The sequence below is a fragment of the Lagenorhynchus albirostris genome, chromosome 5 (genome assembly GCF_949774975.1).
Source record: "Lagenorhynchus albirostris chromosome 5, mLagAlb1.1, whole genome shotgun sequence".
In the NCBI taxonomy this organism is placed as follows: Eukaryota; Metazoa; Chordata; class Mammalia; order Artiodactyla; family Delphinidae; genus Lagenorhynchus; species Lagenorhynchus albirostris.
Window position 1 is genome coordinate 119851505 of NC_083099.1, and position 576716 is coordinate 120428220.

Below are 576716 nucleotides of genomic sequence, written 5' to 3' on the forward strand. Positions count from 1 at the left end.
GGCCAGAAGTACAGGTGATAACCTGGACTTGTGACTGGCATCCAAAGGGGGGCGGTCGGCAGTTTTGTGGGATTGAGGCCATAATCTGTGGGATCTGATGCTATTTCTGGGTAGATAGTGTCAGAATGGAGTTGAATTGTAGGACACCCAACTGGTGTTGGAAAATTGCTTGGTGTGAGGACCCACCCCTCAACATTGGACCTGGTTCCAGACCCTTTTAGAGGCCATCCTGTTTTTTGCTCAGGTCTCTTGGGAATGTGTATTTTCTCTTAAGCACTGACAATTGCTTGTGTTGGGTAGGAAGTGATAGACCCTCCTTCATACACCTGCAGCTCTCAGGGACCTGTCCATACTTTTGTCCTGCCAGTCTCCTCTGCTACTTAAAGCCAGGGGTTTATCCATGTTTCTGGTCATTCATGCTTCTTTTGGTGTTAATAGTATGTCTTTTTCCATGATCCACCATCTCCTCTCTGTACACAGAGCAGCTTTTATAAAACTCAAAGATATTACACTCAGTACTTTCTTGGTACATGGTTTCTTCCTCCATTGCATGAAAGGTGGCTGGAATTGATGTGCTTTTGTTTGCAGTTGGTCCTGGCTCCAAACTGTGAGAGGCAGACAATTATTTTACCTATAGTTTCCTTTTTTAAAAATTAGATTCCCCAAATTCTTTCTTCTTTTAAACTTAGAAACTTTACGTTCTAGAACCCCTCTGCTAATAGGCACAGTAAACTTCAGCCTGTTGAAAACTCACATTGATAGATCCAGTTCCAGCTTTAAGTGCCATCTCCAGAAATCTGCCTTCAGAGGCACAGACAGGGCAGGTGTTCAAGGTCTGGGACCTGTCTTCTGTTGCTTGTTTCTGAAGGAAGATCAGGTGCTTCTGAGCCCCACACATGGGTTGGGATCTTGGTAGCTTTGCATTGCCCAGTGCTCCACATTCTGCTTGCATATCTCCTTGCACTGTTTAGAGTCACCTCTCCTGAATTACTTGTTATTGTCTAGATTTCCCTATACATTTAACAGTGTACTCTTCTTCTTCTTAGATCATTCGTGTTGGCTCTATGCCTCAACAATTATATATATATATATATATTTTAATTTACTGAAGTACAGTTGATTTACAATGTTGTGTTAGTTTCTGGTGTATAGCAAAGTGATTCAGTTTTATATATATATATAATAGTTTGCATCTGCTAACCTCAAACTCCCAAATTATCCCTCCCCCACCTCCCTCTCCCTTGGCAACCACAAGTCTGTTCTCTGTGTCTGTGAGTCTGTTTCTCTTTTGTAGATAAATTCTTTGTGTCATATTTTAGATTCTACATATAAGTGATATCATATGGTATTTGTCTTTCTCTTTCTGACTTACTTCACTAAGGATGATAATCTCTAGGTCCATCTATGTTGCTGCAAATGGCATTATTTCATTCTTTTTATGGCTGAGTAATATTCCATTGTATATATTTACCACATCTTTATCCACTCATATGTTGATGGACGTTGAAGTTGCTTTCTTGTCTTGGCTATTGTAAATAGTGCTGCTATGCACATAGGGGTGCATGTACCTTTTTGAATTAGAGTTTTTTCTGGGTATATGCTCAGGAGTGGGATGGTAGGATCATATGGCAACTCTATTTTTAGTTTTTTGAGGGACCTCCACACTGTTCTCCATAGTGGCTGTACCAATATACATTCCGACACCCTCTCCAGCATTTGTTAGGAGGGTTCCCTTTTCTCCACATCCTCTGTAGCATTTGTTATTTGTAGACTTTTAAATGATGGCCATTCTGACTGGTGTGAGGTGATACCTCATTGTAGTTTTGATTTGCATTTCTCAAATAATTAGCGATGTTGAGCATCTTTTCATATGCATCTTGGCCATCTGTATGTCTTCTTTGGAGAAACGTCGATTTAGATCTTCTGCCCGTTTTTTGATTGGGTTGTTTGTTTTTTTGTTATTGAGTTGTATGAGCTATTTGTGTATTTTGGAAATTAAGCCCTTGTTGGTCGCATCATTTGCAAATATTTTATCCCAGTCCGTAGGTTGCCTTTTCATTTTGTTTATGGTTTCCTTTGCTGTGCAAAAGCTTTTAAGTTTGATAAGGTCCCATTTGTTTATTTTTGCTTTTATTTTATGTTTTTATTTTAATATTTTGGCCACACCATGTGGCTTGCGGTATCCCAGTTCCCCAACCAGGGAGTGAATCCAGACCGTGGCAGTGAAAACCCAGAATCGTAACCACTAGACCACCAGGACACTCCCTATTTTTGCTTTTATTTCTCTTGCCATGATAGACGGACCTAAGAAAACACTGGTGTGATTTATATCAGAGAATGTTTTGCCTATGTTCTCTTCTAGGAGTTTTATGGTGTTATGTCTTTCTCAATGATAATATTTGAATCATATGTCTTACCTGTTGAAATCTCTGTTGTCAGCCAGTTTGTACCTTACCCTAACTAACCCCCAATCCCCTGACCATCCTTTGATTCTAGAGGATGGCTCACATTTGGGAGCCAGTCCTTTCTCTTCATAACGTAGTCTTCTTATAAGTATCTTTCCAAGCCTTGTTTAAAAAAATCAAAGATACAACACGGAACACATTATTGGTACCTGTTGTTGAGTACCATTTCTATGACATTGCTATTTATCATATTTACCTCCAACAAAATTGGGGTAAACTTAATGAAGGAAGACCCATGCTTTGTCAGCTTTGAATTCCCGTTCCCCCAGTGACACCGAATAAACAATTACCAAATGGTAACCAGTGGGATCAGAGCAGAGCTCATTTGGAATTTCTTACTACATAGGGCATTTGTCTTTGATGGAAGAAGAAATCTTTATCTTATTCTCACTGATGATTCCCATGCACCTGGTGCTTGTGTCATTTCAGAACTCAGTGATTGTTACTGAATGCCTTTCAACTTTAGAAATCAAAAGACATTTAAGAATAAGGGTTCCTTATCCTCCAGAGTGCATAGCTTGCCAGGAGCCATCAATGGTGTTCTTGTAACTGTCCAGAAAATGATATAGTCCAGGAATGTGGACACCTAGGGTATCTGTTTAAGTTGCTTCTTTTAACAGTGTCAGTTGATTCTTTTGCTCAACATGATTAAATGAAACTGTTGCTCCCCCAAAATCTTCCAGTTAATAGGTTGGAAGGGTAAATAAGTTGCTTTAAATGTCAAGGTCTTGGATAATTTTCTTCTCATATTCATTTTATCTTAAACATTCATTTGTGATTTCTTAAGTTATCAAAAGAAAAAAAAATAGTCACTCCATTGCATAAATTATAATTGGAGAGAACTTTTTGGGAATTTAGAAATTAAATAGTAAACATTTATTTGATATCTTAAATTTTATAAATTTATATTTTTCATATTCAAGGAGAGAATAGTGAATATATGGAAGAACAAAAATTAACAGGAAAATGTGAAGTAAAGGGGAGAAGGAGAAGGGGTATGCTAAGATTACATTGTGAATACCATTCAAAATATCAATACCAGCTTTCTATATGAAAATGTTACATGAAATAAATCCACAAGCAGCTTAACAGAACCACTGATTCTTCAGCTTAAATGCTGAGTTAAGTTTTTATTAGGAAATAAATATTGGCTTATGTTACATTTTACTTTTTAAGGAAATTCTAGCTTTTTTTTTCTGTTAGTGCATACAAATTTTATGATAAGATTAAAGTTAACTATTTAAATACATCATTGTTTTGTGAGATTAGAAAAAATACAAAAGTGGCTTTTCCTTCCTTCTCCCTAAATCCTGGAGATATAGTATGATGTTTTAAATAATGGTATGTAATACCTAGGAGAGTTCTTTGAGGGATTAATATGATATTAAATCTAGATTATGAATTTTGATGTCCTAAAGATGGATTCAACCTTACGGTTTCTTAATTTTTAATATCTGGAGAATTCTTGGGATCTACTCTTTGGGCTTGGTATGAGTTTAACCTCCTTTCCATTTGCTGCATTTCTTTTTTAAAATAAACTTATTTATTTATTTATTCATTTTTAGCTGTACTGGGTCTCCATCTCTGTGCGAGGGCTTTCTCTAGTTGCGGTGAGCGGGGGCCACTCTTCATGGCAGTGCGCAGGCCTCTCACTGTCGCGGCCTCTTGCTGCGGAGCACAGGCTCCAGACGCACAGGCTCAGTAGCTGTGGCTCACAGGCCTAGCTGCTCCACGGCATGTGGGATCCTCCCAGACCAGGGCTCGAACCCATGTCCCCTGCATCAGCAGGCAGACTCTCAACCACTGCGCCACCAGGGAAGCCCCATGCTGCATGTTTTTATGTGGACAGACTCCTGCTAGAGTAACATTCCTGGCCTCTTGTCCCACCCGCTATTCATTCCAATACATGAGACGAAGTGAGTTTCTTAATTGATAAGTGGCATTTGGGTTTGTTTTCTCTATTGGACCTGGGGATTAACTCTCTCTTCCTTCTCGTGTTGCCTTGGGCCGGTACGAGTGACCAGTTTTGGATAAGTGCATCTGTTCTGCAGATTCAGAATTTTCTTTTGTCGACTTCCTCAAGTATAAAGTGTGTATGTGTCCGTATAGGTGGTGATAGTGTGGGAGCAGGGATGATAGCCAGCCTTTTGACCACAGAATTAAATTCACATTTTCCAATCAGCTTAGAAAAATAAAGCCAACATTTTAATTTCCATCTCTCTCTCTCTCCTGTCTTATTTCCCAATTTGTTCCAAAATCAACAGAAGACAGGAATTCTGCCAAACCTCAACATTTACTAATAAAGTAGATGAGTGGGATGCTACCACCCATTTCATAAGTGATGTAGTGAATAATGCCTCACCTAAAGAGAATAAGGCTTTTTCTGGAATGTTAATTCATTCAGACCAAAACATGCCTGCCCAATGGCATTATTGGTACGTATCCAGAAGCTTAAGATCTCATTATTAGGCATCTTCTAAGGATTCTGTCCCAAGAAATAAACGAACTTCTAACTAAGTTACTAAAATACATCCTGGGCAAAGCAATACTTAGGAATTAGTGACACTCTTCTCTTCCCACCTTCTTCTCCTCCTTCTTCCTCTTTCCTTCTCATCAATATCTAGCCCTGGAGAGATCAAGTTAAGGGATGGATGGGGGAAATATATGTAGGATAGATTCACATAAAATCCATATTTAATAAATGTAATGAGAAATAACAATGGCCTATCTGTTCCTCTGTCCCACAGTGAGATTCCTCCAGCAACGGACATGCCTTGTTCCCACTTCTATTTCTCATTATGGCTGCCTTATACTTTCCTACGGTCTCATATGATTTTGAATTTTATGAAGGTCTTTGAAAAATAAATAATGTTTTGTAAAACAACAACAATAACAACAAACAGATATGATGAACCAAAATAACATTTATAATAAATAACCTGATTAGTAGGGGGAGTCAATTGGGTTGAATGCCTTTCTGGTCTATAGAATTTTTAGTATAAATACAATTTATTGAAATAATATCAATATCTTGTACTCAAGCCATCCACTAGATAAGGAAATACATCTTAATAAGTACTTTTTGATAAAGTTGTCTTAATGAAAATTGATCTTAAAGTCTTGAAATTGGGGTTATCTTACCTAGTGTGGTAGATGTTTGAAGACTATTTTGGTAAAAGATACATCAAAAGAGATAATTCCTTGCCAGACAAAACATCTTTAATCACTATTGAAAGCCTCATTAATGAATCACTAAATGTAGGAGAATAATTACATCAAGAGAATAGGGATTGCCAAATTTCAAACGATTTTATAGAGAAGATACATTACTGCTGAGGCAGGCAAAATATCCTTTTAATATAGAGAGAAGATCTACTAATTGTTCAGGACAGCCACCTGAAGTTGCATTTAGACCAGTGACGTTTTCTTCATATTACTTAATATGGAATATATGTTAATAGATGGTAATTATATATTCTTAAAAATTTAAACCCACTCTTAAAAAATAAAGAAACAATCAAGTCATTAAAATATAAATATAAACTAAAAGAAAAATTTAGAAGAAATACATATACCCACACCTCGGTTTTCCACTGTACTTAGGAAAAAAAATCTAATTGCTTTAAAATGTCCAACAAAGTCTTGCAATGGCTGACTCCCTCCTAATTTCCTACATATTATCATTCCTACACTATAATTTATCTTTCCTTTGTGCATCACATTCTTGGCACACTGGCCACTTTTCAGTTCCTCAAACTCACTCTAGTTTTCCTGAGCTCAAGGCCTTGAATCCAATGTTCCTCATGAAATATTCTGCCAGGAGTGTTCCTCCTTCACTGTTTACTGGGAAACTCCCTATCCTTTGAGGACTAGTGTCATCTGAAGTGTCATTTCCTCAATTAAGTTTTCTCTTAATTTCTCTTTCTCACACTCACATGACTCTGTTGCTCCTACATCTTATGTTGAATTGTGGCCAGTCATTACTCAATTCAAGGGACACAAAGGGTCCTCAATATTTACACTCCTTGTTAGAACGCTGAACAGTCAAGTCGACAAATATTTTGACTATTTATGAAAGTCTAGGACAAAATTCAAATAATTTTAAATCATGAATGATTCTCAAACTTAATGTAATGAGTTATATTTTCACAGAAACCATGTTATATTTTATCATCTAAAGTTTCCGTAAGAGACACACTTTCCTTAACTTGACAAAACTGTAAAACTGATAGATTAAATGTAAAATTTTACTTATTGTTTTTTAAGTTTCTATACTTTTAGTTAGAAGTCTGGAAAAGGGGTGGGTAGATAATTGGTTCTTTTTATTTTAATCATAACAATGTATTATTCCAGGAATTTCAAAGCTAAATTTAAGGCCAAACATGATACCAATACTCACCATTCATTCAACAGATATTTATTTAGCACCTTTCATGTGCCAGTGAGAAGCTGGCCAGATCTCTGAAAATCAATTCTCCCATTAATCAATTCATCTAATAATCAATTCACCAAGTTTGGCCAGTTCACCAACTTCAGAAGTTATTGGTAATTGTTTCCTACCCAGCTCTTTAGCTATGAGATTGTCAGTGTACACTCTACACTACAATTTTCTACATTGGAATTGGGCAGATTATCTACAGTTTACTACTCTTGTCCTTAATTATTCCTTTTGCTCTTTGTACTCTGTTTTTTTTTTTTTTTTGGTATGCAGGCCTCTCACTGTTGTGGCCTCTCCTGTTGCGGAGCACAGGCTCCGGGCGTGCAGGCTCAGCGGCCATGGCTCATGGGCCCAGCCGCTCCGCGGCATGTGGGATCTTCCTGGACCGGGGCACGAACCCTTGTCCCCTGCATCGGCAGGCGGACTCTCAACCACTGCACCACCAGGGAAGCCCATGTACTGTGTTTTTTGATATATTATTTTTTATAATTTATTAAAATTATTTCAAATATTATTTTTGTCATTCAGGCTGTAAGAAGGTCTCTATAAACTTGAAATTATAAGAACATCCTCTTCTTTTACCTGAGTTGTCGAGAAGCATTATTAGTGCTTGTGTGACATCAGACCTGACTTCTATGGGATAGTACTCGGAAATGCTTTCCAGGAAGATTTCAATCACTTTGATCAAGTTTGTCATATAAACTTTCGTTGCTTTGTGCAGCCACTTATGTATGGAGTGGTTGAAATAGTGTTTCTTGAACTTGGGATTGCAACCTCCAGAAAGCTTTATAGGAGACTGTGGAAGAGGGGACTGAGAAGGATTAAGTATCTTCTACGTGTTTGTACATTTATTAACCCTTTATTCATTCCTAAACCTGTCAGGGAGCTAGCATTCTCTCCAGTTTGTAGATGAGGAAACTAAAGTTTGAGGAGGTCAAAGAACTTGGCACACCTTTTTCTTCCCCTTAATTCTTTACACTCTGCCATTTGCATCTGCCAGAAATAGCAAGAGATGCATCTTAGAACCACCAACAGTGTATTGAATCCTCATGGTTGGACTCTCCTTTGCCTTTCTCATCTTTTTCCAGCTGGAGAACATCTCTGCTTTGTAGAGCTCATGAGACTAGATTGAGCCGGCCGAGATAATTCAGGATAACTTTAAAAATTTAAAGCCTTAATTATATCTGCAAAGTCTCTTTTGCCATGTAACCTGTATTCATAGGTTCCAAGGATTAGGTCATGGACATTTTTGGGGGGACTGTTGCCTACCATAGACAGAGGAGGAGTGGAAGAGGGAGAAACTTTTCTCAGTTTAGAAGTATATTTGAGGGAATTCTTGACATTTTTTTAAGGTAACATTTACTGTAAGTACAGGATTCTCCATTTAATGATTGTTTTTCTGCTTAGCTGGAATTTGTGGGTAAATAAATATACACAACTATAGTTTAGGGTTTATTTATCTTCCATTTCTGGTATAGGCTGCTTTTGCTTTCTTAGTTCTAATTTATAACTTTTCAAGTATAATTAAGTATAAGTTTTGAATCTTTTTTGCTTATCCATTTGGAATACATTTTCCTTGATTACTACAGATTTTTGGTTTATTGTAGTTTCATTTGGATTACGGTGGTGATGAACATTACGGCTGAGCACAGAGGTTTGGAAATTCTAAGTATCACTTCTAAAGATCTGAAAACTGATGGAGCAGACTGTTGGCAGTAATAAGTTGCCAATGGCCACTTATTTTTTGGGGGGGAAAAATCACCTTTTTTTTTTTCTTGAGGAACTAGGTTTTGTATTGTTTTTCAGAGTGTTTGGTGTTAGGAGAGGTGCTTGTGGTTTTAGGAAACACTGCATTTGTATCTTCAAATGAAATGTCACTTAGGCCTTTGATGCCATGTTTTCTAACCTCTTTAATTTAGAAATAACTTTACCCCTATTCCAAAGAATACAAATAGTTCAAGGATAAACAGTGTGTGATTGTGATGTCAGGGATGCGTCAACTTTGCTCCTCCAAAAAAACGTTCTATTCCATGCTTTCTTTTCCTACTTCAATAGAAAAATATTGACATAAATTAAAAGTGAACACTGAGTTGCTCTTTTGGGAAACTGCCCTGTCCTTTTTTCCTTTACTGACATTAAAATCATCCATTTCATTTTGCCTGGAGACAAAATCTGTTACATCAGTTTTCCATCTACATTTTGCCTGAGAAAAGATGTGAAAGACAGCTGTTTTATGTTGAAATAGATCCAATTTCTACTGAGTATGTCCACAGAGCTTTTGGGGGTTTATTTTTAACTCTGACAGAATTAATTTAGAATAAGACATAAATGAACACTACTGTCCCTAGCTAATTTTCTGAAGAATGTGTGGTCACCTATGCCTTTGATTACATAGTAGAAATATACACTCTCAAGCAAACAAGAAAAATATTATTGCAGGGTAAAATAATGTATCTGTTCAATTCCTGCTGCAGTCATTTGAATTGACTAATATTTTCATTATTTGATTAAGAATTTCAAAGAAGTTACTCATTCATTTAAGTCAGCATACCTATGTTATGTATAAAGCCTATACTCTAGATATTGTTTAATTTATATGCTAGGCTGTGGTTGGTGGTGAGAAGGTGAGGTGTGAAGCGGGAAAGGATATTGCATTGAATTCTATCGAAAGATTGCAGGCTTGTGAGATTAGGTTCCATTTTTGGGCTTCAGGGGCACCTGGACATTCTTTTCATGACCTGGTTGGAGGAGGAGCTAACAGTGCTTAAACACATCTATGAAATCGTATTTCCTCTCACGTCATTCACCATATATGGATTGAATCACCCACATGCATTGTGTGTATGTGACTGTGTGCACACACCTGTGTTGGCAGTGAGGGCAGGGATTAACTGTTCTGTCTCTGTTCCATTCTTCACTTTGAAAAGGATGAGAGAAGAGCTCTGGCCCCAAAGCAGGACAGATCTGAGTTTGAATCATGGCTCCCTCCCTTGTCAATACCTGTATAACCTTCCATGAAAAAATGGAGACAATAATAGTGAGGACTGGAGGTCATTTAAGTAAAGTGCCCTGCACATTTTCGGTCCTATTGTAGACAGTAAAAAATAGTTATTATTATTGTCATTATTAAATAAATCCTTCTGTCACTGTTTAATGTATTCCATCTATGGGAAACATATATGTATAGAAACAAAGTAGTTCTTTATTATTGTTTAAGAAACCATGTTTAGAGCCCCAGACTGCAGGTGGCTTCCTGAGCACAATAGGCTCCGAGGGTGTAGGTGCTGCCAGAAGGAACTTTCAGAGTTCAGTGTATCTTTGTAGTGTATTAATCTGCTACCATGGAAACAGGTATTTAATCCTTATAAACAAGAAAATGGCTTTCAACAAAGCACTGTTTCAAATAATATGATGGTGGTGGGCAGTATTTTTTTTCTTTAAAAATGGTATGATTTTTAAGGGACTAACCTCATTTTTGGCAATCTGATTTGGGTTTCCACAGAAACAGAAGTGACAGCTGAGGTCTCCAAGCTCCTGTAACTTGTAGGGCTCAGGTTAAGTCTCGCAAATGTCAGTTGTCCCAAGGCACCTAGAGGAGCCAACAGAAATAACAGTCAACTAAGCTTCAGGGAAAAGGAAGGAAAACAATAAATCAAACATTTATAAATTATATCTACACAATGCTGTGAGTTTGAGAAAAGCATGTGTGATGGGTAGGTAGAGAGAGACTCATGGATGTAATTCAGAGCTGGAGGTTTAGCATGTGGCTTTACCTCATACTAAACACCTTTCTATGAGTGGCTAAGTAACTTACCTATTTATAATTTATTTTTTTTTACCCTGAGTCAAGGAATATTAGGGAAAGCTAAAAGAGTGGAGGATTAATAAAATATCACATAATGGTTCTATTATTTACTAGCATGAGAACTAACTGTGGAAAAAGAAAATTAAATGAAAATGTATAAAAACCAAATTATAAAAGCAGATGTGACATAGGCCCAAGTATTTCTGTCGGGGCTTTCATGATTGGTCTTTGTAGAGATTTTCGTAATTCTGCATATTTGACAATGGCATACCTCCTAGGCTGGATGATATGAAGATACTTTTCACTGTCTTTAGAAAGATTTTTTGTAGTTCCACATCACATCAGAGAAAGAAACAAATGAGGAATTCACTTCTTGAGTTTCTAACATACTCTAAACAGACAACTTGTTTTTTCAACTCAAGTTTATTGAAAGTATGTGGGTGTTTACTGGCAACGTTTACTCCCTACACAAGAAGAGCTGTATCTCTGAATTGCTTTGTGAGTGGTGGGGAATCATATAGTCTAGGCCACTCAGATCCTTTATTAAAAATCTCATTTGAGTTCTATAAGTATTTACAAAGTTTTCTTTATAAGTATTTAAAGGGGTTTCCATGAATGAAGATTTTATAAAGGAAGCAAAACATTTAGTTGAAAAGGACTGAGTTTGTTTCGGGGTGTGAACAATATAGTTTCTCAACTTTTAAGCCTAAATAGATACAGCAAGTGGAATGTAATATTTAGATTAAAGGTAATCTCATTTTTTATCCCATTAAGGAATGATATTATTATAGGAAAATTTTATTAATTACTTTTCTGATTATAAAAATTCTGCATGTTTTAAAAAAATCTTTTAAAACAAAACTAAAGAATTAAGAAAGAAAGCCAACCACAATCTAGCCACTTAGTGTTTACATGTATTTTTGTTTTTGTTTGGCGGTACGCGGGCCTCTCACTGTTGTGGCCTCTCCTGTAGCGGAGCACAGGCTCTGGAAGCGCAGGCTCAGCGGCCATGGCTCACGGGCCCAGCCTTTCTGCGGCATGTGGGATATTCCCGGACCAGGGCACGAACCCATGTCCCCTGCATCGGCAGGCGGACTCTCAACCACTGCGCCACCAGGGAAGCCCTAGTGCTTACCTGTAAAGCGTGCACATATAAATACCATCATGTATACTTTTATATAAATTTTGACTTAAATGTAATCACAATATCCTTTCACCTATATACTCTCATGTATTTACTTGTATGAATTTATAACATATTTTTTCTAACCTACTTTATTTTTCAACAGGTATTTTCTTTCTATTTAAAAATTTTTAAAATTTAATTTTATTATTTTAAAAAATTGTGGTAAGAAGACTCAACATGAGATCTATTCTCTTAACAAATATTTAAGTGTACAATACAGTATTGTTAACTTCAGGCACAGTGTTTACAGTAGATCTCTAGAGGTTTATGCCCATTGATTGGCATTTCCCATTTCCTCCTCAGCACCTGGAACCTACCATTCCACTCTCTAATTCTGTAAGTCTGAATGCTTTAGATATGTCATTGAAGTGGAATCATGTGGTGTTTGTTCTTCTGTGTCTAGCTTATTTCCCTTAGCATTATGTCCAAAAGGTTCATCACTGTTGTTGAATATTGCAGTATTTCCTTCTTTTTTAAGGGTGAATAATCTTCCATTGTATGTATGTACCACATTTTCTTTATCTGTTCATCCATTGATAGACATTTAGGTTGTTTCCAGATCTTGGCTGTTGTGAACAATGCTGCAATGAACATGGGAGTGCTAATATCTCTTTGAGGTCCTGATTTCAGTTCTTTTGGATAAATACCCAGAAGTGAGAATGCTGGATTATATGGTAGTTCCGTTTTCAATTTTATTTTTTTTTTGCGGTACACGGGCCTCTCACTGTTGTGGACAGGCTCCGGACGCGCAGGCTCAGCGGCCATGGCTCACGGGCCTAGCCTCTCTGTGGCATGTGGGATCTTCCCGGACCGGGGCACGAACCCGTGTCCCCTGCATCAGCAGGCAGACTCTCAACCACTGCGCCACCAGGGAAGCCCCCATTTTCAATTTTTTGAGGAACTTCCATTCCGTTTTCCATAGTGGCTGCACCATTTTGCATTCCCATTAACAGCACTCAAATTTGTCCACATACTCATTAACAATTGCTGCCTTTTGCTTTTTCGATAATAACCATACTAACAAGTGTAAGACGGTATCTCATGGTGGTTTTGATTTGCATTTCACTGATGATTAGTGATGTTGAGCATCTTTTCAAATACTTACTTGCCATATGTATGTCTTCTTTGGGGAAATGTCTATTCAATTCCTTTGCCCATTTTAAATTGGGTTATTTGTGTTTTTGCTATTGAGTTGTTGGAGTTCATTATGTATATATTGACGTTAACCTCTTATCAGATACAGGGTTTGCAGGTATTTCTCCCATTCCATAGGTTGTCTTTCATTTTGTTGATTGTTTCCTTTGCTGAGCAGAAGCTTTTTAGTTTGATGTAATCCCCGTTTGTCTGTTTTTGCTTTTGTTGCCTATGCTTTTTGATGTCACATACAAGAAGTCATTGCCAAGACCAACATCATGAAGCTTTTCCCCCATGTTTTATTCTAGGAATTTTACAGTTCCACGTCTTATGTTTAAGTCTTTAATGTATTTTGAGCTGATTTTTGTGTGGTGTAAAAGAAGGGTCTAATTTCATTCTTTTATTTGTGGATATTGTTTTTCCAGCACCGTTTGTTGAAGAGACTGTCCTTTCCTCATTGTGTATTTTTGGCATCTTTATTGAAGATCAATTGATCCTATATGCACAGGGTTATTTTGGGGCTCTGTATTCTGTTTCACTGACTATATGTCTGTATGCCAGACATACTGTTTTGACTACTGTAGCTTTGTAATATATTTTGAAATCAGGAGTGTGATGCCTCCAGCTTTGTTCTTTTTTCTCCAGATTGATTTGGCTATTTGGTGTCCTTTGTAGCTCCATATGAATTTTTGAATTGTTTTTTTTCTATGTCTGTAAAAAATGCCACTTAACCTGCTTTATTTTTTAACTTCAAATATGTTATAAATATCTTTCCATGGCTATAACCATAAAATCAGTATTAACTTTTACAGTGGCTTTATAATATTACATAGTGTGGATGTATTATGTGTCATTTAACAAAGTCCCCATTTTTAGGGCGATTACATAATTTTTCTTTTATACTGTTTATGATTGTTTTAAGAAATATGTTCATACATACATCTTATTAATTTGTATTTCCTTACTACTGATTGGCTTATTTCACATATTAAGTGCCAATTTGTATTTCATATTTTATGAATTGTTTGCTATTTTATTTGCCCACTTTTTAATTGAAAATTTATTTATTTATTTATTTTTTTCTGGAACTAACACAACTTTGTAAAGCAACTATACTCCAATAAAAATTAATAAAAAAAAAATAGGATGTCATACTCCAAGCTGGTGCTGGTCTATCTTAAAGCACCTAAGGCTCAGGCTGTCTTCAGTCATACACTGGAATTGAAAGCTGTCGCCCATGAGTGCAGAGAGGCTGATAAGATACCGTCATATCATACTTTATTTAATACAGTTCGCATTTTCTTTACAACCAAGGTGATAATGAAGAATGCTGGTTAGGGACTGTATCAGTTTCTAGCTATAACAAAGTACCACAAACTGTGTGGCTTAAAACAACAGACAATTTATTCTCTTATAGTCTGGAAGCTAGAAGTCTGAAAACAAAGTGCCAGCAGGGCTATGCTCCCTCTGAGACTCTGGGTAGAATCCTTCTTTGCCTCTGCTTGGCTTCTGGTAGTGGCTACCGATCCTTGGATTCGTTGTCTTACAGCTACATCACTCCAATTTCTGCCTATTGTCACAAGGCAAGCCCCTCTCCATGTTTGTCTCTGTCTTCACATGGCGTTTTCCTCTTCTTATAAAGACACCTGTTATATTGTATTGTATTAGAACCTACCCTAATGACCACACTTTAAAGTCATTTAGGGTCATTTACAAAGACCCTGTTTCCAAATATGGTCCCATTCATAGGCATGTGGGGTTAGGACTTTTTAGAGGACACAATTCAACCTATAACAAGGACGTAGGTGATAAAGCATTGAATCCTAAGAACTAAGTATGCAAGTTTATAATTTTAAAAGTGTCTTTAAGTTAAAAATATTTCTATTGCTCAGCAATCATACAATTTTAGCCAGAAATATAATGGGCTTTTCCACTTGTATTGCTGACACCAATGCAAACCTCCTATATTTTTAATCTTTTGTTTTTCATTTATTAACTAATTCTTTGTTTTTTTAAATTTATTTTTTAAAAATTGGAGTATAGTTGCTTTACAATATTGTGTTAGTTTATACTGTACAGCGAAGTGAATCAGCTATACAAATACATATATCCCCTCTTTTTTGGATTTCCTTCTCATTAAGGTCACCACAGAGCATTGAGTAGAGTCTCCAGTGCTATATAGTAGGTTCTCATTAGTTATCTATTTTATATATAGTATCAGTAGTGTATATATGTCAATCCCAATCTCCCAATTCATCCCACCCTTCCCCCTTTTCCCCTTTGGTATCCATATGTTTGTTCTCTATGCCTGTGTCTCTATTTCTGCTTTGTAAATAAGATCATCTATACCAACTTTTTCAGATTCCACATATATGCGTTCATATACAATATTCGTCTTCCTCTTTCTGACTTACTTCACTCTGTACGACAGTCTCTAGATCCATTCATGTCTCTACAAATGACCCAATTTCGTTTCTTTTTAGGGCTGAGTAATATTCCATTGTATGTATATACCACATCTTTATCCATTCGTCTGCTGATGGACATTTAATTTGCTTCCATGACCTGACTGTTGTAAATAGTGCTGCAATGAACATTGGGGTACATGTGTCTTTTTGAATTATGGTGTTCTCTGGGTGTACGCCCAATAATGAGATTGCTGGGTCATATGGTAGTTCTATTTTTAGTTTTTTAAGGAACCGCCATACTGTTCTCCATAGTGGCTCTATCAATTCACTAAATGTTGATTTGATAATTTGAGTTCACCACCAACTAATGTTGCAAAACACTGATCCAGGACCTTATTTCCATTCCAATCTTATCTTATACAATAGTCCTCCATGTTCTTCCTGTATCAGCAAAACTGTCCTTTTCTCTGTTTTTTGAATAGGCCAAAGTACTTCCTTTATCAGGAACTTTATACATATTCTCTTTAATACCATCACCACTTATAAGGTATAAAAATATACTTTATAAGATCTCTATATAGGAATGATATTAAACCTTTATCAAAAATATAATTAAAATATTTTCTAGTTTATTGTTTGCCTTTTCCATATGAATATTTTTTTTTGCTTAGTTTTCTTGACTCATTTTGTATGTGTGTTTTATCTTTTCTAGATTTATCAATGTATAATTAATAAATAAAATTGTAATATGGTTAACATGTACAATACGATTTTATACATATGTATATACATTGTGAAGTGATTCCCACAATTAAATCAATTTAATTAAGGCATCAACACATAATTACTTTTTTTTTTTTTTTTTGGTCAGAATGCTTAAGATCTACTCTCTTAGCAAATTTCAAGTGTACAATACAGTACTATTAACTATAGTCACCATGCTATAAATTAGAGTCTCAGAACTTATTCATCTTATAATTGAATGTTTGTACCCTTTATCCAACCTCTCCTTTTGTTTTGATTATAGACACCCTAACAAGTGTCATGTGATAGTTTTGATTTGTATTTTCCTGATGATTAGTGATGTTGTCAGATACCTATTGGCCATTTGCATGTCTTCTTTAGAGAAATGACTATTGAGATCCTCAGCCCACTTTTTAATCAGGCTATTTATTTATTTTGTAATGAGTTGCCTGTGTTCCTTATATATTTTGGATAAGTAGTTATGTGGTTTGCAAATGTTTTCTCCCATTCCATAGGTTGCATTTTTATTTTGTTTCCTTTGCTGTGCAGAAACTTTTTAGTTTGATGTAGTCTCACTTTTTTATTTTTGCTTTTGTCATGTGCAGTTTTTTCTCAGTTTAAAAATTTAATTTTTATGTAGTTACACCATTCTTTTTCTTCATGGGTTTTGCCTTTTGTATCATTTTTAAAAAGGCTTCCCTCACCCTAAATTTATATCAGTAGACCCTTAGATTTTCTTCTAGTTCATAGTTTTTTTCCATTTATGTTTGATTTTTAATTTATTTTGGTATAATGGTAGAAGTGTGAATATGAATATTTCGGCTCAGAATATCTAATTTATTTACTTTCATATCAATTTTTCACTAATTTGAAATACTTCCACTACCAGTTACTAGATCCTTAGATTCTTACATATATTGAGTCTGTCCTTTCTATTACTAAGTTGTTGACTTTGGCAGCAATATTGCACTATTTATTATCACTTTGTAATATATATTTATATCTAATAGAGAAAGTTTCTTATTATTAATCTTTGTTTTCACAAATTTGGAATGAAATTGAGTCCTATAACCTAGTTCCTAAGAAAAACTCTCATTTGGATTTTGATTGGGATTGCATTAAATTTATAGATTAATTCGGAGAAAACTGATATATCTACAATATAGGCACTTCCTATCTGGAAACATGACTAGCACTACATTTTAACTCTTCTCTTATGTCCATCAGTAGTTTGTATTTATCTTCCCTTAAACCCAGCATTTTATTTTATTGCCCTTTTAGTAATCTTTGTTCATTATACCAAGAGCATTACTTTATGGACAATTGCTATTTCCAGCATTAAGTCATCTGCTCCTCAACTCCACCACTCATATCAATCTGGGATTTGCTATTTACCTGTTCAGTTTCACCACTTAGTAGCAAAGCTGGCAATGTCTGTATTTACTGGAAGTTTTCATAGAATCACACGGTCATGGGAGAATGGCATTTCTACAGTGAGAGAGGGAAAATTCCAGTTGTTTTTCCTTCTTCTTTTTTTGGTCCAGTTTTCAATTAGTTCCTGAGATAAATTGTTCTGGTTCACATATTGCAATTTTATGGTGACTACAGGGTGTGAATTGAGGAGTAAAAAGGAAGCTTCCTATGATCATTTGTCTCCCAGGAGAGGATACCTTCTACCGTGAGAGGCCCATTCTTTTGGTTTAAGGCTCTGTCTCCAGCACAATGAAAATAAATCTTAGAGGAATAACTCCTTAGACTCTTATAACCTAGAAACATTTTAATTTGCATGTTATTTCCATCTGGATTATTGTATAAGAGCAAGACTCTGACCAGTATTAGACACTGGACATAGCAGTTTTAATACTGGGGTGGTTGATAGAGGGCTGTGGGTAATAAGAGGACATCACAAAATGGCAAAGTTGGAGGAAGAGGTTTTAAAGAGGGAGAGAAGATCTTTATGAGAAGTTAGGAGAGTTCAGAAAATGAAACTTCTTCTTCTTCTTTTTTTTTTTTCTGTCTATGGCTTGTCCTGCCTCATTATATAGAAAAATTGCATGAAGAATAGAGGAATAGAGGGGGTGGAGGTTATAGCTGCTTTTACAGTAAGATCCATTAAGTTTCCTTCCCACTAGCCTAATCTCAGCCAACAGAAGGCAGGCTTATTATTATCGAAAAGGAAGCCAGCAGCAGGGCTCCTACCATGTATAGAATTCTACTGTCACCAATGCAGTCTTTTTTAGTGACACATTAAAACAAACATCCAGGCCGTAATTACTTTTAAAAAAAATATCTTTCCCAACTGTAATCATTAGGATAATCATTCAATACTGCATTTTCTAATAAAATATAGCCACTTTATTCTACCTAGTAATCTATGTGGCTTTATTACTGATGTGACAAACAAAAAAAAATCACTTCCATGCAGTTACATTTCGTGTACAGCACACACAGCTGCCACTTGAAGCTCAGCTCACAATCAATTTGATAAGTCAATCAATTTTCATTTTGTCTTCATCTCCTAGGTAACCAGAACATCCATCCAGACCCTTGCCAAGGGAGAACACTTAAAAAGTAATATGTATTCATAATCGGTTTTCTTCTAACACTGACTTAATAAAAAAGCAAAGAGCTACCCATGCAGTATTTTAAATCACAGTAACACAAATTTTCTTTGATTCTGGAGAGAGAGCTTGAGGGGAAACGTACTATAGAATACAACATCATTATATTTCAGTCTCTTATGATCTCTCAGGAACAAAAACTGCACCACCTGCTTTGTCTATTATGTGTTTAATGTGAATAACAAGCATCCCACTGCTGGTTATTAAAACAAATCATAAGCCATCTGACATTATACTTACAACTCGTCCCCTGCTTCTTGACTCTGAGAAAGTCACAACTTGGCGGGGAGGAGCGTATTGGGGCAAATGTTTTGATGTAAATACAAGGCACCTGGCCTCAAAGGAAGTCATTTATCTGCCTCCAAATCCCTAAAAAAAAAACCATTATGTAAAATATAAATATAAAACAGTATTATTGGCACAATTTAGAGGATGAAAATTTCTAACAGTTGCAAAAAGTATTAATTTTTGCCTTACCTGAATCATCTTGGTGTGTGAAGTCATGAGAAAAACGGAACATTTGGTGTTTTTAGGAATAACTCCCATGCAGGAAGTCATGGATCTTGCTAAGTTTGTTGATACAATATGACATTCAAATTCCACTGACTGTACAGGCTTCAAGTTCTGCTGGACCTGCCGCATATACCTGGACATAGCTAATTGGCTTGTTGGCTGTTATTTCCTATGGGAAGTTTTAACCCACACCTTGTAAAGGTTCAACACCAAATGTACATTGGAGAACTTACATATAAATATACATTGGAGAAGAGTAATATTTGCTGAATAACTACTGAAATTGAGAAAAGGAAGAATTTGAAAACAAAATAGTATGGATGAGATTATCAGTCCTTGACTTTCTATGTTAAAATATTGTTTTTGCTTGAATATTTTAAAGGACTTGGAAACTATTTAAGGTCTTGGTTTTATATCCAAGAGCAAAATGGAGTCAAAGATTAGACCTAGCATGCTCTTATAGGATGACCACTAACCTGAAAATCTGTCCTGGCTCTCTTAGGGCCGTTTGATGGGGATTTGATGAAAGCACTCATTTCTGTTTGGGCCTCATCTGTCACATGAAGTGTTGATAAAGAGGACACTGAGTTTCTCCTAACTCTGAAATGCTATGGTTTTATCTAATAGACTAGGAGCACTTAAGGAGTTCCTTCCTACCCCTGCATATGTACGTATAGACTATTTCAAATGCTCTAAAACTCTGAGGAACACATAACCAGAAATTTAATACTTAGCAAGATTTATATTAGAGTTTCAAAATAACATTTGGCTGGGTATTTATACAATCATTTTTTTAAGTCAAAAGCTAAAATGTAACAAAACAAAAGCAAGCAGTGCCATGTGTTTGGATTTTAATCTGCTTGAGTTCATTTTATTTTATATCATCCTGCAATGAAAGAGCCAAACTCTTTTCAGCTAACATAAGAGCCCATGATGTGTCAATTAATTCAAGGCTTTTGAGGTTATTTACAACCCATAGTAAATACATTCCATTCTTCAAAAACAAATAGATGCCATGGACTAAATAGTATTTTACTAACTCATTAATTAAGGTTCCATTCATGAAGAATTAAAGAAGAACTTGTGGGTAAACATTTCTGGAAACTTCTTGATTCTTCTTGGTAAACATAACAAGAGACAGAGTTTAGATTAAAACTTAATAAGACTTTTGTCTCCTACAGAGCTCTTTGAGGCTCCTCTGTGGTTCTTGCTGAGGAGAATAACAATCAATGCATAGGACTTTGGGAAATTTCAGGCCTCCTAAAGCTCTTCATGAAATGCCATTGTTACCTGTAGTTCATTTTAATTTTAATTATAGCCAAACCATTATATTATATATGTATATATTTTAATAAACATATAAATATAATATACAAAATACTATATATTGACATTTATTTAATATAAAAATAAAATATATAAAATAAAAAATATATATTCCATTTCTTCCCTTTCCTCTCCTCTCTATCTCTCTCTGTCTCTCTTTGTCTCTCTTTGTCTCTCTATCTCTGTCTCTGTCTCTGTATGTCCACACTTAGCTTTAATGTTTGGGAAAAGGCATAATTAGAATCACTGTGAGTTGTATGTCTTGAAAGCTGAAGATATTTTCCTACCAACTCTGCTCTATAGATCTTCTTTTGTTTCCCTTCCTTCTTGCATAGAAAATGAGAAACTTGCCTTCAGCTAACATGCCAGTATATAAGAATATTTACTTATAACTTTATGTACTATATACTGATATTTCCATTATAGTTTCAAACAGTTTAGGTGATTTTCAGTGCTGAATTTAAGTATGTTAGACTCTAGAAATATCAGTTGAATACACAGTTGAGAATTAATCCTAAGAAATTTTTAATTTGGGGTTCTAGAGGGAATCAAACCCTTAAATAATATTAGATAACAATCCCAACTCTTGTGCAGCTGGGCTCTTGGCTCTGCTGTCACCATCATCTTTATTATTTCTGTCTGTACCTCTTTGAGTCACTCCCTCAATAGTCAGGGTGTTGCTAGAGAATATCTGACCAGTCAAGACTGGGTTTCATGCCTTTGGCCTAATTGCTGAAGCATTGGGGGAAGGAATCAATTCCTTAAAGTTCTGAAGTGAGAAGTGAAGCCCTGAGTCTCACTTACATTGCAGACCTCAAAATGAGGTGAAGTGTCCAGGACGTTTTGTGTTCAAGACTTTTTGTGTTCTGGCTGTGCCTACCTCTTCAACATGATTGCCCGATGATCTTTGTATCCAGGGCTTCTGTTGAACTGAATGACTTGTTATTCTTTGTATATATTATGTGGCATCTGGTTTGGTTAGTTTTTTCAAGCCAGAAAAAAAAAATCCTTTTTGATAAGATCAAATACCCATTGTTGGTAAATTGAATTATAGAATGTAAAATATATTCTGAAGTCTAGGAAAAAATGAGGCTACAGGAAGGAAACTCTAGCAAGAGAGAAAAAACTAAATAATAATGTTTTTCCTTCTGGATGAGACCTCTTAGGACCTGGAAACTCTGAATTTACATGATTCCTACCATAACATCCTAGAGGAATTTAAAGATTAAAAATGATTTGAGTAGATAATTTTTATTAGCTAAATATATATTACTTAAAAAATATCAACTTAAAAGAAGTGCATTTCCTTGACTTATAGGAAAACATACATTTTATTCTGAGAGAAGAACATGAAGAATTATCTTTATATCCAGACCATTGAACAGATGAGAATACAAACATCTATTGTAAAGCAACTTTAATTTTGTTTCCCTTTTCTTCAAATCCACCCTGTGGGACTAGTTATTCTGCTCCCCCTGCAGAAAATCTCAGGTCACTTCAGTCTTCCAAATAACCTCATTTCAATCATTGGTATGTCTAGATGTGAGTAATAATAAAATAATCTTGTTTTAAGTCAAAGCTTCTTCCCTTCCCCAGGGGAGGTCTGCTGTAGTCCGGAACCTGCACGAGGAGGTGGGACATGACCAGCTTCCTCTCCTTCTCCCACTATAGTCTCTTTCTTTCCTTCCTTTTCTTGCTGTCTGTGTTTCTGGCTTCACCAGGATCATGCAGAAGAAGGGAGCAGGAAAGGTTTTACTTATTTGTCTTGCCATCAGCATTCTTTGGGCTGGGCAGATGGAAAATGATGGGTTGTAGGATCTTTGTAGACCTTTCCTCAGTCAGGGATCTCTCCCCTGAAGTCTCTTGACATGAATGGTCAATCTTTCACCTGGTCATATCAGGGGACATATATCAACCTCTCCAGATGGACCTTTGGAATTTTTTTCATCATGCTCAGGTGGAAGAGAGAAACACTCCCTCTTCTCCTTCATGGTAGGGGGAGAGAGAAGCAGCCACAGTGCTCCAACAATTTTTTTCAAAATAAATTTTCTTTCAAATACCTAGTTTCAACCTCTTAAAACACAAAGTGGGTGCTAAAATAAAAGTTGCAAAATTGGGTTTTGCCTGTCTCCTTTTCAAATATTGTTATATCTTGGTGGTCTAGCAAGTCCATTTGGAACATGATAGTAATATATATATATATATGTGTGTGTGTGTGTGTGTGTGTTTTATTAAACTGTAGTTGACTTGCAATATTAGATTAATTTATATTTTTGACTTAGGGCCTCAGTCATAACTGATATTGAGCCTATTTTAACATTCTTCTGTCTTAGGATCTTCCTAAACACACCAACAAGTTGAAACATACTAGATATTTGCTAAATTTATAGAAGAATCTCATAACCTTGACCCTTGGCCTGTAAGAAATATATGACTCTAATAAAACTCTAATAGAGTTTTAGTCCTAAGGTATGTTGGGGTGGGGAGTGCTCTTCTGCTTATCTTTTCTGGTCTCCTGAAGTTCTACATGAACTTTGGTAACTGCTACTTAACTGGGCCAGATGTCTAATTAGCTACCTATTGCTGCTCCCATTTGTGTCTCTTGTTCCAGGAATTCACTTCTTTTATCTGTATTTTTGCCATGGTATCATTCGAATAAGAAAAACACATTAGCTCTTTCTCTCTTGTGAATGTTAAAAGCTTCCTTGGGGAATAAGAAAAAGGTTCACCTGATTTTCTGTAAAGTATTTCTCCTCATTCTATGGAGAAAGGGCTTCCTTAGCTTCCCCACACCGATAATAAATTATTAAAGAGGTCTCATGGGCAACAGAGGGAAATGTGGTTCTGCTGATAGCACTGTGACAAATACTCATATTAATTATAAAAAGTAACAAGGGTGAAAGTTCAAAATCCAAACCTTGCTCTCAGAACAGCTTTTTTCTTTCTTTCTTTTTTTTTTTTTTTTCCTGAGATAGGTTTCAGCTTTCAAGATTGAACTTCCTGAAAAATAGACTGCAACCTGTTCCTAAAAATTAGTTTAGCATACTGGGTTTTTTTTGCTTTGGTTTTTAAAGAGGAAACACCCAAATGAGCTAAAAAATTAATAATCCAGTGTACGCCAGAGTCAGAGCCCAGGACCAGGCCAGATAGGAAGCGAGAGGCTATTTGGAAGTCCTGGGCATGGGCCACCATCTAAAATGGAAGGTAGGTGTGGAAGTACGGGGTCTGTGACCACAGACCACAGAACAAATGCAGGGTAAGGTAGGGCAGAGTAAAAATAAACAGCCAAACGACTCGACTGTAGCTGAGTTGAAAACCAGAGGGCATTTTCAGTCAATGGAGGCAGAGTGTATGAGAACAAGGGCCACCCACTTCAGGGAATTTTGATAACAGTTTGATACTGTGCCAGTATTCAGTTTTATTGGCCTAGCTGCCTGCACGGAGAACTTTCCTGGGGGTGTATTTAAAGAGCCCATGAGGCTCTAGGCAAATGGGCCATAAGGATGTCTTTGTTTTGTTATAAATACAGTTTAATGACATGCCTCATTTACTGGTTAAAGCCGAAATGGCTTATTCAGGTCCATCATGCTAAGGATTACCTGGGGACTGTTGAACAGACACATGCTTCTGCTGCCAGCAAATACATTTAGTCCTCCTATTGCAGTGTATTACACTGTGATATGTTGGTTCTTCATGAGTTGTTAAAAAAGCCTAGGTAGGGAAGGGAGAAAATTTATGCCATGAAATTGGCCTCATCTTCCCATTGATTATTTCCCACAATCCTATTATCTTTTCTTTAATTTTTAAATTTTTTATTGAAGGATAATTGATTTACAGTGTTTAGTTTCAAGTGTACAACACAGTGGTTAGTCTATTATCATTTATTTGCAAAAGAAAAGCAAATTTAATAATTATAAAATAGGTCACTTTTATAGAAAATATCTGGATATAGTCTATTTTCCATGAGTATAATAACACATCAGTTTATGATTCTGCCCACTTGTTTTCTAGACTTGTCAAGTTATATGAATTAAATGATTAAAACTTAATACTGACCCTAGCTCTTGATTCTTCCTTAAAGATTATTTTTCTGTGCTGCTACTAAAGCAAGTATAGAAATGACTACTAACATATAAAATCCCAGTCGAAAAGATGTCAAGAACTTAGCTCTAATTTCCTTCAGTTTTCTCTTTAACTTTTTAATAATTTTTATATTTCATACTTCTTTATTTTTTTTTTAACTTTTACTTTCAATTTTTAAGCCCTTTCCTAACATGCTGGCTTTGAGTAGTAAGATAGCTACTCTGAGACATGAAGTAAATGAAGTTCTGATCCTGAAGCAGAATATCTGCAAGTGGCCTCAAACTAGGTTCTCCATGAATTTATCGTGGGTACTTTAGCCCTGAAGAAAAGGGAGCTCCTCCTTGGCCCTGGCTCCAACACTCGGACCCTAATGGACACTCTCGTGGGGTGGAAGACATCTTGTCTTCTACTCTAAGCAGTTTATAGAGACCACAGAAATGTATATTGATGAACAGAGAGGCCTTCTGAGGATCAAAGACTCCAATGTCCTTAGGATCAATACATTCTGTCTTAATTTGAGCTTCTATTAACAAAGAACCATAGACTTGTAGCTTATATAAACAACAAAAATTTATTTCTCACAGTTCTGGAGGCTGGAAGTCCAAGGTCAGGGTACCAGCGTGGTTAGGTTCTGGTAAGGCCCTTTTCCAAGATACAGCCAACCATCTCCATATTGTATTCTCACATAGCAGAAAGAGGGCAAGAGAGAGAACTCTCTGGAGTCTCTTTTATAAGAGCACTAATCCCATTCATGAGGGCACCACCCTCATGCCCTAATTACCTCCTAATGCCATCACATTGGGGGTTAAGCTTTCAACATGTGAATTTTGGGAGGATACATTCAGTATACTGCATATTCTTTGGTAGAGGACAGACAGAGTGCTGTTAAAATCAAAAGCCCTTGGTGTTTACCTTCACCAGCTTTATCTAGCTTCTGATGCACTTCTCTTTTCTACCTCAATGTTGACAGATTGCTGTTCAGCGCATACCAAGCTTTCCTCAAATGGCAGGTAAAATGCAATGACAAACCTCTTAGTAAAGATCCTTTTCACCTAAATTAAAAACTTTTTATACTGTCTACACTGGCAGATCATAAAGACTTCAGAAAAAAATATATTAGCAATCCAAAGTTTAAAATTAAAGCCAATATTGATTGATTTCGTTCTAAGCGATGAGCAGACTGTTCAGCATTTTACATGTGTTATTTCATTTAATAATACATATTCATTCAATAGCACATTGAAGGGATGGATGGCAGTTATTCTATATATAGCTCAAAATGCAGGGAAGAATTTCTTTAATTTTGCCTTACGGATGAGTACACAGTTTACTGGCTAAAAGAAACATTTCATTTGTTTGCCTATTTCTTAGAAAAATAATTAATAAATAAAATTTTTGGTTGCTGAACATAAGCAAGCATTATTGTCCTGAGAAAAGACAAGTTAGTAAAATTTCTTCTATTTTCACATAGTTTTGCTAGCTTGAGGAGACAGTTGATCATATGTTTTCAATTACTTACGGTGTGTAATGGATACTGGAACAGACAACATGCTCTTGCAATCAAGAATAATATGTAAATTGGCTTTTAAAAGGAAGAAGGTTTTAACTTCTACTATATGAGTGGTGTCAGGGGTCTAAATCAATATGTATTAGCATACTCTACTTCTACTACATTAAATCTTCCTCAAGGATTTTGAAAACAAAGCAAAACAAAAACTTCAGTTACAGCAGAAATACTCTTGGGAAGATTAAATAGAATGGTGTTGATATTATCTTCGTTGATGTACCTGAAATATATACCCATGGCTTTTAGGAAATAAAACATATAATCATTTGAATTAAGTGGAAAAGAATCGGGTCAAATAAGGACAATTAAATCTTTACAGCTTATAAATTCATTTGTTTGTTTATTTTAAAACCCATTACTCACACATATACAAGCAGTCACTTCACTGGCCTCCAATTCATTTTTTTCTCTTTTTCAAAAAATCACACAAACTCTCCCACTATATAGATATGAGTTCTCAGGTTTATTACTCAGTTTTGGTATCATATATTTTTAATATGTGAAACAGGAATCATTTTTTCTTTGTAGCACTTTTGCAAAGATTAAATGAAATAATGAATTGTCAAAACTATATTAGACGTTCTAAACATAGTAGCTAATATCAATATTATTTTTATTTGTGTGAAGATATCCTGCCATCACTGTTGGCAATGATGTGATTAAACTAGCAACACTCGGTCGTGGTTATGCCTGCCAGGTGCCAGAAAACACTAGGCTGAATTTAGCTTTACTTCAGTCCATTTCATTTGAGTAGGCCATGTTATTCCCATTTTACAGATAGAGGAAGCAAATAATTTATCAAACAGTTGATCAATGGCAGAGTATGGATTCAAATACAGGTACCAGTGCCATTCACTAAAAAAGCAATCAGCTAGGATAGGTGTGTAGCAAAGCATTTATGAGCCTGGACTCTGGGGCCAGATCAGCTGGATTTTACTTCTGCCATTTCCTTGCAGCATGACTTGGGCAAATTGTACATTTACTCTCCTTGCCTCAGTTTCTTTATTTGTAAAATAGGAATAGCAATAATATTACCGAACTCCTGGGGTCATTATGATTATTAAAAGGTCATTATGATTATTAAAAGAGGCAGTGTTTATGAGGCACGTTAGAACTGTACCTAGCTCATAGTAAGTGCTATAAAAGATATAGAAAACAAACTTATGGTTACCAGGAGACAAAGGGGGGAGGGATAAATTAGGAGATTGGGATTGACATATACACACTACTACATATAAAATAGATAACTAATAAGAACCTACTGTACAGCACAGGGAACTCTACTCAGTACTCTGTAATGACTTATATGGGAAAAGAATCTAAAACAGAGTGGATATATGTATATGTATAACTGATTCACTTTGCTGTACACCTGAAACTAACACAACACTGTAAATCAACTATACTCCAATAAAAATTTAAAAAATGAAGAAATAAGAGAAATTCTCCTTTGGACGTGGCCTAAAAAATAAAATAAAATAGATAAATAAAATAAAATAAAGAGGCTCCAAATTTCACTCTGTATTGGTAAAGAATATTTAAAGGTCAATTTTAAATAGCCTTGTTTAGGGATTTCTGTGAGTTGGTTACAACCCACGGATCTAAAAAGGTCTGTGTTAAAGTTATCTGGAGACAACGTTAGATTCAGGAGAGAGCAAATGACCAGACATCCTCTGAATCATAAAAGCCTCTTCATGTACGTTATATCTCATCTTTCTGAGGCACCTTGAACAGCTTGACTGGCCCCCGATTGAAGGGCTGGTCTCTTTTAGGAGCCAACAGTATCCACATCCACTCTAGGAAACAGGGAGCTCCCCTCCAGCCATGCCTCTGCCCCAGATAGGAGCCACCATTGGTAAAAATACATATTTTCCATAACAGATGACATTTTGAATTATCAGCTCTTCGAGAAGTTATTCAAAAAGGCTACAAGGAGGCCTCAGCCCAGAAAGGAGGAGATAGGCCTCCTCACATATGTTACTGCCACATCTATTGCTCGTCTTATACCTCTTCACCCACTCAGAAGCACTGAGGGGTGAACAAATCAGAAGGAATTTGATTATAGCTATACTGATATTTAGATTCAGTACAGTCACTCAGTGTTAAAAATGGTAGCATTATTATTGTTGTTTAAAATATTCTTTCCATTCTGACCTTAGAATCAGAACTAGTGGTATCTCAGGCTAAAATGATAAGATTACCACTAGACCAGCTCGGCAAGAGTTATCTTTCTGTTGAGAAACATGTCCTAAAATGGTTTTATACACATCCGTGGTAACTCTTCCCAGTATTTAAAACTTCACTACCAGGAAACTGCTGGCAGAATTATAATGTTACCCCTGTCCACTCTGCCATCCTTTTTCAATTTGGCAGCCTTGTGAAGCACTTAAGCAGCTTAGTGCCTTCAGTCTGACACTTCAGAAGTTGCCATCGACTAACAATTCTTGGCTTAATGTTACAGATGCAACTGTGAACCTATCAGTGTATGACAAAGAGCTTTTTTCTTTCTAATTTGGGGTTCAGTGACATCATTAAATACAAATATTTTGTGTTGATGTATTGGGATTGAAAAATCAAAATATTCAAGAAATTTCTATGGCAAATGTTGTACACATAGTAGATTTTTAAAGGATATTTGTTAAGTTGATTTGGGAAAAAAACTAATTCAAGAAAAAAAATGGAAATGTATGATGTAGTTGTCTAAAAGATAAGTTAAGCAGTCACAGTCAGGCATCATAGAATCGAGAAGTGTGCTTATCTGGAGGTGGGCTGAGGCCTCCTTGTAGCCTTTTTGAATAACTTTTCAAAGAGCTGATAATTCAAAATGTCATCTGTTATGGAAAATATGTATTTTTACCAATGAAATGTTTTCTTCATTTATCCAATATGTATTTACTGTATACTTAATCATGAGCCAGACAGAGAATAATGTGCTTGGGATATAAGACCCTCACCAAACTGGTAACCTGGTATTTGTACTGATTTTCATAAACACTTTGTGTTCAGATCTGCAGGAATAACTTCAGATTTTGATTAGGTTCATGCATTGTAATTAATGTTTTAGAAATACTGATGTGCAAAAATATTGGCACTTGTTGATTGCATACACTGTCTAAGGTACCGAAGGCATTCCGCAGTTCCTAAGAGAACCCAGGAAAGTCCTGAAACTGAATCTGCTATTTATTCTCTTTTACTCATCACAGAATTCTGTGCAGTATGTCTGAAACCCAATATTGTCTTAAAGTGAATGTCTGAAACCCAATATTGTTTTAAAGTGGGTTTGTTTATTTCAAAAAACATCAGTAATTGGAGTATATTTCTGGGACATTTAATTGGAAACAAGATATAGCAAATAAATGAACCACGTAGCAGAGGTTATATTGGTGGGCAAACTTCCTTAAAGGTTTTTCAATTTATACAAAAGATATGGTGGCATCAAACATAGGACTTAACTGGAGATTTTTAGATATGCAGAGTTTCTATATTTTCCACATAGTAATTATGTCACTAAATATATTTTAGATCAATATTGGTTCAAACAAAATCCTAATATGGAGTGTGGAACAGTTGAAAACTGATCAGAGGATAGTGGGATAATTTCTTGAATTAGGTCAAAACCTTGTACAAACCTATTATTACACTGTGTAGTTTTAAGTAAGTGCATTTGTTTTGAAGAAAATGAAGAAAAGAGTCATAGGGAGTTATTGTTCCAGTGAAGGATGCTTTGCTAGAGGTATTATAACACATAAAGTTAGGAAACATTTATTGTTTAAGTCTTATAATTTCCCCTGTGTAAATTGTTCCAATTTTTGTAATGATAGGGATGGCTAAATCATCTTTTGTTTTATGTTTCTCTGTTGGCATATTGGTTCCAGATAAATGACGCAAATTTAGCCTAGTCTGGTTACTCTTTGAAAAGGTTCATTAAAATAGATGAAATGTCCCAGAAATATACTACAATTACTGATGTTTTTTGAAATAAACAAACCCACTTTAAAACTATATTGGATTTCAGACATACTTCATAGAATTCTGTGATGAATAAAAGAGAAAAAATATCAGGAAACTATTTGGTACATTGATTTTCTGATTTTTTTGCAATTCTGAAGCATTGCCTTCTCATATTTTTTCCATCATAGACAACTGAGTCCAAACTCTGTTCGTGATTCTCTTCATGAATGTAATTCCATTCAGTTGAATAATTTAGGTCCAATGGTCATTTATCATGTAGGAGTTGAACTATATGTATGATGATTTTTTCCTCTAGTCTCCTTCATTTTGAACTTGTGTTTAACAGGTATTTCATTTTAAAACAAACTAAAATTATAAAACAAAGAAATGCACTTTTTTCCCTGAAAGTATAAACCTAGGAGTTGAGGAATGATTACTGTATGCCTAGTGAGCACAATTAATTGAACTCTAAAACATAAATTATACAAATCACATTTTATTTAGAAAATGCTACATATAATTCAATTATGTAATAAAACATAAAATGAGTAGAATGTGAAAAATAACCTATAACTTAAAGAGTCCAAATTTACATCTGTTTATAATCACCTATGTTTGCAATTTGGATTTTCTTGGTGACCAAAGAATTATTTAGGACTGTTTTGGGGTTTTCAAAACGTTGGGTTTTCTTACTTAAATATTGAATACTTGTAAATTTATGGTTTATTGCATTGTGGTCAGAGAAGATGGCCAGTACAATTTCAGTTTTGGGGTATCTGGTATTTCCTTCAGAGACTCATATTTTATCAATATTTATAAATATTTCATTGGCATTGAAAAAGTGTGTTCTGCATTTGAGATAGAAAGTTCTATAAATATCATTTGAATGCAAAAAAAAATAAAAAGAGTCCAAATTTACTCTTAATGGCGTACAGCCTAATTGAAACTCACAATACCCTGGAATTGTTGGCTGGCTTACCTTTCAAAAGAACACCATTGGAGTCACAGTCAGTTAGGCTGAAGGAATGAATGCACACGGGACAAATAAATCTAGCCAGACACACAGACATGATCTACATTGTTTTGAAATCACTGCCATGTTCAAATTCTCATATGGACAACTTGGACTGTCCATAGTTAGAATGGTTAAAAAGAAAATTGGTTTAACTCAGGGAATTCACCTGGTGGGTCAAATATTCCCACAAGTAACTGGAGAAGTTTCATCTGGTGAAGACCTACAGCCGGAACTCTTGACAAATTATCACTGCAACTTATTTGCTTCTTCTTCTCTGTCCCATATTTAAACTCTTCATAATAGTCCCACTGCCTCCTTCTCAAAATCCCAGCATTCTACATCTTCTTTTTAAAATCCATTTTTATTTAATCAGGAGTCCACTTTTCCACAAATGTAATTTGTCTGTGCTGTCTCTTTCTCCCACAGGTAAGGTTTTTTTCTGAATAATGTGAATCATTCGTGGGTTATAACTGGAAAAAAATAAAGCATTCAAATACCAGCTATTGAGGGAGACAGAAACAACACTTAAAAACAAACTTGCTTTTAAAGGGATGCCTAAAATTTTTGAGATTTTTTAATGCTTCCACTTAAGTTTTTAGCACCATCATTATGAAAGATCCATCAGATTTTGACAGCTCTGTTTATTTAAGAAAGGTGAAATGAAAAACATAACAATTTAGTCTAGCTTTCAGGAAGCAAAATTCTTCTTTGACAGTGTAAGTATTAGTAAGGACCACTTTCTAATGTTCTTAGAAAACATAATGACTTCTGAACATTTATTTGAACCAAAGTGCTTTTGAAGTTAGTAGGATTTTTAGTATGGCAAAATATTTAAAGAGAATTTCCCATATTTGTTATGTATGTTGTATGTAATGCTACCAGTTTCCATATTTACTCTGCACTGTGGCAAGTGTGTGATAGTAAGGATAAGTATATAGGGAGAAACATGATATTATATATTTTTGTCCAAATGTTTAATGGTTGTGTTAAATATTAACTTGGAGGCAAATAGAATTTCTGGCAGATAACCTGGTTGAAAAAAAAATGTAAAATAACACCTCTGCTTTTCCCCATTGTTTCTTTTAGGAATAAATACAGTAACTAGTTGGCTGGAATCACTACTACAGTCTGAGTAGACAGCAAGGCAAGAGAAGAAAACATAAATGTGTATTTTAAGGCAAAATTGGGAGCTTGGGTTTTGAAGATTCAGGTGATGGAAAGGGATATTTTCTTCCACTGTGTTTTTGGGGGAAGAACATAAAAATATAACTTGCTATAGCTATTATTTTCTTACTGAAAATTTCTCTCTCCCACTAATAAAGGAAGGAAAATTTGTCCCAAATAGTTCAAGTCTGCTACAGCTCTTTCTGAAAGGTAATATTTTTATTTTTAAAGGATCCTGCTGTTTTCATTCTCTCAAGCTGAAGTTTAGTCCTTAACTTTATGGTTTTGCTATGAATAAATCATCTACACTTTTAGTATGTGTCAGAAAGGTTTAAAGCTCAGGTAATAGGAAGATGTTATTTTCCTTCTTTCTCTTAAACTGTTGATGGTAGTGAAAGACGATGACATTTCAGTGAAGCAGGTTTGCCAAGGGAGATTTTGCAGATTTCATAGACGTGGTTACTATTCTATTCTACATGTTGCACAGGGCTTCTCAGGCATTCCTGTTTCTTCTTCAGAGAAGACTGAAAATGGGCCCAGTTCACTCAACAAATACTGAGTGCCTACTATGAGACGGACATCATTCTAGGTATATCTTTAATATTCTAATTAAGGTGAAGGAAAGTCATGTCTTTTAACGTGACAGGTACATTTAATTCTCTATTTGAAGTTTATCCGTGTTGCATCTCCTCTGTTTTGAGATGGTGAAGACTTACAGGATACTGACAGGAGCAAGAAGGATTGGTGGCTGGGCATTGGGATGCTGGTGCTGTGAGTGTCTGGGCATTCAGCTGTTGTCATTATCATCTCCCAGACACCTAAACTAAATGACATCGTGACTTCTGCCAGTTTGCTCTCATTTGTCGTCACAAACATATTTTTTCCTTTAATAAATACATCATTCCCCTCTATCTTTTAATTTCTACTGACCATCTTCATGTCAGGCCCCACTCTCACCCTTAGACTATTGCAATAGCCCCTGACTTACTCTCTGTCCAAATGATACTCTAGATTAATCTTTATAATGCTTTCCTATGAGCCTGTCCCTTGTCTGCTGAAAATTTTTAAAGAATATCTCTTCAAATAATCATAAAGCACTCTGTAGCACCTTTATTAATGCACATAGGATTTTAGAATAACTTAACTATCATACTCTAATTGAGCAGGTAATTAATTGTACATTTGAGGAAATTGAAGGCTAAGAAGCTTAACTGACTGGTCCAAGTTTACTAGTTATTAGGAAGAAGTGTTGGAAATAAAACAGAGGTCTTTTAAATTTCAGGTTTGTGTACTCCCTCTTGTCACATAATGTCTTACATTAAATTTATTTTTTTCTCCTCCTGTGAGAACTCCTAAAGGTTAGTCACTATGAAAAAATACCCAGAAGAGAGAGAAAAGAATACTAGTTAATTGGGTCATAATGCTATAGGATTTACAAATAAAAATTGTCCACTTGAGTTACTGTGCTACCTTAATTATATCTACAAATGTGGCTGTGGTGGGATTGTGGTTGTTTAATAAATGGGTGAATGAATGAATAAATTAATGGATGAATGAATGAAAGATAGTATATTGAATATGGCATTCAGGATATAATTTCAGTGTAAAAGCTTGTTGGGAGTTCTAGTAACTGTCTCAGGGAGTCAGGGACTATACATTAGGAACCACTGTGGGAATCTAATTAGTTTTGAAATTTCTTATGTTATTTGTTTGATTTTTCCAGTGACTTGACTGCAGAGTTTACCTGATCAATCATGTACTGGCTTCCTTCCTTCCTCATCTCACATTCTCACTCCTGTTACATGTGTGTCTTGTGATCACCTCTCAGATAAACTGCTTTCACTCAAATACTTGTTTCAGTATCTGCTCTTGGGGAACACAGACTAAAAATTATTTAGGGTAAAACTTAGCTCTAGTTTTCTGTGCTGGTCATTCAAAAGCAGTTCTGGTGTGGTCATCCCTAAGAATTTTTCTACTTAAAGTGCTGCCAGTGGTCAGCTATCCACTGTCATTTTTTCAACTGCTCTTCTTAGGTCCTTGCAAATATTAGGGATGATTTCAGCCTACTCTGATGGAATTTTTAAGACACTAAGTTATTGAGAGAGGTTGAAGGAGTATTCTTCTGTTTCCTCTATTCTTTACTACCCAAACAATGCTAAATGATACACAAGTATTATGGATACCGATCTTCTGCTTCTTAATAATAGGACTGGAAAGAAAACTTAGTAGAACTGAATCTCCATTTCATTGGCTTTTGGGGATGGAGACAAAGGAGTTTGCTCAAAACATATATCCAGGCTCTGTGGATATAAGCTGGTTTGTTACTACCACAAAGAGGGGAGATACTCTTATCCCCTATATTATCTCTCCTGGGCAACAATGCTGGGCATCTGCCATGGTAACTGGTAACATTCAGTCTAATGATATATTATTGAGAGCTGATTAAATGGGCTGGCTTGTTCTCTTTCCTGACAATGACACTAAGCTAGTAAGGAGGTATAGTTTGTGAACTTTGAAAGCATTATGTAAAAGTAAGTTTTGTGCATTGAAACGTGTGTAATTTCTGGGAAGCTTACTTAATGAAAACGGGTAATCTTTGCCAATCTTGTTTGTTCCCCAAGCTAGGAGAAAAGAAATAAAATGCAAGTGGTGGAATTTTGGTGCAAGTTAGGATGCGTTTTGTTTCACAGATGGGAACCTGACCAGCAACCTCCCCAGTCTTCCATCTCTCATGATATTTCTCTTCATCATTCTGCCTGGGTTTCCCTTTGACCATCTCACCTTCCAACTCTCCAGCAGAGAAGAGGTGGTGAGCTTAGTTAGTCAACACCCAGCTCAGATTAATCCTATTGAACAGACCTCTCAATTCAGGTCACCTCGTAGGCTGTTAGCTGATGTTGAGAATGCTACCCTCAAATGAGACACAGATCCTAGTTCAAGAGAGTATGGTCAAGGTGGCTGTGTTGGGGTCAGGAACTTGTGTTTTGTCCAGTTATCAACAGCCAGGGTGGCAGAGTCAGGGTGGACTAGCGCAAGGAGACCCACATGTTGGAAATGCTCATAGTTGGTTCAAGAGGGGATTGTCGTTAGGGCAAATACTCTGAGATTTCTTGGAAGGGTCAGTGTATGGGTCAAATATCCTGCTTGGCCAATCTATCCCACCCTTCCAATTCCCTTCACGATCTGATTATAACCTGCCTGTCTAGTCCTAATTCTACGACTTGTTAGTTGCATGACCTAAGAAAAGTTACTTAAACATTTTAAGTATCAGCTCCCTTATATGAACAATGTAGATTAAAATGTAGAGCTTTTGTAAGGAAGATATGATCTGTGCACAAGTTCTTAACACCATGTTTGTCACATAATAAACAGCCAAAAATGCCAGTTATTTTCATTATTATTGTAAGCTATGTATTCCTAGCCTATGCTCAAAGCAAGCAGAAATGTGGGTATTAGTGGAAGTTAGTTGAGAGTAGTATTGTATGTTATAGAAACAGATATGTAGGGAACGCAAAATTAGTATTACAAAAATAAAAAATCTGGCTTTTATTTTTATCCTTGTTTCTTGTAATTTCACTAATTAACATTGCTGTAGTAACTAACATTGCCTGAATCTCATTGGCTTATAAATAAGAGCTTATTTCTTATGCGTGTTTCATATATGGGGCAGCTGTGGCTCTGCTCCATATGTCTTCTCATACAGGGCCATGGATTGAGGAAGCAGCTCTTGTGGGGGACTTGCCTATTTTTGAAGCAGAGGGAAAGAGCAATAGAGCTGGGGGAACTCACGATGCTCTAAACACTTCTGCTTGGGCATAGCGTATGTCTTATTTACCCACATTCCGTTGGCCAAAGCGTTATATGGCCAAGCCCAAAGTTAATGAGGCTGGGGACTCTTCTCTTCCCATAGAAAGCACTGGCTAGTCATATGGAAATGGATGGGGGTGGATAATCTTCTTACTGGGAAGGGTGATAGTGAATAATTGCAAACAACTATACAACCTTCAGCAAATGGACTTCAAGGGTACTTTCTGTTTAAGCCCAACATTTCTTTTTTTTTTTCCCTCTCAAGAAGCAAGAAGCAGTTTTGAAATTGTTTGCATGGCTCAAACAATACTAACTTGAAGTTCTGTGGAGACTTTAAGAAATAACTGTGGGTTGCTAGTCATCTAGAGTATGCTCTGCATCACTTTAATAACATCAGTTTGAAAAATTGTAGTCTAGATGTTGAAGGAAGTCATCAAGAGAATGTGACCCAAGAGCTGGACCTGGGCAATTGGAGGCTTCTCAACCCCTTGCCTGTCCTTGGAATGTACATTCAGCCCACCATTCATTCCCATACTAGGAGCCACTTCAAGGACATAGCTTTGTGAGAGTAATGCATTGTTGAGACCATCTGGACTGAACACATAGCTGAACCCAGTTAAGGCCTCTGTATAAGCTTTTTAGATTCTGGCAGGTAGAGGTAGAGATCTACTTGTCTTGCTGTTTCCTGAGACAAGCAAGTTCCCTTGCTTATTAAAACTCCTAACATTCTGGAGTGATCTGCCTCTTTCTTCTGTCTTTCCTTGCCCTCTGGGAAGGGGCAGTTTCAGATTTCACCCAGGAAGCTCCCAAGTTTGCCAACCAAAACTAGGTCAAGGAACTGGTTAAAGGAATAAAGAGGAGATAAAAAGATGCTGACAATATGACTGACAGCTACAAGCACTAGTCAAAATTTTTCACGTTTTTAAGTGCTTTCAAATTACATTTGTATCCTAATACATATATCAAACATAGTCTACCTGAATGATTATCTTTAATCACCATACATCATTTACATAAGTAATGTGTGATAAGGCATGAAGTCAAGCCCCCATCCTTTTATTTTTTACCTTTCTCATTTTGGTAGATATTTAATTTTTTTTTTTTTTCCGGTACGCGGGCCTCTCACTGTTGTGGCCTCTCCCGTTGCGGAGCACAGGCTCCGGACGCGCAGGCTCAGCAGCCATGGCTCACGGGCCCAGCCACTCCACGGCATGCGGGATCTTCCCGGACCGGGGCACGAGCCCGTGTCCCCTGCATCGGCAGGCGGACTCTCAACCACTGCACCACCAGGGAAGCCCCAGATTTTAAATTTTTAAATTTATTCTTTAAATTCTTCAGTTCCTCTTAGCACAGAACATCGGTTTCTTCTTCAATGTTAGTTGTTTGCTTTTACTTTATTTGTTATGGACCGAGTATTTGTGTCCTTCCAAAAGTCATTATGTTGAAGCCTTAACCTGCCATGTGGCTATTTTTGGATATGGGGCCTTTAAGGAAGTAAAGTTAAATGAGGTCATGAGAATGAGGCCCTGATCTGATAGGATTAGTATATTTATAAGAAGAGACACCAAAAATTCTCCCTCTCTCTCTCTCCCCCTGTGTACATTACCAAGGAAATGCCATGTGAGGACATAGCTAGAATGCAGCTGTCTACAAGCCAGGAAGAGAGCTCTCACCAAAAACCAAATCAGCTGGAATCTTGATTTTGGACTTCCAGCCTCCAGAACTGTGAGAATATACATGTATATATATATTTTGTTTAAGCCACCCAGTCTATGTGTTTTGTCATGGCAGCTGCAGTGGATATCATTCAATCAAAAAATATTTGTCAAGTGCCTTACACTATTTTAAATGTTGGAAATACAGCAGTGAATAAGATAGACAAAATTGTTGACTTCGTGGAGTTTACATTCTAGTGGGGGAAACAGATCATAAATAACCAGTGAGTAAATATATAACATGACAACACAAAAAAACAATGAAGCAAGATAAAGAGTTAGTGAGTGATGAAGGAAAGCTAGCTTAAGCAGTGATCCAAAAAAGCCTCTCTAATACGGTGAGATTTGGTCATAGACTTGAATGAAATAAATAATACAAATATCTGAGATAAGAGTGTTTTAGGCAGAGGTTAGAGATGTGGTCAGAGGTACTGGAGCTTATATATGTGGCATTATAGGCTACTGTAAGGATGCTGAATTTTCTTATAAGTATAAAGAGGAAACATTATAGGATTTTGAGCATAAAATTGGTATGATATTTGTTTTAAAATCTCATCCTACCTGCTGTATAAAAAATAGACTATAAGAGGCCAAGAGTAGAAAGAAGGAGCAGATGAGTTGGCATGTTATTGAAATAATCCAGGTAAGAAATGATGACAACATGGACTAGGTTGGCAGCACTGCAAGTAATGGGATATGGTCAGATTTGGAAATATTTTAAAGACAGAATTGATAAAATTACTGATGGATTGGCTGTGAGGCATGGAAAGGAAAGGGGACTCAGGGATGACGTCTAGATTTTTTGGCTAAGTATTTGGGTGAACGAAGGTGCATTTTAATGAAATGAGGAAGGCTGAAGAAATGAGCTGGAGGGGGTGCTGAGGAATTTGTGAGACTGTTTTGGATTTGTTATTTTTGAAATACAGATTTCTCCACCATAGACCTCTAGTGGAATGTCAAGAGGTGGGCTAGAGACATGTTTGGAGTCTGTCAGCATATAGGAGGCATTATATACCATGGCCTTAGAGGACATTGATTAGGTCTGAATGTAGCTAGAAGAGACAAGAGTACTGAACTCAGGGATACCCTGATATTTAGAGGACAACCAGAGGAGGAAGTTCAAGCAAATGAGACTGAGAAGCAGCGGCCAGAGAGGTAAGGGGAAAATCAGAACAGCACGTTATCCTTGGAACTAAGTGACCGTCAAGAGATTCCTCATTTTGGTTCCAGTACCCTGGGCATATGCATCACAAATTGAGCTTTGCTGCACTCACACTCCTGACTACCTGTTTTTTGATTCCAACTCTAGTTCACTCTGTCTAGTGTCCAGTTTCCTTTCAGTTGAGAAACGCTAACTTTAAGTTTATTCTCCTTGCTCTGTTGGAGTAGAGTAAACCAGGTCATTCTAGATAGAAGGACCCCAGATTCCAGATTGTGTGTTAAATAAAACATTTATATATTCCTCCACCTTGATCCCCAGTGATATCAACTAAAAATTGCTTAATATATACCTTATATAGCTTAATTGAATGCGTGAATGGATTTCAAAGTGACGGAATTAATAACTAGAGTGATAGTTAAAACTGTTTAGAGGGTATATGCTAAGTCTCTATGCTTTCCCCACGACCTCATAGTAGAGAATACAAAGCCATCCTCTGTGAATGGTAAATCATGGGAGAATGTATGATATTGGAGGAAGCACAACTAGGTCATCCCCCTGTGAGGGATCTGTGTTCCTTAAACATCATTGGAAGAGTGCTATGGACTGAATGTTTGTGTCCCCCCGCCCTTCCCCATTCATATGTTGAAGCCCTAACTGCCAAATGTAATAATATTTGGAGATAAGGCTTTTAGAATAATATTAAGTTTAGATGAACTCATGACGGTAGGGCCCTTATGTTGGGCTTAGTTCCCTTATAAGAGGAGACACCAGAAAACTTGCTTCCAGTCTCTCTCTCTCTCTCTCTCTCTGTCTCTCTCTCTCTGTCTCTGTCTCTCTCTCTGTCTCTCTCTCTCTCTGTCATGTGAGAACACAGTAAGAAGGTAGCTGTCTGCAAACCAGGAGAGGGCCGTCACCAGGAACCAAATCTGCCAGCACCTTGATCTTGAACTTGCCATATCTGTTGTTTCAGGCTCTCAGTCTATGGTGTTTTGTTATAGCATCCTGGACTAATACAAGTAGGTTTCTGTCAAGGTTACTGTATTATTTTGCTGAAGCCGCTGCAACAAATTACCACAAACTTGGTGATGTAAAACAAGAGAAGTTTATTCTCTCACTGTTCTGGAGGCCAGAAATCTGAAATCATGGTGTAGGCAGGACTGTACTTCCTTCAAAGGCTCTAGGGGAGATTTTATTCCTTGCCTCTTCCAGCTACTGGTGGCTCCAGGCCTTCCTTGGCTTGTATCTGCATTACTCCAATCACTGCCTCTGTGGTCACATAGATGCCTCTCCTCTTTTTCAAATTTCCTCTGTGTTTCTCTTCTAAGAACACTTCTAGGGCACACCTAGATAATCCACGATGATTTCATCTCAAAATTCTTAACTTAATTACATCTGCGAATGAGACCTTTTTTCAAATAAGGTAACAGGCTCCAGGGATAGATGTGAATATCTTTTATGGGGGCATTTTTGACCTTCTACAGTCTCCCCCTTGAAGAATATGTCTTTATTTGGACACCTGGAGGTTAATCAAATGGAAGTTTTAAAGAGAAAAATGGGCACCGGGGAGTCTGACTTTTCCAGCCCCAAACCACAAGTTTCCAGTTAATTTTGAATAGCCAGGGTAGTTGGCTCTTTCAAGACCCATGCTCCCCCAGCCCGATAATTTTACTTATTGTTTAATTATTTTTGCCTAGAAATGCTTTTCTAAATTCAATTCAAATTTTCCTTAACTTGTACTGAGAAGCTCTTAGGGGTTGTGTATTGTTCTAAGCTCTCTCATAAGCATGGATCTTTTTCAGTGTTCCCAACAAGAGAGGCTCTGAGAGGTTAATTGCTCAGGTTCTCTTTGAATCTGATTTCTTTATTTCAAGATCAATGCTTTCTCCACGTTTCCATAGAGATAAGCCTGGGAGGGCAAGACTGATGACGGAGGAAGGAAGAAGCATATTAAGGTGTTAGCATCTATTGTCTACATGCCTAACTGAAGATTTAACAGGGATTATTTGACAGTTATAGAGCAAGAATGGGCTGTGGCTAGCTCTGGAGTGGCTAGCAACACTGAAAGAAGAGATAACCTAGCCACTTTAGTAGTATTCTTGGGTTTGGCCTATATTAGGATATAGGTGGGTCTGATTGCTTAGCTGTAGCAACTAACTGGGACCAGCTGATATTAAGAGTATGGGGGCTGGCTCACTACAAAGAGATTCCCCAGCTGGAACTGCTCAGAAGGGGAGGTGGTGTGGAGGCTAAGTGGTTGTGAACAACTGGGTGGCCAGTTGGTTGCCTGTTCCAGCTAGTAATCTACAGGATGCAGGCCACCCGGCAGAGATAGTAGCAGGCAAGTGTGGGAAAAGCGTGGGTCAGGACAGAGTGGAGCTTGGGTAACAAAAAGGATGCCAGTGTGTGGAGTCATGAACCTAATCAGGAATGAAGAGCAACCAAGTGTCAAAATGTGCAGAGTTCTTGGCTGTGTATCTGGTTTAACTCATCTATAAAGACACAGCTGCCTGGGGCAGGTATAGCATATGACACTCTTCTGAACTTGTGCCCTGGATCATCTTTGGCAGATATGCTCTAGCTTGTTGTCTCTCCTTGAATAATTACATTGGTAGAGGGGAGTTGGAGGATCTAGGGTTTAAAGCAGGAATTACCTTTACCCCTTATATGACCTTAGTATTCTTGATCTACAAAATGTAAATATTTTTACATTCCATCGCTCTTTCTCATACAGAGGCTGTGAGGATCAATAAAACAGTATACAAATAACTTTCCTGGAAAGAATTTTTGTATAATATAAACATGCCTTGGAAAGGAGTTGAAAAGGCACAAAATATCTGCTTTTCAAAGCATGAAAAACTAGTGATTAGCTACGGTAAAAGAGAAGGCAGGAGACAGTTTTTTCCCCCCATGAGAATAACTTTGGCTGCCCTACAATCTTCAATATGTATTTGTTCACCATGCTGAAATTGTTGGCCAGAGACTCTTCAATGACTGTTTTTGCTGCATTTCTACCTAAAACTATCTCCTTACCTTATTTTTCCCCAATTAACTTAGTTGCCAATGAAGAAATTAAAAATCTGAATGCTTTGAGTGTATTTTGGAAATATTTCTCAGCATGATAATAAAGACATGGCTTCAACTGTTAGTCTAGGGACAACTGGCATCCTTTCCTTCATTTAATTGTGAATTTTATACTCTGGCAGATAGAACTGTGGGCATAATAATGATAGAGAAAAAGTTGGGTCAGGCACAACTCATGAGTCTTCACGAAATCTATGAGACTTAGAAGTTCAGATGAATTAAAGTTTCTAAACTGGTTTATTTAGGACTATACAAGTAAGACATAAAAATTGAGAAGAATGAAATTCTGCTTGATTTGTGCACAAATCTGAGGATGTCATCAAGAAGGACATTTTGCTCCTTTGCTTCCATGCCTAATTGAAAAGAGGCAATTCTGAAGATAGCAAGTCTATGGATAACTCTTTTCTGGAACTGGCAAGGTGCATCTCCACATGGTGGGGTAGGAGGGGAGTGAGTAATGGCTAAATCCACTGAGTCACTGCTTACCTCACTCTTTGATGATACCGTGAAGCATTTTGCCAATCTTTGGAAGTTCTATTTTATTGAAAGTCATGCTCCTGGAAACATCAATACAGAGCGGTAATGTCATGGGACTATTTTTGGCTAACCCATAGAAGATGATGGAGACTTTCTTTGGAAACATACCTTCTGCACTGCTCATCACTCACTGACCCAGAGAATTTTACATTATTAAATAGAATACTTCATAAGGCTGAACTATATGCATTTGCATTACTTAACTAATGTCTGGTCTAACCTCAAGAACAGTGAATATATCTATCTTGTGGCTTACATTTGCTTGACCAGGTCTGCACAGCAGTGTTATTTCCCAGAGCCCAAAAGACTCTACCCACAAGAAAATTTCTGCTTCTCCTTTTAGAATTAAAGGGAAACACTTCTCACAGTTTTTAAAGTGTCTGTGTTTTCTCTAACTGCTGCTATATTAAGTTCAGAAATACTGAGTTTTGGACTCAAAGCACAATAAAAATGTAATATTTAAAAGTAGACATTTATGTGTTTTCTAAAAAAAATTTTATCGAATATGAAATAGTTGTCCAACACTGGTTGCTCAGCTAGCTTAACCTTGACATATTAGAAAATTTTGATGCTGTAAAGCATACTCATAAGGATCAAATTTTGCTATATGGCTATTAACAAGGGAAGAATGATAGAAGAAACAATTGGTAGAGAGTTATGAAAACATTTCTTTCCGCTCATCAAGAAGCCCTCTGGCTCTGGTCTTATTTTTATAGAACTGGTGAGTATGCACATTTTGTAGTGACTTTCTCAGAGATGGAAGTAAATGAAGGCTCCACCTACTTCACAGTTCTCTTTTATTTCTCTATTGTTTTTTTTTTTAGCATGTATACCTTTCTAAATGATATAATTTACTTCTTTATGCTTTGCTTTGTTTATTGGTGTATTAGTTTTCTAGGGCTGCCGTAACAAAATACCACAGAATGGGTCCCTTAAATAACAGAAATTTATTTTCTCACAGTCTGGAGGCTAGAAGCCTGAGATCAAGTGGTTGACAGGGTTGATTTCATTTTGAGGCTTTTCTCCTTATTTGTAGATGGCTGTCTTCTCCCTTAGTCTTCACATAGTCTTTCCTCTGTATGCATGTCCATGTTCAAATTTCTTCTATTTGTAAGGACACCAGTCATATTGAATTAGGGCCCACACTAAAAACCTCATTTTAATTTAATGACCTCTTTAAAGACCTTATCCCTTAATGCGGTTGCATTTTGAGGTACTGGAGATTAGAACTTCAACATATGAATTTTGGGGGTCACAATTCAGCCCATTTGTTATGGGTTTATTTCCAACCACTATAATATAGATTCTGTGAGGTCTGTGATTTTTGTTTCTTTTGTTCACTTATGTATCCTAATCACCTAGATCAGTGCCTGGGACATAATAGACACTAAATTAATATTTGCTGAATGAATAAATGAATGAATCAGTCATTGAATGAAACGAATAACTTGAGTGACAAATATGTAAACCTCAGAGTTCTCTGCATATAATAGGCGCCACATTTGCTACTAAAGATTATTTGTACTTGAATTAGTAAGATTTGAATAGTCTTAGTTACGCTTATTCTGGCATATGAGCATATCAGTAACATTTGTGGATAAAGTCTGTAGTTAGAAATAAGTACCAAATAAAATGCATTAGTAATTTCACAGTGAAATAATAAAATGCACATCAACTGTGGAGGAGAAACAAGGCAACAGTAGGGTTTCTTTCAATCTAATAAAACTTTAAGGGCAAAGATTTGTAATTAAAACTGAAGTAAATTTAATCTTTCCTGCTAATCACTACTGCACTGTTAGCCTGTTTTCATCAAACTAATTGATGGCAGATGGAACAGTTGCATGATTACAGCTCCACTTTATGGCAGGCTTATAACAAATGTGACTTTCCTCTATTGTATGCATTAACATTCTGAAAAAGCACTCCTTTGCTTTCTTCATACACCAAAATTGTTTCTTCTTTTGTGTGACACTGATTGAAAGGAATCAAAGGATGTTTTATGTAAATGGAATCCATTTGATTCCTTTAAATCAGTCATAAGTAAGCATTTATTGGGTACCAACCATGTGCAAGGTGTCATGGAAGACATGGTTTGCTAACTTCAAGGAGCCTGCAAGATATCTTCAAAAGGTTAAACACATCATTAAATTTTGGACAAATTTCAAAATTACAGTTCTTGAAGTGCATGAGGTTTAAAATCAAGTCTCGCAAAATTTGTCTCTTTAATTCTGTTTCAACAAAGGAAACTCAAGAACAAAGAAAATAATACCTTTAAAAATTTCTTTCCAGAAATAACATACCTTTTCATTAGTTTTCTTATAGCAATAATTAAACTAAATTGGCACAAACCTAAATAGTTTGGGAATCATTGAAAGAAAACTACAAATTATTATTAATGATGATAATATTGCTCTATAGTTGTATAGAAGAATCACATGTGAATTACCTAAAGTTTGGTATGATTTGTTAGATGTAACTTAGGTAATAAGAATTTCATCTTGAAATGAGTGCTGGAAGGCAAACACTCAGGTAAGGTATGATGCCTTTTAACGTTAACCACTGCCTTATTCTTTCTTGACTTGATCCTCAATTCTATATTTTTTGTGATCTCACGGTCATTTCAGCTCCTCTAATCCATATCAATAAAAATACAAAAAAATGGAATAAATTGTATATTTCAGGGCTTATCTTAGATGTCATCTGTCTGTAGGAAATTTTTTGTATACTTCAAGTAAATTAACTACCTCTCCTATCTGTTATTCTCCATCCCAGCATCTTATTTCCTTTTAAGACTTCTTTATCTCTCTCTCTCTCTCTCTCTCTCTTATCTATGTAACTTATTTATCATCTCTTTTTACGTATAGGCTTCATAAGATCAAGAACTAGTTTTGTCTTCTTAACTGTTTTGTCCCCAGTGCCTGGACAATTACCATTATGTAATATATGCCCATTAAGTATTTGTTGAATGTTGTTGAATAAATGATTTCAAAGTCACTTATTTAGCTCAACCCATTTTACAGACCGATATATACTTTATCATCTAAGATAAATGACTGACATATCTTTTTTTTTGATGATAAAAATGAAAGGTGATTTTATAAATTTAGTCTCTTCTTATTTTTGGGGTCTGGTCTGATTCAGAACCTGACACAAAAAATTATTAAGCGGGCTAAGCACATAATGTCCTCCATTTTGCCTTATTCCCTTTGTCACTTTCCTTAATTTTTTAAAGCATTTTTATGGCCTCTTTAATTTCTTCCTCATCAAAAAAAATGAAGTGAGATATCACTTTCAGTTGGGTATAAACAAATAACATCTCTCCTAAAGATACAGATGTATTTATAGGGATCTCAACTTTACATAAAATGGGTGGTAATAGTTCATAAACTGGTCAGACTGTAGGCAAGTGTTCAACAGAGTTATTGGGGAGGGGGTTGTAGGAATTTCTACCTTAAATTATGGTCTTACAATCACAGTATGTTATCACCAGATACTTTGTTTATCAACATGTCTGACCTTGTTTGAATCCGCTATGAAGGCAGATTAAACCATTCTGTGTATATTTTAAACTTTTTAGAAACTGAAGAATGCACTGAGTTCCACTGAATGTAGAGAATGTGGATTAATACACAAATATTTTGGAATTTTAATTACCATAATAATAACCATTGCTTGCTTTCATAGCAAAAAAGGCAACAATTCAAGGAGACTTTGTATGTATTAGATAAGTACAAGAGACATTTTATGTACCTGTAAATCTGTCTAGGTCTTTATCTGTCTATTTATTTATGGTTATCTTGAATCTAAAACTCTTCCCTTATAGTAGAGGGAATCTCAAATAGGTTCTACCTCTCATAGTGAGACAAAGAGGGCATACATTCCTCTCTCAACTTTCTGTCTGTTAAGGCTCGGGTAAGTGACTTAGTCTTAGGCAAATGGATGTTCAAGCTCAGGTCTTATATCTTATATTCAGGTCAAGCTCTGAATCTTATAATTAGTTAAAAGATTTTTAGTTAGTGGTAATAGTGGAGTTGTATCACTCAGTATTCTCCAGGGAAACAGAACCAATAGGATAGATATAAATATGGATATAGATATATGAGAAGATTTATCATAGAACTTGGCTCACATGATTATGGAGCCTGAGAAGTCCCAGGATCTGCCATCTGCAAGCTGGAGACTCAGGAAACAGTGGTATGATTCAGTCTGAGTTGAAGGCCTGAGAACCAGGAGCTCTGATATTTGAGAGCAGAAGAAGATGGATGTCCCACCTCAAACAGAGAGCAAATTTGCCCTCCCTCTACCTTTTTGCTCTATTCATGCCCTCAACAGATTGGATGATGCCTCCCTGCCCAACATTGGTGAGGGCGATCTTCTTTACCCAGTCTACTGATTCAAATGTTAATCTCTTCTAGAAACACCCTTGGAGACATACCCCAAAATAGTGTTTTGCCAGCTATCTGGGTATCCTTTAGCCCAGTCAAACTGACACGGAGAATTAATCATCACAGGAGTCAAAGTCCAGGAGTGCAGCAGTACAAATGAGGACAGTACCAAGTATCCAGTGGTGGCATTACAGTCACACTGTTCCTTAGATGTGACCTAGCTGTGTTCTTGGCTGTTAGCCTGTCTTTGATCCTGGGGCTTTCTGAACAGATTCTCTAGCCTTCTTGTAAATTATGTAGGGTACTGGGATATCTGTGGTAGGCAGCCCTCTACGATGGCCCCAGTGATCCGTGACCCAATGATTCATGTCTCCTTGAGTGATCTCCCCTTGAGTATGGGTTGGACCTAATGACTCAATTCTAACAAATAGAATATGGCAAAAGTGATGGGATGTCACTTCTGAGATCAGGTTACAAAGAGACTGTGGCTTCTGTGTCGTGTGTACTCTTTTTTGCTCTCTTGCCCTGTGGGGAGACCCACATGGCAAAGAATTAATGTCTCTAGCTGAGAACTAGCAAGAACCTGAGGTTTGTCGATACTCATGTGATTGCGCTGGGAAGCAGGTCTTCCATCTGAGCTTTAAAATGACTGCAGCCCCAGTCTACATATAGATGATAGCTTCTTGGAAGACCCTCAGCCAGTAGCACCAGCTAAACCATGCCCAGTGTCCTGACCTATATAAACTTGATATAATGACTGCTTATTGCTTTCAATTGCTACATTCCAAATAATCTGTTATACAGCAATATATATTCCAGAAAATACCTTTTCTGCTCAAGTAATACTTTTTCCCCTCAGATCTATTGAGATATAATTGACATGCAGCACTGTATAAATTTAAGGTGTATGGGATAATGATTTTACTTACAAACATCACGAAATAATTACCAAAATAAATTTAGTGAACATCCATCATCTCATACAGATACAACATTAAAGAAATAGAAAAATTTTTTACCTTGTGATGAGAACTCTTACGATTTACCCTTTTAACAGCTCTAATATATAACATACAGTAGTGTTAATTATATTAATCATGTTGTACATCACATCCCTAGTACTTATTTATCTTATAACTGGAAGTTTGTTCCTTTTGACCACCTTCATCCCATTTCCCCTCCCTCTACCCCCTACCTCTTATAACCACAAATTTGATTTTTTTTATCTGAGTTTGTTTTTGAAGTACAATTGACCTACAACACTATGTTATTTACAGGTGCACAACATAGTGACTCAGTATTTCTATACATTTCAGAATGATCACCACAGTAAGTCTAGTTACTCTCTGTCACCATACAAAAATAATAATTATTATTGACTATATTCCCTACACTGTATATTTCAAACTGTGACCCATTTATTTTGTACCTCTTAATCTCCCTCTCCTATTTCTCTCATCTCTCCAATCCTCTTCCCTCTGGCAATCACCTGTTTGTTTTGTGTATCTGAGACTCTGTTTCTGTTTTACTATGCTTGTTCCTTTGTTTTGTTTTTAAAATTCCATATATAAGTGAAATCATACGGCATTTGTCTTTCTCTGTCTGGCTTATTTCACTTAGCATAATGCCCTGTAGATCCATCCATGTAGTCGTGAATGACAAGATTTCATTCTTTTTTATGGCTGAGTAATATTCCATTGCATATATATACGTGCCCTCTTTACTCATTAATCTGTCAATAGGCATGTAGATTGCTTCTTTGTCTTGGCTATTGTGAATAGTGCTGCAATGAACATGGGGTGCATATATCTTTTCAAACTAGTGTTATCATTTTCTTTTGAAAAATAACCAGAAGTGGAATTGCTGGATTGTATGGTAGTTCTATTTTTAATTTTCTTGAGGAACCTCCATACTGTTTTCCATAGTGACTGCACCAATTTACATTCCCACTAAAGTGCATGAGGGTTCTTTTTTCTCCACATGCTTGCCAAAACTTGTTATTTGTTGTCTTTTTGATAATAGCCATTCTGACAGCATGAGATGATATTTCATTGTGGCTTTGATTTCCATTTCTCTGATGATTAGTGATGCTGAGAATCTTTTCATATGTCTTGGCCAGCTGTATGTCTTCTTTGGAAAAATGTCTATTGAGATCCTCTGCTTATTTTTTAATCAGGTTTTTTTTTTTTTTTGATGTTGAGTTGTATGAGTTCTCTGTATATTTTGGACGTTAACCCCTTATCAGATATATTGTTTGCAAATATCTTCTCCCATTCAGTAGGCTGCCTAATAATTTCACTAGCTGTGCAAAAGTTTTTAGTTTGATGTAGTCCCACTTGTTTATTTTTGCTTTTGTTTCCTTTGCCTTTGGAGACAGATCCAAAAATGTACTGCTAAGACTAATGTCAAAAATTGTACTGCCTATGTTTTCTTCTAGGAGTTTTGTGGTTTCAGGTCTTACATTTAAGTCTTCAATCCATTTTGAGTTTATTTTTGTGTATGGTGTGAGAAAGTAGTCAAGTTTGATTCTTATGCATGTAGCTATCTAGATTTCCCAACACCATTTATTGAAGAAGCTGTCTTTTCCCCATTATATATTCTTGCCTCCAGTGTCATAGATTAATTGACCCTATAAATGTAAGTTCATTTCTGGGCTCCCTTTTCTGTTCCATTGATCTATGTGTATGTTTTTATGCCAGTACCATACTGTCTTGATTACTATAGCTTTATAGTATAGTTTGAAATCAGGGAGTGTGATACTTCAAGATTTTTTCTTCTTTCTCAACATTATTTTGGCTATTCAGTGTCCTTTGTGAATTCATACAAATTTTAGAATTATACTTTCTAGTTCTGTGAAAAATGCCATTGGTATTTTGATAGGGAGTGCACTGAATCTGTAGATTACTTTGGGAAGTTTGGTAATTTTTTTTTTTTTATACAGCAGGTCCTTATTAGTCATCAATTTTATATACATCAGTGTATACATGTCAATCCCAATTGCCCAATTCATCACACAACCACCTCCACCCCACCGATGCTTTCCCCCCTTGGTGTCCATACATTTGTTCTCTACATCTATGTCTCAATTTCTGCCCTGCAAACCAGTTCATCTGTACCATTTTTCTAGGTTCCACGTATATGCGTTAATGTACAATATTTGTTTTTCTCTTTCTGGCTTACTTCACTCTGTGTGACAGTCGCTAGATCCATCCAAGTCTCTACAAATGACTCAATTTCGGTCCTTTTTATGGCTGAGTAATATTCCATTGTATATATGTACCACATCTTCTTTATCCATTCATCTGTTGATGGGTATTTAGGTTTCTTCCATGACCTGGCTATTGTAAATAGTGCTGCAATGAACATTGGGGTGCATGTGTCTTTTTCAATTATGGTTTCCTCTGGGTATATGCCCAGTAATGTGATTGTTAGATCATATGGTAATTCTATTTTTAGTTTTTTGAGGAACCTCCATACTGTTCTCCATAGTGGCTGTATCAATTTACATTCCCACCAACAGTGCAAGAGGGTTCCCTTTTCTCCACACCCTCTCCAGCCTTTATTGTTTGTAGATTTCCTGATGATGCCCATTCTAACTGGTGTGAGGTGATACCTCACTGAAGTTTTGATTTGCATTTCTCTAATCATTAGTGATGTTGAGCAGCTTTTCATGTGCTTCTTGGCCATCTGTATGTCTTCTTTGGAGAAATGTCTATTTAGGTCTTCTGCCCATTTTTGGATTGGGTTGTTTGTTTTTTTAATATTGAGCTGTATGAGCTGTTTATATATTTTGGAGATTAATCCTTTGTCCGTTGATTTGTTTGCAAATATTTTCTCCCATTCTGAGGGTTGTCTTTTCGTCTTGTTTGTAGTTTCCTTTGCTGTGCAAAAGCTTTTAAGTTTCATTAGGTCCCATTTGTTTATTTTTGTTTTTATTTCCATTACTGTAGGAGGTGGATCAAAAAAGATCTTGCTGTGATTTATGTCAAAGAGTGTTCTTCCTATGTTTTCCTCTAAGAGTTTTATAGTGTCCGGTCTTACATTTAGGTCTCTAATCCATTTTGAGTTTATTTTTGTGTATGGTATTAGGGAGTATTCTAATTTCATTCATTTACATGTGGCTGTCCAGTTATCCCAGCACCACTTATTGAAGAGGCTGTCTTTTCTCCATTTTATATTCTTTCCTCCTTTACCAAAAGATAAGGTGACCATATGTGCAGGGGTTTATCTCTGGGCCTTCTATCCTGTACCATTGATCTATATTTCTATCTTTTGCCAGTACCGTATTGTCTTGATTACTGTAGCATTGTAGTATAGTCTGAAGTCAGGGAGTCTGATACCTCCAGCTCTGTTTTTTTCCCTCAAGACTGCTTTGGCTATTCAGGGTCTTTTGTGTCTCCATACAAATTTTAAGATTTTTTGTTCTAGTTCTATAAAAAATGCCATTGGTAATTTGATAGGGATTGCATTGAATCTGTATATTGCTTTGGGTAGTATAGTCATTTTCACAATGTTGATTCTTCCAATCCAAGAACATGGTATATCTCTCCATCTGTTTGTGTCATCTTTGATTTCTTTCATCAGTGTCTTGTAGTTTTCTGAGTACAGGTCTTTTACCTCCTTAGGTAGGTTTATTCCTAGGTATTTTATTCTTTTCATTGCAATGGTGAATAGGATTATTTCTTTAATTTCTCTTATCTGAACTTTCGTTGTTATGTATAGGAATGCAAGAGATTTCAGTGCATTAATATTGTATACTGCAACTTTACCAAATGCATTGTTTACCTCTAATAACTTTCTGGTGGCATCTTTAGGATTCTCTCTATATAGTATCATGTCATCTGCAAACAGTGACAGTTTTACTTCTTCTTTTCCAAATTGTATTCCTTTTATATCTTTTTCTTCTCTGATTGCCATGGCTAGGACTTCCAAAATTATGTTGAATAATAGTGGTGAGAGTGGACATCCTTGTCTTGTTCCTGATCTTAGAGGAAATGCTTTCAGTTTTTCACCATTGAGCATGATGTTTGCTGTGGGTTTGTCGTATATGACCTTTATTATGTTGAGGTAGGTTCCCTCTGTGTTCACTCTCTGGAGAGTTTTTATCATAAATGGGTGTTGAATTTATCAAAAGCTTTTTCGGCACCTATTGAAATGATAATGTGGTTTTTATTCTTCAATTTGTTAATATGGTGTATCACACTGATTGATTTGCATGCATTGAAGAACCCTTGCATTCCTGGGATGAATCCCACTTGATCATCGTGTATGATCCTTTTAATGTGTTGTTGGATTCTGTTTGCTAGTATTTTGTTGAGGATATTTACATCTATGTTCATCAGAGATGTTGGCCTGTAGTTTTCTTTTTTTGTAACGTCTTTGTCTGGTTTTGGTATCAGGGTGATGGTGGCTTTGTGGAATGAGTTTGGGAGTGCTACTCCCTCTGCTATATTTTGGAAGAGTTTGAGAAGGATGAGTGTTAGGTCTTCTCTAAATGTTTGATAGAATTCACCTGTGAAGCCATCTGGTCCTGGGCTTTTGTTTGTTGGAATATTTTTAATCACAGTTTCAATTTCATTACTTGCGATTCGTCTATTCATGTTTTCTATTTCTTCCTGGTTCAGTCTTGGAAGGTTATACCTTTCTAAGAATCTGTCCATTTCTTCTAGGTTGTCCATTTTATTGGCATAGGGTTGCTTGTAGTAGTCTCTTAGGATGCTTTGTACTTCTGTGGTGTCCATTGTAACTTCTCCTTTTTCATTTCTAATTTTATTGATTTGAGTCCTCTCCCTCTTTTTCTTGATGAGTCTGACTAACGGCTTATCAGTTTTGTTTATCTCCTCAAAGAACCAGCTTTTAGTTTTATTGATGTTTGCTATTGGTTGCTTTGTTTTTATTTCATTTATTTCTGTTCTGATCTTTATGATTTCTTTTCATCTACTAACTTTGGGTTTTGTTTGTTCTTCTTTCTCTAGCTCCTTTAGGTGTAATATTAGATTGTTTATTTTTCTTGTTTCTTGAGGTAGGGTTGTATTGCTATAAACTTCCCTCTTAGAAGTGCTTTTGTTGCATCCCATAGGTTTTGAATCATTGTGTTTTCATTGTATTTTGTCTCTATGTATTTTTTGATTTCCTCTTTGACGTCTTCAGTGGTCTCTTGGTTATTTAGGAACATATTGTTTAGCCTCCATGTGTTTGTATTTTTTACATTTCTTTCCCTGTGTTTGATTTCTAATCTAATAGTACTGTGGTCGGAAAAGATGCTTGATATGATTTCAATTTTCTTAAATTTACCGAGGCTTGATTTGTGACCCAAGATGTGATCTATCCTGGGGAATGTTCTGTGTGCACTTGAGAAGAAAGTGTAATCTGCTGTTTTGGGATGGAATGTCCTATAAGAATCAATTAAATCTAACTGGTCTAATGTGTCAGTTAAAGCTTGTGTTTCCTTGTTAATTTTCTGTCTGGATGATCTGTCCATTGGTGTAAGTGAGGTGTTAAAGTCCCCCACTATAATTGTGTTGCTGTTGATTTCCTCTTTTATCTCTGTTAGCATTTGCCTTATGTATTGAGGTGCTCCTATGTTGGGTGCATATATATTTATAATTGTTATATCTTATTCTTGGATTAATCCCTTGATCATTATGTAGTGTCCTTCCTTGTCTCTTGTAACATTTTTACTTTAAAGTCTATTTTATATGATATGAGTATTGCTACTTCAGGTTTCTTTTTACTTCCATTTGCATGGAATATCTTTTTCCATCCCCTCACTTTCAGTCTGTATGTGTCTCTAGGTCTGAAGTGGGTCTCTTGTAGACAGCATACAGATGAGTCTTGTTTTTGTATCCATTCAGCGAGCCTGTGTCTTTTGGTTGGAGCATTTAATCCATTCACATTTAAGGTAATTATTAATATGTATGTTCCTATTACCATTTTCTTAATTATTATGGGTTTGTTTTTCTAGGTCCTTTTCTTCTCTTATGTTTCCCACTTAGAGAATTTCATTTAGCATTTGTTTGTAGAGCTGGTTTGGCAGTGCTGAATTCTCTTAGCTTTTCCTTCTGTGTAAAGCTTTTGATTTCTCCATCAAATCTGAATGAGATCCTTGCCAGATAGAGTAATCTTGGTTGTAGGTTCTTCCCTTTCTTCACTTTAAATATATCATGCCACTCCTTTCTGGCTTGTAGAGTTTCTGCTGAGAAATCAGCTGTTAACCTTATGGGAGTTCCCTTGTATATTATTTGTCATTTTTCCCTTGCTGCTTTCAATAATTTTTCTTTGTCTTTAATTTTTGCCAATTTGATTACTATGTGTCTTAGCGTGTTTCTCCTTGGGTTTATACTGTATGGGACTCTGCGCTTCCTGGACTTGGGTGGCTATTTTCTTTCCCATGTTAGGGAAATTTTCGACTATAATCTCTTCATATATTTTCTTGGGTCCTTTCTCCTCCTTCTTGGACTCCTATAATGAGAATATTGGTACGTTTAATGTTTCCCAGAGGTCTCTTAGACTGTCTTCATTTCTTTTCATTCTTTTTTCTTTATTCTGTTCCATGGCAGTGAATTCCCCCATTCTGTCTTCCAGGTCACTTATCTGTTCTTCTGCCTCAGTTATTCTGCTAATGATTCTTTCTAGTGTATTTTTCATTTCAGCTATTGTATTGTTCAAATCTGCTTGTTTATTCTTTAATTCTTTTATGTCTTTGTTAAACATTTCTTGCATCTTCTCGATCTTTGCCTCCATTCTTTTTCCGAGGTCCTGGATCATCTTCACTATCATTATTCTGAATTCTTTTTCTGGAAGGTTGCCTATCTCCACTTCATTTAGTTGCTTTTTTGGTGTTTTATCTTGTTCCTTCATCTGATACATAGTCCTCTGCCTTTTCATTTTGTCTATGTTTCTGTGAATGTGGTTTTCATTCCACAGGCTGCAGGATTGTTGTTCTTGCTTCTGCTGTCTGCCCTCTGGTGGATAAGGCTATCTAAGAGTCTTATAGAAGCTTCCTTATGGGAGGGACTGGTGGTGGGTAGAGCTGACTGTTGCTCTTGTGGGCAGAGCTTAGTAAAACTTTAATCCACTTGTCTGCTGTTGGGTGGGGTTGGGTTCCCTCTCTGTTGGTTGTTTGGCCTGAGGCGACCCAGCACTGGAGCGTACCCAGCTCTTTTGTGGGGCTAATGCCTGATTCTGGTAGGACTCATGCCAAGTACTTCCCAGAACTTCTGCTGCCAGGGTCCTTGTCCCCATGCTGTGCCACAGCCACCCCCGCCTCTGCAGGAGACCCTCAAACACTAGCAGGTAGGTCTGATTCGGTCACCCCTGGGGTCACTGCTCCTTCCCCTGGGTCCTGATGTGCATACTACTTTGTGTGTGCCCTCCAAGAGTGGAGTTTCTGTTTCCCCTAGTCCTTTCAAAGTCCTGCAATCAAATCCCACTAGTCTTCAAAGTCTGATTTTCTAGGAATTCTTCCTCCCATTGCTGGGCCCCCAGGTTGGGAAGTCTGACGTGAGGCTCAGAACCTTCACTCCAGTGGGTGGACTTCTGTGGTATAAGTGTTCTTCAGTTTGTGAGTCAGCCACCCTGCAGTTATGGGATTTGATTTTATTGTGATTGCGCCCCTCCTACTGTCTCATTGCAACTTCTCCTTTGTCTTTGGATGTGTGGTATCGTTTTTGGGGAGTTCCAGTGTCTTCCTGTCGATGATTGTTCAGCAGTTAGTTGTGTATTTTCTGTATATCTTAACTACTTATTGTAAATATAGATGATTTTTACTACTTTTTTCTTCTAATCTTCATACTAGGTTTATAAGTGGTTGATCTATTACCTTTACTGTATATTTGCTTTTACTAATGAGATTTTTCATTTTTCATATTTCTAGTTATAGCCTTTTCTTTTTACTTACAGAAGTCTGTTTAATATTTCTTGTAAAGCTGGTTTAGTGGTGCTGAACTCTTTTAGCTTTTACTTGTCTGTACAAGTCTTTACCTCTCCTTCAATTCTGAATGATACCATTTTTGGGTAGAGTATTCTTATTTGTGGCTTTTTTTCCTTTTATCACTTTAATTATATTGTGCCACTCTCTTCTGGCCAGCAAAGTTTCTGCTGAAAAGTGACCTGACAGTCTTATGGGTGTTCTCTTGTGTGTAACTGGTTGCTCTTCTCTTGCTGCCTTTAATATTCTCTCTTTATCTTTAATTTTTTGCCATTTTAATTACAATGTGTCTTGATGTGGACTTATTTGGGTTGCTGTTTTCCTGGACCTGGATATCTATTTTCTTTTCCACTTTAGGAAAGTTTTCAGCCATTATATCTTCAAAAATGTTCTCTGCCCCTTTCTCTCCCTCTTCTCTTAAACTGTCCTCATTTTTAAATCTTTTTTTTTTTTTCTCTTCAGCTTGGTTGATTTCCACTACTCTGTCTTCCAGTTCACTTAACCATTCCTCTGTATCATCTAAACTACTGCTGAATTCTTCTAGTGTATTTTTTTATTTAGTTATTGCGTTATTCAGCTGTTTGGTTCCTCCTTATATTTTCTCTTTTTTAAAAATTAATTAATTAATTACTTTTTGGCTCCGATTGATCTTCATTGCTGCCTGCGGGCTTTCTCTAGTTGCGGCGAGCGGGAGCTACCCTTCCTTGCAGTGTGCGGGCTTCTCATTGCAGTGGCCTCTCTTGTTGTGGAGCACAGGCCCTAGGTAAGTGAGCTCAGTAGTTGTGGAGTACGGGCTTAGTTGCTCTGCAGCATGTGGGATCTTCCCGGACCAGGGCTCGAACCCGTGTTCCCTGCATTGGCAGGTGGATTCTTAACCACTGCACCACAAGGGAAGTCCCCTAACTCTTTATTAAGCTTCTCACTGTATTCAACCCTTCTTCTCCTAAGTTCATTGAACATCTTTAAGATCATTACCTTGATTTCTGTATTGGGTAGGTAGCCTATTTCCAATTTGCTTAGTTATTCTGGGGTTTTATCTTGTTCTTTTGTTTGATATGTATTCCTTTGTCACCTCATTTTACCTAATTCTCTGTGTCTATTTGTATGTATTTGGTAGTTTGGTTACATTTCTCCATCTTGGAGAAGTGGCTTTATGTAGGAGTTGTCCTATAGGACCCAGTAGCACACTCCCCTCTGGGCACAGCTGGGGTCTTGTGAGTCCTGGTGCTGGTCTAGCCTGATGGTGGGTGTTGCTGCATCCCCACAGCACTGGCTGCTCTGCCTATGGGGTCTTAGACTGGTGCTAGACAGCTGGTGGGTAGGGCAGGGTCCCAGCACTAATAAGCTAGAGAGATGATTCCAAAATGACGCTTGCCAGCACCAATGTCCTCATGATAGAACAACCTACCTGAAATGGCTGCTGCCAGCATCTATATCTTCAGGGGGAGTCCCACTGGCTTCCTCCCTCTCTGAGAGGCTCTTCAAGATGAGCAAATGGGTCTGACCCAGGCTCCTTTTAAATTATTACCTCTTAGAATGTGTGAGATTTTGCATGTGCCCTTTGACAGTGGAGTCTTTGTTTTCTGTTGCTCTTTGATTCTCTCATACATAAGCCCCATTGGCCCTGAGAGCCAGACATTCAAGAAACTTGTCTTCCTGGTGCAGGGCCCATGGACTGGGGAGCCTCATGTGGGGCTCAGACCCCTTGATCCTTGGGGACAACCTCTGCAATTATGACTGTCCTTCCATTTGTGGATCACCTACCCTGGGGTGTGGGTCTTGACTGTACCATGTCTCTGCCCCTCCTACCCATCTCATTGTGGTCCCTTCTTTATATTTTTAGTTGTGGAAATGTTTTTCTGCTAGTCTTCAGCTCTTTCTCATTGATTAGCTGCTCTGTAAATTGTAATTTTGTTGTGCCCATGAGAGGAGGTGAACTTAGGGTCTTCCTACTCTGCCATCTTGCCCACTCCCCAGAATAGGATCCTGTTGTTGATAACTAAGAATATAGAAATTGTTCGTAGGAGTGGAAATAGGTGGAATCTGATAGAGTAGGGACTAAAGGCAGTGAAAATCTTCTTAAGATTCTGGAAAAATAATCTAGAAATTCATTGTATGTAGTAGTGATACAGTTATTTAAATTTTGACATGTGGTCGATTATAATAAAATATCTTTTGAAGGCAAATCTTTGGAAAATCCAATGTCTCTTGCCTTATAAAAAATAGGAGAGGTATAAAGAAATCAAGGACTGTGAGGTGGGATGGCTTTTTCTAACAGTACTGGACAGATCAGAGAAGTAGAATGACAAGTTTAAGTGCCTAGATTCTCAGCTCAAGGCATTGATGTTCTATGACTTTGCCAAAGATTCACTAACCTTTTGAAGCCATAGGGTTGAGTTAGGAGCCAAATGTATAATTTGATCCTAATTTTAGTTACTAAATTAGTATGTCAGTTGATTTTCTGGTCCATGATGTTTCTTCTAGGAAAGTCTGGAAACTGAGAATTGGGACTACAGTATCTAAGATGATGTGAAGCACTTGGCAAAACTTAAATTGTCAATTCTGCTGAATCATTCATGCCAACCAGTGCAAGCCTTTCCTCCCCTTTCCGAAAAAGTTGTTCTCTTTTTGCCTAAAGATATGATAAGTTTTTGATCTGTGGGAGATTCTTTACTAAGACAACTTTCCTCATTTCTACCCTGAGAGTGATCTTAATTGTTTGCTTGGTCAGCTTTCAAATACAGATTGAAACCTGTACTTAATGATGGCCCAAATTTAATGAAAGAGAGATGCCAGAAATTTCTTGGTTATAATGGAGAAGATGTTCAAAGACTTCAGGAGACTAAAGTAATGGGGTGAATTTATCTAATATGACCTAATGTCATAGTTTATTTACCAAGAGTATGCTTGGTAAATATACTTTATTTACCAGAATATACTTTATTTACCAAGACCTTGAAAAATAAAGTTGTGAGAAAAATGCCATTACTTTGGAAAGGGGCTTTAGAGGTTGTTCTCAGTAGATTGGGCACACAGTGAGATATTGGAGGTGAAACTGTTGCCTTGATTGCAGTAAGGATAGTTGGATTCTGGGGAAGCAGAGGCCAAGGAGCCTCTCTTTACTATCACTGACAATGTGGGCAACAAAGTTAGTGTAGTGTCAGAATGGCTTAACTGCATCCCATATTAGGTAGCAGGGAAGTCCACTAAGACCCTGCTTGATTTGAACTGAAGCCTGATGAATCACATTTTAGAGAATGTACACCCCTTTTCCTAATTGTCAGATGAATCAATCCAATGACGCAGTATCTATAAAGGAAGTTTAAAGCACTTTTCAGGAAAAACAAACACATAGTGTGAATCTTCATTCTAGGATTCTCCAAATCATCCGGTTTCCACTTGCTATCAAAACTGTGCCATATTTATCATTAATTGACAATGCCTGTGAGTGGGCACTAATTTCTAGGGATTCACAGTGCTACTGCAGACTTCCAGTCAGTATAGGCATTTATGGTGAGTTAGCTGATAAACAGTTTTGACCCAAGCAATAGTGCGTCACTGAGGAAGAGCAGATGTTAGTACCACAATCAAATACTTAAAAGATGTGCACAGTTGATTTCTACCCCATCCTCATTTATCTTTAAAATATGGCTAGTGCTGAAGATAGATGAGTTCTAGAAAATGACAGGTGGTTACTTCAATCACAGCTGCTGTTTCAAATGTGATCTCCTTACTGGAGCAAATCAATGTACCCTGACACCTGGTATGCAATTATTTATTTGAAAAATGATTTTTTTCTTATTCCTTTTATTCCATTGAGCAAAAGATAACAGGACTTCTAAAAGCTATCATTACATCTTCAAAATTTGACCCAGGATTCAATCAACACACAGTTTCACTATATTGATTACATTTTGCTGGTTGGACCTGGAAAGAAGTTATCTTAAATGTGATGCTATAACATGTGCATGTTATTCATTCATTCATTCAAAACTGGCTATTGAGTGCCTGTTCTGTGTCAGTCATCTTTCTAAATGCTAAAAATGTAGCAGTGAAAGAAAGAACAAGTTCCTGTCCTCTTGACATCATAGAGGGGAGAGACTGATATTAAACAAATTAGCATCTAAATACATCACACATCAAATTTTGATGAATGCTATACAGAAAAACAAAATAAAGTCAAGGAAAATAGGAGAGGTTAGAGGATAGGGCACTGTAACTTAATATTGGGTGTTAGGTTATACTATACCAATAGAAGCCTGATGGAAGAGAGGAAACGCATCATGAAAATATCTGGGGAGAAAAGTTCCAAGTATAAGGAAGAGGAAATGCAAGGGCTATAAAAGCAGTAGCCTGAATTTCAAGGTGATCAGAGTAGCTGATACATAGTGAATGAGGTGGGGCTAGGGATAGAGACAGCAGATCATAGTGGGCATTGCAGGCCATCTTTGAGTGAGTTGGGAAACATAATTTTATACAGAAGTGAGACATGATCCAAATTATATTTTAAAAGGATCATCATGGCTGATGTAAAATGAATACATTAGGTGGAAAAGAGGATGCAATTAGGTGACTAAAATTGCAATGGTTAAGGTGAGAGGTGACTGTATCTTAGAGCAGGTTGGTAGTAGTGGGAGATAGAAGTAATCACACTCTGGATGCATTTTTAGAGTAAAGCCAGATAATTTTGTTGATGGCTTAAATCTGTGTTATAAAAGATGGAGAAGAATCAAGGTTTTTGATCTGAGATTAGCCACAGCAGGAAATGGCTACCACGCTTTGGGCTGGAGGAACCACTAAAGGAGGTGGCATTTCCAGAGTCAAAAAATATAAGATATAGGAAAGTTGTTAAGAGAGTAAATCCTATGAATTCTTATGACAAGGTGATTTTTTTTTCCTTTTTTCTCTTTTTTCTATTGTATCTGTATGAAAAGATGGATGTTAACTGAATCTATTGTAGTAATCATTTTACATTATATATATATCAAACCATCATGCTGCATACCTTAAACCTGTACAGTGATATATGTCAATTATTTCTCAGTAAAACTGGGAAAAAATTGGAGCCATCATGGATATAGAGCCAAGATGGGAGTTACCCAGTGGATTCAGGATCCAGCTGGAGCAGAGGAAACGGAAGAGTAACACTTGTTGCTTGAGATCCCACAGAAAACAGAGTGAGGGGATAGAAATAACCTGGCTTTTATTTTACTCTTGCCCTCTAGGCTTTTGTCAGTGCAATCCACTGGCTGAAATGGTCTGGAAGCCAGAATGGAAGGAAACAAGAGAAGGCACGGAATAAATCTGAGAGCAAACAAGCCAGGGAACAAGATGGTGACCAAAAGGCAGTTGGATGTGCTAGTTTGTACTTCAGGGTGCTGTGGTCCTAATGCTTGTGCCCCCAATTCATATGTTAAAACCATAACCTCCAAAGTGATGGTGTTAGGAGGTAGGACCTCTGGGAGGTGCTTAGGTTATGAGGGTAGAGCTCTTGTTATTGGGATTAGTGCTCTTATAAAAGGGACACTAGAGGACTTTCTAGCCCCTTCCACCATGTGATGACACAGTGAGAAGTCAGCCATCTGCAACCTGATTGAGGGCCTTCACCAGAACCCTGCCAAGCTAACATCCTTATCTAAGATTTCCCAGCCTCTGGAACTGTGAGAAATAAAATTATGTTGTTTATAAGCCACCCAGTCTATGGAATTTTGTTATAGCAGCTGGAATGGACCAAGCGAATATATAAATTTGAATTTTTAAATTAAAAGCATTTTTTAAAGCTATGGAACTCAATTAGCTACCCTAGGGAGTGTGTAGAAAAAAATGAAGAGAAACGTCTGAGAACAGAAACCCGGGCCCTCCAGTGTTAAAAGAATGTGTAGGAATTAGCAAAGGACACAAAGAAGGCGTGCCCAGTGAGCTAGGAGGAGATCTGAGAGAACTGTGTCCTGGAAGCTACATAGAGGATTTATTTAAAGAAGATAGTGATCGGCCATGTGAAATGCTGCTCGCAGGTCAAGTAAGAAGAGAGCTGAAAGTTGAGTCACTGGCTTCAGCAATATCGGTGTCACTGGTGATCTTAATTACAGGGCCAGGACTAGGGTAAGCCAAGTGAGGTACTTGCCTTGGTTGCTAAAAATCTCAGTATTTTAACTCAATTAAATGATACCTTAATACAATATTTTTAAAAATTAATGCAAAATTCACAATGAATGCAATATTCAAAGTTTAAATAATGACAGAACTGGTAATAGTACCATGCTGAGCCATATTGGAGTCTGAGGCAAAAGGAAACATCAAAAATATTGAGCTTGTCTTTATTTAAACATTTGATGAGTTCATTGTGACCTTTGGCATTAATTTTGACTTCTAAAATATTGCTTGAAAATTATTCATCTTCATAGATGAGTGTTTTTTTTTTGTGGTACGCGGGTCTCTCACTGTTGTGGTCTTTCCCGTTGCGGAGCACAGGCTCGGGACTCGCAGGCTCAGCGGCCATGGCTCACGGGCCCAGCTGCTGCACGGCATGCGGGATCTTCCCGGACCGTGGCACGAACCCGTGTCCCCTTCATCGCCAGGCGGACTCTCAACCACTGCGCCACCAGGGAAGCCACATAGATGAGTTTTTATTGCCTCTTGAATTTTGTGCCCAACACAAGGTACAAAGTTTTATTGCCTCACTTATCTCACCCCAGCCCTGTCCCTGCTTAACAAGAGCTGTTTCATTTGAGAGATGAGGGTGAAAACTTAGTTGGAGACTGGGGAGCGTAGTGTTGGTGGACTGAAGAGAGAGAAGAGTGAATGGATCAGGAAAGGGCCGGATGATTCCTCCTTCAGCCTAGGTCCATGAGTAAGAAGAGACATGGAGCAGATGTTCAACCTGGAACCAACCCACAGGTGACTGGCAACTTTCATGTAACTTGATGAGAAATACATGTTTGTTCTTACAAGGTTCTGAGATTTGGGAGTTATTATCACAGTGAAGATAATCGATAAAAGTTCTCTTCCCTTTGGAATAAAAATTTGCTATATCTAACTAAATAAGATCTTGATTAGCAGAGGCACTGTTTTAAGGCAGTGAGAGTATAGAGTGCATAGTGGAGGAGGAGAATCATAAATACTGGTTACAGTCACACAGCCAGTCGCAGAATCGAAGATTGTAGCCTCTGCCTATATTTTCTTCTTCATTGTGTTCTGAATATTTTTAGTTAGTTGAACTAGTTGTCAATTTTTTTTTTAAATAAATTTATTTATTTTTGGCTGTGTTGTGTCTTCATTGCTGCGCACGGGCTTTCTCTAGTTGCGGCGAGCCAGGGCTGCTCTTTGTTGCGGTGCTCAGCCTTCTCACTGCGGTGGCTTCTCTTTGTTGTGGAGCACGGGCTCTAGGTGCGTGGGCTTCAGTAGTTGTGGCTCACGGGCTCTAGAGTGCAGGCTTGGTAGTTGTGGTGCATGGGCTTAGTTGCTCCGTGGCATGTGGGATCTTCCTGGACCAGGGCTCGAACCTGTGTCCCCTGCATTGGCAGGCAGATTCTCAACCACTGTACCACCAGGGAAGCCCCTCAATTTTTTTTATTTTTGGTCATTTTCTTTTCCTATTCTAATTTAAGGGAGTTGGTTGTGGTAAAATTTACAATTCAGTTCACTGGTTGTAGAATGTCCAGATAAAACAGTGAAAAACTATAGGGAGGATAATTATAATCTAGATGAAGTAACTAATGAGGCTTTGGGAGGAGAGGAGCCCTTTTGTGACTACACCAGGAAAAGTTGAAATGTGTCATTAAAATTTTTGTTTTGGAATGGGAAATATGTAAAGAAGTTTGTAAAAATGGATCTTGAGTAGTACAAGCTGTGAACTCTAAAACATCTGAAAGGCATCAGAAAATGTGTAGGAGGCTCACTTTGCTTACTTTATGGAGAACTGAGTGGGACTGATTCCTAGAAGCTAGTGAGGTGGCCTGTGTCCTAGGCTCATGCAAGTTGCTTCTCTACTTTGGCTTTGAAATCTTTATGGAGGGACATAGACTCATAGACAGTTTAAGAGTTTTAAGCCTCATAGACAGTTAAAGACTGTCTCATAGACAGTTAAAGAGTTTTAAGCCTCAGTGTTGAATATTAACTCTGATGGATAGTATGGTATCAGATGCCTTCTCACAAACCTGGATGCATTCTTCCCATGTTCTGAGTCTCGTATTCCAGCTTTCTCTTAGTTGTGTTAGTGACAGATGTACTTTCCAACTGGATCTTACTGATTTATTACCCAAGTTGATTCTTTTGTTTGTAACCAAGAACCCAGACTGGGACACCCAGATTCTAAAGAAAAGGTAATAAGTCATTTCAGCAAAGATTCATAAATGTGAAGCCAGAAGTACAGGAAGTCTGAAACAAAATATACGGATGTTACGAAATGACTTCAGGTGTCAGTTTGTAAACCCTGTGAAGAACACTCCCACTTATGGGGATCTAGGCCAAAGAAATAAAATCACAGTAGTTAAGGGCATGTTTAGGATGTTTTTAGCAGAACTGTTAATCACAAAACTGGAAAAAAGCAAACTACCCAAATAGGTGAACAAACAATCCTACATCCATACTAGGAAGTAATATGCAGCCATTCAAAATAGTAAATTAGGTTGTTACAAATCATCTTTTAGGAAATTCAATAAATATCTTTTTAGAGATTAGAGAAGTATTTGTAAAGTATTCAATTTTTGTAACCACATCGGGGTTCAAGGAAGAAGCAGAAAGAGAACCCAAACTGAAATCACATTTTAAGCAATTGGCTTTTGCCTATCACCCACCAACAGAAATAAGCATTAGATGGACACATAGCCCATGCAAACACACACTCGTACTTACTGTTACTATGAGCAATGCAGTTTTATTTTTCTATTCTTCCTATTTATACTGTTTTATATTTTAAAATGATGATCATAACCAAATAACTGATTTCATGACCCACTGATTTGTTAATATTCATGATTCAAAAATCATTTTTCACAGGTACACCTGTTACTTCTCTGCCATCACTTTCTTGTTTTCTTCAGGTGATATTAAGAATTGATCCCTCCTATAGTATCCTGTGATAAAATAGTTTTGCAACTTTAATAATCAATGTGTGAATTTATTTGTGGTAAGATGACACTAAGTAATAGTCCTATAATCTCAGACTACAGGGAACAAATCACTCTGACTTAGGGGATGATTAGAACATAGTTATTTACTCACAGCAGGGGAAATATGGGAGTGATAATCTATTTGTATTTTGCAGTTATCAAAGTTCTTTCACATAAATCTCCACTTCTAATGAACTGGTGAGATAGAGCCAACAAGAATAGATTTACATAAAGGACCATGAGAACATCCTGGGAAAGAACTCAAGACAGAAGAAGAGAATCAAGACCCAAGGTTAGTTTAAAGATGTCGCATTTAAAATAATATACAGATTGGGACTTCCCTGGTTGCGCAGTGGATAAGACTCTGAGCTCCCAATATAGGGAGCCCGGGTTTGATCCCTGATCGGGGTGCTAGATCCCACATGCATGCTGCAACTAGGAGTTCACATGCCACAACTAAGGAGCCCACATGCTGCAACCAAGGAGCCTGTGAGCCGCAACTAAGGAGCCCGCCTGCTGCAACTAAGACCTGGTGCAGCCGAATAAATAAATAAATAGACAAACAATAGGTACCACTTCTGCAGAAAACCATGCAATCTGTTTAAATAAATAAATAAATAATATAATATACAGCTTAAGGTCTATTGACATAGTCTCTCCTGTATGCTCACAAAAATGTCTATAAAACACAGAAACAAAGAAGAAAACCCATAACACCTTAAAATAAGTTTGCGTCAGCCTAATCCCAGAGTCTGAGAGAAATGTCCACTGATTGTTAGGCCTGTGAAATTGAATTAAGCACCCCTGTTTTAGCTCATCCTAGCAGTGACTTGGCAAGCCTGCCTCCTGTCATTTGTAGCATGACTGTGCTTCCTTCTGGGAATGCACACATTTTAAAACTGTCACTAGGAAAGCACAGTACAGTTAGGCTGAGAATGTTCTATTCTTATGAAATGATTCCTATAATTTATAACAATGGTAATGTTAGGAAAGCATAAAATGTTTTTAGACTTCATTTCCTCCCTCTGTTGTGAAAACTTTTGCCTGCTTGGCACTTTGAAAGATCTTTGTTAGAGAACATGGGGGGGTTCTCCTTTTTGTGCACCAAGTCACCTAAGATGAGTGGCGATTGATATGATTACTGTAAATCATCTTCGGTACAAAAGACATAATAATTTTGGTGCAAATTGAGTCCCATCACAGTCACCACATGTGTCATGTATCAGGGCTTGCTTGGGAAGACTTCCACCATGTCCTACAGGGTTAAGGTACAGGCTTGACTGGGAGAAGCCTACAAATCAAGGACGATAAGAAGGGAAGAGGCATGTGGTACCTGCATTCTCTTTATTCCATGGAGGTAATATTGGAGCCTAGGCCATCTAGTAGAAACATTAGATTTGCATTAGCAAGGAGGGTGTCCACTTTCCTGTCACTTTACCTTCTTATAGGGCAACTGTGATAGCAACCTTGTTAGGAGGTATACGAACAGACCACTGGGTCACCAGGAAGTCTGGATTTGGAAGCCAGCCCTTTATATAAATTGTCTGGGAAATCTTGCAACCCAATACCTAGGTGCTTTGGAGGGTTCATAGGAAGTTGAATTCCTCTCTCCAGGGAGGAGACATGGGAATATGGGAATCAGAGTTCAGGCATAGCCTCTTTGGCTGGAAAAGAGGAGGGATGGTATCAGCTGGCTCATTGTTCAAGCAACTGAGAAAGACCTGGTTGCTGTACTATAGTAGGTCACTTCAGATGAGAGAAACAGTCATCTCTAGGAAAGCCTCTTTTTGCCCATCCCCTATGTTAAGATGAAGTGGGGAAAATCTTAAGTTCTGCTTGGATCTTTGTAATATTACAGGGCGAGAGATTTTACTAGCAGAAGGCTAAAAAACTCACTTTTTTTTTATATTATCCTTATATTTGTTCACATGTTTATTATTTTCTGTTCTCTTCATTTGCTTGTTTAGACCCATTTTTCTGTTTAGTATCATTTTCTTTCTTCTTGAAGGATTTTGTTTTGGAAGACATTTTTGCTTGCTATAGAGTTCTAGTTTGGCGGTTTTCTTCTTTTCATATTTTAAAGATGTTCTACTTCCATTTTTTGGATGCAAAATCTACCATCATTCTTATTTTTCTGTATATAATGTGTCTATTTTTCTCTGGGTGCTTTCAAGATTTTGTATTAGGGTTCTCCAGAGGAACAGGAAAAATATATATAAAATTTATATATATTTATATATGTTTTATATCTATGAGAGGAATAATGCATATGTATTTTGAGGAATTGTCTCATGTGATTATGGAGGTTGAGAAGTTCTATGATTTTCCACCTGCAAGCTGGAGACCTCAGAAGGCTGGTGATGTAATTCTAGTCTGAGTCTGAAGGCTAGAGAATCAGGGGAACTGCTGATGGTGTAAGTCCCAGACCAAGGACAGAAGATCAATGTCTCTGCTCATGCAGGCAGGTGAGAAGGGAATCATCCTTGCCCTGCTTCTTGCTATTCAGGCCTTCAACAGAGACCCCCACCACTGCCCTTTGGTGAGGGCAATCTCCTGAGTCCACTGATTCAAATGCTAATTTCATTTGGAAACATCCCCACAGACACATCCAGAAGTAATATTTAACGTGGGTACCCTGTGGCCCAGTCAAGCTGACACCTAAAATTACCCATCACAGATTTCCTCTTTATAACTGGTTTTAAGCTTTCGTATCGTTTTCTTAATATTTCTTTTTTAGGGCTTTTTGGATCAACATGTTTAAAGTTTTCATTAAATTTTTCAAAACTTTTGGGTACTACTTCTGCAGAAGTGTTTCCCAGTTGTTTTCTCCCCTCTTAGGGGGAATAGGATGGCCAGAGTAAGCTGGAATTGGGTGTTTCCCTTCCTCCTGGTCAATTAGACTCTGGTAAAACCCCAGCGGAGTAGATTCTCTTTAACTAGTTTCCCCTGAGGGAAGAACTTGTTAATAAAAACAGAGTGCTTTGCTGTATTTCAAGATGGTTCTCTTCCTCCTTTCCCTGCTGGAAGCATGAGGGATCTCCCCCAATATTTACTGTGAGAAGTAAACCTGGTTGAACTCCTGGAGGTAAAACTCACAGAAGTATTACTTCTGTATGACTGGAGCCTCCTGGAGTTTTTAACTCTCAGACTTGTCCACAATTTGTCAATTTCAGTTCAGGTTTTCCTACCCTGGCACTGATCCCCACAGAAGATTCTTCTAATGGTATACTGTGATTTTCTGTATCCACCTGTCTGTCTCTCCAGTTTGGAGGCAGCAGTTTGCCCTGTGACTTCACTTCTTTTACAGATCTATGAAACTTATTGATTTTTCAATTTTTTCAGCTTTTTATTTGTTAGTAGGATATAGTAGCAACTTCTAAGCTTCTTACATGTGTCACTGGAAACTAGAAGTTAGCCACTATTTCTTAAATTGTTTTCCTGTTTCCCTCAACCCTCTTCTCTCTTTTGGAAACTGCAATTACACATATACTAGTCTGCCTGAAGTTGTGCCACAGTTTACTAATGCTATGTTAATTCCTTTTTTCAGTCTTTTTTGTTTGTTTGTCTTGTGCTTCCCTTTGGATAATTTCTAGTATGTCTACAAGTTCACAAATCTTTTCTCCTTCAATATCTAATCTACCATTAATTTTTTTATCTCAGACATTGAATTTTTTACTTCAGAAATTCAGTTTATCTGTTAAAATCTTTACTGTTGGGGCTTCCCTGGTGGCGCAGTGGTTGAGAGTCCGCCTGCCGATGCAGGGGACACGGGTTCGTGCCCCGGTCTGGGAAGATCCCACATGCCGCGGAGCGGCTGGGCCCGTGAGCCCTGGCCTCTGAGCCTGCGCGTCTGGAGCCTGTGCTCCGCAACAGGAGAGGCCGCAACAGTGAGAGGCCCGCGTACAGCAAAAAAAAAAAAAAAAAAACTTTACTGTTTACTTAAAATGCTCAATCTTACCTCTGTGTTCTTGCATATATGAATTATAGTTAAGTGCATATTTTAATGTCTTTACTAATTTTATCATCTGACATTTCTTATCTGTTCTTATTGATTGATTTCTTTTTCCTCATTTTAGGTCATATTTTCCTCCTTTGCATGTCTGATAATTAGAGTGCTTGCCATATGTTATGTATTTTTTCTTGTTGGGTGCCGATTATTTTTTATTCCTGTAAGTATTCTTGAGGTTTTTTCTAGGATGCAGTTAGGTTATGTGGAAATTGTTTGATCTTTTAACGGCTTGCTTTTAAGCTTTTTTAAAGTGGGATCAGAGCAGCCTGTAGTCCTAGATTAATCTTGCCACATTACTGAGGTGATACCTTTCTGAGTACTCTGATGGCCTGTGAATTATGAAGATTTTCCAGTCTGGGTAGTGAGAACACAAACTATTCCTGGCCCTGTATGAGCTGTGAAGAATATCACCACTAGTCCTTTCGGGTGTTTTTTTCCTGGCTTTGGGTAGTTTCCTCACTCATGTGCATCTGGAGACTTGAGAGGGATCCTCTGCTTATTTCAGAAGCACTTTCTCTGTGAAGGACTCTACTCTCTGGCGCTCTGCCCTATAAACTCTAGCCATCTTGGCCTCCTTGGACTCTTAACTCTGGTCCTCTCAGGGAGACCTCTGGGCTCTGCTTGGACTCCTCCTTCCTGCATTGTGGTCTGGAATCTCTGTCCAGCCAAAAAGGTGGGGCAATTATAGGGCTTAGCTTGTTTGTTTCTCCTTTATCAAGAATCATAATCCTTTCCATCTTGATTGGAAAGAGAAGTCCTGTTATGTGTTATGCTGAGTAAAAATTTAAGGTAGTGTTGAAAACTTTTCCAACTGATGTCTGTTACTTGAGATTATAAGTATTTCTCTCCTTTGTGAAAATAACCTCTTCTTTGACTTGGCAGGGAAAAAGGTTAACTTCAACAAAATTCCTCTAAAATAATTAGAACTTTAATAGTAGCCAGGATCCTGGGTAGGGTTCTTTCTATTGTAAATATTTTACTATTTGTGGCAGCTTGAACAATATTATTTTACCATATCCAATAATTATCAATAATATTTTATCTATGCAAAGACCACAAATTTCCAAAAACGAAAGAACAAAAAATTTTGGAATGACTGATATTCTAGAAGGTTAGTGCTTTCAACAAAGGCATGAGAACCTGATAACAATGCCTTCTGCAGATTGTAGATTTTCTTTCCGTTTCTTTTTTTTTTTTGTATTTTATATTGGAGTATAGCCGATTAACAATGTTGTGATAGTTTCAGGTGCACAACAAAGTGACTCAACTATACATATATATGTATCCATTCTGCTCCAGACTCCCCTCCCATCCAGGCTGCCACATAACATTGAGCAGAGTTCCCTGTGCTATATAGTAGGTCCTTGTTGGTTATCCTTTTTAAGTATAGCAGTGTGTACATGTCAATCCCAAACTTCCTAACTATCCCTTCCCTCCACCCTTCCCTCTTCCCACGGTAACTATAAATTCATTCTCTAAGTCTGTGAGTCCATTTCTGTTTTGTAAATATGTTCATTTTTATCATTTCTTTTTAGATTCCACATGTAAGTGGTATCATAAGATACTTCTCTTTCTCTGTCTGACTTACTTCTCTCAGTATGACAAGGATATTGTAGATTTTCATATTTAACATCTGTTCAGAATATCAGAGGGTGGGAATAATAAAGAACTCTATTTTTATCCCAATATACCTACATTCAATTAAAACCCGCCATATACTGATACTTAGGAATTGTATACATCAAGCTATCCTGTGTCTTGGAGGGAGATTTAATTGACACCCAAGTAAATAGAGAGTAGGGCCAAATAAAACCTATACACTCTGACTTTTAGAAAATTTTAGTTATAAAAATTTTTAATTTTATTAGCAGGATTAGACACTGCAAATGAGGGAACTCTCAAATGTATTTTAAAATGAAGACAGGAAGCATATCTTGAAATGTTAGAGGAAAAACATTCTTTTAGGGCTTCCCCGGTGGCGCAGTGGTTGAGAGTCTGCCTGCCGATGCAGGGGACACGGGTTCGTGCTCTGGTCCAGGAAGATCCCACTTGCCATGGAGCGGCTAGGCCCGTGAGCCATGGCCGCTGAGCCTGCGCGTCCGGAGCCTGTGCTCCGCAACAGGAGAGGCCACAACAGTGAGAGGCCCGCGTACCGCAAAAAACAACAAAAACACATTCTTTTAAAATGATCCACAATGGGAGTCAAAAAAAGTTATTAGAAAAATGTCATCTTTCAAAATATGAAGATCTAGCCTCTATTAGAAACAGAAAGTCATTGGGAGAATAGAGGTTGAGGTAGAAAACTAAAATGATGATGGAAGAGACAATGAAGATTTTAAGGGTGTAGTGAAGAGCACAATTGATACCATGGAAGAATTAAATCAGTGATAGAGTGCATCATTTTAGAAGCTCTTCAAGATTGGAGAGAATAAAGGTAGAGGTATAAAAAAGTATGTGAGTAAATAGATATATGGAAGAAAATAACATGTAGAATGCTTGATAATTGTAGGATATCTGACATAAGCATTAGAACACTTAGCAGCAGTAACCAGAGTCTTAATTGAGGAAAATAAACTAAAATTGAAAAAAATCAGTACAGATTGAAAATTTCCTTTTCATTTATGCAAAATCAATGACACAAGTCTACATCTAGATACAACCTTACAAACTCTTTGAAAACAAAAATCAGAAAAGCATCTGGCACCTCCTTCTTTGGGGAAAAGTTATTAGGTTGTTTCCAAAAGGAAAAAAAGAAAAAAAAAATGTCTAGCCTCAGACTTCTCAGTGCTAAATGCTACAGTAAAATGGAGTTAAAGTGATAGAATTTTGAGAGGGAAAACTTGAAGTGCTAAATTTTCATTTAGCCAAGTTATCTTCTATGTTTTTGGACACAGAAAGACATTTTCCAGTATCCAAGGGTTCAGAAGATATATCTCACATCTAAATCAAACAAAAATAAACCTTAAATTAACTTCAGGCATTTTAATGATCAATAAAAGTTACAAATTTAAGGGCAGTGGTAATCATGATAGAAATTCATTGTGAGTGTTCCTTTAGTCAATTTTAGGAAGCCCGATGGATATTGCAGTTTTAGTTGAATTCTATATAATGGAGATTAAAACTGTTTCTGTGGTATTTCACTGAATTGTTGTTTTGCTGGTTCTACTCTCTTTCTAGTGACAAGGATGAGTGTTTCTTATGCTACATTGCTCAAACCCAGTTTAATAGAATCTCTTTTTATGTTTGATGACTGCTTCAAATAAGTGACAAAATACCTGCCAACAATTACTAAAATATTACACTGTTGGAACGCTGCTTGGGAAATTACTGAACACACTCGTTTCAGAGTAGAGTTGCAAAGAACAATTTAATGGCTACTGAGTATTTTCTGGCTAGTTTCTGTATCATTAAAATGAATGGTAAATGACTTAATGATGTAAGTTTGGGGCAATTTTAGATATTGGGGATGTCGAACAAATAATGTAGTGGCAAACATCAATCATAAATCCCCTCTTCATGTTATCTTACATGCAGAACTTTTGAATGTTCTGTTAGTGATGCTTAGAAGTCAGAATCTAAAATATGATCCTAGCTATGTGAGCAAAATATACTTGGATAAAGAGATCATAAGACTTGCCCCTAGGTAAGTCTATGGGGAACCCCAAATGACTTCCTTGTTATGAATTCATGGTACAAACTGAAATATTCAGTCATATTTTATCCCATTTTAGGATGGCAGCTATTTGGTATAGTGATAATTCTGATTTGGGGCATTCATAATAGTTGGGATTTATGCTGCCCTAATGTCAAGGGTGTAGTAAGTAATTCCTTTGTATAAACATATTGCAAATGAACCTGAGAGATTTACAACTATTATTTATTAACTCTTAGAGTATATTTATTTATTAAAATTTCTATCCTCCTAACATCTTAAGAAGAAATATATTTTGCTTTTGTATGAGAATGGAATAGGAAGTGTAAATCTGTAGTGGTAATAGTTAGGGTTGAGGGTTAGGGGTAAAGAGTAAAGGTCCCAAGGTCACAGACTCCTATAGAAAATCATACACGTTCCGTGCAGGTCTCTGAATCTGAACACCATAAATTCTGCTCCCCTCCCATTCCTACCTCTTAGAAATCTTAGAATTTAATCTAAGATTTTAAGATTCAATCTTAATTTTATGATCATTTTTCATTAAAGCCAAAAATAGTAGTTAAAATGGATTTTTGCCTGTGTTTATTGGTTCTTCAAATCTTGAACCTGGCCTTCTTATTTGGGATCTCCTTTGTACCTTTTCCCGTATCCTTGGTCTAAATTCAGAAATATTGGCCAACTTTTCATTCTGCGTCCATGGAACCCTACAATTCTGAATTTGATTTTGCCCATGTGGCTCCTGGTTCTAAGTTTTGGGTCCTCAGAGAACCTGACTACAGATGACTAACTATATCTCATCACTTATTGGAAAAACCCAACCCCTTGTCCTCATCTATCCCATCCTGATGCCCCTCAAAACTCAACTCTGGCACCATATCAATTATTTTATATTAATTAAAAAGTTAAAAGAACAATTAAAGCCTTTGTGGATTAACCTTTAAGAGATTTATAGTTTGTTATTTTTCTATTTAGCTCTAATGAAAGGGATTTGATGCTTATATAGGTATCACCTTCCATTTAATATATGTTGAGACTTAAATTATTCTTGATTGGTTCCCAGTGATCCTCCAAACATGGGCCAAGTTCATGGTTTTGTTATTTTACAAATGGGTGACATCACACAAATAAGGATATGACTTTATTCAGAAAATTCTTTAAAAATCATTCAAACAACTTATAAGAATGAATTCTTATCACTTATATATTAAGGAGCCTTATTTATTTTTGCTTATGAAATAACATATTTAAAAATAGCACATAAAGGAACATGGTCATGCTAGAATTAGCAAAAGCCCCAGAATTCTGTATGTTTCACTATTCCTCCTGCACGTGAAGTGCCCTTTTCTGCATCCTCATCTCTTATCCTTTCACACTTTATTATCTTTACAAAAAGGAAGGAGACAACATACAAAATTAATTTAAGTAAAGGTCTGTATTACAACTGAAAGCCATTAACTGGCAGCCGTTTACCAAAGCACAGGCAAAAATCAATTTTAATTAGTATTTTTGGCTTTAATGAAAAGTGATTACAAAATTGGCATTTTAGCTAATACTGTTGAGATTTATGGTGAGGTGATACTAATTAATTTTCTGTTGAATTGCCATGGGCCTTGAACTTCTGCAATAAAATGATATATTTGCTGATACCAGGGCTGCATCAGCATTTCAGAGTTTCATAACAAAAGGCTTCTTAGTGGTTTACAGATATATTTCACACTACTCCTAAGCTACAGAGTATTATTATTTTTTTCCATAAAAAGACTGTTATAGGCAATTAAATTTCATACCATTTTATTAATTGGGGACATTTTATTTTAATGTATCTTGAATGTTAGCCAAAGAACCCTTTATTTCAGATATAGCTTTCTCTTGTTGCTACAAGTGGTATAGAAAGGACATGACATACTTTAATTAGAGAACACTTAATGAATGATTTCTCTTTATTTCCTCACTTTTCCTCCTCTCTTGATTATATTGGTAATAAATTGCCTACTAAACTTAGTTATGTGTTTTAGATCCAGTTAAAAGCAGGAAATAAAAAAGAACCAAGCTTTACAATCCACTCTTGTCATATGATTTGTTTCAAATGCTCTTCAGCTTGCTTTAACTGTGATTATTTCCTCCTCCCCCAACTTTTATTTAAAGAAAAACTGCTGACTACAGTCTTTAAAAATTATATAATTTTCCCTTACGGGCTGAAAATCTGTATCCTTACGTTAATTTTGTTTGACCTGTGGTTAGAAAGTCATTTTATTCATTTGTCGTTGTTGTTGTTGGCTGTCATAGACAGATACAGAGCATAATCTAGACTCAATTACAAGGATGGCCTATGGAGACAGAGGGATGGTGTTGGAATCCTGACTCAACCAATGATTGGCTTTGGGGACTTGGGTAAATTACTTAACCTCTCTAAGCCTCACTTTTCTCACCTGTACAATGGAAATAACTATGTCAAAACAGATTTTAAGTATTTAAAATACATAAATACCTTAATGTAAAGCGCTCAATAACCAATAGCAATTGTTATTTTGGAAATGAAATCCTAATTGTTAAAGCATTATTTTATTACTTACTGGAATATGTATAAACTGGGGTTATATTTTACTTAAGATTCAAGTACAAGTCATGTAACTGTATTTTTGTAATCAAAAAATCTAAGTTTAAGAATAAATCATTAATCAAAAGTTCAAAATGATAGAAAATATAAACTAGAAACTATAGATTCCTAGACTTTTAGAATATATTCAATAGAATAAACTCAATTAAATAACTGAGTCATCTAGTCCAGTCTTTTTTCTTGTAAAAATGAGTGAGCTATGGCTCATATAAGTTAAATGACTTGATATATGATTCACAGCTGAGTATCAGAGGAAGGGCTCAGTTAAGTCTACTCCAGTGGCAAATTTTATGATTCTTACACATGCGTTTTTGTGTGTCAAAGGGAGACGATATAAAATCTATCCACTACAGATTAGCAATAACTATATAAGAGAAAGCTACCTTATGTGGTTCAGATTTGCATGATGTAACATGGAAAGCTAAACATCAATAAAAAACAAAAAAACAAAAACCACCAAACTCTTAAGCAGAATTTAGAGAAGTGGAAAAATGTTGCTTTTTAATCTTGCCTGAAATGTTAGACAGACTATCACAGGAACCAACAGACAATGTCCTGCAGGTTTTGGGGGCAAGTATACACTTAAAATCCCATCTAAAATTTAAAAAAAATCCACAAACATTCCTGCTGAGAAGCATCTGGGAATATTTTCTATTTTAAAGATTTTAGTTTTTAGGTAGGAAAAAATATTTACTTTGTTTCCTAAAAAGAGTTTTTAGAGCATGGCACACATATAAATACACATTTATTAATCAGGTCTCGGATGAACGGCTCTATTCTATCCACCTTCCTCTGAAAATACTCTTCACCCCACTTGATTGATATGGCCTTATATTGGGGCCTCACAACATCTGTAGGAGGAATCACATGCCTCAGAACTATGTGATAATAGCACATGCTTTTTGTGTGTTTTTTCGGTGTGTGTTTGTTTGGTACTATAGAATCGTAGAATTCTAAGTGAGAAAGGGATATGAGGGACTATTTGCTCTAAAATCCTCATCTCGGAGATGAGGAATTCGAAGAATTAGAGGAGTTATAAAACTTGCCCTTGTTACCCAGCTAGTATGAAGCAGATCTGGGAGCTACAATTCAGGCAATCTAAATCATAGCTGGGTGATCTTTCCTTTATTCCATATATTCAATAGTCTACCAATAGGTTAAACATTTGGTTTAAAATGAGCTTCATATCCCATTACTAATATCAGTTGATATTAGTAAGCTTCCATGTAAAATATTTTATGAGAAAAATTCTCTTGAGTACAAGGTGAAATAATGGAGATACGGATCTAACGTGATTACTTGGTCATGAATATGCATATGATCAGGTTCTGGCCATTTTCTTTGTTAACTAAATTCACAAGACTCTTATGCATACAGCAGAATGACAATATTAAACTACAGTTGGTCATTTAACTTACTCTTTGCTACTTGGAGAAAAGTCTATATGAGATGGCAAATTACAGTTTTAAGATTGCATCATAGGTGTAGAGCAGGGGAAGTTGGTTGTATCCTCTTAATGATTCAGGTCACTGAGATGATTGCCAGATGAATCCATGTTCACTGTGGGAGTAGCTTGGCCTAGAATACCAGACTATTCATTGCAGGACTGACTTCAGGGTCACTTGATCTGTACAGTCACACAAGGCCCATACTTAAAAGAGACCCACCTTTGGTTTAATGCTCTGTTACTGAAGTCTTAAAATTCTTAGTAATGTTATCTTTGAACTTGTGTTTTATAAGTGAAGTCTGATGGGACAGTAGAACACGACTGTGAACAGAGGAGATAGTGCAGTATGTGTGTCTGCTGTTTCTTGCCACTCTTTTCTCATATGGTGTTCAGGATGCTCCGTGAGCACAGAATTCCAATGGACTTTTGTGTGTGGGAGTTCAAAGGTACTCAAAGCTTGTTATTTGCACTGAGTAAGCAGGGTGCTGACAGACCAAGAGGCCTTGCTTTTCATTCTGGCCAGGACTTGCTTAGAAAGCAGGAAGAAGGCAGTGGTGTTATCAGAGACACAAATGACCAAGGAACCCTATTATATTCTTTCTTACTCAAATGTTACTTCTCTGTATTAGCCAACCACTTTTGATGAAAATGATGACATAGAAGGTAAAAAAAAAGAGCAACCTGTAATTCCTTTTCCCACTCATCAGTAGCCAGACAGAAAGTGTTGGTAAAATGTTGCATGTATTAAGAAGTGAAATAAAAATGGTTGAGTCAGTTTTGTGCTGTTTCCACTTTTCTGGTAAGAATGAAATACACATGAGTATATGAGTCCCAAAATACAAATTGTATAATTTTGATGATTTAACATACAAGTTAAATGCTCTTATATTTTCATTTAAAACTAACATTGTACAATATCAAGATAAACAGTAAAATTCATGCTAGTAAATAAAAATATTAACTTTTCTTCATTTAGAAAGACATTAAATAATAAATAAAAAATACCATGACAATTGACGGAGAAACTGCACAAAAAAGGAAAAGCTTTATTTTTTACACGTTTCCTGCCCTTGTAACAAGTGGCCCTGCATTTTCTTTTTGCATTGGGCCCCATAAGTTATGTACCCAGTCCTGACTCACTGTGATTCTTAGGAGCGCAATCTATCTCATTCTGAAGACACACTATTATTTTCCTGTTTTAGGGCTTCTCACTTTCTGGATTTCAAGTAGATTATTTCTTTTCTGTAAACAGAGGGGGGAACAGACTTTTTATTCTTTAGGTAGATTATAAATAATTGATTAGATAACCATTTATTGTATCAATAATAATTCAGTCATGTTTGAGCTTGTGTCCTGGTTCTCTTAATTAGATTTTGATTTGATTTAGCCTATTCCCAAGTTTATACCTCAGATGGCTAATTTCATCCTCCTTCACAGAGTTGTTGTAAAGACTGTATTTATGTATTTGATAAATATTTACTGAGCAGCTATTACATGCTGGGTACTGTGCTAGATGGGAGGGACTCAGCAGTGAGTAAAACAGACAGATTTTATACCCTTATGGAGATTTTGTTTGCGAGTGGGAGACAGACAATAAGAAGTAAATAAAAAGGACAAACCCTCCAGATTTAGATGAATGGTGTGGTGAGAATAAACAGGGTAATGGGGAAAAATGCAATGAGGAGAGGTAGCTTGGCTAGGATGGATTACCCAAAAAAGTTTTGGGAAGGGTTGAGTAAGGACAGTGTATAATATTTGAGGTGAGACCTGGGTGATGAATCAAAATATTCAGAGGAGAGTGCTCCAAGCAGAGGAAACAAGAATTACAGAGGACAAATGCCCATCAAGAGATGAATGGATAAAGAAGATGGGGTATATATATACAATGGAATATTACTCAGCCATAAAGAAGAATGAAATTCTGCCATTTGCAGCAGCATGGATGGACCTAGAGAATATTATTCTTAATGAAATAAGTCAGACAGAGAAAGACAAACACTTTATGATATCAGTTATATGTGGAATCTAACTGCTCAAGTAATTACTTACTTTATACAAAACAGAAACAAACTCACAGATACAGAAAGCAAAGTAGTGGTTACCAAGGGGAGAGGAAAGGGGGGATGGGCAAAATAGGGGTATGGGCCTAAGAGATACAAGCTACTATGTATAAAAATAGATAAGCAATAGGATATATTGTGTAGCACAGAGAATTATAGCTATTATCTTGTGACAACTTTTAAAAAAATTTTTTTCTCTAACAATTTAGTTCATATCTTTTAGCTACCAAGTGTCTAATTAAATGTTTTGCTTAAAGGTAAATAATAAGATCCAATTATGCATTACTTTTGTCACTTATTATTTTTTTTAACTTTTTATTTTGTATTGGAGTATAGCCAATTAACAATGTTGTGATAGTTTCAGGTGCACAGGAAGGTGACTCAGCCATACATATACATGTATCCATTCTCCCCCAACGTCCCCTCCCATCCAGGCTGCCACATAACATTGAGCAGAGTTCTCTGTGCTATATAGTAGGTCCTTGTTGGTTATCCTTTTTAAATATAGCAGTGTGTACATGTCAGTCCCAAACTCCGTAACTATACTTTCCCTACCCCCCTGCACCCTGCCCCGGTAGCCATAAGTTATTCTCTAAGTCTGTGAGTCCATTTCTGTTTTGTGAATACATTCATTTGTATCATTTCTTTTTAGACTGTGCATATAAGTGATATCATACGATATTTCTCTCTGTCTGACTTACTTCACTCAGTATGACAGTCACTAGGTCCGTCCATGTTGCTGCACAACTTTTAATGTGTATAATCTGTAAAATACTGAGTCACTATACTGTACTCCTGAAAGTAATATAATATTGTAAATCAACTATACTTCAGTTTTAAAAAAGGCCTAAAATTGAAAAACCCTTGCTGTAGTGGGTTGAATGGTAGCCTCCAAAAAGCTATGCTCATGCCACAGAACCTGTGAATATGACCTTATTTAGAAAAAGAGTCTTTGCACATATAATTAAGTTAAGAATCGTGAGATGAGATCATCCTGGATTAACTGTGTGGGCCCTGAATCCAATGTAAAGTGTACATACAACAGACAGAAGAGGAGAGCACAGAGACACAGAGGAGAAGGCCATATGAGGGCAGAGGCAGATATTGGAGTTAAGCTACCAAAAGTCAAGGACTACCGAGAGTCACCAGAGCTAGAAAGAGGCAAGGAAAGATTCTCTCTTAGAGCCTTCAGAGGAAGCATAGCGGTGCCAATAACTTGATTTGAGCTTCTGGCCTACAAAACTGTGAGGGAATAAGCTTCTATTGTTTTAAGACCCCCAAATTTATGGTAAATTATTATGGCAGCCTCAGGAAACTAATACACTTGGCAATTTTTAAAGAACAGAAAGGAGGTCACAAAGTGAGTAAGGTGGAGGACGCTAAGAGGAGATGAGAGAAGTAGACAGAAGCCAGACTCTCCAGGATTGGATAAACCATAGGAAGAAGCTGGGGGTTTATTGTAGAGTCATAAGAAGCCATTGGTGGATAGGTATTAAACTAGAGTAGCTAGAGTGTCATTCAGTCTACATTTAAACTACAGTAAAAAATGGGCTATCAGACAGAGGGAGTAAAATGGGAAGACTACTGTAGTTGACCAACTGAGAGATGATGGTGGCCCACACTAGTCTGGTTGTGCTAGAGATGGAGTGAGGGAACCAGATTCAGATGTATTTTGATATAGAAATAAGACTTGGTAGTGGATTGGATGAGAGGAATCAATCAAAGATGACTTCTGAGATTTTATTGCAAATAAATGGGTACTGGTAAAGTTAAACAACAACTGAAATGGCAATCACTAGTAGAGGAAAATGTACCCACTGTTGAAGGTGGAAATCAAGAGTTCCTTTGGGACATAACTAAGACTTAAAAATCCAAATGTAAATATTATTTAGGTAGCATTAGTTGAGACAGTGTATTCTAAAAGCCTGATTAATTGCACCTATATTGCTCAAAAATGAATGTGTCCTATGTTAATGATGGCTGATTTTCTTAATTTAGTTCTCACAAGATAACCGTTTTATCTCTTGGGGATACCACTCCACAATTGCTATCATTGCAGTAATTAGTTCTTGCCTTCATTTATTATTAGAGAAGACTAATGTTCTTTAAGGGCAAGGTTCCAAGAGCTGAGCTAATTTTCAGGTGTCCATATATGACATTTCTACACCAATCCACAGATCAGAGAGTGTAATTATAAGTTTAGGGTTAACTTGCACTTCAGCATACAGAGTGATTCCCCCGCAAGTAAGCAAGTTCCTGAACTTTGTGATTTGCTTGATTGCTCAATCCACCAGCTAGAGGAAATGCAAGAATCAACTTTTTGCCCAAACACTACTTTAATCTTGGCTGAAGAAGCCTGAAAATCTGGGCTTAGAGATGCTCTTTCTAACCCTTCTCTATTTAATCAATAATGACTGTGGCAGAAAGAGAAAGTATATCTTTTTTCCCAAACAGAAGTAATTGAATATTGCCTAATTAGATTAATTGCACTATTTTGATGCCATATTGATAGGTGATATATAGGAGGCCTGGCAGTGATAACTGTGAGAGAAATTATTTAATATAAAATGAAGGATACAGGGTCTGGAGGCCACAGCTTTGAATATGATGTCCTCTTCCCCTCTCAAAGTTTGAGTATGTATTTTTATATTAAAAATGGAATACATTCAGTTATTAAAATATGTTCAACTCCTTTCTATGGCTTCTAAGTTTATATACTAATACAATTACTTTAGATTGCTTGAGTTATTTTTGCCTGGGCAGGAGATAGCAATGATAGCAAGGAGGAATACGCCACTGGCCCTTCCCACATTCACATCTCAGTAAATATAAGACCAACGATAGTGGGAAAGGCCAGAGTACCACATATTGTGGTCCTTCTGGTCTCATTTTGACTGGAATCAGGCTCAGCCACTGTGTCCACTAAGAGTTTCCTTGCAGAGGAAACAGACATAGAGAGAAATTTGGAGAAACGCTGCTAATTTAAGCTACTGACTTAAAGCACTTTGGTGGAAGGTGAATATGACAAAAATCTATGAGGCAACACAATTTCAGTAGTGAGGACAAAAGGCCATTTTTTTAAAAAGATGTTTTTAAAAAACATGGGTTCTATAAAAAAACATGGGTTCTATAACTCTAACCACCCATTTAGGAAAATGACCATCAACTCTTTCATTGTATTGGTTGTGCTCTATCTCTGCAGTCTGCAGGAAAACATTACACCTTTTCCTTTCACCCATTCAGGACTTTATGAATGCCAACTATGTTCCACGCTCATGAGCAGCCTATGGGTTAGTTGCATTCAACTGTATGGAAGCTGTTTATGGAGGAAGGATTTCGCATTGGTAACTGTGCAATCAGGTGAGAGAGACCAAACTTAAAATCTCTGTCTTCCTGAGAAAAAAAGGAGTAATTGACTTACTACTCTTAATAATAATGGAGTTTAATTTTTTTTCCTGAAACTCCAAATAGGAGCAGTGGAAATTCTGGAAGAACTTGAAAATATTTCTTGGCATCTGTTCAACTCTGAAATGTTTTGTGAAAATTATATGGGATTCTGTAAATGTAAAAATACTTTTTTCCTTTGTAAAATGAGATAATTCCTGCTGAGGTAATTTGGGTAGAAGAAAGGGGTGGGGGGAGAGAGGTAGAGAGAGAGAGAGAAAGATGGTTGGAGGAACTGGGCATGAAGATCAAGATCTATGACTTTTCATAGACACGTCTTGTTTGGTATATTCATGAATTTAGAAAATCCCTATACTTAAAAGTGGGAGACAATAGGAGCTGAAAACTGTAATGCCAAATGAAAACAAAAAGAGAAACAAAAATTCTGAAACCCATTAAACCCTATGGGCAAAAAAATAGCAAGGTTTCTATATAGGGATATTAAATCTATGACAAACTCTGTTTATAATCTTTGAACTTCAAAATGGATGGCATGCCAAGTGACAGAATAATGATTTCAAATGAGTAGTAATTATAGGCGTCAGAACTGCCCAAACCTGCTGATGATGTTGTAGGCTGAAAATCTTTTTCTGGATTCATTTTGTATTTACAGTAGTTGCCATATGTACCACCTCTGTTTGACATCCATTTTTAAAGTAGTGAGGTTGGGGGGCAGAAATGCAACCTACTCTCTGCAGCGTTTTAGATCTATACCTAGAGGCATACTGGCTATAGATTTGTTTTAATATTCAGGACTTCAAAAGTTTGAAAAAAATTGGTTTATAATGATTTTCATATTGAGATTAAAGAACTGTTGATTATTCATTTCGAATTTGAAAATTGAGATGAACACAGTTACAGAACTATATAAAATTACTACTTTCTGTTTGAGAAGACTTTTTATTGTTCATGCATAGTCTATGCAATGTCAACAGAGCATAAAGCTGTTACCAGCTTTACCCTTGGTAATGGCTGATGGTGATACATTTGAATAATCTTATCAACAACTGAACAGATGAGGCTGACCTGAATATGTTACAGAAGCATGATATTAGTCAAAGTTGTCATTTATGCAGATAAAAATAAATAAGTTTGACAAATCATTTTGGAAAATTTTAGAAGTTTGCCAAATCTAGGTGGAAAATCTTAGAATTTATCTGCCTTTGTTAACCAGATTGACTAGGTAATGAACAGATCTGGAATTCACACTAAGCCATGTTATAACTATGAGTTCAAGATCAACCATGACTCAAATATATAACAGTACTACTTAGGAGCATAATGTGATTTAATTTTCTATTTACATTTTAATTTCCAATTGTATTAGTTTCCTAGGGCTGCTATAACAAAGTTTCACAGACTGGATGGCTTAAACAACAGAAATCAATTTTCTTACAATTCTGGGGGCTAGAAGTCCACTATCAAGGTGTTAGAAGGTTTGATTTCTTCTGAGGCCTCTCTCTATGGCTTGCAGGTGGCCGCCTTCTTGCTGTGCCCTCATATGGGCCTTTCTCTGTGTGCACACATCTCTGGTGTCTGTTTTTTGTGTTCAAATTTCCTCTTCTTATAAGGACATCAGTCAGATTTGATTAATACCCACCCTAATGGCCTTATTTTGACTTGATCACCTCCTTAATGACCTTATCTCCTAACATGGTTACATTCTGAGGTACTAGGAGTTAGGACTTCAACATATGAATTTTGGGGAGACACAATTTAGCCTATAACACCAATGTAAGGCACACACCTCCCAATATTTGTTGAGCCCCTACTAGGAATCAGCACTGAGCAAGGCACAGGTGATACAGTAGAGATGGGGTGTATACCCTCATGGAGCTAACAGTTTAATGGAGGGAAAGTCAATTAAGAGTGAAGCAAACAACCAGCTACATATTAATAGATGATGATAAATGCTATGAAGGTAACAAAAAGAGCATGTAATGAAGATCAACAGAGCGGGGTGGGGGAGGAAGTGGTGGGAAACCTGCATAGATGGATCCTTAGGAAAAGCACCTATGGAGGGACATTTTCTTTGAGGTGTGAGAGGCTGTTTGAAAAACTGAAAGGGGGTCAAGGTGGTCAAAGCACAATGAATAAAGGGTAGTGAAACGAAACTGGATGGAGGGTCATCAGGTGTTTAGATTTGTATGGCCTTGGAGACCTCAAGAAGGAGTCTGGGTTTTATTTGAATTGCAGTATGAAGCCCTTGAACATGTTTCAGCAAGAATAGATTTCTGTTTAAAAACCTTACGCTGGCTGTTGTGGTGTGAAAGGGACAGAGTAGACACAGGGAACCCATTTAAAGGCAGTAAAGTTGTTAAGGGCAGTGGTGATGATGGATTGGATGAAGGTGGTAGCAGTGCAGATGAGTGAAGTAGATAGATCCAAAATATATTTGAAGGGTAGAAATGACAAGCCTTGCAGATATGCTGGATGTGCAGAGTAAGGAGAGGGTAGAACCAAGAATCACTCGCAGGTTGAACAGCTGAGTAGATGTTAGTACGATTGGCTGTGAAAGAGTAGACTGGGGGGTGGGGGGAGATTTACATAGAGAGTGGGCTTGAGAAGGGGTGTTGAGATCCAAGAGCTTAGGTTTGCTCATTTTTTCCCATTTAATAAAATATTTTATTTTTGTAAAGAAGAATTTTAAATATATATAAATTCTGAATTTCAACCTTGAATTTTGAGTGCCTGTTTTACTAAACTAAGCACAAACCATTGATGTTTTAGGCTGAAGACATCTGCCACAATTTGGTATGGCGACTGTAGCCAATGCCTCAACTTTGGACCCCAAAGCACTTGGAATGGTTGAAGATCTAAAGGACATTTTGGGGACAGGGCAGAGATGGTGAAGCAGGAAGGCAGAACTGCATCATAGGAAGAAAGAAAAGATCAGCAGTGGGTTCAGGAGGGCCGGAGAGTCAGGCAAGTGAACAGGAGGAGACAGGTCCAGCTTCTCCTCCCCATTACCTCTTCCTGGAGACCTGGAGTTTCAAGTGCTTATTAGGTTATCCTAAGAGTGTCATAGAGGTGATCAAGTAGAAACATGTTATGAGAGCAGAAAAAAAAGTATTTGAAGTTGTAGTAAAAAAATATCCATTTATTAGTGATCACTAGTGACTCCAAATTAAAATATCTATGAGCTTAAATAACTTGCTTTCAACTTAAGGTTTGACCAAAGAGTTAGGTACAGCTTTGTCTTTTTTTCCTATACAGTGGAATAGGTATTGGACATTTACACATGACATAGATTCCAGTCTCTGTCAGAGGGTTTCATCTTTGTGTTCCTATCTAATTTGATGGTGCTATTATTAAAGATGTCCTGGAGGGGCAAGGTCAAATTATTTGAAACCAAAGACTCTCATGCTAGATTTTAAAAGTGCACTAGCAGAGTATTTTAGAACTTAAATGAAAGTGCCAATCAAAATGCTTTTAGCATGACTTTGCAAATTGTAAATCTGGCAGAGATTTTAAGAAATGTTTGGCTGCTCTGGCTTTAGTGATTTAGTAAACACTCCCTGTTAACAGTTTCTTAGATATTTAATGCTCTATGCAGAAAGGTAGGATGATAAAAAGTTTGCTGTTGATGAAGAAACTAAATCATTTGGCTTACCCTTAGCTATTGGGACCTAAAAGAATCTCCTGTTTCAATAAGAAAGGCCTTTTTGTTATTTTCAAATGTTTCATACTTTTGAAAATAGCTTATAGTGAAAAACTGTGGTAGGAAAATACACTAGAATCTAATATGCATAAACTTTGTATTTGAGAGTTTAAGCATGTATTACAGAGCATCTGATATAGATATGATAAAGAATTGAATATGATTCTAAAGGTAGGAAAAAACACTTTAGCTATTCTGTCATTCTCAGCTTCTCTAGAAGTTTGTTTGGCTGTAAGGATTCTATTTTCACTGTTTAAATTGCTCTCAGGAATAAAGTGAGCTTTACCAGAAGAAGTTCATTGCTTAATAGATCAATAGGTATCTTGGTATTTGTGGATACTAATGGCTAATCTTCATTTACCCACATAAGGATAGTGATAATCAGTAGGGCATGCATTTAAGTTGCTTTTCTAATACTAGTGATTAATTTTTTAGGGTGTTATAAAAAAATCCCTTAAGTAATTTTTTCCAGTTTCTTCATTTTATAGGTAAGGAAACTAAGCTCCACATAGGTGAAATGTGCCCAGTCCACAGTTGGTTAGTGGAAGCACTAGGTCTAGAACCCAAGGATTCTGACTTTTAGGCTAGTGCCTTTTAATTCACAGTATTGCATTTTATAGGCTGGTCTCTTCTTTCAGTATATAAATACTTGGACAGTTCCTTTGTTAAAACTAAGTTTGTATTTTGTTAGAAGTGCTAACTGGATCTGAAATCCCTCAGTTTTTGTTAGAGATCTTTACCATAGATAGAAAAAGACTTGCTGGGAAGGGGGACAGGTGGGCCAGGTTTAAAACAGATTGTCTCCATGTGCTTCCCTGCAAACATATTGGCATCTTCTGACTAGCACTGATTCGTCTCTCCCTTTAGCACAGGCCTAGTTATGCCTCATACCAGACATTTTGCCACCATTGTCCGGAATGAGGGAAACATTCTGGCCAATATTTTGAGAGATGCTCCTTGAAACATGTGAATTAAATTTGTCACTTTTGATTTTGTTAACATGATTTTCAACCTAATTGCTCTGGTAGACAAATTTAAGCTAAGGGAATCAAAGTTTTAGACCTTCACAAATAATATTTATTTTTCTTTAATCCACATCTAAGTAGATTTTCAAACATTGAGGAAACAGAAAAATATTGCAGAGTGTATTAAGTTTCTCATTAGGTACACTGCATGCAACTCAAGTTAAATATTCATTTTCATGGTTGACATAGCAGTTTCCAAGTACAAGCTCTTTATGGATTTTATATATGACATGGACATGACATAGTCTAGAGATGGCGAATGCAAGAGGAGCCCCACTCTGAAGGAGTTAAATGTACAAGCTGCATCAGAACAATTCTGCCCAAAAAGTTTAGAAAAGGGGATGAAGGCTATTACAAACAGCCAAATATAGTGTAAGAGGAAAGATGTAATAATATAATACAAAATTTGGTGAATAAGAAAGGGGAAATATTTTTTCTCTTACCAAAGAACCATAGGATCGTCACATCACTGATACTGGCATTGCTAACTTAAAGTACTATTTATTGAAATGCTGACAGTGCAATTCTGCACTGACCTCAGAAGACATTTTGTTGCCTATAAAATTGTCAATGTCAGAAGTAGCCAAAATAGTTTTGTTTGGTTTTCATTAAAATGCTGACCTGGTCTGACGCTGATTAATTTGTGATGGCTGGAAGGACCAAAATTTTACAGTGACTTCACTGCAAATGAGATTACTATTTCAGAGCTGAACTTCCATTTGGTCATTGACTATATCAGGACTCTCAAGCAGTCTTACAAAGGCAAGTCAACAGCAGCATGTTTTTGGAGAAAAATAGAAAATCTATTTGTCTATATCTGTCTATTTCTTAATATTTATTTTGGACAAATTTTCTTTGACTTCATTTTAAAGAAGTAGAGTGACACATACAAAGAGCAGGTAAGGAATTGTGCAGGCGGTAATAGATTGCTTTGCAGAGTAATTGTACTTCTGAGGACTGAAAGGCACAAAGAAGAAAGCAGCCCCATACCAGCCTATACCAGGATAAATAACTGTGCTTATAGCTGGACACTTTCATTACAGATATACCTCTATCATTTCTATCTCTGTCTCTCTCATCTCTATCTCTCTCATCTCTATCTGTATCTTTCTATTGCTATATATCACACATCATATCAGACTTATACATACATGTGATACAGTATCATATACATGATATATGTGACAAATATGTATAATTTATGATCATATATATTATGTTTCACATATCAAATTATACATATCCTATCATACATACATGATATATATCATATGTGATTTATATCTATCTGTGATGAAAATGTGTGTGTATATATATGGAGAGAGAGGGACAGAGACAGATTGAGAGAGAGAGAGAGAGAAATCAGAGAGGTGGTGTGACAGAGAAGTTGTTCTAATAGAATATCAAAATCAACGCCAAAAAATCAAATTCTACAGAATTTTTTTCATTTTATTTAATGGCTTGTGACTATGTCATTATTATTGATAATTTGGCCTCAAGACATTATCCATATTTAAAGCTGTGTAATATAAGAGGCTAATTTAGAAAAACAGCCACTAATATTGAAACGCTACCTGCTATCCCCCCAAAGTCTCTAGTTGTTCCACGGTAGCAAAACATACTGGGTGAATAGGGATTTTACAGAACATGATCATGGCAATCCAAGTACAGAAAAGTTCTGTATTAGAATTACGTGATCATTCTGTCCTCAGGTTAAAACGAAAGTATGATGATGACATAACGACAGCCTTCTTTCTATCTCTTGTATCATACTCTCCCAACTGGGGTGGTTGCTATTTCTGCCAGATGTGTAACTGACACCTTGGGAATCTTCCTTCCTGTTTTTTGAGGGAATTCCTTTTCCTTTTTATCATTTTTGAAGCTTCTGTTTTCATAATTTTCTCTTTTGTACATTTTTTTTATAGTTTCTTGGTGAAGGGTGCATGGGAAATAAATTTTTTGAGACCTCTCATGTCTGAACTTGTTTTTATTCAGCCCTCATGCTTTACTGATAGTTTGAAGGGATATAGAAATCTAGTTTATAGATCATTAACCTTCAGAATTTTGAAGGTATTTCTCCAGTATCCATTTGCTCTACTGTCACTGTTGTGAAGCTGTTTCAAATTTTGTTCATGTAAGTCACTTTTAATTAATTAATCTCCTAAAAGTTTGCAGAGTCTTTTCTTTGTCCTTTTTGTTCTGAAATTTTACAGTAATGTGCCTTGGCATAGGACAATTTTCATTCTTTTTTTTTGAGGGGGTAATACTCCATGAGACATTATAATCCAAAAACTCATGTCCTTCAAATCTAAAAATTTTTCTTGAATTTGATCATTAATGAGTTCCTGTTATTTCTTTATGGATCTTTTCTTTTCTAAATGTTAGGTGTCCTGCACTGTCCTCTCTTTTTTTTTTTTCTCTCTTATTTTTCATCTCTTTCTTTTTATTCTCCTTTTGGGAGGTTTCCTCAGCCTTATCTCCCGTTCCTGCTGTTGTGTTTTTCCTTTCCATTACGATTTTAAAAATCATGCCCCATGAATGCAGTATCTTCTTAGAGTTTTTGAAGATATTAATGGTAGTTATCTCACAGGTTTCTTTTCTTTTCATGTTTTTCTTTCCTGCCTTATTGGTTTTCCAGCTTTCATTTTAGAAGCATTCCCCAAATGTCTAATATTTCTGCTCGTGATTTAGAAAAATAAGCAGATCGTAAGTTCTAAATATACAGGTAGGGAGCTTTACTGTAGGGTGATTTGGAAGAATTATATATTGAGGAACTCCCCCTGTCTGTATCTTCAGGTATTACTTCTTGGGCTAATCATAATCTCCAGGAAATCATCTTCAATCTCATCCTTGAGGATAAGGTCTAGCTCCCAGCATTCTGGAGTAGAGTGGGGAAAGATGGCTGGAATCTTATGCCTTCACCATTGGGTATTCATATGGCTGTTTATTCTCCTGTTTTCCATAAAATATCACACTCTCTTTCTCATGTACATTTAATCTCTCTCTCCCTCTTTCTCTTTTTCAAGTAGATAGGTCTCATCTTTTTTTTTAATATGTACTACTTTTATATATTTAAAATTTTATATAAATGGTATACTGTATTATTTTTCAAGTTTATCATTGAACACTGTTTTTGAGATTTATCCATGTTGATATATGTATATCTAGTTCATTCATTTCAATGGCTTATGGTATTGTATATTACAAACCATAGCTCAGTCATCTCCCCTACTGAGGGTAGTTAGGTTGTTTCTACTTTTTTGCAACAATAAATCTTCATTTATCCTTGTACAATGTGTGAGCGTTTCTCTGTCAGGCATGTAGCAGTGTGTTTGTTGAGTTGTAGGATATGTGCCTCTCGAAGTTTACTAGATATTGACAGTCTGCTCTCCAAATGAGTTAAATCAGTTTATATTCCCATTGACATTTTACGAGAGAGATGCTATTTTCCCACATTCTTGCCAACGTTTACTGTAATTTGAGATACATGTTATTTTTTGCCAAACTTGGTGTGTAAATTCCCTGATTAGTAATGAGGTCAAATACCCTTTCTTATATTTATTGACCAATTTCCTTCTGAGAATTGCTAATTCATCTTCTTTGTCTATTTCTTCTATTTGGTTGTTTACCTTCTTTGTGTTGATTGTAGAAACTTTTTTCTTATTTTGAGTACCAATTCTTTGGTTTGGTTATATGTGCTACAGATATTTCACCAAGATTTTGGTTTAAATTTTTACCTTGTTTATGATAGTTCTCATCTTTCTTTTTGTTATAGATTTTATTTTTTAGAGCAATTACAGGTTCATAGCAAAATTGAGTGGAAAGTACAGAGAGTTCCCATATATCCTCTGAACTTACATATGCATAGGCTTGCACATCCTGCACCACAGTGACACATTTTTTTAACAGTCAATGGACCTGCTTTGACATGTTTTTATCACCCCAAATCCATAGTTAACACTAAGGCTCACTGTTGGCATTATAGACTCTATGGGTTTTGACAAATGTATAATGCCATGTATCTATTATTATAGTATCATACAAAATAGTTCTACTGCCCTAAAATCCTCTGTAAAAAATATATTTAACTTTCCTACCCCATCATGTAAAAAATATATTTAACTTTCCTCCATTAAAAAAAAAAATCATACCTAACTGTCAAAGCCTTCCTCTGTATCTTGCCTCTCTTTCACAGGCAACGTCTCCTTTTTTTCCTCTATTCTCGACCCACTGTAGTACATCTTTCAGCCCTACCTCTTTTCTGAAATATCTCTAGCTAGCTAAGGTCACTTCTGTGTCACTAAATTAAAAATGGAGGGCTCCCCTGGTGGCGCAGTGGTTGAGAGTCCGCCCGCCAATGCAGGGGATGCGGGTTCGTGCCCCTGTCTGGGAAGATCCCACATGCCGTGGAGCAGCTGGGTCTGTGAGCCATGGCCACTGAGCCTGAGCATCCGGAGCCTGTGCTCCATAACGGGAGAGGCCACAACAGTGAGAGGCCTGCGTACCGCAAAAAAAAAAAAAAAAAAAAAAAAGGATATTTTTTGGTTATACCCTTTCTTGGACTTTTGTGAGCACCTAACATTCTCTTCCCTTGATTCCAGACTTATGTTTTTCATTTCATCTGTTATTATAGCTTATTCTTTGCTTCTTTTGCAAGATAACCCTCCCATGACCATTCATTAGTTTATCATTTCTCAATGTATAAAGTGTTGGTTTAATTTTCTTCCGTGTTTTATACTCTCCCAAGGTAGTCTTATCAATTCTCCTTGCTTCAGTCACCACCTATATGAGAATAATTCACAAAATTACATCTTTGGCCTGGTGTTATGGACTGAATATTTGTGTCCTGTAAATTCTTTTGTTGAAGTTCTAACCCCCAGTGTGACCATATTTGGAGATGAGGCCTCTAAGGAAATAATTAAGGTTAAATGAAGTCATAAGGGTGGGCCCCTGATCCAGGTAGGATTAGTGTTCTTATAAGAACAGACACCAAAGAGCTCTGTCTCTCTCTCTCTCTCTGTTTTTCTATCTCCTGGTGTGCAGAGAAAAACCTACATGAGTACACAGTAGGATGGAGGCTGTCTATAAGCCAGGAAGAAGGCTTTCACCAGAAACCAAATTTGCAAGAACCTTGATCATGGACTTCTAGCTGCCGTAACAGTGAGAAAATAAATGTCTGTTGTTTAAGCACTCAATCTGTGCCTGTGGTATTTTGTTATGAAAGCATGAGCACATGGATACATCTGATAATCTCAAGTGATCCCCAAAACCTTTATTCAGATGTCAGCTTTTCATTTATATCCTCTAAAGTTCCCTTCAATTACTCAAAAACTCAAACTCATGATCTTACAGTTTGTTGTTCACTCCCAACTTGCAAAACCTAGTCTTTTCCCAATAGTCTTTTTCAGTGGCCAACACTCTCTATCTTATAACCTGAGTTTGAACCCCAGGAATAATTCTTGACACTTCTCTCTTCTCTGTTCCCCATATTCCATTCATCATTCCATCATTCCATTATCTTTTACATTCTTAATGTTTCTTAAATCTGTCCACATTTCTCCTTTCCCATTTCAAATATGGCCTTTTCAAAGCTCCATTATTTCTTTGATGTGGCAGTCTCCTAACTGATCTCTTTGTGTCCATTCTTGTCACCTTTCAACCAGTTCTGTCTTCTGTGACCAAGGTGACAGTTTTAAAATTTAAAAGTATTCAAATACTTTAATAGAGTGTCTGTGACATTCCAGGAAACCAGGAGCCTGGAGATCAGATCACCTGCCATCAGATCACCATGGCAGTTCCTAGACCAAGATGTGGCAACCGAGTTCACCTCACAGAAGGATTCTAATGCTGGTTGAATCACCATGAGTATGAATATAGATTAACCCAAAGCAGGAAGGAAGGCCAGTCTGAAGATCTAAGTACTGCTCAAGCACAGAACATGCAATAGCAAATCTTACCCCTTCAACCAAAAAGAGAAAGCAGGACAGTGGGTTCATTACTGAAGTTGACTAAACTATTTGTTAATAGAGGAACCCTGAAACAGAGTCACGTTGTTCGGCTGTGTCTGGGCTCCTGAGACTCACCTGAAGGGTAAATAGGTGAAGGCAGATCATAGTTTATCTACTCCAGTGTCGAGTGATAAAATACAATAGTAAACACCTTCCATAAATGAGTTTCATACTAAAGAAAATTCATAAGGATTCTGATGGTAATTATTTCAATGGAAATTCACAGGAAATACTAACAGTACAAATACATGTAAGTCATAATGTAAGAAAGAAAACAATTCAAGTTTATGCTTCATAGAGAAGTAAACAAAGCAGCATTGTTAGGTTTAGATGAAGAGGCTAAATGAATAATAGGTGACAGAAAAGAAATGGATGAAATATTTCTCAGTGGGTTAGTCATTGTCAGTGTCAGTAGAGTAGACTTTATAATTAGTTTCTTAAAGACAGTCAAGCTCTCAAGATAGCAAAATTATGTTAAAGCTGCCATATATGGCTCTTGAAATTATAATGAGATCTTTAGCTCAAACAACAGCAGTGTGGAAGTGAATGGGATAAAAACAGAGGGAGCACAAACAAAAGACTTTCCACAACTGTGTTGGGGGCAGCAATGATAATAATTATGGAAATGAATGCAGAGTAGGCATCAGTGAAGATATAAACACCTAAAAGAGGTCAATTTTGAATGGGACACTGAACTATGCTAATTATGTCAAAACTTATCAAGACTCAGGATAAAGGTGATTCTGTTTTATTGCTTCTCAGTGTTTATACAAGTCAGATATCTGAAACAATGAAAATGATGAAAATACTGTGTTTAGCAGAAAATAATGGTTAAAAGATGTCATAGATTATAGACTCATGAAACAACATGCCATGTAACAATGTGTTGCTTGTATTGACATAATCCCTGGACTGAGTGTTGATAGAAGACAAAGCAAGTGAAGTTGGCATTGGAGCAACAGGAAAAAGAGGAAGAATATTAAAAAAATGAAGACTCACCCGACCATAAAAGTGATAGAGTAGGAGTTCAATGACAAAGAACACCTACCAAACACAGGTATGCCACACTTTTCGAAAGTTTGCTTTATGCCACTTTGCTTTTATGAAAGACCTACATTAGTACTTCTTTTCACTGAAAGAAAACTTAAGAGGATTTTTCCTTTTACGAAAAAAGGAGAAAAGTGAAAATAATATTCAGCATTTGTTTTGCAACAAGCCATTATAAAGGCAGTGCACATCCTGAGCAGCAAGAGTGGCGCCATCAAGCTGCTTCCCTGGGAACTACACTCAGCATCTCAGCATCAAGCCACCATAGCTTTGAACAGTGCCTGTGAGCATTTGTGCTTTATCTTTTTTGTGCATACATTAGCAAAATGTGTCCTAAGATAATTGTTTCTTCCTTTTCCGCCATTTCGGCTTATGAAAAGTTTTGTAGGAAAGCTCTACTTTTGAATAGCAGGGGGAAACTGTAGCACAAAGTTTAAATGTTAGAAATTAACAAGCAGCAGCCCACACCCTGATCTGAATTTGGGGGTTCACATGTTAATTTTGATGCAGAAAAAGGATGCTCTAAAAGGAAAATCCTCCTCCAGATCAAGAAAAAAATAAAAAGAAACAAAGTAACCCCTATAGAATACTATCATTTCTTCTAATTTTGAGAAAAACAAAACTACCTTATGATATATGGAATTACAATTTCAGAAAAACTGAAAAAAGAAAGAGTGACAAAAACAGCAGGATATGGTGGGTTTGGTGAAAGTTCCAAAAAATCATGGCTGAACTGAAGCATCACTTAAAATAATTGAAGTTGAAATTAATGTGGATCCAAAAAAGTTTACGAGAAATGATAGAGATGTTTTCCAGATTAGACATTTGCTGACAATCCAGCTGCATTTACCATTCATGAATCCTTGAGGAGCAAAGTAACAAAATCAATGTAGAGGATCTGCTGGTGGATTCAGAGTTCAGAGAGGAGTGCAGAGAAAATGGCTGAACGTGCTGGAAGGATGTTTCAGCGGGAGAACAAACTTTGTAATTAAGATTCAGTAAGCATACTGCCACACTTTATTGCCACACTTTCCTTCCATCTATTTACTGTAGATATATTGAAGACAAACAGCATGACATTAATTAATTTAAAATAGACTGTCCCTATTTGTATACAGATTTTTCTCTGCAAAAAATAAGAGAGAATCTATCATGTGCCCTTGGGGTAAAAATAGGTTTGTTTGCAAGAATCTCACCCAGGTTCATACTGTCTGAGAAACAAAGAACAGTAACCACACTATTTTCAAGCAAATTAAAATTTTATGACAAATTTTAGATTTTGGTTGGTTAAACATGAATGAATTAAAATATATTCAGGAGATTTCCCATTTGTAAACATTGAAAGAATTCTTTTTTATATGATCAAGGAATTATGTAAAGGATATTATTTTAAAAAACACTTGAACGAGCAGTCATTTCTGGAAATCCTGCTGTTGTGACAATATAGATGATCCTGGACGACATTATGCTAAATGAAATAAGCTAGCCACAGAAGGACAAATACTACATGATTGCACTTACATGAGGAATCTAAAATAGTCAAACTCATGAAGCAGAGAATAGATTAGTAGTTACCAGGGTCTGAGGGGCAGGGGAAACTTGGTCAAAGGATACAAAGTTTCAGTTATGCAAGATGAGTAAGTCCTAGAGATTCATTGTACAGTATAGTTCTCATAGTTAACAACACTATCTCTTTTTTAAAAAATTATTTATTTATTTATTTATTTTTGGCTGCATTGGGTCTTCGTGTGTGGGCTTTCTTTAGTTGCAGCGAGTGGGGGCTACTCTTCGTTGCAGTGTGTGGGCTTCTTGGTGCGGTGGCTTCTCTTGTTGTGGAACATGGGGTTCAGTAGTTGTGGCTCTCGGGCTTAGTTGCTCTGCTGCATGTGGGATCTTCCTGGACCAGGGATCGAACCCGTGTCCCCTGCATTGGCAAGTGGACTCTTAACCTCTGCACCACCAGGGAAGCCCCAATGATACTATGTCTTATGCTTAAAATCTTGCTAAGAGGTAGATCTTGTGTTCCTATCACCAAAAAAACCCATAAATAAAGAGGTCAGGAGGAAACCTTTCGACATGATAGATATATTTATGGTATTGATTATGGTTTCATGGATATATAGTTATCTCTAAACTCATCAAGTTTCATACATTAAATTGTACAGATTGTTTTTTATTCCAATCATACCTCAATAAAATACCTAGTTCAAAAAAAAAATACATTAATGGATTCCCGTTGCTCTTAGGATAAAGACCAAAATTTTGAACATGGTTTCCAGGTCCAAGCATAGCCTGGCATCCATCCTCCTCCTGTGCATCTCTTTTTTTTTTTTTTTCACATTTCTCAGCCCTACTTTCTATTCTCCATCTACTCTATTCCTCAGTGTGATTGGCTGCTTCTCATTAAGGATCATTCCCTCTTCCAAGATCATCTCCGTCTCTTACACTCAAGCTCCTTCACCTCATACTTCTGCTCTTCCCTGAGACTATAGATCAGTCTTCACTTTTTCTAAGAATCCTTCATTGGCCTCCTGCCCTGGGTCAGAGATTCTTCTAAGTGCCCTTGTCGGCACTTATCACAATTATAATTTATTTTAAATTGTGTTATACTTAAATAATTCCCATCTCTCTATGAGAGCTCCAAGAATGCTGGGCCTCTGTCAGTTTTTACTTATTAATTTATTCCCAGTGCCTAATACAATGCCTGACACAAACTAGGTATTTGATAGTTTTTGATAAAATTAATAATAGTGAATCTAAATTAAACATGTGTAATGAGTGTCTGCCTCATTAATATTTCAGTAGTTGTTTATAGTTAAGTAAATTAAGTGAGAGTAGAATAAACAAGAATATTGCTATTAGCACAAATGGAATCATGGCTTCAAATGATCTGTGTATATGGCGTGAGCAATTATCCCATTGTGTGTTGGGTGGATGAGGTCATTTGTGAATCAAATACAGCTCATGCTCTTGAAAATGGTGGTTACTACTACAACTGAAGGACAGGTTTTATGAGTAGGCTTCATGGAAAGGACTTATGCTTGTACCCACTAATAATATCATGGTTATCTTACCACGTCTTGCTCTTTGAATACAAGGGCACACATGCACACACACCCAGCTTCTCTTTGCAGTCAATCATGCCTGCTTTCTGATTCAATCCACAATTGTCAGTCCTGCATTGGAATACGCATTATAAGGCACTGTAAACTACCTGAGGGCATAGACCTTCTCTTTCATCTTTGTATCTTTAAGCTCTAATAAGATACTTGGCTCAGAGCACATTCTAAAAAATTGCATGATAAATGAGTAAATTTAATGAATAAATGAATGCACAAAAGACTTAGACTGCTTTCATTAATACTAAGGCACATAGTTCTCTCAAGGATATTTGAGAATTGAGAATGCCGTAAGTATTTGGAGCTTGAAATTTTGTGTCAGTAGTGTTATTTCTTTCCTGATAAGGTGATAAGTATGGTGTTATTTAGTAAGAAGTGAAGAATTTTAACCAAAGCATTGCACTCCTTGAGATTACAATCAAGTTGCTGATGAAGCCTGAGTAAAGAACCAGGCAGACAGACATTACATTAAAAATTTTAAGAAGTTTAGGAGGAAAACATCAGTGTTTTAGCAGAGCCAGTGATCATTTATCATTCAGAGGTACTCACTGAATGAAATATTGGAGACAAATTTGTTAGAATATGAGACACTAAGGCACTTTTTTCTTGGCGAGAAAAGCTCAAGTGAAGTTTTGAATATTTGAGAGTATTAAGAAATGCATTAAAATTTTTTTAACATGAATGCTGTGATGGCACATTTGAGAAGGAGGAAGCTCACAGTTGATAATGATGCATTGCTATTTAACATAAGCAACCTAATCCAATTTACCTACTTCATCAGAAAATTTGAAAGGCAAATATTTGTTACATTTCAATGATTATCCAATGTACAATCTACAGCAAATTTTGTTAGGGAGGTTATGGAAGATTTTGGTATTGATTGCTGACTCTAAAACTGGGTTAGAGTTAAGTTAACTTGGAAACTTGTAATTTCTTTTTTCATGCCCTCAACTCGTGATTTATGCTACTAAATTACATTTTCTATGAAATATAAGGTTATATATTTTATTTTAGGTTAGTAAAAAGCTAGGAAATTATGTACTGGATTTCCAATCTTATTTCATAAATATGCAACATTTCTTTTCCAGTAAACTAAGACTTTCAGGCCAGAAATTGTTCAATTCTAAGAGGGACTCTAGCAATTTTCTTTCTCTTAGTTACATAGTTTTGTGTTTAACTTTTAAACCACAATAAGGGAAAGTCTGACTATTGTTTAATTCACATTTGAATGTTTTATTTCTGTATTGTTTTTTCTCATATGATGCTGTAGGTTTGAATGACCCTCTCTAGGGACTGGTAACTGGTAAGAGAGCCCATTGCACTTTCTCCATGAGCAAGAGATCTCGTAACAACTAGGTGGACCTTAGAATGCGGATAGAGAAAGTCATGTAGGGAGAAGGAAGTCTCTGTCATTACCCAAACAGAAATATGCATGGATTCTTGTTACCGCATTTGTCTGGGAAGTATAACTTAGGGGGCTCTTATAGGCTGAATTATGTCTCCTCAGAAGGTATAAGTTGGAGCCATAACCCCCAATGTCACAGAATGAAACTTTATTTAGATGTAGGGTCTTTAAAGAGGTAATTAAAATAAGAACGTTAGGGTGGGCCCTAATCCAATCTGATTTGTGTCCTTAAAAGAAGAGGAAATTTGGACATACATACCAGGGCAGTGCATACACAGAGGGATGACTATGTGAAGAGGCAGCCAAAGAGTGGCCATCTGCCAGCCAGGGAGAGGCCGCAGGAGTAACCACATCTGCTGACACCTTGATCTTGGACTTCTGGCCTTCATAACTGTAAGAAAATAAATTTCTACTGTTTAAGTCACCCAATCTGAGGTTATTCATTATGGCTTCCCTAGTAAACAAATACAGAGGCATAGAAGATACTTAATGAGCCATGTTTCATGCCAGACAGTATGAGGGGCTTCTCATACACACTCGCCTCAACACATGCTGGTAACAATTTTAAGAATTGTAAAGAGCTATCTGAGCTAGTGGGAGAAGACTTCTCTTTGAAAAATGAGTATAAACTTTGTTATGGGTTGAATTGTGTCCCCCTAAAAGATAAAAAAAAAAGTTGAAATCCTAACCCCCAGTACCTCAAAATGTGACATTTTTGGAAAATAGGGACTTTGTAGATGTAGTCAAGTTAGGATGAGGTCATTAGGATGGACCTTAATACAATATGAACAATATCCTTATATAAAGGGGAAATTTGGATACAGACGTACACATAGGGAGAACACCATGTATAGATAAAGAGATCAGGATGATGATTCTACAAGTGAAGGAATGTCAAAGATTGCCAGCTAAGTACCAGAAGCTGAGGGAGAGACATTAAACAGATTCTCCCTTAACGGCTCTCAGAAAGAACCACCCTGCCTGCACTTTGATCTAGGACTTAAAGCCTCCAGAACTATGAAACAATACATTTCTGTTGTTTAAGCCACCTACCCAACAGCCCTAGAAAAACAACACACGCTTGATTTGGCTTCTTTTTCCTTCATACTTGAGAAATGTGGATTTCTGAATCATAAAACGTCATTTGTTTTCATGTGTTCTCTCCAATAAGGTTCTCTAAATATTGCTATTCCAAGTAATTTTCCACTTCTCTTTTGTATGACCTGCTATATTCTCAGCCAACAGACTAGTCAGAGAGTTCATTTGTGATGGACTCTTTCTTCATCCCTAAAGAGTTGTTGAGCAGGTTAAATTTTTTTTTTTCATTTTAGCATTCACTTAATTTTAATTCTTGCTCTGTTTCATTTCTCCTTCCTCCCAATCTTCAATTTTTCTCTTGTCACCTAAGTACTGGGTATTTTCTTTTCTTTTTTTCTCTCATTAAAAAATAACATAATACACGCAAAAAATCCTTTTTATTAATTTTGCCCTCTCATCAAACTACAGCCCTAAATGTTTACTTCTCTTCAAGGCCAAAATTTTATTTGAGACCAAACTTCTCATTTTATTTTATTTATTTTATTTGAAAATATTTTATTGAAGTATAGTTGATTTACAATGTTGTGTTAATTTCTGCTGTACAGCAAAGTGACTTAGTTATACATGTATATTCTTTTACATATTCTTTTCCATTATGGTTTATCAGAGGGTATTGAATATAGTTCCCTGTGCTATACAGTAGGACCTTATTGTTTATCCATAGTATTTATACCAGTTTGCATCTGCTAATCCCAAACTCCCAATACTTCCCTCTGCCACTCCCCCACCCACCTGCTTGGCAACCACAAGTCTGTTCTCTATGTCTGTGAGTCTGTTTCTGTTCCGTAGATATTTGTGTTGTATTTAGATTCCATGTATAAGTAATATCATATGGTATTTGTCCTTCTCTTTCTGACTTAATTCACTTAGTATGATAATCTTTAGTTGCATACATGTTGCTGCAAATAGCATTATTTCATTCTTTTTTTATGACTGAGTAGTATTTCATTGTATATTTATGCACCACATCTTTTTATCCATTTATCTGTCGATGGACGTTTAGGTTGTTTCCATGCCTTGGCTATTGTAAATAGTGCTGCTATGAACATGGGGGTGCATGTATCTTTTTGAGTTATAGTTTTGTCTGGCTATATGCCCAAGAGTGGGATTTCTGGATCATATGGCAACTCTATTTTTAGTTTTCAGAGAAACCTCCATACTGTTTTCCATAATGGCTGCATCAATTTACACTCCCACCAACAGTGTAAGAGGGTTCCCTTTTCTCCACACCATCTCTAGCATTTGTTATTTGTAGACTTTTTAATGATGGTCATTCTGACTGGTGTGAGGTGATTACTCCTTGTAGTTTTGATTTGCATTTCTCTAATAATTAGTGTTGTTGAGCATCTTTTCATGTGCATCTTAGCCATCTGTATGTCTTCTTTGGAGAAATGTCTATTTAAGTCTTCTGCCCAGTTTTTGATTGGGTTGTTTGTTTTTTGTTATTGGGTTTTATGAGCTGTTTGTATATTTTGGAAATTAAGCCCTTGTTGGTTGCATAATTTGTAAATATTTTCTCCCAGTTCTGTAGGTTGTTTTGTTTCTTTTCATTTTGTTTATGGTTTCCTTTGCTGTGCAAAAGCTTATACATTTGATTAGGTCCCATTTGTTTACTTTTGTTTTTATTTCTATTTCTTTGGGAGACTGACCTATGAAAACATTGGTACGATTTATGTTTGAGACCAAACTTCTTTAAATAGATGTTTCAATCTACTCTCACTCTATCCTTCCCTAAATTTTACCCTCCATCCACTGAATACTGTTCTTGAACTCTATCTCACCTTGAAAGTGTTCTTGTTGATGTTACCAAATCGAACTGACCTTTTGAAGTCCTCATCTTACTTGACATCTCTGCATTGTTGAAAATTTCCTTCTTGAAAATTCTCTTCTCTCTGGAAAGAAAGCTCTGTATCTTTCTGCCTAGTTGGCTAGCCCTTTTCAATATGATGAGGCAATTTCTTTCATTTTTAACGCTTAAATGTTGAGGTTTTCCAGATGTAAAGAACTGTGAAGGGTCTGAGGTTTTACTTTACTTGCAAGTTAACCTGCCACAGTGTCATGCAACTCTTGGGTCAGAGACAAGGAATCTTTTTACTCACAACACTAGTAGTGGCTAGAGAATCAGCATTTGCACTATTCTCTGAGGTCTAATTCCCACAGAGGGACACAAAGAAGGTCACTTTGTGGGTTGCATTATAGAAGGAATCCTGAGCTTAGAGAAACCAAATATTGTGCAATGGGCTGTTAAGTCTGCCTGATCTTTACCCTGCAGGAAGACATTATCTTTCCTATGCTGGACAGGAACTAAACCTCCCTGTGCTCTAGAGGGAGACACTAACTATATCTAAGGTTATTAACCACACAAACATCCTTGAAAATATAGTCCAGGACAAAGGCCATCAGTGCATCTGCTTCCAAGATATGCAAAAATGAAAAAGATCCATGGAGAACTATCTCCCACCCCAAGAAATGTGACCTTCAACTACCATTTGTACCCCAGTGACCTCTAAAACTCTCTCTCTCTCTTTAAACTCTAATTGTGGCAACTTGGAGGATATGTCCAAAACAGAACCTTTTTTCTTTACCTCGATTATGTTCTCTTTCTGTGTTTCTCAGTTAGGTACACAACTTCATTATTTGTTATTCAAAAGTAGTAAAATTACAGTCCTTATTTGAACCTTTGTCCCCTACTCAGTAATAAGTTATTAAAGACCTGTGGGTTTTTCTTGAATAATAATTTTTTTTTCCACTTGTAACTCCCATTTCCCATATCTGTTTTAGTTCAGCCCTCAACACCCTATTTGGGAATGTAACTACAGCTCCTTTTTTTTTTCTTTTTTCCCCATATCTGCTTTTTTTTTTTTTAACATCTTTATTGGAGTATAATTGCTTTACAATGTTGTGTTAGTTTCTGCTGTAAAACAAAATGAATCAGCTATACATATACATATATCCCCATACCTCCTCCTTCTTGCATCTCCCTCCCACCCTCTCTATCCCACCCCTCTAGGTGGTCACAAAGCACTGAGCTAATCTCCCTGTGTTATGCAGCTGCTTCCCACTAGCTATCTATTTTATATTTGGTAGTGTATATGTCCATGCCACTCTCTCACTTTGTCCCAGCTTACCCTTCCCCTTCTCTGCATCCATTCTCTGTGTCTGCATCTTTATTCCTGTCCTTCCACTAGGTTCTTCAGACCTTTTTTTTTTTTTTTTTAGATTCCATATATATGTGTTAGCATACAGTATTTGTTTTTCTCTTTCTGACTTACTTTACTCTGTATGACAGACTCTAGGTCCATCCACCTCACTACAAATAACTCAATTTCTCTTCTTTTTATAGCTGAGTAATATTCCATTGTATATATGGGCCACATCTTCTTTATCCATTCATCTGTTGATGGACACTTAGGTTGCTTCCATGTCCTGGCTATTGTAAATAGTGCTGCAGTAAACATTGTGGTACATTATGGTTTTCTCAGGGTATATACCCAGTAGTGAGATTGCTGGGTCATATGGTAGTTCTATTTTTAGTTAGCCTTCATACTGTTCTCCATAGTGGCTGTATCAATTGACATCCCCACCAACAGTTCAAGAGAGTTCCCTTTTCTCCACACCCTCTACAGCATTTATTGCTTGTAGATTTTTTTGATGATGGTCCTTCTGACTGGTGTGAGGTGATACCTCATTGTAGTTTTGATTTGCATTTCTCTAATGATTAGTGATGTTGAGCATCCTTTCATGTGTTTGCTGGCAATCAGTATATCTTCTTTGGAGAAGTGTCTAGGTCTTCTGCCCATTTTGGATTCAGTTGTTTGTTTTTTTGATATTGAGCTGCTTGTATATTTTGGAGATTAATCCTTTGTCAGTTGCTTCATTTGCAAATATTCTCCCATTATGAGGGTTGTCTTTTTGTCTTGTTTATGGTTTCCTTTGCTGTGCAAAAGCTTTTAAGTTTCATTAGGTCCCATTTATTTATTTTTGTTTTTATTTCCATTTCTCTAGAAGGTGGGTCAAAAAGGATCTTGCTGTGATTTATGTCATAGGGTGTTCTCCCTATGTTTTCCTCTAAGAGTTTTATAGAGTCTGGCCTTACATTTAGGTCTTTAATCCATTTTGAGTTAATTTTTGTGTATGGTGTTAGGGAGTGTTCTAATTTCATTCTTTCACATGTAGCTGTCCAGCTTTCCCAGCACCACTTACTGAAGAGGCTGTCTTTTCTCCATTGTATATTCTTCCCTCCTTTATCAAAAGATAAAGTGACGATGTGTGCATGGGTTTATCTCTGGCCTTTCTATCCTGTTCCATTGATCTATCTTTCTGTTTTCATTCCAGCACCATACTGTCTTGATTACTGTAGCTTTGTAGTATAGTCTGAAGTGAGGGAGCCTGATTCCTCCAGTTCCAATTTTCTTTCTCAAGATTGCTTTGGCTATTCAGAGTCTTTTGTGTTTCCATACAAATTGTGAAAGTTTTCATTCTAGTTCTGTGAAAACTGCCATTGGTAGTTTGATAGGGATTGCATTGAATCTGTAGGTTGCTTTGGGTTGTAGAGTCATTTTCACTGTTGATTTTTCCCATCCAAGAACATGGCATATCTCTCCATCTGTTGGTATCATCTTTAATATCTTTCATCAGTGTCTTATAATTTTCTGCATACAGGACTTTTGTCTCCTTAGGTAAATTTATTCCTAGGTATTTTATTCTTTTTGTTGCAATGGTAAATGGGAGTGTTTCCTTAATTTCTCTTTCAGATTTTTCATCATTAGTGTATAGGAATGCAAGAGATTGCTGTGCATTAATTTTGTATCCTGCTACTTTACCAAACTCATTGATTAGCTCTCATAGTTTTCTGGTAGCATCTTTAGGATTCTCTCTATATAGTATCATGTCATCTGCAAACAGTGACAGTTTTACTTCTTCATTTCCAAGTTGTGTTCCTTTTATTTCTTTTTCTTCTCTGATTGCTGTGGCTAAAACTTCCAAAACTATGTTGAATAATAGTGGTAAGAGTAGGCAACTTTGTCTTCTTCCTGATCTTAGTGGAAATGGTTTCAGTTTTTCACCATTGATAACTATGTTAGCTGTGTGTTTGTCATATATGGCCTTTATTATGTTGAGGTGCATTCCCTCTATGCCTATTTTCTGGAGAGTTTCTATCATAAATGGTTGTTGAATTTTGTCAAAAGCTTTTTCTGCATATATTGAGATTATCATATGGTTTTTCTCCTTCAATTTGTTAATATGATGTATCACGTTGATTGATATGTGTATATTGAACAATCCTTGCATTCCTGGAATAAACCCCACTTGATCATGGTGTTATGATCCTTTTAATGTGCTGTTGGATTCTGTTTGCTAGTATTTTGTTGAGGATTTTTGCATCTGAGGATTTTTGCATCAGTGATATTGGTCTGTAGTTTCCATTTTTTGTGACATCTTTGTCTGATTTTGCTATCAGGGTGTTGGTGGCCTCATAGAATGAGCTTGGGAGTTTTCCTCCCTCTGCTATATTTTGGAAGAGTATGAGAAGGATAGGTGTTAGCTCTTCCTTAAATGTTTGATAGAATTTGCCTGTGAAGCCATCTGGTCCTGGGCTTTTGTTTGTTGGAAGGTTTTTAATCACAGTTTCAATTTCAGTGCTTGTGATTGGTCAGTTTATATTTTCTATTTCTTCCTGGTTCAGTCTCAGAAGGTTGTGCTTTTCTAAGAATTTGTCCATTTCTTCTCGGTTGTCCATTTTATTGGCATATAGCTGCTTTTAGTAATCTCTTATGATCCTTTGTATTTCTGTAGTGTCAGTTGTTACTTCTCCTTTTTCATTTCTAACTCTGTTGATTTGAGTCTTCTCCCTTTTTTTCTTACTGAGTCTGGCTAATGGCTTATCAATTTTGTTTATCTTCTCAAAGAACCAGCCTTTAGTTTTATTGATCTTTTCTATAGTTTCCTTCATTTCTTTTTCATTGATTTCTGATCTGATCTTTATGATTTCTTTCCTTCTGCTAACTTTGGGGGTTTTTTTTGTTGTTGTTCTTGTTCTTTCTCTAGTTGCTTTAGGTGTAAGGTTAGGTTGTTTATTTGAGATTTTTCTTGTTTCTTGAGGTAGGATTGTATTGCTATAAACTTCCTTCTTGTAACTGCTTTTGCTACATCCTATTGACTTTGGGTCGTCATGTTTTCATTGTCACTTTTTTCTAGGTATTTTGATTTCCTCTTTGATTTCTGCAGTGATATCTTGTTTATTTAGTAGTGTATTGTTTAGCCTCCATGTGTTTGTATTTTTTACATATTTTTTTCCTGTAATTGATAACTGTAACTAGATAATTGATATCTAGTCTCATAGTGTTGTGGTCAGAAAAGATACTTGATACAATTTCAGTTTTCTTAAATTTACGAAGGCTTGATTTGTGACCCAAGATATGATCTATCCTTGAGAATGTTTCATGAGCACTTGAGAAGAAAATGTATTCTGATAGTTTTGGATGGAATGTCCTATAAATATCAATTAAGTCCATCATGTTTAATGTATCATTTAAAGCTTGTGTTTCCTTATTTATTTTCATTTTGGATGATCTGTGCATTGGTGAAAGTGGGGTGTTAAAGTCCCCTACTATGATTTCTCCTTTTATGGCTGTTAGCATTTGCCTTATGTATTGAGGTGCTCCTATGTTGGGTGAATGAATATTTACAATTGTTATATCTTCTTCTTGGTTTGATCCCTTGATCATTATGTAGTGTCCTTCTTTGTCTCTTGTAATAGTCTTTATTTTAAATTCTGTTTTGTCTGATATGAGAATTGCCACACCAGCTTGTTTTTGATTTCCATTTGCATGGAATATCTTTTTCCATCCCCTCACTTTCAGTTTGTATGTGTCCCTAGGTCTGAAGTGGGTCTCTTGTAGACAGCATATATACACGACTTGTTTTTGTATCCATTCAGCCAGTCTATGTCTTTTAGTTGGAGCTTTTAATCCATTTACATTTTCATTTAAGGTAATTATAGATATGTATGTTCCTATTACCATTTTCTTAATTGTTTTGGGTTTGTTACTGTAGGTCTTTTCCTTCTCTTATGTTTCCTGCCAAGAGAAGTTCCTTTAGCTTTTGTTGCAAAGCTGGTTTGGTGGTGCTGAATTCTCTTAGCTTTTGCTTGTCTATAAAGGTTTTAATTTTTCTGTTGAATCTGAGTGAGATCCTTGCTGGGTAGAGTAATCTTGGCTGTAGGTTTCTTCCTTTCATCAATTTAAATATATCCTGCCACTCCCTTCTGGCTTGTATAGTTTATGCTGAAAGATCAGCTGTTAACCTTATGGGGATTCTTTTGTACGTTATTTGTTGCTTTTCCCTTGCTGCTTTTAATTTTTTTCTTTGTATTTAACTTTTGATAGTTTGACTAAACGTGTCTTGGCATTTTTCTCCTTGGATTTATCCTGTATGGGACTCTGCACTTCCTGGACTTGATTGACTATTTCCTTTCCCATATTAGGAAAGTTTTCAATTATAATCGCTTCAAATATTTTCTCAGTCCCTTTCTTTTTCTCTTCTTCTTCTGGTACCCCTATAATTTGAATGGTCGTGTGTTTAATATTGTGCCAGTGGTCACTGAAACTGTCCTCAATTGTTTTCATTCTTTTTTCTTTTTTCTGCTCTGTGGTAGTTATTTCCACTATTTTGTGTTCCAGGTCTCTTATCTGTTCTTTTGCCTCAGTTATTCTGCTATTGATTCCTTCTAGAGAATTTTTAATTTCATTTATTGTGTTGTTCATCGTTGTTTGTTTGCTCTTTAGTTCTTCTAGGTCCTTGTTAAATGTTTCTTGTGTCTCCTCCATTATATTTCCAACATTTTGTATCATCTTTACTATCATTACTCTGAATTCTTTTTCAGGTAGACTGCCTATTTCCTCTTCATTTGTTTGTTCTGGTGGGTTGTTACTTTGCTCCTTCATCTGCTGTTTTTCTCTGTCTTCTCATTTTGCTTAACTAACTGTGTTTGGGATCTCCTTTTCACAGGCTGCAGGTTCATAGCTCCCGTTGTTTTTGGTGTCTGCCCCCAGTGGGCAAGGTTGGTTCAGGTGGGTTGTGTAGGCTTCCTGGTGGAGGGGACTGGTGCCTGTGTTCTGGTGCATGAGGCTGGATCTTGTCTTTCTGTTCATCACGACCGTGTCTGGTGGTGTGTTTTGGGGTGTCTGTGAATTTAGTATGATTCTAGGCAGCCTCTCTGCTAATGGGTGGTGTTGTGTTCCTGTCTTGCTAGTTGTTTGGCATGGTCTATCCAGCACTGGAGCTTGCTGGTCATTGAGTGGAGCTGGGTCTTAGCGTTGAGATGGAGATCTCTGGGAGAGCTCTTGCCAGTTGATATTACATGGAGCTGGGAGGCCTCTGGTGGTCCAATGTGCTGAACTTGGCTCTCCCACCTCAGAGGCTCAGTCCTGACAGCCGGCTGGAGTACCAAGACACTGTCAGCCACATGGCTCAGAAGGAAAGGGAGAAAAAAAAGAGAGAAAGAAAAATAAATAAAGTTAGTAAAGTAAAAAATAAAAAAATATTGTTAAAATAAAAAGGTAATTAAAAAAAAAAGAAGAGAGCAACCAAACCAATGAACAAATCCACCAATGATAACAAGAGCTAAAAACTAAGATAAATATAAAAATCTGAAACTAGTCAGTCACATACAGCAAACCCGAAGTCTACAGTTGCTCCCAAAATCCACTGCCTCAATTTTGCAATGATTCATTGTATATTCAGGTATTCCACACATGCAGGGTACATCAAGTTGATTGTGGAGATTTAGTCTGCTGCTCCTGAGGCTGCACGGAGAAGTTTCCCTTTCTCTTCTTTGTTTGCATGATAAGGAATTACTTTGGGGTTGGGAACTATTACAAACAATTTCAAGGCAGCTTTGTGACACATCTCATTTACTGTAACTTTAGTCTCTGTTGATAATGAAGTATCTATTATAAATACCACACCATTGGAAAAAAATTTTTTTAAATAGACAAAACATTAGTGACTTTGATCTGGAATACAAGGTTAGTACCAGCATAAAGGTTTTTAAAGTAAAATTAAGGTGAAAATCTGAGTGCACTGCGAAACAACCAGTTTAAAAAATGACATCCATAAGGTGAATAAAAAATTCAGCAGCAGGCAAGTTGGTTGTGTTTTGAACTGGTTTCAGATTGTAGTTTTTCCTTAATAAATGCATCAACTGTAGTCTTCTTGAATGATTATCTTTAATCATCATCCATCTTTTGCATCAGTAATATATGGCATGGCATGAAGCCTTTTTGTTCTTCCAATGATTATATTAAATTGATTTAAACTTTCAGTAAGATTCTGTGATTTTTTTCTCCTTTAAATTATTCACCTTAAACCATAAAACATTTTTTCTCTGTTTGCTTTATCTTTTTACCGCATGAGTTCTAATTACTCAAGCAGCATTATTTACCTAAATTAAAAAGTATAATATTCACATTGAGATTTCAACTCATTCTTTTCTAAGTCTATATTTTTTTTAGGTGGAAAAAAAGTCTAAGGATAAAAAAATGACTTTACTTAATATATTTTACTTGGTTTACCTCCCAAATTCAGACACTCCCAATATATAATGTGTTTATTGGTAGTGATTTTTATTTGATTATTCAATTTGTAACAGCATATACTGTATCATTTGCACACCGTATGTAGATTAAATTTATTTTGATGCAATTTATTAAAATAATAACCTCTATTTTAAAGAACAAGGAGTTAAAAATAAATTTCTTACATTTAGCTTGGTATAGAAGCTCATTTTATTTTCTTATGACAAAATTTTAGTTTTGTATCATTTAGATGTGGAATTAAAGTAATGTATGAACTGAAATGTTGAAAAGAACACTGGGTTATTTCAGTGCCTGAGACAAATGAATCTAACTGATTACTGCTGAATGAATTGCTGAGCTATTGATTATCATAATTGCTGATGGAATTGATTATATAGAAAATAGCTGTTCTTTCTGAATGATTGAGTGATGAGAAAACTCTCATTTGCCAGTCAGCCTTTATGGGATCATCCCTTGAAAGAAATTTTAACTGGCTGTGTGTATGCCTATTAAAATAATGAGAAATAATTGCTAAATAACTTCCTAGACACAAGTCACTTGCCACATGAGCAAAGCTTAATAACACAGATTTTAAGAAGTGATCATTTCAGTGTTGGAGTGCTCTTTAAACTAAAAAATTCTCAGACTCTTCTGACTTGCTTGGGTTTGCTGTTCTGAGGAATATTAAGCAGCCTTTATGTATGTTTCTTTTTAAGATACAGTAAGAATATGTATGAGATAATAATGTACATATTGAGACATTGCTATATCTACTCTTTAGTAGATGAGATGAAAATAGATGAATGTATTGTGTTTTCCCCTTTTAAAAATTTTCACTTGACTAATTGATATATGCTCTTGAGGAGGAAAAGGAGAAGATGCCTGGCTTGTGGTGGGATAAACTTTTTGAAATAGCATTGAAAATTTCCCCTGAAATTTCCTTCTTCCCCCGTTGCTTCCACATTCTATTATTAGGGTTCTCTATGTTTATTGCCTAAGGAAAGAAAAGAATACAGAGAAAAATTAATCTACTCCTGCACAAGAAAGAATATGGAAGTCGTCATGATGAGTCAGAGAAAGAATTTCTATTCAAAGTCTAGATTGAAAATACTATTGATTGTAGGGTGAGAGAAGAGAGATTTGAGGAGTCTTAAAGAAAGAATGGAGTGTTGTTGCATCTGCAGGGACCAGGGGCTGAGTGTATGTATGTTTTTTTTGCGGTACGCTCCGGACGCGCAGGCTTAGCGGCCATGGCTCACGGGCCCAGCCGCTCCGCGGCATGTGGGAACTTCCCGGACCGGAGCACGAACCCGTGTCCCCCTGCATCAGCAGGCGGACTCTCAACAACTGTGCCACCAGGGAAGCCCGTGTGCATGTATTTTTAACAAGCCTACTAGTCTCTCTTCTGGGCAATGAGCCTAGAAGCCTAGGGACTACATCCTTTACCAGCATACTTTATCAGCAAGGTTCAGCTTTCAACTTCACCATTAAGAGACTAGTGTGAGACTTGGAAGGCAGAAATGAAGCCAAAGCCATACTATTGCTCCTTTATCTGCAGTAGGCTGTTGTGTGGGGTTTGACAAATGGGAAGTTTTCAGTAGCCTCTGGTTTCTCCCCTGTGAATTACTCTCCTGGGTGCTATAAGCAGCTCAGGTCATAGGTTTAGGTTTCCTGAAGTGTTCGACCCTCTAAAAGTCAGACGTCAACTGGAGAGTTTATGCTACCCTGTTTCTTCAGCTTCACTCCTGAAGCCCTTGCAGGAGTTTTTTTTTTTTTTTTTTTCGGTATGCGGACCTCTCACTGTTGTGGCCTCTCCTGTTGCGGAGCACAGGCTCCGGACGCGCAGGCTCAGCGGCCATGGCTCACGGACCTAGCCGCTCCGCGGCATGTGGGATCCTCCCGCACCGGGGCACGAACCCGTGTCCCCTGCATCGGCAGGCAGACTCTCAACCACTGCGCCACCAGGGAAGCCCCTTGCAGGAGTTTTATAAATAACTAATCCACTGTATTTGATTCCTTCTTGATTGAAATACCTGGAATGTTTTCTGTTTTCCTGACTACACCTTGATGGACACCTTTACATATATATTCAGTTTTCTCTTACAGTCTCTCTAATGTAAATGGACACATCTGTTCAGAAAATTTTCCTGAACCAACCCTTGCATCAGGTCAATACTTCAAGACAAAGTCCAACAAAATCTGACCCAATTTTGACTTCCCTATTTATAACCTGCCAGGCCTCAGTCAGGTCCCTGTCCTCAGTAGAGTTTGCCAGATGGGTTTATCTACAGTCACCAAACAGGTTGCACCTGCTCATCCCAACTCATGCACATTTGTCTCCTCCTGATGGGAACTCTTTTTTTCTAACTATGCACGACTACTTCCACCTCAAGATTCAGCTAAAACTCCCTTTTCCTTACCGAGCTTTCCTTGGTTCATCCTGACTCAGAGTGATTTTATCTACCTTTGAATTTTTACCATCTTTATCACTCTTTTTTTATATTTTCTGTTGGTTGTTTACTGTTATTTTTTATGTGTGTGTGACTTTAAATTTAATCACAAACTTCCTGATGAGGAAAGACATCGTGCATCATTTTATGTTCCATGCCCTGGAGTAAAGCCTTGCTCTTTAAGGTCCATGTCCTAAAGGTAGGCAAGAATCCTTCCACAGTATCTCCGACAGATCACCATTCAACTTCCAGTGATGGAAAGCCAAGCACGTAGTTGAATTGATGGAGCTGTTAGGAAGTTCTCTCTTATGGTGTGTATAAATACTGCTACCTGCAACATGAAGATCTGCTTTCTTTAGCTACCCTGAATGGGTCTGGACATCTCTTTTGTGTTATGCTTTCTAAAATTTAACATCATTTTTAAGGCCCCGCATGATCACTGTCAAACTTTTTTGATTATGTTCCCCAGAAGAAATCTTTATGTGGTGACCAATTCACACAAACACTAACATGTATATGTGAAACAGATGCTTCAGAAAACAAAATTTACCTTTACTACATGCATTATTTTATCTTTTATCCAATGTATTCAATTTGCTTAAAGAATGTAAATGTTGACTTGATAGTTTGAATTCACCACCAGCTAATGTTGCAAAATTATGATGGATCCAGGACGTCATTTCCATTCCAATCTTATCTTATATAACAGTCCTCCATGTTCTTCCTGTATCAGAAAAACTGGCCTTTTCTCTGTTTTATGAATGGACCAAAGTACTTCCTGTAACAGAGACTTTATACATATTCTCTTTAATACTGTCACCACTTAACCCTTGCTATTCTGACTTAGATAATTCTGGATCTAGTTCAATTCCTTCATTTTGTAGATAAGAAAACTGAGACATAGAGAGACTAAATAATTCTGTATTTATATATACTAAAGAAATATATATCAGAATTTGATTATCTCTGTGATGCTAAGCTAGGGTCTATGGATAATATGAAAATAGCATCCTCCCCCGACCCTGAACATGCACACACACACACACACACACACACACATACCCTTCCTGGTTATCCTCATGGCTAACTTTTTCAAGTTCCTGCTAAGATGTTGTATTTGAAATAAGACCTATCCTGATCATTCTAAACATTGACACTTCTTCCCCCAGCTCTGGCACTCACTATTTCCTTTGCTCTACTTTTAAATTTTTCCACAAAACTTATCATGGTGTAACGTACTAAATTTAATTATACATTATGTTCATTTTTTATTTCTGTATCCTCCTGCAAGAGTACAGTCTCCATGAGAGCAGGAATATTTGCTTTCATTGATGTATCACAAACTCTCAGAGCTTGGAATGTGGGGAGTAGGTGCTCAGTTAATAATTAGTAAATGAATGAATGAATGAATGAATGCAAACATCCACTTTGTCAAAAATCACAGCTAGGTATTAGAAGGTTAGAAAAAAGCTGGATCTGCTGATTCTTATTTCAAATTTTTTCCTTTGAATCCCACTGGACATTATTTTTCAAGCTAAGTGTTTTTTCAGTGAAATCAAATGGCATCTCAGGTATTGAATAAATATAAATTTCTCCCTAATACCAGTGATACCCAAGATGAAATAAGTATAGGAAAATAATAAGCTATTGGAGGTGATATAAATATCTGGATTACTGTAATGAAGCATTATTGGTGTCTCTTTATATGTAAATACTCTAATTTCATATGTTATTTTACCTCACAGATTTGTTCAGTTTTCTTTAGAGCGCTGGTTTACTTACTCTGCTTCTAGCCGTCTCCTTGCTACAGGCCCAGGGTAGAGCTAATTGTCCCCACTACACTCTCCTTCCCACCTTAAACTGTACCCTGAGCATCTGCTGCTGAACCATGCTTTCACTTCTATAGGTGTCCGTCTACTTTTCCTACCACATTTAAAGTTGCTGATTCTGAGGTTAATTGGGAAATCACTGATGGAATCCTCTTACAAAAAATATCCACTCCTTTCTGCTAACACAGGGTATCTTCCCAAGGATCCTTTTACTTATTTCTCTGAATATTATAAATCTTACAAACACAAGACACGGTAACATTAAATTCGTTTGCAGCTCCAAACCAAACCAAACATTACAAACCTCTTCCTGTAATCCCACAATGGCACCACAATATCTAATGGATTATCCAGACTTTTTTTCCTGAGTCCCCAAGTATAGTCATATGCCAAGTTTGATAGTCACTATCTGTAATGAATTTGTTTTTACATTTTTGTTCCCGTCCGTAATGTACTATTCTACTTGAACTTTTATTATTGCTAGCTTGGTCTAGTTATAGCACCTAAAGAGTCCCGGAACCTCATACCTACCCCATTTTCACTCCATCTTTTATCCTGCTTCCAGATTAGATGAACTAAAGCAACGTTCTGACCATACCACTCCTTGGATCCATATTGTCTACTCATTAAAATAAAACTACAGTGATGATTCTTAAATTTTTCTATCATTATACCTCTGACTACTAAAGAAAGTGAAGAAAAATTCTCAAGAAAATGCAGGTTTTCACCTAAAATGTCTTTGATATTTCATATTTTGTATTAAAATTGATTAAAAATGTCATTGTGTTCCAATAACGTTTTAAATTCTTACCATTAAATTGCTTCTCTGGATGCTCCAGGAATATGTTCCAGGGAGTATGTGAACATCTGGCAAATTGCTACATTTCCCCTGGTTTCTCACAAACTCCAGTTTGAGAAGCACAGCCTTCCACAATACAGCCCTAACTTACTTTATCAGCCTTGTATTTCACCATCGCTTTCTGGATTCCATACTCCAGCTGGTGGATGATTTGATGTTCCTTTTTCAATTATTTTGCTCATTCTGTTCTTACAGTTAGCAGTATCCCCTTTTCAATTATTTTATTCATTCTATTCTTACTGTTAGCAATTTCTTCTCCTTGCTATCCTCTTAGCTCCTTAGTTTTATCTTCCATTTCCTTTTATCACTTTTAAATATATGGATACCTTTAGTTTCATCAGATTCATAATATTCTTGTTAAATTTATAAACTTTAAAACTTTCTTAGAAGTTCAGTTTCTCTTCTGTTCATATTTTTGGAAGTGAGCGGAGAGTATTTTTCTCACATTTGATATTACCTTAAATTACACAAGTCATGTATAAACTTCTCTCTAATCAGTTGTGTTTGTCACAGCATCTGAAATATAAAAGCACTATTAGAATTTTATTACGTATTTTATTTTATAATTGAACACATATGTATGTTTTATTTTATAACTTGCCCCATCTCTATCAAACTATAATTTGTTCAATTTGTTCTAGTTTATTAAATAATTTTTAACTTCTACATCGAAGCTACAGAGTGAGCCCATGTGGGACATATCCTTTCTTTCTGAGATTCCATTAAAATTATGATAAAGATATAAGAAGCTTTTAAAGCTTACAGCAATAAAGAGGACAGGAGGAAGGCTGTCAGGATATCTCAACACATTTATTACAAATAGAAATCAGATGAATGAATTTATGTTGATGAGCCAGAGTACAGGAAGCTTACAATGTAAATACTTAGGAAAGTTGTACAGTGAGAGAGGGTTGCAGACTAAGAGACTGCAATACAAATGAATGGCATGGGTCCTAAGTCAGCCATAATGTAATACTTAACTACTGATACAAAAAAGATGGTGACCAATCAGAACAGACACTTAAACATTAGATAGTGACACTATCAGTGTAAACAGACTAATTATAACTCCTGTATGCCTATAAATGTGATAGTTTACTTCACTTACACCGGAGCACAGCATGGCTAGAAGCTTGGTGTTTTATTTCTGGCAAAAAAAAAAAAAAGGGGGGGGAATAAAAGACAAAAACATAAAACAAGGACAAAACAAAAGCAGAAACTAACAGCGACTTCTTTTCTACAGAAATGGAATAAGCTGAGTGGTAATAACTAGGGCAGCTAATATGACTTTTTCTTCCTAGGAGACATTGGTTGTATGTTGATGATCAACTCAAGAATTATCCCAACGGGAAATAAAGATATTTCAGGCAATAGAAGATAACTTTAAAAAAAAGGTGTAGTTAAGAACTTCAAAACAGGGTATATGGGGGCTTCCCTGTTGGCGCAGTGGTTGAGAGTCTGCCTGCCGATGCAGGGGACGTGGATTCGTGCCCCGGTCCGGGAGGATCCCGCATGCTGCGGGGCGGCTGGACCCGTGGGCCATGGCCGCTGAGCCTGAGCGTCCGGAGCCTGTGCTCCGAAGCAGGAGAGGCCACAACAGTGAGAGGCCTGCATACCGCAAACCAACAAACAAACAAAAAACAGGGTATATGCCCAGGAGTGGGATTGGTGGGTCATATGGTAGTTCTACTTTTAGGGTTTTAAGGAACCACCATACTGTTCTCCATAGGGGCTGTATCAATTTACATTTCCACCAACAGTGCAAGAGGGTTCCCTTTTCTTCACATTCTCTGCAGCATTTTCTGTGGGTAGATTTTTTTTGTTTTAGAAAACGCACAACAACCTACAGGTATTACCATTACTGTCTTGTAAGTAAGAAAATTAGGACTTGCACAAGTTACTTGCAATGGGCAAATACAACTGGCAAGCATGTCTGGGTCTCACGTGACTTCAATTATGGGACTTTTTCTACCTGGCCAATAAGTGTGTCTAATTCAGCATTTCTCAAACCTGGTTAAACATGATAATCACCTGGTAGCTTTTATTTATTTATTTATTTATTTATTTATTTATTTATTTATTTATTTTACATCTTTATTGGAGTATAATTGCTTTACAATGGTGTGTTAGTTTCTGCTTTATAACAAAGTGAATCAGTTATACATATACATATGTTCCCATATCTCTTCCCTCTTGCGTTTCCCTCCCTCCCACCCTCCCTATCCCACCCCTCCAGGCGGTCACAAAGCACCGAGCTGATCTCCCTGTGCTATGTGGCTGCTTCCCACTAGCTATCTACCTTACGTTTGATAGTATATATATGTCCATGCCTCTCTCTCGCTTTGTCCTAGCTTACCCTTCCCCCTCCCCATATCCTCAAGTCTGTTCTCTAATAGATCTGTGTCTTTATTCCTGTCTTACCCCTAGGTTCTTCATGACATTATTTTTTTCTTAAATTCCATATATATGTGTTAGCATACGGTATTTGTCTTTCTCTTTCTGACTTACTTCACTCTGTATGACAGACTCTAGGTCTATCCACCTCATTACAAATAGCTCAATTTCGTTTCTTTTTATGGCTGAGTAATATTCCATTGTATATATGTGCCACATCTTCTTTATCCATTCATCCAATAATGGACACTTAGGTTGTTTCCATCACTGGGCTAATGTAAATAGAGCTGCAATGAACATTTTGGTACATGACTCTTTTTGAATTATGGTTTTCTCAGGGTATATGCCCAGTAGTGGGATTACTGGGTCATATGGTAGTTCTACTTGTAGTTTTTTAAGGAACCTCCATACTGTTCTCCACAGTGGCTGTATCAATTTACATTCCCACCAACAGTGCAGGAGGGTTCCCTTTTCTCCACACCCTCTCCAGCATTTATTGTTTCTAGATTTTTTGATGATGCCCATTCTGACAGGTGTGAGATGACATCTCATAGTAGTTTTGATTTGCATTTCTCTAATGATTAGTGATGTTGAGCATTCTTTCATGTGTTTGTTGGCAGTCTGTATATCTTCTTTGGAGAAATGTCTATTTAGGTCTTCTGCCCATTTTTGGATTGGGTTGTTTGTTTATTTGTTATTTTTCTGCATGAGCTGCTTATAAATTTTGGAGATTAATCCTTTGTCAGTTGCTTCATTTGCAAATATTTTCTCCCATTCTGAGGGTTGTCTTTTGGTCTTGTTTATGGGTTTCCTTTGCTGTGCAAAAGCTTTGAAGTTTCATTAGGTCCCATTTGTTTATTTTTGTTTTTATTTCCATTTCTCTAGGAGGTGGGTCAAAAAGGATCTTGCTGTGATTTATGTCATAGAGTGTTCTGCCTATGTTTTCCTCTAAGAGTTTTATAGTTTCTGCCCTTACATTTAGGTCTTTAATCCATTTTGAGCCTATTTTTGTGTATGGTATTAGGGAGTGATCTAATCTCATACTTTTACATGTACCTGTCCATTTTTCCCAGCACCACTTATTGAAGAGGCTGTCCTTTCTCCACTGTACATTCCTGCCTCCTTTATCAAAGATAAGGTGACCATATGTGTGTGGGTTTATCTCTGGGCTTTCTATCCTGTTCCATTGATCTATATTTCTGTTTCTGTGCCAGTACCATACTGTCTTGATTACTGTAGCTTTCTAGTATAGTCTGAAGTCAGGGAGCCTGATTCCTCCAGCTCCGTTTTCCGTTCTCAAGATTGCTCTGGCTATTTGGGGTCTTTTGTGTTTCCATACAAATTGTGAAAGTTTTTGATCTAGTTCTGTGAAAAATGCCAGTGGTAGTTTGATACAGATTGCATTGAATCTGTAGATTGCTTTGGGTAGTAGAGTCATTTTCACAATGTTGATTCTTCCAATCCAAGAACATGGTATATCTCTCCATCTATTTGTATCATCTTTAATTTCTTTCATCAGTGTCTTATAATTTTCTGCATACAGGACTTTTGTCTCCTTAGGTAGGTTTATTCCTAGATATTTTATTCTTTTTGTTGCAATGGTAAATGGGAGTGTTTTCTTGATTTCACTTCAGATTTTTCATCATTAGTGTATAGGAATGCCAGAGATTTCTGTGCATTCATTTTGTATCCTGCTACTTTACCAAATTCATTGATTAGCTCTAGTAGTTTTCTGGTAGCATCTTTAGGATTCTCTATGTATAGTATCATGTCATCTGCAAACAGTCACAGCTTTACTTCTTCTTTTCAAATTTGAAATCAGTTTATTTCCTTTTCTTCTCTGATTGCTGTAGCTAAAACTTCCAAAACTATGTTGAATAAGAGTGGTAAGAGTGGGCAACCTTGTCTTGTTCCTGATCTTAGTGGAAATGCTTTCAGTTTTTCACCACTGAAGGCAATGTTGGCTGTGGGTTTGTCATATATGGCCTTTATTACGTTGAGGTGAGTTCCCTCTATGCCTACTTTCTGCAGGGTTTTTATCATAAATGGGTGTTGAACTTGTCGAAAGTTTTCTCTGCATCTATTGAGATGATCATATGTTTTTTCTCCTTCAATTTGTTAATATGGTGTATCACGTTGATTGATTTGCGTATATTGAAGAATCCTTGCATTCCTGGGATAAACCCCACTTGATCTTGGTGTATGATCCTTTTAATGTGCTGTTGGATTCTGTTTGCTAGGATTTTGTTGAGGATTTTTGCATCTATGTTCATCAGTGATATTGGCCTGTAGTTTTCTTTCTTTGTGACATCCTTCTCTGGTTTTGGTATCAGGGTGATGGTGGCCTCGTAGAATGGGTTTGGGAGTGTTCCTCCCTCTGCTATATTTTACAAGAGTTTGAGAAGGATAGGTGTTAGCTCTTCTCTAAATGTTTGATAGAATTCGCCTGTGAAGCCATCTGGTCCTGGGCTTTTGTTTGTTGATGGATTTTTAATCACAGTTTCAATTTCAGTGCTTGTTATTGGTCTGTTCATATTTTCTGTTTCTTCCTGATTCAGTCTTGGCAGGTTGTGCATTTCTAAGAATTTGTCCATTTCTTCCAGGTTGTCCAGTTTATTGGCATAGAATTTCTTGTAGTAATCTCTCATGATCTTTTGTATTTCTGCAGTGTCAGTTGTTACTTCTCCTTTTTCATTTCTAATTCTATTGATTTCAGTCTTCTCCCTCTCCCTTTTTTCTTGATGAGTCTGGCTAATGGTTTATCAATTTTGTTTATCTTCTCAAAGAACCAGCTTTTAGTTTTATTGATCTTTGCTATCGTTTCCTTCATTTCTTTTTCATTTATTTCTGATATGATTTTTATGATTTCTTTCCTTCTGCTAACTTTGGGGTTTTTTTGTTCTTCTTTCTCTAATTGCTTTAGATGAAAGGTTAGGTTGTTTATTTGAGATGTTTCCTGTTTCTTAAGGTAGGATTGTATTGCTATAAACTTCGGTCTTAGAACTGCTTTTGCTGCATCCCATAGGTATTGGGTCGTTGTGTCTCCATTGTCATTTGTTTCTAGGTATTTTTTTATTTCCTCTTTGATTTCTTCAGTGATCACTTCCTTATTAAGTAGTGTATTGTTTAGCCTCCATGTGTTTGTATTTTTTACAGATCTTTTCCTGTAATTGATATCTAGTCTCATAGCGTTGTGGTTGGAAAAGATACTTGATACAGTTTCAATTTTCTTAAATTTACCAAGGCTTGATTTGTGACCCAAGATATGATCTATCCTGGAGAAGGTTCCATGAGCACTTGAGAAAAATGTGTATTCTGTTGTTTTTGGATGGAATGTCCTATAAATATCAATGAAGTCCATCTTGTTTAATGTATCATTTAAAGCTTGTGTTTCCTTATTTATTTTCATTTTGGATGATCTGTCCATTGGTGAAAGTGGGGTGTTAAAGTCCCCTACTATGAATGTGTTACTGTTGATTTCCCCTTTTATGGCTGTTAGTACTTGCCTTATGTATTGAGGTGCTCCTATGTTGGGAGCATAAATATTTACAATTGTTATATCTTCTTCTTGGATCGATCCCTTGATCATTATGTAGTGTCCTTCTTTGTCTCTTCTAATAGTCTTTATTTTAAAGTCTGTTTTGTCTGATATGAGAATTGCTACTCCAGCTTTCTTTTGGTTTCCATTTGCATGGAATATCTTTTTCCATCCCCTCACTTTCAGTCTGTATGTGTCTCTAGGTCTGAAGTGGGCCTCTTGTAGACAGCAAATATATGGGTCTTGTTTTTGTATCCATTCAGCCAATCTGTGTCTTTTGGTGGGAACATTTAGTCCATTTACATTTAAGGTAATTATCGATATGTATGTTCCTATTCCCATTTTCTTAATTGTTTTGGGTTCGTTATTGTAGGTCTTTTCCTTCTCTTGTGTTTCTTGCCTATAGAAGTTCCTTTAGCATTTGTTGTAAAGCTGGTTTGGTGGTGCTGAACTCTCTCAGCTTTTGCTTCTCTGTAAAGGTTTTAATTTCTCCATCAAATCTGAATGAGATCCTTGCTGGGTGGAGTAATCTTGGTTGCAGGTTTTTCTCCTTCATCACTTTAAATATGTCCTGCCAGTCCCTTCTGGCTTGCAGAGTTTCTGCTGAAAGCTCAGCTGTTAACCTTATGGGGATTCCCTTGTGTGTTATTTGTTGTTTTTCTCTTGCTGCTTTTAATATGTTTTCTTTGTATTTAATTTTTGACAGTTTGATTAATATGTGCCTTGGATATATCCTGTATGGGACTCTCTGTGCTTCCTGGACTTGATTAACTATTTCCTTTCCCATATTAGGGAAGTTTTCAACTATAATCTCTTCAAATATTTTCTCAGTCCCTTTCTTTTTCTCTTCTTCTTCTGGAACCCCTATAATTCAAATGTTGCTGTGTTTAATGTTGTCCCAGAGTTCTCTGAGACTGTCCTCAGTTCTTTTCATTCTTTTTTCTTTATTCTGCTCTGCAGTAGTTATTTCCACTATTTTATCTTCCAGGTCACTTATCCATTCTTCTGCCTCAGTTATTCTGCTATTGATCCCATCTAGAGTATTTTTAATTTCATTTATTGTGTTGTTCATCATTGCTTGTTTCATCTTTAGTTCTTCTATGTCCTTGTTAAATGTTTCTTGCATTTTGTCTATTCTATTTCCAAGATTTTGGATCATCTTTGCTGTCATTATTCTGAATTCTTTTTCAGGTAGACTGCCTATTTCCTCTTCATTTGTCACATCTGGTGGGTTTTTATCTTGCTCCTTCATCTGTTGTGTGTTTTTTTGTCTTCTCATTTTGCTTATCTTACTGTGTTTTGGGTCTCCTTTTTGCAGGCTGCAGGTTCACAGTTCCCATTGTTTTTGGTGTCTGTCCCCAGTGGCTAAGGTTGGTTCATTGGGTTGTGTAGGCTTCCTGGTGGAGGGGACTAGTGCCTGTGTTCTGGTGGATGAGGCTGGATCTTGTCTTTGTGGTGGGCAGGTCCACGTCTGGTGGTGTGTTTTGGGATGTCTGTGGACTTATGATTTTAGGCAGCCTCTCTGCCAATGGGTGGGGTTGTGTTCCTGTCTTGGTAGTTGTTTGGCATAGAATGTCCACACTGTAGCTTGCTGGTCATTGAGTGAAGCTGGGTGCTGGTGTTGAGATGGAGATCTCTGGGATATTTTCACTGTTTGATATTACGTGGAGCTGGGAGGTCTCTTGTGGATCAGTGTCCTGAATTTGGCTCTCCCACCTCAGAGGCACAGCACTGACTCCTGGCTGCAGCACCAAGAGCCTTTCATCCACACGGCTCAGAATAAAAGGGAGAAAAAGTAGAAAGAAAGAATTAGTAGAAGTAGAAAGAAAGAGAGAAAGAAAGAAAGAACGAAAGAAAGGAGGGAGGGAGGGAGGGAGGAGGGAAGGAAGGAAAAAAAGAAAGGAGATAAAATAAAATAAAGTAAGATAAAATATAATACAGTTATTAAAATAAAAAAAAATTAAGAGAAAAAAACAAACAAAAAAAATCGGACGGATAGAACCCTAGGACAAATGGTGGAAGCAAAGCTATACAGACAGAATCTCACACAGAAGCATACACATACATACTCACAAAAAGAGGAAAAGGGGAAAAAAATCATAAATCTTTCTCTCAAAGTCCACCTCCTTAATTTGGGATGATTCATTGTCTATTCATGTATTCCACAGATGCAAGGTACATCAAGTTGACTGTGGAGCTTTAATCTGCTGCTTCTGAGGCTGCTGGGAGAGATTTCCCTTTCTCTTCTTTGTTCTCACAGCTGCCAGGGACTCAGCTTTGTATTTGGCCCCACCTCTGTGTGTAGGTCACTGGAGGATGTCTGTTCTTCGCTCAGGCAGGATGGGGTTAAAGGAGCCGCTGATTCAGGGGCTCTGGCTCACTCAGGCCGGGGTGAGGGAGGGGCACAGAGTGCGGGGCGAGCCTGCGGCAGCAGAGGCCGGCATGACGTTGCACCAGCCTGAGGCGCGCCATGCATTCTCTCGGGGAAGTTGTCCCTGGATCCCGGGACCTTGGCAGTGGCGGGCTGCACAGGCTCCCTGGCAGGAGGTTAGTGACCTGTGCTCGCACACAGGCTTCTTGGTGGCGGCAGCAGCAGCCTTAGCGTCTCATGCCGGTCTCTGGGGCCCATGATTTTAGCCTCGGCTCACGCCCGTCTCTGGAGCTCCTTTAAGCAGCGCTCTTAATCCCCTCTCCTCGCGCACCAGGAAACAAAGAGGGAAGAAAAAGTCTCTTGCCTCTTCGGCAGGTCCAGACTTTTCCCCGGACTCCCTCCCGGCTAGTCGTGGTGCACTAACCCCCTGCAGGCTGTGTTCATGCCGCCAACCCCAGTTCTCTCCCCGCGCTTCGACCGAAGCCCGAGCCTCAACTCTCAGCCCCGCCCGCCTCGACGGGTGAGCAGACAAGCCACTCAGGCTGGTGAGTGCCGGTCGACCCTGATCCTCTGTGCGGGAATCTCTCTGCTTTGCCCTCCATACCCCTGTTGCTGTGCTCTGCTCCGGGGCTCCGAAGCTTTCCCCCTCCGCCACCCGCAGTCTCCACCTGCAAAGGGGCTTCCTAGTGTGTGGAAACCTTTCCTCCTTCACAGCTCCCTCCCACTGGTGCAGGTCCCGTCCCTATTCTTTTGTCTCTGTTTATTCGTTTTTCTTTTGCCCTACCCCGGTACGTGGGAGGTTTCTTGCCTTTTAGGAAGTCTGAGGTCTTCTGCCAGTGTTCAGTAGGTGTTCTGTAGGAGTTGTTCCACGTGTAGATGTATTTCTGGTGTATCTGTGGGGAGGAAGGTGATCTCCACGTCTTCCTCTTCCTCCATTTTCCCGGAAGCCCCCTAGATTTTTTGATGATGACCATTCTGACTGGTGTGAGGTGATACGTCATTGTAGTTTTGATTTGCATTTCTCTAATAATTAGTGATGTTGAGCATCTTTTCATGTGTTTGTTGGCAATCTGTATGTCTTCTTTGGTGAAATGTCTATTTAAGTCTTCTGCCCATTTTTTGATTGGGTTGTTTGTTTGTTTTTGTTTTGATATTGAGCTACCATATGACCCAGCAATCCCACTCCTGGGCATATACCTGGAGAAAACTGTAATTCAAAAAGCTACATGCACCCCTGTGTTCATTGCAGCACTATTTACAATAGCTAGGACATGGAAGCAACCTAAATGTCCATCAACAGAGGAATGGATAAAAAAGATGTGGTACATATATACAATGGAATATTACTTAGCCATAAAAAGAAATGAAATTGTGCCATTTGCAGAGACGTGGATGGACCTAGAGACTGTCATACAGAGTGAAGTAAGTCAGAAAGAGAAAAACAAATACCGTATGCTAACACATATATATGGAATCTAAAAAAAAAAAGAGAAAATGGTCTGAAGAACCTAGGGGCAAGTCGGGAATAAAGACGCAGACCTACTAGAGAATGGACTTGAGGATACGGCGGGGGGGCAGGAAGGGTAACCTGGGACAAAGTGAGAGAGTGGCCTGGACATATATACACTAACAAGTGTAAAATAGATAGCTAGTGGGAAGCAGCCACATAGCACAGGGAGATCAGCTCAGTGCTTTGTGACCACCTAGAAGGGTGGGATAGGGAGGGTGGGAGGGATATGCAAGAGGGAGGGGTTATGGGGATATATGTATACATATAGCTGATTCACTTTGTTATACAGCAGAAACTTAACATCGTAAAGCAATTATACTCCAATAAAGATGTTAAAAAACAAACAAACAAAAAAAAGAATGAGGAGTTGCCATCTTTACAACTGCTGCCATGTACTCTCTCCCCTTTAAGACTCACCTATATAGTGGGACTAATAATACTCATGTATAATACCATTACAAATAAAATGGAATAAAATAGTTCATATGCCTTAAAAAAAAAAAGAAGTAGTGGTCTTAAGATTTTTACTCCAATTTTGTAACTTCCGGCAAGTTAATGAGTGTTTTAAGACCTCTGTTTACTCAGTAGTAAATTGAGGATATTGGATTAGAGGTGGCTACGCATTTTTTGTGTAGGTTTAAAACAATACAATCTTTATTCTAGTTTTAAAATTGTTTTGTTTTTCTTAATGAGAATCCCCATGGTGTCTTAATTTTCACCCTGCCTCTATTTTTTTTTTTTTTTCTATTTTCTCATTCCTATCCTATAGTCAGTTTTAGGATTTTTTTCAGTACTAAATGTAGGGATTTCCTGTTAATACCCAAGAAGCTGGAAGGTATATATTTGAATATTTTTGTGGTTAAAAGGATGCCTGACCTGCATTTGAAATACGTCATCCTAACAATAGAAAATATGTCAATACTGAAAAACAGGAAGATAAAAAATGAAGCCAATAGCTATATTTTTCAACACCATTGTCTGTTTCCATTTACCACAAATTTTTTGCTGATGTCTATGTTTGTGAGGGTATAAGAAAGTTTCCCATCCAAGGTTAGGAGCATTAATGAAATTACTGTGTAGCAGTCTTTGAAAAATGAGAAAAATCCGCCTTTGGTTTCTGTAATGAAATCTATATTTGCTTGGTCATTGTCCAAATCGGTTTTGAAAAGTATATATCTAATTGAAGCAGATAAAGTTGTCCAAAACTTAATAAGGATAAAAAAGAATGAAAATTGAAAGAGAAAATTTCCAGTTAAAGATGAGTGTTGATTACTCAGGTCCAAGAATTAATACTGATGAATATTATACAATTCAGCAAATCTTGCCAGGATAAAGAGATATTTGAGTGTAAGCTCAGTATCACAGGAGATGGATAGCTGCTTTGTAACTTGCATTTTATGTCTGCTCTCATCTCCCTAGTCTATACTCTTAGGGTAAAACTTTCCTTCAATCAAACAGACCTTCCCATTCTAGGGAGATTATTCTTTACAGCTTCTTGATTTTTATCCTTGTCAATCACCTAAAGTAATGCCCAACACTTTTTTTTTTTTCATTTCAGGATTCTGCCTGATGTTCCTTTACCTGAATATTTTCTAGAACTGCTCTTCACAGTAAGTTCCTGTATAGTGCACTGCACACTGAATGTAAGTTTTGGCTGGATTTTAACTGTACGAGGAAACTGAGTATATGTTAGCTACATCAATGTTATGAGGTGGGACTTGAGGGGGAAGTAGGCAACATCTACTATTCCATCATCTATATGAATAAAAGTGTAAATGGAAGATTATTTTTATTCTAGTTTATATAGAATGTGTTCTTTTGCTCAATTTTGAGAAGGTTTTAAATTGACTAATGATATCTTTAAAAATGGATGTTTAGAAAAACTCACTAAAAAAAGTGCAAGGTATATATTTTGAAGCTCTAAAGAAATACCTATTGCTTTTTAAAATTGTCTAACTCGTTTATTGATTTCATAGTTTTTAGGCAAGTAGGATTGGTCATAAAAATGAACATAAGAGATCAGCTAAGGTCTAAAGAATGATCGGGAAGAGGAATATAATATTTTAATTGGAAAGGATGGAACTTAATATCAATGCCCACTGCCATGAGCTACATCACTTTAGCAGTTAAGGGGGCTAATGATCATTTTGCTGATAGAAACACTTTCTGGATTTCTTGTCTGAGTAGCAAGATAGAACTATTTAGTGCAGGAAGGAACAACTATAGTAAATGGGATACTATAAAACTTAAAGCCAGAATTAGAACTGAAGGTAACAATATTAATTTCCTTGGCATACATTTCTGCTTTCTCATCCTGAAGTTTTATTTTGGCATGAAGGTAGCAATAACACTAAGTCCTCCACTGGAATTCAAGCTGAAGATAGATTATTTTGTCTTTAAAAATTTCATTGTAAAGGACTAAGTATGGAATAGATGAAAAAGTATTTTAATTTAATGGTAAGAGTGTCCCTTTTGGAGTCAGAGAACCCAGATTGGAGACACAGTTTCATTGTTTGTAGCCTTTTCTTTTATAAAATAGAAACAATAAGATTTATTTCAATGTATGGTTTTAAGAATGAAAGATATGAGAAAGTGTGACATTTTTTAAGCTATAAGCTTTTATACAAAAATCAGATATTAAAAGAACAAAAAGACTTTGACATTTTGTCTACTTAAAAAATAGTTTCACAGTATAAATATCCTAGTCTCTCACTGGAGGCACTATGAAATTAGGGGGTGTTAAGACAATATGAGTTTGACTCCTGATTTGAATACATGTTAGCTAAAGGAACCAATCAATTTATTTAATGTCTTTTCTGGTTATCTATTGCTGTGTAAAATACTGTCAAGAAACCAAGTGGCTTAAAACAACAATTCTGTCATATCTCATGATTTCGTATTTGATTTGTATAACTGGAAAATTTCCAGGTCTGGTGAACAGAAATCTAACTTGATTCATCTTTTGACAGTCATAGATCTATGTTCAATTTCCAGACCTAAGTTAGTTCACACACCCAGAGACCTTGAATAAAAAATAGCACCTTTGAGGGTACAACCTTCGATAACATGATAGTACAAACAGAGTCTCTGACTCCTAGCCTTTTTCAAGGGTCCTTGGTCATTTACCAGGTAGCTCAAAGGTCCTTGGTTGGCACAGGCAAAAGGGCTATACAAAGACTTCAAAAGTTTTTTGTTGTTGTTGCTGTTACTAGATCTGTGTTAATTCTAATTTCTGGGGACCCAGGACACCCTGAGAGTCAGAACACAAATGGAATCTTGGTTCATCTGCCATATGCCAGGCCCTGTGAGACCTTGACCCCACCCTATTTTTCTGCACTCAGGATATGCTTAGCAATAGGCAGAATCCACTCTTCTATTTCCTGCCCTAGAGAACAAGAGCTGTTATGCTAAAGAGGACTAAGTGGAAATTTCTGGAGCTCTGCCTCCCTAATAAATAGTACATCTATAGTACATCTAAGGGAAATACAAATATCAGTGCCATTTTTGGTCTTGAAAGAAACAGGGGTAATGAGTTCTTCACATTTCCTTTTAATCTGCCAGCTTGCCTATTGCTTACAGGGGTTGGATATGAACTTTGAGAATGGTAGTGAATTGCTGGAAGCTTAATCAGATGGTTACTCCTATAGCAGCTGCAGTTTCCAGATGTGGCCTATTAATGGGAGCAAATAAATAGAGCACCTAGCTACTGGTATGCAGCTATTGGTCTGGATAACCTTTCTTCCTCTACCCCAAAAGCAGAAAATATAAGATACATTCTGCTTTAGTCTTGAAAAGACACATAAGTAACAGAGGGTAAAGGCACATCTCAGAAAAAAAAGGGACTTATAAACTTTGTGTTAATAGTACTAGGCCACAGCAGGACATGAAAAACAAATTGTGCAAGTGACTTGGATGTGTTTGTTTTGCTGCAATGCCATCCTTCCCTCAATTTCCATCTTTTAGCCTCATGAAGAGTTGCTAGGAAAAGTGGGCCTAGCATTATGGAAGTGTACTGTTGCAGTATAATAGCTGACTTCACAGTTTGCTTTGAAGGAAAATGGAAAAGAAAATCTTCCCACTGGGCAGAACCTGGAGCAAAACACTCCATGTCCGTATCGCCTGGACAGAGAGATGGCCTGATCTGAGTAGCTATATTGTTTCCTGGGCCATGGCTAATAGTTTGTTGGTGAAGTTAAGGAAATTAAAAGAAGAATTAAAAAGGAAGTGAAATGTATAATGAATATGTATTTGGATGTAAGACTATTTTATTCCACACAAAAGCTCCTCAGAAGGCCCCTAGTGGAGAAAACTATTGATAAGCATGTGGAAAATATGACCCTAAAGTAGAAATATAATCATAGGTTGATTATTTTAGACACTTCTACTGTGTAGAATAGTTAGTTACTCTGCACTGAAATTTGCTTGCCCTGCTTTTCATGCATTTGCCAAACCATGAACTTACTGATTTCCTTTTACAACATCATGAAGTTTGCACACAATCTTGCTCCTGACCAAGGAACTCAATTTACTGGGCAGTTGCCCATCAGATTCATGGACTTTACCATATACCCCACGATCTACTAGCTGTTGACCTTTAAGGATGGGGGAATGGTTAAATGATTATCATGTCTGCTAAGAGGTCACAGTTGCATATTTAGGATATTGTCCTCTAGGATGCATTGATACTCTTAACCAGCAGCTAATACAGGGTGTCGTGTCACTCATGACTAGAGGAACTAGTGGATGGAATTGGGAGCGGCATGTTCTCAGTGACATCTGATTATGGCTAGAAATATTTCCTGTCCCTAAAACACTATACTCTACTAGTGCAGAGGTGTTTGTACTCAAGGGAGAAATGTTTCTACCAGGGACACAGCAAGTTCTATGTTGAATTAGAAGATAAAACTTCTGCCTAGCCATTTTGGACTCCTCAAGCCACTGAATTATCATTCAAAAAGGAGGGCTATGAAGCTGGCTCTTATGATTGATCTTCACCATCAAGGGTAATAACATATGTGATATACATTAAAGGATGGGAAGTCTCTGAATAGAACTCACCTAATATTTTGGCTGCTCTCTAGTACTTCCTTGGCAAGTGGTCTAATTTAATGCTATTCCAACAGAGCCTTTTATAAATTAGAATTTGATTAGTCTACTGGGAAAACTAACTGGCTAGCTGATGGGAAAAAATTATAAGGAGGGAGTCATAAAAATAAAAACACCTTTATGAATAGCTATAGAGATAAGATTGTAGTTTTCTCCTACATTTTCTTCTTTGCCATATTGGGGTGTATGTATGTATGTGTGTTATGTATGTGTATATACATGTGTGTTTCCTTTTATTTCCTTTTTCTTTCTGTCACTTTTATATCAGGTAGTTTGGTGGTTGTTCAATTCAGTTTAGTACACATGTCACAGAATATTGAAATAGGATCATGGCAGACCTATAGTTGCAAGAGATCCAGGATTTAATGGATGTTGATTAAAATTTGGATCGTCCCTCCTTAAATAAAGGCTATAGGTGTTTTCAGCATATAGGCGATAGTTATGGTATTAATTATGTGGCAGCATTTTTTAAACCTGAAAAATTTGAAGAAGGTCTCATGTGGATATTGTGCAGTCTAAGGGATGAATTATACTAATTATTTGGTTTTTTCCCCTGGAAATCATCTTAATTCTCCTTCTTATATTTGGGAATCTCTTGCCTCATGAGTGTTGGTAGACAACAGAGTGTCACTTCCTCCCTTTACAGAATCTGAGAGTTGGATACTTAGCGGTCTAGCCATTCTTCCAGCTAGAATGGGAACATGTGATGTAGGCTTGTTTGCAGTCACCATGGGATTGTATGGGTAATTATTTATTTTTAAAAATTCACCCCTTTAAAGTATACACTTCAGTCGTCTCTCATACAGTCACAGAGTTGTATAACCATTGACACTAACTAATTCCAGAACATTCCCATCACACCCCAAAAGAAATCTGCATGGGTAATTAATGACTCAAGCAAGTGAAAGGAGTGGAGATTCCATTTGGTAGTGATGAGCTGCAGCAGCAGTAGCAAGAAAATCAAGTTTCCAGGAGCATCTGTGGCAGCGCTCCAGGAATGACATCAAGTGTCCAAGGTTGGCATTAAGATTTTAGGGGATTGACTTTGTGGCATAATTTTGGCTATGGTTCTGGCTGCTGCTTTACATCTTTTATTCCTGTCTTTTCCATACCTGCTTTTCCCCCAACCTTTCTAGAGATTCAATATATCTTTCTAGCTGTTAAGGGCTGCAACATACGCTTTAATTTTTTTTTTAATATTTAAGTCAACAAGAGCTTTTTTCTGTTGCATGTAACAAAGACTCTGACCGATAAAGAAGGAATGAAAGGCAAGAAGGAGGAAGGTAAAATGAGCATGCTTTTCCTGGGTGACCCAAGGTAGAGTAACTGGAAAGGGCTCAAAATCCAAGAAGTAAAAGACCAAAGGAATAGAACACATTCAGTACTCAAGGTGGTTTTTCCACTTGGTCAGGAAGAATGGAGTTAATGCAGTCTCTTAAGGTAGTGCGTGAAAGGAATGAGGTAAAGACCATAGGTAGCCGTAAAGTCAGCAAGGAAAAAAAGTGTCAGGTGCTTTGCTGACAGGTTCTGGGCTGAGAGTATGGTGCTGAGGATGGGTACCGAGACATATGTAGTGGGCACTTGGGGTGTTATGCGTACTTTATTTGTATAGTTTGGGTAAAGCAACTGACTGGAAAGGTGTGTTAGAAGTAGCCCTGCTTTATTTGAATTTTCCTAGGCTTTACTAGCTACAGGTAGGTTTACAGTAACACTAATAATCCAGTTCCACAGACTTTTGCTTCCTCTTTCCAATGTAAGTCATTGACCTCATATAAAGTGCTCTTCAAATATTTCCAGGAGTTTCTAGGGGGTTCCTCACATTGCGGTGAAGATGAACATGAATTCTTTGTCACGCTTTCCACTGAAAGGTTATTCCCCTTGATTCTAAGTTGGTTATGTGACTTGTTTTCACCAACAGGATGCAGCAGAAGTGATGTTGTGTAGTGTCTGAGGTTGGGCCTTAAGAGATCTGCAGTTTCTGCCTTTACCTCTTGGAATGGTTCTTTCTGGGCCCCAGTTGCCATGCTTGGAAGAAGCCAGTTGGGGAAAGAGGGACCAGGCCATTCTACATATCCCAGCCAATAGTTGGAGCTGAGCCCTGCCAGGCACCATCACTGAAGATTGGGGTCTTCATGGCACAAAAGTATAAAATAGGTTGTCTTTTTGTAACATGCTTTAGAATGGGGGTGGGGGAAATCACTGTTGTTTGTTCACCTGTATTTGGAATAATTTAAAATTCCTCATTTTGTAAGTATAAATCATGAGGCATAGTGCACGAGAACATGGGACAGACCCAAGTAACAGAATTCAATGTGCTTAAGATACTCCCTCTCTTCCGATGACCAAGGCTTTTGGTTTTCATTGCTTTTACTTATTAAAGTAAACTCACTGGCTCCTTCCTTCTTCAGGATTTGTTTTTCTTCAGAAGCTCCCTTAGAATTCTCTTGTCCTGCTGCTCTATAAGTTCTCCAGAGATGTCCAAGAAAAGTCTGCACCTCACTTAGATTCAAGCTAGGAGAGCTGCCATGCTAGGTGTGTATTCAAGTATAACATGCCAGAATTAGAATTATAGAACAGTATTGAGCTTCCACTCATCTACCCTCTCCATGTCTGAGAGATATATCAAGTGAATGAATTGGTGCAACGGAGTATGACTAGTTCCTAGAGATTCTTTATAGTAACTCACAGAAGATTCCCAATTGTGGAAGGAGACTTTCATATTTTAGACTGTAGATATTTTCATGCTAAATTCAAAACACCTGGTGATGGAGGCAGAGGAGCTGATACAAATTCAATTCACATTTCTGCTTTAATTTATCAGCTTCAACTAGCCTTATGCATTCATTGAGAAGTTACACATATTTATTCAGTTATTTTTTTTGTTAGTTGTGTATATGGTCCACTAATCAAGATGAGGTTGTTGGCTAGGCCCCTGGAGAGCCTACTATTATTAAATGATACAGATTTTCCTTATAGAAGAACTAACTTCCTTGTTATTTCATGTCACCAGTTACAGTTTCAGTTTTCTCAACCATTACAAGAGACAGGTTGGTATTATTTTTTAAGCTATGTAGTCTGGTTTAGACACTTTAATCACAAAGTGGCATGGCATTTTTGCTTTTGTGCAGTATGCAATAGTTTATAATATACCTTCAGTCCACTGGCAAGAGATTCTTCATCAATTATTTATTTATACTACCACTTAAATTAATTTCAAGGAAATCAATTAATCTACGTTCATGTCTGTAAAGAAACTGTACTTTTGTTTCCAATATATTTTAGCCTATTCCTTATTTTGCAGTCTCCTTGGCTGCCACTAAAGGAGTGATCTGTTCAACACTAGAGGGGAACTTTATACTCACTCTGGGAGTATAGCTCACTCAGCAGAACCCTCTCTATACCATTAACCCTTCTGAATCCTCAAGGAGGTGTAAGATAGCACATAATCAGGTATCCTTTCACCCAAAACACTTATTGAGTGTTTCTTTGATGCAAACAAACACCATGCCAGCCAAAGTGAATGAAAAGATGAAGTCTTTGCCCTTAGCAGTCTGGTGAGGGTATGTGCACATATGATAGCAATGATGATACATTGAAAGAATTGCTATTAGAGATATGTGTAATGGCTCGTGGAAGCCCTGAGGATTGGTGTAAATACCTGTTTTGCAGAGTCATTTAAGGCTTCATAAAGAAGTGATGTCTGACCTAGGTATTGAAGGTATAGTAGGAATTCAATAAATAGATCTGGAAGAAGAGGAGCTCCAGTTGTTTCAGTCATTTAAGGCAAGATCAGCAGAGAGCTGGTGACACCCAGCCAATTGCCAGACATGTGAGTGAGACTGTCAGTGCCCAGCTGACAGCAAATATTTGAGTGAATCCTTCTGAGGCTGGCAGAAGATCTTCAATAACCCAGCCCAAATGGCCTCCCAAGGCTTTCTAAGTTAAATAAATGCCATTGTTTTAAGGCACTAAGTTATGGGGTGATGTGTTATGCAGCAATGCATAACTGATGCAGTCATACTTGCATTAAAGATTCATAGAACTGTTGTAAAGGATGGATTATAGGAGATGAAGGTGAATAAGAGAGATCACTTAGCACACAATTCGAAGAGCCCAGGAAAGACCAATTGCTGTTCCTTGGGAGACTTTGTGCCAGAAGCCTGGAACTCAAAGCCTTTTTCTGGCGTCCTGTGCAAATAATCAGGATTCTATCTGACTGCTTTCAGAGTACAGCATCTTCCCTACCATCAAAGGCTGCTAATTTCTTAAATAAGAGTGAGAGTCATGTGAAAAATAGTTCTACTGCTAGTTCCCTCTTAGCAGAACTCCCAGCCAGCTCATGGCAGACTTATTCTACAACTCCAGAGAATCTGTTTGCCCTCCTTTCCTTTTTCCACACCCGCATCCATTTCAGTTCCCCTAGGACTTATTCATCTGGAGAACTTATAGACAGCTAAACTCATGAAGTCTTTCTTATATGTCATTCTCTTTTATTCCTCAAAATTTTACTCCCTGATTCATATTCTCCCACAGTGCTATTCCCTTCTGCCTTCTTCCCCCATGACTTAACCTCCCATTCTGCCCAAACTTTTCCACTCTGCTCTCTATTGTTTCTGATCCACAATAAAGACAAATCCTTCGTTTCTTTATTGTATTTTTCTTTTATTGTCCCAGAGTTGAGGCTCTTCTACTTGGAGAACACTCTTTCTCCTTCAGGTCTCTCAAATACAAGCTGTTTCATCCTCTACACCCCATGGGTCTTAGAATTGGTAGACGAAGGCAGTGTCTTTCTTACCACTTCACTGTAACTGCTCTTGAAAAGTAATTGATCTGCTGGTTGAATCCAGTGGGTATTTTCAGTGGCATTGGACAGTCTTGACCACTCACTGTCTTTGAAATGCTCTTATCCTTTGGATTCCTTAATACTTCCCCTAACTTTCTAACCTTTCCCCTTAAGAATATTTTGTTTTTTCATCTTCTTCTGTCTATTCCTTAAATTTTGGTGTTATTTAGGAGTGTACTTAAAATCTTCTTTTTACATAATTTACAGAACTTTCTTGAGTGATCTAATCTTCTCATGGATTCAATTACCAAGTGCATATCAGTGCCTTATATGAAGCAGTTTTCTCCTTAGAGCTGACCCATATGGTACTTTCATGCGGATATTCCAAATTTAAGTGAAAGTCAACATGTCCTTTAACCTATTTCTCTTGCTGTCTCCCACCCGCTCCCTGTCTCATTTAGTAGTATCAGCATCCAACACAGTTGCTTAAACTAAGACCTGGCTCCCATACCTCTCCCTCCACCTAATCACCAAGTCCCATTGAATCTGTCTTCTAAATATCTCTATGATTTGTCCACTTACCTCTATTTTTATTGCCACCATTCTAGTTCAGATCAGTACCATTCTAGTACCATCTCATTTCTAGATTAATTCAAGATTGGGTCTTTTCTCTTTTGTTTTTTCTTTTGGGATTGAAAGATAGCATCAGATAGACTAAGGGATCCCTAATCAAAGCCAGGTTTTTAAAAAAGAGAAGTTGGAGAGAGGAGTCTGAGGTGAACAACAGGCCCTGGGTCATCATGGAGTGGGGAGAGTTGATCCAGGGCACCATCCAGATGCCACGACCCAGCTGAAGTGGGTACTTCCTGGAGAAAAGGATGTGGGTGAATTTAAATATATCTCCTACTGGAAAGCTGCAGCATTCGGGGCTCAACCAGTTTTGCTGTGCAACACCTCTGAATGAGTGACAGTGAGAGAAGGATCCTTCTCCTTTGTTTGGTAAGGAATCACTGTGGCCTGGTTGAATGAGCAAGTATGTCAACAGAAAGTAGATCCCCAGGGGAAGCCAGGGCAGGAGCCTCCATTTGGCTCACATTTTTGTAGATAGCCAGAGCTTCAACAAGTAGTGACACTGACACTGACTTCCTGAAGGAGTCAGCCAGCAAGGCACTAGGACCCAAAAGGAATGGAAACCTGGTCTGGCTATAGCAGTGCTCCACTATCAATAGCAATGGTGTAGGAGGTGATGATATCTGGACCACTTCAGAAGCTGTCATAAAAGTATAAGCTTTGAGTCAGAACTTCCCAACCTGCAGCAAGTGTTCACCGATGGGTTATTGAGTGCCTCAGCCCTTGGGATGGCTGGACAGAGACTCGGGCAGCTAGAGCTCTCAGGACTGTCGGATCATTTACTCTAATATTTTTAACAGTGTTATTTTCCTTGGTGCTATGGTGAAATAAATACTGGGAAGTTCTGTAATTTAAGAAACATCTAACCATCCACTAGATTAAATGGCAGTTCCATTCCCTTTGTATGACACATGGACTGATGCCTGATGCAAACCAAAGGCTCATAGCTCAGAGGCTCCTCTTGCCACCTTGGTTGTTAGGTTAATGTACACAATATAGTCAGTTGTATCTGTTTCTAGTCCTGTTTCTGCCAATTACATTTTAACCATTTGTACAAAAATGAATGAATGAAACTACACTGGCACATTCTCCCTCAGAATAGATTGATAAGCAAGACTGATGAATTTTGTATCTTCATGTAGCTTATATTTTAGTAGGAGAGAAAAGCAATGAACACATGACTTATAATATGACTTTTATTAAATATCCAATAAAGCAATGAAATATGAATTTTAAAAGGAAAAGAGTTGCTATTATGAAATTAAATTGAATTTGGAAAATTTAGTAAAGGTAAATTGTTTAGAAATTGCTGTTATTCTAGCTTTAAGCAAGAAATCTTACAAACTTAAGAGAAAATTCTCATTCTATTTCTTCATTGGCTTGCTTCACAGGAGTCTTTAAGTTTTCACTCCACTTTAAAGAAATCGAATCCTGAATTCATATACCATGTGTGTTGTGGTTTATACATAAAAGACAACAGGGTAAGAAGACCTTGTGTCTACATTAAAACCTGGGGAGTTAATGTGTACTTACATTATTTTCAATTAAAATACAATGTTCGAAGCACATGCATATTCTATGTTAATGACTTCCAGCTTTAATTAAATTTTTTTTTTTTCTTTTTGCGGTACACGGGCCTCTCACTGTTGTGGCTTCTCCCTTTGCGGAGCACAGGCTCCAGACGCGCAGGCTCAGCGGCCATGGCTCACGGGCCCAGCCGCTCCGCGGCATGTGGGATCTTCCCAGACCGGGGCACGAACCCGCGTCCCCTGCATCGGCAGACAGACTCTCAACCACTGCGCCACCAGGGAAGCCCTAAAATTTTTTATTAATTGAAAAAGTACATGATTGCTTTGGATAAGAGGGCATCTATCCCAGTCCATTCAATAAATATTTATTCAGCATCACCTCTTTCAAAGCTCTGTTTAGGGTGTTCTGGGAGATACAGAAATGAGACAAGCATTCCATCCTTACTGGGCTGGTAGTTTGAATGAGATGAATGCAAATAACTCAAAGGTAGAGGGTAATAAGACAGACAACACCTTTCAATTACTGGTCCCTCCTCAAAAACACTAATTAATGTCCTCAAATATTTGTCAAAAATCTTATTATTAAGACTTTATTCTAAAAGTTATGAGCTTCTGTTATGAATTAGTTTTATCCACCATTTTTGTAATCATAAATCACTCTTTCAGTAAAAGTATAAAGCAATCACTAATACTGGAATGTTTCTAAGATTTTAGCAAATGCAACTCAAATGGATCTTATATTTCATGTAATTAACTTGACACTGTGCCTGTATAGGACTGACATTTTTTTCTAACTAATTAACTCAGGAAGGAGTGAAGCAGGCTTCCATTACCACTCAATAGCAGAACAGCGCACTCTGAGTTCCCCTAGCACTCGTTTCTGCCACTGCTCAAGTATTAATTTTGTGCTTCCTTTCATAGCTTTTCTGTCTTGGGAGGACAGTTAACTATACTTTGGATAAAACTTTAGGACATTACGCTAAATTGAAAAAGCATATAACAGAAGGACAAATACTGCATGATTCTACTTATAGGAGATAACTAAATTAGTCAAATTCATAGAATCAGGAAGTGGAATGATGGATGCCAGGGGCTGCAGGAGGGTGAAATGGGGAGTTACTAATCAACATGTATAAAGTTTCAATTATGTAAAATGAATAAACTCTAGATGACTGCTGTACAACATTGTGTCTGTAGTCAACAATAATGTATTTTGCACTTAAAATTTGATAAGATAGATCTCATGATGATGTTCTTAACACAAGAAAATAAAATTAAAACAGTTGTATGTTCAGCATCTAGAAAAATAAGCACTTCTTACTAGTATTGGTACTTTTTTTCCCTACAGTTTTCAGAATCCTTTCACATACCTCTCTCACTTCAAACTTGTGCCTCTCTCCCATACCCTGGTTCTCCAAGCAAGATGGGAGAGTCACCTTAGCCTGCTTCACTAACTAGTCACCCAACCAGGTCAATTTTAACTCCTAAATCTCTCTCTTTCTCTCTCTCTTTTGTTTTGTATGCTTTTATTTATTTTTTAATTCCATGACTATTTTTTAAAAACAACCTTTTTGAAGTGTATTTGACATATGATAAATGGCATATGTTTAATGTATATGATTTGATAAACTTTGATGTAGTCATCCACTCATAATAGCATCACCACTCTCAAGATAATGAACATATCCATCATTCCCCAAGTTTCCTCACATCCTTTGTAATCCCTTCCTCCCACCCTTGCCCTGCCTAATCCCCAGTCTACTGGTGATCTTCTTTCTGTTCCAGATCCAAAGGCTGGGCTGAAAGGTAGTAGGTAAGGACCCATATATGGTTGAGGTAACCCCCTGCCTGCTTACCCCATGAGATTATCAGACTGGTTGGAGGCTGATTCAAGAGTCGGCTTCCTATTTTCAGTCCCAGCTTCAGACTGCCCATAGTGTGGTGTTCACAGCACTGACCATGGGTGAGGCCAGGGGAGTTGCTTATAAAATGATCCAGGTATATACCCTAAGAAGAAGGATAATGTTGGCTGTATGAAGAGGTAGTGGGGAGGATTCCTGAACATGTAGGTCAAGCACAAGGAACACAGGTCTAAGCTGTGGAACATGAAATAGAGTGGAACATGAAATAGCTCACCACCCCATGTGCTCTCTTTGACCCTTCCCCAATATGCTGCTGCCCAACATCCTTAGCCATCTTGATATGTCACTGCTAACCTTGTACTTGGAAATATGCCCCTCTTGTGTATATCCCCTGAGGGTCAAACATTGCATCCAGCTGATACCGTTAACTCGTCTGGTTCCTTGTGCTCAAATGTATTTTAACTATGCCTTTCCAAAAATAACATAGCTACCTTAGAGCTAAACCATTAGTGGGTTAGAATTTTAAGACATTTAAAAAATTCTAAAAATTTCAATGGTAAGAATTTTAAGTGTACACTGTCAAGAGGGCTGTTGGGAAAGTGATATACCTGAAAGCACACAGTAGAAAGAAATGGGCTGCGTTGCATATAACCAAACCCTTTAAAGATGCTTTGGATATTTGATGATCAAGCCAGTGGAAGAAAGGTAGAAAAGAGAAAGTGAATAAATAACAGTGACTAATATTTACCAAGCCCTTACATGTACCATGATCTAAGACTTTTGCATGCATTTTCTCATTTAGTTCTCACAATAAATTTATGAAGTAGGAACAATACCATAGATTAAAAACAAAACAAAAACAAAACCCCAAGGCATAGAGAGTTAAATAAATTGGCCAGGACTGGAAAGTGGTGGAGATAAGGTAAGAGCCTATAAATCTGTCTAAATCCAGATCTAGGATCTTGAAAAGCACACTGCCCTGCAGTGAACATCCATGTATATGCACGCATGGTGAGTCAGACAAATCAAGAATAGCACACTGGTTTACAGCTCTACCACTCACCGGTGGTTCAGTCTTGAACCAAGTGCCTCATCTCTCTGGACTTGTTTCCTCTTTAATGATTAAAAAAATTAGCAAACAAAAACACCTTAGAGGGTTGTTATAAAAATTTACTGAAATAATGTAAGTTAAATCACCTGGGGTGTTTTAGTTGTTAAATGAATGTTTATTCCTAACTTCCTCTTATTCACTTAGTCATACACTCACTGAATATTTTCAGAGCCCCTAATATGGGCTAGTTACTTGTTCTGGGTACTTGGAAAACATCAGCCAAAAAAAAAAAAAAAAAAGCTAAGAACTCTGCTCTCATTCATTTCTTACACCATTCACCAGATAAATTCCAAATGAATCAGGGTCAAATGTAAAATATAAAACCATGCAGTAACTAGAGGGAAACATAAGTGAACACTTCTATAATCTAAAAGTGGCAAGAAACTTTTCTCACTGCAACTTAATATCTAGAAGCATTAAGAAAATATATTGATAAATTTGATGATTTAAAAAAATGCTTTTTTGCATGGAAAAAAGCATCAAGACAAAGTAAAAGAACAAATAGCAGAATTGAAAAAAGAAATTGTAACTTACATAAGTAACTTTTTTAAAAAGAAGAAAAAGACTAGTAGCCTCATTAAAAAATGAATTAGAGAGTAGAACAGATACTTCACAGGAAAAAATGCAAATGGCTTTCAACCTAATAAAAATATGTTAAACTTTTTCTGTTTTGAAAATGAGAGAATTACAAAATAAAACTACACTAGGGTTCTGATTTGCTAATATTTTGTTGAGAATTTTTGCATCTATGTTCATCAATGATATTGGCCTGTAAATTTTTTTTTTTCTTTTCTTTTTCTTTTTTTTTTTTTTGATGTCTTTGTCTGGTTTTGTTATCAGGGTGATGCTGGCCTCCTAGAAAGAGTTTGGAAGCAGTCCTTCCTCTACAATTTTTTGAAATAGTTTGAGAAGGATAGGTATTAACTCCTCTCTAAATGTTTGGTAGAATTCACCTGTGAAGTTGTCTGGTCCTGAACCCTTGTTTGTTGGGAGTTTTTTGTTTTTTTGTTTTTTGATTTTTTTTTAACTAATTCAGTTTCATTACTGGTAATTGGTCTTTCCATATTTGCTATTTCTTCCTGATTTGGTCTTGGGAGATTGTACATTTCTAAGAATTTGTTAATTTCTTCTAGGCTGTTTTTCTTTTTAGTTGGTGTATAATTGTCCACACTAATCTCTTATGATCTTCAATATTTCTGTGGTGTAAGTTGTAACTTCTCCTTTTTTATTTCTAATTTTGTTTATTTGGGCCCTCTCCTTTTTTTTATGAGTCTGGCTAAAGGTTTATCAATTTTGTTTATCTCTTCGAAGAACCAACTCTTAGTTTCATTAATCTTTTTCCTGTAGTTTCTTTGGTCTCTATTTCATTTATTTCCATTCTGATCTTTATTATTTCTTCCCATCTACTAACTTTGGGTTTATTTGTTCTTCATTTTCTAATTCCTTTAGGTGTGAAGTTAGGTGTTTTTTATATGAGATTATTCTTGTTTCCTGAGGTAGGCTTGTATTGCTATAAACTTCTCTCTTAGAACTGCTTTTGCTACATTCCACAGATTTTGTAACTTGTGTTTTTCATTTTTATTTTTCTCCAGGTATTTTTTGATTTCCCTTTGATTTCTTTAGTGACCCATTGCTTGTTCAGTAGCATGTTTTTAGCATTTATGTGTTTGTGTGTTTTGCATTTTTTCTTGTAGTTGATTTCTAGTCTCATAGCATTGTGGTCAGAAAAATGCTTGATATGATTTCAGTCTTCTTAAACTTACTGAAACTTGTTGTGGCCCAGTATGTGATCCTCAGGAGGAATGTTTGTATGGACAAACAAAAGATGCTGTATAGCCAAAACAATCTTGAGAAGAAGAACAAAGCTGGAGGCATCATGCTTCCTCATTTCAAACTATAATGCAAAGCTTCAGTAACGTAAACAGTATGGTACTGGCACAAAGACATACACATAGATCAATGCAATGTAACAGAATAGAGAGGCCAGAAAAAAAACACACTTATATGGTCAATTAATCTATAAAAAGGAGGCAAGAATATAAAATAGGAAAATGAAAGCCTCTTCAATAAATGGTGTTGGGAAAACTGAACAGCTATGTACAAAAGAATCAAACTGGACTACTTTCTCATACCATATACAAATATAAATTCAAAATGGATTAAATACTTAAATGTAAGACCTGAAACCATAAAACTAGAATAAAACATAGACAGTACACTCTTTGACATCAGTCTTAGCAATAGTTTCTTGGATATGCGTCCTCAGGCAAGGGAAAAAAAAGCAAAAATAAACAAATGGGATGACATCAAGCTAAAATGTTTTTGCACAGTGAAGTAAACTGTCAACAAAATGAAAAGGCTGCCTACTTATTAGGAGAAGATATTTGAATGATATATCTGGTAAGGAGTTAATACCCCAAATATACAAAGAACTCGTACAGTTCAACATAAAAAAAAAAAACCCAATTAAAAATGTGCCTAGGACCTGAGTAGACATTTTTACAAAGAAGATACACAAGTGATGAATAAGAATGTGAAAAGATGCTCAATATCACTAATCATCAGGGAAATGCAAATGAAAACCACAAAGAGGTATCACTTTACATCTCTCAGAATGACTATTATCAAAAAGACAACAAATAACAAGTGTTGTCGAGGATGTGGCGAAAAGGGAACCCTAATGCACTGTTTATGAGCCTGTAAATTGGTGCAGTCACTATGAAAAACAGTATGGAGTTTTCTCAAGAAATTAAAAATAGAACTTCCATTCAATCCAGGAATTTCACTCCTGGGTATTTATCAAAGAAAACAAAAGCACTAATTTGAAAAGATATATGCACCCCTGTTCATTGCAGCATTATTGAGTATAGCCAAGGTATGGAAACAACCTAATTGCCCATTGATAAATGAATGGATAGAGAAGATGTGGTATATAATACAATGGACTATTACTCAGCCATAAAACATGATGAAAGCTTGCCATTTACGACAACATGGATGGACCTAGAGGATATTACGTTAAGTGAAATAAGTCAGACAGAGAAACACAAATCCTGTATGATTTCCTGTATGTGGAATCTAAAAAACAAAACAAAATAGCAAACATAAAACAGAATCAAAGATACAGAGAAAAAACAGGTAGTTACCAGAGGGAGGGGGGTAAGGGGATGAGAGAAACAGGTAAGGGAAATTAAGTGGTACAAACTTCCAGTTACAAAACGAATGAGTCATGGGTACAAAATGCATAGTATGGGGAATATAGTTGATAATAATGTAATATCTTTGTATGGTAACAGATAATAAAAACACAACAAAAAACCTACTCAAGACAAAGATCAATGTAAAGAAGAGAATGGTCAGCCTTAAAAGAGAGAATCTGTTACAACTAAAATCTTTTGTAATTGTTTAATAAAATTTTATTGTGAACTACCTATATTATAATATTATAGCATCTTACATTTTATAGCACTCTAACAAAGATTTTTTTTCATTAAAATAAACTACACGGATATGTGACATGATAGAGGTGCCAACTATCGTCACAATGGCAATCGTACTACAGTATATAAATATATCAAATCAACATGTTGTACACCTTAAATGTACACAGTGTTATATGTCAAATATATTTCAATAAAAAAGAACACTTGTAATATAAATAGACTTTAAAGAATTAAAAAAAAACTACACGGGATACTATTTCTCAGTGATTAGTTTGTCAAAATCCAAATGTTTGACAACATATTCTGTTGGTGTGTCAGTGGGGGAAAAGGACATGCTTGTGTATTTGCAGTAGGAATGCAAACTGGTTCAATCTCTGTGAAGGCAGAGTTGACAATATCTAGCAAAACTATGTATATGTTTACCCTTTGACCTAGTAATCCTACTTCTAGGAATCTATCCCAATAATGTGCTAACAAAAATTTCTTGGTTTTGTTGAGATTAAGGTTGATAAAAATAAGTAAAAATCCTGTAGTCCTAAAGTATGGACTAAATGTATTGAACTTATGAATGTTATTATTTTAATTTTCATATTCCAGTCCTAAAATGGAGACAGTCTAGAAAGAATAGAAGACCAAAGAGCAATAGCAATGAGCATTTCCAGAACCATATTATGGTCTATAAATATCATTCTCCTCAAAAAGGAACCATGGAGAAGCACTTCTACAATCGTGGAATAAAACCTCCTGAAAGCAGTGAAAACACTGGCATAATTGGTCAGAATCAACTCTTTCAGAATTTGGTAATTAACCAAAGTCTTGTAACAATCAAAGGAACCCTTATTCAAGAAAAATGCCTGAATATTAGTATGAACAGTGAACTTTGTGGTGTTATTTATTTATTTTTGAGATGTAATTAACATATAACATTGTGTAAGCTAAAGGGGCAGTACATATTGATATGATATATTTATATTGCAATATGATTGTCATTGTACCAGTAGCTAACACCTCTATTACATCACATAATTATCATTTCTTCTAGTGGTGGGATCATTTAAGACCTAGTCTTTAGCAAGTCTAATGTTTTTAATACAGCTTTGTTTTCTTCAATGTGTAATAGATCTCTAGGACTTATTTATCTACTAGTTGCAAGTTAGTTACCCTTAAACAACAGATCTTCCTCTCCCCCTATGCATCCCCCTCCCCAGGCTTTGGTAACCACCATTTCACTCTGTTGTTTTGAATCCAATTTTTTGTTTGTTTCTTTGTTTTTTAGATTCCACATATAAGGGATATCATGCAGTGTTTGTCTTTCTCTGTCTGACTTATCTCATTTAGCATAATGTCGGGGTCCATCCATGTTGTTGCAAATGGCACGGTTTCCTTTTTTCTCATGGTTAAATAGTATTCCATTTTGTATATCCATTCGTCTGTTGTTGCTGGACATTTAGATTGTTTCCATATCTTGGCTATTGTAAACGATTCTGCAATAAACATGGGAGTGCATATATCTCTTCAATTACCTGTTTTCATTTCCTTTGTATATATACCCAGAAGTGGGATTGCTGGATCATACAGTGGTCCTATATTTAATTTTTTGAGGAACCTCCATACTGTTCTCCAAAGTGACTGGACGAAACTACAAACCCAACAACTGTGCACAAGGGTTCTTTTTTCTTCTCACCAACAGTTATCTTTTGTCTTCTTGATGATAGTCATTCTCATAAGTCTGAGGTAATATCTCATTGTGGTTTTGATTTGCATTTCCCTGATGATTAGTGATCTTGAGCACCTTTTCATGTACCTGTTGGTCATTTAGATGCCTTCTTTGGAAAAATGTCTATTTAGTTCCTCTGTCCATTTTTCAGTCAAACATTGTTTGTTGTTATTGAGTTATATGAGTTCTTTATAAATTTTCAATATTAACCCCTTATCTGATACATGGTTTGCAAATATTCTCTCCCACTCTGTAGATTGTCATTTTACTTTGTTAATTGTTTCTTCTGCACTGCAGAAGCTTTTAAGTTTGATGTAGTTTTAATTTTTTTTTTTCTGTTGTTGTTTGTGCTTTTGGTGTTATATCCAAAAAAAAAAAAAATCATTGCCAAGACCAATGTAAAAGAGCTTCTTCCCTATGTTTTCTTCTAGGAGTTTTACAATATCAGGTCTTGTATTTAAGTCTTTGATCCATTTGAAGTTAATTTTGTGAGTAGTGTTAAGATATGGGTCTAATTTCATTTCATTTTTCTGCATGTGATTATTCAGTTTTTCAAACACCATTTGTTGAAGAGACTATCCTTTTCCCATTGGATGTTCTTGGCTTCCTTATCAAATATTAGTTGACCATATATATAGGGGTTTGATTCTGGGCTCTCTGTTCTGTTCCACTGACCTGTGTCTATTTTTATACCAGTACCATACTGTTTTAATTATTATATCTTCGTAGTAGTTTGAAATCAGGAAGTGTGGTGCCTGTGGTTTTCTTCTTCATGATTTCTTTAGTTATTCACGGTCTTTTGTGATTCTATACAAATTTTAGGATCACTTTTTATATTTCTGTGAAAAATGCCTTTGGAATTTTGATAGAGACTGTGTTGAATCTATAGATGTCTTTGGGTAGAATGAACATTTTAACAATATAAACTCTTCCATGAACAAAAGATGTCTTTCTATTTGTGTCTTCTTTGATTTCTTTGAACAAAGTCTTGTAGTTTTATTGTACAGATCTTTCACATCCTTAGTTAAATTTATTCCTAAGTGTTTTATTGTGTTGATACTATTGTAAACGGACAGTTTCTTTATTTCTTTTTTAGATGTTTCACTGTTAGTGTATAGAAATGTAACTGACTTCTGTGTATTAACTTTATATCCTGCAGTTTTACTGAATTCATTGATTAGTTCCAACAGATTTTAAGTTGAATCTTTGGGATTTTCAATATATAAGATCATATCACTGCAAATAATGACAGTTTTACTTCTTCCTTTCCAATATGAATGCCTTTTATTTCTTGATCTTGCCTGATTGCTCTAGCTAGGACTTCAGTACTATGTTAGATAAGATTGGTGAGAGTGGGCACCCTTGTCTTGTTCCTGATTCTAGAGGAAAAGCTTTTAATTTTTTTGGTATTGAATATAACTGTAGCTGTGAGTTTGTCATATATGACCTTTATTATGTTGAAGTATGTTCCTTCTATACCCAGTCTTAGGGTTTTTATTATGAAAGGATATTTTGTAAAATTATTTTTCTACATCTATTAAGATGATCATATGATTTTTATATTTCATCCTACTAATGTGGTTTATCACATTTATTGATTTGCATATGTTGAACCATCCCTGCATCCCAGAGATAAATCTTACTTGATCATGGTGTATAATCCTTTTTAATGCGTTTTTGTATTTGCTTGCTAATATTTGTTGAGACTATTTCTTTTTTTTTTCTGTATGTGGGCCTCTCACTGTTGTGGCCTCTCGCATTGTGGAGCACAGGCTCTGGACGTGCAGGCTCAGCGGCCATGACTCACGGGCCCAGCCACTCTGCGGCATGTGGGATCTTTCCAGACCGGGGCACGAACCTGTGTCCCCTGCATTGGCAGGCGGACTCTCAACCACTGCGTCACCAGGGAAGCCCTATTGAGACACTTTGCATCTTTTTTCACCAGGAATATTGGCCTGTAGTTTTCTTTTTTGTGTTGTCCTTATCTGGCTTTGGCATCAGGGTAATACTGGTCTTGTGGAATGGGTTTAGAAGAGTTCCCTTCTCTGCAATTTTTTTTTTTGGAAGAGTTTGAGAAAGATTGGCATGAATTCTTCTCTAAGTGTTTGCTAGAATTTGCCATTGAAGCCATCTGGTTTTCGGGTTTTCTGTGTTGGGAGGGTTTTGATTACTGATTCAGTCTCCTTACTCTTCTTGTTCAGACATTGTTTCTTCTTGTTTCGTTCGTGGTAGGTTGTATGATTCTAGGAACTTATCCATTTCTTCCAGGTTGTCTAATTTGTTGATATCTAATTGTTCATAGTAGTCTCTTATTATCCTGTGTATTTCTGTAGTATCGTTTGTCATTTTTCCTCTTACATTTCTGATTTTATTTGAGTCTTCTCTCTTTCTTAGTCTCATTAAAGGTTTATCAATTTTGTTTATCTCTTTTTAAAAAAAAGCATTTAGTTTTATTTATATTTTCTATTGTTTTATGGTTTCTGTTTTATTTACTTCCACTCTGATTTCATTATTTCCTTCCTTCTACTAACTTTGGGCTTAAGCTGTTTTTCTTTTTCTGGTTCTTTGAGGTATAAAGTAAGGTTATTTATTTGTGATCTTTCTAATTTCTTAATGTATGTACTTATCACCATAAACTTCCCTCTCAGATCTGCTTTTGCAGTCTAGGTTTTGGTATGTTGTATTTCCACTTTTATTTGTTTTGAGGTAGTCTTTGATTTTTCTTTTGATTTCTTCTTTGACTTGTTGGCTGTTGAGCAGTGTGTTGTTTAGTTTTTACATATTTGTAAATTTTCCAGGTTTCCTTATGTTGTTGATTTCTAGTTTCATACTACTGAGGTCAGAAAATATACTTGGTATAATTTCAATCTTCTTAAATTTATTAAGACTAGTTTTGTGTACTATCATATGATTTATTCTTGAGAATGTTCTATGTGCACTTCAGAAGAATGTGTATTTTGCTCCCATTGGATGGAATGTTTTATAGACATCTTTTAGGTCCATTTGGTCTAATGTTTGGTTCAAATCCATCATTTTCTTGTTGATTTTCTGTTTGGATGATCTATTCACTGTTGAAAGTGGGATATTGAAATCCCCTACTATTATTGTACTGTCTATTTCTCCCTTCATATCTGTTAGTATATTTAAGTGTTCCAATGTTGAGTGCATATTCACTAACAATTGTTATACCTTCTTGATGGATTGATCCCTTTATCATTATATAATGAGCTTCCTTGTCTCTTGTTACCATTTTTGGCTTAAAGTCTATTTTGCCTGAGATAAGTATAGCTTCCCCTGCTTTCTTTTGTTTTCCACCTACATGGAAAATCTTTTTTCCATCCTTTCTCTTTGAGTCTATGTACATCCTTAAGAATCAAGTGGGCCTCTTGTTGGCAACATATAGTTGGGTCCTGTTTTTTGACCCATCCAGCTACTCTGTGCCTTTGATTGGTGAATTTAGTCCATTTACATTTAGAGTAATTAATGACATGTAAGGGCTTACTAATGCCATCTTATTAATTGCTTTCTGGTTGTTTTGTATTTCCATTATTTCTTTTTCCTTCTCTTTCTGTCTAGCTTTGTAAATTGGTTATTTTGCATGGTGGTATGCTCTGTTTCCCATCTCTTTGCCTATTGTGGATTTGCTTCAGGTTTTTACTTTGTGGCTTACATAAAATAACTTAAAACATTCCATTTCAGGCTGATAGCAATTTAGCTTCGATTGCCTATAAAGGCTCCACCTTTTACTCCTCCCTTTTATATTACTGATGTTACAATTTACCTCTTTTGATGTTGTATATTTGTTAACAATTTATAGTAGCTATAGTTACTTTTACTACTCTCTTCCTTTAGCCTTTATACTATAGTTGAATTATTAAAGCATCATCCTAATATAAAGTTACAATTTTCTAAGTCTGTCTATATATATTTTCACCTTTATCTGTGTGTTATGTACTTGAATATGTTTTCATGTTGCTGATTAACATCTTATCATTTTGGTTTGAAGAACTCCTTTCAGCACCTTTTCAAGGCAGGTCTAGTGGTGGTGAACTCCCTCAGCTGTTCATTGTCTTGGGCAGCCTTTATTTCTCCTGAAGGATAACTTTGCTGGATAAAGTAGTCTTGGCTGGCAAATTTTATCTTTTAACACTTTGATTATGTCATTCCATTCTTTTCTGGTTTGTAAAGTTTCTTGAGAAATCTACTCATAGCTAATGGTAGTTTCTTTGTAGGCTACATTTCCCCCCCTCCGCTGCCTTTAAGATTCTTTCTTTATCATTGTTTTGGGGTTTTTTTGCGGTACACGGGTCTCTCACTGTTGTGGCCTCTCCCATTGCACAGCACAGACTCCGGACGTGCAGGCTTAGCAGCCATGGCTCACGGGCCCAGCTGCTCTGCGGCATGTGGGATCCTCCCAGACCGGGGCACGAACCCGTGTCCCCTGTATCAGCAGGCGGACTCTCAACCACTGCGCCACCAGGGAAGCCCTATCATTGATTTTTGATGATGTCATTATAATGTGTTTTGGAGAATGCCTTTTTGCATTAAGAAAATATGGTGCTCTATTAGCTTTGTGGACTTGTATGTAGAAGTCTTTCCCTAGGTTTGAGAAGTTCTCAGCTATTATTTTTTTTAAATAAACTCTCTGCTGCCTTCTCCTTCTGGTACCCCAATTTTTCTTATGTTTGTCTTTTCTATGGAATTCTATGGCTCACATAGGCTTTCTTCATGCTTTTCAAATCTCTGTTCTTTTGTCTCTTCTGTGTTATTACAAAATTCCTATCCTTCATGTCACTTATTCTTTTCTCCATCTGCTCTTCCATGCTACAGATGCTCTCTATTGCATTCTTCATCTCATTTATAAATTCTTCAGCTCCAGAATTTCTGTTTGGTTCTGTTTTATAATTTCAATATCTTTGGAAAAGAACTCATTTTGTTCATATACTTTATTACTGATTTTATTGAATTGCCTTTCTAAGTTTTTTTTGTAACTTATTGCTTTTCTTCATAACTGCAATTTAAAATTCTTTATCAGTTAAATCACAATATTTTACGCCTGTAAGCTTGGTTGCTGCAGAATTGTTATTTTCTTTTTGTGATGCCATATTTCCTTGGCTTTTCATATTCCTTGTAGTTATGCACTGGTGCTCTCCCGGTTGAAGGAGCAGGTTCCTCCTTAACTCTGTGCTCATTGCCTTCAGCAGAAGGGGTGTTATGTTCTATGGTTTTGTTCTATGGTATCTGAGTTTTGCCTCTGTGTTTGTAAAGGTGAACCTACTCCACTCTTCTTGCTGTCACTTGTGGCTGAATTTGTAAACTTTTATGTCTTGTCTCGTTCTTATAATTCACCAGGCTGGCTATTGGAAATCTTTCTTGTGTTTTTGAGGAGGTGGTATTATAGTTCATGTTTGTGGTTTCCTCATTGCTCACTGACTGCTCCCTGTTTTCTGAGTACTCCCTGTCTACCAGAGCTTGCTCTCACAGATACACTTAGGAGCACGCACAAGGAGAGTTGGGGGGAGGTGTGGGCTTAGCACTCAGTGGGTTGGGGGTGTTGTGGATCTGGTAGGAAGATCCCCAGGAGTGGTATTTTCAGAGGCTTATGGGTGGAATTCCTGCTGAGCACAATCCCTTTAACTGTTTGAAATTCTTACCTGCCTCTTTTCCAATATCCTTCCTCCCCCTAGTTGTAGAACTCCCACCTCAGTTCTTTGTGGGCTAGTGGAGAGGAATGGATTTCTCCAGCCAGGTCCATGCCTGGCTAGCACAGCTGAGCACTCACCGCTTTCCTTTTCCCCACAGGACAGGTCACCTCTGCCAGATAAGTCAGTCCTGTTTAGTGTTTCCTTGGGGTAGAGGCAGCACCATAGAAGATTCTTTTACCACCTTCCCTGCCAATAAAACCCATATTTGTCTTCTTCTTCTTTTTTTTTTTTCCTCTAATGGTGTACTAGAGTCTCTCTTCAAGAGGGGTAGACTTCAGTGAGTTTTTCTCTCATTCATGAGTGCCTGCCTGGGTTGGGACTCATCCAATTTTTGCCAGACAGTAGTGAAAGGGTCTAGGCTATTTTGCTGGCTCTGCTGGTTCTTCAGTCTATATAAAGGTTTGTCCTGTCTCTTATCAGTTGCACTCATGGGCAGGACTTCTCCTGAGTCCCTTAGAGTAAGGTCCTAGGACCTAAAAGACCTTCCAAGGTGTTTTGTTAGTGAATGAATACCTAATTCATTAATTTAGATGGAGGGAGAAAAAGAAGGAACGTCTTATGTCACCATGTTGCTGATATCACTCAAGAACAGTTAAGTATGGCCCATTCACAGGAAGTAAAGAAGTTAATAGAAATGATCTTTGAGAAAACCCAGATGCTGGACTTATTAAACACGGACTTTATAAAGTAACTGTCTAAGGTATACTCAAAGAGCTAAAGGAAATCATAGACAATGAACTGAAGGAAACCAAGATAATTTTGTCTCACTATATAGAGATTATCAACAATGAGATAGAAATTATAAGAAGGAGGAACCAAACAGAAATGCTGGATCTGAGAAGTATAATAATCACAATAAAAAATTCACTAGAAATTTTTAACAACAGATTTGAGCAGATAGAAAAAAGAATCAATGAACTTGAAGATAAGTCATTGAGATTTTCCAGTCTCTGCAACAGAAAGGAAAAAACCATGAAGAAAAATGAAGAGAGCCTAAGAGAACTGTGGGACACTACCAAATGTATCAATATATGCATATTTACAGATGGGAGTTTTTGGGTTCTTTTTAAAAAATATGTTTATTTTTGTTCTGACTCAATGTGGAAATTTTAGAAAATATAAAAAAGAGAAAAGAAAATACAATTCACCCCCAATTCTACCACCTAGACACAATGCTTGTTAACATGTCTGTGTATTTCCCTATGAACACACATACTCTTACAAATGCACATGCTTCCTTTATGTTATGTTAAATCTTTACAAATTACGTTGGAGTCTGGTTTATTGTTCCTTCAAAACTGTACTAATGTAGCACTGGTGTAAAAGTTTTAAGTACTTTTAAAATTTGAGAGATAATTTTCATAGCATAAGATTCACCCTTTTAAAGTGGACAATTGAATGTTTTTTAGCAACATCACCACTATTGAATTCTAACATATTTTCATCACCCCCCAAAGAAAATCTTTACTCATTAGCTGTCACTCCCCAATGCACCTTCCCACAGCCCCTGACAAGCTGTAATCTACTTTCTATCTCTCTGGATTTGCCTATTCTGGACATTCATATAAATGGAATCATACAAAATGTAACTTTTTGTGTCTGGCTTATTTCACTTAGCATATTTTCAAGATTCATTAATGTGTATACTCACGTATCTATTAGTACTTCATTCTTTTCGGTGGCTGAATAATATTCCACTGTATGGATAGATCACATTTTGTTTACCTGTTCCCAGCTGGTAGACATTAAGCTGTTTTCACTTTTGGTTATTGTGAATCATGCTGCTATGAACATTTGTATAGATGTGTTATCAGTTCTCTTGGATATATAACCAGGAATCCAATTGCTGGGTCATATGGTAACTCTATGTACAACTTTTTGAAGAACTGCCAAAATATTTTCCAAAGTGGCTCCACCATCTCACATTCCTACCAGCAGTATAAGAGGGTTCCAGTGTCTCTATATCCTTATAAACACTTGTTACTGTCTTTTTGATTATAGTTATCCTGGTGGGTGTGAAGTGGTATCTCATTGTGGTTTTGATCTACACTTCCCTAATGACTAATGATGTTGGGAAACTTTTCATGTGCTTATTGGCAATTTGTTTATCTTGTCTGGAGAAGAGTGGAAACTTATAAAAGATGTAAGAGATGAATCAAACAGTTTCAATGTATTAACAAAGAAAATCTCTCTGAGCTTTGAGCCCCAGCAAAGGATTTGCCTTCTACATGATCCAGAATCAGGAAGGTGGAGGAGGTTGCAAGTTAAGCAGGTAGGACCAAGTCTTCTTGGAAAATTGGTCAGAATCAGCAGAACAACAGCCTGATAATGAACTTTGTGACAGTCTGCAGTTTGTGACTCAGCTACACTATCTGTACTCAATAAAGGGAACTGGGGTCAGCAACTTGCCTCTGCTCAGCCCTGCTGTGAACCAGCAAGCCAAAGGATTTGTTTTAAAAAGATCAATTGCTTTTCCTTATAAGGCTTTACACAACCCTGTCCTTGCCTTTTGTTAGGTGACAATCTTCTAAGGGGCTGTTGTATATTCCTACACATGAGTAAATCCTCATACTTCAACAAATGGTCCGTGATTATTCTTTGCTACTTATTCTGAAGACCTTGTCCCACAGAACCTAGCTTCTTTGTGTTGGATCAAATTTTCCCTGCCTCGCCTAGTAGTAAGCAAGCTTAATACTCACCGTGTGTCTTAGATTCTTATATGTATGTTTTTTTAGTGAAGATACTTATTTGGATCTTCATTCAAACATTTGTAAAAATTAAGTGACACAAGTGAATTTAGAACACTGATTAGATAGTTGATGGAATTAAGATATTACTGCTAACTTTGTTTAGATGCGAGAGTACCGTTACAGTTTCATATTTTACACAGTCTCTGTCTTATAGAGGTACATGCTAAACTATTTACAGATGAAATGATAGGTAGTCCAAGATTTATTTCAAAATAATCCAGAGTATATGTAGAATATATGGGTATAGATGTAAAAAGATGTCCATGAGTTGATAATAAAGTTGGTAATGAGTACTTGAGGGGGGAGGTACATTATACTATTTTGCCTACTTTTCCATATGTTTAAATTTTCATATAATAAAAGAGTTTTAAAAGAAGATCCCACCCTGCATGATCATATTTTGTAGTGGAAGTTAGCCAATAAGCGATTAACATACTAAGTATAATTGCATACTTACTATTTTAGGAGGGAATAAGTGCTATTGCAAAGGGGGTATAAAGTATGGGGAATGCAGTATTTCCTAAGAGGGTCAATAATATGTGCAATTTACACATCAAAATGTACTCTCACATATCATCTCTTATATAGATACATCTATACATATATATGTGCTTTTATGCATATATTATAACATTTTCATAAAACTCTTATTTGGAAAATTACTTTAATGTTTTCATCCTTAGTAATGACAATACTATGGAATTCATTGTAGACTTATAGAACTGTGTAATTCTTCTAGCCCCCTAAATTTGAATTGGGATGTATTTATTCTTTATCTAAATAATTTAGGCCCCATTTAGTAGTTTTATGTTGTTTACTTCTTCCATGGGGTGCCAAATTTAGCCACATGAGATATATATACTAAGATATTTGAAATATATTTAGTAAACAAACTTGTTTTATATCTTATTAGAATTTCTTCACTATTAATTGCTGTATATTCCACAGAAATAATTTCTATAAAAAAGGAGAGTTTTCTTAATGATAAAAAAGAAAACAATGGAGAGTTTATTTTAATAAAATCCTATCACATAAAACATATTAATAAAATAATTTTTACTTTAACAAAATTAGATCTCTTATTAAAACTCACTAAAAACCTGACAAAGGACAGATTTTTTTTAGACGTGCACCATTACTTTATGGAATTGCTTTCAGTTTATTGCTCTGTTATTCCAATATTATATTGACATTTTCTATGACAAGCCTTATTAATTTGCAAGAGTTATTCCTTCTGGCAGCATATATTCAGAAAGCATGGTATTAGAAGGGGCTGGGGTTGGGTAGAGAAGAATGGAAGTGAATTGAATAATTTAACATATTAAAAAAGAAAATGTTATGCAACAGCACCAGAGGAAATTCCATGAATTTGAACAATAGATATAATAGATGGTGAAGGTTCTTGAGTTCCTCAGGATATTAGCATCTCTATAATAGAGCTTGAGGCTTAGAAAGGGCCCTAACAGATCATCTGGTATTGCCTCACCTTCAACAGAGCCTCAACTAAAGGTTAGGCAGAAGTAAAAATCCATTAAAAATCCTCTGCAGGAGGGCATTCATCAAACTCTCCCTATGGGCCACTTATCTTTGGGGAAATCATATTTGGATACATTTCTGATAATACAGAAATGGTGTGATGTTGCTGGAGTGTGACTGGTGAATGCCTGGAAGTTGCAAGGCAAAAAATATATACATCATGTCGAGTAATAAATGAAACTCTAATATTGTGTGTGTGTGTGTGTGTGTGGTGTGTGTGTGTGTGTGATCCTAATAGAGCCTGTATTTCTATGACAAAGATCTCTTTAACCAAACATATTTTGGAAAGCCAGGGAGTTTCTTTCTACACAAAGATTTTCACGGCATCAAGGAACTAGAATAGAGAGGAAATTGGTAGCTGTGTCTTAATCTGTATTTTTTTCCAGCTTTGGTTTCTTTTTTATGTGATCATGTCTATGATGGGTAGTAAATAACCCAGATATTTACTTAAATTCCTTTAACTTCAGCTTCCTCATTTGTAAAGTGGCAATAATAACAGTATCTTTGACAGAGGGTTATTTTAACAGTTAAGTGTTTATTATAAGATTCTTAATACCATGCCTGGCACATATAAATTGCTCAATAAATGTTAGTTATTGTTTTTTATTATTATCCACAGTGCTCACTGTCATCCACACAGGTCACTGGTAAGACTGATCCCATCTTCTCTCCACCTTTGTGCATAACTAGAGCAGCTTTTAATAGTGAAATGGATATTATAACAGCCTGAGTTTTTTCTATACTTTAAATAGGGTATAGAGTGAATCTATGTGGATGAAAAGCGTTTTAGAAAGTCCAGGAGCTGAGGGGTGACAAGACAGATTCATGGGGACTTACAGTCTTCCTTGAAGTAAAAATGAAATCATTCATTCATTCAACATTCAGTGGAGCGTAGCATAAGGAGCCATACTGTGTTGGCTGTAGTAACAGGCGTTAACCAATCTGTTTGAAAAAAATCTGTTCTTCAGATTAGCTGAGGAAAGCACAAAATCAAATTGTAAAAAGATATGTGATATTATCTAAACACTCCAGTTTGGCAAGTGCTTTTTGTATTATTTGGGCTAGATAGATAAGGCTTGGTTCCCAAAGAAGCTTGGTTCCCAAAGAAGAGTGTTATTTATCCGTTATTTACATACTTATTGAATCCTTTCAAATATTGAAACACTGTGAAGGGGGTTTTTAAATTGTTGTTTTTGGTCTGCCATGTCTGGACTCCTATTTATTTTGTTAACAAATCTTAGTCAGCTTGGGCTGCCATAATAAAATACCATAGCATGAGTGCCTTACATTATAAAAATTTATTTTCTCACAGTTATGGAGGCAGATATCTGAGATCAGGGTGCCAGCATTGTCAACTTCTGGTGGCGTTTCACATATCCACCTTCTCTCTGTGTGCTCATATGCTGGGGTCAGCTCTCTCGGGTCTCTTCTTGTAAGGGCACTAATTTTGTAAGACCAAGGCCCTGCTATCCTGACCCAAGTACCTCCCAAGGTCCCATCTCCAGATACCAATACACTGGAGATGAGGGCTTCAATATATGAATTTTGAGAGGACACAGACATTCAGCCCATAACATTATTTTAATATCTTAAAATAATGAGATAGCAAAATTTGCTTCATAGATAGGCAATACTACAAATTATTTGAGTTATTCCAATATAAGTCTATTCTTATAACTTTAGTATACATCACAATTTATAACCCTTTTATTTAATGTAGCAATAAATTAGCATGTTGAAAATGCTACTATGTTGACTTTGGGTAAACAGTTGAATTTTCACACAGGGAAAATTTACCTTGAGTAACAATTTATTCAGTGATTTCATCCTATAATTAAAATATTTAATATTTGATCTTTTCATCACCTTCATTGTAAAAATTTTCTTAGATTCTGTTTCTTTAAGAATGATGAAAGTCTTATCACTATAGGTCCTACCTCATTACTGGATATGCCTCCTAGCAGTTTTTCATTTTTTGTATAGATAACAGCAAGAGCCTTGAAGGTGGTCTCTCTGTCTCCAGTCTGGTTGATATCCAGCTTATTAGCAACACAGTAGCTAAATCTCCCTCCTTCCTTCCTTCCTTCTTTTCTTTTTTCCCTTATCTTTTCTTTTATTCTTCCATCATTTAAAAAATGACCCTTTATTTTTCTTAAAAGTTGCACATGCTATTATTTTACTATTGTTCCTAATTGTTTTCCTAACCTTCCCTGAAAATAGATTAAATAACCCTGCCTCACTGACTTTATCTGTGGTCATTGCTTTCGCCATTGAAATATAAGAGAATGGGATATATTCCAGGCCTATGCAGAAACCTATATTATAAGTAGCTGATATTTTTTCAGCTTATTTTCTGAAATGTAGAACAGAACCATAGTGAACCCAGCATAACTGAGTTAGAAATGAAGATTTACTACTATTGTGTACCGATAATTTGAGATTCTTTGTAACCTCAGCATCACCTAGAGAAAGCTGACTAATACTTATGTAATCCATGTTTTATTTGTATAAGAGGCAAACATGTAGACACTTGAATCAAAATATGAAAGCCCTTTGAGTACACTCACTTATGGACACCTCTCTATAGGTATCTACTGCCAACTGTTTGATCTCTGTTATATCTGGTCTCCTTTCCATGCCTGTGTGTAAACTGATACATAATTATATAGCTAGAATAGTCCACTTCTCTGCTTTATTTAGGATGCTTTGCTATAAGTAACAGCAAATGTCTTCTGAGACCTTAAAGTTCATATGGATTAAAGAACTAAACATTAGAAATTATGAAGTAATTAGAAGAAAATGCACATACACACATATAATTCACCATTTGTCTCTTTCATTTCTGAATATCTTATATAAGCTTTTATTCTGGAAAATATGGGAAGTTTTTATAACAACCAGTATTTCCTTGAGGTAGAAAACACATAAGTTTGCTGTCCAGGATAATAAAAATAATATGTCTTTCCAAGACAAAGGTTGGGCAAGTTTTCTTGTAGCCCCCTTTATAAGATTGGGGCTTTATAAGAATGGAGGTACTTAGGGCTACTCAGCTACAACACAGGATTTATGTGTAACATTCCTGACTTTATGTATAGCATTCACCTAGGCAATGCACCAATAGGAACCCCTGTGAACATGAAGTTCATGTTGCCTCCTGTACTGTGAATAATAAAGTCCTTTGTTTCTGATCCAGGAGTCTCATATCTTCTGCCAGCATTAATAAAACTGTCAGGATAAATTAGTTTGCAAAGATGTTAAAATCTCAGACTCCTCTCAGTTCTTGAACATATCTATATCTACTACTATATCATCTATATCGATTATATATCTATTTATGTATTTATTTATGTATCTATCTATCTATAGAGATAGATCTGAGGCTTTGGCAATGGGAATAAGCTTTTTAAGCAAGACACATATTCTCAAACATTGATGAATAAGTCTATATGGAGGAAGAGGACATATAATGCTCTCAAGTGTGTATATATATATATATACACACACACACATACACAAACATCTATGTTCTTCCACATAAATCCTTCAGTGGTCCTCTAGCAACTTCATGATCAAGTCCTTTTACTGTTCTTTTTAAATCTAGATATCCAGTTGTTTCTTTTCCTGATCTTGCTGTTTTTATATTTAGATGATCTCTTCTTCCACTGTCATCTTATGGATCTCTTGGATACTGTTGATAAACAGTGGTGATTTCCCTTTATAATCTACCCAGTGAGGGTGGAGGTGGTTTGGTGAAGCTGACACCCCACTTCTGTAGTTGTGCCTCTACGTCCGTCATCACTTCCTTAGGCCATCTTGCCTTGCTCATTTCCTTCAGAATAAACATACTAGACTACAATATAGGTAATACAGATCCTGCAGCCAGAGGGCCACATTGCCCTCAGAATGTTAGTGCATGAGTTGAGGAAAAAAGACAGACACAGTATAGACTTAGTCTTCTGTATTACTAAAGTGAAAACCTTTTCAGACTAAGGCCAGTAGTCCCTTTTACCTTTCCTTCCCTCATCAGCTGTCCATTTAAATCCATTGTGCCGGGGTTTTTATTCCTTCCCTCAAGGTACTTCCTCTGTCTCACAAGCGGAGGAGATTTCATCCAAGTCTTGCAAAATTGGATGACACTCTAAGATTCAGCCAAATGCTAATGGAGCTCTCCTCTGATCATGCCATAAGGGGTCTAGGATGGTGTCTTAGTCCCTTCAGGCTGATACGAAAAAAACTTTAGGTTGGATGGCTTATAAACAACAGACATTTATTTCTTACAGTTCGGGAGGCTGAGAAACCCAAGACCAAGGTACTACTGATTCAGTATATGGTGAAAGCCTGCTTCCTGGTTCATAGATGACCATCTTTTTGCTAAGTCCTCACGTGGCGGAAGGGAGCAAGGGAGTCCTCTGGTGTCTCTTTTGTAACAGCACTAATCCCATTCAAGAGGCTCTGCCCTCATGACCTAATCACCTTCCAAAGGCCCCACCTTCTAATACCATCACACTGTGGGTTAGGATTTCAATACAAGAATTGGGGAGGTGGGGGGGGGACACACACACAAACATTCAGTCTATAGGAGGTGGGAAGTGGCATTAATTCCATTTCTATCTTCCACTAGAGAGTGTTAGCCTTTATCAAGTTACCTAAGATGTGAACATATCAATCACATCAAGAGGAAAGTTCACATGGAAAAAAATTAAGTTAAGAAAAATGTGTTTTTCTTACTAGCCTGACCTTGATATTGTTCTGTTTGGAACAACAGATTTTATCATTATTGTGAGTAAGGAGAATTTTGCTTTTTGTTGACACACCCAACCAGTGCTTGCATTATAAGAGGAACCATACCTAGTGTTAAGTAAATGGCTCTCTCTCTTTTGTTTTCCTACTGAGGTGTGACGGTGCCAGTTTTGATTAGAGTCTTTTATCCTTATATAAGAGGAAAGTTCCATCTCATCTTGTTATACTTAGGTTCTCATTTAATCAAGTTTACAATTTGTTCTTTGCCAATCCTGTTAATGTTATACCAGTTTCACACATGCCCTCTCAGTTCTGGCTATTTCAAAATCCTAACAGTTCCTTATTACAAGCTCTTGATCTTTTTTATTTTCATGAAACTTCACTGAAATACAGTGTTAGATAAAACTCAAAAAACAGACAAAAACAGAGTTGCTTTTGTGGAAGCAAGGAGTGACCCCCAGCACTCCGCCCAGTTATCTTCTTCCATCTCCAACGCATAGACTGTCATGTTCCTACTGGATTCTGTCTACCTACCTCTGTCTACCTACTCCTTCATCTAGCCAGTTGCTTCTCTCACATCAGGGTTTTCATTCTTGGAAGTCCTTTCTAACTTGAAATCATCTCTGAGAAGTCACAGCAGTCCAGTCTACCTCTATCATAGTATAACGTGCTGCTCCGTTAGAGTGGATTCTCTCTTACTAACATAGATCAGATACTGTTTGAGAACAGGTAAGACTCACTTATTTTTGTCTTCCTTGTGCCTAGTATTGTCTTCCTTGTGCCTAGTATAGTATTCAAGACATGGTTGGCATTCACTAAATATTTGCTGAATGAATGAATGGGTGGATAAGTGTTTCTAAAATACCATCACTGCCTTAAAGCATATTTTCTTTGTATATTAGCTTACTCACACAAATACAGTCAACTCTTGAGTTTCTCCAATATTATGGAAGAAGAGAAATTAAAAGCACAATATTAAAATATTTTGATTTGAAATTAGGATTCACTTCTATTTTTATTCAGTAATTATCTTTGATTTTCTGGGCAGTCTCAATGTTTTATTCAAAGTAGTTGAGTACCATTTATAAAGTTGACTCAGAAAGAACTTGTACACTGTCTAAGCTCACTGTTTATATACTCTTACAAAACACTTCCCATGTAGCACACATCCTGGGAATGGGGTGCATCACCTCTTAGATGAATGCTAATCACTACCCTAAAAGAATCCACCTCTGAGTGTTTTATCTGGACCTTGACACTTTCCCCAGGGAAACAATTATTTTGTTACAAGTTACATTTTCACTTAGTAGTTTATCCTGTGTTTGTGTGCAAGTATGTGTGTGTGTGCGCATGTGCACGCCTATACGTGCTGGGGTAGAAAGTGTGTAAAGTGTGAGCTATGTAGAGTAGACTGTTTACAGAGTAAGTTTATAGAGAAGCAGATACCCTCAATTAAAAAGCTGCATATTACACATATATACATGTTACTACATGTATGAATATGTTTAATATGTGTATGTGTGTATATACATATACGCGTACATATACATACATACACACATATATACATATACATATATATAATGTATAAGCAGTTTTTGTCATTAGGAACTGCTATTGACTAAATTGTGTCTTTCCTAAATTCATGTATTGAAGCCCTAGACCACGGTGATTTGGAGGTGGAGCCTTTGAGAGGTGATTAGGTTTAGAAGAGGTCCTGATAGTGGAGCCCTTATGATGGGATTTACATCTTTATAAGAAGAGACACCAGAGAGCTTGCTTCCTCTCTCTCTGCCATGTGAGGATCCAGCAAGAAGACAGCCACCTATCTACAAGGCAGGAAGAAGGCCCTCACCAGAACCAGACCATGCTGCCACCCTAATCTCGAGCTTCTCAGCCTCCAGAACTGTGAGAAATAAATGTCTGTTGTTTAAGCCACCCAGTCTAGTACTTTGTTATAGCAACCAGAGCTAAGACAAGCACATTTTATAATCTCTCTCAGTGTGATAATCCAGTTAGATGTGCCTAATTTGAAGTCCACATGCTACTTACTGTGAGATACAGAAAGAAAGATTATTTTTTTGCTTACCTCATTTTACATTCGTATTACACTAAATTATCAGTTTTTGTAACACAGCAATATTTTGTGCTTAATATCTTTAACTAGTACCAAAGATGAATGATAGATGTCAGATGTTTTGGGTATCCTGAGTAGCCCCAAATCTTCCTCTAATATCCACTTAAAATAGCTCATGTATAGTGTGAAACCAGCACTCTCTTCATTATTGCTGAGAATTATCGAGGAATTTATATTGTCCAGACACCTTTAATTCTGAATTCCTTCTCCTACTATATTCTTGTTTATTTATCTATCATTGCTTCTGCAATTCCTCTTTTCTCTCTACCCGACTTTTTCTTCATTACGCCCCTTCTACAAAGAAATCAACTAAAACCAGCTATTATTATTAGCATTTTGTAAATGAAAGATTCAGGATAATGGATAAGAATTACAACATGCCAAAAAATATCAACCTGAATATATTAAATATCTTATGTTTTCTTATGTCTCCCTACCTAGAGCATTTTTCAGCAGGTGCCTTTCTCTAGTAATCCACCTAGTCCTCAAGATCTTTCTTCCTAACTTCTCTCAAACTACCTTTCTCAAACCCCCAAATTTTTATTCTGCAGGACAATTTTACTTTCAACCTTTGTTGTGTACTAGGCCCTGGGACTAACTTTGTAAATCTAAAGTGGTCTGTTACTAACCTTCCAAAATAAAGTCGTCATCCACCTCTGAAATAAATGCTGCCTTTGCTTGAAAAGTGTTAAGCATATTTCATTTTTAAAAATGACAGTAATAATATGTAAGGGTGTGTGTGTGTGTGTGTGTGTGTGTGTGTGTGTGTGTGTGTATTCCTTTCTTGTATATCTGGAAGTGCTGGCCTTTCTAGGAGAAATGGCTCATCCAGGTAGTCATTTCTTTACCATTATGACTTGTGTGTATGCACATCTAGCTCTATTACACACACATGTATAAAGATACACAGTGTATATTTTTATGTTTATCTACATCAAAAACATTTCTTTGCTAAACAAGAATCTCAAAAACTCAATTTGTCCCTGGGAATTTAAACAGAAAAACACTGAGAAAAATCATTTTCTTTGAAAAATTACACTCAAATTAAAAGATGGTATTGTCAGGCTCAATTTTGCCTTTCTTATGAAAAAGCATTTGTCACAAAACTTCATCATTAAAATAGATTATTTTTCCATATGTACCACAATTTACATTCTAAATCATCTTTTTCTTTTATTTAATAGTTTCAGAATTATAAACAACTGAAATGTGTCCCTTATTCTAATTTCCACTGAAAAATACCCACTCATTTAATTTTTCCATATCTATATATATGTTTAGAATTTAATTACATATAAGCCTAAATTAGGGAAATGTTTTGAGTCATCTTTAACTTAAAATTTGGAACCTTAAAAAGCTTTAAATAAACTTTAATTAATGTAATACCTTATTATTTTTATAGTAATTACATTATTTTCCTGAAGTAAAATTGGATCATCGTGTTAGAATTACCCTCCCCCCATGTTTTCTGGTCGGTTAAAATATGACAGCTCTTCCTGTTTTCATATTTATAGTCATATTGATGGAGATTCATTTTATTTACAGAATTACATTGATTTTGAAAGTTCCTAAAAGGCCCTTGGAGAGAATGGTAATGGAATGGATGGATGCATTACCTTGTAGATCAATCAGTGAGAATTTCATGGATTATAGAGTGAGGACAAATGTACCAAGGTCAGCAATTTTGTTCTTGCTGCTCTTTCTGGAACTGCAGCCAGTAACTTATTAGTACTAGTTACATACTTTCTGGAATGGCAAGCGAACGAGAGCACAACATGGCAGAGTTTCTTGGCAGGGAGCTGCATTCTCTTAACTGCTTTAATTCTGGTGATTGCATTAGGTGCAGTTCGTCTCTGATGAAATGCTCTCAGCCAAGACCTAGGAATATATCAAATTGGAGCTGATGCCTCATTTCTTTGAGCAGGGCTCTCAGTTGCAGATATAGGCATAGATGGACTTAAGTGCAGTTGCAGTAGAAATGAAAAAGCTAACAAATGGTTTCTGTAATTGTTTATTTTGTTTCCTTTATTGTTATTTTATGGAAGATAATAATGCTACAATCAGGCTGGTGTGTGTGTGTGTATGTGTGTGCGAACCTATGAATGAATATGTGAATCTGTGTATATGTGCATGTGTTTATACCCAAATAAAAACTATGTCTATTACCATCATTTGACAGTTATCTCTCATATAAACATAGTTGAATCTGATATTCACTAGTGCAGGTAGGAATTTTTATTCTCTCTGGAAATTAAAAGCATAGTAAGACTGTGATATAGGGGTAGGATATAAAGAAGGTCATCAATGGAGGACTGACTGAATAGGGTGAAGAGCCTTTGGAGAACCTATAGAAAGGGAAATTGATTCTATTTCCACCTCTCCATAAAAAGATAGAAAATGAGAAAACAAATGGAAGATCAATAAAAGCGATACAGCTCCTCTGCTTTGGCGTGATGTCATGGAGTTATGTGGTGTAAAATTTACTACTGGAATTTGAGACATGAAAGTTCACAGCCCAAGTGATCTGGAAGCAGAACCTGAGCCAATGACTATGACCTCTTGGCTGCATCCAGGATTCCCTGTGTGCAGTGGAATCCTGGGAAAGTTGGGAACGACATTCTGGTGCCCTGAAGTTTTGTAGGTCCATTTAGAAAACTAAATAAACATCAATGGTTAGAGATAATGGCAATGAGTTTTGTAGCTAAAGCCATTTAAGAAATTTCAATGTGTATTCCAGGCTGTACGTTTAATGTTTGCTGTATATAGTATGTAGTATTTTCTGTTAATAATGTTTATTACCTAACTTTTTAAAGAATATTATACTTGAATGTCAGGAATTGATAGGAGAAAAGGTGGGGATGAAGCTGGGAAACGATACCAATGTTTAATGACTCTAAATACTTGGGAGAAATGAGGAACTATCCCATGGATTATGGTGCTAAAAAGGGCTCAGTTATCTAACTGAATTATTTGTACCCATCTCTTTCCTGCTCTTTATCTCATTGCACTATTCCATCTTCTGTCACTTAAATTCACAGAAACAAAGTGTTAGTAACTGTCTCCCTTTTCCCTGAGTTCCCAGACAAATTTAATAAAAATGGCTAGATTTCTAGAAAAAAAGCAGCTTTCTGGAGTCCACTGTCTCAGAACACTCTTCTAGCATCTGAGGGTAAATGGAGAGATTAAAAAGGCATTGAAGAATTTGAAGACATGGATAATTAGCTCCTTGGCTTTTGGACAATTTGTATAACCTCTTTAAACCTCAATCACTTTCTTACAAAATGGGAGGGTAAACTTGATAATCCCCAAAGTTTAAAAGTCCTATAACATTTATAGAGGGGACAGTGGTAAACTCAGGACTGCTGCCCTTTCTATATGCTTATAATTTTATATGTGGCAAAATATAACTTTTCTAAAGCACCATTGTTTACTGTTTGACTTTGCCAGTAAGTTCTTTTCCTGATGGTGCATACAATTATATGAAGAGTCCCTGTAGACCCATTCCATACAAGTGGAGGGGAAGCTATGAAGCATGAAAGCTGAATATTACTTTAAGGTTCTTTCCACAATGGCCCACTGCTTGTCCTGGGATCTGAAAATTCCCACGTACAGGAAAAGCAGAAAAAAATAGAGCAAGCAAATGGGACCAGGTAGGACTCTGCTTGGATAGTACAAAAACAGTTGACCCTTGAACAACACAGGTTTGAAATGCGCAGGTACACTTATACCTGGACTTTTAAAAAAATACATAAAGTAGGCCCTCTGTATCTGTGGGTTCCGCATTCATGGATTCAACCAACTGCGGATTGCAAACTCCATATGGGATCTGAGGTTGGTTGAATATGTAATGCCGAACCAGTGATCACGGAGGGCCCACTATAAGACTTGAGCATACATGGATTTTTGTATCTACGTGGGTCCTGGAACCAATCCCCCCACAGATACCGGGGGAGGACTGTAATTCATATTCTTTCTGTCCTTTAATAATGTGGAAAGTTTAATAATGTGGGAAGATGATGAATTTATGTTGAAGATTGAAAGTTGGAGGTAGTGTTATCCATGTGACATAGATATTTTGAAATGCTGAGAGAAGTTAGCGCTTGAAATAGAGATTTGTAGGTCACCTGCTGGGGTGTGGTGGCGATAGAATTGAAGGAGATTCCTCTTGAGAAACGGTAGAAAGAAAAATGAAGATGGTAATGTGATGTTGGGGAAATTCATGTGTTTTTAGATCAGCAGGAGAAATATAAGCCAGAGAAACAAACACATTGAGGATGAGAAGAAAGAAGCATTTTAAGAAACTATGTTGACTCAGACTGGCCTTTGTGGATTCTTTGATGACATTGACCCAGGTATTATTGATCTACTGTGAATTGACCTGGGCTTTACTTAAAACTTGAATTATTCAACCCTATATTAATATTTTGATCAGACCATATAATGGAGGAGGTGCCTCTAAAGAACTTGGAGAAACATGTTTTCTTTTTGAGAATAAAACAAAAATCTATTGAGAATAGAAATCACATTCTCTAGACCTACTTAGAAAACTGTAATTAAAGAAAAAATGAATTGGCTTGTACAGAGAAGCTCCTTGAAGAGAAGCAAATTTTGGACTTTCAGATTAAGCATTATCCAGCAAGAGAGATATGACATTTGGGGGACTCAGTTCATTCATGAGCAAAGTGTTTTTTGCTGTGGGCAAATATATATTTTTTAGACCTCATCATGGCTCCAGTAAAATATTCACCATGTCAGCCCTTGGGCTTTGCCTTAATTCTGTGCCACCAATAACCTACTGATCCAATCATTTGGCTCAAAATATTGGAGGAAATCACTAAGTTGATATTCTTTTTTTTTAATTAATTAATTAATTTTTTTTTTGTGGTACGCGGGCCTCTCACTGTTGTGGCTTCTCCCGTTGCGGAGCACAGGCTCCGGACGCGCAGGCTCAGCGGCTATGGCTCAGCCGCTGAGCCTGCGCGCTCCGCGGCATGTGGGATCTTCCCGGACCAGGGCACGAACCCGTGTCCCCTGAAAAGGCAGGCGGACTCTCAACCACTGCGCCACCAGGGAAGCCCGATATTCTTAATTATACATATTTTGGGTGAGAATTTAGCTAGAGTAATTTTATCACGTATTTCTGAGTACAGTATTATGTCCCAGTTTCTGGCCTTGAGAGATTGAAGACCAGACTCCAGATTATGGTCAATCCGCCTAGGTCATGTCATGCTGTGAGGCCATTGTGTGTCTGCTTCCTTCTCTTCCTACTCAACTTTCCACCATCTATTTTTTATACCAAGAATTTCCAAATCTGGTGTTCTCTGGTGTTCAGTGGTCTTTTCTTATTAAATGTGTATGCAGATCTGCTAGGAGAATCATCAGGTGTTATACAATTTTCTGAGAAATATATGCAGATGATAGCTGGCTGAATGCCTAGATCAGTATGTGGTAAATGCAGCTGGCTGATTGACTGGCATCTACTTTGCATTTGATGGTTGCAGAATACTTAAGTGCTTCATGTATATCTATGTTAGGGTTACTCAAATATAGAAATTCCTGAGGTTTTAGATACCAAGTAGAAATATATTTCAGAACAGGAGAAATATAACTGAGCTGTAGTTAATATTCCACTAAAACAAGAGAATTCAGCAATTCTGATATTCCAATTAATTTACTCATTTTTCTATTTCATATTTTTGTTCTCTTCCAGAGACTAAAATTGATTGACTTCTAGTAAACCCTAGGGAAAAAAACACTTTATAAATGAATTGATAGTTACATAAATATAATATTTGTCAAGGCACTAAGTGTTCAGAACATATTCTCCAGGTTAAGTACACCTAAGGTACAGCATACATATTGAATTATCAAGAGAGAGGATGCTAAAACCATGAATATATTCAGCTGAAATATTTGTGTTAATTGATCTTCTTTACTTTTCTCCAATATTCAATATTTCTCCAACATCTGTTTGTGTAACACCTTAGACATAATAAAGTAATAGAAAAGAAGTCTCATAATTTCAATTATTGTGGCTAGTAGTCCTTTTTATATAAAGAAATATATTCCCTTATCAATTTCTTTCAATAGGTACTGTTGCAAATGAATTATCTTAAAAGTTTTACGGTAAAGTGCATGAATTCTGGAGCAAGAAGGCCTGAGTTTGAATCATAATTTCCCCAAATATTGGCTGTGTGACTTTTGGTAAATTACTTAAACTCAGTTTCTTTATCTGTAAGATGGGAATTATAATAGCTTCTACTACCTAGGGTTGTTTTGAGATAACATGATTTAAAATATGTAAATCACTTACTGTAGTGTCTGGAAGATGTTAAATGCTATATAATAGCTGGCTATTGTTATTATTCAATGTGTATTTATTTGGGTATTCAGGCAACTTAAAATTTTTTTTGAATAATGACATCCTAATTTATGAAAAATTACTTTCTTCCTATGGATATTAATTAGGCTAGCCTTTTACAAAATCATATATTCAACATTAATTCAATATAATTAATATTTACTCCTCTCCTCTCTTTTTATATTGTGGTACTTTAATACTATTAACTTTCCTAACAAAACCTAAATGATTATATTGAGACAACAACATAACCAAGATTGTCAGAACTTGCAGACTTGGTCCAGTAATTCAATAGCTGTCGAGATTTCTCTAAAAGATATTTGCTTATAGTTATTATAGTTGGAATAGTTAGGTCTGGTCAATAATATTGTCTCTGACTGAACAAGAGTGCCTGTGGCTAGGTATATATGTTTCTATATAAAGTTTTTTTAATTTTAGATTCATATGATTGTTTACAGTAAAATGAATCACACCAGATTGATATCTGAGAGGACAGTTCTTCATATTTGATGATTGTTATATTGAACTGTATCACTTACAGAATTTTTTTCTGTAAACCTCTTAGCTTAATGAACTGAAATGTTATGTAGAATATTGTATTAATATAAATCAATAGCAGAATTTTGTTTCACCATTAGGAGAACTAGTGCAGTTTGTTCCAGTTATCACTCTTTATTTCACATACACAACTAACCTTAAGGCCACTTTTACATGGAAGTTTTATCACTTTGAACCTGTGTCTGTGTCACTTGCAATGTTTCCTATTCCCCATCAGATAAAGCAATTTCAGTAAGTGCTTAACTTAAAATGATTTACAATCACAAATAGACCACAGGGATCCCACCTACATATGCCATTGTATAACAAGCTTCCATAACTATTTGCTACAGAGCACATTCTAGATACCTGCATCAGGTTACGTAGTTTAAAATGTTTAATTTTCTTTCCACTTCTTCCTTTTCGGGGGGTTAGGAAGAAAATGTAACTTTTTTTCCTCCAGTGTATGATGTGTTTTTATTTTTCTTTCTATAGTATTATTGAATTTAAGGGGGCAGGGCAAGCAAATTTAGGAAGAGGTAAATACTGAGGACTTCTGTAATAGAAAAGATAAAAAGCCTTAAAGAAAGGTTACATTGAGTCACATTAACAAAGTAAACATTCAAAACACTATTTTTTAAAATGAAAATAATAACTGAAGCTTTAAAGATAAACAATTTGCAAGTTAATTATAAATGACTAATTTCATTTAAATTCAGTTATTGTTTGCAATAACAAAAACTTAGAAAAGTGATCTTTATCTTGTTAAAAACCTACTTTTATTTACTATAAATACATTTTGTGGGTAAGGGAAAATATTTAACTCAATGAAATAGAACCCTTCTGTAATACTGTTGATTAGAAATCATTCAATATGATGTTGAGATCATCTTAAACCTACATGTGAAAAAATTGAGTGACAGCCATCCAGAAGTTGGTTTTTCTTAAAGCTTTGTTCTATAGCACAGAATAGAAGAGAATTGTTATAATGAGGCAATAACTATTCATTCAGAGTTGACGTGCTCAAGGAAACAAGCCTGGGGTTCAGCCAAGTTTCATGAAATATGTCATTGTGTTTCTAAGACTTCATAAAGAATCTCAGAAGCTTTCAGTTTGGAGACTGAGAATCTGGTTTGAGAGTGTTTATTAATCAAAGAAACCAGATGATGGTTAATTTTTCTTTCACATCATGGTGATTTCGTTGATGATTGAGAAATATTGTTACATCCATGCACACATACACACACATGTGCACTAACTCTCTCATGCCTCTAACCCAATCCTCAGAACTGTGTCTATATGAGTCAAAGTGACTGTGCACATCAAGAAAGAATCCTGTGCACATCAGGAAAAGTTTAAAAGATGGGGATGGAGTTTCATTAGTTCACTGTACCTACACATTGCTTATATCTCTGTTCTCTTTTATGTCAGAAGCAGCAGCTAACCCAAGCTTTTCTCTTATTATCCCCTTCTGTCAAATAGTGTGAAGAAGAAAGTTTTGGAATCCACTCTTTTTATTGGCTCTATCAAAATTATTTGCAGCTCATTGGCTTTTTTTAGCATTTCTGACTCATGTCGTTTTGATCAAACCTGAAATGTCTACCTCTTCCTCTCCAACTGCCAGTGTTTGGGGATCTTGCAAGAGGGAGAAAAATGACTCATAATTTTTTCCAATCCTTTTCTGATCCTTTTAGCTTCACCTTCTTGGCATACATAAGAGAACCTTATGTACTCTATTTGGCAAAGGGAAAGGAACTTCATGTTCTGACCATTGGAAAACAGTTTTAATATGTTACTATCCAATAGGGCAATCTTGCTAGACAGGTTTTAATGTTTGTTGGAGTTCCACACCTGTATTTGGGCTCAAAAATCCCTTGGAAGAATACACTTAGAGTAATGTTTTGGTTTGGTTACGAGGGTACAGAGAAGAGGCATGGCCTACTGTGCAGATTCATCACGTTCTTCTCTGGAAAACTCGGTCATTTTGGAAGTAGCTAGAGTCTTCCACATTCCACATTCCCCTCTCCTCTCCAAATGCTGGTTGTGCTACCTGTTTTCTAGGTTTTCTTTATTCCAATTGCATTCCCAAGCCTCATCTGTATTCGATAAGTAACAGCTGACTAAATATGCTAAATAAAAAGATTTTAAAGCAGTAAGTTGTCTTTCTGTGGGTAGCTTATAGACACCATCTCAATTATTTCTTTATCATAATTATAGTAGGTAGTTCTAGAATGTTTTGGTCTTTGTCCTGTAAATTATGGAAGACACCTGATTACCTCATCTCAGGGACTGGCAAACATTTTCTTCAAAGGGCCAGGTAAGAAATAGTTTAGGTTTTGTATCCACGTGGTCCTGTCACATCTACTTGATTGTGCTGTTGTGTGAAAAGAGCCATAGACAATGCACAAACAAATGAGTGTGTCTGTAGTTTGCTAATACCAGGCCTATCCAATAGCTTCTCCCTTCATGCTCCCTGTCCAAAACCCAGTTCTTTTTCAGTAATAAGTTGGTGAGCACATGCTCAGGGAAGTAGGTGCTTCCCCCAGCTTCAGGTGATGAGTCATGATTGATTTAAACCAGCAAGGTGCTCCTTTTGCCAATGATTGGTTTAGGGATAGGTGTATATCCCCTGTTGAACACTGACACAAAGGGAAATCTGTTGGGGCCTTCTGGTAACTATTTTGTAGAAGAAGGTCACACAAGAAAAGCCGGTTCCTGAGGCAACTACACCATGAGGATGTGACTCTATCACATCTGTTATCACATGATGATGATTTTATTTTATTTTTTATTGAAGTATAGTTGATTTACAATGTTGTGTTAGTTTCTGGTGCACAGCAAAGTGATTCAGTTTTATACACACACACACATATATATATATATACACATATATATTCTTTTTCATATTCCTTTCCATTATGGTTTATGACAGGATACTGAATCTAGTTCTCTGTGCTATACAATAGGACCTTGTTGTGTATTCATTCTATATATAATGGTTTGTAACATGATGATGTTGATAACAGTTGATTTCTGCTAACTTCAAGTAACTCATCAGAACATTCCCAAATCTGTGACATGCATTGGCACCACTTTTTTTTGGGTAGAGATTTTAATATTTATGAATGGATATTTTTAATTTGTTTCATAAGCAACCAAATCTCTCAACAAAGATGAACTTTATGTCTCTGGAAACCTAGTTAAAAACCTCATGAGAAGCATAAGTACCTTGAAAAGCTATCTTTTTCAAAGGTCATTGCAAAATGATATTGCAAAATAACACATCTTTTAACATTTCTTAGGGAATGTAGCACTGCCACTTAATGTAATTTTTATACATATAGGAAAATATTTTCTAAGGTTTAAGAGAAATGATAGAATAAAATTTAATTAAAAAGTTGAAGATTTTTTGGAGAATTTATAGATTTTACAGAGGTTTATTGTACTTATGCACATGCATACAGTATTCTTTAATTGGAAAATGGGTACAGTGCATCTCATATTGAGTCATTTATGGGGTGTGAGGCCATATAAGCCAGCCTCCAAATATTCATATTTATGTGAATTTCCTTTCCCACAATTCCTTCCTTGTCCAAGGAGTATTACTTATACTTTATACACATTTCCTTATGTCTTAAAACGCCACACAATTAAGCGGTTTAGTTGCTGACACTGGAAAACTCTCTATTAATTAGAAATAGCTTTGTCTTTCCACTTATTAACATTCAAATGGAAATGTATTTAAAATATACTCCAGTTTAAATCTTAGCTCAAAATCTTGGTGGTCAAAGGAAAAAAGTTCAGGTGGAGCCCCTTTTCCCACCTGTTAATCATGGAATAAAGACATCTATTTAGTTTGAAAGCAGGCTCTTTTGCTTGGAGTGAGTAGTTTTGCCCTTAATAACTGGCCTTCCTGCTTTCTAATTAGAGAATTTATTTTTTTCCTTGCTGAACATTCTGTTTGAATTTGTTTCCCTGTCCTGTTTAATTTCTTCCCGATTTGTAAAAGTAAACCATAACTATGAGAGTCAGATTTTGGATTCCGCTTTAATGACATTTGAAGGGAAAAACAAGAAAAGGAAAGCCGTGCTTTTTCAGGTGAATGTTCTCTTGTCTTCTTTTATTGTTATTCCATCTGGCAATAATTGGCTGTCACGGTCAGTCTCAGGGAAAGGAGTCTCACAGTAAATAGACCATCCTCATATATATACTCCCAGAGCTGAACACTGATGGAAAACTGTCCTTGAGATGCACACACAGCTGCTCTTGTGGCACCAGTATTCAAACCAATAGATGTTATAGTGCTCAGAAACATATCTATCAAGCATTTACAGAGAAAGAGTTTCATGGGTCTGTCTACATGAAGATGCTCCTTTTGCTTATGGACAACACCTAAGCTCTAGTCTTACAACTATCCTGAGCTGTTTTAATCCTACAAATTCTAAATAGGCAAACTTCTTTGTGGCAATTTTCATCTCAAAGAGAATATCAAATCAGTTACACATAGTCAAAAATTTAAAGTTCCTGGAGGAGAATTGCAACTGTCTTGTGCAAGTTAATACTGAGTGTCCAAAGTGGCTCTCCAATAAGTTAAGTTGTCCTTGATAGGACAGTGGCTCCCTGGGATGAGACAATATGGTATGTAATTTTGTGTGTGTCTCTATGTGTGTGTGTATGTGAACGTGTATGTATAACTTATCAGTATCATAGTGTAGTAAATAGTTTGATGAAGTGTGATAAAGTCAGGTGTACAATGGTTTGGAATACATGAATAATCCATTTGACAAGGTAGCAGTTGCATAATACATGGAAGCACAAAGTCAAAACCTGGCTTTTAATCCCAACTCTGTAATTTAGCAGCAGTTTTGCCTTTGTAGGTGATTATCCTCTATAACACTGTCTATGAAATGATAGGCTTGGGTTAAATGAGCAGAACTGTATTAGTTTTATATTGTTGCATAATGAATTGACCACACAAACTTCACGGCTTAAAACATACCTATTTATTATCACTCAGTTCTGAGTTATGAAGTCTGAGCACTGCTCTAGTGAGTCTTCTCCTCAGGGTCTCACCAGACTGAAATCAACATGTAGGCCATAGCTGGATTCTCACTTGGGGCTTGGGGTTCTTTTCCAAGCTCACTGAGGTTGTTGGGAGAATTCTGGTCCTTGCAGTGGGGAAATCCCTATTTAATTGTTGGCCATAGATCAGTGGTTGCTGTCAGTTCATGGAGCCCTCCCTCAGGTGCTAGCCATGGAGCCCTTTCAAAACATGGCAGCTTATTCTTTAAAGCCAGCAGGAAAATCCCACTCTAGTCTGCCATGATGGATCTTACATGCCTTAAAAGAATCAAGGGAGCGACTATCCCATCATATTCCATAGGTCCCACCTACATTCAAGAGGAGGTTATGTACACAGGGGGGCAAAGATCTTGGGGATGATCTTAGAATTCTGCCTAACACATTGAACGTATTCATATTCAAGTTGTTACGATAATTATGAGACTCCTCTTCTGACAAGGAGTTAAGATGGTAAATAGCCAATGCCATCAGCAAGGATGATAACCCCTGATTTGGAACTATATCATGGCCTTGACATTCCTTGGAGATTTCTATATTTATCTTGTTAAGTGTCCACTTGAATGTAGCGGCCTACACAGAACTGATTAATTATTATCCTGGTTAATAACCTCTGTATGGGTTTTCTATCACTGCCATAACAAATTACCACAAATTAGCAGCTTTAAAAAACCCGCCTACTTATTATCTAATAGTGCGGTAGACTGGAAGTCCAGGCACAGCTTGTCTCAGCTGGTTCTCTGCTCTGGGTTTCACAAGGCCAAAATTAAGGTGTCAGCAGGGTGACTTCCTTTCTGGAGGTTCTGGGGATAAATCCTCTTCCAAGCTCATTTAAAGCTTGGCACAATTCTCTTCCACATGACTGCAGGAGTGAGGCCCCCATTTCCTCGTTGGCAGTTGACTGGGGTCATTCTCAGCTTCTACAAGTTGCAAAATTCTTTGGCTCATGGCCACCTTCCTCCATCTTCAACTCACAATGACAGGTTGAGTCATTCTCACGCTTCAGGTCTCTTTAACCTCCCTTTTGGCCTCATGTCTCTTCTCTCCCCATTTTCTGCTATATATCTCTGACTGACTCTTTGGCCTTCTTTGTCAGCTTTTAAGGGCTCATGGGACTATATTGGGTCCACCTGGGTAAATCCAAGATAATTTCCCTGTTTTAAAGTTAGCCAGTTAGTAACCTTAATTTCATCTACAATACCAATAGTTAGGTTAGTATTTGAATGAATAACCAGGAGACAGAGAACTTGGAGAGACATCTTTAGAATTCTGCCTACCACATCCTTCATACCTAAAATTAATTAACAATTGTGTATGGTGTGCCTCCCATGCTTAATATTCTGCTTTAAATATGGGGGCCACAAAAATGAGAATGATGAGTTTACTGCTCTCTAATTGCTTTAAGTTGATGGGCGAAAAGTCAATATAAGAGATGGTATGATGGAAATATGCAGAGATTGTATTTAGGAAGGATGTAAGAAGCAGACTACAATGATAATGGTGGGCAGACACAGCCATCACCATATAGGGCATAGCTGTGATCTGAAGGACAATGTGAATTAATGCTAAGGAATGAGGGAATTAGAGAACCTGGCAAATCTGTACGATGAATTTCCCTGTAATAGAGAATCAGACTGACATATTTATTCATCCTGTTGACAGTAGAGGGAATTAGTTATAATATCCCTGTTCCCTACCAGAATTTGGAACCAAAGGAGAGAATAAAAGTCAGGTTGGAAAGAATAAAATATCACTGATAATAAGAGACAGACTAATAAGTCAGAGTTACCCAGTCACAGTCCCCAAGTTTGCCAAGTCTTCAGTCTTCCCTTAGGAGAACTTGTCCTTGTAAATCCACTAGCATGGAGGAACTTAGAATTTATGCACCTTGTGGATACACTGAGTACCCACCAACCTCAGTCCCAGCAAAGTTTCTCCCATATTCCCCTCTGGAGAGGAGGGAGTGGTAGAATGGGGCAAGAGACCGGGAGTGTTATTCTAGTTGAACCTCTTGCTCTGTGAAGCATGAATCAGAAGAGAAAATGCTCTTCCCCATTAATTCTGTGAACTTTTGCCCTTAACTGGAGGTAATAGTATCCACTCTCAAGATATCCTCTAGGAATAATTTAAATTTAAATATGATAAAACACAAGGGAGGCTCTTTGAGGTTTTAGAGAAACCTCGTGGTAAAATACAAGCCCACTGAGTTTAGCTGAACACTGTTACCCATGGAACACTCGAGTCAGGAAGTTAGTTATTAAGTAGTTTTCTGCAATCAGCTCTCACTCAGGTTATCAACACTAGGAAGGCGACCATGGAAACAATGATCTTGACTAGAATTGTTCTTTCAAACTGAGCTTTTAGGCTTCAGTACAGTATTTCAGTCTTGGAGGAGGCTACTGATTCACTTCTAGTCCTTTTGAGCCCAGCTTAAATTTCTAAGCAATGCCAGATTCAGGCCACTTATACTAAATAGCTTTAGAGGCTCAGGGTCATCAGTCCACTAAAAGGAAATCCTGGAACCAAGTAATTTACAGGCATTATGAACATGGAATACTTTTACAGTCAGGTTAGAGGCCAAGTGCTACTACTGCTAAACTGTCTGTAGTGTTAGATTCTCAGAGAACATCTGGGAGATTCTCTGTTGAATATGGCTTAATGTGTTTCTTTTGACCTTGGATGCTTGGAGGGAAACCCAAGTGATTTACTCTACCTAGAAAATCTGATGAAAACTGTTCAAGTAAAAAGACACTCTAAAGGCAACTGACTTTCAATTAACTTATCTTTGAAAGAAAAAAATAGCTGCAATTAAAAATTAGCATTGGCCTACGGATTTAGGGTTTAACATTTTTTTGTTTTTTATTAAAAATAATGTTAATAAAATAAAAATTAGCACCCATGTAACTGGCAAAGCAAAATTTGTAGGGACCTGATTTTAAAGTCTACTTTTTGGGTCAATGTAGTATCAATAAAGTTTAATACTACCCATGGATTTGTCGTGTGTTGTTAAATTTAATATGAAGATCGTATTAAAATATGTTTACTTATGGTTAGCCCATTTGTTCCAGTGACCATTACTGTGAAACAAACCAGCCCAAACTCTGTGGTGTAAAACAAGCTTTCAGGTGCTCATGGCTTCTGTGGGTCAGGAATTTCTAGAAGGCACAGTGGGGATGACCTGTCTCTGCTCCACAATATCTGGGGCCTCAGCTGGAAGACTCAGCAGCTGGGAGAGGGGTTTCACTTGATGCCTGGGGCCTAGTATCGTATGATGGCTTGTTCACTCACATGTTGCCCTTGGGCTGGCAGGACCCAAAATCTAGGATGGCCGACAGGTGTGCCTATCCTTGGCCTCTCTGCATGGCTTGACTTCCTCACAACCATGGCAGCTTACATGCAAGTTCAAGGTTCCAAGTGCAAGTGTTTCAGTGAACAAGGTGGAAGCTGCCTTAGAAACCATGTGGTGCCAGTCCCATCCCTGCCACCACTTCTGTTGGTTACAAGTGAGTCACACACCTACTCACATTCAAGGGGAGTGGACATAGGTATGATCTGTCAGTTGGAGGAGAGCCAAGGTCGTACTGTAAAAGCAAGGGTGTGTCAGCTGGAAGGGTGCAGCTATTTTTGAAAGTGCAGTCTGTCACAATGTTTATGGTGTGGTGTGCATATTAATTATCCAGTTGAGAGGCTCTTCCTGGCTACAGTCTGTCTTGCTTACCTGCCGTTATGCATTTGGGAACTATTCAGAAAAAAAAAAAAATTTATTTGTGGTCCAAAAATAAATGAAATTCTAATAATAGTGATGAAAATAACAAATGTTAACTTGAACAATACAATGATATTTTTATTATTCAGTTTACTACTAACATTATAAATATATTCTATTAAAATTCCATCTATACACATATCTATGAAGACTTTATTTCTCTTTATTCAGGCCAGTTGTCAGACAAACAGCAGATGGCCTGCCCATAATGCATTTGGGCAGATGTTCTCATTTGGGCCATAACATGTGAATAAAAAATGTCATATTCTAAACTATCTCATCATCTGCAGTAATTACTGGATAAAGTCCAATGTGCACACAGGTCTTTTATAGCTGTGTGTTTTATTGGCTAGACCTAATACTGGAGACTTGGTTTATAGTAACACTATTTTGCTAAGTTTCAGAATGTAATATTTCACTCTATTCAATTTGGTATTTACCAAACAGTCATAATATATATACTTTTTTGTATATAGAATTTAGTCATGAAGTTAATAAAATTATTTTATTAATTCCAACTTTCTGGTTTTATCATTTTTAAAGATCATATTGCTAAAATAAATGCATATATTGTAACTTGTAGTAGATTAGAAAACTGAAAATAAATCTATTCCAGAAAAGAAGTGGAAGACAAAAAAAGAAAAGCCAACAATAATTTGAAACATTAATTAGAAACATTAAGATGGTTTTACAGTGTGTTTTATTTGAAGATTTATTTCAATCACATAAGATTCCAAGAGTTTTTGGGTTTTGCTGTTTTCAAAACTTCAGGTGTTTGTCATTAGTGGAACTTCTAGAGATACTAGAAGTAAGCTCTTTTTGAGTGGTGGGAGTGAAGATGGAACACAATTACTCCATTTCATGAAAGAGGAAAACATTCAGACTCTGCTGTACAATAGGTTTTGTGTAGGACATTTTCTTTCTTTCAGTCTTGAATACCATTCAATCACTCGTACTTTCTTTATCCAGCCTCCACAGTTTCATGAAGATGGCCCCTTTTTGCATCTGCCTAAAACTTTAAAAGGCGTAACAGAAGTTTCTGTGTATAAAAAGTACTTATTGGTGTCTCCTTCAGTGTAAGACAGAAGTACAGATTATTCAAAAGACTTAAATAGAAGACAGGCTCTCTTGTGTTACTTTGCACCTGCATCTTCCATTTACATTTTCTATTCACTTCACCTACATACTCAGGCAATATTGCTGAGAAAATGACATTTTAAGAAAAGCAAGCATCAGAATATGTATTTACTCTTCAGTCTTATTAGTGTATTATGCATCTAAGCAAATGAAATGTAGCATATATCACAAGTAGGTTCATTTTTTACAAATATTTTGGCAGTGTGTTCTGGCTTTTGTTTTCAGTGCTGTTTCTGAAATGTGACTCCATTAACCAGAGAGTTTATATATTTTAGTTCAGAGCAGTGGTTCTCAACCGCAGACAATTTTGACCCCTGGGGGACATTTGGCAGTGTCTGGAGATAGTTTTGTCTCAACTGGGGGTGGGGCAGGGGACGGGGTGGGAGTGCTACTGGCATCTAGTGGGTACAGGAAGGGAGGCTGCTACACATATATGCCAGTTAATTCTCTGCCAGACATTTGCATTGAAACATGCTCTAAAAGTTTTCTTGCCCTACACCAGCATTTCTCAACCATGGCACTATTGACATTTTGTACTGGATAATTCTTTGTTGGTGTTGAGGGGAGGGCACTTTCCCATCCTATACAAGACTGACATTTGAGGTTGGAAATGGTGATGATTTAATATGGGAACTAGTTTGTTCCCCTCTACCACCATTTAAGGTTGTCTGCTGTATTTAGATTTTTTTTTTCAAAAGAAGTCTTATTAGATATTGAAAACCCTTAGTTTTGTAGGAAAACTTCAAATATTATTGGAGTAAATTTTCCATACCAATGACTTCATTGTTAACTGGGACTTGATAGTTCAAAAACAGGACTTATACAGCATTGTACATCATTTATATCTCAATAAAACTGGTAAAAATAAAAACATTAAAAATTTAAATGTAAGAGGACAATTTTTGAGAGCTTCATTTATTTGGGCATTCTGTTCAGTATTATGATAGATGTATGGACCCCACGGGGTCCATGACATAATTCTTAAAACCCATGAATCTGTTCCTTTAAATGTTAAACGAGGCTTTGCACATGTGATTGAGATTAAGGACCTTGAGCTGGGGGTTATCCAGGTGGGTCCAATCTAATCACAAGAGTCCTTAAAAAGGGAGCACCTTTTCCAGCTCTAGTCAGAAGGCTAGATGGGTGGCAAGGTGAGAGGTCTAGTCTTGCTGTGTCTGGCTTTGAAGATGGAGGTAGGCAGCCATGAGCCAAGGAGCACAGACAGCTGCTGGAAGCTGGCCAAGGTAAGGAAATGGATTCTTCCCTAGAGTCTCCACAAAGGAAAACATCCCTGCGCATACCCTGCTTTTAGCCCAGGGGGACCCTCTGCAGACTTTGTACCTACAGACCTATAAGGTAAAAAAAAAACTTGGTGTTTATTTAAGCGATTAACTTTGTGGTAGCCTGTTCCGGTAGCGATAGGAAACTAAGACAAGTATTTTATTTGTATATCTCATTTAACGCTTTCAGCAACCCTAGGAGAAAGGAGTTATTCTTTTCTCCAACTCACAGATGGGGAAATGAACGTCTGGAGAGATCCACACAAGGCCAACTGCTAGCAGGTCAGAGAACAAGGCCTCAAAGGCCGGTGCAGTTAACTTTAAAACTAATGCTCTTAGAACTGACCTCTACATTATTTTCTAGGTGAAAGTTGATTACTCTTTTTCAAAAGTATAAAGCCCACACCCCATCTTTGGTCCTTATTCTTTTTGTAAAGTATGAACCCTGTGATTAGCTGGAACAAAGTTATTTTCTGGAATTTACAGAGTTCAGTGCCACCTGGAAAAAGGGAGGGCATATTTTCATCAATTTATATTAGTTTTTTTAAATATTTGAACAAATAAAACTTAAAACTCTGATTTCTAATTAAGTCCTATTCATGCCTCCATAGCTTTTCAGCCTCTTCCAAAGCCCTCCATTTCACAGCTGTTGCTCATTTCTCCATGTGTTTTCCCCACACCTTCCACTCTGTGCTTCAGCCAGTGAAACTTTTAGATCCTTACATGAGTCATGCTCTCTCCTGCCTATTTTTGCTTTTACTTTTTCCCCTCATTATTTGACAAGCTGTTTGCTCTGACTGGAATGTATTTTGCACTCCTTCATCTTACAGTTTGTACTCATTCCTCAAGTCCCAGCTACCTGTCATCGATTCCTCTGGAACCCTATCCCTGTAGCCCCCTGCCCCCAAGACTGAGCGTGCTTCGGCTGTACTTGTACTGACCCATTCCTCAGAAGTTATTTTCCCACTGTACTTTCTTTTTGCCTTGTTTTCATCTCCAAGGATGGGAAAGTTCCTCAAGGATAGGACCGTGTTTACTGGTAAATATTTTTAAAATCATATTTATTGAAACATAGCTCACAACTGAAAAGTGCACAAATCTTAAGTGTACAGCTGGTTAAGCTTTAATATAATGACATACACACGTAACCAGTAACTACCATTCAGATGAAGATACTGTCAGCTCCCCAGAAGCACACCACCACCCTCCCAGCTCATCCTCTCTGAAATCGCTATCCCTTCCCCAGCCCCACTCTCGCAGAGATAGTCACTCTTCTGACTTCTAATGCCATGAATTGGATTTGCCTGTTGTATTAGTTTGCTAGGGCTGCCGTAACAAGTACCACAAACTGGGTGACTTAAACAACAGAAATGTGTTGTCTCATAGTTTTGGAGGCTAGGGGTTCAAGATCAAGGTGTCTGCAGAGTTGGTTCCTTGTGAAGGAGGTGAGGAAGAATCTGTCCATGCCTCTCCCCTAGCTTCTGGTGGTTTGCTGGCAATCTTTGGCATTTTTTTTGCTTGTAGCTGCATCACCCCAATCTCTGGTATTCCTCCCATGTGTATGTCTCTTGCGTCCAAATTTCCCCTTTTATAAGGACACTAGTCCTATTGGATTAGGGGCCCAGGCTACTCCAGTATGACTTAATCTTAATTACATCTGCAACGACCCTATTGACAAAGTCACATTCTGAGATGCCGGAGGTTAGTACTTCAACATTATGGATGGGGGCGGGGGCACAATTCAACCCATGACACCTGTTTTTGGACTTTAATAAAATTGTACACTACATGTTCTATGTCTTTGACTCAATATTATGTTCATGTGATTTGTCTATATTGTCATGTGTATCAGTGATTCATTTTCATTGCTATTCTGTGTTTCATTGACTGCCTATGCCGTATATATTTATCCATTCTACTGTTGCTGGATATTGAGTGTTTATGGTTTGGGGCCATTAAAAATAGTGCTGCTATGAAAATTTTTGTATATGACTTTTGCTACATGTAAGTAAATATTGAATAGATGAATTATTATGAGGCAGCTAAAGTACTTTCTTCTCACTTCAATAGATTTACTACATAAACAGATGTCAAAGTTTGGGAGGGAAGAATCAAGTGTTTCTCCAAACATGTTTTTTGGAATACTAGTTCTGCAGGATCTTAATGGGTGTCACTTTTTAAGAGTTCCATGGCTTGGAAATATTAGATTGAACAAAGTAAGACACTTTGTTCTTCTTATTGCAAGTTATATTGCAGGATTTTTTCAGAGCTTTAAAACGCTAACGTGAATCGTGTCTCTCCTGGAGAGAATATGAAAGGCAGTATTTCTCAAATTTGCTTGACAGGGCAACATTTTTTTGTTCTGAGCAGGATATAGCTAGGAACCAAAATTCCATTAGGCTCTATATTTCCTTACTAAATAGGTACTGGATTATTTATTCAAATGGGATATATTATGAGCTCTTTCAGTAAATTATTTAAACCTAAGAGTCTCAGGAGGATAAAAATATGGTTTGGACCCTGGTTCATCTGCTAACTTTGAGCCTTATGCTGAGTTTTTGTTTGGGGAGATAGCTTAAATTTCTTGAAATATCATTTATACTTCAATGATAGACCATTTATTTTATAGGGGGCTTCTCTGTATTCACAGGTTTTCTGTGATAAAAGAGCTCTCTCTGAGAGAGAAGGCTCAAAACTTGGCAAGAATGGTGATCAATCAGCCAGGGCAAAGCACATGCTACAGTTTTACTGATCGGGGTGTGATTAATGCTTAATTAAAAAGGAGAAGCAACCCCATTTCAATTCCCTTTTCAACTTTATTCTTAGCAGCACAATGGATTGAATGCTTGCAGAAGAAGTTGTTTCTATTGTATATCTTTAAAGAATTAAATTTTAATTACCAAATGCATTAAACCTGTATATTAAGTGGTTTGGGGTTGCAGTGGTTTAAGGCATCAGCACTTTTCCTGATGTCTCATTTTTGCTGACTACAGTCTAAAGGGAAGCTTGTCTCAGACAGGCAACAGGACCAGGGGTGCCAAACAGCATGGGGGCCAAACAAAAGGGCTTGCACCCCAATTAAGTTAAAAGTCTCTGAGCTCCTCCTTCATTCCAGATGACAAGTAAATTCAAATCTACAGGAGAGATTTAATTAAGATACTTTGAATTCCTGGCTTCATGCTTGGAATCAATCTGAAGCAAGCACAAAAAAATGCTGTGGTACTTAAAAAATGACTGCAGTAGAAGTAGGATCTAGACCACAGTCAGATGTCAGGAAGCTGATACCCAATAATACTCTTCATTCTGTACTTTTGATATCTAGACAACTTAGAAGTCTGATTCTTTGGGCTGGTATAGTCACTTCAGTTTTTTGTTCTTGGTGGTTAAAAGCAAAGGCTTTGGAATTGGACAAATCTGGTTTCAGATTTGTTAGTGATCACCAAAAAGCCAGGGATTGTGCCTCCCTTTCCATGTTCTTGCATAAGCAGTTCTGTTAATTCTACCTCTGACATATACTGTTGGCCCTCCATATTCCCAGGTTTCACATCCGTGCATATGGAGGGCCCACCATACTAAGCTATTTTATATAGTGACTTGAGCATCCTTGGATTTTGGTATCCCGGTGGGGGGATGTGGGCAATCACCTGAGGACACTGGGTGTTGACTATACCTTAAAGATGCCCATTCCTTTCCATTGCCATTCACTAGCCTAGTGTTTCCTCAGTCTTGGTACTGTTGATAACCTGGACCAAATAATTCTTTATTTTGGAGATTGTCCTGTGCATTTAAAGATGTTTAAGAGGATCCTTGGCCTCTACCCACAAGATGCGAGTAGCACTCCCCTAGTTATGAACCCCAAATGTCTCCAGACATTAACAGTTGTCCTCTGTGAGTAGGGGTGAGGTTGGGGGGAGGTCAACCCTTGTTAAGAGCTGCCTCACTCGTACAAGTCATTATTACCCCTTGACACACAAAATTAACTACCACAAAGCCCACTTGAAGTATTTTGATTTTATTTTAGTTGATTCATTTAGATTTTTTGTTATATTTGAAATGGTGAATTATATTATTTAACTTTGCCTCCTCTCAATCTTTAAAAATTATTATCTTTTGTTCTGGTATCTATTGCTACTTTAAAAAAACCCACAATTTAAAAAAGCAATAACATTTATTTTGCTCACAAATCTGCAGTTTGAGTAGTAGTTGGCAAGGACACTTCATCTCTGCTTTACTTGTGGCAACAAAAGTGACTAGATGTCTGGACAATAGGCCTCTCTGCAACATGATGGCTGGCTTCCAAGAAATATCCCGAGAGGGAGAGAACCAGGTGAAAGCCAAGCTGCCTTTTAGGACTGAGAAATGGAATATTTCCTGCCATATCATTAAACAAAGGATGTCACAGTCGTCAGCAAATACAGCCACCACGAATGTGATCTGGTGAGCCCTGTGGGAACTCGGGAAGGAAAGAATACCTGCCATCTAGCAGCTATCAGACTGCAGCCACTCCCTACGGTGAGCCCTGAGGAAACTCAGGATGTGAAAGCACAGGATACTGGCCCCAGGTGGCTGAGGTGCATATCAAAGGAATGATTTCAGTGAGCCCAGACTCTTGCATCTTCCCATACATAGAAAAGCGCTAAATTCCTTAACTTGGGATATCTGGTTTTATTTAATAATAATCTTTTGATGTTCCCGGGTACCTGCCCTTTGTTGCAAAATGTCTATATAACCTGGTTCCCCCACTTCACCTCCTGGTAGCTGTTCTCTCAGGGTTACTTGAGATTCTGCCTCCCAGGCTTAAGTCCTAAAAATTTCCACCGAATAAAACATAACTCTCAACTTTTAGGTTGCGTGTATATTTTCAGTCAACAGGACCTAACCTCAGAATTCATACAGTGTCGCTTCTGTGGTATTCACCAGGAGAATCACAAAAATCTACCAAGTTTCAAGGACAGGAAAAATCTCCACCTTGTGATGAAGGAATGACAAAATCCTAGAAAATTATGTGGGATTAAAATTACTACAGCGACCATTTTTCGGAGAATACTACCTACCACACTATTTCAAGATGAATATTAACTTGGGAGTTGAGTTGGAAGTTTTTGTTTCATTTAACTTTAGTGAGAATGTGTATTGGTTTTCTATTTTGTATTACAAGTTATCACAGACTTAAGGCTTAAAGCAACAAAGTCATTCTGCAGTTTCTGTGGATAAGAAATATGGATACAGCTTAGCTGGATTCTCTGCTCAGAATCTTACAAGGCTGAAATTAAGTTATTAGCCAGGCTGCATACTTCCTGGAACTTGAAGTCCTCTTTAGATCATACGATTGTTGGTAGAAATCAGTTTCTGGTGGTTACAGGACTGAGGACTCCTGTTCTCTTTCTGGTTGTTAGCTGGTGGCAGTTCCCAGATCCTAGGGGCCACCCACAGTTCCTGCCTGGAGATCCCCTCCCCCACCCACATACCCTCTTATGCTTCAGATTTTTTTTTTTACACCCTATTCTATAGCATTTATTCCATACAGGTGTAACAGACATAAGTAACCTGAAAAGTATAGACAGTAGTAAAATAGGAAGTGATGGGTTTTTAGTACTTATTACCTTTGTCTTTCATTTATTTATTACAGGAAGGTTCTAGGTGCTGTTAAGGGGTTCACATGATCAGGACAAGACCACTTGAATAATCTCCCTTTCTGTGAGCTCAGAATCAACTGATAGGTAACTGTAATTATTCATGCAAAATACCTTTTGTATGTAACAAAATATAATCAAGGAATGACATCCCATCATGTTATTTTTTTTGAATTTTATTTTATTTTTTATATAGCAGGTTCTCATTAGTTATCCATTTTATACATATTAGTATATCCATCATGTTTACAGGTTCTGCCCACATTCAATGAAAGAATTATGCAAGGTATATACATTAAGGGAGCAGAAATCTTAAGGTCCATCTTATAATGCTGCCTCCCATAGAATGTTTGTAATTCTTCATTAAACATGATACTGACTCTGATTCCGAGATGTGTAGGTCCATATAAGGGCAATCTAGATCTGTCTCATAATAGGCCTTTTCCTCCAAATTAGTATTATGTTAAGTTATATTAATAGTTCAAATAGTTTATCCTGATATTCCCAAAATGACCTCGCTTGGTGTTACTGAACTCTATTTACTATAATTTTATTTAGGAATTTGCATCATTATTTATTGATAACATTGATTCTATAGATCTTTTATTGTACTATTAATGTTGGGATTAATTCCATGCTGGTACTGTAAAGAATTTCTTATCTTACATTTTGAGTGGTTTAAACAACAATGGAGTTTCCTAATCCATGAAAGGTTGGTAAAGTGTGCCTATGAAAAGGTTTAAGCCTAGTAATTTCAGGGTTTTTTTTTGGCAGGGAGGGGGTGGGGGGGGTGGGGTGGTGGTGGTGGTGGTGGTTTATTTTTTCCCCCCGGTTTCCTTTCTGGTAAAACAACATGTTTAGTTTTTGTTATTCCAGGGTCAGTTTGGTAATTCATTTTATCAGCTTTTTAAATGTAGTTGTACACAGGTAAGACAAGATCAATATTAGAATTCTTTACCTTTTTTATAAAGAGTTATGTTACCATTCTAATTTCTAGTTTCATGTTTTGTGTTTCTTTTTTAGGGGAGATAGAGATTTTTTGTGAGGTGTTTAAAGTATTATATACTTCTACCACTTTAAAACTTTTTTGTCCTTTCTTTTTATACTTATTATTTGAGTTAACCTTAAAACAAGTCTATAAGGTTACTAACATTTTTCCAATGAGAATTGAGGCATAGGGAGGCTGAACCACTAGTCTATGGTCATAGTGGATGACAATACTTGCATTTGAATCCAAGTATTCTTGCACCAGAGTTTGAGTTGTCAACACTGGTAATCAGCTATATTTTTATTTTAACCATTCTAATGTGGTGAAATAGTATCTCATTGCAGCTGTGGTTTGCATTTCCCTAATGACTTATGATAGTAAACATCTTTTCATGTTTTTATCAGCCATTTGTGTGTTGTCTTTGGAGAAATGTCTAAATCATTTGTTTGTTTTAAAGTTTGGTTATTTGTCTGTTTTATTGTTGAACTATAAGAGTTCTTTATATATTCTGAATACCACTTCCTTATCATATGAGAATTGCAAATATGTCCTTGATTCCATGGATTGTCTTTTTAATTTTTTGATGATACCCTTTGAATCACAGTGCTTTTTAATATTGATGAAGTCCAGTTTATGTGTTTGCTTTTGTGTCATGTTTAAGAAACATTAATCCAAGATCACAAAGATTGACTCATATTGTATTCAAAGAGTTCTATAGTTTTGGGTCTTACATTTAGCTCTGGTCCATTTTGAAGTAACTTTTTATATGGTGTAAGGTTGGGGTGCAACTTTATTTTGTTTGCAGATATCCAGTTGTCCAAGCACCACTTGTTAAAAAGGTTATTCTTGCCCCATTGTGTTAAGAAGCTATATTCTGATTTCATATAGTGAATCAACCTTGCATTCTTGGGATAAATCTGACTTGGTCGTTTTTATAATTCTTTTTATTTGTTGCTGGATTCAATTTTCTAATATTTTGAGAATTTGTGTCTATATTCATAAGGGATATTAGTGTGTATTTTTCTTATGATATCTTCGACTGGTATTGGAATTCTGGGAAGACTGGCCTCGTGAAGTAAGTTGGGAAGTGTTCCATCTTCAATTTTTTCACAAGAGTTTGTGAACAACCGTTACTACTTTAAACGTTTGACAGGATTTATCAGTGAAACCATCAAGGCCTGTCTCTGTGAGAATTTTTTGATTACTAATTTAGTGTCTTGTTATAGGTCAATTCAGATGTTTCTTTTTGAGTCAGTTTTTTTTTTTTTTTTTTTTTTGCGGTACGCGGGCCTCTCACTGTTGTGGCCTCTCCCATTGCGGAGCACAGGCTCCGGACGCGCAGGCTCAGCGGCCAAGGCTCACGGGCCTAGCCGCTCCGCAGCATGTGGGATCTTCCCGGACCGGGGCATGAACCTGTGTCCCCTGCATCGGCAGGCGGACTCTCAACCACTGTGCCACCAGGGAAGCCCTTGAGTCAGTTTTAGTACTTTATGTCTTTCTAAATATTTGTCCATTTCATCAAGTTATTTAATTTGACAGGATTGTGAATAATTAATATTCCCTTAATCTTTATTTATATAAGGTAGTGAGTAATGTCTTCTGTTTTCATTCCTGTTTTAGTAATTTGTCTCACTTTCTCAACTAGTCTAGCTAAAGTTTTTTGTCATTTTTCTTTTTTTTTTTTTTTCCTATTACATTGAATATATATCTGTTCTTAAGCCAGAACTACACTGTCCTGATTACTCTAACTTTGTAGTAAATTTTGAAGCCAGGAAGTATGAGCTCTGGAGCCATGTGATTCAATGGGTAACTTCTGGTTTTGATTGTTTCTATTATTTTTCTTTATTTCATTTATTTCTGTTCTAATCTTTTGTGAACTTTTGACTTTTTTCAACTCTACATTTTCTATTTGTTTTTTTTTATAATTTCTATTTAATGATAGTCTTTTTCATTCTCATACGTTCCTTTGTTCTTTAGACATGGTTTCCTTTAGTTATTTCAACATATTTATAGTAACTGTTTAAAAATCTTTGCTTTGTAACTCCAGTGTCTGGGTTTCCTCAGGGACAGGTTCTACTGACTTTTTTTTTCCCCCTGGTATATAGCCATGCAACCTGTTTTTTTGCCTGTCTTGAAATTTGTTTGAAAATAAGACATTTTAAATAAGACATTAAAAGAACTGTTCCCCCCACCATGTCCTCTCCTGTGTTTGTTGCTGCTGGACTGTATTCTTTGTCATTGTGGCCACTGATTTCTCTGCCCAGGTAGCTTAGTGGCCAGCTAATGAATTGGACAGAGATTTCCTTAAAGGTCTTGAAAGGGTAAGTCTCCCACACTTTTCTAAGGGACTCTGGGAGTACTGGGGTGCAGCAGTTTACAACTTATCATAGCCATCACTTCCTGCTTGTGGAGCTCCTGGAGGTGAGCTACAGATGGGAGATTAAGGGCCTCTCGGGCCTTTATTATCACCACATTTTCAAGACTTTCTAGGTTCCCAGGAATATGTCAGTTTTTAAAATTTCCCTACAGGCATCTAATCCCACAGTTTTTCCTTTTAAATCCTCCCTCCATCCCCTGTTTTAAGCTTCTTGTATGCTTCCATTGTTGTTCTTGCCTCAAGCAGGTATAGTGTTAGACAATTGCAACTGGTTTTTTTTTTTTCCCTGACAAAAATCTTAGGAGAAAAGTTGTTTTCCCTGAGAGAGTTCTAAATCAGGTCAAATAAAACAGGTCCTATGAGTGTAGGTTTTCAGGGAGTAACCACATAGGTCAAATAATGACAAGTTCTCTAGGAATAGGGCTTTCGGTTCAAAACCATTCTAAACCTCTTTTTTCCCATCCAGTGGTTGCTAGTCTAGCAATTTTCATAGCTATCTTGGTTTTAAGACTGACTTTTCAAGGCCAGAGCAGAGGTGGGGAGAAGGTGATGGGATAATGTAGGTTAAAACATGACTGGGCCAGCTGTTCTTAACAGGATTCAACTCTTTTCCTGGAGTAAGCAATACTCAGGTTGGTGTAAGTCTTTTTCTTTTCTCAGAGTTCTGAAAGTTAATTTTGAGAATCTTTGTTAGTGTTTTTATTGCTCTTATGGAGGAGTAGATTTTCAGATGTACTTACTCCCCCATTCCAGTAGTCCTGTCTCCTAGTATATTTTCTATGCTGCATAACAACCACAGCTTTCATAGCTTAAAACATACCCATTTATCATGTCACTGTTTTGTAGGTCTGAAGTCTGAGCGCTGATCAACAGGGTCCTCTGCTTAGTCTCACAAGACTGAAATCCAGATGTCATATTGGGCTGGCTTCTCATCTAGAGCTTATGGTCCTCTCACAAACTTATTGTTGACAGAATTGAATTCCTTATATTTGTAAGACTGTGATTCTCATCTCCTAGCAGCTACCTCTCTCCATTGGCAGTTCACAACATGGTGGTTTACTTCTTTGACACCAGGAAGAGTATCTCTTTGACTTGTTATGGCTCTAAACTCTAGACCCACTGTTAAAAAGTTTACTTGTTTATGCGGTCCCAATGAGGATAATTTCCTCTTTTCCCCTTTGACTGGATAATTTCCTCTTTTCCCCTTTGACTAACTTAAACTCAATTGATTAGGGACCTTCATTACATCTGCCAAATCCCTTCATCTTTGTCATATAAAATAACATAATTACAGGAGTGATTTCCCACCTTTGCCATATTCTGTTTAGAATCAAGTTAAAGGTCCTGTGTACACTCAGGAGGAGGATGTTATTCAAGGATCATCATAGGATTGTCTACCACAAACAGTAAACTCTAAAAGTTCTCATTCCATTAATTGTTTTGGTAATTTTCAATTCATATTTTTGTTTTCATAATGTCCTAATGACTTCAAGCATTATTATAGGGTGAAAGTAGACTGAGTGGATCCCATTTAATTAATATAGTCAGAATCTAATGCCCAATGTAACAAGAGCAAGTTTTGATGAGCCTTGTAAGGACAATATGTTGGGGACTTACTATAACTTACACAACTGTGTTTCCACTCTCATGCTACTCTCAGTACCCTAATCTATACTCATAACTGTGTACTGGTATTCTTCTGGTAGAAACACTTTTCTTGACAAAAGAGACTGAGAAAGTATAAATACAGCTAATACCACACTTCCCATGAGTGGGTAATTTTCTCAGGGTATGTTATATGGGGAATAATGGTGAGCTTTATACCATGATGGTATCCTTTTTAGACCTAAGTAAAGGCTTTAAATTTAAACTTATATAACTGAATGACAATTGAAATGTACATGTTTAGCCCTGCTTTGACTTGCTTACAAGATACTTATAATTACTGCTCTTTATCCCTGATAAAGTAGAAATCATAAAGGAAACCATCAATTGCTTATAAAATGGAATGCCTAAATACCATCTGTAGTGTTTCTAAACAATTTTTCTTAAGACAAGTACAGGATGTATTTGCTAAGCCTTTCAGAATAGTGATGTTTATTTTCATTCACATTTTGAAAAGGAAATTCTTAAAAAAACAGTGCGACACTGTATATCGTAATTGTACTTGAAAATTAGATGTAGGTAACACACAAAGGATTTATTTCTTGGAATTCAGTTTTTTATACCAGGTAAAGTGCTATTCCAAGAATTGGATTCAATATCTACTAGTTTTCCTTGAATCTTAATGCTAAAGTTCTAATTAAATGAATTTTATGGCATCAATAATTCTAGAATTCTTTAAGGACTACATTGGATTAGGAAACACAGTTGCTCTTGGCTATTAACTTTCATATGTAAGGCCAAGTTTATAAGCTCTTGTCATTTTTTGAAGATACAATTTTTGCTGACAGCGCTTTTGGAGATAACTAATGGATGAATGTATGATTGTGCAAAAAATTTAAATGATGAAATGGCTTTTTCTAATTAGAAAAGTGGAACCTGTTTGGTCCAGTCCTAAGTCAATGAGGGAAAAAACATACCCATGTTCTAACCTGGCAGAGCTTGTTAGCCCTAGATAGGGATACAGTTATACTTTATACCACAGATATAGTCCTGAGGGCTTACTTGCACTTCACATGTTTTTTTCTTTTTTTGCAAATGAAACTACATTTAAAAAAAGCTAAGAGAGATGCCTAGATATAAAGGCATTTTGGCAAAGCTATTGTGGTTTAGCTAGCATGCAGACTGAAGCCAGACTGCCTGCACTCAAATCCTGGATTTTCTACTTTTAACCATGTGACTTTAGGCAAGACACAGACTTGCCCCTCAGTTTCTTTATTTAATGTGTGTATGGTATTAGTTGGTACCCTATAAGTTTGTAAAGAGGATTAAGTAGTTAATATCTGTAAAGCACTAACTTTCATATAATATTCACTTTGGTTTATCTTTTGTTAACACAAATTCTTTGTAATGTGACTTTTTTTATATACTGAGGTTTCCTAAATGCAGTACAGATGCAATTTAAAAGTAGCTGGTAAAGGCATTCTCACTTGCAGTGATATCTTACATAGTCTTTCAGTGCTGTTTTTTTTTTTTTTTTCCTTTTGCACCTATTTATTCACTTAGTAAATGTTTTCAGAGATACTGCTATGTACCGGGTACTATGCAAGACTCTGGAGCTAGATTGTTGAACAGGAAAGATATAGTCCTTGCCCTCACGGAGTTTATAATTGGATAAAGGAGACAGATAAAAAGCAACTGATGGCTTATCTCTGGGCTTTCTATCCTGTACCACTGATCTATTGTTCTGTTTTTGTGCCAGTACCATACTATCTTGATTACTGTAGCTTTGTGGTATAGTTTGAAGTTGGGGAGCCTGATTCCTCCAGCTCTGTTTTTCTTCCTCATGATTGCTTTGGCTATTCGGGGTCTTTTGTGTCTCCATATGAATTGTAAAATTTTTTGTTCTAATTCTGTGAGGAATGCCATTGGTAGTTTGATACGGATTGTATTGAATCTATACATTGCTTTGGGTAGTATAGTCATTTTCACAATGTTGATTCTTCCAATCCAAGAACATGGTGTATTTCTCAATCTGTTTGTCATCTTTGATTTCTTTCATCAGTGTTTTATAGTTTTCTGAGTACAAGTATTTCGCCTCCTTAGGTGTTTATTCCTAGGTATTTTATTCTTTTTGTTGCAGTGGTAAATGGGATTGTTTCCTTAATTTCTGTTTCTGATTTTTTGTTGTTAGTGTATAGGAATGCTAGAGATTTCTGTGTATTAATTTTGTATCCTGCAACCTTACCAAATTCATTGATTAGCTCTAGTAGTTTTCTGGGGGCATCTTTAGGATTTTCTATATATAGTATCTTGTCATCTGCAAACAGTGACAGTTTTATTTCTTTTCCAATTTGTATTCCTCTTTCTTTTTCTTCTCTGATTGCCATAGCTAGGACTTCCAAAACTATGTTGAATAATAGTGGTGAGAGTGGACATCCTTGTCTTGTTCCTGATCTTAGTGGAAATGCTTTCAGTTTTTCACCATTGGGTATGGTGTTTGCTGTGGGTTTGTCATATATGGCATATACCCTGAGAAAACCATAATTCAAAAAGAGACATTTACCACACTGTCCATTGCAGCACTATTTACAATAGCCAGGACATGAAAGCAACCTAAATGTCCACTGACAGCTGAATGGATAAAGATGTGGCACATAAGTACAATGGAATATTACTCAGCCATAAAAAGAAATGAAACTGAGTTATTTGTAGTGAGGTGAATGGACATAGAGTCTGTCATACAGAGTGAAGTAAGTCAGAAAAAGAAAAATACCATATGCTAACACATATATATGGAATCTTAAAAAAAAAAAGTACTGATGAACCTAGTGACAGGGCAGGAATAAAGACGTAGGCACAGAGAATAGACTTGAGGACACGGGGAGGTGGAGGGGGAAGCTGGGACAAACTGAGAGTAGCATCGACACAAACACTACCGAATGTAAAATAGCTAGTGTGAAGCAGCAGCATAGCACGGGAAGATCAGCTCTGTGCTTTGCGATGACCTAGAGATGGGGATAGGGAGGGGATATGGGGACATATGTATGCATATGACTGATTCACTTTGTTGTACAACAGAAACTAACACAGTGTTGTGAAGCAATTATACTCCAGTAAAGAAAGATCTATTAAAAAAGAAGCAACTTGATGAAATATTTAAAACTTGTAACAAATTCTGTGAAAGATTACCAAGATAGAGACATTCAGAGATGAAGCTACATCATTATACTGAGTAATCAGGAAAGATCTCTTTGAGGAGGTGACATTAAAACTAACCTTGGGGCTTGCCTGGTGGCACAGTGGTTGAGAGTCCGCCTGCTGATGCCGGGGACATGGGTTCGTGCCCTGGTCCGCGAAGATCCCACATACCGCGGAGCAGCTGGGCCCGTGAGCCATGGCCGCTGAGCCTGCGTGTCCGGAGCCTGTGCTCTGCAACGGGAGAGGCCTCAACAGTGAGAGGCCCACGTACCGCAAAAAAAAAAAAAAAAAAAAACCTTGAATTTTAAGAAATAACCAGAGAATAGCTGGCACTGCACTGTGGACGTGTGAAAGATCATTAAGGCATGAAAGACCCTGGCTTGTTTAAAAAAAAAAAAAAAAAAGTGCTGAAGAGGATATCAAAGTGGTAGTGGGAGAAACAACTTTTTGGTGGTGGAGGTGGGAATCAAAAGTTCAGTTTTGGTTATGTTGATTTTGTTAAATTTTTTTAGACTTCCATACAGAGATGTCTAGTAGGTGGTTGAATATATGTATTTCAAGCTCAGAAGAGTTTGAGCATAAAGAAAAAAATTGGGAAATAACAGTATATGGGTTATATTTAAACTCATGCAAATGAATGAACTCATCTAGAAAGAGTATATAAAGAGGGTCAAGGACTGAAATGGGAGGAACAGAAGTGTTTGGAGGGTGTGGGGTCAGCTGCTCTAGGACCACTATTAGGGGTAATTCTAAGAACATAATATGGTCTATCAGTTATATCCTTCTCCCAAAATCAAACACTGAAGTCTGTTAAAACAGAGTGGAATTTCATGGTCATTGTGTATGTCTATATATTATAGCTAAATTGTTTCTGGCAACAGGATATTAAAAAATATGTCCATAAACTTTCATTATTTACCCTTTTTCTAAGGCAGGTATAATGGAATGGACCATTACCTCCTTTGTGCTGGCAAATATAATTCCTTCAACATAGCTTAAATTTTTGTTTGAATTTTTTGAGACCTCTATCTGATGCCATCTCTTGTCCTTGAAATTAAGAAAATCAGTATTCTTTCCTAAGATTAATAAGGATTGCAGAAAAGTGTGCTTGAAACAAATGTTTTTAAAACAAGGCTAAATAGATGAATCTTTATTGACCATTGGGAGCCAGAAAGGGTTTACTGAAATGGAGGAATGTTATGGTAAGAGTTGTGATGTAGGGAAATTACTTTTGGGTAGGATGAAGGAGGGAAAGGAGAAAAGAAAGGAGAAGAGAGATTGGAGGCAGGGATAATTAGAAGAGCGGTCAAGATGTGATGAGGGTGTGACCTACAAGACAAGCAACACAGGGAAGGCGAAAGGAGGGAAATGGATGCGGATGCGACATTCATTGCAGAAAGAAAATAAAACTATCTTAGTTATAGTTTATGAGGGAATAATGGATTAGAAGGAATCAGTTATTTCCAGAGAGTCTTGAGCTGTGTAATGGGTAATAACTCACAAACACAGTAGGAGAAATAGGTTTGGGGAATGAAGTTAGAAGTTGCGTTCCACTAAGTCAAATAAGATATATATCCATTAGAGGTGCTGGGAACTATTCAGAGAAGGGCATTAACTTCCCAACAGGAAGCTAGAGTCAATTCTTACCACTCTAACATCTGTGATTAAACCATAAGGTGGCATCCATTTAGTTTGAGGAGAAGTGTATATTGAATCACAACCCCTTAATTGTTTTTTCCTGTTTATTCCTTTCTGAGTTCATTTCACATTGAGCAGATTGCAGAATTTTGCTATTTTTTATGGTACCTCTTGTGATTTTCAGCTTCATCTTTCTAATTATTAGAACATTTTTAAAGTAACTTCATTTTCATATGTCATGTAGTTAATGTTATCAGAAAAAAACTATAACTGTAACTCTGATATAATCTCTTGGCATCCTGAACCTCTCCATATCATACCATGGTAACACGTGTATTGCAAGCTAGACTCGAAGTCCCCAAAGTATAGACATTGTTTCCTTTGTCTCCACTGAGCTTAACACACAGCGTTGGGAGCATAGTACCAAACTTTGTTTTTTTTTTTGCCATGCCGCAGGCATGTGGGATCCTAGTTCCCCAACCAGGGATTGAACACATGCCCCCCTGAACTGGAAGGATGGAGTCTTAACCACTGGACTGCCACAAAACTTATTTTCTAATTAATGGGAAAAATATAACTAATATGTAAAGACATTGTTAAAATATATGCATGTTAATATTACAGGGTACATATGATGAAAGGGTATTGAAGTAGTTTAAAGAAAGGCTATTATTTGGCAAGCCCAGAAGAAATAGTCAAGATTGGAAAAAGATTCAGTACCTACTTACTAGAGAGAATAAGAGACTTTAGATGTTAATAACAAAATATATTAAAATTAGATTGAGAAATAATTTAAATGAAAAATACAATTTCTGGTCAAGAATTCACAGTATGATAATTATACAAATATTAGCAAGAACAAATTTATACAGCTTTCATTGTATGCTAAGTGCCATGCTAAGGGAGTTATACATATTATTGTAAATACTCTTAGCAACCCAACAAGGCAGGTGTTATTAAACCTATTTTTCAGTTGACTAAACTAAGGTTGAAAGAGAGTGTGTAAATTGTATAAAATTCTGAAGTAGCAAAAAAGTTGGAGAGCTGAGACAAATCTAGGTCCTTCTTTCTTCACAGTCTAGCTCTTTCTATGATGCAGATTTTATCATTTGCTTCTTTTGCTTTTCCTGTATGTATTTCAGCATACTTCTTGACATGCAAAATTTACAAAATCATATTTTGACCTTATCTCAATGGAATCCATGACAATTTAGTATCAACCTACTTCACAAAAAGAATTATATTTGACTTAAAACTGAAATGCTCAGACATGGCATGGATGCCTCATAAAGCCAGAAAATGTGCCAATATACGTAAACAAAATGATGCCAGTATAGTCAGTAAGTTGTTTCCATAGATATAACTAATTACCAAAGTTTTGCCAATTTTAAAGCTTATTTAATATTGTATCAGTTATCTAATTTACAATATAAGTAAATTGTTTAACTGTTTATTCAACTGGTTTAGAGTGCCACATCAACAGTAAGTTATTTATAATACACTTCCAGGAAAAGTTAATTGTGTTTATTCAACTGCTTTAGAACGTCACTTTATAAACAAATTTGCTAATCTTTGAAAAATCTACTTACTTGGGTCCAAATGAAAAAAATATTTATTTTCAACAAGAGCACTGGAGTGATTTTTTAAAAAAATATTTTCATTCCCTATTCAATACACACAATTGATGTAAACCTTGAGAAATCGGCTAGGGATAAGTCTTGGTCATCAGGCTTATGGTTGGTAATAATTAGCTTAGAGATCTTCTAGCTAGTTGTCTGCTGTAAAGCCACAAATTAATAACTTATAATTTAAATTATTGTTTGTGATATAAATTTTATAACTGTATCCTGGATACAAGTTATTTTCACAAGGCTATTGGATAATATATTAGCTACAGTATTTCCTTCAAATTATCTGTGTTTTAGTGACGTGAAGAGGTAGTGATGATAAATACAGGTACTACTTTATGCTTTGCAATAGTTTGCTTAATCTTTTTTTTCCTTTTTCACATACAAAAATTTCATGAGCTTTAATTTCAGATTATCACCAATTTATCATACTCATAGTTTTGTAAGGCATGTTAGAAAGTATTGTGGTTATCTTAATTTTGTTACTGTTGAGTTTCAGCTTTAAGTTACATACTGTATTAGTTTACTGTGGAATTATACCAGTTTGGGGACAATACTGTCTTCTGGAAGCTTGTCTCACTTCTTGCCAAAGTTCCAAAACCTTACCTCCTGTTAAGCTGTCTTTTAAAAAATATCCAATTCTTATCACCACCAAACATATAGACATATACTTAGATACTGCTTTTGAACAACTGAAACCTCTTGAGTTGAAAACCCCCATTTGTTTTGACGTTGTGCAGGAACACCCAGCTGCTTGGCAAAACTCTTAGCCAGGCATCTGCTTTGCCCTCCTTTTTATCCTGCTGGCTCTTTGACCCATTTTAGCCTGTTTTCTGCCTCTAGTCCTAACTCTTGGGTGTTTGAACTCTGTTCATTGATTCCTATCTTAATTACTTTGGTTTTCAGAATACCACCTTGAATTCATTTCTGCTATTATACTCACCATTCTGAAAGGATTCAGTTTTGCCTCTTGCTTTAAGGTTTCAGACTTGTACGGACAAACCCAAGCCAGTTTTACGGCTGTTACTTCAGAATTTCTCAGTGACCTACTCCAGACTGCTAGAAACTTGTCATTGTCCCCCCTTATTCCTACCAGTGTAGAGTTAGGGCAGTTTCACCCTTAAGTTTAACCTAAGAATAGCTTTTGGGGATTAATAAATCAAGAGGCCTTCGTTTTATCTTGACTCTCCTGTTCTCATTACTATGTAGAGATCAATTATGTGTGATGATAGCATTTCTTTTCCCTCTACTTTTCCTTCTACTTGACAAAAGACTTATGAGAGTACTAAAAGCAAACTCTTTATACTAGCAATATAAGAAAATACTTATATATTTTACAAATGAATCAAAATGTCCGAAAATATTCTGTATAGATGGCATCCTCTCTTCTTCCCCCTCCTCAATTATAACAGGAATCTGCATGACTGGGGCTGCATTCTGAACTAACATAATAAATGCATTTTCAACTAATATAACATGTTTGTCAATGCCATAAATTCATGGGCTGATATAGGATATACATGAAGAATACATGCCCCATCTAAAGGCATTCAAGGGTAAGTTTTTATTTAAACATTGACATGATAAAAGTCTCAGTGGACCCCCAGCTACTCAGTTAGTGAAATTTGAAATATAAAGGTCTATTAATTTAACACTAACCCTTAATTTTTGTAATCATTGATTGAATGTAGAACAAGTTTTAAAAAACAAAAACAAAACAGACACTCAGACAAAACTAGCAATGGGTTTTTAACAACACCAATACAAAACTAATCTATTTAACTATGTTGTGTTTGTAATTTGTTTACATAATTATTTATAGACTTAACTATTTAAAAACCCAGTATACAGTTCATGCATCATGGTATTTTAGTTTTCCTGGAGTGTTTAAAAAAAAAATCACAAAATAAAATCTCAACACTGAAATTTTTTTTTCTTAAGTAGGGGAACTTTTTTTTTTTTTTTAACTCGTTATTGAATTTGTTACAATACTGCTTCTGTTTTTATGTTTTGGTTTTTTGGCTGCAAGCCATGTGGGATCTTGGGATCTAACTCCACGACCAGGGAAGGAACCCACACCGCCTGCATTGGAAGGCAAAGTCTAGCCACTGGACCGCCAGGGAAGTCACAACACTGAAATTTTTAATTGGTTTCTTAGACATTATAGAACCTTCTTGTATATGGATTTTTATGGTGACATTAAGGATTTTTATTTACTGATATTGATTTTTTAAGCATTTGGAGTCACTGTAGAGTAATTGTTAAGAGGTTATAGGCTTTAAGCTAGGCTGCCTGATATATCCTGGTTCTACTTCCCTCTACCCCATATTCCATATCTGTAAAAAAGTAATGATAGTACCTAGTTTGTAGTATTGTTAAATTAAGAGATTATACATGTGAAAAACCAATACCTATGTTATAGTTAGCATTTTGGTGAACGTTAACTTTTATTATTGGGAACATTTTAAAACTAAAGCTCTGCTTGTTAACAAAATTTTAAGAAATCCACTGTGCAAGATAGAAGTAACCTCATATGCTCTTCTGACAGTGCATTAATAGATAATCGTTTGCCTGCACAATATTATCTTGGAAGGACTCCTGCCAATGTTGCTGAGGCATGTTGCATTGGCCCAGGATCCCAGTGGTTACCCAGTTGATGATGAAGGAAATTCTGTTATGGATGCAGAATTAGACTTCATTATCCTGGTGAAGGGGTGCTGTGGAGCCTGTTGATGTGGACCTGGTTTGTACAAATCAATCAGTAATTAAGAGTATGCCCATCATTGCAATATCTAATTCAGAAGGGAGTTAATATTCTCTCAGGGTATCTCGGAGGTACTGAGAATTTACAGAAAGAAACAATATTGTCCAGTCTAGTTTATGTAATGAACTTAGCTAAAATTTTGGGGGAAATTATAAATGTATGATTAAATGAGATGTTCTAAAACTACTTACATATATCCATCAGGGCCCTGAAGGGGAGGCTGCATATTGTTGAAGAGTTTGACATATGGAATCAACTAGAATTGGGTTTATCTACTCTACTATTTACTAGACTTATAAATTGGGGCAATAATCAACAGTTTCAGAGCCCCAGCTTTTAAGTACTCTTAATCCATTTTACATATCTCTCACATGATTATTAAGGATATTTATAAATACCAAATGCTTAGCCCAGTGCCTAGTATAATTCATAGCTATTTTTATAAATAGTATTATTAGTTAACACTAATGTTATTTAAGGTATTTAAATAGTAATTAGAGTATTTATTATTTTATTCCTATTCCTATTTATTCTAAGCTACGATGAGGTGCTATGACTAGAAATATGAAGGGAAAGTCTATATATAAAATTTATCCTGGCATGAATGAATTATAAATTGATACATATTTCACCCATTATCACTTTTTAAAAGAATTTTACTAAAATATAATTTGTATAACATAAAACTTACCCGTTTAAAGTATGCCATTTAATATTATTATTATTTTTTTTGCGGTATGTGGGCCTCTCACTGTCGTGGCCTCTCCCGTTGCGGAGCACAGGCTCCGGACGCGTAGGCTCAGCGGCCATGGCTCACAGGCCCAGCCGCTCTGCGGAATGTGGGATCCTCCCGGACCAGGGCACAAACCCGTGTACCCTGCATCGGCAGGTGGACTCTCAACCACTGAGCCGCCAGGGAAGCCCTAATGTTTTTTAATATAGTCAGAGTTATGCAGTCATCGCCACAATGTAATTTTAGGACATTTCATCACATCAGAAGGAAACCCTGTACCTATTAATTGTTATTTCTCATTCTCCCCAGCCCTAGGCAACCACTAATCTACATTCTGTCTATAGATTTGCCTACTGTGAACATTTCATATAAATAGAATCATACAACATATGGTCTTTTGTGACTGGCTTATTTCGCTTAGGGTAGCATTGTCAAGGCTTAGCCATGTATCAATGCTTTATTCCTTTTTATTGCTGAGTAATATTTCATTGTGACTATCACATTGTTTATCCATTCACCAGCTGATGGATATATAGGTTGTTTCCATTTTTTGACTCTTAATGATGCTGCTATGAACATTCAGGCATATATCTTTTGTAGAAGTATGTTTTCAGTTCTCTTGGGTGTATATCCTAGGAGTAGAATTGCTGGGTCATATATTAGTTCTACACTTAAACTTTGGATAAGTTGCCAGACTGTTTTCTAAAGCGGCTGCGCCATTTTACATTCCTCTTAGCAATGTGCAATTATCAATTTTAATTCACATGAACACCACTTTGAGCACTACTTTTGAAATTCATGATGAATAAAGAACCTGACATTCAGGTAATTTAAGGATATTACCCATGGCTGTCCCAAAGGATAAGTTGAGGGCAGATGTCAGGATTCAAACCCAGGTCTAACTGGCTCCAAGGCCTGTCCTTTCTCCACAACCATAACAAGTCCTTAGGGGACACTGAGCGGTTGAGTTTCATTAAGAATCTATTGGTCCTGAATTTTCTGCTTCAAGTATACCTTGTTTTCCATGATTTATGTTCCACATCTTAATAGAGCCTAGTGAAAAATACACTCATGGAAAGGCTTAAGTAGAAAATGGAAATTCACACCCTTTTAATCAATTTTGTATAAGCTGATTTCAAAGTAAAAGCAAGTACATCAGTCATTCCTAGGGCTGCATTAACCACTATTTAAAATCCCTGGTCACCCTATTGTCATTTTATTCTATGGACCTAGTGAAGTTGAAGTTTTCTGGGTCCTACCTTGCCTGCTACCCACCCTGTCCACATTTGTATCACAAGTGTTAGTCTGAGCCAAGGTATATGGAAGTAAACCAAGAGGATATCTTTGGCTACTACAGTTCTGAGGGCTAAAAACCTTTATCAGACATGATCTAAGTGCAGAAAAGATGAAATTGTCATATTGATTAAATATAAAAGCCATTCTCCAAAGGCTTTTTAAAAAGAGGATAATCTGTCATATTACTTTCTAAATACATTTTAAAGGTATTTTGAACAGATATATTTTGGAGTCCCTTTCTCTGAGAATGCATGCCATCTTTCTCCATATTTGGCCATAAGGTTTTTTGAGGTGTTTCCTAAAATACCTGTTTATATTATATCTATGTTTCTATTATCTTATTATCTTGTGATGATAGGAGATTGGACCAGGGGTTGACACAAACTATGTCAAATCATGTCCCTTTCCCAGGAATTCAAACCTAGATCCCAGGGATTCCAGCTGTAATGTGGGATAAACTTGGGATAAATTTTACCAATTAGGAATTATGGCATAACCATCTTCTTCCATGTTGTCTCAGTACAGAAAAATAAAAGAGATATAAAGTAAAATATCTGGAAAGAGGAAGGGAGGGAGGGAGATGGAGATTCAAAGAGAAATCCTTTGTTACACTGTGTGGAAGGGTGTGTCTTTGATGGTTTATATGTTACGCTAACTAGGGGAACTGGCTACAGATTAAGCCAGGAAATGTGTATTCAACATTAGGCATTTTAAAAAAGCAACTTATCTGGATGTTGTGGTGATTTTTGTCATCTGAATGAATTTTCTTTTGCAACAGCACAGTCCTAGCTTTTTGAAATCCCGTTTCTCTTTTACACAGAGAAACATTTCCCATGACCTAACAAAAAACAAAAAATCTCTTGAGAAGCATAATATCAGAGGTTTACTTTTCCAAAGCTATTGTTTTCACTTTGGGCACAAATGATATTTAACTATGCAAATTATTCATATTTGAAATTCATTTACACTTTCTAATAATTCACTCTATTTCATTATTATTTTTTGCTAAAAATATCACAAAAGGAAACCTCAAAAACTCAGCAGTTTGATTTTTGAGGGAAGAGGGGTTACAACAACTGTAAGTTTTCTGCAGATGTAACTAATTATAGTGATTGAAAGTTTCTTCTACATAAATATATATCTGCTAACTTTGAAATATGGATGATTTTTTGTAATTGAAGTATAACTGACTTACAATATTATATTAGTTTCAGGTGTACAACATAGTGATTCGATATTTTTATACATTACACGATCACAGTAAGTCTAATTACCATCTGTCACCATACAAAGTTATTACAGTATTATTGACTATATTGCCTATGCTGTACATTACATCCCTGTGACTTCTATAGCTGGAACTTTGCACCTCTTGATCCCCTTCACCTATTTTGCTCATCCCCCACCCCCATCCTCTCTGGAAACCACCAGTTTGTTCTCTGTATCTGTTTCTGTTATGTTTGTTCATTTGTTTTTTAGATTCCATGTAAGTCAGACAGAGAAAGACAATTACCATATGATTTCACTTATTTCACTTACCGTAATACCCTCTAGGTCCAACCATATTGTTGCAAATGGGAAGATTTTATTCTTATTTATGGCTGAGAGATATTCCATTGTATATATGTTTACCACATCTTTTTTATCTATTTATCAATGGGCATGTAGGTTGCTTCCATACCCTGGCCATTGTAAATAATGCTCCAATGAACAGAAGTGTGCCTACATCTTTTTGAATCGGTGTTTTTGTTTTCTTTGGAAAAATACCAGAAGTAGAATTGCTAGATTATATGGTAGTTCTATTTTTAATTTTTTGAAGAACCTCCCTACTATTTTCCATAGTGGCTGCACCAATTTACATTCCCTCCAACAGTGCATGAAAGTTCCCTTTTTTCCACATCATCATATTTCTTTTTGATGACAGCCATTTGGACATGTGGGAGGTGATATCTCATTATGGTTTTGATTTACATTTCCCTGGTGAATTAGTGATGTTGAATACTTTTTCACATGTCTGTTGGTCATATGTATATTTTCTTTGGAAAAATGTCTATTCAGGTCCTTAGCCCATTTTTTCATTAAATTGTTTAGGGTTTTTTTTGATAGTTGTATGAGTTGTTTATATATTTTGGATATTAACCTCTTATCAGACATACCATTTGCAAATATCTTCCCCCATTCATTAGAACACCCTTACATTTTGTTGATGATTTCCTTTGCTCTGCAAAAGTTCTTTAGTTTTGTGTAGTCCCATTTGTTTGTTTATATTTCTGTTGCTCTTGCCTGAGGAAACAGACCCCCCCCCCCCAAATTAGATCTGTAAATAAAAACTCTAAGACTGGCAAAGAGCTTACTCTGTTTTTTCTTCTAGGAGTTCTATGGTTTCAGGTCTTAATGATTAAGTCTTCAATTCATTTTGAGTTTGTTTTTGTATACGGTATAAGAAAGTGGTCTAGTTTCATTCTTTTGCATGTAGCTGTCCAGTTTGCCCAACACTGTTTATTGAAGAGACTGTCTTTTCCTCACTGTATTCTTGCCTCCTTTGTCATATATTAATTGACAATATAAGCACAGGTTTATTTCTGAGTACTCTATTCAGTTCCATTGAGCTACATGTCCATTTTTGTACTGGTACCATATAGTTCAATTACTATAGCTTTGTAATAGTCTGAAATCAGGGAATGTGATACCTCCAGCTTAGTTCTTCCTCCTCCAGAATCCTTTGGCTATTTGGGGTCTTCTGTAGAGGCATATGAATTTTAGGATTATTTGTTCTAGTTTTGTGAAAAATGCTATGGGTATTTTGATCGACATTGCACTGAATCTGTAGATTTCTTTGGTAGTATGGATATCTTAACAATATCCTTCCAATCCATGAGCATGGTTTATCTTTCCATTTATTTGTGTCATCTTAATTTTCTTTCGTCATTGTGTTAGTTTTCAGGATATAGATCCTTCACCTCCTTGGTTAAATTTATTCCTAGGTATTCTTTTTGATGCAATGGTAAATGGAATTTTTTTCTCAATTTCTTTCTGATAGTTTATTATTAGTGTATAGAAGTGCAGCAGATTTCTGTATATTGATTTGTACCCTGAAACTTTACTGATTTAATTTATTAGTTGTAAAGTTTTTTTTGTGGAGTCTTTCGGTTTTCTATGTATAATATCATGTCATCTGCAAATAGTGAAAGGTTTACTCCTTCCTTTCCAATGTAGATGGCTTTTATCTGTTTTTCTTGTCTGATTGTTATGGCTAGGGCTTCCAATATTATGTTGAATAAAAGTGAGAGTGGGCATTTGTTCCTGATCTTAAAGAAGAAGCTTTCAGCTTTTCACTGTTGAGTATAATGTTACCTATGGGCTTGTCATATATGGCCTTCATTATGTTGAGGTATGTTCCCTCCATACCCACTAAAGAGAGGTTTTATCATAAATGGATGTTGAATTTTGTTAAATGCTTTTTTGGCATCTATTAATGATCATATGATTTTTATTTATTTTGTTAACATGGTTACTACACTGACTAATTTGTGGATGTTGATTCATCCTTGCATCCCTGGAATTAATTCCATTTAATCATGGTATATGATCCTTTTAATGTCTTGTTTAATTTGGCTTACTAATATTTTTAGGATTTTTACATTTATGTTCATCAGAAATTGACCTGTAATTTTCTTTTTTGTAGTGTCTTTATCTGGTTTTGGTATCAAGGTAATGCTGGCCTCACTGAATGAGTTTGGAATTGTTTCTCCTTCTTCAATTTTTTTGGGAATAGTTTGAGAATTGGTATTAACTTTTAAATGTTTCACAGAATTCCACTGTGAAGCCACTGATCCTGGACTTCTGTTTGCTGCGAGTTTTTTGATTACTGATTGCATATCATTACTAGTAAATGATCTGTTCAGATTTTCTATTTCTCCCTGATTCAGTCTTGGAAGAAGGTGTTTCTAGGGAATTTGTCCATTTCTTCTAGGTTATCCAATTTGTTGGCATATAATTGTTTGTAGTAGTCTCTCATGATTGTATTTCTGTGGTGTCTGTCATACCTTCTTCCTTTTGAGTCTAACCAAAGGCTTATCAATATTATATTTGCAGAAAAACAGCTCTTAGTTTCATGGATCTTTTCTATTTTTTTGTCTCTATTTCATTTATTTCTTCTTGGATCTTTATTTCCTTTTTCTACTAACTTTGGACTTTTTTCTCTAGTTCCTTTAGGTGTCATGTTACATTATTTGAGGGTTTTCTTATATTTCTGAGATAGGCCTGTAATGCTATGTACCTCCCTCTTAGAACTGCTTTTGCTGTGTCCTGTAGATTTTGGAGAGTTGTTTTCATTTTTATTTGTTTCATGGTTTCTTGTTTTCCTTTTAGATTTCTTTGAACCATTGTTTAGTAATATGTTGTTTAGTCTCCATGTGCTTTCTCCAGTTTTCTTCCTGTAATTTATTTCTAGTTAAATACCTTTGTGGTCAGACAAGATGCTTGATATGACTTCAGTCTTCTTAAATTTGTTGACTGAATTTGTGGCCTAGCATGTGGTCTATCCTGGAGAATGTTCCATGTGCACTTGAAAAGAATGTGTATTCTGCAGTTTGGGGATGAAATGTTTTGTATAAAGTCTAGCTGGTCAGATGTGTCATTGAGGGCCAGTGTTTCCTTATTAATTTTCTGTCTGGATGATATGTACATTGATATGAGTGGGGTATTGAAGTCCTTTACCATTATTGTTTTACTCTGAATTTTTCCCTTTATAACTTTAATATTTCCTTCCTATATTAGGTGCTCATATGTTGGGTTCATAAATATTCACAAATGTTACATCATCTTTTTTGGATTGACCCCTTTGTCATTATGTAATATCCTTCTTTTTCTTTTGTTACAGTCTTTGTTTCAAAGTCTACTTTGAGTGTTGCTACCCCAGCTTTCTTTTTGTTTCCATTTTCATGGAGTATTTTTCCATTGCTTCACTTTGTGTGTGTGTTTATATCTGAAGTGGGTCTCTTCTAGGCAGTGTATAGATGGGCCTTTGAGGTTTTTTTTTTTTAATTCATTTAACCACTCTTTGTTTTTGATTGGAGTATTTAGTCCATTGACATTAAAATGATTTGTGATAGGTATGTACTTATTGCAATTTTAAAAATTGTTTTGGGGTTGCTTTTTGTCCTTCTTCTCCCTTCCCTTTCTTCTTCCCTTGGTCTTCCTCTGTGGTTTGATTTTTTTTTTTTTTTTGGTGGTTACCATGAGATAGATATATCTATTGATAGATATAGCAGTTTATTTTAAGCTAATAGTCACTTAGGTTTGAATGCATTATAAAAGCACTACCTTTTTACTCTCCCCAGCATGTTTTGTTTTTGATGTTGTATTTTACATCTTTTTATTTTGTGTATTCCTTAACTACTTATTATGTTATACTTGATTTTACTACTTTTGTCTTAACTTTTATACTAGCTTTTTAAGTGGCTGGTCCATTGCTTTAACTGTATAGTTGCCTTCACCAGTGAGAAATTTTTCTTTCATATATTTTCTTAATTCTAGTTATAGCCTTTTTTTTTTTTTTTTTTTTTTTTTGCTTAAAGAAGACCCTTTAACATTTCTTGTAATGCTGATTTAGTGGTGATGAACTCCTTTAGTTTTTTCTTATCTAGGGAAATCTTTATCTCTCCTTCAATTCTGAATGATAAACTTGCTAAGTAGAGTATTCTTGGTTGTAAGGTTGTTTTTTGTTTTGTTTTGTTTTAATGTATTCATCACTTTAAATATGTTCTGATACCCTTCTGGCCTGCAAAGTTTCTGCTGAAATATCAGTTGATAGTCTTATGGGGTTTCCCTATGTGATTGTTTTGCTGTCTTTAAAATTCTCTTTAACTTTTGCCATTTTAATTATACTATGTCTTGGTGTGTATCTCTTTGGGTTCACTTTTTTTTTTTATAAATTTATTTTCAGCTGCATTGGGTCTTCTTTGCTGTGCATGGACTTTCTCTAGTTGCAGTGAGCAGGGCTACTCTTCATTGTAGTACGCGGGCTTCTCATTGCAGTGGCTTCTCTTGTAGTGGAGCATAGGCTCTAGGTGTGCAGGCTTCAGTAGGTGTGGCTCACAGGCTCTAGAGCGCAGGCTCAGTAGTTGTGGCACATGGGCTTAGTCGCTCTGAGGCATGTATGATCTTCCTGGACCAGGGCTTGAACCTGTGTCCTCTGCATTGGCAGGTGGATTCTTAACCACTGCACCACCAGGGAAACCCTTTGGGTTCACTTTTGTTTGGAAGTTTCTGCTTCCTGAGCTGGATCTGCTTCTGTCTCCAGGTTAGTTTTCAGCCATTGTTTTCTTCAAATAAGTTTGTTGCCCCTTTCTCTTTCTCCTTCTGGGACCCATATAATGGGAATATTGGTACACTTGATGTTGTCCCAGAAGTCCCTTAAACTATCTTCATTTTTAAGCGTCCTGTTTTTTCCTTAATGGCTGGGTGATCTCCTCTACTCTGTCTTCTAGATCACTGATCTGTTCTTCTGCATCATCTAATCTACTGTTGATTCCTCTAGTGTGTTTTTTTCATTTTAGTTATTGTATTCTTCCGATCTGATTTGTTGTTCTTCATATTTTCTCTTTGTTGACATTTTCATTGTTTCATTTCCTCCTTTTTCCTCATGAGTTCAGTTAGCATCTTTGTAACTATTACTGTATTACTTTGAACTCTTTTAGCAGGTTATTTACTTATCTCCATTTCATTAGGGTTTTTTTCCCCCTGAGGTTTTACCTTGTTCTATTATTTGGAACATATTCTTTTATTTCCTCATTTTGTTTGAGTTTTGGTGTTTGTTTCTATGACTTAAGCAAAACAGCTACTTCTCCTGGTCTTGAAGGTGTGCCCTTGTGTAGGAGTGTCCCCTGTGTTAGACTGTGTACTGGCTGGCTGGAGCTGGAGCAGATGCATAGCAGGGGGTCTCAGGGTGTACCACACCAGGGCCATCCTGGTGGAATGGCTGGAGCTGGAGTGGGCCTAGCATGCCAAGACTGCCTTGGGAAGACAGCTGTTATTGATGGGGGCCAGGGACCCTGGGTTGTTTCTGTTGCCAGAAGCAATTTAGCTATAATATTAGACATACACAATGACCATGAAATTCCACTCTGTTTTAACAGACTCCAGTGTTTGATTTTGGGAGAAGGATATAACTGATAAACCATATTATGTTCTTAGCATTACCCCTAATAGTGGTCCTAGAGCAGCTGACCTCACACCCTCCAAACACTTTTGTTCCTCCCATTTCAGTCCTTGACCCTCTCTTTATATACTCTTTTACTAGATGAGTTTATTCATTTGCATGAGTTTAAATATAACCCATATACTGTTACTTCTCATTTTTTTTTTATGTTTAGACTCTTCTGAGCTTGAAATACATATATTCAACCACCTACTAGACATCTCTGTATGGAAGTCTAAAAATATTTAACAAAATTAACATAACCAAAACTGAACTTTTGATTCCCACCTCCACCACCAAAAAGTAGTTTCTCCCACTACCACTTTGATATCCTCTTCAGCATGTTTTTTATTTTTTTTAAACATGCCAGGGTCTTTCATGCCTTAATCATCTTTCACATGTCTACAGTGCAGTGCCAGCTATTCTCTGGTTCTTTCTTAAAATTCAAGGTTAGTTTTAATGTCACCTCCTCAAAGAGATCTTTCCTGATTACTCAGTATAATGATGTAGCTTTATCTCTGAATGTCTCTATCTCAGTACTCTGTTTCACAGAATTTGTTACAAGTTTTAAATATTTCATCAGTTGCTTTTTATTATTATTATTATTTTTTTTGCGGTACATGGGCCTCTCACTGCTGTGGTCTCTCCCGTTGCGGAGCACAGGTTCTGGACACACAGGCTCAGTAGCCATGGCTCACGGGCCCAGCCGCTCCGTGGCATGTGGGATCCTTCCAGCCTGGGGCACGAACCCGTGTCCCCTGCATCGGCAGGCGGACTTTCAACCACTACACCAACAGGGAAACCCAGTTCCTTTTTTTTTAATAGACCTTTATTGCAGTATAATTGCTTCACAATACTGTGTTAATTTCTGTGGTACAACAAAGTGAATCAGTCATATGCATACAGATGTCCACATACCCCCTCCCTCTTGGCAGGCTAGTCAGAGTGCCTGGACTGTGTCCCTACCTGTACTATTAAAGTGGAGGGGGAACACACACACAAAAAATCGTGCTCTCTGGTGCCTCCAGCTCTGGAGAGAGTTCCAGAAGTTCCCTGCCCATTTGGTAGATGTATGGGGTTAGTAAATGGATTTCCTTCATGTGTAGTCTAGGTGTCCTTTAAGCTGCTGGGTTTTTTTTTTTTGGGGGGGGGTTTGGTAGTTTTTGTTTGCCTATTTTGTGAGCCCCAGGGCAGGTAAGTCTGCACACAAACCACTCAGAAATACCCTCCCTAATGCAGCTTGCTGTGTCAGGGGTGGGTTTTTGTGGAAACCATGTCTCCATCTCTCTGTGGTTCCTCTATCATTTGTTGTGCAGAAACTGTTCCATCATCCCTCAGTTCTTAGGAGGAAGTGCTCTATCTGTAGGTTTAGAGTCAGCATGTCTTTGGGAGGAGGTGAGTTCAGGGTCTTCCTATACTGCTCTCTTGGACCAGAACTTTTGCCTTTTGTTTTTGAAACACAGAACACATATAGACTGTCAGTATAATACTAAGTAAAATTCAGACTGAGAAATTTAATTGGGAAAAATCAAGTTAGAATGCTTATTATTTATTAAAAGCACATTTTGAGGAATTAAAAGAAGATGTAGGAATAAACACATATTTAATTTCATTTTTACAAAGTTCCAATCAGGCATTGGTTTAGAAAATATGTATTTGGTATGAATTTTCTCCGTAATACTCAAGTGTATAACTAATAAAACTAAAACAAAAACTTTTAAATTGAAATGAATCTGACTCCAAGTTCCAAGTCATCAGGGTTGTACACTGCCTAATATCAAACACTATATGGGGAGAAACTTCTACAGAGTTTGTAAGTCCCCAAATTAGGACTCTGATTTTCAGTACACTGGGGGCAGGGGTGAATTGCCATCCTTCTGTGCAAATGGTGGACAGGGACTTTTCACCAAGATTTCTAAAGCCCAGTGGATAGTGTCCAGATTCCTTAGGCACATCTTGGAAGCAATTTACATCTAGAGAGTTGTGGGTAAATGGGAACTATTTGTTGTCACTTACAGAAAATTTCAAGTCCCCATTATCATTCCAGACTGGAAAATACTCAAGCTTTCTCCTTGGTTGTGTCACTTTTATTTGGAGAACTGCCAGAAGTAGTGTCTCTTTCTGAATGTGTCTCCAACTTCCAAATAATCCTGGTGGTGGCTTGTATCAGTCAGGCTCATTCAGTTGTAAGACACAAGACCCAAACTCGTTGAAGCACATAAAGGGAGTTTATTGCCTTAAAAAATGGGAACTCCCTAGGAACCACTGCTGCCCTTACACCCTTGTTTTCTCCCTCTGTTTTCATTTCCATCAGCCTATAAATATTTACTATCCTGTATCTTAAAGATACCTCCTTGACTTGAAGTCTTGTTTTCTCCATTTCCTTAACATACAGCCTTCAATTAGTGGAGTGACCTCAACCCTACAATGAGATTGCTCTTGTCAGGTTTCCTATGCTTCTAAATCTATCATACTTCTCTTTCTTGGTGTTTAGCAGCATTGGTTAAAATGAGACCATTTTCTCCTTTTGGGGCCCATTTTTCTCTTGGATTTTATAATAATATCCTAAACTGACTTTCTCACTGCCCACTGCATTTAAGTTTATTTTGATTGTTCTTTTATTTCATCTTTATAATATTGTAATACTGTAGGCTTAATTCTTGGACTTTATTTTCCTGTTATTTCATTCATACTCATGTTCATAAATATACATAAATATATATTTAGATCCTGAATATATGTATACTTAACACTGACTTACACTGCAGCTCCAGGCTTGTTAATCATATTTGACTCCCTATTTGATATCTCTACATGGTTGTTTAATAGGTACTTCAAACTTAACAAGAACAAAATTTTATTTCCTTTTGCATTATCACAAATGACTAAGTTGTCAATATGATTCAAAGAAAATATAAATCTTAATCATCAATTAAGGTTGGTTTTGAGTAAGAATATATAGAAGAATGAAGCAGTACTAGATGCTGCATTGATATCTGGGGTGCCTCACAACGTCATAGGCATCTTCCTAAATATTCTTTTCCAAGTTGGATATATTTTGATATTTTGGTTTTGCAGAGACTGAGCACTGCTCCATAATTTATAAGCTATTTAGGGGAGCCACTGAGTTATGGAGACTCAGTATCTATACTTGCCAGTATGAGTAATTTTCATTCCTCATTGTAGCTGTGCTCCATAAATACAGAAGTTTCAGGTTTATAGATTTTTTTAAAATAACAACTGAGACTTTTGATTCTTAACTAGGGTTCCACAGAAACTTGGGGGATTACATAAGAAAGTGAGATTTAAAAAATCATTTGAGTTGAACACGTCATGTGATATCAACACTCATGGTGATGGACATGAGCAAGTTTATTAGTGGTCTTTCTGTACCGTATGACAGTGCACTGTAGCACCATTATCATTTAGTCTAGTCTCATTCTTTTGACACAAAATTGGGGAGGCCATTCATGATTGGTGAGCACTGAATTGCATGGAGGTGATGAGCTGATATCAGCATATCACTCACAAATTACTTCACAGAGTCTACCCTTATGTACTACAGACAGACTAAAAGAAGTAAACTTTTGGCTGTAATAGAAAATTGGAAGGACATTTTAAAGAAGGAATTTTTTGCTTCATGACTTATTACCTGCCCCCCCCACTTTCTTTTAGAAATATTGTGTTTAAAAAAAAATTCAACTGAGTAAATGTAAAGATCTAATTGTCTTTATTCAGTTATTCATGAATTGGGCAGTATCCCATCTAGTAAATAGGTTTCTGAGGAGCTGTACAAAATGGAAGGCTTTTATTGAAACAAGGCAGGACGAGATGATTATTAGCAAAAGACAGGATTGTTGCAGGCAAGGTTACCTCGCTAGTGCTGACCTCCACTCTGGGGAGAGGTTGAAAGTGCAATTAAGTCTTCTTTTGCTGTGCTAGGGGCAAGTGGTTCCTCTTGGGTCTAGTTGCTTTTTTTCTTCTTTTTAAAAAATGCCTCCTTTTGATCAAAATTTCAGCCTGAGAGATATGATAAATTTAAGGCATTAGCACCATTCTTAGCTATTACTCAGTAGTTTCCTCAGCTTTCTTGATCTTTGTTGTTGCATCCACAGAGCATGACGTTTTTCCTTAAGCCCTGTGACATTCACAGGTGAAAGTTTCAGGTTCACAATCCTTAAGTCTGTCATTCTTTTTGCTTTTCTGATATCCCAGTCTTAGGGAGATCATTTGTTCGGTGGTTAGCAGCTGAGGACATGCGTTTAAAGCTTTTTAGCGAATACAATGCAACAGGGAGATTATAAGGAGAATAATTCCCAATGTTTAGAGTGCACTTTAGAGTCATGGTCACCAAGACCCAAACCCATCAAAGCCCACACTGAAGGAGTCACCATTTTAAGCCAAGTGGCTTGCTCAATGATTTTACATAACTGAATTTCAATTTTCCTAGAAGTGTTGATTCAGGTACACAGTGGAGGGTTGGCCACAGTGCAGACACCTACTTGCCCAACTGAAAAATAATTAAGGGCTATCCTATTATCAAGTACAACCTTGGCCAGAGAGTCTAAGGATCTTTGCTGGGCAGCTAATGTCTTAACAATGGAATCTGCAAATATCTAAGGGTTATGGAAAGGTTTCTGATCATATTCTCATTTGTATTGACATTTACTTCTAAGTAGGAAATGGATCATTTCACAGAGATTGCTGCATTTACCCATTCAGATCAAGGGTCAGTCATGTTTTTAGTGCATGTGCAAAGAGAATCTCCTATCCTGAAACAGTCATTCTAAATGCCTTGCAAAGATGGGTACTGCTGGTGAGATCGCTTGGGGGGTGGGGAGTCTGGTCCAGATGGTTAGATAGGAATCTTTGATAAGTCCAGCAGTCTAAAAATTTACCCCCATAGCAATGGCCTAGAAGATACAGATGAGGGTGTTATCTTTCCAGGCCAATGCCAGAGTAAAGGAAAGAAAAAGGAGGAGAAAGTGTTTCATGTTTAAGGTATGAAGTCTGAATTCATTGTCTGGGGTGGAAGCAGTCTACCTTGATGTCAGCTACTTCCCCTTTAATTTGATTCAGAGGTCTCCAGCATTTGTATAGGACCAGGTGTCAGCTGGGCTCTTCTGCAGTTGTGAGATGTATATCCAAGGTTCCAGTCCCTCAAATTTGATTGCCATTTGGGTAGTGAGAAGAATGTGGTATGGTTCCTACCAAGGATATTTAAGGGCAGTCTGTGTTCTTAGTGATTCCAAATCAGAGGGGTGAGAGAAAATTGGAAGTGTTAGTGAGTTGTACCCAGGTATTTGAGTAAACTGGAAGAATTTGGGATCCCTTTTTTCCATTAATTCTCTTGACCTTGCCTGATTGAGGGTGATAGGAACAGTGATAATTCCAAGAAGTTTGTAAGGTTTTCATTAAGGCTCATATGATGTGCTCAGTGAAGTGGGTGGCTAGATCACTGGTTATTGTGAAAGGTATACCTCAAATGGGAAACACATTTTCTAACAGTTTCTTTGCCACTGTGAGGGAATCAGCCTTGCGATAGGGGAAGACTTCAGCCCATCCAGAAGACATATATACAGTAACAAGAGCATATTGATAACTCATACTAAGTGGCAGTTGAATGAAGTGTTTAAAGGGTCCAGAGGGTGGGGGGAGGTCTGAGGCCTCTGGGGACAAAAATACATTTTCTTAGGTGCACTATGGTGTGTAAAGGTATGTGAAGACTGAAAATGGGGTTTCCCAGGGAGCTGAGAAAGACCAAGTGGCTGTGTTGGGGTTCCTATAATTTATATATAATTTAGAATATATATAATTTAGTCATCATTTATCCATCTTAACTTCTGATTCAGGAACAGACTGTTGCCATGTTATATGGACATCAGGATGGCAAAAATATGGCAATGAGGGGTTATTTTTAGCAGAAGCAGAATGGAAGTAATCCAAATGTGCCACAATCTTTGTAGATTCTGTTGCTGCTGCCTTTGCATGAAAGTCATTTAGGGCTGATATTCAGTTTCAGTCCTTTTGATGTGAACCTTAGTTTTGATGACAGGAGTTTCAGGTGACATAGTTTTGAGGAAAGCTTAGCTTTTTGAATGTCAAGAGTACCAGTTTAAGTAATCAAAAACCTAATAAACATGGACAACTATTTTGGCAAAACACAGAATTCTTGTTTTCTAAGCATACTAGTTTTAAAAGGCAAAGAAAATCTTTCATAATCTCTTACCAAGAGCAGACCAATAGTCCAATAAAGTGTTGTTCTTTTAGCAGATGAAAGAAAATTGTTTGTTTTATGTAAGTACACTATTGATATTAAAGCTCATTCTTAAAACTCCCACAATAACAATTCAGTTTTAGCCAACTTGATTATACAAGATTTCTTGTTTTCTTCCCAGCTTTCTTGGTCCCTAGTTTATCCCTTATTTTCTTCTTTCCTATTCTGAAATAATCAAATTTTAGTTCAGATAAAATTACTCTCATGTCCTTTAACAAGAACTCATCTCCATACCTCATACCTTTTCTTGGCCAAAAAACACATCCTACTTTCCTTGTATACAGAGTTGGTTACCTTATTTCTAGTGGCTTTAATACATATATTAATTAGAATTCCTAAACCTTAGAAACATTAATGTCTACTGAAAACTGAGAAATAACTACTGTGAACTATACATCATACCAGCTTTTTTTTTTAGACTGGCAAATTTATTTCTAGAAACATGCTTTTTCACAGTACAATTATTTAATATTACAAAAATTGTCTACTAGTAGACATGTTTTATTTTCTTTGCAATACATAGCCCAAAGTAGTTAAATCTATGATCAGTAATTAATATTTCACCATAGTTTATTTGGAAATGATCTAGATATTTAATAAATTTCTATCATATAATTTAACTTAGTAACTAGAATGAACTAGTTACTTTGGTAACTAAATTTTGTTACAAAAAGACTTTGGAAGCAGTTTTTGGGTATACATACCATTAAATATAATTGTTGCCAAAAAGTTTATCTCTAAACTCTTATCTCACTTCCATCTAAATCATTGGCTCCCAACAATTATATTTAGATTACCCTCAAACTTCAAGAGACAGTAGACAAAATTAGCCATCATTCTAAGCTGTTACTTGATGACAAATTTCACAACAGAGATAATCATAAATTTGACTCATAAACCAAGGCAGAATAAAAGTTTATCTGCATTATATTTAATGTCAATAACTTTAAACACATGACTATTTTAACTAAACCAATAAACTTAAATTACTGAAGATTATCCCAGATCACATGAACTTGAAAAGCATTTGGGTTAATTTCTATTGTATTTCTGAGAACTTTAGAATGATCAATCCTTACAAAAGCTTGCCTTCAAAACATCTAAACATAGAGCTTTTTTTTTTTACAAATTAATTTTGGCAATACCATCTGGAAATAGAAAAACATACATCTGCAACATATGTGTATTTATATGGACACATACAAACATATAGACACAGAGACATTATAAGTACTAATATTTGTGGAGATTTGTAAGATTTCTCACAAGCCTAATTTCTAAATACTTCTTTTTCTTCTGTTGAGAACCTTCTCCCCAAAGTTTGCATTTCAAAAAATTGCTATTAGGTTCTAGAGAAGATGGGGTTGGGAAATCTACATCACAAAGGCACAGGTTAAGTGCAGGACAATTCTGTTTTCTGTCTTGATCTTTTCAAGCACTATGAGGGAAATAGGTGAAGTTTGATGTACTGGCAAAAAAAGGGAAAGGTACAGGTGAACTTGGAATTTCTAAGATCTGCAGATTTGTTAGACAGTTTCCAATTCCTCAAGTAATGGGGTTTAGTTTTTGTTTTAGATACATTTTATCTTTTTAACTTTTTGTTAGCCTTCTAAAATCTTTCAGTGATGCATATTGGAGGCTTCTGGATACTAATTAAAATAGGTATCCCCTTCTATTTGTTTGTATTCTGTTCGATTTGGGAGCTCTATGCTTTTAAGTGCACTTCTTAATTCTTATCTATTTGGAATGGTCCCCCTGATGGCCATTGTAATTTCCCCTAAGGGCTCACAGCAGTTTGGTAGGTCCTAGCTGCAAATGGAGTTCAACCCATCTAGCCACATCTAGCCGCAAATTGGGTGCAACTTACATTTCTATTTGTCCATATTTTAGAGACTGAACCTGACAGCTACCAAGCTAGGCTCTCAGGACACAAAGCAAGCTTAGTAAGATAATGCCATTTTTGTAAATATCTACAGCTTCTGGGATCAGAGTTCTCAGGCATAAAATAAACATGTGTAGGAGGGTGGCACCTTTATACACTCTGGGTATAAAGGGTTCCGTTTAAACAAAATCTTATTCACCTAAGGCCTTTCACTGGACGCAGTTCAGCCTAAATCAGACCCGGTCTGGTTTTTAAATTGGACCTAATCCAATCCCGGATCCCGTCCCATTTTTAAGTCAGACCCAATCCCACTCCAGCTTGTAGTCATCAACAATTCCCAGCGTGAAATCTGGGGAAGGTTCCAAACAAATGGGAAACTACAGGGGAAACTGCAGACTAAACTACTAGCAGTTCCCAGTGTGAAATCTGGGGACAGAACCAAGCGCTGGGGTTTCCCACTCAAAAACCTGGAAATTGCATTTTGACAGGCTAGTTTGCTGTCCTGGGGTTAAGTAGTTCCTCCTTGGTCCTGTAGTTTCTTCCTTTTTTCTTCTTTTTTTTCTTTTCATTTTTTTTTTTAAATTACAAAACCTGGATCATGCAAGTTTGATGGTAAATTGTAGAAACACGTTCAAAAAAGGCCAGATTTTGCAGAGTTCTTTGAAGATGAAAGATGGCTCTAGAAACCAACCTACTTAGCAAACAATTTTCGTCATATGAACCAGTTGCCAAGTCTCTTCAAGGCACGGGGGAAATGTTTTGACCTCTAGTGGCAAGGTTCTTCCACTTTAAAGAAAACTGACCATAGCCATAGGAACAGGTGTGAGACATTATCTTATTGTGATTTTGGTTCATATTTCTCTGACTAGTGAGGTTTAGCATCTTTCCATATACCTATTGGCCATTTATATGTTTTCCTTAGTGTCTAGCTCATTTTAAGTCAGGTTTTATTAGCTTTTTAAGTTGTAAGAGTTCCTAAGTGAAGTAAACCAATCACAAAAGAAATGCTGCATGATTCTACTTATATGATGTATCTAAAATAGTTAAACTCATAGAATCAAGGTAGAATTACCTTGATTATGTTTGCCAGGAGCTGGGGGAAGGAGGAAATAGGGAGATATTAATTAACAGGCATAAAGTCTCAATTATGCAAGATGAGTAAATTCTAGACATCTGCTGAACATCATAGAATCTATAGTCAACAATATTTTATTGTTAAAAGAAAAATTTTTAAGAGGTTAAAAAAATAAATTGAAACTTTGTGAAAATCGTGATGCAAATAAATCTTGATGTTTTCAATGCTGCTTGCATTTGAGTGACGGGAAGGCAAGATTTGAGAAAAGGCAAATGTCAAGTGTCATTGAAACTACCTGGGAGAACTGCTTAACATTGAACATTACTTTCAATACAGGTACGTGACAGGGGAGGGTCTTTTCTCTGACTCTTCTACTTGGCTTGGAAACTTGACTTTAAGAGAGAGGAGGAACCGTAGTCTGATCATACTCAATATGAGATTACTGATTTGCTTCTAGATAAGTTCTGGATTTATGTGAAGAAGAGTAGCCAGCCCTTCACAGTACAGCAATAAACATTTTGCTGCAGTTTCCAACTTGTTACATATATGAGCAAGAGTTTTCATATTTTACGAGCATCCTGAACAAAGAAGGAAATAATCTCATTTCAGTTGAAAAAGAAATGTGGGCTTAAGTTTGATCCAAAATGAGTATTGAGGCAGCAAAAACTCAAATCAACAGCAACAAAAAACAAAGCACAGCTTTCATATTAAAGATGTAAATTTCTATATTTTTGGTTTCAAACAGCACCTTTTTTATGGTTATATAGAGTAATTTAAAAAGATCAAGAAACCAATGCATTTCCATAATTGATCAATCCTATATTTGAACCTGAACGTATCACTTATCAAGAAACTGTTTTCGGGCTTCCCTGGTGGTGCAGTGGTTGGGAACCCACTTGCCAATGCAGGGTACATGGGTTCAAGCCCTGGTCCAGGAAGATCCCACATGCTGCAGAGCAACGAAGCCCATACACTGCAACTACTTAGCCTGCGTTCTAGAGCCCACGTGCCGCAACTACTGAAGCCCATACGCCTAGAGCCCGTGCTACGCAACAAGAGAAGCCACCACAATGAGAAGCCCGTGCACCACAATGAAGAGTAGCCCCCACTCGCAGCAACCAGAGAAAAGCCCGCGTGTAGCAATGAAGACCCAACACAATAAATAAAATAAAATAAACTTTAAAAACCCTGTGTTTTCAAAGTCTTGAATAAAAAGAGGCAGTAGACTGTATTTTTGTTTGCATTGCTTCAGCTCAAGGGTTCAGTAACTTTTTGACACAGTAAGATTTTATGTATGTAAATAAAGTTATTTAAAATCCATTTCCTACCTTTATTAAAGTTAAATCTACTGACCCTACTTTTAGAAAAGTTAATCCTGTTTTCATTTAAGACATTATGTTGTCCTTATGAGTTTTTAAAACTTATGAAAAGAGATTAACTTCAAGAATCATAAGGTATGTTCAATTATTTTTTAATAAGATTAACTTTAAAGTTGTTTTACTCTAAAATTGGAGAGAACTATTGGACTACATATTATAACTCATTAACATCTTGTATAGTAGAAATTTGTGATGACTTTTAGATCTACTTGGATAAAGTAAAAACAAAAATCAAGCATGAATTAAATAGAAACTGAAGAAAAACCTAAACACTGACTTGCATTAGAATTGATACCATTATGAATGGCCAGAGTTTGGTGTGGATGTTGAGAAAAGGGAACCTTTGTGCACTGTTGGTGGGATTTGTAAATTGGTACAACCACTATGGAAAACAGTAACAGCAAAAATATCATGCCTGTTATTAATAGTAATCATTGACATGTCTGAGATTTTCTTTTTTTGTTATTTCTGAGATATATATTTTAAAGTAATAACTAAAATTATGACATAACATTATACCAGAACATATAAGATTTTTAGAAGTTTCATATAATGTCTGAAACATTTATGTTAATATATTTCCATACAAATAACCCAAAGAAAGTTTAGTATTAGTTTTTTTTTTTATACTGCAGGTTCTTATTAGTTATCAATTTTATACACATCAGTGTATACATGTCAATCCCAATTGCCCAATTCAGCACACCACCATCCCCACCCCACCGTGGTTTTCCTCCCTTGGTGTCCATACGTTTGTTCTCTACATCTGTGTCTCAAATTCTGCCCTGCAAACTGGTTCACCTGTACCATTTTTCTAGGTTCCACATACATGCATTAATATACGATATTTGTTTTTCTGACTTCACTCTGTATGACAGTCTCTAGATCCATCGACATCTCAACAAATGACTCAATTTTGTTCCCTTTTATGGCTGAGTAACATTCTATTGTATATATGTGCCACATCTTCTTTATGCATTCATCTGTCGATGGCCATTTAGGTTGCTTCCATGACCTGACTATTGTAAATAGTGCTGCAATGAACATTGGGTGCATGTGTCTTTTTGAATTATGGTTTTCTCTGGGTATATGCTCAGTAGTGAGATTGCTGGATCATATGGTAATTCTATTTTAGTTTTTTAAGGAACCTCCATACTGTTCTCCACAGTGGCTGTATCAATTTACATTCCCACCAACAGTGCAAGAGTGTTCCCTATTCTCCACACCCTCTCCAGCATTTGTTGTTTGTAGATTTTCTGATGATGCCAATTCTAACTGGGGTGGGGTGATGCCTCATTGTAGTTTTGATTTGCATTTCTCTAATAATTAGTGATGTTGAGCAGCTTTTCATGTGCCTCTTGGCCATCTGTATGTCTTCTTTGGAGAAATGTCTATTTAGGTCTTCTGACCATTTTTGGATTGGGTTGTTTGTTTCTTTACTATTGAGCTGCATGCACTGTTTATATATTTTAGAGATTAATCCTTTGTCCGTTGATTCATTTGCAAATATTTTCTCCCATTCTGAGTGTTGTCTTTTCATCTTGTTTATGGTTTCCTTTGCTGTACAAAAGCTTTGAAGTTTCATTAGGTCCCATTTGTTTATTTTTTTAATTTTCATTACTCTAGGAGGTGGATCAAAAAAGATCTTGCTGTAATTTATGTCAAAGAGTGTTCTGCCTATGTTTTCCTCTAAGAGTTTTATAGTGTCCACTCTTACATTTAAGTCTCAAATCCATTTTGAGTTTATTTTTGTGTATGGTGTTAGGGAGTGTTCTTTTTTTTTTTTTTTTTTTTTTTTTGCGGTATGCGGGCCTCTCACTGTTGTGGCCTCTCCTGTTGTGGAGCACAGGCTCCGGACACGCATGCTCAGCAGCCATGGTTCACAGGCCCAGCCGCTCCGCAGCATGTGGGATCCTCCCGGACCGGGGCATGAACCCGTGTCCCCTGCATCGTCAGGTGGACTCTCAACCACTGCGCCACCAGGGAAGCCCTAGGGAGTGTTCTAATTTCATTCTTTTACATGTAGCTGTCCAGTTTTCCCAGCACCACATATTGAAGAGACTGTCTTTTCTCCATTGTATATCTTTGTCTCCTTTGTCATAGATTAGTTGACCATAGGTGTGTGAGTTTATCTCTGGGCTTTCTATCTTGTTCCATTGATCTATGTTTCTGTTTTTGTACTGGTACCATATTGTCTTGGTTACTGTAGCTTTGTAATATAGTCTGAAGTCAGGGAGTCTGATGCCTCCAGCTCTGTTTTTTCCCCTCCTGACTGCTTTGGCTATTCGGAGTCTTTTGTGTTTCCATACAAATTGTGAAAGTTTTCATTCTAGTTCTGTAAAAAATGCCATTGGTAATTTGATAGGGATTGCATTGAATCTGTATATTGCTTTGGGTAGTATAGTCATTTTCACAATGTTGATTCTTCCATTCCAAGAACATGGTATATTTCTCCATCTGTTGGTATCATCTTTAATTTCTTTCATCAGTGTGTTATAGTTTTCTGCAAATAGGTCTTTTGTCTCCCTAGGTAGGTTTATTCCTAGGTATTTTATTCTTTTGTTGCTATGGTAAATGCGAGTGTTTCCATAATTTCTCTTTCAGATTTTTCATCATTAGGATATAGGAATGCAAGAGATTTCTGTGCATTAATTTTGTATCCTGCAACTTTACCACATTCATTCATTAGCTCTACTAGTTTTCTGGTGGCATTTTTAGGATTCTCTACGTATAGTATCATGTCATCTGCAAGCAGTGACAGTTTTACTTCTTTTTTTCTAATTTGTATTCCTTTTATTTCTTTTTCTTCCCTGCTTGCCATGGCTAGGACTTGCAAAACTATGTTGAATAATAGTGGTGAGAGTGGACATCCTTGTCTTGTTCCTGATCTTAGAGGAAATGCTTTCAGTTTTTCACCATTGAGAATGATGTTTGCTGTGGGTTTGTCATATATGGCCTTTATGGTTTTGAGGTAGGTTCCCTCTATGCCCACTTTCTGGAGAGTTTTTATCATAAATCATTGTCAAATTTTGTCAAAAGCTTTTTCTGCATCTATTGAGATGGTCATATGGTTTTTATTCTTCAATTTGTTAATATGGTGTATCACATTGATTGATTTGTGTATATCGAAGAATCCTTGCATCCCTGGGATAAATCCCACTTGATCGTGATGTAGGATCCTTTTAATGTGCTGTTGGATTCTGTTTGCTAGTATTGAGGGTTTTTGCATCTATATTCATCAGTGATATTGGTCTGTAATTTTCTTTTTTTGTAGTATCTTTGTCTGGTTTTGGTATCAGGGTGATGGTGGCCTCATAGAATGAGTTTGGGAGTGATCCTTCCTCTTCAGTTTTTTGGAAGAGTTTGAGAAGGTTGGGTGTTAGCTCTTCTCTAAATGTTTGATAGAATTCACCTGTGAAGCCATCTGGTCCTGGATTTTTGTTTCTTTGAAGATTTTTAATCACAGTTTCAATTTCAGTACTTATGATTGGTCTGTTCATATTTTCTGTTTCTTCCTGGTTCCGTCTTGGAAGGTTATAGTTTTCTGAGAATTTGTCCATTTCTTCCAGGTTGTCCATTTTATTGGCGTAGAGTTGCTTGTAGTAGTTTCTTAGGATACATTGTATTTCTGCAGTGTCTGTTGTGACTTCTCCTTTTTCATTTCTAATTTTATTGATTTGAGTCCTCTTTTTCTTGATGAGTCTGGATAATGGTTTATCAATTCTGTTTATCTTCTCAAAGAACCAACTTTTAGTTTTATTGACCTTGTTTTCTTTGTTTCTAATTCATTTATTTCTGCTCTGATCTTTATGATTTCTTCTGCTAACTTTGGGTTTTGCTTGTTCTTCTTTCTCTAGTTCCTTTAGGTGTAAGGTTAGATTGTTTATTTGAAATTTTTCTTGTTTCTTGAGATAGGCTTGTATAGCTATAAACTTCCCTCTTAGAACTGCTTTTGCTGCATCCCATATGTTTTGGATCATCATGTTTTCATTGTCATTTGTCTCTACGTATTTTGTGATTACCTCTTTGGTTTCTTCAGTGAGCTCTTGGTTATTTAGTAACGTATTGTTTAGCTTCCATGTGCTTGTGTTTTTTACGTTTATTTCCCTGTAATTCATTTCAAATCTCATAGCTTTTTGGTCAGAAAAGATGATTGATATGATTTCAATTTTCATAAATTTACTGAGGCTTGATTTGTGACCCAAGATGTGATCTATCCTGGAGAATGTTTTGTGCGCACTTGAGAAGAAAGTGTAATCTGCTGTTTTTGGATGGAATGTCCTATAAATATCAATTAAATCAAGCTGGTCTATTGTGTCATTTAAAGCTTGTGTTTCCTTATTTATTTTCATTTTGGATTATCTGTCCATTGGTGTAAGTGAGGTGTTAAAGTCCCCCACTATTACTGTGTTACTGTTGGTTTCCTCTTTTATAGCTGTTAGCATTGGCCTTATGTATTGAGGTGCTCCTATGTTGGGTGCATATATATTTATAATTGTTATATCTTCTTCTTGGATTGATCCCTTGGTCATTATGTAGTGTCATTCCTTGTCTCTTGTAACATTCTTTATTTTAAAGTCTATTTTATCTGATATGAGTATAGCTACTCCAGCTTTCTTTTGATTTCCATTTGCATGGAATATCTTTTTCCATCCCCTCACTTTCAGTCTGTATGTGTCCCTAGGTCTGAAGTGGGTCTCTTGTAGGCAGCATATATATGGGTCTTGTTTTTGTATCCATTCAGCAACTCTGTGTCTTTTGGTTGGAGCGTTTAATCCATTTACATTTAAGGTAATTATTGATATGTATGTTCCTATGACCATTTTCTTAATTGTTTTGGGTTTTAACCCTCTGCCTTTTCATCTTGTCTATCTCTCTGTGAATGTGATTTTTGTTCCACAGGCTGCAGGATTGTAGTTCTTCTTGCTTCTGCTGTCTGCCCTCCCTGAGATTTTCTAATCAGCTCAAATTATATTCCCTTATTAGGTTTTTTACAAACTATATCTCAAACAACTCGTGCTATTACGAATTTTTTGTTAGAATACTAAAATTTTCAACATGAAACTTTTATTAAAATGAAAAAGATAACATTTCTTTTTTAAAATTATTTTAGAACTTCTGATATTTTATCAACTCAATAGGTTTATATTTTTTAAAAATTATTTATTTATTTTTGGCTGCGTTGGGTCTTCATTGCTGTGTGCAGGCTTTCTGTAGTTGCAGCGAGCATGGGCTACCCTTCATTGTGGTGCATGGGCTTCTCATTGCAGTGGCTTCTCTTGTTGTGGAATATGGGCTCTAGGCATGCGGGCTTCAGTAGTTGTGGCTTGCCGGCTCTAGAGTGCAGGTTCAGTAGTTGTGGCACACAGGCTTAGTTGCTGTGTGGCATGTGGGATCTTCTGAGACCAGGACTCGAACCCATGTTTCCTGCATTGGCAGGCAGATTCTTAACCACTGCACCACCAGGGAAGCCCTGAAAAAGATAACATTTCTAAATACTCAGAAAAATTTCCTCCTTTATTGATGTTGGAGATTTTCATATATTATGGTTTCAACTGAAAATGTTTATTTCCATTTCCTACAGTATTGCTGTGTTAACTGTAAGTGGTGACTGGAATGTGTAACTGACAAACGTTATTTTGAAGGAGGGGAGAAGCTTTCATAAAATCATTATGAATCCATTTGGGAAAGTGGAATTATTTAGAGAAGTATAAATAACTTCACTCAGTTTTTGCCCATTTACCGAAAACTGTGAAACTAACATTGAAAAATCAGTGTTCTTCTAAACATCTGTCCATTAGATGTTGTGTCATACAAAAACATGGTTTTATGGCTGTTATCACAAATACTTTCTTCCTATGCAAGGATCCCTTAAAGGAAATTCATAAAATTCCCTATTATCTTAAAGATATTCTTTTAATGCGTCAAATATATACTATTAACTATTTCTTAATACCAAAATAGATATTAAATTTTAATTAAAGTATCTAGAGTTTTGTACTTTATTATTCTGAGGAAAAGTAAAGGCTGATATTAAACAATGATACTTTATATCAGCTGATTTATGAAGCTAGTCAGCAAAGCAAACAATCTCCCAGTAATGTCCACCATATTAACAGAAAGCCAAATATTGATTTCTACACAATAAAACTAATCATTTTAGCACTTTCATAATTTCTTCTGAAGATTTGTTTTTCCTTTATGTTCAGAACCTAGTTTGCTTTTACCACTTCAGTTACCACCAGCATTTGTGTGGCTAAAACCTATGCCTGGAATCAAAAGCTCAATTCTATATTGCCAAATCTCTACCAAAACTTTCCTTTGGGAATTCCAGTACTGCTTTAATCTCAATATATAACTGAAATAACTTTCAGTCCCCAAATCAGCTTCCATTGTCAATGTCCCTGTTCCTGGCAGTGATATTGCTTTCCTCTTAGTCTTCAATATTTTTAGGAAATAGAGGTTGAGCACTCACTATAAAGACCTGCACCAAACACTGGGAATATAACAAGGATAAGGTCCTGAAATGATGTTTGTAACTAGTGAAAAGTTCACACCCTCACTGTTAAATGCATTAATCCATTACAGTTCAAAGTAGTAAAAGACAAAGAGGGCTAAGTGCCAGATATTGTAGAACACATAAAAAGGACACCTAGCCTGGTGTTGGGATGTCAGAGAAAACTTCCTGATGAAAGCCTATCTAATTAGAACTATAGAATATTCATACAAGTAATTAGGTAAAGAAAGAAGTAGAGGTGTTGGAGCAGTATTTCAGCTTGTATAATATTGTTCAAAGGTTTAGATGCAGAAAAAGCACTTCATGTGTAGGAAACATTCAGTATGGTTGAACTGAATATGAAAGGGCATGCGATAGAAGGTGTGTCTGAAAAGGTTTATAAGGAACTGAGGTTTTACTTATTGACTGATTTTGAGCAGAGGACTGGCATGGTTATATTTTAAAGTGTCCACAACGCAGTGTGAATAGCCTATTTAAGATTGTCAAAAAATGAGGCAATTAGTCCAATGGATGATGATGGTCTAGAAGATCATGACAACCTCAGCAAGGTTACGAACAGGGAGGAGAGAATTGGATGGATTTAACTGGTATTATGGAAATGCTGTCAATGACATTTGATGATTACATGTGAGTTTCAGTGAGACTTGAGTAAAATTCACTCTTGTTTGGATATGATGGTGGATGGTGGAACATTTACTGAGCTAGAGAATACAGGGGGACTTTCTGAGAAAACATTGAATTGTTGGACATATTGAGCATTTAATGGAGATGTTCATCAGAAGCTGGATATGTGGAGTGATATTCAAAAGTGGTAACAGCTAGAGATTACAGATTTGTAGTTATCAGAATATAGAGGTAATTGAGGGACCTCCCAGTGGAGGAAGTAACCAGGAAATATGAATAAAGTAAGAAGAAAAGTAGCCTAATGAATACATTGGGTTTAAGGCTTTTTCTGCTCATTCCCTAAGGGAGATTTATTAAATGTATCCAGAAAGGTAGGAGGAAAACCACAAGGTGTAGTAGCATCATGGAGACAGGGAAAAGGGGTACTTCAAAAATTTTTGAGGTAGTTCATTTTTCCTCATTAAAATTTTTTTGTGTATAGTATATCATATAGCCCACTTTTTCCAGTATTTCTAATTTTTAACAGTTTAGCATACGTATTTCTCTGTATTTTGAATATTTAATTTTATAAACTTGTTTATGTTCCATTTCTGAATTTTATAGGTAATTATCTTTAGTATATTTTAGGAGGTCTCATATTTGTAATGATCAGATGGAAGTAATAACTAATTTTTTAATAGGGATCTGAGAAGAAATATTAAAAGCAAGGGAAAAACAAAAAATAACATATAAAGGAATCCCCATAAGGTTATCAGGGGATTTTAAAGCAGAAACTGTGGGCCTGAAGGGAGTGGCAGAATATACTTAAAATGATGAAAGAGAAAAACCTACAACCAAGATTACTCTACTCAGCAAGGATCTCATTCAGATTCGACAGAGAAATCAAAAGCTTTTCAGACAAGCAAAAGATAAGAATATTCAGCACCACCAAACCAGCTTATGACAAATGCTAAAGGAACTTCCTAGGCGGGAAACACAAGAGAAGAAAAAGACCCACAAAAACAAACCCAAAACAATTAAGAAAATGGTAATAGGAACATACATATCAATAATAACCTTGAATGTAAATGGATTCAATGCCCCAACCAAAAGACACAGACTGGCTGAATGGATACAAAAACAACACCCATATATATGCTGTCTACAAGAGACCCAATTCAGACCTAAGGACACATACAGACTGAAAGTGAAGGGATAGAAAAAGATATTCCATGCAAATAGAAATCAAAAATCTACAGTAACAATACTCATATCTGTTAAAATACACTTTACAATAAAGACTATGACAAGAGACAAAGGAAGTCACTACATAATGGTCAAAGGATCAATCCAAGAAGAAGATATAACAATTATAAATGTTTATGCACCCAACATAGGAGCATCTCAATACATAAGGCAAATGCTAACAATCATGAAAGGAGAAATTGACAGTAACACAATCATAGTAGGGGACTTTAACACACCACTTATACCAATGAACAGATCATCCAACCAGAAAATAAATAAGGAAACACAAGCTTTAAATGATACAATAGACAAGATAGATTTAATATTTATAGAACATTCCACTCAAAAGTGGCAGAATACGCTTTCTTCTCAAGTGTACATGGAACATTCTCCAGTATAGATCACTACTTGGGTCACAAATCAAGCCTCAGAAAATTTAAGAAAATTGAAATCGTATGAAGCATCTTTTGTGACCACAATGCTATGAGATTGGAAATAAGTTAGAGGAAAAAAAAAACTGTAAAAAACACAAATACATGGAGGCTAAACAGTGACCTACTAAATAACCAAGAGATCTCTGAAGAAAACGAAGAAGAAAAAAAATACATAGAAACAAATAACAATGAAAACGTGAAGACCCAAAACCTATGGGACACAGCAAAAGCAGTTCTAAGAGGCAAGTTTATAACAATTCAGTCTCACCTCAGGAAACAAAACAATCTCAAACAGTCTAACTCTATATTTAAAACAACTAGAGAGAGAAAACAAAGAAAACCCAAAGTCAGTAGAAGGAAAGATATCATAAAATCAGAGCAGAAGTAAATGAAATAGAAATGATGAAAACAATAGCAAAGATCAATAAAACTAAAAGCTGGTTCTTTGAGAAGATAAACAAAATTGATAAACCCTTAGCCAGACTCATCAAGAAAAAAGGGAGAGGATGCAAATCAATAAAATTAGAAATGAAAAAGAAGAAATCACAACTGACACCACAGAAATACAAAGGATTATAAGAGACTACTACAAAAAACTATATCCAATAAAATGGACAGCCACGAAGAAATGGAAAAATTCTTGGAAAGGTACAGTTTTCCAAGACTGAACTGGGAAGAATTAGAAAATATAAACACACTTATCACAAGTAATGAAATTAAACCATAATTAAAAATTTTCCAAGAAACAAAAGTCCAGAACCAGAATGCTTCACAGGCAAATTCTACCAAACATTTAGAGAAGAGCTAACATGGATCCTTCTCAAACTCTTCCAAACACTTGCAGAGGGAGAAACACACCCAAATTCATTCTATGAAACCACTGTTATCCTGATACCAAAACCAGAGAAAGATATCACAAAAATAAAAATTATAGACCAATATCATTGATGAACATAGATGGAAAAATCCTGAAAAAATACAAGCAAACAATCCAACAACACACTAAAAGGATCATGCACCATTATCAAGTGGGATTTACACCAGGGATGCAAGGATTCTTCTATATATGCAAATCAATCAATGGGATATACCACATTGACAAATTAAGGAATAAAAAGCATATGATCATCTCAATAGATGCAGAAAAAGCTTTTGACAAAATTCAACACGGATTTATGATAAAAACTCTACAGAAAATGGACATAGAGGCAACCTACATCAACACAATAAAGGGCCATATACGACAAACCCACAGCAAGCATCATACTCAATGGTGAAAAACTGAAAGCATTTCCACCAAGTTCAGAAACAAGACAAGGATGTCCACCCTCGCCACTCTTATTCAACATAGCTTTGGAAGTCCTAGCCATGGCCATCAGAGAAGAAAATGAAATAAAAGGAGTACAAATTGGAAAAAAAAGTAAAACTGTCACTGTTTGCAGATGGCATGATACTATACATAGAAAATCCTAAAGATGCCACCATAAAACTACTAGAACTAATCAATGAACTTGGTAACGTTGCAGGATACAAAATTAATGCACAGAAATCTCTGGCATTCCTATACAACAACAATGAAAAATCAGAAAGAGAATTTAAGGAAACACTCCCATTCACCACTGCAACAAAAATGATAAAATACCTAGGAATAAACCTACCTAAGGAGACAAAAGACCTGTATGTAGAAAACTATAAGACACTGATGAAAGAAATTAAAGATGATACAAACAGATGGAGAGATATACCATGTTCTTGGATTGGAAGAATCAACATTGTGAAAATGACTATACTACCCAAAGCAATCTACAGATTCAATGCAATCCATATCAAACTACCACTGGCATTTTTCACAGAACTAGAACAAAAAATTTCACAATTTGTATGGAAACACAAAAGACCCCGAATAGCCAAAGCAATCTTGAGAAAGAAAAACGGAGCTAGAGGAATCAGGCTCCCCGACTTCAAACTACACTACAAAGCTACAGTAATCAAGACAGTATGGTACTGGCACAAAGACAGAAATATTGATCAATGGTACAGGATAGAACGCTCAGAGATAAACCCATGCACATATGGTCACCTAATTTACGACAAGGGAGGCAAGGCCATACAGTGGAGAAAGGACAGCCTTTTTAGTAAGTGGTGCTGGGAAAACTGGACAACTACATGTAAAAGAATGAAATTAGAACACTCCATAACACCATACACAAAAATAAACTCCAAATGGGTTAAAGACCTAAATGTAAGACCAAACACTATAAAACTCATAGAGGAAAACATAGGAAAAACACTCTTTAACATAAACCACAGCAAGATCTTCTTTGACTCACCTCCTAGAGTAATGGAAATAAAAACAAAAACAAACAAATGGGACCTAATGAAATTTCAAAGCTTTTGCACAGCAAGGGAAACCATAAACAAGACAAAAAGACAACCCTCAGATTGGGACAGAATATTTGCAAATAAAACGACAGACAAAGGATCAATCTCCAAATATACAAACAGCTCATGGAGCTCAATATCAAATATACAATCCAATTAAAAACTGGGTGGAAGACCTAAATAGACATTTCTCCAAGGAAGATGTACAGATGGCCAAGAGTCACGTGAAAAGAGCTCAACATCACTAATTATTAAAGAAATGCCAATCAAAACTACAATTCAGGTATCACCTCATGCTGGTCAGAATGGCCATTGTCAAAAAATCTAGAAACAATAAATGCTGGAAAGGGTGTGGTGAAAAGGGAACCCTCTTGCACTGTTGGTGGGAATGTAAATTGATACAACCACTATGAAAAACAGTATGGAGATTCCTTACAAAACTAAAAATAGAACTACCATATGACCTAGCAATCCCACTATTGGGCATATACCCCGATAAAACCATAATTCAAAAAGAGACGTGTACCACAATGTTCATTGCAGCACTATTTACAGTAGCCAGGACATGAAAGCAACCTGAATGTCCATTGACAGATGAATGGATAGAGAAGTTGTGGCACATATATACAATGGAATATTACCCAGTCATAAAAAGAAACGAAATTGAGTTACTTGTTGTCAGGTGGATGGACCTAGAGTCTGTCATACAGAGTGAAGTAAGTCAGAAAAAGAAAAATACAGTATTCTAACACATATAGGTGGAATCTAAAAAAAAAAAAAAAAAAAGGTACTCATGAACCTAGTTGCTGGGCAGGAATAAAGATGTAGACATAGAGAATGGAATTGAGGACACAGGGTGGAAGAGGGAAGCTGGGCGAAGTGAGAGTAGCATCGACATATATATACTCCCGAATGTAAAATAGCTAGTGGGAAGCAGCAGCATAGCACAGGGAGATCAGCTCGGTGCTTTGTGACCACCTAGAGGGGTGGGATGGGGAGGATGGGAGGGAGGGGATTTGGGGACATATGTATGCATATGGTTGATTCACTTTGTTGTACCATAGAAACTAACACAGTATTGTGAAGCAATTATACTCCAGGAAAGATCTATTAAAAAAAAAAAGGTTCTGATATCTGAATCCCTAAATGAAAAATGAACGATTGTTTATCATTTATCTCTTTTTTAATTTTATTTTAGGTGTTTTTTAAAAAGAAACTATTGAAGTATAGCTGATTTACAGTGTTAATTTCTGCTCTACAGCAAAGTGATTCAGTTATACATATATATTTACATTATTTTTCATATTGTTTAACATTATGGTTTATCACAGGATCTTGAATATAGTTCCCTGAATGTACCATTGTTAAAGTCTGTAGTTTGCTTGCATCATATACCAATAATTCATTTTTACCAATAGTCATAAAAGTGATTATTTCTGTCTAAATTCTGTAATTCTAAAGGAGTCATACTGGGAACTGAAAGCAATTGAGAACTTATGCATGCAGCTCCAACTAGCAAGTTTATTTTGAATTAGTACTGTGTGTGTGTGGGCATGCATGTGTGTGCTAACATTGTATCATTTGAGAAGTGCTTTCTAGAAGGTAAAGCATTTTAACACCAATCTATTTCTGAACATCGGATGTTTGGGGTGACAGTGCTAAATAAGAGCTTATTCCTGGTTCCATATTTTTTTTAATTGGGAAAACCATATATGTATATATGTGTAACACACGCATATATATGTACAGGTGTGAAATGCTTAGAGCATCATTTTATGCTTATTAGATAATTTAAAAGTTGCTTTCTGTACATTAACATGTAAAGTTAATAGAGTCACAAATACTGTATCTACAACATGGTAAGTAATGCCTGACATTAAATAAATTTATCTTTAAAAGCAGACAAACGTATACAATAAAACAACTGGAAAATGTCACATAATGAATGTTTTCAACGAAGTAAAGTTGAAAATTGAAGCTTGAACAAAATTAAGAAATAAGTTGGATCGTTGAAAATGTCATTTTTTGTGACAGAAGGCTGTGAATACGGACAGTATGGGTGAAGAGGGTCAACTGTATGGTGATGGATGGTAACTAGACTTATGATGGTGGTCAGTCACTCTGTAGTGTTTACAGATATTGAGCCATAATTCTATATACCTGAAACTTATATAATAATAATAAAAGATTTCTCACAAACAGTGCCACGCAGACTTCCATTTCCATTTCATTGGCCAGGTCTAGGTTATGTGGCTGCCCATTGCTGTAAAAGAAAAAACAAAAAAAAAAAGTGATGATATGGTTGGGCTGGGTTGAAAAGCAACAACATCAAACAAATACCAAAGCAGGAAATAGTTTTTTAAAACACTTTTGGAGGTGATGCTATAGATTCCCCTGCCCTTGATGGCTTTTTCATACTTTCAGTGGAGGTGGTCAATGAATAAGAATGAAAAAACTGCAAAATGGACTTTCCCTTTTTCTGTGATTATGTTTCATAAAGAAACAAGAAACTTTCAAAAAGAGTAGCTCTTCATATCACTGTCTCTTTCAAGGATGTCTGTTCTAGCATCTTTGTGACCTCTTAGGCATTGATGCCTCCTTCAGCTCTAGTGATATCTCAGACATACATACCTGCCCAATATTAACATTTGGTATCCTTAAAATGTCTATACATAATTCTGATGATGTCCTCTTAATTGCGTCTGGGTTGTAATCCAAGACTTTCCCTGCATATCATCTTGTTTGAGTTTTGGAGACAGAGTTATAAATTACTCTTGTGTAAACATCAGCTAGTCAACATTGTATTGAGAAAAATGTACATTCTATGAAATTTGGATGTTAAAATAGACATTAATCAGGGAAACATTGCCCAGAGAGATGATGATATGTGAGGTATGATTCCTATGCTAATTTATGGTAGTGTTGGTTAGCAATAGTCATACGTTTTGGGGGAATAAATTCATAACTACTCCAATTAAAATACAACTGTTCAGAGATGTGTTTCCAGATACTAGACTGAGCACAGGTGTTAGGATCTTTGAGGTTATGAAACACTGTGTTTTTTCCTCAGTGGCATCTAAAAAAATGATAAATCCAAAAAAAAAAAGAGTAAGGAAAATGTAAAGCAGAAACATCATCTTTATTGCTACTATAAGTTGGAGTATGTAGCTTAATGTAACCACCAAGTGGGCCTGGGAAATGAAACCTAGAATTAGACAGATGTACCTATTCAATTATGGCAAAACAGGACCAGAAGAAGGCTCTTACTGTTAAGTCAAAATCTTGCTGTAGAAACAGGGAAGGTCTCCATCCTACAGGCAAAAAGCAGCTCCTGAGAGAAAACAAGAGCTCAGCAAGCCCATTATATCCTTATCACATTTACAATTAGAAAAGTCACTGCATCTCCCTTTGGGCAGAGTGAGTAAAGGGCGTGGAGAGAGGTTGGGAATATTACGCTTTCTGATCAATTTCCACGTGGAAGGAAACAGACATTTTCTCTTAAAATTTTCCCAAACCTTATTCTCTGTTAAACTTTGAAAGAAGACAGCATTTTTTCTTCCAGCACCCTCCTCTTGGAGAGGAGCTAATACCCCACCTATACATACTATCCAGAGATTGTTGGTCCACAGTGCCAAAATTATCTTGTCTGTCATGTGTGGATATAGCCCTCAGAGAGATAAGCCAAATCTGAGTCTCCAGCTGTCACCTTCATGTGGTCACTCCCCTGATCCTAGCCGCTGCATCTGAGTATCTTTCTGGGAACAAAAGACTCTTAAAATGGTCAGAACGGGACAATAATGATACTGAATTCATGATTGCTATGCAACTAACCCTGAAAATTCATTCTTTTATTTACCTAAAACTTTATCCAGTTTCATCAGAAGTTCTTTATACTTCAATAAATATAGCATAAAGATGTTTCAAGAAAAATGTTCATAGTTCAGTAACAAAATGTTAGCAACATAGGAATATAAATTTGAATATGGCTACCTCATGAATTTTATGGGAAAATTAATATTCAAATATTCCCTTTGCAAGTTAAAGTACAGTGGACAAATGATTGAAATCCAAAATTCTTCCCTCCTTTGTGAGTGAAAAGTCCAAAGGCTTCTCTCCTGTCTTTCTCCAAGTCTCAATTAGAGATGTTCTCAATGCATAGACAGCTGGGCTGCATCAACTGCCTCAGTGAGATCTGTGTCTGTCTGGAGTAGGTTTAGCTACCCAGTAGCTTCCATATACTCAAAACCAACTTTGACATGCTTGACCTTTTTTTAATTGAAGTATAGTTGACTTACAATGTTGTGTTAATTTCTTCCATACAGCAAAGTGATTCATATATATACATTTATACGTTCTGTATACACTAGTTTACATCTGCTAACCCCAAACACCTACTCCATCCCTCCCCCAAGCCCTCCCCCTTGGCAACCACAGGTCTGTTCTCTACGTCTTTGAGTCTGTTTCTGTTTTGTAGATAAGTTCATTTGTGTCAGATTTTAGATTCCACATATAAGTGTTTGGTGTTTTTCTTTCTCTTTCTGACTTATTGATACTTAGTATGATAATCTCTAGGTCCATCCATGTTGCTGCAAGTGGCATTATTTCATTTTTTTTTATGGCTGAATAGTATTCTATTGTGGGTATGTACCACAGCTTCTTTATCCATTCATCTGTCGATGGACATTTAGGTTGTTTCCATGTCTTAGCTGTTGTGAATAGTGCTGCTATGCACATAGGGGTGCCTGTATCTTTTTGATTTATAGTTTTGTCTGGATATATGCCCAGGAGTGGGATTGCAGGATCATATGGAAACTCTATTTTTAGGTTTTTGAGGGACCTTAGTACTGTTTTCCACAGTGGCTGCACCAACTCACATTTTCACCAATGGTGTAGGAGGATTCCCTTTTCTCCACATCCTCTTCAGCATTTGTTATTTGTAGACTTAAATGATGGCCATTCTGTCCAGTGTGAGGTGATACCTCATTGTAGTTTTGATTTGCATTTCTCTAATAATTAGTGATGTTGAGCATCCTTTCATGTGCTTGTTGGCCATCTGTATGTCTTCTTTGGAGAAATGTCTATTTAGATCTTCTGCCCATTTTTTTTTTTTGGTTTGTTTTTTTTGTTGTTGAGTTGTGTGAGCTGTTTGTATATTTTGGAGATTAATCCCTTGTTGGTCTCATTGTTTGCAAATGTTTCCTCCCATTCTGTAGGTCATCTTTTCATTTTGTTTATGGTTTCCTTTGCTGTGCAGAAGCTTGAAGGTTTGATTAGCTCCCATCTGTTTATTTTTGTTTTTATTTCTATTACCTTGGGAGAGGAACCTAAGAAAACATTGGTATGATTTATGACATGCTTGACTTTTTAAGGAGACCAAAGACTTAATAAGACGTAGATTATCACAGCACTTGCCTCAGTCACACTAAGTTAAAAACAACAAGCAAATTTCCATCTTCCTGAGCAGTTACCTCAGGCCAATTTATGCTTCCAGAACCCAGTATCTTTTGCCAAGGAGCGTAGCAGGGACTCGGTAGTACTGAGGATATCATCTCAGTGTTGTTTTCGCCAGGATAGCAATTGCTGCCAATTGTCCTTACCTGAACATTGAAAATGAACTGGAACCCTACTGGGTCAAGTTAATTTTGGCACTGTGGATCTACCATATTTGGATTATGGCCATTGCCCACCTGTGAATATTACCTTCTCTCTGAGAGAAGGGTGTTTGGAAAAAATGTGGTCTTGCAAAGTTTCAAATGTGCAGTACTGGAAACCCCCAAAAAGGGTCTTATTTGAGGTTCCTTTGTTTCACATTTAGTGTGTTAAAAAAAAACCCTCCTAATTTAAGTTATTGCTTGAAAACTTTGTTTCTGGCACCCCAGTACTGAACTGAGTGTGGGTTATATCTAAGACTAAAGCTTTGGCCACCTTTTACAAGCAGACATTTTTAGTCCTGTGTACACTGGCTGTTTCTACTACCTCCTTCCAAGGAATTACTTAAGTCTGATAAGGCTGCATCCATGGGAAGTCTACTTTCTCATATATACTAAGACTATTTAGAGACAAAGTGGTGTAGTGATCTTTGAGCTTATGGACAAACAATAGGAATCCAAATTTAACTCCTCCAAAGTTCATTGTTTGACCTCAAAGTCACATAGATCAAGACAACATAAGAAGTAGCTTAGTTGGGGAAGTGTATTTATGTTTCCTATCTAACCATAACACTAATAATTTCCTGTAACCTATTTTTTTTTTCTTTATAATCTTTGCTTCAGCCATGCCTGCTTAGCACAACTAGGTTTATATTGTTTAAGGCTGCAGCAGCCCTACACCCCGGGGGCCACTGGTGCTTGCTGACAGTTCATGCCCTTGCCAAAGAGTCTTGGGAAAATATCCAACGTTATAACACACTGGATGCCATATAGAATTGCCATAGTACGAGTCCTGAGGAAGCCAAGAAAATGGTGATGGAGGCAAAAGGCACCTGGGCAAAGGACCATCAAATGGGAGGAAGGAAAAGCAAACATAGAAGCTTTGTCTACTTCATAATTATTCACATGAGTACTGTATAATTTGCAAATGCAACCAAGTAAATGTTTCATGATAGTTTAAACTTACCTAAGCATTTTGTGTCCCCATTAAGGAGAGAGGCACACAGTTGAGTTGACAATCACAGGGCGATAAATTAATGAAAAGCCATTGTTATTAGTGGACTTTATTATTTATTTGAAAATAGTAAGCTGAAAGTTATCTACAGGTCAGCAAATAACACAGACAATTGAACGCACGTAGATTCCTCTACCATGTACATTAATTAGATTTTTCAGTTCAGTGCTATGTAGTACATTATACAAAGAACTCCCATATTCCCTAGGTAGATATAATAGTTTATGGAGGCTGTACATTCAAATAATCTTGGGGAAATGGGAAATCAAAAGCAAATTATATGCTTCATTCTACAGAAGATAACGTGTTCGAACAAGGTTAAAACAGACTATTTCAATGAACTATTTGTACTATTTCCTCCTTTATAACTCAAATTCTACCATATACTTTATAAAGTTTTATTATAAAATGTTTAAACTAAAAGCAGAAGGCAGTATTATAGTTATTTAAAATAATATAACTTCATAGAAACCATAATAAGTTTAGTCAATATGATTTGACATTGTTGTTTGGCATAATTTGTCCCCATACAAAAGAAAACAAAATCTCCAAACTCCAAAGAGCAGATTTTCTCCATGTTTTACACTTTAAAAATTTTGGTGTTTGTGGTAGTATTATAGAAGGATAAACAACATACTTTTGAAGAGAGAAATCTTTATTTTTATGTGTGACTCCAAGATGTGCTCCTTAGATTAATGTCTTGTATTATTACAAAAGTATGGAAAACTTCAAATAAGGGCAGTAATAATAGCACCAAAAGGGAAAAAGTACATTCTGTGGCATTGGATAGCTCTGCCTCAATGCCCAAAGAGACAGAGGAAATGAAAAAATTAAGCACATATTAGAATATTGGGGCTGTCATTTAACACATACAATTGTTCTTGGAATATAAAATATTACAAAATTTATAGGAAATGGCATTTTTTTAAAAAAATGAAAATTTCAGCCCCTGTCTAATACCATTTTAAAGATTTTGAGAGAGATCGTACAGGCCAAAAAATTAAAATAAATTGATTAAGTAATTTCCTGCTGGATAGAGAATCTAAAATGCTAATAAGTTTACATTTAGAGATTTAGTTCTCAAATACAGGTTTATTTCTTGGCTTTTAAACATTATTGTAACAGAGCTCCAGAAAATATACAGAAGAGGAAAATAGAATGATTGCTCATAAACCAGGCATCATGGGTCAGGAGGGTAATCCTACATAACTCTCAAGGGCTGCATTGGTTCAATCAAACTTGATTTAGGATAAGAAGAAACATAACTTTTGATTAATAAACTTTAATTTTTAAAACAGTTATAGATTTTCAGAAAATACACTACAGAGAATTTCTTTCCCATATACTCCCTCTCCCCACAGTTTCTCATATTAACATCTTGATGAGTGTGGTACATTTCTTACAATTAATAAACTAATATTGATACATTATTAACTAAATTATATTTCTTACATTAGGGTTCACTCTGTATTTGTAGTTCTATGGTTTTCGACAAATGTATAATGTGTACTCACCATTACGGTGTTATACAGTGTAGTTTCATTGACTTAAATCCTCTGTGCTCTACCTATTCATTCTCCTTCCCTGAACCTCTGGTAATCACTGATTTTTTTTTTTTTATACTGTCAACATAGTTTTGCCTTTTCTGCAATGTCATATATTTGGAATCATAGTATGTAGCCCTTTCAGGTTTTTTTCTTAGCAGTATCTTTTTTTCCTCCATGTCTTTTCATGACTTGATAGCTCATATCTTTTTATTGTGGAATAATATACCATTGTATGGATGTACCACAGTTTACCCATTCACTTTTTTTTTTTTACCCATTCACTTTTAAAGGATATCTTGGTTGCTTCCAGTTTTGGGCAATTATGAGCAAAGCTTCTATAACTCATACTCAGATTTTTGTGTGGATGTAAGTCTTTAGCTTGTTTGGGTAAGTATGTAGGAGCTAGATTGCTGGATCTTATGATAGAATTCTTGTAAGAAACTGCCAAACTGTCTTGCAAAGTGGCTGTACAATTTTGCATTCCCACCAGCAATGAGCGACATTTCCTCTTGCTCTGCATTCTTGCTAGCATTTGGTACTGCCAGCTTTTGGGATTTTAGCCATTAGAGATTTTGGCTTAGTATTGATCGAGGACATCTGAAAAAAATCTTTTCAATATTCATAGTCATAATACCATTAAGAGAATAAAATTCATATAACAAAAAATGGTAGATATAATTGTATCTAAAGAATTACACTGAGAAAATGTATAAAATTAGGATATAAATTATTTCAATAGACTATTAAATTGAACTTCCAAGTAAGCTGTTTATCTTAAGGTAATACCCTTACCACAGAATATTTCTACCTGCTCTTCTTGTTTCTTTCATGAGGAATGTACTTTTTTCAGTGGGGGTCAGACACTTTCTTTTTATCCTATTAGAAATACTCTCTGAAATTAGTTGTAAGATGATCATAAGTTAACTAGTTTTCCTCTTTATATCCCCCATCTCATTTCTCACATACCTTAGGCATTTGATGTATTTAGCAAAATCTTAACATTTCTTAGAATAGAAAAGGGATTGAATCAAATCAATATTTTTAGTCTAACCACTTAGAGGCTGCAGTCTATTGAATTGTAACCTAAAAAGATATGTTCAAATTCTGATGGCTCCCAGCCACCCCTGGCATTCTTTGACTTGTAGCTGCATCACTCCAAGCATTGCCTCTGTCTTCGCATGGATTTCTCCCCGTCTGTGTGTGTGCATGTGTCCTCTCCTATTCTTATAAGAACACTAGTCATTGGATTTAGGGCCCACCTCAAGGTCCTTAAATAAATCTACAAAGACACCTTTCAAATTCTAACTCCTATTATCTGTAAATATGATTGTATTTGAAAGGTGTCTTTGATTAAATCTACAAAGACACCTTTCAAATTCTAACTCCTATTATCTGTAAATATGATTGTATTTGAAAGGTGTCTTTGATTAAATCTACAAAGACACCTTTCAAATTCTAACTCCTATTATCTGTAAATATGATTGTATTTGAAAGGTGTCTTTGATTAAATCTACAAAGACACCTTTCAAATTCTAACTCCTATTATCTGTAAATATGATTGTATTTGCAATGTTTGGATTTAATAAATAGGGAATTGCTAAAATGTTCACAGACATTTTTATGTCAATAAATTCTTATGGTACAAAATCAGTTACTTGATTTGGGAAAGGTAATCAAAATTTAGGCTTATTGTATTTGAACCCAGTTGCCAAAGGGTAATTTGCTTATTAATTTGTTGCTAATTTAATAACAGAGAAGTCTTCTAATTTGAAGGCCAGAAGATAAGCTGACTTAGTGAACTTCCTTGGCTAAGGATATGAACAATCAAGCATTTCATAGACACTTATTTTGAAAAGTGTTTTCTTTCCTTGACATATTAAACTAGGACAGGAGCCATTTCTAATTCACCAGTGAACAACTAATATAATAAATTGTTTGACTTAATCCATTTCCTAAAAGCTCCATCCTTTAAATGCAGAAAATCATTTGGAATTTAGAGATTGTGTCCATTCCCAAGTTTTTCATTTAAGGATATTTTTATAACCACTTTCTTAAATTATCTGTTGCTTCTTTCTTTAAAAAAATTTTTTTTGAAGTATAGTTGATTTACAGTATCATGTAAGTATCAGGTGTATAGCACAGCAATTCTGTTATACATATATACATATAGGTATGTATATATTTTATATATACGTGTGTATATATATGTACATATTCTTTCCCTTATAGGTTATAAAATAATATTGAGTATAGTTCCCTGTGCTATAAAATAGGTCCTTGTTTGTTATCTATTTTATACATAGTAGTATGTATAAGTTAATCCCAGCCTCTTAATTTATCCCTCCCCCCACCCCCCTTTCCCCTTTGTTAACCATACGTTTGCTTTCTATGTCTGTGAGTCTCTTTCTGTTTTTGGAAATAACTTCATTTGTCTTTTCTTTTTTTCTTTTAGATTCCGCATATAAGTGATATCATATGATATTTGTCTTTCTCTGGCTTACTTAGTATGATAATCTCTAGGTCCATCTATGTTGCTGCAAATGGCATTATTTCATTCTTTTTTATGGCTGAGTAATATTCCATCGTGTATATGCACCACATCTTTATCCATTCATCTGTCGATGGACATTTAGGTTGCTTCTACGTCTTGGCCATTGTAAATAGTGCTGCAATGAACATTAGGGTGCATGTATCTTTACGAATTAATGGTTTTCTCTGGATATATGCCCAGGAGTGGGATTGTAGGATCATGTGGTAGCTCTATTTTTAGTTTTTTAAGGAACCTCCATACTGTTCTACATAGTGGCTGCACCAATTTACGTTCCACCAACAGTGTAGGAGGGTTCTCTTTTCTCTACACCCTCTCCAGCATTTATTATTTGTAGACTTTTTGATGATGTCCATTCTGACTGGTGTGAAGTGATATCTCATTGTAGTTTTGGTTTGTATTTCTCTAAGAATTAGCAATGCTGAGCATCTTTTCATATACCTTTTGGCCATCTGTATGTCTTCTTTGGAGAAATGCCTATTCAGGTCTTCTGCCAATTTTTTGATTGGGTTGTTTTTTGATATTGAGCTATATGAGCTGTTTGTATATTTTGTGAATTAATCAATCCCTTGTCAGTCACATTGCATACAAATATTTTCTCCCACCTCATTTCACATATATGAGAGAGAGGCAAAAGCACATTTTGATGCAATTTTTATAAACAATTTTTATTAAAGTTTGTAAAACTTTTTAATTGTTAAAAAGTTACTTTTCTAATAATTTCTGAGAAAGTAGAAGGTTAGATTATAAAATAGTTTTATTTAATACATTTTAAATTAAAATGATTCACTGATAATGTAGATGATAAATGGAAAGCATACAACCACAGAATTAGTCCTTAATTTAATGTTCCATGTTTCTTAGTAATTTTATGTAAATCTTCTCACTTTTGACAAAGTGGACTGTTGCTAATAGAAAAGTCACTAGGTTTTCAACAGAATGAGACCAGATTTTCATCTTTGTCCATCCTGGTCCTTAAAAGTATAATATCCTGCAGAATTTAACATAGGCAGTAAATACTCTGCATGTATCTACATCTGCTAATGCTAGCTTATCATTCAATGTCAGTGATTAACTTGAATAATTTAAAAGGAAACTTCATCTTGAAAAATCATTGTTAGAGAATGTCAGCCAGTATAAATCAAACACTTTAGATGGTAAAGATTAATCCAATCATTAAACTCTGAGTTTTAAATTCAGTGGGTTTTGGATGTGCAGATCAAATCAGTTTTAAAACTATCAAAATTATTCAGTTATATTATTTGGTGATCTTTGGGATCACAAGAATTTTGTTTTGCTTAAATCTGAGAGGATCTTCACTGAGTTATTTTTGTGATCATGAGGGAAAGAGTGGAGATAGAAGCAAAGTTTAAGAGCCATCTGAGTATATATTAGCTTTTGACATACGAGGGAAATGTCAACTGAGACAGCTGATATATCTTTCTTTTCAAATTTTGAATGAAGTGCTGCAATATTCTCAAGTGACCGCCTAACAATTTATAAGTAAAAATGTACACATACATAAGAGCAAGCATACAGTTTGCTTTAAAATTTCAAATACTCTTCCTTCTAAGTTGCATTTAAATTGGCAGATCATTATGGATTTATAATTTCAAGTTTCATTTCTAGATGACATTGTACTTCTTGTTATAAGTGAAATTTTCAATTATATTAATTTGCAGTCTTTAATCATGGCTTCTTAAAACTCTACCATTCCCAAGTTTTTCATTTAAGGGTCTTTTTAAATTACTTTCTCTCTCTAAGACAAATATCATATGATATCACTTATATGTGGAATCTAAAAAATATGGTACAAATGAACTTATTTACCATTCCCAAGTTTTTCATTTAAGGGTCTTTTTAAATTACTTTCTCTCTCTAAGACAAATATCATATGATATCACTTATATGTGGAATCTAAAAAATATGGTACAAATGAACTTATTTACAAAACAGAAATAGAGTCACAGATGTAGAAAACAAACATGGTTACCACGGGGAAGCTGGGGGGAGAGGGGTCGGGGAGTAGGGGTAAATTGGGAGATTGGGATTAATATATACATATTACTATATATAAAATAGATAACTAATAAGGACTTACTGTATAGCACAGGGAATTCTTCTCAATACTCTGTAATGACCTATATGGGAAAAGATTCTAAAAAAAAAGTGTATGTATATGTATAACTGATTCACTTTGTTGTATAGCAGAAACTAACACAACATTGTAAATCAACTATACTCCAATAAAAATTTTAAAAATTACTTTCTCTCATCTATCACATATTTGGAAGGTTTTGATCACCAAATAGTATTTAGAAAATAATACATAACTAATTTTATATTAATGAAAGGCATGTATTACTATGCTCTGCTCAGCATGAGATATTCAGTTTAGCCAGTAAATTGATGTAAATTTCAGTTAAAGACAGTCTAGTATTTTAGGCAACCTGGGTAGTTTGATCCACAGCAAAGGTATGACTGTGATTGATACTTATGAAATATTAATTTGTGGCCACCATTCTTATCTTCATAGATTCCCTCATGGAAAAATACCATCTTGAAGACAACTGATATAAATCTTAGAGTTCTATTTGCATGCAATGTATTCCAAAATTGAATGGTGTTATTTAATATCCTATTTTCCCTCAAAAGCCATTATATGATTTGAGAAATGGACTCAATAGAAATGTTTCAATTAAAAGTAACAAATTAATCAAAGTCTACTCTTACACATTTTTTATTGAGGTATAGTTGATTCACAATGTTGTGTTAGTTTCTGCTGTATAACAAAGTGAATCAGCTATATGTATACATATATCCTCATATCCCCTCCCTCTTGCGTCTCCCTCGCACACTCCCTATTCCACCCCTCTAGGTGTTCACAAAACACTGAGCTGATCTCCTGGTGCGATGCAGCTGCTTCCTACTAGCTAGCTATTTTACATTTAGTAGTGTATATATGTCAATGCTACTCTCTCACTTCATACCAGCTTACCCTTCCCCCTCCCCGTGTCCTCAAGTCCACTCTACATCTGCATCTTTATTCCTGTCCTGCCTCTAGGTTCATCAGAACCATTTTTTTCTTTTTTTTTCACATTCCATATATGTGTTAGCGTACGGTATTTGTTTTTTTCTTTCTGACTTACTTCACTCTGTATGACAGACTCTAGGTCCATCCACCTCACTACAAATAACTCAATTTTGTTTCTTTTTATGGCTGAGTAACATTCCATTGTATATATGGGCCACATCTTCTTTATCCATTCATCTGTTGATGGACACTTAGGTTGCTTCCATGTCCTGGCTATTGTAAACAGTGCTGCAATGAACATCGTGGTGCATGACTCTTTTTGAATTATGGTTTTCTCAGGGTATATGCCCAGTAGTGGAATTGCTGGGTCGTATGGTAGTTCTATTTTTAGTTTTTTAAGGAACCTCCATGCTGTTCTCCATAGTGGCTGTATCAGTTTACATTCCCACCAACAGTACAAGAGGGTTCCCTTTTCTCCACACCCTCTCCAGCATTTACTGTTTGTAGATTTTTTGATGATGGCCATTCTGACTGGTGTGAGGTGATACCTCATTGTGGTTTTGATTTGCATTTCTCTAATGATTAGTGATGTTGAGCATCCTTTCATGTCTTTGTTGGCAATCTGTATATCTTCTTTGGAGAAATGTCTATTTAGATCTTCTGACCACTTTTGGATTGGGTTGTTTGTTTTTTTGATACTGAGCAGCATGAGCTGCTTGTATATTTTTGAGATTAATCCTTTGTCAGTTGCTTTGTTTGCAAATATTTTCTCCCATTCTGAGGGTTGTCTTTTCAACTTGTTTATGGTTTCCTTTGCTGTGCAAAAGCTTTTAAGTTTCATTAGGTCCCATTTGTTTACTCTTGTTTTTATTTCCATTACTCTAGGAGGTGGGTCAGAAAGGATCTTGCTGTGATTTATGTCATAGAGTGTTCTGCCTATGTTTTCCTCTAAGAGCTTTATAGTGTCTGGCCTTACATTTAGGTCTTTAATCCATTTTGAGTTTATTTTTGTGTATGGTGGTAGGAAGTGTTCTAACTGCCCAAAGCAATCTACAGATTCACTCCCATATACCACTGCAACAAAAAGAATAAAATACCTAGGAATAAACCTACCTAAGGAGACAGATGACCTGTATGTAGAAAACTGTAAGACACTGATGAAATAAATTAAAGACAATACAAACAGATGGAGAGATATACCATGTTCTTGAACTGGAAGAATCAACATTGTGAAAATGACTATGCTACCCAAAGCAATCTACAGATTCAATGCAATCCCTGTCAAACTACCAATGGCATTTTTCACAGAGCTAGAAAAAAAAATTTCATAATTTATATGGAAACACAAAAGACCCTGAATAGCCAAAGCAATCTTGAGAAAAAAAAAAAAAAAAAAAAAACAGCTGGAGGAGTCAGGCTTCCTGGCTTCATACTATACTACAAAGCTACAGTAATCAAGACAGTATGGTACTGGCACAAAAACAGAACTATAGATCAATGGAACAGGATAGAAAGCCCATAGATAAACCCACGCACATATAGTCAACTTATCTTTGATAAAGGAGGGAAGAATATACAATGGAGAAAAGACAGCCTCTTCAATAAGTGGTTCTGAGAAAACTGGACAGTTACATGTAAAAGAATGAAATTATTATGCATTTTTAATACTCTTTAGAGTGGTAACTGGGAGAAGTCAGTGACTGAAAAAATAATCCTGAAAAGTATCAGCTCGGGCTTCCCTGGTGGCGCAGTGGTTGGGAGTCCACCTGCCGATGCTGGGGACACGGGTTTGTGACCCGGTCTGGGAAGATCCCAGATGCCGCGGAGCGGCTGGGCCCGTGAGCCATGGCTGCTGAGCCTGCGGGTCTGGAGCCTGTGCTCTGCAATGGGAGAGGCCACAACAGTGAGAGGCCCGCGTACTGCAAAAATAAATAAATAAATAAAAAGTATCAGCTCATTGAAAAAAATTAAACTTTGCCTCTTTTTTGTGCTCTGTTTAGAAATTTTTAAAACTTTAGGAGAAAAATCTCAAGGCATCTCTGCAGTTTACCAATTAAGATTCTGTGTACTTTAAAAAAATGTTGTAGCTATTGAAATGGAAGAGAAACTCATAGAAACTGGAATCTTACCAGAAACTATTAAGACATCATATGGATTCTTGATTCTAAATCATACCATGGTCCTATAAGATTGTTTTAAAATGAGTACTGTGGTTATCTGGGGAATAGGTAAATAAATTATGGTAATAATACTCATACTTCCAGATATATTGCAACTATATTAAAGTTCAGATTCTGCCATTCCATGACATTTAGTTTATTTTTTAACATAAAACATAGGGTATTTTTTCCCATTGCAGTTTATTATTTCTGAGACACAGTACCTGAAAAAACACTAAGCATCCCTGAGTAAATTTCAAAACATGAAACACTAGAGTTTAGACTGATTTATATAATAACAGTGATAGCCTTTCCTTTTAACAAAGTATATAGGACTATTGAAATATCTTCCTTCCTTCCTTTCCTGATGGGTACAAACAAAGCAACTCTTGGAAACGATTTTTCTGTGGTCACAATGAGACTATAACCTCTAGAAAGAGAACAATCTGCTCACCCCTATTTATACCTTCACAAAACACCCCTGAGTTAAGATCTCCATTGAGAATAGCAAATTGCTTAATTCCAGTGAAACTTAAATTTTCTAGCAAGGGTCTAGTTTACTTAATAGGTGTCACTTTTTTTTTTAATACACTTCCAAAAGAATAATTTCTTCAGGCTACAGATGATAGGTCCAAAGAGTAGAGTCCATTAGTAATGTATAATGCTGAACTTTCTAGAAGCTCAATAAGCATATGGAGGAGAAGAATAAAATAAAGAACAAGAAACAAGTTTGCTCTCTTCTCTGAGTACCCTCCCCCAGTTTTATTGTGATATAATTGACATATAATATTGTGTTACTTATTATATAACATAATGATTTATGGATGTGGAGCAAAATGATTATCACAATAAATTAACATACATCACCTCATGTAGTTACAAACTGTCTTCTTGTGGTGAGAACTTCTAAGATCTACTGTCTTGGCAACTTTCAAACATATAATACAGTATTGTTAACTATAGTCTGAAAGTTTCTTAATTGTCCTACGTATCACAGGTGGAGATAGTAGTAACACTTCAGTTTTTGGAATGGTAAGGGTACATGTCCCAGAATAGATTTTCCAAATTACTGAAAGTTAAAAAATTTTACTAATGTTTATATGCAAACCTTTATAGTAGAACCTTTTAAAATGTAAATTTAAAAGTAGACCTTTTAAAAATGTAATTCAGATTTTTCCTTTAAATGAACATATACTTTAAACATTAGGCAATGTTTTTCCTCTCTGAGGAATTCAGGGTCATCCTTATGATCTTTACCTATTGTACTCTGACACTCCCAGGTGTCAATAAGCAACATCAGTTTCTCTTTTGCTTGCCCTTAGGATTCATGGCTTTTCTAGGAGGTGCCTTTCACCTCACCTTCATCATGGACAGCTCTGCATTTGCTGCAAACATTTGTATCCCTCTCTGCTCTTGGCAGTCTTCCATGATGTCTCTGGGTTTCACACAGAGTTTAGATGTTGATAAGTCCCAAATTTATATCTATAGTTCCACACTTTTCTTCAGACTCTACAATTTTTAAAATCTGTGACTAAACACAGATGTCTAAGAAACATCTCAAATCAACCAAATTCAAAATTTAGCTCCCGATTTTCTCTTTCCAAATCCCAACTTTCCAGTTGCCTTCATTTCAGTAAGTACCACTCCAGTCATTCAGTTATTCAGGTTAAGCATCTTGACTCCTCTTTCTCACATCTACAGTAGATCCACCCAGTCCATCCAGTGGTACAGCCTTAGATGTACCTTAAAACCGTATCTAGAAATTGATCACTTCTCACCGCCTCAGTAGCTATCACCTGGTCCAAGCTACCCTCATTTCTTACCTGAGCAACTGCAAAGTCTCTTAATCCTGAGCTCCTGAACCTGATTTCTTTGTTTTTTCTCTTGACCCCTTGCAGTCTTAACACAGTAGTCAGAGTGGCATACTAACCCTATCAAAGGTTAATGTTACTTCTCCAAAATTTTTCCATATCATTCAGAGTAAAAGTTAAAGTCCTTAAAATAGTCTTCAAAGTCTATACTCTTTAGCCCTTATTACCTCTCTGATCTGCCTCCTTCTGCTCTTCTAATTGCATTCTGTTCCAGCTACACAGTTCTCTTGCTCTATCTCAAAGATTCCCATCCCCCACCCCTGTTCTTACCCCTTGACTGAAATACTCTTTCTTTAAATAATCACATGGCTTGCTGCCTTGCATCCTAAACACACACACACACACACACACACACACACACACACACTCTCACACACTCCCTATTCTTGCTTGATTTTGTTCCATAGCACTTGTCATCCACTAGCACATGCTGTCTTTTAATTGTGTAGTTTGTTTATGTCCTGTATTGCCCTACTCTAAGCTCTAGGAAGCAAGGATTTTGGTCAGCTTTGTTCAGATCTGTACCCCAGTGCCTGGGACACTAAACAGCATGTAGGGTGATACCCAATAACTATTGAATGAATGAATTACTTAAGTTAGAGGAGAGTAAGTCAAATTAAAAGCAATCAGTGGCCAAACAATGAGTCCAAAGGGAAGGTTATCATCAGTCTAAACAAGTCTGGGGAAATTTTGGTGGCATGGCACACAGTCTTGGTGCATTGTGAGTTTGCCTGTTACATTCTGGAAATTCATGTCTGAGACCTGTATGTTTCAAGATGAATGAACACTGATAATATTCACTGCTTTTTTTAGTAGCCAACCCTATTGGCCAATAGAGTTGGCCACCCTCTTTTGCATTTAATTTCTGTTCATCTGCTTCAGTTGATTTTGGCTCTGGGGCTCAGTAAATAATCATGACAGCAAAAGGCAAGAATTTTGGAGTCTTTAGATCTGGTTGTGGAATATCTTCTCACTTTTTATTTAGCTATTCAGTGGTTTTTGGTCATTATCAATGAAAACTTGACTATGACATCTGTCTCATAGCTATAGAGAAATCTATAGTTGAATTCCCATTTCAGCTTTTGGATTTCCTGACAGTTATAGAAGAAAATTATCTATACTTTTGGAAGATTGCCAAAGTTTATTCCTTAAAGAACATCTAGAAATGTGCTGTCCAGCACAATAACTGCTAACTGTATATCTCTTTATATTTTAATTTAACTTTAAAGAAAAATAAAATTTAAAATTCAGTGATATCAGCCACATATCAAGTGTGTGATGGTCATATGTGGTTAGTGGTTCCTGTATTGAATAGCATTCACCTAGAACATTTCAATCGTCACCCAACACCTTATTGGTCACGCCTCTCTAGACTTATTGCTGCTGATTGAAATTTATCTATCGTAAGTTCATTCATTTGAAAATATTTATTCAATGATGAATATCTGAGAGCCTTCCAATTAAGTAGGCCACTGGAATTTAAAGAACTTAGAATTCATGTACAAACGTAAACAATAAATACTATGCAGTAAATGTTCCACTAGAGGCACATACAGAGTGCTATATGGACATAAATAAAGCAGTAATTTTGTCTCAGGTATGGGAATGGTCATGCAACACCATTTTGAATCTCTTCCATTTTGAATCTCTTTTTACTAGTTCCATAACTGTCAGAAAAGAAATAGTTGAACACTGGTGTCTAGCAAGTTTATATTTATTGTCGAAAAAAGCCAATCAATATCAGTTTGAACGTTAACTAATAGCATGGCTTTGCCACTGCCCAAACAATATCATAGTTAATAGCAATTTTAATGTCTGAAACCACCATAATTGCCCTCAGAAGTCAATAGATCAATAAGAGACTCTTTCTGGTTTTAGATATGAGTGTTGAGCTATACATCACATTTTGAAAAGGTTGCTTTTGATCATGACACTCTAGACACATTTAAAATTAGTTTGAGGAGGGGATATGGGGATATATGTATACATATAGCTGATTCACTTTGTTATACAGCAGAAACTAACACAACATTGTAAAGCAATTATACTCCAATAAAGATGTCTAAAAAAATTAGTTTGAAACCTAGATAGAAACGAGAGAATTTTTATTTTTAAGATCTGTAAATTTAGACTTAAAGCAGTGCAAACAGGCATTTACAGTTTTATTATTTATTATTATGAGTCTTTGCATGTTTTTATTGGAAATAAGTATTAAACTAAAAGAATTCATAAAGCCAGAGCTAAATAATCATGTTATAAATAAATTTAAAACTTACATAAACTATAGTTAAAATAGTAAATTATCAAAATATACTGAGATAAATATTTTGGACTTTAATAAAAAACTTGATCAAGAAACAAATTTATAGAAAGATTTCTGTATTAAAATGAGAATAGTTTTCATTCATTCTTTTATTCTTTACTTATACATAAATTATATGTTGAGATTCGCTTATGACAGTATGGCATTTTAAAATATTTATCTCCAAAGGGAAATTGCTAATGATCCTGCAGTGAGATGTGTAAATACCATGTTTATCTTAGCTAGACATGCAAACTAAGATGGAAGCAAAAGGCCTAAGACCATCACATTATTTGGAAGAAGAGATGGGGCTCTCGTTTAAAGAGCCATCACTTATATTGATTGCATTCATCATTCAGGAAACACTAGCAGAGATGCAATGATTTGTTTGTTTTCTAAGTTGTTAGGTGATGTCAAGCAAATTACCTGGGTCCAATTTCTGATACATGAAAAATTTTTCTTTCGGCATGTGTTACTGCAATTGTGAGTAATGTTCTAATCGAAGGTACATCTTTTGAGACTCTCTTATAATTTAGCTACAAATAGCCAGCTTTAGATTGCTATTTGTACATTTTCAGCCTTTAATATCTGTAGGACTTGTAACAGTACAGACTACTTATTGTTTATGAAATGATTATTAGCATGACCAAAATGCCTGTAACTTCTAAGGAGGAAGAAAGCAATCTTTTTTTATCTAGGATTCAAACAAAATGTCCACAGTGACTGATCATTTTGTCTTATTTAGTATACACCAGTCAAACAACAAATGCTATTATTGTCCAATTCTCATTTTTGCCTGTGTTGGAACACAGAGAGCGTTTCTCTGCTATTCCAACCAACAGGGTTTAGATATCTTAGTGTGGTACCAGTCATTTGGTGGGCTGAACCTAGAGGTAGAAGAAACTAGTAGGAATATAGAAGAAATGGAAATGCTGGAGGTAGACCTTGGGTGTGAAGGGAGCCCAGCTGAGACTAAGTATAAGTTTGAACAAGGGTAAGGTAAACAAGACTAGAGGCTAAGAAGCTGGGGGCATCTGATCTAATTCTGGGTGTGCATCTTAAAAGCCACTTAGCATAGGCCAATGCAGATTTCAATTAACTATGCCGCTATGAGGATTTTTATCTGTAAAACTGAGGCACTGGAACAAGGACTGAGCCCAGCCAATGGGTTCGGTCAAAATGAGCTTATTCAACAGTTGTCAGGGTTTAGGCAGGGCAGTATTCTCACCACTGTAAACAGTGAACTAGATTGAGAAAGCTGAGTGGAGAGATCCTTGGTTACTGAATTAGGTAGTTTATTCTTGCTCTACTGGAAGGTTCAAGCTACAAATTCTAAGATAAATGGGGAACGATGACAAGTTTCTCCTCAAAAATTTCAATGAGGCTACGGTCTCTGAAATTATTTTTTTCCTATCCATGGACTCTAATAAATTTGTAATGCTAAATTTATCACTACCTATACTTTATCACTTCGGATATCCAAGTTCCTTCAACTTTCACTGGTTTAAATTATGACTTGTATTATTACATTAGCCCAGCATTCTCCATTCTTTACCGTTTAAAGTCTTATCCAGTAAGGGAAAATTAAGTCACCTCATTTTTAAATCTTTACTAGGTCTATTCATCATAATGAATCTCACCGTCCTCTGGACTTCCTGCTTCTTTAAATCTAAGTAGTACGTATTTCATGCTATGGTTTAGATTCTATATTTTTCTAATTAGATTGCATGCTTAGGATGGATAGGAATAACATCTTAATTATCTATCTCACCATCACCTAGCAAAGTGGTTTGCATATAGCAATCATTAATTAACATCTATTCAATCAAGTTACATGATATTTACACAAATTCTAAGCCTGACTCAATGAATCACTTATTGTTCTCAGGTTACTTAGCCTATCTTGCCCTCCATTCTTCATTTGTAAATTGAAGGGGGGTAATTTATTCTCACTGTAGATTAATTTTATAGTTAAGGAATCCAAATAAGGATGAAATGGGGAAGATAGTCATTGACTCAGTACATATTTATTGAACATCTAAAATTTGCCAGGCATTCTTTTGAGCATCATTAGTTGCTAGAGGAATCTCTCTTGGGCCAGCTCAGTGCAGACAGTATTTGAACTTTGGCCAGTATCATACATGAGACAGCTACCTGATATCCCTGATTTACAGCATAGATCAACCTCACATCTGCCCCTGCTATGATGTTTGGCTGATACTTTTAAAAAAGAGTATGGAAATAACAAGAATGTAAAATTAGCAACATATGAACAATAAGAGGTAAAAAGTAGAGTCCAAAAGGGTAAAGGTGGTAAATTAAAATACTACACAGGAAAATATAAGCAAAGATAATCATGATAAAACAACCACGATCATCCTAAAACATTAAACATAATTTTGGTAAAGAAGGTGCTATGGTTTGAGGTTGCTGTCCGTGATCTGGAGGCAGGTTGCCTCATTCTCTCGAGGCTTAGGCTTGTGCTAGGTAATTCACTAGTGAGAGAGAGAGCTCAGGATTATATCCTTTAATTTCCACTATTAGGAAAAATATTGTTCTCTGAGTCACCTCCAATGGGAAACTCCTATCACTCCAAAATAAACTTGTTCAGCTGGGGTGGGACTAACCCTCCTATCCACCAACCCCACCTTGGGAGATTGGGCGATTGATCTTCACAACCATGATTGCAGGAGCAATCAGGATTGCAAGCATCAGCTGCATGTGGAGGGAAATGTCTAAGAATGAGGCCAAGCGGAGCAGAGCAATATAGAGTGGCAAGGTCTTGATATCCTTTGGGTCCCTTCATCCAGTCATGCTCAAATTTCAAGTCCTTGACTTCCCATTCTTTGCTTTAGCTAGTTTGATTTGGTTTTATATATGTACCTTTGTGTGTGGATGTGTGTATGTATATGTAGTGTATAAATGTATATGTATATTTCACTTACATCTGAAAGAATCCATGTTCTTATTAGTCTAATATTAGCATATTTAGTTTGTTTGGTTTCAAGCCATCTGTGATTCAGAGGCCAATTTAATTCTTGAATTTACCATCTGGTTTAGGTTTCCCTCTAAAGGTTATACCCAAGAATTTGATTGGTCTTGGAATCTTGGAGCCCTTACAATTATCAAACATTTGTTTATCAGGAATTCTCTGGATCAAGACTACATGGACCTCAATAAAGCACTCTGGGGACTATATGGAAAAGAAAAATCCTACAGAAGCATACATCTGAAAAATTCACTATTTCTAGTCTAGAAAAATGCTGCAGAAGCATACATCTGAAAAACTCACTATTTCTAGTATAGAAAAACAGACTATTGCTAGCATACATCTGAAAAGCTCACTATTTCTAGTCTAGAAAAATCCTGCAGAAGCATACATCTGAAAAACTCACTATTTCTAGTCTAGAAAAATGCTGCAGAAGCATACATCTGAAAAACTCACTATTTCTAGTCTAGAAAAACACACTATTGCTAGCATACATCTGAAAAACTCACTATTTCTAGTCTAGAAAAATCCTGCAGAAGCATACATCTGAAAAACTCACTATTTCTAGTCTAGAAAAATGCACTATTACTAGCATACATCTGAAAAACTCACTATTTCTATATGCTTCTATATCTGGAAGCATCTTTTCAAGTCTCCGTTAGATTGGTTTCTGCATGGGGAGGATGGAGTAGTATTTTCTTCTGTGTGCAATTGTTAACCTTGATTTAAATAATTAACAAAGAGATATTATTATTATTCAGCTTTGGAAATGGAGTCAAACAATGAATTTTGAGTACAACCAGGCAAGATAAAACTTCTAAGAGCACCATAAATACAGGGATGCAAAGAGCCTCATTGCCAGTAAAGTTCTATATTATTGATATGAAATTATTATAATATTTCATGTGAAGAGGAATTGAATAGAAAAAATATTAAAAAGTTAAAAGAGCCAACGACTAGAAGGTTTTTAATCACATAAGTGGGAGAAATGATCAGAAATTGAAGAGTGATAATCAGTAAGAGTCATGGAAATTGAGAACCAAAGCTATTGGTCCAAAGAGCTCAATCAGTATATTTTCTAGAATGTTTCATCTCCAATATCTATAAAGTGCTGTCACTGGCACCAAGAGAAAACCATAGGAATTATTTCCTTGAGTTACAAAATTAATTCAAATTACATTAATACATTTTTTTTTAAAGAGGTTCATATCCACACTTGGATATTACAGCATTCCCTACAAGAAATACAATTTGTAATAAGGGTCTTGGAGGCCTCCCTGGAGAAACGGCCAATGAAATTTGAGACTCACAATTGACCAAACAGAATGCCAGGATCAATAATCCAGAACAAGGAAAGGCAACAGGAATGTCTCCAACTTCTGAAAGAGTAAGCTGTGTGTGGTGGGCACATAGGGCCCACCAGATACCACGTGTACTGCTCTGTTACTCAGATTCCTCTGCAGTTAGGACTTACAGGCTGAGGCAGTTCTCAGTAGGTGTGCTTCTGCCATTTTTCTATCAGTTTTCCGTCACAATCACCAGTGCTAGATGGCATAACTAAAAACTAAAATCTACCCACATGGGATTCCATAATCACAAAATAAACTTTTGTTGTCTAAAGCCATTGAAATATACATATCAACATATATGTATATTTTTAACACAAGAAGTCAGGGAATTCTCTTCTCAAGAAAGAATATATCTGTGAGCCTTGTGATACCTCCATGGAAAGGATCATTCAACTAAAAGAAGTCTATCATTACCCAGAGGCCAGTGTTAGAGGCTGACTGAGAGAATACCATCTGCTGGAGGAAAATCGCCTCAATTTTGGAGACCCTCTAAACTATCACCAGGGAGTCCCAGTGGAATGGGTGATGAGAACCCTAACACTGACCATGCTAAATCCCCTTGGGACTCTGAATACTGAGTTGGACTCCAGTTTCCTGAGTTCCTGTGCCTGGAGCCCTATTGTACTCTGCTGCCTGATCAACTGAGGTCCCTCATATGCTCCACGACTTCTTGCCAAGCTGACTCTTAGAACCCTCCGACTTCTGTCAGAGACTTGTGAGCCCCTCCTGTAGTGGAAATCAGACTGCCTGGCTTTAAAATACTGCCTCCACCACTTCCAAGCTGTATGACCCATTCCAAATAGTTTTTTTTTATCACTTGAGTCCCTCTCTACCTTACTTAGCTCATCTTTAAAATAGGGATAATACTTGTACTTACCTTATAAAGTTGATATGAAAATTAAATGAGATAATCCTATAAAGTGTCTAGAAGAGCTTATGTCATGGCAAAACACTCAGTCATGGTTAGCCCTCCTTATTGTCAATTGTTGTAATTAACAGTTAATTAGTTGTAATTGCCCCATGTTCAAAAGATGCTGAGAGCTGGTACTCACTAGAAGCCCTGACACTTTCTGGTTCTCCATCTTGGAGATTTAGATCTAATCTCTGAGATTTAAATTCCAGACACAAATTAGTACGGAATTTGTTATATTCCCTTGGGATTGAGAACTTGGACTTTTGTGCCCTTCTTGAATATGCCCCATTCTTCAAACCTTCACATTCCTGTGATTTCAGGCATGCACTATATTTATAGCATTTTGTAGAAAAGCTGAGAGGGTAGGAGGTTATAGACTTCCTATATGGAGAGGGAGTGAAGTATTCGAGTTAATAGTTTCAGAATTTTAATAATTTTTCTTCAATGTCTCATAAAAGATACTTGTTCTTTCTTCAGTCAAGATAGTACCTCTGGCTGTTCTTTTCATGCGAGCATCTTCAGGGTGCTGGTAAATATTCCATTTCTTTATTAGGATGCTTGTTATACAGGTGTGTTCACTTTGTGAAAACTTGTAGACTGGACATTTATGATTTGTGTAATTTTTTGAACGCATGTTATACTTCGTGAATTTTACATTTAAAAAGGCTTGAATGGAAGTGCAGTTCAGTGTTCTTTACATTACAGGGTTGATTTTTCTGCTGGACTGGAAAAGTTTTATACACCCACACACATGTTAATTTCATGATTTGTGGTATTACATAAAATAGTTGTTACTTAGGTAATAATCCTAAGTATGCAATTATTAAGAGGTGATGTATTTCATTTGAGTTAAACACAGATATGTTCACTTAAAATATTGTCATTCTTAAAAAGGTAACTAGCTCTTTTGTTTACTCCTGAGTGTGTATCTACTGTGTTTGGTCTTGTATTGAAGGGCAATTGCTTATTACCTGTAGATGTCACCTTATAGACTCCATTTGCCCACAGGAGGAAAAAATTCTGTTAAATGAATTATACAACTTGATTAGGTATTATTCTTTTTTAAAATTGAAGTGTAGTTGATTTACAATATTGTGTTAGTTTCTGGTATACAGCCAAGTGATTCAGTTATACATATATGTATATATCTATATTCTTTATTTGATTTTATTCCATTATAGTTTATTACAACATACAGTTCCCTGTGCTATACAGTTCCCTTGCTGTTTATTTTATATATGGTAGTATGCATCTGTTAATCCCCAATTTATCCCTTCCCCCCCTTCCCCTTTGGTAACCACAAGTTAGTTTACTGTGTCTGTGATTCTATATCTGTGTTGTAGATAAGTTCATTTGTATCATTTTTCTAGATTCCACATATAAGTGATATATTTGTCTTTGACTTACTTCACTTAGTATGATAATCTGTAGGTCCATCCATGTTGCTATAAATGGCATTATTTCATTCTTTCTTATGGCTAATGTTCTATTGTGTGTATGTATGTATGTGTGTGTGTATGTGTGTGTGTGTATATATATATATACACACACATATATATATATATATTTATATGTATACACACCACATCTTCTTTATCCATTCTTCTGCTGATGGACACTTAGGTTGATTCTATGTTTTGCTTATTATAAATACTGCCACTATGAACATTGGGTGTATGCATCTTTTCAAATGAGCTTTAGTCTTCCAGATATATGCCTAGGAGTAGGATTGCTGGATCATGTGGTAACTCCATTTTCAGTTTCTTAAGAAACCTCCATACTGTTTCCCAGAGTGGCTGCATTAATTTACATTTCCACCAACATTGTAGGAAGGTTCCCTTTTCTCCACACCCCTCTCCAGCATTTATTACTTGTAGACTTTTTGATGATGGCCATTTTGACTGGTGTGCAGTGATACCTCATTGTAGTTTTGAGTTGCGTTTCTCCGATTAGGTATTATTCTGTGTAACATTTAAACTGTTTTTTAGAGACATACAGGCCTTCTTATAGTGTTAATATAAATGAAGCATATTTTAACAATTTAAAAGAAGACTCTCTTATGTAGTTGAATGCAAAATCTTCAGAATATATTGTGAATTTTTTAAAAAGGCAACATAAACATTTGTATGTTATTCAATTATCTGAGTAAAAAATTCTAGTGGGAGGGGGCTTCCCTGGTGGTGCAGTGGTTGAGAGTCTGCCTGCCGGTGCGGGGGGCGCGGGTTCGTGCCCGGGTCTGGGAGGATCCCACATGCCGCGGAGCGGCTGGGCCCGTGAGCCATGGCCGCTGAGCCTGCGTGTCCGGAGCCTGTGCTCCGCAACGGGAGAGGCCACAACAGTGAGAGGCCCGCGTACCGCAAAAAAAAAAAAAAAAAAAAAAAAGTAATAATAATAAAATAAAAAATAAAATTCTAGTGGGAAGGAAGACAGACTATATATTTTTCTCATATATGCTTAAAGTATAGGTGAAAGAACACTTGAGACTAATATAAGTTACTTTTTGGTGGAATGAATGGAAACCAGGAAAATTAGGAAAACAATTGAAACAAGATGATACTTTACAGTAAATATCTTTGATTTCAAGTTAATGAAAAAGTATAGATTGCCTACTCAAAATTAAACAACCTATAAGCACACAATAACTGTCTTAAGATAGTAATTCTTTAGATTTTAGGGGTACTTATCCTCAAGACCCATAGAAAATAAATGGACACACGCAGACAATACACTCCATCTGGAGGGATGATCCTGTTAGCAAGCAGCTCTAGCACATCGGAAGAAAAGGCAGGAAGAGGGGAGGGAGGAGGGATCTAAAAGAGATGTGGGACAGGAGCCAAAGGTAAACGCTGCTGCCTTGTATGTCTTTTAATGACTGTGAGGGCTGCCAACTTTGGGGAAGAACTGAGGTACATCATTTTCACAAGGATTCTTCCCCTTCACGCTTGGGAAATGAATTGCTTATTTCTCCCAGAGTTCCAAGGGATGGATTCATTATTTTAAGTTATAGATAAAATGAGCTGTGATCGAAAGAAAATGCTTTGCATTTTCTGTCTTAGATAGAAGATACACTTCCTGTCTCTTAGCAATACTCATTGAAGTGCTGCTATAATATCTTGTTTTTTATATAAATTGATTTTTTATTATAGTCCTCTGGAACTTTTCATGTTTCCTGTCATTTATAATAAAATAAATATATGGATTCATATATTTAAAGTAGTTGTTCAAAGTCTATTTTAAAGCAGTAAAAGTTGTTTTTAATTTTGTTTCTGGGGACAGAAAGAGAGAGAGAAAAACAAATAATAGTTACATCCCAGAGAAAAGGTTCAGCCCTTGTATACTTAAAGCTTCTAAAATCTTAGGTTAGCCAATTTTAGTTTTCTTCATCTTCTAGCCAATCAGATTGTAAGGAAAATAATTGTCTTAAATAATATAAACATTTCTAATGGTGGTAAGTGCCAAATAATTTTGCTATGAAATTAAGGTTCTTAACATGAAAATCGTCAAGATTTCCTGTGTTTATTTACATTTAAAAATATTTTTTAAAATTTTACAGCATACTTGTAGGTATGTAGTGGGTATTTAACTTTTGTCAATGCAATACTCATATGAAGAGGGAAAACATGTTAATTTAACTAGTAAATAGAAAAATCTGTTCACTTATTGGAAATTCAACTTGATTTGGATTTACAAAATCTAGGTTCAAGTCTAAACTCTTCTGATTACCCGTTCTGTGATGGGGCAAGAGGACAGGGCCATGTCTCTCTCCTATACTCATGAGTCTCATGGTTAAATGCAGATGATAGTAACTAACATACTGGGTGGTTAATGGAATCAACAAACAGGCATACCTTGCTTTATTGTGCTTCACAGATACTGTGTTTTTTACAAATTGAGGGCTCGTGGTAACACTGTTGAGCAAGTCTATCAGCACCATTTTTTCCAACAGCATTTGCTCACTTCATGTCTCTGTGTCACATTTTGGTAGTTCTCACAATATTTCAAACTTTTTCATTATTGTGTTTGTTATGGTGATATGTTGTCAGTGACCTTTGTTAATACTATGACTTGCTGAAAGCTCAGATGGTGGTTAGCATTTTTTAATTTTAGCAACAAAGTATTTTCAAATTAGGGTATGTACATTGGTTTTGGAAACATAATACTGTTGCACACTTAATAGACTACAGTGTAGTATAAATATAATTTTTATATGCACAGGGAAACCAAAAGATGAATGTGACTTGCTTTATTGCGAAATTTGCTTTATTGTGGTGGTCTGGAAACAAACCTGCAATATCTCTGAGGTATGCTGGTAAAATTGTATAAAAACATTTTCTAAATCTTAATGATCCATAAAATGTTATTATTCACTTGCTTATAGCATAGATTAACTGGAAAATTTACAAGTCTCCGCAATGCTTTTTTTTGGGTAGATACATTTGCAAAACAAAAGACAGTGAGTGATAACATCTGAATTAAAATATTGCTTTCCAATAAAAAGTTCTAGCTTTCTAAAAAACCAAGACTTTCATGTTGATGTCACTATTATGAGTATTACTACTATATAAGCACTCAGAATAATAAGTTGGCTATGGTTGGACTACTAATTTTTCAGTTTTGCATCTTTTCATTTGATAGGAACAAACTTAGCCATTTTGTATGACAATGCCATTTGTTCACAATTTTTAAAAACTAGTAATATTAACCTGATTGACTTTTCTCAAGTCTTCTTACATCTTACATGTTATCCTCATAAATTAATTAATCTGAAAGTTTACTGCAGCCAGTAGTTTAATTTTTCAACCTGCTGTGGTCACATACATACTGTGTGGATGGTGCAACATAAGATAGTGCTGTAATAGACAGTTTCAAATTTAGGGATGTGTGTAGTCGTTAGGGCGTATCTACACACCAGAAACCTCCCCATGTAAATTGCTTTTCGTGCCATGTTTTTTTCTTAATGCTCATCTGTAGTGACAAAATGGTGGGTGAATAAACCAACAGATGGTTTTATCTCAATGGCTGAATCATGGAATGCATCATTAGTTTCATATCTGTGCTGCACAAGGAATGCTGGCTTTTCTGTGGGCATCTGGCTGGCAGTTCCTCGAGGGTTTGTCACATGCATAATCTAAGCATCCCAGCTGTGTTTTCAGTTCCCTGGTGTCTACTTTGGCATGAGAAGGTGCTCATGAGCCAACCTAATCCTCTTGTTAATTCTGCGGGCAGCTAGAAGAGGACTCAAATCCTAAAACCCTAATATCTACCCTGGTATACTTCTTTCGTTTAAATTGGCTGGTTTGTCAAAGATTTTTTTCTCTTTAGTTTTGATCAGTGAGATTTAGGGTTATTATAAAACAGAAGATGCTTCATTTCAACTAAAAACATTGATATAATGAGATAAAACATATGTAGGGTAGTAATTAATGAGGTTACCATTAGATGCGTCACAAAGGTTTTGTTGTTGTGTTTTAGCCCACCAAATGAAAGTAGTGTCTAATGCAACACTTTCCTAATTTATCATAAAAAGACAAATCCTCTCAGATTAAGGGTCTATAAAGTTTATTTGGAGGAATAGCAAGGTTGACCTCATGAGCTCAACAATTTGTGAATCTCCTAAAGTCCCTTGGATGTTCTAGGGAAGTATGGGTTAAAACAACAAACACCTACAAAAGTGTGCTTTTGTATGACGATGAAGCAGAACTACAAATAAAACTGTGAAAATTACACATATAAAATATATGAAAATGGGAGAAGGCAAGATCAGGTGAAATATCACTTTTGTTTTCTCATGTGTATAGATTACTGACCCATTATTGTGAAATTGTATATTAGTCAGATTTTCTGTGATAATGTCACATAACACCAATACTTCCATGGATTGTATCAAAAAACATTTATTCCTTACTCAGGTCTGCTAGATGGCTGAGGCACCTCTTCTCTAGGCTCCAGGCACATTTAGGTGTGTTCAATATATCTGTCATTCTGAGATGCAGGTTGAATAAACATTAGCTAACTAGGGCATATTCTTCTGATGGCAGAAAGGAAGAGATAAGAGGCCAAACCAAAACACATAAGCACCTTTAAAGTCTCTGACTGAGTAGGTTGTATGTCATATCCTCTCATAGTCCTTTGGTCAAGGCAAATTACATAGTCAAGGCAAACATCAATAGTGTGGAAACACGTACTTCTTCAGCGATGGGGTAGGGAGGACAAATATTTGTGGTATAATTATTCAATCTACCCATAATTTGTTCTTTGGATGACAAATAATAACTTTCCTTTCTTCCAGCCACAAAAAATATTCACCCCTATGCCAGTAAAGACCCCTTTCTCCCCTCAAAGTTTTATGCTCTTATGACATCAGACTTGAAGTTCAAAATCTTGTGATAATCTCTACAACACAGCTGCCCCTCCCCCGACCCCCCACCCAACATTCAGTGGTGGAACAGGACAGGATAATCTCTAAAAATGTGTAGTTTCCTGCCACCCACATCTGGCCCCAAAGCCAATGTCATTAATTTTACGTTTTCCTTCAGGCATCCCGCTTCTGGTATCAATTTCTGTATTAGTTTGTTTTTGTTGTACTAATGGTACATAACAATGGATTGAAGCATGCCAGTAACTTACAGCAACATACAGTTAATTTCCAAAAATGGTCCTGTGGGTTGGCTGCGGAGGCTACGCTCTAAGCTGTCACTGAGGATCGGCTTGCTATCACATGTCCGTCATCCTGCAGCCCGTCATCCTACAGGCTGAAGGAGCAGTTGCCACCTGGGAGAGCTCTTTCCTTGTGGGAAGATCTAAAGTGCAAAAGAACAAGAGAAATCACACATGCACATTTTAAGTGTTTGCTTGGATATGGCTTATGTCACATCCTTACATTCTGTTGGCCAGTCAGTCACGTGGCCAACATCAATCAACTGAATAGGAATTTTACTCCTCCCGTAAAAGGTGTGAGTGGGGAGTAAATATTTGTGAAAGTAGTACAACCTATCTCAAATGATTAAGTGGGTAGTAGCCAAATAAAATATAATTTTGGACTTTAGGGGGAAAAAGTTTCTAAACTTACCCTGAGAAGAAGCTATTACCTTTACAGTATCCTCCTTTGTTTCCTTGGGCAATTTTCTCAATGCCATTCAGAGTCTTCACCGTTCTAGTTCCACACAGAACTCGCTTTCCTAGAACATTCCTTGTAGAGAAAAGAGCTGGGAAGAAGTAGAACCATACTAAAACAGCAAAACAAAAGTCACTCAAATTGTAGGCCACAGATTTTTTTTCTTACCTTGAAAAGACTGTTTTCAATGAGGGAATCATGCATTTCAGGGTTACAAAATTGGCACTATTAGTTTCTTGTGAAATGTGACCTTTTAAATGAAATAGCTTTACATTGCTGTCATCGCTAGAAAAGGAAAAGGGAAATAAAAACTAAATAGAATTTCAAGTATTTAGGCTTGAAATTACTTGAATTTCATTATCTCTAATGCTCATTGACTCCATATAATATGGCTTTATCAGTTATTATAAAATATTAAAAGACAGACAAAGTGGGGTAAATACAAATGCAAAGTAATTAACGTAATAGAAAGTTTATATCTAGTATCACTTTATAAACAAAAAGTTTAGTTAAAGAGGATTGTCTGGAGTTACAAGGTGGGTTAATATGCCTCTTAATAGCAGCATTATGCATTAAAATACCAATGAAAAAGGTAAAATATGACTGAATCATTGAGTAGCAAAGTTATAATTTTAGCATAATTTATGTCATAATTGACCAAAATTATTTTTATGATAATGACTTACTCAAAAGATAGCTTTAAAAGAAGATAAATACAAACTGCTAGAGGTACAAATGCTTTTTTATTTTATGATTTTTCTTTCACTTACACTTAGAGGAGCTTCATTTATTCCTGCACAGGTGTTTCAACTTTTATAATGTGTTGGATTCAATTCAACAAACCTTATGTCCCCAGCCATGGGCAAGATGCTCTGGGGATATAAAGACAAAAATGGCCCTTTAGTTGGTGATATTATAGTTCACTGGGGAGAATGTCTGTCGTAGTTTGTCTTTGCAGAAACAAATTTGCTCAGCTTTTAAAATTTTAAAAAAAGTACTAATCAATGTTACAATAAAGAAGCAGGACTTCTAATAAAGATTGTGATGAACTGTCAGCTCCTCTCCCTGCCAGTCCACTGAAGTGCTCATTACTTTTTGTTCCAATATCATGAAATGACACTGCTTGAAAAGTTCCACGCAGTTGCCTATTTATTTTATAACCTGTTTAGCAGAAATTGTTTCCATGGCTTCCGGCCATTAGGCGTATCCTAGCTCTGTGACTTGGCATAGAAGTGCTTCCTTCCATCTGACTTAATTTAAGCATCTTCTTCAGCTCTACCTTCCAGCCAGTACCCGAGCCTTTCCAAAAAGGGTGCTAGAAAGAGCACTGAACTGGCCATTTGAATATCCATGTTGTAGGTCTGCATGCATGACCATTTGGCTCTACCTTACTTTAATTTTTAACTTACTAAAAAAAGAGGATTTGAAATATATCTTTTCAAGGTCTCTTTCAACTTCATTTCATCCTCTATGTATTGCTTCCCTTCTTCAGTCTCTACTGCTCAGTACAGTAGAAGTCCTCCAGCTTCAGAATCAAAGAGCCTGGTGTACACTCTGCTTGCTTTGTGGGTTTTGGTGTCCTTATCTATAAAAGTGGGACAACGATGTCTTCAGTTCAGTTATTTGGAAGAGTAAACTAGCTAGTCAGTACAGTGCTTAAGACACCACTCAGCACAGAGCAGGGGCTTTCCCTTTTTGGTCTCCCAAGTGTCACACAATTCCCTTTTCCTTTCCATCTCTTTTCATGTTTACCCTTGTTTGCTGCTTGGGCCTCTACAAAAGGGCCTGGCTAGGTGTTCTGAGAACAAAAGAGACATGAGCCTTGCTGGGTCCTAAATAGGCTTCTCTTTGGAAAGACCAGAACTGGATAATGGGTATGACTGCCTTAGTGGCCCTGGGTGTTTGTGACAGGAGAAAGCTTCTAGTTTTATATAAGAAAAGGGTGGCAAAGGAGACACAGCTACAATAATCCTGCCTGAGTTTAACTGAGATACTCCAGGACTGGTTTATCTGGAAATCGAGCTCTCAGATAAAAGCACTGCTGAGGTTAATGTTCAGCAAATTTCCATTGGTCACATGCCATCTTCAATATTTCTGCCCCATTTGTCCTATTATTTGTTTAATATTTTTTCTTGAAAATGATCCAAATTAGTCACTCAGTCTAGTTCAAGCAGTACTATCTGTAAGATCATGTTTTTGATGTGCTAATTATGTTGATTTCTTAATACACATAAGAGTAAATATATAACTATTAACATTTAAAAAATATTTCACCTAAAACCCTCTAGATCATCTCTGGGAAACACTGACTTACTTTTGATTAGAATTGGCAAATGGCTGTGTGATGGATGGAGGATTAAGTATGTGGAATGGGAAAAAGTCTGTCCTGGGGAACAGTGGCTAGTGGAGGCTCCAGTCTTTCCATGTCTATTGCTCAGGAGGGCTTCCTCTTGAGAGGTGGTTTGATATTGTGTTAAGAGCACAGATTTTAGAGCCTGACTGCCTGGGTTCAAATCCCAGCTATCGTCTTTTAGCCATGTGTAGCCTTGGGCAAGTTACTTAGCATCCTCGTGCTTCAGTTTATCTTTAGAAATGGGGGTAACAGGAGTGTCATAAGAATTTTGTGAGGATGCAGTGGGTTAACATATGTAAACCTTTCAGAATAGTGCCTGTTCTGAATGTAATTATAAACTGATATTATTATTGCTATTCTTCTCCTAAGAAAGAAAGACTCATAGTCTCCAATAACATGATATGTTATGAAGACCTGAGTTTAGCTTTAACAACCCAGCTAATATTTTACTATAAAACACCAAACCAAATATTTTGGAATATACATATACATATATTTTTAATAAGATAATTTGGCCTTGGTTCATAATTGTTAGGCTACTTCTGGTAAGACTTTATGCATTCCCTTTTCTGCTCTTCTAAAGTGCCAATGAAAAGATTTCATATTCAAAATTGTATTATTTACTAATTTACACTGTGACTTAAAATAATCTATCAAGGTTTAAAAGTTTAAGTCCATAAAATACTGTCTGTAGTCTGACCACAACTTTCAAAAAACACATAATACAGAATGCATGATATTTTAATTCTTTAGTGATATATCGAGGAATGATATTCCAAATTGTATTATTCATACAATGAATCAATAAAGCTTAACTTTTAAAAATGCTAAGATAAAGAAATTTTCCATGCCCAAGGCTCATGGTTAACTGTGCACATTAACATAAGTGCAAGAAAGCAAATCACATTTTATTATTTTTCACTTTGATGACAATAAATAAGCTACTTCATGTGAAAACTAATATATCCTCATTCAAATGCTCTACTTTTACTCTCTGATTGTTGTCAGAGTTGCCCTGTGAGTGGAAAGTGGGTGTTAGCCAGATGACTGTAGACTATTCTCTGCGGGGGATAGTTGCTTAGATGATCATGTTTCTGAAAGGATATCAGGTGACTTCCTTATGTGTGTAGGAAAAGGAAAGAAGAGTACAGAATATTTTATTTTTCCTGTCTTGTCATGAAACCTGGCTTAACTACCTGGCTTGTAGTTAAGCAGAAAAGAAACACCACTCTTTCTGATGTTGTGTCCTAGCTCTTAACCTGTTTTTACAGCTTTCCTTATGTATCGATACATTTTGAGTGTATGCTAAGGTCCCCTTTGATAGGTAACTCATGAAGTAAGTGGTTCTTTGTAACAGTCATGCAATATCTGGGATAAAAGAAGGTAATGCAATTAAAAGAAGAGAGAGGGAACAATACATCCCTTCGCCTTTAATCCGCAGCACTGTTCCCATATGTCTGATAATGTATGGGTGCAAAGTGAGTTATCAAAGTTCATCACTGGAAAACAGGAAGGATCTGGAACACCACTTCTACTCTGAAGGCTCTTCTATTAAATGAAATAGACAACACTGTTGCTGGATTGGAAAAAATACACACCAAACATGGTTCTGTTTCTGAACTAACTTACCTTCCATTTGAGAAGGTAAAATACATACATGTAAGCAGCTAAGTAACTTGTGAAAATTGATAGTCCAAAACATTCTACAAGGTAGATTTTATTCAAGGACAAAATAAGTGTTTTATCCATTTGGGAAAGGTGAGAGAGTGATCTGAGATGACTTTTTTTGAGAAAAGAGGAGCCAATGTTTATGATAGGCATAGTGAAAGATAGGCATGGAAAGGTGGGGGAAATTGTAGCAGTGTGCATCATGGTGAGAAAACAAAGACTGTCAGTCACCTGGTTGGGGGTGCTGGCTGATTTATGAAAGCAGGAAATGGAAATAAATCTAGAAAGGTAAAGAGGGTCAAATTTTGGAGGGCTTTGGATGCAGGACGAGGGAATTCAAATTTTAGTCTATCAGCCAGAATGTAATTGAAAGCTTTTGAGCAATAAAATACGAGAAAACCTTTGTGTGTGTGTTTTAATAGGAGCTTTTGGTGGTGGCATTATGCATACATTTTTCTTCTAAAATATTTGTCTTATGTTTTCTACAAGTATAATTATGTTGACAGCAGGAGCAAGTTAAGAAATTAAAATAATGAATATATGAGAAATCTGTATTTCAGACAAACTACGTGTTGATGGTGTGTAGGATAATTGGATGTACTGGGGTTGGGTGAAGCTAAAACCTAAATCCCAGTCAACTCTTCGGAGTGACTACAGGTATGTATGCACTGAAGTTATTCCTGTTATTGTCTATGAACTGTAAGAGTTATTTTATGTCATAAAAGGTTTAAGAAGCAGTAGTTATCAGGAATAATACAATCAAATAATTCTTTAAAAAAATTTAAAAATCTGTCATACATGCAACCAGCTGAATATATTTCACTTATGCTAAATTAGGTGTTCTACACAGGTTTTCCACCAAAACTTGTTGAAAATAGCATTTTGTTGTTATGACAACCTAGAACAGCAATTGGAAACTAGAACATTAAAGGTGAGACAGAAAAGACAAATAGTTCATATTTAGGTAATTTTTTTTTTTTTTTTTTTTTTTTTTTTTTTTTTTTCGGTACGCGGGCCTCTCATTGTTGTGGCCTCTCCCGTTGTGGAGCACAGGCTCCGGACGCGCAGGCTCAGCGGCCATGGCTCACGGGCCCAGCTGCTCCGCGGCATGTGGGATCTTCCCGGACCGAGGCACGAACCCGTGTCCCCTGCATCGGCAGGCGGACTCTCAACCACCTCGCCACCAGGGAAGCCCCTGGTATTCCTTTTTGATTTTTATAAATCCAGGGAGAAATTTGAAATTCTCAAGTGTTCAAAAATGAATAGTTTCCCCTCTTAAAAGTGTATAGATTTAGAATGTCCGGTTATATTTGCATCATCTGCTGATTATTAAATGACTCAACTATCCTTTATTTTTTTCTGAATCTCAAAAACTTTTTTCATCTATTTGAGCTTTGATTGCTTTTGGTAGATTCTGAACATTTTGATCCTTAGCTCAGGATATGATAGCTATTTATTGATTGAAACTCTGGTTTTCAAAATGTGTTTTATGAATCCTAAGTGTTCCACAAAATATATCTAAGGTTTCTTTGGAAGGAAGCATGGTCATTATGGCCACTTGGTTTAGGTGCTTTCTGTTTCTTTTAGATTTTACCTCAATGCCACGCTAGGAATTGCAGTTGTGGGGCTCAGCAAAGGAGTAGGTAGTTTCATAATTCAAAGTGTTTGCAGCAATTTGATAAAAATACAATATTTTGCATCCTAATAATTTTGGCATGAATTTCAGATAATCATTTGAACAATAAATGCACATTTTCTATTTATAGTTATAAGATATCCTCAGTATCTTACATTCAGATAGCAAACATTATATAAGAATACATACAGGTAGTGAAATTTTATATTAACATTCAGATATGTAAAACTTTATTGTGTAATTTCTATTTGTAGGATTTTGAAAACACTTAATTGAAGTCAACATTTATGAATTCCTAGGCACTGGGATACAGGATATTTATGACATGATATTATTTAATCTGCCCTAAAGGAAATTGACATGTTTACATAAAGAGACATAATATACCTAACTAACTATTGGAGGAGAAATATAGTATACCATTTAAAAAAATCAGAGCAGGAACATATTTTTTTTCTGGAAATTAAAAAATAAGCTTCATATAGGAGGTAACAGTCAATCAAAAAGTTGTGGACAAGCATTGTTCTGCGCAAAGTAGAACTTTGCCAGGCAAATCAGGATGTATGGTCACCATATTCATGGAAGACACTACTGATGCAAGTACGTAGCTTTGTGGAGACAGAAAAACAAGATTTAGAGTCTCTAACATTCTTATCAAGAAATGTACATTTGAATCTTGGATTCATGTTCATTCTCTCTTAGAAAAAATATCTTCAGCTGAAATGTGGGTGACTCTGCAATTTCTGCAGAATAGGAAGGAAAGGTTTAAACTAAGATTCTTGAATGCAAGTGATGTGAATTATTCTTGAAAACCTGTCCCTTTGCAAGCTTAACATCTGTCAGTTATCAGTAAAGAAAAGTAAGGTTTGGAGGGTTCTTCAGACTTGTGGAAGCCTCCTTTCATCCCTTCCAGGGGATGGAGGAAATATGAGGAGAGGAGACTGTCCTTCCTGTGCTGGATGCCATATCCAAGGTCCCTCCCACACCCCCACCCCCACCCTCATTCCTGTAAGCAGAAAATGAAAAGGGAGAAGTGCCAAAATCTGGCTTCAGGTGAAGGTGAAAAACTTAATTCAGAGACTCGTTCATTCTTACACTTATTTACTTGATAAATATTTATCAGGCACCTACCGGTGGAAAATAAAACCAGCTCAGAATTTATAATCTATGGGGGACAGACAAACGTTAAACAACCAAACAAGTATACCCTCAATTTTAACAGAAAAAAAAGTACAATATGTGCTCCTTCAACGTTTGTTGAATGAGTAACAGATGCAGTCATAGAAATAAACTGGGAGAGAGATAAGCAGGGGTGGACTTGGATTATGTGGTCAGGGAGGAAAGGTCTTTCTGCAGATCTAGGCAGAAAGAGAAGGACGGTGTCTTCATTTTATGAGCAATCGTAAAGAGCTTCTTAGCACCCGGAACTCTGAAGTTGGGTTAGAGAAATCAATGTTCAGTCTGGGAGAAGACCCCAGCCTTCTAGTGACCCTCAACGTGTGAGAGTAAGCCGGGTGAAGTAATCTGTTTAGGAGGGGTTGATGTAGATGGGTCGGGGAATGAGTTGGGGATGAAGATATCCAGGCCTACCTCTGTCCCCCATTTTGTTCCCAATATGTATTATTTTTTTTTCAAAAATCATTAGGTTACATGCTAATGAGCCCCAGTGCAAATGAACCTGAATCCACAATGATCATCCCAGTTTTGTATTAAGAACTTTATATCTTTTTGCAACTGTTGTATTATTAGACTTCACAAATATTTAAAAATCTAAACCATTCTTTTTGTTTAGTATCAGAGTAAATGACTCCTACCTGTTAGAAAAGATAGGAGGTGCTTAGCTAATAGATTCATGATGATTTCTTGCCTCTCTGTTTTTGAAAACTCTTGAAAATTAAGGCTGTCTTATGAATCTTATGTGTCCACTCTTTGGAGAGAAATATTATAGCATCAACTCCTTATGTAATATTGTCAGTTTATTTTTTTCTGATATAAGAGATTTGACAATAGAAATGTACTAACTTTTGCTGTTTTTTTCCCCTTTGTGTTCAGGTTTATTTTAAAAGGGCTTCTTTACAATGCAGAATATTTAGACTTTATTACACATAAATGATAACTTGTATATATATTTTTAAAAAGCGTAGTCTAGAGGATAGAGACTTTTATGGATGCCAGTAGCTACCAGTTACCTGACAGTTGTGTTCCTTGCTTTTTCTAAAGTTTCCATTTTGCTGTGCTGCAGTGTACACATGCATTTGGCACATAAGCCTGAGAAACAGTGTATGAACAAATACTGAAGTGACAGGTGTACCTCCAGAAGGATGTATAAATTGATTTTTTTGTCCTAAAACCTTTGTTTTTTCCCCCAAATTCTCTAACTTTATATGTCATTCCACATACCCCATTTTATTGCAATTATGGCTGCTCTGACACCATTGTTTTCTAGTCACTTGATATATTTGGAGAAACACTGAATATTTGTGCACACAACAAAGGCATATTTTATGTTTTCTAGGTCTTTAGCTATTCCTCTTCCTAAACAAGTTCCTTCTGAATAAAATGGAGCACTTTTATAGGAGGAAATATGGGTTCATCAAATATTTATTTATAGGTTGATGGTCTCTTAGTTGTATTTTCTTTCACTCAACCTGGCACTCAGTTTTATTTTGCTTTGTTTGGATTTAACATTTATGTGGCATCTGCGATATATCGATCTGTTACTCACAGGGTCATAGGAAAATTTTCCAGGACGCCTATTTTCTGATTAACTTGGAAATCAAATAAGAGAGTGGACCCATTAGTTATAAATTGACACTGTCTATTTTCAAGGGAAGAAAGAGAAGGAGGGAGGGAAGGAGAAAGAAAAGAAAAAAATGAAGGAAGGAAAAGAAGTGTTAGATTTTCCTAACTTTAGAGTGAGAGAATTATAAAGCTGAAAAGGACTTTAGAAATAATCTACTTCAGTGATTCCCTATCTCTTTGACTATGATGCTCTATTTTTAACAAACATATTTTTCCATGACCCCACATAATAACAACTATTCTTTCAGTAAATATTGATAAAAAACGTGGAAAATTTCTTTTATGAATTTATTGACATTTAAAAATTAAACTTGCATCTGTATACATCTGGAAAATTCGTGTGTATGTATTTATATTATATATATTACTGACATCCTGGCTGGGGATGATTCTTAGTACACATAAAGATTAAGATTTGAAAAATTTGTGAAATATTTCTGGGGCCAAATGCCATTCAGTCAGGAGGCACAGAACTTCTTCAACTCATTCTTTTTTTATATTTTAAAAGTGAAAACCAAAAGGAATGAAGAAACTTGCCCAAGATCATATTAACTAAAAATTTGGATTAATGATTCTGCTAGCCAAATAATTTTTCCATATTACAGTACGCAATAAGGAATTTGTCAATTACATACCTAGGTAATTCAAGCCGGATACTTGAAGTAGGGATGACTTTAGCTTATAGTTTCTTTTTGGTTTAATTACCTCAATTTTGCTTGTTTGTATTAATGTATGTTAAGACCAGATTTAGTATTTCAGCCAAGATTAGAATAAAAAGTATTGGCCCATGGTAAATTGATAACAGTGGTACTGATTGCATTGCTTTCAGTTAATAAAGAAGCACTAAAAGGAAATTTTAATTTACTGATTTGATATTTAATTACACATTCACATAAATTTATATGATTCTTCAGATCCGATAACATATACTTCTAGTAACTGAGTTCTGTAAATATTTTTAACCCATCACCTGACTGGTCAAAACATGTAACAGACTCAATAGTTCCTAAATTTAAACTTTTAAATGATAGGAAGGTAGTTTTTTATAGTGTATATAATTCTTCATTAAATTTCAAACAGCATTATGAACAGTGAACCTCCCTAAGATAGCCCTATAAGGACTAAGGCTTCTCCTGGGATTATGAGGAAGAGTAGAACTGACTCTTGAATGAGGCAGGTCACGTATTCCATAGCACAGACATGGTTTGAAAAGAACAAGTAAATCTGGGGAATTTGACCAGCTGCTCATCCTTGCATTCAAGGCAGTCACAGGACTGCACAAATGCCAAGGTGTCACCTCTGAAGAATTGGGAGGAGAAACCTTGGATTCAATGGTCTCTTCCTGGAAGTGACAGCTAACCATTATGTAGAAAAAAAGAAACAGTTTTCGCCTACTGCTGAAGTGGTTATATTGTAATAGGTTTATTTTTCACTTTTAAATATTTATTATGTCTTGGCAGTGTTATTGATAATGCTCAGGAGAATCATTTACCATCCTTAAAGTGTAATAGAATGAATAAACTAGTTACTATTGGATTCCAATAACATTTCAAATATATTAATATAAAGTTGTAATAATTTTAAATATAACAAATCCCCTTTGTAGCCCATTGCAATGGACTGAATATTTGTATCCCCCTCCGTATTCTCATGTCGAAATCCTACTGCCCAATGAGATAGCATTAGGAGGTGGGGCCTTTGGGCAGTAATTAGGTCATGAGAGTGGAGCTCTCATAAATGTGACTAGTGCCCTTATAAAAGAGACCCCAGAGAGCTCTTTAGCTGTCTTTCCTGCATGTGAAGACCTAACCAGAAGTTGGCAGTCTGAAACCCAGAAGAGTGCCCTCTTTAGAACCCAACCATGCCAGTACCATGGTCTCCAATTTCCAGCCTCAAGAACTGTGAGAAACAAATTTCTGTTGTTTGTAAGCTACCCATCTATGGTACTTTGTTACAGCAGCCCAAACTGAGTAAGACAACCACCTTTGTCACTTTTTGCTCTGGAACACATATGAGTGAACCCAGCTGAGGCTGAAGCCACTGTACAGAGTTGCCCAAGTGAGAAGCCACTGAGTGCAAATCAGTACCTGTAATTCAGACTGTCTGTTCCTGAGGCTTATTAATGGGCACACAAAACAGATGCTTGCTGAGAATTGCAGACGTTTGAAAAGGAATAGGGAGAATGAAGGAGGAGGTTGTATATTTGGGGCATACAGATTCCATAGTGTTTTATTAAGGGCACTGATGTCACTTTCCAAGACTTTGGATTCCAGATATTTTTGCTCAATTGATGTTTCAGAGCTTCTGGAGATGCGTTGGTTGACTCTGCCTGAGATTTCTTTGGGATCACTCTTGTTGAGATCACCTTTCTATTCTGGGCCTTGAAGAGTAATGTTTTAGGTTGTTGAATCAATGTTGAACTCCTTAGCCTAATCAGTTTGAAGTTCTCATTTGAGTTGCTTTTTTTTTTAAAACTGGGCAAAGAATCTTGACTTGCAACAGACCTCTCTCCTGATTTGCCAGTCACCAGTCACATGGTCTTGTCACACCTTGGTTTCAGGGAATGTGAAAGCCCAGCTCTACACATGCACAAACATTCTTCACATAACTTCAGGTTCTCTTGGTTACTCTTGTGGGAGCCCTCATCTCCTGATTGATCCAAAAGCAGTTAAATTTCTGGGACTAAAATATGTTTGCTATGAGAAAGTAATTTGTCTCCTGTGATGCCTTGTGTGTATTCCCAGGAAAAAACAATGAAAGTCATTTGTTTAAAAAATTAACATTTGTTGCTTTCCCCTAACTTTCCATAACTTTGTATTTTTGAAAAGGAATTTTGCTGACATTTAAGTTTGTCTCCTACTATATGCTATATTAAAAAAAAATTAAGACAGACACCCTCTGCCCCATGCTCTTCAAAGAGAATATCAAGTACCACTAATATTCTATACTTATGACTACCCAAAATGTGCTCTATGAATTTAATGATGATCCATCCAGATGTTTTCTAGTGATGCAGAAACAAATAAAGAACCTGGTCTTGTCAGCTGGTCTCCTCAAAAACATCATATCTGAAAAGAGCCTTTAATGATTTGTTCTGAGAAGTCAAACAGCTACCAGAATAACTGCTGAGTAGCCCTAATTAATGGGCATGGCCACCCTGAACTGATATAATCATAGCCTAAAGATAAGAAACTATACTAGGAAGCCTGTGCAACCATATTGAGGATATAGTTATTAATATAATTTGGATTTTCTGAAGTACGAAAACCATGGGGCTCCCCCTTGCCAATAATGGCTTCAAGGACTTGACGGCTTTTTAGGCATTAGGGACATTTGGGGGGTTATCCATATGTGGAAAATTACACCCAGTGCTTCTATTGTAATCCACTGGCATTCCTTCCCAAACAGGGACCTTTCCATGATAGCTCTGAGCCACATGATTATCTGGGAGTAGGATGGCATGAAAGGAGCTCCCATTCAGAACCCTACCTAGTTCTTCAGGCACCTGGAGCAGTCATCCAGGTCATCAGCCAATGCGGATCATCACACTGAACCTGAAGGTGGCTAGAGAATTGCTGCAAAAATCCCTAATTCCTCATTCCTCCAGGCTAACCACGATACTCATTCACACTTCTTCCACTATAGCCTTTATACACACAGTCATCATTACATTTCTTCCTCCACACTGGACTCTGAAGGCACCTGGAGCAAATTTCTGACTACAGTCATACCCAGTGACACTCTATGACATGATTTACAGGGCTGAGCTTACATATACCTCCAATTGCTTTGAGGACTTAATGTTTTTAATTTTCCATTCAAGATCCCAGCAATACCTGTTTCTTTTGGACCTTTAGCTGGTGGAGAAACTCACAAAATCCATATCCTTTACATGATTTACCAATTGCCCATGGCCCTGGAATAAATTCTTTAATATTTGTATAAGGAAAATAAAGTAATAGACAATATTATAATTATTTTGGAATTCTGCTTTCTTGAGTAGGGTGGATTTAATAATCCTTAAGATCTTTCCAAGTGTTAGAATTTCTTATTCTATATGACTTGTCTTTACTATAGAAAGATTGACTTTTTTCTCCCTAAGAAAACAGTCCAACAAGTGTTGAGTGTACTCTTGGCTTATGAAAACAAAAGACAGGGAGGTGCTGTAAAAACCAAAGGATTTCAAAATCATTAAAACCAAAGGATTTCGTTTAACAAATCCTGGTGCATTTAAAGCAACATAATGGCAAAATACCAGTTCTACTGAAGCCCATTATGAGAGCCTCCTCAGGGTTCCTATCATGGACTAGATATAGATAAAACTCTCATGAACTGTTTTTCAATACTCCAGGAAAATGCAGCATCCTTGGGTGGACTGTTATTACAATAAAGACCAAGTCATGTTATGGAAAAGTGCCTTTGTAGGTTTTAGAATGGTTTACTTCTGATGTAAATCCCAGGTCACTGATAGATGATTACAAAGAAATACATACCTTTATGTCCAGGAAATTCCCAAGTATTCAGAAAATTTATTTTATGTTGATGGTTTTCCCTAGAGCTACAAAGACTGAGATTGAAATCATTTGGGAAAACTGTTTCAAATATTCTCTTTAATTTACTTCTTGGCAACTTAGTCAAACAGCCTGCTTGGAAGTAATCTACTTGCAGAACCTAGGTGGAGAAAAACCTGCCACACTGTATAATTCACGGAGCATGTTTTGGCTCCCACTCCGCCAATCCATTTTAAATAGTGGCTAGTGCCCTGCATCTAGCAATACATATGAGCAAACAATTGAGCACAGAAAAAAAAAAAAAGGCCCCACAACTTGGCATCCCCGTGGACATTAATCTTTGAGAAGATCAAATGGATCCAACTTTCGCCAGAGTTTAATGGCAAAGCTGTCACATTTTACACAAATGAGTATCCAGTCGTCTAGCGAATGGAAACAGGAAACCGGGAGGAGAGGAGGTGGGGCCGCTGACTGGACTGTTTGCAAAGTGGCTCCAGTTTTTAGGGGAGGGGCTGGGATGCTCCGCATGACAGGAGAGACGAAGTAGTTAAAAATTATTACTCGCGAGGGGCTGGAACCTCGGCATGTGGGTATATAAGACGGCGCCTCCAGCGCAGAGCTGCTGCTTTGCTGTTGCGGGAGCCGCGACCAGGAGGTCGCATGGGCCCAGCCCCTCACTTGCCAGAGGCCGAGGAGAGGCGCCAAGGGCGCGGTGGGATCCAAATCGAGGCTCCTACCTCGCCTCTGGGATAGACACGGACCCCCTAACTTCTGTTGCCTCTCCCGAGACGCGCACCCTCAGGGTCGTGCGCTCTAGCCCGGCACACTCGCGCGCGGCACCAGCGCGCCCGGCGCCAGGTCTGGCCAGAGGCGATGCGTGCAGGGGGCCGGGCAGTCGGGTTCGGGCGGCCGGAGTAGGGCCCCGCGGGGAGGCAGGGAGACAGCGGGGTTAGAGCCCCGGCTGCGCGGCGGGCAGAGGCCCCTTCGCTCCACGCCACACCTGCTGCCGCCGCAGCCGCCGCCGCCGCCGCGCCGCGATGAGCCGCGTGGTCTCGCTGTTGCTGGGCGCCGCACTGCTCTGCGGCCACGGGGCCTTCTGCCGCCGGGTGGTCAGCGGTGAGTCCGGGGCCATCCGCCGAGCGCACGAGCCGGGAGAGAGGGCGGCGGGGCGCGAGGGCGGTGCGGACCGGCCTGTCCTGGGGTGGAGGCTCTCCGAGGGGTTGGAAACCCGTGCGGGGTAGGTAGGGGGCCGGAGGAGGCAGGGGGGAATTGATTGTATTCTGCTTTCTCCCCAGCCCCACTAAACACACAGAAAAGTTTAACTGTTTTGGAAGCGCCAGGTTCAGTAGCTGAGAAGCGAGCCCCGCTTCATCCTGAGCAGTACAGCGTTGTCTAGGACTAATGTCGACTTTCTTTGTAAGAGAGTTGGCCGCAGGGTAGGGCTGGTACCTGTAGAAGGGGTGGGGTACGGCGTAGGCAGAGGGAGCCCAGAGACAGAGGAACCGCTGCAGAAATGCCACCCCATGTCGTCCTGGCTCGACTTCAGTCCTCGCCCGCACAGGGTTCACTCAGATGATTTCCGAGACCAGACCTGTTCGCCGTGTGGGGCTCACAGACCCAGGGGCATGCAGCCTTTGTTCTCACGAGGGCTGACAAAGACCAGGGGACTGGTCGTTGTGTGAGGACGCCCTTACATACCTCATTCCAAGTTGGGGACTTCTCAGAACATGAAGTCTGCTCGAGTTGGGTTGAGGTGTACATGGTCATCGATGCAGGTTTGTGCACACAGTGGGTGCCCAATTAGGTCGGTCGAGTCAGTGCAAGGGAAATGGATCGGAATTGGCAAGCTTCCCGGAGCTGGCTTTGATTTTTCTTTTCCTTCCACTTTCATTGTCCTATTGTTGAGCAACTCGTGTTGCATTCATTCTCCCTTACTTTTGGGGAAGGTCTCTTAAAAAACATAAAGATTCTCAAAAGCCTAGGATGAATGAACAGGACCTTACAGGAAAATTGAGCATGGCTATCCTTATTGAAATCTCTTGTGATGCTAATTAAAGTGTTGCAATAAATATTTGTTGAATGTATGTGGGCATGTGTTTTAAGTGTGGGAAGTTTTTTAATGTAAAAAGCACAAGTTCCTTTTCACGTTCTGTGCATCTGTGTAACAGGTGTCACTAGAGGTAGAGGTAGATGACAGCTAACAGCAACTTAATCAGTAGTGAAACTAGACCTTTAGAAACTGGCATATTAAGCTTAATCGTTACTGATCTTCCCTCAGCAATGTGATGTTCTACATCTTCTGAATATAATCCTTCAATGTCTGGTTATCAATCACTCTCCACTAACTTTTTGGCCCTCAGGAGACACTGGAATTAAATACATTGTGAAATGTCACTTGGAAGTGCGTGTTGCTTACATTTTTTTCAGGCTGTTATTATTATTCATTTATAAAATGAAAACTTTACAGTATCAAACAAGGAGGTTACAAAAGCCATAGCATTAGATCCCATTCCCCCTATTTTAGCTTAAAAATAAGTTCACCATAAAACTCATCTGAATATGTAAATTACTTATCTGACTGCCCTTGTCTCTGTCAGATTTATTCTTGCAAATGAATTAACAGCAGAGATCAGGCTTTGAGCATAAGGTGTTTCTTAAACGCATAGAAACACTTCATTGACTTAAATAATATCCACTAGGTATATTCTTATTGTATGCCTTAAACTTTGCAAAGGGAGAAAAAGAATACATAAAGTTAAAAAAAAAACTTGAAAAAATTGTTGATGAAAAGTTTATTTTGTGTTCTATTATTGCATAAATTGCTGCAAACCTTTTGCTCTGTTTTCCTATTAAGTATTTATAGGCATCTTGTAGGTGCCATCTGGAAAATTTCTAATTAACTGAACATGATCTATTTGATTTAACATAAATGATGATGTTTACTTGATATTAAAACAGTTATGTTTTTTCTTATGAATAATTTAATTGTCTTTGGCCTTACAAACTCACATTGAAATCTAACCATTAGAAATTGATTTGTGATTTTATCCTTTGAAGACTAATTTTTTACAATATGTATTTCAGCCATAATGGCATGAGTACAGAGGAGTTTAAAGCCTGACATTTTGGAAGAAGTAGGTCTAATGTCTCCCTGGTTGATGTTAAGCTTTGAGAAGTACATAAACTTTTTCATGCCGTTAGGGACCATTTACCAAAATTCTACTCAGCTGTCTGTCAAGTGAAACAAACTCTTTGGAGCCATTATTAGGAGCATACTTACAATATATGGAATAGATTTTCTAATTATTGAATATCAGCACAACCATTTATAATTTCTATTCAGTGTACCAAAATAATTACTGCAGAAAAAAAGACAGGAACTCTCAAAATAATGCTTTACAGCAATTCTCATTTTAGTACTTTATTCAATAAGATACTTTCTGATACTTTTAGCTACACCACCATTTTTAAAGTTGAGAGCATTATTTATAAATGAAGTGAAAATATTTAAATGAGAAATAACATTTCAAACATCATCATAATCTGCCCCATAAGATTTAATAGCAGCTAGCAGTAATAGAAAAGTATTTGTGTAGATTACTGGCTATGCTTATTTTGATTCATGGATAGGCAATAAAAATATAAACTATAAGGATAATGATCAAATATGTTTTTAGTGAATTTGTGATTCTAACTTGGGAACTACTTTTAAGGTCTTGGACCTGTACTGATTTGTTGTACACACAGATGTGTAGAGGATATCTCTGGGGTCTGCCATCATTTAAATCTGTGAAGTGATTGGTGGGTAATGACACCTTTAGAACAAAGGTAAGAGGATTTTACTTTTGGGTATAAGGATACATATGAAAAAGAAGAGTTTAAAATTCAGGTCTCTGAGATGGGAGGATATGTTTGAAGAGCACATGCATATTCTTAAGCATTTGAAGTGTTTTGAAGTAATGTGTGTGTTTGTTTTTACTTTCTCTTTTTAGTGCACACAGCAGTGATCCATCAACCTGTTTATGCTGCAGAAAGCATTAAGTGTATTTCATGGTACCTCCACATTTCTGCAGAACACTTTAATATGTATTAATTTGAACTTATTTAAATTGGCAAACATTTTATTTAGAAGACTGGGCGATTTAGACACTTCCGTTTTGATCATGCGAATGCCACAGAATATTGCAAAATCATGGGTGGTGGCCAGTAACCTAGATCAAGGAAGATACAAAAACTTTTTAAAATTAAAAAGAAAAAAACTGCTGAGCATATTCCAGCCTATGGTACTATTTTCCATGACATCATCAAAAGCATAAAGTGATGACAGTGCAGTTTTCAGAGATGCAATTACTTTAAGTATCTCTTGGGCAAGAAAGGAACAAATTAATCTTATTACCAGTCATGTAATAAACTACACATTCACCATAGCCATTAATCCTTAACGGCTGTTTTTCATCATTTTATGGTTTTGTTTTTGTAATTCTTTTTCTGGAAGATGGCAATATCTGTTACATTAACATTAGAAAGTGGACAGTGTTGTATAAAGGTGTCCAAAGTGAAAATTCAGCTGATGGTCTCACTAGCAATTTTACTTTCTCCAACCCTCTCTCTTCTGTTAGGTACTTTGCACACAGGTGGACGGATGGACACAAGATTGTTTCTTTCACTGTTTTAACATATTACTGATAATGTAACACAGCCTGACAATTTGACTCCTTGTAATTGGGAAAAAGTTCAGTTGGGACCTTGTTTGTTTTACTTGGAAAATAGAAGGGCTAGATAAAAAAAATCATTAAGGACATAAAGGGTCTGAAAATCTGAGATAGATGTTCCAATATGGATCCTGTGTCTAAATGTTCAGTAAAAGAAAATCTACATTCTGCTTAGAAACAAACCCTCAATGTACAACCCCTAGTATATGTTAGCCATCCAGTATCAATAACAGACCAATGCTGAACGTGGTAACATAGGTCATAGTAATAATGTACATATTAATCAATCCCTTTATTCATGAAATTCTTCACCTTAGAAAAATATATCTGAGACCTCCATGGAGGCAGCATAGAAATCTGGGGACATGTATGAACTGTGGAGCCAGTCTGCTTGGTTCTAAACACTTTACCATTTATGAGCCATGTGAGTTTGGCAAATTATTTAACTTTTCTATGCCTCCCTTGCCTCATTTTTAAAATGGGATGAAAGCACCTTCATCACAGAGTTGTTGCAGGGTTAAAGGGGTTCAAACACAGTAGTGCAGGTTGTTTCATGGACACAGCTGCCGGCCAGGAAGCTGTGAGGGGGCGCTCAACACGGCAGTCCCTGTTCCTGCAGCTGAGGCAACCTGGAGGAGAGCATAACTTTTTCAAGCCGAGCAGCCTGTATCACCAGGAGAGATCATCTTTCCTAATTTACCCAAAGGTGTGGATTGTGCTAGCAGTGAGGCCCTGCACACTAAACTATTGATAAATGTCAGGCTTTTTTTTTTTTTTTTTTTGGCCGTGCCACATGGCATGTGGGACTTAGTTCCCTGACAAGGGATTGAACCCGTGCCCCCTGCAGTGGAAACGCAGAGTCTTAACCACTGGACAACCAGGGAAGTCCCCTGTCAGGCTATTATTATTGTCATTATTTCTTTAAAACTCCTAACCACTCTCACGTTTTAGGTGAGAAAACTGAGGTCAGGAAAGTTTAAATAATGTCCCCAACGTCCCCACAGTTCCAGTACAGTTCTGGGATTCCAAGCCAGCTCTTAGTGATTGAATGCTTGAATTCTTCACTCACGCAGTTTACAATTTATCTACTTGGTTTACAATTTATTATCTAGATCTTGATTTCAAATACTGGATTAAAAAAATAAATTTCATCCCCTTCTCAGAAAGTTTGTGATACTTCCCAGGTGGAGATGTAGGGCTTGCAGATGCCACCATCATGCAAACAATGACCAAGACTACAGTTTTGGTTGTTTATCAATATAGGAAAATGGATTTGAGCACAATCTTAATAGTGCACTATGCAATTAATTGCATTATAAAATCTCTGGAAAAAATAAAATTTATTATAACAAAACATTTTTATAATGAAATGTCTTAAAAAGTAGGTGTAATATTGAACACTGAAAGCAGAATACTTATGATTGAGAGCATTCCCTTTTTTAGTTTGAAAGTTTTACTATTGGAGGTCATGTCACATTGTATGTTGTAGTTGCAGCATATTTATTCCTTTGATTTTGAGTAGAGTAAGAAAGAATTATGAAAAACAAATTATTCTGTGGGATTCTAGTAAAATGTCCAAAGTCTGGTCAGTCTGCTTTGGGGAAGATTTATCATGTAGGTCCTCTTTTGTACAACTTGTTTTTTTTCTTTGCAACTAAAGGTAGATCATAACTGAACAACAGGAATTGATAATCTTCCATGTTTTTACTGAAAAATATGATATAAATTCAATGCTTATTTAATTTGACAATATATGATTATAGTGTGAGGTATAAGAAAAATGTTCTTACTTTCATAACTAAATGAAGACTCAACTTCCAGAAAATTGATAAATATAAGCAAATCAAAGCCAAGTCATAGATCCTTTCTATTCAGGAAGAAGAAAGTAAACTGCCATGACTTTATGAGTTTGGCCCTGCTTTTACATTGTTGCTAAAAGCATCGAAAACTCTGCCAATATTTAGCTCTAAAGGAATTTTCATGACTGAGAAAAAGGACAGAATTATCTATGCATGGAAATAGTAGCAGAATCTTAGCTGTGATAATGATAGGAATGTTTATTTTAGTAGGCGATACTGAAAATTATCTCTAAATTAAAGTGCATGTGTATGTATGTAGTTGTGTGTGAGTGTGTGTGTGTGCATGTGTGTGTGTATGTATGAAACCAGGAGGTGTAGAATCCTGGGTGAAAGGTCTTTCTTGCACATAAGCCAACAATCAAGGGAGGTTTCCCACTACAGGTGTTAGGTAACATTTAGTAAATTATTGTTAGACAGTATCAAGGTAGCCTTAGTGTGATAAAAACTACTCTATGGTTATCTGAATATTTTATGGGTGGTAGGTTAGTAGATGGAAGATTAGATGTAGTAGATGGAAGACTAGCTTTCTGCTCGTCAAAATAGTCGATGGAGGATTTTATCTGAATATAATATTTAAAAGTAAGAGAAAAGGAAATTCTCTGTGTGATCTCACAGAATGAGAAAGGAGCTAATTATAAGTGTTCCCTAAGAAGATTAGCCTTTACCGAAGTGGGAAAGTTGCTTCGAGAAGATCCATATTAATGGGACTTTTCTGGGAATTAGGGCAACATTTGTTTCCCAGCTGTTGGGAGTTCCACTGCTATTACAGCCAAGTGTGATCAGCTGAAATCGTAGTGAGCAGTTCAGTAGCTGCTGTTTCTGCTGATTTTGCTGCAACTTGGACCAAATTTGCACCATAAGGTGGAAATCAGTAGTAAAAGAGAATTGGATATGAAGAAATTCCCAGTGTCAGCTTTAACTGATTTTATATAGAGATACCATAAAAACTACAATGTATCTATAATTTCCTTAAAACTGCTTTGCTAGATCTGAACTGCTAGTGACTTTTCAGTTTAAAATTTGTGGACACAGCTGATATTCAATTAATGCACTTTGGAGTTAATATCTGTCTGTAGTTGGTAATTGGCCACTGTCCTGATCCTCTGAGATTCCCCCTGCTATGCAGCCACTACAGTCTGCATCCCCTCATCTAAGACCCTTGGACCACTCCATCATCCACAGCCAAAGCGAGGATGCCCGGCATAGAGAGTGCCAAGGCTGGCTGTGATCCAGGGCTTGTGCAGTATTAGTTCTTAATTATTTTAAATATAATCCCTGTCTATGGATTTTTCTTTAATTATTATTGTTATTATTTCTCTACAGACTAACATTTATCTACAGATTGACATTCCTAGTACCTAATAGTGATATTAGGAATTTCTACAAGACACTTAAAGCTCTCTTATGTATTTAATTAGAAGTGCTATTTTAATTTTATAAATAAGGTAATTTTCATCATCATTCTTGTATTCTCACCATAAGTAATAAATCTCTGCTGCATTTATTTTTAGTACGTCAAAGATAATGAGAAGAGACTTTTAGCATATATGTCATACCTAGGCATTTTCCGAACTTGTGCTGGCTTTGTTACATAAATAATTTTTACTCATTAAAACTTCTGGCTAATCTTTTTTTTTTTTTTTAATTTGGCTTCTTTCTATTATCTTGCAAAACAATCTCATTGGTCAACTTAATATTTCACAAGTGCTGGAATCAAATTGAAGTCTGAGAGTTCTTGGAGTAAAAAACTGAACAAACTGAAAACTCAAGGGAATGTAGTCCAGATATATTTTGAGACTTAGAAATATGAAAAAGATGTAGAAGATAAAAATGGAAACAGAGCTTGCTTTAAAAATACAGGCATAAAAATCACTAGGCTTAATGGCATTGCTAGAGTATTTCCAGGAACAACCATTTTAAACAATGAAGACATCACAAACCCTAATAATAAATTAGGAGAAGTTTTTAAAAAATAATAATTTTATTAGGATCAACCATTGGGACTTCCGTGGTCATCTCTCCAGGATTATTTGTTTCAGACTGGTTTGTCCTCTTGACGTCTCTTTAATTCCAGTTTCCCCGTGGTCACTCATAGGAGCCTGTTATTTTTCATTAACAATTAGTTGGGGCAGTCTCTTAATTTGTTCTTATTATTCAGTGTGTTGCTCCTGGGTCCAGATCACAGTTAATGAGACAAAGAGGACAACTGGCTGTCTTGCTTGCATTGCTGGAACTGCTCTGTTATTAGTTGGCTGTTCTCAGCAGTGTCAACTTATTGAATGCCTATTACTCAGACACTGTTGTGAGGTTAATGGCCTTCCACTGATTTCTGCTCCCTCCTGCCTCTAAGTGTCATCACCAGTCATTAATTGCTGATTCTGGGGGAGAATGGATGTGATACCGACGCTGGCTCAGTGTGATATACTGTAATTAAGAATACAAAGCTTGAATGCTTTACTTTTTTTGCCAATGTTTAAATATAATACACCCCCCCCAGCCCTTCACTACTGTCAAATTTTCTTGATTGGCTACAAAATTAAATACGTAGTGAAAAAGCCTTCAATCCCAACAAGAATTGTAAGCAGTGAAACTATGCCTTGATTTCTTAGCATGAAGTAATTTGCCTTAATTTTACATAAAATACTAGATAGTCTATTTTCCAAGGTCAAACCTCAAGCTGAAATCAGAGGGACTAAAAGGGTAGTGGAAGCTGTGGACAGCAGGCTGGGGTTAAGGAACAGTGACAGAGAGGGATCCACGGCAGTTTTTAAAGTTGACAGCAGAGATCAGAGGTGAACGAAGGAAGCTAATGAAAAACAAAACAAAACAGCGTGACTGTTCTGGAGATTGCGTCTATAATCTTGGCATACATATTTGTGGTAAAAAGAGATAGGTGTAGGGCTTCCCTGGTGGCGCAGTGGTTGAGAGTCCGCCTGCCGATGCAGGGGACACGGGTTCGTGTCCCGGTCTGGGAAGATCCTACATACCGCGGAGTGGCTGTGCCCGTGAGCCATGGCCGCTGAGCCTGCGTGTCCGGAGACTGTGCCCCGCAACGGGAGAGACCACAGCAGTGAGAGGCCCGTGTACTGCAAAAAAAAAAAAAAAGAAAGAGGCAGGTGTAAACAGTACAACAATAGGAATTCCACTGCTAAATCCTGTACACTGTAATATCCCTGTTACATATATGGCTGTATTATGACCCAATATGATCATTCATATTTGTAGTTATGTCACTAAGTAATTAGGAATATTCATTGTGCTCAATTCCTAGAGGTATGTGAAATTCAATTTTAAGAGGGCTTTTAAGTCAAACTTTCATTGCCTATGTATTTAAGTCTTCACTGATGTAGTCTGAGCAGTATAGTGATGTCACAGCAATGAAGCTTGATAATAAAAGGTGATATTTCATTAAGAGATCTCAAGAATTATTTTAAGCTTAACTTGTGGTTCCATTTAATATCTTGACACAAATTTATATTCTCTATATAGTGACTTCTAAAATCATTAATAGATATCAGGATAGATGGTTAAACTGAGTGCTGTAATTTATAAAAACCTTTAAAATACCAGTGAAAATAAAAATTACATTTTCAATTTCACCTCCAAATTCTGAGTATTCTATAAGTACTCTAGCAAGTTAACCTGTCACTTCTAATACAATATTATATGAATAAATTGGTTTTTAAAAATTTATTTATTTTTGGCTGTGTTGGGTCTTCATTGCTGTGCGTGGGCTTTCTCTAGTTGCTGCGAGCGGGGGCTACTTTTCATTGCAGTGCACGGGCTTCTCACTGCGGTGGCTTCTCTTGTTGTGGAGCACGGGCTTTAGGCGTGTGGGCTTCAGTAGTTGTGGCACGTGGCCTCAGTAGTTGTAGCACACGAGTTTAGTTGCTCCACAGCACATGGGATCTTCCTGGACCAGGGCTCAAACCCGTGTCCCCAGCATTGGCAGGCAGATTCTTAACCACTGTGCCACCAGGGAAGTCCCCAATAAATTGTTTATTATTAGTGTTACCTTCATTCTGACTTCTGTTAACTTTCAATTTTAATGTATTTGCTCTCAGATATATACAATAAAAACAAATATTTACACCTTAAATTTGCCACTTTATTTAAATTTCAATTATTTAAATGTATTCACTTCATGATACCTTATGTAAATTTGCTTTTTTTACTTGTTTTTAATAATTCCTTTATGAATTATGATTCTTATTTCATAATTTTGACCTTTTAGCTTCCTTTACTGTGAATACCTGACATTTTTTTAAGCTTTCACTCACTATGGTGTCAGTTTACAAAATCTAAGCCAGGAGAATTATGACTTCCCTTTACAAAAATTTCCTTTAAAAGTTTATGTTACAAGTTTATTAGGGAATCAATTTGCTTTTGTAAATTGAAATAAGAATCTAGAAAATAAACTTTATGCAGTGGTTCAATGGGAGAAGCATTCTTGGCAGATTGTTTCTGTTTTGATTGGTTCTTTCATTTTAATTTGTAGTAAGTAGCATTATGAATATGGTTCAGATAATCAGTACATGGGCATCTTTTTTCTTCAGGCCAAAAGGTATGTTTTGCTGATTTCAAACATCCCTGCTACAAGATGGCCTACTTCCATGAGCTATCCAGCCGAGTGAGCTTTCAGGAGGCACGCCTGGCTTGTGAGAGCGAAGGGGGAGTCCTTCTCAGCCTTGAGAATGAAGCAGAACAGAAGTTAATAGAAAGCATGTTGCAAAACCTGACAAAGCCAGGAACCGGGATTTCTGATGGTGATTTCTGGATAGGGCTTTGGAGAAATGGAGAGGGGCAAACATCTGGTGCCTGCCCAGATCTCTACCAGTGGTCCGATGGAAGTAGTTCCCAGTACCGGTGAGTAGGGATCCTGAGGACGCAAAGGGGGCTACTCAGAGGGCAGAGGACAAAGGGAGATTTCTGTTATCTGTAGAGGATGTCAGAATAGAACAGGCGAAGTCACTGAGAAGTGTTCCTGCTGCTCTGTACTTGGCAGAAACTGGTATACTGATGAACCTTCCTGTGGAAGTGAAAAGTGTGTTGTGATGTATCATCAGCCAACAGCCAATCCTGGCCTCGGGGGTCCCTACCTTTACCAGTGGAATGACGACAGGTGCAACATGAAGCACAATTACATCTGCAAGTATGAACCAGGTAGGAAGCATTGTAATTCCGTAGGAGCAGATTTTGTGCATATTTGCTTATATTAAGTTTTATCTTTAACCTTCACTACCTTTGGCTCGTTTTGTTTTTCTGCTGTGAAACATGGAATTACTTTGCAGTTTGATTACAAAGTATTGAAGCACACTAGGCTATAAAGCAAACTGCCCTATGAGTTAAATAGAAGGGAGCAACTAGAAAACATCCAGAGGATTTTTTTTAAGAGAAAATAATTATTTCTAATATTAAGGCCAAACTGTGTTTTTGTAAACAGATCTTATGAAGAATAAATATTTATTAAAAAATATTTCAAAATTTAGTATAGTGTGTGTGAAGTAAGTGTAAGACACCAAAGCACCTGTAGGTTTACACATCTGATCAGTAGTTCTTTAGATTTTCTGGTGAATTTAAGGGAAGCAATCAACATTCTCCTGGGACATTAGCTTATCATTTCATGACATGGTACTTGGTTTGTGCTTCTCAGTGAAAGTCAGAGAACCATGGTGCAGAAAAGTAGGGGCGTGTGCCTCGTTCTCCGCGTGCTCCTCATTCTTTGGAATATGCCTCGGCAGGCAGTTCGCTTTTGTTTGAAGTCTCCAACTTATTGCCGTATGGAGCACGTGGGAAGATCACACTGACCTGAGCTACGCTAGTGTGGTTTCCTGCTGAAATAGTAAATTTGAGTTCCTTTGACTAGAACAACTCAACTGAATTGATATCTGACCAAAAGAGAGACTAATCAGAACGATGTAAACTCATCGTTTTAATCATCAAAGAAAGTCAAATTAGATATTTAGGCTATGAGGATTTTTTTTTTTTTTTCTGTTTTCCTCTTCTCAGTGTTTGGAAGTTTCATTTGAACTCTTCCAAGGGCTGTCTGCTTGACCTCATAACATGTGTTCGTGGAAGGCAATTACAATCAAGTACTGCTATTTCCATTATTCTGTTGAAATTACATGAGTCTTCTTCTTCTCATAAGACTGTAAAGCACAAGGGATGATTTGGATTATATTTACCCTTCTCTTATGTTTATCCTGTTCTTGAGTATATTAGCCTACTTTCTTTATCCCTGGTGAGTTTAGTCTTTAAACCTCTTGGTTGCTAAATGTATCATTACCCTCCTAGAAGCCTTTGCAAAGCTATATCTGTTACACACTTAGGTTCTTCATCTTAATTTTTTTTCCTAGAAAAATATGAAGTTGAAATTCTTTGATATTTTAAATTTGTGACACTGTGTGCTTGAAACTATTAAATGAAACAAAGTATATTACAGCGTATTCTTAATACAATATTATCTTCATTCTTTGAGCTTTTAGGTGACCCTTTGTATTTTATTTTATTTTATATCATATTTACCACATTATTCAGGTCACTATTCCCCAGAATCCTCTTGTTTTGTATTAGGTAGTCTAAGTTTATATTACTCATGGAAGAGCATTTTAGACATAAAATTAGTTTTTCATTTATCTTCTATATTCTACCTAAATCTTCAAATACCTATAGTTTTTTAACAAGATTCTTTCATGTATTTTTTGTTTTTGAAGCACATGTACACTTCTACAGTGTAAAAGTTCCTAGAATTATTAATGTATAGAATTTTTCTACTTTGTTTTACTTTAAATATTTTCTATGTAGTTAACCTTCTTTCCTTGAGCTTAGTGTCTTATTTATGAAGGATGTTGGTTTGATTAAATTCCTTGCTTGTATAGTCAGTGCTTTTTTGATGGTAAGTAGTTAACTTCTTTGGCTCCGGATGCGCAGGCTCAGCCGCCATGGCTCACGGGCCCAGCCGCTCCGCGGCATGTGGGATCTTCCCGGACCGGGGCACGAACCCGTGTCCCCTGCATCGGCAGGCGGACTCTCAACCACTGCGCCACCAGGGAAGCCCAGTAGTTAACTTCTTAGTGGTGAGGGGATTGGAGGATCAAGTAGTGAGACTAATTACAATTTACAGATTATTTTGAACTTTTTTCTCCAACTATACCAAAAGTACCACGTGAACTTAGTCTCCTGCTTCTGTTCCTGCGTACTGTCTAATAGCATGGCTACTGATATCCAAAGTGGTAAAAAATTAACCTAGCTCTGCAGAAACTGAATAATTCACGGCTGAGTTTTCTCACTCTCTTCTCCACCTTTTTTTTTGTTGTTGTTGTTACTGTTCTGTGCGTTGAATATCTATTCTTTGGGTCTATCAGTGTTATCCAAAGACATTTTAAGGGGATACTTCTGAATCTGATTTTTACATTTATTAAAATTACATTAAGTACTCTTTTTTTTTTTTTTTTTTTGGTGGCACGCGGGCCTCTCACTGTTGTGGCTTCTCCCGTTGCGGAGCACAGGCTCCGGACGCGCAGGCTCAGCGGCCATGGCTCACAGAGGGCCCAGCCGCTCTGCGGCATGCGGGATCTTCCCTGACCAGGGCACGAACCCTCGTCCCCTGCGTCGGCAGGCAGACTCTCAACCACTGCGCCACCAGGGAAGCCCTACATTAAGTACTCTTGCTCTTAGACATTAAAAATAGTATGTAGGAGATTATGTTTCTAAAATTGTGTTACTTAATCAGCAGTTGCAGTAAAGTTTGTTAAAATATTTTAAAGATAACCAGTTCTATGTTGATAAATTGCATAATATCTGTATTATTTGTTCAGCAAATACCAGTTGAGCACCTAGGGGCATAGAGTGCCTAAATTCTGTGTAGGATAGGACTGTGTCGGGCAAAGTATCAGGGTAATATATGTGTATAAGAATAATAAATATTATTATAGGATGGTGTATGATTAAGCTTCTAATGAATAGAGACTATGTGACCAAATTAGAGTAAACATGACATTAAAATGATTTAATATTCTAAAACTAATGTAAGATGCTGCATGTGTTTTTTTCTTTTCCATTGACAAAAATAAACAGAATTATATTTTTGGAACAAATGGAAACAAATTTACAGGTTATTTTCTTAGTAATTCAATTTATTTTCTCTGAACTATTAATTTAATGAATAGTGCCCTAGGGAAAAAAAAAAAATTAGGCAAGAGAGCAGTACCAGATCATTGTAAGAAATTTCAACAGTTTTCAAGTGTGTGACAATTGAAGAAATCTTGCCTCATAAAACCAGGGAAAGAAACAACTTGCAAGCCTTAATTTATGATTATTTTTTAAAGAAGTAGACACTATTGGAAAGCAAATCTAAGATGACATTGTTTGTAGGGGACAGAAATGTGCTTTAGAACATTTTTACTTAAATCATCAATTCCAGGTGCAGTCCATATGCAGTTATCTGCTGCTTATTGTTGTGATGAGAAACCTAAATTATACACCAATAATAGTACAGAAATAATCCTGCTGGTCTTTGAATCGCAGTTAGTGTCTCATGTTATGCTCACCAATTCTTGCCTATCTTTTCCTACTTTTGTACCTCCTTTGTCATTACTACCTGTAGTCGGTTATCATCAGCATAGATGCTCTGGATTGCTAAATGCAGTTTGGGGTTACAGGGGTTCACCCAGTGGATCCAAGTTGCAAAGAGATCTTTATTCAGAGGTAATTAAATGTTGACTTTATAGTTAGATCATTTCATATAAATTAAATTCAAAATACAATTAGCTGGAATTTTTTTTAGAAATCAATGTTTATTTTGTTTTATAATAAACTTTTATTTTCATCTGCATTTGTATTTGTCTTATTTATCATTATGTATGACAACTGCACTTATTATTTACAGAGATTAATCCAACAGCTCCGATAGAAAAGACTTATTTTACAAATCAACCTGGAGACACTCATCAAAACGTGGTTGTTACTGAGGCAGGTAATTAGTTCACATGTCTCTAACTCACCTATCAAGAGAAGAAAATGTACTTTTACACTTTGCTTCGCGTTGGCCCCAACTTTTCTTGTTGCTTGGTGAAATAGTGCACTAAATATAGGCCTATGGAAATTTACTTTAGGACTAGGTTAGAACAAGTGATGCTAAGCTAGTTTTTGAATAGAAAAACCTATTTTGTTTTCTTTCTAATTTCACTTAAGTGGATGTATCTAGTACTAAACTAAGTATATCCTACACCAAAATGTGGATCCACAAGGATCTTCCCCAGTATGTAGGTGTTATGATGTAAATGGGTGCATTCAGTGGCCTATAAACAGTTGGGTACTGTTAAATGTTTAGGGATTGGCTGGGGTGGGCTGGGCTTAAAAAAGCCTTATTTGTAAACTTTGAGTTTTCTGTGGTGTGGATACTCCCACCCTGGTCAGTTTCAAGCTACCAAGTGACATCACTGAACAGCAGGTTGGGTAGTAGGCATCCAATGAGCTTTCAACTCTGTGTCTCCAGCACGCCACTGTCTGCAAAAGACACAAAATGCAATCCCAGTGCAAATCTCATGTTAGTCAAAAACTGCTCTTAGGATCCTTTAGGGGCTTGTTTTAGCGTGGCCCTATGCCAATTGGACAGCAATATTAATTTATACTAGTTACTTCGTAAAGATTGAGCCAAAGACCCAAAGTCTCAAAGTCTTTCCACAGGTGATGCAAAATCCATGAAAGAGTATGAAATACTTTCTTTTTTCTTTACTCTTATATGTAAAGGATCATGATGGTCTTTTGAAAAGGAAAGGAAATGTGTCTTGAATCCTTAAAATGCTTGCGGTCACTTTAACAGGCTCAAGAGTGGATGAAAACATAGCAGATTATCCCCAAAATACCCCATCACTTGACCTCAGTTAATTTTTCTTCTCTTAACAAAGGAAATGATGTGCAGTTAAATGGAGAGTTTGATCTAAGTCCTGTCCACTTTGACCAGAATTATTTAGATTAATTATGATGATGGCTTTCAATTTGCTAGCTCAATGCATAGTTTTCCAATTTGCTTTTCTTGTATGGACATGATATTAAACTTTAGCGCTTTTCACTTTCAGGTGTCTGATTTTAAAACCATTCAGAACATGTAAATCTAATTAAATAGATCAGTAAATAATTACATTAGGAATATTTACCCTCCTATGACATTGAAAAATTTTTTGATAAAGTCATTTTAAGCTGTATGGGACATCAGTGTGGCACTTTTTTATTTTACCAAGAATACCTAACGTTATCAAATGTGATAGAACAGGATTAAAAGATGATCCATTTTAGAATTTAATGAAGATCAAGTGTTTATGCCTCTGTAGTCTTATGTCTCTAGGTTATGACTCTATCATCATTTAATATTTACGTATTTTGGTTTAATCTCAGAGAGTCACGCGTATCATCATGGTACTGGGCTTATTAGTTAGGATAATTACATATCCAATAAATCAGCAATTATTTTAATCATGATTATTCTTTAATAATCAGTACTTGTTTCTCAAAGTAATAACTGAGAAGGATTAATGAAGTGAGATAACTGAGATTATTAATATGTTGTAAAAACCAGTTCCTATCTTAACTGAAGATTTAATAATAGTTTTGGAAATATGGACATTTAAGTGGAGCATGGCAACCATGCAGTATATTTTGTTTTTAATTTCGAATGAAACATGAATATATTATTTCATTAGATTATTCAGTATTCTGGGAAGAACTTTACTTGGAATCTTATTGATAATAATTATACTTTGCCTTAACTTTTTGGAAAGATTTTATACAACTTTCATGTCAGAATCCTGCCTCAACTATCTCTTTACGTTAAGACTGTTTTACTTTTGTAGGAATAATTCCCAATCTAATCTATGTTGTTATACCAACGATCCCATTGCTCTTACTGATACTGGTTGCTTTCGGAACCTGCTGTTTCCAGATGCTGCATAAAAGGTAAATAACTCATATATGCAGAGACAACTTGAAAAGCTTTAAATAGGTTTTCAGGACTCTTTAAAAATTTAGCATAAAATTATATTTTTAAGTTGTCTTAAGAAAGTTTTGATTTTCATGTCTGTCAGTACATACCCGTATACATAATCTAATAAAATATACCTTGATTATAGGATTATGAATTATCTCGTTTAATCCTCACAAGCCATATGAAGTAGGTATCCTTCTGTTTCCATTTTTCAGTTGAGAAGATGGTGGCTTAGATGAGTCACACAGTTTGCCTTGGGTCTCATAGCTAATGTGTGTGATAGACCTGAAATGTGAATGCTTATAAGCTCACAACATATGCAACTATGTTACACTATCTCTTTTTATTAAATATAAGCATTAATGCTAAACCTTTCAATCCTGACCTCAAGTTGTATAAAAGACTTGAGTTTTGTAAGTGAACTTTGTAGTACCTTTTCAAAATTTCAATTCATAGCCTTCTGTTTTATTTCCAAAGAATCTTTTAAGTATAGGAACTATAGTATAATGGTAAAAATGGGTTACTTTTTAGTAGGCATCTTGAAATAAAGGATATGTCTTAACAGCAAGATTCTTGAGAGTATTCTTTTATATCTGTTTATGCATACCCTGAGTTACAGGTGAAATTTTTTCATATGTGTCAGTTTGGCAATTAAACTAAAACATTAATGTATGAAATATAAATATGAATCAAAGGAAAAAGGAAAAGATGTGGATTTTAATTAGTGTGTGCTTGCTAGAATAAATTAGACATCTTTGTCAAAGTGTTTTAAATAACAACTGATTAAGAGAATGCTTCCTTCAGGGAAGGACCTGCAAATAAGTCATTTTTCTCTTTTGACTTTACTTCATCTTCTTCTTTTCCTGAAATGAACCCTAAAGAATTGCTAAGTAAAAATGCCCCAGAAAAAAAATTAAATAGATGTAAACTCTAAATGGTTCACATAAATTTTTTAAAGAATCCAACCTGTGATTTACTGGCTGTTTAAAGAAGACATTTTGAATAATGATAAATAATGCCTGGCAAATTAATACTACCTATTGTGACATATTTTGTCCTCTTGACTTTCATATATATATATATATATATATATATATATATACACACACACAACACACTTAAAATTATTTTTCAATATTTTATGCAGAATAAAGACAATAGTAAATATCTAATTTTTACCCTTAATTCCTAAGGCTATAGATGGAAAGAAAATTTATGATTACGACAAACAATGAAGTAGAGCGAGGATTTGATATAAATCCCCCCCATAACCCAGCCAAACTGTTACAGAAGAGCTGTAAATAACAAATCAATTTGAAAAAAAAAAAGGATTTGAAAAAAATTATGTAGACCTTCTCATTTCTAAAATTAACATTAGTAAAGTGCCTGTTTTTGGAGTTTTCTCTGAAGTTCGTTTTCCTTCTTCCAAATAGTGTGTTGTTGTGGAGATTCCGCTCATTCTCAAGTCTTCCAGGTTTTTATACTTTGAAGACCCGTGGAGTTTTCACTTGTTTGAAATTCTCAGAGTGAGAAAATAAATCAACATAGACTGCCTCTGAAATTAAGCTGTTAGCGCTTAATTCATTCTCTCTTAGATCCTCCCCTTTTTCCTTTCTTCCAGGAAAGCAAGGAGAAACTTCATCAAAGACTCAACTCCATTGTCATCTGAATGCCTTGCAGAAAGTTTAAATTCCAATCTGGTACACATGATGGCTTCTGTCATTCCATGTCATGTTCAAAATAAGAAGTCTTGTTTCCTTAACTCATAATAACTCCTAAATTAAATAAATACTAATGCTACACAAAAGCCACATTAATAACTTAACCACCCTTTTGTTTTAACCATTTAGGAAACTTTCATGTTTTTCATAGACTTTGCTTGGCTTATTTTCCATTCATGTTAGATGACTTCATAGATTGAGATGTACTGATCTTACTTAATTGGGTGCAAATCTCTAAAACATATCATTTAGATATGGTAATTTATTAGTAACAAATTCACAGTTAAATTGAAGTCAGTTAAGTAATATTATAAAATTGTATGACTCAGGCTTGTTTAGGAAGACTTCATTTCTTTCTTTGAAGGAATTCTGCAATGTCTGATAGACAGACTGATTACCATCTTCACATACTGGAATAATCTAGAATTTTTTGTAGGAATGAAAAAGTATGCTGGTGAGAGAAGAAAGACGGTTTCATAATAAGGGTCTGACATGTCTCCAGTTGGACCAAGACATGCCTAGTTTGATAAGAAGTCTCAGACATTGAACTTATTACTTCTTCTGTTTTTCAGTAAAGGAAGAACAAAAACTAGCCCACACCAGTCCACACTGTGGATTTCAAAAAGCACCAGGAAAGAAAGTGGCATGGAAGTATAATAATTCATTGACTTGGCTCCAGAAAAGAAAATAGAGTTTTGTAATTCTGGATCTGTATAAGGAATGGCATCAGAACATTAGCTTGGAATGGCTTGAAATCTCAAAGGATGTACAAGATGAACTGTAAGCTCCCCCTTGAGGCAAATATTAAAATAATTTTTATATGTTTATTATTTCATTTATAAAATAACGCTGTGCTGATAATGGAGTGAGACATGCTTATTTTGCTAAAGGATGCACCAAAACTTCAAGTAAATAGGATGGACCATGCAGATTAAATTGCTATGAACACATCAGAGAAGTATGTGCATTGGAAGCAGTTATTTTTGTTTCTTTCACCTTTCATAAGTTGTAATCTAGTTAATGTAAGGTAAATTGCATTGAAGTTTACAGTGTGCAAAATATTTTTCCTTTACATAAGTGTTAGATAAAAATGGACTGTTCTTGTATTTATTTTTACAGTGTTTCATTTTTAAATACATGCTGTTTTGATTAAAGAAATGTATCACTGTTGTCAACTGAATTCACACACACATAAATATATTACCATAGAAAAAGTTTCTTTTCTAGAAATGGCTCATCTTCTTTTAGTTTCTCTGCTTTGGGTCAGAGTAGGTTTAGGAAATCTCTTCAGAAATAAGAAGTTATTTCATTAACCGTGGTATAAATCTAGTCAAATATTTTACTTGGAGGCAAGAATTGTCTAATTTCAGTTGTGCAAGACATGTGCCTTACAATTATTTTGCATTTAAAATTCAACAGATTTTGTAATAACTTTGTTAATAGCTGTATAAACAATAATATACTCAATCTAGAGCAACAAAAGTGGCATACATGATATAAATCATATGTCTTCACGTATTGCCTATGTAACCACAAGTAGCTCTCGGAGGGTTCTGGAATCGATTTGGCCCCTACCTTGCCAACAAAACAAAGATGGTTGTGTGGGGTCTGGGACTGACCCTGGAGGCCGATACCTACAGAGTTTGTCTAAGGTTTTTCCTAGCTCCATTTAGCCTCTGTCAGCATATAAGGCAGTTTTACAGTTGGGACTAGTTGAGTGGTCACCACTAGTGTGCAGTTAAGCACAGCACACTGACATTTCCGCAAGGAAAGAAACTGAATTAGTATAAAAATGGGTTGGAGGGCATCAATGATCACGTGTTCGCTGTTCACGTTTGGCTGAGAGAGTAAACTGGGGTGCCTCCGTCCTATCTTCTAGTTTCTTCAATGCTTGTGGCTCCTTCTTCTCAAGAGAGAGTTGTAACTATCTGGTTTTCAAATGTCTCTGTGCTCCTTTTAACCAAATAAAAAGTTCTTGTTTCTGAAGAATGATCATTGGTGTTGTCTCAATATCTTAAGTGAACAAAGTACAGATATGTTTGCAATAAACTAGGGGAACAAATGACTGTTTACGTGTGGTAAGAATGGAAGTTATGGTTGTACACTGTTTTAAACCTCATCTTTTCAGTTAGATAATGAAGAGCTTTCACTAAGGCAATTCACAACTCCAGTTGGTTGGCAAAATTAAGAGGCAAAATAGAAATTAGTGGGCATTGGTCCTTTTTCAGCTGCTCAGAGACTGAGGAAATAGGCAGCTGCATTCTAAGCTTAGATCTGCCCACATTTAGCACTTCTTTTTCTTTTCTTGGCGACCCATCTTTCTGGGCAGAATAGGAGACCAGCTGCTGGGATCTACCTCTTCCCTCCAAGCTCCCACCATGCATTTCTTCCTTTAGTCAGGACTTGATGGAGGGAGACTAGGCTTTCCCCATCGTCTGTGCCACTCACAACTGCAACAGCTGCAGGGCAGGAGAGGCAAAGCAATGGGGAAGGGACTTGGTTTTGCCTTTTATCTTGATCCAGAGCTGGATTACTCTTCCGGTGTCAATTACTAAACGCATAAGTTCCTAGAGTTGGGATAATGAACTTCTGTCTTATTGGAAGATGGTAGAGAGACTGTCCTAAGGGTTCCTTAAGCTGACCTTTGAAAAATAAAAAGGAATAGATGTTGTATTTGTATTTTCAGAGCATACTTCTAATAAATGTTGTGAAATGCAGAGCAATATTCAGGAAATAAAATCAAACAGCAGACCCTACCCTTGCTGTTCCATGCTTCCTAACCACTCCATCCTTCCTATTAGGAACAGGTCATTGGAAAGGTTTTAGAAAAGAGTAGTGTGTTCAGGGACTCCCAATTTTTGTCCTAAGAATAAATCCCGTGATTGTTTACCAAGAATTTGTAATCCTCAATCATCTGGATACGCCTTTTCTTTTTTTCTTTTTTTAATTTTTACTGCAGTATAGTTGATGTACAATGTTGCATTAGTTTCAGGTGTACAGCAAAGTCAATCAGTTATACATATATCCACTCTTTTAGATTCTTTTCCCATATAGCTCATTACAGAGTATTGAGTAGAGTTCCCTGTGCTATACAGTAGGTCCTTGTTGGTTATCTGTTTTATATATAGCAGTGTATACATGTCACCTTCTTTATATGGTATTGTTTTCCCTTTCTCTGACCATTGCCCAGAGAGAGAGTCTTTTGCTAGGACAACTCATGATTATCTACTGTCCCTTCTCCCTGAAATTTCAGGATCTCTCCCACTTACACGGTGGTCCCCACTGCCTCTTCAGCACGTCAGTAACAACTGTTCCTCTCAGGTGTAGCCCAAGTCTCCTTTCTTCCGTAATGCCAATATAAACTGATTGACCCCTTCTTTCAACTGCTTGAAACCTTACTCTCTCTTCTATTACTTTGGACCATAGAGACCCATGCAAGAATGTGTGTGTGTGTGTGTACATTTGTATGAATTTTGTATGAATTAATTTGTATGAATTTGTATTCATACAAATTTGTATGAATTTGTATGAATTTTGTCTTCCTGAATAAATCAATAGATTTTGTGTGGTAAGCTAAATTGAAGTTTACACTTACTCTGGAAATGATCCAAGAGTTTAAAGCAGTGGAGCAAATTCATTTATTCCACATTTTTGGCCTTCCAGTGGGCAATTCAGCTGTGTCTAAATAAGTTTTGCACATGTTAGAAATATCCACTGTAACTCATCTATCAGAGAAAAACCACATTTGTAATAGTTGTATTTCTTTGATATGTCTGATAATTTTTGGAAACCTAAAAAACGCTAGCTTGAAATAAACGGACCATATGAATAATCCAGGTAAAAAATGATCCAATGAAAGTATGACAATATTAGTTAATTTAGCTTTAATTTTGGTACAAGGGCGATATATGGACTTGTGCTATTTTGCTGTTTAATTAGCTTATTTGAGAGAATTGTGCAATCGATTTAGTTCAGGTCTGTGACATGAGCTTACAATAAATATTTTTGATAAGTGGGAAAAATATTAAGGATGTGCTCAAGTTGGATTGGAAATGCATTTGGTTAGAAAAGCAGGAGAATGACTGAGATTCTTATAATAGTGATCTAAGCTGGAATTAGATAATTTACAGCAGTCTATTTTAAACAATAACATACTTTGTGCAAATAGTTTATTTTGCTTCTCCTAATTTTGCTTAAACTTTAAGTGTAATAGTATATGCTTTAAAATAACATTCCTTTAAATAAGAGAATATGATAAAAATAATGATTAAGAACAAAGGAAATATCTGTGAAAGAATAACTGTTCACAATAAAATCAAACTTTATTATTTTACTTTGTATTGTAAAGATTAGTTTTTGTTTTCTCCCCCAGCATTTCAGTGGCTTAGGTAAAGAATCAAGGCTTTTAGAAATGATTTTTTCAAAACTCTCAATTTCCATGCTTCTTAAAGTGGAATGGGAAAACTGCCTGATTTTCATCTTTGCTTCAGGAAACACTCTAATGTAGAAAACTTTGTATCCATTCTGTGAACCTCGGGACCCGGGAGCACACCCCTGGGCGATTAGGCAGTGCACACTGGTATCCAAATGAGGTCACACCAACCAGGAACCATCTGTTGTTTTCTTGGCACGTGAGCGGTCCTCCTGAATCCCCCTAAAGAGTAAATTGCAAAAGAAAATTGTAGATGTGTGATCAATTGATATAAATATATATATATATATATTTTAAGCAAATAAGTTCAAAACTGAAGATCAAAAATATGGTTTAATTGCCATTGCAAGTCATCTGTAAATATTCTCACCATCACTCTAGGTCAAGAATTAGAAATTTTCACTGCTCAGTAAGTACACAGAGAAACTATAGCAACTAAAACAAAATTTATATGTAATTTTTTATGATTTACTCTTATAGCAAGCATTTCCTTGCTTTAAGTATGGCATTTTAATGGGTACCAAGAAATTTTCTAAGGCACAACTCTGAGAGCATCCCAACCAAAATATATGTTAAAAGCTAATCCTTTTATTAAAGGAGATATGTCCTAAGTATTATGAGGGGCTTTGTGGTAAGACAATATTCCACATTATGTGCTTTAGGATAACTAATAACTCACACATAAAGTTGATTTTAGTTCTCTTGGGCAGCATTAACTTTTTAGCATTAGACAAGCACAGTCAGATTTGAAAAAAAAACAATATTTCAGCTGAAATAGGCACATTTATGATATAATTTCTAGTGAGAGGCACACATTTTCATCTATCTTAATTGATGAAATGCTTTTAATTTTCATAAATGTTAATTATAGCAATGCCTAGTTGAGTTAATTACATAGATTTTATTTCCACAGGATTATTCCCGTGTAATGCAAGTGAATATAATGCAAATGTATAGTACCGTTATTTAATGACAGAGAATTGACAAATATTGTCTCCCACATTAATTGTGACAGCATTTTAAATTAATCTCTTTTATATTTATGAAGGAACTTAAAGCCTTGTGTACTTTGGTAAATCACTGGTACAATAGAATATTTCAGCTAAGCTTATGTTAAAAAGTATCTTGAGAGACATTTTGCCTGATTCTTTATCACCTTTGGGACTTATATTTAAGGGAAAAAATTGTGGTCTAGAAAATCACCCTTTCTCTCCTGAGGGAAAGGAGTATAAATCTCATTGGCAACCATGGGTTACTCCTTTTCTAGATGTAACAAATGCGTTCAAGCTGTTTGAAGGCGGGGGTTGTGATTGTACTTCTGCATCCTAAGCCCTTAGTTCATAATATGGTTCAGAAATATTTACGGAACAATGTCAATTCAAGGTAAGAATAAATACTGACTCAAAGTGATACGTGACTTAGAAGTTAGTAAAAATAAACCTCAAATGTTTGGGTATTTTAAAAAGGAGTCATTTGGTTTGCTTCATATCTTCAAAAATAATTTCATATTTTTTAAAAGACAGTAGAATCCAGACGTTGATTACTTGAACAAGGATTTTAAATTACCCAGCACGTACTGGCTCAGTGGCTGTTATTCAAAGAATCCACCAGCAGGCCTGAGGCCAAACAGCTGAGTGTTCTGTCTGTGTCTATCACTTCCCATCATCTAACTACATACACCATTTCAGTTCTACTGTGTTACTTCTCTTTGCCTTCATTTTCTGATTTGTTCAATGAAGTTATTTCCTTCCATTATCTCAGAGATGTGTAAGTACTTCAAAAATATGAGTGAATGTCCAGACCATAAAGTATTAACCTAAAATTTATGTTTCTACAGAGATGCTATATTTATAAAGGAAAACAAAAATCATTAACTTCTTTGACTGAACATCTGAGTATAAGGGTTGAAGACCATTTTTATTTAGGGTAGTGGTTCTTAAACCTTGGGTTGCATCAGAATCACCTGAGGGCTTGCTCATACAGACATTGCTGGGCCTCCACCTCTAGAGTTTCTGATTCAGTGACTCTCTGGCAAGGCCAAGAATTTGCACCTATAACAGTATTTCAGGTGATGCTGATCTCCTGGATTGGAGGCCACATTTCAAAAACCAGTAGTGTATAGAACAAGTCTCAGAATAGTCAGCAGAATGGGTTTTCTCTTTGTGTCATTCACTTAGTTTTATAGAGAGAGGACTTTTGACAGCCACTCATGGTGCCTTAAAATCCAAACAGCTGCCTAGCAAGCACAAGCCTTTGGGAAGCCAGAAGATATTCAAGAACATGTGAATGACTAATAAGGCAAATTCTTCACCACTATAGGGAAAAAATAATGCTTCGAAGAACTTATTCAAGTGATATATCAATAGTAACATATGCATAATTTAAAATAATGTATCCTTTTGTAATCAGTCCTCCTTTTTAACACAATATTAAAGATGAACAAAGAAAATCATGTAACTCTCTAGACGATCGATTACTCAATCATGATAACATTATATTATACAAGGTATTGCCTTGTGTGGGAGCTTTCTTACTTGCTAATGAATAACATACTTAGACTCTCTAGAAATTGGAACCAAATATGAGATTTCAGAGATCTGGCATGAGTTGCTGGCTTAATGTAACCCAAGCATCGATAACATCAGCAGTCATATTTTCTACCTAGTGCATGAGGTGCCTGCCACACAACCCCCATTAACTCTAATTGAAGTTGTACAGCTGATTTCCCTTCTGAGCAATAATTCTATAAATCTCCCTCTAAGTGGCAATATATCTTACCTTTAGCACACTCTTCATTTTAAAAGGAAAGTATAAGAGAAAAATTGTAAACAAGAATGCTATCCTATTCGTCTTGAATATGCAAGTGTCATCAAAGCAGAATAAATATAAAACTAAGCTGAACATTTAAGATGACATGAGACATTGGCTTCACTAGAGAACACATATTCGGATCCACCTGTTTAACTGTCTGTTAAGAAAGTCTTGTATTCAGTCCAATTATTATGACATATGTATTAGTATGTGTCCATATAGATAACAAGTTGTTTACACTTTAACAAAGTGAAGCCCTTTCCTCACAGTATAGATCGCTACATCTGCATTTGTAGATTAGTAATTTGCTCAGTACTGCTATCAGGTTTAATCTAATCCAGTAGATGTTAGTGCATTAATATTTTATTAATTTTCAAATATAGAAAATATGCTCCAAAATTTATTTTAAAAATCTCGTAATAAAAATTGTTAATATTTTTGTGCCCGTACTTAATGCCTTACATGTGTTATCTCTTTTAAACCTCTCAATAATACCTAAGTGACTTGCCCAGACTCACTGGTAAGCGTTAAAGCAAGGGTCAAAAAAGTAGTTTGAGCACAGAATCCATGCTTTCATGGCTAGTCCATACGGCACCTAAAATTTAATTATAAATCTAAAATCTAGCAGAATTTACTTTTTATTTGTTGAATGTATATAGATTTCATGGAGCTGATAGATGGCTACATTATTTCTAGGTGGAAATAGAGACACAGATGTAGAGAACAAACGTATGGACACCAAGGGGGGAAAGTGGCAGGGGTGGTGGTGGTGTGATGAATTGGGAGAGTGGGATTGACATATACACACTAATATGTATAAAATAGATAACTAATAAGAACCAGCTGTATAAAAAAATTAATAAAATTCAAAAAAAATAAAAACATGTTTTTATCTTCCATGAGGGTTAGTTTGTGGGTAAGAGTTTTCTTTGAAAGTCACACAAGTCAAAAGAATGAGCAAAAAATCACACCTCTCTAAAAAGTTCCAATTGAAAACCTCATTAGGACACTGGATGCCAACTTATTAGTCCTTCTATTTACTTATTTTGATGTTATTCTCAAAGTATTTGTTTTTTAAATAAATCAATTTTTATTCTGTAAAAAAAAAAAGCTAGTGATACTTCAAACATATTGCAGGCTCTCTAGGTTGGTTTTCATGCAGAAATTATTCTGGGTCACTGGACGCCTGGACTAGACTCTAAATCAGGGTTGAGAATTAGAGGAGTACAGGCCAATTTGGCCCACAGACCTGTTTTTCTTTGATTTGTTTGAATAGGGTTTTAAAGAATTTGAAATTGAAAATAAATGATTCTAGCTAAGGTACATACTCTTCAGTTCACCCCCAGGCCCAATACTGCATACTTTTCCTGGCAGTCAGACACATCCACATGTTATGCCTAGTCTCTAAAGGCATCTGATTTGTAACCTTTGTTGATAAAAATTAGTTCTGTTTCTAATGCTCAGGTCCACCCAGGAGTACTATGCAAATAAGCCACAAATAAAAGTGAAAAGTCACAGTTTTGTAAATGAGGAAATGAAATTAAGACCCTGATGATTTCTGCACTCCCTAATCATTGTTGAGTGATGAACTCATCATGTAGCAATGCTTTCTGGAAATATTGAGTGAGCAGTTTTACATATTTACCTGACAAGAATCTACACCTCCTTCTTCGTAGCCTGCACACACCATATTTTCTGTAATGTTATACTCTGGCATCTCTTGTTGGCATTTCTCATTTGATAGAAGGGGAACATCAGCTTCTTGCAGTATGTCTGCAGGAGGACCTGTTCAAAATGGATAATGCAGCCAGCCAGTCAGAAGTCAGAAGTGATCATCATTGAAGGAGCCACCATCAGTCTTTTTATTTCAATAGTTCACTCTCATTACTGAGTACTGTGTGTATACATAATGGAACTAAATGCTAAAAGCACATAATAAAGCCCATCTGCAGATTTTGCCAAGTGGGTAACAGTAAAACACTTCTTTAGTTCCCAAGGGCTAGCAGGGATGGTGGGTTGGACTAGACGGTCTTTAGGTATTTTCAGTAATTTCAAATGGTTACAGCATTGCTTATGGGGGAAAAAAGCCCGCCAACACAAAAAGTTTCATTCATGGAAATCAGCAAAGTCTCAGAAATCCAGCAGTGCTTTTCATTTGGCACCTGAAGAGGTGCTCCCTTATAATGGCATTCAGCTCCTTCGTGGGGCTGTATGAGCAAACAGGTGCGTACTGAACAGGAGACGAAGCTCAGAGGAACTGTGCCCTGGTCTCAGGGCAATCAGCTTGTCATCCACGTGCAGGGGAAGAGAAAGGAGGCATTTAGTAGCAGAGTATACTTCCATGCTTTTCACAAAATGACTCATCTACTGGAAGCATGAATCTCTGTTTACCGAAATACTAATCCCAAGAGGGATGTGAAAAAAACAGGTGTCTAGTGCACCCAGAAAAGGTACATGATAAGCACTTTCTAATAATTAGCAATTCTATTTGCTTTCTCAGGAAAGGCAGAAAGTTGAAAATAAGCTAGTACATTTGACAGCCAATGTTGTTGCAAAAATGTATGTGCCCTCATTTCTAGCTAAGTTTCATCACCACACTAAAAAGACAAGAAACAAACGCGCACGCGCACATAGGTGTAAAGCAATGTATATGTAATCAGTGGTGTGTTGGTAAATGTTTAATAACCGATTTTTCAAGAAATAAAAACAAAGCCCCACTGTGTATTGTCTGCCAATTTGTCTGTTGTAAACACTGCAAACATGGTCAATTTCAAAGTATGACAGTGTGAAGTTGGGAGGCGATTACCAGCTGGTGCCAGTGACTTCAGAGGCTGGATGACTTTTCAAGTTTGACAATGAACTTGAATTTTAAAAAGTGATTTAGAGAGGTTAAGATGGGGGAGAACTTTCAGCATCTCACTGTCATTTGTTCTATGAAGATTGAGGATGGGCTGGTAGAATTAGTTTTAGAATAAAAATAAAAGAAAATTTTGCTGCTTGTCAAGGAAGAAAAAATTGTTTGGATATATGATAAAACTTTTTGGTAGAAAGAAATTTGAGCAGTGTTCTTACCTTTGATATTTGTCAACATGAGTTACCATGAGGATAATTGAAAATATACATATTCATACCAAAAAACCCACATAAAAATGTCAGTAAAGTTATTTAAGTTTACTAGTTGCCTTAATTTAATCAAATAATACTCCTTTCTCTCTTAGTAAGCAACATGTTCATGATCTTAAAAAATTAACTAGTGTAATATACTCAAAGGGGAAAAACTGGGGTTTTAGAAATATTTGGAAACCCTAGGAAAAAGTTCATAACATTTGTTAAAATTGCCACACCCAAGAAGTATTTAAAAGTAATCTGTTTATTCCTAAATGAAATTGATCTCAGATGCAGATTTTTTTCTTGTCTCCATACCACTCCTAGAGACTTTTCCTAAGTCAATTAAATGCATATCTTTAGTGACAATAAGCAAATGTGAGCAAGTTTACTCAACTCTTAAAACAATAATAATTTCCTATGGAATAAAGAGTCTTAAATTTTGTTAGTAGATAATTTGCTTTGAAGAGTACATTGTGGTCATAAATGTCTTTTAGCTTGAAGTCTGATAGAGAAAATATCTATCTAAGAATCATTTTTACTCTTTAGATTTCAAATTTAATAAGTCATGACATTTTTCAAGTGGAGGAAATACAATAATATACAGACTTTGACTTCAACATACTTTATGGGCAGCGGAAATGAAGCATTTCAACAACATAACGTAATTGCAGTGGAGAACCTTTGTCAGAATCGTCAGGCAAGGGTTTGACTTAGATTTTATGCTCTCTTTTACAAGAAGTATTTTAGCTGTGAATCCTTTGCTTCTGGGACATGCACCTCTCCACAAGATTTTGTGCCTTTTCATCTTAAATGCAATTAGGATTTTTAAATATCATGGATATGACCTGTTGTAACTCTAGAGACCAGGTTTTTCCACCCAACAATACTGCTGTTCCTTTTTGCTTAACTATTAGTGAGTGGTCAAACTCTAGCCTAGACGGAGTAACTCCTATTAGGAATTTTGAAACCAGTGAAACTTGCAGTTACGTTTAGAGGGTTTGAAGTACTAGAATGCTTTTTTAAAAAAAAAAAAAAAGTGTGGTTATTTTTTCCATTGTAAGACATGCTTTATTTGCCATGAAGAAAGAAAATAAATTTTCCAATTTAACTGTGGCATTTTTTTTATTTTACATAGTTTAATGTGAAAAAATGTACATCTTAGAGTTGATGAAATATTGCAAGGACATTGGAATAAATTTTATCGAGGTATCGTTGGCATACAACATTATATTATTTTCAGGTGTACAACATAATTCGATACTCTTTGTTTGGAAAACATGCTATTAAATAATGCTGGTGAGTCATTGGTTTATTAATTTATAGTCTTCAATGTAAGATTCATGCCATATCTGAGTCTTCTTGTCAGTAGGCAGAATGAGCATGTTGAAACTGACTCCCTTCTCATCTTAGAGAATGTGAGTGTGAAACATTTATATCATAAATACAAATAGTTTTATTGATTTGGAAAATGTGACAGTTAATAACTTGGCTTTTGATGAGACTTTATCCATATGCTTTATAAAAATACATTTTTGTAGCCTTTGGTTATATTTATTTCAATAGGTATATATTTTCATCAGAGAGTTTATAATACTAAAATTAGATATTGAGTTTAGGGAATGCTTGAATTTCCCTCTAATAAGAATTATAGTTTTATAATATGCTCCATGCAATTTGGAAAAAAAATTAACTCTACAAATATGCAACATATGAATATAAGCCAGACAGTGCTTTTAAGAGATATTGCAGACAATTGTTATAGTATAAGAGTTTTTTAAAATGTTGAAAATATTCACAGGATAGAGCAATAGCATGCTTTTTACTAATAGGCGTTTTCTATTGAGTCTGATAATTTACCTTGATATACAAGTGTTCCCCAGCCAGCAATAGAACAAATTCTTCCAGGAGGAAAAACTTGATTTTCTTCGGGTAAACAAATAGGTTGTATGTAATCTGTAAACATGAAAGAAAACAAAAACAAGAACAGACACACATTCATTTCCAAAAGTTTTAAAAATCAATCATTTTCAACATTTCATCTAAAAAAAGCCTTGTATTTTCATTTTATCCTGCCTGGACATTTTTTAGACATCAATCTTAGGGGATAGAAGCATTTCAGAGAAGCACTTCTTTGACAGTGGATTAGGTACCACTGATGGCCTTTTAGGATCTTCTCCATTGTCTCTATGACTCTCTTATTATGTACACAACATCCTAGTTCTGGAATTAGTCATTTACATTTGATTTTTAAATAATCACAGTACTTAATAGAATGTGGTTCCAGTTCTATGAAAATCTTGGTAAGACTGTTTTTTTCAGGGTCAGTTAAGAGAAACTTGGGCAAATGTTCTGAGGTTTTTTTTTGTTATTTTCCCCAATTACCTACACATTCAAAAAGCTTTTAGGCGATTGTTTTATAGGGTACTTACGGAGGCATTAGCATTGGTGGCTGACTTTTTCAGCCTTTCTCCAACAGTTTGCAAGCCTCCTAACATTCATTCAACATCCATGACATGTAAAACCCAAGGCAGACACAAAAGTGAATAAAAGGATAGGGCTAACACAATGAACTGCAGCAATCATCTGCCTTTGTTAAGTGCTCTCATGCATGCGGAGACAGAATTCCAGAGAAGCACAGGGACGCACTCTCTCCTGACTGGACACTGGGAAAGTCTTCAGTGTAAAGGTTGGAGCTGAGCAGAGCCCTTCAGGATGAAGTTCACTCCCTCAGGTGATTTCTTGCACCTTATCTAGGTATTTGGAGGAAGTCCTCCATCTGCCATTTTATTAATATTATTGAATCTCCTTTATGAATGACCATTCTTACTCACTTTGCTCTTTGAACATATGCTTGTCTCTCACTTTGTCCTACTCTGGCCTTTGTGGCAGATGGACCTATCTTTCTTTCCCATGAGAAACAAAGACGGCACACAATAGAGCATGACCTATTATCTCTGGGCTGCTCCTTGGAGTTTACTGATATAGAGGGCTCTTAGAGTTGTATTTTACTGTTCAATTTTCTAGAAAGTTGGATTTAAGCACTGTGATGAAGGTAATTTAATGTGTTTCTCTATATTCCCCAATTCCATTTAAATTATAGCGATTTTTATAACAAATTATCCAACTTTTATGGACTATTAATGCACTGGTACTGATATTTCAAATCTAATTTTGAATTAATTTGGGCAGATAGGATGACTAAAACTGATTTCTCTTACCTGTGTAATTCACTTTCGATTCAAGATGCATCATGGCAATGTCACTGTCCTTTCTCCGTTTATTGTAGTGTGGATTTATGACAATTTGGTCTATCAACCGAGTTTCTATTTGAGGAGAAGTCAGATTCGATGTCATATGCAGGCCTAGGACTGCTTTCCACTTAGATGGCTCTAAATTTCTCCTTAAGTTTAAGGAAAAGAAGAATAAGAAACACTCCATCCACCACAGTTAGTTTCTAGAGATCTTCACAGTAGGTATTTCAGAATTATGTGTTCCCATCCTCAAATATTCTTGAATTTCTTTGAAGAATTCTTCTTTAAAAATATTTCCTTAATTTCAATTTTTTCTGATCAGATCATAGAGGAAGCCTTAATTTGTGCTAATCTCTATAACTTCTCTTAAATCATCTCTTAATCTCTGGTTCTAGATTGTGGTTCTCAACTTCCATTTCCCATTAGAATCACTTGGAATGCTTTTAAATAATGCTGTTACCTGCTCCCCCTTCTCCATCTCTGGTTTAATGAGTCTGGGATGGAGAGGGGCATTTTAAAAATTCATTTTTCAGTTAAATCTCCATGTTGATGGTAATGCATAGCCAGGTTTGAGAAACGCTGCTTTAGATCATATTTGAGTGTGGAGACTGCATCTTTGTGCAGGGTTTCCCTCAGCAACCACAGTAGCTATGGTAACAATGGAAGGAGGTTCAGCAGCATCTCCTGTTTAGGAGGTCACTGAATTCACACAGAGTTCACATAAGCAGTAAAACCTATTATGATGTTTATAAGCTAATACATGAGCTTGAGTAATTTCCACACATAATGAACTCGAATAATTTTTCATACACAGTGTTGACCACTGATAGTGTACTGGTAAAAGATAACATTTGTGTTATAGGCAGATTAAATTGGAGAGTATATTAGAATCTGAAAGTGTACAGGGACTCCTAAATGTGCTACTGGCCTGCAACATCTTCATGCCAAGAAATTACCAGTGAACAGCTGGAATTAAGCCAACTGAGCCATATTCACAATGAAGTCAAAATTCAATAACTGCAATTAGAGCAGAGCTAGTGATTTAATTCTCAATAGTTGCAAATGCCTAGTTTAACATGGTATTTCAAATGTTAAAATACAAGTCACCTACAAATATATAAATATATAAAGAGCATGAAGTTATTTCAAGTCCATCTGTTTATCTTTTTATCTATCTATTCATTACATTGTTATATTTCCTAAAGGATTATGTTTGATCAAGTAGCAGTCTTCAGTAAAGCCGATGAATGCCCAAGCATCCAGAAAACACCCTCTGATAACCGCACTGCCTTAAAATCTGAGGAAACTTACTAAGTGTTTTATAGCAGTAAAACAACTCCCATTTATGGAGAAGCTATTTTGTGCCAAGTGTAGTGCCAAACACTTTGCATCATCTCATTTCGCCTTTAACACAGTTCTATGGATTTTACTATTAGAACAAACTGGGTGCTAACAGTTTAAAATTGTAGGGTAGAGAGGATTGGTGCCGACCAGCACTCACCAGCCTGAGACGCTTGTCTGCTCACCCGCTGGCGCGGGTAGGGGCTAGGAGCTGAGGCTCGGGCTTTGGAGGTCAGACCCCAGGGAGAGGACTAGGGTTGGCTGCGTGAAGACAGCCTAAAGGGGGCTAGTGCGCCACAGCTAGCCGGGAGGGAGCCTAGGAAAAAGTCTGGACCTGCTGGAGAGGCAAGAGACGGTTGTTTCAGGATGCACAAGGAGAGGGAATTTCTGTTCCGTGCGCTCACAGAAGGCAGAGCACCACCTAAGTGAGCTCCAGAGATGGGTGTGAGCTGCGGCTATCATCTTGGACCCCACAGATGGGCACAGACCACTAACGCTGCCACCGCTGCCACCAAGAATCCTGTGTGCGAGCACAGGTCACTACCCACACCACCCTGGGAGCCTGTGCAGCCCACCACTCCCAGCGTCCCGTGATCCAGGGGCAACTTTCCCGGGGGAACACATGGCACGCCACAAGCTGGTGCAACGTCAGGCCAGCCTCTGCCAACTCAGGCTCGCCCTGCACTCCAATTATGACTACTTTACCCCTCCCTCTCCCCGACCTGAATGATCAAGACCACCTATTCGGCTGCTGCTTTAACGCCCTCCTGTCTGGGCAGGGAACATAGGCCTGAGGGTGGCCTACATGCAGAGTTGGGGTCAAAACCAAAGCTGAACCCCAGGAGCTGTACAAACAAAGAAGAGAAAGGGAAATCTCTCTGTGCAGCCTCAGGAGCAGCAGATTAAATCCCTGCAATCAACTTGATAAACTCTGTATCTGAGGAATACCTGAATAGACAACAAATGTTCCCAAAATTGAGGTGGTGGACTTTGGGAACAACTGCAGACTTGGGGTTTGCTTTCTGCGTCTGATTTGTTTTTGGTCTTATATTTATCTTAGTTTAGTTTTTAGTGCTTGTTATCATTGGTGGATTTGTTTATTTGTTTGGTTGCTCTCTTCCTTTTTTTTTTCTTTTTGTGAGTGTTTGTGTTTCTTTGTGTGATTCTGTCTATTTAGGTTTGCTTTACCATTTGTCCTAGGGTTCTGTCTGTTTTCTTGGTTGTTGTTGTGTTTTGTTTGTTTCTTTCTTTTTATGACCGTGTGTGTGTATGTTTCTTTGTGTGACTTCGTCTGTTTACTTTTGCTTTTACCATTTGTTTTGAGGTTCTATCTGTTTGTTTGTTTTGTTCTTCTTTTCCTTGCGAGCCATGTAGCTGGAAGGGTCTTGGTGCTCCAGCCTACTGTCAGGCCTGAGCCTCTGAGGTGGGAGAACTGAGGCCAGGATATTGGACCACAAGAGACCTTCCAGCCCCACTTAATATTAATCAGTGAGAGCTCTCCCAGAGATCTCCATCTCAGCACTAAGACCCAGCTCCACGCAACGGCCAGCAAGCTCCAGTGCTGGACGCCCTATGCCAAACAACTAATAAGAGAGGAACACAACCCCACCCATTAGCAGAGAAGCTGCCTAAAGTCATATTAAGTCCACCAAAAACACACCACCGGACATGGCCCTGCCCACCAGAAGGACAAAATCCAGCCCCGACCCCCAGAACACAGGCATGAGTCTCTCCCTACCAGGAAGCCTACACAAGACATTGAACCAACATTATCCATGGGGGCAGACACCAAAAATAACAGGAACTACAAACCTGCAGCCTGTGAAAAGTATGGAGTTTCCTTAAAAAACTAAAAATCAACCTACCATATGACCCAGCAATCCCACTACTGGGCATATACCCTGAGAAAACCATAATTCAAAAAGAGACATGTACCACAGTGTTCACTGCAGCACTATTTACGATAGCCAGGACATAGAAGCAACCTAAATGTCTATTGACAGATGAATGGATAAAGATGTGGCACATATATACAATGGAATATTACTCAGCCATAAAAAGAAACAAAATTGAGTTATTTGTAGTGAGGTGGATCGACCTAGATTCTGTCATACAGAGTGAAGTAAGTCAGAAAGAGAAAAACAAATACCGTATGCTAACACATATATATGGAATCTAAAAAAAAAAAAAAAACTTCTGAAGAACCTAGAGGCAGGATGGAAATAAAGACACAGACGTAGAGAATGGACTTGAGGAAACGGGGAGGGGGAAAGTAAGCTGGGATGAAGTGAGAGAGTGGCATTGACATATATACACTACCAAATGTAAAATAGATAGCTAGTGGGAAGTAGCCACATAGCACAGGGAGGTCAGCTCGGTGCTTTGTGACCGCCTAGAGGTGTGGGATAGAGAGGGTGGGAGGGAGGCACAAGAGGAGGAGATATGGGGATATATGTATATGTATAACTGATTCACTTTGTTATAAAGCAGAAACTAACACAACATTGTAAAGCAATCCTACTCCAATAAAGATGTTTAAAAAACATAGAAAGAAATGAAAACACTATATAAAAGCTTTTCCCCATCAATTATATTTATAAGGTTTCCTAAAATATGTTTGTTTAGGAAAGTGAGAATAAACTTAATTCTCTCCCTTAATTTCCATCTTTCAAAGTAGAAAATTGGAGCACCAGTACTCCCAGTGGTGACAAATGAGTTGTGTGTATTTTACGGAGGGACAGAGAAAGCCTCTCTGTGTTTGAGCACGACTGATATTTGGTTAAGGTTATTCCATCAATTGTAGACATTTTCTTTAAATGCTCTGAGTGGTGTTTGGGGCCTGTAGGCTCTCTTCGGCCTAGGTCTGGGGGCTTCTGCCATACTCTACCAGTCTGGGAAAGCTTCCTCCCTTCCAGCTGGGCCTTTGAATGGGGAATTGGAGATGGAAATCTGGCACTGGGGTGCTCACTGTTCCTGGGATGTCTTTGTATGTAAGCTTTATAGTCTATACTGGTACGAAATACACATTCAAAATAAAATAAAGTCATGATTCCAAAATAAATAAATAAATAAATAAATAAATAAATAAATAAATAAATAAATAAATAAATAAAATAAAATGGTAGGGCAGAGACTTTATGTGGGACGGTCTGATTTTAGAGGCTTCCCTTGCACCAGGATACTGGGAAGCCTATGGGCAGGTTCTGTGGGAGGGACTGAGAACATGAGGGGAGGCTGGGAGGCAGGAGAGGGAGACATTCCTGCTGCTGTTGGTTACCTGGGCTCAGGTAGGGGAGGATGTCTCTGCTCCTACTGATTGGTGGCAGCTCCTTAACTCTCCAGGTGCTGGGCCAAGAGGGCATTATGTGCTGCAGAGGCCCTGTTTGATTATCAAAGGCCTTCTCACTTTTCCTTTTCCAGGTCAGAGGAATCAGTACTTTGGCCAAGTTGGACATAATGATAATTTCAGATGCTCTGACAGCACCCACTTCCACTGTCCCTTGGGACTCCCCTGCCCACTTTGACCTGTCCAGGGAGAAGGGGTAGGGTGAAATCTCCTCCCTGGTGTCCTGTCTCTGAGCTTCTTTCTCTGAGGACAAAGACTTGAGAATACAGAAGTCATAACCAATGGTACTTAAATTTTATGAAGCAACTGAGAAATTTTCTAAAAATTCAGATTCCTAGTTTCTAGTTCTGGAGATTCTAATTTGGAAGGTTGGCATGGTACCCAAGAATTCATACTTTGTAATCACTGTTGGGATACTGAGCAATATAAAATCCTTCTAGCTTTTCCATTCACCCAAAGCCAAGAAATGGGGGAAGAAAGCCTTCCGAGAAATCATTGCAGATGAAGAAAAGGGACTTAATTATATTTCAAAATATTCTTGTTTCAAAGCATCTACATTCCAAAAAAGCAAGGAGAAGCTATAAGACAGAAGACAGGTGGGGATAGGAGCAGGACATAATCCCATGGGATAGGCAGACCCCAATTCAGCTGAGGCTAAAGATGGCAGAAATAGCTTACCTTTAGGTAGAGAAAATTGGCTGAATTTTTGCTACATTTCACCTTTGCCTGCTCTGGCCAGAGTGTTTTTCTCAGTAGCAAGGGAAAGAAAGGTACAGTTTGATAGGAAACAGGAAGACATTATCCTGACTTCTGTAACCTCGAAGCCTAGCATACTCCTTGGCACACAGTAGATGCTCCACAGATGTCGCACTGGATGGGATGAACTAGCGCTGCCCCGTTCTATGTTGCTTTGTGTTGGGTTGTAAATAACTTCACTACTCTTGAGCATAAGACTGTCCATTTGTACATGGAATTTTCATTGTGGTGGGAAGTAAATGTGGTAAGATAATTATGATAGAGCAACATAGTATGCTGAAAGGAAAAAAAAAGATCAGGGCTTCCCTGGTGGCGCAGTGGTTGAGAGTCCGCCTGCCCATGCAGGGGACACGGATTCGTGCCCCGGTCCGGGAAGATCCCACATGCCGCAGAGCGGCTGGGCCCGTGAGCCATGGCCGCTGAGCCTGCGCATCCGGAGCCTGTGCTCCGCAACGGGAGAGACCACAACAACAGTGAGAGGCCCGCGTACCGCAAAAAAAAAAAAAAAAGATCAATGGGACCCGATACTATAAATTGAATTTTTTTAATGTTCTACCATTACTAATGGTGGCATAAAACAACCTCAGCAAGTTTGCTTACCGCCAGTCCCAATGTTTACCCACAGCACAGAGCTTTTGGTCTCTATTAATCATTCTCCAATGAATGGGAAAAGATTCCTGAGAGAATAGCCAACTCCTTTTTTTAAAGGCAAGTAAAAATTAGAAGGCCCTTGAAATGTGGTGGTATTGTCAGAGAGCAAGAAAATTTTCAAGAATATCAGAGGTAATTTTTAAAGAATAAAGGAGCCACATTAAATGGGATAACACTAACTAGCTTTAACAATTTGGGCATCATATAATAATCATAATAATTATCCTAGTTAATAAAATACACTGTTAATGAAGGCCCATGAGTCGATAAAGAAACTCAAAAGCAAAAAAACAAAGTGTGTAAAAGGCAGTTGTATTGTGAAAGAAGGGTAGACAGGGAGGATGTGTTCAATTATTAGTCTTTATTTTGAGTAGGGACAAGATTGTCATACATGTGAGTATTTCTATTTCATTAAGTAGAAGCATGTTTTTAAAATAAAGGTATGCATTTATTTGTTTAAGTGTAAAAAAAGAGAAGTAAGAACAGGGAAACAGGAGTAAGCCAAATAATCCTCAGCATTATTTGACCTGGTGGATTATTTCTAGAAATTTAAGTAATCACCTTTGAGCTCCTTTCTTCACTTGACTCCCAGCCAGGACTATCCACACACTTGTGATTGTCCTTTCATTTCACTCTTTGATTTTCCTCAGTTTTTCTTTCCCAGCTCTTTTCTTCTCAAAAATCTAAATATTTAGAATACTCTAGAATTCTGCCTTCCGCCTTCTTCTCTTCTTCATTAACAGTAATTCCATAGATGATCTCATCCAATGCCATGACTTTAAATACCAGAAATATGCTGAAAACTTCCAAATTTGTGTTTTAATTCTTGACTTCTCCTCTGAACTTTAGATTCACGTACCTATGTGCCAATTGGCCAGTAAATACCACTTCAACTCTGGTAGGAAGTCTCAAGTTTAGTATATAGAAATCAGAACTTTTATTCCCCTTCCAGTCCTGTTTCTTCCCATTTTCCTCATCTCAGTAAATGATATCAACACTCATCCTATTGCTCAAACCCAAATCCTTGGTTCTTCTGCTCATCTATCTGTGATCACTAGTGAGTTTAGATAGCTCTAAGCATCTGAACTTACTAATGAGATCCAGACATTTGTCCAGCTTCCTCAGCCATAATCTTAGGGCCACCATTGTTTCTTTCTGACTGGTCCCCCAATTTTATCCTTGCTCCTCTCAACAGTCTAATCACCACACAGACGCCTAATTAGCTAATGTCACTCTTCTGCCTTCTAAATTGTCTCACTTCCCATTTACCATGGGCAACTGAGTCCTCACCAGAGCTTAGGATCTGGTCTTGCCTGCATCTCCAATCTTGTTCCTACCCCACTGCCAGTCACTTCCTGATCAACTGTGGTAGCTGGGCTTCTCAAGGTTTCTGTTTTCCTGCCCTATCCTGTAATATAAGCATTATTAGGGCAAAGACTTTGTTCGTCCGTAGAGCACTATTATCCCCAAAACTTAGAACAATGCTTGGCACAGGATAAGTGCTCAGTGACTGAATAGATATATGAAAAACAAGAAGCAATCCAGGAGCCAGAAAGATTGAGCACAACCAGTGGTCACACATAACAGCCAGGTAAAGAGAGGGGAGTTGTAAATAAAGCCATATCAGGACAAGTGGTTACACAAAATACATAAGGAAAAAGAGGGCACAGTAATGTGATCCAAGATGATGAATTAGTTCTCAAAGTAGAACTAGCTTCAGAGATCTGATGCTGGAACTTCTAGGAAATAAAACTTCTGGGTAGACTAATACCTATAATAAGATACCTGCTAATAAGAAGTGTGTTATTAAAAATAGTGTTAACAGAATAATGTCAAGGAAATGGGTTATATAATATGGGCCGTGGGTGACTTGAAGAATGCATAATTTTAAGGAGATGATGCCAGGTTGGAAATTGGTAAAACCTATGAGAAAGGCAAAAATCTAAAAGATTCTAGTGAAGCAGTAAGAAATTTTTTACCTATCAAAAATATGAATAGCAACTCAAGCTTGAAATCCGTTGGAGTCAAGATCTATGCCATAACCAAAAACCAGTAAGTCACTAATCTAATCTTGAAATCTCTACTCGCCTAGGAAAATATTCTTCCTTTTTTGATCTGTAAAAGTTACTATAATCTTGAAAAAGTATTATAGTATTTCTGCAACCTGAAGAAGATAATTTATTATTAGCTGATCTCCTAAAGCCGTAAAAATAGGTAGATAAATAGAGAAATTAACTAAACCCATGATGTTTATTTTTTAGAGTAGGTTTAAGTAGAAATGAAATAATTTTTAAAATATTATATTTGAGTAGTTCTGTATCCTAGACCTATTTAGTATGTTTGAGGCATTAAAAAGAATCCAAATTTTAAATTGTAATTGCACTATCAATTAATTAAGCAATGTTATTTTATAGTCAATACTGTTTAAAAAGTTGGTTTTCAAAGTTTTATTAGTGCAGTTAAATTAATTTAGCACTAAATAAAGTATAAATAGTAGTCTGTATTTCTTGCCATACACCAAAACACCTCATTATGAAATCATCTACTTCAGAAATGTTAACACCTATTTCAAGAAATCATTTTAACAAGAAATGAGGTAATCCATATGGTGCATTTGGTCTTCTCTGAAGAGCAAGTTAAGGAATGGAAGATTGGCAAGAGGCTTCTCTATGGGTAATTTCATCATTGATATATGTCTATTCAATAGATGTGATCCAGACTGTAAATCTATAAATGACCAGCCCACCCACCATGGAGACTGAATAGTGGTCCCTTCTGGGGTCCACTTCAGGGATGGTGATGACTGGGAAGGGGTATGAGAGGAATTTCCAGGTGATAGAAATGTTTTGTGTCTTGATAGGAGTGTCGGTTATACAGGCTGATGCATTTTCAAAACTCATCAAATTAGATACTTAAGATTATGCATTTTGCTATATATCAGTGGGAAAAAAATGAAAACAAATATTAAACTCCAGTTGGTAAGTTTGCTTTACACAGTGGTATGGGTTCACAATTTTCAAACTACTTTTCCATTCTAAGCGTGAGCAAATCCATAGATATTTTGTGGACAGCACAAATAAGATAAGAGCTACAAATATGGAAGGAAAAAAGACTAGGATGTACCCTATGGTATATTATATGAATTAGAGCTATCCTTATGAGTTCATATTTGTATGTACAGAGCTATGTCCATTGAGAGGGCCTAGAAGCAGGACAGACCAGCAGCTGCAAGGGGCATGGAAGATCTTGTTTTTTAAAATGTAAAGGGAACTAAAATAGCTAAATGGATTTGGGGTTTCTTATAGAAAGCTTGATTTCAGGGCAAAGGCAGGGAAAGCACAAGATGAACCTGGAACATCTTATTTTGCCAGAAAGTAAAAATGTTCTCAAAGAATGGGGATATATCAAGATCAACAAGGGAGAAAGCTTGAAGGGTTTCCCCAAATATAAGGACTGTCTATAAAATAACTTGCTTGTATTAAGAAAAATAACAAAAACAAGAAAGAAAGCCTGAGAAAGACAAAGACAGTAAGACTGATGGAAAGGCTATTCTAGATTAAAGATGAAAGAGGCATAGCAAATAAATGCAGTGCGTTATCCTAAATTGGTTCTCGGGTGGAAAACATACAAACTACAAATGTTATAAAGGGCATATTTGGGATAATTGACAAAAGTGAATACATACTGTATTAGATAATTAGATTGGATAATTGTATTGACTTAATGTTAAATTTCCATGATTTTCTGTGAGTATGTAGGAAAATATCCTTGTTCTTAGTAAAAATAAAAAACAGGGTAAAGAGGCACAATGTCTAACCTACTATCAAATGATTCAGAAAATAAATATTTCTCCAAATTGGAGGGAATTAAAGAATGATAAGAAAGTTTTCATAGCATAAAATGTAAACAACTGGTGAATCTCGGTGAAGGTACACAGGAATTCTCTGTACTGTTATTTGCACTTTCTGTGCATGTTTGAAATTATATCAATATAAAAAGTTTAGAAAATAAATGTGCTGAATGTCTCGTGGGTAAGACTTATAGTCTTCTTTCACAGACCTTTCCTGAGCAGGAAACAATAAAAATTTTATTGCACATTTCTATAATTCACAGTACGCAAAAGCATTGCAGCATCTTAATTTTGTCCTGACAATCACCCTAGGAGGTAGATATCCTGTGGACACCCTACAGATGAGGATCCTGAAACCCACAGATACTAAGTCACACAAAGTCAGTAGCATAAGTTGGATCAAAATATTCTCTGGTTTGAAGTCAACTTGTCTTTAAATCACAGCAAATATTTCTTAAAACTTCACAAATATCTCTTTTAAGGTTGGAAAAGAAGACAAGTCAGTAGTAGAGAAACAGAACAGGCACAGGGAAGTTTAGTGACATCCAGGAATCCTGAGGCTGAGGGGTGGGAAAGAGAGTGTGGACAATCTGAATGCAGACAGCGAACTGTCCGATTAGACCATTTAACTACCCACAGGTGAAAGCTCCTGGAGCAGATTTACTTTGGGGTCAGGTCATTTGTGTAGTATGGTTTCAATAAGTTTCTTGATCTGGGTTCTTCTTTTTATTAGGGAATTAAGCTTTTTACTGTATAAGTAGAGTTTTAAAAAGACAAATAAGACTCAGTATTAGCATACTGGTAAGAATATTTTTTGGATAAAACTATTTGAAATAATATCAGAAACTTTCTTGGTTAGAGACATAAAGAAAAAAGCAAGAAAACTCCTGGTAACCGGAAAAATAAGAACTAATACCACAGAGTGGCTAAGGAGAGTAAAATGCAAGGTTGGTGAGCAAACGTTTTTCATCACAGTCCTGTTACAGCTTATGTTTGTTTGCTTTTGTTCAAACTGAAACTGTGTGAAAAGACATTTTATGTCCTATATGACTGAACATGTGTTTATATTAGACGAAACTGCTTTTCTATTTCCCTCATATATTTACTGTTTGAAAAGATGTTATTGGTATAATTGACCTATAGTAAGTACATCTGTAAGGTAGCTAATTGAAAGAAGTCACTAATATCACTGCAAGCCTCGTTGACTTTTAGAAAACATATGTTCTGCAAGAACGTCAAATGGATGAATTTACAAAATCTGAGGTTAATACAGGAGGTGGCTGTCTTACTAAGACCTACCTATGATGCAGCAGGAAACACTGAATTTCTAGCTAAAGATACCTTTTACTTGTAACACAGTTAGGATATACGTTACCCACCTGTGGCACACCTAAGACATAGAGTATGTATAGGTAAAGGTTGAAGTCATGTTTAGCAGGGGGTGGGAAAGTTGGCTGCTGTAGACATTTGTTATGATATGGCTGAAAACAGATTAAAATATAATTATCAAGAGGCAGCAAAGTTAAGAAGGTGTAGTTTAGATATGGAAGAGGCTATAGTTTAGTCACCCAGATACGGGGTGTAATGCACAGACTCAGACAGCTTTAGATGTAGATGGGCAGTGCCTTGGACAGTCCTTCTGGAGCGCAGGTAATTGGCCAAGCTGGGATGTAGCTGAGGGTCCTCATTTCCAGGTTCCCAGCCTTACGAGTTTGAGTTTACTTTCACTCTTGTATTATGGGTATTTCTGCGTAGGCTCAATCCTTTAATACTCCTTCTCCCTGGCCCTCCCTATCTCCCAAATAATTTTGACAGCCTCCTGTAGCTGATAGTTTGTCTCCATCCATCCAAGACCTTTCAATGCCTGTGTTTGTACGGAGTTAGTCTTTTATCCTGATTAACTAAGGCTGCATCCTCCATTCTGAACACACACACTTCTCTCAGAGATTCTGAACTCTAGAGGCTCGTTCTAATCCTCACAGGTAAGGTCATTCCCTGGAATTCTCTTGGGGCAGGAAGTAACCCTTGTCAGGGCTTATGAATATTTAGGAGGAAGTTACGTTTTTTTCTAACTTAATTCAGAAGTGTTGGAGTACAATTACCTAAAGAGGTGCCCTCTTTCAGGCAGAAGAAGAAATTAACATGTTCTTGGGCCCAGGAATATTGATGTTTATTTCCAGGCCCTTCCACCCACTCTCTTTTCTCCTGTGACACTGCTTTAAGAATGGCTGCTCTAGAGGGAGAAGATAAATTCTAAAATTCAGCATGTATTTTGTCATATCAAAAAAAGAATTCGACATGGTTGATATTAGTTCTAAGTTTTAGTTACAGTTAGCATCAAAACAGACCTGACTTGAGAACTAAGGAAACATTTTTATGCTAATTCAGAGCAAAGCGCTTACACGTGAATTTCAAAGGGCACACTTTTTAATTTGTAACTTGAAGGCTATCTATACATGCTTTTTTTGACATTGACACTTTGCTGACAATAAATATTGTCCTAATTGGCTGATAACCAGCAAAATTTATACAGTGAAAACTAATTTTATACCTTAAAAAATGCTTACCCTGTAAATAGGTGGAAATTTCAATTTTTATGTATGTATGAACCATAATACTTGATCCAAGGGTCTAATGAAGAATACATTTTAATTATACTTTCTCTATTTTTATACATGATTTTAATGGGAAAATGATTGGAAAGTTTATAATGTTATAAACAGCAGGAACATTTTCCTGCTGGGAGGGTTTGGGGAGGCTGCCTGAAATGGGATGCCTAGTGTCTGCTGGGGTCACCTCGTTGGGGAAGGGCCAGCTGTGATATCGCACTCACCCATACACGCAGTGGGCGGCCGACACCAGCCAGTCCCTGCTGACCAGAGAAGCCCCACAGAGCAGCCGGTCGTTATAATACACAGCAACGATCCAAGGCCAGGCTCCTTCTCGGGAACTGTTTCCTCCAACGATCTTCGGGCTAACTTCTTGAGCCACCAGTTTTTTTCCACACGCTGTTAAGATCATTGAAGAAAGAACTTGTAGTTAATTTTGGTGGATTTCCTCTGGTCATGAGAATTGAGTGGATCACTGCAAAATAACTTTAGGTGACATAGTGACTCTAAACAGAATGATTGTGATGACTGAATAGGAAAAACTGATGCCATTGCTACTGCCACCATCTTCAGTAAAGCCTAAAGACGGTCTTCATAATGTATGGAGATTCCTCACTGATGTGTTGCAATGGACACTCCCTGTAGATCACAACAGGATGAGAAGACTCAAGTTTCAAAGTGACCTACAGGGTGATATTGGAGAGAACTGTATCCAGGCATGTTGACTGTTTTCATTGTTGCCATTGGAGTAAATCTCAGGAGCTTGAATGATGGAGGTATTATTACACAGAGAAGCTCAGAATGGTGTAATTTCAAGGCTTCATTACAGTACTCCCATAAGTATTAAGTGCACATTTTTAAAATTTTCACATATCACAGGGAAATTTAAAATTGACTCATAAAAAAATCATCTTTTTCAAGATTTCAAAGGACATGGAAATTCGTGAAGTATAATATCTTCTTAAATGCCTTTTTAAAATTCTGCCGCCTCTGTCTGTGTTATCTACTATTAATGAAATTTTGTGCACATCCTTTTGGGTGTATGGATAAATTTTAAAAAAGAAATAAACAGAATTTTAAACTGAAGGCTTGAAGGAGAACAGGAGGAAATATTTACTTACATTTATGGTTACATTGTAACAGAATCAGTGAATCCTCTAAGCACTGTTTACTGTAATAGAAGAACAACTGTATTTCAAAAATGGTGCACACAACATTTTAAAGCAAAACATAGTGTAAGTTGTCCTATTTTTTCTCTTTAGTAAAATGGACCTTTAAATGTGTCATACATAAAATGCATAGCAGAAAATCCTCAAAGTCAAGTAAAGCTGAGTTCGTATCTTTAACTCTACTGCTTACTCTTCATGTGATTTTGGATAAGTTGCTCAATATCCCCAAGACTCAGTTTTAACATCCATAAAACAGGGGCAATAGTACTTTATTGGAGTTTTGTGAGATGTAAATAAATATTTGCAATGGAATTATTATTGTGTGTTATACACAATGAATACCTGATGAACGGTAGCTTCTGTTAGTTTCTGTGAACCAACCTTGGATTTCACCATTCTATAATACAGAATATGCTTCACTATTGCTAACGAGGGTCTATTCAGGGCCCCAAACTGTGTGAGACTGTGTACTTTATTCAGGGAATTCAATGATGAATGAATCATGAGTCCTGCTTTCAAGGGAGGCAGACATGTAAATATAAAATAAAGTTCAGGCATAAATAATTAAAAACTCACTACCCATTTAAATATTTGGATACCAACTTTTTTCAAAGCCAAGAATTCTAAAGAAAAATTAAAACAAAGAAAAAATTTTAAATGTGTTATACTTACTAACCACTAGAGGTCAGTATAACACAAGGAATTAAAGTACTTGCCCACACCTTTCCCTGATGGCAGCTACTGTAGCTATTGTTTGCCTTAAAACACACAAGTACACACATATAATTTTAATGGTTTCTATTTACATATTTAACAACACCTACTGTGCATGTTTTTTAGGTGCTTGAAATTTTAGGGAAGAACAAGTCAAAAAACATAAAACATGGCCCAAGATGCATATGAGATCATTAAGTACAACAAAACAATTCAGTGTGTCTGGAACATACATGATAAGGATTACTTGAAATTACATGCATTCATGTTGTCTGAAAAATCCCCGAGAGCAGACATAGCCAATTGAAATATAAGTAAATATACATTTTATTAATAAGCAATGTGCATGTAGGTATATCTCTCTAGATATAGATAAATCAATATGCATTCATAATTCCCCAAAGAAGAAGTCTCAGTTAATGCTTCTTCTGTTATCCACCCATGGTTAGGAGAGAAGTCGTTTTTAGGACGTACCCCAGCATACTGTCAAGTTTCATTCAAACTTTCTACATCTACAATATCCATCAATGAAAACTCATATTCAAAATGGTTCATCATTTTTAGGTGTTAAACAATATTTAAGACTCTGTGGTCTGTGAAAAATGGATGAATTTCTTTTCAGCAAGCACAGAAAAGTTTTTGGTTAACTTAATGGTTACCAGAGAATTAAACTGAGCTTAACACCTAATTCTTCAAGTGTTTTGGTTAATCAAAATTTTCATACACAAACACACACGTAGGGTCTCAGTATACAGCAGTAAGTTGCTTCACTTATGGTCAGAGTGAGCAGTGAGTACATTTGTCCAGGTACGTTATAGAGATTAGAGGAAAATAGAATAACTTTCCTGGCCTTCAGTCCTGGAGTCAGAATTAGGTCAGCCCTCTGTATGGGAAAAAAGTCAATGCCATGATCCTGTGTCTTGCTTTCAGCCCAGAGGGACAATATTGGGATACAAATGGATGGGTTTGTATCTACTGTGTTGACAAAATGAACTGATTTCTCTCTCTATATATGCCCAACAAGTGGCCTTTTTTTTTTCTTTTTCCTTTCCAGAACTGTTATTTAAAGTGATATGCTGCCTTAGAGAGTTCAGAGGTAGCACAGTATAATGGCAAGTGGAGGGCTTTGAAGCCAGATAAACCTGGGTTAGAATCTCATGTTGCCTCCAGCTTTGTGAACGAGTCCAAGTCACTTATCAACACCAGGCTTTTCTCCTCATCCTTACAGTGGAGTCATGCTACTTAAGTCAGAGGCTAGAAATAACCTCTGTAACATTGCAATGTTTCTGCCACAGCATCTGTCACAGGACAGGCATTCAATAAACTGTTGATAAGCACTCTATATCCTGTACCTAGCACCATGCTTAGAACACATTGTCAATCAATATATATTAAGTCAAATTTTTTTTTTTTGTTGTTATGTAGGACTACTAGACAAAAAAATGGAAGAAAGGGAAACCCAATACTGGCAGCAGCATGAATTGTACATTTCCAGTTATATCAGGTCAGATTGCTGGTACCTTGTTGAATGGCCTTCTCTCAGTGGTGGGAAAATAGTAGTCTAGTCATGCATATGCCTCATAATAGGAGAAAAAAATGGGGATCTAAGTCGATCTTCATAGTTGGAAGAATCATCTTCTTTGATATCCTCTTCCTTTCCTAATTTTTTTATTATGACCACTAGTGAAAGGGTGTTTTCAAAAACACCAGATTTCATGGGGCAATAAATGTATTTCTGCAATAAATAAACAAATACATACATACATACATAGATACTAACTAAGTGCATATATGTCTGATTTCCTGTCAACCCAGTATAAGATGGCTAATTAAGGAAGAGATTAAGAACGTTCTGGATTATTGATGTGATGAAAGTTTCAAGTATCTTTGTGTGTAAATGGTGTCTCTTTCAAATAACATGAACATACATACAATAAAGACATCAATGTATAAAGATACTGGCATTTTGTTGATAAGCATGGAATAAACTAGTTCTTATTTTAAATATGCATATAATTAATATAAAATATTCTGTACTTTTTTCCTTTTTTTCTAACTGATTCTTAAATGTCTATAAAATATAAATAAGAGACATTCTCAGCATACACACTGTTCAAGATCTATAATGATAATGCAAATTTAGACATGCTTTATAGAAAGGAAATCTAGTAGGCTGCTTTCTCACTTGCAGATGGTTTGCTTCACCCTTGATGAGACTAATAATATCAGTCAAGGCCCTGCAAATATTCATATAAAATATTCAACTGCAAAGTACTTTGGTACTAAAACTACTCCTTTAACAATCTGTTTTACTGGTTGAGCTCACAGACATGGCAACTTTTCATGAAGAGCTGAGTAATTATATAATTTCACTTTTCACCATTAAGTGTATTAAACAAAGAACTTCAAGCTAATGCACCAGCAATGATATCTTAAATCCTTGTCTGTTGTTACAGCTTCTTCTTGAAGTTACTATCTTCCCATCCAAGCTGGCCTTTAATGGAACTGTAAAATTCAGAAGCCAATTTCAACCGAAGTTATCATTAATTCCCAAACAGAAGAAATGACATAATCTAAGCTAAAACAGATCTTTGAATACAGGAAGGATGCTGCTTTTTAAAACATGAGTAAAAGCTGTAAAAGTGAACCTGATTGTAAAGAGCAAAGGAGAAAATGCAGACACAACTTAAAGTCTGTACTCTTTCACTTAATAACCATGTTCTATTTGCTAGAGAAAAGAATACCATGACTTTTTTATCCCTTTCTTCTCTTTTGATGATAACTAATTGTGTCACTCTTTTTAGTCTGATCAACATTGGACCTATTTATTCCAACTCTCACAATTTCTTTGTATGGGGTTTACTTGTTTATAAATCCAAGAGTATGGATAAAAAGAATGTGGAAGTAAAACTTATTGAATCTCTATCAGTGTGCTCTCTAATTACACTGTAATACTTCATTTGACCCTGTTACCATATGTATATGAGGATTAGGCAATGTTATCAGATAGAATCGATTAGATACTGTTTGAGATTACCTGAATAACAAAAAAATTAAATAACTTTCAAGATTATGTGGCATATATGGTGGTATTAAAATCTGACTGACTTCAAAATCCACCTTCTTTCCTGTCCATGTACAACTAGTCAAAGAACACATTTTGAGACCCACCTTGGTGTTAATATTAAGCTGCCATTAGGTGTTCTGTTTAGTTGTACAAATGGTCCATGTCCAGTAGAAAAGATTGGCATGGATGAGTTTCCACTCCTAGGGAAAATCACGCAGACAAAACAAAAACACAAACAAAAAAGTCATAAACGAAACTTCTAGTTATTTAATGCTGTGGACATTGAAATAAATTATGAAATCCCAGGCAAAGAGATTAACATTTTAATATTAAGCTTCAAATGTTTTGATGTCTAAAAGATGGTACAACTCAGTAGAAGAATTACTCATAATGACATGAAATGTAATTTTAATTTTTGCATAATACCTCTTGTTCTTGTTTGCCTGCTCATATATGTTATTTAACAGAGTTAAAATCAGTGCATATGTCATTTGAGTGTCTGATTTGTTTCATTTGACTTTTCTATGTTGTCCAACAATTTCTATAATGGTCAATTATAATGACAACTTCAAAGAATTGCCGCAACATAATTTATTAATCTTTTTTTTCCTGTTAAGTGTAATTCATCTTTTAAAAAAATGCACGTTGCCTGAGAACAACATAGAAAAAGGAGATCCTCAGTGTTTACTTTTGTTGCTTTGTTCTTGATATTTCATTCAATTCAAAGCCTAACAGCCCTAATTTAAAATCGGAAGCTATGTTTTTGCTCTAAAAGAGGGAGTATGCAGCCTGTACCTCCAAGTGTCAAATGGTGAACAAGAATGGGATAAAAAGACACCTCCATGTGACAAAAGACATTAAGTTACTGGTCTTTCTTATCCCTGAAAACCTGTTACAGTTCTCAACTGTGAACCTTCACTGAAGATTTCTTTTAATTATCCACTCTTCACTAGGCTTAGCTGGAAACTTTTAGCTTCTCACTTTCTAATCTTTTTCTTGCCTTTTATTTATTCCAGATTTTAATCTTCATATAAAAATATGCTTTAGGCTGGAAACATCCTGATTCCTGCTATCTTCTCTGGGCTGGCAGGGAGATGATGTGGTTCCTATCTTTTGGAGTATCTTGAAGGACCCATCCACTCCCTCTTCAAAAGAAGGTCCAGTGTTTTTTCCAGGCTATAGTCAACACTGACCCTTTTCTGTCTGTGTGCATAGAGGAAGTTTCCAAGGAACACTCACGGCTGTTATGATCAGTAAGAGGAAAAGAATGAAGTAGAGGGTGTTTCCTTTCTCTTTCCGGTAAGACAACACCTTAAAGAAACTGAAAGTGTCTGATACCTTTCATTCACTGAACAGAGAACTGGAACAATGGAGCTTGTATTTAATGTCCCAGAATTTATCATCTTGCACTTTCATTTTATAAACAGATAAATGTTAACTCAAGCACACAAATCAATCACCATTCCTTTAATAAAACCTGAAATGGATTTACCAAAGGGAAAATGAGTGTTGCTACTATTATTGCTAAAGATTAAGATATTCCTTCCATGTGGGAAGAAGAATCATCTTATTTAAGGACTTATATAAAACATATTTTTTTATAGCTCAGAAAACAAAACAGGCATAAAGACATGCAAAAAAAAGGAAAACACTAATCTGAAAAGATACATGCACCCCAAAGTTCATTGCAGCATTATTTACAATAGCCAAGATATGGAAGCAACCTATGTGCCCATCGACAGATGAATGGATAAATAAGATGTGGTACGCACACACACACACGCACACACACACACACACACACACACACACACACACGCTGGAATATTATTCAGCCATAAAAAGAATGGAATCTTGTCATTTATGACGAAATGGATGGACCTGGAGGGTATTATGCTAAGCAAAATAAGTCAGACAGAGAAAGACAAATACTGGATGTTTTCTCAAAAACAAAACAAGTGAACAAATATAACAAAGTAGAAACAGACTCACAGATACAAAGAACAAACAGGGGTTTGTTCACAGATACAAAGAACAAACAGGGGTTGCCAGAGGGGAAATGGGTGGAAGGAGGGACAAAGAGGTAGATTAAGAGGTAGAAACTTCCTATTAATCTGTCTCATATCAATTTAATTTAGACCAGCCAGAAGAAGCTATAGAAGGGTAGAGGAAAATTTCTTCCTCCCTGACAGTGTGTAATCTATAAAAATATCCAATATGTTGTACACCTGAAATTAATATAATATTGTAAGTTAACTATACTTCAGTTTAAAAAAAAAAGATCTCAAATGGCAGCAGAGGGTATAGAAGATCAGGAATGCTCTAGATCAGGAAGGACTTTACCACTGCAGGAATCTTTTAGTTAAGGACTCACACATTTAGGGAAGACAGGATGTGGATCAAAAGAGATTTTAGATGACTGAATTTTACCGTCGGTACAGCTTCTGGTACAATTCATCAACACTAATCTTGACTTTTAAGAATATCAGGGAATGTCTAGCCAATTTGAAGAGGCTCTAGTTGTGTTGACTTTGCATGAAGGCTCCAGAAGCATCATTGGAATTGGTTGATTAGTGTACCTCTTCACTGGGAGGGACAAGTTGGTGGATCCTAGTTACTCTCCAATCTCCCTTTTAGATGTCTGTCTTCTTTTACCACTTTTGGTTCATGTTCTCAGTATCCTTATTCTGCTGAATGCCTATGTGTGTTGTATATTCTTCTAGGTAGTTTTCTATGTTCCCGACTCTCCATGATGAAAGATTTTCCAGGTGTGTAATCCAGATAAGCAACATTAGCCTCACCAGGAGCTAGTTACAAATCGCCCAGCTCTATCCCAGATCCACCCACAATTTTGAAACTCTGGGGGTGAGATCCAGTGATGAGTCTTTTAACAAACCTTCCAGGTGATTCTGACGCTTCCTAGTCGCAAACCATAGTCAAATGAAATATCTAATTCTTTACTTGTTCAGGAGGCTGCTCGTTGGTTTCCAAAGTGACTTCTAGTTACCTATAGTAATCTTACTATAAGCAATCTGTTTAAGCCACTGATAAAGTTAATTCATATATCAGGACCCACAAAATGGTGGTCACCCAGAGGCCTGGCCCACATCACAAATCTAAACCTAAGTCAGCCTACACTTACAGGAAGTGTTTCACTTCCTGAAATATAGAAAGAAAATGTAACACCAGTCACAATCTTCCAACTCAGGTTTAGCTAGCTCACCTTACCCTAAAAAATGGGACCTGGTAGCCTATATGCCTATAAGGAAATCCCTGACCTTCATTGCCTCTTCTAATGTTCCATAAAACTCACTGTTGCCCCAAATCCCTCAGGAATAGTGCTCCACTGCTTGTGAGGCACTGTACCCCCAATCTATGGGCTGTTTACTCTTGAATAAAGGACGTCAAACTCGTTATTAAATTGTTTTAGTTTTGTCATTTGACAGCACTCATGACTACGTGGGGGGACATCTAGAAGAGTAATTCATTAAAAATATACATCAGAGTTGTGGATTTAAGCCTTCTATTATCTCTAACTGTTTTTAGTCTATTGCTTAGCTGTCTTTTTAAAGACAGAGCCTGAGGGGATGCATTAATTTCTCTGGAAACTCAAAACAAAATTAAATTGAAAAAATATTGAAAAATTATTTATAAATCAGTTTTTAATCTAGTATCTCTTTATTACACACCTACCACTGGCATTGCACTGATAGGATTGGCAGTTAAATTTTTAACACATGCCTATTCTAGAAGAAAGACTAGAGGCAAATCTTTAAGAATAGACTATTTAGTAAACACTAAATGTGCTACCCTGGGATTCTGAAGTGCTGTTCCATAGTGATGTTTTCACGATCTGGTGGAGAAAAATAGAGATTATGTATACACGTGGAAAAAATGACACACATAAAGCTTGTATTCTAAGATCGTGTTCTATATATGCAGCCTCAAACTTTATATGAGAAAAGACTGCAGTTAATGGTGTAGATATATTGTTTGGGGTTATTCAGAACAACTGGAAAAAACATTCTTTTGGAAAAAACTTCTGAAGTACTCCCATAATTAAATTTTTTGTTGTAAATATTGGTATCAGCAACCTAAGAGTGGTGTATAGAGGCCATCAGTTCATACAAATATTTCCAGGTGTCAGTGCTGGATGTTAAAAGTTGGAATTTAATTAGAGACAGAGTAACTGCATTTCAAATCCTTCCAAATCAAGCTCACCTTTTTCAGACTGAACACAATTTATTCCAGTTTGTATTCATAGTAAGCAGAATATAAGCAGCAGAAGTTTACGACAAACTATTTCTTATTTTAAGAAATGATGGAGACAATAAAGATATATTCAATATTTAAAATATTCTTGGCAAAATAAAAGGTTAGCAACAATATATTAAGTCACCATTTATTATTTAGAAACAAAATCTCAGAACTGAAAAATTGAACTGTTGAGAATATATTCAAGGGATGATAGTTTTCCCTGTCCTTATCTGTTTCTATTTTAGAATATAGAAGCCTCCCTCCCCCTCCCCAAACAACAGGATTTAAGGGAATGGTGAAGATATTTTGGTTTGGGGAAAACCATAATATCTTGCTGTTTTTATGTAACAAACTTTACGTGGAAAAAAGTCTTTGAGTAAAAAACAAAAACAAACAAATAAAATCCCTAACTCTGTTAACAGACTTTTATAGACTAAACAACTATGTTGCAGAAAATTTATTGGTAGATGATTCACAACTGACCAAAAGAGATTTTCTTAACCTTTATGTGTATAATTATATTCTCAGTAAATTCCTTGCCACATAAATCTCTCTGGGTTACAAAATACCCGTTTGAGTGTAAGTCAAAATAAAAGTTAAAGACAAAGAGATTTCTCCTTAAATTGTATTAATAAAAATAAGTGACATTTCACATAAAAGAGTACCTTAATTCCCAATAATATGTTTTCAAATACTTAGTGGGATAAATCAGGAATGATTTTTTTCCAAGCAAGCAATAATACCAACCTGTGTTTGTTGAAAACTTAGCCATGATTTTTTTTTTCCCTTTTAATTATGTCCTACTTATAGTGGTCTTTTTAAACTCTCTAATTTTGTTTTGATCTGCTGGGGGAAAAAGTTTTCCAGAGAAGTTAAAATAGGCTAGTGTTGGAATGACAAGCTGAGGAATCCCCTGGATTAAGTCAGAGATGACCCTCACATAGGGTATTTAAACCTGGTTGCAGTAGGAAACAAATGTTTGTTTGTTTGTTCTTACTTTGTTTTTAACATCAGATGAAATCAAACTGCCAAACTTTGGAGACGTTTTGTACAATTTCTATGTTTTTTACTGAAACAAGTACACAAAGTTCCATGCGTTCCTTTGAAATGAGAGGACTACTTATCAGAATCACGGGGGCTTCTTTAAAGAACCAAGACCTCTGGGCCTCATTCTAGCCAAAATTCCAGCCTGGGTTCTATGGAGGCCCTAGTAGTTCATGGTAACCTGTAGGGGGCTTATATTTGGAGGAGAAATAATGACATCTTTATTTTTACTAACTAATTGAAATATAGCCTTTTCTTCTGATACAAATTCAGGTGACTAACCACAATATTATTAGAAACACCTATACTTTTGCCACTAAAACAAATTGCAGATATCTTCAGATCACACTGCAGTTACTGTATAACTGTAAAAATATCATTTATGTTCATTTCTGATAGTACAATAATCATTGGAATCGCCAGTATATCTTATTTACTATGTTAATAAAGAAATATATAATACCACCCTGTATTTTGAATACTTTGATAATTTTTTTCAATGTAATGAATTTCCTTTGTAGTTATGTGTATTTTACTTTATGCAAAAATATGAACTTAAGAAGAGGTTGGCAAGTTTCACCAGACTGCCAAAAATGCCCATGACACACGCAAAAGAAGGTTAAGGACACCTACCCTAGATAGTGGTTCTCAAACTTCAGTGAACAGCAGACTCACCAAGAGCTATTCAAACACAGATTGCTCTGCCCAGCTCTAGACTTTCGGATGAGTGGGTCTGAGGTGGCGGTTCCAGAATATGCGTCTGTATACATGCATCCCAGGTGTTGCAGATGCTGCTAATTTGCTTTTTTTTAAATTCATTTTATTGAAGTGTAGTTGATTTACAAAGTTGTGTTAATTTCTGCTGTATAGCAGAGTAATTCAGTTACTAACGTGCTTCTAAAATCACACACTGAAAACCACTGACCTAGACCACCCTGAATCTGAATGTCTGGGACCATGACCAGGTGACTGTAATGCATCACCAGGTCTGGGAGCTGCTGATTTAGCTTCTGCATTACAAATCAGTGGTACGCTGGTACGCTTGCTTTCATGCCCTTGCCCATAGCACATGTAATTACCTAGCCACTGTGTTTTCCCCAACCCTGTTAGATAATAAGCCTAAGATGAATCTTAAGAAGTTACACAGTTACAGTAGTTTGCTATTATTTTCTCTTTACTTATTTTTAATTAACGCATTTCTAATTCTAAAACAGGAAAAAAAAACCCATCAGAGTTATAAATTGCAATTCTGGCAAATGATGAGCTTTTTAGCTAGGTCAGTTAAACCAAGTAAAATAAAATTTCTTTTCACCCCCTCCCCCTAGTGCCCCTACCTGACCAGCTCACTGCCTCACTCATCCCACCGTAGGGACATAGCTAAGACTAAAATTAAAATTTCCTTTGGTGTTGGACTTGTAAATTAAAATTTAAAAATAACAGAAAACATTATTTAATTATTTTTGTGTCAAGTTAGCACATAAAAAGAAATCATTTAAAGTTGAATGTAGCAGTTATATATTTTCTATTAATTCCTATATCTAATCTTTGTTGTTTTATGTTAAGGCTTTTTCCCACATAGTTGAAAATTTGGGGACACTGACAGAAAATATAGTCAAGAAGAGGAACATTATTTTTCTACCAATTTCTTAAACTAATAGGAAACACAGGTTCTATTTTCAGTTTTCCAGGAACCTATTTTTAGTGCTAAATTGTGCATACAAATTTGCTGTAGTGCTTACACAGGAAATTAAATTATCATGCTCTATTTATTTGGCAGGTTAACTTAAAAAAATTTTACCCCTCACCCCCCCCCCCCAAATTTTTGAAACACCTCTAAAGTGGAAGAACATTGAAGTAATTCCGTTTCTTATTTGGGGTTTCAGAATGAGAGGCTCAACTTGATGTTTTTGATATTTGAACTGAAGGTATCTAGCCAGGACTATTATGCGATTTAAAAATTAACACCAGCTCCTCATAGGGCTGCCTCATGGGGATACATATAACTAACTCTATTTTTAAAACATTAGTATTTCCTGAATTTTGTAGAGCTGTACAGACCTGATGACTTCTCGTTTTTAATTGCTTAGCAGGGCAAAACAACTGCATAGTTCATTTACTGGGTTAGCAACAGGGCAGTGTGCTTTCCTAGGAAATACCATTTTAAAAATCACTACTCTAAGTTTCCTTAACATTTATTCTTGCATCAGTATAAAATGTTTTCTTTCATACTTTGATCAGAGACAGGAAAATGTTATTCAAAGTACTTTTTACTTATGCAGCTATCAATGGCAGGGAATGAAAATGTTTCATTTAGAAAAGGAAAAGCTGATGAAATCTGCCTCATATGATTTACTAGAATCTGTGGGGAATTGCATTTTGTATCCTATCTGAATAAATAATCTTGAGAGACTACAGTGCCTTTTTAATAAATTGACTCCTAAATTACTTCCCACTGTACCAAACACATCATTTTAAACTCGCCAAGTTTTCTTTCATTACCATGCACCACTCTAGACAAATTCTCATTAAGGCTCTAACTTTCTTTCAATTACTAGAGCACTATGGAGACTATTTAATAAGTGCAGGTCCAAAGATTAAAGTCTTTGCAGAGATTACCTGACTCATTTCTGAAGAAAACAAGCGCCTGACCTTCACGAAAACTATTGTATCCAAGAGTGGGATGTACTACTCACTTTTCACACACTAAAAAAATCTAGTTTTCTGTCCCTGTCTCCATCTGGAAGGACTGTGAGTCATTAGAAATGAGGTCAGTGAACTAGAGAGTAAAATATGGTTGGGGGGAAAAACATGTAAATAGATGGTTGTGTGGAATTGGCTGTCATCCACACAGCTCAGGCCATTTTCTAGAAAGCCTTTCCTGACATGCCCAAATTGAGTATAGGTTCTCCTATAGCACATTGTATTTATCACATTATGTTGTAATTCTTTTTTTTTTAACATCTTTATTGGAGTATAATTGCTTTACAATGGTGTGTTAGTTTCTGCTTTATAACAAAGTGAATCAGCTTATTTATGTGTCTATCACCACCACATAAGCATTTAAAGCAAAAACAATGTCCCATTCATCTGAAGACCAGGCACAATATCATTACCAATGCTTAGATTTCCGATCTGCGAGTAAATAAAATAATATATTTATATTAGCAACTATTAAAAAATAATAAAGATAAATGTTTCCTTTCCAATATGTTCTCTCATGCAAATGAAGGAATCAGCACTATGTAATCACCCAACGAATTTTATTCAAATTCATTCAAAATATTTCTGCCAAAGAAGATATCAATCACTTTGATCTTTGTAAATGATTCATCTTAACCCCGATCTATCCTCAAGGAAACAATTCAGTTAAGATTTACAAACCACAGTGGAAAGAACACCTGTGTTTATAAGCATATAGTGATGCTTAGGTGACGAATTGGGACTCAAGCTCCTGTGTAATAAAAGCCCAATCATCCAGGGCATTTAGATTCATCCATTGTGGACACAAGGTCAAGTAACCCATATCCTCAGCCTAAATTTTACAGTTTCTGAGTCTATAAAATAGTTCCTCAGCATTACTGGCAAGTTTAGTAGTGGAAGCAAAGGACTGCCTAGGGCCTCACCTGCATGAACTTGCTATTGAACTAAAATCAACACTAAACTAGGAACCTGGAGTCAGCGCCACTTATGCAGTGCTTTACTTGAAGTGGGGTTAAACAATTGTCTGTTTCAGTGTTTTGTTGATTCTTCATCAAAAAACTTTATTTCCCCTAACCTAACCTCCTCCAAGACTCTTTATGTCTCAAAGCTCCCCAGGTTAAAAGGGTTTTTTGTTAGAACACAAACTATAATGTATAATAAAAGGGATATGTATATATATATATATATATATATATAAATTGCAAAGTTTCCAAATAATACAGATAAACCAAATTGATGATTATTTACATGATGGATGGTAAAACTCACTTCCTCCATTTGAATTTGACAAGAACTGCCTTCCTGATGAGGATGACATCACTTGCATGAGACTTGGAGCTGGCGAGTTCCCATTCTGAAGGAACAGCATTTTGGGAGGTAAAGGGAGCTGAAAGCTCTCAATCCAACTAGTAGTTATCCAACTTCTAGTATCCAAGAAGTTATAGAGCATTTCTGACACTCTGACTGGGGCCTCAACACATTTTCCTATTGTAAAATATCTCTATGTGATGGTTAGGTGCTATTTTTGGCACTGGTAATCAATATAACTCTCCAAGTCTACTAGAAATTAAACACTGCACTAACATTATTTCTAGTGGAAAATATGTTTTGGGTTAAGAAATAAACATTTTGAAATAAATTTCAAAAATCTGTGTATAGAATGATGACTCTATGAATTATTAATCAGCAAGAAGGACCCCTTAAGAGGAAAGCAATCAATTACCTTTGATTTTGATGAACTAGAAATAGCTGAGATAACTTGGAAATGCTGGGAGTATAGGTGGATGTGGACTTAAATTATTTTCCTTTGTAACTTTGTGTAATCTTCTAAAATAAATTAGAAAACAATTCTCCAGTTCAAGGTGGAAAGGAAATTATAATGATTTATAACTGGCAAATGTATACTTCTGGCATACATTTATTTAGCTAGAAATATTTATATTTACATATATACTTATACATAAAGAATAATTTATTGCTTCAACAAATATTTTTTTAGCACCTGTATTTTGAAACAAATATAAGTCTAGATATTAGCAATGCAATAATGGATAAAATAGACATGGGTCTTACATTTATAGACCTCTTAGTTTACAGCCCAACCCGGTAAATAATATAGTGCTATGAGTGATAAATAACCATATGTGACCCAATATGGTTAAGTCTCTCAAATCATGAATACCAAAGGATCAGAATGGTGAATTAGAGTTGACAGATTATACAGCTTAAATGAAGTAAATTATTACTACTTATCACCCACCATTTTTCACCTCATCACTTTTGAGACTGATGGGAAGGTAAAAAACGAATATAGTGAACTTATATATTTGAGGTAATATATTATGATATTAAACTGGGATGTAAAGTAAATTTTTGGTGAATCATTAATACGGAATTGTCCCTTGAATTAAGTCTTGTAATTTTGCATATTCTTTATCACAATAATTATACTGATACAGATCTTCTGAAAGAACTATTATGAACATGTCACAAAGATACAGCAAAAGCGTGTTCTCTGCGTTACCCTTGTGATTAGTTATATACATTATAATATAGCATAAAATGGAATATTTCCTTTTCTTAAAAATCTACAGAAAATATTTAATGACATGAGAAATGTTCATGTGTAAGTAGGCTACAAGACAGAGCATAATATGGTATTTTGTATGATTTTGTAATATACTATTTCTATATACTTATATTTATGTAATATTTATAAAAAGGTTATTAACTGTGGTTGTTGTTTGAGAATGGGGTTAGGCAAGATTTTTATTTTTTTCCTTTTGATCATGTATATTTTCTAAATCTATAACTTCCATAAATTTTAAATTTCTTAATAAACCCAATTTGAAACCCATAAAAATGCTTGAGAATAATTTAAGAGAGAGCTGGGTAGAATTACTTACCCTAGTCCCAGCAGCTGACAAACATCATTTGAAATCTGGGTCGTCCAGTTCTCAGCACAAGCTACATGCCATATGCTCTGTATTCTGAACTGCACCAAACCACGGTTTGTCGTGCCATTGAAGAGACGCACTAAAGAGATTAGATCATACATAGGGTCATTGTGACCTAAGTTGATAAAAGGAAATGATGGACTCTAAACATGCAATGTTCTTAACATTGAGAATTTAGAGATTGATAGTATGTAATTTTTCGTAACAGTATGCTGGAAGTCTTAAGTTGAAAAAGATAAATTCGGTAGACTTAATTTTGCTCTTTCATATGACTATAAAAAGGGAAAGGGCAGAGATATGCGAGTTCACTGCATACCAATACAGCAAATAAACAGAAAATAAAGCTTTTTGAAGAGAATGTCTTACAAATGTGTTCTCTAAAAGAAGGAAAACTCAAGTTCAGGAATAACTGTAAGCATTTTTTTTTTCCTACTTCTTTCTCCAGAAGCTATTTTCTTTGCCCTTATTCTTTTGCTGTTTGGTTTCCGTCATCTTCCCCTCTATCTTACAACCATTTTGGATAGAGTGTTAAGGCCATTAGTGACTAAGTGGGGATTGGGTTAAGCTAAGCTAGTTTATCAAACAGGTAAAATATCACCCATCATAGTTTTACCCACAGACGCCACATTGTAATTCTGTAAGTGAATGTTATGTTTACATTTTTTCCCTATTATAAAAAGAATAACAGCATGCACTTTAGAATTAGACAGACTTAGGCTGGAAACACAGCTCTAGCCCTTGCTAGGTGTGTGATCTTTGGCAGCCCCTTAACTCCTCCAAGCCTCAGCTTTCTCATGACTGAAATAGAGTTCATTCTAATTACGTTAAGATTGTTTTACAGCACTTAGTTACAGTGCATGGCACATCATAAATAGCATTAAGTATGTGCTCTGAAATAAAAGTAAGACAGAGTAAAAGTAGCCATTACTCCTAATGTGATAGAGATCTGGAGTGGGGCTGGACAGGAGTCGCAGGCAGAGGGAGTAGTAGATACTGAAGAATCAAGCATGTGAAGGAACAAGTCTAAGAAAGACAGTTATAAGTGAGCATGAGGGTGCCTCTGTGTAGGCAATGTACAGAGTATAATAGTTAATAAGAGTGATGCTAGAGTGCCTGGTGTGGGCTGTTGTCTCTCTGTGGTATTTTATGCTTTTTACCTGAAGATGGGTTGTCCTAGACTTAAAAGTATTAAATGTAGTCAAGTTTAAACAAACAAACAGAAACAAGAGTTTGCATGTTAGCTTTTATTCTAACCAGAATGGTGACAGCGGTGCTGAAATCACCGGCAGATCATAACTTCAGAGTACCAACATAGATCCTAATAAATATAGTCATAATCTTCCTTTCACATCTGTAGAATCCAAATGTAGAGGTTAAGCTGATAAAAAGTATTTTCCTAAAAATAAAACGTACCACAATGTGCTTCATCTGAGCCATCCTTACAGTGTGGAAAACTGTCACAGAGATTCACCAGCGGGACACACTCTCCATTTTTACACTGAAAATTGTCTTCCTTGCAGGGCTCTGTGGGGGAAAAATATGTACTGTATAGGATAAAGAAATGACAGACGGTTCTAGAGTACCCATCCCATTTCTGCCCCTTTAAACATCCTGTTATTTGCCACAGTGCATAGTTAAATCTGGCTTCGATATTGACTATGACTACACACTTACTGCTCAGAATGTTTCTGCAATAGTTCTGTCAAAGCCAGAGGCATGGCTTAAGAAGAGCATGTATAAAACCTTAAGCATCTCCTTTGCAGCAGAGGGCAGGGCAGTTGCAAGAGATGGCTGAGAGGTTTTGGACATACCTCTCCCGCACCATCTCTGTGAGTCTCAAATTCTTCCAACCCAAATGAACATATTGGGCTGGCCAAAAAGTTCGTTCATAAGATGTTATGGGAAAACCAGAACAAACTTTTTGGCCAACCCAGTACAAGTAACAACCACTGGCATGTTACACAAGCATAAAGAGATCTCTTGGTTTTACCATCCAAATGATACCTCCAAAACTTTATTATATAGAAATGTGGAAGGGGCCTTTTGGTGGGATCAAAGTTGGACCAGGCTGGAAGCAGTGAGCTTGATTAAAATGTGATGAGATGGGAAAAAGTCATCTAAAGAAATGGAACCTGCAATAGTGGTAATTTGAAGGGAGGTAGGAATGGAGAGCCAAACAAGAAAAGCAGGGTTGGAGTCATGGGAATGTGCTTGGACATTAAGAAACAGAAGGAAAATGAAGAGGCTGGACAAGGAAGGAACTGAGTAGATCCGGTAGTTTTTTCCAGAATTTGAGTTGTGCAGAAAGATGTCTACTTGAAATACTCATTGTTTAAAAGGAGTGAGAACTGTGTTTCCTGTAAATGTTTGTTTAAATCTTAAGGACTTTTGCCCTGGGAAAGTCTTCATCTCACTGGAAAAGAGGGGTTTGCTTTCCTCAAGTTGTTTTCTGATTGACTTGGGAGGGGTAGCTACATCCTGATATTAGGATCTCTGTTGGGGCCACACGGAATTTGGACCCTCTGAGAAAGGAAATATTAGCTGGGTATGGAGAAGCTTGAAGTTTCTTCCCCTAGTGGTGCATGCACAACAATAATGGGGAAGAAAAAGCACTTGAGAAAAAAAAAAGGAACAGGGAAACCTGTATTTTAAAAGCTATTAATGAATATTAATCATTGACTACTATACTGTACTGTTTTCATAGATACACAATTCATGTTAAAATGGTTTCAAAAACAAATGGTACTGGTCTCCATAGAGACTTTCTGAATTTATGATGGCCAAATGTAATGACACCTGAAAGGAATAATTTCTGTTGCTTTAGAATCTAGGTTGTAGCCCCAAATCTGTGAGCATTGACAAATACTGTAATGTTCTAAAGAGAGGTACTAAATGTAGCCATACTAATACTTTAAAAATTACCGAAACTAGTCTGGTGACTATAAATTTCTAGCTAGCACCTATTTCCAGCTATGAAAAAGAGGATTCGAGTTTTTTTCTAGAAACAGACTAAATAAGGGTCTTAAGGAATAGTGTTTTCATGTGCAATATGGGAGGAAGTTGCCATCCAGCAAACCAAGTGAAGGATGCCCCGAGAGAACCAACTCATACTGGGTTGCCTTAAAGAAGAGAGGTCATCTCACTCCCCAGCTGAAAGTTTGTTACACTGCAGAGTCATAAGGGCTAGTGCTTACACGGGACTAGTGCAGGGACTTTCAGGTACTTTTTTCAGCTGGGACCACAGTAAAAATACATATTTTAAATTGTACTCTAGGGCATACCCCAATGTGTATATGTGTGTGTGTGTGCATGTAACTAAATTAAAATTTACTTTGTTCTGTTATTTCTATTCTATTCCATTCCATCCCATCCCATCCCATCCCATCCCATCCCATCCCATCCCATCCCATCCCATCCCATCCCATTCTATTCTATTCTATTCTATTCCATCCCATTCCATCCATTTTGCTCCATAGCAAAGAATGGTGGCCAAAACTCAATAAATTGATTTCATGATACACTTTTATTTTGTTGTTTTCCTGCGGTACGCGGGCCTCTTACTGCTGTGGCCTCTCCCGTTGCGGAGCACAGGCTCCGAACGCGCAGGCTCAGCAGCCACGGCTCACGGGCCCAGCCGCTCCGCGGCATGTGGGATCTTCCCGGACCGGAGCACGAACCCGTGTCCCCTGCATCGGCAGGCGGACTCTCAACCACTGCGCCACCAGGGAAGCCCTCATGATACACTTTTTGAAAAATACCAGACTAAACTGAAGTATAGTGAAAAATTTCATGGGAGATGGTAACTTTAGTGTCCTAAATTTTGTGGGTAGATAGCTATATAAATAAAGATCAGTATTCACTTCCTGTGTAATGAATTTAGAAGCCAGACATTTGGCTGGAACTTTCCTTGATGATAGTTAGGTATAAGAGAGAGGGTGGCAGTGGAAAAAACCTGCATTTTCTCCATGTGCAGGGCAGTGCATGAGTTTCGTTTTGGCCACATGGACACTGGGAAAGATAACTGAGTGACAGCCGCCTGTCAGGACAAGCTGGCTCCAGCACAAATACGTGCGGGAATGAAGCCTGGCTGGTGGGGATTATGAGCAAAGCAGGGTTATAAGAGATCACAGGGTAAGTAGTGTACTACCCATGCCTACTGTGCAGTGGTCCTGGGGAGGGGGGAGAGGAACACACCAAAGAACCCACAACTCTGTTCTACAAAAGAGTTAGCATTTGTCCAGGAGCTACTGTTAGCTGAAAGAAAACTACAGTGGTGGAAGATTATCCTTTTCTGCCTCTCTTCCAACACTGGAGCTATGGGAAGATGGAAGGGAAAGAAAGTGGGAAATAAGTTAAAGACAATATTTCCACCTTCTTCTACTTTAAGATATCGGGCCAAGATTTGTGCCTGAGTTGGGAGATTAAAAAAGAAAGAGCTGTGACTTAGATGATATTAAGGTTTTAATGTTGTATTTGACTGTATGTTTTAATACCTAAAAGTAAGGTTTAATTACCCAGTTAAGAAAATTGCATGCCTAAAATAACTGGAAAAATGAAGAGATCTGCCTGAAATATCCCAGAATAAAAAGAGAGATTTGGGGCTTCCCTGGTGGCACAGTGGTTGAGAGTCCGCCTGCCGATGCAGGAGACACGGCTTCGTTTCCCGGTCCGGGAAGATCCCACATGCCGCGGAGCGGCTGGGCCCATGAGCCATGGCCGCTGAGCCTGCGCGTCCGGAGCCTGTGCTCCGCAACCGGAGAGGCCACAACAGTGAGAGGCCCGCATACCGCAAAAAAAAAAAAAAAAAAAAAAAAAAAAAAGAGAGATTTGAAATAAAGTAAGTAGAGAAAAATAAAGTTTTATCTGTTTATATTCTCATCGGGTCCATTCTTTAAATTGAATGTACAATGTACTATCTGTAATACCCTTATGCCTTGTTTCTTCATTTTATATGCTTAGGACTTGACAAAATGACTGGAACAGAGTAGGAAATCAGTAGATATTTGTTAAGTGTTAAGTGAATTAATTTATGTTAAATGAGTGACATGCCTCAAAAATCAGTATGAACCTTAGTAATAGAGTTGACACAATACAAAGAAATCTTTAAAAGTATGATTTCAAAAAAACATTTAAAAATTAGGCAGTTGATTGGCTGATGTTAACTCTATTGATTTGAAAAATAAAAATTGATTCTGTGAATTATGAAGATAAAATTTACTGATTTGAGTGGTGGTTAAAACATAAGCTCTGGAATCATATGACTGGTTTGATCTGCAGCTTAGCCATTTCCTATTTTTTTTTAACATCTTTATTGGAGTATAATTGCTTTACAATGCTGTGTTAGTTTCTGCTTTATAACAAAGTGAATCAGCTATACATATATATCCCCATATCTCTTCCCTCTTGCATCTCCCTCCCTTCCACCCTCTCTATCCCACCCCTCTAGGTGGTCACAAAGCACCGAGCTGATCTCCCTGTGATATGCGGCTGCTTCCCACTAGCTATCGGTTTTACATTTGGTAGTGTATATATGTCCATGCCACTCTCTCACTTTGTCCTAGTTTACCCTTCCCCTTCCCTGTGTCCTCAAGTCCATTCTTTGATAGGTCTACATCTTTATTCCCATCCTGCCCCTAGGTTCTTCATGACCTTTTTTTTAGATTCCATATATATGTGTTAGCATACGGTATTTGTTTTTCTCTTTTTGACTTATTTCACTATGTATGACAGACTCTAGGTCCATCCACCTCACTACAAATAACTCAATTTCGTTTCTTTTTATGGCTGAGTAATATTCCATTGTGTTTATGTGCCACATCTTCTTTATCCATTCATCTGTCGATGGACACTTAGGTTGCTTCCATGTCCTGGCTATTGTAAATAGAGTTGCAATGAACATTATGGTACATGACTCTTTTTGAATTATGGTTTTCTCAGGGTATATGCCCAGTAGTAGGATTGCTGGGTCGTATGGTAGTTCTATTTTTAGTTTTTTAAGGAACCTCCATACTGTTCTCCATACTGGCTGTATCAATTTACATTGCCACCAACAGTGCAAGAGGGTTCCCTATTCTCCACACCCTCTCCAGCAGTTATTGTTTGTAGATTTTTTGATGATGGCCATTCTGACTGGTGTGAGGTAATAGCTCATTGTAGTTTTGATTTGCATTTCTCTAATGATTAATGATGTTGAGAATTCTTTCATGTGTTTGTTGGCAATCTGTATATCTTCTTTGGAGAAATGTCTATTCAGGTCTTTTGCCCATTTTTGGATTGGGTTGTTTCTTTTTTTGATATTGAGCTGCATGAGCTGCTTGTATATTTTGGAGATTAATCCTTTGTCAGTTGCTTCATTTGCAAATATCTTCTCCCATTTTGAGGGTTGTCTTTTCATCTTGTTTATGGTTCCCTTTGCTGTGTAAAAGCTTTTGAGTTTCATTAGGTCCCATTTGTTTATTTTTGTTTTTATTTCCATTTCTCTAGGAGGTGGGTCAAAAAGGATCTTTCTGTGATTTATGTCATAGAGTGTTCTGCCTATGTTTTCCTCTAAGAGTTTTATAGTGTCTGGCCTTATATTTAGGTCTTTAATCCATTTTGAGTTTATTTTTGTGTATGGTGTTCTAATTTCATTCTTTTACATGTAGCTGTCCAGTTTTTCCAGCACCACTTATTGAAGAGGCTGTCTTTTCTCCATTGTATATTCTTGCCTCCTTTATCAAAAATAAGGTGACCATATGTGTGTGGATTTATCTCTGGGCTTTCTATCCTGTTCCATTGATCTATATTTCTGTTTTTGTGCCAATACCATAATAGCCACCTCCTTTTTATTTAGTTTTGACCCTGGGCAAATAAATTAGTCTTTCAGAAACTCAGTTTCCTTCACTGTCAAATAGGATAAATACTACTTATGTCTTAGGTATATCATGAGAGTAAATTTTTATAAAGTTAAATGCATTTAGTATACCAATATGAATACATTGAATGCAGAATAAATTTTATCCTTAACAGCAAAGTATTGATAGTAACATTTAGAAATCATCCTTTTCATTGATATTTTTAAGTTACTATTCTTACTTCTATGTTCTGGTTGTGCGACTTTCCCCTCCAGATAATGCAAGAAATCACACATAATCCTTTCCTCTGGGTATCTCACAACAATAATTGGAGCTATTGGTATAGGTTATTTTAAACTTTGATGAAGTCTATATTTTTTCATTCCAAATTTAAGTTACTTTAATAAAAAATACTTTAAGGAAAGCATGACTGGGCTGGTTGTTTTTACAAATCTTTAGCCAATGAGAATAAGTTACATATATCAAGTATAATACTATTAGGGAGGTTCTTGTAAATTTAATTATCAATTTATTTCACAAACACATTTTTTTTTTTTTTTTTTGCGGTACGCGGGCCTCTCACTCTTGTGGCCTCTCCCGTTGCGGAGCACAGGCTCTGGACGCACAGGCTCAGCAGCCGTGGCTCACGGGCCTAGCTGCTCCACAGCATGTGGGATCTTCTCGCACCAGGGCACAAACCCATGTCCCCTGCATCGGCAGGTGAACTCTCAACCACTGCGCCACCAGGGAAGCCCCACAAACACATATTTTTAAACCAGGTTAGTGAGATGATAAATGGGCAAAGACAGCTACTTACTCTACAGGCAAGTATTAATGTTCTAACTGAATTTACATTTTAATCTTTCTAGTGTTAATTTTCAGTTAGCAAACAGGAATACTTAAAGCTAGGTACATATGTTTTTGAATTTATATATTCTATTTTAAATCTATACTTAATAAGCATTATATTTATTTAAAAACCTGATGGCCTAATTATGTACCCCTAATCAAATATCATAATATACTTATAGAATGTTAGTCACAGCTAGTTATTTATATATTACCCCATTTCTTTGTTTTCATAGTTTGTTAAAATCATTATGTAAAAATGAGTTTTCAATATTTAATAATAGATAATTTATTAATAATTTTACTCTTTTACTAGTATAGCCAGGCTATATTTAATTGGAGAACACATATCCATTGAATGAAAATTTAAATATCTGAATATCTGAATAAAAATATGAATGAAAACATGTATAAATATCTGAAAATTGTAATTTATTTTTGTGCTCTAGCCAAAGCTGTTAAGGTTATACCGTATGAACATAGAAATATTAACCTATTTCTATAAGATGAATATATTGGATGAAAAAAATGCTGTATGGAGCAAAACAATCTATTGCTGCTGAACTGAAAAGAATGACAAATTCTGAGGAGAAGTGTGAATAAACTCTTTCAAAATTTCCCTTTACATGCATGAACTGAATTCTGATTCTTTGTAACATATAACAGCTCGGCTTCATTAAGAAGTCTTTAATCCAAAAGTTTAACTCTCTGTGGCCTCTTATATCTTATATCTGATAATTTTATACCCATAGTGAGAGAGAGAGAAAAAAAAATATTACTAAGAACTGAATTTTCCCATCTCCTTTTTATGAAGTCTCCAGTAGCCCTGCCTCATTTAGTCAACATATGCTTGGTTTTAATGGAACTGAATTGATCTCTAAGGCACATGCCACACAATCTGGGGAGGGCTCTAAACCCCTAAATGTAATCAGCTGCCACTTCCACAGTTGCCAGATAAGCACTATTGAATTCCAAATTAAGATTCTGATATTCAGAAAAGAGCAATGAAGGGAACTTCAGAGGAGAGTGATCTTAATAAATCTATATTTCATATACTCTAGTTTAATGTAAATAAAATGTGAAAACTAAGATAAAGAAAGGAGATACAAAAATATGTTATATAATTGTTTTATTCATCAACTGAATGCTTTGGAAGGTGTCCCTAAAATATCTCAGAAGATAAATGAAGCACATACATGCTGCAAATTTATGATATTCCTTTGATCCCTTTTTCCTAAAATGACCAGCAAAGCAGAGCACCAATATAAACAGATATGTGTGCCTAATGTCTCTTTCCACTACCAGTGTGATTATCTGCCACTGCCAATTCCCTGTTTCTATAATTGCTTTTCAGCTTTTTGGTGTAAAAATCTCTCTGGGAGAAGATTATGCTGATGATGACTCAATCCCTCCATTTTCTACTCTCCAGCAGCATCTGTCCTGTGGCCAAGAGGGATATGAAACCACATTCCCAGCATATTAAGCACACAGTGATGGTCATGGAAGACTCCATTTTAGCTTCAATTTCTCTAAATGATTTATTACCTAAATAACATAATCATAGTAACTGAAATCTAGTGAAAGGGTAAACAAATATAAGCAACACCTATGCCATAAATCTCCAATCTATTTTTTGTTGGAAGCCATAGATTACGTTCTTTTGGCTTTTATCTTGAAGGGAAATTTATTGTACTATTTTTCAAAATCCTAATGTATTTATCTTATTATAAGACTCTAATAAAAGCTAGTAACTGTAATATTTTTAATAGAAGAGATGTTGCTGCCTTTCTTTTCCCAACCTATTCTCTTTCCACTTCTTTCCTCCCTTTTCCCTTACAATTTAAAATATGGCTTTAAAGACCTACTATTTCTCTAAAATTTCAAGATGCTTTCACTTTTGCAGATGGCGGAATGCTCAATAATTATTTCAGTTGTTTGGATTTGTAAATAAATTCACTCCCTTATTGGTTAGAGCTATTAGTTTTCTTATCTCATTAGTTCAGTTGGTTTTACTATTCATCTTCATTTCTTTAAAAATATAGTACTTCTCAGCCAAAGACCAATATCATATGATATTGCTTATATGTGGAATCTAAAAACATGATACATAAGTTTATTCTTTTTGGTGCGATGGTGAATGGGATTGTTTTCTTAACTTCTCTTTCTGATCTTTTGGTGTTAATGTATAGGAATGCAAAGGATTTCTGTGTGTTAACTTTGTATCCTGCAACTTTACCAAATTCATCCATGAGCTCCAGTAGTTTTCTGATGGCAACTTTAGAATTTTCTATGTAACTAACAGAACATTGTAAATCATCCTTATTTCAATAAAAATTTTAAAAAAATTAAAAAATGATACAAATGAAATTATTTACAAAACAGAAAGAGACTCACAGACATAGAAAACAAACTTATGTTTACCAAAGGGGGAAGGGGGTTGGGGGGAGGGATAAATTAGGAGGTTGGGATTAACATATACACACTACTATATGTAAAATATATAGATAACAAACAAGGACCTACTGTATAGCACAGGGAACTATACTCAATATTTTGTAATAACCTATAAGGAAAAATAATCTGAAAAGAAATATATATATATATATGTATATAGTATATATAACTGAATCGTTGTGCTGTACACCTGAAGCTAACACAGTATAATAAATCAACTATACTTCAATAAAAAGAAGAAAGTGAAAAAAAAAGTTTATGTTTGCAGTTCATGTTAATTTGGTGAATAGATATGGGACAATATTAAACAGCTAATAATTAATTAGAGTTGCAGTTAATATAATGTGCTACAAGTTCTTAGTTTATTCTGTGTTTTTATACTTACTAGAAATAAATGTTGAAAAATAAATTTTATTGTAATAACAAATAAATAAATATAATAAATTTAAAAAATATATAGTATTTCTCAAAAGTTCCTTTCATGACATCCTTGGAAAAAAGTTTGGAGGCTCACCCCTCCAAGAGAATAACTATTACGTATTTTCTTGCTCTATTTTAAAATACTTTATAGAACTGAGCACTTAATTCTATAGCATTCAAATACAAGTGATATTGATGTCTATACATTTTTTATTGCAGAAGTTTCTCCTCAAAAATTTAGAAATGTCACTCTGTTGTTTTAAAATATTCACCATAAAATGACTAAAATATAAAGCTGAACTGATTTTTGACATCTTTGAAAAATGATTCTGTTTATTCTCCTTAAAAAATTTGCTGACTCTGATGGGAAGCAGCCACATAGCACAGGGAGATCAGCTCGGTGCTTTGTGACCGCCTGGAGGGGTGGGATAGGGAGGGTGAGAGGGAGGGAGATGCAAGATGGAAGAGATATGGGAACATATGTATATGTATAACGGATTCACTTTGTTATAAAGCAGAAACTAACACACCATTGTAAAGCAATTATACTCTAATAAAGATGTGAAAAAAAATTTGCTGAAAAATTTTCCTCTTGAAATTAAAAATTTTAAACAGGAAATGTTACAACACTGATTTCTGCTTATAAATTTTTTACAGTAAGCAATAAGACTTCATGATTTTTCAGTCACTTTAATCAGATCTAGAAAGTATATCGTTTTTTCCCATTACACCTTTCAGTGTTAGTTTTAACTGGTTCTATTATTTTCAACTTGTGGGTTGGTCTTTTTCCTGTTTGCCCATCACAGACTCCCACATTTTTCCATCTCTTTACCTATTGTTTTTGCTTACTTGATCATGCTTTTGTGCTGCACTTTTGTGACAATGTGGTATTTTGGTGCCAGGGTTTTTGAATAGGTGTGCAAAATAAACTGTGCAGTTCACACCATTAACAAAAACTTCTGATCAAGTCAGAAATAATAATCTGGTTGTGGTAGAGTTTCAACGAGAAATTCCTCTGCCCAAAGGTGGCCATAGGGATAGAATAGTGACAATTCATAATGGTAGTCTGAAAATTGTCTTGATTAATATTTTCCAAGGCAGTGATTTACTTCTCCTCTAAGTTAATTTCTGATTTTTATACATTATATCTCTCTCTATATCTATATATCTTATACATTATATTTATACATAATGTATAATATATAATTTATACATTATATATTTATACACATAACTATATTTTCATGTCAATATATTTTCTTTTTTGATATTTTGAAAAATAATTATAAGTATAATTTAAAAATAAATAATACCATTTATAAATTAAAATAATTATAAATCATATAACTTTCTATATTTTTCTCATTTTTCATGTACTCTATTTTAAGATAAATTCCAATTTTCTGTTGATCTAAAAGTCTTTATTGCTTTCCTTTGGTGTTGTATGTTCTTTCATAGTCCTTAATATTTTTGTTTGTTTACTTCCTTAGTTGAACTTTTGTTTATATACTTCATTAATTGATTTTTTTGTTTACTTCACTAATGGATTTTTTGATTGATTCATGTCAACATTGCTTATAAATCATAAGTAGCTGCTTCTAAAACATCACAAAATTCTTCTGAGGAACAGGATAGTTGGCTGGGCTACAACTTACTCTCACCTAAGTAGCTTGGGTAGTAACAATTGTTATGACTTATTTTCAGGGCCAGAGGGTATATAAGCTACAGGTCAATTTTCATATTTGTAGTAATGCTGAAAGCATACAACTTTCTGGCATGGAGTCTAAGTTTTAGGCCAGTTGTAAGTAGAGGAGCAGAGATTTGTACAGATGATTCTAGGATCAGATAATAGGCCAGATGATGAACAATGCTCCAACACTACCTCTTTTCTAGACATTTTAATTAAAGACAAACTGACCACAATCTCTTATGGAAGGGAAGGATAGAGGTAGGAAGGAATGTGTATTCTGTTTTTCTGACATATTTGCATCTAGAGAGAACTACTAAGTTGTGGGACAGAAGTATTTAAAAAAATCATAGTACAAGGGGAGAAGCAAGCTATAAAAATTCTCTATAGACTGTTGAATGCAGAGTTATATTTTACATATATGAATGAAAATATTGATATCTATATCTACATCTACATATATATCTATATATCTCCATGATACAGAAGGTTCTTATTAGTTATCAATTTTATACATATTATTGTATATATTTCAATCCCAATCTCCCAATTCATCCACCCCTACCACCACCCCTGTTTTCCCGTCTTGGTGTCCATACGTTAGTTCTCTACATCTGTGTCTCTCTTTCTGCCTTGCAAACTAGTCATCAGTACAATTATTCTGGATTCCACACATATGTGTTAGCATATGATATTTGTTTTTCTCTTTCTGACTTACCTCACTCTGTATGACAGTCTCTAGGTCCATCCACATCTCCACAAAAGACCCAATTTTGTTCCTTTTTATGGCTGACTAATATTCCATTGTGTATATGTACCACAGCTTCTTTAACCATTCATCTGTCCATGGACACTCAGGTTGCTTCCATGTCCTGGCTATTGTAAATCGTGCTGTAATGAATATTGTGGTACGTGTGTGTGCTGAATTATGATTTTCTCTGGGTATATGCCCAGTAGTGGGATTGCAGGGTCATATGGTAATTCTATTTTTAGTTTTTTAAGGAACCTCCATATTGTTCTCAATAGTGGCTGTATCAACTTACATTCCCACCAACAGTGCAAGAGGGTTCTCTTTTCTCCACACCCTCTCCAGCATTTGTTGTTTGTAGATTTCCTGATGATGCCCATTCTAACTGGTGTGAGGTAATACCTCATTGTAGTTTTGATTTGCATTTCTCTAATAATTAGTGATGTTGAGCAGCTTTTCATGTGACCCTTGGCCATCTGTATGTCTTCTTTGGAGAAATGTCTATTTAGGTCTTCTGCCCATTTTCTAATTGGGTTGCTTGTTTTTTTAATATTGAGCTGCATGAGCTGTTTAGATATTTTGGAGATTAGTCCTTTGTCTATTGATTTGTTTGCAAGTATTTTCTTCCATTCTGAGTGTTGTCTTTTTGTCTTGTTTATGGTTTCCTTTGCTGTGCAAAAGCTTTTAAGTTTCATTAGGTCCATTTGTTTATTTTTGTTTTTATTTCCCTTACTCTAGGAGGTGGATCAAAAAGGATCTTGCTGTGATTTATGTCATAGAGTGTTCTTCCTATGTTTTCCTCTAAGAGCTTTATAGTTTCTGGCATTACATTTAGGTCTTTAATCCATTTTGAGTTTATTTTTGTGTATGGTGTTAGGGAGTGTTGTAATTTCATTCTTTTACATGTAGCTGTCCAGTTTTCCCCGCACCACTTATTTTTTAATTTTTATTTTATACTTTTTTAACATCTTTATTGGAGTATAATTGCTTTACAATGGTGGTTGGTTTCTGCTTTATAACAAAGTAAATCAGCTATACATAGAGATATATCCTCATATCTCTTCCCTCTTGCGTTTCCCTCCCTCCCACCCTCCCTATCCCACCCCTCTAGGTGGTCACAAACACTGAGCTGATCTCCGTGTGCTATGCAGCTTCTTCCCACTAGCTATCAGTTTTACATTTGGTAGTCCAGCACCACTTATTGAAGAGACTGTCTTTTCTTCATTGTATATCCTTGCCTCCTTTATCATAGATTAGTTAACCATAGGTGTGTGGATTTATCTCTGGGCTTTCTATCCTGTTTTATATTTCTGTTTTTGTGCCAGTACCATATTGTCTTGATTACTGTAGCTTTGCAGATAGTCTGAAGTCAGGAAGTCTGATTCCTCCAGCTCTATTTTTTTCCCTCAAGATTGCTTTTGTTATTTGGGGTCTTTTGTGTCTCCACACAAATTTTAAGATATTTTGTTCTAGTTGGGTGAAAAATGCCATTGGTAATTTTGTAGGGATTGTGTTGAACCTGTAGATCACTTTGGTTAGTATAGTCATTTTCACAATATTTATTCTTCCAATCCAAGAACATGATATATCTCTACATCTGTTTGTATCATCTTTGTTGTTGTTGGGTTTTTTTTTTTTTTTTTTTTTTGCGGTACGTGGGTGTCTCACTGTTGTGGCCTCTCCCGTTGCGGAGCACAGGCTCCGGACGCGCAGGCTCAGCGGCCATGGCTCACGGGCCCAGCCGCTCCGCTGCATGTGGGATCCTCCTGGACCGGGGCACGAACCCATGTCCTCTGCATCGGCAGGCGGACTCTCAACCACTGTGCCACCAGGGAAGCCCCTGTTTGTATCATCTTTGATTTCTTTTATCAGTGTCTTATAGTTTTCTGAGTACAGGCCTTTTACCTCTTTAGGTAGGTTTATTCTTAAGTATTTTATTCTTTTTCTTGCAATGGTGAATGGGATTGTTTCCTTAATTTCTGTCTCGGATATTTCATTGTTAGTGTATAGGAATGCAAGAGATTTCTGTGCATTAATTTTGTATCCTGCAACTTTACCAAATTCATTGATTAACTCTAGTAGTTTTCTGGTGGCATCATTAGGATTTTTTCTGTATAGTATCATGTCATCTGCAAACAGTGACAGCTTTACTTCTTCTTTTCCAATTTGTATTCTTTTAATTTCTTTTTCTTCTCTGGTTGCCATGGCCAGGACTTCCAAAACTATGTTGAATAACAGTGGCAAGAGTGGGCATTGTTGTCATGTCCCTGATCTTAGAGGAAATGATTTCAGTTTTTCACCATTGAGAATGATGTTTGCTGTGGGTTTGTTGTATTTGGCCTTTATTATGTTGAGGTAGGTTCCCTCTATGCCCACTTTCTGAAGAGTTTTTAATCATAAATGGTGTTGAATTTTGTCAAAAGCTTTTTCTGCATCTATTGATATGATCATGTGGTTTTTATCCTTCAGTTTGTTAATATGGTGTACCACATTGAGTGATTTGCATATATTGAAGAATCCTTGCATCTCTGGGATAAATCCCACTTGATCATGGTGTATGACCCTTTTAATGTGTTGTTGGATTCTGTTTGCTAACATTTTGTTGAGGATTTTTGCATCTATATTCATCAGTGATATTGGTCTGTACTTTTCTTTTTGTAGTATCTTTGTTTTTGGTATCAGGGTGATGGTGGCCTCGTAGAATGAGTTTGGGAGTGTTCCTTCTTCTGCAATTTTTTGGGAGAGTTTGAGAAGGATGCATGTTAGCTCTTCTCTAAATGTTTGATAGAATTCACCTGTGAAGCCATTTGGTCCTGTACTTTTGTTTGTTGGAAGACTTTTAATTACAGTGTCAATTTCATTACTCCTTATTGGTCTGTTCAGAAATTCTATTTTGTCTTGGTTCAGTCTTGGAAGGTTATACCTTTATAAGAATTTGTCCATTTCTTCCAGGTTGTCCATTTTATTGGGATAGAGTTGCTTGTAGTCGTCTCTTATGATTCTTTTTATTTCTGTGGTATCCATTTTAACTTCTCCTTTTTCATTTCTAATTTTATTGATTTGAGTCATCTCCATCTTTTTCTTGATGAGTCTGGCTAAAGGTTTTTCCATTTTGTTTATCTTCTCAAAGAACCTCCTTTTAGCTTTATTGATCTTTGCTATTGTTTTCTATGTTTCTCTTTCATTTATTTCTGCTCTGATCTTTATAATTTCTTTCCTTCTACTAACTTTGGGTTTTGTTTGTTCTTCTTTCTCTAGTTCCTTTAGGTGTAAGGTTAGATTGTTTATTTGTGATTTTTTTTTTTTTTTGTCTTTTGAGGTAAGATTGTATTGCTGTAAACATCCCTCTTAAAACTGCTTTTGCTGCATCCCATAGGTTTTGGATCGTCATATTTTCCTTGTCATTTGTCTCGAGGTATTTTTTTATTTCCTCTTTGATTTCTTCAGTGATCTCTTGGTTATTTAGTAACGTATTGTTTAGCCTCCATGTGTTTGTGTTTTTTATGTTTTTCTCCCTGTAACTGATTTATAATTTCATAACATTGGGGTCCAAAAAGATGCTTGATATGATTTCAATTTTCTTAAATTTACTAAGGCTTGATGTGACCCAAGATGTGATCTACCCTGTAGAATGTTCTATGTGCACTTGAGAAGAAAGTTTATTCTGTTGTTTTTGGAGGTAATGTCCTATAAATATCAGTTAAATCTATCTGGTCTGTTGTATCATTTAAAGCTTGTGTTTTCTTATTAATTTTCTGTCTGGATGATCTGTCCATTGGTGTAAGTGAGGTGTTAAAATCCCCCACTATTATTGTGTTACTGTTGATTTCCTCTTTTATAGCTGTTAACATTTACCTTATGTATTGAGGTGCTCCTATGTTAAGTGCATAAATATTTATAATGTTATATCTTCTTCTTGGATTGATCCCTTGTTCATTATGTAGTGTCTTTCCTTGTCTCTTGTAACATTCTTTATTTTAAAGTCTATTTTATCTGATATGAATATTGCTACTCCAGCTTTCTTTTGATTTCCATTTGCATGGAATATCATTTTCCATCCCCCCACTTTCAGTCTGTATGTGTCCCTAGGTCTGAAGTGGGTCTCTTGTAGACAGCATATATACAGTCTTGTTTTTGTATCCATTCAGTGAGCCTGTGTCTTTTGGTTGGAGCATTTAATCCATTCACATTTAAGGTAATTATCGATATGTATGTTCCTATTACCATTTTCTTAATTGTTTTGGGTTTGTTTTTCTAGGTCCTTTTGTTCTTTTGTGTTTCCCACTTAGAGAAGTTCCTTTAGCATTTGTTGTAGAGCTGGTTTGGTGCTGCTGAATTCTCTTAGCTTTTGCTTGTCTGTAAAGCTTTTGAAATCTCCATCGAATCTGAATGAGATCCTTGCTGGGTAGAGTAATCTTGGTTGTAGGTTCTTCCCTTTCATCACTTTAAATATATAGTGCCACTTGTAGTTTTTCTGCTGAGAAATCAGCTGTTAACCTTATGGGAGTTTCCTTGTATGTTATTGGTCATTTTTCCCTTGTTGTTTTTAATAATTTTTCTTTGTCTTTAATATTTGCCCTGAATTGATACAGCCACTATGGAGGACAGTATGGAGGTTGCTTAAAAAACTACAAATAGAACTACCATATGACCCAGCAATCCCACTACTGGGCATATACCCTGAGAAAACCATAATTCAAAAAGAGTCATGTACCAAAATGTTCATTGCAGCTCTATTTACAATAGCCAGGAGATGGAAAAAACCTAAGTGTCTATCATCAGATGAATGGATAAAGAAGATGTAGCACATATATACAATGGAATATTACTCAGCCATAGAAAGAAATGAAACTGAGCTATTTGTAGTAAGGTGGATGGACCTAGAGTCTGTCATACAGAGTTAAGTAAGTCAGAAAGAGAAAGACAAATACCGTATGCTAACACATATATATGGAATTTAAGAAAAAAAAATATCATGAAGAACGTAGGAGTAAGACAGGAATAAAGACACAGACCTACTAGAGAATGGACTTGAGGATATGGGGAGGCAGAAGGGTAAGCTGTGACAAAGCGAGAGAGTGGCATACACTACCAAACGTAAAATAGATAGCTAGTGGGAAGCAACTGCATAGCACAGGGAGATCAGCTCTGTGCTTTGTGACCACCTAGAGGGGTGGGATAGGGAGCGTGGGAGGGAGGGAGACGCAAGAGGGAAGAGATATGGGAACATATGTATATGTATAACTGATTCACTTTGTTATAAAGCAGAAACTAACACACCATTGTAAAGCAATTATACTCCAATAAAGATGTAAAAAAAAAAAATTGCCAATTCAATTACTATGTGTCTCGGTGTGTTTCTCCTTGAGTTTATCCTGCCTGGGACTCTCTGTGCTTCCTGGACTTGGGTGGCTATTTCCTTTTGCATGTTAGGAATGTTTTCAACTATAATCTCTTCAAATATTTTCTCAGGTCCTTTCTCTGTCTCTTCTCCTTCTGGGACCCCTGTAATGTGAATGTTGTTGTGTTTTATGTTGTCCCAGAGGTCTTTAAGGCTGTCTTCATTTCTTTTCATTCTTTTTTCTTTATTTTGTTTCACGGCAGTGAATTCCACCATTCTGTCTTCCAGGTCACTTATCTGTTCTTCTGACTCAGTTATTCTGCTATTGATTCCTTCTTGTGTATTTTTCATTTCAGCTATTGTATTGCTCATCTCTGTTTGTTTATTCTTTAATTCATCTATGTCTTTATTAAACATTTCTTTCATCTTCTTGATTTTTGCCTCCATTCTTTTTCCGAGGTCCTGGATCATCTTTACTATCATTATTCTGAATTCTTTTTCTGGAAGGTTGCCTATCTCCACTTCATTTAATTGTTTTTCTCTGTTTTATCTTGTTCCTTCTTCTGGTAAATAGTCGTGTGCCTTTTACTTTTGTCTATCTTTCTGTGAATGTGGTTTTTGTTCCACAGGCTGCAGGATTATAGTTCTTCTTGCTTCTGTTGTCTGCCCGCTGGTGGATGATGCTATCTAAGGGGCTTGTTCAGTCTTCCTGATGGGAAGGACTGGTGGTGTGTAGAGCTGGCTGTTGCTCTGGTGAGCAGAGCTCAGTAAAACTTTAATCTCCTTGTCTTTTGATGGGTGGGTCTGAGTTTCCTCCCTGTTGGTTGTTTGGCCTGAGGTGACCCAGCACTGGAGGCTACAGGCCCTTTAGTGGGGCTAATGGTTGACTCCAGGAAGGCTCATGCCAAGGAGTACTTCCCAGAACTACTGCTGCCAGGGTTCTTGTCCCCATGGTGAGCCACAGCCACCCGCTATCTCTTCAGGAGACCCTCCAACACTAGTAGGTAGGTCTGGTTCATTCTCTTATGGGGTCATTGCTCCTTCCCCTTGGGTCCTGATGCATACACTACTTTGTGTGTGTCCTCCAAGAGTGGAGTCTCTGTTTACCTCAGTCCTGTTGAAGTTCTGCAATCAAATTCTGCTAGCCTTCAAGTCTGATTCTCTGGGATTTCCTCCTCCCATTGCCAGACCCCCAGATTGGGAAGCCTGACAAAGGCTCAGAGCCATCATTCCAGTGGGTGGACTCCTGTGGTATAATTGTTCTCCAGTTTGTGAGTCACCCACCCAGCAGTTATGGGATTTGATTTTGTGATTGCACCCCTCCTACTGTCTCATTGCGGCTTCTCCTTTGTCTTTAGATGTGGGGTATCTTTTTTAGTGAGTTCCAGTGTCTTCCTGTTAGTGACTGTTCAGCAGTTAGCTGTGAAGGTGCTCTTGCAAGAGGGAGTGAGCGCACGTCCTTCTACTCCGCCATCTTGAACAAATCTTCCCTCCTGTATGTTTCTACTGTTTTGCTCCAAAAGTTACAAGGCAGCATGTAATCCCGAGTGCACTTACCTGGAATCCCCAAGTGATAGCCAGTAGTGAAATTTGCTTTAAATCCCCCTTTTGCCATCACATCATCAGTGATAAAAAGCACAGTCATTCTGTTGGTGGTTGAGAACACATCCTTTACTGGACCAGGCCCTGTGTACACAGCTGCTCAAAAAAAAAAAAAAAAAAATTAGTGAGATGATCCTTTGACTCTAGAAGGAATATACCCTTTTTCTCAGTTCTGTCTCCCAGAGGTATGAAACATGCAGCCTGGCTTGCTCAGGAAGCACCACATGTAAGTAAATGCATACATTCTCTTACATTTTAGGCACCGCTTCTAGGAAAGCCAACTTCTCTACTGATCTTTTCCAGTATTACTTAAGGTTTCTGCAGCTCTATAATTTAATGATGAGTTACTCATAATATTGTCTGGCTTTGCATCACTACTATTTAAAGCTCATGTTATCACAGAAAAATAATTGTTTGCCTGTTTTTAAAGACCCTTATAAAATAACAGAACTTATAGTCTCCCTTAATATTTTTTTGTCTAAATTTATTTTATATTTTTTATAAATTGAATCACTAACCTAATCTGAAAGATGAATTAATTAGAGACTGATAATATAAACCTAAATGATTGTTTTCAATTTTTTCCCTCTAATCCCTGGGCTTTGAGGGTTTCATAAACAATAAAATATTCTTTATTAAAAACTAAAGGCTTCAGTTAGTTTAAAAATACATTCATCTTATTAAATATTTTATATATTGGAATCCTTGAAAGTGATTCTGTATCAAAAGAACTTCTCACCTACATATTTGAAAAGGATGATTCTGAGATCCTTTTGGAATTCGTATTTACTTTTCCGTGATTGATGGAAATACTAAGAGGTGAAATGATAAAAATTGATTTTTCTTAGATCATGAGAACACTGAAGTTTTTATTAGAAAGACAGAGTAAACTGAAAATGGAAAAACTACTCAAAATGTGTTTATAACTGTATTGAAAATCAAATTTGAAGTTCCTCAGTTCTTGCTAGCACAAGGCTCCTCACCTCACCGAGACTTTCATTGTTATTTGTTCTGTGTGTGACTCTCAAAATCCTCTCCCAGGAAACTTGTACTTTAGAACTTTGTGGGATTTTTCTGAAGAGCCTACATAATGGTGACTGATTAGTATGGCTGGGGAACCCTCTCCACCACTCTGCTCCTTCATTGCTATAGAGCATGCCCTCTGGAGTCTTCATCCACTGGCTGCAGTGTTCATGTGATTGTATAGCTATCTGACTGGATTTTATAGGAAATAATTAATACAGGTCTAAAGTACAGTTAGATAAAATACTTTTACTTGTAAAGTGTGCTGTTTCTGCATTCCAGTTGACATTTCATGTATTTTCATAGTTCAGTGCGTGACTTATCAAGAGACACTTCTTTCTTAAAAATTGGTAGTAATTGAGCAAGATATTAGCCATTATACTTGATAGATTTTTATTATATTAACATGTATTTTATGATCTAGGTATAATAATTTCCTGTAGAATAGAACACTTTCCCCCTATGTCTATTTAAAAAAAATAATGATCAACAGATGTTAGGGAAAAATCAACTTGCTCAACTTTTGACTCATTCTCAGATACTTATATAGAAGCAGCTAGTACTAGAGACACAGACAATCAAAGTAATAGTGAAACTCAAAGTAAAAAGCATTTAAAAATTTTGCACAACAAACACAATTGTTCCTCTAGTTTGAAGTGAAATAAAACATAATATAATAGCGATCTTTGGAAATACGATGTACACATAATGCATAGAAAACTGCATAATGGATGTTCTTAGCTTTTAGCCTCTAAAGTGTAATGCTTATTGTAGTAAATTAATATCAGCTGGTAGGAACTGCTGAATCAAAACTACGAATCCTCGTTTGCCAAGAATGCTTCAGAAAAATACCATTCTGTCATCATTGTAAACACTCCCCATATTGGAAGTGTGACATACAGTTTGACATGTTACTCTACTGCTGTAATTTCACTTTGCTAGTTGTAAAAGAGTGACTACATTTATTGAGAAATGCTCTCTCCATCAGTCCAGTGTCTTGAGCCATACAACCTTCACAATATTTAAACTGGAGACTTACCTAAGAGCAAGGAATCATCTCCTTCACCATCTCTGATTTCAACAATATCTGCAATATTTTCTAAGTCAAATGCTTGAAAGTGAAGCTGAATATTTTTTCCCTTTTGTGCATTTAAATTCCAAACACCTTAAAAGTAATAAATAACAACATAGTTTAAACATAGTTCTTTTGATTTCTCTTCAAAACTTCAATCTCTTGAGAACTTCAAATTACTTTCAAAGATTTATTTCATTTTATATAAACCAATATTACAAGCTGTTTGTGTGTGTGAAGAAACATTTTGTCTATTCCAGAATATTTGTAGTAAAATTTCAACTAAATACGAAATAATTTACTGTAATTGAATTTGCTTTATTTCATATAAAATGGAATACTTTAATCAAAGCTTGCCAATAGGCTTTTACTCCTACAGTCTAAAATTTATGAATGTCAAAGATGTGAATATTCTATTTGCATTTATTTTATTTCCATGACTAAATGCAGAGGAAAACGAAGTGATTAAAATGCAATTTGTAGGGCAACTAAACTTTAGTATTTCTTTAAGCAATTGTTGCCATTATTTATATGTGTCATATGATGGTAGTTCCTTTTGGAACAAAACAAAACAAAATTACTAGCCTTAATAACAACAAACACTCCTTGTTCTTTATTGATTCCTTAAAAGATTTAGTCTTTAGATTTTGTTCTAGGTTCTTTCCTCATTCTGCTTGAGTGTTCTCATTCACTCTTAAGGAAATCATTTCATCAACATAGTAATGACATCTAAGTCTTTATTTTCTACACTTTTTTTTTGAGAAGCAGATCCATTTATTCAATTATTTACTGTGTACAGATGTACGTATCTCAAATTCAACGTGTAATACAGGGAACACTCAATTATCTCTTTCCCCAACTCATTCATTTTTTCATTCTTCCTATCTTGGTGAATAGCACCACTAATCATCTACTCATAGTTTCTATACCAGAAACCTCTGCATCTCCCTTGATGTCCTCTCTCCTACTGCATCCAATCAATCACCAAGGCTGCCAATACTACCTCCTGTATCCCTGGAATCCTATTTCCTTCTCAGTCTCCACTGCCACTATCTGAGTTCAAGTCACCTTTATTTTTCATCTCCTAATTGTTGATGCTGATGGCTCCCTTACCACCTGTCTCTGATTCTACAGCCAGATGGATCCATCGAAGATGCAAACATGATTTCATCACTATTTTCCTCTAAACCATTTAAAGTTTCCTTAGTGCTCTCAGAATAAAATCCAAACTGCTTAATGTGGTGTGAAATACCTTCACACTTCATTTATTATTATTACTTAACTTTGCTTGAAAATTCAAGAAAAAAAAATCAAGGTCTTCTACCTCTGAACTTTTTGTATGTTAGGTACCTCTCATGTCCCTCCACAGTCTCCTGCCTTTGCACTTATTACAAACAGTACCTTAGACATTTTGTGATGCCTGACAATTTATCTGAATCCTTATGTAGACTGAATTATGTTTGTTTCTTCTTTACTTACTTCAGTTCCTAACAGATGAAGCATTCAATAAATATTTGTTGAATAAATCAATAAATTTAATAAATTTCTCCAAATTGTTCTTTCAATGTTCTGCTTATTTTCAGATATTTTTAAATCATTACTTTGTACAAACGACACGTTTAAAAGATATTTCCAATGCAAAGAAGAGATGATCATCTCTGGTTCCCCATACAAGTCAAATTAGATTAATGGCTGTTTATTTTTTTGGAATCAGATATCTCCCTATAATAGTGACTCTATTATCCTATCAAAATAATACTTATCTCTGGATCATTTGAAGGAAGAAATGACATTTTCTAATGACACATTTTTCACTATCATTGGGGCATTTTTTTCACTGGTAGAATTTTCCATTTAGGTTGGTGGTGTTATGGATGGCTGTGAAAGGCAGGGGAAGAACATGTCTGTTTCTCAGAACTACTGGAGTGGAATCTTTGTAGGATGGGCCTGGGAATCTGCATCTTTAACACAGACAATCTCTAAGCAGCCTTATGAGCTTCTCTATTTAGGACTAATGACCTAGAGACAAGTTTTTTATGGTTTTAGCATACTAGTCTATTCTCTCTAGACTTAGAATATTTTAGTGATCCTCTTTATTAGTTCATCTTTTATATTGGGAATCTAATCACATTACTATAACTGCCTGCTTTATTGACCTTAGTCTATATTTATAAAGGGTGTGTATGTCACAACTGGCTCTTTGCTTTTTATACTTTCCACTGACCTTATTCTATGGAATTGCAACTTTGTTATACACACCATAAACATTATATGCATAATCAAGGGGAGTGGTGTCTGGGGTAAGGCTGCCTCTTTCACTTACTGGTTTTATTCAACTTTTAAATTTGAGAAATATAATAATATCATCTGTTTTAAAGAATTATTGTGAGAACTGTCTAAAATAAGGTATATAAAGCATTAGTGCAGTGACTAGCATAAAATAAATGTTTAAAAGTTAGTAATTAATTATTGTTATTCTTGTTATCATTCTATTAAACAATCTCACAGATGTGGTAGTTGTATTCAGATACAGCAAATTTATAATTACTTTGCTGTGTCAAGGGGAGAATGTAACTTTGATATATACATTTGTTTCTCATGGCTGGAAAAGAAATGACTTACAGAAAGCCTGATTAGGGTAGTTGTTTGGAAAGTTCATAGACATGAATGTTGTATTTGGCTCCCACAGTTCAAAAGGTCCTCCACAGTCCGCTGAAAAGGAAAGCATTGAAAAATCATTAGTAACATATTGTTTATTTCAGACATAATACTATATGCCCATAAATTTCCAATTATATTTCTTGGAATACTGGTTTTGACAGATACATTTTAGAGTTTGTGTAAGGGAAAAATATAGGTTAACAGGTCTCTTTACTGAAGAATTTCTCAAAACCTTAAATATTCTTATGTTCTTTGTGATTCTCCAAGAAGGCATAATAGTATTCAGCATTTCCCAAAATTATTTAGGCAAGAAAACAATTTTGAAAACATCTTTTATAAATAGGCTTCATGAAATAAGGTATCAATGCTCTACTGTAGAAAAAAAGATGAATCTTCATAATAGAACAAATCTTACATCTGTCACTCTCTTATGAGAAGGGCTAGTAAATTACTAATCCTGCCATTTCTTGTTATTTCTTCTTTTTTCCTACTTTTTTTTCAGTAGAGAAGAAGCTTCACCATCCTGAATATTGTATTGAGGCATTTGACTGTCAGGAAAGGGGGATAAAATCTCTACCTTCTAGATAATTGGCCTAGACTGTTCAGGAGTCAATTTGGAACTGAACTTAATGCAAATTTATTAGAAAAAAATAAAGCACAGATCTTCCAGTTAAGAGTATGATGCTTCAAGTGGGTTAACTAACTTTATGAAATTCTTAATCTACTTTATTTATCTTGCTTATTAGAAAGACATTCTAAACGAATGTAAAACTTCATCAACCACTTTGAGTATCCCAGTTCTATCTTATTTTTTATTACCATGTTATACTTAAGATCAAAAGAATAAAAATAATCTAATTAGAAGAATATATAAAACTGAGATAAGTAGATAATTTTTCTATTATTAAAGGTAGACGATAATGGTATTATTTCCTCCCAATAACACAGAAATCAGATTAGAGGAGGGAAAAATTAAATGTCTCTACATCTACAGCAGTGATTTCCATCAGATCCTCTTGTTTGATCCCTCTTTTACATGTCATCTGCCTCATTTATGTAGATCCTTTCAATTCATGCGCACCTTTCAAGTTTGTATGTAATAATCTTCTTAGATTTGGGTTTTATGATATGTACAACGGGACAGAGAGAGGCAGTTGCTGTGGCTCAAACTAGTATCATTGCCAACATATCCTGTTCTATAAGGTTTGGTTCTGTAAGGGCTTGGTCTACCTTATATGCCCTCCTGCAACTGGCTTGTCCAGAACCAGCTGAACTTAGCAAGAATAATAAAATCTTTTTAAAAAACCTTACTGTTTGCAAAGTTTCCATGCACATTGTCTTATCTGGAGAGAGAAGGTGGTGTATAAAGGAAAGATGTGTTGGAGTTGGTGGATTAAAACTATCGTTCTGAGTTAGTTACTTTTCTTTTTGAGACTGGGTCTTCTCATATATAAACTAGATATATATTAGAGATTTTCAAGGTTTTTTTTTTTTTTTTTTTAAAAATCAGACATAATTTATGAAAAGTGCCTACACATTACCTGGCGTGCTCAGTCCTGGTTGTCAGTGCATTCTTGTGAATTAGGTAATTACTATGACTATTTCAATTTTCTTTTTTAACATCTTTATTGGAGTACAATTGCTTTACAATGGTGTGTTAGTTTCTGCTTTATAACAAAGTGAATTAGCTGTACATATACATATATCCCCATATCTCTTCCCTCTTGAGTCTCCCTCCCTCCCACCCTCCCTATCCCACCCCTTTAGGTGGTCACAAAGCACCTGCTTTGCACCTGCTAACGGAAAATTCGGGCATCGGAGGTGTTCTGTTATTTGCTAATGCCAAGCATAACCACTTAGTGTCAAAGTCAAGGCTTCAACTCAGTTAACCTCAAACTCATCTCACAGTATGTTACTGTCTGTTATTGGGCTGATTAAACAGAATCATTTCAACCATCTGGTCTGAGCTATAGGCAGGGTTTAGGCTGAGTCTCAGTAAGTGGCACTTGGTGGGTATGTGACAAGGAGAAGGAGGACAGAAGGGAACGTGGATGAGAGCACTAACAAGTAAGGTCAATGATGGACAGACCTAGAAGGAAGAAAGCAGTGTACACAGGGTGCTGAAGAAGACATTGGAACCAAAGAAAGAGTGATAATTCGGAACAAGGGCAGGTTCTCCACTGGGAAAGGCTGAGGGAACTGTGTACTCCTACAGCAGCAGTTCCTCCAAGGCAAATCCTCTCCTCGATTGTGCAACTTATTGTCTTGACAAGATTTCTGAAGAAGCATCCACTACAACCCCTCAACTCCCACATACACACAACTCACCTAACTTTAGTAACTCTAAAGTGCCGTGAAATGCTTTCTTCAATCTTCAAGAAAACTAATGATGAGGGGAGAGTGTAACTGCAGGGACAAAAATAACACTGCTGATTGGTGAGGGGGAAAGCCAGCTCTTCTTAAATTTAGCCATGGGCAGTGTGGCCAGTGGGAGTGTTGTTGTTTAAGCATCATTCTCATTTCTCTTCAAGGAAAAAAAATTCTAAATCGTATACTCCTCATATAGGAAATAACCAACAATTTGGAGAATGTATTGAGTGTTCACTTCTCTGAACACTTGATGGTACATTATATTATATGCAGATGAGTAGGTAGGACTTAAATAAACACACAACCAGAACTAAAATATTGTCAAGTGTGATTGTTAAGTCTGTCAAGGCAGGCAGTTGACTTAGCATTTCTCCTCTGAATAGAATTCTTGGAAATTCAACCAAAAATACTTTAAAAAATAATAAAATATTTAAGAAGTATTTTTGAAATACATTTCAAATATAATTTTATGTCAAATAAATGATCAGTATCTCTGACACTTGGTCTTATAAGATTGATAAGTTACTCTCTGTATATAAACGACTGTAAGGAATTGGCAAAAACACTTTCAGCCATTCTAAATATGATGACACAATTTATTTTAACGGTGGTGTTGCTATAGCAGAGATGTAGCATGTACTTCTTAGAGGAGCCAAAGACTCATGAAATGTGATTCTGGAGAGCACAGTCCTGCTGTGTCATTTAATAAACCATCTCCACCCACAGAATGAGAGTTAAATAGTTTGCCTGATACAGGGAACTCTTCAATTACAGTTGTTAAATTCTACCATTGTTCTTTTTCTTAGAGCTGTTCTCTCAAAGATTTGTATTTTGATTAATTTCTTACTATGCCAGTAGGAATCTTCATGACATGCAATATGTAAATAATATGCAGTATTTTGCAAAATAGCTGTCAGGAATAGATATTTTCCTCGAGGCATGTCATTTTTAATCCATGCTTAAACCTCTGACATAAATGATATATGTGTCAATGTGGAGGCATTTACTGAAGGGTGAAAAAAAGGAGAGTCCAGCTTTCACTTACAGTAAAAGGGTTCAAATTAAAGTTATTTATGACAAGATATTTAAAGCAAGAAATAAGGATGATAAAAGTAGGTTTCTGATTGCCACTTTTTTTTAAGGTTTTTTTTTTTAATGTGGACCAAATTTAAAGTCTTTGTTGAGTCTTCCACACTCCCCTGCATTGGAAGGCGAAGTCTCAACCACTGGACCGCCAGGGAAGTGCCTGATTGCTACTCTTATGTGAGGGAAATAATAGGTGCAGTTTAAGAAATACTACCGCACATTGATGTTTGAATATGTTAAAAGTGGCTAATTTTCAAAGTCAGCAGTTTTTTAAAAATAATCATAGTAATAGATAACAAGTCCTAAAGTATTACAGACACAACAATTTTAAAAGTTTAAGTGGTAATATAAAAAGAAATTTTGGGGTTCAGTTTGTCAAAATTTATATTTCCATTAACAGGTTATAGTGACCAGCTACGATACAAATGTTTTTGTTAAATTTGTGGCAATAAAGTTCAAATTTATATTCCCTGTGGTTTACATTTTATTTATAATCACTAGCCATCTAGCCAATAATAGATCTAATAAATAGGCTGTTTTGAAGGTAAAAAGATGAAAACAAGAGTAGCCAAAAACATACTGATGTAGGAGCATATGAGGGCAGTTAATTTGGAATTTGCTAAGGGTATCAAATCATACTAATGATATAAAAGGCAAGCAGCTCTACATGACCATCAATTACATGAGCGTTAAATTGGTACTGATTCATTTTTACATGAATAACTAAAGTTAAAGATCATTTAGCTCTAAGTATAATATCAAGCCTATAAACTTTCCAAATTAACTTTTATTTTGCTTTTGGAAATGGAAAGTGGCCTAATAATGGCCAAATAGAGTGAAACTATAGAAATAGAGTGACTATTACAATAGTTAAAACTAGCTTATCCTTTTATTTTTTTTCCGTAACTAGTTTTAACAGCCCAGAAATAAGCCAGGTGCTGAAAGGTTGATTTCTTTTTGTATATACCTATTCTATTTAGTAGGTGCTTGTCATGAAGCATTCCAATTGTGTTGCAAATTGGCATTATATTTGTGTAATGGAATGTTTACTTTTTAAAAATGTTCTCAATACAATCCCCACATTTAAATTATTTGTGCCAATGTCACAGGGCAAAAATCATAGAGCTGATGCAGCAGCAAGTGATTAAAATCACATGATGGAAAAAGCCCTGCAGTTATGAAAACTGAACTTACATTTCCCCAAACAAAGCACAACCTGGATCCCTAGGAACAACAGAGAAAAATGGCCTTAGCTCGTCAGTTACTTGATTATTTTCTTATTTAAATGCTCTATAAGAACCAAAGAAAAGACTATTAGCCAGTCAACCATGGTTTCCCTTTGTTTCTGCTTAAACAAATCAGTGATCTGGAACCAGAAAAGTTTTGCTCAGGTAAGAGTTTCGCTGAACCAATTGCAAAGGGCATTAGAATGAAATTGTTCAGAATGCATTTGATGGTAATTAGCATTTTCTGCTGTGCTAAATATTGCCCTGAAGTGAACCATTTGGAACCTGGAACAAATACACTCTGGGAAAATTCTAAAGTTTATATTTTAAAATCAGATGGGTTATTCTACCGTTATAATTTCCCTATTGTAAAAATATGCAGGCATATCATGCTTCCTTGACATTGAGGTATTATATTTTTCTCTTTCTGATTGGAAGAGATAGGAGGACTGTGTGGGTTAGACAGATACATTTCTAATATGAAAAATCATATTTAAAGTTTTCTTTATATATGTATGACTTTACATATAAAAGTTATCTCAAATTTTCTATTTTATACAGTGATGAGATTTTGCTACTTTTAAGATATTGAGCCTATGAAACTATGTTACTTTCACCTGTAAAATTTTTTCTTCTTGACCACTTATTGATGAGTAGAACATGCTGGCAGAAAGGATTATGAAGACAATCTGTTTTTTGTTTTTCTTTTTTTTTAACTTTATTTTTTTATTTTGGTATGCGGGCCTCTCACTGTTGTGGCCTCTCCCGTCGCGGAGCACAGGCTCCGGACGCGCAGGTTCAGCGGCCATGGCCCAAGGGCCCAGCCGCTCCGCGGCATGTGGGATCCCCCCGGACCGGGGCACGAACCCGTGTCTCCTGCATTGGCAGGTGGACCCCCAACCACTGCGCCACCAGGGAAGCCCAAGACAATCTGTTTTATTAAATGATTGCAATATCAAAATAGCAAGATGTTGCTAATATTTGGTATCTATAGCAATTATTTATCAAACCAGCAGTGATTTTAATGATTATAATATTTTGCATGAAAATGTTTCATATAACAGACAGGAAGGGAGTGGGACACATACAAAATGAAGTGAGACAATTATTATTATTATTATTCTTTTTTTGGCGGTACGTGGGCCTCTCACTTCTGTGGCCTCTCCCACCGCGGAGCACAGGCTCCGGACGCGCAGGCCCAGCGGCCATGGCTCACGAGCCCAGCCGCTCTGCGGCATGTGGGATCCTCCCGGACCGGGGCACGAACCCGCGTCCCCTGCATCAACAGGCGACCTCCCAACCACTGCGCCACCAGGGAAGGCCGAGACAATTATTTTTAAACAACACTGTGAAGCCCAAATTATTGTGTTCATGTGGTATTTTATCCATCCCTAGCCCCCCCATTATTTCCAAGCTTTAGTTCTGGTATCAGAATTTTGTTTGGCAAAAATGTTTAGAACATACAGCCAAAATAGAGAGAGAAAGACAATGAGAGAGGATAAGTTTATACCTAATAGTATTTGTTGATGATCTATTTATGCAATGTTAAGAATCAGTCAGACACCAGTGAAGCAAAGGTGAATTAGATCCAGAGTTTGGTGTCAAGAAAACTTCTTGTCACAATTCTGTGGGAATGCATGGTAATTTCCTGTTTTTGTTTCAATTTTGAGTGTCATTCTATCTCTTAAACTGAATGCTTCCTTGAAGGTTTTTCCAGCTCACACTCTCTTCTCCAAAGTCTTCTATCACTTAATCCTCTCATTTACTACTTTTAGGGGCACATAGTTATATATTGCTTTTAATATTTATTAGTTTGTTAATTCATTAATATTATATATTATTTCATGTATCAATGGTTATTGCTACATCTTACATTTCTTGTGCAGTGCTTTGTATGTAGCAGATATTTATAAAATTTGAATGAATGCTTGAAATATTGAGGAATATATGTATAACTCATACATGCATCTAAACATGTTAATACACATGATGGTAAGTATAAATTAGCCTTTTGGTGGGATGTAAGTGCACATTCAATATGGTGGCATGGGACAAGTATGACAATGTGATTACTCTCCTCCTCATTTGTCATACATTCTCAAATGCCAGTCATTTGTCTTTAAAGCTTTTGAGTTGTTAAAGACACTCATCTGAAAAGTCAGTTTTTGTTTAACTTAAAGATTAGAAGCATAGGTGGCGCAGTGGTTGAGAGTCCGCCTGCCGACGCAGGTGACACGGGTTCGTGCCCCCATCCAGGAAGATCCCACATGCCGCGGAGCGGCTGGGCCCGTGAGCCATGGCCACTGAGCCTGCGCGTCCGGAGCCTGTGCTCTGCAATGGGAGAGGCCACAACAGTGAGAGGCCCGCGTACCGCCAAACAAACAAACAAACAAACAACAACAAAATTAGAAGCATAAAAATATATAATTTTTGAAGTAAAATCAAATTTGGATAGGTTGCCACCTGATTTGCTGATGTGAATATGGTTAGAATTTCAAGTGTGCTTGGCACAAAAGGGGAAATGGAAAAAGTGCTGTGTTTTATGATAAAACAAAAACATCTATGAGGTTCAACACAAGCAAAGCTGTACAGCTAGATGAGCTTCCTACCACCATAATCCAAAAACAAAAGGGATGTTTTTGCATCAAAACTACAATGTAGTGAAAACATCCCAATAGAGGGACAATAGGTAATGATTGTTTCATATCATTTATCACTACACACACACACACACACATTTCATTTGTTTGTTTATTTTGGTCAGATCCCATAGTCTGAAAGTGGTATGAAGTTATTGTCTCCTTTGGCCTAATAAGATGGTTGATAATGTACCTTTTGCTTCTGAAATGTCATGTTTCAAATTTAAGAGCACAGGTAGATACAGGCTCCGTTTTGTTCCTTTGAGATAAAAGATTCCATAGCACATTGGAAATCCTGGGCATTGCTCTTGCAAGGCCTTACAAAAAGGCACCATGACAGGACAAAAATCTTTTGTGTGATCTAGGTATATTCAAAGTCCAGACCGAATCATTATTGTTAAATTATTCTGAAAATAGGCTTGGTGGGTTTCAGCCTTAAGTAAACTCCTCTTGAGATTTTAACGTCACTCTCATAAGAAGGCTATGAGAATCTTAAGGCTTCTTCCCAAAAGACTATAGGCCATGCTACATGGCTAATACAGCATTAGTTTGTATTAAGTTGAAAACAAAATAGAAATAAGCACTTTGATTATTATCAAAAATGAAAATTTAGTAAAATTATCATAAACATGATGCATAACAAAGTAATTTCATTGTGAATTTTTATATAATATGTAATATTTTACTAGTATCCATTTTACTTATATTTTAAAGGTTTTGATTTTCAGTGAAAATAATAATACTAGGGAAAGATAATAAAAATGTAAGTCAGAGAGAGATCTACCTGAAAATAGTAATAACATAATTAGGAAAAATACATGTTAAGGTTACTTACTAGGAAGTTCTGGCAGAGGAGTTGGGACCAAAGTTGGTTCTGGATAAAGACTCACATTGCAAATCCCATATGTTAGGCTAATGTCATCCAATGCTATATCACTCAGGAACTGGTTTTTAAATGCATTAAAAGCAACCTGTAATTCATAGAGGCACATAAAACAATTCTGCTTTAATCTTTTCTCATTGATTCTTCTTGTGGCCCAGTATTCTCTGGAGAATCAATACTGCCATGCCCAAGTAAATGTGGACAAGTTATCGCAAAGTGAAATATTGCTTTTCAGTGTCCTTCAGCTGAGCCCAGCTTCCTATTATGTGCTCATACTAGTCTAAATTTTCACTAGTGTCTTCTTTCTTTGTTAGGCAACATCGTCACAGTTTCTGTCTCTAGCTCTTTCTTTCGTGATATTGTCATACTCCATTCCACTCCGTCACATATACACATCATCTGGCAGGGGAGACCAATCTTATTCTAGGTTCTTTCCCTAACAATATTAAAAATCCAGGTAGCTGTCTGCCTTCTTAGAGCATACAACCTTGAAGAGAAGACATACTGGTTAGATAATTTAAATGAGAGAAGAAGGAAACAAGAGAAAATATGAGTATGATATAGTTGTTCAGGGACAGCTGGTACTGGTCATAGTTTACCCAGGAAGTTGGTGTGGGATATATTGCGAGGGTGGTGCTCAGAGGACACCAACCCAGACTTGGGAGAAATGTCCAGTGGTCAGATGAAACATATTAGGTTCTTAAGAACAGTGGGTATTTTTAACTGGACTTTCCTGAATCCTCTCCTGTCTGGGAAAGGAAAGACATAAACTGAATACCTGATATGCTAATTACTGTGCAAGGCACATTGTATACATTATCTCATTTACTTTTCCCAACACTCATTTGTTCATTCATTCCACCTACATCATGATAGACACTGTTCCAAATAATTGTCCTCTCCCTTTTATGTATGCACAAGCAGAATGTCAAAGATACTAAATTAACTTGTTCAAGATTTCACAACAAAGTGGCAAAGCCAACATGCAAATATCTGTAGAACTCGGTGCTCTCACACTGCCTGATGAGCTAACTTTGAAAAAGTGGATGCAGTTTTATTACCTTTTTTTTTTTTTTTTTGCGGTACGCGGGCCTCTCACTGTTGTGGCCTCTCCCGTTGCGGAGCACAGGCTCCGGACGTGCAGGCTCAGCGGCCATGGCTCACGGGCCCAGCCGCTCCGCGGTATGTGGGATCTTCCCGGACCGGGGCACGAACCCGTGTCCCCTGCATTGGCAAGCAGACTCTCAACCACTGCGCCACCAGGGAAGCCCCCGTTTAATTACTTTTAAGAAACGCTTGGTGAGTTGAGCCAGATTTGTTCACTAAAATACTTAGCTCCCTGATTCTGCCATCTCTTTGTTCCTTCATGTTCCATTTTCCTTTACCCTTCCTTGAATTATCAGAAAACAAAGGTGGAGAAGAAAATGTCACAGAAGTATAGAATCAGAAGAAAGAGGATAAGGAAAAAGGAAAGGAAGAAAAAAAGAAAAATGGGAGGAATACAGATGAGGGTCATTGATTATCTCCTGCCTTTTTTCAAGTCACAAGAAAGCACTGAAACTTCGCTGATGACGGTGTCTGTCCAAATATATATCTTCTGAAAGTTATATTCTCTTGTCTGAAATTACCCAACTAAAACATTGTTAATTTGGTCAAACGATTAGCCTGTATCAGCCTACATTTTATTTTTTTAAATTAATTTATTAATTTTTGGCTGCATTGGGTCTTCATTCCTGCACACAGGCTTTCTCTAGTTGTGGCGAGCGGGGGCTACTCTTCCTTGTGATGCGTGGGCTTCTCATTGGGTGGCTTCTCTTGTTGTGGAGCACAGGCTCTAGGTGTGTGGGCTTCAGTAGTTGTGGCTTGCAGGCTCTAGAGTGCAGGCTCCATAGTTGTAGCGCACGGGCTTAATTGCTCCTGGGCATGTGGGATCTTCCCAGATCAGGGCTTGAACCCGTGTCCCCTGCATTGGCAGGCAGATTCTGAACCGCTGCGCCACCACGGAAGCCCCTATCCTACATTTTACTTGCAAACACCCTTAGGAAAAAACACGAGAAGCTGTTACATGAAAAATTAATTCACCCTAATGTAAAATAAATGATCAGAGACTTCCCAATGAGATGGCTCATAGAATTTGTTTCTAAAGGAAAGATATGCGATTAAGTGGGGCAGGGTGGATGGATTCTGGTGGGATGGATGTTCTAACAGGAAAAGATGATTCCCTAGAAAAGTGCAGGGCTAATCTAGGTGGTGTATGTGAAAAGTTACAAGACCTAGTTAGGCAGGGGACATAGGAAAGCACAGTTGGCTTGTGCTAGAAAGTTGCTGAAGAAAGCTGAAATATCCTTCAAAGTTTCTATGACTTTTATGGCTCATTATAAGTAGTACTTTCATGTACTAAATCGTTCCTCAGTAAATGGTTTTTAATAAGTCAATGAATAATTGAAAATAGAGGCACTCAAAGATAATAAAGGAGGAAGATTAGGAAAGTAGGGTGACTTGGCTATACCCAGAAAGTAAATTAATTTTTTCACCATATCACCATAAACAGTAATTATACCACCATTTTCATAATACAAATACATGATTATAAAGCGTTTTGCCAACCTTAAATTCCACTGTCTCATTTAATGTTACTTGTCCATAGTTCCAATTTTCTCCATAATTTCCTTCCTTTTGGAAAATTGTCTTCTCCATGTTTTGGTCACTGCTGATATTAATGCTTAGTTTATAGACATTTTCACCATACATATAATACCTAGTTTGGAAGCAAGCAAAAATGAATGGATTCCTACAACATTAGAATATATATATTTTAGGGTTCTTCTAAACCCTTCTAAACTCAAATACGCCCTTTTATCTTGGATGAGGGAGTTGCTAGAGAAAAGGAGGGAGTTTCCCAGTATTTTGCTACTTTATCAGCTGGAAAAGTAATGACTAATACATTAAAATTTGGGACAACACCTTAGTAAAATTTGAGCCTGGCAACGTTACTCATTAAATAAGATGTTACTTAACATGTGTTTATAACATACCAGAAACTAAGGCAGACTGGTTCCAAAGTGGGGTCTAAAAGGAGACTTAGAAGTCCTACTCCTTCTCGTCTCCCTCCTGGTCCAGTTGGGGTGGAAATGTAAAATCCTGTAAAAACAACAAAAATTGTTTACTTCACTTAACTATTAGCATATTTGTTGTGTGAGCTATATCATTCATAAGCAGGAAAGCACAACTTTAAGATGAAAATATAAGGAAATGTATTTAGGTACAGTGGAAAGGACAATGGACTGGAAGCCAGAAGACAGCTTCCATAACCAATTGTTATTTAAGAAAATCACTTCTCAACTCTGGACTTCCCAATAGCCTTGAATTGGAAGGATATATCAAAGTCTGAGTTACTATGAGTCCACATGACTGTTTCATCACATTATTATGTCCAAATACCACTTTAATTCTAATTTATTAGATGTTTTGATTAATTCACTCCTTTAGAAACAATCAGTCCATTAAGATATTAAGTTATGCTAGTGGACTAACGCATGATATAGGCAAGTAGTTAAGTACAAATTCGAAGGCAAAGTTAAGTGTTTCAAAGAAGGTCAGTTTTTTATTCCATCGCCTATACTGTGTTTCTCTAAATAAGAAATGACCTGATTTTACAACGGTCTTATCTTCCATATTCCTTTGAATGATAACTAGTTAGATCACAGAGGAGCAGGAAACATGCTAATCCACATAAGAGCTTTCTAAATAGCTCAAGCCACTGCATAAAGTGCTTTCTGGTCTGGAATTCATTCTTGCAGCCAATGATTTGAGTCATCTGAAGTGTGGGAAGAGTTGTTGGGATGAGATCTCTTGAACGTTTCCTTAGACAGATTTAATTTTTTTATTTTTACTCTGCAGCTCATGTATTATGACAGAAAGCAGGAATCATGAAACCAAATATGATGTAAAACAAATGAAATATTGTATAAATTTAATTTTATTGGAATGTAATTTTTTATGAAATGCTGAAATTTAGTGATTATTTGAAAGCAATCATCTTCTCTCTTGTGCTTTCAAACAGAAGTGGTTTTTTTAGGACATTTTCATAATTCCAAAAAGAAACCCATGCCCAATTGCAGGCACTCCCCATTCCTGTCACCCTTCTTCCAGCCTCTTGCAGCCACTAATCTACTTTAAACCTGTAGACTTGCCTATTCTGAATAGTTCGTGTAAATGAAACCATGCAACATATGGTCTTTTGTGAATGACTTCTTTTATTTAGTTAGTGTTTTCAAGGTTCCTCCAGGTTGTAATGTACTAGTGCTTCATTACCTTTTATGGCAGGATAATATTCCATTGTAGGCATATATCACATTGTAAAATTTATCCATTCACCAGGTAGAGGACATTTAAGTTGTTTCTGCTTTTCTGGATATTTTGAGTAATGCTGCTATCAACTTGTTTTTATGAAGATGCTCATTTTCATTTCTCTTGAGTATGTACTGGGGAGTAGAATTGCAGGGTCATGTATTTAACTGGATTAATAATGTTAAACTCTATGTTTAACCTTTCAAGGAACTACAAGACTGTTTTCCAGAGTGACCACACCATTTTACATTCCCACCAGCAGTATATGAATATGAGATAACCCTTGTTATTGTCTGTGTTTTTGATTATAGCCATCTTAGTAGATGTGAAAAGTAACGAATTGTAGTTTTGATTTGTATGTACCTAATGACTAATTTAATGATGTTTAATTTAATGATGTTCAGAATCCTTTTATGTCATTGGCCATTCATATATCTTCTTTGGAGAAGTGTTCAAATCCTTTGGCCATTATTTGTCTCTATTATTGAGTTTTGAGAGTTCTTTCTATATTCTGGATAAAATTCCCTCACCAGGGAATATGATTTTCAAATATTTGATCAAAACATAAAACTTTCTAATAGTTTATCCCATTCTGTGGGTTATTTTAAAATTTTTCTGATGGTATCCTTTGAACCACAAACGTTTTATATAGAAATTTTTATAGTCAATGCTATGTATAAAATTCAGACCCGTTTATTTATAGCATGTGGAGTAAGGACAAGACACAAAGAAAAATGCTAGTAGAACTGCCAATAGATATATCAATGCATATTTAGATCAATGAGGCAAAAATTATTCAGAATGAGTATTTTACCAAGGTGAAATCATCATCAAATATCTTACTAAATGTAATATATGCACATCATTGGATTTAGATTACAAAAGGTAAAATAGAAATGAATGTGTATTTAATATTTTATAGTATTAACATACTACTTACACTTTGTATAGTGCTGTGATATTTCATGAGTACTTATTTTAGCCATGTAGTTAGTGTTCAATTATTCAACCCAATAAAAAGTAGTATAGATACAGAAGACATATTCCAGAATCGACTCTCTAAATGTCCAACTCCAAGTCCCTTTTGAGTTGCTTAGAGTATAGTTCTAGAGGAAATAATTAAAATGCCACTGAATGCCATGAATAAGTACTGAAATGACTACGCTATTCAGAAATATTTCTAGTTAGCAGCAATTATATAACTTAAACACACATCATGCTCCTATTTATGTTTGGCCATGTTCACAATCAATTAGTTATAATTAGAAATATTTTGAATTTACTGTTTACCCATTAAACAGTAATAAACTTGGGGTTTTCCGTCCAATTAAGGTATCGTGATGTTATGAGCTTTGTATCATGGTTCAGATAAAAATTAATTATGTGGACTGTAATACCTTATGAATTTTGCATAAATAAATTAAAAAACACAATACACTAAGTATCAGATAGAATTGTGCATTTTTGAATAAAGTAAAATGATAAATTATTATTCCTATGAAATAAGCTAAATTCTTTAGTTAACAGATTAGAAGAGGAAGGAAATTCTTCATAAAATTATGAATTTCAAAAGTAGAGAATTATAGTTGACATAAAAACTTACTAAGTCCAACTACCCACTGTCCTTAAGTTTCATCCACAACATTTTGCCTATGGGGGTCACTTGACGTCTGTTTAACATATATCAAATGCAGCAGGAATCATTGCATTTCAAGGCAACCCATTCCATTTCAACATGATTAGAAAATTCATTTCATTTTTAAGAATAAGTTATTGTGCACCTATTATTTCCAATTTTGCCTCCTGGGCTCATTAGGATAAGATGAATTTATGGTAGCTCTACAAATATGTAAAGGCCACTATAATGACTCTCTTGGTCTTCTCAAGATTATCGGTCCTTTTTCCCTTCAATGATTTTAATGTGGCGCAATTTCAGTTTGATTCTTCATCTGATAAATTATCAATATTTGTACATCCAGTTGGTTCTACTCAGAACCAACTTAGAGTATGGAAACTAGAAGTCCACACAATATTTCTGCTGGAGTATTTCACCAGGTGGAGGAGTAGGAACATCATAAAACTTGGGACTAAGACTTAAGTCATCCCATCATAGTCACTATCTTTTTCCAAGTGTGTCTTGTAGTACTCTGACTCCCCGTGAGAATTCTTCATCACTTACATCGTTGTTAAATAATGCTTCCTTCTGTACAATCTAATCTGTCCCTATTCAACATTTTTCACCATCTCTTTGTTTCCTACTAAACCAACAAATTCACTGTGATGTTTGAGGCCTCTGTGCTTTGACTTCACTATCCTTTTCTAGCCATAGTTCTTATAATTCATGTATTAATATTGACATGCAGCACTTCTACAAAACTAGATTATTTTAATTTTTCCATCACCGAAAAATTTTATAACTCTTGGGGTCTTTGTTTCTGTTTTCCTGTCCTTTTAATTTTCCTTACAATTGTACCTGTCAATATCCTACAAATTTTTTGAGGTCATTTAAATCAAATTAACATCTCCTTCAGAAAACCCTTCTTGGTCTTTCCAACTAGATATAACCCCTTCTTTGGAATTCTCAGTTGCACTTGTACTTCCCTGATGTCATTTAGTGTATTCCGTTGTGTATTGTATTTATGTTTACATGTGACTTTTAAAACTTACTAGAAATTTGGCAAAAAGAAAGACAAGGTACATTTTTGAATTCTCTATATGGATTAGCTGAATACTGTTTAATATGTTCTTGTTACACTAATTTGACTGGCTTTTTTAATTTATTAAAGTACTGCACAAAATAAATGATTAAATAGATATTTTCCATAACCATATGGGGAATTATATGGTTAAATGATAATTTCTTTTTTTTTTACATCTTTATTGGAGTATAATTGCTTTACAATGATATGTTAGTTTCTGCTTTATAACAAAGTGAATCAGTTATACATATACATATGTTCCCATATCTCCTCTCTCTTGCGTCTCCATCAGCTTTCTTGAAATATCTTTGAGAGCTCTTGGAATTAATTGCAGAGTCAGCTTCAAACCCAGAACATTTTGTAATTTAAGCATTCAGTGAGCCTTCTCTGTGAGCCATAAGGTTTCTCTTACAACTTCTACCTATCCCTTTTTCTGCTTATTTCTCTATGAACTGAACCTAACCTCTGCCTCCAACAGCCCAAATAAAAAGAAGTGCTGGGCATGTGCTGATGCTGATGTAGAGACAGCAGAAACTGCAGAGATGGCAGGACCTTCTGGAAATTTGGAGGTCCCTCTCAAGAAGAAAATAAGCTTATATAAAGCACTTTGTGAGTTTGTGGGTGCATATAAAGTTAATTGAATCTGGTAGATAAATATTGAAAGGTTTAGATTGGAGAATGGTGCAAATTCAGTCAGATTCTATCAATATTAAAGAGTAATATTATTTTCTGAAATTCAACATCACAGGAAAGGTAAGGAAATAAGGACAATTTTACTTTGAAACACTAAAATTCTACTTATTTTAGAATAAGGTTATAAGCTAAATAAAAGACTTATCCAAAAGACTTAATATACTTTTGAAAATTGAACAATAGTATTTAGAACAATATCACAGCCAATTTGTTTCTGTTGAATACATCTGTGGCATGAAAAGAAAATAGTTATAATATCTAACATTTATAAAGCATTTTTCGTATGCCAGGTATTTTCCTAAGTTTTTTTCCCAACATACCAATTTAATGTTCATAACATGCCTCCAAAGTCAGGTTCTATTATCATTGACCCACTTTCCAGATGAAGGAAGTGAGATAGTAGATAGATAACTTGTCTAAATGGCAGAGCTCAAATTTAAACCTAGCTATGATATCAGGGTCTCTATTTTAATGATCTTTACTACTACACTATGCTAGCCCCCAGGTGTTAGAAAAATTATGATTTCACCAAGAAAGGCCAATAAAAATGTTTTCTTTGGCTCCGCTAGCTCTTTTGTGACTCTTCCATTTCTTAAGTTTTCACGTTACTAACCTCATTTTCTCTGAACGTTCTGAAAAAACAGGCCACTGCTGAGCATCCCATGATGCTGCCCTGTATCAGGGCCACCATCTCCACCAACTCCCTTTGTTTCTGAGAAGTACAGAGAAACTGAGCATTGAAAAAACAGAGATTCAGGAGCCGGTGCTCCACTAGGAGAAACTTCTTCAGAAGGACTCAGAAAGTTAAGGGACTTGGATGTTCTTCCCTAAAGCAATGTTAATTCAAAGTTTATCTGTTTCATATAGACTTTCCTGTCATTTAAAGTTAAGGTAAAAAACCAAAAAACCCTTCATGGGTAAGAGGAACAGCGGGAGAGATTTAATTCCCTTCCATCTCAGAGGCAGAATGTTCTGACACATAAAAAAGCAGGCTGGAAGAAAAATGCCCCTTGGGGGCAATGACTGGTAGGTTATGAAATCACTGGTATGAGAGTTGGAAAGGACCTATTAAGGCCTCTCATCCATTCTCATTACAGTGCTGCCTCTGGTGGGCTCTGAACTGCTCTAACTCATCTCATTTTAAATAACTCCTGCTACACGACTTTCTCCTGAGACTCCATTTCCAACCCAACTATTTAAAACCTCTACCTGACATTCAACCTCTTTCACTTTGGTCAGTTTCATTTTATTTCTTTCATTATTTAATCTGTTGGCAAGCTGAAACCATTTTTCTCCTGTAACGTACTTATAGTGTTCAAATATCAGTGGAATTATTTTTATCTCTTATTATGATGACATAAAAGGAGAAAATGATAATATGAACATCAAAGAGTTCAGCTACGTAAAAGCTATCTGCCATAGTCAGTAGATATAAATGCTTTCTGCACTTTCCTCTAACTACCCTTGTCCAAGTGTGGTAGAGACTTTTTTTTTTTTTATTAAAGTTAAGGAAAAAAATTGGTCAAATTATTTGACTGTTTTAGGCCAGGATTCTTTAGAGGGTTGGGTGATTATCACTTGGGGTTAGTCTTCAGCTGTGGAGATTACTAATTTATCCATAAAGTATCAGGTTCTGGAAATCACTTATTCAAAAGAGAAAAATTATATATGAGATGATACATGTCATAATTTTCAGTATTAAACATGTAGGTCTAATGAGATTGGCCATCTATGCAGTGCACATTTTTTGTCTATAGGTCCACACTAGTAACTAGTTTAGCAGGATCCTGTTAACTTTACTTTCAGATTATATCCAGAATCTGACCTCTTCTCACCATATCTGAGAGTCCCATGGCCTCTTTTCTGGATTAGGTGATAGCCTTTCACTGGTCTCTCTGACAACACCTTGCCCTGCCATAAAATATTCTACCAGCCAGTGTGAATTCTCTCATTCCTACACTTAAACTTCAATAGTTCCTAATTTCACTGGGGAAAAAGCCAAAGCCGTGGAAGACCTGTTGTTATCTAGGCCCTACTGTCCCTATTGATTCCATTTCAGCCATGCTGGTTTCCTGGCCTTTCTTCAAGCAGGTCAGGCACACTCCCTTTAGAGCCTTTACTCTGCTTGTTTCCTCTGTCTGGAATAATCTATATGGCTAATTCCTTCCATTCCTTGGAAGTTTTGATTCAAATGTCACTTACTGTTTCAATGAGACCGGAACTGATGACTCTATTTTAATTTGCAAAAGCACCTTAACACCTGCCCTCCTCACTGACCTTACTAAGCTCTGTATTTTCCCAGAGTACTCATTCACATTAAACAGACCCCCAAAATGTAATGACTTGTCATGCATATTGCTTATTTTCTGTTTTTCTTTGCTAAAATATGTGTTCCATGAGAGCAGAAAATCTTTTTTATATTCACAGATACATTCTGAGGCCTTGAATAAGGCCTGGGTTCAAAAAATACTTCTTAAATAAAGGAGTGAATAAACACACTGAGAGGAACTTTCAATGATTTCGTAGGGAAATAGATTAAAATTAGGCACATTTTATTAAGAAATACTTTCAATTTGAAGTAGTATGATGAACTGTATTTTATTATTCTGAGGATATATTTTCTAAGGAATCAGGGTTACTCAGATACATTTTTACCATGAAAAAAATAACTTTTTAATGTACCCTTACTAGATGTCATTCACAATTGACATTAACTCAAGCCATTTACTTTTCAGGTTATAAAAACAAGGATATTGATCTTTGTAATATAAGGGGCTATTAATAATAAATTACAATGCATATGTGCTCAAGCTATTATTATGTTATAAGCAATTTCATGTAGTCAATCACTTATTTAGAAATGACTTACTGAATAAAAGTTATAGACATTCATCCATATATTTAAAAATAATTTTACATGTTAGATTCAGGCACTGAGAATACACTAGCAATTCAAAGATGAAAAAGACAAGGTTCTTGTTCCTGAAGAGAACACTGTGTTGGAAAGAAACAAATAAGTAAGCAGATATAAGGCCATGTGATAGGAAAAACAAAAGAGGTGCTTTGATGTTTAACGGAAAGGAAGATTTTAACTTGGAGGCTCCAGAAAGACTTTGTAGAAATGGTGATGTGTGATCTGTGTCCTCAATGCCTAGAACCATACCTGGTTAGAGAGAGGTTTTAATATGTGTTCTTTGAACTGAATTGAATTCTCATTAGTAAAAAGAGATACTATAGGATAGATTTTATCTAAGAAAATTATCTAAATGCATGAATTTCTATTCTGTCCTTTTCCTTACTTTGTAAGATCCGTATTACTTCTAGATTTGTAATTAGATTGTATTTAGTATTATGAATACATGCTTCCAAGGTTTACATGGTTGGTCTTCTCACTATGAGTTCCTTATCTCCTGATAATTCCCAATAAGTTCTGGTCTTCTCAAATTTTATTATCTCAATGTTAATGTCTCCACCTGAAATCCATTTCTAATATCCCACTCACGTGAAAAATATACCTACAAAAACACCACTTTTCCCTTGGGATCATGCTTTAGAATCAGCTCTTCCATAGTTTTTCTGCTATGGACTGAATGGTTGTCCCCCACCCCTACCCCATACGTTGAAATCCTAAACCCCAATGTGATGATATTGGAGATAGGTCCTTTGGGATATAATTAGGTCATGAATGTGGAGGCCTCATGATGGTGTCAATATAAGTGACCTTATAAGAAGAGACAGGAGAGAGCTCTCTCTTATGTTCTCTCTCTCTGTTATGTGAGGATACAGTAAGGAGGCTGGTGTCCATGAATCAAAGGAGGGCTCTCATCGGAACCATACCATGCTTGCACCCTGACCTCAGGCTTCCAGTCTCCAGAACTTTGAAAAATAAATATTGATTGTTTAGGATAACCAGTCTGTGGTATTTAGTTATGGAAGCTCTGACGGACTAAGAAAGCTTATCAGAAGAAGTAAACCTGCCTTTTTATCTGTATTTCAAAATGGTATGATCTTGATCTATTGAAAATTCTAAAGAATTCTTAAAAAACTAATAGAGTTAATAAACAGTTTCAGCAAGGCTGCAGGGTACAAGATCAACATACAAAATCAATTGCATTTCTATACACTAGCAATGAACAATCAGGAAATGGAAATTAAGGCAGAGTAGACCAAAGTTCAGAACAGTTATTTACCTCCCACAAGTCTCCTTAGTTAATAATAAGTGGCAAATCTAGGGTGACAACCCAAGTCTCTTTGTCTCTAACGGCCTCTGTGTACTTTTCAACATTTCATGAATATATAGGGTAAAAAATATATTTCTTGAAATACTCTTACTTGCCTACTTGATTACCGTTTTCATTTAAATTCATTTATTAGTCCATGATCAAAAAAAAAGAAAATCTGGGGCTTCCCTGGTGGTGCAGTGGTTGAGAGTCTGCCTGCCAATGCAGGGGACACGGGTTCGTGCCCCGGTCCGGGAAGATCTCACATGTCGTGGAGCAGCTGGGCCTGTGGGCCGTGGCCACTGGGCCTGCACGTCCGGAACTATAGAACAGCGCATGACACTTTTCTTTTAGTTTATGAATTAAATATGAATTATACCTGAATCATTGCCAAAAGTGTGGTCAAAATTTGGACCAGTAGAGGGAGGAAAGGTGTTTCCCTGAATCCTTTCCCACTCATTGTCATCATTTAGATCCTGGATCCAGAAACAAAAGCCATCTTCAAAATTACAGTTGATTTTCTCATAATCTGTAAATTAAAAAAATAATAAAATATTTCAAATGTAGTCAACAATATGACTAATTATAATAGATTGAATTGAAAATAACGTAAACTCACAGTTTATAATTAAGTGGCATGCACAAAATCATTTTTTAAATTCATTTTAATTGTTTAATTCCATTTAGTTAAAAAAAAAAACACATCATTTTGTTGCCAACTGTGTTCTTATGTTTCCTATACCCCATTAGGGCTTCAGCAAAGACAAGCATCTTGTTCTTATAGTTCTTTAATTTTTATATCTTACCTCTGTTGGCTTACCCACATAAACTTTGTCCCAAATTTTTTTCTCCCCCTATTTATTTACTAAATTTAATACTCTGGTCAAAATTAGGTTGATGTAGAACATTCTCAAAATTAGTTTTATGCTAATTTCTTAAGCTTTGAATACTTGCAGTATATGAAAGTTTAATTTTCCTATTGATTTACAATTTTTCTCAAATTGGTTATTTGATTGTTTTGAAGAATGTGAGCTGTTTTCTAATTTCTCATTTCTTTGCAAGTATCAACTGGAGAAAGGTATACATAAGAGATACTCATTAAAGAACCTGCATAATGAAACAGATAGTGACCCTGTTCTAAAATATTAGGTCCTGCTACTTTTAAAATTCCATTACAGTATTAAAGCACCTGAAGATTCAAAGGCTAAGGAATAAACAATACTTACTATTAAGCACTTTGCTGTTAAAGGCAGTGTATGTTGCATTAAAGCCAATATAATCATTTTCAACAGATTGTATAAGAAAAGTGGCAGTAACTTGATTGGAAAAAATCCTAATTGTGCCAGGATTATTTGACCAGAGAGAAGCTACAAAAGAAAATGAATGACTGTTATATTCACTTATCTATTGATCTGTCCATCCATCCATCTATCCATTCATCAATCAATCAATTGATCTATCAATCTTTTTATCTGATCCTACTGTTAACTAAAAGCATTAGTCCTATAATTAATTTATTTAAAATAAATATCTCTTGTCCTATAATAATAATGTTTCAAATTATTACATATATTTGTGGTTTGATAAACTATATTTTCATTTTTAATTGTTAGTTAGATACACTGTAAACACATATTAAAAAAGATCCATTCTTTTACGGAAAAAATTAATCTAAGAAACATACAAGTTAAACAGTTATAAAACAAAACATGAGTTTGATTCTATCAGGTTTTTCCCATGCCACACTAACAGAGGCTAAACTCAATCACAATAGTAGAAATAAGGGTATTTCTTTAGGTTTCTACCCATATAGCTGTAAGACCTCAAAATAATCCTAGACAATTTAAGGATTGTTTCTACAGATATTGATCTTATCTCTTTTCCATTTTAATTCTAGCTACAAAAGATATTAACTTTCTAACCTTTGTATTTTCAAGGGTTAATATAGTGCTTGAGAAATAAGAAGTACTCACATGGTGATTTACCAAAAAAAGCATTGTTATATAAAATTTGCTTTTATAGAAATTTATTATTTAGCACATACATTCTCAAAGGGGGTGATATTGCCTCCTACGTGGTAAAAATTTGTATTCAGGGACAGAAAAATTCTTAGTTTTTAAATTTATAAAGTCCAAGATAGCCGTACAGTACATAAACAGGTATAGAGAATATCTGAAATATTAAAATTTCGTGGGGAGCAATTAGGGGAGAAAAAGGTCTAAAAGTTTCTTAGTGGGAGTGATAATGAAAAAAAATGATAGGAAGCAATGGCTTCACATTTTAGTTCAACAGTTTGAACTGGGTATAAGATTCAAGTTTATGAAAGGTATCTCACTTGCAGATTGAAGACAAAGCACCACTGTTAATTATTGAGTTCTGAAGAAAGATGCTTTCATAAACTACTGAAAATTTCTGTGCTTATCATGTAGAAATTAGTGAAAAAATGTGATTACATGCATGATAATTTCAGGAAAATCTAATGGAAAGAAAACCATGAATAAGCATTGATTTATATCTTACTCTTTTCTGCAATAAAGTTGTATTTCATTCTTTCAGTATTTTCTCATGAAGGACTACATTGGTTATTTAGATTCCTTCTACAAGCATATGTAACTGTGTAACCCAAATGGTTGTCATATTTAAAATCTTTGTAGTCCATAAATGTCTAGTTGCTTAAAGCATGTGAATATTCTAGAAACTTTGCTTCAAACCTATCTGCCTCTCTTTCTTTCTTTCTTTTCTATAGCAATGGAGTTTTGGGGGGGCCATGGCTTCTGGTAGGATCTGAATGTGGCTACTGGTTCAATGGCACCCTTCATGGTTGTGATGTGTTGGATTCCCATGTTGTCTAATGTTATTGTACTAGTCTAGTTAGTCTGGGGTTTATGTCCTGAGATTCATTAATACGCTTCAGAGTTACACATAAATTTCTAGAAATGGTGTAGAACATTTGCATCTATTGAGGCTTTGTAAATCTTTTATCACATTCTTAAAGTTGTGACTAGAAAGAGTCCCAGAGCCACAGATGCAGTGGAGAGAATATTATCTTATGCATCCACAAAGGTAGTAGAAGACAGTGGTTAAAAACAGGCTCCAGAGTCAGCATGAGATTCATTTCTGGCTCCACATCTTATGAGACTTCTCAGTGCTTCAGTTTCCTCTGTTGTGGTATAACACCTTCCATAAACATTTGTGATAAGGAGTAAATAAGTAATTTCCACATGATAGAGTGACTGGTATATAGTAAGTGCTCAGTGAATGCTAGCTGTTATTCCTTGATCTGCTCAACTGGATTGTAAGCCCTGAAAACGCAGAGACTACACTTAACGCTTTCTGAGCCTCTGCCATGTGTCAGAGCATGGGAAACTTTTAATCAATTTTTGGATGCATGAATTAAAATGTGAGTAAATATAGCAATAGAGTTTGCCTACATAAAAGAGTCATAAAAGAGTCAGGGCAGGAGTTGAAAGAAAAAAACAATTTCCTAATAATTTCTAAAGCCTGGATTTTTCTCTACCTGACACAAGAAACTTTTAAGCAATAATTCCTTAAGAAAAGCCAGTGCCTTTTACTAAAAAACAATATTGCTATGGATATTAAAGTTGCCAAGCAGCCACACTTGTGTGAATTAACTCATTTGTCTTCTAACAATAAAGGCTCTGGTGAATAAGTTTTGCAAAAGAGGAAAGCTGGGAAGCATAATTAAAATTCAGGGGAATTTGAGATGAGGGCAATGGGCAAGGATAACAGACTTTCCATAGAGTATAATTCAACAGATCTAGCTCAAAACTGTTTATTTTATCCTATTCATAAGAGAAGAAATTCTGCAGTTAGATTAGCTTCTTTGTGTGTTATAAAGGATTTCTAATACAGACAACACATTTTATTGAGTGCTCACTATAAATTTGGTATGGTGCTAAATGCTGGAGAAGAAATAACCAAGTTCCCCTCTTAGCCTATTAGAAAAGTTCAGGTTAATGAATTATAAAAAAATTACTTTGGAATTGATAGATATGAGAGAAATGCCATAGGAGTACTGAGGAAGTAGTTCTTAATTTTTCCAGGGACTATCACTGAGGAATCTTCAAGAGCCTCTGGGAAGTCCAACACCTTAAGCCAGTGTTTGTTAAACTTTCCCATATAACATACCCCTATCAACAGAAGTGAATGAACGGGTACTTCTAACACTACATGAAAGTGTTCTAATAAAAGCACAAATTTTAATAAAAATGTTTTACTGTGAAAAATGTTTGTATATATTATTTAATTCCGTGTCCACAATACGATTATTTTTGTTGTAGGATAAGTTGACAATTCAGGAAGATCCACTATGTTTATTACATAACTTCATCTATATCTACCCACTTTTGTGTGATTCAGTTTTAAAAACATGTCCTTAAACTGCTAAGCTCCAATATTGGGGATATGTTATTAATAGTCCTTTGGGAACAGAAGAAGAGCTAAGCACTTCGGATATAAAGAATGGTGTAACAACTACACACACAGAAATGCATTTTCCTGGCTTGTCAACTTGAAATTGGTTTCAGCGTGCTCATACAGGCTGTTTCTGTTGTCTTTCTTTGAGGATACATAAATATATCTATGTATTTTTTGAATAAAGCATTAATGGAGCATATTTATCATCTTCTACCACTTCCATACCCAGTACTGTTAATTATTACCACCAATGAATTAAATATTTTACCTTCATCACTACAGTTTAAAGAAAACATTTTTGACTACTATCCTGTTAATCTATTCAGAGAACTTTTACATCATGACTGTATATAAAAATGACTGAAAAATGCCTTTAAAATTTGTTCATATTAACTTACCCCTAATCAAGTATATAAGAACTATTTTATCGTACCGGATACTTTTATTTTCTTATAATTCTTTTACATAATCTTATTTTCCTTGATTTAATTAAAATATCTATATATTTTCCACATGATAAAGATAATTATCTTTATTCTGAATTGTAATTTAATAAAAGTAATTGTGTACACATCTCTCACCATAAGAAACTTGCTAAAATATTTAGAAAAAAAGATGGGATTTTGAATCAAGAGTGAAAGTATCAGCATTGTTACAAAACAAAATAACTGTAGAGTTATAAGAAATGCTACTGATCTCCATTAATTAACTACTATAATACCATGATATATAAACCTGCTGGTTTAAATTTAAATCAACAAATACTAAACTTTTACAATATATCAGGCATGGGCTAGATGCTGGAGGTAAGACATTTTTACATATCTTTAAAAAAGGTATTATTTTAAACTTTAAAAGCAATTTTAACAGCTAATGCCATTTCTCATATTTTTTCAAGTTAAATTAAAATATTTAATTTAAAAAACTTTGAAATACATTTATATTTCAAAAAGACCTTAAAAATTAAACAACTACCTATTTGTTATAATTTAAATTCATTTCCTTAGATTTTTTCTATTTTCTATTTGTATATTTAGTTTATTGCATTTTTATGATAATTATTTGTGCATTATTGACATCACTATATATAATGATTCTAAGATTTAGTTATGTATTTCTGATGATCTAAGCATGTGAAAATAAGTAAAAATAGCATTCAGGCAAATGGTATCTGAAGAGAAGGGAACATGAGGGTAATATACACCTATCATTTTTGGGAAGTTAACCTCTATGAATTTAGTTTTTATCTGTAAAATAAAGATTCTAATAGCACCTGTGTAATATGGTTCAGGGGAGAATTTTTTTTTTTTGAGTTAAAGTGCTAAGAACACTACTTTGCATATTGCAAGTGATCAAAGTATGCTAAAATTTATTATTAATATCACATTAGCCCTTGGAGAAATTTATATGAATTGGCTTATTTGTCCACCTATGTAAATATTTATGTTGACATAATTTTAAGGAGCTAGATTTATCAACTACAGAAATAAGTAGATTATGAAATGGCTGGTCCATTTATTTAAGCCAAATGTGATTTACCATGAGTTCATCTGTTTTATGTATACTCATGATTATACTTGTACTTGGGGCTTTTAAAACACAATGAATAAATGCATTGTGTTTGAAGTCGGAGGGTCTGGGTCTGATTTCTATCTCCAACACTAACTAGCTTTGTGGACTTGTGGTCATTTAACTTCTTAGATCTCATTTTCTTCTCCTGTAATGCATACTTTGTAGATTTATTGAAAATATTAAATAAGGATATCCACAAAGAGTACTCAGTATGATGTGTGTCATATTAAAAGCACCCAATAAAAAGTTCTTATTATTATCATATGCTTAAATATTTCTCAAATCAATAAGTCAATCAAAACATTTATTCGATAGGATCTACTTTTCATTACTCACAAATGCAATTTAAAATCCAAAATTATTAAAATAAATACAGCTTTATACACATGTTAATAAGAGATGTCACTTGTAACCTTAGCTCTGCTAAGATGACTATTGATTATTCCTCAAATGTGTGAGGAAAACTAGTTATTCCCTGGACTCCGCTGCCACATTCTTTTCTTCATCCTTATTTTATTTCCTCCTGGAATTTCACTCCTACTTTTGTTGGATATCATGAATAGGTCTATTCATTTGGGGACCAGATGGAATAAAGTGGGGTAGTCACACATGTATTATTAGAGCGTTCCCAGCCATTTCTCAGTTCCCACTGGTGTCTATGTCCATAATGACAAATGGCTACATAATAACAATACCATCCACACCTTCCATTTAGTGAGACTACATCCTGATCTACTCATTGTTTTACCAACTTTATTAGTAATAGTCCTTCAAGAGACTGAGAAGCAGAGTGCATAATAAAAATAGAAAAAGAAGAGATTCATTGTTGAAGCAAAATAGCTGTTTTTAGGGTTTGTTTGAATTTTGCTGAATGGGGAGCAACACTTACAGTATAGTAGAATTCCACATGACTTTTAAAACATCAATTAGAAGAGAATCATGTGAAACAGTACATCATTTATTATTAAGAAGTTTGATTACACAGAGCACTAAATTATTAATTTTTATAATCAGGACCAGTTTTTCTTTTTCCTTTCAGTAACTTAAAGTACAAGCTCATATTCAGTTCAAAATCAAAAATGGGTGTAAGACCTAAGTAGACATTTCTCCAAAGAAGACATACAGATTGTCAAGAGGCACATGAAAAGATGCTCAACATCACTAAATATTAGAGAAATGCAAATCAAAACTACAATGAAGTATCAACTCCCAGTGGTCAGAATGGCTATCATCAAAAAATCTACAAACAATAAATGCTGTAGAGGGTGTGGAGAAAAGGGAGCCCTCTTACACTGTTTGTGGGAATGTAAATTGATACAGCCACTGTGGAGAATAATATGGAGGTTCCTTAAAAAACTAATAATAGAGCTACCATATGACCCAGCAATCCCACTACTGGGCATATACCTGGAGAAAACCATAATTCGAAAAGACACATGGACCCCAGTGTTCATTGCAGCACTACTTGCAATAGCCAGGTCATGGAAACAACCTAAATGTGCCCATCAACAGATGAATGGATAAAGAAGATGTGGTACATATATATAGTGGAATATTACTCAGCCATATAAAGGAACAAAATTAGGTCATTTGCAGAGATGTGGATGGACTTACAGTCTGTCATACAGAGTGAAGTAAGTCAGAAAGAGAAAAATAAATATCATATATTAATGCATATATGTGGAATCTAAAAAAATAGTACAGATGAACTTATTTCCAGGACAGGATTAGAGACACAGATGTAGAGAACAGATGTGTGCACATGGGGGGTGGGGGAAGGAGAGAGCAGGATGAATTGGGAGATTAGGTTTGACATAAATACACTACCATGTGTAAAATAGATAGCTAGTGGGAACCATCAGTATAGCACAAGGAGCTCAGCTCAGTGCTCTGTGATCACCTAGATGGGTGGGATGGTGGTGGATGGGAGGGAGGTCCAAGAAGGAGGGGATATATGCATACATATAGCTGATTCACTTTGTTGTACAGCAGAAACTAACACAACATTGTAAAGTAATTAGACTCCAATAAACAAACAAACAAACAAACAAACAACTCGCATCAATAAGAGAATGGGTTATTTCACAAATCATATTGCTACATATCTGGAAGAAAATAAAACCAGACATACAACCTCAAAAAAAAAAAAATCAAAGGGAAAGCACATCACTCCAAAAAGTTTTCCACATATTTTCATTTTGATAATGGACTGTATATTTGTTTTAACTTACCTCTTAAAATCTTGCTTGAACCCACACCTTCATAAATATTTAATACATCTGTATAATATGTATTAAAATAATCAACATTCAGTTGAATGGAAAGTCCTTGGTTTACACTAAATTAAAAGCAAAAAATAGACTATTACACTCTTAACAGTTGGCACAACTCAATGTATTCTAGAATTTGAATGTATTTTTCTAATTGTGATAAAGAATATGTAACATGATAGACTCTCTTAACAATTTTTAAATGTATGGAACAGTATTTTTAACTATAAGCACAATATTATACTGCAGCTCTCTTGAACTCTTTCAACTTGCATGACTGAAACTCTATACCCACTGAACAGTAACTCCCCATTTTTTCTCTCCCAGCCTCTGACAACCATTATACTTTTTGAGTCTCTGAGTTTGAATACTTTAGATGTTTCATATAAGTGAAATCATGCAGGATTTGTCCTCTTATGACTGGCTTATTTCATTTAGCATAATGTTCTCAAGGTGCAACCATGTTGTTGCCTATGATAGGATTTCCTTCTTTTAATGACAGAATAATATTCCACTGTATGTATACACCACATTTTCTTTATCTATTCATCTGTCAATGAACATTTAGTTTGTTTCCACCTCTTAGCTATTGTGAATAATGCTGCAATGAACATAGGAGTGTGTATCTTTTAGAGATCTTGACTTCAATTCTTTGGGATAAATACCAAGAAATTGGATTGCTAGATCATATGGTGGTTCTATTTCTTATGCCTTTAGGGAGGCTTCATACTGTTTTCCGTACTATCTACACCACTTTGCATTCCATCCAACAGCACACAAGGGTTCCAATTTCCCCACATTCTCACCAACATTTATAATGTTCTGTTTTTTTGGTAATGGCCATTATGATTTTGATTTGCATTTCCCTGATGATTACTATGTTGAGCGATGCCCTTTAGACATTTGTATGCCTTTTTTTTTTTTGAGCAATATCTATTTGAGTCTTTTGCCCACTTTTTATTTGGTTTATTTTGCTATTGAGTTTTGTAGGAGCTCCTTATATATTTTGGATATTAACCCTAATTAGATATATGGCTTGCAAATATTTGCTTCCATTCCTTAGGTTGCCTTTTCATTCTGTTGTTTACTGTTTTTTCCTTTGCTGTATAGAAGGTTTTTAATGAGATATATTGCCACTTGTTGATTTTTGCTTTTGCTTCCTGTGCTTTTGTTTTCAAATCCAGGAAATCATTGTGAAGACCAATGTTATGAAGCTTTCCTTTTATGTTTTCTTCTAGGAGTTTTATGATTTCAGGTCTTATGTTTAAGCCTTTAATTCATTTTGAGTTTATTTCTTGTGCATGGTGTAAGGTAAAGGTCCAATTTTCTTCTGCATCTGAATATCTAATTTTACCAACAGCCTTTGTTGAAGAGACTATATTGTTTTCCCATTGTGTAGTTTTGACATCCTTGTCAAAGATAATTTGACCATATATGTGTGGGCTTATTTGTGACCTCTCTATTCTGTTTCATTTGTCTGTATGTCTATTTTCATGCTGGTACTATACTGGTACTGATTACTGTAGCTTTGTAATATATTTTGAAATCAGGAAGTATGAGGCTTTGTTCTCTTTCTCAAGATTGTTTTGGCTATTTGGCGTCCTTTGTGGTTCCATATGAATTTTAGGATTCTTTTTTTCTTTTAAAATCATTGGGATTTTGATAGAGATTGTGATGAATCTATAGATCATGCTCAGTAGTATGGACATTATTATATTACATTATTATATTTTAACAATATTAAGTCTTCAAATCCATGAACATGAGATGTCTTTCCATTTATTTGTCTTTAAATTCAGTCAGTAATGTTTTATTATTTTCACTGTGTCTTTTACCTCCTTGATTAAGTTTATTCCTAAGTACTTTATTCTTTTTACTGCTATTGTAAATGGGACTGTTTTCTTAATTTCCTTTCTGGATGATTAGTGTATAGAAACGCAAGTGATCTTTCTATGTGGATTTTGTATCCTGTAACTTTGTTGAATTATTTTATTATTTCCAACAGATTTTTTTGTGGAATTTATGGTTTTCTATATATAAGATCTTGCCACCTGTGAACAGATAATTTTACTTCTTCCTTTCTTGTTTGGATATATTGTATTTTTTTTTCTTGCTTAATTGCTCTGGCTAGGACTTCCAGTATTAAGTTGAATAAGAGTGGTGAGAGGGGGCATCCTTGTTTTTTTCCTGATCTTAGAGGAAAAGCCTTTACGTTTTCATCATTGAGTATGATATTTACTCTGAACTTTTCTTGTATGACCTTTATTAGATTTAGGTAATTTCCTTCTATCCTTATTTTGCTTAGTGTTTTTTATCATGAAAGGGTGTTGAATTTTGTCAATAGCTTTTTCTGAATCTGTTGAGAAGACCCTGTGATTTTTAGCCTTCATTCTGTTAATGTGGTGTATCAAGTTGATTGATTTTTATATATTGAAACATCCTTGCATCCCAGAGATGAATCTCACTTGGTGATGGTGTATAATCCTTTTAATTTTCCATCGAATTTGATTTGCTAGTATTTTGCTTAAGGATTTGTACATTTATATTATCAGGGGTATATTATCCAGACTGTAGTTTTCTTTTCTTGTGGTGACTTTGTCTGGCTTTGGTATCAAAGTGAGTGTTCCTTCTTTTCCAATTTTTGGAAGAGTCTGAAAAAGATTAGTATTAACTCATCTTTAAATATTTGGTAGAATTCACCAGTAAAACCAGTGGGTCATGGTTTTTTTGTTGGGAGGTCTTTGGTTACTGATTCAATCTTCTTACTAGTAAATGGTCTGTTCAGATTTTGTATTTCTTTATGATTCAGTGTTAGTAGATTGTAAGTTTCTAGGGATTTATCCTTTTCTTCTAGGTTATTCCACTTAGCATTTCTTTTTCTCTATCCCATAAGATTTGGTATGTTGCTGTTGTTGTTGTTTTTCATTTGCTTCAAGACATTTTCTAATTTCCTTTTTGATTTAGTATGAGATCCATTGACTGTTCAAGAGCAATTAGAACCTTGCAAGTTTCTTTTTGAGTGGTGTCTAATTTTTTGCTCTCTCTGGTGTCTGTATGTGGCACTGCATCTTCTCTGGTCCTACCACAGCATGTCACCCAACTATACCTTGTTCTCTGCAGCCACAGTCCATGCAAATTGTGCTGGCTCATCAGCTCCTCATTCATGCAAGACATATACCCGTTGCTGGGGAAGCTCTTGAAACAGAATGTTGGAAGCATGCTGCACTTCTTTCTTTCCATCCTTAGGGAGAAGCCTTGAATTGTGCATTTTCTTCCAATTGTATCAAGCCTTGCTGGCCATAGCAAGCTGTATCCACTTCTCTTTGTTCTCAGTATCTCTCAGGCATCCAAACAATACCAATTCCATCACTTATCCATATGAGGTGAGACAGAAACTAGTCCCTTAGGCAGCTCTTGGAAAAGCTGGGACACTGGATGCATGTTTCATCCTTCTTTTTCCTTCCAAGGAAGAAGTAGTGAGTCAAGACTTGTGCTGAGCTGTGCTGTGTTGGGGAAGGAGTTGATGGAGGGTAAAATAAACTTGACCTTCTTGTCCATTTCAGTGCAGCTGTCCTTGGCTTTGTGTTCACCTGGGGTATTCAACTTCTTAACTGAATTCTGGAATTCCCATAAATGACTTTTGGTTCACATTTCACTGTTAAATCAACATATTTGTGGGGGAACAAAAGCTGAGGCTTCTTGGCTACAGAATAATTCCTATCTCATTATGCCAACATCTGTATGGAAATCTCCTATGATGTGATTTAGTCACGAAAGATTAAAAGCTGAGAACACCCTGTATATACACCCTTTGTGCTAAATCTTGAATAAAATTTGGATCAGTTGCTATATATTTGACCTCCAAGCTCTCAATTTGGTTGACCAATCCAATCATTATGATGACCAAAATAATCAAGTTGCCAATGGCTTATCTACCTTATGCTGAATGCTCTGTGGGGAAAAATGCTCAAATTTTAATTTTCAGTTTGGGGAAAAGGTGTCCAGGGCAATGACTATTTATAACTCTACTGTCTCACTGAAGTGTAGGATCAGAAATGTGAATAATTCTTTAGTGTTTTGGAGGTACAAGGTTCCCCTGAACTCTGCAAAAAGGAGGAAGGCCAAACAATTAAAGCAGAGCATAGATAATGTTGAAGCTGGTTGAATATTGAAAGTGTGGATAATAGGGAGAGATCTAGTCTCCAAAGCCAAGAAGAAGACTGAGAAGATACTTGGCTTCAGAGGCTGGCTCTGGAGGCTGCTGATTGAATCATGGCTCCTGCCCAGGGGCATGGCAAGTTTGGATTTTCGGTTAGTTATCAGTAGTACCTTGATCAGTTGGTAAACTGGGGACATTCATCACAAATGTAGTTAATTTTGAAACTCTAAGTTTCATGGTTGGGAAATGTCCATTTGGGGCAAGACCTGAGGTTTGGCAAACATATTAGATCCCTGATGAGGGGCTGGAGGCAGGGCTAAGGTTTAGTCTTCAAGGAGTGTGGTTGACAACATTGCAATGGCAGCGACTAGCAGGGGAGGATTAAAAGACATGTAAGCAGTAACCCAGGTTTTTGGATATGACCAGTGTTTGCTGTCAGGAAGATGAGGTTAGAACAATGGTGGGTTGGTTTTAAAAAATATTGACACAGGGACCTCAACCCTGGATTTCAGATTCCATGGTTCTGGAATGAATTTGGGGATGTACATTTTTAAATACTCCAGGAGTGATTGTGATGTGCTCTCAGGTTTGAGGGCCACTGGAGGAAGATAGGCAGATGCAGAAGATGCCACTCTCATGGGCTACCCTCAGATGTATTTAGTAACCACAGGAGGTTGACAGGGGTGGAAGGAGATCAACATGAGGGAGCAGGAGATACTCCCAGAGCAGACTGAGAGAAGGAGAGAGAAGCAGATGATGGCAGCTGTTTAAAAAAATTCTACCTCCGTTAGGTCTCTTCATTTATGTGGAAAGTGAGCCTGCTAGTGCAAACTTTAGGAAATCCAGCATCAAAACTGAAGAAGACAAAAGAAGAAGAAATAAGCTGCCTTGAGGGATGGTTTCTCTTATTTTAATGAAAGTTTTGGTGTCTCCAGGCAAGAAAACAGTGAGGTTTTTTTGGTTGTTGTTGTTTGCTTGTTTGTTTTGTTTGTTTTTTTAACAAGTGATGTTGTTTTCAAGAAACTAAAGGATGCAAGAGGAGCTTCCTAGGAAACTTTGTGTTCAGAAGCTGTTTACTTTTTCAAAGTAGATAAGTAGAGGAGAGAAATGAGTGCATACTGTTTTCTACTTTCTTCTGTTTCAGAAAAGCCAACTTATTTGCAATAAAACAAGGCATTTATAAAAATGAGATTAATTGTAGAATATCATATCTGATGTTTTTATAATATTAACCACAGTTACCTTCTGAATTTTTGAAGGAAAGGATAATTTCCTAAATGTAATTTTTATATTTTACATTTTTGTATCAATAGCTACTCTTTTTAGAGCCCATTTTTACTGAGCATATAATAAAGTGCTAAGTGTTTTACATTCAATATTACTTTTCATAATGACTTTGACCCCTGTAGTTAGAGATATTGAACTCTATAGATGTAGAAATTTTGTCTAAGAGATTTAGTTATTTTTCTGAGATCACATATCTTGAATCTGAAGAAGCCAGATTTGAAACCCATGCCGACAGTCTCCAGTGCTCACATTCTCCATCACTGACACTCTGCTACATGTGGTCTTAATATAATCCCAAAATATAGCTTAACTGCATCTTAACCATTTCTCCACTAGTTATTTGGTCTTCCAAGCTTGTAGGAAACATTATTGTCTTAACCCCATTTTGATCACCATTAGGAAAAACAAACCATCAGGTCTAATGCATCTCTAATGTAGTAATCAGTTTTGAAAAGAAAATACACTTAGATTATTTATATAATTTTAAATCATAATTTTATCATGAAGTACAGTATTTATTTATTTTAGATTCTATAGGTTTTAAAAATCATCCTTAGATTAATGGTGAATTTCTTAAAATAGTTTTAAAAATTAAGTGATGGAAAAAGAAGTAAAAAGAATAGAACCATACAAATCTTTAATTAACATAGTGTGATTATTACATAAATGATATTATGTACTATTATAGCAAAAATTTATTGTGATCTGCTTATAAGACCTCTCTGTAGTTTTGACCTAGCTCTACTAAGAAGTGGATTGAACAATTAAATTATCATTATTTAGTATTAATAAAATTTCAAAGATCACATGAAGAAATCACTGTGTAGTTAGGAATGTAGATCAGTTAGAATTCATTTTCTTTCAATTTTCAAAGGAAGTAATTTAAGATTTTTCTAAGCTTTTCTGCTGGCATTTTAGGTAAAGAATTGAATATTTTTCATTTTTTTATGAACAATGCTAATAGCCATTTATAAATACTTCTCTTTAAATATGATGTGATTATATTAGAAATGATGTCCTCTAAATTTTTAAGTTTTCACTTGACAAGAATTACCTAGAACTGCCATTTTAAATACAAAATCTTATCTTTGGAACACAAGTAACATGTTCTTTAGAGCATGAAAAAAAGGAAATAGTGCTTTTAGTTATATCACATGACTTACATGAGGCTGAGCTCCAAAATAGAAATTATTTAAGTAGAACAAGATGTTCTTGGTTTCCTGAATAATGCCAAGTAAATGTGCTTAGAACAATTTTCCCTTCATACCTCATCTCATCTCTGGAATATGTCTACTTAGGAAAACAACTCTTGTGAGTCTTTATGGGGCCATTTCCTATCATTTGTTTGGCAAGAACACAAAGCTCTGTCTTTTAGCCTTCTCTAACCAGCTGTTATATTGATTCCCCATTTTCTAGTGAGTTATCACAATGATTAAAATAAATATATAGTAGGTCAGATTGGGAAACCATAACCTCATACAGCTGTTAAGAAAAATGAACGAACTAGAATGCATTTCTCAAAATGAATTCCACAGAGCACTTATGCTGAATGCTCTGTGGGGAAAAATGTTCAGTGGCTTAATAGAAAATACATATATACAATTGACTCTTGAAAAATACTGGCTTGAAGTATGTGGAACCACTCATATGTGGATTTTTTCAATAAATGCATACTACACAAACCCTGGGGAACCATAGAACAGAGGGCCAACTGTAATGTTATATGGGGATTTTGACTGCATGGGCTATTGGCACCCCTAAGCCTTCTGTTGTCAAGGGTCAACTGTATATTTTGGGGGAAATTTACTTGCATCTTAACTTATTTAAGGCTGTGAGAAATCTTGTACTTTTAAAACAATTGTAATGAGTTTATTTCAGAGCTCCTTATATTTATTCTAGTACAAATGATCTTTACCTTGAAATATCTGAGAGAAACATTAGGTACTACTCCTCTGTGAAAAACGTTTAGGCAAATATTAAAGTAGACAAGCTATCAGCAGTTTGATTATTTTGATCATCATAATGATTGGATTCGTCAATTGAATTAAGACTTGGAGGTCAAATATATAGTAAATGAACTAAGTGTTATTCAAGATACAACACAAAGGATGAGTATAATGGGTTTCCCAGCTCTTGATCTGCCATGACCAAATCACACCATTGGTGATTTCACATGGATGCAAGCATAATGAGAAAGGAACTACTCTGTAGCTAAGATGCAGCTAAGTGAAATACAGTTTCTTGCAATACAGAGACATACAGGCATGTTGTTAATTTTGGCAGCATTTGATTTGTGCCAACTATATGGAAAAAAAAACTTTCCACAAAGCCCAATGAGATGGCCCCATTTATTGTTCATAGGGCAAAATTCCTTTTTAAAAGGTTAAGAATGAGAGAGAAATTTCTTGGACAGGATATCAGTTGGGAAGGCTTTGCTTCGTAGTTAATGAAAAAATTGTCCAAAAAATAAATACATTACTAAATATGGTAAGACTAACTGCATCAGAGAAAGACTTTATGACTTAAGAACATGGAATAGAAGATGGTATATTACCGTATAATCCACCGACAAACAACACTTGGATTAGAAGACTTTGGATAATGGGCAGCTTCGAAGGATCCAGAAGATCCAGTCAACAAAAATCTTCCATCACAAGCTGTGGCTGTGAAAAAATGGCAATTAATATTAGACAAAACAATCTTGGAAGGGTTTCTCAAATGAAATGGGATTCAAATTGCCTAACGAACCTTCATAGACTACTCATGATTAAATCTATACGAGGCCATTTCACAAAACTAAAATGATCGAATGGAAATAGATCAGATTTCGTGTTTTAAATCTATTAGCTATTTTCAAATACTCTTACACAACCCATTATAGATCCTTTAGAAAATCATTCTATTTCTAAATACCCATAGTTAAGTTGCATTTTTAGTATATTCTTTTATATTTGTAAGAAAACAAATACACCTTAATTGTAAACTTCCAATTTAAAGAAGCAACTACTATTTTTTGCTTTATTTTCCCCATTAAATTGGAGCTAGGGTGAACTTCCTCTACGAGCACTAGTGATACGTTTTCCTGAAAATGATCAGAAAATGGCCAGGAAAATGATACATATGGTGAAAGGGGTCTGAAGAGATCCTTCCATTCAATCTACTGCACACAACTTTTAACCTTCATCACTTGCTTCTTTTGTATGAACTCACAATCTAGCTCAGTATTTTCATTCAATATTCCTGAGTGTGTTTTTCTCTCCCATGACAACTCATTTTCCTCTTTTAATTCTTGTAGCACATTTATTTCATGTACTTCTCTTACATCTCCTTAATGTCATGAATTACTAGTTGTCTTAATTTATATCTGAGTCATTTCCTACTAGATTAAAATCTTGAAAGCATGAAAGAGGAGTCATAATTTGTAGCTTTTTATTTTATACTTGCTATGTATAGTATGCATTAAAAATAAAACTGATTTGATTTTCACAATCTTTAGCTTTTCTTAGGTTATTTTCTATATTCTTACTACTGTTGACACCATAATTCTAAAATAATGACTCCTGGAATATGTCCTTTTTCTTTTGGTATTTTGTTTATTCCTCGTATGTTGGAAGTGTTGATAGAGGGCAGGGAAATCAAGGAAATTTATCAAAATTAAATTGCTGCCCTTGGAATCTGAGTGCAGAATAAGCTAATCCTAAATTGATAAATGGAAAAACCCACTGTAACATTACACAGTAATTCTGCCAAGTTATAAAACACAAGCTATTATATGACATCAAACATTTTATATGAACAGAAGAAAGAAATTGAAAAGCACATAGAAATCTTGATAAAAATACCACATTTTGGTTGGCTTTTTGCCATTTAGGAATTAATTGCATTGGATTATGCATTGGATTATTATAGCCCAATTCCCAAGGGAAAAAATTAAGAACAGAAAAGATAATAACCCAATATCATAGACTTCAGGAAATTAAAGAGAAAAAATTGTGACTTGTTGAGAGAACTGAATCACCTTACGTGTAATACTTGCTGGAGCAGAAAGGACAATTAAGGCTAATTTGTATGATTTGAAGATAAACAGTAAAATATATGTCTGTTTAATGCAGAGTGAAATAATTTTCTAGTTGTAAAAAAAAAATCTCCTTCTTCACTCTTAACTCTCTGTGCATCACAAACCACGCCGAATAAATGAGAAAATCCCTTAGCTTCAATGACCATAAAAGTAAGAATAGTGTCTGCTTGTATTTTAAGTGATATATGGAGCTTTTTAGTCACAGTTTGTCAAGAAACATGTGGGCTCCAAGAGTATAGGCAGTGCAAGAAAATCCACCACTATTATAAGTAGTTTATATTTAAACTATGACACTTAGGAACACAGTAAGAAAGAACAATCAATCCTACCAGCCCTAAAATACAACTGTTAGCATTGGTGGAATGTTTATTATGTGCCAGCATTGCTCTAAGGTCATTATATAAGTGTTAATGTCCCCTTCACCACAAATTTATGAAGTTTTAGGTGGGGAAGCTGAGGTACAGAACGGGTAAGTTAACTAACATAAGTTCTTCCAGCTTACAAGGGTTGATTCAAAGCCAGGCAATACCTAATATTAGCCTAATACAGCAATATATAGAGCTATCAGGGTGACATCACTCAGTCGTTGAAAAGCAGGATGTGTGTGTGTGTGTGGGTGTGTGTGTGTGTGTGTGTGTGTGTGTGTGTGTGAGAGAGAGAGAGAGAGAGAGAGAGAGAGAAATTTTAAATGAAAGAAGAAACAGAAAATTAAAAGAATTTTGTCATGTCCAGTGTTTTTAAAATTAGAATATAGATCACGTTTGCAACAGCACTTCACAACAAACAGGAGGGAGTAAAAAAAGATAGAGTGAAAAAAGGAAAAAAACAAGACTGGTTTTAGAATTTGTAAAACCTATTTGCAAAGCTGATGACACTTTAGTAATTCTTCATGTCCACTCACTACATATTTGGGGGGAAGATATCAATAGCTTTGGGCTGTACAATGGGGTTCATAAATTTCCAAAAAGCTGAGTGATGACCCTGGTGGCAGAGATTGTTGTATATTTGCCATACCCTTATTCAGTCCCTTTCTAGGTACATGACTAGACTGCATATCCTAAAATGGGTCACGTGACAGAGTCTGGTTAATAAACTATAGTGAAAGTGATTGTGTTTATCTCCAGATATGATTTCTAAAAACATCTTCTATAACATTTTTCCATTGTCTCTCAGCAGGTTGCAAAGGATCCAGGGGAGAACTTGGCACAGAAAGGATGGTGGAGGAACCGGCATGCTGAGTGTCTGCAGAACACAGCCTCTTGCCATCTTTCTTGGACTATAACGTAAGTGATAAATAAACTATAATTGTCTTACATTGCTACGATTGTTTATCATAATATTTAGCTTGCCCTTAAGAATATGATCGTTTGCCTGTTCAGTTTTCTATGAAGTTGCTGAGTTTTAGTGGAAATGGATAATCTACAGGTCTAGTTCTGCTCTAAAGGGCCTCTGGGAATTCCTGCACTTAAGTAAAGATTAAGAAGAATATTCCTGAACACATTTAAAATAAAATTACAATAATATTGAACTACTTATAATAGCAAAATTCAGAATGCCAAAATATTATCATTTCAAGATATAGGCTTGTGCTAGGGACTTTCTCGTACATTTTTTCATTTAATTTCAGGATATTTCTGGAGAACCTAATGTTACATGTCATGAAGCAGGACAGACTTTTGGCAAAACAGAGATAACCCAGTCATGGCTGAGTAGGATTACTGGGTATTCAGGATTATAATTTTTGACTACGAAGTTCTTTTAAGTGTAGCATCAAAAAAAATTCTCAGTGAGAGATCAATGAGCCTGCCAAATAATATCAGCCATTCTATTGCACTATCTGAAATTGCCTGTAATGGAATGGGATTCATATAGGTGTGTTCTTAGGATCCACTGAGAGCTCCTTCTGCTGGCTCAATGTTTATTAGTTGTGTGTTTTCTCAGGGTTTTGAATTCTCTAGGAACGTAAATCAAACATGATCTCTGCCCATCTATTGTGCACATACGTATAAGGCATGCACATACATTGTGCATGCAAACAATCTATGGAGACACTTGCCAACTTCCAAACAGGCCTGAACATTATCCTAAAGGCTGTGAGTCAGCATCTCTTCTTCTCATAGGTCAGCTAAAAAGTGAACTTTCCTGCTGATGCAATTTTCATCAGAAGAAAAAAACAATTTAAAGAAATCTTGGTTCTGCTATAGTCAGCTATAAGTTGTGAAAACCTAAATAACTAAAGACTGTAAAAGAAGCTGTTTAGCAAGTCAACATTATTATGACTCTATTAATAACACAAACTAGAATTAGAGCTCACAGCTGGAGGAGAAAAAAGAGATAGAGCAAAGGTCAGTTTCACATAGAGAATTCTCTTAAAATAATTTTTCAGTGAACGTAGATTGATGGACAGGGCTTTCATGTAGAAATTATGCTATAGAAGTTTGAGGTGGTGCTGAGGTGAAGAACTCACAATCATTCATGATTAAATAATAAATAAAACAACTTATATATGCTTGAAAAATCCTAGATGGATAAAGTAATTGATTTGTCCACTTTTCCCACAACAACTTTAAATTGTTTTTCAAAAATAGATATAATGCTAACTTTAAAACACAAATAAAGACGAGAATCAAGTAAAAGTGGCAAACGAGGATTCAGAGGCTTGAGAAAGTTAGTGACATGGATGGTGAATTGATACTGTTTAAATTAACATAAAACCTCCATGATATTGAAAAATAATAATGCAGTTTGATTATGTTTTTCAGGCAAATTTAGAGAATTCAGTTCTAATAGTGAGGCTCACATCATGAGTTTAGAATGACTAAGAAAAATAATTCATGGCCTTATAACTTGTTTTAGGACAAGTTGCCACACATAGGATATTTCTATGGTTATTTTTTGATATGCATGGATAACTAATTTTTTATGAAAATTATAAACTCCATGACAGTAAAGAGCACATAATAGGTGTGGTTCATTTTCTGATTATTCATCTTATATATTTTTCCCCATTTAAAGTTATCGATCATCATTATACAGGCTTAAAGGTATGTGTCTCACTTTGATACACATTATTTTTGAAATATAAATCAGCATCACCTTTATTACCTCATGATGGCGCACTTGCATCACATTCTCTGTGAAAACGTTTTGAAAACTGCCTGAAAACCATAGCAAAATAGGATGTTTTCTTTTTCTTTGAGTAACTCAGTTATATAAAATAGATTAAAAAATATTCTGTAGCCTACACTTTCTTCCAATATGCCCTGAGTGCACTTCAAAGTATGTAGTTAAACTCTGAAGTTTGAATTTTATCCAAGAACATTTGAATTAGGATTGCTTAGTAGAAGACTCTTCAGTCAAGTTGCCAGTTTTTGAGTTGGTTCTGGGAAACAGAACAACTGCCTGTCTTTTCAAGTATATACTGAGGGTATAGGTAATTTTTTAAACTTTGGTTGGTAATGGAGCATTCATCTTCAATTAAAATCAAGAAGAAGAGCAAAGTATAACAAATAACAGAAGAACAAAGTGTAGCAAATTGTAACTAAAGCCTTTTCACATTTCGGGAACTAATGGTACTCATGGTCAATTTTTAAACTGATTGTAAACCACACCAAAAATTTGTTCAATTCCTGCTGTTTAATTTTTCAAGAACAAATTATAGATTAGAATTGTTCAGATAGTTCCTCACATTCCTTACCAATCTGTATGTACATTTATGTGTTAATCTTTCATGTGTATATTACCCAGTGATAAAATGAAGAAATAAGCCAAAGAAGAAATATGTTTATATCACTTAGAGCCATGTTTGGCATTTAGTAAGTACTACTTAAGTGTTAAATAATAATAATAATAGTGATTTTAAAAATTATTAGCACTCAAAACAAATGCCAAAATTTACAAAAAAAACACAGATATTTTATTGATCAAACATGAAGATCTTATTTGTAGCTGATTTCCCTTGTTCACAGAACTACAACTCAGTACAGTTTTTAAGATATCTTTTGTTTCTTTGCCAAAAGGTGAATAAAGACAACAATCAAAATTAAGGGGTGGTGATTACTGAGTTAGAAACTGTTAAAATAGCAAAAATAAAATGACCAATATTATGATAAGACGGTGAAAAAGTGTTCAAATTCATAATAGTTTGTAGTAGCTTAATATGGGATGAAAAATAATGCCAATCTCCTCCCCCAGACATTAACTACAGCATTCTTTCTACACTTGTCAAATGGAATTCTGTTTAATTAATATGCTTAATGTCATGTGATAAAGTTTAGGAAATATTAATATAATTATTTTCTAGAGTTTTGTATTAAATTATAAACATGGCTATTGGGATATATCATTCTCCAGTAGTTTTTGGTACTTGAGGGGTGTGTGTGTATGTGTGTGAGTACATAGTGAGGGAGGATGGAAAAGAAGGGGGAAGAGGGAGGGAAGGTCATCACTTACCACAAATTTTATTGTCTTCATCAGAGCCATCTGGACAGTTCAATTCTCCATCACAAAATAAATCAATTGCTATACAATTTAGAGCATCAGCACACAGCCTTGAATCAGATGGGCACTCTACTGAGACATGTCCTTTTAAAAAAAGATTGGATTTATAAGTTTCCCGCATAGTAGATTTAATTTCCAACTAATGAGATATGTACAATGTCTGGGTAGTTATCATGTATTTTTTGTCATTTAGGTAAGTATATGCTTACTTATAAGCATGTATTTCAATTTCCAAAAGAAATATTTATTTCATTTAATTAATTGATCATTTGTAAAAACTTAGAGTTTTAAATTTTGAAGAAATGATACATATTTCTTCATAGATGTCAAATATGATGTTTATTTTGTTGATTTTTAACCTCGACAAATCAGTACTACAGTTTGGACATTTAGTTACCAATATTTACACCTCCTAGGATTGTAATGTGTAATGTGGGACAATTTATTGGAATATGTATCACATCATCTGCAGTATCTAGTAGCCACTTCGTTTACTTATAAACTTATCATTTGAAAATATAGTGGCTGAAGTCAAAGTTTGCATCCTGCAGAGTAAAATTTGTCAAAGAAAGCTATTTTATAGTAAAATAAAACACTTAAAATTCCCAGCGCATTGAGCATGAGGAACCCAAAGGTTATTTCTGTTCAATATCTCCTTGCTTCTTGAATCAGAGGTTCTTAGGGGGAAAGGTGCAAACATGGCCCTGAAGGACTCCATGCCATACTCTGGCCATGATCTGATCAGTTTGTACCTCTCAGCCTGTCCTGTCCTTCCCCTTCTCCTCTTCCACATTTCTAGATATAGAGATGGACTGAGAAACACATTTTACTTCTAGAAATTGACTTGGAAATTTTAGGTGCAATTCTAAAAATATATTTGTATGCCCACTAGATAAACACATATGTTTTTATTTTTCTAAGCAATGTGAGAATTTGAATATTTTTTGTCTATGATTAGAATAACAATGACAGTTTAAAGTTTTTGGAAAATCTTTAAGCTCAATAACATCTTTTGTTATTGTTCTTAACCTTAAAACCAGCATTACACTGCCATCTGCTGGGTTTTAAACATATATTTGATTCTGAAATTTCTCCTTATACTCCAAGAAATTAATTGGAGAAAGAAAAGTGCTTCTGTCAATAAATCTGCTAAGGTAATACTTAATTAGGAACATTATGGACAGGGTTGCTGAGTATATATACAACTAAATTGGACTTTTGTAATTGTCTGTAATTAACATGGATATAAACCATTGGGAAATTCAAGGATCACCTAACATCTAAAATAGCAAAGGATAAAAACCAGAGCCATTCCCAAATGACAAAATACTCCCACTTAAGAGAATAATAATTGATAAAAATTGTATTGAATAAACACATATGCATATTATGAGATATATATGAGGTACTCATCAAGAGAGTCCTTAATTGTTGAGTCCCTAATCCATGAAAGGCATAGTGTTGATAGTATTCCATAAATGCTTGATAAATAAATAAATGAGAAAAAAGGGCATTATTCTAGAAATTCTAAGTCTCATTTTAACAGTAGTTAATAGAATTCTAAGTGTTCAGCATCTATAAGAATAGATTTGGGGATATAACTAGGAAAATTATAATTTTGTCTGATCTAATGCTTCTCATGGGAACTTCACTTCCTGATGTTTCATATTTTGTCTGTTGCTTATTGAACTTTATAGAGTGAATTTCAAAACCACACTGGCAAGTGACACCCCTTGGGATCTCTTGATTTCATTAATGATCATTCATTCACTCTACAAGTATTTATTTCTACTTTGTGTCATGGATTTTTAAGGGATAGAGATAAAAGGATGAGTAAGGCAGAGACCATTCTCATGGAGCTTGGAGTTTAGTTGGAGACTGGTTCATTAACTAATAAATTTTTTAAATGATGTAGAAAAAAGTGATATGAGAACATCAAAGACTGGGCTACACAATGGATTATTTTCCTTCTGAGGCAGGGATTGAAAGCATCTTCACATAAACTAAATTTTGAAGGATGCTTAGAAATACACAAGGAAGAGAGGTATGTGAAATGTATACATAGTGATATGACAAGAGCATATTAATATATGCAGAACAGAGGACTCTATCTAGATGTTGGGATGTTAATTGAAGCTATGGCAGGAAGGGAGTTTAGTGCCAAATTCTGGGGGACTTTTTAAAAATCTTTTAACATATTAAAGTATTTTTCTATAAGCAATGGCATTGAAAGTGTTTACATATATATGTGATATGACCAGTCCATGTTCCATAAAGACAATTCCAGGACCAAGTGGAGAATCTCTTCAGAGCAGACCAATTGAGAAACTGTTTCAATGGTCAAGGTGAAAGTTGATGAGGGTTGGAACTCAACTCTTGCACTTGCAGAAGAGATGGGGCATATTCCAACCGCTATTTTATAAGTAGAATTGATGAGCTTTAGTGACCAGATGTGCCCCTGATCAGAGAGCGGTGGCTAAGGGGATGCTAAGGATGGTAAGTCCACTTTTGGAGTGGCCAGTTGAATTACCAACGGTCATTAGTCATGTTAGTGATTATAAGAGAAACAGCTGGTGGGATTAGAAAATAACTCTAGTTTGAAATATTTTGATTTGAAGGTGGAAATATTATATTATGTCAAGATTGTACTCTATCTCCACATTCTGGTATACAAACACACTTCAGCTGTCTTGGTCCATGAATAAAGAGAAGTTCCTCATATCAAAACCAACATGGGGGGGAGACCTTCAAGATGGCGGAGGAGTAGGATATGGAGATCACCTTCCTCCCCACAAACACATCGGAAATACATCTACAAGTGGAACAGCTCCTTCAGAACACCTACTGAACGCTGGCAGAAGACCTCAGACCTCCCAAAAGGCAGGAAACTCCCCACGTACTTGGGTAGGGCAAAAGAAAAAAGAAAAAAACAGAGACAAAAGGATCGGGACAGGACCTGCACCAGTGGGAGGGAGCTGTGAAGGAGGAAAGGTTTCCACACACTAGGAAGCCCCTTTGCAGGCGGAGATGATGGGTGGGCAGGGTGGAAGCATCAGAGACACCGAGGAAAGCACAGCAATAGGGGTGCAGACGGCAAAGCGGAGAGATTCCCGCACAGAGGATCAGTGCCGACCGGCACTCACCAGCCCGAGAGGCTTGTCTGCTCACCCGCCGGGGCGGGTGGGGCTGGGAACTGAGGCTCAGGCTTCGGAGGTCAGACCTCAGAGAGAGGACTGGGATTGTCTGCGTGAACACAGCCAAAAGGGGTTAGTGCGCCACAGCTAGCCGGGAGGGAGTCCGGGAAAAGTCTGGACCTGCCGAAGAGACAAGAGACTTTTTCTTGCCTCTTTGTTTCCTGGTGCGCGAGGAGAGGGGATTGAGAGCGCCGCTTAAAGGAGCTCCAGAGATGGGCACGAGCTGCGGCTATCAGAGCAGACCCCAGAGACGGGCAGGAGACGCTAAGGCTGCTGCTGCCGCTACCAAGAAGCCTGTGTGCGAGCACAGGTCACTATCCCCACCTCCCCTCCCGGGAGCCTCTGCCGCCCACCACTGCCAGTGTCCCGTGATCCAGGGACAACTTGCCCAGGAGAACACATGGCGCGCCTCAGGCGGGTGCAACGTCACACCGGCCTCTGCCTCCGCAGGCTCGACCTGCACTCCGTGCCCCTCCCTCCCCCCGGCCTGAGTGAGCCAGAGCCCCCGAATCAGCTGCTCCTTTAACCCCGTCCAGTCTAAGGGAAGAACAGACGCCCTCAGGCGACCTACACGCAGAGGGGTTCCAGATCCAAAGCTGAACCCCAGGAGTTGTGCGAACAAAGAAGAGAAGGGGAAATCTCTCCCAGCAGCCTCAGGAGCAGCGGATTAAATCTCCACAATCAACGTGAGGTACCCTGCATCTGTGGAATACCTAAATAGACAACGAATCATCCCAAAATTGAGGCAGTGGACTTTGGGAGCAACTGTAGACTTAGGGTTTGCTTTCTGCATTTAATTGATTTCTGGTTTTATGTTTATCTTAGGTTAGTATTTAGAGTTTATTATCATTGGTAGATTTGTTTATTGATTTGGTAGCTCTCTACATATATATATATATATATATATATTTCTTTTTTCTCGTTTTGTGAGTGTGTATGTGTATGCTTCTTTGGGTGATTTTGTCTGTGTAGCTTTGCTTGTACCATTTATCCTAGGGTTCTGTCTGTCCATATATTGTTGTGTTTTTAGTATAATCTTTAATGCTTGTTATCATTAGTGGATTTGTTTTTTGGTTTGATTGCTCTCTTCTTTCTTTCTACCCTTTATTTTTATTACTTTTAATTTTTTTTATTTTTAACAACTTTTTTTATTTTAATAACTTTATTTTATTTTATTTTTTCTTTTTTTCTCCCTTTTCTTCTGAGCCGTGTGGCTGACAGGGTCTTGGTGCTCTGGCCGTGTGTCGGGCCAGTGCCTCTGAGGTGGGAGAGCCAAGTTCAGGACATTGGTCCATCAGAGGCCTCCTGGTTCCACATAATATAAAATGGTGAAAGCTCTCCCAGAGATCTCCTGCTCAATGCTAAGACCCAGCTCCACTCAATGACCAGCAAGCTACAGTGCTGGACACCCTATGCCAAACAACTAGCAATACAGGAACACAATCACACGCATTAGCAGAGAGGCTGCCTAAAATCATAATAAGGTCACAGACACCACAAAACACATCACCAGACATGGTCCTGCCCACCAGAAGGACAAGATCCAGCCTCATCCACCAGAACACAGGTGCCAGTCCCCTCCACCAGGAAACCTACCCAACCCATTGAATCAACCTTAGCCACTGGGGCAGACACCAAAAACAACAGGAACTATGAACCTGCAGGCTACTAAAAGGAGACCGCAAGCACAGTAAGTTAAGCAAAATGAGAAGACAGAAAAACACACAGCAAATGAAGGGGCAAGGTAAAAACCCACCAGACCAAACAAATGAAGAGGAAATAGGCAGTCTACCTGAAAAACAACTCAGAGTAATGATAGTAAAGGTGATCCAAAATCGTGGAAATAGAATAGAGAAAATACAAGAAATGTTTAACAAAGACCTAGAAGAATTAAAGAGCAAACAAACAGTGATGAAAAACACAATAAATGAAAATTAAAATTCTCCAAAAGGAATCAATAGCAGAATAACTGAGGCAGAAGAACCGATAAATGACCTGAAAGATAAAATCGTGGAAATAACTACAGCAGAACAGAATAAAGAAAAAAGAATGAAAATAATTGAGGACAGTCTTAGAGACCTCTGGGACAATATTAAATGCACCAACATTCAAATTATAGGGGTCTCAGAAGAGGAAGAAAAAAGAAAGGACTGAGAAAATATTTGAAGAGATTATAGTTGAAAACTTCCCTAGTTTGGGAAAGGATATAGTCAATCAAGTCCAGGAAGTGCAGAGAGTCCTTTACAGGATAAATCCAGGGGGAAACATGCCAAGACACATATTAATCAAACTATCAAAAAGTAAATACAAAGAAAAAATATTAAAAGCAGCAAGTGAAAGACAAGAAATAACATATAAGGGAATCCCCATAAGGTTACAGCTGAACTTTCAGGAGAAACTCTGCAAGCCAGAAGGGAGTGGCAGGACATATTTAAAGTGATGAAAGAGAAAAATCTACAACCAAGATTACTCTACCCAGCAAGGATCTCATTCAGATTTGATGGAAAAATTAAAACCTTTACAGACAAGCAAAAGCTAAGAGAATTCAGCACCACCAAACCAGCTTTACAACAAATGCTAAAGGAACTTCTCTAGGCAGGAAACACAAAAGAAGGAAAAGACCTACAATAACAAACCCAAAACAATTAAGAAAATAGTAACAGGAACATACATATCGATAACTACCTTACATGTAAATGGATTAAATGCTCCAACCAAAAGACGTAGACTGGCTGAATGGATACAAAAACACGACCTGTATATATGCTATCTACAAGACACCCACTTCAGACCTAGGGACGCATACAGACTGAAAGTGAGGGGATGGAAAAAGATATTCCATGCAAATGGAAATCAAAAAAAGCTGGTGTAACAATTCTCATATCAGACAAAATAGGCTTTAAAATAAAGACTATTACAAGAGACCAAGAAGGAAACTACATAATGATCAAGGGATCAATCTGAGAAGAAGATATAACAATTATAAATATTTATGCACTCAACATAGGAGCACCTCAATACATACAGGAAATGCTAACAACCATGAAAGGGGAAATCAACAGTAATACAATAATCATAGGGGACATTAATACCCCACTTTCACAAATAGATCATCCAAAATGAAAATAAATAAGGAAACACAAGCTTTAGATGATAAATTAAACAAGATGGACTTAAATGATATTTATAGGATATTCCATCCAAAAATAACATTATACAATTTCTTCTCAAGTGCTCATGGGACATTCTCCAGGATAGATCATATCTTGGGTCACAAATCAAGCTTTGATAGATTTAAGGAAATTGAAATTGTATCAAGTATCTTTTCCAACCACAACACTATCAGACAAGATATCAATTACAGGAAAACATCTGCAAAAAATGCTAACACATGGAGACTAAACAATACACTACTAAATAAACAAGAGATCACTGAAGAAGTCAAAGAGGAAATCAAAGAATACCTAGAAACAAATGACAATGAAAAAATGATGACCCAAAACCTATGGAATGCAGCAAAATAGTTCTAAGAGGGAAGTTTATAGCAATACAATCCTACCTCAAGAAACAAGAAATATCTCAAAGAAACAACCTAACCTTACACCTAAAGCAATTAGAGAAAGAACAAAAAATAAAAACCCCAAAGTTAGCAGAAGGAAAGAAATCATAAAGATCAGATCAGAAATAAATGAAAAAGAAATGAAGGAAACAGTAGCAAAGATCAATAAAACTGAAAGCTGGATCTTTGAGAAGATAAACAAAATTGATAAACCATTAGCCAGACTCATCAAGAAAGAAAGGGAGAAGACTCAAATCAATAGAATTAAGAATGAAAAGGAGAAGTAACAACTGACACTGCAAAATACAAAGGATCACGAAAGATTACTACAAGGAAGTATATGCCAATAAAATGGACAACCTGGAAGAAATGGACAAATTCTTAGAAAAGCACAACCTTCTGAGACTGAATCAAGAAGAAATAGAATATATAAACAGACTAATCACAAGCACTGAAATTGAGACTGTGATTAAAAATCTTCTAATAAACAAAAGCCCAGGACCAGATGGCTTCACATGTGAATTCTATCAAATATTTAGAGAAGAGCTAACACCTATCCTTCTCGAACTCTTCCAAAATATAGCAGAGGGAGGAACACTCCCAAACTCATTCTACAAGGCCACCATCAACCTGATATCAAAACCAGATAAAGATGTCACAAAGAAAGAAAACTACAGGCCAATATCACTGATGAACATAGATGCAAAAATTCTCAACAAAATACTAGCAAACAGAATCCAACAGCATATTAAAAGGATCATACACCATGATCAGGTTGGGTTTATCCCAGGAATGCAAGGATTCTTCATTATACACAAATCAATCAATGTGATAAACCAGATTAATAAACTGAAGGAGAAAAACCATATGATCATCTCTACAGATGTAGAAAACGCTTTCAACAAAATTCAACACCCATTTATGATAAAAACTCTCCAGAAAGTAGGCATGAAGGGAACTTACCTCAACATAATAAAGGCCATATATAACAAACCCACAGCCAACATTGTTTTCAATGGTGAAAAACTGAAAGCATTTCCACTAAGATCAGGAACAAGACAAGGTTGCCACTCTCACCAATATTATTATAGTTTTGGAGGTTTTAGCCACGGAAATCAGAGAAGAAAAAGAAATAAAAGGAATCCAAATCAGAAAAGAAGTAAAACTGTCACTGCTTGCAGATTACATGATGCTATACATAGAGAATCCTAAAGATGCTACCAGAAAACTACGAGAGCTAATCAATGAATTTGGTAAAGTCGCAGGATACAAGATGAATGCACAGAAATCTCTTGCATTCCTATACACTAATGATGAAAAATCTGAAAGAGAAATTAAGGAAGCACTCCCATTTACCATTGCAACAAAAAGAATAAAATACCTAGAAATAAACCTACCTAAAGAGACAAAAGACCTGTGTGCAGAAAAATACAAGACACTGATGAAAGAAATTAAAGATGACACAAACAGATGGAGAGATATACCATGTTCTTGGATTGGAAGAATCAACTTTGTGAAAATGACTCTACTACCCAAAGCAATCTACAGATTCAATGCAATCACTATCAAACTACCAATGCCATTTTCCACAGAACTAGAACAAAAAAAATATTCACAATTTATATGGAAACACAAAAGACCATGAATAGCCAAAGCAATCTTGAGAAAGGAAACCCAAGCTGGAAGAATCAGGCTCCTGGACTTCAGACTATACTACAAAGCTACAGTAATCAAGACAATATGGTACTGGCATGAAAACAGAAATATAGATCAATGGAACAGGATAGAAAGCCCAGAGATAAACCCACGCACATATGGTCACCTTATCTTTGATAAAGGAGGCAAGGATATACAATGGAGAAAAGACAGCCTCTTCAATAAGTGATGCTGGGAAAACTGGACAGGTACACATAAAAGAATGAAATTAGAACACTCCCTAACACCGTACACACAAATAAACTCAAAATGGATTAAAGACCTAAATGTAAGGCCAGACACTATCAAACTCTTAGAGGAAATCATAGGCAGAACATTCTATGATATAAATCACAGCAAGAACCTTTTTGACCCTCCTCCTAGAGAAATGGAAATAAAAACAAAAATAAACAAATGGGACCTAATGAAACTTAAAAGCTTTTGCAGAGCAAAGGAAACCATAAACAAGCTGAAAAGACAACCCTCAGAATGGGAGAAAATATTTGCAATTGAAGCAACTGACAGAGGATTAATCTCCAAAATTTACAAGCAGCTCATGCAACTCAATATCCAAAAAACAAACAACCCCGTCCAAAAATGGGCAGAAAACCTAAATAAACATTTCTCCGAAGAAGATATATAGTTTGCCAGCAAACACATGAAAGGATGCTCAACATCACTAATCATTAGAGAAATGCAAATCAAAACTACAATGAGGTATCACCTCACAGCAGTCAGAATGGCTATAATCAAAAAATCTACAAACAATAAATGCTGGAGAGGGTGTGATGAGATGGGGACCCTCTTGCACTGTTGGTGGGAGTGTAAATTGTTACAGCCACTGTGGAGAACAGCATGGAGTTTCCTTTAAAAACTAAAAATAGAACTGTCATACGACCCAGCAATCTCACTCTTGGGCATATACCCTGAGAAAGCCATAGTTCAAAAATAGTCAAGTACCACAGTGTTCATTGCAGCTCTATTCACAATAGCCAGGACATGGAAGCAACCTGAATGTCCATCGACAGATGAATGGATAAAGAAGATGTGGCACATATATATAATGGAATATTACTCAGCCATAAAAGGAAATGAAATTGAGTTCTTTGTAGTGAGGTCGATGGACTAAGAATCTGTCATACAGAGTGAAGAAAGTCAAAAAGAGAAAAACAAATACTGTATGCTAATGCATGTATATGCAATCTAAATAATAATAATAATAATGGTACTGAAGAACATAGGGGCAGGACAGGAATAAAGACGCAGACGAAGAGAATGGACTTGAAGATACTGGGAAGGGGAAAGGGTAAGCTGGAACAAAGTAAGAGAGTGGCATGAACATATATACACTACCAAACATAAAATAGATAGCTAGTGGGAATCAGCCGCATAGCACTGGGAGATCAGCTCGGTGCTTTGTGACTACCTAGGGGCGTGGGATAGGGAGGGTGGGAGGGAGACACAAGAGGGAGGAGATATGGGTATATATGTATACATATATCTGATTCACTTTGTTATACAGCAGAAACTAACACAACATTGTAAGGCAATTATGCTCCAATAAAAATGTTAAAAAATAAATACCAATATGGAAAATATGAATATTGTTTTGCTATATAAAGGAAGTGTGTTTTGGGATTTTATCAGATTGTATTTTTACCTAGTCTGCTGTCTCTGTCTCATCTCCTTTTGTACACATATATGATTTCAATTCCCCACAAAACCATTGGTTAACACATTAACTATTACAGAAATTATCCAGATGCCAGTTTTTTTAAATGACCTTCCATTCTTAAAACTAGAGTCCTTTGATTTGTGTACTACTTAGTTTACCATTTCATTCCTTAATTTTTGCTCTAGTATTTCTTCTTTTCTAGGAAATCTGTACAGTACTTCTCAAGAGGGAATTTTTAGCAAAGGAGTTAAGAAATTCTATTTAAGGAAATGTGCACAAAGAGAATAATAATTGGTTCTGTTTATTAAAAGCTGTTCAAATTGTCTGAATATTAGTTGCTGTTTTCTTGAGTGGGAAAAAATTGGCATATTTTTATATCTATATGGTATTTTATCTTCTGGATATTAATTTTTTGGCAAATTATGAAAACCCACCAGTAAATTAATATTATTTGGAATTCTGCAAATGGAAGGTTTTAAGTAACTGTTTATATTTGTATTATGAAGGAGTCAGTACACACTGAAATGTGATTACTTCAGAGTGATTCACAGTCATATCAATGTCCAGTGATTTGGGGTGAGGAATCTCTTGTGCTTACTTTGTGCAGACTCTGTGCTGAGCATTGTGGGACCAAGTTCATTTCATTGTACTGTATTAGAAAAAGAGATATCACCTTACAGAAATTCTCATCTACTTTAAAAGAACAAATTTAATCTATTTAGTAAGACTATGACTGGTCAATTCAAATGAAATTATAGTGGAAAGATACTTTAATTCTGTTATCACGTACATAGGAATGTCTTAAATTAGAGGACAGTGCTTAGCAATATATGTATACTTTTTTCTCAAATGCAGAGAAAAAAAATACTTAAAGTCAAAATACATTTGGTGTTGGTTACAGTGCCTGTGTCTTTGTCCTGGGGCAATTAATTCATTTGAGGAATATAATTCTGCCTTAGCTTCTCTTGACCCAACTTTATGTTCTTCACCAAATCAGCCAGTTCCTTTTCTTCAGTCCCCAAACCCCTCCACATAATGGAATTGTGGCAAATTGCATGTTGTTGGAGATTGAGAAAGCCCATGGTAATGAAACTTTTGTTTTTTTCTCAATCATTGCCTACACAGTAAGCAACAAAAGACTAGAACAAGCTGTATTCTAGAAACCCTTCAAGCATATGAACAATTGCCCAAAAGAGCCCCTCTCAGGCACACTGTAGCAGCCAGAAATCAATCGGTATAATTCAACCTTAGTTCCCATCTCTCCCTTTACTCTTCCAAATGGGTTAGTAAAACTTTACAGTAATTGGCAACAAAGACAGTTGAGCAATAGAACATAATCTTCATGGACTTTGTACCAACTATCATATAAAAATTCTCTGCGGCATAATTTATAATATTACTAACGCTCAGGTATATGATGCATGCATTTGCTGATTTTTCTCACACTCTGTCTTCCAGGCATATAAAAAATGAGAATAAAGTTAACATCCCTGAAAGGCATATTCATAATAAATTATTGCTTGGAAACTGCGGTTTTCAAGTTTAATTGTCTCTTTCCCTTCTATAGATTTATAGTATCTTGACATATGAGAGGAATAAATGGGAAGGATGACTGGGGACTCATGGATCCAGTAAAAGAGGGAATGTGATATTTTGCCACCTGCTCACCTTATTATAATTTTGTGAGGATTGAGTAAAGTAATTTAGTACAGTCTCTAATAACAGGAAAGATTTGGATATGGAGTTTCTTTGGTCAAATAAATGATCAGATTAAAATGAGCATTACTGAATACAGTAATCTTGTCTTAACCTTAGTTTAGTTTTTGAAAAATGTTTTTAAAAAAGTATCCAGCTGCTTTTTTTTTTTTTGATCTAAGTCTGAAGGGGGAAAGGAGAAAGAATCTAACATGTGTCCCTCTTTATGCCAGTCATTAATTTGTATTTGTATTATTTCTCTTCTTCACGACCACTCTAAGATATATATTTAAATCTTTGTCTTTTAGATAATAAATACAAAGTTCAAGAAGACTAGGTAGCTTATCAAAAGTGATGTGTACAGTAATTGGTGGAAATGGTTATGGTGGATTCACCCACACACTTTCAATGTTTGAAAATTGTATGTTACTTTTTGGTCTTCATTTTGATTATCAAATGCTTACATAAAGAGTGAAAGATAGGACTAAATACGTACTGATCCCATTCTTATAGTTGTAGGAAAGGAGCTTTCTATTCCACTCCCTAGGAGAGAAAAGTAAGGGTTGAGTATTACCCTCATGCTCTCTGTTCCCCATTCTCCATCTCCTTTGACCAGAAGAAACTGGGTTGTTAGCCAACTTTTGATACTGGCCAATATGTCACAAGACCTTTGGCCTGTGAGATATTTTGGTCCATAAGACATTTGGTTCATTCCAAAAGGTCCTTAAAATTTGGTCCTATATAAAATGTCCATGAGCATATTTGGTCCATGCCAAATGATTTTGGACAGGACCAAATTATCAAGGACCTTTTTGGTGTGAACAAATTTCTTATGGACGTTTTGGACAAGACATAGTCCTGCAAGGAATTGGTCATATGGTTCAGCCACTTTTTATAATTTTGGTGGGTTTGTCTTTAGGAGAGTAAGGGGGAAAACTTAAGTCCAAGGATTTCTTGCTTTAACACATTTTTTTACCCCACTAAGTCATTCCACATATTTCTCTTACAGCATTTTATATACCTAAGAGGTCCTCAATAACTGTGGGTTATTTGAATCACTCAGTGAATCAGTAAACAGACAGATAAATGGAAAACAGAGCACTAATTTAGATATTTGTTGCTGACTTTTAAAGTTTTAGAAATAAATTTCTCAAAATATATTAGAATTATTTTTTCAGTTTATTTTAGATTAAAGGAATTAGTCACTATAGATCCTAAAATCAGTTTTTGAAAGTGTGTTGAAAGGTGATTTTAGAGGCTATAAATAGTTTTCTACATTGGATAAGGGACTATGGGCTGAAGAGCAGTTTTATTTTTCAATATGTTGTGCTACTATATGGTTAACACCTACATACAACCCCAGGCAGGTTTATCCTACCATAAAAGACCTCTATAGGTTTAGAGGTGGGATGACTTGTTTCATAAAGCATTTTGATTAATGATTCATATATCATTCTGCTTTTCAAACATCACACCAACCATTTTATCCAAGAATTATTGTGTTACTCAGAGATCATTTATAATTTCACAAATGTTCTCTCCTTGTATGTATATAACATTTGATATAAATTCTAATAACATAAAAATGGCAGTATTATTTTTGGAGCTGATGATCCACACACTATTGCCTTTATGGAGTTTACCTAAAAAGATTAGGTTCACATCCAGACCACTTAACATGAAGATTAAGTTAGGACCAGAGAAGACATTTTGGTTAACCAGCACATAGACAAAGGTACAGTAGACAATTACTAGGAATCCAGAAAAATTTTCACATTACAGTTACATATCAGGAGTTGGCACAAGGTAGGCATTTAATGAAAAATTGCTGAATGAATGAATCCAAGGCAACTTTGGTACTGGTTTGGCAACCATACCGTGTTAAGAGAAAGAGCAAGCATGTCTCCCTTGCATGCAGAGAGAATAATTAGAGAAAAAATTCCCTCACATCCTATGAAACTTACATCCTTTCTGGCAGACATTTTGATCCTATTGGTGGTGTTCTTAGCAAAAGGTAATAACCATGGCTCTAATAGATGAAGGACTGAAGTGAGATCAGATAATCCAGGCCTTGATTGCCTCAAATATATTGTTAATTTTTGGTAAAATATTAGGCTAAAAGTATAAACTTTGATGCTCTAGTTTTCTTATCTATTAAATAAGGGTACTGTTAACTGCTGTGTTATCAGAGAATTCTCAGGAGTCAAAATGAAATATTAGCGAAAAGTTGTTTTAAAATAAGAGAAATAATATTAAAACTGATCTGGAGTTGCCAGAGGACTGCTGGTAGTTAGCTTGTCTGTAAAAATAAATGACATAAAAATATCAATTACATTTAAAAACTGATTATTAGGAATTCCTTCTGTTTAATATTTTACTTGAGAGTTTTAAAAATTACTATGAATTATTAATATTTATTAACTTAAGAATACATCATTTGTATCTGGAGCTGAAAATAAACCTATTATGTTTTTATTGATTTTTAGAGCTGTAGAGCAGAGGTTTTTAGATGTGCTTACTTTTTAAATAATGAAGATGATGTTTGTCAATTATCAATAACTAAACATAAGAATTCATTAATTTCATAATGGCTGTAGACTAAAATGTTCTAGATTAATCTGCTATTGTTTGAAATAGGAGCTTGAGTTATGCTTAGACCATGGGCTTTGGAGTCCAGAGGAATTCTTTTTAATTCCTGACTTTGATAATTAATAGCTGTGTGGCTCTGGGCACATTCTTTATTCCTTATGTATTTTTAAGTGGAAAAAATATTAGTCTCTACAGAATCATTCTGAGAACTAAATGAGATAATGTTTGCAAGAGAGTGGCATGTACATATATACACTACCAAACGTAAAATAGATAGCTAGTGGGAAGCAGCCACATAGCACAGGGAGATCAGCTGGGTGCTTTGTGACCACCTAGAGGGGTGGGATAGGGAGGGTGGGAGGGAGGGAGACGCAAAAGGGAAGAGATATGGGGATATATGTACATGTATAACTGATTCACTTTGTTATAAAGCAGAAACTAACACACCATTTAAAAGCAATTATACTCCGATAAAGATGTAATATATATATATATATATATATATATATATATATATATATATATGGTACCTGGTCCAAGTAGATACTTCAAACAAATAGATTTTTCAAATATTATAAAAATGGTCATGATTATGGATAACACTAAAAGTAATGTGGTTATAGTTTTATAACAATTTACACTTTAAAATCATTTTTATATGAATTCAATACTTGTGATGACTTCTAAAATATTTAGAAAATTTTATTATTTACAATTTATGGGAAGCAGATTTTCAGAAGGTGAAATGCCCAGTGATTCTGGTAGTTGACAGACAGGATTAGTGTTCAAATCTTTTGACTTCAATTTTTCTACAACAGAATGATTTTCCATTTTAACATAACTCAGGTTAGTTTTTAAATGATTGATAATTTCTCAAAGCACTCTTTTGATAGTCAGTATGATCTTGATAAGACAAAGTGAAGAGGTAGTGACCAATTGTAGTTAGAAACATAGGGTGGAGAAAATGCTGGAATAGAGCAAATTTAACATTAAACTTTAGATTGTCCTTTCCAAAGAGTATGATACATTTTGAAAGTTATCATTTCATTATATTTTAAATTCCTTTCCCTCATTTATAATGACCTTACAAATGTCAGGGTTTCATTTCCAAGGCTGCATTATCAGAGCCATATTTTGAGATCACACACATGCGCACACACAAACACACTCTCACACATCATATATGCATACATACATATATAGAATTTAAAATATGAAAGGAGCATTGGAATTGGAAATGCATATCCTTATATATATAACTAGGCACTATGAACTTTGCAATATTATTAACTATGTTATTCCTAACCAAATGTATGCTTTATACATTTTGATATGAAGACTAAATATCTAATTTAGAAAGAGCCACCAGAAAAATATTGAATCCTTGACTAATGTCATAAAGTTTTATGATCACCAAATTATACATTTTGAAATGCCATAAGTACTGACCTGAAGTTGTTGCAGGACTCATCGTAGAGAAATTCTCCAAAGACGCTGGAATAAAGTTGGTTTGACGTTAGGGCTTAGAGTAGAAATATATTACAAAACATTGAGTGCAGTTTGAATATTCATTCAAAGGGCATCTGATCTACCAGAGTTTCCGTTTCATCCTTTCTCATCCTGAATGTTCCTATTTATTTATTTAATTATAATTTGATTGTGATACATTTGATGAATTTCCAGAATCTCTATGTATTCTCTATAAATTTACCTATGCAAAATATTTGCTTTATTTTACCCATTTAAGAAAGATATCTATTTATTCATCATAATTATATAGAATAATTTATATTTAAGAGAGACAATATAACACACCATATCTTGTCAGACCTAGAATCAATTGTTTTGCACTGAAACAAATGGATGCCAAAATAATCTTACACATGATAATATCTACAGGGAACTAAGTACTGTTTAAGTATAAAGTGCTTTTCACATAAAAGATAAAAACTAGCTATTTTCTTCACCCATTTACATGTTTAATATTTTTAAAGATATAATGATGACTATATTAAAAATAAAGAAAATCATATCTTATGATCTAATGAATTTGTTTTCATTCAAAACAATATTTATGGTAAGTGGGTTAAGAGGTATGTCCTCTTCTACTAACTAGATTGTTTATTACGTTATTTCTTCATTACTGCACTGTCTTCTTTCTAAAAGATCTATAGCAGTTCCATAAATGTTATATGGTAGATTATTGATGAAGAAGATAAAATAAGTTTTATAAGATATTTTCATAAAGAAGATAATATTTTAATTTTCACTATGTTTGGTTTGACAGTATACTATATAAAAATCAAAGGTATCTGTGAAATTATTAACCAATTTAACAATGTAATAAATTTGAAAATTCACATGATGCAAGTGAATATTAAACTTAAATACCTAAAATTAATTATGTTGATTATGTTAATTATATTAATTATGTTTATAAATGTGTTTTAATGTAGTTCAACAAGTTAAATATAACTTCAACTTCTGGATCATATTCTTGAGTTGATGTTGTGATATAGTTTATTGCATTTATGATCCTTATTCTAAGTTAATTCAAAGGATATAGTTTTATTGAATAAATAAAGTTTTTAAAACCACAAACTCCCCTCTCCCAAATAGTCCCACCATAGAGTCATGAAAATAAGTTTCAGCACACCTGTCAATTCATTTGCCTCAGCAGACCTCCAGAAACTGATGCCTATTCAAATAAAGATAGCAAGATACCACCTTTCTAGAAGAAAATTGACTATTGAAAAATAATCAACATTGTTTAAAGACAAAACTATTACAAAGAAACTCTAATATAAGTGCTAAGAGCGCAGATATTAGGCTAAGACCGCGTGGGTCAGAATCCTCAATCCACCTCAAAATAGCTAAATTTTCTGTATGTTAGTTGTCTCATCTGTAAAATGGGGGTAGTAAAGATACTGTGTAATAAGATTGGTATGAGGAGTAAATGTGTTGATAGAAAAACCACCTGTTGTAGCTAATAATAGTTAGTAGTAGTTTTCAGCTCATTTGAATCAGACAAAAATCCAAAACAGTCTCTGCTCCAGCAGCTATGCCAGAGGGGACCAAACCATCAGTTGAAGAAGCACTTAAGAGCCTGAGCTGTCTTCTCACTGAAGAGGCACAGCAGGATATAGTAGGGGGCTTAGTGAAGGAGTACTGTGCTTTATGAACCCATGTTGTAAAGGAAAGCAACTCGAGGTCTGCAATTTTGTATCCACTATAACAAAATTTTAAAAATGCATGTTTTTTTATGTTTCCTTTAAGGGCAAATCTATACTGACATCTCATTCTGAAGCAAAACTATTTGAACTGGCAATAAGCTGTTTGCCTTTATTCCACTTGATGTGGATATTTATATATTGATGAGCTTTCTAACATCTAAAAATTTCTGAATTCTAAAACATATTTAGCCTGAAGGTTTACAGATAAGAGATTGTGGATCTGGATGGGCCTGGCAACTTACTATTGTTTTCAACCAAAATAGGACTCGGTACACATGTATACATGTTTGTTGAATTAAATTGAATGGGAAATAACCAAAATGGAAAATTTAGAATAACCTAACATTGATAGGCATTATTGTCTTGCTATTATATTTGATGCCCTATATCTCTTCCCCTTTGATTATTTTTATCTTAAAATTATTTATCATTTTAAAATAAAGTTTTATTTTTTATGAGTAACTGGGATGAATCAAACTCATAATCCCCTCTTTTTCCTTCCTTTCCTTCCTTTTTTTTTTTTTTTTTTTTGCGTTATGCGGGCCTCTCACTCTTGTGGTCTTTCCTGTTGCAGAGCACAGGCTTTCTGGATGCGCAGGCTCAGCGGCCATGGCTCATGGGCCTAGCAGCTCCGTGGCATGTGGGATCTTCTCGGACACGAACCCATGTCCCTTGCATTGGCAGGCGGACTCTCAACCACTGCGCCACCAGGGAAGCCTTTCTTTTAAGTCCTCAGTCAGAGACTGGATTTGCCACTTGACTATGTAATCTAATAATATCTATATGACTATCACAAAGTAATGTGTCACTTTCCAATGCAGGGTTCCTGGAAAGTCAGGGTGTGCTTGGCCAATGGCAAAAGTGTGATCAGACCCACAAACATTTATGCATGCCAGTATTTTCAGAACCTTTTTGATGTTTGATGTTTTACAAACATTTTCTCACTGACATTTTTCTCCAAAACAGTTTCTCCATATTTTATTTTTACTATGTAAATGTGTTACCTCAGTCAATAAGACAGGTTTCTAAAGTCCAGGGTGATCCCACTGCTCCCCTGATACATAGCTAGAATTTTAATTTCATAGCTTAACAATTCAAAGAAATCAAATAATGTTCACAGGTACCTGTAATATGAATGCTGTTCACATCAATATGGAAAATGGCCAGTTGGCTGGATTTCTTTGCTTCAATGCCTTGAATCATTTCTTCTTTTACATTTTCATCTGACACCCACTGGGCAAAGAGAAGGTCAAATATGACTATAATGCTGCCATTTCTGCAAAGCAAAAAAATGACATAAGAGAAAAAAGTTAACCTTCTTCAAATGATTTGTGTTCAATTTATGTAAGGTGTCTTTGAAATTCTCCACGGTTATCCCCTTGTTAATCCTTATTACACCTATACAAAGTAGGTCATATCAAATATTATCTTTATTTCACAGGTGGAAGTAAGAGAAATTTAAAGACAATGTTTCTCCAAGAACACAAGATATATCCAGATTAGAACCTGATTTTTCTGAGTTCCACATTAGCATGCTAATCCCTAGGCTAGACCACAGATACTTGTGTCAAATTAAACCAAATCACATGGTATCATGACATTTATTCTTATTTTACTGTTTGAAATAATGAAGAATGTGAATTTGTAATTTTTCATAGATGACTTCTAAGTAGGAATAGGTCTAAAGTAGTTTCACTGATTTCAGAGAAAAATTTTCTATATAGTTTACGAATGCTTGATAGCAAGCTTATAGCAACTAATTTATATCTACTTTTTCTTCTATATTCTTAATATAAAATAAATAAAATATGCCCTGATTTAGAAGGGTAGAAAGAAGACAAGCATAAGTGGATTATTGGGAATTTGTGGGATATTCTGTCTCATGGTCAAGTGTTGGGATTATCTTGCCTACTCATCTCCGACCGTAACATTAGAGTTCAAGTACATGACCCAAGTCATCTTCTCTTTTACTTCATCGCCTTCTCTGAAATATGCATTTTCAAAGTTTTCTTCACTGGTGATTTGTTTACAGTTTAAAGAATCATAAAAATGAATAAAGTTTGGGCCCACTAGAAATACTGGAGAGATTTTTGCTCTTCTGTCTACATTTCTACTTTGCTACTGTGCTTTTAGGATACAACTGCTTGGGAAACAAACTCTAGCTCTGGTCTTCATTCTGTATCCTTCAGTAAGCTGGGGGTACTCAGGGTTTACTTGGACCCTTCAGAGGCAGACCAAGGAGAACCAGATTTTGCATGGCATGTTTGCTGGTTCTGAAATTTACACATTCACATTCATATCCTTGTGATATCTTTAAGTTAATGAGTTTCTTGAAGGATTTCATCAACTCCTGAAGAGTTCTTTATGTATCTGTATGTATATATGTCTTGATAAAAACCTATAATAAATGTTTTTTTTTTCCTCCAAGACTATATACAGGATAAAAATGTTCCTGAAAGATCACAGCAGATCAGCATTTCCTCTCGGTAGGATATTCCTTTTTGGTTTCTGTGCTATTATTCAGGTTCATCGTTTAACAGAAGTGATTCCTTTTTATGTAGCTAGCTTTTCATGATTGATGTGAACAGGATTCTCTGATCAATAATTGCACATTTCACCTCTATTAGATATATTATTTTAAAATGTTAGAATGTTTAACTTTCCAATCATCTGATTAAATCAGAGTATCCAAATCTTGTAAATGGCAAGGCTCCTTAGTAACTATTTAGGTCCGGGTTCCCAAACTTACCCGCACATGGAATCACTGCTGTCCTTGATAAAAATAGATTTCATCACAGACACTGTTTTTATCTATTCTTCCACACTTGTTAATTTTTCCATGCTGGCTGGTCTCTAATTTTGTTTGAGAATAACTCTCCATTTTCTCATGTCTTCTCCAACCATTTCTCATGTCAATGATAGTTTTATTCATGGGCATATGACGAGGCCCTGGTCAATGGAACATGAGGGGATGCTGATCGGAAACTTCTTGAAAACTTCTCTATATTTAATCAAATAAAGGTTCATAGTGGACTACTACTCTTCTTTGTTGGATGTTATTATGTATACATGTGATTGCTGGAACTGTCACATCTATGTTGGGACCATGAGGCAAGCTATGATTGACAAGCTAAAGATAGTACAATAAAACAATGAAACCACCTAAATTCTTGATTATATCTCTGTCATTGTTCCACTGAGTTAACCTCTGCTGAAACCTCCAGATTTCTTGTGATGTCAGATGGTAAATTCTTGTTGTTTAAGGCACTTTTAGTCACATGTTCTGTTAATTGCAATTAAAAAAATCTTAACTGGCATACAACTCTCAGGCCTCATCCATATTTATTTAAACAGATGCTCAAGAAAAGGGAGATGACTCTATTTTTGCATCTGATGTTGGCCAACATTGCAATTTTATAAATAGGGAGAATGAGACTCAGAGTAATATAGGTAACCTTGCCTAGAGTTATACAGCTTATTAATATCAGAGAGAGAGAAAGGAATAAAACCCAAACCTCTGTTTCCCAGATGTGTTTTGCTATAGTTCCCACCCCCACCCCACATACCACTGCTATCAACACCATTATGAACTATTTGTCAATAGGAAAGACAATACAACACATTTGCCTAGATGCAGATCCAGGTTTTTATCATCTTACATTGTTACCAGAACTTTATATCTAAAAAGATGCAGAAAATAGCTAGTTGGAATTGGGGGGGGGGAGGATGGATATTTTATTGCCGCCACACTTTGAGAGATAGAAGCTTCCCTCTTCCTGTCCCTTTCCCTTTCTCCCTCCTCCTCCCCGCCACCTGTTCTTTTTCTTCTCATTTTCCCTCATCCTCCATCTCTTCCTCCTCCTCTGCTTCCTCCTTTTCATTGTCTCCTTAACAAACCTCACCCCCCAAAAATTCTTAAATGGACAGGGTTCAATATGGTAAAGATAAAGTGAGAGTGAGCAAAGTCCATTAGTTTCTCTGTCTTCAATTTCTAATCTTTACCTCCTTGGTTGCACAGCAGATAGCTTTAATTCTGATGAAATCGGATTTTTCTCTTTGTGTAACTTTCACATATTCAGTTTGACTGACCACTTGCTTTTATTTTATTTGAGTTAGGGAGTAAAAGAGGTAAGGTAATTTTGGTAGAGAGCGTACAAATCTGGAATTTTCTTTCACTGAGTTGAAAGTAACTGGATAAGTTCATCCTCAGGCATAAAACATCTTTGTATGAAAGATGTGTTTTCTTACTTGTGAATTATACATTGAATTTAATAATTTATACTTTGCAAGGACAGGAGTGACAGATCCTATATCCACATACAGTTGTATTCTTTACAATTTTTTTCTTATTCAGAGTAAATGTTGAGATAAGAGAGATATACAGTAAAAATCAGGAAACCCATAATAAACATTTGTGTTTCATGTAATAAGAAAGCTATATTATGTTAGTAGTTTAATAATGATCTCTATCACTGCTGTGAAATTGAATTTATTTATTAAGGTAATGTGAATTCTTCCTTTAGGAAAAAAAAAAACAATGGCCATTTTCATTTCAAAGTACTGTTCCAGTGGAATATCTGAGTCTGTTTTTTTTTTTTGTTTTTAACAGATAAATCCTATCATTATACAGAGAGCCTGTGTGCAATAAATCAAATGTTTCTTATCTCTTATTTTCCTTAATGATACTGATAACCTCTAGGGTTGCTGAGTAAACAAAAGTCTTTCCTTTCCTAACTTGATGACGTATCTGTGCTCAAAGGGCAAAATAAGCTTCATATTGCCATAAAGTGTAAACAGCACTTTATTAGAAGAATCAACTCCTAAATGCTCTTTGAGTCAAAGGGCTTTCCACAAAGCAGAATAATAGAAAGTGTTCCCAGATGAGTGTAAACCATTTGCTTGTCCTGTAGAGTGGCTCTACACACACACACACACACACACACACACAACTTAGCAGGGGGAGCAAGATTTGACATTAAATAATATTTTTAAAAGGAAGAAGCGATAGATTAATGACTAAGTTTAGTATTCTGAGTGCTATAACTTGACCATGTACACAAGAATGGGGTGTGTATTTCAGTAAAATCAGTAACAAAAAAGGAAATAGGCATTTTAAAGGATCTTTAGATGTATTTTTCATAGTTGGTGTGGCTATTGTTAGTAAGTTGAGAAGTCAGTTATTTCTGTGTCTTGATTTTATCAATTGGAGTTTAAGGTGAAAATAATTTACAAAAGGAATTAGGAGTCTGTCAATTTTTTCTATAAGTGGAATATGTCATTTTAAATGTGATTATTTAAAGTAAACCTAAACATTTGCTTGTTACTTTCTTTCCTGCTTCTGAATTTTTCTCATCCTTTTCTTCTCTGTCTCCCAAAGTACCTACCTGTAATTTATATTACAGACATTTTCATGAAATTCCTTTGCATTGCATCTTTTAAAAACTCACTTCTGATTTAAAAGTAGTTCAGCTACAATGAGGTGAAAGTCTCTCTACACTGATGAAGTATATTATTTGAGAATTGTTATAAAATACGTATCAAGGCTTAGGAACTATGTTAGTCTCCCAGGTAGTTTAAAGGAAGGGAAAGAAATAATTCCTTAGCTCAAATAATTTACAGTTTCACATATAGTGATTTTACTATCTAGAGAAACATAAGTTTACTTAATAAATATCAAAGAAAATGCTCGGGTTTTGATAAATCACCAGACCTTATATAAAAGTCTATATTCAGCAAATTTTCCCAATCTAGTAAAAACAAAGTTATCCAGCATGTTGTAAACAAGAGAAGACAAAGAGTTCCATTAGCAAAACTATCCTAATAAACTCTGCACTAGATACTGTGCTTTGCATGGGTTTCACTGGTTAGAGCCTGAGGAAGGCGAGGAAGGACCAGGGTTACCTCTCCTTAAGCAAGGTTTTAGTTCTAAAACCTTTAAGAACTAAATTTGAATTGAAGATTTAATGCAGATCTCCACGGTCAATCCTCTCCAAAACTGGAAAAGAGAAATTGGTTCCACTCATTCCAAAGCAGAGAAATAAAGTGAAATAAAATCTTTCATGCATGGTTTTACCTTCACAGAATAAATACTGAATAAATATTTTAAAACAGTGCTTTGAGGAAAACACACAAACAAAAGAAAATAATAAAAACCTTTCCTGAGAGTTCACCTGTGTCATTATAGCCCTGAAATTAGGCCATGAAAGAGGCTATCAGAGATCATAAGTCCTGGAAAACAGGAGTCAAAGCCTCTGTGTTGTGGATAAGAATGAAGCCAGTAGATGGAGGGAGGGTGGACTGGCTACTGAGACTATGATCTCATGAATATGCAGTGGGATAAAGAATGATAAATATAGATAGATAAGTAGGTGAGAAAGAAGGAAACAGAGTTCTAATTTTTTTTTTTTTTGGTATAAAATGAATCTTTGTGCTTTTTTTCATGGTGCTTTTTTTGGTATAAAATGAATCTTTGTGCTTTTTTTCATGTGCTTCCACTAAGTGGATACATTTTGTTCCAACAAGAAATGGCAAGGCCTAAAGTTTCCTTCTGCCCATTAACTAATTCTGTCATTGTTTTTCTTTTTCTAAACATAATCTCTTTTCCTTTGACTTGACCTCCCTACCTCTATTTGGTCATTGAGAACTAAGGACCCTTTTACTAATGTCAGGACTTTTGTGAAGACCATTTACCAAGTATCTTTGGTGCCAGGCTTTCAGGTTCAATTGTTTCTGATTTGAGATAGGAGATTAGTCTTTCTATAAAGTGAGGCTCACTGCATTCTCCAATGACCTGGAGTACCCTATGGCTTCTATTTGATATAGGTTAAATGTCAAGACTCCTAGGCATCTGTATGCAGTCAACCTCAGCCTTCTCCATGTGTCTCTGAAAGATTTTGCACTTAGGAGAGAGAATCATGTTAATATGAGATAAATTATCTAGCATTATTATTATTATTTGTTACAAATATAAAAGTTTATACTATGCCACTTTTCTCAATCCTCCTGGAAAATGTTGAAAATTCAAAATGTTCCATTTTCTCCTAAAAATAGTGACACTCTTTTACAAATATTAACAAAAAGATCACTATTTTGTGATCCTGTGCTTTCTATCTATAGAAAAATTTTGAGCTATACTTACTCAAATTGTAAAACTCTTGAGTTTTTATATTCATTTTTCAGATTACTTGATTGAAAGATATCATCTATCTAAAAAAAGAAAAGGTTAAGAAAAGGCATATTAAATTTAAGATTTTGTTTAAAATTTTAAACAAAGTAATCTTTATATTCTACTTAGAACTGTATTGGAGTGATTTCCTTCTCTGTGATGATGGGTCTCATACATTTAAGTATGAGTAAATGTAAATGTAAGTACATTTACATTTATTGACTAATTTTTTTCAAAGAGAACAAGATCTATGTATCTTTTGGCAAGTGGTTAGCGAAACTATATTATGAAATTTTAAACTAGTTGAGGAAAGAAGGTCTCTTACCATTTGCTGAATGTCAAAAGCAAGAACTTTGAAATCCACTGAGAGTTTGTCTTGCAAATTAGGATTATATGTAACTCCGGATGTTATTGTCAATGTCCCTCTGGCTTCATGACTTTTTCCAAATGCTGCATCTAGATGAATTAATAAGAAACAAAACACTGAAAATGTGAATAATGAATAAGAGAAAATATGCACATTCCGGTTAAGACATAGAAGTAAAGTTCTTGCTTAATGTGTTGGCCCTGGAGTTCTTGATTTTTTTCTTTGCAGTCTTCGTGTTTCATCATCAGCTGTTTTTTATTTTTTAACTTATATTTTTAGCTATCTAGTTGTTTTAAAAGATTGAATATTAAACTTCTTCTTCTCTATCCCATTATTTTTTTTTTCTTTTCTTTGAAGTCTAACCAACTCTCCAAGCTTCCGAGTTTTGTTTGGTTTTTGTTTCTTTGTCATTGAGATTTTCTGTTGGAAGATACAGGGATGATCAACTTCCACCAATCATGGGAACTGATTCAGGGAAACATAGTGAGAAGTGGACCATTAAAAGTTTTGTAGTTACTTTCAGATACTTCTTGAACACCTGGCATCAAGGGACACTGCTCATTTTCTACATGTGGATTGCTGTGAAGATTTCAGTGTGTGTATTACTTTGGAGCATAGCTTTGAAACTACTTCTCTCATTCTAATAATTATAAAATTGGCCTGTATGACCTTTTGCCATTAGATGGAGACTGTCATTACTGGAGAAGTTATTGAGAATGCTGCAGAAAATTTATTATCTCAATATGAAACAATATAAGAAAAAAGCTAACAAACTGAATACAAACATGGGAAATAAAATGTGCCACTAAGGCCAGTACAATCCCATTATGAGATTATTTTCTTTGCATATATATTTATATTTAAAATGAATTGCTTCAGGTGAAACTCACACAATGATGAAATCATTAGTAAATGTAATAATAATGATGCATTGACCTGGTATGAGAAGATGTTATTTCTTCTTTTCCCAGATGGGGAAATTTGGGCTTAGATTCACTAAGAAAATTTCCCAATGTGATAAAAGTGACAGATCTGGAATTTAGAAAAAGGATTGACTGACTTCAGAACCTAAGATCTGTCATATATTGACACAAATCTCCTAGTCCAGAAGGAACTGTAGAATTATTACTTTAAACAATAAACTTGCACTTCGTCTATACAGTTACCATTGCATAATTGATGTAACATATTATTAGTACTATTTCATTTGTTTTTTAAATATTCAAAATAACATTTAGACTTGCATATTTAAAAGTGAAAGGCAAGGAAAGACTGAGGAACTGTCATGGATTAGAGGAGGCTAAGGAAACATGATAACTAAACCCAGTGCTGGAATCTGCACTGGATCCTGAACAGGTAAAGACCTTAGTGGTGAAACTGGTGAAAGTTGAATAAAGTGTTTGGTTCAGTTAATAACATTGTAACAATGTTAATTTCTTGGTTGTGACAATTATACTATGTGTGTACTAGATATTGACATTAGGGGAAGCTGGATGAATGTCTACAATTTTTGCAACTTTTTAAAAGTCTACAATGGTTTCCAATAAAAGGTGTTAAGAGTATATAAAAGTAAAAGTATGTACTGAAAGTAGAATGTCTTATATCCCCTAGTGTTCTATTATTGCCTATCTCAAATCCCTTCTTATATTCAGTTGTTCACAATTAAATCATATTAACATTTATAAATATTTATTTTTTATTTTTCTGGTAAAATAACTAACTTTTGTATTTTTATTGAGCATCAAGGCTTCCAATAGACTTCCAAATAATTACATATCCTTGAAGTTATTCACAGTATTTAAGTAAGACCAAAGCAGCCTCTTTTCTAAAAGTCTCAGTGAATTTCTATAATTTATTAAATTGTTCTTTTAATTATATAAAATATCACAAGCTTTCTTTCTCTTTAAAATATACTCCTGTATGTAGCTATAGTAGTTAAATAAACCAGAAATTATATTGGACTTATTTTATAAAACTATAAATCATATTTATTACATTCTAATTTACTTATTTACTAAGGGAAAATAACTAACTCAAAGGCTGAGCATTTTGTTTTCTTGGTAAAACCCAAATCACTCACATATAAAAGGTTTTGCCCTGAGAGTTTTCAGAAGGAATTAATATGCCTATATATAATTCATCATTTTTTTAAAAAATGTGAAAATGTTCTCAGAAAAAATAAATCTAATACCCAAGTTTCTGCTATGCTGCCATTTTTAAAAAATTATCTTAGAAATGAATAAATGGTAAAGAAGAGCACAAGTTCTAAAGTTGGACTGTCTAGTTTGCACCACCTGGCAATGTTGCAAATTTAAGCAAGTTACCTAAATCCTCTGTCTCTGATTTTTCACCTATAAAAGGAGGGTAATAATAAAAGCTAACTCGTAGGTTTGTTGTAACAAGATAATACAATTGGAGATCTTTTAAAAGCAGTTGGTACAGGTAATTTAGCTCTAAATAAGAATTACCTTTTCTTTTTTCTTTCTGTCAATCACAAATTGCTACTCAGGCAACTTGAGATCTTTATAAATCCACAATTACATTCAAGTTGCCTTATACTGTTGCAATTCAAATTGTTGTACTAGTAAGAGAATAAACATATAATTCTCTAGAAATCAACAATATTTTTTCTTTAACCTGGCCTACTTATCTTCTTCTATGGTCAACAATGTTTGAATAGGTTTATGACTTAAATTCTATCAGAACAGACCCACAGGCTATGAACCTACTTTATTATATGTTGGAACTGAGAACATTATCATTTTCTGTTTTAAAAACTTAGTCTCATGTTTGAATCCTGAATTAAAATCCAAATTATATATCATGTTAAAAAAATTCTATGAAGTAAACTACGGTGAAGCATCTGGATACAATATAAACACCTTGCCATGAAAGCACAGCAATGCATACAATATGCTGGCAGGATTCTGGAGATTAAAGTGTATACATTCATCTGAGAGCACTTTTCTGTAGCCAGGTCTATATGACTTACCTCTTTCTGATCCCCTGATTGACAGCCAGGCCACTGCAATTAACCCAACACAGAGCACCACCAATATGGCAAAGAGAGCTGCAAACATGACTTCATAGGTGCTGAGAGAATGGCTCCTTGAGGGTACACTTCGCTTTGAGCCCATCTTTGGTCTTTGAAGGTTTGCTACTCTAAGGGCTCTGAGAGAGCATAGAAGCTTCACCAGCTGAAGAGCACAAGCTCTCAAGTTTTCCAAGAAGACTTGTCTAACAAATCTACACTAGTCTTACTAGTCAGTGTAAATGAGTTGTGTATGTCCCTTTGGCAACATTATGTCTCTATACATTAAGTAGCTTTAAAAGTGCAGTTAATGTTTAAAAAGATATTAGTGAGTACAGAGAAGCTTAGAGTTGTAAATGTTAATCACCTGAACAGGCCAGTTGTCAGTGTAAATGATGTTAACTGCATGTTGTAAACAAAAATGATACTTTATCATTTTGAGAACTGGTAGAAGAAATATGAAATTCATGGTAGTCAAATTAATCATTGGGCACATGCACATGATATTTGTAAAGAGTCCCTAACAGATCAACCTTCCACCCTCTGACTCAAGTCATTATTAAGGCATTTTTTCCTGTTTTATGTAGGTGTAGACATTCTAAAGATAAATTTTAAGCACATGTGTGTGTATGTGTATATATATATATATATATATATATATATATATATATATATATATATAAAGCCTAATATATATATTAATACTTAATCTCTCTTCCCACCCTCCCTATATCCCACTTTCTCTCTCTTTTTCTGTATCTCTGTATACATATATATATATATATTTTTTTTTTCTTATTGAAACAATCACAAATTTTGTAATCTTCATTACATCACCCATGTGAAGTTATGCAGTGTAAGGGAGTATTGATCTAATCTAAAGGAAAGTCCATTGAAACAAGGCTTCATATGCCCACTTTTTATGGCCTCGTGTAGTTATCAATGAACAGGAGTAGCAGCTGTGAGAGGAATTAAGCTTTTTTTTTTTCTATTTTAAGAAAGTATTCTGGGTGGGGAAGACATTACTCACTTGCCCAGGACTTTATCTTTTTAAAAATGCCAATAGGGCTTCCCTGGTGGCGCAGTGGTTGAGAGTCCGCCTGCCGATGAGGAGGACACGGGTTCGTGCCCCAGTCTGGGAAGATCCCACATGCCGCGGAGCGGCTGGGCCCGTGAGCCATGGCCGCTGGGCCTGCGCGTCCGGAGCCTGTGCTCCGCAACGAGAGAGGCCATAATAGTGAGAGGCCCGCATACCGAAAAAAAAAAAAGCCAATAATAACAAGAGGACATGTTGAAAATTCCACACTCATAACTGTGGTTATGGGAAAACCAGGACTGTTCTCTGATAATTAAAGTACAGTTTATCATGGGAACTTCCACACTTTGAATGAGTTTAGAATTAAAAATTAATAAATAAAACCAAACCTGTTCTGAAGTAATCCAATTTACCTCTTGTTCTGGCAAGTAAAACTGGCCAGAGATAAGGAAGTACTAGGTCAGAGGTTAATGTGCTGAAATTGTGGCATTTTATAATTGGCTAAAATAAGCAAGAGCCATGTTTGTTTTTTCTTCACTCTTGAAGGGAAAAACCACATGTTGCTCTTTGAAAGCCTTGCTTGTAAAAAGTGAAATATAAATAAATAAAGGTATGTCATGGAATGTATTTATATTTTTTATTTAACTGAATTAATACTAACTGTATTCTTAATCCCTTTAAAATACACATGAAATGAGAGACATCACTGGTGGAATTGGGAGAGCTTTATCTTATTTATATCCTAGTAATAGGTGAGACCCTCCCATACAATAGGAGCCTGGAGAATGACACTTGAATTTGGGGAGCCAAGAATATGGAAGTACAATGACTGTTTTCTTCATTATAGCTGATGCAGGTGCAGCATATTTGCTTTCAGGAAATCGAGTAGAACTTTGTTTTATTTTGACTTTATATAAGGGAAGGAGAATATAACAAAATGAGTTCACATACTATGCTCCAAGCACAGGACAATAATATATTAAACGTAAGATTGAAAATAAAAAATATATACACTTATGTTCAGAAATGAAATCAGCATTCATATTATAAATTTTCCTTAAATTATATGTTTTAAGTGATTATACTTAATATGTTCAAATAAATGAATGGAAGAATAGCTTTCCTTTAAAAAGGCATTAATTTATAAAGGACAGAATGAAATAAAACAAACAGGTTAATGTGAAAAACGGACAAATCATATGTCCTGAAATTGAAAAATTTACTAAAATAAAATGGAACTTGGCATATCATATAACAAAACTCATTAAGCAGTTATAATAATAAAGAGTGCGTGGTATTGGTCCAGGGGTAGAAAAATATCTCAGTAGAATAAAGATCCCACAAACATCCTGATTCATATGTGGAAACTTCACATGTCAAAAAGATAGTCTTACCAATACGTGAGACAAGGATGGCTATTCAAGAAATGATGCTGGGTCAGCAGGTTAGTCATCTCAGGATAAATAAAATTAGATCCTTATCTCACATCATGAAGAAAAATAAATTCCAGGTGGGTTAAATATACAGAAAAACTGCAGAAAAAAGTTTGAAGAAAATGTAGGAAGATGTCCTCCTGATGTGGGATACTAAAGGAGTTTTTAAAAAAGAATAAACATTTTTAATTTTATTAAAAAATAAAAGGATGAACTAGGTAGAAGAATATTGATAAATTTAGCCAATAATAACACTGAGTGATTTTTAAACAAAAGATATAAAAAGAAAGTAAAAACAAGACACAAAACGGATTGTTTCCTTTTTTTTTTCTTTTCTTTTTTTACTGTGTATGTTTTTGTTTGGCTACAACAGAAGTGCAGCAAAGATTTTTGTATGAGTTTCTAAAATTTATTTGTAAGGTAATCCATGGAAAGTCCATGAAATGAGTTGGAAAGTGAAAAGTGGGGAAAATAAAGCCAATAAAAGTATGTAATCAAGCCAGAAACTACCATAGTCTCAGGAACATAATCCTGCTGGGGACTGCTGCATGAGACAGAGAGAAAAGTCCTCAGAATTACCACAATTAATGGGCAAGGAAGCAGGGATGTTTATTAATCAAATAGCCTTGCTCACTTGTACAGAGTAGCTTATGGGGCTTTAACTCTCCTACTTTCAGCTTACCCTGTGTGTGCGTAGAACATTCATGAAACTCTGCCCTCAGCTTGCAGAGATGAAGAGAGCCTATGTGATAAGTACCCTTATAGTTTACAACTGAAAAACATTTTCCATAATTCATGGAGAATTTCTACTAATTAATACATAAAAGACAAACAGCAGGCAATTAACAAAAACACAAACCCAAACAAACAATACGGAAATAAAACATGATCACACAAATTTCTATAGGTTCTCACTTTTAGTAGATGGTCAACTTCAGTAGTAATTATGGAATTCCAATTAAAATAAAAAATGAAATATTACTGACCTCAAATATACTAGCAACAATTAACATCCTTAGCATTACTAAGCAGTGGCATTCATCGCTTGTGAGAAAGAAAATTCAAATAATCATATAGAAGAGCAATTTGGTAATATCTATCAAAACTAAATATGCATATATAATTTGACCCCTGAATTAGTCTACAAACTATACATCCTAGAGAAACTCTAACAGTTGCAGGCTATGAGATGATACTCGTTACAACACTATTTTAAGCCCCACAAAATAGAGAGAAAACTTGTGTCCATCAATAGGAAAATGATTTGTACTTTTTAAATAATAAAGTATTATACACAAGTTAAAAGTGTACAAACTGGAGCTCTATGTACCAGCTTGGAAATAATAAACAAGCTTTTACACAAAGAAACAAGCTATACCCCAGGATCTGGCCCTGTCCATCATCAGATAGTTGATAGATAGATAGATAGATAGATAGATAGATAGATAAATGATAGATAGATAGATAGATAGATAGAGCATTCTTTCCAAAAGCAGCAGAATACACATTCTTTTCAAGTGACATGGAACATTCCCCAGGATAGATCACATGCTAGGCCACAAAACAAGTCTCATTAAATTTAGGAAGATTGAAATCATATCAAGCATCTTTTCTGACCACAGTACTATGAGACTGGAAATCAACTACTATGTTGTACACCTGAAGCTAACATAATATTGTAAGTCAATTATATTTCAATAAAAAATAAGAAACAAGCTGCAGAAGAATATATTCAGTGTTACACTATTTAAAATCAAAATAGAAAATAATTTGTTTAGTAATGCAGTTATATGTAATAAAAGTTTACATGGGAATGGTAAATAAAAACTTCAGTATCATGATTACTTCTAGGTAGGGATGGGATTGGATAGTATGGGAATGGAATACCAACCAAGGGGACTTCAACTGTATTTGAATTGTGTCAGCTCTCTTAACATTTTTGAAATAAATTAGTGAACCATATTAACTTGACAGAGTTAGATGATTAAGACATATGAGTTAATAGTTTTCTGCATTCTTCTATTATATATATATATTCTTCACTTTATATATATATAAAGGGAAAGGGAAAGCATATGATTGATGTCTCTGTGTATTAGTTTCATCTTTATTAAATAACAAGTAAATTTGAAAAAAACTTTATGCATAGAACTTTGTACTTTGAGAAACGTGGAAGTCACAGAACCAGCCCCCTTAAGTCAGTCATTGAATATTTATAGGAGAGTAAAATACTTATTTTAAACATATATTTAAAAACTTAACCATATAAGTTAAAATGATCTAGATGAAGTAGAAACAAATAAGTAAGAACAAATATCTGGTATGGTCAATGAAGAGAATATGTAGCTCTGGATAGGTCAGCATCATTAATACTCTTAATGAAGCTTTCAGTGAGGAAATCAAAATCGTGACAAGTTCAGTGATGGGAATGACACATTCCAGTTAAGTGAATAATGAAGTAGGAAGATACTTGAAGATAGTGAAAAATGGAGTAGGTAGAGCCAATATTGAACTTTTGGAGACTCCTAGGGGAGATTATATGTATTTTAGCCTATAATGAATGAAAGGATAAGAATTGGAAACTAAGAAAATTAATAGTGTATAAGCTCTTGTTAATATTATTGAAGCATAAGGACCAGAGAGTTAAGAATCATGGTGCATAACATAGTCCATTCATTTGCTCAGCGTGATTTTATACTCTGACTGCCCTATGTAGCTGTAGTAACTGCAAACAATCTCTAAAGATTAAGGCCCTGAGCATTTATAAAACATTTCTTCCACTATTCAGCATAATGTGAGAAACTCCCAATAGCTTTCATCTTTTAATAAATTCCTGTGCCTGGGTTGTTATTGGACACATTTCTTGAATAAAGACTAAATTAAAAAAAATAATATAAAACAAGAAAATCAATATTACTCATCAATAATACTTTTGGATATTCTACAGATGATATTTTTCTCTGAAAATGTGTCCAAATATTCCAGTGTAGTCAGTCAATTAACACTTAGGTGACTCCTATGATTCCTGGTTCAAGGATGACAGAGCTGTATGAAATACACATCTGCTTGACTCCAAGGCTGGTATGTTTTTTTTTGACTTTTCATATAATTTCGACACAGTATTCTAAAACCTAATTGATGTCTTTTTATATTTAGGTGTTACAAGGGACAGTAATCTTTCTTTGTGACATATCTGAGGACTTTGATAAACATCTTATGGGGTGAAAAAAAGAGTAGGTCTTTAAATATTGTTAGACATCTTTGTCAGTGAGGATCCTTAGATACTGTAATTCTAGATCACTAGGTATTATTTTTTATAGTTTTGACACTTGAAGAAAAATTTGATGGGATGTAAAATTGTGGTGCTATATCATCTTTCCCTCAGAAGCTTGTAGGTATTCCTCTGCTATTCTCTGACGCCAAGTATTGAACTAGCCTTCTTTTATGACTTTCTTTCATCTTCTGATTGCATGTGCATCATCATTGTCGGCCAGTTTTTCTGTGTGTGTTATTTTTAGGGCTGATGGATTCTATATATTCCTTGAGTTTATTCATATGTGAGAAACCTTCCTCTTTCTTTTATACTTGAATGATACTTTTCTGGGGATTATATGCATGGGAAAACGACAAGTTTATTTTTTTTCCTTGGAATTCTGAAGATATTTTTCTAATATTGTCTTTCTGACACAGAACATAATTGGGAAAATGTCTAAAGCAAACTCCATATCTTACTTCTCTATGTGACATGTTTTATATCTGTTTGATTGCCTAGAGAATTCTTGTTTCATACATGAGGTTCAATAGTAAATAATTTGGCATTGATTATTCTGAATTGAGTTTTCTTGGAATGTTGTGTACCTTTCTCAGTTTCCACTTTATTTAAAAATTAGCCTTCCTTTATTAAAATTTTGAAATTGTTTGTTGTTCAATCTACTAGATGTCTTACTGGGGGTTGGAGTCCAATTTTTTTAGGTTGGATTCTCTTAGTTATTTCTTTATATTATTTATACATTTCTCCTAATTGTTACCATATCTGTAACTCCCTTATACATTTTAATTATATACGATATTCAACTCTGGGTTTTTTGTTTTCTGTTGTTTGTAATTTATTGTTAGTTTGTATCATGCTGCTGATTCAGATTGCAATTGGTTTTTTAAATCATAATCTTTCTCTTTTAACTACTTCTGTGTTTTATTATTTTATTATTGTCTTGAACTTATTTTCTTATTAACTTATTTTATAATAAATAGTACTGTAGAAAACTTTCCTTTTGTTGAATTTGCTTCTAGAATCAAAGTTTTGGGCAACATTTTATAAACTAGTCTCTTCCCCTCTCCCTTCGCTCCTTCCTTCTTTCTTTCTGAGGTATATTTGCATGGCTGCCTTGCTATTACTTTTTGTTTGGTTCATGCTTTATTTAGTTCTCTTAGGCTCTTTTCCATGGCTTTCCCATAGAGTGGGTGAATTCTCCGTGTTTTTGTATGAACAACAGTTTGAGGAATGCATATGATCTGCTTTTTTACTTTTTGTAAACTGAGGGGTTGGGGAAAGGTGTTGAGAGAGGAGAAGTAACCCATAGGAGGCTATATACCCCCTTTGTATGATGGCTCATATTCTTTCTCTCTTCTGCAATTTTACCAAACACCCTGTCAAAAGGTTCCTTTGTACTAATGTGGGGTTTTTTTTTGTTTGTTAATGTGTGTGAGGTACAACTGTGCTGCATACTCTTTCTTACAAATTGATGAATAGCACTGAGAGATCACAAGGCCCTGTGGTTTTCTGCCTGTTTCCACTTAGATACCCTAGCATCATTAGCTACTAGGGGTTGCTAGTCTTGAGATATTTTCTCTTTTCTCAGGCTGCTGACTCACAAATTTGACCTGCTTTTCTACAAATTGCAGGATATTGATGAAAATTAGAACTTTTCTGGAGTTCTTTTCAGCAATACTGGTGGAGAGGATAGGGTTTATAGATGACTGATAGATAAAAGAGCCATGTTGAGTTTCATAATATTCTTGTATTGGATATAGTTTTTACCATGAACTTTGTTGTTTTTTCTTTGTTTTGTTTCTGTTTTTTTTTTTTTTTTTTTTTTTTTTGCCCCTGCTGGTGAATTTTGGCTAGCTTATAACTGGTTTATAAGTCATTCGATTAGGTTCTTGAGAAGGATGCTTTAATCTTCAGCTTCAATTCAGACTTTACACAAAAGTCCATCCAATGTAATTTCTGACCTAAAGACTATTTCAAGTTTATTCAACTAAACTATACCTAAAAATTAGTTTAGATGTCATACCAAAGCTTCCTGGCTCTGAAAAAATTTGAGTACACAATATTACTTAGTTCATTTAGGGACAATGTTTTCAGGTGAATACTAGTTTACTAACGGATACGTACATGAAAACTGAAAATGAAGAGAATAAAAATCCTTTCAATTTATAGTAATCTCTTTCATCGTTTAACAGTCCAATCAAACAGGAGTTGGATTCCTGTACTACTTTTAGGTTGACGATAAAAAGAAATCCTTTAAAGTTGTTACACACTGAAATATTCTGTTTAAATTGCAAAATTGCATCTCTTGAATTAGTAAAAAATGTATTTGCCATTCAAAGAAGGTGGTGTGACTGTCTAGTCCTATAGACAGTACACCCACCTTTACATATAGACATGGACCTTGCCTAGGCAACCTGGGGCATTTCACTAAACCTCTTATTGAGCTGCAGTTTTCTCATCTGGAGGACAAAGTTATTGATCTGAAAATCACTTTCATTTCTAAAATTTCCTGAGTTTATGATTTTTATGGTCCCTTCCAAAGGAAAGTATATAATTTATGTCTCTTCACATTAAAAAGTCTTTGTTTCCCATATTTCTTTCAGAGAATCACCTAAAAATCACCTGCGTGAGACAAGGTCTTTTCAAACATTTTCTTAAGATCTTTTCCTTCATCTCTCCCACTGACCTTTCAGTCTCAATGCAGCTTTTTTTTAATCCTCCTCTTGTCTGATTACAGTGAAATCATATTTACTTTCCCTTTGCTGATGCAAATTATGCTTCCCCTTTCTTCATCCTTTGTTCCTGCTCTACACGTGGCTTCTTACCTTGCCATATGAAAGTCACTCTCACCAAGCATATCTCTCCAATCTACTTTTGTCTGTAAAGTGGATTATGAAACTTTTGAATCAAAGGTATTATACCTGGACATGCTAAACTGCATAGCACTTAACTCTTCCCAAAGAGAACTCTATTCATGGCAGTATTCAAAAATAGACCTGTACTTCAGGAAAGAAAAATGAGCTAGGCTGGGAGAGATTGGTTTTTTCTCGTAGGGGTTACAACACTTTTTATAGCATCTTAGTTGGTTAGTAGGGAGCTTTGAAAAAATATCAGTATGTTGTTCCTTGTCACCTGCTAGTTTAGGTCATTTTCAAAGAAACCCCCTATGTATCCAGAATCCTAACCAATTCACACCCCCATGATTTTATATTATTGTGGTGGCCACATCTGTAGCTCAGGCTGGATTTATCATCTCACCATGCTACTTTTGAACTTTAATCATCTTAGTGCCTGGAGGTCAAAAGATTTTTTATATTGAAAGGGAGTCTGCCTACTTGTCAAATTTTCTCAGTGCTTTTTATCTAATTGCCCTGTTATCATCACCAAAGTCTTTGGTCAAGCTGTACTTTTTCCACAGAACAAATTTTCCACATTAACTTGCTAAAGCAGTTTTCACTGTCATGTCATTAAAACAGTTTCAGAAAGCTCATCCTCTTTTCTTTTCTAACTGAAAGAATGAAGATAAGATCAAATTAAGAGACCATCTAGTTAAGGAAACTAAAGTTTTCAGCTTTGATCCTGACGTCAAAATTCCTACATAAAATTTTGCACTTCACTTTATGACTATGTCTTTTTAGATATCACCCAAATAAACCCTTTTGGTAATATTGTTTACTAGGTAAATGCATAGTTTCTTTACATGAATTTTGTTTACTTCTCCTTTATTATTGAGTGTCAGTTCCTAGATGGAAGTGGCCAGATATGTAGTGAGCTTTTGCTTAAATAATGTAATGTATTCAGAATTATGTGTTTAATGAATGTTTCTTGCTGCTACTGCTGAGTTGGGACTACTGACATTAAAAATAAAATAAAATAACTTGCTACTGAAAGTTGCTGTTAAGTCATTATTTTAGGGTGACAAAGTCAATGACAGAGGCATGAGTTTGGTGAAGTTGTTTAGACATAAGGAATTAAGTAGGGTACATATATGTTAATTGAGATTTCTTACACTAGATCATTGGAGAGATTACGTAAAACTAAGAAAAAATTTATATAAACATAACTGTGGTGGAGATCACTCTTTCCCTCTTTTCATTCTCCCTCATCCTTTTAGAGATGGAACTCCCTGAGTTTTACCTGTGAGCCATGAACAACAGCTTTCTTTCAGTTTAGATGTGGCCTTGTGATTAATTTCAGGAGAGTGGGGTATGAGAGAAAGTTATAAGTGCAACTTCTGGATCATCTCTTTAAGGAGCCTTGCTATAATTTTTTTTTCTTTCTTCCTGAAGCCTATAAAATGGGGAAAAGTAGTGGTCTTGGAAGCTACTTGTGAATGGCAGAGCCAGACACATGCCCTGGCCCTTTATATCTGTGCTAATATGTGAGAGGAAAACAAACATCTGTGTTATTTAATCAACCTATTACTTCTTTACTTCACTTTTATAATAAACTTTAACTATGGGTTTTGATGAGGAATTTAAATATAATTCATGATGCACTTTTAAAAGATTAAAAAAAATCTTTAGAAAGTGCTCACTTGTTTATTTGAAAGTAGAAATTCTTTAATTGCTATATTTTAATAACATTTTTCTTTTCAATGAGTGAGTGTTCTAGTGTAGGAATGTATTAGTTCTGAACTTAATAGACTGTCGTTAGAATATTAATTATGATATCATGTCTATTTTTTCTTAGTTTCTTTAAAATTTTTTTCTAATTCTTATGATTTTACAGTATTTATACTCCATTGTAACCTTCAATTTTCCAGGATATCCTAGATTAAAATTCAGATCATCCTAAACATCTTTTGGACAGTGGACATGTGTGGATGTACTATTAAAATAAGGCATTTTTTTTGAGAGCTCAGTTTGCTATCTCCCTGGTCTACAATGGTGTCTAAAGGACATTCGATCCCTATGATTTATCTATACCATTAACAAAGTGGAGATGGTATTCTTTAGTTTGTGAAGTTCTAATATTTAGCCAAAATGTGAAATCCTTTGATAAAGTCACAAACTATTTGCAGCATATTCTAAAGCATTTTAAAAATGTCTTCTTGTTGGTTTTGACTTTAAAATATCCAGAGCTTTTGACTTTACCTCTTGCTATTGGACATGATAAGCTCATTCATTCAAGAATATACACATTTATATCCTGCTGATACCTTGAATGTACTTATCTACTGTGGACACATTTTCTGTGATCTTCATTTTGCTTTAATGAGGTTTTAAGACGTTAGTTCTGAAGACAAAGCCTGCTCATATCAGGTTAATTTGAAATAAGCCATGCCAGTCAACTTTCTATCTCTTTGAAGATAATGGTAAAATGATCATATCAATTTACATTTTGATTAATTGTAGGATTAATGTTTTTGGGTGAGGTAGCAGTTTGAAGTGAGTGGATATAGAATAAACCGTAATCAAAAAATCGTGTTGATTGTAACATTTCAGACAAATTTTACATAAAATGCCTTGAAAAATAGTTTCAAGATTTTGGACATGTAAACCTAATCACCATTTATTTGACCCTTCTGCTTTAAAATTTTTTACCTCTTTTCACCAAAAATACGATATTAAAAATTCAATCAAAAAGTCTCCACTTTGTGAAGATAAGGGGAAAATAAACCATTCCAACACCTTACATAATCCTACTATCGTCTCCCTTATACAAAAATTTTGCCAGAGCAAATAAGCAAGTGCAATGACAGCTTGACGGAGGTCTCTGAAGATAATGAATAAACAGAGATGTTACAGAGAGATTCCCAAACATAGTTATGTAGTTAAAATGTGCAATTAAACCATGGAATGCAATTAAAATAGCTACCGCATTTCTTTTCAAGAGAAGACTACTAAAAAATACGCTACTTTAGAAACATTTTAAGATTCCTACTACTAAGTTAGTATCTACGTTGAATAAGATTTGTTATGTTCACACTTCAATTAAATTCAAACTCAATAAACCTGTGATAAAAAAAGACCGCAACCCTCTCAGATGTCTGTATCCTCTAGGTGTTTCTGATCTAGAAAATAAACTCTTCAGTGCAATGATCCGAATAGATTGTCAGGAACTAATCTTGCTCAATGTGAATTGATCCATATTATGAAAATAATGACAGCAACATGGATGGACCTAGAGACTGCCATACTGAGTGAAGTAAGTCAGACACAGAAAGACAAATTATCATATGATATCATTTATATGTGGAATCTAAAAAAATGGTACAAATGAATCTATTTACAAAACAGAAATAGAGTCACAGATGTAGAAAACAAACTTATGGTTACCAGGGGATAAGGGGGAGGAGGGATAAATTGTGAGGTTAGGATTGACATATACACACTACTATATATAAAATAGATAACTGATAAGAACCTGCCGTATAGCACAGGGAACTCTGCTCAATACTCTGTAATGGCTTATATGAGAAAAGAATCTAAAAAAAAAAAAAGAGTAAATATATGTATAAGTATAAATGATTCACTTTGCTGTACACCTGAAACTAACACAATATTGTAAATCAACTACACTCCAATGAAAATTTAAAAAGAAAGAAAAGAATGAGGAGAATGTTGTCATCATAAACAGCTTTATGTATCAGTCAGAACTGCAGCCTACACACATATAAACACACATGCACACAGACTCACATGACAGCACACACATAAGCACATATACACATGCACCTGCACACAATCATACACACATACATATACACACTCAGAATCGCATACACATTCATACAATAACAAGCACACGTATATTCACACACACACAAACATAATTGGAATATAATTGCCAAAAATGCTGTATCCGTTTCACAGGGAACCTGTTAGAAAGAATTGAAAAGCCAACCTTCCCATAGCAGGGTTGTTGGGAGAAGTTGAGCTTGCCTAGCAATTTAAGAAAAACAGTCATTTTGCATCCTGGTCTCTCTCTTTAGCTAAAAGGTAACTACACATGTTATTCATACCTTCTCTCCATCTCTCCCAAACACACCATCCTCTCTGGTTTCATTTCATCCATTAATTTCTTTAATATTTGGTACCAGCTGGCAGACAATATCCAAAAGAGAGGGTCTAAAGGATACGCTGCTTCTGTGAATTATGCATGAGGGAGTTAAGTCTGTTAAGTGTCACCCTGTGCTCTTTCCTGCATCTCTTATTTTTATCTGCTGTGACCAGCTGGAATGATGTCATTTTGCAGCCAGTGAAGTAGACTCAATGATTTTATAGTCACATAGGTAGAAATGACAGTGGTCACAACTTTGTGAGAGTGGAATTATCTGCCTGTATACATCAGATGGCTGGGCTATAACTTTAAGCTTGAGTCAACCTTCCTGTGCTTCGGGGTTGCCATATGTGTGACCTCTTGTTAATACAAAGAAAATGGCACCCTCTCAATAATTATAAAAAAATACATATAGCTGTATTCTTGTTCACAGGAGAGAATACTCTCATTTAAGTACTTCAAAATAAACCTGACCAATCTCTGCTAGAAAACATTGTTGAAATTGGAACCTCCAGGGAAAGAAAATAGACTGACTATGGCCTGTTTATTGAGTGTATACTATAAACACTAGATCTATGCCAAAACAACAGAATTCGCACCATTTGTAATTGTAGAGGACTGTATCATTTAAAAAATATTATTTATACTACCCTAGTAGGAAAGTATCCTTCTCTGCTCCACTGACATCAAGATTGACCATGACTTTTGCTGCGTTCCTCCCTGCAAGTAGAAAATACATGCTGTCATGTTATGATTTTTTGGACTAATGAAATATGAGTAAAAACAAGTCATTATTTTTCCCCTGTGCAATGAGAAAAGCAATTGCCCAGATAGGGCTGCTCTGTCAACCTCTGACCAAAATTGGGCATGCAATGTGGGCAAGAAATGGATGTTTGTTGTGTGTCACTGAGACTTGAGAGTCATTTTCTAATGCCGCATAACTTAGCCTATACTGACTGATACAGTAATAGTGGAGGTATGTATATGTAAATAGGCTTTTCTTTCCTAAACACCAGTCTAAAAGTCAAAATCTAAAGTTCCCTTCTTGATTTTGCTAATAACATTATCTTAAACAACTTAAGTAAGTTGTTTGAGTTTTAGTTTCTGCATTTATACAATGAATGGTTTAGACGAGACAATGTTAGCCAGCTTTAGCATCACAAAGTCTACGGTAAGAGCAACCTTAAACAGCATTGCTAAAGTCACCATTTGTCTTATTTCAGGCTGCTACAACAGAATACCATAGACTGGGTGGCTTATAAACAATAGAAATTTATTTCTGACAATTCTGGAGTCTGAAGTCTGAGCTCAGGGTCTCAGCATGATCAGGTTATGGTGAGGACCCCCTTCTGTTTGCAGATGGCCATTTTCTCATTGTATCCTCATGTGGCAGAAGAGGCAAGAGAGCAATCTGGGGTCTCATTTTTAAGTGCGCTAATCCCATTCATGAGAGCTTCACCTCATGATCTAATCATCTCCCAAAGACCCCCCACCTCCTAATAATGTCACATTGGGAGCTAGGATTTCAACATATGAATTTTGGAGGAACACAAACATTTAGTCCTTAACACCATTATCTAGCTTTGCTGTAATCTCTTTCCTTTCTTTATTTTTTTGTTAGGTAATTGGAAGGCACTTTGTGGTTGCATAGAATACTAACTCAATCACCAACAGTAGCTTGCACATATTAAAACTCATATATCACCTAAAACAACTAGTAATTTGATTTAGTGATATTGTTATCCTTTATGACACCATACTGGATTAAACTGTGTAATATATAACAAGCACACTTGATCTTGCTGCTGTATGAAACCAGCTTTTGATCTCTGATTTCCTGTTAAGTACAAATAGCATGGCCAGGCTTGGGCACTGAGGAATATACTGCCAATGGGGTGCACCATGTAGATGTCACTCTGGGTCTTAGTTACATTAGAGACATCACTGCAGTGAGTCCCAGCAATATATAATCAAAGAGTTTCCTTGTGTGTGGGCTTTCTTTCTCCCCCGAGAGGTATATAGAGAGGATGTGAAGAGGTTATATCTTTACCATTCAAAATTTAGTCTCTGAAAAATATCTGGAAGCTTGTTAGAAATGCAAAATCTCACCAGAATATTTTACCCAGAATCTCTATTTTAACAAGATGCCCAGGTGACTTATATGCATATTGAAGTTCTAAAAGCACAGACTTTTCAAAGAATAAGCTGCGTGAGAAACTCAGAAATTCTCTTTTTAACTGTTATTTTAAACATCTGACTTGGGACCACTATACCATTGAATACCATACCACTAATATTGGGAAATGCTACGTACTAATAGTTGTGAACATTGAGAATATTAATACTAACAAATACCAATTTGGGGAAACAGCACTAATGTAGGATTACTGTGACCTGCAATGATATAAAAATGTGCAGTATATTAAACGTTTCAAATCGGCTTTTGGTCTTTGCGTAGAAGAATCTGGAATTTTATGTTCCAAGACCTTGGTCACAGTTTTCATTGCTCCATCCTGATTGTGAAGGGATGGCATTGCTTTGTAAAAAACATTGACTTTGAGTCCTCCTTCTTTAGTTCAAATCTTGGCTTCTTGTTACTAACTGTAAAACTGTGGATAGTTTTTACTTAATTTCCCTGTCAGTTTCCTCATCAATATAATGGATATAATAATTGTCTAACTATTAAGAGAAAACTTCAGAAAAAGTTCTCTTTTGAGACCATATATTCTTATGCCTGGTCAGATAACAATTTTCCCTTTTGTAGGGTTCTATTCAAATTCTACCTAGTGTTTTAATTTAGGGATGCCAGAGGTCAGCACGTTTCTTGTTAGATAACTACACAATTTCATTAAAGAAAAATAGATAACATATGCAATTTCCATACTTTGTTTGGGGATTGTGCTTTCACTATATTGAATGTATTTCTCCTTAATCTATTTATGGAATAGTTTGCTCCTTTGTTTAAGGTCTGAATAGCATTTTTCTGATATCAAATTCTGCCCAGAAAGATAATGGATTAAGTCTCATGGAGACTGTAAGTACATTTCATCGTATGTTTTAAGTTCAACATTCACTGCCCCAAGAAAAATTATTGTTGACACATCTCTTCAGTTATGTCCACTGAAAATTATAATGCCAGCTTTGAACAAAAGACTTCTCACACTATTGTTGTTTCTGCCTTCAGGCAGAGGGCTGAAAGCAACGTATTACCCTTAATAGACAATAAAGGGAAGATGAAACCCTTGGAGTCTTGATATTTTGTTGTATTATGATTTTTAAAAATCACAGTATGGTCTAACTCAGAGAAGAAACATGTCATTTGGGAACAGATCTTTATTTCATGTGATTATTTTTTAAATAGAGTAAAATGAGATAAAGCACAAAGATAATTTCTTACATTTAATGGTCATTTACTACACTATGTGTCATTCTAGGAACTTTACATGTGTATTTTATTTTATTTAATTCTTATAATAACACTGTGGGTTAGGTGCTACTATTATTCCCACTTAAGAGGTGTGGAAACTGAGGCACAGAACATTTGAGTAACTAGCCTAAGGTATTAAAGCCAATAAACACCAGATTCAGGAAATAGATTCAAGTAGTCTAGGTCTAAACAGTAAACTCAGTGGTTTCACATGTGTAAATTTAGGTAAATTAACTTGATTTTTCAAATGCCCTTCTCTGTAGGGTTCTAGGCCAGGCTGGCCCCAAAAGAAATGAGTGAGATTTGGAAGGTGGACGTGAAACAGTAGCTAGTAAACTAGGAGGCTGGTGCCATGGCTCTAGGCATCACTGTGGATTTCACATTGTTGCTGATTGGCTAGCTCATCTCAGCATGGGGCTGCAGCCAGCACAGAGTTCCTTCTGGTTCTTTAAGCTGTGGGTCAAGCTCCTCTGCAGTGCCAAGGTGAAGGGTCCCTGCTTCTTCTGCAGGTCACTTAAGGCTACATGTTGCATTAGAAACAATAAGAAAAGCAATGAATGACAGGTATGGGTTTTAGTTTATCCTTGTGGGTTTCGGTTTGTCCTCACGGTTTCTTACTTACTTTTCATTTTTCTCATTTTAGATACAGATTTTATTCAAAATTACCTATCCTGCTGATCTATAGCCTGTCCCATCCCGAATGCAGAGGAAACAGTCTTCTATAGCTTTCACTAACTCTGGTCTGTGATTCCTTGTTAGTGACTTTTCTCTGATCCTCCAACCATACTTTTCCTAATCTTTCCTTTTGTGCATTCTTTCATAATTGTGGAGAATCTAATCTCCAAAATGAATTTCTTACTCCATATGTCTCAAAGTTTCTCCTTCCCTAATAGAACCATCACTGGTACATATCTCTATAGAACAAAAATACTGATTATCTATAAAAGAAAGCCTTCCTGATGTTAACCGATTATGGCTCAATGTGTTTAGCAGAATGCCAGAGACATTATGATCACTCAATGATGTTCCATATCATCCTCATCTTCATCTTCTTCTTCTTTAAAAATTCACGGAAGCATTATCACAAAGCTAATCAAAAAGGGAAGATTCAAGTGTGCTTCAGTTAAAGAAGAAATCGTTTCAACCAGGCATCAAGAGTTTACTTAAATATTTTTTTACACATCTTTATTGGAGTATAATTGCTTTACAATGCTGTGTTAGTTTCTGCTTTATAACAAAATGAATCAGTTATACATATACATATGTACCCATATCTCTTCCCTCTTGCATCTCCCTCCCACCCTCCAAATCCCAGCCCTCTAGGTGGTCACAAAGCACCGAGCTGATCTCCCTGTGCTATGCAGCTGCTTCTCACTAGCTATCTATTTTACATCTGGTGGTGTATATATGTCCATGCCACTCTCTCACTTTATCTCAGCTTACCCTTCCCCCTCCCTGTGTCCTCAAGTCCATTCTCTACATCTGCGTCTTTATTCCTCTCCTGCCCCTAGGTTCTTCAGACCTTTTTTTTGTTTTATTTTGTTTTTAGATTTCATATATATGTGTTAGCATATGGTATTTGTTTTCCTCTTTCTGATTTACTTCATTCTGTATGACAGACTCTAGGTTGATCCACCTCACTACAAATAACTCAATTTCATTTCTTTTTATGGCTGAGTAATATTCCGTTGTATATATGTGCCACATCTTCTTTATCCATTCATCTGTTGATGGACATTTAGGTTGCTTCCATGTCCTGCATATTGTACATAGAACTGCAATGAACATTTTGGTACATGACTCTTTTTGAATTATAGTTTTCTCAGGGTATATGCCCAGTAGCGGGATGGCTGGGTCGTATGGTAGTTCTATTTTTAGATTTTTAAGAAACCTCCATACTGTTCTCCATAGTGGCTGTATCAATTTACATTTCCACCAACAGTGCAAGAGGGGTCCCTTTTCTCCGCACACTCTCCAGCATTTATTACTTGTAGATTTTTTTGATGATGGCCATTTAGACCGGTGTGAGGTGATACCTCATTGTAGTTTTGATTTGCATTTCTCTAATGATTGGTGATGTTGAGCATCCTTTCATATGTTTGCTGGCAATCTGTATATCTTCTTTGGAGAAATGCCTAAATATTTTAATGGAAAGCATGTTCCTTCACAAGTTTTCAAATGGAAAGCCATTATGTTTTCCACCTCTAAAGCAAGTATTTTAAATGTTCTTCACCAATAGACTCATAGTGTTATCTGAGGCATGTTTATTCTTTAGGCTTCCTTTTAGCTCAGCAATAATTTCCAAACCTCATAACTTCGCTAACTTGAGAGAAGATTCTATTTTCCAGCCCTTTCATACTCCTTTTCACCCCCTTCATATACTGAACATCTTACTTAACCTCTAGCGCCCAGACTTCTCCAAACTGTCTAACAAAGCTCTAAACCCAACCAAACACTGTGGAGAAACTATACAGCCATTCCTTTACTCTACACTCCTGTTTTGACATCTCAGTGAGTCTATTTACATGTAGTAATTTCCCAGTGCCAGTTAAAGTCAGAAAAGTGCTTCACTGAGGCATTCTTGCAAAATATGACAGATGGGCTCATTAGTCCTTTGATTCATAAAACTCATGGTGCTGTTTTGCTTAAAATAAGAAACACAAAATAAGCAAGTCCCTGATAGGTTTAATTCAGAGTCAGACCTAAGTAATGCCAACTCTGCAGATTCATGCAAAGGACTGTGCACATGAGTGCATTATGCTTTGTGAAAAGTTATGAGCTCTGAGCCCATAAGCTACAAGCCCGGTAGGAAAGGGCTGGGGATACAACAGCTAGACAAAAGATGTACAGAAAAGCAAGAGTGACTTACTAAATTGCATGCTGTTTATGTTTTCTTGATGTAAATACAGCATTAGAAAGGATGAAAAAATTAAACAATGAGCCTTAATAGAATGTCAAAAAAGTAAGATGCCAAAGATTTTAAAGGGAAAGAAATCCCTAGCAATGCATGACTAATACAATGCAGAATAGTATCTGTTCACAAAGAAGCCAAAATAGAGGAAGACATCTTTGGAATGTTGACATTAAAATCTCTTCAAGAAAACGAGTAAAGTAGCTGCATGCCAGCAGAAAAGTATTCTTATTAAAATTTTCATTCATATTGATTTGGCCATCTGTGTTTTGTTGTAATCAGCAAATCTGCCTGGTAGGACTCCACAGTCAAATCTGAATTTAAAATTATGGCTAGTAGGTTTTCAAAACTTATCTGCTGTCTTTCCTTTGAATGCAGCTTAAAGGAAATCTGCATAGATTGTAATATTTCTTACACTTCAAAAAAATAATTTAAAACTCAAGAGATAGTAAGAAAGGAAGTCCCATCATGTAAATCTTTATTGAGCAAAAGGCTTCCACCAGTAACCTAAAACATCTCTGCTGTTGGAGAAGCTATGGTTTTTTCAGTTTCTCCTGGGGTGTGTCTGTTTCTGTCATTGTCTTCCATGGTATGTGAATCATAAGATACATCTTAATCTTTAGCAACTACTTATGTAGTTACATAGGTAAATCATTTAAGAAATTTAAATATATATGCAGATAAGAACTTCTCCAACTTTGAGAAGAAACTTCTCAAAGTTTCAAATGTTTTGAAAATATTATCTTACTGGAAAACTGTTTTGCCTTATACCACATTCAGGGAAAAAAAGCTTTAAAAAATCTTCCAAATATACTTGTACACAATTTTCTTACATGTTTTGATGATTCAGATACATCAGTGTTCTGATCTTCAAGCAGGCTTGGTGTTAAAAGCCTTTAATAACCTGAATGAAACATAACAATGAAGCATAATATTTTTGGGTGGGAAAAGAGAAAGACAGTAACATTGATTTTTGGCTCTGCACCAGACTCGATGCTATGAATGTGACAAATGTTAACAAAATATCTCTTTACATCGTATATTTATTCCCTCCCTAAATATTTTCAGGAAAACTTTTTTAACTCTGCATACCTTTTTCTGTAATGGTCTTTGTTTTCCTTTCTAGCTTCAAGGACACACAATTGCTTTATTTTACAAACTCTTGTTTAGCTACTATGTATACAGATAACCTAAGTACTTGTACTTCACAGATACAACCTCATTTAATCTTCTTATATATTCTATAAGGTAGGAATTAATATAATTCCCTTTATACGGAGGGAGATATCAAGGAATAGAGAAGTTAATTCACTCTTCCACTGTCGCTTAGCAAGTAAGTGGTAGATTCAGAATTCAGATGATCTGGCCACAGAGAGGTGCTCGACTGTGCAGTGTTGTGATGTGCAGCAAGAGGCTCCATGAGGAGTTGAATTCAATGACTTCTGCTCTCTGATTAGAAGACTTTCTATTTCTTGGTTTTATTAAAACATCCTTTCTGATAAATTGGCCATCTCAATAAAATGTGTTCCATTATTAAGGTCTGTTGAACTCAGCTTATATTATTTCCTTCTTCCCAAAGATATCTATCATTATAACACTGTACATTTTCATTGATAAAATTTGAAAAATAGGGAATTCCCTGGCTGTCCAGTGGTTAGGACTCTGCGCTTTCACTGCCGTAGGCCCAGGTTCAATCCCTGGAGGGAGAACTAAGGGCGCGGTCAAAAAATAAAATTTTGAAAAATAACGAGGCAGGAAAATGTGTTGCCAAATGGTTTACCAATTATACTAATAGTATAATGATAATATATTTCAGTTTTTCCTAGCTTACCCACTTGTCATAATATGAGTTCTTTTTACCACAGGAATTAAAAGAACAACAACAAAACTGTTTACTTAAAGGTTGTGAAATAAAAAATTTTAAAAAGTCTCCCCTTCCCATTCCCATCCTCCACCATGCCTGGTTTAGAGTAAATTAATCCTATCTGGAGTTTTTGGTAAAATATGATGCCACTGGAACCGCTTTCATTGTAACTTAGTTTTGCTGGTTGGTTAGTTGGTTCTTACAGAGAGCGATTGGCTCTAAGCATCAAGTTAGCAGGCAAGGTGTATCTAGCAGCAGTCCTCTGAGAATGGATTCAGCTCCCCGCTTGCCACTTGCTTATTTGCGTGTGTCTGTGGCAGACAGTGTTAGTTGCATAGCCAAAATTCTGCTTCCCTTCTTCTTTGCTAACAGAACTCCAGTTTTGATGAGGGTGTCAATGTGTGCAGCCCTCGACAAAGCATCGCGATTAGTCTAACCTTCAACCTACCTATTTTCCCCAACTCACTTGCTGTTATATTTAAGAAAATAAAGTCAATATGTTAAAGATTCAAAAGAAAATTCTTACCTTTTTATATCATTAAGCAGTTGTTTTGATACAGGCAGACCCTCCTTTTGGATGGTGCTATGTGAATAAAAACTATTTGTTTTAGTCACAGCTGGTAGAGGACTTTAGTTACAGTCACATCATTTATTACTAGTTCACTACCAGAAGCAGAGCTACTCAGTGGTATTCTATTTCCCCAAAGGCTGTCCCATCACATTTCCATTCACTAGCTTATTTTCCCTCAAGAAAATGTCATAGATGCGAGGTTCTAATTGTTCTTGATTTAACCCCTTTGTCTTATCCAGGAGCAGATTTTGGCAACATTCAAGACCAAAGCACTGTTCCCTGCACGTGTGCTTCTTCCATGGCTACTCTGTTACGTCCTCTCCTCCCAGATCTTTAAAATACAAAATGTTTCACCAAAATGTGTCTGGGGATTTACATTTTTTCATGAAACTGGCCTAATAAATGTGTTTGCTCAAATCGTTCTTCAAATCAGGAAATTGTTTGTCTATTATTTATTTAATTATTCCCTTTTCTTCATCCATGTAATTCTTTTTAGAATTCCCAGTTCACATACAGGAAAACTTCTGGCTTTCGTATCCATGCCTCTTAAATTTTAAGTTATTTTCATATGTATAATGTTTAGTACTTAATAGATATTCATATGTAAACACACACACAGGCTTTTTCTTCTGATGTCCCAATTTCTTCAGTTGGTCTTTTATGTCCTTGATTTATATGACTTCAGTATTCAATACACTTCTTTGAACTTTTCAATTTGGAACTGATGTTGCTCAGCTGAAAACAGTGTTTAATTGTCTCAAAATTTTCTTTCATTTAATCCAATTGAAAATCATGATGCAATATTTCTCCAGAAAGAAAGAATTACCCTTTGGTCTGTGACATTTCCTCTGGTGAAATGCCTGTTGCAACACTTACTTAAGGAACGTTCACAGGATCAAAATGAACTGTGGAAAAAATTGCAGAATATAATCTGTGCCAATTCAGGGCCTATCTTGTGTCACCAAAATTCTTACTGAGAACTCTGTAAGCACTGAGTAACTAGTAATGGATGAGATGCAGCCACACTGGAGAATGGCACTAGACAGCCCAAGGAAGTCATGTGCTTAGGAAGGTATAAAGATGGAAGGGATTCCAGAGTTGACAACCTACCTGTGCTGAAGTGGTACCCAGTCAGCCTTTTCTCTTATTAGCACATGCATGTCCCAAATGCAGAGTGATTTAGAAATGTTGCAACCTGTGCCTGGGAGTCACATGACTTCCACACTGCATGCTGTGTGACCTGTCCTGGATTCTTTCTTAAAGGTAAGTCAACTTGATACTGGGTGACATTTACTGTGTCTCATGAGTCTTTTCAAGACCACTGTTACTGGTCAAGGAGAGGGGGGATTTCATTCATATCTTCTACTTAAAACATTTTCTCTTGTATCATGTAGTGGGAGATTTGTATTGATTCTTCAGGTGTAACAATAAATGACTGGTGTGCCCCCTGTTGAGGTTCTGCTTAAATGAACCAAGTTTCAAATCTAGTTTTGGAGAGTTGGGATCACTTGCACTGTACTACCAGCTTCACAGTTTTGTTCCTAAAATCATCCAACATGCTTTACTATCATTGAACCTCTTGATATCTCTCACATTCATTAAGAATTTTAAAGACAGATTTTTTTTTGCTCAAATCATTTCTTTAATTTTTTAAAATTTCTCTTATTTATTTATATTTTAACATCTTTATTGGAGTATAATTGCTTCACAATGATGTGTTAGTTTCTGCTTTATAACAAAGTGAATCAGATATACCTATACATACATCCCCATATCTCCTCCCGATTGCATCTCCCTCTCTCCCACCCTCCCTATCTCACCCCTCTAGGTGGTCACATAGCACTGAGCTGATCTCCCTGTGCTATGCAGCTGCTTCCCACTAGCTATTTTAAGTTTGGTAGTGTATATATGTCCATGCCACTCTCTCACTTTGTCACAGCTTACCCTTCCCCTCCCCATATCTTCAAGTCCATTCTCTAGTAGGTCTGTGTCTTTATTCCTGTCTTGCCCCTAGGTTCTTCATGACCATTTGTTTTTGATTCCATATATATGTGTTAGCATTTGGTATTTGTTTTCCTCTTTCTGACTTACTTCACTCTGTATGACAGACTCTAGGTCGATCCACCTCACTACAAATAACTCAATTTCATTTCTTTTTATGGCTGAGTAATATTCCATTGTATATATGTGCCACATCTTCTTTATCCATTCATCTGTTGATGGGCACTTAGGTTGCTTCCATGTCCTGCCTATTGTAAATAGAGCTGCAATGAACATTGTGGTACTCGACTCTTTTTGGATTATGGTTTTCTCAGGGTATATGCCCAGTAGCGGGATGGCTGGGTCGTATGGTAGTTCCATTTTTAGTTTTTTAAGGAACCTCCATCCTGTTCTCCATAGTGGCTGTATCAATTTACATTCCCACCAACAGTGCAAGAGGGTTCCCTTTTCTCCCCACCCTTTCCAGCATTTATTGTTTGTAGATTTATTGATGATGGCCATTCTGACCTGTATGAGGTGGTACCATATTGTAGTTTTGATTTGCATTTCTCTAATGATTAGTGATGTTGAGCATCCTTTCATGTGTTTTGTGGTGATCTGTATATCTTCTTTGGAGAAATGTCTATTTAAGTCTTCCATCCATTTGTAGATTGGGTTATTTCTTTTCTGATATTGAGCATCATGATCTGCTTGTATATTTTGGAGATTAATCCTTTGTCAGTTGCTTCATTTGCATATATATTTTCCCATTCTGAGGGTTGTCTTTTTGTCTTGTTTATGGTTTCCTTAGCTGTGCAAAAGCTTTGAAGTTTCATTAGGTCCAATTTGTTTATTTTTGTTTTTATTACCATTTCTCTAGGAGGGGGGTCAAAAAGGATCTTGCTGTGATTTATGTCATAGAGTGTTCTACCTATGATTTCCTCTAAGAGTTTTATAGTGTCTGGCCTTGTATTTAGGTCTTTAATATATTTTGAGTTTATTGTTGTGTATGGTGTTAAGGAGTGTTCTAATTTCATTCTTTTACATCTACCTGTCCAGTTTTCCCAGCACAACTTACTGAAGAGGCTGTCTTTTCTCTGTTGAATATTCTTCCTTCATTTATCAAAAATAAGGTGACCATATTTGCATGGGTTTATCTCTGGGCTTTCTATCCTGTTCCATTGATCTATATTGCTGTTTTAGTGCCAGTACCATACTGTCTTGATTACTATAACTTTGTATTATAGTCCAAAGTCCAGGAGCCTGATTTCTCCAGCTCCATTTTTCTTTCTCAAGATTGCTTTGGCTAGTTGGGGTCTTTTGTGTTTCCATACAAATTGCAAAATTTTTTGTTCTAGTTCTGTGAAAAATGCCAGTGGTAGTTTGATAGGGATTGCATTGAATCTGCAGATTGCTTTGGGTAGTAGAGTCATTTTCATAATGTTGATTCTTCCAATCCAAGAACATATTATATTTCTCCATCTGTTTGTATCATCTTTGATACCTTTCCTCAGTATCTTATAGTTTTCTGCATACAGGTCTTTTGTCTCCTTAGGTAGGTTTATTCCTAGGTATTTTATCATTTTGTTGCAATGGTAAATGGAAGTGTTTCCTTAATTTCTCTTTCAGATTTTTCAGCATTAGTGTACAGGAGTGCAAGAAATTTCTGTGCATTAATTTTGTATCCTGCTACTTTACCAAATTCATTGATTAGCTCTAGTAGTTTTCTGGTAGCATCTTTAGGATTCTCTATGTATAGCATCATGTCATCTGCGAACAGTGACATCTTTACTTCTTCTTTTCCAATTTGGATTTCTTTTTCTTCTCTGATTGCTGTGGCTAAAACTTCCAAAACTATGCTGAATAATAGTGGTGACAGTGGACAACCTTGTCTTGTTCCTGATCTTAGAGGAAATGGTTTCAGTTTTACATCATTTCAAACGATGTTGGCTGTGGGGTTTTCATATATGGCCTTTTTTATGTTGAGGTAATTTCCCTCTATGCCTGTTTTCTGGAGGGTTTTTATGATAAATGGGTGTTGAATTTTGTCGAAAGATTTTTCTGCATCTGTAGAGATGATCATATGGTCCTTCTCCAATTTTTTAATATGGTGTATCACATTGATTGATTTGCATATATTGAAGAATCCTTGTACTCCTGGGAAAAACCCCACTTGATCATGGTGCAATATCCTATTAATATGCTGTTTGATTCTGTTTGCTAGTAATCTGTTGAAGATTTTTTCATCTATGTTCATCAGTGATATTAGCCTGTAGTTTTCTTTTTTTTTTTTTTTTGACATCTTTTTCTGGTTTTGATATCAGGGTGATGGTGGCCTCATAGATTGAGTTTGGGAGTGTTCCTCCCTCTGCTATATTTTGTAAGAGTTTGAGAAGGATAGGTGTTAGCTCTTCTATAAATGCTTAATAGAATTCACCTGTGAAATCATCTGGTCCTGGGATTTTGTTTGTTGGAAGATTTTTAATCACAGTCTCAATTTCTGTGCTTGTGGTTAGTCTGTTTATATTTTCTATTTCTCCTGGTTCAGTCTCAGAAGGTTGTGCTTTTATAAGAATTTGTCCATTTCTTCTAGGTTGTCCATTTTATTGGCATAGAGTTTCTTGTAGTAATCTCTCATGATCCTTTGTATTCCTGCAGTGTCAGTTGTTACTTCTTTTTCATTTCTAATTCTATTGATTTGAGTCTTCTTTTTTTTTCTTCATGAGTCTGGCTAATGGTTTATCAATTTTGTTTATCTTCTCAAAGAACCAGCTTTTAGTTTTATTGATCTTTGCTATTGTTTTCTTTGTTTCTATTTCATTTATTTCTGCTCTGATCTTTATGATTTCTTTCTTTCTACTAACTTGGGTTTTTTCTTTTCTTCTTTCTCTAATTGCTTTAGGTGTAAGGTTAGTTTGTTTATTTAAGATATTTCTTGGTGATGCATCTGGGTCCCAGAGAAGGGAGGGTGTGAGACCAGGAGGGTCCCCGGTTAGAGCCCTGACCACCGGGCTTGGATGCTCCGTGTGTGGGTGGTCGCAGCTGGACCGCAGGGTGGGGAGATCTGGGCTGGACAGCCCACTGGACCTGTTTCTTCCCTTAGGGAACAAGCTCTGTTGAAGACACTTGTCTTGGACTGGGACACGGAGGCATGGCAACGGGACCCCACTTTTTCGGGTCTGCAGAGGGTCAGGGTTGTGGATGTGTCCTTTGTGAAGGGAGACAGTGTCAGTGCCTGTGCCTCCCTGGTGGTGCTCAGCTACCCTGAGCTCGAGGTCCTCCAGTAAGCCCCCCTTCATCCTGCAAGAACAGGAGTTGCTCTCAGCACCCTCTCATTCCTCTTTATCACACTGGGATGGAATTGGCCTGTGTGTCTCCCCTACCAGAATGTAAACTCCACAGTGGTAGGAACCATGTTCTCTTGCCCACCGGTTGTAACCTCTGCACCTAATTCAATGCCTGGCACATAGAAGATGATTGAATAGATACGTGAATGAATGGACAGCGTGCCCCCTATTCCTTTGGAGTCAACAACTCAGGAAGCCTTGGCTAAAGAAGAGCTTGATGAGGAAATCTCTGCTCTGCAGCTTCAGCATTTCCCCCTCCCTGCTTTTCTGCCTGTTCCCAAAGCTACCACCTTCCTGCCTCAGCCTCTTTGTGCTTTACTGGGAAGATCCTTTAATCAAAATTCAGCAGAAATAAATTGATACCTGACTCAAGAGTTTGGTGGGGAATAATTGAGATCATACATGGAAAGCAATTAGCATAATGGGTGTGTGGTAAGCCCTCAAAAATTAAATGCTAAGCCACTGTTAATTCTGAGGATGACTTCTCACTTCTCAAGACCCAGTTCACTTGTTCCCATTGCTCTATACCTTTCTGTACTTGCAGAATTAACCACCCCCTCATCTCTGTCCTAGGCCTCTTTCTTATGCATGTGCTATTACAGTACTTCTCACACTGTATGAAAGTTATCAGCTTAGGAGGTACTCGCAGATCTTACAGCCTGTTAACAGAGCACTCTCCTTTTGTAGTAGTCTTCCTCCCCTCATTGCAATAATAGTTTTGAATAGTTCCCCTTACCTCAAAGAAAAGTTATGGGTATATTCTGGTTTTCCCACCATCTGTAGGTTCTGAAGGGCAGGGTTATACTGTATTTCTTTTGGAGCCCCAGCACTGAGCAAAGTGCTTGCTACTTGGATGTAGTCAACACTTGTCATCCTGACTAGGGAATGATCTTGGAATAGTCTGGTCCAGTGACTCCCAAATGCCTGACCATTGATCTATGCAATGGGAGTCGCCTGGAAGTGCATTTATAAATACAAATTCCATAGGCAAATCCATACAGACACAAAGTAGATTTGTGGCTGCCAAGGGCTAGGGAGTGAGATGGAGGGTGACTGCTAATGGGTATAAGAATTACCTAGGGGTGGTGAAAATGTTCAAAAATTAGATTATGGTAATGGTTGTACAACTCTGTAAATACCAGAAAGTGTTGAATTATATTCTTCAGGTAATTTTATGGTAGTAAATTATATCTCAATAAAGTTGTTTAAAAAAAAAAGAAAAATAAAAGATATTTCTTGTTTCTTGAGGTAAGATTGTATTGCTATAAACTTCCCTCTTATAACTGCTTTTGTTGCATCCCATAGGTTTTGGATCATCGTGTTTTCATTGTCACTTGTTTCTAGGAATTTTTGGATTTCCTCTTTGATTTCTTCAGTGATCTCTTTGTTATTAAGTAGTGTATATTTTTGCCTCCATGTGTTTATATTTTTTACAGTTTTTTTCCCTGTAATTGATATCCAGTCTCATAGCGTTGTGGTTGGAAAAGATACTTGATACAATTTCAATTTCCTTAAATTTACCAAGGCTTGATTTGTGACCCAAGATATTATCTATCCTGGAGAATGTTCCATGAGCACTTGAGAAGAAAGTGTATAATGTCGTTTTTGGATGGAATGTCCCAAAAATATCAATTAAGTCCATCTTGTGTAATGTATCATTTACAGCTTGTGTTTCCTTATTTAATTTCATTATGGATGATCTGTCCATTGGTGAAAGTGGGGTGTTAAAGTACCCTACTATGATTGTGTTACTGTCAATTTCCCCTTTTATGACTGCTAGCATTTGTCTTATGCATTGAGGTACCCCTATGTTGGGTGCATAAATATTTACAATTGTTATATCTTCTTCTTGGATTGATCCCTTGATCATTATGTAGTGTCCTTCTTGGTCTCTTATAATAGTCTTTATTTTAAAGTCCATTTTGTCTGATATGAGAATTGTTACATCAGCTTTCTTTTGATTTCCATTTGCAAGGAATATCTTTTTTCCATCCCCTCACTTTCAGTCTGTATGTGTCCTTAGGTCTGAAGTGGGTCTCTTGTAGACCACATATATATGGGTCTTGTTTTTGTATCCGTTCATCCAGTCTATGACTTTTGGTTGGAGCATTTAATCTATTTACATTTAAGGTAATTATTGATATGTATTTTCCTATTACCATTTTCTTAATTGTTTTGGGTTTGTTAGTGTAGGTCTTTTCCTTCTCTTGTGTTTCCTGCCTAGAGAAGTTCCTTTAGCATTTGTTGTAAAGCTGGTTTGGTGGTGTTGAATTCTCTTAGCTTTTGCTTGTTTGTAAAGGTTTTAATTTCTCTGTTGAATCTGAATGAGATCCTTCCTGGGTACAGTAATCTTGGTTGTAGGTTTTTCCCTTTCATCACTTTAAATATGTCCTGCCACTCCATTCTACCTTGCAGTTTCTGCTGAAAGACCAGCTGTTAACCTTATGGGGATTCCCCTGTATGTTATTTGTTGTTTTTCCCTTGCTGCTTTTAATATTTTTTCTTTGTATTTAATTTTTGATAGTTTGATTAATATGTATCTTTGTGTATTTCTCCTTGGGTTTATCCTGTATGGGACTCTCCGTGCTTCCTGGACTTGATTGACTATTTCCTTTCCCATATTAGGGAAGTTTTCACTTCAAATATTTTCTCAGTCCCTTTATTTTTCTCCTCTTCTTCTGAGACCCCTATAATTCGAATGTTGGTGCATTTAATGTTGTCCCAGAGGTCTCTAAGACTGTTCTCAATTATTTTCATTCTTTTTTCTTTATTCTTCTCTGCAGTAGTTATTTCCAGTCTTTTATCTTCCAGATCACTTATCCATTTTTGTGCCTCAGTTATTCTGCTATTGATTCCTTCTAGAGAATTTTAAGTTTCATTTATTGTGCTATTCATCATTGTTTGTTTGCTCTTTAGTTCTTCTAAGTCCTTGTTAAATCTTTCTTGTATTTTCTCCATTCTATTTCCAAGATTTTGGATCATCCTTACTATTATTACTCTGAATTCTTTTTCAGGTAGACTGCCTATTTCCTCTTCATTTGTTTTGTCTGGTGGGTTTTTACCTTGTTACTTCATCTGCTGTGTGTTTCTGTCTTATCATTTTGCTTAACTTACTGTGTTTGGGTTCTCCTTTTCGCAGACTATCAGTTTGTAGTTCCCGTTGTTTTTGATGTCTTCCCCCAGTGACTAAGGTTGGTTCAGTGGGTTGTGTAGGCTTCCTGATGGAGGGGACTAGTTAGTGCCTGTGTTCTGGTGGATGAGGCTGGATCTTGTCTTTCTAGTGGGCAGGACCACATCTGGTGGTATGTTTTGGAGTTCCTATGACCTTATTATGATTTTAGGCAGTCTCTCTGCTGATGGGTGGGGTTGTGTTCCTGTCTTGCTAGTTGTTTGGCATAGGGTGTCCAGCACTTTAGCTTGCTGGTCGTTGAGTGGAGCTGGGTGTTAGCATTGAGATGGAGATATCTGGGAGAGCTTTCACCTTTTGATATTACACGGAGCCGGGAGGTCTCTGGTGGACCAATGTCCTGAATTCGGCTCTCCCACCTCAGATGCACAGGCCTGACACCCAGCCAGAGCACCAAGACCCTGTCGGCCACACGGCTTCAGTGTCTTTTTCATGTCCCCTCTTTTCAGCTTCCTTCTCTATGAAATCATTTCTTGATTTAGATATAGTTTTAGCTCACCAGAGGATGATGCCAAGTAATTAAAAATATGTATGTGTGCATGTATGTGTTTTCAGCTCATGAATCATCCTGTTATGTTTATCGTCATTGACTGATATGCCTTAGCTCCCATCAACTTTACACAGCTGTAGTTATAAAAACCTCTGTTCTTAGTAAATTTTTTAAAAAAGAGGCAATAAAATTTGGGATTCTTTGTTAAGCCCCTTATTAGATGTGTATCCATGCTAATGAGTAATATCGTACGCCATAATAAATGATTTTTTTTCCTTAAAGGAGGTTCCACATTATTCTGATATTGATAGTTGAAATAGTTTTTCTCAGAGGACGTATGAGTCTCTGTTCAAAACGTTTAGTTCCAGTTAAAACAGAAAAGGAAATTATTTTTTCCTTTGGGTAATTTTATGTTACTTGATTATGGGTCTGGTTATGATTTGGGGAGAGGAAATATACTGGTGATGACCTAGACGGAAGACTCATTTCTAAGTGGATTGGTCCATTCTTCATCTCTGCTGTAGTACTTCAAATACATCTGAGCATTTTTCACTTGTCCAACTGGTGTGTCTTAATTAGGTGTAATCTCTGGCAGTATTCTTACTTCACTTATGCCATACATTTCAAATGAAAGATGATCACGATTGTCAAAATCTGCTGCTCTATGTTCTGGTGAGATAACACCTTATTGGACTGTCAAAATCAGCCTCACACACATTTAGCATCTTACCTACTTTCAAGGTTTCCTAATAATTTCAAGGATACATGTAATCATGAGGCACAAGCAAAGCAGGGAGAGGTCCTGGGTCACCAGTGCAACACCTGTAGTGCTTTCTTGCTGCATCAGAAGAATTGATCCACATTAGTATATGAAATCTTTAATAATGTATGCAGTTACATTACTTACACAAAAGAGAGTTCTTTTGATCTTGAAACATCTCCATTTGATTCTCATAAGCTGTATAACTTATGTGACATTTTCCAAGCAATGCTCCATATATCCATAGACACCAGATTTGCTTACCATACACAGTCCTACCACACATCAATCTATCTCAAAGTAGTCTATAGGATGGGACTCTCCAGCAGCAAGGCTATTCTTTGATTTTTTATTAATGTGTTTAGAAGAAAATGAAGATGTGAAACTTAAAATAACCTGGTGAAAACCTCAATTCATAAAGGATATAAATTTACTCTTTAAAATGTTAATATTAAATAATAAGGAGCGTCTTGCCCACTAGACCTGCCTTCAGTGGGACAATGGAGATATTGTCTGACCTTACCACTGCCAGGAATAGCTGTCCTTTTAATTTTAGAGCCATCCAATACTCCAACTCATGGGGATGAGTGGTCTGATCCACCCCAACTGATAAAACAAGAAGAGATTTCAGGAACAGTGGAATGAAACTAGTTTGATTCTATCCACATGCTGCACACTCTCGTGTTGAAAATAAAGGAGCAGGAGAAACTCTTTGATTGTACCTTCTTGTCACTGACATTAACTTTACACATTTTCATAAAACCTTGTGATTTAACAATTTGTTCTGGAGTCTTGCAGAAATTTTGTAATTAACTTTTCTCTCCTTTTGAACATTTGAAAACATCTGTCCATCATTTTATCCCACTTTCCTCAAATAAAATCCAAAAATTACAGTTATTCAAGGAAAGGTGAACATAATTGCTAATTCCTCTTCAGATTATCCCTTTTACCATCACATGGTAAGCTGTAGGATACAAAAGTGGTTAAGCAAAAACCATAAACATTTCTTTACATTTTTATGGTGCTTTATGCTATTTTTTTCAAGGACCTTCATATCACTGATTACTAAAAATTACTGCCAACACTATAAACATGGTTCTGAGTCACAGTAGGGATTTTAACAGAAACAGCAATAATAACAAATCACACTCTAATTATATGCAAGATACATGTGTGTACATGTATGCAATTTTTTTTTTTGGTAGAAATTTGGTTGGGTAGTGTGGTATTGAAAATTGACACACTGTGAGCATTGGCCTAGAAAATAAATCTAAAGCAGAAAACCTCTGTGTCAGGCATGGATGCACATCAACTTATGTTTCTTTTTGCAGCCACCATTTAAAGGAAGTTGAAATTTCACTAGGAGAACACTGAACTAGATTTAATTAACAACTTCAAATCATCACGAAAGAATGCTTTAATGAAGAATGCTGTAGATCATTCATTTGTTCTTAGAGTCATGAAGCCCTTAAATCCATATGGTTTTCTCTGAAATCTTTTAATTAATCTGTTCTGCATTCTTTCTCATAAATCTTTTTTCTTATGGTTAATGTTGAAAGCAATCTGCTCTAATAAGTCAATTCTCCCTTTATATCCAATTCCAGATAAAATTTCTCATATGCTCCTCAGGAATTACTGCTGGCCATTTGAGGTTTACACATATTCATCTCTGAATTTGCTTTTACAAATTTACCCACAGCAAATGCCTTTTTTGTTATAATCCTTTGCATTTAAATAGTTCATTACATTTAAAAATTAATGTAATTCTGCTAATATCTCCAAAAGGAAGCAATGATTTCTGTGATCATATTATTGATGGAGAAACTGTAGTTTGGAGGGTTTAAAAGATGTACCAAGAGATAGTCAGCAAGGGAATAATTTAGTTGATGATAACAAGGCAGGAACACTTATTTTTCAGAAGTTTTCATTCTTTCTTTGAAGCAATATTTTTTTCAGTATGTTCAATAAAGTTTTGAAAGAATTTTGGACAAAAATAGTGAATGCAGTTTTTATTTTAATAAAAAACCTTAAAGTATTAGAGTTATCAGAGTATAAAATATAGAGCAGAGAATTTTCATACCTACCGCATTATTTTTTTCCAATTCAAATAGCATTCGTCACATTTTCTTAGAGAAATAGGGTTTGAAAGGATGTGAGTTATAAAAGCATCATGATCAAAGGAGCAACAATAAATAGCGGTAAGGCAGGTTAAGGAGAAGTATATATCAAGTAGGATTTATAGGTGGACAAGAACAGATTAGTTAGGTTTAAAGGCAGAAAATTATAGCATGGGGAGAAACGATATCATCTTTAAATCTCCTATTAGAGTGTAAAATATTCTGAGTGGATAGCAGTGCAACTCAATTCAGAGATGCTTATCCAAAGCCAGAAATCACTTAAGAACTGAGAGTTGAGGTCTGAGATAATGACTTAAATGGCACAGAATATTTTCATGTAGGATATCTGTGAAGGGGGCAGGGAGTTATCATGAAGTCCTGTAATTAAAGAGCATGGGGTTGCTAGGTTCCCAGGGAAAGTGCTTAGGGAAAGTTATAGACAAATCTTACCTATGTGGATTTACTTAGACAAAACTGTGGTGATACATCTTTCTATGGGGGTCAATACAAAGAGTTTGTATAACCTGATAGGAGAAAGAATTGAGATTATGAGCACTTGGAACCTGCATTTCCTTGCCAACTCACAGATCTGGTGTATATCAGAATCCTGGATGTATGTTTTTTAAATTCTAAAATGTTTAAATTTGCAATTAAGTAATAAAAACACTTCAGTTTTTTAAACAAGCAGCCAATATTCATGCATTTTGAATAATTGTGTATTTTAAAATTTCAAATAATGCTTTGTTAAATTCTTGTCATGACCTATTCATATGAATGTTAGCTAGGTGTTCATTGTAATATCTTTTCTTCCATACTTTAAGGACCTGATTAGAAAGGAAATCAGTGTACTATAATGATTGATAATAATATGTTTTTTTTCTGCTTAAATGGTAACTATTTCTATGTTGCAAAATGATCAAGGCACTGCCCAAAAGCAAGAGTTAAGATGAACTATTTGAACAATTGAACATTCAGGAGACTCTTGCAGAAAAGTGAGATTATAAAAGTTGTCAGCTTTAGGACACCTTGATTTTACTAAATTCCCTCCTCCAGTGAGCAAATTCTTCTTTAGTTTAACCCAATCTCCTATTCATTTTATCCCCCTCTTCCTGTATTCTTACTTCACTACAATTGTCTTTTCTGTTATTAAAATTCCTATCTCTCCAATGATACAGCTTAAATTTTAATATCAATGAGCATTCTTTCTTAGTTATCTTGAGCGTTATTTTCATTAATTTCATTAAAAAAAATTATTCCCACATCTTCTCTGCTCTCTCTGATCTTGGGTGGCCTCGCCCTGCAGCGCCTTCAAGCAGGGTTTCAGTTCCTGGCCAGTGACTGAGGTTGGGTCGAGGCGGTGAGAGCACTGAATCCTGGCCGCTAGACCAATCGTCTGTGACAAGGCCCTGGCCCTACGGCTTTGCAGAAAAGGAATTCCCACAAAGACGGAAAGTAGTGAAACAAGTAAAGTATTTATTAGGAAAAAAGAAGTACAGTACATGTGGATAGACACATGGGTGAGCTCAGAGAGTAGTCATGCCCTCGTGGCAGTTTGAATCACTTTTAAGGGTCATTTCTTCCGTGTTTCCTTTGACCAATCATTTTGATTTGCCTGGTTCAGAGTCCATATTTGGTGTATCTCAGGATTTTCCCATGTGTGCGCATGCAACTGTTAGCCAAGATGGATTCTACCGAAGAGGCCTATGAGTAGAGCATCAGATGGCATCACTCCCCTTTTGACCTCCAAAGAGTCTTTCTGCACATGTGTAGTTGGGTAGGTCTCCTGACTTCGAGAATATGTGGTCACTTATCTTCCATCTGGGCAGGGCTCAGCCTCCTCTCTCAATTGTCCTGTTATTCTCCTCTCAGAGTTTCGGTCCACAGGGAGCGAACTTAAACCGTTTTCCCTGAGGGCCCATCTGTCTCCTGCCTCATCTCCATCAAATACAAATCTTTCCCAGAATTATATTTATCCTACTTTTCCTATCATTAGCTCTTGGCATGGACACGCTTGATGTGTTTGCTAGCAGATTATCTGCTATAAGTAATAAAACATTCTGGCACCACATGACTGTTTATGTGAACAAACAAATGTTTTCTGTGCTTTTTTCTCCTCATATGTATTTTTCATTCACTCTTTCAAACTTTTATTCCAAATGGAAATGAAGCTATAAAATAGTAAAAATTTTAAAGAAATTATTCAAATTCATCAGTACTAGGTTTTCTTTAATGACACAATTTCTCTAGGCATCGTTGGAAGAGGAAACTCACCTCCATCACACAAGGCCAAAGCCCCACAACCCTGAAAATAGCATTTCTTATTAGAGTGAGTTTGGGACAGCTTATGAGGCTCTCCAGTTATTCAGCTAGCTGAGCAAGAATACAAAATATTACTGTTTATTTTCCTATCCAGGTAGTCAATGGTAATTCCTCCTAAGCTAAAATCAAAGTGTTTATCAAAACGTTTATTGTGACTATTTCATTCTGGGGTCCACAAAGACAATGTTCTGAATGAATAAAATAAGTGCAAAAGTAGAATATATTTTATTATGTTTCTAATTTATAAATTCTATTTAGCTGAAAAAAATCAACTTTGGAGATGATAAGTGTAGTTAGTCACCACAAGATATTATGAAAGAAGTTATTGAACAGGTTAGGAGAAACAGGTGACTCTGTATGTTGGTAAGAATTAAGTTCAAATATGTTGGCCTTGTGTATCCCTGACCTTTACCCCAAGACTATCCATGAACATTTTGTTTGTGTATATTTACAATTAAGAATAAATCATCGGGGCTTCCCTCGTGGTGCAGTGGTTGGGAGTCCGCCTGCCGATGCAGGGGACACGGGTTCATGCCCTGGTCCGGGAGGATCCCACGTGCCGCGGAGCGGCTGGGCCTGTGAGCCATGGCCGTTGAGCCTGTGTGTCCGGAGCCTGTGCTCTGCAACAGGAGAGGCCACAACAGTGAGAGGCCCGTGTACGGCAAAAAAGAAAAAAAAAAAAAAAAAGAATAAATCATCAAGCTAACTCTAATTAAATAAGTGTAGAAAAATAAGAAATGAGGAAACAGAACAGGAGAAGAGACAAAAGGAAGAACTAAAGCTAGAGGGGAAAAAACATACAAGACTGCTGTCTTTCTAAAATAAAGTTCCAAAGCTTCTATTGGAAATGCGGGAAGATTCTCAATTTGTCCCATGAGTCCCCTTCTCCCTTGGCTAATTTCCTCTGAATATTAATTGCTGCTCTTACCATCAAACCTGGCCTCAAGGGGAGCAGCTCTTTAACACTGTATTTCACAACTTAAGTCTAGAACTTGTACATAACAGTTAATAGCCACTAACAGCAGCTTAACACAAAATTTCTCAAAAAGAATTATCTGGTTTAAATAACTTACTGCTATAGACTGAATGCTGTGTCCATGCAAAATTCGTATGTTGAGACCTATTCCCTAACATGATAGTATTTGGTGGTGGGGACTTTGGAAAGTGATTAGGTCATAAGGGTAGAGCCCTTATGAATAGGATGAATGCCCTTGTAAAAGGGATCACAGAGAGCTCCCTGATCCCTTCTGCCATGTGAGGACACAGGGAGAAGACAGCCACCCCTGAACCAGGAAGAGGGTCTCACCAGACACAATCTGCACATGTCTTGATCTTGAACTTTCCAGCCTGCAGAATGTGAGAAATAAATTTCTGTTGTTTATAAGCCCACCCAGACTATGGTCTTTTACTATTTGTAGCAGCCTGAACAGTCTAAGGCAACTATTTTAAACTTACAGTCCAAGAAAGGAAAATCTACATGGCCAGGTAACCAGAGGCTGTCATTAATCAATACCATCTGGGCACAAGCAGAATCATCTTTGATACTCAAACCCATTATCTAGGGAAACAGTTTTTCCATGGTTGGCATTTCAAATTTGTATTTCCTTGTCTTCACACAACATCTAGCATATGATTAACCCAATCACTTTTAGGGAAAGCTACAGATAACCATAGACATGTGGCCTTCAATATAGCATAATAAACATCCATATAAAACAGACATAAATATCTAATGGGAAAGGGAACAGTTCTTTTATCACAGAAGCCTAGAGCTACCACCTAGAGTCATGTGACATTTTTGTATTGGGATTCTTATTTGTATATGTAAACGCAACTTTGGGAATTATTGGAGAAATGAAAAGAAAATGAGGAACACAGTTAGTTGCTTGAGAAAGTTGACAGTGAAAATTATAGTATTTTTATCTTTAAAAATGAGAATATTTATATTTTCCCTCTCTATGTTTAATTCTAAAAAAACACTAAGTTTGGTGCTTTGGACATATATAAGCTCCTCAGGAGCTTCTCTTTTGTTTTTCAAAGCAGTTACCAACATTTAAGAAAATTCCAAAGTCTTTCACACTTATATTTCATCAACCCTAGAATGGTGTGCAGGAGTGATTGTCAGAGTGGTGGAACAGGTGAAGCAAAATGAGAGAAGAAAGAAACCAAGAAGGCTGGTTTGAACATATGTGCATGGAGTGTCTGCTATGGCAAATATGTTTGCTTTTATTTATTATTGATTTGTGCAGAAAAGGATTTGTTGATACACATTTATCCTTTTATAATTTATTTTATTTAACATATTTATTGAGCTTGCATACTGTGTCTGTTTTAGGGGCTGAGAACACAGACTGTATCCTATTTAAAAAGCACACAGTTTTCTTCAAGTTTCATGGATTTGAGAATCATTTGGGGATTTCGTTAAAGTTAGGTTAAAAAAAATATATCTAGACTCATCACAAAGGATTCTGATTTCATTGGCCCTGGGTGATCCAAGAAGATGCTTATAACACAGTCTCCCAACATGGTCCACAGTCTTTTGGTTTTCTTAGTATATTTTGAGAATACTGGTCTATGCATCAGCAAAAAGGATTATGACATTGTGTCCAACTGATCTTAGATCTTAATACACTTTACTACAGGAGGGTCACTAAGAATGCTGAGTCTGGAGCCAGATTTCCTCATTGCACAGCCCAGTTTATTTGACACAAGCTTTGGGAACTTGGGGGATTAGGTAAATTTCCTGCCACATTTCCACCATCTTCACCGTGGAGGTAATAATAGCACCTTCTGAATAAGGCTATTTGCTGTTTGAATAAGGCAATAGATGCAACACACTAAGAAGATACATGATGCATTTTGAGGAATCAGTAAAGTTTGGTTCTTTTTGCTTGGTTGGTTTTTGAAAAAATTCTAAGTATAGAATATGATAAAACAAATTTATTAGTATATGCCTTATAATGACAACATGATATATTTATATAATTTTAAATATCATGTTGTAATGTTGTCCCATTATGATATTCAGATTCCCAGAATCCATTATATTTGCATTTGTTTTACAATTTTTATTTATAAATGTCAAAAACTATTGTTTAGATAAAATTTAACTACTACATATTAACATAAATAAAAGATTTCTATCAATGATTTGAAAGTTGCCTGATAATTTTACAATATATGGAGCATGTCTTATTCTTTTTTTTTAAACAAAACTGACTCAAAATATATTTGATAATTATGCTGTTTGTATAGGTGAGTTATATGAGCCAATTTGGTAAATGAAGAATAGATGTTTGAGTAATTAAAATATATAAACATAATTTGCTTTTCTGACCTAAAGGTCACACTGAGGTGAGTTGCTGCTCTTTTCGTACCTTCATTTGGGAAAAGGAAGGGAAGAGGCTAATATTTATCAAATGAATTATGACTTTATTCCAAGAGCTTTTGAAAATGTATTTTATACGAAAAATAGAATTTCTATACAAAATTTAACAGTTCACAAAAAACAACCTTTCATGTATTTTGTTCTATTTCATGCATGTAGTAATGCTGTGAGATGGAGACTGCTAATCCATTTTGTTAATGAACCAAAACGGGTCCTCTCACCCCGGTGCAGTAAAACCAATCTACTGATACTAGGTTGTTGTGAAGGAAAGTGTATTTATTGTAAGGCACCAAGCAAAGAGTGTGGGCAGGACAGCTAATGCTCTATAAACTTGAACTCCCGAATGGGTTTCAGCAAAGCATTCTTAGAGGCAAGGTGAGATAGGAGAGTCCCAGGGTGTGTGATCAGCTCCTGCACAATTCTCTGATTTGTTGATGGTGAGGTACCAGGGTGGTGTCACAAGGGTTAACATTATCAATCCTTAGGCATCAGTAGGTCTGGGGTGGGGGGACTCTATGTGCTCCTGGTCATCAAGTAGTTAATTTCTTCCATTTGGTGGTGGTTTTAGCATCTGTAAAACAGCTCAGGAAATGTGCCTCAGATATTGTTATCTAGGTACTTCAGAGGGAAGCTAAAGCAGAAGATATGGGGGAGGGGTCTGTCTCGGGAAGGCCCCATAGGGTCCTGCTTAGTTGCAATCTCACAGGTGAAAAGTAGCTCTGAGTTGGGGTGACTTGTCAAAGTACTACATGCATGTGTGTCTTCTTACTTCAGGATCACTCTACAAGTTCTATCAATATCCTTTTCCCTTGTGTAAACAAGAATTAACATTCTTGAGTTCAATTCCTGATATTACCACTTACTGACTGTGTGACTTTGGTCAAATTATTGAACTATTATGTACTTCAGTTTCCTCCTGAATAAGATGGGGCTACTCATTGAACTTCCTTCCATAGGTCTTTGTGACTGTAATTGAGTCAATTTATGTAAAGTGTTTAGAAAAGTCCCTGGCACATGACTAGCACTCAATGCCTCCCACTTACTATTGTCATTTCATTTTTTAAACCAAACTTTCAAAATTATGAGTATTTTAGCAATGAGAAATGTCCAGACCTTCACTGAAATCTTTGAACGACTCTCAGATTTTTTTACATAGGCTTCAATGGGAAATATCTTACTCTGAGGTGACCCAGGAAACTCACCAATCTTCTCTTCCCAAAGACAAACCCACGCAAACTGGAATGATAACCCTTAGAAAATACAAAATAAGATATATATCATTTATAAGATTCCACCCAATTTTTTCTTAAAACATGTACTTTTCAACTTTCCATCACTTACATTTCATTTAAGTCTTTCATTTTCAACTTGTGGCAGAAATTGGTTGAATGGAAACTCCATGGGAATATACAGCCATAGAAAATAGTTCATTATATACACTTTTTGCATTCTTTTATATACAATGCATATTCATTTTCAAGTTAATGAAAATAACCTTATGTTTTTTTATTGCTTGTATGAATTATTTCAAATTAAATAAAATGCATATTCCATTATTTCACATGTTTCTCTAACATTCTATTCCATCTGGGGCTGTGGAATGGAAGGATCTATTTTCTCCTGAAATTTTTTGTCATAGTTTGAAAGGATCAATGATTCCCTGTTATTCCCTGTGATTCAGTTTCACAAGGCTATTTTCCTACGGGCCCTTAAAACTAAGACTCTCAATGCATTTTTGTCTGCTTAAGAATTTTAAATCTTCTTACTTCATTCTGTGATTATGCCATCCCTTGACGATGGTTTCACTAAAAGATTTTCAAAAGCTGAGTCCTGGGAGTAGAGACAGGTTTCAACTTTTAATGCTATTTTCTGATCAATTGGAGCTCTTTAATCCTCTTCCTTTACTTTACTGTGCTCTGGTAAATAGCTGTCAGCCAGGGAAGAAGTTCAATACCTTTGGGCCATGACCCACTTAAATGCTCCTTCTGCTGGGAAAAAAATCCACGCAGCCTTGAATGTCAGTATTCTCCTGGCATCCTCTGGCATCAGCCTCAGGGGTTCGATTGTCATGTGTATATATAAATTCCGGCCTTTTCAAATAAAATACTGGAAGTTATTACATCTGTCAGGTGAAATAGAAGTTAATACAGACCTGGATTATAAATATTTAGTCCATGTATACATGGTAAACAATAACAAAGCCAGGGAGACATTCTAATATTTGAAGCTGTAAAATAAATTCTATAGTTATGTGTGATATTCATTACAAATTGGCTGATTATTTCTAACCTACTCATTTCAAGATAATCCACAATTAATCACTGGCACAACATTACAGTGCAATGTTCTATCAAATTTATGCAGATGATTGACCTACTTTTCAAAAAACACTGAATGCTTCTTTTTCATTTCTGATGCAGTGATTTTGTTAGGAATTTTATTATAATACAGTTCTTCAGTTTCCTGGGAGTTTGGACCTATGTAAAAGGACATTTCTTAATGAAAGGTCCATGATGAAAACGAAAAAGGTAAGATGAAATAATGTGCCAAATACTACTATAAGGTTACCGATAGTTATGAAATTATTTTAACTGCAGGCAGTTCACCAAAAAACCTACTGAATTAAATGTCCATTTTTAATCTTAGTGGATTGATCATGGATTTCTCTGCCACAGCTCTTTTATAAGATGTTAAGTCATGATATTGTACAAAACTGCAAATGTATAATCTTGTTTAGATGTAAACTCCTCAAAATGAAAGCCAATATTCTAATTAAGATGGATAAATCTTGGTTTCCCAATATGCCACACTGAGGTCTTCAAGCTAACTGGGGACTCCAGTGTAGAAGAGTCCAAAAATCTACAAATAGTAAATGCTGGAGAGGGTGCGGAGAAAAAGAAACCTTCTTACACTGTTGGTGAGAATGTAAATTGATACAGCCACTATGGAGAACAGTATGGAGGTTCCTTAAAAAAAGTAAAAATGGAGCTACCATATGACCCAGCAATCCCACTCCTGGGCATATACCTGGAGAAAACCATAATTCGAAAAATACATGCATCCCAATGTTCATTGCAGCACTGTTTGCAATAGTTAGGACATGAAAGGAACCTAAATGTCCATCAACAGAGGACTGGATAAAGAAGATATGGTACATACATACAATGGAATATTATTTAGCCATAAAAAGAACAAAAGAATGCCATTTGCAGCAACATGGATGGACTTGGAGATTGTCATACTGAGTGAAGTAAGTCAGACAGAGAAAGAAAAATATATGATATCTCTTATATGTGGAATCTAAAATAAAGGGGAAAAATGAACTTATTAACAAAACAGAAGTAGAGTCACAGATGTAGAAAACAAACTTATTGTTACCAGGGGATAGGGGTGGGGGTAAGGATAAATTGGGAGATTGGAATTGACATATACAACACTGCTATATGTAAAATAGGTAACTAATAAGAACCTGCTGTATAGCACAGGGAACTCTACTCAGTACTCTGTAATGGCCTATATGGGAAAAGAATCTTAAAAAAAAGAATGAATATGTATATGTATAACTGATAAACTTTGTTGTACAGCAGAAAATAATACAACATTGTAAATCAACTATACTCCAATAAAAATTTTAAAAAACTCCTAAACAAACAGAGTCCTATATACTTACCCAGGCTCTGGTTTGTCTTCCTTACAACAGTTTTCTGCAATTACAAAAAAATCTTTGCAGCAGAGCTTGTGCTTTTCTAGACACTAACATATTTTACTTGTTATTAAATTTACTTTTGTTTTTTGTTTCCACTCTGCTTTGTATACTCCCCTGAAGGAAAAGTTTCACTTTTCATATGGCAGTTCAAGATGAAAACAGAATAACAGGCTATAAGTTTTGGCTCAGGTGAATTTAGAGGCAATCATTACTGTCAATCCAATGTCAAGGTTCACACACATGGCATGCACAAAGCAATTACTCTCCTAGTTGTGATTTTATACACTCATTGTGATTTTTGCTTCCAACTGAGGCAATTGAATTAAAAAAAATTTGTTATGATTTTTACTTGAGACAAATTGTCTCTGGACTTCTGGAAACCAGTGCAGGATGGAAAAACTATCTCCTACTTTGTGGCTCTTGGAGAGAGATCAGCTGGCAATAAATGAGCTAATATTAATGTGATGGCACCTCCAAATACATAGGGACTGAATGAGTTAGCAACTTAGTTAAGCTTTTCCCCATACTTTGGGATTCTTTGTTTTGGATTTACAATTTCCTAAGCATGGTTTGTTGAAATTAGCACATATAGGTATGAGGAGTAGCAATAACTTGTTTAGGTTATTCTCTGCTTACAATTCAAACACACACACACACACACACACACACACACACACACAGAAGGTGCATATTATGCAACATTATGATTCAGTAGGATATTTTGAGTGCTGTATTATTGAATAGGAATACAGATAAATGTGAACTAATTGATAAAATTTCAATACAGAGTTGATACTCTAAGCCAGCAGAAAGCATTTTCAAACTTATCCTTTGTTTCTTGAGACCTAGTTATCAAAGGTAGAAATGTGAGTATTGGAAATTTAATATTGGAATATCTGAAGTCTTTTATTCTATAATGGAGACAATTTCATATAAAGAACTCAATTTGCAAAGTTTCAAAGAGGATACTCGTAATTATGAAATAAACTCTAATTAGAAATTTGGGCATTCTGAAAATCATTTTCTAGAAAAACTGGTTAGATGTTGAATGCATCATATTTTTCCCCTTGTTGATGTAATACCATTTTATCCTGATGCGATTTTTTCCTTCAATTGGAATTACAAGTGATTAAATTCTTCAATTAGGGTAGAATATTGTCTTTTGCCCCCAAAGCCATTTTAATATAAAAATACGTGGCTCTTCTTAGGAGCATGTGAGATTAATTTTAATGTTTTGATAAGGCTTCATTATTGCCAATGGAATTGTGTAATTGTAGTCCTTCATGGAAAGCTATTTAGATATGTTCCAGATATTTCCTCATCAAAATGTGAGTTAGTTAAAAAATATATCTGCTATTAGGAAATAATTGATCTGGTGAAGTCATGACCTCTACTTACCAGAAATATCAGAACTTCAGTTTCTAAATCCCTATTAAACTTCCCATACCTTGAAATTATTCATTTATCAAAATTCACTTTTGAACATTTTCTCATTACAAGGGAATGGCTGCTCATCCTTTAGTCCTGTGCTTAGGGAGAGAAGACTTCCTTAAATTCCTCAGCAAGAGACTCTTGCTTTATGTCAGTTATTAAAGTGAAAATCAGTGAGTCTTGGGGAAAGAAGTATAGTCATTTAACTCAATAAAATACTTTAGGAGACAAGAGATAACAAATAATTGTTACTAATTTTAGCAATTGAGAGGATGAAATCAGGACCAAAGGGGAGTAAAAGTAAAATGTCTCCTCTTGTATAGTTTTGAATAACAATCTAGACACAATTTGATTTGGTTTCCTCAGAAGCATTAAGTTCTGGCTACTTGTAGATCACTAAAATGAATAAATGAATCCTTTTGCAAATTATTTAAAGTAAAATGAATTTCTTGAATACAATCAAGTGAATATAATTAACATGGGAAATAAATCCTTTAATTAGAAAAGTCAAATAATTATTTTTCTTCAAAGAAATAAAATTACTGCAATTACTTTTTGAACAGATACTACAGAATTATTTAATAGATAACTTTAAAGAGCCCACAGAAGGAAATTTTACTAAGTAAAATATGTACAGGGCATTCAGGGATTAACTCTCTATTACAAGAGATTCCTTAGAACTTCAGCATTTATTTCCAAATCTTAAAATGGAATGATTGTGCAAACTCAGTTTCATTGAGCAACTCTTTAGGCAAATTTATTTTTATCTTAGAAATTGTTAGTCAAATAGGGTTTAAAAAGTTAACAATTAAAATTATGTCATTTAGAACTCAGTTTAATAAAACATATACAGCACATAAAGTCCACTTATTCTGCCAGCTACATCTCTCAGTGTTTAGGACATTTAAACTGAACAACTTCATATTTTAGGAGAAATTTAGTAATGGAGCTGAAGAGAGCTATATAGTTTTCTAAATTCCAATATGATACTCAAATCACTAAATTAAGATAATCTTTGTTTAAAATAGCATGGGGAAACAGTACAAATATTTAGCAAGATTCTTACTGCAGAGCTGTTTAGAATTGTTAATTAGAGCTGGATATTGTTCATGAATTTAAATCATAAATGAATAATTTAATACATAAGTAGTGCTACTGCTGCTTATAAGAGTCAGCAAAGTTTATACTTGGAATAAACATATTATCGTTGATACACATACTTCAAAATTAAAAGAGATTTCCCCAGAGATTTGTATTTTTCTCTTTAAAAAAGGTGTGAACAGTTATTACAAAAGATAAGTAACATTGTTTAGTGTAAGATATATTGCTCCTCACAATAAAATGTTTAAGTAGCCTGAATTAGGCAATAAAGTATTCTATATTTTAGCCCATCACTTTTAGGAAATATCATGTTGTGATTAAGAAAGTGAGCTCTGGAATCAGATAGATTTGCACATGAATTTGTTTTGTGTTCCTTACTGTGTGACCTTTTCAGTAAGGCACCTGACTCATTTAAGCCTCAGTTTCCTCACTGTGAATTGTAGAGAGTAATTGTAACTATTTCATAGGATTGTTGAAAGCATTGGGAAAATTACATGTAACTTGCTGAGCACTGTGTTTATACCAAATACCTCAATCTGTGTGGTCTACTATCACAATGATTTTTCGTACAGGATTACACATGAAGAAGGAAAGTAAGCATGTGGATAGTGTCAGCTTTAGAATATTTGAGTGTTTTCTCCTTAACTAGGCCACTATTGGAGACACATATGTTTCTCTCTTACCCTAACTCCCTTGGGAGGAATAGAGTTCTGTCTCAGAGCATGTACACATAAGCAACTTTTTATGCCTCCACTTAATTTGGAATGGGTGCTGATTAAGAACCTTAGGTGGTATAGTATCTCCTATGCACAGGAGATTGCTTCACAACCACTCGCCCTGGAGGTTTAGGAGTATAAAACAGTGCTTAGCATTGTTTTATTTTTGAAAGTAAAAATCTTATACTAGTCATTAATAATGCAAGAGTTTAAAATCCTGAAGTACAAAACTTAGTTTCAGCAAAGAAGGTAAAACATTTGGGCTAAAAATTAGGCTCTCACTTCTAAGGTGAAGAACTTGATAGTAAGCAGGCAGCAAGTTTATGCTTTCCATTTCTAGTGAGGATAGATATTAAAGATGCAGGTGACAACTTTTAAGAATCCTTATCAATGGATGGGGCCATAATTGATATAGCCATTTTTTTGTTTAACATTTTGTAGCCTGAACACTTGGATAAACTTTGAACAACCAAATTAGTTTGGGAGCCCCGAAATTATAATGTTTGATTCTAGAGAAGTGACCACTTACATTGTTATTATGTCCTTATATTGTCAGTAATATCCTTTGTTAAAAATGATTTAATCCAGACTGAGAGAGGATACTGCTTTGAGACTAAGGCCAGGAGTTTAATGGAAGTATAGCTGGTGCAGATACCTCTTTCTTTGTTCACTAATCAGAAGCAAATAAATCTATTTTTAATAGCCTTATATTATTAAAGCAGTTCAATTAGAATGACAGGATAAGGAGGATTGAGATTAAGCTATTCCCCCACTCTTATTTTGTCATTTAGCTAATTCAGACACTATTTGGAAATGGCTATTGGAATCTTTGCATGAGGAAAAAAAAAGAATTAGAGGTAATGAAGTGCTCGGGCATTCTCCAGCAAAAATTGAGAGTGGTACCATGGGGAAGGCATGATAAAGTCTACTTTTGGCATCCATGTTCAGGTTGGGAAATTTTAGACATTTGACTCAGAAATGTTGAATGCACACTGAGCCAGAGCTGTTAGAACTTTGAGATTTCAAAATAAAAATCTCAAGCACTTACTAAATAGATGAAGTTGAATAATGGTAGCTGGATATCTTTTAATAAATGTCAGAGTAGTGCTCAGAAGAGTTGGGACTGTTTTTAGAAAGTGGTTGGACAAAATTTCCATTCAGGAAATTTCTGACATGTGGCAGTAGATAAACTGGTGAGAAGTGAACCTGTCTCTAAGAATAGGAAGCCTCAAAATTAACATCCTACTGCAAAAGCTATACATTTCATAGTCAAGGGAGAGATTAAGGGTGATCTCTGAATGTCACCTCTGTAATATCTATAAAAGAGACTCAATCCTACCAGACCATGACTTTTTTTCTCAAAATAAAATTCTTAACTGAGAAATATGAAGACTGAAACAGGTGCCACAAATACCATGAGCAGTATTCCTATTGATCATGCAAGTTTTCTGTAGTGGAAAACATCTTATAATGGAAAATTGTACCATTTAAAATTTCACAAAATCAAATTCATCATTTTTTTCTTTTGTTGTTGAATTTTTGTCTTATTTCTTTGTCTAACTCAGATGGTGAAGATGGTCTCCTTTGTTTTCTTCTAGTACCTTTATAGTTTATAATTTATGTTTATGTCAATAATATGTCTTTTTTTTAATGTGTGTATGGTGTAAAGTACATAGTGTGTATAAAGTCAGGTTTGCTTTTTTCTACATGGATATACATTTTTCAGTATGATTTGTTGAAATGCAATTTTTCCTGATGAACTTGGTACATTATCAAAAATTGTATCCAATTGTATCTTATAAGTATCCATCGATTTCTGGACATTCCAATCTGTTCTAGTTATCTATATGTCTATCCTTAAGCTAATATCTCATCTCTTGATTACTATAGCTTTAAAGTAAATATTTATCAAATAGTGTAAATCCTGCCCATGTATTGCTCTGTTTTCAATATTTTTGGTCTTTTTAATTTCTATGTAAATTTTACAATCAGCTTTCCTATTTCTATTTAAAAATTGCTGGAATTATGGTGAGACTATATCAATCAATCAAGGGAGAATTAACAACTAAACATATTGATTTTTCTAACCTATAAATATGGTGCATGTCTCCATCTATTTAATTTGTCACAAATTAGCTCAGAGATATTTTGTAATTTTTAGTTTGGAGGTCTTACACATAATAAGTTAAATTGATTTCTAAGAATTTTGTTTGATGCTACTTATATGTGAATTTTAAAAAGATACATTATTGATAGCATAAAGAAATATAATTGATTTTTAAAGTTTGACATTTTCTTCTGTGACTCTTAAAAATTTACTTATTAATTGCTGTAGTTTCCTGATAGATTTCTTTTTTTTTTTAATTATGTATTCTGGGACAGAGATAGTTTTACTACTTTTTTTTTTCAAGTGCACATATTTTTTTTCTTTTTAATGACCACATATTACATCACCAAAGAGAGTTCAACGACTTCAAAGAATAGCTAATGCATAAAACATGTTCTCTGCCCAGGATAAAAAGATTAGAATTCAAGAATAAAATGTTTGGAAAGAAAAAAATGTACTCCTAAATAACTCTATGGATCATAGAGAAAATCATAATAGAAATTAAAACACTTGTAGAACTGAATGGCTATGAATGCACTACACAAAAGGAGTTTTACTACTTTTTGATATTTATGTTATATATTCCTTTTTCTTACCTCATTGCATTGGATTGGATCACCAACACAATGTTGAAAACTATACTGTAAGAAAAGATATCCTTGTTTTGTTCTCAGTCATAACAAGGATGAGTTCAATACTTCACCAGTAAATATGGTATAACAGTAGGCTTCTCATAGATATCATTTATCAAATTAAATTCACTAAATTTTTTTATAATAAATTGTTGAATTTTGCTACATATTTTTTCCTCTATCTATTGACAGGAATGTATCATTTTTGTTTTTTATTCTATTTAGATGATGAATTCAATGGTTCTTTGAATAAGCCTCTGTAATAGCATTATAACATTTTACTTAAATTATTAAACTATTTATTTACACTATGTATTCATCATCTTCTCCATAAAAATGTAACCAATAGAATATGTGTGTGTGTGTGTGTGTGTGTGTGTGTGTGTGTGTGTGTGTGTATACATATATATGAGAGAGAGAGAGATTGAGAGATTTATTTTAAGGAATATGTTCACATAATTATGGAGACCAGCAAGTCCCAAACCTGCAAGGTGAGATACCAGGTTGGAAACTCAAAAGAGAGTCTATGTTGCAGTTCAAGTCTGAAGGCTATGTACTACAGAATTCCTTCTTGCTTAACAGAGATCTTCAATTTGATGATGAACTCACAGCATCAGTTATTAATAAATATGCACCTAACATTGGGGATCTAATATATATAAAGCAATTATTAACAGAGCAAACAGGAGAAACTGACAGCAGCACAATAATAGTAGGGGGCTTTAATATCCCACTTACATCAATCAATAGATCATCTGGACAGGAAGTAAGCAAGGAAGCAGCAACCTTAAATGAAACATTAGGACAGATGGACTTGATAGATTTACTTAGACCATTCCATCCAAATGCAGCAAAATATGTATTCTTCTCAACTGTACATGGAATAGTCACAAGGACAGACCATATGTTGGGACACAAAACAAGTCTCATTAAATTTAAGAAGATTGAAATCATATCAAGCATTTTTCTGATCACAATGATATGAGACTAGAATTCAACTACAAGAAGAAAGCTGGAAAAATCACAAATATGTGGAGAATGAACAACATGCTACTAAATAATTATTGGGTCAACAAAGAAATCAAAGGAGAAAGCAAAAATTCCCTGAAGACAAATGAAAATGAAAATATCACATTCCAAATTCTGTGGGATGTCTCAAAAGTGATACTAAGAGAAAAGTTTATAGCAATACAGGTATATATCAAGATACAAGAAAAATCTCAAATAAACAATCTGACCTTACACCTAAAGGAACTAGAGAAGTACAAATGAAGCTCAAAATCAGTAGAAGAAAAGAGATAGTAAAGAGCAGAGTGGAAATAAATGGAAACTAAAAGGACAAAAGAAAAGGTCAATGAAACCAAGAGCTAGTTCTTTGAAAGGATAAAAACAATTGGCAAGCCTTTAGCTAGACTCACTAACAGATAAAGAGAGAAGGCTTTGATAAATAAAATCAGAAAGAAAGAGGAGAAATAACAAGGAGTGCCGGGAAATACAAAGGATTATCAGATAATATTATGAACAATCATATGCCAACAAATTGGACAACCTAGAAGAAACAGGCAAATGCTTAGGATCATACAAACTTCCAAGACTGGATCATAGAAAACTTGAATAGATTAGTCACTAGGAAGGATATTGAAACAGTAATTAAAAACTCTCGCAAAACAAAAGTCCGGGACCAGATGACTTCACAGGTGAAGTTCTACCAAACATTCAAAAAAAAAAAAAAAGTAATACCTATCCTTCTCAAACTCTTCCAAAAAATTGAAAAGGAGAGAATGCTTCCAAAGTCATTTTATAAGGCCAACATTATCCTGATACAAAAGCCAGACAAGGACAGCACAAAAAAAGAATATTACTGACCAATATCTCTGATGAACATAGACACAAAAATCCTCAATGAAATATTAACAAACCAAATACAACAATACACTAAAAAGATCATATGCCATGATAAATTAGGATGTATTACAGGGATACCAGGATGGTTCAACATCTGCAAATCAACCAATGTGATACACCACATTAACAAAATGAAGGATAAAAAAATCACATGATTACCTCAATAGATGCAGAAAAAGCATTTGACAAGATTCAACACCCAGTTATTATTAAAAAAAACTCTCAATAAAATATGTATAGAATGAACATAGCTCAGCATAATAAAGGTCATATATGACAAACCCACATCTAACATCATATCCAATGGTGAAAAACTGAAAACTGTCCCTCTAAGATCAGCAGCAAGACAAGGATGCCCACTCTTGCCACTCCTATTCAAAATTGTATTGGAAGTTTTAGCCAGAGCAATTAAGCAAGAAGAAGAAATAAAAGGCATTCAAATTGGAAAGGAAGGAGTAAAACTGTCATTATTTGCTGATCACATAATTTTATATATAGAAAATCCTAAAGACTCCACCAAAATACTTTTGGAAGTAATAAATGAGTACAGTTAAGTTGCAGGGTAAAAATTAATATACAAAAATCTGTTGCATTTCTATAAACTAACAATGAACTAGAAGAAAGAGAAATCAGGAAAACAATTCCATTTACAATAGCAACACAAATAATAAAATACCTAGGAACAAATTTAACCAAGGAGGTGAAAGATCTGTACACTGAAAGCACTAAGACATTGTTGAAAGAAGTTGAAGAAGACATAAAGAAATAGAAAGCTATTCTGTGCTCACGAATTGGAAGAATTAACGTTGTTAAAATGTCTATATTACCTAAAGCAATGTAAAGATTCAATACAATCCCTGTCAAAATCCCAATAACATTTTTCACAGGAATAGAACAAAAAATCCTAAAATTTATATAGAGCCACAAAAGACCTGAATATCCAAAGCAATCTTGAGAGAAAAAGAACAAAGCAGGAGGTATCACACACCCTGATTTCAAACTATATTAAAAAGCTATAGTAATCATGGTATTGGCAGAAAAACAGAAACATCGATTAATGGGAGAGAATTGAGAGCCCAGAAATAAACCCACTCGTATACGGACAATTATTTTATGACAAAGGAGCAAAGAACCTACAATGAAGAAAGAAGTGTCTCTTCAGTAAGTGGTGCTGGGAGAACTGGAGAGCCACATACAGAAGAATGAAACTAGACCACTATATCACATCATACACAAAAGTCGACTCAAAATAGCTGCACCACTATGGAAAACAGTATGGCGATTTCTCAAAAAATTAAGAATAGAACTACCATATGATGTGTGTATTCTACTCTGAGCATTAATCTGGAGAATACAGAAACATTAATTCGAAAAGATATGTGCACCCATATGTTCATTGCAGCATTATTTATACTAGCCGAGATATGGAAGCAACATAAGTGTTCATCAATAGATGAATCAATAAAGAGGATGTGGTATATATATATACAGTGGAATACTATTCAGTCATTAAAAGATGAAATCTTGCCATTTGCAACATGGATGACCCTAAGTGAAATGAGTCAGAGGGAGAAAGGCAAATACTGTGTTATTATACTCATATGTGAAATATAAGCAAACAAACAAATAAAACCCAAGGTAAATGAACAAATCAAACCAAAAAAAAAAAAAAGCTAGAGTAGTGGTTACCAGGGGGAAGGAGGGTGGGGGGGAGGGTGAAGTAGGTAAAGGAGGGTCAACTGTATGGTGTTGGATGGAAACTAAACTTTCAGTAGTGGGCATGCTGTAGTGTATACACATGAAACTTATATAATGTTATAAATGTTACCTCAATTAAGAAAAAAGAATATTAATATACCTTATGTACATTGTATCATTAATAATAGCTAGACATCATGTAAAACTAAAATCTCCAACATTTCCCTTTTTATAGGAAGGAAAAATCAACATTTCATTAATGCTGTTTCCACTCTCAGATATAATACATATTTTCTGTTTTAAGCAAAATTTTATGAAATAGCTTATGAAATAAAATTTGTCTCATAATTTTTAGTTTCTTCTTTTACAATAATATTTCATTCAGACATCCCTCCCCTCTTTTTAACTATTTACTATGGAATGTTAGTCATAACTTAAAATGAATTATTTTCAGTGCTCTTTTAAAGTTACCAATTATCTTTGGCTACTGGGGTTGTCTGGAATTTACTTCCATGTGTTCTAAAATAGGCATAAACTTCCTTTCTGGGAAGAGGAATTTCTTTCTATATCTTTGTTTATTAAAATTATTTGCAAAATTTTATAAACTTCCTATGCAAAATTGCCTTGGTCAAATATATTGTTTTTAAAAGTTAAGTTTTTGTGAGAGTCATTATATTTTGTTCTGTTTTTGTTTATAATTCTGATATGACTTGGATTTATTCTTCCTAATGCAGTTGTACACATTCAAGTGATAGGGAAAGAGTCACAACTAATGTTGTTACAGTGTTGATAACACAAAGAAAATACATTTCCACCCTAAAAAGAGCCAAAATTGCTAGCACTCAAGGTCATAGAATGCTGCAGTTAATTGGGTTTTTGAGAAATGAAGTCTTAAAAGATTAAAAGTTGCATTAAAATATTATTCATGATTATGTACAATAGCAGTATAAAACACAGTGTGGTGAATTACAATAAATTCTAATAGTTTGTTCCTATAAACCTTTGCTCTATCAGAGTGTGATATAGTCTCACAATTTCTGCTTGGACTTGCTGTTTTATCCATGACGTCTCTAATGTAGGTCTCTCACCTGAGGGGGTATGTTATACCTAGAAAGGAAATCCATTTTGTGAGGAAAATCACTGTTAGACACAATCAAGTAACTATTGTATTTGTAAATGGTCACATATGAGGAAAGAACAGAAAGAACACCATAGTCTTTGCTTGTTGTCTCACACATTATTAAAATAAAATAAAAATTTTGAAACAGGTAGAATATACTTAAAATTTACCTTTTAAGATGTTGAGAACTTGAACTTGGTCTAAGGAAAATAAAAATGAGAGGTGACAGCAAGAAAAAAAATTGATTGTAGAAATAGCTTTCAGTTAAAGAGAAATGTTTGCCTAAATATCACAGCTTAAAATCTCAGGTTAAAGGAAAACAAATTCTTACTTTCCTATCATGGAGCTAAAATGTGAGAACAACAATTAATCTGTTGAGTAATAAACCTTGATGAATCCAATGTTGAGATGCAAATATGACACAGAGTAATTTACCTTTAATTAATTTAATACAAAATAAGTAATGTACCAGGGTTTGAAAAAAGTTTTTTTTTTTTTTCTTGGAAAATGTTTTAGAGTAGAGTTGAAAAGAGGAGGAACAGAGTAGAGTTCTTGAACCTGAGAAATACAGGTTTAATCATGAGGGAGAAGTCCTGTGTCTGTACGAAGAGGAGGATGGGGGTCAATCAGGACCAGAACACCATGATGTAAGATTTATGTTTCAAGGAAGACAATATGATGAAGATATTATTTCATAATATTGCCCTGTGGATGCTACCAATAAATTAAGCTAAAAAGATAAGGGAGTAAACAGAAAAGGAAGATTATGTTTGGCTAATCCCAGAAAAAAAGGAAAATATTTCAGAATCCAGAGTTTCTGTAATTTTAGTTTTCTTAAGACAGAAGAGAAAGAGACGGGAGAGAGAGAGAGAGAGAGAGAGAGAGAGAGAGAGAGAGAGAGAGAGAGAGATGATGATGGCTAAGGAGAAAAAGAGAAAAAGAACAGTGAGAGTTTCACTGGAAAGTTCAGGCCAATTGTGTGAATTACAATGAGAACATATTTACATAAAAATAACAAAATTATAGAATATACACGAGTAATTCAAACAAATTCTACAGATTTCTATTTTCACAGTGGTTACAAAATTGAGATTTTGTTTTCATTTTTAGCTCTTTAGAGATTTAGAAAGCTTATATGGATAATTGACCTTCTCTTTTCGAACCCATTCATTTACAAACAATGAAAAAAGAGAATCCCTTCAGTGGGTGATTTAGCCTTAGTGCTATAGCTTTTTTCCTCTATGCTCTTTCCAAGCTATCACACTTACTGGCAAAATACACAATTACTTTATCCATCCATGTACCCATACTTGGTTGTTTCCATATCTTGACTACTATGAATGATGCTGCAATGAACGTGGGAGTGCAGATCACTCTTTGTCACATGGATTTCATTTTCTTTGGATATACACCTGGAAGTGGGATTGCTGGATTACATAGTATTTATATTTTTAATTTCTTGAGGAACCTCCATATTGTTTTCCATAATGGCTATACCAATTTACATTCCCTCTTCTCCACACCCTTGCCAACATTTGTTACCCCTTGTCTTGCTGACACTAGGCATCTTTACAGGTGTGAAGTGATATCTCATTGTAGTTTTGATTTGTATTTCCCTGATGATTAGTGATGTTGAACACGTTACCATGTACCATTGGCCATTTTGTGGTATATATACACACAATTGAATATTATTCAAACATAAAAAGAAGGAAATCCTGCCATTTGCAACAACATGGATGAACCTGGAGGACATGATGCTAAGTGAAACAAGCCAGAGAAAGAAAGACAAATATTCTCATATGTCATTTCCATACAGAGGGTAAAATAGTGAAACTCAGAACCAGAGATGAGAATGATGGTTGTGAGGGGCTGGGTGGTGGGAGAGATTAGGAGATGTTGGTCAAAGCGTACAAATTTTCAGTTATGAGATGAATAAGTTCTAGGGATATAATGTTCAACATGGTGATTATAGTTAATCATACTGTATTGCATACTTGAAATTTGTTAGGAGAGTAAATCTCAATTATTCTCACCACACACACACATACACACACATACACTACATAAGTTAACTATGTGAGTTAATGGATGTGTTAACTTGATTGTGGTAATCATTTCAGAATGGAAAGGTATATGAAATAATCACATTATACACTAACAAAAACCCAAAACATCATGTTATACAGCCAAATATATATGATTTTCATTTACCAATCATACCTCAATGAAGCTGTAAACAATAAACAATTGCTTTATTTTCATTATGGGAATACACCAGCCAATTCAGATTGATATATAATTGCTATGTAATTGCTGGTTAATGAAGGAGATATTTCTCTTGTTCACTGGCTGCAACGTCTCTTACTGGCTTCCTTTCCAAAGCTCTCTGGAACCTTTAATTTTGGTGCATATATAGAACAGAACAAACCAGGGAAACATATAGTCCTTCTATCAAAAAGGTAATCAATGAGAGTTTTGCATACTTTTTATCTGCTTCATCAATTATTTCTAAGAACTTTTTCATTATATACTTTTATAAGTCATATTTAAGTTACACATTGAGAAATGAGGCAAAGCTTGAAAAATATAAGAACTGCTTCATAAGTGGATAATTGCTTCCTTTACCCACAGTGTTTCATTTTATTTCATTTACAATAAATGAGTAACTGTATTTCATATGCTTTGTATGTATACTTATTTCCCTGCCTTTTAATTTACCCTCTCAAGACCTCCAGGTGGTACCATATGTAATTCTACCTTTCACAGAGCAAGCTGCACCCTGTAAGGTTCAGTAAATGTGTTCTAGTAATAACTTTCATTTTGAAAAAGCAAAACAAAATACGGAGTATTCAGGTATGTCTTAAGTTATGACTTATTCTGAATGGAAGTCATTCTGGTGCTAATAACATTTGCATGTATATAAAGTAGAAAATCAAAGGCTTTAACATAAATGTCAGAGGAAAAAGCAATTGCAGCTGGCTGCTGAAAGCCTTGGCTCTCGGGTCCACCTGACTAATGAACATAGGCTTCACTACAGTTGCATTTCCAGCAGTTTCCTTTTATTTGTTGACTACAGTTCGGAGGCAGGAGTAGGACATGGGTGATTACAGAATGCTTTTGGATGTAAATAAATGTTTGTAATAAAAGAAAGAGGTCACTTTCTTCTTAAGTGTTTGAATGCCTAAATATACCCTTCATATATTGAGAGGTTATTGTTTATAATTTCTTGTTCTTGTTTTTACATCTTTATTGGAGTATAATTGCTTTACAATGGTGTGTTAGTTTCTGCTTTATAACAAAGTGAGTCAGTTATACATATACATATGTTCCCATATCTCTTCCCTCTTGTGTATCCCTCCCTCCCACCCTCCCTATGCCACCCCTCTAGGTGGTCACAAAGCACCGATCTGATCTCCCTGTGCTATGCGGCTGCTTCCCACTAGCTATCTATTTTATGTTTGGTAGTGTATATATGTCCATGCCACTCTCTCGCTTTGTCACAGCTTACCCTTCCCCCTCCCCATATGCTCAAGTCCATTCTCTAGTAGGTCTGTGTCTTTATTCCTGTCTTACCCTTAGGTTCTTCATGACATTTTTTTTTAATTCCATATATATGTGTTAGCATACAGTATTTGTGTTTCTCTTTCTGACGTACTTAACTCTGTATGACAGACTCTAGGTCCATCCACCTCATTACAAATAGCTCAATTTCATTTCTTTTTATGGCTGAGTAATATTCCATTGTATATATGTGCCACATCTTCTTTATCCATTCATCCAATGATAGACACAGGTTGTTTCCATCTCCGGGCTATTGTAAATAGAGCTGCAATGACCATTTTGGTACATGATTATTTTTGAATTATGGTTTTCTCAAGGTATACGCCCAGTAGTGGGATTGCTGGGTCAAATGGTAGTTCTATTTGTAGTTTTTTAAGAAACCTCCATACTGTTCTCCATAGTGGCTGTACCAATCCACATTCCCACCAGCAGTGTTCCCTTTTCTCCACACCCTCTCCAGCATTTATTTTTTCTAGATTTTTCGATGATGGCCATTCTGACTGGTGGGAGATGATATCTCATTGTAGTTTTGATTTGCATATCTCTAATGATTAATGATGTTGAGCATTCTTTCATGTGTTTGTTGGCAGTCTGTATATCTTTTTTGGAGAAATGTTTATTTAGGTCTTCTGCCCATTTTTGGATTGGGTTTTTTGTTGTTTTGTTATTGAGCTGCATGAGCTGTTTATAAATTTTGGAGATTAATCCTTTGTCAATTGATTCATTTGCAAATATTTTCTCACATTCTGAAGTTTGTCTTTTGGTCTTGTTTATGGTTTCCTTTGCTGTGAAAAATATTTGAAGTTTCATTTGGTCCCATTTGTTTATCTTTGTTTTTATTTCCATTCCTCTAGGAGATGGGTCAAAAAGGATGTTGCTGTGATTTATGTCATAGAGTGTTCAGCCTATGTTTTCCTCTAAGAGTTTGATAGTTTCTGGCCTTACATTTAGGTCTTTAATCCATTTTGAGCTTACTTTCTTGTATGGTGTTAGGGAGTGATCTAATCTTGTACTTTTACATGTACCTGTCCAGCTTTCCCAGCACCACTTATTGAAGAGGCTGTCCTTTCTCCACTGTACATTCCTGCCCCCTTTATCAAAGATAAGGTGACCATATGTGCATGGGTTTATCTCTGGGCTTTCTATCCTGTTCCATTGATCTATCTTTCTGTTTTTGTGTCAGTACTATATTGTCTTGATTACTGTAGCTTTGTAGTATAGTCTGAAGTCAGGGAGCCTGATTCCTCTAGTTCCGTTTTTTGTTCTCAAGATTGCTTTGGCTATTCGGGGTCTTTTGTGTTTCCATACAAATTGTGAAAATTTTTGTTCTAGTTCTGTGAAAAATGCCAGTGGTAGTTTGATAGGGATTGCATTGACTCTGTAGATTGCTTTGGGTAGTAGAGTCATTTTCACAATGTTGATTCTTCCAATCCAACAACATGGTATATCTCTCCATCTATTTGTATCATCTTTAATTTCTTTCATCAGTGTCTTATAATTTTCTGCATACAGGTCTTTTTGTCTCCTTAGGTAGGTTTATTCCTAGATATTTTATTCTTTTTTTTTTGCAATGGTAAATGGGAGTGTTTTCTTAATTTCACTTTCAGAATTTTCATCATTAGTGTATAGGAATGCCAGGGATTTCTGTGTATTCATTTTGTATCCTGCTACTTTACCAAATTCATTGATTAGCTCTAGTAGTTTTCTGGTAGCATCTTTAGGATTCTCTATGTATAGTATCATGTCATCTGCAAACAGTGACAGCTTTATTTCTTCTTTTCCGATTTGGATTCCTTTTATTTCCTTTTCTTCTCTGATTGCTGTGGTAAAACTTCCAAAACTTTATTGAATAAGAGTGGTGAGAGTGGGCAACCTTGTCTTGTTCCTGATCTTAGTGGAAATGCTTTCAGTTTTTCACCATTGAGGATGATGTTGGCTGTGGTTTGTCATATATGCCCTTTATTATGTTGAGGAAAGTTCCCTTTATGCCTACTTTCTGCAGGGTTTTTATCTTAAATGGGTGTTGAATTTTGTCAAAAGCTTTCTCTGCATCTATTGAGATGTTCATATGGTTTTTCTCCTTCAATTTGTTAATGTGGTGTATCACGTTGATTGATTTGTGTGTATTGAAGAATTTTGCATTCCTGGAATAAACCCCACTTGATCATGATGTATGATCCTTTTAATGTGCTGTTGGACTCTGTTTGCTAGTATTTTGTTGAGGATTTTTGTATCTATGTTCATCAGTGATATTGGCCTCTAGTTTTCTTTCTTTTGACATCCTTGTCTGGTTTTGTCAGGGTGATGGTGGCCTTGTAGAATGAGTTTGGGAGTGTTCCTCCCTCTGCTATATTTTGGAAGAGTTTGAGAAGGATAGGTGTTAGCTCTTCTCTAAATGTTTGATAGAATTCGCCTGTGAAGCCATCTGGTCCTGGGCTTTTTTTGTTGGAAGAATTTTAATCACAGTTTCAACTTCAGTACTTGTTATTGTTCTGTTCGTATTTTCTATTTCTTCCTGATTCAGTCATGTCAGGTTGTGCATTTCTAAGAATTGGTCCATTTCTTCCAGGTTGTCCATTTTATTGGCATACAGTTGCTTGTAGTAATCTCTCATGATCTTTTGTATTTCTGCAGTGTCAGTTGTTACTTCTCCTTTTTCATTTCTAATTCTATTGATTTGAGTCTTCTCCCTTTTTTCTTGATGAGTCTGGCTAATGGTTTATCAATTTTGTTTATCTTCTCAAAGAACCAGCTTTTAGTTTTATTGATCTTTGCTATTGATTCCTTCATTTCTTTTTCATTTTTTTCTGATCTGATCTTTATGATTTCTTTCCTTCTGCTAAAGTTGTTTTTTTTTTTTTTCTCCTTTCTCTAATTGCTTTAGGTGCAAGGTTAGGTTGTTTATTCGAGATGTTTCCTGTTTCTTAAGGTAGGATTGTATTGCTATAAACTTCCCTCTTAGAACTGCTTTTGCTGCATCCCATAGGTTTTGGGTCGTTGTATCTCTCTTGTCATTTGTTTCTAGGTTTTCTTTGTGTGTGTGTGTGGTACACGGGCCTCTTACTGTTGTGCCCTCTCCCGTTGTGGAGTACAGGCTCCGGACACGCAGGATCAGCGGCCATGGCTCACCGGCCCAGCTGCTCCATGACATGTGGGATCCTCCAGGACCGGGGCATGAACCCGTGTCCCCTGCATCGGCAGGCGTACTCCCAACTACTGCGCTACCTGGGAAGCCCTGTTTCTAGGTATTTTTTGATTTCTTCTTTGTTTTCTTCAGTGTTCATTTCATTATTAAGTATTGTATTGTTTAGCCTCCTTGTGTTTGTATTTTTTACAGATCTTTTCCTATAATTAATATCTAGTCTCATAGCGTTGTGGTCAGAAAAGATACTTGATACAATTTCAATTTTCTTAAATTTACCAAGGCTTGATTTGTGACCCAGGATATGATCTATACTGGAGAATGTTCCAAGAGCACTTGAGAAGAATGGGTATTCCTTTGTTTTGGGATGGAATGTCCTATAAATAACAATTAAGTCCATCTTATTTAATGTATCATTTAAAGCTTGTGTTTCCTTATTTATTTTCATTTTGGATGATCTGTCCATTGGTGAAAGTGGGGTGTTAAAGTCCCCTACTATGAATGGGTTACTGTCGATTTCCCCTTTTATGGCTGTTAGCATTTGCCTTATGTATTGAGGTGCTCCTATGTTGGGTGCATAAATATTTACAATTGTTATATCTTCTTCTTGGATCAATCCCTTGATCATTATGTAGTGTCTTTCTTTGTTTCTTCTAATAGTCTTTATTTTAAAGTCTATTTTTTTCTGACATGAGAATTGCTACTCCAGCTTTCTTTTGGTTTCCATTTGCATGGAATATCTTTTTCCATCCCCTTACTTTCATACTGTATGTGTCTCTAGGTCTGAAGTGAGTCTCTTGTAGACAGCATATATATGGGTCTTGTTTTTGTATCCATTCAGCCAATCTGTGTCTTTTGGTGGGAGCATTTAGTCCATTTACATGTAAGGTAATTATCTATATGTATGTTCCTATTCCCATTTTCTTAATTGTTTTGGGTTTGTTATTGTAGGTCTTTCCTTCTCTTGTGTTTCTTGCTGCAAGAAGTTCCTTTAGCATTTGTTGTAAAACTGGTTTTGTGGTGCTGAACTCTCTTTTTGCTTGTCTGTAAAGGTTTTAATTTCTCCATCAAATCTGAATGGGATCCTGGCTGGGTAGAGTAATCTTGGTTATAGCATTTTCTCCTTCATCACTTTAAATATGTCCTTCCAGTCCCTTCTGGCTTGCAGAGTTTCTGCTGAAAGATCAGCTGTTAACCTTATGGGGATTCCCTTGGGTGTTATTTGTTGTTTTTCCCTTGCTGCTTTTAATATGTTTTCTCTGTATTTAATTTTTGACCATTTGATTAATATGTGTCGACGTATTCCTCTTTGGATTTATCTGTATGGGACTCTCTGTGCTTCCTGGACTTGATTAACTATTTCCTTTCCCACATTAGGGAAGTTTTCAACTATAATCTCTTCAAGTATTTTCTCAGTCCCTTTCTTTTTCTTTTCTTCTTCTGGAACCCCTATAATTCGAATGTTGTTGCATTTAATGTTGTCCCAGAAGTCTCTGAGACTGTCCTCAGTTCTTTTCATTCTTTTTTCTTTATTCTGCTCTGCAGTAGTTATTTCCACTATTTTATCTTCCAGGTCACTTATCCGTTCTTCTGCCTCAGTTATTCTACTATTGATCCCATCTAGAGTATTTTTAATTTCATTTATTAGTTTTTCATCATTGCTTGTTTCATCTTTAGTTCTTCTAGGTACTTGTTAAATGTTTCTTGCATTTTGTCTATTGTATTTCCAAGATTTTGGATCATCTGTACTATCATTGTCCTGAACTCTTTTTCAGGTAGACTGCCTATTTCCTCTTCATTTGTTAGGTCTGGTGAGTTTTTATCTTGCTCCTTCATCTGCTGTGTATTTTTCTGTCTTCTCATTTTGCTTATCTTACTGTGTTTGGGGTCTCCTTTTTGTAGGCTGCAGGTTCGTAGTTCCTGTTGTTTTTGGTGTCTGTCCCCAGTGGCTAAAGTTGGTTCATTAGGTTGTGTAGGCTTCCTGGTGGAGGGGCCTAGTGCCTGTGTTCTGTTGGATGAGGCTGGATCTTGTCTTTCTGGTGGGCAGGTCCACATCTGGTGGTGTGTTTTGGGGTGTCTGTGGACTTATTATGATTTTAGGCAGCCTCTCTGCTAATGGGTGGGGTTGTGTTCCTGTCTTGCTAGTTGTTTGGCATAGGGTGTCCAGCACTGTAGCCTGCTGGTTGTTGAGTGAAGCTGAGTGCTGGTGTTGAGATAGAGATCTCTGGGAGATTTTTAGAAAAAGTAGAAAGAAAGAAAGAAAGAAAGAAAGAAAGAAAGAAAGAAAGAAAGAAAGAAAGAAAGAAAGAAAGGAGAGAACGAGGGAGGGAGGGAGGGAGGAAGGAAGGAAGGAAGGGAGGAGGGAAGTAATGAAAGAAAGAAAGAAAAGGTAAAATAAAGATAAAATAAAATAAACTTATTAAAATAAAAAATAAATATTAAGAAAAAAGATTTTTTTTTTAAAAAAAAGAAGAAGAAAAGAAAAAAGGACAGATAGAACCCTAGGACAAATTGTGGAAGCAAAGCTATACAGACAAAATCTCCCACAGAAGCATACACATACACACTCACAAAAAGAGGAAAAGGGAAAAAGTAAATAAATCTTGCTCTCAAAGTCCACCTCCTCTGTTTGGGATGATTCGTTGTCTATTCATGTATTCCACAGATGCAGGGTACATCAAGTTGATTGTGGAGCTTTAATCTGCTGCTTCTGAGGCTGCTGGGAGGGATTTCCCTTTCTCTTCTTTGTTCTCACAGCTCCCAGGGGCTCAGCTTTGGATTTTGCCCCGCCTCTGCATGTCGGTCACCGGAGGGCATCTGTTCTTTGCTCAGACAGGACGGGGTTAAAGGAGCAGCTGCTTCGGGGACTCTGGCTCACCCAGGCCGGGGGGAGGGAGGGGTACTGAGTGCAGGGCAAGCCTGCGGTGGCAGAGGCCGGCATGATGTTGCACCAGCCCGAGGCGCGCTGTGCGTTCTCCCGGGGAAGTTGTACTTGGATCACGGGATGCTGGCAGTGGCGGGCTGCACAGGCTCCCCGGAAGCGGGGTGTGGATAGTGACCTGTGCTCGCACACAGGCTTCTTGGTGGCGGCAGCAGCAGCCTTAGCATCTCATGCCCGTCTCTGAGGTCCACGCTTTTAGCCGCGCTTTTAGTCTCTGGAGCTCCTTTAAGCAGCACTCTTAATCCCGTCTCCTCGCGCACCAGGAAACAGAGAGGGAAGACAAAGTCTCTTGCCTCTTCAGCAGGTCCAGACTTTTCCCCGGACTCCCTCCCGGCTAGCCCTGGCGCACTAGCCCCTGCAGGCTGTGCTCACGCCGCCAACCCCAGTCCTCTCCCTGCGCTCTGACCAATGCCCAAGCCTCAGCTCCCAGCCCTGCCTGCTCCGGCGGGTGAGCAGACAAGCCTCTTGGGCTGGTGAGTACCGGTCGGCACTGATCCTCTGTGCGGGAATCTCTCCACTTTTCTCTCCACACTCCTGTTGCTGTGCTCTCCACCTCAGCTCCGAAGCTTTCCCCCTCAGCCACCCGCAGTCTCCACACGTGAAGGGGCTTCCTAGTGTGTGGAAACATTTCCTCCTTCACAGCTCCCTCCCACTGGTGCAAGTCCTGTCCCTATCCTTTTGTCTCTGTTTATTCTTTTTTTCTTTTGCCCTATCCAGGTACGTGGGGACTTTCTTGCCTTTTGGGAAGTCTGAGGTCTTCTGCCAGCATTCAGCAGGTGTTCTGTAGGAGTTGTTCCACGTGTAGATGTATTTTTGGGGTATCTGTGGGGAGGAAGGTGATCTCCGCATCTTACTCTTCTGCCATCTTCCCCTCGTCCCCCTATAATTTCTTATCTCAATTTAACTACATAATTTGATACCTTAAGTTCTGGAATTTCCCTGGAATTCAGTTTGCATTCCTGGGCCTTGAAGCATTTTTACCATAAAAAAAGAATCACTGGGATAAATTATTAATATTTGTTATTTGTCAGGAGATACAAAAAATAAATTTTATACATAGCATTTTAAAAATTTTGTGAAAATCTTGGATCCTGTGTAGTAAATCACCATGTAATTCCATCTGGGTCTTTGTTTTTTTGTTCCTCATAAATTATTATTATAATATTCTTTATAATAATTAAAATCTTTATATAAGGAAGGGAGGAAGTATATAGTGCAAGAGCCACATAGTTTAACAGATTTTGGTGAGAATTTAATGTTATTAATAGGCAGAATTAATTTGGAGAGTCTCCTATAAACTCTGTTCTGTAATCCTGTGGGAATGGCAACACAAGTATGCCGTAAAATTTTAAGTAATCAGTCTTATTTCTTTTAGTCACAGGACTAACTCAGACTCAGTACTGTATACTATCTCTGCAAATGCAGTATAGTCCTGTATCTTTATTAAAGTTAAAGATAACTTTGTTTTTTTTCATGTTACAGTAAGTAAAATGATTCTGAATTTTCAATTACCGTGAAAACTAAAATTGAACTAGAAACATTGTTAGCTTTTAGTAAATTTGGTAAATTGTCCTAAATATATTTTATTTTGTTATTTACTTGGGTCTGAAACAAAGAGTAGCTGCGTGTTTTAGTAAATTTTCAGGTGAACAAATCTACTAGAGTCATCGTTCTACTTTGTGGAACAAGTAAGGATTAGTTGGGGAATATCCTTTGTCCTCTCCCAGAGAAAGTGACACTAAAGCACCTGTATTACTCACTCTCCATTTCTTTCATTTCCCTCCAACTTTTCTTTGTGACTCCAAGTCATCCTTAGCTATGATTTTCTTACATATAATTCCAGATCCCAATACTTGGTCTCATATATTCCCTTCCCATATACAAAACAAAAATGAGAATGCTTTTTTAAGGGCTTCCTTGTTCTTGTAAAATTTTAAGAATATTGTAGAAAGTGACTAAGAATTACACATTTCAATATTACCATGTGGTGCTTCTAGGCCTAGACTACACTGACCTATATCTCTTTGTGAAGGTGATCAACGTGTATAAAACAAGCAGAAAAAGAAGAGCTTAAAGTCTTAAAGTTCATTTATAATGCAAATTAATAAGTTCTACTCATTGATTTCACATATGTCTCACTTGAGTTGCACAGATTCTTTATTTTCTTTTTCTTTTTTTTTTGAAGCAGTTACCAATAGTGATAAACTTTATTGTATTAATATGAAGGCTTTTGGAAGAGAGGAAAAGAAATATGAAAGAATGGGGGAAACAAAGGGTAAATAATCTTATCTCAAGTATTTAACATTGTAAAAAAACAAAGCCAGAGAGGCTTTATTTCCTCTATTTCAAAAACTTGAAATGTACTGGTATAAGATAAGGCGTTTCCACTAATAGATATTTTAGTGCTAAATACCCACAAAATGCTTTTCTGGGAAACCAATCTTTGTATCTTTAAAAAGATTAGTCTGGAAGTAGAGAAATCACAAAGTTTGTAAAAGTTAGCATCATTGTTTTTAAGACTTCTTAAATCTCTATTTCCAGGCATGATTGATATACAAAAGCAGGTACCCGGACACCATTGTCTATAGTGGAACACACTACAGAGTGAACTAGAAGAGATGGAACTCAGTTTTTCTTACTGTCAAGGGCAGAAATGTTGGGTTTCAGTAGTCTGAAGTTCAATAGAACTGTATCAAGTTTACACATTGTCTCCTAAAAGAAGTTAGGCTGTTTTGATATATATATATAAAAAAAAGAATTTAGTATTCTATTTGTGGTTTTGGAATCTCATGTCTATGAATTAACTATACCTTTTTTCTATCTGTAGTATCTATGCTGCTATTTTCAGCTAGGGTAGATTTTTGAGGTCTCTCTCTGCAAGGCAGAAGCCAAGGAAGTTTATCAGCGTGACAGACAGGAGAATTAAATACATCCAGTAACATTATGGGGGTCAAGACAACACAATCACTGTGGTCGGCCTGCTGGGGTGAGAGCAAAGGGCAGGCAATACGGGCAGTTGTCCTTTGTGTAACCGTGGCTGAAACAAACTGATAAAATGGGAAGTAAAATAAAGCTCCTAGAGAGAGACAGCACAATTCATCTTTCTCTGAAGATACTGTTGCTTCAGTCAGAAGTTGCTTTGGAAGTGGGTATCACTCAATAGAGAAATAACTATCAAGGATAGAAAATTTAGATTAAATATTAAGAAATAATTGTTGAATGAGTGATGCTTGCCCTTTGTGTGATTGCCTGCAATTTTATTTTCATATCACTAAACAAACATTTTCTCTTAGTGAAAAGAAATCTGGAGGTAGAAATAATGAATAAGTTTCACAGTTTATATATCATATTCTAACAGAAACTAGCCTGAAAATAAATAAATGGGTCATGTTCTAGAGGTGAACTTATTTCTTTTCATGTGTGGAACTCAACTCAGTCAATTATTGGTGTGACATTTCTCATAGCATAGAAAACAGGGTAATGTGAAAAATTTAAAGCTAAATGAGTGATACATATCTAATCATCTAATTGGCTAGGTTTCTATTAGCTTCATGATAGCAAAGTAGCTCAAAATTATGTCACAAATCACCGAAATAAAGTATTAGATGAATTTAAACGAATGGCACAAGCACACACACACACACAAAACAACCAAGAAATGAAACCAATAATAGAGCAGCTCATGACAAGAAGTAGGAGTTAGGAAGAGGAAATATGCCCAGAGATTCAATAGGAATAATACACAAAATTTTACATACAGTAATTCCGTGGGGAAAGAAAAAGAAATTGCATAAATGTTTAGATCAATAAATGGGAATGTGTGAGGTTGGGGCAATAAGAAAAACTACACTAGAAGCACTTTAGAATATGAATGACCTCACTGAAAATGTGACTTCTAGAGGCAGTTCAATAAGAGGGCACAGTAACATATAAGTTTGGTAAGACTATTTTAATAAAGCATGTGATTATAGTAATGAGAACTATGAGATGGATGTTGTTTGTATCCAAATAAAATTCTATCGAAATCATGTTAAGGGCTAGGTAAGGAATCTATCTGTCCAAGTTGTAGCTCTAGCCTAATTTTTCAAGTCCCAAGGGAGAAAGGTAATAAATAAGTTAAATGGAAATAAAACACTCTTATCTAAAGCTGAGTTTTTGGTGCAGCATAAAAATCAGAAGCTCTTTAAGAATGAGCAGTTTTATCAAAGCACACGTTTCTCTCTGCCTTTGAGTAGTTACTTTGTGTAAAAGACAAGAGAGGTCATTGACCACGGAAGGAATATTATGCTTATTTGAAAATTCAGGTCAGCTTGGTTAGCACAATGTTATTTTATAAAATGTGCATTTTGTGATTATGATCCTTAAATTTGTCCTTGCGTTAATTGATAAAGTCTGCAGGCTGTATCCATACAGGCACAGCTATGACTTTTTTTTTTTACAACAATCTTGTATTGTTTTCACTATCTTTTCTTTCCTCATATCTGTTGTAAATGCATATGTGTGTCTGTGTGTTTTAATCCCTTTTTAGTTATCTGTTCTTCACATAAATATTTTGAATAAATCCATCTTTATCTAGGAAATATTCTTATAGCAGCTGCAGGGAATTGGACAAGACAAGTACTCTTTCTAATAAAGAAAATTGGTTATACAACTGATTATACTACGCATTTCACACCTTGAGAATATCCATTCCTAATTTCTCTCTTCCATCTTATTGACTGCATATTATAATTAATTATTGAGTAAGGCAATTTTTTGTAAATGGCAACCTTCTTGTTAATGTACTTTTTTCATTAATGAACAGGAAAGTTGATTTTATTGATATAATTTACTATCTACTTTTTCTAGACTATTCCAGCTAGGTTGCTCTCACGAATTTGTGCTATCTTGGTCAAAGCCTCATTGGCATGTGATTGAGTCTTTTGGTACAGATAGATGATATTAAACAGAGGTCATAAGCCAGTGACCATTAAGTTATTCAATGTGATCAGGGACATTTTACTTTTAAAGGGGCAGCTCTTAAGTCCACTGTAACCCTATGTGTATTATGAAATATATAAAATGTCATATATATCAATATATATCATATATACAGAGATATAAAGATATCCATATGTCACCTATAATCTATCACCTACCTATCATCTAGCCATCTATCCATATATCAACAGAGGTACATGGATAAGTATGTAGGCAACAATATATAGAAAGATATACATTTTTGCTATGGATATGATGTATGATATGTGAACTGGCTATTGTGATCAACAAAAAGGAATTTTGCAGAGAAACTAGGAAGAGCTAATTAGCCAAGCGCTAGAAAGGTCAAGGATGAGGGAAGTTCTGGAGGTACCAAAAACAACTTTTCACAGACTCTTCATAGTGTCAACAAAAGATGTTATTAGGTTTTAGCACTATTTGGGTTCATGATTCTCCATTCCAATTGTCTATTTCATAGGATGGAGTGGGGAGAAGCAGATTAGCCTAATCTAAGACACAAATGTACCTTCATCTTCCGTGGTAGAGGAGCAAAGGTCATGGAGCTCAAACACAGGCCCAAGTATGCCCTATCACAGAATCGAAATCATGATGAATTCGGCAGCCTCCCCAGAGATACCTGCTTCATGTGAGTAGGATGAGACCATGCAGTTACCTGGACTGGAAAGATGTGAGACAATGGTGTAGAGTGTCTCCATGTGAGCATGCCACTCATAATGACCCTTATAATAGCAACATTATTTCTAAGGGAGCTGAAACCTAAGTGTATTGCTTTGCCTTATTTTCCAATAGAGGCTGTAAATTATTATGGACTCATATAATAGCCCAGTAGAAAAATTAGTCATTTTTTAATTTGATTTGAACCATGTATAAATGCCAATTCCAAATTATTATTTTTGTTCACACAAATGTTAAAAAAATTCCAAACTGGAAGCTAAAATAAAAGTCTGTCTTTAGAATGTTTGCTATTATTAAACAAAAAGAGGTAAAAACAGTGAATTAGTATCAATTTTTTTATGCTTAAAATATAATTGTCCTCCCAATCACTTCAAAATGAAGGGAAAAGGGATTTAATTTCAAAAATGCTGATTTTTCTTCTGATTTTGAATAAGTGATAATAAATTATAAATTATTTTGAATAATGATAGCAGTGCTATTAGGCTGAAAACTGCTAACTTTATCAGGCACTACCAGCAAGTGCTATAACTTTTAAGAAAAAGCACATGTACTACAAACAAGGGAGCAATTGCTTTGACTTATAGCTTGTAATAGTTTGAACTTCTGGTTTTTTTTTTAAACAAAATCACTTTTGGACTTTGTACAGATTTTATTTGCTCACATAAAATTATGATCCTTATCTACATCTATTAAATATAAGATTTAATTTTATTGACAGAATTCTAGAAATGCTACATTAATTACAAAAAGCTTGATGATGCAGATTATAGTAAGTTAAGTATTAACTTACTATAACTTACTTAGTAAGAAAATTGTATCTTACTCTGCTGCAAAGAAGCCAAAAAATTGTTTGATGTAACATGTGCAAGTCTGAATTATAGGAACATGCACACAATATTAAGAAATTATGTATGAAAAAAGAATTATATACCATAAAACTATTTTATCTGAATCATATTTCTTAGTATTCTTCTCCATTAAATAGCTGACTTAGAGCCTTAGAACATCCTGAGAAATGATGTCCTTGTAGGTGGCATTTATAAATATTCCATGATAAGAAAAGATACATATACTCCACATTTTTAGCATGCATTATTTTATGACTTCAAACTGCAACCCCAGATTCTTCCCCATATTAAATTATTTTTAGATATGTGGTAGGAAAATGTGTTTCAAATCTTTGTGGGAGAGAAATACTCTCAAAAGGGAGAATGAACTACAATATCAGAAACAGAAAAATGATTTTTACAATTTTGTGTAACTAATGGGAAGGATAGAAAAAAATATTACATAAAAAATTTTCATGCTTAAAACTGCAAACTATTTTAGACTGAAGCCAAACTATTGCTGTCATTTATCATTAAATTAGCAAATATTTATTGAGCTTCTACTGTGTTCAAGAAATTGTGCTCTGCAGTGAGGAGAGAGGCAGGGCCTGCTGGGTTTCCTTAAAGCCTTACAATATTAACTGGCTTTTCAAACCATGTACATGCATTACTTTAATAAAAAAATGAAAATAAAAAAAAAATTGTGCTGTGTGTTGTGGGTTTATAGAATCTAAAGCAAAACATTGCTGCACTAAAATAACTTACAACCATAAGAATGCTTTCGTTTTTTTAAATTTTTTATTGGAGTAAAATTGCTTTGCAATGGTGTGTTAGTTTCTGCTGTACAATGAAGTGAATCAGCTATATGTATACCTATATCCCCTCCCTCTTGGATCTCCCTCCCACTCCCCATCCCACCCATCTAGGTCATCACAGGGCACCGAGATGCACTCCCTGTGCTATACAGCAGGTTCCCACTAGCTATCTATTTTACACATAGTAGTGTATTTATGTCAGACCTAATCTCCCAATTCATCCCCTTTGCCCCCTGTGTCCACATGTCCATTCTCTACATCTATGTCTCTATTCTTGCCCTACAAATAGGCCATTATAAGCATCTCAAGCAGAACATTCAGCTAAAAGTAACAGAGTGCCTGACTAATGGTTAGATAATAATAATGACATTGATTTGCTCGTCCTAACAAGAACTCTGAAAGATGTTAGTCCCAGGGCTGGTCAGGGCATTGCGTAGATGTAATTCCCTTGGCTTTGTCTCTTGATTCCCATGTGACTGTGTCAACTCCTAGCACTACATCTCTCATCACAGTGTCCAACACTGGAAGAAAACAACTTGAAAATGAGGGCTCTGTTACCCTATGTCTTTCTTAAATCAGTGAAAAGTGTTCCTGGAAAGCCCCTAGTTGAGTTACAGAGAGTAATGAAGTCCCAACATAAAAATTATATGCCTATACCAGTGGTTCTCAAAGTGCCATCTCTAGGAACTTGTTACAAATCTGAATTCTCATGTCCCAAACCAATTCTCTGCCAGAGACTCCGGCATTGGAGTCTGCAGAGGATAACCAAGATCTTTAGGTAGTTTTGATGTATTATGTCTGAAAATCACTGACTTACATCAGTCATGATTCATTCTCGGAGGCTGGATATGAATGAGTGAGGTTTCTAATCATTCATCTCAGAATTCTCACTGATCTCTGGGCTTTTCTACATTTTTTTCATGATCTAAATAAAGAATTAGGAGTCATAAAAGGCCATCAAATCTACAGATACGAAGTGCATAAAATGATAGAGTTCATTATCATAGATATCGTTTATCCTTTAGGGCTTTTGGTCGCAAGTAACAAACATGAAGATTGAACTGGTATGGGCAGAAAAGGGAAAGAAAAGTGAATCACATAAATCAGGTCTTGTAGGATTTGAGAAGCATTAAGTGATACAGTTGTAGATGGTCTCTCTTGACTTGTTCTTTTCCATGCAGACTTCAGTCATGGCATTTTGTTTCTATGAACTCCAGGACTTCATTTATTAAAGTGCAGGTCTAGAGGAAATACAAGGTTTATTTTCCTTTTCCTAAGAGTATGATTAAAATTGTATGTCATAGGTGGGTCACTTATCCTTTCTGTGTTAATCATCTTTACCATGGTATTGTTTTAGATGGCTTGGCTCAGGTCTAAATTACATGCCCATTCTTAGACTGGATTTATGCTCCAGTTCCATGCTTAAGAATGGGGGAGATGTGGTTACCACTCATAATTTGGGAGAGGTCCTCTTTCCAGGACAACAGTGGATGGATTTGAGTGATGAAAGTAAGTAATATCCATTCAAATCTGTAAAGTTATCCATGAGGAATTGAATTCATAAGGGTAATATCTGATCCTATACTTGAGTTCATAAATGCAGCTGTAGCTATAGAGGATGTTGAAATTTCTGATTTATGATTGTGGAAAGGCTAAAGAATTTTTTCCAAAGTAAATTCCATATACATTAACCATGTGATACATTAGCTAGAAAAAGTAATGAGGCTTTTGAAAATATTAAAAAAAAAACAGAAAAACCACAGTGTCACTGAGTTATGTCCTTTGTAACATTTAACTTTCAAATGAATTATTTTCATCCCTCCCTCCACACTGCCCCAAACGAATTCCATGATCTCTCATCTGGGTTTTGCTTTGCCTCCCCCTCATTAAGCTTAATCCTTCTATTATCTATTTTATAGGCTATCAGATTTTTAAAAATAGCTCTTTATTTTGGGATAATTTTAACTTTACAGAAAAATGACTAAAGTAATACAGAGAGTCACGGTGTACCCCTCAACTAGTTTCCTCCAGTGTCATCTTACCTGGCCACGGTACATTTTACCACATAAGAAATCAACATTGGTACATGACTTTATTTAAACTCCAGGCTTTACTTGAGTTTCACCACTTTTCCCACAAATGCCTTCTTTCTGTTTCAGAATCTACTCCAGGATACCGCACGGCATCTAGCTGTTATGTATCTCCAACATCCTCTGGTCTGTGTGAATTTCTCAGTCTTTCTTCGTTTCCTTGTCAGATTTGAGGAATACTGGCCAGGGATGGTATAGAATATCCCCAGATTTGGATTTTTTCTTATGTTTTCCTCATGGTTAACTTGGGGTTATGGGTTTTTGGAAAGAATGACACAGATACGAAGTGATCTCATTACGTAATATCAGGGAATGCAGGATTTTGTCATAAAATTACTGGCGATGTTAACCTTCATCATTTGGTTAAGGTAATTTTTTCAGGTTTCTTCACTGTAAAATTACTATTTTTCCCTTTCAGTACTCCCTTCTCTGAAAGTATGGCTATCTCTATATCTCTATCTCTACATATATCAGCTTCAATCTTAAGCTATAATTTCTCTTTGTATAATGCTTTCATATATCAATGGCCCTTAAATTTGAAGTTTCTGTATGATTGAACACATGCATATACATACATTTATACAAAAACCCCATAACATGTATACCCTGACTTTTAATGTCAGATGTGTTCTATTCAGAATTCACTAACTCTTAGGAAATGACAGTACTGGTAAATAAGTCAAAATTTCCTTTTAGAGGAGACAGCTCTGTGACAGGTTGCCAAGTATCTGGGAATTAAAATTTGTTAACTATCTGACAAGGAAGCATATTAAGTTGTATAGTTTTGAGTCACAAATACATTTACGGTAATTTTTTCTCATGGTCAGTTCTCACTTTTGAGGCCTAAAAGAACATTTAAAAACCTATCTAAAATTAGAGTCTTTCAAATACTGAAAGGTTTTTATTATGAGCTAACTTGTGTTCCTCACAAATTCATATATTGAAATCCTTAACCTCATTACTTCAGAATGTGACTGTACTTGAAGATAGGGTTTTTAAACAGATGATTAAGTTAAAATGAGGCCTTTACATTGGGCCTAATCCAATATGACTGGTGTCCTTATAAGAGGAAATTTGAATACAAGGGAGACAACCATGCACAAAGAAATGACCATGTGAAGACACAGGGAGAAGTCAGCCATCTGCAAGCCAAGGAGAGAGACCTCAGAGAGGAACAAACCTTCCAACTCCTTGATCACAGACTTCTAGCCTCCAGACCTGTGAGAAAATAAATTTCTGTTAGGTCACCCAGTCTGTGGTAATTTTTATGGCAACCAGAGGAAACTAATCCAGCATCGGTTTTCTCTGAATTATTTCACATTAAATTTCTCCAATTCTTTCAACTGCTCGTCATAATAATATGGTGGCCAGCCTTCCCAGTCAGTGCTGGACTATGCTGCTTTTAGCACTGGGATTCTCACACTCTGAGAAACTTCTCAGTCCAGTTCATCTTGGGTGCTTACTTGTCTTTCTGACTCTCTTTTGAGTGACGTTTTAAGTTGATAACAGCTTTTTACAATAGATTCTCCAGGAGATTTTAGTAAGCTTTCTACAGTCTAACCAGGCCAGGTTATGTCATGTCAACTATGCATATACAAAAGTTTGAAGGCATATATGACATATTCTTAAAGTAGAATTGAATTTTACCGAGACCTACAAGTTTAGTTTTTAAGTAAAGATAAAATGACTGAACGACATCGATGGATGGACTTTAGTTCTTTGGCCAGTGTGATGATGAGGGTTCATCTATAATCTCTTATCTTGCATCTCTTGTGACCAGCCTTACTTATTTTTCAGAAAAAAAAATGACTAGCTTGGATCTGAGAGGGCAATAGACAACTATCAAGTCTAGAAAATTTATGTGACTCAAATGGGATTTAAATTCATGACTCTGCTTCATTAACACTAAACACAAAGCAAGTGAACAAGGTAAAGAATATTAACTCTTACCTCATTTTCATGTGCTCTTGTTATATTACTAAGGGTTGGTGGAGGTTACCTATCCAGTCATTATTCCTAAAATGACTGACTCTTATCAACAAGATAGCATAATGAAAGAACAAAATGAAACATGACTAATTCTAATTAACATTATGAGTCATCAGTAGTCCCATTAATAGAATTTAATCAGGTCTAAATATTATAGTCTTGGATTCAAAAATGAAAAAATATTTTATTTTATATTGGAGTATATTTGATTAACAAGGTCGTGTTAGCTTCAGGTGTACAGCAGAATGATTTAGTTATACATATGCATGTATTTATTCTTTTTCAAATTCTTTTCCCATTTAGGTTATTACAGAGTATTGAGCAGAGTTTCCTGTGCTATACAGTATGTCCTTGTTCGTTAGCTATTTTATTTTATTTTTTAAAAAAATTTATTGGAGTATAGTTGATTTACAATGTTAGTTGTAGTTACAGTGTTAGTTTCAGTGTTAGTGAAATGTTAGTTCAATGTTAGTTCAATGTTAGTTACAGTGAAATGTTAGTTCAATGTTAGTTCAATGTTAGTTACAGTGTTAGTTTCAGGTGTACAGCAAAGTGAATCTGTTATACATATATCCACTCTTTTTTAGATTTTTTCCCCATATATGCCATTACAGAGTATTGAGTAGAGTTCCCTTTGCTATGCAGTAGGTCCTTATTAGTTATCTGTTTTATATATAGTAGTGTGTATATGTCAATCCCAATCTTCCAATTTGTCCCTCTCCCCGACTCTTACACCCTGGTAACTCTAAGTTTAATTTCAACATCTGTAACTCTATTTCTGTTTTGTAAATAAGTTCATTTGTAGCCTTTTTTTGATTCCACATATAAACAATATCATACATTTCTCTTTCTCTGTCTGACTTACTTCACTCAGTATGACAATCTCTAGGACCATTCATGTTGCTGCAAATGGCATTATTTCATTCTTTTTTTATGGCTGAGTAATATTCCATTGTGTATATGCACCACATATTCTTCAACCATTCCTCTGTTGATGGACATTTAGGTTGCTTCCATGTCCTACCTATTGTAAATAGTGCTGCAGTGAACATTGGGGTGCATGTATCTTTATAGCAGTGTGTACATGTCAATCCCAAGAGAAATATAATGGGAAGAAGCACAGAGTAACACCTGATATAAAGTTGTCCCTGGGTATCCACTGGGGATTGGTTCCAGGACCCTCCTCAGGTACCAAAATCTGCAGATACTCAAGCCTCATTGTTGGCCTTTTGTATCCTTGGACTCAGCCAACACAGAACCTAAACATGATACATCATCTGTGGTTGGTTGAATCCAAGGATGCGGAATCTGCAGATACTGAGGGCCAATTGTAGTGAATTCTGGCGTCAAATTACATATCAGGATTTGAATCCTGGCTCTACCATTTGATAACTGGCCTTTGGAAGGTTACTTCACCTTTCTGAGACTTTGCTTTTTGATGTATAAAGTAGTATTGTAAACAGTTCCTCTCTTGTTTGATCATCAGTCAGATGACTTAAGTCTGTTTTTTGACTGTTCTGAGCTTCCTTTTGCTCATTTATGAAATACTGACTTTGATAGCATCAATTTATATTTGTGAGGATGAAATAAAATGAAGTATATAAAGTTCCTAATTGAACTCACTAGGTTATACAGGTGTTATGTATAATCTGTTTTATCCTAATAAATCAAAGAAGAAAGATCTGGTTTATTAAGTTACACATAATTTTCATTTGTAGGATAATCTATGTTGCTCCTTGATGTTTTCTTTTGCTGATTCCTGCTTGACGTCAAAGGTGAGGGGTGTTGTCTCATGAACTTTGTACTCAAATTATCAACCTGTCAAAAGCAAAACTAAGGAAGATAGATCAGAAAATAAAAATTTTTATCTTGAGATAAAATAAAAAGTCAAGCCTTAATCATTGACATTTTCCCAGCCCTATATACAGTTCTGTCTTTATAATCTCTTAATTATTGTTTTATTCTTTTTTCCTATTTTAACTTAAAACAACCATTCCCGAACTTTGTATAGCAGCAACAGGCAGACAAAACAATACAAATATCATTTAATCAAGGGCCTATTTCAAGGCTTTATAACCACAAGGCAGATCTGGTTCCAGTAGGAATTAATCTTAATATATCTGATCAAATGCAGTGGGGGAAAAAGAAAAATCATGAAAGTGAACTCTGAGAAAATACTTGTTTCATAAGTTAAACATGTTTTTCTTCAGATATAATTGAATACTAATAATTTTTGTGTAATACAATTAATTATTATTTTATTTTGCTTTGGAAATTATATTAATGTTGTAATTTTATCTATGATAGCTATGATTTCAATAATTTTATATATAAACACTTGTGAATGTATTTAAACTAAACTGATATTATTTCAGTTTATTTTATTCACTTTTTATTATTAATATTAATGAATTTGAATCATAATGTAAATAATTGATAAACTGAGTTTAACTAACAATTATCCAGTTTGAACACTGATTTTGATGACACCCTTATAAATTTGATTTCAGAAAGTATGTATTTAAATCAATATTTTCACACTTCTAAGAACAGTATATCACAAAGTGTTTACAAATAACCATATATTCTTAAAAACATAAGTTTTATCCTAGCTTTATTTATTGAGGTAACATTGGTTTATAACATTATATAAGTTTCAAATGTACAATGTTACATTTTGATCTCTGTATATACTACAGCATGCTCACCACCAAAAGTTTAGTTTCCATCCATCACCATACAGTTGACCCCTTTACTCATTTGACCCTTCCCTCACCCTTCACCTATAGTAACCACTACTCTGTTCCCTGTATCTACGTGTTTGTTTTTGTTTGGTTTGATTTGTTTATTTATTTCTTTTTCTTTCTTCTATTCTACAAATGAATGAAATCATATGGTATTTGTTTTTTTCCACCTGACTTATTTCACTTAGCATAATACCTTCAGGTTCTGTCTGTATTGTCACACACACACATACGTGATATATATATATATATATATATATATACACACACACACATATATATGTGAGATATATATATCACATCTGTTTTTTATCTATTCATCTGTCCATGGGCACTTAGGTTGTTTCCATATCTTGGCTATTGTAAATAATGCTGTGATCAACATAGGGATGCATATATCTTTTTGACTCAGTATTTTTGTAATCTTAAGATAAATATCCAGAAGTGTAATAGGAGGATCATATGGTAGCTCTATTCCAAATTTTTTGAGGAATCTCCATATTGCTTTCCATAGCAGCTTCACCAATTTACATTCCCACCAATAGTATATAATGGTTTCCTTTTCTCCACATCTTCCCCAACATTTGATATGTCTTGCCTTTTTGATAATAGCCATTCTAACTCTATGTTTTCTTTGGAAAAATGTCTATTAGGCTCCTCTCTCCATTTTTTAATTGGGTTGTTTGCTTTTCTGTTGTAGAGTTGTATGAGTTCTTTATATATTTTGGATATTAACCCCTTATCAGATATATGATTTGCAAATAACAAAGAATATACAATGAAGAAAGGATAGTCTCTTCAATAAATGGTACTGGGAAACTGGACAGCCAAAAGCAAAAGAATGAAACGAGACCACTATCTCACACCACACATAAAAATCAACTCAAAATGGATTAAAGACTTGAATGTTAAGACCTGAAACCATAAAACTCCTAGAAGAAAACATAGGCAGTATGCTCTTTGACGTGGGTCTTAGCAATGTCTTTCTGGATATGTCTCTTCAGACAAGGGATACAAAAGCAAGAATAAACAAATGGGACTACATCAAACAAAAAAGTTTCTGCACTGAAAAAAAACCCAAAACAAAACATCAGCAAAACAAACAGATAACCTACCTAATGGGAGAATATATTTGCAAATCAAATCTCCTAATTTTATTCAGTTTTATATTTACTCCTTTTTTTTTTTTTTTTTTTGGTAATTGCAATTTTGGTTGGAATGTGTATAAGACAAAGGATATAATTTTAAACTCCAAGGAAAATATTTTATGTGATTCTTTTAAAAGGTCTAGAATGAAGATTGTTTAAAGTTTTGTGATTCAGTGTATTTCTTTCTCATTTCTCTTACTATCCCTCTGAAGTCCAAATGCTAAATAAATAAACTAGGTAAGCATTTCCAAACTCATTTAAATATTAAAAAAATATTTGAAATCTGGTCTGGAATTTTATGAATTATATTTATTTTCTTTCAAGAATACTTACCCCTTTATTCCAATTTGACATCTCAATATACAATATTTTTCTATAAGGAGTAATTCCTAAATTCAACTTAAATACTTTCTCATTAATAATTTATTTTATCCTAATGTGCTTCTATCACTTTTTATTTTTCTCCATACTTTTAGATTATCTCTAAAGTCTTGGGACTTAAATAGCAAAAAGTTCATTCTTTTCAAACAGCCATGGTTAGTACTATTAGCATCTATAGTACCAGTTAGGCTTTAATCATAGAAATTCCTGATTTACCTCATTAGAGTTGTTACCATAAAATTTCTACATTCCCTTCTAAATTTATTAGTATTTTATTTGTAACATTTAATTTCCTTTGTAATTCTTAAAAATAATTTTGTTCAAAGCACACTAGAGTCCAGATGAAATGTGATTTTCAAGCAGGGGAAAGCATAGGTAGTCTTTATTTGTCACTGTTATTTATTACTTTCCAAAGTTAGCAGTTAGGTTCTTTGTACCTTGGGCTATTTCTCAACTAAAACAGATTGTACTCTGATGTTTAGCAACTGCTTGTGATTCAGTCCTTTTGTTCTAATGTCAGAGTTTTGGTTTTAACATTTGCTACATCATAATATTTTTGAAACCCTGGGCAAGTCTTTTAAGGTGTTCTATGTAACTTTTTCCCTTTTAGTAGTGTTTATATAGCACAATATTTTTAGTTAGCAAGCCTATCAAAATTATTGGAAAGTTGCATACACAAATTTTCTTTGAAGATTTGTGAATTTGTATAGTAGGTGTGTGTTATTCATATTTATTCATTATTAAAATGGTAGGACAAGACCAGGCTGATATTATTTCAGCCTGTTTTCTTAAAGCAATTGTGTGATTATTAACAACCCACCTCACTTTTCTAGATCTTGTTTTTTTAAGTCTTTTTTTTTTTAATTGGAGCATGACATTTATACCCCCCCCCCAAATGCACAAATCATCACGTATACCTTGATGGATTTTCACAAGGTGACCACACACAAGTAAGCAGAATCCAATAGAGAAACTGCTACCAGCATGCCAGAAACTTCTCCTGTGTCCACATCCAGTAGCTAATCCTCAATTATAACAATATTCTGACATCTAACCCCAAAGATTAATCTTCTTAACTAATCCTTGATTTAGAATTTTATATAATTGGAATCATAGTATATATGACTTTTTACCTTTTCTTTTTTTCCTAAAAAATTATCTTTGTAATATTTATCTATATTGTTGCATATGGTTGTATACACGAATACACGAATGTATTCATTCGTGTTCTGCGTAGTATACCATTGTGTGACTATACATAGCGTATTTATCTATTCTTAGAAGGGATTTGCTACCTGGTGAACTAAGAAGTCTTCACTTACAATAAGGGTCAAATTGTCATATCAGATGCAATATAATTTTTAAAAAATCTTACCCAGTACCAAATTACTAATGATTCAGAGGATACAGGAAGTAGCAAAAGACATGACTAGGCTTTGGGAAGGTCCAAAATTGTCAATGTTACTCCCCAAATGCTCTTCATCTCTTGTATTCAGACATGTTCTGGTTTGGATTTAACATGAGATGCTTATGCAATGACTTTACAAGTACATCTGTTTAATGGCATAATTGCAAGGGGATTTGATCAGACTATTTCTCAAGTGTCCCAGTAAAGCAAGAAAATAGGTTACAAACCTGATTTAATTTTAACCCTATCCTTCTCATGCAGAAAAATATTTATATTTGTCTATTTATCTATTCATTCATTCATAAGGTTTATATATTTAGATATGCAAACCATCTGGTATATTTTTATGCATAATATGATATATATAGACATCAAGATATAATATTTTTCCAATTGGATTTCCAATTGACTCAGCACTATTTATTAAAAAGAATTGCCTTTCCCCACTATACTGCAGGTCGTTGACATAAGTAAGGTGATCATATATGTGTTGGTCTGTTTCCATATTCTATATTCTGTTTTTATTATCTATTTCTACCATAATTATCTAGCACCATCATCATGCAGTCTTAATTACTATTAGTTTTTAAAATATATGCAAGCGTGCATGTTTCTGTTTTTGTTCTTATTCTTCAAGATTATCTTGCCTATTTTCAGCACTTTGCATTAATTTATAAATTTTAGAATCAATTGTCATCTTCCTCATAAATGAGAGATTTTTAATTGGGCTTGCATATCGGATTAGGAAGAATTGACACCTTTATAATATTGAGTGTTTCTCTCTCTCTCTCTCTCTCTCTCTCTCTCTCTCTCTATATATATATATATATATATATATATATATATATATATATATTTTTTTTTGCGATACGCGGGCCTCTCACTGTTGTGGTCTCTCCCATTGTGGAGCACAGGCTCTGGATGTGCAGCCTCAGCGGCCATGGCTCACGGGCCTAGCCGCTCCATGGCATGTGGGATCTTCCCGGACCAGGGCACGAACCTGTGTCCCCTGCATCGGCAGGCGGACTCTCAACCACTGTGTCATCAGGGAAGCCCTCCAATATATTGAGTTACTTAAGTCGTATTTTTCTTCCTTCCTTCCTCCCTTCCTTCCTCCCTCCCTTCCTTCCACCCTCTCTTTCTTTCTCTCTTTCTATCTCTCTTTCTTTCTTTCTTTCTTTCTTTCTTCCCCTCTCTTTTTCCCTCTCTCTCTCTTTCTGTCTTTCTTTCTGTTTTAATATAGAGTTCTTACACATTTTGTTAAAATTGTGTATAATTTGTTTGGTATATTGTTGCTATTATAAATGGTATCTTTTACAATTTCAGTTTCCATGTGTTTGTAGTTAGTAAACAAAATCAGTATAATTGTTTTCTTCATATTGACTTGTATCCCATACATTTGCTAAATTACTGGATTTTCTATGAACAGAATCAGTTCATCCCTAAACAATGATAGTTTTATTTTCTATTTATTGGAATCTTTATGTAATTTTTCCTTCCATATTATAACTCTCTAAAACCTTCACTATGATGAAGAATAAATAGGGATGATAGCAGGCATTCTATTTTTTATTCTTGAAGTCAATGCGAAAAGTCATCAAGTATAATCTTAGTTATAGGTCTTTTGTAGGTACCATTTCTCATATCAAAGAAATTCCACACTATTCTTATGTGCTAAGTTATTTTGCTTGTTTTACTTGTTTTTAATTGTGAATGAGTACAGAATTTTGTCAAATCATTTTTCAGCACCTATTAAAATAATTAAGTTTTCTCCTTTATTCTGTTAACATGGTGAATAATATTAATTGATTTGTGAATTTTAACTTTCCTTGAATTCTTGAAATAAACCATACTTTGTTATAATTTATCATCTTTTGTGTATATTGTTGTGCTATATTTGATAATATTTTGTTTATGAGATAAATCTGTAGTTCCCTTTCCTTTCACATATTTTCAGATATTGATATTAAGATGATGCTAGTCTCATAACTTTTTAGAACTCTGGAAGTTCTTGCAAAAACACTTGGAGAGTTTGTATATTTGTATTTATTCCTCTTTAAATATCTTATAGAAGTCTCCAGGGAATCCTTCTGATTCTAGGGTTGGACCAGAGTTTTTAAACTACTACTTGTAGTAAATGTTACAGGGTAACATAGTGAGGTATTATTTTGTTGCAAGAAAACCACTAAGATGGATTATCTTATTTCATCTATATAGAAACTCTATGAGGTATTAGCGATATTTTAAAAACCAGGGAATTGGAGTTTAAGGAGGACAAACAACTTGCCCAAAGTTACACAGGTAGTTAGTAAAAGATCACATTTTTATAGACACTGTCTCCTTATCTGTCAAATGAAAACATTGAGTAGATTGTAAATGTTCCCATCACAAGAAGAAAAAAAATGTAACTATGTGTGGTTAACTAGATTTACTGTGGTGATCATTCCACAATAGACACATATATAGAATCATTGTGTTTTAAAACTGAAACTAATGTTATATGTCAATTATATCTCAATAAATAAAGTGAAAAAATGAAAAAATGAAGTATTGACAGAGTTAAAGGGGTATTAATCAAGGTAAAGAGGTATATATTTAATATGATAAAAAGGACTTTTTCACAGCATTTTGTATAAATTGTTGAAAAATGATTAAAGACGATTTATATAATACAAACGTTATTGTTGAACCTCATGAAGCAGACAGTCTCCATTCACAGAATTGCAAAATGGGACAGAAGGCAGGAAGCTTTTATGGGATGAAGTATAAAGGACCAGGAAGAGACAAATACAAAGTATCTTGCTTTAACCTTGGCTCTTACACTTCTTATCTCAAATTTCAACATCCTGCTCTCAGTACAACCTCCCCACTTTGCAGCTATCATTGCTCTCCATCCAGTGCAGATTTCCTTTGACAGCAGTGTAGCCTTCAGTGTCAAGGCCACATCAACCATTTTCACTAGAGCATCTGTATCCTTTGATCTCCACAATATGAGGAAAGCAAAGTCCTGAGTCTTTGTCAGTACTGATTGTCTTTTCTACAACTACACAGGAAAGGTTGCTTTCATACAGAAAAATACCGAAGAGCCTTTTGAACTGCAGACACTCTATATTCATCTTCCACCCTCTCAGTCCTTCTTAAAGGGATCTACTCACTGGGAAATTTCTTTCCTATTTTCTCATTGGCTATTTATTTTAATTTTTCACGGGCTCTTCAAGGGTTGTATTCCATGTTTCAACTCTCACTTTTAGCTAATATTCTTGTCCAACCACTTCTTTTGAAATAAAACAATACTAGGTTACAAAAATCTACCAACTTTTTATATTAAAATATGAAGACCCCCATCTGTAGCCACATTACCCTTATATAAATTCATTCTTCTGTTGCTATTGGTAAAAATGTCTTTCCACTTATGTGTCTGAGAGTATTTCCTCCCTTACTTCCTTAAAGGATTTTTTTCCATGAAGTATCCCATTCCTTTATTATTTATTCAGCATAATACTGTGTATTAATACTACACCAAATATTTTGTATATGTTCACAAATAAAATAGATACAGGAAACTGTTCTCCATTATAATGGGAGGAAGGGACAAATAATAATAAATAAGTAGAGTTGATAAGATATTGGAAACTTGTAAGTCAAAAAAAAAAAAGTAGGTAGAAGTCAAGGAGATCGGGGTTATTCAGGGAGACACGAGCAAGTTACAGTATTAAATATACTATTATGATTGGCTCTAATTTCCTCTAGTACCCAGGTAAAGTATTTCAGTTTCTTCATTAATGAATTGATGTAGCTGTGTGAATCCAGATTTTCTTTGGCCTTTAAAATTCAGTGAGTCCATATAAGTCATAAGTAATCATAGTAATAAACATGCATAAAAGTGTTATTTTTTTATTTCTAGGACTATTATTCAAATCTTAGCAACACCATAATGTTTATCAGTCATGACATTTCTTGTTTACAAATAATTTCTTGTAGCAGGAATACAAGTTTAACAAGAGATTCCTAAGAGAAAAAGTAATCTTCTAAGAATAAACTCAGGGGAGTCACAAGTAAGGACTCAAAATAATTAGTCTGGTTCTCCAGTGTTGTACATCTTTCATTCTGATTGTCCAGTCTCACTCTGAAAATTTAACTAACCCTAAATGCATTGGTCATTCCAGAAATCATTCTTAAACTCTGTCTAGCAATATCTTAAGTATCAATTCATCTTGTAAAGTAGAGGTGCCTTTTATTTTTCTCTTCTACTCATATCTCAGCATCTTAATTGTACTAACTCATGAGCTGAGTCTGTTTTTATTTTATTTATTTTATATACATTTTTGTCTGCTTGCAGTAGTGTTGATGTGTCACAGAACAGTGACTATAGCTTTTACTATAATTGATGGGAACAAATTCTTCTGGGATGTATTAATACAGCTGCAGGCAGCAAGGCAAACAGTGAATGGAGAGTAAATGGGTTCAGGGGCTGTAGCAATGCTGATATCGCTGGGGGCAAGGTGGTAGGCAGCCACTAATAATTACAGCTAAACAGTGGGAATGGAGCGTGTGCTAGGTTTATTTCACTCATCATTGTATATCGTATGCATTTGGCGGTTATGATCAAATGTTGTTTTCCCAAACCAATTAGCCTTCACTGTATTGCTATGTAATGCGTATGTAGCTACTAGTTTTAATGATCACTAGGCCTTTGATTTTAAGCACCAATGTTAAGGATATAGATTTTCTCCGGGGTTTTAAAGACAAAATATTTTTTCTCAATCTTGAATACTTTTTCCAAATACCAAGATTTTACTGTGTTTGAAATTCTAAGACTATTTCTTTACATTTTTAATTGTGGTGCTCAAAACTTAGGCCTGTAGAATTTTAGTTCTGGTTAAAACAATTTATTTTGCTGAATAAGAGCTTGCTCTAGAGAAAATGAGTTACTTGCCCAAGGTGCAAAAATTGCTTATGGACAGCATTCGGATAAAAGCAAACTCTAAAGTTCATCATGGTTAGGTTTACTAGCAATTCAGCAAAATGTATTGAGTATTCATTGTGTTAGGCATCACGCTAAGAGACAAAGACACACTTAGAAATATATAAACACTAATTATTTCAGGGTATATAATTATTTGCTAGTGACTTAAAGAAAGTAGAAGCAAAAGGAAGGAAATTGTTAACTTTGATTAGAGAGTTAGAGGACAATGATATATCTACAACCAGTAGCAGGCATTATTGGGAAGAAAAACAGGAAGCTTGCTGCAGAGTCTTTGCAGGGCATGGTGCAGCAATGTAGAAGTCACTAACCCAGATGTGCCTATTCTCTTACAACTTTTGTGAACTCTGTTTACACCCTGAGTTTCACAATTAAGGTAAAGCTGCAACTTTCCTACCTGCAATTTGCATTGTACGGTGAAGAAAAGCCAGACACTTAACTTTGACGTGGAATCTTTAGATATTCAGCACATCTCATTGTATACCTCCAGAAATAAGTATCTTCTGTACATTCATCATTGCAAAGTTTACTTTACGAAATAATAGAGAAAAAGAAAGACATCCTGTTTGATTCATGTCTTCCATGCCCTTGACTTTTCAATGCATCAGTGACTTCCATGGCTGTCCACATAGTCTTGGTTTTGATACTAAAGATGGCATCTATCTCTATTACTACATAGATGATTGCATTCTAAGATCCTTGGATTTCAAATCTTTAGTAGTAATTCCTTAAATGGACATATTTCTTTGTAAATAAAGAATGAAATTAACTCACATGTCCAGTTGCAAAGAATTTAATGACTCCATCACCATGTGGCATCTTCCTAGTGAGCCACAGGTCACACTAAGCATGAAAAGTTACTGCACCAAGCGCCTGATGTGGATTGCAACCTCCTGTGGAAATACTCAGTATTTAACGTTTGCATCGGTTTTCAGCAGGCATTTTGATGAATATGAATGTAATAGAAATGCCTGAATCTGTGTATGAATCAAATATAAACCAAAGAGGAAATTCTTTGATTTCTTTTGACTTTTTTCTTTTTGCCTGGTCATTTCTTGAAGCATCAGGCATAAAACTGGCTTAGTGCTGGAATCTCATTCTCCTGGAGAGGAAGGAAATGTTTAGGGGACACATATAAATAAAATAAAAATGAAAATATCTTAAACCTGTTTCTTTTTGGAATGACTCCATGAAGTTTACTATCTTCAAAAGAAGTTTTAAATTGATAAAAGATGGTTTTATTTGAAGAACTTGTATTATATAATAATTACACTGTCAGGTAGTCATGAAGCAATACTAAGCATTCCTCAAAAACTGCCAAATCTATTCTTTTCAAAATAATTGTAATGTAAAAGGCTATGTCTGATTGAAATGTGAAAGCATCATCAACTCTAATGTAAAATAAACATCTCAGAGATTAGAGAATAACGTTCTCTTTACACCCCATTTGGAAAACAAAGGGAAGTAAGTTGGGCATAATACTATAGAGAAAGAAGAAGCAGAGATACGAATGCTTTAGAGTTATCATTTTTCTGTCGTGAACATTGTAGGACCAGATTTTTATGAACTGCTAATTGGTGCACAATGGGTTCATTAAATGCTATGATCAGGTTTTAAAACAATCTTTCTTAACCACATGATATTCGAAAACCTGATAGGACTCCTTTAGACCATGAGTCCTTAGAGAGAAATTATTTCTCGATTTCTTTCAAAAAAATAAAAATGTGAAAACTACCTAAGGATACATTTTCTGACCATAATTAACCAAGTACAGCTTTAAGAGCTCAATTTTGGTCTGTGTGTTTCTATATGTCTCTTAAGATATTATCAATTTTTATATATAGAGAATAGTTATGACTATCCTCTTTTTCCCAATGGACAAAAAAAAAAAATGTAAGATAGCTAATGTGAAAGAGTTAATGTGTGGTGTGGAATTTGAGTATGAAACCCATGCCAAGATTTAAAAGCTTTATGAATAAAGATTCGATTTTCTCATGTGTATAATAAATGATTACATTAAATCATCTTCTCAACTTAATTTTTATTATATTATGATTCATAATATACATTCTTAAGAACCACTATTCTCTTTTTTTTGAAAAGGCTGTGTCTTAGAAATAGTAGTCATAAAAACACCCTGTGAATGAGTCAACAGGATGCTCTTCTTAAATAACTATGGTTCCTTATATAGTTGTTAAAATGTGCTAACTGGTATTATGTTCTATTTACAAAGATTCTTTTAGTTAACACTTTTCTATGCTCAAGTACGCTTTTGCCTTATTTTGAGTTAAGAAAGTCAAGGATGAACATTATAGCAATCTCTACTTCTATATTAATTCTATGGGATCCTATGCTTTCTAATAATGATACTTCTCTATTATTCTTCTCAAGAGAGATCCTACACTGAATAAAAGACATCAGATAAGAAGATATTAAGTTCCTTTTCAGATTTTTTTTTCTACCTGTAGTAAGTTGAGTGGTGGTCCTCCAAAAGAAATTTTACCTGGAGCCTCTAAAGGTGACCTTTCTTAGGAAAAAAGGTCTTTGTAGATGTAATTAATTCAAGAATCTTGAAATGAGAATATCCTGGATGATTAAGGGTTGGCTCTCAATACAATAACAAGTGTGCTTAGAAGAGAAGGAAATGGAAGACATAGAGGGGAGGGTTGTGTGAAAGCAGGCAGAGACTGGAGTCCTGAACACTGAGGAACCTCTGGAGCCAATAGAAGCTGGAAGAAGTGAGGACAGATTTTCTCCTAGAGCCCCCAGAGGGGGTCAAACCCTGTTGACATCTTGATTTCAGACTTCTGGTCACCAAAACTATTCTAGGAAATGACTGCTATCATTGCTGCTAACTTAAAAAAACAAGGGGCTTCCCTGGTGGCGCAGTGGTTGAGAGTCCACCAGCCAATGCAGGGGACATGGGTTCGTGCCCCGGTCCGGGAGGATACCACATGCCGCGGAGCTGCTGGGCCCATGAACCATGGCCCCTGAGCCTGCGCGTCCGGAGCCTGTGCTCCTCAATGGGAGAGGCCACAACAGTGAGAGGTCCGCATACCGCAAAAACAAAAAACAAACAAACAAAAAAATACAAGCAAACGAACAAACGAAAAGCCCCAAACGGGACTAATACATAAGGGTAGATCAATTAGGAACCATATGATTCTAATAGGGTATTCAAGAAAATATAAGAAAATGACTCCTTATAAAGGTGTGATCAGGGTGTAGGAAAGCTAGGTATTTGTTTGCTAGGTCTGCCATAACAAAATACCACAGACTGGGGGGGCTTAAACAAGAGAAGTTTATTTTCTCACAGTTCTGGAGGATAAGAGTCCACGCTCTAAGTGCCGGCAGGGTTGTTTTATTCCTGAGGGTCTCTCCTTGGCTTGCAGATGGCTGCTTTTTCCGCTATGTCTTCAGAAGGTCTTTCCTAGTTGCCCATGCATTCCTGGTGCCTCTTTTGTCTGTGCTAATTTCCTTTTCATAGAAGACCTCCAGGCAGATTGGATTAGGGCGCACCCTAACAGCTGGATTTTAATTTAATCACCTCTTTAATGACCATTGCTCCAAATATCTTCTAAGGTGCTGGGGGTTAGGACTTCAACATATGAATTTGGGGAGCACAATTCAGTCCATAACAGTGCTCTCGGCAAGGCGAGGCCTGAAGAAATGAGGAGAAGCAGCAGTTACATGAACCCAGAGACAGAGAAGACCTTGCAGAGAGATACCTGATGGGTCCTGAGTGTTGGTGAGAGAAAAAGCAAAGCCCCAGAGGAAAGGAGGCTGGGGAGTGAATTCTTCTTTCCCTTTGACTCCTGGGAGCCACAGGAAGGCCAGAAGACCACTTCTGTAGTGCATCCACATCAGCCTCTGGTGCTCAGAGCAAGGTTGAGAAGGGTCAAGAGAGGATGTGAAAACTCAAATGAAAGATATCCAGCAAAAATGAAATTTCAACATTATTTCATGGAAATCACTTGTAGCCACTTCTGCGGTTTGAAGGCATCAGTAAACTAGGTCCAGCATAATAGAGTCTTTAACAACTCCTTTTTTCATAAGGAGTCGAGGAGTTTATGAAAACAACATAAGTTTTGTATAACATATTCTCAACAATATAGACCTGCCCTGGAAGCTTTAAAAATCTTGCTTCTTATGGAACTATTCACATTTTTTTATTAAAGTGTATGTCTACTTGTGTTTATAAACACTATATATTTTAAAACATCACACAGGTTGACAGGTATTCTAAGATTTAAATGCTGAATGCCTACCAGGGTTCTGTTCCTGTTTTCAAAATTCACTAGGACACATTCTGAACTTTCTACAATCTAGTTGTTTTACTGGTTCGGTGGGAAGGTTATTGATATCCAAGAACCAAATGAAATTACTACAGGATATTATTTTAATAAAACAAGTGCTGGAGAAATGCTGTTTGTGACTGAAGCACATTTATTAGTGTATCTTCACCACCCAGTGCTGATATAAATATTTATTTAACTGAATTAAACAGCAATAGAAAGCTGCTCATTTTCCTAGGTATATAAGCCACTGGAAAAGAATTGTTATTTGAACATCTTTATGTATTCTGGGCAACTTAGTAATGGGGGAGGAGTAAATATTTGAACTTATTATCAGGCTGTTCCTTTTCCTCATGGCCCCCTTAGCCATTTTATACTAAAATTTGCCATATATAAAATATATGAAAAATATTTTTTCAAATTGCCCCAAAGTTTCGCATGTATATTGAATTTCTAGTCATATTTAGCAAGAAGTTGAAACCAGTTCGGGTGGAAAATTGTCAGAAATATTCTAGAGATTTGATTTCCACGTTAAAAAAAAAGTTAAATATTTGAAAATCATTAAATTAATGGTCGTATATGTTTTGTTATATTTTCGGAAGTATAGATAATTTGAAAAAAATGTGTATCCAATTATAATTTGTGACACATTTCACTAGAAAACATTTATGAAAAGTCAGTCAAAAGTGGTTAAAATTATTTAAGGAAAAAAACCATGCTGCTTCCTAAATGAAAGTAGCCACTAGAGGGCACTGCTGCTCTATATCAAACCAACGTGTAACCACAATAAATACTGAAGATTTTAAAAGGTAGGGGTTCAAGGTGGCAAGTTTGGATTGTAATATGAAATGCTCTAAAAGAAGAAAAATAAATTTTTTACAGTTAATATTATTTATCAGACGATTTGAAAACTCTGAGCACTTAAATTGGCACTTCCATCAAACTAATTTTACTAGACTTTGTGATGTACATTTAAGAAAAAAAATGTACATAAAGAAAAAGATATTTATGGAACCCCACAGTAGTTTTGCTTAGATAAGCCCTGTTATCTTTTTATTATAAAGATTTCTATTCTTCATAATGTCAGATAATAATGGTAATGATAACTTAGCTGCTTTCCTCAGAAGGGCTATGATGTATTTATACATATACAGTATATATTCATAACACAGTATATATATTCATGTTTACACGCCAAAGTGAGGCAGTAAAGACAGGTAGTATAATCACCAACTTAAAAGGAAAGAAATTGAGGTACAGAATGTCATTGCTTGTCTAAATCTCAGAGAAATTAGAGAGTGAATATGTGTGATGTGTATGTGCACATACAGGGGCAAAAATGGAGATAAAGAAATACTTTTCCAATAAAATTGAAAGAAAGAAATATCCACAATTAAATAATGAATTACATACATACATATAACAAACACATATTGGAGAGAGAAAAGGAAGTTAGTTATTATGTTTCACTAATAAATATTATGCTCTTTAAAAAGCAATGAATAGTTCACTGTCCTTACTATGAACTAAAAATGAGTGGCTAATATAGAAATATGAGACACATTCTTTGAAGTAAATAATTGAAATAGAGTTACAGAGACAATGCACATGTCAAAATAGACTATACTGCATAATTTTGTGTGAGAAATATGCTGGGTGTTATATATACAGACTTTAGGAGATCATCATGGGTTGGAGTAAACTAAAGTGTTCTATGGAGAGGGGATAGGAATTTGAACTTGGTCTTGAAATTTGGGACAACATCAGATAGGTGATGAAGATGTTAAAACATGGGAAGACTCAGAGATCTGGGTGGTCCAGACATGTACCGATGCCAGTCAGTATCTAAAGCTATCTGTCTTGGTGAGTAGGGGTAGGGAGGTGTAATTGGAGCAATCTAGAAAGCTACATTAGGGATATATTGTATGTAATTTTGAATTCCAGGTTGAGATGCTTTGATTTGATCCAAGGCATTAGAATCAGATGTGTGGCATGATCAAAGCAGTGTTTAGAAAGATTAATCTGCTTGCCAGATAGATTCATACGAGGAGAAACTTGAGTGAGAGAAGACCTTTGAGGGATCTGTTTCATAGAACAAACCTGAGATGCTATGAACCTTAATTAGGACAGTGGCTACAGACATAACAAAGAAAGGGCTAAAAGAGAAGTGAGATAGAAATAGGAAACGGTATGGATTTGGGTTGATTAAATGTGGAGGTCTCAGAAGGGAGAGGGGATGAGAAGCAGTTATGAGAATTTAAGCCCAGAGGACATGAAACAAAAGGCAGAGGAAGCGGATTTGTACTGAGCATACAAGGCAGAAAAATCTGTTCAGTTTTAGATATGTTAACATGTCTTTCATTGATTAAATGTAATGATTCTCCTCAGAGATGCAGGACAGAGCGGCAGAGAGGAGTTAGATTGTCAGTGTAGATTTATAGTTGTATTTACAAATGCTAACTTAATCAGAAGGAGGTGATACATTTTTGAGTGAAAGGAAAAAAAAGTGAAATAGGGGACTAAAAGCTAAAATACAGGTTAATCTGAATTTAATAGTTAGAGAAAGAATAACCAGCACTGAAATATTCAAAATGATTGTCTTAGATGTGCATAGGAGACAAAAGATCAATTAACCAGAAGCACAGAATGAGGGATTCCCTGAAGTCAAACTTTAAAAATAGGTCAACAGAGTTGGGGAAAATGCCATGGAGTTAAGTAATTAATAATAGGTCAATGCCATATTGGAAAGTGTCCTTTCATCAGAGTGATAGAGATAGGAGAAATGTTGACTGGTTAGAATAGAGAAAAGGGGAAATAGATGCTAGGGTAAATCACTGTTTGAGAATACAGGCAGTGAGATAAATAGGAAACTAGGATCAAGGGATTACCATTAGGTTCAAACATCATGTTATAAGATTAGGAAATATTGCATTACAATATATAGGAAATATTGTGTTGTAATATTTAGTCAAGTAGATTGCATGCTTGCAGACAAAAGGGAAAAAGAGAATGAGAAATGAAAGATCCAAAATAAAGAGAGAATAATCGAAGGACAAAAGGAGATAAAAAGAGGGGACCGAGGACCCTGGCTGAAGCAATATCCCTTTAAAGCTGTGATAATGCATCTTTTGATAAGCCTGAAGAGATATGTTATATGGTAGGTTTACATCAGGATATTCTTAGCTATCTCAAATCTATTTTGAAATTATATATGGGACAAGTCAATCAATAAAAAACAGAATCGCTTCAGTCATCTTTATGTTGTAGGAGATGAGATGACCCTAAAAAAAGGGGGGGGCACAAAAGGTAATTTTGCCTGCCTCACAATCTTCCTGATGTTCATTGCTGAGTAAAAATCTGGGCTCTAATGTGTGAATCAGAGTTTGCATGAAGACCATTCTGTCTACGTGCCTATTTAAATCAAATAACACATGAAAAGCAAATTGAGCCTTTTTGTAATCCTGAAGAGTTGCAATAGTAGAGCCTGTCGACCAATGTTCTAAACCTACCTGTTTTCATCATTTAGCTTTATGGGCTTTTATTTTTCCATCTTGAAAAGCCAGACATTAAAAGTCTGAAATATTCTGTAATTTACAAATAGCAGAGCAGCAAGTCTGCTGGTTATATTTGATCCCGACTGGTACAGAACTGTTGGTGAGATGTCCTGCCTGTCAAATTTCCTCATTCTTGTGCTGATCTGGTTGCAGACCCTCTGACCTTGCTCTGCTCTTTGCTTCCTTTGAATTTTCTGATTCCTGACTACCTGCTCAGCCGTTCACTCACCCAGCATCTTTTCTAGGAACTCCCTACCTGTGTACTTTTGATCCCCCAGCTGCCTGTCTAGCTGATAGACTACCATGCTCTGACCTCCTGTACCTAGATTGTTGTTGATCAAATATTGCTTACTTGAGTCCTAACTTGCCTCTTCCAACTTGGTGTAGGATGTGTCAATATGTGTAGACTGCCTGCCTGAACTCCTGTACTCTATCTTCAGCAAGCCTTGCTTGGCCTTTCCTAATCCTGACTCATCATCCTCCTTCAGAAAAGCATTTTCCCTCAAGTCCTAACGGAACAGCAATTAAAGAGGATGCCAAGGTTTATTAATCCTGGGTGATGGGGATTAAATGGATAGGAAAGAGTGAAGGAGGTAATGAACTTTGTTGTGGATTTATTTTATGTAGGATTATAATAGATGTCTTATATTGGATGTTCACAAGATTTAAGGTATATTTTCTACTATTTCTCCATCAGGGAGAAAAATCATCAACTAATCTCATTATAATGTATTAGCTATTATCTAGGTCTAGATAGACTGGAGTTCTGTTTAATATTTTTTAAGGTCCCAATTGTGGACTATTATAATGAATTGTTTCTAGGAGTTAAAACCATGTAACTCTCTTAAGACAGAACCACTTTGGACTTAATTATGGCTGAAAAAAAATCTTAATTGATTCTATTATGCACATGTATATCTTACCCATATGAATTCAATAACAGAGAAAGTACCACCTATGTTTCTTTTGCTTCTTTTCTGAAAGATTTATTATGGCATGATGTTTAGGAGAGGGGTAATTATTATTTGTGTATAAATTCTTCATGTAGTTTCTTCCTACTTTTCCCATACCACACGATTCTTAGGAAATGAAAATATGTTAACATGGATCTGAAGAAATGTAACAGGCTTCTCAAGATTTGTGGGGATGTGTTGAGGGCTTCATCTACCCCAAGCCATAGTAACCATTGTGAGAGCTTAGGGGATCATAAAGTCTGCTAAATTTCAACCGGTTACCATACTGGGTTGGAAATTCTGCTTGGGAGTCATCATCCACCCAGTCAATCAACCTGGAAATGTGAGGATTATCCCTCAACTGTCTTTCCCTCTCATCCTCAACCTTCACCAAAACATCTAGAAACATTTTGAATCACTTCCTTCCTTTCTATATCTCTGTGTCTTGTCCTAGTTCAGGCAAAATTATATTTTCCTAGAATGCTTGTTATACTTTCCTGAATTGATCTTCTTTATTCTAGGATTTTCTCCCTTCTTTGACATTGGTCCCATTGCCCCTGTGCATGGAATGCCCTTTCAACAACTACTAGTAGGACTAAAGATTCCAATTTTTGAAACTCAGCTCAAGGGTCACCTTGAGATGACTTTCCTGATACTACACATCTCCACATTAACTTGGTGCTACACATAGGCTGAGTGCTGCTTCTTTTTCTATAAAACCCTGTACGTATTTCTGCTTCTGCATGTACAACATAGTGTCACTGTTGTTCTGGGTCTACTTTCCCCATTAAACTTAGATTTGATTGAGGGTAAAAAACATATTTTATTGTTTCTCCAGAACTCAGTTTAATGCTGAATATATAGTAGGCACTCCATAAATGCTTGTTAAATAAATGAACGAATATATAGATCTGTCTTTATACTCTATTTTCCATGGGCAAGAGCTCTTATTTTTATGTTACATTTGGCACTGTAACAAATATGTGACAGATGCTTAACAAGTATTTTTTCAATGACTGTCTCGATAAACTGCAATCATTTCCCCTTTCAAGGTCTTATGCAAGAAGAGCTCATATCATATATCTCTTTCCAATAATTTGATTGTACTTTGTGACAAATTTTTAGATTTTACTGTAAAAAAAGGTGGTGGAAAGTTTAATAAAATTTTTTTGTAGATGCCTTGGAGAATTCTACACATTTCCAAGGTCTGGACAAGAAGAGCTCATTATAGCTGAAATAGGATTACAATGAGAACTATGCAGGACATCAACTGTCTCCCCAAATACTAATGATATGTTATGATATGATATATATAACATAATATGATTAATATAATACATTGAAAACCTCTCTGGGTGAGGAGGTATCTATGAAGGGCTTGGTTTAGGGTTATGAAGAGATTGATTGATTGCCTCTGGACCTCATACTATCATTTGCTATTCTGAGAATTCAGGACTAAAAATAATTGAGGAGGTGGGCAGACAGGATTACTTTAACTCAATTTAACATTTGACACATATTCTTTGCTCGTTGCTACAATTGCATTTTTCAATTGTTTTGTAATGCTTCATGTGCCTGCCACCTTGCTAGAACTGTGAATTCCTGTTCTCCAATTCTGTGTCTTATTCACATTTATAGCATAGTTTATAAGTCAGAGTAGGAGTTCAACATATACTTTTTAAGTGGTTGAATGAATACATTTTTGACCAACAATGTACAAATCACTGTTAAAATGAATACGGCCAGGCATGCATGCATAAGGCACATTTCCTTTACTCAGTCAAATGAAGGAGGGGACAAAAGGGGATGGGTAGGAATGTTTTATACAAAGAAAAATTTGATAAAATCATGGAAAAAATACGTAAATAGAGCAATGGCCATATTTGTACAAATGGTCATATTTGCAGTTTAATTTAGACCTCTTATTCATACTGACAGGAAAAGCCCTAGAATTAATGTAGAATGGGTTTCTGTCAGGAGGCCATGGCACTCTGGACCCTAGATTTTGGATTCATCAACAAGTTCCAAAAATATTTTAACATGTTGGAATCTATAAGATGAATCTAATAAGGCATCATATAATAGCGACAAATGGAAAACCCTTTTCAACCAAGTGCAAAATCAAAGAATAGGTAAAAAAGCTTTAGATTTTTAAAAAACTCTGAGTCTGATACAAATCAACAGTGAGTTGGTTTCTAAAATGTTATAAGTATCAGACTTCATTGATAGCATGGCACCTACCAAAGGACAGATAATTGGTTCTCTGTGAATGTTGGAATTTACCAAATGCATTAACATTTTATTGATCATTATTTGCTTAATTTATATTCTGCCTAATTTCTAAAATAACTTGAGACAACTACCTTAGCTGTCTTTTTGTGTAAGAATTTCAGACAGAGTGGAGTATGGAAAAATTAGAGAAGATCCAAAACGATGACTAGAGTCAAAGCTGTGCAACATTAGCAATAATTAAGGAAGTAGCAATATATTTATTCGCTAAAAAGAATTCAGTAAGCAAATGTTTGTTGAATACCTACTATGTACCTAGTACTCTATTAAGTCTCAGGGATTCAACAGTGAAGGGAGAAACAAACAAGGAAAAATCCTGCTGCATATTTATGAAGCTTAGGAGTCAGATGAAGAGATACAATCAATGATTTTAGAAATAAATGTATAATTGCAACCATGCTAAATCCTGAGAAGGGCAAGGATGTTGTGCCATGAAGGTATAACTAATGGGAAGTATTAGTTGTGGTAAATGTGGTCAGTGTCAGCTCCCCTGAGAAAGTGAAATCTGAGTTGAGATCTTATTGATAAATAAAATATTAGTAAATACGAATTCCTTGTTCTATTGTTGATAGATGTGGAAACCAATATAATACTTTAAGAAGGTAATTTTGTAGTAACTATCAAAATGTAAAATATGAATACCTTTTGACCCAGTGTTTTGGACTTCATGCTTGTGTCTCCCCCAAAATTCATATGTTGAAATCCTTAACACCAAATGCCATTGCAATAGTATTGGGAGATGGTGCCTTTGGGAAGTAATTAGGTCATGAAAGTGGGCCCTCATGATGGGATTAGTGCCCTAATAAGAGACTTGAGAGAGTTTGCTTCCTTTTTCTCTCATGAAACCACGTGAGGACAGTGAGAAAGCAGAGAGCCAGGAACAAGACAGCAGAACTGTCCCCCATAATTGCACTAATTTTCTATTGCTATTTTGACTTTCTAGAAGTCGTTTGCTCTGCAAGGAGTAAACATTATAGAAATGTGCATTTGTGGAAACATTTGATCTTTTTAACATTTAAAGATATGTATTTTCAGCAATTTAGAGCAGTGCATTTACTTTATCATTCTCTGAGAAATGTAAATTTAAAAAAAGTAGCTTGTAACACAGAACTAAAGCAAACTTCAAAAACCTTTTTCAGTTTTCAATGACTGATTTATTTTCTCCAACCCTAATTTAACTACTTTCCTTTAATCCCCATGTTTTCATCTCAGTTATTTTATATATTAGAAATACGTTTTCTCAAAGTACAAACCCAAACAAAATTCTATCATATCACTCATATAGTATAGTTGCTTATCCAGTAAATTTTTAGGTGCTTTCCCAAATACATATGAAGCTTAACTTAGATCTTTAGAGAACTAAAGCAAATTTTCAGTGATAAAATAATGGGTGCAATAGCCCAGATACCTACCATTTTTAAAAAGTGAAAATTGTTTATCTACAGACTTGAGAAAAAAGAGGATCAAGACCTTTAAGGGCCCCAAACTGAAATGTCTTAAGAAGCCATTCAGGTGACTCAAATTGCTGAACAAGGACAGGTACTGGACAACAGGTAGCAATGGGGGTTTTGTTGAATTAATGAGTAAAATTTTGGCGTCAAGAGGTCCTCATCTCCAGACAGATTCAGTATTGCTATACTTTCTTGGATTATTTAAAAAGTAGCTGGAAACTGAACTTTTATAGGAAGTTTCTCAGTTTTTCAAACTTTTGTCTGCTGAATCAAAGGGCACAGGAAGGTTAGATTTAGCTCTCCAGGTCCCCACTTAGAAAGAGTTGAGGTAATGGAAGTGGGGCAGCCTTGAGCTGGAGAACAGAGAGAAAGGGAGCAGGTCACTGGGGATCCAGTAAACTCTAGAGGGAAGAGAAACCATCCAGTCATATCCATGACTATGCTAACCAGCTTAAGACACTGCAGATAAGGCTTTCACAACTATTGGCAATTTTTGAACATTGAGGATATTTTTGCCACAGTGTAGTGACATTTGTTGCTTGACTCCTCAGGAAGATAAGAGAATATCAAAAACCTAGAGTAGGGCTTCCCTGGTGGCGCAGTGGTTGAGAGTCCGCCTGCCGATGCAGGAGACACGGGTTCGTGCCCCGGTCCAGGAGGATCCCACGTGCCGCGGAGCGGCTGGGCCCGTGAGCCATGGCGGCTGAGCCTGCGCGCCCGGAGCCTGCGCTCCGCAATGGGGGAGGCCCACGTACCGCAAAAAAAAAAAAAAAAAAGCTAGAGCAACTCCTAGTTCTTGTAAACCTAGCTGCCTTTGAATACAGGCATTTTCAGAACACAAACAAATGAACGAACAAACAAACACAAAAGGGTTATTTCCTTAGATAGAGCTATTTACTGTATATTGTTATTCTTAATGCCATATTACTCTTGATTTTCTTTCTTTTTAGATCTCATTATCAAGCTTTCCTTTGGCTCTTATTTCTTTTGATATTAACAATGGATCAAAGGTTATCATTGACATGTTTATCTTTACTTAAGTTTCAGTGCTAAGCACATGTTTCTGGACTAATACACTCAGAAGAACCTCTCGTCAGGGAATTAGCCTTAATTCTTTTAGAAGCCATCAGTGATTCTGCCATCTTTGTCAGGTCCTCAGTCGTGTGCCTCATTGGATTTCTTTATATCTTCTTTTAAGGAGAACCTGTAATTTCTTCTCTCAATGCTACACTGGTATTTGGAAAAAACACTCGGATTTTGGAAGGGAGAAAAGGAAAACATGGCACTCGTTGGAACACGTTTTTTCTCTTTTCACAGACGGCTTTCTTGTTTTCCATCCATACAATCACTTTTGTTAGTTTTTAGGGATTCTTATTCCATTCACCTTTCAACCTGACTTTCAGATGCATTCCCATGGCTGCTTCCAGTCCCTAGCTATGCTGTCATAAGGATTACACTCAGTTATATAGAAAACAAACATACTTTTCTTCGTATAATTTTACTATAACGGCTTTCTGAACCTAAAGATTCTGTATGCAAGTGTGTATGCACACATACACACACACTCACATAGTCACACAAATAACTCCCCCCTTATTTCCCACATACACCCTTTATGATATTATATCACATTAATGTGCTCTGCTGTCTCCTTCAAGGTTCCCAGAAGAAATGAATTACTTCTGGAAGCCTAAATGATCTAAATCTCACCATCATTTTCTCCTAATAGTCCAAGGTCTAGCTACCTAGATTATGTGTTGTTCTGTAAAAGACAATAAGTCCAGCTACAAGAGTTGTAGCTGATGTGCAAATGAGGCTCCAATTCAAGGGATACCAATTATTTCATCTTCTGCAAATTTAGTCGATGGTCTTAATTTTATCAATTTCTTCTCTCACAATGCTTCCTCTATTCTAGTGTCTTTAGTAAGGATCCTATTGTCCTTTACTTATATTATTTTGAAGTAAACCTCCCAATGGAATATAACAGTCCCCAAAATATGCAACCAGAAGCATGCTATCACTCATGAATTTGCTCCAATATCAGCAGAATTTATCTAATTATCCCTCTGAATCAGGCCTTTGTAGCCTAACTGAACCGTGTCTCTGCTTCACAGTGATGATCCTGACGTGGGACCCAGTGTACAGAGGACCTCTGCCATTAATAGTCTCATTGCAGTGCCCCATTAATAAATATTACCAGATCAAAAAAATTTTTCAACTAGTGATCTCAAACATGTTTTTATGTTTTCAGTAATTTCTGTTAAAATTCTTTGTTGTCAGTTGCAGGTTAGGAGCATGGAAACAAAATCTGCAATTAGGAATAAGCACAGCTGACAAAACGAAGAGTCATGGGCACACGCAGAGAGCATGGCAGGGTGAAGCTGCCCCTGGAAAAGTTAGAAAGAAAACACTTAGCTGACATTGCAGTATCAGCAAATGTACATGGATTTTTTTTCCCCCCATTCTTTGTTGTAACTATCAAATTAGTCAGTGTATTCGAGAGAGTGCCATGCTCCTGGGAAGGGGCAATCATTGCTTCTCCTCTCACTCATATTCCTAGTTGACAGTTCCCTAGGGGGACAGCAGAAATAAATTCAGGCTGTCCTGATGAAGGCGAGTCAGCTCATTAGCAGCTGCCATCACAGCACTTTACCTCGAGCTCACAGATGGAGACAAGGGGTCTTTGAAGGCGATTCTAAGGCAGCTTCGTATGGAGCAGCATAAGTCGGGATCCTGTAAAGCGTTGTCTCCCTGGAAACCAAGTGCAACAATTACCCTGTTTTCATCAGTTCAGGATGTGTATAGTTCACACATAAATGCCGAGTTTGTGGAGAAATTTGCACAGTGGATTCCTGTGTTATGGATACACATAAACGAGAGATCTTTAGGACTGTCAGTCAGATCCTTTATGAAGTCATGGACCGCCTTTGAAAGAGTGGCATGTTAAAGGTCTGAAATAAATGACTCCTGTATGATGTATGTGTGATACTGAATCCCTGTGTGAAATACAGCACTCCCTTATGCAATTCAGAAAGAGGTATCAATTTTAATTGAATTAGATCTTGTTTTAACAGAGACGTTTACCTTGTTCATTTAATTCCCAGATTCTTATTTGTGGGAACACCAGTAGTGGAGTTTTATCTTATTTCTCAAGTAACAATATCATCCCAATTTCATGCATACTTATTCGATTCGAAATACAATTAAGAAAAGAGGCATTATTTTCTACAATGCTTTGTATTTAAGCCCATGAAGATTAAAAAAAAAACTACCAGTTTTTGAGAGGGCTCTGACTTTAAATTGTGTGTGATTTAACCTTCTGAATATTAAGTTTAGGCTATAATGAGTAAAAAGTAAGTTTAAAGAGTTAGTAGTTTATAATCCTGGATTCCAGCTATCTCATCAGAAAATACATACCATCAAATTAAGATACCAGGAGAGAAGTTCCTCAGACAGGAATTCAGAGAATGATTATTCAAGTAGAAAAGTTTATAAAAATAAGTTGCCCACCCATAGTATAGATTAGAGACATTTTTAACAGTAGCAATTGTAAAGGATCTCTAAACGCCTCTACAACCTAAACACTAAGCTAGAAACTGGCCTTATTTGTCAGCTTAGCTCTTAATTGCATAACATGTGTTTTTAACTAATAATTCAATGTTGATACTTTTATATTTTGGTGTTTATGGAAAATGTTAGTGACACCAAAGATAAGCAGTCTTTACACTGTTTGTACATTTATTATTTATCTTTTCCATATTCCCCATTTGAACCTTCATTCATTTTGAGTGGAATTCCTTATCAAAAGTATCCTAAAACTATCAGGTCCAGGTAGGGATCATCTTGGTGTAACACATAGAGAAGTGGGTGGTACCAAGAACCTGTCCTTTATCTGTGTTCACATTAATAGAGCCAGGTCCTCGGATTTTCCTTCTTACCATTTAATCACCAGTTTGCAATAGGCTACAATTCAATTCTACTTAATTAGACTGTATAATCATAATGATTGATTAGTTAATACAGACACATGTACTTATTTTAACTGCCATTTGATCTTGAAATATGGTTTTGCACTGTCTAGACTGTCAAAAGAATGAAACTCTTCCTTTTTTATCTCTTGTATATTAAATCTCCCCCTGGCATTACTGCATTATGGCAGTGTCTGGTCTATGGTTTCTATATGCAAGTAAGCTCAAGTTTTCATTCTTTAGCTGTTAGTCACATAGTTCTAAATGTATTCCAAATAATGCTGATGTTGAATGTTTTTTACTCCACTGTGTGTTTCTAATGGGATTTTACCAAAGAGCATAACCTCTAACCATATTAATAGTTAATCAAGCAATAAACATGCTTTGCTGCAAGCTCAAGCCAACAGACTTTTCTCTGATGATGAATTTTCTATTCAATTGACAAGGATTTCTTTTGCTTTATCTCATTATTGTAAAACTGGGGTAAATGCCTGAGTGTTCAATTCCCAGTAAGTGCCCTAAAGGGCTTCTTCCTAACTCTTTGACCTAAATAAATGAAGTGTCCCAAACTGCACATTAATATATTATCCCAAAGCTTTGCTTCTTTAGAAATAGCCTCAAAAAACATGGATCTATTAGATAAAGGGTTTTGAAACAGGAAGACAAAGTAAAGGTAGTCACTTATTAAATTTAAGAGCTTGCATTATGAAATATTGAGAAATTAAAAAAATACGAGTGTGCTAAGGAAAACTACGACGATTTATATAATACTAGGAAAACTGGCCCAAAGTGAAAGCAATGTGCTTAGATTGTACTTAGGTATTTATCCTATAGAGGAAAGTGAGACAGAGACAAGGTTACACAGTCACCATACTGTTTCCTCCTCCTGCAGACACAGAAAAACATTTACTACATCATCATGTTTCCTACACTTGCCTGCAGTCAGGATGGGGTGTTACTGGCTGAGCTTTGGTCAGTAATTTATGGGCAGAGGTGATGTAAGCCACCTCCAGCTCTTGTTCTTTCTTTTTTTAATAAATTTATTGATTGATTTTTGGCTGCATTGGGTCTTTGTTGCTGCGCGCGGGCTTTCTCTAGTTGCAGAGAGCAGGGGCTACTCTTCGTTGTGGTGCATGGGCTTCTCATTGTGGTGGCTTCTCTTGTCGAGGAGCACAGACTCTAGGCACATGGGGTTCAGTAGTTGTGGCACGCAGGCTCAGTAGTTGTGATGCATGGGCTTAGCTGCTCGCGGCATGTGGGATCTTCACAGACCGGGGCTCAAACCCGTGTTCCCTGCAGTGGAACACAGATTCTTAACCACTGCACCACCAGGGAAATCCCACCAGTTCTTGGTCTTAAAAATCACCCTACAATGTCCCCCAGGATCCTCTTTCCCATATGCAGTAACCTTGAAAGCCCCTTCTTCTAGATGGCGGAACTACAAGACAGAAGAAGCCTGGGCCCCTGTAGCTTATAAATGTGCTATCTTCCATTAAAAATACTTATGGGACACAGCTAACCTCCTCAAATCTCTTAAAATTAATTTACAGATTGATTCTGGCAGTCATGAAATCAATTAAAACACATAATCCTTAAGTTATCTTTTTGAAGACGTTCTAAATTGTATAGTAGTCATGGCAGAGCTCAGTTCATGGGTCAGCCTTCTTATTTTTGTCTTTGTCCTTCTTATAATTAGAAAATTAAATTTATGGCTAATAAATTATCTTCAATATCAAGCAAATTAGTGTGTGTGTGTGTTGTGTCTTACCAAAGTGGGAGTATATTGCTCATCTCACTCCAGGCCTTTGTGTGGCATTTGTGGCTTCAGCTGTGAAAGGAGCAGTTCTGGTCAAGGACTCAGGGACCAGTCTGAGACTGGAGGAACCTCAGCATTGTTGGTCTTCAGGCTTGGTCAGACCAGGGACTATGCTGGGAAGAGTGGAGTTGTACTGGGATGTCTAATGTTAAACTTGTCCTGTCAGCCCAGCACTGGTGTTGCTAACAAGCCTTCCATTCCTTTCATATTTTGGGGAATATGGTTGTGATTACTCAGCATCTATTCCTAAAATGACAGTGCATTTTCAGTGGTTCTTTCGAGAGGGCCATTCTGATCACAATGTTGAGTTCTCTTTGTTTTGGTTTCCCTGATGTTTCTCTCAGTTTACTTTCTCCAGGACTGACTCTAAGGAACTGCCAGAGCAATAATTATTTGTTCAAAAGGAATTGCCCTCTAATGTGGGCCTTGTATATTCCTTCTATTTATTCGATCAATGTACAATGGTTTGTTTCTATGCATATCAAATTATTAGTCTGCAAAATGAATGAATTTGAGAGTAGTTGGACCTTTGCTCTCCCTTGGTTAAATTCTATCACACAATATTCCCTTGAAAGACTCAGGAGGTCTTTCTATTTGTTGACGAATCTAAGCAGGGGCCTTGGAATGAATGGTCTAAAAAACTATAAATGCTGCAGTAGATTTATTAAGTAGTAGTTCCAAACAAATACTGTGGAGTACAGGAGTAATTGCCAACATTTGTGCTCTTAACTCAATTTCCTACAGAAGGAACAGCTGAAAAAACAAAAACTATTAAAAATCCATTACCTGTTGTTTAAGAAGCAAAATAGCATCTTTCATAAGCTCCTTGTCAAGCAATTGGATGCAGCAGGATGATGAGCAGTGAGAGTGAGGGTTAGGCTGGCATTAACATTTTGCCTATTAACTTAAGTGATTAAACCTTCACTAAATTATATCAAGGAATTTAATTTCTTTTCAAGTCTTTATGAATTTTCTCTAATACAGAAATGATCCGAGACAGAATGCTCAAGAAAGTTAAACAGACACAACACTAAAAAGAAAAGTCTGCATTGCTCTCTGTGGAGGGCACTCATGGACCATGAAACACACAGAGTCTCTTGGACAATTTTCTCAATACAATTTTCAAGGCAAATTCGGATGTGTTTGCTGTGTACTCACAATGTATTCATGAGTTAAGACTTGAACGGGGCTTCCCTGGTGGCGCAGTGGTTGAGAGTCCGCCTGCCAATGCAGGCGACATGGGTTCGTGCCCCGGTCCGGGAAGATCCCACATACCGCGGAGCGGCTGCGCCCGTGAGCCATGGCTGCTGAGCCTACGCGTCCGCAGCCTGTGCAAAAAAGACTTGAATGGTAGAGCTAAGCCTAAATTGGAAGCTTCCACTCTTTCTTAAGGTCGTGTAAGCTACCTTATATACTTGAAATCTGGTTGCAGTGTTAGTTACTAGGTAAATTCAGTATATATAATAATTTTTATCTATATCTGACATGGGCTGAACGAAATCCACAAGGGGGAAATCAATACAAAAACTGCCACATATTAACATGGGTTATATTGCATATGACAGAGGGCAGAGGGATTTAACATAATGCAGTTATCTTTCACAGCAGCCACAAATGCGCTGTCCCTCAAGTAAGCAAGGTCAGAAAGCTGCCAGGTCTTTCCCTTTGAGGCCAGGGCAGAAAGAGCATCTCCTGCTCCTGAAAGAAGAGAAAATGGGCCTCACAGGTCAGCGTGATCACTGCTAGCCCAGAGACTGCACTGTTTTATCATCTAAATAATAGAGATGCCAAGGGCAGCTTCTAGGGAGGTTTTAGACTTCCCCTCTAAAGAAAAATAAGTCTCCATTAGCCTTAAAGTCACTCTGTTCATTGTCTGAATGTTGTTTTAAACTATTTAAATAAATGTACAATCTAAATGAAAAAATCCAGGTGCATGCTAATTACAACAATTTGAGGACACTCAATCATTTGAGTCCTTCTAAGCTTGACCCCATTCCAAAGAAATTGCCCAGATTTAAACCCCTTCTCAAAGCATGCTCCACACCTTAGCCATAACAGGATCAGGGCAAAGAAGACATATATATTTTCTTCAGAAAGAAAATAAAACAAAAATAGAGCAGACCAAGAGTCTTGTTCCTTTAGGTCATACTTCTGTAGACAAAGAAAAACACATCACTGCGGTATAGTGTATGAGCACGTACACACATATACATACATGTACAAATTTAAGGAGGATTTTTATCTGTGAGGATGAAGAGGGAGTTGGTGTATTTGGGCAGAGAGGGGTTGTAAAGGAAGGGAAGTAGCATATATAAAAGTATTTTTAATATTATATGGAAAATTAGTGAAAATAGCATGTTCATTCACTGAAATGCCACCTGATAAAGAAAAAGAAAACTAAGAGCCTCCAATGCCTAGAATATTCTGTACAAAAGCTTGAAAACTTCAGTAGTCAATAGGTTCTCTTCAGTTTGACTCATAGATGTCATTGTAATTTGCTGAGGGTTGTAACAAACTATTAAGGAGGTGGCTTTTGTCATTTCCTTTTTTGCATTCTCCTACTGCTTAAAATTAATCGACAATTTAGTATTTTTAAAAACTTGTTAAAGAAAAGCATATTTAGGGATTCCGTCAAACCAGTGAGTCTAAAGCTAACTGCCATGACAAATGGAACTGCTTCAAGTGAAATAAATAGCCATTCCTTTGTGACTATGTGTTATATCTGAGTGATATGTTTTAATATCCCAAACATAGATAGCATATAAAGAACATGCAAATCCATAAAATAATAGACAGCCTGAATTGTTATTTATTTCATAAAAAATATCATGGTAATGGGATTGAAAAATGAATGGTAAAACCTCATCATTCTCAGAACTGACACTAAAGAATTTGATAATTAAGACTTCAAGGTCAAGTGGTAAGTAATTGATGAAGCCTTGCTTTTCATAATATTTTTAGTGAGGATATTAAACTGAAGTGCCCTAAATTTCTTGGCTGCATAAATTGAGTCATGATTAAAATAGCCAAAATAAGGTTTCTTTATAATTTGTTTTTACTCCGTGAGACTGCTGAGTGGGATATTGTGTTAAGCTTTTTTCCTTTTTTTTTTTTTTTTTTTTTTTTGCGGTACGCGGGCCTCTCACCGTTGCGGCCTCTCTCATTGTGGAGCACAGGCTCCGGACGCGCAGGCTCAGCGGCCATGGCTCACGGGCCCAGCCGCTCCGCGGCATGTGGGATCTTCCCAGACCGGCGCACGAACCTGTGTAACCTGCATCGGCAAGCGGACTCTCAACCACTGCGCCACCAGAGAAGTCCTGTATTAAGCTTTTATATTCAGGTGTTAGTGTCTCTGCTCAAGAAAAGCTAAGAAGGTGATAAGCAAAGCCAATGATTTTCTAAGGGACACACTGTTGCACTTTTGTCCACATTACAAGATGCCTGAAGTGCTTGCCAGGGTTGTCAGACTCTACTTATTGGGATGCTGGAATCTGAATTGAAGCAGGAAAATGAAATGAAAAATGAATGGCTATATCATTTTGCTTTTCTTGCAGTTCCAAACGTGAACTCAGTGCAGAAAGACAAAGAATTCTCTAGAGCCTCGGAACCCTCTAATCATGATATAGGTCTCTGTGCCACCGATAAACTGTGCCTAGTTCTTCTGATGAAAGAAACAGATATGATTCCCAAAGCACCAAGACTGACGAGATCAGACAGGAGAGCCACTCCTGATTCCAACACTTACACTGGAGAGGGAGGTGCATCCAGGGTGGCTGCTATTTCCTGCTTTTCACCAAGTGAGGGTGTGTGAAAGGCATACAGTTTCAAACAATCCTAAGGACTCATAGTCATTTTACATTTGAAACTATTTTTCAGAGAAAGGTATTTAGCAGTATCCTGCAAGAACATGAGTGTTTATTTCAGCAGCTTTTACTATGATTTCACTTAGCTCTGCTTGCACTTTAGTTAAGGGTCATTTTTCTGTGAACTTTAATTAAATCCATTGTCTTCAGGGACTGATTTGCATTGGTCCTCCTTTCCTCAAGGTCCCCAACTCATATCAGGCCTCCTTGAAATATCCTAAGTTAATGATATCTGTTAAGGGGATATTTTCTCACCACTGAAAATTTCAAATCATTCAATATATCATTTTAGGCACACAGCTGAATCTTCTGCTATGATGTAGTCCTTGCCATTTTTTAAATATAATAAGCCTCCTCCTAGTTTCTGGATTCTGATGATAATTGGAAAAATCTTCTATTTTTAAATATAGTTTATTTGGTTATCTTTCAAAGTAATTTAGTGAATGATTTGGTCATTACTTTATAAATTATGCAATTAATTTTAAGAATATTATCACAACATTTAAAATGCTTTTGAATTTTCTCAAAATAATAGGGTTAAATGCCTAACAGGTCAATGCAAAAGTTTGAAATTTTTTACCTAAAAATTAAGGAGAGATAGGAAAATGAAATACAATACATATTTATTTGCCGCAAAGCAAATAAAATCTATTACTAGTCACAAAATTTCCATAACAAGCGTATTTCCACATTTTAGTCCCAGTGAAATTTAACGTGTATGTTACCTAGATTAGTTAAATGCTATATCACTTGTTGTTCTTTAAAAACACATTTCAAATCATTGTATGTCTATTAAAATATGTTAAGTTGATCTATGTTTAATGTGGAATACATTTTCATTTTTTTTAATCAATTATAAGGTTTCCAGTCACAAGTAATAGAAATTCTAACTCAAATTAATTTAAACTGTAAGGTAAATTTATTAGCCCAGGTATCTGCGAAGTCTGGAGGTAGAGAAGCTTCTGGGTTGTTTGGTTTAAGCAATAGGATAATATTATCACTAACTTAGTATTATTATTATTCCCACTGCTTGCCCTTCCTCCCTCTCTCCCTTCCTTCCTTCCTTCTTTCCTTACTCTCTTTCTCTCTCTCTCTCTCATATTTCTTTTCTTTCCCTTTCTTTCTTTCTTTCTCTTTCTCTCTCCTTCCTCCCTCCATCCCTCCCTCATTCACTCTTTTCTCTCTCTCTCTTTCTTTCTTTCTCCTTCCCTTTTTCAGTAGTTTTATCCAAAGGCTGGACTCCATTATGTTGGGAAATTTGCCACAGTCATTCCAGATTTCATGTCTGTCTACCATATATTCAGTAGATTTTTCTTCCCCAGAAGCCTTCAGTATCAGTCTTGTTCAGACAGATGTGCTGAATTGGATCCTATACTTATCAGTATCTGTGGCTCTGATGATGAATTTCAGCAAATTGTCTTAGGCTTCAGCCACATCAGCCACATGCCCCAATCCTTGAACCAGGAGGATATCAGTTTCTTTAAAATGTATGGGTTCAATGGGGAAAGTCTGAATATTTAACTGAAGAAAATAGCTATTGGGAAACAGCTAAAAACCCATTAAAATAGTCCAATGAGACTCACCCCACCCTTCTCTCTCTGTGTCTCTCTATCTGTCTCTCCAGGCTTCATCTCTCTCTGTTTTGTGTGTGTGAGTGTGTCTAGAAACTTTGTTCTTATAAAAACCAAAAAGCTTGTAGACATGGTAACATGTTTCTCCCAGTCTCCCAATTGCTTAACCATTTCCATCCTCACTGTTTTTTTTTTTGTTTTGTAATTCACTTTTTGTTCGATAATACTTTTAGATTTATGGAGAAGTTGTGAAAATAGTACAGGTTTCCATATACCACCACATCCAGTTTCCCCTATTATTTATGTTAACATCACTATGGCACGTTTGTCACAGTTAACACAATTAATTAATTAATTATGGAGACATTGTTATTAATTAAAATCCACATTTTATTCAGATTTCCTTAGTTTTTAACAAATGTCCTTTTGGCGCTCTAGAATCTTACTCAAGATTCCACATGTACATTTAGCCTTCATTTCTCCTTAAGTTCATCTTAGCTATTAACGGTTCCTTAGACTTTCCTTGTTTTGGATGACAGCTTGACCTTGACAACTTTGAGGTTTCAGTGAGTTTTTAGAATGTCCTCAACTGGAATTTGTCCTATTTTTTTTTCTTATGATTAGAGTGGGCTTATGGGTTTTTGAGAGGAAGATGTGGAATAAAGTGACTTTTTTACCACATTATATCAAGTATACATACGTCAACATGACATCATGTTGACATGATGTTAACATTGATTGCTTGACAGATAGTGTTTGACAGGTTTTTCCACTGTAAAGTTCCTCTTTTTCACACTTTCCTCTTTGGAAGCAAGTCACTATGTACAGCCCACACTTAAGGATGGGGAGTTATACTCTATCTCCTGAAGAGGGGATTATCTATATAAATTATTTGGAATTCTGCACAGATTTGTCTATTTTCCTTCAATTATTTACTTATACAATTATTTCATATCGGTATGGACTCATCAGTATTTTATACTTTGGGTTATAATCCAAGATTACTTTATTTTTGTTGCTTAAATTATTCTACCTTTGACCAGTGGGAACTGTTTCAGGTGGTGCCTATTTCACTTTGAAATACTCCCTTCTCCACTGTTTTCTTTTTAAATTTCTATCCTACATGCAGTTTGAATCATTACTCTAGAGTAATGGCTCTCAAAGGTTGTTGCCTAACCAAGAGCATCACTGATGTCTGAGAACTTGTTGAAATATAGATACATCCTGGATATACTGAATCAGAATCTCTGGGTGTGGAACCAGCAATCAGTCTTTTAAGTCCTCTAGGTGATTCTAATGCACAGGAAAAATGAGAACCAGTGACCTAAAGGTTCATGAGAAGAAAGGAGGAGGCAAGTATTTACTCCATTCCACAACAGATAACTGAAGAATAAAACAAGTAAATGATTCATTCCGGCACTCCCCAAATATATTACATTCTGCATGAAATGTGCTGATTTCTAGTCTGACATTTTTTGAATAATAATTTGGATTCTTCTCTTGAAATGACTGTCTTTTTCTGTTTTAATCATTTATCAACTTTTGGGAAAATAGAGTTTAAAATCCATTTCTGTTTATTCTAGATTCTCTCAACTTCATATCATTTCAAATACATTTTTTTATTGGGGTATAGTTGCTTTACAATGTTGTGTTAGTTTCTGCTGTACAGCAAAGTGAATCAGTCATACATACACATATATCCCCTTTTTTTTGGGTTTCCTACCCATTTAGGTCAGCACAGAGCACTGAGTAGAGTTCCCTGTGCTATACAGTAGGGTCTCATTATAGTAGTGTATATATGTCAATCCGAATCTCCCAATTCATCCCACCCTATCCTTCCCCCTTGGTATCTATACGTTTGTTCTCTATGTCTGTGTCTCTATTTCTGCTTGCAAATAAGATCATCTGTACCATTTTTCTAGATTCCACATATATGCGTTAATATACAATATTGTGGGATCTTAGTTCCCTGACCAGGGATCAAACCCATGGCCCCTGCATTGGAAACGCGGAGTCTTAACCACTGGACTGCCAGGAAAGTCCTCAAATATTTTTTATCCTGGGATTTAATTTCTCTTTCATACAATTATTTGTGAGGACAAAGTCAGCAGAATGCATCTAAAACCCCTATGAAGAAACTAAGTACACATATCCTCTGGAAGTGAATATTAAACTATTTTTCTTACTAATCCAAATATCTTTTCGTCTGTGTGTATGTGTGTGTGTGTGTGTGTATGTGTGTGTGTGTGTGTGTGTGTGTAGTTGGTTTCTCACCAAAGCCAACTAATATCACAAGACAAATATTGAGGTGTACTTGGTTTTGGAATAAGTGTTGAAGAAGAATGCGAACTTTTAGTAAAAACTTTCCATTCTGACTCAGGTGAAACCCACAGTCAATACATTCTTAGATTAGTTTTTCTGACATTTGTCTTAATTGCTTATCATATTTTATTTGGAATCAATAATTATTTTGAGTTTAAAAGAGTTTGTTACTGGGATCTTTATAAACTCTCAGATCTTAAAAAAATTAATAATAAATACATGCATAACACAAATAATTTATAATGATATTTACTTTAAATGAAAAAACTTAGTATTATTCCCCATCTCTGAGAAGAGTTTCAAATATCTATCATCTGTCCCACCTGCAAAGGCCATTGTTAATTTGCCACAGAACCCCAAGGAAGATTAAAATATATATGACAAACTGTGATTTCCTACAACATTGAACTTATCCTTTAATGTGTCATTTTTATGTTATTTTTTTCACAATTACCATGTTGAGTTGTAAAGCAAAACATAATGGTTTTATAAAGGTTTTGTATTTCTAGGAAGGAAACAATTAGTGTTATTAGGTTAAGTCTTTTCCATTACCTTTCTATTATTTTCCAAGTTTTTATATACATATTTTTAAACGAGTTGGATAATAATACACAATTCAAAACTATTTCTTTGAGTTGAGTTTTACTCTATGAAGTCTGAAAGTCTTATGTCGTAAAGGATTCTAACATTGAGGAGGTCTGTTTCTTTTTGTCTCACTCACACCTCCCAACTTCACAGTACTCTATATAGAAACACAGCTGTCACTGCCAAGGACTTCGGTGCTTCCACTTTCAGGCTGGATGATATCTGACTGACAAAGTGACACATCAGTCATTACACATGATGACTCACACCATCCTTGTCTTGGCAGGAATATACATATTGCTAACACTAGCATTTCTCTGGAAAGGCTGAAGCATTAATGCATTCCTATTTTTATTCTAACCAAAAGCTCCAAATCATAGGAACATTGCAAACTTCTCTTACAACCGTACAATTAATCTGGGAAGTTTTAAACTGTAACTAGAGGGTGCATTTTATTCTTTAATGACATTCTTATAATTTGTTCTTAAACACTTAAAATTATTGCCAAATTATAATTATACTTATGGTGTGCTTGTATTTGGATCTTCTTTGGTGTCTATTTGTGATTCAAAATACATTGGTTTCATTATTAGGTTAATAATTTTAATTAAGAAAATATTAAAATGAATGAAAGGAAAGCTTTCATATGAATAGTAAATCTGACACTCAGAAATCAGAAGATTTAAAATATTAAAATTTTTTGTTCATCTAATAACTTCTTTCTTTTCTATTTAGCAAAATTTTCAATCAAGATAAGACTAAAAGCAGAGCTTAGTATATAAAGCATCTTTCTATTTCAAAAAAACATATATTTGATCTGCTCTTTACCTTTAGTTTCTTTATGGTGTGACTCATTTTTAAGTGCACAATAGTGGTAATTTAAAATTAATTGCAAACCATAAAAATGTATAACTTTATACTGAATATAATAGGTATATTATGTGCCATGTTTCAAATACTGTATCATTTTTAAGATATATAATGTTTAAATGATCTCTGTGGTAGTTTAAATTGATTTTTAATGTAAAATGAGAATTAAAGATTTTAGATTATTAATTATTCATCAAAGGGCATATAATGGTTCAATTCAGCTGGTATACATTGACATGACAGTCAATAATGAGCTGAAATTATTAAGGAAATAATGTCAGTCAATATTAATATGAAACAAGTAACGGCATTTCTTTCTTAGGAATAACTGCTTTATCTATTGGGTAGTATTTCAAGAAGTGAAATGAACAAACTCTTGTTGTAACACGTCTTCCCAGGTTTTATTTTAGTTCCAAAGTAGAGGACAATCCCAGGGTGCAGTCAACCTGATTTAATATGATTACCTGATTTAGAGGTGGTGTGTAAATCTTGGGGTCTAGAATATGCCATTTCCAAAGTTTAATCACTTAGCACATTTCAGGTGACCTTCTCATGTGATGTTTCCACTACTATCACTTTATAAATTATTTTTCTTAACTTTTATTATATTCAGTATTTAAAGAGTGTTTATGTTCTTCTCTAGGAGAGAGAATCAACAGTCAATAGTTGTCAGATAATAAATTCGTATTTAGAGTTCCATGTGATTGGCATAATCACCTGGTGTTTTTTGAGTGATAACCAAGATGAAATATTTATTAAAAGTATTCTTAGGGGTTTCCCTGGTGGTGCAGTGGCTGAGAGTCCGCCTGCCGATGCAGGGGACACGTGTTCATGCCCCGGTCCGGGAAGATCCCACATGCCGCGGAGTGGCTAGGCCCGTGAGCCATGGCGGCTGAGCCTGTGCATCCGGAGCCTGTGCTCTGCAACGGGAGAGGCCACAACGGTGAGAGGCCCGCGTACTGCAAAAAAAAAAAAGTATTCTTAGGTTAAAATTAAGTGTATAAAAGTACAGCGAGACACCCTACAGAAGGTGTTCAGCAATCACAGCAGCTTATAAATATGTACATTTTGAAAAACTTCAAGAAACCTTCCTCATATCTGCATAATCTTTCATTATTATATTCTTACATTTTTCTTATTTTCCAGGTTCTTTCCTGAACTGACTTACCTGTAAATTCAGCGTCCTATTCTGACACGGTAGGATTATAATCAGTATGTTTCTAGAGTTGTAGATGTTGTATTCTGAATGGTAGATGTAACAGAGGCATCTAGGAATAGCACATCATAGGAGAAAAAGCAGATGGAATATATTAGTACATATCCATGCCACATATATTTCATATATAATAGAAAGCACCCTAGATTGTTACATGCCAAAGCCATAGAGATTCACATATCTGTGGGGCATGATATAAAAATTATACATTGTCCTGCTGGACAAAAGCAAGTTTTCAATGTGTTTTGTAGAATTAATGCATTATGACTAAATACAAAGGATAGGTTGGTTGATCAATTATTGTACAACTGAAGGAGTAAGTTGAATCTCTTAGAAAAAATCATTTTGCTGGGTACTGGTTAAGCAAGAACAGGAACAACATGATTCAAATGACACATTCTGCCTCCAAAAATATACCAAAACATATTCATAACTGTCTACATTTTTGAGACACCTGTTACTTAACTTTATGTATTTATGTGCTTGCTTATTTATTTATTTTTACAATGTTATTGACTATATTTCCCATGCTGTACGTATCAGTCCCATGACTCATTGACTTTGTAACTGGAAATTTGTACCTCTTAATCTCCCTCATCTATTTCACTCATTCCACCATCTCCAAACCCTCTGGGAACCACCTGTTTGTTTTCTGTATCTATGTATCCATTTGTTTTGTTCTGTTTGTTCCATTTGTTGTTGTTTTTTTATTTTTTAGATTTCACATATAAGTGAAATCATATGGTATTTGTCTTTCTCTGTCTGGCTTATTTCACTCTAGGTCCATCCATGTTGTCTTAAATGGTAAGACATCATTCTTTTTTATGGCAAAGTAATATTCCATTGTATATATACATACCACCTCTCCTTATCTATTCACCTATTCATGACACATAGGTTGCTTCCATATCTTGGCTATACTAAGTAATGCTGTAATGAACATAGGGACACATATATGTTTTTGAATTCACGTTTTGTTTTCTTCAAGGTAACTACCCAGAAGTGGAATTGCTGGATCATATGGTAGTGCTATTTTTAATGTTTTGAAGAACTTCCATACTGTTTAACATAGTAATACTGCACCAATTTACAACCCCAGCAACCGTGTATGAAGGTTCGTTTTTCTCCACATCCTCGCCCATACTATTTATTTCTTGTTTTTTTGATAATGGCTGTTCTGACAAGTGTGAGATGATATCTCATTGTGGTTTTGATTTGGATTCATTTAAGCCTTATGTTTTGAACTCCAATGAAATAATCAAGCTCTTGATTGCTCTTTGAACCCTATACTAATGCAAACTAAAGTTCTGTTTGACAGTGCATTCTACTGGTTCGTATTTAATTTAACACTACTACTTTACTTATTTTTCTGACTCTGATAGTTTATCTTTGAAAAGCAGCTAGTGCTTTTCAAGCTGGACACAGGTCAGTACTGATGATGCATTTAAGTGGGGACTGTCAAATCATCTTTATTTCATATATATGTCAAATATATATATATATATATAACACATATATTATATTCATATATATTGGAATAATGATATTTCCCTTAAAGTTTTTTTTCATATTGTCAACTCTCTTTTCAAATACGTTTTCCTTTGCAAATCACGTTTCATCTAGACTCCTTTTATAGTCTCTAATACCACTTGGACTTCTTTTGTAGCCATAAGGCAAAGTCCTCAGAATATCTTAGTAACTGGTAGCAATTACCGTGATTTTTATTGAAGTCACTGTCCTTGCTATTTTTCAGCTTGTTACAAACAACAATCTTCTTTTTACCATGTTACTGTTCTCTCTTAGTCTGTTCAGGCTGCCATAATACAATGTCACAGACTGCGTAGCTTATAAACAACAGAACTTTATTTCTCAAAGTTTTGGAGGTTGGAAGTCTGAGATCAGGTTGACAGCACAGTTGTGTTGGGGCTCTTCTCTGAGTTACAGACGTCTCATTGGGTCCTTACATAGTGGAAGGAGCAAGGGATCTTTCTGGAGCCTCCTTTTTAAGGGCATTAATTCCATTCATGAGGACTCCACCTTCATGACCTCACCACCTCTTAAAGGCCTCACTTCCTAATACCATCACCTTGGATATTAGATTTTCAACATATAAATTTTGGAGAGACACAAACATTCAGAACATAGCACCTTCTTATTTCTCAATCTGTTCTTATCTGCAATATTTTTGTACCAGTTTACTGCTCAATACCATTTACATTTCCCTTGTTTATAGGGACACTTTTATATACCTCAGAATGGCATTCAAAGTCTCTTCCCTTAATTGGTCTTCTATCCTAGCTAAACATTGCTATTTTTCAAATATGTTTACTCCTATTGACCTCAAACACATATTATTTAAGTTTACTATAAAACAATGCCAACAAATTGGTCTTCTTTCTTTGAACATGTAAAATCCTGATCATTTTACATTTAATTGGAAATTTTAAATTATATATTGTGATAACTTGTTATCTCAATTTTTATATATTTTCTTCCTCAACTACATTATAAGCTATTAAACAGAAAGCATTATGACTTATACTTGTCTTGCATATTTTATGTAGCTAGCACAATGCTTATGACAACTCTAGCCACTTGACACATCTGCCCAAGAGAATGAATGAATGTAATTCATTACCATGTAAACTGGCTAAGTAATTACTAATCTTCTTTATCATTCCTAAGGGCATACAGCTATACTACATTTCCCAACCATCCTTGTAGTGAGATGTGGCCATGTAGCTGAACTGGAATCAATGGAGAGAGAGTGGAAGTACCATATGTCATTTCATACTAAGGTCCATCAAAACCTTCTATGAATGACCTTCCAAGTTTTTTCTTCCAAGTAGGCTTGGTATCAATGATAATGGAGAAATTTTGGAAGTCACACATTGAAGATGGAAAAAATACAGAAGCAGCTTGTACTCCCCGCTCCCAGAAATAATGCAAAAGAAAGAAAGAAAAACACACATGCACAAAATTAGAGAAAACCCAATAGTTAATAAAGAACTAGCATTTTGGACTTATGAGGAAAAAAAGAAAAACTTTTATCATGTTTGAAGACTCTCTCTCTCCCTCCTTGAATAACACAGGGATGAAGAACAACAACTTTCAGGCAGCTGAAAATTTGTGTATAACTTTATAGTCAGCCTTCCTTATCCACTGTTCCACATCCTCAGATTCAACCAACTACAGATCATGTAGTAGCTGTAGTACACATTTACTGAAAAAAATCACATATAAGTGGACCCACACAGTTAAAACCCTTGTTATTCAGGGGTCAACCACATTTAATTTGTTTGTTGTAACAGGTAACATTATCTTAACTAATACATTACATTGCTAATTAGGTATAAGTTGTGGCTACCAGTATTTATAAATAATCTAAGTTTTACCATTGAATGAAGACTTTTAGCAAAAAGGAGATACTTCTAAGTCTGAATACATAGATTTTACCTGACTCTGGCCTTTTCTCTATTCACCAAGATTTATAATCAATATTCCGTATATGTACAACTTATATCTAAAACTATTTGCTTTTATAAATAACAAAAATAATGGTATCATTTTAATATACAAATTCCTTTCTAAATAGTAAAATTATGTATCATAATGCAAACTTTAGAAAATTAATGATTTTTGCCCATTTTAAAGAATGTGTTGAGCCATTTTCTCCAAAATATGGTGAATGCCTTCTAATCTTTCCTATTTAAAATCTACTATCCTCTTAAAATCCAACTAAAATGCAAACACTTCTGAAATAGCTTTATTCTTTATATCTAAAGATATCTTATTTTGCCCTGTGCTCCCAATGTCTTTTTGGCCTTCCAGAGCAGCTTTTAATTTACACTGCCTCATGTGACACATCTTTGTGCACAGGAGTTCTAACTAGAGAATAGCAATCATGGAAGCCTTGCCATTATATTCTGATGCACATGACATATATCTTATTAATAATTGTTGTATTGATGTTATGAATTGACTCTTTTTAATTCCTTAACCAAAGGTTAGATTTCCTTTTTGCTTGTTTTTATTTTTTGATTGTTTTGTTTTGTTTTTTTGCTACACCACTTGCTGAAGAAAGAGTAATAATTTCCAAATGAATTTACCCTTGTGATTTCACTTAACCAGAACTAAAAGGGTATGAATTGATTTTTTTTTTATAGGTGAAATGTTTCTCATCTTTTCTTGAGATCTCAGTCTAATAAGATTTGGTAATGTATGTGGTTATATATTTTTTTAAAAGATATTATTCTTACAATTTAACTCATGGTGTCAAAATTCTATGAGCTGCAATTAGTCTTCATAGACTGTCAACACCATAGAAGACATCCCATTCCTAATCATTTTTATAATAGGAAAAAATCTAGCCTCATTATGTAAGTCAAAGTATTATCTTACCTTTGGAAGGCATGCATGATTAATGAAGGATACTTTAAAGTTACTACATATTTTGTTAAAAAGAAATGAATATTTATTTTATTTTAAAAGCCACTCATATTTAGGACAGTTAGAAACCAGTGGCTTCTTCTATAAAAGCTATGATTGTTTTACTATTCTTTTCACTAAAGAATAAAACTATAAAATAGTTTTTATAGTTTTAGTCTTTAAATAAAATAAATAAAAAATAGTTTTTATATAAAAAAATAAAAAAAATAAAATATAAAAAGGCTAAAAAATAAAAAAAATGTGGGCTTCCCTGGTGGCGCAGTGGTTGAGAGTCTGCCTGCCGATGCAGGGACACGGGTTTGTGCCCCGGTCCGGGAAGATCTCACATGCCGCGGAATGGCTAGGCCCGTGAGCCATGGCCGCTGAGCCTGTGCGTCCGGAGCCTGTGCTCCGCAATGGGAGAGACCACAGCAGTGAGAGGCCCATGTACTGCAAAAAAAATAATAAATAAAATAAATAAATAAATAAAAATTTAAAAATGTACTTCCTTATAAATTTTCAAAATGTGAACACAGTCTTATAATCACTGTTCAGGTCACAAAGTTTCTTACCAATACCTTAACACCCATACAGCTGCTCCCCACCTTCCTCCTAAAGGTAACCACTCTCCTGAATTTTATCACCACAGATTAGTATTGCTTCCTTTGAACTTTATATATATGGAATCAAATAATAAGCCTTATTCAGCTCTGATTTATTTAGTGTTATGTTTTCTTTGTGTGATTTGCCTATATTTTTCATGCAGTGGTTCATTGTTATTATTACATTACCTTTTGATAAACATTAAATTTGATTCCAGTTTGAAGCCATTATGAATAAAATGTACTGAACATGTTTTACATGTGTTTTTGTAATTATATGCAAATTTTTGTATTGAGTACAATTTTAGGTCTTACAGTATGTTCAGCTTTGTTACATACTACCATAATAGCTTGTAACAATTTTTTTTTAACAGGCAGTGTTTGAAAGTTAATATTTTGTTCCAAATCATTGCTAACACACTATATATCTGTATTATTATCTATTTAGCTATCTGCTTTCCTATCTATATATGCTTATCTAGATAAACCATTATAACATGGCTTGTATTTAATTAATTAATTAATTAATTTGCTTGGATGACAATAGTTTTTATTTTATTTATTATTTTTTTAATTGGAGTAAAATTGTTTTACAATGTCGTGTTAATTTCTGCTGTACAATGAAGTGAATCAGCTATATGTATACCTATATCCCCTCCCTCTTGGACCTCCCTCCTAACCCCCAATCTTACTCATCTAGGTCATCACAGAGCACAAAACTGAGCTCCCTGTGCTATACAGAAGGTTCCCACTAGCTACCTATTTTACACATGGTCGTGTATTTATGTCAAATCTAATCTCCCTATTCGTCCCACCCTGCCCCTCCCCCACTGTGTCCACAGGTCTGCTCTCTATATCTACATCTCTATTCCTACCCTACAAATAGGTTCATCTGTACCATTTTTCTAGATTCCACATATATGCATTAATATATGATATTTGAAAATTTGGTTCTTTGAGAAGATAAACAAAAATGATAAACTTTTAGCCAGACTCATCAAGAAAAAAAGGGAGAGGATACAAATCAATAAAATTAGAAATGAGAAAGCACAACTGACACTGCAGAAATACAAAAGATTATAAGAGACTACTACAAACAACTATGTACCAATAAGATGGACACCCACGCAGAAATGGACAAATTTTTAGAAATGTACAATTTTCCAAGACTGAACCAGGAAGAATTAGAAAATATAAACAGACCTATCTCAAGTAATGAAATTGAAACTGTAATTAAAGATCTTCCAACAAACAAAAGTCCAGGACCAGATGGCTTCACAGGCGAATTCTATCAATCATTTAGAGAAGAGTTAACACCAATCCTTCTCAAACTCTTCCAAAAAATTGCAGAGGGAGAAACAAACTCGTTCTATGAGGCCGCCATCACCCTGATACCAAAAGCAAAGATAGCAAAAAGAAGAAAATTACAGAACAATATCACTGATGAATATAGATGCAAAAATTCTCAACAAAAACTACCAAACAGAATCCAACAACACATTAAAAGGATCATATACCATGATCAAATGGGATTTATCCCAGGAATTCAAGGATTCTTCAATATACACAAATCAATCAATGTGATACACCATATTAACAAACTGAAGGATAAAAACCATATGATAATCTCAATAGATGCAGAAAAAGCTTTTGACAAAATTTAACACCTATTTATGATAAAAACTCGCCAGACATAGGCATAGAGGGAAACTACCTCAACATAATAAAGAACACGGCTTTTAAATTTAGCTCTTCTCTTGTGAGTGTTATGGTATCCAGTTTTGTTTTTAATCCACATGCCCTCAATCACTAATGAGGTTGCCTACTTCTTCACATGTTCACACAGAGACCTTACTTAGGCAATGCATGCATAGCCATACTGCACAGTCTTCTCATGGGAAACTATTCTTCTGCTGGCAGAATTCACTTTACTATTTCCTTTATTGTGAGCCTGATGCTGAGCACTTATTTCAGTTTTTTTCTTGTAAAATACAACTGTATTTCATCTTTATTTTGAAAGTTTATTTTCACTAGACATGTAACTCTAAGGTCTTTTTTTTTTTTAGCATTTGAAGATATTTTCAATACTTATGTGACTTTTGTTTCTTTTACTTTTCCTCCCTCCCTCCCTCCCTCTGTTCTTTCCTTCCTTCCTTCCTTCCTTCCTTCCTTCCTTCCTTCCTTCCTTCCTTCCTTCCTTCCTTCCTTCCTTTTCTCCTTTTCTTTCTGAGGTCTTAGCTGTCAATCTAACTGTGGCTGATATTTCTCATTTTTAGGTAATGTGCATTTTTGCTCTGCATGCTTTCAGTGTGTATTCTCTGTCTTTGCTTTTCAGCAATAATATATATATGTTATGTCCAGTACAAGTTTTATTCATATTTATTTGCTTTGAAATTTAATTGCTTGTTAAAACTGTGGCTTGATGTCTTTTATCAGTTTTGAGACAGTTTTTGTTATTTTTCTCTTCTACATTGCTTTTTCCCCATTCTCTTTTTGAGAGTTCAGTCACTAATATGTTAGACCACTTCACCATTTTCCATGTATTTTATATGCTTTTTCTTTAATTTTATCATTTCTCTAGAGATTTTTATTCATTCATTCTATTTTATTCATTCAATTTTCAACTTTATAATTCTTTTAAACTCTGTAGAGTCTGTTAAAATTATCCATAAATTTTTTAAGTTTACTTATTTTATTTTTCAGTAGAGAACTTTCATTTGACTTTTTTTTAAGTTTCCATTTCTTTGTCAAAATTCACCAGGCTTATGTTATTTTCTTGCACATACTTAAGAGTTATTTTAAGGTCTACAAAAATGGCTTCAATATATGGATGTCCTTATATATTGAGGTGCTCCTATTTTGGGTGCATAAATATTTACAATTGTTATATCTTCCTCTTGGATCAATCCCTTGATCATTATGTAGTGTCCTTCTTTGTCTCTTCTAATAGTCTTTATTTTAAAGTCTATTTTTTTTCTGATATGAGAATTGCTATGCCAGCTTTCTTTTGGTTTCCATTTGCATGGAATATCTTTTTCCATCCCCTTACTTTCAGTCTGTATGTGTCTCTAGGCCTGAAGTGGGTCTCTTGTAGACAGCATATATATGGGTCTTGTTTTTGTATCCATTCAGCCAATCTGTGTCTTTTGGTGGGAGCATTTAGTCCATTTACATGTAAGATAATTATCGATATGTATGTTCCTACTCCCATTTTCTTAATTGTTTTGGGTTTGTTATTGTAGGTCTTTTCCTTCTCTTGCGTTTCTTGCCTCAAGAAGTTCCTTTAGCATTTGTTGTAAAGCTGGTTTGGTGGTGCTGAACTCTCTCAGCTTTTGCTTGTCTGTAAGGTTTTAATTTCTCCATCAAATCTGAATGAGATCCTCGCTGGGTAATCTTGGTTGCAGTTTTTCTCCATCACTTTAAATATGTCCTTCCAGTCCCTTCTGGCTTGCAGAGTTTCTGCTGAAAGATCAGCTGTTAACCTTATGGGGATTCCCTTGGGTGTTATTTTTCCCTTGCTGCTTTTAATATGTTTTCTTTGTATTTAATTTTTGACCGTTTGATTAATATGAGTCGGCATATTTCTCCTTGAATTTATCCTGCATGGGACTCTCTGTGCTTCCTGGACTTGATTAACTATTTCCTTTCTCACATTAGGGAAGTTTTCAACTATAATCTCTTCAAATATTTTCTCAGACCCTTTCTTTTTCTCTTCTTCTTCTGGAACCCCTATAATTTGAATGTTGGTGCATTTAGTGTTGTCCCAGAGGTCTCTGAGACTGTCCTCAGTTCTTTTCATTCTTTTTTCTTTATTCTGCTCTGCAGTAGTTATTTCCACTATTTTATCTTCCAGGTCACTTATCCGTTCTTCTGCCTCAGTTATTCTGCTATTGATCCCATCTAGAGTATTTTTAATTTCATTTATTGTGTTGTTCATCGTTGTTTGTTTCATCTTTAGGTCTTCTAGATCCTTGTTAAATATTTCTTGCATTTTGTCTATTCTATTTCCAAGATTTTGGATCATCTGTACTATCATTATTCTGAATTCTTTTTCAGGTAGATTGCCAATTTCCTCTTCATTTGTTTTGTCTGGTGGGTTTTTATCTTGCTCCTTCATCTGCTGTGTGTTTTTCTGTCTTCTCATTTTGCTTATCTTACTGTGTTTGGGGTCTCCTTTTTGTAGGCTGCAGGTTCGTAGTTCCTGTTGTTTTTGGTGTCTGTCCCCAGTGGCTAAGGTTGGTTCAGTGGGTTGTGTAGGCTTCCTGGTGGAGGGGACTAGTGCCTGTGTTGTGGTGGATGAGGCTGGATCTTGTCTTTCTGGTGGGCAGGTCCACGTCTGGTGGTGTGTTTTGGGGTGTCTGTGGACTTATTATGATTTTAGGCAGCCTCTCTGCTAATGGGTGGGGTTGTGTTCCTGTCTTGCTAGTTGTTTGGCATAGGGTGTCCAGCACTGTAGCTTGCTGGTCGTTGAGTGAAGCTGGGTGCTGGTGTTGAGATGGAGATCTCTGGGAGATTTTTGCCATTTGGTTGTATGTGGAGCTTGGAGGTCTCTTGTGGACCAGTGTCCTGAAGTTGGCTCTCCCACCTCAGAGGCACAGCACTGACTCCTGGCTGCAGCAACAAGAGCCTTTCATCCACACGGCTCAGAATAAAAGGGAGAAAAAGTAGAAAGAAAGAATTAGTAGAAGTAGAAAGAAAGGAAGAAAGAAAGAAAGAAGGAAAGAAAGAAAGAAAGGAGGGAAGGAGAGAGGGAGGGAGGGAGGGAGGGAGGAAGGAAGGAAGGAGGGAAGGAAGGAAAAAAGAAAGGAAGAAAGAAGATAAAGTAAAATAAAATAAAGTAAGATAAAATATAATAAAGCTATTAAAATTAAAAAAAATAAGAAAAAAAATTAAAAAAAAAAGGACGTATAGAACCCTAGGACAAATGGTGGAAGCAAAGCTATACAGACAAAATCTCACACAGAAGCATACACATACACACTCACAAAAAGAGGAAAAGGGGAAAAAATCATAAATCTTGCTCTCAAAGTCCACCTCCTCAATTTGGGATGATTCGTTGTCTATTCATGTATTCCACAGATGCAGGTACATCAAGTTGATTGTGGAGCTTTAATCCGCTACTTCTGAGGCTGCTGGGAGAGATTTCCCTTTCTCTTCTTTGTTCTCACAGCTCCCAGGGGCTCAGCTTTGGATTTGGCCCCGCCTCTGCGTGTATGTTGCCGGAGGGTGTCTGTTCTTCGCTCAGACAGGACGGGGTTAAAGAAGCAGTTGCTTTGGGGACTCCGGCTCACTCAGGCCGGGGTGAGGGAGGGGCACAGAGTGCGGGGCAGGCCTGCGGCAGCAGAGGCCAATGTGACGTTGCACCAGCCTAAGCCTCGCCGTGCATTTCCCTGGGGAAGTTGTCCCTGGATCCCGGGACCCTGGCAGTGGCGGGCTGCACAGGCTCCCCAGAAGGGGGGTGTGGAGAGTGACCTGTGCTCACACACAGGCTTCTTGGTGGTGGCAGCAGCAGCTTTAGTGTCTTATGCCCGTCTCTGGGGTCCGCACTTTTAGCCGCGGCTCGCGCCCGTCTCTGGAGCTCCTTTAAGCAGCGCTCTTAATCCCCTCTCCTCGCGCACCAGGAAACAAAGAGGGAAGAAAAAGTCTCTTGGCTCTTCGGCAGGTCCAGACTTACTAACCCCCTGCAGACTGTGTTCACGCCGCCAACCCCAGTCCTCTCCTTGCGCTCCGACCGAAGCCCGAGCCTCAGCTCCCAGCCCCACCCGCCCCGGCGGGTGAGCTGACAAGCCTCTCGGGCTGGTGAGTGCCGGTTGGCACCGATCCTCTGTGCGGGAATCTCTCTGCTTTGCCCTCCGCACCCCTGTTGCTGTGCTCTCTGCCGCGGCTCTGAAGCTTCCCGCCTCCGCCACCCGCAGTCTCCGCCTGCGAAGGGGCTTCCTAGTGTGTGGAAACCTTTCCTCCTTCACAGCTCCCTCCCACTGGTGCAGGTCCTGTCCCTATCCTTTTGTCTCTGTTTATTCTTTTTTCTTTTGCCCTACCCAGGTACGTGGGGAGTTTCTTGCCTTTTAGGAGGTCTGAGGTCTTCTGCCAGCATTCAGTAGGTATTCTGTAGGAGTTGTTCCCAGTGTAGATGTATTTCTGGTGTATCTGTGGGGAGGAAGGTGATCTCCGCATCTTACTCTTCCGCCATCTTCCCCTCGTCCCTGGATGTCCTATAGAATAGTTTATGTTCCAGGTTTCCTTTTTTGTTGTTTTTGGCCAATTCTTATTTCATTATTTTTAAATTGAATAACAGATATTTTTATTAAAAATATAGATACGTTTTAATACTTAATATAATATTTTCCTCCATAAAGGTTTGTTTTGACTAGTCTGTCAGTTAGATTGAGGTTATATTATCAAATATTTAACTGGACTTTACTTCTTGTGTTTATTAATGTATACTTTGTTCAACTTACTCCTGAGGTTTATGCACAATTGAAAGTCTGTGTTACTTAACAGGTCCTTCATCCTTGGTAGATCCTCAGCTGCACTTTTCATCCATCCAGCCCTATAAGTTTTCTAATATTTCTGTTCATCCTATCATCCATAGCTTTGTGGCTGGCAAATAACCTAAAGTAGAAGAATATTGGTCTGATATCCATGGGATTCTCTTCTCTCTGATAGCTTGTCTTTTCTCCCCCTCAAGTCCTTGTAACCTTAGCAACTTTCCAATGCTTTTAAACAGATTTTTAACATACATATATTTTCTTTTTCTTTTTTGTCCAGGTTTTATAGTTCCCACAGTGTGGTTTTTGAAACAGAAGATCTACAACTTCTCTACATAATTCTTTGTACAATCTTCTTATAAATATGAAATTACTTGAAGCAAAATGCAAAATATCACAGTTCTTACAAATAAAAATAACAAATGGAAAGAGAAGTAATGTATTGTATTATGTTGATTATGATGAAGATGTGTTTGATTTATACCACCCATTAATAATTTTAAATTAGACATTCAAAACAATTACTGGAATTATGTACAACATTAGGTAAGACTTTACTTAATATATCTATCTATTTCTTGGTAACTGATCTTTGCACAATAACTTATTATTGATTTTTATTACTACTCACATAAATTTTATTTTATAAATGTGTTAAATATTGATTTTACATAAATAGTTTTCAAAGAGCATTCAGTAAGCAATCTGCTGATACAAAATAATATTAAATACTTTAATACTTATGTTTTAACTTTAATTATGTATTTTTGAGCATTAAAATCCCATATATAAATAATTTAAAAACTTTCTTTTTCTGTTTAATTTGTCTACTTTGCCAAAGCAGTTACTGGATAATTATACAATTGTCTCCTCCATGTCTTTTGATACTTTTAAAATACAGTCCCAAAAGATATTCCTTTTCACCTTAAGAAATATCCAAAGTATGAAAGGAGGCCTGCTTGGTTTTTTTTTAATTTTCAGATTTCTGTTCTCTAGTCCTCTTTTATATATTTCCTTTAGTGTAGCATGTAAACCACTATACATCTAAAACATTGTTTTGGAAACAAGATCTATTTAACACCATATATGAAATCTCTGGTCATAAGTTATTGATGCAGAAAATAAAGAAAAAATCTCAACAGGCATTACTTGATTATAATCTTTGTGCCAGGCATTGTACTAAGAGTTTGAAATTACACTGGTGAAAAATATATGGCTCTTGTACTCAAGGAAGTCACTGTCTAGCAGATATAAACACATGTAAATAAAAGTAATATAGTGCTATAAAGTGCCATAAAAGAGGACTTTAGAAGGCATTTCACAATAAAATATCATATATCATATGGAGTGTTTACACCAAATTGTGAATTTTGTTTCTGCTAATTAGAAAAAAACTCCTAGCATTTATAGAAAGCCGTGAAGTTAGAGGGGTGAGTCGGATGAGATCAGACACAAGGCAATATTTTCTTCTATATTTATACCTTATCTCTAATTAGTGGCTTTGAATATCATTTATATGTTTATAACCACCAAACATAACTTAAACCTTGATTTCTATTGATCTCTAGTAAGCAGTGTGTCAATATTTCACGAGAGACTTGTTATGGTGGGACATTGGAAGAGTCCATAAGAACACAATAATTATGCTACTATATGTGGGTGGATTTGGGGGCTTATTGACAATACTAACACTATTACTACTCATAATAATAGTAATAACTATTGAATCTCAATTTTGATTCATTTAAAATATGGTCTTATTTCAAATAATGCTGTGATACAGGCATTATTTTCCTGGTGTTATAGAGAAAGGTTTGAAAGCATAGAAAAATCCTTAAATAGCTGAGTCAGAATTCAAACTCAGTCTGTCCCTCTGAAGTGGGAGTGTATGTTATGAAATATGGAAAAAAGATAATGGGTTGACATTTGAACATTTTAATTTTGAGAAGGGTTTGGGACACCCACCCATGTGTAGTAAAGAGGATATTGAATATTTTTGAATGAAGCTCTTGAAATGATCCTACATAGAGATTTGTTCTTAGATATCATATAAGGGGCAGGTAGAAGATTGCGTATTTGAGACTGCTGAGATATTTGTGTAAGGAATAATGAAGAAGTCAAGTATAAAGTCTTGAATAACACAACACTTCATAAACGGTTGAAGGAAAATGAGCAGAGGAAAAAGAATGAAAGAGTTTAAAACTTAGAAGAAAAACTAGAATCTTCTGACATAGAAATCAAAGAGAGTCCTTCAATTAATTGAAGATAGTCAGTGAGTGCCGCAGAAAGATTAAGATGAAAAGTCAGCTCTAAAGTTCAATTTTACTTGGATTCTGCCTCTTCGACTCACCTAAGCCAAAAAGAACCTTTAACTTAGAGCCAAAGAAATTCTAGGATTTTTATTCAGTCCTATATCTCTTCAATTAGGACAAAAATATTCTACAAAATTGTCATAAATTGTCAATTATGTTTTGTTTGAATATTACCATCCAGAATTGAATTGGTGAAGTTACAATTAGTGCAAGAAACAAAGTGTATTTTCAGGTATAATTTTATCTATTTAGAAGAATTTCTAAAAGGGTTTGGAAATAGACTAACATTACCCTTCTCAGTCAAGACTTACTAAAGCTACAAAAATAATGAAAGAATCAATATAAACACATAGAGATGTATTTTGGTTGAATCAGAGGTAGTAACACTTTAACTCTTACCTACCAATTCTGAACCCATATTCCTCTACCTTCTTAAAGATTCTCTGCTCGTGGCAGCCATAGTTTTCTTTAATTATCAAGGGATATTTGACATCATGTAAATATTTATTCTGTCCATGTCCTCTTTTGAAGGAAATCCAGGAACTTCATGGGAAGGAATGCATATTAAAGTTCAGATTTTCACAAATATGTCTGATAGACTGGAAAAGTTCTAATAGAATCAACTCTGCAGGAAAGAAAACAGGAATATGGGTATTTTGTTCAGAGAGAGGCAGGAGGCTGATGTGATGATCCACAGAGACCAAGGGGGCAGTGGTTCCAAGTGAAGTGTGAGTCCATGTGAAAATTATTTTGTTTCCATGTCATTACTCCATCAAAATCGAGATTGATTAAGGTCTGAGAGAATCCATACTTCCACTTAGAGTAGAAAACAATTTTTCCATGCATTTTCTAATGTTTTCAAGCCACTTAGGTACCCAGGCTCTTTTCCCTTAGAGATAATTGGTTACAGGAGGACAGTTTCACAATACACTGAACTCTGTTGACTAATGAAAACATATATTTTCATTACTAGAGACTACACTAATCTACTAGAAAACAATATGGTTTAATGAATTACCTACTTTTTTGAAAGCAATGAACAAATGGCTTCATTTATAGAAGTCAATAGCAGACAGAAAATATGTTATATATGAAAAATAAAATATCTTATCCATTCTTTAGTGCTTAATCCAATTTTAGTTAGGGTATGTAGAATTTTGCTCACAAATATTTCTAGAGCTCCTAAATCCCGGGTCAATTAGCTAAACCATCCTTTACCCCCAATCAAATATAGGTTATCAAATGTCTTGTTTTCCTGAATTGAGTGGACAGCAATTTTTCTTTTTCTGTTTGTCATTGTTAATTACTGACTTCCTTCTATTATGAGTTTCTTTGCTTCAGTGGCCATTTATAATTTTCACTGATCTCTTTTTGTTTTCAACACATTTCTTTTTAAATTCTTTCATCTTCTGACATTTGGCTCAAAAACAAAAAAAGTAAAAGAAAGAAAATCTGTTTTATTGTCTACAATTTGGATAGCCAAAGTTTTACTGCCTATATACTGAAAAGAATCTTTCCATTTACCTATAGCTCAATGAAGACTTCTACATTATGGTAAAACATTACATACTGCCAATAGCTCAATTATATATACTTTTATAGTTCATTACCCAAACCATCTCTCTTCCTGAGAAATCCAGAAGTTTAGCTATGCCTCATTGATTCACAGTAGATACACCAATCTGGATGGAGTTTAAAAAATAAGAAAATTACAGAATTAAAAACAACTGCATTCATTTACATACACACTATACTGATGTTCTTGTTTATTACTTTATTACACCAAGGGTTCTTTTTAGCCCATTGAATACTGTTGTATTAGTTTAAAGAAGATTCTAAAACCATGTTCAGAATCTGATCTCTCTGTCGGACAATGGACCTTCTTCTCAGCCAGTCTTATTCAAGTCTGCAGTGTGTTCAGTGGACAGCAGATGTAAAAGCACAGGAGAGTTTCTTACACTCAGAGTCAACATTATTTTGAACTGTGTGCCCTTGTTCCTGAGAGGTGTATGTGGATGTATCAGAACATAGGGGTTATCACTAGAGGATACTATCACATTATCCCAACCATTAAGTTTTCTCTGGTCTTTGATACATGTAAGGACAAGTATTATTATGAATGTTAGTATCATTATTATGACAAGAATTTTACACAATTACAATCTGAAAGAGTGATTCACCATTCCTCACCTTCTTTAATATTTTAGACAGCTGTGTCTGTCATGACCCCATTTAAAAGACATTAAGTACATTTCAAAAAATTTAGGTCACACATAACCCATGATGTTTGATTTATGATCTACAAATGGACACCTGGGGCATAATTATACACCTATAAAGTTGTTGTAGGAACCATTAATTATCTTCTACATAATGGCAGGTTCTAATTGGTTTGCTAAAAAGTTTATTACTGATTATCACACAGAACTTGCCACTGAAGTCATCTTTGTTATAATCCCAGCAGCACAGATGAACACATTTTAATGCAGGTATCAGACATAAAGTAGGAAGCATGCTGAAAATCTATTAACAAAAACTATTTCAAGAAAAACAATTTTGTAAAAATTCTATTTATCTTTTTTTTTAAGGTCAAATCTTTTATTTATTTATTTATTTTTGGATGCTTTGGGTCTTCATTGCTGCGTGCAGACTTTCTCTAGTTGCAGCAAGCAGGGGCTACTCTTCGTTGCAGTGTGCAGGCTTCTCATTGCGGTTGCTTCTCTTGCTGTGGAGCATGAGTTCTAGGTGCGTGGGCTTCAGTAGTTGTGGCATGTGGACTCAGTAGTTGTGGCTCGCGGGCTCTAGAGCACAGGTTCGGTAGTTGTGGTGCATGGGCTTAGTTGTTCCGCGGCATGTGGGATCTTCCCAGACCAGGGCTTGAACCCGTGTCCCCTTCATTGGCAGGCAGAGTCTTAACCACCATGCCACCAGGGAAGTGCCCCATTTATCTTTGATATAACTTTCTAATAGATTCTTGTTTTTCATCAAAAATAATACTGAGCAAACACTCCAAATAATTTCAAAATTCTTTTTTCAAATCAAGCAAGACTTATGTAGAATTCTGAAAACCATGTCTAAATTAGGTTAAAATCTTCAGTTTAATGAATCAGTCATGGTATTAAAATTGATTCAATGTTTACTGACAAACTTACAGTAAAATATGGGCTTTTTCTCCATTTTATTTAAGAAAATTAAACAATTCAGCCAAAGAACTGATTACAAAAGAGAATGGCATTCAAATTCCTACTCCTCACTCTGTGAATCTAAATAGTAGATTATGTTGTCCATTTTACCATTTTGAAAATTTATACTTTTCCAATACTTAAATTGGTAATTGTCAAAAATGGCATTTTAATGTCCAATTATAAGGCAGATGTTGCAGATGTATGATATTTTTGCAGGTGTTGCAGATGTTGTATATTTTTCTTTCTTCTCATCTGCAACTCTTGAATGTTTACATATTGTTTAAATTGCTACTCGTTGTTTCCAAAGTTGTTTTTTGATGGATTATAAATAATTTTTAGTGGGTATTATTACATTGTGATGGCTTTATTTACACATTTAAAAAATAAGCTTATAGAATAGAGTATCATGGGAATAAAATATGAGGATCCAAAAAGAACCCAACAAAAAACGAAAAATACAACAAAAAACTGGCTTCTCATGAAGGAAGTGAGTACTTTATGCAATCTGGGGTCTATATAATCAAGAAAGCTAACCAGTGAGTTATAAAGAGATTGGAAGAACAAGCCAAAATAGGAATTCTTTTAGGACTGTGCTAAATGAACTCTATCAGGATCACAATAAGATACAGAGTATTCAGGAGTAGGCTAATTACCTTTCTTAGTATGAGATGGCTCAGGTCTCATTGGAAACAATTAGGAATAAATATGTTCATTTATAAGGTCCTTGTTCTACTCACATATATTCAATGTATCTACATGCATAATATCTGAAGTTTTAGGAAAACTACTACACTTAAGGAAAAACTCAAATATATGTATATGCATGTATTTGTAGATACCTATCTATCATCTATCTATATCATCTATCTATCCATCTATCATGTCTTTCTTTTATGGGAAACTGAAGCAAAATATCATTGTAAAGTGTTTTAAATTCATAAACTCTTTAATCTTTAGTGAGGAAGTATCTTCAGGGAGATAATTCATCTGCTTTTCTTCCACCTTCCGTTTTGTAAAGTTTACCTTAGCAAGGCTTGTTAATCCTAGGAAACATTTTCATTATCTGAAGACTTAAGCTTAAAAGCACAATTGAGAATCATTCATAATAGTCACATAATTTTCCACTGACTGATTGCTGCCTGCTCTCAAAGAACAATCATTTGTAATCTTATGATAGGATGGTGAGTAAGCATCATCTTACAGCAGTTTCTTTCCTATTAACCTTTCTGCTAATGCCACAATCTGTTTACAACAAAAACAAATCAGTCAACACTTTTGTAATTTTCATTAGTGGTACAGCTTTTCCCTCTGATTCAAAAACAAAATGCTTAGTTGATGTGTTCATTAAATTCTGACTTTTTTTTTTTGTCTCCATGCAGTATTAAAAAAACAGCATGTGTGATTCTTTTTAAAGAGAATTGGAGTCTAAGAGAAATCAAAACCAGAGTTCTGTCATCCCTAATATGCCCTTGAGAACTGACTGGATTCCTTAGCTGAGTCCATTTTAGCATGTTTCAGATTTTGCCTGTGTGTGTGTGGCTGCCATGAAAGCCACATGGATACTTTGTGAATACTTTATACTTAAGAAAAAAAAGAGGGGTGAGATGCAGAAACTCCAGCCACTAATAGATCTCAACCCATCTTATTTAGATAACAATTGAGTAAATGTGGACACATATTGATTACCTTTCTAGAAATGATTTCTTTCTTATTTTGTTTTTGGCTCCTTATCCTTGGCACAAGAAATTGTTACATTAAAATTGTTTTACCACAAAGATATGAAGGTTTATTGCCTGGAAATTATGTATGCAGTTTCAATTAATTTTATAAAACATCTGTGTACATGTGATATACAAAGAATTTATAGTTAGTCTTAATCCACCCAATGTAAGCCACATAAAATTATTCTTTTTCGGGCTTCCCTGGTGGCGCAGTGGTTGAGTCTGCCTGCCGAAGCAGAGGACACGGGTTCGTACCCCAGTTTGGGAAGATCCCGCGTGCTGCGGAGAGGCTGGACCCGTGAGCCATGGCCGCTGAGCCTGCGCGTCCGGATCCTGTGCTCCGCAGTGGGAGAGGCCACAACAGTGAGAGGCCCGTGTACCGAAAAAAAAAAAAAAATTATTCTTTTTCCCCACTGCATAACCTACTATTAATTTTATTAATAAGCCTAATTGTCAGATCGCACAAAGACCTTGGATAATGACAAAGGACATATCTTCTGTGAGTTGGGCGTTTAAAAATATTTTTGAAAGGTCAACAAATTTAAAGCACTAGGTTATTTCCCTTCAGTCATTTTGTTCTACAAGTATTTCTACCACTGTTTGTCTGAGTGGAATGTACACTCTTTAATAAAAAGAAAATAAAACAGTGACTGTCACTGACAGAGGTCAATACTGAAAAGACTTCTACAAGTTCTATTAATAAAGTTAACAATTTGAGTAAATGCTGACATGCATTACTTTATCAACCGCTCTTAAAACACCTACTACTTCTGTATGACAATTCTCATTGCTGCGATAATTTGAATTGCCACCATCAAATAACATTTCTGAGAGTCTGGCACTACATAGTGTCAGGTTTAATGTTGTATCTCAAACAGGATGACAAGGTTGCTGCCTTCTACACACATCATGGCTGGTTAAGAAATATCTGGTGAAAACAAACACAATGATATCTTATTATTTCAAGGTTGTCAGCAAATTTTCTCATACTGATTAAAAATGTTGGGTAAACTGGAATACATAAAACAGATAAATTATGCATGACAACCCACTTTGTCAAGGGCTTATCATAAAATTCTGTTAAAAGGTACTGTTTATTATAGCATCCTAAGTGTAAGTGAATTTATAAAAGTACAGTGGAAACACACATTTTTAGTAATAGTTTTACCACCTAAAGTTTCAAACAACTTGCATATACATACAAAGTTATATCCATATGACATTTCATGTTTTTGAAGCTCTGGATGGACCTAATCATGGAAGGATGTGGAAAGAAGAGCACCAGTTTTCTTCAGTCTTTATATTATTTAGAGATACTTTGTTGAGAGTTTATTTTCTACCCAAACTTTTCTTTTGATCAACTTTTAACTTCCATCTCTTACTTTCTTTTTAAACCATATGGTATAATCATATAATGTAAAAGGGAAAAAACGTCCTCTTAAAATGGTTCACTTTCGTTTCCAACCCCAGCCAACTGGGTTACATTTTCAGTGCTTAAATGTGATGAATAGGAAACTGAGTCATTTAAACTGATGCATCATGCAGAAAATGTATAGAAAAGGAATCTGAAACCTAAGAGACTTTTTTTTGAGTGTGATAATAAGCTCAGGATTTCATCAGACTTTTACAGCAGCTAATAGAGTGAAGGATGGCATAGCTTCACAAGGAGAGAGATAATGCTCCATTCCCTCAGTAGTTATATAATACCAATCACAGGAGCACTTAGTCTAACAAAAGACCAGATGAGTTCTTTCTGGGAATTACTTAAAATATAGGCCAGGACAATAAAGAGACTGAATGTTAGTGTGTATTGTTCACAGGAAAGGACAGAGGGCAGTGGGAGTTGGGCAAAGCAATAGGTATATCTCAGACAGCCTTGCTACAAAGTTTCCTTGATATCACATTTGTACTTACAAGTATTAGCACAGCCTCAGTTCCCACTCAGTCAATTCCTATTAAAGACTTCCGAGGCCAAAGAGAAATGGAAGGATTAATTCTGGTAGTCATTTGCCAAATTCACATTAGAGAGAGTAATTCACCACATTTGGAAAATTAACTAAGACTCTTTACAAAGAAGATCTAAGACTTCTAATTTTATAAATGATTTCACTTTGACACATTTATATGATTCAGTTAAACCCTTTAACTTATAGGGGAATGGTCACTGAATCCCTATCAATATCTTGGCATATAGAGCTTAATTGATTTAATGTCTTATGCAGTTCGCACTAGAAGTAGAGAAGAAAAGTTTACAAATGTTGATGAACAAAGTAGAATGATTTCAAGAAAAACATGAACAATTAGCCTCTTCTGTATTAATCAGAGTTATCCAGAAAAACAGAATAAATAAGAGAGAGAGAGAGAGAGAGAGAGAGAGCAATTTATCATAAAGAATTCACTCATGCGATTATGGAGGCCTGTAAGTCCCAAGATCTGCAGTCTGCAAGCCTGAAGACCAGGAGAGTCGATAGTGTATTTATACTCCAAAGGCTGGTAGGCTCAAGATTCAGGAAAAGCTGAAGTTTCAGTTAGAGTCCAAAGGGAGGAAAAGAGCAGTGTCCCACTCCTGGGCATAAATACAGATAAAACCATAATATAAAAAGATATGTGCACCCAGATATTCATTGCAGCACTATTTACAATAGCCAAGACATAGAAGCAATCTAAATGCCCATCGACAGATGAATGGATAAAGAAGATGTGGTACATATATACAATGGAATATTACTCAGCCATAAAAAGAATGAAATAATGCCATTTGCAGCAACATGGATGGACTTAGAGATTATCATACTAAGTGAAGTAAGTCAGACAGAGAAAGACAGATATCATATGATGCCACTCATATGTGGAATCTAATTTTTAAAAAGATGCAAATGAACTTATTTACAAAACAGAAACAGACTTACAGATATTGAAAACAAACTTATGGTTACCAAGGGGGAAACACGGTGGGGGAGGGATAAATCAGGAGCTTGGGATGAACACACACACTACTATATATAAGATAGATAACTGACAAGGACCTACTATATGGCACGGGGAACTCTACTCAGTATCCTGTGATAACCTATATGAGAAAAGAATCTAAAAACAAACAAATATATTATATGTATAACTGAATCATTTTGACATACATTTGAAACTAACACAACACTGTGAATCAACTATACTCCAATAAAATTAAAATATTATAAAAAATAAATAAAGTAAAAAAAAAAAAAACTATGTCCCAGCTTGAGGGCAGAAGTGCAGGAAGAAATTCCTTTACTCTCTAGAGGGTCACTCTTTTTGTTCTATTTAGGCTTTCATAAGATTGGATGATGTCCACCAATATTGGGAAGGACAACGACTTTACTCTGTCTACTAATTCAAATGTTAATCTCTTCCAAAACATCTTCACAGACACACCTAGAATAATGTCTGACCAAATGTCTGGGCACCCTGGGGGCCTACTCAAGTTGACACAAATTAACCATCATAAGTCCACGCCTTGTCAACATGGCACCCATACGCATTTCCTTAAAACCATACTTAATCTCCAATGAAAGACAATAACAAGGTCATAATTTTACCTAAAATTATACAGCTATTCTGCATACAATAAAGAATACACTAACTCCTGCCACAGAGGAGAAGGTAAAGTTCATGAGTGATGTTTACTTTTTTTGATATCCCATAACTAAAATACTATGATGTAGAATTGATAATACTTAAATACTATAATATAAATTCAACACATTTTACATTATATAATAAGAGAATAAGAGAGGTATGAAAACAAAGATCTTTTCTACACACACACACACACACACACACACACACACACACACATCCCCCAACATAGTCATTACATAGTGAGGAGGTCCTTATTTCTGTAACTGATTTTGTGCTCAAAGCTGGTATTTATGGCTAACTTCTTCTATTATCCATTCTGTATTCCCTCTGCTTTTAGCAAGCACCTCAGCTGGTGGAAGTTCTTTAACTGGTAGGCTGACCCACACCTTTATTTCTAAATTCCTGAAGAGTCAGAACCATCAGTAGTCCTGCCTGGATTGGACTGTAGTTTTCCATTGGCCATAGTCACAAAACATGGTAATATTAAGAGATGTCTTAAGAAATCTATATTCCAGACACATTCTTCGTTATGTCCACTGTAGAGTAGTTGTCCAACATCCCCTTGGTAGTCTGGATCAATCATCCAAGACAACACATTAACTCCCTTCTTTGCCTGTTGATTTGGAGGCATAAGGAGACCAAAATGGCTGAGCAACAGTCTTAACTTTCAGTTTAATGGAAACATTGTTGTATCTCCTAGTGAAAGCATTCCTTCTTTTGGAACTAAAACCTCTAGGACAGCAGAGCATAAGGTCATGGTAACAGGAAGCAACAATTTTGCTAAGGTGTGTCACTAGAGGTAAAAGTAAGTGGTACCATTCTCATTTTCACTTCTTGATTCCTGGACCCATTAATCCTGGCTGTGGAAGAAAAAGCACCATATATTGAATGGCGATTCAGAGCATATGTAGCCTCTGGAGAATCTTACCTCAGCTTGGCAAAGTATTGCCACCTAGCTGGTGCTGTAACTGAGTCTTCAAAAAGCTATTATACCATTCTGTCATGGAAAACAGAGAATTTCATGATTATGAGCACATTGACATAATTTTTGTGCTGTGAAGTGAATTCCTTAATCAGAAGCAATGCTGTGTAAAATATCAGGATGGTGGATAAAGCATTTTGAAAGACTACAGATGAGGGTTTTGAAGCATTGCTTGCAGGGAAAGGAAATTTGTATTCAGAGTAAATCTATTCCAGTAAGAGTAAAACATAGCCCATTCCTAGATAGAAGCTGTCAAAGTTAGTCAACCTGCCACCAGGTAGCTAGCTGACCACCCCCAGGGAATGGTGCCATATCAGGGATTCAGTGTTGGGCTCTGCTGCTGACAGATTGGACCTCAGTGGTGGCTGAATCCAGGTTGGCCTCAGTGAATGAAGTCCATGGCGCTGAATGCATGCATAACCTCCATCCCTGCCACCATGGCTACTTTGTTCCTGAGTCCACTGGCTGAGGAAAAATGCTGACGGGTGGTATACACAGAATGTGTCATTCTATCCACTTGATTGTTAAAATGCTCTCTTTGATGATCATTCACATGGGACAGAAATATTTTCTTGTTTTCTTTCCATTCAGAGAGGTCTACCCACATGCTCCTTCCCTACATTTCCTTGTCACCAGTTTTCTAAACATGTTCCTTCCAAATCCCTGACCATCCAGCCAAACATTGGCCACAGGTCATGAATTAGTATATAATCTCATGACTGACCATTTCCTCTTCCAAGCAAAGTGAACATCTGGGTAACCATCTCGAAGTACTGTCCATTGGGAGGATTCCGCTTCACCACTGTTCTTCATGAATGTCTCAGAAAAGAATTGCAGTGCTAAAGTTGTCTACTTTAAGGTGATGCCTGCCTATCATGCAGAAACATCAACAAACCAGGCCCAATAGTTCTCTTTCTCTGTCAACCAATCTTATGGAATTTTTCCTGAGGCCAAAGGTGTAGGCTGGGACAGAGAAAACAGTGTAGCAAGAGTGGGGACCATGAGTATTTGGGCCACTTCATGTAACTAACTTTTGCCTTCTGGTCTAGCTCAAATCTGATCAGGTATATTTACTTCCATTCAAAGATGAGGCGTTGGTGTTTGTGCTTTATGGCTTGGTGGGTCAGATTACACCCAGTTCATGATAGGCAGCTATAATGGCAACTTGGCAGCCCATGGTTAACTGTTCAGTCTCTACTATTGCCCTGTAGCAGGCCAAGAGCTGTTTTTCGAAAGGATAGTAATTTACAGAGGATAGCAGGGCTTTGCTCCAAAATCCTGAGGACCTGCACTGTGATCCACCTATGGGGGACTGCAAAAGTCTCCAAACAGCATCCCTATCTGCCACTGACACTTCAAGCACCATTGGATCTGCTGGATCATATGAACCAAGCAGCAGGGCAGCTTCCAGGGCAGCCTGGGTCTGTTGAGGAGATTTATCTTGTTTTGGGCCTCACTCAAAACTAGCAACTTTTTGGATTACTCAGTGAATAGAACAGAGACACAAACCCAAAGGAAGAATATGTTGCCTCCAATATCAAGAGAGGTCCTCTAGGTGGTGTGCTTCTTTTTTGGTTGTAGGAGGGACCAGATTCACCTTTGAAGGGATACTTTGTCATGCCTCACACCACTGAACTCCTAGAAATTTCACTAAGGTAGGGCCCCTGAATTTTTGTCATATTTTTTCCCCCACACTCTGACAGGTAAATCTCTTACCAGTAAGTCTGGAGTAGTTGTTCTTTCCTGGTCAGGAGGTCTAATCAGCATAATGTCATCAGTGTAATAAACCAACATAATACCTTGTGGAAGGGAAGTGATCAAGATCTCTGGGAAGTAATTATGACATAGAGCAGGAGAGTTGATAGACTCTTGAGGTAAGACAGTGATACTGTGTTGCTGGCCTTGCCAGCTCTAAACAAACTGCTTCTGATGATCCTACTGACAAGTATGGAGGAAAAAAAAATTTTTGCCAGATCAATAGCTGCATTCCAGGAACCAGGAGATACATTAATTTCCTCAAGCAGTGAAACCACCTCTGGTACAGAAGCTGCAATTGGAGTCACAACCTGGTTAAGGTTGTGATGATCCACTGTTATTTTCCGAAGTCCATCTGTCTTCTGCACAGGCCAAATAAGCAAGTCCAATGGGCATGTAGTAGAAATCACCACGCTGCATCCTTTAAATCCTTGATGGTGGCACTGTTCTCTGTAATCCCTGCAGGATTGCTTTTGGTTTATTATTCTCCTAGAGACAGTTAACAGCAGCTTCCACTTGGCCTTTCTGACCATAATAGCCCTCAGTTCACCGGTCAGGGGACAAAGCCAATTTATGAGTGTATCTAATCCAATTATGCATTTCAGAACTGGGGAAGTAACCACAGGATGGGTTGGGAGATACACTTGTCCCATTATGAGATAGACTTGAGCTAAAACTCAACTGGTCGCCAGACTTCCAAAAGTCCCTACTCTGATTGATAGACAACAGTGATGCTTTGGGTCTCCTGGTATTAGTGTCAATTCAGAGCCATTGCCCCCCAAAGTCTGATGATTTCCTTTCCCCCAACGCACAGTTACCCTGGCAAAAGATCATAGGTCCCTTTGAGTAAGGCTAGGAGAAAAATGAATGATACATTTTTAGCAGTGTACCAGGGGCCCTCCTCAAGGGAGCCCAACTTTCTCTTCATTCAAAGTTTTCTGGGTCTGCAAACTGGCTCAGAAATCTGTGTTTGATTCAGCTTAGACTTTTGTTCACTCGTTCTAGAATTTTTCTGCTTTTACAGATCAAGTAACATTTTAATAGATTTCCTATTTATTTCACTTCTAGGAACTCCAGGATCAACTAGCCAATGTCATAGGTCTCTGTGAGTCAAACAATTCTTATTACTGCTTTCACCCTAAGGTCTGTTTATGGGAACCACACTCACCTTGCCTTTGGTGGTTGATGCTGACACTTTGTCCCTACCACTCCAGGATCAATTACTCCCCTTGCATTTAGGTTTCCCAATTCAGTGACCACAGTGCCCACTGTAAGGTCTGTTCTACAACAAAGAGTGATCACAGAGCTTACAAAAGTATTCCTCATATATGTGATGAAAGTTGTATCTCTGGACCTTCCCAGTGTGGGTGAGTAGTTTTTAAATGACAAATCTACTCTAAAATTCCAATCCCACTAAGCCTTTGAATCACTTCTTCTACATTAAATCAAGGCAGGTTCTGAAACTGAGCAGAACCCTGTGGGGTTCCTGGACACAAAAGCCTTTCTGTGTCCCCCATTTCTCAATTACAGGAAATAGGCTTCATTCAGCCTCCATGACCTTGCCCAAAACAGTTGCTAATTAGAGAAGGGAGGCAATACAGAGAAAAGGGAGGAACAGTCAAGAAACAATAGTGCAGCCTTGGGGCAAGGTCCTGGTTCTCCCTCAAGGGGTATACATAACAATATCTTTGAGCAGTTTTGCAGATACTGAAAAATTTCTGCATACTCACCAAGTGGGAGAAGTTAACGGTATGCTGCCCACAAGCACGTAGACCCCAGACAGGTTGGAACCAAAAGGTTGATGCTGACTCCCACTTACCTCACCACCAACCAATCAGAAGAATGTCCATGAGCTGTTCACACCACCTTTGGACCATTATTATAAAACTCCTCACTACATGCTCCAGGTTGGGACACACAGTTTTAAGGGCATTAGTCTGCTGTGGCCCACTTTGCCTGGCAAAGCAATAAAGCTATTCTTTCCTACTTCACCCAAAACTCTGTCTCTGAGATTTAATTTGGTGTTGGGGTACAGAGGCCAGATTCATCTTCAGTCTGACATTTCTAACTCATTCACTGTGGGCCACCTGTCAATGATCTATGTTTCAGGCAAACAAACTGTTAGTCATTTCTAACTCTCCAAGTTGCAATATTAAATGTAGAATCTGCTTAGAGAGCCCATATCAATAAATTCAGCCTGGTCCAACTTTATATTTTTTCCAACATTATCCCACACCCTTCCATGCCCGGATGATATGTGCCCCAAATTTCTGTCTGTGTAAATTAGAAAACTCAGGTAGCTATTTGTAGGTGTTAGTGCACCTCCTCATAGGTTACACTTTATTCCTCACTTTTAGGGGTCTGCTGGGACTTGAGTCTAATTATAGGCCTAGAAGCAAAGAAGACTGGGGGAGGGGACTGAGTCCCGAGGAGAATCTGCATTGTCTTGCGATAACAACTGCCTCTGGGGAGGTCATCACAGTTTCCTCAGGGAATGCAGAGTTGATCTTTTCAGACAAGGTGGAGAGGCATTTACACGGAGGATGTGGAGGCTGCTTCCTCTGGGAGTGGGGAGGCCTCTTCCATAGGCAAAGAAGACTCACCAGAATTTAGGGGTTTGATGTCCCCAACTTTACTGGAGTCTTCCCACAAGTCCCCTTTCCAGCTTATAGGATCCCATTCTTTACAAAGTAATGCCCTCACATTTACCATAGACGCTCTGTGAGGTTGGGAATTTAATTTGCATTGAAATTCATCCATTGGCAGGAAGGAATTCTGGGTTAGGTTTTCAACATTCTCAGTCTTGTGCCTACCGAAGATAAGTCTCTTTCAGGGCACACACAGAAGTTTCTAGGTCTTCATGTGACCCTTGACCTTGGAATTAAAATCCCTGATATCATTCATTTCTTTCCCTACTTTGTCCATTGACATTAGGAGCACCCCACCAGTATCACTGACATTCATTAGTTTGAGAAAAAAATCCCAAAGTATCAAATACACAGTTATCAAGCTCCTTGCGTCTTACAAAAGGTTGATTAGGATTACCCAGTGGTGACATTTTGTATACCTCCATTGCTAGATCATTCTGTAGACTATCAATGATCTCTTTTACTATTGGAAATAAAGTCATTCATATCTTTAAATATAATAAGATTTGAGAGCCAGTTCCAGAACCCCCAGAACTAAATTAGAAAACTTATCCTTACAATTCTGTTCCTCTTCAATCATTCTTGGTACCAAAATCTGTGTTAGTCAAGGTTCTGCAGAGAAACAGAAACTATATATATATATATATATATATATATATATATATATATATATATATATATATATATATATATATATCAGCAGCCCTCAAGCTGGAAGCCCAGGAGAGTCAATAGTGTAGTTCTAGTCTCAGTTTGAAGGCCTGAGGACCAGGAGATCCAACGGTATAGCTCCAGTCCAGAGATCAGTAAGCCTGAGGCCTAGGAAAAGCCTGTGTTTCAGTTTGAGTCCAAAGGCATAAGTAAATCCATATTCCAGCTCTAAGGCAGTCAGGTAGGAGATGTTCCCTTTACTCTCTGGAGGGTCAGTCTTTTGGTTACTCAATCCTTCAACTGGTCCCACTTGTATTGGAGAGGGTCTGTTTTACTCACTCCACCAACTTGTAAAAAATTAATAAACAGAAACTTCAGTTAAGTGGAGTTGGGAGACCAAACGGGGATGCTCTCTCACCCTGTGACAATAGCAGAGACCATTAAGAAGAAGAAAGACTCCTTGTCTTTCCTGGCAAGGAGTCAGCCAATGAAAAGCCATGGATGGGCTCTTTGTTTACTATATCTCTCCCAGCTTCCTTTTTCCCTCTATAAAAGTGTTCTCCTTTCTTTTCCATGTGGGAACTTGTACATGGCTTTCCATGGTTACAGACCCTGAACTGCAGTTCTCTACTGATCCCAAATAACTCCATCTTTTCTGGAGAAAAGTTTGGCTGTCTATTGTTTCAGGTCAATGTTTTGGAAGACTGTACAGGGACCCCTCACAGCTCGAGGGCTGTTGAGCTGGTAAGCAAAAGGTCCAGTACCCACAAATGAGACCTTTGTCACTCACTGCTTTTCTCACAGAGCCTACTGTTTGAAGGTACATCCTTCTCCTGGATTCAAGCTCATGCATTCCTTGCATCTGAACCTCTCCAAGCTTTACTGGGGATCCATTTAAGGGTTCTGCCTTTCTGGTTAGGCCGTGTTTTGTATGCGAATACTCATTTGGCTTTTCAGTCTGATTTTGAGATCACACTGTTTCCCTGAAACTGGCAAGCCTCTGGCCTTTTCCATTCAGAACAGGGGCTGCTTCTCCTGAAGCTGTCTAGCCTCTACCCATTCCTTTGTGAACAAGTGTTCTTTATCTGAAACGGTGCCAGGTTTTCAGCTTTTGGCCTACTCCTTTGGAAAGCTGTCTTCTGGGCACTGGCTAAAGAAAAGGTCTCTGGCCTGGCTCCTCCAAGACCAAACTGTCTCCTTAAGACAGGCTGGGGTTAGCTTGCACACTATTTGAATTGAGCCATTTATGCTGTAAGCTGTTTATGCTGCTTGAAAATTGTTCTTTGCTCTAGAGGAAAAACCTCTAGGAAATGGGATCCCAGTTATCTAAGTATTTTGAGGGTGCTTCTCTCACAAAGGCTCTGTCCAGTTTTATGTTTAAAAGCAGAGGTCCTTCCTCATGCTCATTTCTTTCTTTCTTTTTTTTTTTACGGTATGCGGGCCTCTCACTGTTGTGGCCTCTCCTGTTGCGGAGCACAGGCTCTGGACGCGCAGGCCCAGCGGCCATGGCTCACGGGCCCAGCCGCTCCGTGGCATGTGGGATCTTCCCGTACCGGGTCACGAACCCGCGTCCCCTGCATCGGCAGGAGGACTCTCAACCACTGCGCCACCAGGGAAGCCCCCTCATGCTCATTTCTAACTAAAATAAACATGTATGACTAAAGGCAATTTAGAATATCAGTGGCCACTATGGGAGACTTGTGAAATCCCCAAACTTAATTTCCTTGAAATTGAATTGGACTATAATAGCTCAAAATTTTCCAGAAGTGAGTGGACTGCTTATTCCTGTTGGCATTTTGAGGTTTCTCAACTTTTCAGGAGCCTAAAATTGCCTTTCTGCATAATAAGATT

At 36.0% G+C, this 576716-nt stretch overlaps 2 protein-coding genes, 1 long non-coding RNA gene and 1 pseudogene across 6 annotated transcripts; 2 read left to right on the forward strand and 2 right to left on the reverse strand.

Moving 5' to 3' along the window:
- The first annotated feature begins 61092 nt into the window (after positions 1-61092).
- On the forward strand, positions 61093-92224 carry LOC132521279 (uncharacterized). Of its 2 annotated transcripts, XR_009540793.1 has the most exons (5): positions 61093-62695; positions 62768-62933; positions 65302-65438; positions 67484-67611; positions 92105-92224. It is a non-coding gene; the product is annotated as an uncharacterized LOC132521279 (long non-coding RNA). The 2 variants fall into 2 exon arrangements; XR_009540792.1 differs by lacking the exon at positions 67484-67611 and having other exon boundaries at positions 92105-92220.
- Positions 92225-98975: 6751 nt separating this feature from the next.
- On the forward strand, positions 98976-297058 carry CHODL (chondrolectin). Of its 3 annotated transcripts, none has more exons than XM_060150776.1 (7): positions 98976-99033; positions 125826-125877; positions 286921-287230; positions 287370-287527; positions 291252-291338; positions 293215-293317; positions 295639-297058. In XM_060150776.1, the coding sequence occupies exons 3-7, from the start codon at positions 286965-286967 to the stop codon at positions 295721-295723; spliced, it is 699 nt and encodes a 232-aa protein (XP_060006759.1). In that variant the 5' UTR covers positions 98976-99033; positions 125826-125877; positions 286921-286964; the 3' UTR covers positions 295724-297058. The 3 variants fall into 3 exon arrangements, with proteins under 3 accessions (XP_060006759.1, XP_060006758.1, XP_060006757.1); XM_060150775.1 differs by lacking the exons at positions 98976-99033; positions 125826-125877 and adding exons at positions 276434-276909; positions 294967-295045 and having other exon boundaries at positions 295639-295754; XM_060150774.1 differs by lacking the exons at positions 98976-99033; positions 125826-125877 and adding an exon at positions 276434-276909.
- Positions 297059-299564: 2506 nt separating this feature from the next.
- Positions 299565-432597, reverse strand: TMPRSS15 (transmembrane serine protease 15). The gene is made up of 25 exons (XM_060149405.1): positions 432453-432597; positions 429419-429549; positions 429067-429134; positions 423053-423204; positions 418372-418405; positions 404241-404374; positions 398265-398373; positions 390226-390332; positions 383212-383352; positions 382365-382514; positions 373059-373164; positions 372631-372781; positions 369976-370111; positions 361781-361870; positions 359126-359251; positions 357019-357159; positions 338543-338653; positions 337079-337208; positions 326276-326371; positions 322343-322392; positions 321446-321620; positions 308636-308817; positions 307275-307370; positions 303955-304094; positions 299565-299720 (listed from the first exon to the last, which is right to left on the reverse strand). Exons 1-25 carry the CDS (start codon positions 432595-432597, stop codon positions 299565-299567), a joined length of 3057 nt encoding a protein of 1018 aa, XP_060005388.1.
- A 136899-nt stretch (positions 432598-569496) lies between these two features.
- On the reverse strand, positions 569497-574278 carry LOC132520298 (uncharacterized; annotated as a pseudogene).
- Between the last annotated feature and the right edge of the window lie 2438 nt (positions 574279-576716).

Coding starts and splice junctions, on each gene's coding strand:
- CHODL (XM_060150774.1), top strand. CDS start 276,831: ATGAGCCGCGTGGTCTCGCTGTTGCTGGGCGCCGCACTGCTCTGCGGC. Junction 276,910..286,920: donor CTGCCGCCGGGTGGTCAGCG/GTGAGTCCGGGG, acceptor TTTTTTCTTCAG/GCCAAAAGGTATGTTTTGCT. Junction 291,339..293,214: donor CGTGGTTGTTACTGAGGCAG/GTAATTAGTTCA, acceptor TTACTTTTGTAG/GAATAATTCCCAATCTAATC.
- TMPRSS15 (XM_060149405.1), bottom strand. CDS start 432,597: ATGGGCTCAAAGCGAAGTGTACCCTCAAGGAGCCATTCTCTCAGCACC. Junction 398,374..404,240: donor TGAAGACAATAAAATTTGTG/GTAAGTGATGAC, acceptor ATTTTTTCACAG/CCACAGCTTGTGATGGAAGA. Junction 322,393..326,275: donor AGCTTAATATTAACACCAAG/GTGGGTCTCAAA, acceptor CTTCTATTACAG/TAAACAGTGCTTAGAGGATT.